General features: G+C 42.9%; 5 protein-coding genes and 2 long non-coding RNA genes across 21 annotated transcripts; 5 read left to right on the top strand and 2 right to left on the bottom strand.

Annotated features, from left to right (window-relative positions):
* Nucleotides 1-137,665: 137,665 nt before the first annotated feature.
* On the top strand, nt 137,666-179,194 carry NDUFV2 (NADH:ubiquinone oxidoreductase core subunit V2). Of its 3 annotated transcripts, XM_039524394.1 has the most exons (9): nt 137,666-137,724; nt 139,798-139,912; nt 146,004-146,069; nt 164,956-165,018; nt 165,099-165,215; nt 167,923-168,091; nt 170,452-170,561; nt 177,407-177,483; nt 179,040-179,194. In XM_039524394.1, the coding sequence occupies exons 2-9, from the start codon at nt 139,859-139,861 to the stop codon at nt 179,131-179,133; spliced, it is 750 nt and encodes a 249-aa protein (XP_039380328.1). In that variant the 5' UTR covers nt 137,666-137,724; nt 139,798-139,858; the 3' UTR covers nt 179,134-179,194. The 3 variants fall into 3 exon arrangements, with proteins under 3 accessions (XP_039380328.1, XP_039380330.1, XP_039380329.1); XM_039524396.1 differs by lacking the exon at nt 137,666-137,724 and having other exon boundaries at nt 139,823-139,871; XM_039524395.1 differs by lacking the exons at nt 137,666-137,724; nt 139,798-139,912 and adding an exon at nt 144,403-144,568.
* LOC120397843 lies at nt 158,451-160,174 on the top strand. The gene is made up of 3 exons (XR_005594034.1): nt 158,451-158,529; nt 159,077-159,151; nt 160,037-160,174. It is a non-coding gene; the product is annotated as an uncharacterized LOC120397843 (long non-coding RNA).
* A 13,141-nt stretch (nt 179,195-192,335) lies between the features above and the next one.
* On the top strand, nt 192,336-318,343 carry ANKRD12 (ankyrin repeat domain 12). 3 transcript variants are annotated; one of them, XM_039521485.1, is made up of 13 exons: nt 192,336-192,517; nt 232,572-232,709; nt 238,989-239,136; nt 245,152-245,220; nt 256,307-256,453; nt 260,218-260,418; nt 268,793-268,935; nt 271,829-271,976; nt 276,730-281,477; nt 303,000-303,098; nt 310,715-310,858; nt 316,543-316,638; nt 317,031-318,343. In XM_039521485.1, exons 2-13 carry the CDS (start codon nt 232,623-232,625, stop codon nt 317,214-317,216), a joined length of 6,216 nt encoding a protein of 2,071 aa, XP_039377419.1. In that variant the 5' UTR covers nt 192,336-192,517; nt 232,572-232,622; the 3' UTR covers nt 317,217-318,343. The 3 variants fall into 3 exon arrangements, with proteins under 3 accessions (XP_039377419.1, XP_039377420.1, XP_039377421.1); XM_039521486.1 differs by lacking the exon at nt 245,152-245,220; XM_039521487.1 differs by lacking the exons at nt 192,336-192,517; nt 232,572-232,709; nt 238,989-239,136; nt 245,152-245,220 and adding an exon at nt 246,017-246,088.
* A 12,447-nt stretch (nt 318,344-330,790) lies between these two features.
* TWSG1 (twisted gastrulation BMP signaling modulator 1) lies at nt 330,791-373,286 on the top strand. The gene is made up of 4 exons (XM_039522803.1): nt 330,791-330,945; nt 355,195-355,294; nt 359,459-359,725; nt 370,762-373,286. The coding sequence occupies exons 1-4, from the start codon at nt 330,823-330,825 to the stop codon at nt 370,941-370,943; spliced, it is 672 nt and encodes a 223-aa protein (XP_039378737.1). The 5' UTR covers nt 330,791-330,822; the 3' UTR covers nt 370,944-373,286.
* Nucleotides 330,904-390,287, bottom strand: LOC120397187. The gene is made up of 3 exons (XR_005593704.1): nt 390,113-390,287; nt 334,585-334,696; nt 330,904-331,041 (listed from the first exon to the last, which is right to left on the bottom strand). It is a non-coding gene; the product is annotated as an uncharacterized LOC120397187 (long non-coding RNA).
* RALBP1 (ralA binding protein 1) lies at nt 390,238-443,877 on the top strand. 3 transcript variants are annotated; one of them, XM_039522800.1, is made up of 10 exons: nt 390,238-390,398; nt 410,278-410,569; nt 422,278-422,736; nt 426,648-426,997; nt 429,570-429,731; nt 433,892-434,023; nt 435,189-435,296; nt 438,824-438,945; nt 439,401-439,524; nt 441,341-443,877. In XM_039522800.1, the coding sequence occupies exons 2-10, from the start codon at nt 410,326-410,328 to the stop codon at nt 441,605-441,607; spliced, it is 1,968 nt and encodes a 655-aa protein (XP_039378734.1). In that variant the 5' UTR covers nt 390,238-390,398; nt 410,278-410,325; the 3' UTR covers nt 441,608-443,877. The 3 variants fall into 3 exon arrangements, with proteins under 3 accessions (XP_039378734.1, XP_039378735.1, XP_039378736.1); XM_039522801.1 differs by having other exon boundaries at nt 390,239-390,381; XM_039522802.1 differs by lacking the exons at nt 390,238-390,398; nt 410,278-410,569 and adding an exon at nt 421,947-422,018.
* A 30,393-nt stretch (nt 443,878-474,270) lies between these two features.
* Nucleotides 474,271-559,641, bottom strand: PPP4R1 (protein phosphatase 4 regulatory subunit 1). 9 transcript variants are annotated; one of them, XM_039525685.1, is made up of 20 exons: nt 559,415-559,641; nt 559,133-559,177; nt 534,178-534,262; nt 526,307-526,413; nt 510,659-510,801; nt 506,325-506,471; nt 502,966-503,073; nt 501,884-501,949; nt 495,651-495,809; nt 494,531-494,661; nt 493,680-494,212; nt 487,391-487,566; nt 484,786-484,881; nt 483,263-483,448; nt 481,235-481,396; nt 480,654-480,754; nt 479,747-479,867; nt 479,486-479,620; nt 477,854-477,995; nt 474,271-475,336 (listed from the first exon to the last, which is right to left on the bottom strand). In XM_039525685.1, the coding sequence occupies exons 1-20, from the start codon at nt 559,419-559,421 to the stop codon at nt 475,173-475,175; spliced, it is 2,814 nt and encodes a 937-aa protein (XP_039381619.1). In that variant the 5' UTR covers nt 559,422-559,641; the 3' UTR covers nt 474,271-475,172. The 9 variants fall into 9 exon arrangements, with proteins under 9 accessions (XP_039381619.1, XP_039381617.1, XP_039381618.1 ...); XM_039525683.1 differs by having other exon boundaries at nt 534,178-534,313; nt 559,415-559,640; XM_039525684.1 differs by lacking the exons at nt 559,133-559,177; nt 559,415-559,641 and adding an exon at nt 558,977-558,998 and having other exon boundaries at nt 534,178-534,313.
* Nucleotides 559,642-576,716: the final 17,075 nt, after the last annotated feature.

Genomic DNA, 576,716 nt, shown 5'->3' with positions numbered 1-576,716 from the left:
ATCCTATTCCTACATGCAGGACAAGCCAGACCTTAAACTACAGAAAAGTAATCCCCCAGACCAGTTGTAATTCCAGCCAGAACCCTACTGCTGTGTTAGGATTGGGGCTCTGCCTTGGCTCCTGAGCTGGGGTAATAGTAACTTAGCACTGGGGATGGTTTTTATGGTTGGTCTTAAAATTCTGTTTCAGATTCAGGTTTGGGCTCTGGCTCAGTCTATAGCTTTGTTTTAAACTAGTTTTAGGGCTTTGGTCGTACTACAGTTAGAGGGGCTAAGTCTCCACAAATTTACAACATGTGCAGTCATTTACAGCTGTGCAAAAAAAAAAATAATAGTGGGCTAAATTCCCTGCTGTCATAACTCCATTAAAGTGACACTGGCTGAATAATTGGTCCAGCCATTCTGGTGTGCTAGCATTTTATGCCCTCTTTACACTGGGAGTAAATGAATTTACCAGGCAGTGGAGAATCAGGCCCAGAGTTTCTATAGACAGCCAGACCTGCAGCAGGTCCACCAAAAGCAGGGAGTAGGAATTGTTCAAGTGACTGCTCCCTTTCATCAGATTTCAGAGTTTAGCCCTTGGTAAAGGCCCCTCCTCCTGCCACGCCCCTTACATCATGCTTAAACTTCAGGGGTTTGATGAGAACTGTTTTAATACTGAAAATAAACTTTATTTAGATTGTAAGCTCATTTCAGAAGGGACTGTCTACTATTTTTTACATTGCCTAGTATCCTGGCACTGTTCTTGGCTGGTCCCCAAGTACTACCATAATAAACAGAATAAATAATAATGCGCTATTACAGCACTCTCTTTACCAGGGGATGGTCCATTAGCACAATAGGTGTGTTTGCCTACTGTGTAATGCTGTGGGATACCTTGGAAACTGCAGTGCAAGCTCATGGCCTATCATACGGATGACAAACTTCCCACTTCTTTAGTTCAAAGCAATGGAGGAGCTAAATTCAACTTTCATGCAAAAGGCAGTTCCAAGTGCTCCTTGCATTATAAGAAAGTCCAGATACGACTTTTCAGCTCACTGTGGCATCCAGCTCTCCTAACCAGTAGATGAAGGCAACCAAGGACCCGATTTTGCAGTTGGAGCTGCTCAGTGGTGATGTTAGTAGGGCTGTGCACAGGGGCAAGAATCATCCTGCCCTGATCTAATTGCAGCACTAGAGTCTAAAAGTGAGAGGCAATGGGCAGAATTTAGCGGGATAAAATACAGTGGCAGTTCAAAACAAATACAGTTTGTTTTCCTTAATGAGCCAATTTGCTATCAGTTTCCTGCTGTGTACAGAAGGGATTTCTTAAATGTGGCGATGTCACAGAGGCACTGGGTGCTAAGAATATCTTCAACATAAATTAATGCAACATTAAAAATAATACATACAGCTATCACAGAAGCTTTTCCCTATGTGTACAGGACCAGAGAGAGGAAAGAGCTTAGCACCATGGAAGTTAACATCTGGGAAAACCTTCAGCTTGCGAGAGCCACAACTGGCATTTCATGTTAAACTTGGTGTCTTGAATCAATAGCCGGGAGCTGTGGCAGATTTCACGAAGAAAAATTATTCTGGTTAGCTCCTAAACCACATGCTGGAAAATATTTAAATTGGAGATAAAGTCATTCTTTCATATCACATTGATTTGCCTGCAAAATGTTCTCCCTGTGCTCTCATAAAATTAAGTGCCAGCCCCAGTTTTATAGTGAGTGCATTTGTTGGTTAAGTGTCTTCTTTATATTTCACTTGCCATCCTTAGGATACAGTGTGTGATCTGCAAACACTTTGAATAATATACTATAATATGCATTGTAAATTAAGTTAATCTAAACTTTGAGCTGGGAAGCTTTGATGGCTTGAATGTTTATTTGTATGTTGATTATTCAGACTTGTGTAATTACATTCTTCCTAAATTTTCTCAGCAGTTTCAATTTCAGTTCATTGCTTCCCATCCTCAACTGCTGAATAATGCTGCTGTGTACTGTTAAGATGCTAGGTTCCACCCCAGAGGAGGTTGTATTTCAGTTATCAGTGAAATGATTAACACTCTTTCTTCTTTAGCCATACAAGAGGCTGTGGTCAAGATTCGTGTCCCACTTTGCGAAGTGCTGTACAAACACATCTGGTGACGTGGTCTCTACTCTGAAGAGCTTACACTCAAAGCTATATGCATCCAAAATCTGTTCTCATCACTCTCAACTGATCAGCTGGAGTAGCTTTTGATTTATACGAGTGTAACTTACTATCTAATTTGGCCCTTTGACTCGAAACTATGAATATGACCGTACAAATCAGTGCATAGAGGGGGCCCTCTGCATGCAAAAGGGGCTTGGCTGCAAGTTTTCAGATTTGCTAAGGATAAAACGGGCAGGGGTAGGCCAGTGGGTGGAGGTCCTGCACATTATCATCCACCTCCTTCAAACACCACCTAACCTAGGCAAATTCCTCAGAAGAGATAATACAGCCTTGGGCCCTACTGCCTTTCTGTGCCTCCACTCCATGGTTAGGAACCACTGATAAGCTGGCAGAGGGTTAGTTCCCCCACCTGTGTAAGTGAGGATCTAGCCCTATGATGGGATTGCAGTGAGCCTCTCAGCCAACTTTGCTTTCAGGGGGTTGATCTGAAAAGTAACAGATTGTGTTTAGAGAAAGAAAATCTCTGCTCATGTGATTCTGCACCTGTTGTACTGACCTGACTCCAAGCACTCTACTCTGGTTGTCTCTCTCTCCATCAAGGCACCAGAGACCAATTAAAGAGACCACAAGCAAAGGCAAAGGGCTGATTTTAAATAATTAATAAATGATTTGGAACTGACTGATAAAATAGCCAGACTGACAGCTACAGCTGCCCTGACGTCACACCCATTAGAGGGACATTTTATCTTGTTCTTTGCTTGCCCATGCTGAGACATGCTTGTTGGCCAGTCCTCTTGCTCACAGTGAGTAGAGAAAGCTCCTAGAGTGTCAGCTTGTTGGGCATGCTGTAAGAATAGGCTTAGGGGGAATGTTAGCTCAAGGAGACGCAGACTGAACTGCATTTCTGTCACTTGCTTCAGCACAGCACCAGGTCTCAGTGCAATACATGCTCGCATTTGTTCCCTGCTGCTTTATATTATTAGATTCCCATCTACACATGCTAAGGGCTGCGTGTACACATCCTGAACAGAGCTCTCTCTCCCTCTTACCACACTTGTCAGATGCCTGATGGATAATCTGAGTCCTTTCAGCCTGCTAGCAAAGGGGATGGAGTTCCTTATTCCTGGCCCTGTAAAGAGGCCACATCCTGTTTAGGCTTTAACCGGAAGACTCTATAACATCTCCAATAGCGCCTGACCTAAAATGTGTTTTTTGTTCACAGTGGGCACATATGTCTTTGATCTTCTGGTTCCTGGGTGGGGATGTTGAGTTTACTCTGTGGGGGGGGGGGGTTGCATCTTTTAAGATGCTAACTTCTTAAGGCAAGAGCTTGGGGGCTTTCAAAGAATTTGATTGTTGAAAAACATTGCAAGCAGCGAATGTGCTGATTTATGTAAAAAATAACTGAAGTCAAAAATCATTTCTGCCACTTGCTGAGTCAAAGGCAATTTGATAGCACAGTACTAAGGCCATGTTGGGGGAGCTCCATAGAGGTGCAGAGGCCTGTCCCCCATGGAGCTTATTGCAGGACAGGGACCTAAGGGACCACAGTACAATGAAAAGGCCAGTACCAATTTGGGGGGTTTGATGTTCAAAAAGCACCTAGATTTTTATTATCAAAAATATTATCAAAGGAAAACAAAAGCAACCAGCTCAAAAGTGCTAGGCAGGCTTCAGTTCTGAAAACCTTGGGGTATCATACAGCCAGTTCCCTGCTGTCAGAAAGATGGAAATTCTGCCATTTCTCTAAAGCATCATTGGTTGGTAATTGCCTGGTTACCACTGAACTCTCCAGGATGGGTTAGTCCCACATAGGAATCTTTCCCAGAATGCTTTTCTGGTAGCTGGTCCTCCAAACCCAGGAGAGATAAGTGATTGCAATCCTAAGGTGGCCATTTTGTTCCTTCCTTCCTTCTTTCCAGTGAGTAAGTATTTTTCCCTTCTGTTATGTTTTCCCCTCTCTCATACTCCTGAGGATTGGTAGTCCTTCCCCATAGTGCTTTGATTATAAAACCAAAATAAATAGGTGTTGTAGGGGAAGTAGGGTTTGTGTGTATCCAAGTGCTGCTGTTTAAGGAGTTATGCAAGAGACTTTTTAGTGCTGCAGCTGTTTTCCTCGTTTGTGTCCTTTGTGTACTAAAGGAATGCGTGAAAAACCTCTGCGTTAATGCAATGTTAAGTTTGTGAATTTAGAGTAACACAAAAAGAAATGTAAAAATTAAGGTACGCTTAGCAATGCTGATTCCCCAACAACATGCATATGTAGAGTTCTGGAATAGGCATGAGGCTATGGTATGTAATGAAATACTTAAACATAAAGTATCAACCTCAGCTTCTTATACCTCTCTGGGATTTGATGACATCACACGCAGACACAACAAAGGTGTGAAGTGGGCTATTCTGTCACACATCTAAAAAGTCACTAATTAACAAATTACAATTTATTCCTTTAAACACATACATATCAGAGTCCACCCTTCACTCGCCACCATCTAGGATTAGCCTTTCAAAAGGATCAACCCCACCCCAGATATTCGCAAAGCTTCAACAATTCAGTTGGCCCTGTTTAAGCTCAGTCTGCCTCTCTGGAAATGGGAGACCTGGGTCATGAAAAGATGAGCTTGGATTTGGGGGAAAGGAAGGTTCAGATCAGTTTGCATAAGATAGGTCTGCTCTTTCACATAACTGACCCGGCCCTGCAAGGGTCCCTTCACCAGCAAGCCTGGCGTTACTCTGAGATTTCCATCCCTCCATCTTGCCTTTGATCATCCCATTGTGATCTTCCCTCTAAAGAGTGTGCAGCTATAAATGAGAGCTGGGATTGGGCTGTTAGCGTTTTAAGATCCCTGCTGCTCAGAGGCTGGATTAGAAATACTACAGATCACTGCTGCCAAAAGTGAGTGGGCACAAGATGGAGTAGGCTTTCGGCAGGCTTCATATGAAAACTTTTCCTGCTCCTGCATCCCTCTAGCACAGACATCCTGCTTCAGAGAGGGGTAGGAGACCCTTGACAGTTCTCTCTGGCCATCCTGCTTTGGGATGAGGAAATGGGTCAACAGCTGTTTCCCCCCTGAAACGTGTCTCCTCCAGCTCTCTTCCAGACCTCAGCACAAAGAGTGGAGATGAAACACAGCTTGGAGTGGAATTATAAAATATCTTCATAGGGTAAGTCCTGGCAGAACATCTGACAGCCCTTTTGGTTTTTTATGGACCCAAGAAATATCCCAAGCCTTTGTGTGGTCCCAAAATTCAGCAGAAAGCACAAACACAAAAATACAAACAGCCACACGAATATCTAACTGTATGTGGAGTCACATAGGGTAATAATAAAATCTCATAATGGGGTGGCGGAGCTCATTTAACAAGAGCAATATCAAAGCCTTGAGCCAAATGCCAAGATGCAACAATAGAAGAAATGTATAAAGCTACAACATGGAGTTTAAGACATACTTTTCCCACGCATTAATGTGTAAGCTGAGTGGCAATCTTTTGTCAAGAGATGCTGTGGGAGGTGGCTGATTTTCACAGGCAAAAGTAATTGATGATTGACTAACACCAATATGATGTTGTGTAAGTCAGATTCAATAGTGCCATTGGGTTGATGAAGAAGACTTGTAGAAGCAGAGGGAATCTCATGATGGTCACATGTGGTCTCCAGCGCTACCTCAGTAGATTCAGAGGTTCAGCTAAGCATCCAACCTATGGTTGTTTAACAGAACTGAACTGTCAATCTTTTTAAGGTTCATCTATCATTGCTGAAAATGTAATTGTTGCTTCATGTTTTTTATAAGATTGCTAAAAATCATTGTAAAATTGTTGCTGACTATGAAAGGGCGGACAGGGCCTGTCCCTGGACTGAGAGTGAAGGGGTTAACCCTCCAGCCTTGGGAATGGCTGCCGCTGTTTGTAATCTAGGTAAAAGACAGCGAGGAATGGTCCAGTGTCTGATGCTATGACCTGAGGAAGGGAATAAAAGGTGAGACATATCACTTAAGAGGGAGACCCAGGGTCTGGCAGTGGAGTGGCAGAGCTCTCCTGCTCTGAGGGATCTGGAGAACTGAGAGATACCTGGGCCCTAAAGCCCTGAGAAAAGGGTCAGTTGGATTTGTGAGGCCCTGACTGAGAAAAGGGTGTGAAGGACCCTGAGCTGAGGGTGATGAGTTGAAAATACTCTTTATTTTATTGAACTACTTTTTTTGCCCTGGAAGGGGGTGAGGCAGCTGCTGTGATTTGGCCAGAGGGCTAAATCATTTAGAAGCACTGGAATCAGCTCATCCAAGAGTGGAAGCATAAAGCATCTGGAGCTGGAAGAAGGGAAACTGAGACGGGAGCCCCAGATACAAAGGTGATTGTCACAGTGATGGAAAAGTGCTATTTGTGCACGGTGATTTCTGTTTTTAATGAAATTGCGTTTTGGTTTCAAATTTTTTCTCCTTTCATAAATCAAAACAATTATTCTACATTCTGGACTGATCACATGTGAAATCTCACTTCCTGAAATAGTCTTTGAGGTGAGCATTAAGTTCAAAGATGCCGCTGTATTCCAGAGGCGGTACTGCATATGCAGCAAAGGGTGAATAGGGACTGTTCTTGCAATTTGTTCATTAGTAATAAATAATGCAGAGTGGATCTAGCTGGCAGGAAAGTGTGCCCATTAGATCCCAACTCTAACGCACACACTCCAATTACTACAGAAAGCCTTTTATTTCTGTTTTGGGTTTTTTATTCAGGTAATAACGTAGGTCCTATGGATAAACATGGCCTTACACACCCTTATGCATAGCTTGGTCCTGCGAACATCATATGAATGATCCCCAGTCTACTGGATAGACTCATGCCATATTCCACGATTATTTTACCTCAGGATAACATTATGCTAAAATCATCCCCATTCCAAACATACAGAATCATTGAGACAAACTCATCCCTGGTTTGTATCATTGATTGCTGCGTTTTTTGTCAGTCAAGGACCAGGGTTCTGTTGTGCTAAGTTCTGTGCTGCCTTTCTGGAAAAAGAGGCTCCCAGCCCTCAGTACCTCAAGAACACTAGGTTCTGACAAGATGCAACAGACAGATGAGGTAAGAGAAAAGCAAGCAAGTTGTCCTTTGTTAATCAAAGGTCTTGGCTCACTCTCTGCCTGGCTGCTGTAGTCACAGGACTCATATCATGGTTGAATTTAGAACCCTGTTTGTGTTTTCCTACCTCATTTCTGCAGTACGTACTTTAAATGATTATCGAACCTCACTCCTATCTCTCAAGTTTGTCCCTTGGGAGAAGCAGAGGAAGAGATTTTTTTTCCTCTTTCCCCTTCACTACCTGGGTTTTCAGCACAGATGACTCATGCCAAGTTGTCCTCTTTCCTCTCTACTTCTCAGGCCTAGGGCTTACCGCATACTGGGCCAGACTGCAATACAATCTGGCTTTGCTTATTTAATATTTAGATACAAGCTATACTAAACTAATGGCTACTATTCCTTAAAGCTCCCAGGAGTTCTATCACTCTGTCTTGAGCTCTTAATTACTTGCTTCTGGCAAAGGCACATTCAGCTGATGGAGGAGAGATGGTAATTAAGTTCATCTTCCCTCTTTTAAAGGGACAAGCAAACCTTCTTTGCTAATTTGTCCATTACTATTCTGCAAAGCTCTGCTTGATTTCCAAGGGGGAATCTTTAGCAAATTCTCAGATTGCTCCTATCACAAATTCTCAGTTCTGTTAGGCCGCAGCTCTCAGTTGCTCTCCTCCCCAAAATGTTGGATTTCTCCTGCTTTTCTTGGTGGCATCACTTGTCTTTTCTCCTCACTAGTTGTGCTGAATAAATACGGTCAAAAAACTCTTAAAGGAATTTGCTCTGTGTAATCTGTGTACATTTTCCACTTCTATCCTGATCAATTAAGGGTCTTAGCACAAATACTCACCCGCAGTGAGTTCTAAGCTTGAATATTTGATTAAAGTGAATTTAAAATTTCATAAAAAAACAAAAGCAGAACAGATTTAGAACGGTGAGTTACAAAGTGCGTCCAGTTATGACAGGGTTCCCTTCTCCTGTCCTTTCTTTGCTTAGCACAGACTGCTCAGAGACCTTTCCTTTTATAGACACCATGCTGTTTATTTGCAGCAGGGGTTCTCAAACTTCATTGCAACAACAAAAACATTACTACATGACCCCAGGATGGGGGACTGAAGCCTGAGACCACCTGAGCCCCGCCTCCCATGGTGGCGGGCCAGGGCCAAAGCCCAAGGGATTCAGCTCTGGGCAGGAGGGCCTGTAACCTGAACTCCGCCACCCTGGGCTTCAGCCTCAGGTGGTGGGTTTGGGGCTTCTGCTTCAGCCCCAGGCAGTGGGGCTCGGGCTTCAGCCCCGAGCTCCAGCAAGTCTAATGCCAGCCCCAGGAACACATTAATCTGGGGTTGTGACCCACTTTGAGGTCCTGACCCACAGTTTGAGGACCACTGATTTAACAGTGTTTCACTCTACCACTTTTTACATCCTAGTGCAGTCACGGTATTGACATGTTATCTAACTTTATTACCCATTCACCAAAGGTAGATGTGTATGTGAGTTTAGAAAAGGTGTCTCTTTCCCAAGAACTCCCTCTTGTCAGGCCCTGCTTGCTAGCTCTCCAGCTTCTTCCCCACACTTCCTTCCTGTACTCTTGAATCCAGACTCCTTTTTAATGCGCTAATTAGCTCATTAGCTTCTCTGCCCCAACGTGATCTGATTATCAGGAACTCCTCTCCTTAATCAGGCCCTCCCTGGGGGACCTAACTGGTGACCAGAGTGCTGGTTAGTTGCTGATTCCCAGTCTGTCACACCAATTAAATTCATGCATTCAGAACATATATATACACCAGTGGAGGCACAGCAATGCTAGCCCCATGACTGTACAACTCACAAACAGTGCATATTTGAGTTTCTGAGAATTCACAACAAACTTTCTGGGAATGATCCACTGACTGGGTGAAATTCTGAGGCCCGAGTTATGTAGAAGGTCAGAATAAATTATTATAATGTCTGCCCTCCCAATCAAATCTATGTATTTATAGGTAACTCTCCTTGGAAAAATGTTCTGCTAAGTTAGCAGGCAGCCATGTTCTGCACCAGCTGAGGTTTTTGAGTGGTCTTCAGGGATATGTTCCCGTAAAAATGCATTATAGTAATCCACTTTGGAGATAGACAAAGGCCTGGATAACTGTAAAGAGGCTTGTGTCCAAAGAGGAAAGGTTTCAGCCTACTGGTCAAGCACAGAGTGGCGGGGAGGGGGAAGGACCACTACTGCTTCCTGAACATCCAGTAAGGGCAGAAGATCCAACAAGATCCTTAAGTGGCAAATATGCGTGACAAAGGTGGACAACTTTGCTCAATCATGGGAGCTGATATAATCTCCACTTTTCCCTCTATTTCCTTCCCCCAACTCACCAACATTAACTGTTAGATGAACTTCACTCTCATTCCAGCCCCAGTCTCAACTGGACACTAGGGAAGTCACCCAACCACACAATTCTGGACTGATGAAATGGTAATGCAAAACTTAATACTATTTTCATATTGCTCCCATCACCTCATTAGCTCCCCCACAAGTTTCATTTACAAGTTGAAGAGAAGCAGTGAGAAGGCAGAAGGCTGGGGCATGCCACATGGAAAAGACCTTGGAGCAGATGGACAATTGTCCAGTTCTGTTTTATGGGTTTACACAGAGAGGAAAGACTCCTTGGGGTACAAGTAAAAATCCCTCACCTTGTGTTACTCCCATTGAGTTATTTCTCTCCTCTTGGACCCATTAATATGGTTTTAAAGTCTTGCTGAACCTTGAGGCTCCAATCTACCCATTAAAGGAGTTGGGGATTGGTCCTGCTTTGAGAAGGGGGTTGGACTAGATGATCTCTTGAGGTCCCCTCCAACCCTGATAGTCTATGTTTCTATGCTCTCCTTAAAATTATTTTCTGCAGCTTTAAGGACTATGACTAAGAAGCTTCTTTTAATTTACTGCTTATTTCCTTGTTTTTAATGAGTCAGCAGTTCAGTATGGAAACAGCCTTTTATAAACCTGGCCCAAATACCCTAGAAAACTGCTTCTCCTGCTCCTTTTGCTTTTCATAGTTAATTCAAGAGAGAGCCACTGTACCAATTTTTAACTTATTCCCATTCAGTGTTTAATGTGCTACACTGAAATGTGCAGCTACTTATAAGGATTAGATTGAAGCCCTTACTCCTAATGATGAGCAGTTACTCATGCAAACAGTCTGGTTGAAATCACTGGGATGACTCATGTGAGTCATTTCTTGGCAATGTCAGTGAGTGAGGACTTCACAAACTAGCCCAAACATGGTGGAGCCCAGTGTGTTGTGGAAGATGTTCAACCTCTGAAGCAAGATTCCTAGGCAACTAAAAGAGGCAGTATGCTCAGCTTCAGATCGGATTATAGGTCCTGAATGGATGAATGGCTTATGTGGTAAGACAAAGCCTGTGTTCCCAAATGGTAGCCACCAGTTATCAAACACTATTATTTTATTGTTTTAAAAAGAAAAGGTTAGTGAGCCATTTAAGCTGGTAAATGGTAAGAAGATGTGACTGTTCTCCTTGGACCTGACAGTTATTATTAGGCTGATACCAGTGCCTTTGCCTTCCCAGCGTGGATGTTCTTGGCAGGTATTGTGTGATCCTAGCCTTCATGCTTGCAATGCAAATTCAGTGTGATGTGAAATGTAAAGATATCATAGAAGGGTAAGGCTGTAACTGGAGGGCATGTGATTTTAACCTGATGGATTTTTTTCAGGTTTAGAGCCCTGAAGATGCCCTCAATTTATGGCAAGATTCCCATTGACATCAGTGGGAGCTGAGCAAGGGTCAGATGTAGCCCTTATTGTTGGTACAGGTGGGTTGGTAACAGAGGGACATAAGAATGGCCATACTGGGTCAGACCAAAGGTCCATCAAGCCCAGAATCCTGTCCTCTGAGAGAGGCCCCAAAGGGAATGAACAGACAGGTTATCATCAAGTGATCCATGCCCTGTCACCCAATCCCGGCTTCTGGCAAACAGAGGCTAGGGACACCATCCCTGCCCATCCTGGCTAATAGACATTGATGGACCTATCCTCCATGAATTTATCTAGCTCCCTTTTGAGCCACATCCTTCTCCCTGGGAGAAATAACCTTGTAGGAGACAGGAAACTCTTCTTAAGCTCCGAGTGCCTGATGCTTCACTGTCTTGTAACCTGGGCAGTCATTTACATCTCAACCCCCTGTAAGGCCCCACAGGGCTAGAACTGAGGGCTGTACAGCTACCAAGCAGCTGGCCTCTCCAGGCTGCCACCCAGCAGCAGCTGTAACTAGCTTGCACCCCACTTCCCATGACCCACCATAGACACAGACCAGGGGAAATTCCACCTCCAGGGTCTGACAGACAGCAGTGTCATGGCTTCTGATTGGCTTCCAGCCCTATATAAACCCAAGAGGCTTACCAGAAAGTGTTCATCTTCTGTAGCTGCTATGACTGTTCCTATTCCTGGCTCTACCTTGACTTGGTCTGGACTTTGCCTCCTGACTTGGACCCTCACTATTGACCCTGGCCTGGAACCCAGCTATGTACTCCTCAGCTTTTCCCAGCTTCAGGTATGCCCCTGCTTGAACCTTGGCCCTGACTGTCCTTGCTGGGCTCCTGATACCCTCTCTATGTCCACTTTACATAGGTGTAAATGATGCAAAACAATTGAGAAAATGGTCCTGAGCTTCTTGGAGTTCTTTCAGTTGAACTGATAGTTGACTTTCCCCACAGTGGACAATTGTGGAATAGTAGATTTCCCTCCCCCACCCCAATCCCTTTCAGATAGAGAATGGCTTATGGTGGGAAGTATAGAAGTTTGTCTTCTACTTTGTCCTGTGTAGTGTGTCTGTGGATATTCCCACTATCCATATAAATGTCTTATCTTGTTTGGGCTTCTACTAAGCACTTGACCTCAATGATCTCTTGTGGCAGTGAATTCCAGGAGCTCATTATGCATTGTGTGTTTAATAATGTGATCAGTTCTAAATTTGATGATTTTCATTTCATTGACTGTTCTTCTTGTCTTGCCTTATGACAAAAAGGGCTGAGATTTTTCAAAGGTGCCTAAGGGTATTAGGTGCAGTTGAAAATCCTAGCCAAGGTGAATAGAAGCACCTGGCTTATATTCTCTGTACTACTCCATTATTGTGCATATCTCTACCATGTCCCTTCTTTAAAATCTTACACCTATAACCGCTGACAGCTAACCAAGATTCTCCGTCTGGCTAAGGGGTCAGAGCTGTTATTTTCTGGAGCTAAAGGTCCTGGATTCATGCTGCATTTCCTATATGTGCTTCAGTTGATGGTGGCCAGGGTTCCTGATTTCTGTACGGAATATATAACTATAAAAGAGAAATAGGCTCCATGTGCTGTTCTACAAAAAGGATTGAAATGGTATTAACATATCTAATTTCTATAAACATATTTGATGTCACTCTTACTATATTTCACATACAAAACTGTTAGCGCGTTAGTAAGGTTGCAAAGCCAAGTACTCAGAAGTTAAGAAATGGCAGCATTAAGGTTACCCACGCAATCTTATTGTGCCCCTCTTGCACACCTGCATTATGATGGTTGTTAATTACATGATCACACACTAGTTTTTGCACAGACCCCTGCCTCCTTCAGTGCACAGTTGCTTACCTAATGAGCAGTTATTCAATATTTTTTTCTCCTCACTGTTCAATGGATGGCACCAAGCCTTACTTACTGTACACTACTCAAACTCTTCTCTCATGACAGAATTATTCATTTCCTCATGGCTTTCTATGGTGCTCATCACTATAGTATCCCAGTGCTTTAGAGGCATTAATTTATTTTCATAACATCTCAGTGAAATTAGAGTGTATTTTCTCTATTGGGCAACTGAGGCACAGAGAGAGAACATCAAATGTATCCACCCATTTTGGGTGTCCAATTCAAGAGACTGAAGAATGGATTTATTTCCCAGCATACTTAGCACTTTCGATGTACAGCTCTAATTGACTTCCGTTGCAGCTGTGAGTGCTCAGCCCTTCTGTTAATTAGGCCTCAGGGTCTCAAGTCAGGCACTCAGCAAATGAGAAACACACAACTAATGATCACTTGTGAACAGTTTGGTGTGACTTGCCTAGCATCACACAGGAACGCAGTGTCAGAGCAGGGACAGGGTCCCGTTCTCTCAGGTGGCACGCAATTGCCTTAAATGTGAGACCATCATTTCTGTTCCTGCCATCCCCACCTTATTCCCTACACACCTTCTGGCTTCAGAAACAAATAAGGCAGGGTTCCTCCAGACAAGTCTCCTTCATTACATAACCTTGATTCATCCTTAGAGCATGTCCATCTTGTGTACTGAATAAGGCAAGAATCCTTTGGGAAAATAGCATGTGATCATGTAATTAAAGACGGTATTACTGGAAAACAATCAGAAATTCCATCATGTGGCATTATGTTGACACTCTCACATGGTTCATCAGCAGGAGTAGGAACTTTTAGAGCCTCTACATAGACTTAATTGAATAACTAACAGTGGTATTAGGTTGTCATCCTGAGACATCCTGTCACTGGAGAGGGATGGGACACTTTGCTAGTGGGCTTCACAGGTATTTGCTGACAACAGAGAAATGGTGACTCAGGAATCTTGGGTTCTATTCCATGCTCTGGAGATGTAAGTGCTTTAGTGGGCACAGAACTCTTCTGCATGTTCCCCCAAAACTTGATCCCTTCTGTACCATCCCTTCCAACCTGTCCCTGTAGTGAGAACAGAAGAGGAATCCTTGCAAAGAGGTGGGATTCTTTCCTTTAACAAACACCACATGGGTTTTCTTTAATTTCAGTTTCTTGTTTCAGCATTTCTGTGTCAGTTGTTCACAGTAATAATTAACCATGAAAACACCAGGTTTGTGAGGAAGAGGGGTAAAACTTGGGTCTAAAAACAAGTGCTGGGGAGGGGGGAGCTGTGCTACCAAGTGTTCCAAGAATAGAGCCAAAGTCAGCATGGGGGACTTCTCATTCACAATTTTTCCTGCAAATTGTGATGGAGGACTGATTCGGATTTCACTTGCAATGGTGTAAATCAGGAGTTATCCCACCAAAGGCAGTGGATTAGCTCACCTCCGAGGTACTCCAATGTTATACCCTTATAACTCAATTGAATGGAATTGCACAGATGTAAAACAAAAAATGCAGTAGAGATGAGGCCCAGTGGAGCCGCAGCAGAGTAAAACTGGTGCATGGTCAGAAAGACGTTATCACGTATAATAGACTACCAAGACTTTGCCTTTAAACCTATAAGTTAGACACAAATAAAGCCCTCTAACTCCCTGTAAACTTCAAATGATTATGTAGAGAGAAACTTTGCTAGAGAGAAGGGAGTGATAACTCATTCTTGTTAGGACTGCAGTTCCTACACCCACGAGGCCTTTATCTTTGCAGGACAAAACCAGCAAGGATTAATGTCTCGATGAGGAAAATACCTTGGCCATGTCTGAGGATTTCTGCAGTATGCAGCAGCAGAAGAAAACCAGGGATTGGGAACCAGTATGGCTCAAATATGAACTAATTCATCCTACTTTCTTGACCTTTGAAACAGACAGTGCAAGCTAGAGGTAATTTCTTCCCTTTGTGCAGTGTGTGCTCTGTTTTTTCAGAAGATGCTGTGAGGGCACTAGAATCTTCCGCAGGTCTCAGAACCCTGAGGCAGTATTGTGGATGAGGGGGGAAATGGCACTGAGAGGCTTAGTCTGAGGACCAAGATTGATAGATCTATCAATGAGGATGTGCCATTTGCATCGGAGAATGCTACCCTGCAGTACTGCACAAATCGGCATTGACAATACCACCTGTTGAAAGAGGGATAAAATTTCTGTTGCCAAAAAACTCCTTTGAAATATTTCTGAGGTCATCTCACAACACTGGCTGTAGGCTGGAAAGCTGCAGAAATGCATGCGCTTGATCTGTAGCCATGTTCACAGGAGACAATACTGATTTCCACAAGTTCTACCAGCATCTGAAGCTTAGCCACGCTATTTCTCACAAGCAAGGAATTACTCTCCACCAGTGAGATGCTTTCTCTTTATCATCACTTATTAATCAAAGGAAGCCATGATCTCAGATGAGCAGAGGGAATAGTCATAGAGGTCATCACTGAGATGTGGACAAGCTCTCAAACTATTGCATTTCTTCCTCTTAACCATGTTGGGGTGATATGTGCTCCAAGGAGGGTGTAGAGTGGTTCTATAGAATTCTCCATTGAGTAATTTTCTCTAGGATGAGCTGCTAGGAGTTCAGTGTTTCAAATAACATTAATTGTTCTCCAGATAATATAATCTGACATAAATAATGTAGGTGCTAAACATTTAAAATAAAATTTTTCATTCATGTGTTCCACTATACTCTTCACTAGCCACTACCACTCACTCTTCTTTTCATAACCAGCCTTAATCTGACTAGACTCAAGAGATTGCTTGTGGAGAACAAAGCACATTGTTACACATCTAGTGTTTCTTCCCACATGCCTGCTCTTGCACAGACCTATATAACTACTTCAGTTGTGCCTTTGATTCCTCTGGAATTTTTCACAATGCTTGTTTTTTGCCTCAGTTTGCTGTCTACAGCGCTGACTCTGCATAGTTTAGAGGTGTCTGTAAGAGGTGTCTCTCTTTGTTCATCTCTGGAGACTGTGGGCCAGATTTTGATCTCAGTTATACTGGTATAAATAAATCTGTTTACTTCAGTGAAGTTAAAGTTTGGTATATCTGGCATAACTGATTGAAATCTGCCCTGTAGATATAAAATGCACAAGCATAAATAAAATATTTTAAATCCTTTAAATGGAATGCGTTGTTTAATCAATATAATTTTTTAAAATAGAGTTGTGGGTTTTGGAAACTAAGCTGGATTTTCAGTGTTTGTGTTGCACATGCAGTAAGTTTCCCAACTTTTGAAGGTACAAAAATTGCAAAGAGCAAACTAGTTGAGCTATTTTCAAACAATTGGCAGATCTTGTAACCTAACGTGACTGCAGTAGCTGTGCTGTTTGTTTCGTTTTTATTTATTTATATTTTTAAGGGGAAACCTTAACAAAACACTATTTATTCCAGGTTTCAGAGACATAGAAATCCTTGTAATTTTCAGCTCACCATCTGAAACTTGAGGTCACTGATCATTCATTTATTTTTTTAAGAACAAACATATGCTTGAACAATATAGAAAGAATGCCAGCCTGTGCTGGCAGACAGTCCAAAAGAAAATAAGAATGGGTGTGGAGAAACAACCCTCCTTTGCATAATGAAGTTGGCCATGCATCATCAAACACAAATCTAATTCATCATCTTCCAGACACTCTTTCATATCAACAGTTTTGTTGTTTCTTCAATGCATCTGTCTGTCTATTCTCAAGTACCATCTGCTTGCCCTGCCCTCTCCGCACAGCACATGTTCTCAGCTACTGCACTTCCAAAGTGACAAATGAGCAGTCGAGCTAATTTCACTGGGTTAAACAAGAAAGCAAGAGCCAGATGGGAAAACCATAGAATGTCTTTGGGAGAGAGGAGAGAATGTTTGGAGGAAGCATCACCATAACAACAGCAAGTGCAAAGATGCAGTTTCTGTTTTGGCACTGACACCGATTACTAGGAATTATTTTATTCCTGCCCTGTGGTTTATCCATGTCCAGAGCAGTGATTTATTGGCAGATGTCTTATTTTTGTTTCTTCAGAAAGTTTGCCTACATTAGTGTGTTTATTTACATGAGGATTTTTGTTTGTTTTTTGCCTTTTGGGCTTTTTTTTGAGGGGTGGTGGTGGTAGTAAAGATATTCTTACACAGGCAGTAGATGGGGTGGTTTGGTTTATACAGTATTACTGTATGAAGTCTCAAATATATTTAGTTTTATTATAATATTACTCTGTAAAGATTTGTGACTCATTGATAACATATATTCAGAACCTACTTCTCATGCACACAAAGGGTGCCTTATACCACATGTAAATATAACTTATTCTCACTTGAAGGATTCTTTCCACTGCTAGAGCAGCATGAAGTCCCTGTGTGTAATCCTGGCCCCATATAAGTCAATGGCACAAATCCCATTGACTTCAATGGCACCAGGATTTCCCTGCCTGTCTAAACACAGAAGTTGCACCAGTTTAACTAAATCATGTAACAACCTGATGTAGTTAAATCACTGCAACGTCCTGTGTAGATATACTTATATTTGTTTAAAATTGGTTAAGCTCGGACTGGTACTAGATCAACAAAATCAATGTAACACGGGTTTAAACTGAATTAAGCATATCCACGCAGGATTTTGCATTAAACTGACTTTTAAAAACATGCCATTAGTTAAACCAGTGCAAACTGGAGTGTAGACTAAGTCAAAATGACCTTGGTGTACATGAGAATCAGGCCCTTAATCTTTAGTGGTATATAAATGAACACAATGTTAAAATACTAGATGATGTTCAACAAAAAAACGTACAAATTCTCTGACATTCTACCTAGCGATGTCTCAATCCCTTGTGTGAGTGATGCATTCTCCTTCGCAAATATGCAAATACAGGACACTTTTTTTCAAAATATCTTCTATTTTATTTGTATATTATCAGCATCATTCAAGAAGAACCTGTTCATGTCTAACCATGTAATGTGGAAAGATGAATAATACATCAAAAACTAACATGAATTAAGCATCTGCCTCAGACTTTTCTCTTGTACCTTAGCTTCCCAAAGCTCATTTTATTTCCAATAACATAAATATAGTATCTCATTCAGGGCCCAAAAGGTGTGCATCAGAAATTCTTACTTCAGGTCTTCTGATGAAATGTCTTGCAGCAGAAAGCATTTCTGTACTGTTCCATGGCAGAGTATAAACATCACTTTGAAGATCCAGTTTCATACATCCCCTGTCTGTTCCCTTGTATTTAAGAAGAGTGGTTCTTGATACAGTACAGATGCTGATTACCAACATTTCCCTTTACAACAGATCCTAGACTTGGAAAATAAGATGTGCTTTGTTCTCTCTAAACTGAAGCTCTGCTGCTGAATTATACAGAATCACATTGTATGCTGGAAAAGGTTTTCGCTCTGTCTCCCTTCTCCTAATAAGTATGTGGTGCTCTCCATTAGTTTACTCAGCCAGCTGGCCTTTGCTACATTAGCAATCATCTGAAGATTAAGGATCCAGTCCTGCTATCCGTCACTCGGGTGAGCAGCCCAATAGGTATCAATGATATCTGCGTGAGAAAGGACTACGTGTGAGTAATGGTTTGCAGAATCAGGCCATAAATTAGATAAATTGTTCCAAAGCAACTTTTTCTAAGATATGTCACTTCATTAGACTGGCAAACACCATAGAAATAAATGCTGTAATAACACCTACTGTGTATTGCTTTGCTTATAAAGAAATGGTTAAGGAAAACACTGAGTATTCACAAAGAACAGGCTGAGGATTTTAAAATATAGGCTTCTGGAAGCTGAAATGCGGTTCTCTTTCTGTAAAATGTCAGTGTAAACAAACTGTAATCCTCCTCTGCGGGGGGCATGAAAAAGAAGGGACTTATTCATAAGGCCCAGCTTTTATATGTGAGTGTTTCCTGATGTGCTGGCAGTAATGAAAGGGGATCGTTTGCCATATGTGTAGCAGGTATACCAGGAGCCAGCGGACTTCAGGAGAATTGACAGCACTGCAGGGGTACGGATGGCTGCAAGAAGATTTTTAACTTCCTGAGTCTTCGTGAGATCCCAAGGGATCACAAAACAAAGGGCCCCCTATGCCAACAGAAGTGAAAAGAACTCTTTCTGAGTGGTTTAAATGAAGCTCCTAAATTCTAGTCTGAACACCAAGTGCCCCCGAGGAGGAGGATTGCTAGGGCCTCTGAGAGAAGGCTGGAGGAAACCTAGTCTGGACTAGAGCACTGGTGGAGAAAGTCTGCGGTCAGTTCAACAATCTCAAACACATGGGGCCAAATTCTGTCTTCAGTTTCACCCATCCAACCCACTGACTTCAATGGAGTTGCACCAATGTAACTAAGGGCAGGACTTGGCTTAGGATGTTTCGGTGGGTCTACATTCCCATAACCTTTTAAAAACAAAACAGACATTTCAGGCTGAAATACTTCCCCCTCTCCTGCCTAAGGAGTTGATGGATGGAATCTTTCACTTCTGGGTTGCTGGTTCAAGATTAACCTGGGCTAAATTGTGGCACTAACATGATGTTTGCCGCCACCACCACCTAGTTCACTCTGCTTGTGTGTTTTACCCCTTCCCCCCATTGTGTGTCTGTCTTGTCTATTTAGAATGAAGTTCTTCAGGGCAGGGACTGGCTGCTACTCTGTTTCTACAGTGCTTAGCACAATGGTGCTACCATGATAAACATGATCAATAAATATTGTGATAGGTCATGAATATTCGTTGACTGTCCCGTGGTCTATATGAAATGAGTTTTTGCTTTCACTTTAGTTGTTAGCAGAGAGTTGCCCAACAGCACCTACTTGTAGTATTGAGCACACAGGTGATGTTGGGCAAGTTACGATCCCTCTGTGCCTCAATTTCCCCATCTGTAACATGTGGCTAATACTGCCCTCCCTTTGAAAAGTGCTTTGGGATCTGCAGATGAAAAGCACTATAAAAGAGCTATCTCAGCACATATCCCCAGGAATAAACTGAGCATGGGATCTGAACTATGTTCTCCCTCAGCCCCATGGCAGTGGTCCTTCTAGTTCATGATGCAGTTCATTGGGAGCAGTAGAGAAGCTTGCAAGGCTCATGCTGTATTTGTTTTCTAAGTATTAGAACTTCTCTTCAGTGAGCCAATGCTGCATTTCTAGTAAGTATGAAAATTTATTTTAAAACATCAGTAGAAAAAGTTTCATGCAGCTTTTCTTAAAAAAAAAGTCTTCCCATCTATTCTAAAGTTACTTTTCTTTCCTTAATGGAAAAGTATTTTGGTGAAGGCAGTTAAGTGCTGGATTTGGCCTTCATCTGAAACTCTTTTTTTTTTTTTAATCTCTGGCTAAAAACAACACTAAGATTAATACACTATGGATAAGAAAGTGAAAAATAGCTTGTTTTCTTCAAAAGTTTTCCCAGATAAAAATCAAAATAGTCCTGTTCTACTAGTCCTATTGTCCTAGTCTCCTCCTTTGAACGTGAACATGGATTGAATTTGCATTTTTAAAGTTTCTGTGATTCCACACACATTCTTCCAAAGACCCACAATACAGAATCTAAAATACTGTGACAATTTTGTAATTTCTTAGCAGCGTTTGTGGCTCCAAAGTCTCTTAAATGGCTGTTGGAAGGTCTAATGCAGCATTTGCCAGCCTATGGGTCATGACCCAAAAATGGTACCCAGAACCCTGAGAAATAAAGAACAATTTTTCTGCAAAATCCCACAGCTGCTATGACCAGCAGGATCAAGGCAAGATCTTCATTCCCTCCCTCATCCTGATGCTGCCCTCATCCCACCACTAACCAAACTCAGACACAGCACTTCATGCCTCCTATGTGGCCTGCAGTCCACTGAGAGGAGTAGCCAATCATGTCCCAGAAGGCTTATATAAGAAGGGCTGCAGGGCAGAGCAGAGGTCATTAGCTGATTGGAGCTTGAGGGGAGAAGACGAAGCTTCTAGTAGGAGAAAGGAGTGCCAGCACCCTGGACAGAGCAGTGCTGCCAGCAGGGACCAGGGAGGCTAGAAAGACCTCCTGGGTAGCTGATAAGACTGGCAGGCTGAAGCCCTGAGGTAAGGGTGAAGAAGGTGTTTGGGAGCCATGGGGAAGTGGCCCAGGAAAAGGTACGGAGAGGTTGGAGGGGACAGCACATGGATGCCATCTACAGGGTCCCTGGACCGGGACCTGGAGTAGTGGATGAGCCCAGGTCCCCCCACTTCCTCGCCACTGAGGAAGTAGCCAGACAATTGGCTGTGGTTGCCACTGAAGGAAGTGGCTGGACAGTGGACTGCAGTTCCCCTGGAATGGGGGAGAACTGAGTGTGACACATCCAGAGTGCTGTGTCCTGAAGAGGACGCCACAGTCCTTGGGGCAACATGGGTCCAGGAGCAGAGGTGACGGTGGGTGAGACGCCACCAGAAGAGGGTGCAGCGTTAATTCCCAAGACAGACTGTAGGAGGTGCCGCAGTGGTGCGTCCCACCCCATCACAGACCTCAAACAAAAATATTTGCATGGATAAGTTAACCAGGGCTTATTTTTAACTGATTTAAGTTTAAATCAAAATAAGATACTCTTAATCCAAAATAAGTGTCCACACACCAACAGGCACCAAAATAAGTATAGATGTGAAATACAAGTGATTGAGTTATTCCAGTTTGTGTGTCAACAAGCTCTGATTAGTACAACAGAGTGGCTAGATCCTGAAGAGGTACAGTACACTAACAGTGAATGTATATGGTGAAGCCATTTTGAGCTGATTACCATTGCACCATGACAATTTCCTGGTAGATTTATCGGATTGATGCAACTCCCACACTGTTTTCTACTTTTCAAAAGAAACTGACATAATGTTTTAGTTATCATAGTTGACTCTATCAACCTCCTACCACCAAAATGTTTTCTTATGACCAGTATTTATGGTGAGTTTACATAAAAAACTTGGGACATGGTGAACAAAAGCAATTTTATAAAAGGCTTAGCCTGTTTGGTGTCACCTGCCTGGTTCCAACACATGAACTGTCCTTTCAAACTTCCTCCTCCTCATTTAGTATTTTACTGACAGCTTTCAGCTGATGTTTCTCTGTGTTTGAGTTTATGAAAGCATGTGGTGTGGTAACTTGCAGGAACATGACTCCCTACCCACAAGTAATCACCATATACACATACTTTGAAATCTGTGGCAGCCCAACCATATATGGTGTTTTTAATGACCTAGAAACCTGTTGCAGCTAGTGAGAGCCTGGATGAGAGTTTCAACTTCCATCTTGACTGTTGGTCTTCTCTTCCTCTCTGACACCTGCAGCCTCCAGTCCATTCAAAACTCAGCTGCTAACACCTTCCATGCCTGTTGTTCTGCCCATGTCATTCCTCCCGCCGCACTTCTCCACTTCATCAAAGTCAAGCTTCTTGATGTCACCGTTAAGGCCTCACAACTCTGCTCTTCCCAACTTAAATGCATTTGTATTTTACTGAGTCACTCTTCTCGCTTCCTTCATGCCACCACTGCCAGTCTTGATCCTTCACTTGTCCACTTCTCCTCAGAACATCTCTACTGTCTTCCATGCTGTCCCTTGCACCTGGAACGCTATCCCTGAATTAATCCATACTGCTATGGCTGCCTTTTCCGAGTCCTCTCCAGGATCCAGCTCATGTGATGACTACATGAAAGTGCCCAATTCATATCTTTTAAGTGGAGAGCCAGTGGGGATTGTGGGTAATGGTTGGGATTTTTTAACTTTTAAATGATTTGGTACCATCAAAGTGATTGCAAACAGGCTAACCTATGTAAAAATGTATTCTTATTCCTGTTACCCCTCCCACTCTCCCCTCCTATTTTTGGTTATAATCACATGTTGCCTCTTATTTTAAATTACATTGTAACCTCTTTGGAGCAGGGACCAGGCCTTCCTATATGTTAGTACAGCTCCTAATACACTGGTGCCCTGATCCTGAGTGGGCCTTTGGTTGCTACTTCATTATAAATAATAACTTTGTCTTGTAAAGCTGAAACTACTTGAGTTAGTGGCTTACAGTAACATAGCATAAGTAGAAGAACAGGACACTTAAGGGTAATATGATTTGTCTGTTTTTTAACTTCATAAATTGGAGCTCTGGAAATTCTTGCCTTATACCGTTAGATAAGGCATTACTGACACGAATAAGACTAGTACCAATAATGGCTTATCTAATGGTTAAACACAAAAGAAAATTGTTTCCCTTCTTTACCTGTAATATGGTTGTGTTGCGAGAGGGAATTTTCCTGGCAAGAACAAATGCATACCCTAAAGCATACCCTAAAAAGCAAGGAGAATTCTGTACACTGGGTATGAAATTTAACAAAGGGCAGCAGTGAAGAACTGTAGTCATATTTGGGCAAGTAGAAACAATTTTCTGCTCTTCCCAAAAGAAAGTCACTCAAACACAGTAAACCAGTATTATAGATTAAGAACTCCTTGGATTGCACACCCTATTTTTTTCTCAGAAACTACTACTGGCATAATTATTTTTTCTTTCATTTTAACGGGTCTCTTTTACTTTAAAGAATGAATTCCCAGCTATTTGGCATATGGCCTTTACTAGGGCTTACAGAGGTATAAAATTGATACAAACCAGAATACAGTCCATCATACAACGTAACTTTCCATAAGTACTGTAAAAGAAACTAGTTAGTTCCTGTTCTTTAAACATGAAATGAGTTTAAAAATATTGGAGTTGGAATAGATGTATCAGATGACCCTTCTCAGTGGTAAATAATGAGAGTATGCTTAGAAGAAAGATGGCCACTTTAATCAAAATTGGACATACATGGTAAATAATTTGGCATTGTCTTTCCAGCCACACTGGCTTTTATTGTTTTGTGGGAGGCATTACTGGGGTGCCATGACAAAGATAACATTTAAGAACTTAAACAAAAAGTGTCACCTAAAAAGAGTCTCTGATGCAGGGCCAAGGTATTTTCACATTCCCAGTCACTCAATGCCTCTTTCTTAGGTAAAGGATTGACAGTGGGTTCTGCAAAGGATCCACTCCTGAAAACACAGACCACAAGAAGGAATAGCAAGTGTGTCCCACTGCTCATCTAGCCACATAACACTCAGGACTAGTGGACCCACTCTCTGCAGGACTGTAGGCACATCTGCACCACTCCATTGCCCGATCTGCAATTGTTCTGTCTGTGGCACATAGTAGTCTCGTCTCCTGTGGATTGTAATATTTTTGGTGTCATTTCAGTTGTTGGATTAGTGAGGGGGGCTGGTTGTGCTACACAGAAGGTCAGATTAGATGATTTAGTAGTCCCTTCTGGCCTCAAACTCTGACTGTATGACAGATGATCAAGATTGAGTTCCAGAGAGTGTAAAACAGTTTATCTGGAGATTTACAAACAGCAAGCAGTCTCAAAGGTGCACTAACAGCATCTCTCTACTCCCCTCAAGACAAATACAACCCAGTGGTCCCCTTATCAGTAGCTTTGACACAGAAAGGGACAAGAGAACATAATACCTGAACTAACTGCACTTAGCAGGTTCCTTTATATCACACCACAAAACGAGAGCTGCCTCTTTTGTTTGTGTTACCCATAGTGTGTATTCACACTGAATCCCAGAGAACATACTGTATACAAAGCCTATGTCGCTTTCGCAATGTTGCTGGCTTGCTTGAAGTGCATTGCTGGAGCAGATGAACAGTCCTTCAAGGGTTCTGCTCTTTATTGGCTGAGAGGCTGTAATAAGCACTGCTGCTACAGCCAGAGGGCTATGAAATGGAGACTGTGAGAGAGTTAGATCTTGTAACCTTCCTGTTCATTTGTATGCAGTGAGCTGGGAAGCATGTGAAGCGTTTTGGGCTGCAGTATAGACAATAGGAAGATGAGGCTTGGCTCTGTGTCTCCTTGAACACAGACTGTTTTCTCAGTGGTCAAATGAGATCTGGAGCTGAAAGCGAATGAACTGAGACTGAATCTAGATAAGATGGAACTGTTCTTGATGCATTCCCTGACATATCAAGCGATTAGGAGAATTTGCTAGTACCTTCAATGGAATACTGTTTGGCTGTGGTTCAAGCTGTGGTTCATGGGCTAGGAATCTTGTTAGATTCTTCACTGTTTTCAGACATGGAGAAGGCAGTGGTGGCTAGCAGTGCTTTTTCCATCTGTAGCGAGCTTGGAGATGGCAATCATTCCTCTCAGATGTAAATCTCATCATGGTTATCCAGACTTTTAGGAGCCGCTGGAAGCTTTATCTAGGGCAGAACACAGTAGCCCTTTTCCAGCCCTAACATGTGTGCTCCATGCACTGTGCTCACTTACCAACTGCATTCTGGATATTATTCAACACGTCACTAGACAATCTTTAAAACCCTATGTGGTCTGGGAACCAGATAGTTAAGAAATTGCCTCTCTGCTGCTGTCACAGTTGAGGTACCATGGAGAGGGGGATCTTGGTTGTTAGTCCCCAGAACTCAGCTTTCTGAGATCCATGGAAAGACATGCTTATTTGAAGACATTAGAACTTGCTCTTCAGAACTGTTCCTGTAAGCAATAGTTTGGCAAGACTCCAATCCTTGTCAAGCCTTTTTCTTCTTTCCAGGTTTTGAATGAATGTGATACTCACCAAATAATTTTCGACTAATTAGCTGTCCTAAACTAGCATTTCTTTTTTGGACGTTGAGATTGCTTCTCAGATCTGAGCTCTTTATGCTTTTGCTGTACAGGACTTAGGCATACTGTTATGGGCAGTAGGAAATACAGCAACATTTATTATGTGTTTACAGGACAGCCACATGTTTAAAATAATCCCTCTTTATTTTAAAATATTCAGAATCAATCTGTATGGCACTAAATTCTATGCTGGGATTTAGGATAACCTCTATCCTGAGAATGTTCTGCACATGTCTGAGATGAGACATACTAATAAAGCCTATTTCTGTATCCTGGCCAGTGATATAGAACCTTGGAGAAATTACATCCAGTTCCTTCAGAAGTAGGCACTGCCAAGCTACCTGTTCATGATTTTCTGTGGTGAAGAAATTGATCCAGTTGTACATGTAGCATAAAATCAAGAGATTACCAGACACAAAGCTTTCTACTGCCCTGAGTGGAGTGTGTTTAGACTGGCTCAAAGTATAGAACTGAAATACTTTGTTCTTTTGAAAGAGGCTATGGCATTGTCTCATCAACAGAGATGAGCTGAGATGAACGTACAAGGTATTATTTTTTCATTTTAAACATTTGAAAGGTTAAAATACTTATAGTCCCATATCTGTTATCTGGATGGCTCAGTGTGGTGGACCTTAAGGGGCAGAGCAGAGCTTACTTGTGCAATCTTAACTCTACATTTTAAACGCTGCATTTTTTTCAAACTACAACGTTTTGTTCTTCAAAATGTAGTTACCATTTTCAACTCTAATCTGAGTTTTTGTGCATATTCATAAGAACAGTTATTGCATGATAAATTTCCATAACTATTCAACATGTTTATTGGAAGACTGACTCAGGAGGCCAGTAATAGTTAAGAGATGTTACCATTAGATCACATGCTCCTACTTAGCTCCAGATCAAAATTTGTTGCCATCTGATAGTAGTTCAATGGCCAACATGAAATTAAATTGATGGTCTCCATCTAATTCCCAGGGGACATGGAACCATTTTAGAGAAATCACCAACACAACTGGCACTTTGTTGGAAATCTGAACTAGTGAAGCCAAGTACTTGAATAAGCATGGAAACAGAATTACTGTTATTTTTATGATCACAGTTATAAACTGATCAGACACTTGCACTGAAATGTCTATAATGACTTCTCCATCTTTTTCCTTTTGTTGCAATTAATTTAGACCCCATCAATGCATTTGAGTACTTGTTACTTTCAGTGTTCATTACCTAGCATTTTTTATTTAACTGGTTATTTCTATAACACTTGCCTACATTAAATTTTGTGCCGTGTTGGCAAAACTGACTTCCAGGCTATTCTGAACTTCCTCACAAACGTCTCTCTAGACACAACTAAACTAATGATGCTGTTTCATGTGCAGAATTAGCCTCCTCACTGTTTGCTTCCTCTTCCAGATTGTTAATTGTAGTCCTAATTAGGGATGGTCAAAACTTGGAATTTCCATTTTGCAGGAAAACATCAACATTTCAAATTTTCCCCTGAAACAAAAATTGTGAGTTTCAATCATCTGTTCTCAACATCCTTGTGTTAGCCTGGAATCATTTTTCTAGGATATTGAAAAGAGCTGCTCTTCTTCTGTTCTAGAAAATAAGCTCTTAATGTATTAATAAAAGTATCTAAATAAAATGTCACTCTTCCATTACAATACAAACAGGAGACACTGAGCTAGAAAATAAGATAAAATGTTTCAATCTGTGCTAAGTAGCAGTTGCCTTAATGAATTTAAAAATATAAAGGGAAAACAGAATATTTCAACTATTTTATTATGTTATGACATGCTATGACTTGTCATGTCATGAACCACTATTGCTGACATGGCATGACATATTACCCGCTACTACTGAGATCATGAAATAATATAAAAATAGGTGAAAAAAATTGAAAATGAAACAAATATTGAAACCTTTCCGAGATTGAATTTTTCTGAAAATTTTTAGGAAATGTGGTCAAAATTAGGCATGGAGAAGCCAGTGGCCATGCTGTTCCTGCTTTCAGAATAGAGGGCTTCAGTCAATCTGATACCTCTCACAAGCATTAAATTCACACTGACAACCAACTACGGGATAGGCATCTACCTCTGTTTTAAAAATATTTGAGGTTTTAAAACAGAATCTATTTTATTAAACCATATTGACACTCAAATCTCAATATCGGAGGATCTTAATTTAAAACAGCGTTGTATTTATTTTTTTAGGTGTCTAGTTCAGTAAAGTATACTTAAATTCATCCCTATTCAGCAAAAGATGTAAGCATATACTTTAATCCCATGGAAGTCAATGGACCTTAGCCACATGCCTGAAGTTAAATCTGTCATCTGAGTCCTGTTGGGTTGGTGACGTGCAGAGTTTTCTTTTCTTCATTGATTTTTATTGCCAGAAAGCTTGGGGCCTGACCTCTGGGAGGGGGCATGTTTTAATGAAGCAAGTCCATATCAACTTGGTGGTCAATCACTGGGGTGGGGAAGAAGGAGCTAGCTAGGCTTTTTTTAAAAAAGGAAGGAAAAAAACACCACATTTCCTTAAGTCCCTGGCTCACATCCTATTCTTGAGAAATGTCTTTACTTCTTACATGTTTTTGAAATGTATATGGACTTACATTAGGTGCAAGTATGACCTTACATTCCTGAGTGACTGGCTGTCTCATAGAGATTTTTTTTCTGATTAATGAATTATTGTTGCTTACCCATAAGCTCACCGTTAAGGCCTTTGACTCCTGAGAGATAAGCCCTATAAAATTCAGCAACTATAGCAGATTCTTTCCTGGTATTGCTGACAGATGTTAGGGAGTTTCAAATTTGTGCAGCGGTCACAACTACTTTCTAATTTGGCATCTGATAGTACCATTATAGGTACTTACACAGCTCTGACAGTATATTTTTGCAACCACAGTTATGTCATCTTCATCTCCTTCTTCCTCCTGCTCTTATCCTACCTCAGCGTCTAATGTTATGATATTAACAGAAAGAAATCTGCATCTCCATCCATAGATCTCTAGTGGGTGCAGAAGGAGCATACTGGAAAACTGCAGATTATGAGAGAGCAGGATTTCTCAATCTTTGTATCACCATTCCTCAGTTGTGGAAAGAAGGGAGAGAAGCTTAAAATATAAGATACTCATTTTAAAAAAATTAAAAACCTATGAGATGCTAGACAGTGTGATTTACCTAGCTAGATGAGAGATGGAGAATGCTACCTGTTCTGCCACTGTTCAGATACTTTTAAAAATACTTTTAATTAATTTTATGTAATAGAAAGTAACAGAGAAATCATATTATTGTCACTTACTTACAGCCATAATCTTTTAAATCAGTTGTCAGCTAAAAGTCAACCAGGAGATTCCTTCAATACAGAAGGTGGGAAGTGAAAAGAGGAATATATTTATTCTTATTTATCTTTACATAGGACTCTATTAAGATTGAACATCTATTGTATATAGAAAATTCAACATCGGTTTTCTGTGTTTGTGTTAGGCAGAGCAAAGAGGAAAAAGTCGCACCTGCTATCAGGGTTAAAATAGCTGTATTTTCCCCTGCAAGTTTTTATTATCCTTCTTAAAAAAGAAAAAAGAAAAAATCAGGAAAGATGAGGGCAGAAAGGGAGGCTCAAGTTATTTTTGGCTACCAACATCCACAGCAAACTTGACTGTGGCCAGCCCTTCACCAGGAGTGGGTTGGGGTGCACCTCTGCCAGTGGGGAGGCAGTAACCAGAGCTGGGGGGCATAATGAAAGAGACCCTTCCCTGCTGGCATGACAGAGGAGTGGCCAAGCCAAATATAAGGGGAGTTGCGACCTGTAGCATGGGTTCCTGTTCCCAGCCCCAGGGGCCACTCTGTTCCCCATGACACAGGGTCCGGGCCACATAACTCAGCTCTGATCACTTCTTCCCCATTGGCCGAGGTGTGCCCTATACCTGCCCGCTGCTTGGAGGGAGTGCTTGGCCAGAACCAGATTGCCTGGCTGACTGGGAGCTTAGAGCCAATGGGAAGAGAGTAACTGGAGCTTAGTGGTGTAGGCAGAGTTGGAGCTGTATAAGGCAGCAACAGTTGTGACTCAGCTCAGTCTTAAAAAAAAATAATACTGGGGGGCTGTGACACCCTCCCCCACCCCCGCTTTAAGCACTATGCCATTTGGGTGGGTGTGGGTGTTAACTGGGTGGTCTGTGACCACCTCTAGCTGTGGCACTGAGGCATAGATAGATTTGGGGGTCTGAGCCCCCACTAACCATAACCACCCACCTTCTATGTTGGACCCAGCCCTGTTTAGCAATGTCTCGCTCTCTCTCTCTCTCACACACACACTCACCCTTGCTGGGATGATACTGAGACAGGATCCAGCCTTGTGCTCGGGGTGTTCGTGAAGCTCCCAGTAGGATTGGAGCAATCCATGCAGTAGGACTGACCCTGCCATGCCTGAAGACCATGTCCCATGAGCATCTCCTAGCAAGAGATTCTCCACAGGGATGGGGAGCAGTGCACAGCAGGGCAAAGCTGGGAAGCTGCACTCAAGATGGAGGGCTGCTGGGGCAGGGAGAGTGAAGAGCCCGGTCCCTGGAGGGGAAGGTTTTTGCATCTACAGGATGAAGGGTCAGAGAGGAGAAGGCCAGAGCTAGATAGCCGGGGCCAAGTTGGCAGGTAACCAGCTTCTCTAGGAAATTTCTAGTTGTGTCCCTGCATTGCCAAAGAGGATTCCAAAAGCATAGTTCTTCACATCCTCTTTACCTCATTTCTTGCTAGGAAACCAACACTTGGCTTTTGGGAACTGTGTAGAACACCAACCCGCAAGGGGAATGTACTGTATAAAGGTGAAAGATGTATGCTCTCTGAAGAGAAACCAGAGTTGTATTCCGCCCACATGCCAAGAATCACCAAAGTCCAAAAGCTTCTACAGTGTGTTGTTAGTACAGGAGGGTATGTGATGAGGTTCTCAGACACCCCTACTGCTTCTTTGTTCTGTGATAGTTACCCAATCACATATTGCTTCAAGGTATGTGGATGTAGGTGATCCATCTCCCTGCCAAAGAACATGTGGCATTTGATGTTGTTCCGATGGTCTCCTCTTGCCCATCATTTTCATCAATCAATAACCTTTGGAAAGAGTCTATTTGTATTTTTCTTCATTTTCTTAACAACAGCATACCTGTCCCTGAGGTCTGTTTATCCATTTCTCTCACTTTTTCCCCAGTGAGTGAAGATAATATATTTAGTTTGTTTCTGGCTTTTGGCCAAAACGTAGTAACACAAGTGGCTAAGTGTCTGAATAGACTAAGTAGATAGAACCAAATTCAACCCGGATGTACTTCCATTGAAGTCATCTAAATTTGGGGGAGAGGATGAGCGTGAGGTTAAGGCACTAGACTGGAACTTAGGAGACATATGGAACCCTGAGCTAGTCACTCAACCTCAGTTCCTAAATTGGGGGGAGGGATAGCTCAGTGGTTTGAGCATTGGCCTGCTAAACCCAGGATTGTGAGTTCAGTCCTTGAGGGGGCCATTTAGGGATCAGGGGCAAAAATCTGTCAGGGATGGTACTTGGTTCTGCTGTGAAGGCAGGGGACTGGACTCAATGACCTTTCAAGGTCCCTTCCAGCTCTTAGATAGGTATAGCTCATATGAAATTCCATGTTTGTAAAATGAGGATAATCATTCTTCCTTCCTGGGGTGTTGTGAGGATAAATACACAGATGTTTGCCAGATGCTCAGGCACAACAGTGATGGCCCCTAAGCAGGGGCAGCCCTATGTATTTTGCCACCCCAAGCACAGCAGGCAGGTGGCTTTCAGCAGCACACCTGTGGAAGGTCTGCCGGTAATGCGGATTCGGCAGCATGCCTGCGGGAGGTCTGCCAGTCCCACGCCTTCGGCATACCTGCCACCAAATTGTCACCAAAGCCATGGGACAGCGGAGGTCATAGGGACTGCAGATTAGTTTATTCACCTGGCAACAAACTGGAGGCACTGTGCACTAAGAATTCAGTTTAGCTCCAGCAAGTTAAGATGACACCTGCCATCAGCCCAAGGAGCACAGGGAACCCAGGGTGCATTGGTCCTAAGTTAGGACACAGAGTCTTTTAGGAGGAAAAGGGAGCAAGTGGATTCTTGGGGACTGGGGTGCTCCAGGAGAGGGGGCTACATTCTAGCTGACAAGCTAGTTCTCTCTCTTTCTTTATATTAAGAAGCCATGGAATTATTTCTGCGTTTATTTAAGGTTTCCCTAAAGGAATCTCTTTAGTTTCATTTTATATTTTGGTCATTTGTGCCACCATATTGCGTGTGGTGGCTGGTGACGTGAGAGGGCTCCAAATGTGGGACCCTTACACTGCATCAATGAATATATTTCCACCTCTCTTGCCTGCTATTTATTGCTACTGATTATTGAGTGACCTGTGAGTTACTGCTCACAATCTAGTATCACATTAATGAAAGAGAAAGAAAATAACATTAATCTATGCATCCTAATAAATACTTTTGGCCAAATCCATCCCTAACATATCTTCAGTGATTCAAGCAGGGTTATGCCAGGGATGTATTTATTTTTCAGATTCACTTGTTTCATTTTAGCAAGTTGCTACTGCTTCCTAGTATTTTATCCCACTAACAGATTTATGTCTTGGTTTCGCCACTCATTAGTCATTCATCACACACATGGTGCTTTAGCTCTGTCACTCTTATTCCTTATAGACCGATTTTGTGATGCACACAGATTTTTCACTGGGACCACTGCCACTTTCAGATTTTCCTCTTGCATTAATAACACATGGAGGTGAGGTTTTTTGCGTTTTAACTTTTTTTGTCTTATTTTTTATGAAAAACACATACTCTTATGAAAAAGACTTGTCACAGTTGCCTTTCTTCTATATTTATTTGCAGGGAACTGTCACTGTTCTCTATTAGCTACTGAATGATCTAAGTCATTTGAGATCTAGCAACAGTCTTGTTTGTTATTTATACTTCCTTCCAAAAGAGTATTAGCCACTTCTTTCCTTGCCTGTTTCTGTTCCCTGCTGTATGTAACAGTTATGACTGTGTTCTGAGTACTTTACCTTTGTTTCTATAAAGTCTACTATGAAACCCTCCATTTTGGAAACCAGTTTTAGTTCAAGATGGCGGTGGTTGCAGAGCGAGCCCCAGGCTGTGCTCTCTTACAGAGCCTTTACATGTGTGTGTTCTTGTTGTTGTTGTCTTCCATAAAGACATTCATGTTGGAAAGTGCATGTTTTCTCTTGGGAAAACAGATCACAAAATTGTGCTGACAACAAGGCAATACCTGCCTTGGACCAAGCGCCATTACCAGGATTTTGTGATGCATTATCAGGGTGAACAGTCTTTCAGACAAGTACCTATGAAATTTCCTTCAAAAAATGTTGAATGTCGCTTTCTCCATGTGGCAGTGCTTTAACTCTGCTTTTCGTAAAGTTCTGAAAGCAAATGCTATGAGGTTTCTCTTTCCCTTTTTCACATGTGTGAAATGGCAGCTCCCATCCATAGTGGGCCACTGCTGACACGTCATGTGCAAGCAGTTCAACCTAGAACCTATTCTTTCACTCCCCAACACAGTAGGGCATGAAGAGTCCCATCACACCTATCATTCTGATCAGTGGCTTTTGGTTGTTCCCATCCCTCTTTACTACTGGGTTCCCTCCCTCTGCCTCTCACCCATGCATTGTATCATACAGCATGAGGTGCCTCACTGTGGGTACGATGCAGAAATTTGCTCTCATCCCTGGCCTGCTCTCCCTCTTTGTGAGTGTCTCCACTGACAGGGCTGCAGTGGCACAGCTGCGTCGCTGTTGCACTTAGTGAAGACAATACCTATGCCAACGGGAGAGCTTCTCCCATCCACGTAGGTACTCCCCGTCCCCAAGAGGCAGTAGCTATGTTGATTGGAGAAGCCCCTCCCATCAACACAGCACTCTTTACACCAGGGGTTAGATTGGTATAACTACGTCACTGAGCGATGTAGTTATACCAACATAAGTTTGTAGTGTAGACCAGAGAGTCTACTTTACCTGCCTGTAAATACTCATTGTATGGTCGTAATATCATAATTACAGTTACATTCTAGTATTTTGTGCTGATTACATGACTGGCTGTTTGATTTGCTTTGTTCTTTAATTGGTTTCTGCCTGCTGCTTTTTCCTCTGTGTCTAGCCATTACTTTGCATTGTCTGGGCATAATTTTTCTTTTTTTTCTGTACTTACAATTCAATAAACTTTGAATTGCAGAAAGACGGCTCTGACTGAAGGCAACTGATGCTCGACCCTAGTCATGGAAGCCTGGGTTTTACCTTCAGCTCAGAGTGAGAGGAATGGTCATTATGCATATCCTGTAATTTCTGAAGTAAAGGCACATTGCAGGGGGCCTGTGGACTGAATTAATGTTACCAGAGACTGTTACCCTCATTCTTTGTTGCTCCATTCCTAGGCACCAGACTGAAGGGAAAGACAAAGGAGGCTTTATCCCACCTTTGCACCTCCCACTTTGGTGAATGTTAGGCTGTGAATTCTCAGATGGGTGAGAGGGAAAGATACAGGAAAATAACATCAAGTTCACTGAACTCCAGCCCCCAAATCCAGGCTTCTATGTGAACTTGCCCCTTAGAAAAATGCTGCCCTGTTCATGACCTTTTTTTCTTTGTCTGTATAATTGCATGCTCCCCAACCAAGCCCTCAATGCTGACTGCCACTCAACCTCCGTGTGAGCCAGCTGCACATGGTGGGGTGAAGAGCTGTCTGAAAGACACAGATAGGGCAGTCAGCAGGTGGCTGCTAAGAAGCTGAGAGCAAGGGTACAGCTGCCCACCTAAGTGCACTGATGTTACCCACATGCACACTCCCAGTTGCCAGTATCCCAACCACCTTCACTCACATGTGTGCACTCACAAACACACCCATCCACAGTCACACTTACCCAAATGTCTTGCCTACCTCCTTATGTTTGAAAATGGCCTCCCTCCCACTCAGCCACAAAACTGCCACACACACCCCCACCGACACCTACTCCCACTCATAACAATCCTGTGCACACCCAGATGCTTTTCCCTCCAGTAAAACAGCTGGCAGCTGTGTGGTCCAGTGAGTCTCTAGCTGTTACACTGGAGAGGAAGAAGAAGCAGAGCCACCTTTCCTTGACCCCATCTCTTTCACTGCCTGACCTGCTCTCCCTGACAAGAGCTTTGCTCCTTCAGTCGCCTTCCCTAGTGGTTCTCCTGCTGGGCCTGAGTTACTGGCCTTTTTTCCTGGAGGGGGAGATATATCGAGGGGGGAAGGCATTGGCCAAGACACCAGCTGTTTAAGATGGGTGTTCAAATCCCAGGGACCATCTCAGCCAAATGAGCGGGTTTGCATATATACAGCTATGCTCTCTTACTGTGAATTAAGCACAAAATCTACATTTAATATTATAGCTCAGGTCATAAACATGCGGAAGGAAATTTGAATATATAGTTCCTTTAGCTATTTGTCGCTCAGTCCCTTTGCACACTTCCCTAAATGCCAGGGCCGCCCAGAGGATTCCGGGGGCCCGGGGTCTTCGGCGGCGGGGGGCCCTTCCGTTCCGGGACCCGCCGCCGAAGTGCCCCGAAGACCCGCGGTGGGGACCCCCCCGCCACCGAATTACCGCCGAAGCAGGACCCGCCGCCGAAGTGCAGCCCGGTCTTCGGCGGTAATTCGGTGGCGGGGGGCTCCCGCCGCGGGTCTGCGGGGCACTTCGGCGGCGGATCCCGGAAGGGAAGGACCCCCCCGCCGCCGAATTACCGCCGAAGACCGAGCTGAACTTCGGCGGCGGGTCCCGCTCCGTCTTCGGCAGTAATTCGCCAGCGGGGGGTCCTTCCGCCCCGGAGCGGAAGGACACCCCCCCCCCCCCCCGCCGGCGAAGACCGGGAGCGAAGAAGCTCCTGCGCCCGGCCCCGCAAGACTTTTCTGGGGCCCCCGGAGCGAGTGAGGGACCCCGCTCTAGGGGCCCCAAAAAACTCTCGTGGGGGCCCCTGTGGGGCTCGGGGCCTGGGGCAAATTGCCCCTCTTGCCCCCCCCTCTGGGCGGCCCTGCTAAATGCTAGAGGAAGCTTTATGCGACAGCGTTCACTTTAAGGCATGGAAAACTCTGTCCGGGCCAAACTGTGGCGTCACAGATTTTACAAGGGAGCTGAGAATGTATATTATAAGCTGTCATTCCCTGTTTGTACAGAATGTAGGGCTTGCTTCATGGAATTATGGGCCGCAATAATAGGAAATATATAACTTTCAAGCATGAAACACCCATCTGTAAAAGTTGCCCAGACTCATCTGGGCAAGGTTAAAATGCAGGTGGTATAAACTGAAACACAAACCATTAGCAAAAGGCACTGGTATCTCCAGACCTACAACTGAACGCTTAAGATACAATGTAGGCCCTTCCAGTAAGATTTTTAAATGAAATGGTCACAGACGCCCAGCATTAATGTTTAGGATGCTATAGCACCATCTAGTGCCAATGCAGCATATGACATTACAGGATGCAAAAGCAGGTCAGGTCTCTTTAAAGCAAAACTTTCTTGTCTTTTTAATAGGAACTGACTTGGGAAGATCTGGAGGAGACTAAACTTGTGTATGTGGACTCTGGAGGAGGGGGCAAGGTGGGGGAATCTAAAAGGAGCTAAATCTCAGGTGCATAGTTGTGGGGGGGCATGCTGACGTTGGGGCTGGAGAAGAATTGGGGAGAAGAGAGCGCACTTGGGGCAGAGCAGAAGGGGCAAGGAGAATGGAGGACAACCACTGCACCCACACTGGAGACAGACTTTTAACAGAACTCCTTAAAATGATGGTTGACTAAACCCGCTTTAAGAGCTCAGTGTGGGTGGGGCACAGACTAGGCAAAAATCTCCCAATCCCATACAATCAAGAGCGTCTGGGAACTCTACTGGCTGAGATTGTCGGTACCTTCTTTTGAGAAAGAAAATCTACCACCTATGCTAAACACATGGTAGTAAAGCCAATACTTAAGAAATAATTTCTTCAACACACTGATCTCTCCAACTGACCCCTGGTATCTAACTTCCAATGCCTAAGCAAGTGAATTGTGAACTCACCAAAAGTCACCTCCAGTTCCACCTAGACACTTCCCACACTCTGCAACTCTCTCTCAGTCAGGCTTCAGGATGGGATATGGGACAGGGAAAGCCCTTTTGACACTGACGGATAATCTTCTCTTGACTATGGACAAAGGTCAGCGCAGCTGTCCATAATTGCACTGCTAGAATTCTCAGAAGCATTTGGTAAGTCTACCAGGGCATATGTCTATCCCACATCAGAGATGTAGCAAAAATTATCCAGATGGTTGAGATGGCATTAGTCATCCCTCTTAGACCACACCCAAGAATTTGCGAGGGGTACCTGCTTCTGACCCTCCTGAGCCCTCACCTGTGGATTAACACAAGGAATCCAACTGCTTCTCCCACCCTGCCTCCTCCACAACATCCATGTGAACCCACTAAAAGAGTTTGAGAAACAGAAAGCACTAAAATGTCAGTAACATACACCAATGACACCCAGATCTATCTTGCCTTTCCATCAGATGCAAATAGGACCCTCTCCCAGCTATCCACAGGCCTAGCCAAACGCAGCAGCAGGATCACAAACAGCTGGCTAAGGTGAATCCAGGAAAAACTGAGATGAAGTTGGTAGAGAAAAGGAAGAACATTAAGCTTGCTATTTCCATAATATCACTTTCCATTGACAGCGTCTGTCCTCAGAGCATAAAGACTGAGTAAAACCTCAGCACTCATCTGAACATCCAAATGGCCATATCTGCAAAATACGTCCTTTTTCTACGCACCCGTCCTGTTGAATTTGGGCTTGGCCATCACTGACCTTGTTTTAAAAAAAGAAAAAAACAGTAACAAAACACCCTTACAGAATGGAGCAAGGAAATGAGGACACAGATTTTCTTGTGTTCATTTTAATGTGAAGGTATGTAGATGATGGGTGAAGTTTCTAACCTTAGATTGTTTAGATATACAAGCGCAGTCCCTATCAAACAGGTGTATAGAATGCTTTTCTATATGGAGCTTGCAACTCTTCTGCCTATTCCATGCCCTGTGCACCCTGAGCTCTTAAATCCAATTTATCTGAACCAGTTTTAAGGGATTCGGCTGGAACTCTTTGGGCCTGTTTCCCCACTGCTTTGCACCTCACAGAGTTGTTTTCTCCAATTTTGAAGTGAGTATAACACATAAAGCTGTTGTGATTTGGCTGTGTTTTACATCCCGTTTGCACTTCATTTTGCATGGGTATAAAAAAACTAGACAAGGTGTGAGGCAGTGAAGAATGAGACCCACTTTCTTCAGTGTGATGCAGAGAGAGAGCATGTAGGAAGTGGGCTAGCAGAGAAGCAGCATAAGACGAGTGAAAAAATAAATAGGTCAAGAAATAAAATGAAAATGTTTGAACTAATAAAATCCAATGAGAGAAAAAAGACACTGTGGGGAGAAAATGAACCAAAATAAATAAGAATTACAAGAAAATGAATATACCACTCGCAGAGGAAAAGAGATGAAAAAGATGAGCAATAGGTCAAACTAAAGAAGAGATCAAGGGTTAGTTTAAGCTTCTGATTATTTTTCTTTATCGCCCTTCTTATTCTTTAATATGGAGGGTGATGTTCTGGAAGTAGCAACTTTAAAGAAGTTTTTCCCTCTCTCCACCAACTTCCTCAGTTTTTCCTGGCGTCACCGTTAGCCGTTTGTCATCCTGCGGCTGACCTTGACCAGGCCTTTGAATAGCTGCGAGAGGGTCCTGCTCCAGTCTGATGGGAAGGGCTAATGGTAGAGCTGTGGCTGTGGCTGATGTTTTAGTCCCTGCTGTTCTAAGTGGGTTCAAATGGAAGTTGTAGGGGAGTTGGGAAAAAGAGGCCAATTGCGTGAAGCTACACAAAAGGAGTGGGTGGCTTGGCCACAGAATCCCTTCCCGACTGGTGCAGTTAACAGCTTATGCCTTGATCCATGAAATATGATTATCTTTATGCAGCAAATGCCTGTATCAAAGTCACATACAGTAGTTCCTTAATGAAATAGGCCCTGAGCTTATCAGTGAGAGGAGGAGCTCTATGTTATCCCTCATAAACCCAACATCTTTTATTGATGCTATTTATGACAGGTGACAGGGTATACCAGCTCCACACTGGAAAGCAAAGGAGTAAGGAGCAGCTCTGGGCCCAGGCAGCCCTGCCCAGGCACACCTGCAAAGTCTGCACAAGCTGGAGGCAGAGTTTAACAGGGGAGGCAGAGCTGTTCAGAGGGGAGCAAGGAATGGAAAGAAGCAGAGCTTTGCTCTGTGGAAGTAGCAGCCCGGGAGCTCTTGTTGCCTGAGACCTGGCAGCACAGAGTCCTGACAAAACCTGCAAACTCTTTGGGAAGGTCAGAAACTTTATTTTCTGTTCAGTTCTTTACATTTACCATGAGTGGGGAAAGGGGGAATTGAGATAGGAAGTGACCCAGGCAGGCATCTATTTAGCACCCTGAAGGTGCGGCTCGCCTACCAACTCCAAAACATGGGACAACAATAGGAGCCTACCCCTCAATGGGAAATCCAGTGGGGGAAGGCCCTGAACACGCAAGCGTCCAGAGCCCAGACTCTAAATCCCAAAGCTAAGAGGAAAACCCTTACAGGCACCAAAAGACTTGTCTGTTATTGGACTTCCCTTTTTGTTCAACACTGAGAGAGGTGGACTGGAACACAGGACCCTGTCAGAGGGCTGAGGCATAAAAGAAGGGATCAACCTCATAGGGCTGAGTTATGGCAGAAAGGGAAGATATCAGGAACGGGGGAGCACTTGCCACATCCCTGCCTGACCATTAGGAAGCACTGCAAGGAGGGTCACCATTCATGCATTATCATAACTACTTTTACAACCTTTTATTTAACACAGGAGCATTTATTTTCTTGGTTGGTTCAGTGCAGATAAAGCCCCTTTGAAATGCATTGCATTGTGCTGCCTGGAGAACTATGGAGGGGTAGTAGTTTTTTCTTAGCTCCATCACCAAATTTATATAACTGATTGATTTGGGGGTTGTTTTGTTTTGTTTTTTACTCTCTCATTTCACGCTCCATTGTGGCCAGTTTGCCCAAACAGTGCTTCAATTCCAACGTATGTTTTTAATCCGTGTGTTTGTGAAGGAGACGGGGGACCTCAGTAATAACTCAACGGAATAGTCAATGCCAGACTAAAGTCAATGCCAGACAATAAAAATGTAAAAGCGATATAATGGAAATGAAATGTAACCTAATGTATGTTGGTGATGCACAGACAAAATGCTTTAGGAACTGCTTTACAATAAATCTACAGCCGGAAGCAAAGATCGCTGAGGTTAGCTGTAGATTTGTACTGCATTTTAAGTGGCATATAGCAAGTGACTGAACAATTTAGCCTCCCATTCAACAGAAAATAATAGACTCTGATTTTTCAGGCAGATGAAGAATTCGATAAATAGTTCGTGAGGTTTACAGTCTACTGAAGCCTTTTCTACAGGTGCTATTTGTTATTTGGAAGTCCCAAGTTTATATATCACCAAAGTCGTACCAAAAAGCAAGAAGCTGACTGCTCTGCTTTCAGTGTCACTGCACACCCTATGAAACATTCTTCGAAAAAAACTGCTATATTCATTAACTTGTTGTTGTTAAATTATGCCTTCAGCTAGTTGGGAGTTCTCAAATGCCCAGGAGCATTTTCACTTTCCTCAGAGCATCATCTCCTGATGTTTTTTTAAGGCACTTTGAAAGCGAAACTGGCAGTTCAGCAGGAAAAGTAGAGCAATTACTTACCTGCAATCAATTCTGCTTCCCTGAAAATATTGTAAATATCTTGCAGGGTTTTAGTTCCTTCATGTGAGACTGGCAACTATCTCACTTCTTGCTGTTTTTGGATGCATACAGCTGTAATGAGTAGCATGCAAGCCAGGCCCACTGCAGGCTATTGCAGACCACACCCTGTCAAATGTAAATACCGCCCTTGGAACGTTCCAGTCAGTTCCTTCATGACTGTGGTTTGCGAAGGAGCTCACTGAAGGAGACTGTACTTGTTCAAACTCCAACTCTTCTGGAAGCAATTGGCATTTGATTGATCTCCTTACCATCTAACTAGGTCTGGTATGGTTATTCTGCTTTTGAAGGTTTTGCCTTAGGTGCTTATACCTTATGTCTTTTGTCTTGTCCAGTCCACATAGCATTTGGTGGCAGTGACAAGACCTGACCTACCATATTTGTGGGTTACACTTGTTTTGTTTGTAGATTTTTAAAGCGGGAGACAAAAATCAGGCTTGTAAAGGAAACTCGGGGGCCTATTCTCCATTGCCATGCACCCTGTGTAGCCATGTGTATGCCAAATGGGTGTGAAGAGCTACCAAATCAAAGCAGTAGTGCTATTGTAGGTAGGAAAATCAGGCTCACGACTGCAACTTTAACTACAGGCACTCCATGATACACTTACGAGTTGGTGTACTGAATGGGGAGTGTAAGCGCACTGGGCCAGATCCTGGCCCATAGTACTGTCATCTTCGTACTGCTCCGGCAGCCCAAAGAGGACAGAAATGCTGGGTGCTGTAAAGCTGGCTGTAAAGCTCTATGCCACCCATCTCCCGCTGCATATGGGGTGTTTCTTTTTAGCAACATATTTATGCTTTTCCACTCTGGCTCCAAAACCTCTCCTAATCCAATGTTTCCAAAGGTATTTTTCTCCTATATGTCCCTATCTATAGCATTTGAGTGTTGGCAAATGTAACATGGTCTTGTCAGCAGCTCTAGTAAAAGTGGATTTTTTTTAATGTTGTCTATTTTATGCTCCTGCATGCACTTATAAATTATCCTGCTAATTCTGTTTGCTTTTTAGCTTAGAAAGGTCAGTGGTGCGTGTGTGAAATAATGTTTCTGAATTTTAAAAAATAGGCCCACAAACTGATGCTAATCAGAAGCTTATTGTATCATAATTGATCGATGTGTGTTGCACAGATTTCCATGAAGGACGCAGTGTACAAACAGGAATGCTATTACAACCAGCCCATGGTGTGCTCAGAGTGTAGTGCCTTGCTGACAATCCACTGACAGTCCATCTATCTAGTATAAGTAACTAGATAGATGAATAGAGATTTCTTGCTTATTTGGCATTTTCCATGCATCTGGAGCACCATATCCCTCTAAGGGGCATACTTTAAGAGAAAAGATTCCTAGTCTTTAGTCTGTGCCCTTCTGTCCAAGTATGTAATTTTACAGTAGGCTCCAGACAAGATTCCTTCACCTCCTCTTTTCTTGAAAATTGAGGAGTTTTTAGTTGGTGTGTAATTCTGCTTCCCCACTCAAAAAAAGCCTTAAACCACAGGGCTGTAGCAAACCAAGGTTAATTTAAGAATAGAAAGAAGAAATCAGATTAAAACAAAAGAAATGGTATGCACAATACATTGTCTTGCACTATGCAAGGCTTGTCTCACTAGGTCCCCTTCATGTCAGAGTCCATAGTCTGCTGACCTGTGCAACACTTCCACACCAGTCACATGATCTCCCCAACAAATTGCCAGGATTCTTCTTAAACAACACTGGTGAAAGGCAATCAGCTTCCTGTTGCGTACTTCCACCATCTGCCATGCTTCTGAGGCATACCACAGTGTTGTGAAGCAGTGATGGATTAATGCCAGTTTCTTACAGTGACATGTTAGCATTAGTGACATTTTATACCTGTGGGACAGTGTGAGCATTTCATCTGGCACTCTATTTTGTTTATGATCAGACACAAGATAGTTAGATTAGACAGAGCAAGAGAATGAAAGGCAGTTAGAAGATTTCTGTTTTAAAAGAAGGTTGTTGGGTTTCACTATGGAGAAATGAGGAACTGGAATCTGCCATTTAAACTTTTTGCATGGGGGGTGGGAAGTGTAGAAAGAGCAGAGTTCGTAGCTGACAAAAAAAAAGTCCAAAAATATAGAGATGGAATAGCATCCTCCATGTATGTGTATCCCAGATAATATTCACTATAGCTCTGAGTTTAGACTGTGTAAAACAGTCCTGGACAAAATTACCAGACTTTGTGCAAAGTATCAAATTAGAAATAATAGAGAGCCTAAAAGCCCTGCTAGAGAGACAAGGTGTATGAGGAAATATCTTTTATTGGAGAACTTCTGTTGGTGAAAAAAGAAAAGCTTTCTGAAGAAGAGCATTGTATGGCTTGAAAGCTGGTCTCTGTCACCACAGAAATTGGTCCAATAAAATATTTCCTCATCCACTTTGTCTCTCTAATATCCTGGGACCAAGACAGCTACAACCACACTGTATAAAAGTCTTACTGTCACATTTTATTTTTTACTCCATATCACAAGTTTCACTGCAGCAATATCTTTAATTTTTTTCCCCTGAGGCTTTTTTAAAAATCTTATTCACTGAAATATAGTAGGGACCGTCCCAATATTTAGGTGTTTGTCCCACGTTCTGACCGATCTTTGGTCAGGACACAATTTGTCCTGATATTTCGCTCCACCGGCAGCACTCGGCTTTGTTTGGTTGGTTTTTTGCTCTGCTGGTGGACTCTCTCTCCTGCCCCATGTGTCCCGATATTTTCTTCCTCTCATCTGATCACCCTAGAAATATAGTGACCCAGGTCATAAATAGTTGCTGGAGGTTTCATCTAGTCTGCTGATAGCTTGTCCAAGGAAGAAAAGTCCCAGTCACAGGTCCAAGACATTATAGTCTCCTTCTTTTTCTCTGTGTATTTCTGGAATGGAAAGGATTTAAGCAGTTCTGATGCATGTAAGAACTCCTTAAAAAAATGATTTTTTGAGGGCCTTCATTTGAGCTAGGAGTGATCTAACTGTCTCAGTCTTCAAGCTAGTTTTCTAGTGCTAAACAGATGTGTCTTTATCTGCAAATAGTTATAACTGTCTTCTGATCTTCAGACTTATGCCACAATATAAATCTTAATAATAATTTTGGCTCTTTCCAGCTCTAGCAATCATTTTACAGAATACACATGACACTTCTATGTAATCACAACAGATTAAATTATCTAAATAAAGGCTCACTCCTAAAATCCCCTTACTCACGCAGATGGGGCCAGATACTCAGCTGCACCAGCATGCCACTGAATCGCTTCAAATTCCTTCAGTCTGTGAAACTATTGGGACCAGCTGGGCCCTGGTGTAGTTTAGGGCAGGGTCAGAGCTGCTGTAAATTACAGCTTGCTACAATTGCTGCCAAGGCTGCAGCACTCTGGACATATCCCTTCCCTGAATAGGTTCCTGGGGCTAGGAGGAAGATGGTATTTGGCTGCTTATGCCAGTTCTACATGTGAAAGTAGAATGAATTATATTGTAAAAATAAGAATGGATTAAAGAAATGTTGTATGTACCTTTAAGCAGAAATAAGAAATGTTGAAATACAGGTGCCAGGAAAAGAAACATTAGGCATAAACAATGGTGCTAATGGCAAAAACATTAACAGAAGATGGGTAATAGAATAAGATATGCATGCCTAGCCCAGGTAAACTTATCTGATTCTGCTTCCTTTGTTATCTTGTTAAGTTCTCACCCTTTTATCTGTATAAATAAGATAGTTTGTGTCTTGCATGGGGCTCACATTATCTGTGTGTCATTAGAAGAGCGCTTTGCTAATAAAACAGAGTGGTCTGACAAACTGTGAGTCCTGAGTCTAACTTTGACAATTTGGAGGTTCCACCGAGATGGCAACCATCTTCACTGGGGCTGTGTGATTCCTGACTGTTTTTGTAGGATGACCGTGGCAGCCGGCACCTGGGCATTTGGCCCGAGCGGTCCTCCACTATAACAAAAAGGTGCATGACCACAGTGAAGTCTACGCCATTGAACCTGTTGGTTCCCACTCTGTTCTGGTAGGGATCCCGGGATCTGACATCAGGAATCTGGTCAGGTAATTATTTCTGTGTTTTGTCCGGACTGAGGACTGTCCTGTCTCTGTGTCTATCCGTCTTCCTGTGGAGTGTTTGAGTCTGGGTGCCATCTCCGTCCGGGGATTGGCCGACCAAGGGGTTCCTGTCCCCGCGGTCTGAGTGAGTGGAATCTGCACAATCGCAGCCGCACCGCACTTTGGGTAAAAGCCCTGGTGTGAAAGCAAGGGCGATTGAGGCAGTAGCCTGTGGGCTCCTAACCCGAATTTCCTTCTTGTGCGATTGGTGTGTGAAGTCCTCCTGTATGGGTAACCAGACGTCTAAGTCAGGACAGTTCCCTAAACGAACGCTGGCTCATTTTATATATTTAGGATGGGTCCAGACTCCTGTAAGAAGGGTCCGGACTCCTGTAAATTTCTGGAAAAATGGTCTAGGCTAACTCAGGGGGATCCCAAAACTCAGTGGCCACTGTTAAAATCTTGGAACAAAGACCGAGTGGACGTCTTAAAGGACAAACTCGGCCAACCTAAAACTAAATTGGCTAAAGAAGAGGTTAATTGTTTCATTCAGTGGTGGGAAGAGGCAAATCGTAGCTGGACAAAGAAAAAAAAAACTCGCCTCTCTCAAATATTCAAATAATCAGTTAAAAGCTTTATTAAAAGCCTCCTCTCCCACCACCAGACCGAGCGCTCCCCTTTACCCCGTTCTCAAAAAACCCACCCCGGATTGATCCAACGCCCTTAATACTCCCATCTCATTGTAAAAAGGACAAAAAGCCCCTTGTTCTGTTCCCCTTTGTTGTCTGCCTCAAAAACTGATTCTTTAGAGTTCCACTACCAATTCAGCAAGGAGGGTTGGCTCCTCAACTAGCCCCCACCCTTCCTGGTCCCTTTCCTTAAACATTTATTTCAAAATTGTGAAGTGACCACAATATCACTCACAAACAGTTCATTGGAAAAAAAAGCAGGATCGGGCCCAGAAAAGCAGGCAAGCAACATATAAAGAAACTGAAAAACAGGTTGGAAGCCCTAAGGGCATAGTGTTGGCAGTAAGAAAAGCAGTAAGTGCAGGCATGAACCCCTGGAACAATACTTAAAATGGTGAAATCTGAGGTGATAAAGGTGTTATTTTGGGAGATAAACGAGTGATTTAAGGAAAGAGTGAAAAGTTAACTCTACAAAGGCTGGAGAGAATTAAGCAGTTAAACTTTGTGAAAATGTTAAAAAGGACCATGTTAAAGAGAGAGAATTCTTGGTTTCTTTGCAGCCATTCTGAGGGGAAAATGGGCCCTTTTCCAAAAGAGTGCCTGTAAATAATCCAAATATATATAGAGCTATGTAAAAACAAAGCAGTGTAAAGGAATAGAAAATGTGTATGTATCTATTTGTCTGTGAAAATATGTAAAGTTCTAAGAAGCTAAACCAGCACATCTGGTTTGTAAAACTCCTGTTTTGCAGGTATAAGATAAATTGGTTTTGTTTTTGTTTTTAATGCCACTAAAAATTCATTTGACTCTTAATTCAAAGTTGCAAAACTGACAGACCTTTTTGCAAGACACAGGTAATTAGTGTTGTTTGGCTTTGGGATTTAGCATTTAACCCTTAAGGGGTAACTTGATTCTTTATAAAATTTAAAATGTTTTTTTTAAATAAAAACCAAGTCATGGCTGCAATAGGGCAGTCAAAATCAGGAGAATAGGGAGAGATTCTGGAGTCTTTTTTTTTGTTTGGTTGGGTTTTTTTTGTAACAATAGCAGATACGAACTGTAGTGAAAAAAAAAATTTAACAGTGCTCCTCTGAAGCAACAGGTGAGGTGCATAAAACAAAAAGAAGCAATGTTAAAAACATTGAGCCTTAAAATGGCTCTGTGTAATCAGACTGTCACTTTTGATAAGGGTACATGAAAACTCTGTAAGAAAAAAAAACACTTACATCGTATGTAAAAATTGATATGGCTAATGTTTAAAAAAAAAAAGTTGTAGTATAGAAGGAATGTGCTTTTTCCCTAGAACATGTGCAGTGTATATTGTAAAAAGGGGTAAAAGAAATACAAATGAAATATGCTACTGAATTAAAATCCTATTAGGGCTCCAAAAAGAGCGCAATAGACTGTTTTCTTTTTCAGATCTCTGTGTGTTTTGTAAGCAGGAGTTGAAAGTGGAAAGAAATCAAAACTCTGGTGAAAGTTGATTGTGTCCCTTTTAAGGCAGAGTCTCTGAGCTCTGCTGATGGCTTTGAATCCAAAAACAAACAAAAAAAAAACCATGGTATAACAAGATATCTTTAATAGATTTGATGCTAATGTTATTGTTAATATTAAACATTGAAATAAATGTAATATTAGTAAGTACCCCTGTAACAACGTATAGTATGTATGATTTTTGGAAAAATCCTTTAAGGTAATACGGTAATGATGCTTCTCAGCTATTACCTGTGAATAAACTTAAAGCTTAACACAGCAGGAAAAACATTACAAACTTGGTCTGCTATATAAGAAGAAAAACTTGAGGTACACCACCTCATGAATTTAATAACTAAACAGTGGAATAATTTCCCCATAACCCTTAAAAAGTAGAAGCCATTAAAACCTGGCATGCCTATATAAAAAAAAAAAAAAAAAAAAAAACCACAGGAAAATATGGAGGTAATTCCTCTGTTTTCCCTGCAATCAGCAAGGGTATTTGTAAAAGAAAGGAATCTTTTAAGCGACAATCAATGCCACCCTGAAAGGGGTAGAAAAATGTTTTTTGTCTTTCAGAAAATCAAAAAAAAGCTAATACCAGCTACAGAACAACCTATTACAAAAACAAATGAAAGTTAAAAAAAAAACATACTGCAATAGCTATAAAATGTACTGCAATAGCTATAAAATTTAGAACATAAAATGTTTTGGGTAATATAAAAAAATTAAGGTTTTGATACATCTGTTAAAGGAAAAAAAAAAAAGATAATTGTTTAATACCTATCAATATAACTGGATGCAGTATGTCTCCAGTACGGTAAGACAAAATTTGTTAAGTGAAAAAAAATTGTTATTAAAATTGCACACCAACAGGCTCTGGAAGCAAAGATATGGAAAGTTAGCCCACTCCACAGATTGCACCTGGGATCCTTCTGGCTACCTCAGACCTCAAGCCAGTGGGCTGGGGAGGAAGGGAAACTATTGGACACTAGAGGTTGTACCAAGTGGACTCCTCAAAAGTGGGTATGCTTATCCATGCCTGTTGCTCCAAAGCCCTGTAGTAAAGGCATCTCACTAGGATCCTGTATGTGGGATACAATTAATAATTAGGCCAAAGTATTGTATAACGGGCAATGTGTGTGTTAATTCTTGGAAAGAAGTGTTTTAAAAGGATAAAAGTGTTAGCAACCCATCAGTAGACAAATGTACATGTAATGTAAGTACTGTGTTTACCAATAATCACATTTACTATTTGCCACAACCAAAAGTCTCAGCTTACTGTAAGCACTGATTTAGCTGAGTTCTCTATCAGTCTTAGCATTGAATGGCAAACAGTTACCAATTATCTGTTTAAAAAGGTAAAAAGGTAACATAGTTCCTAAAAACAAACAAAACAATGTGGGAAACAAAACCATTCATATTATCTGGATGGTCTCCCACAACTACTGGCATACTAATGTTACTACCCCTAATTGTTTTTGGTTTTAAATTGTATGTGTTTAATTGAAATGTTTAAAATATACTGGTGGATAAAACAAATGTATGCAAAGCTAGAGCCACAGGCCCAAATCACCTCCCAGTATTTTACTACATAAGAAGTGACACTGGCGATTAATAATCTTAGTGTCAAAAGGGGGATATGTAGGAGCTGGACTTTATAATGTATAATTTGATTTCATCCTACCAGCCACCCTTTTTGAATAGCAGAAAGAAATGACCCTCTGGGACTATAAGATTCTGTTTTCCCATATGCATTACAAATTGGGCCCTCTCTCTAACTCTTTGTTTTAAGATTTAGGTAGTAAGAGACAGGATTCTCTATTGTGTCTATGTTAAGTAAATTAGAGAAACATTGAAGGCCTGGGTCTCAATGTAAATTGTCTTGGTTATTAATTGTAAAACTTAGCAAGGTTCAATTTGCAATGCCTTTTTTGCTCTATATAAAATACTACTGTTTGTATTCTCAATCTGTTTGTGTGAATGAGGAATGAATGCATCAGGAAAAGATAAGGTGTGAAGGCCATTGTTATAGCCAGAGTCAAGGAAAGAAGCAAAAAGACTTAGAGTATCAAAGAATCATCAGGCACTGCTTACTACCCAGATGGCTGTTAAACTGTCTGGCATCCGCAGCATGAGTACATGCTTTGCCGTGTAAGAATGCACCACCCCCAGCGAACCAATCACCACCTCAGGACCACGCAGAGTCAATTTTGACCCCAGAAGATGACGTAGAGGAACAGCCTGCAATACCTTACAATCTACGTTCTCGTAAGGGTTGCCAGAAGCAGACGACTACCTAAAGCAAGGCCCAAGAAAAAGCAGTAATGAGCCTAGCGCCTGCTGCCTGGTGGACATAAAACTGTGACTACAGTTCCCTCAGTTGAGGTTGTCAGAACCAGAAGGGCCCTGCCTCCAACATGTGGTGCCTGTTCCTCGGCTGTTGGTGTCTGAAGGTCTGGGGAGTCCACAATGACAATTCTTTTATCCAGCAGCAAGTGTGGATAGCTCAGACCCTTAATATTTCTAAATGCTGGGTCTGCAGCCACATCCCAGCCCACTCTCAAACTGATGTTCCTGTCCTGGCTCAATTCCCCAGACCTCACTGGAGCACCTTGTCCGTTTAACACAATATGGAACAGTAATGACACCTGGGAAGAGACTATTGGCAGTTCCTTTAACCCACTTGGGGGAGTAATACACCAGGCAAAAAAAAAAGGCTCCTGAGGTTAAAAGAAGTAGTTACAATAATGGCAAATAAAACTGGAGAAAGTTTAAGAGCCCTGGCCAAAGAAACAGGGGCAATCCGACAGGTGGCCTCCAAAACCGTCAGGCATTGTACATAGTGCTGGCGGCCAAAGGAGGGACCTGTGCTCTCATTGGAAAACAATGTTGTGTGTTTATACCTGACGATACCAATGAGGTAATAGATCACGCTAGCCACTTAGAACAAAATCGCATATCTTCCCCATGAAGAGCCGAGTTCTTTATGGAAGTGGCTAAGTAACCTGTTCAATTTCTCTGGCATAGGAAACTGGTTGTTTCAGGGAGCCCTGACTATCCTGTTTGGAATCCTAATAATTTTCGTATGTTTTCAGTTAGTCTCCTGTTGTACCCAAAATTGCATAAGGCATGCCACTCAGGTGACTGCCCCAGAACAGAGTGCTAATATAATAATTTTGAATATTGCTGATGAACAAAGAGATAAAGAACGGTTAATATGTGGAACCCAGTAAAATTTTGGTCATGGCGTGAGCTTGACCAAAAGGAGGGATTGTGAAAGTAGAATGAATTATATTGTAAAAATAAGAATGGATTAAAGAAATGTTGTATGTACCTTTAAGCAGAAATAAGAAATGTTGAAATACAGGTGCCAGGAAAAGAAACATTAGGCATAAACAATGGTGCTAATGGCAAAACATTAACAGAAGATGGGTAATAGAATAAGATATGCATGCCTAGCCCAGGTAAACTTATCTGATTCTGCTTCCTTTGTTATCTTGTTAAGTTCTCACCCTTTTATCTGTATAAATAAGATAGTTTGTGTCTTGCATGGGGCTCACATTTGTGTGTCATTAGCAGAGCGCTTTGCTAATAAAACAGAGTGGTCTGACAAACTGTGAGTCCTGAGTCTAACTTTGACATACACCACCTGGAGAGCTTCCCCCCCGCACCCAAAAAACCAAATCCCCAGGTAGCTGGTTAAAATGTTTTTTTAAGTCTGTATTTTTCCATCAGACAATCATAAAGCAGCCTTAGCAGGGCCCTTGTCCAAATATTCCTGTGGTGGGAATACTCACATAAACCAGGACTACCTGTGGGAATAAGGGTTTGCAGGATTGAGCCATCCATTTATTTTTTTATCAATCTGTTTAGTGGAACTGAAACACAATGCAGAAGTAGAGAGTTCCACACTCATCCAAGTAATTCCACAAGAATTTGTCCAGATCAAGCAACAGAAACCATTTTCCCTGTGTTGGTGGGTACTTGCTGTGGGAATCAAATGGATCAACTACTGACCAGCTGTAGCCAAGTAAGCAGTCTTTAAGATTCTGTATTAATCCGGATGGATTAACTCCTCCAGAAGCTATTTCTTGCCAGCTGGCAAAAAGCCATTTAAGCTTGTTGTTTTAACACATCTCCTGTCTTTGGTGAATACTTTCAGTCTGTGCCAAGCTCACTGTGCCCTGCTAGCAGTGGTTAATCAGCTGTAGCGTAGCTCACACTCAGTCTCAGGAAGGGAATGTGGAAGTTCCGTCTTCATGATATTAAGGTGGAGGTAGGTAGGCAGTAGTTAAATAAGGGCAGTGAGGTCTGTTCACCATAACTAAGAGTACTCAGCTTTTGAAGAGGTTTATACATTAAAAAGCATTCCCCCTTTCTCTTACATCTATTTTTCCCCAGTGTCTCGGAGTTCTGTACGCTGGTATTCCTTCAGATCCCTAACACTTGTCACTTCATCCATCAGTAGATGAAGTGGGAGTGGCTGTACAATTCTCCACTTGCAGGAATCAGAAAAACAGATGATTGTATCAAATATGCATTTCATTTAGACTTAATAAAATAGCAACTGACAGAGAAACACCCTATTTAATAGCAGCATATTAATTGATGGCTAACAGCAGAGCCGGCGTGAGGCATAAGCAGACTAAGCAATTCCTTAGGGCCCGAGCAGCTCAAGGGGGCCCCCTATATGCTTTTCACTATGTGATGTTGGGGGGGGGGAACAAAAATATTCTTGCTTAGAGCCCCCAATGGGATAGCACCGTTTCTGTAACAGCAATGAAAGGAAATGTGTTTTATGCAGGGCCGGTGCAACCATTTAGGCGACCTAGGCAGTCGCCTAGGTTACTAGGATTTGGGGGGCACCATTTTCTTTGGCAGTGACCGCGGTGGCCGAATCTTCAGCCGCCCCCTTCACCGCTGGCATTTAGGTGGAGGGAGCTGGGGCAGGGGAGCGCGGGGAGGGCCGCCTGCAGCAAATAAGGGGGTGCGGCACACAGGGGAACTCCCCGCCCCAGTTCACCCCTGCTCCGCCTCCTCCCCTAGCACGCTGCCGCAAGCCTGGGAGGCAGGAGAAGTGAAGCAGCCATGGCATGCTCGGGGAGGAGGCGGGGCAGGGGTGAGCTGCTTCACTTCTTCTGCCTCCCAGGCTTGCGGCACTAATCAGCTTAGGCGCCGCAAGCCTGGGAGACAGGAGAAGTGAAGTAGCGATGGCGTGCTTGGGATGGAGGCGGAGCAGGGGTGAGCTGGGGTGGGGGGATGCCTCAGGGCGAAGGGTGGGGAGCTGCCGCAAGGGGGGCGCCTCAGGGCGGAAGGGGGGAGTTGCCGCGGGGCACCTCAGGGCAGGGGTGCAGGGGGGCGGGGAGGCGCAAGGTGGAAGGTTCGCCTAGAGCGCGAAACATCCTTGCACCGACCCTGGTTTTACGTGGGTGCTTAGACTTCAATATAATTAGTATTCAGTCTCTGTGCTAGTGAATCTAAAACAGCTGTTGAATATTAAGAGACAAATCCTGAAGTCCTGGGTGACAAATGATTAATTTAATACTCTTGTCCAAGCCAGTAGGTCTTACCTGAATAAAGTCTGAAGGATTTGACCAAAAACATCCTATGTGACAAAAACATATTTAACCAGGATTAATACACTTTTTAAAAAAATACTTATTGAAATATACAGAAAAACATGCATATCATGGGAATCTCTTTAGCTTTTATATATGCATTCTATAAACACGGAATTTAACTTCAGAATCCCCTTGAACAGTTACTTTGTAATGTTTTGACATCCTGTAAATCATTTGTTTGCATGAGTATATCCTGTAGCATATACCACTCTGCATCTTTTAAAAAAAATAAATAAATAAATTCAGTCTGAGGGAGACATAGACCCGATTCAGGAAAGTACTTAAGGACCTGCTGAAGTCCATCCCTATTCCTAATAGCACCTCAGCATTTGTTTTAAGTGCTGTTCTGAGTAGGGATTTGTGACACCCTGACACCCCAATATTCACCACTGTCATATAATTAGGATACGTCTGATACAAAGTATGCCTTGTGAGGTGTCATTCTAAAAGTCTTAATCTGCTAGACAGTAATAGCTCATAGGATTTGTATGTGCTATTGTCATGTGTGAAGTTATGAAGTTTGCCATGTATGTGTTACTGAAACATGTCAAGAGGTTGAAAAAACCCACACAGTGTTTCAGGTACTACAGTAAAAAGGCCAAACACTGTTAATGGCTTATTGAGGAAATGCACATAAGCACAAGGATTACCCCAGGAACTACATACAATATAAATCTCTCAGAGATCGTACTACACAATGGGAATTGTTTGACAAAAGAACTTTCCAGCAGCTGTGGAACAGGTATAAAAGAGGGAAAATTACATCATGGGGCGGGGGGAACCTCACTCTCCCTACAACAACACACCTGGAAACACCAGAGGGACAAAGACTGAACTGTGGGAAGTGGTGGTCCCAAACTAGGAGGCTTTTTAGCCTGTGTATGAAAATCTAGGAAAGCCAAGGCAACTTGTGCCTTAAGAATCTACCAGTCTTGTTTATCAGGGTGAGAATTTGCTAATTTCTATCCTACCTATCTAGTGTGTTAAGCTCAGTTTGCAGTTTTTGTTTATTTACTAAAGTAATCTTTTTGATCTGTTTGCTATCACTTATAATCCCTTAAAGTCTATTTTTTTTGTAGTAAATATATTTGTTTTGTCTCTAAAACTAGTGTGAACTCATACTTGGGGCAGAAAGCTGTTGCATATCTTTCTCCACATTGAGGGAGAGGGTGACTTTTATGAGCTTACGCTATATAATTCTCTGTGCAGCACAAGACTCTACAATTTTGGGTTTACACTCCAGAGGGGGTATGCACTTGTGTGCTGGGCAATTCCTTAGCTGAGCTATCCCATGCAGAGCTGATCTCAGCATCTGAGTGAATATAGCTGCAGCTGGGCATCTCTAGTGTGTGTGTGTGTGTACGCGCACGCACTGGAAGGGGGCTTGAGAGCCTATCACAGCAACACAGAGTAAGGGGAGCCCAGGCTGGTGGGATAGGTAGGCTCAGTGGTATCCCAGTTCCAAGTGGCACCCCGGGAGGAATCTGTCACAGGATTTTTCCTGAACTTGGACTTATAGTAGTAAACAAACTTTACTGCTGATATATGTAGCTGCCAAAAAGAACTGCAGCCCTGTCAACAATAAGCATTTCTCCAAAATGGAAGGGACTTTACAGTAGTTTAAAACAGAACTTGTAACAGTATCTGTAAAAGCACCATCTGGTGAGTCTTTTTACATTTTTTGGCTACCAGCCAAATTTAGTCTCTGGGAAAGCCTTCATAAGAAATATATGTGGAGAAAATCAAGGTGAAAAAGCAAATTGCACATTTTAATTAACCATCACGATATAGAGAATTGAGCAGCTCTCATGTTGCAGCTCCATAACAGGCAACAGTGAAATAAATGTATCACAAAAATTATGTCTCCACCAACTTAAGTTCTTTTATTAAAAATACAGTAGACCCTCAGCGTTACGAACACCTCCTCATTTGGAACCAGAAGTATGCAATTAGGAAGCAGCAGAGACAAAAAAGAGCAAATACAATACAGTATTGTGTTAAATGTAAACTACTAAAAAATAAGGGAAAGTTTTAAAAAAATTGACAAGGTAAGGAAACTCTTTCTGAACTTGTTTGTTTTAAATCAAGATGGTTAAAAGCAGCATTTTCCTTCTACATAGTAAAGTTTCAAAGCTCTATTAAGTCAATGTTCAGTTGTAAACTTGTGAAAGAACAACCATAACGTTTTGTTCAGAGTTACAAACATTTCAGAGTTACGAACAGCCTCCATTCCCCAGGTGTTCATAACTTTGAAGTTCTACTGTAAGTAAATTTGCTGGGATAATTATCAATCAAAACTAAACCACAGTCTCTTATGCATATCTTACAAATCTGGAATGCATTTGGGGTTTTAAAATATGAAATAACTAAATTAATAATTCGATCTGTGGTGAAATCTCAAAAGTCTGGAATTTATTATTCAAATTTTCCCAAGCCTAGACTCCATAAATTGATCTATTTCAGCATGAGTGGAAACATACAATGAGTGAGAGCTCCGGTTGCCCCTAGTTTGACTCATTTGTAATGATTACCACTTGTTGGTCCATATATTAAAAAGATATAGTTATGTTCTTAAAACTTAACCTCATATTTACAGGGAAATAATTGAGAGAAAACATACCCTTGTGATCGCATATCTCTTTCCCCTGAAGTATGGATATCTTCAGGTTTCACTTGGAAGTACCAGAGAATGAAAGGTCGGGGGGGTTCTGCTCTTAAAAAGTTAGGTAATAATTGGAGAGATACCAATCTCCTAGAACTGAAAGGGACCTTGAAAGGTCATCAAGTCCAGCCCCCTGCCTTCACTAGCAGGACCAATTTTTGCCCCAGATCCCTAAGTGGCCCCCTCAAGGATTGAACTCACAACCCTTGGTTTAGCAGGCCAATGCTCAAACCACTGAGCTATCCCTCCTCCCATGGTTTTGGTTTTGGTTTTGGTTTTGCATTGGCAGGATATTTGCAGATAGCATTCTCTATCATATTTTGTTTTCTCTTATATCAGTGACAAGTCTTGGTCTCATCCAGGGTCTCTATGGCATTACACTCACATCGTGAGTTATCCACTTCATTTTCATGCTGTGTCCATCTTTCACTCCAATCCACAAGTGATTCCACTAAGTGTAAAAGGCAAAAACAAATCTTTACCCAAAGAGTAAAATCTCCTCCTGTAAATCCCACTATTGTACTTCAAATAAAACCCTAGTTTTATTTAGCACTTTGAGATCCTTGCATAGAAGGCGTTTTAGAAGCACAAAGTATTATATTTAGAAAATCATGATTCTTATTTGTAAGTAGCTTTCACTGTTCACTTAATTCCTTCATAGTTGTACTATATCTCAACAGTTATTTCCACAAACTGAACCAAATTGGGTGATGCATATGGTACAGCAAGTTATGCTTCTGGAAAGAGGTGGGATGGAAGAGATGAAAATAGTGTAATTTACATGCCAATGGGCCAGAAGAGAGTGGAGGAGCAGGGAAAGCAACTTGTAAGAAAGTGTAGCTCACCACTATAACTTTTGTATATCTTCTTCTAGTCCCTCCGTGTGTCTCATCAACTGAGACCTACTAAGGTGTAACTTACACCACTTTATACATTTCCTCTGAAATTGACCCACTGTGTTGACATTAAACTGAACCTGATTTATCTGGCACAATGTCTGGTGGAAGCACTAAGGAAAAAACTGAGCATGGGAAATGAGGAGAGTGTGAAGGTGGCTCTGCCTACATGGGGCCATAGCAAGTGGGGGCCCCTCCCCAAACTTCGGCCTGCAGTTCTCCCAGTGCTCCTGCCAGAGAGAGGGGTCAGGGCACAGGGGCTTCCCCCACTCCCCAGCAGGAGCACCGGGTGGGCAGAGCAGGGCAAGCCCCCGTGCCCCAACCCTGCTCCCTGGCAGGAGTGCTGGGTGGAACAGGGGGCAGGGGTGTCCATTTTTCCAAGGGCCCCCCCCCAATCTGCCACTGCCTACATACAGGGCCATAGGCATGAAGAAGACTTCTGTCTTGCTGTAAAGCAGTGACACCATACAGCTGGTGAGAACCACTGTAGGTGGAGTGGGGGGAAAGGTCAAATGACCTACACGTTAGAAGCTAACACCCACAGTGCAAGATACAGCAGATTATACCTTTCAAACATTTTTTTTCCTCTTGGTTCAATAACTTCTGCTTGTTTTCCAGGGAGGAAAATGTTAAGGTTTGTTCAGGTCAATAAGAGTCTTTGGCTTGGAATCTAAACTCTAAACCCATGCAAATTGCATGTCCTTGGTCAGTTAGCTCTCTGATTGCTCCATGTACTTGGAAGATAACCTGTACAACTTTGATTCCTCCTCCAGTTTTTTTGTTTTCAAAAACCTAATTGAATATATCTTTTTGTTGTTGTTGTTTTTAAAGTATACCCTTTTATGGGAATCATTTGCATTTGACTTAATATAATAAGATAAGAGAAATGCTATGTAAATGTTACCATGACAACTTCAGGATATCTCATGTCCATTCTTTTCTGCGTGTTATGAATATGAGCCCATATTGCTGCGAGAGAGAGAGATATCTTGTGGTTGAGGTGCTAGACTGGGGACTCTTCAGCAGAGAGCAGTTCCAGTCTTGGCTCTGTCACAATCTTTGTGTATGGCCTCCCTATTTGCAAAATAGGGATGATGACAATACTTGCTTTTCCCCAACCTTTGTCTGTTTAGAGAGTAAACTCTTCAGAGCAGGGACTGTCTCTATATACCTACATAGTGTCTAGCCCACTGAGGACTCAGTCTCAGTTGGGGCACTCTTGGCCACAGCTGAAGGTCAGGGTCAAGTAGATTTCTAAAAATCAACTATTTTCTTCTGCAATGGGAAGTGATTATATTTGTGGAAACACCTTGTGACACCAAGAGGATCAAGAGGTCCTACATGTTAGAGCCCAATTCTGCCACCCTTACTCACGCTGAGTTGTACTTTGCTCCATATCTAGTCATGAGAGCAGCAACCCCTGCTAATCCCATAGTGGAGATGTTTTCAGCAGGAGCAGCTACTGAGTCCGCTCTTTCCTAAATCTTGCTTCTGTCCATCTGGGGACTGGATCTTCACACTGAAGTTAAAGCCTTTTAAGGGCTGAACTCAGTATGTTACTGATGGGACTTCTGCCCCACCCAACCTCCCACTCTGTTCAGGCTGGGGTCTGTTCTGTCCCCTGCTCCCACAGGGAGTCTTTCTGCTGATGGTGACATTTCAGAATCCTCTTAAACCAGGAATGAAAGTTTCAAAGGTATCTTCTACAAGGGTTCAGTTGAAAAATGGCCTCAAACACAGACTCCAACTCAGTGGGGATAATAGGAGTGAAGAATTTACACTAATAAGGAAAGGAAATATAGAGTGCCAATGTGTCTAACTACTTGTGGGATACCAGCAGAATAAATACACTTATCACTTCTAATCTTCACAGCACTTTACAAACAATAACTACATTGTCACAGTACAACTTTGAGGTAGAATTTTGTATTCTGGCCCTGCTCCTGCTCCCTGTGAAATCATTTGGAGTTTTGCAAGTCCTGTACTGCTATCTGCATTCTACAGATGCTGAAACTGAGGTAGAGCGGTTAATTGAACAAAGCTACACAGGAAGGGGATATCAATGCTAGGATTAGAATGTAACAGTTCTTGGCTCTAGTCCCAAACTAGGATCACTAGACTGTAAATATTTCAGGGCAGGGGCTTCCTCTTACTATGTGTTTGTGCAGAATCTTCATAGATTCCTAGGCCAGAAGGGACCATTCTAGCCATATGGTCTGACTTCCCGTATAGCACAGGCCATAGAACATCTCCCAAAACAATTCCTAGAGCAGATCTTTTAGAAGAATATCTACTCTTGATTTAAAAATTGTCAGTGATGGATTCTCCACTATGACCCTTGGTAAATTGTTCCAATGATTAACTACCCTCCCGATCAAAAATGTACATCTTGTTTCCATTGTCAATTTGTCTAGCTTCAACTTCTGGCCATTGGATCATGGTGTAACTTTCTCTGCTACACTTAAATATTTACATCCCATGTAGATATTTGTGGACTGTAATCAAGTCACCCCTTAATCTTTTCTTTAAGCTAAATAGATTGAGCTCCTTGAGTCTATCACTCTAAAGCATGTTTTCTAATCCGTTAACCATTCTCGCAGCTCTTCTCTAAATCCTCTCCAATTTATCATCCTTCTTCAATTGTGGGCACCAGAACTGGACACAGTATTCCAGTGCCAACTATAGAAGTATTATAACCCCCCACTTCTACTCAAGAAGCTTCTCTTTATGCATCTCTGGATCACAGTAGCTCTTTTAGCCACATTGGCTCCATTGGGAGCTAATTTGTCAGCTCACTATCCACTATAACCCCAAAATCTTTGTCAGAGTCACTGCTTCCCAGGATAGAGTCCCCCATCCTCTAAGTATGGTCTGTGTTCTTTCTTCCTAGATGTACACATTTTCATTTAGTCATATTAAAGTGTATATTGTTTGCTTCCACCCAGTTTACCAAGCTAGCCAGATTGCTCTGAATCAGTGACCTCACCTCCTCATTATTTACCACTCCTCCCGCAGTTCTTGTGTCATCTGCAAACTTTCAGTGATAATTTTATTTTCTTCTAGGTCACTAATGAAACATGTTAAATAGCATAGAGTCAAGAACCAATCCCTGCAGACTTTGCTGGAAACACACCCACTTTATGATGATTCCTTAATATGATGGGGCCCTGCTCTCAGTTGGAGCCCTTACAGAGGCGGCCCTAGACTAGCTGCCAGCAACAGGCACCCTAGGAGAACCATGCAATCGGCGCCACCCCACCCTCAAACCCCAAGGGCAATTCTAGGCTGAGGTTTTTGGTAAACTGGGAAACATTTTTCCCCTTTTTCCCTTTGAATATTTTTAAGGATTTAAAAAAAAAACAAAAACAGAGGCTTAATTATTCAGTTTGTCCATCTGTCCAACCAATGTTTCTGAGATCAGATAAAGTAGAGACACGAAATATTCAGAATAGATTTGTACACAACAGCTAGATGATATTTCAGTCTGATTTCAAATAAAAATGCATTAAAAATGTTAATTATAATTTTTATTATTACAAATCCAAAATCATCCATTATGCTATCCTACTTTAACTGCTATTACCACCACATCCACTATAGAAAGAAATCAGAAAACTCTTCAATGAACTTTAACCTGTATTTACAAAATACCCCGAATAAAAAACACTCTGTGCTCTTAAAACATGACTTTTCTTGCTTTAAGTTTTGAAAATTCAGTCACTAGTTCTTTTAGATCCAGTTTTCCAGCTATTTCATGCTCTGTTGACATTGTGGCAAGTCCAACAAGTCTCCCTTGCACCATTGTTGAATTCAGATATGTTTTTATTAATTTTAACTTTGAGAAGCTACATTCCTCACTAGCCACGGAAACTGACAAAGTTACAAGAATGCTTAGAGCAGGCCTGCACAACATACGCGGAGCTCACTGTGCGGCCCGCCGGGGGATTCTAAATCCCCCGCACACGGAGCTCTGTGGACAGCCCAGAGCTGGGAGCCCAGAGCCCTTTAAATCCCAGACGGGGCCGGGAATCAAAGAGCTCTGTGCTGCCCGCAGCAGCTGGGAGCCCAGAGCCCTTTAAATCTCAGCCGCGGCTGGGAGTCAAAGGGTTCTGGGCTGCTGGCAGCGGCGGGGAGCCCTGAGCCCTTTAAATCCCAGCCGCGGCCGGAGTCAGAGGGCTCTGGGCTGCCCGCAGAGATTCCCAGCCGTGGCTGGGATTTAAAGGGCTCAGGGCTCCCCGCGGCTTCAGGCACCCCAGAGCCCTTTGAATCCCGGCCGCGGCTCTGGCGGTGGGGCCGCGGCTGGGATTTCAAGGGCTCAGGGCTCCCCTCAACGACCGGCAGCCCAGAGCCCTTTGAATCCCAGCCGCGGCAGCTGATTGCCCCCTCCCCGGACTCCTGCTCCAACTGCCCCCCAGAACCCCCACCCCCTATCTAAGCACTGCTCGTCCTTGTCCCCGGATACCCCTCTCCCGGGACCCCTGCCCCTAACTGCCCCCCAGGACCTCACCCCCTATCTAAATGCCGCTGCTCCTCGTCCTCCGATTGCCCCCTCCTGAGACCCCTGCCCCTTGGGACCCCAGCCCCTATCTAAGCCTCCCTTCTCCTTGTCCCCAACTGCCCCCTCCTGAGACCCCCAACTTCCCCAGGACCCCACCCCCTACCTGTCCCCTGATAAACCCCTGGGACTCCCATGCCTATCCAACTGCTGCCTGTCCCCTGACTGCCCCTCAGAACCCCCTACCCCATCTCCAACCCCTAGCCCCCTTACCGTGCCACTCAGACCAGCGTGTCTGGCTCCGTGCAGCTCCAGACAGGTTGCTGCCATGCTCCCCCGCGGACCCCACAGCCCTCCCCACCCCAGCACCTGCCTTCCAGATTTGAACACCTCAAAATTCAGGAGTGCTCAAGCTCAGTTTGGGCAGCTGTTACTTCATTTCTCCCAAATCAAATATACTGATCCACTGTAACTTGCTGTAGAAAAAGTAGGATAAAATTGAGCAAGAAATGCTTATTAGGACTGGAATTGCTATTTTCAACAGCCATTGCCTTTTTGTTTGTTTACGAGGAAGACAGTGATATTGCATTGGCAAATTCCCCATAGAAAGAAAGAGTGGAACAAAAGAATAATAAAGGCACCTCAACTTTTCCTCATTTATGGAGTACAGTCTTATAATATGCATCCAGATATCCTCCAATCACACAAGCTGAAAATTGTTCCACTTTACTGCAGCTCTGTAACCATATGGGAACCAATCCTGTCTGTGTTTTGTGCACATCCAAAATTCCTGCTGAATGACCCGCCGTGGGAGCGAGTTACCAGTGACCCAGGGCTGGGGTGGCAGGAGGTGTGAGGGGGGACACTGGTGGGGGGGAGCCCAGGGCTGGGGCAGCAGCGGGGTGGGGGGAGGGCACTGGTGGGGAGGAAAGGGGGAAGCCCAGCGCTGGGGCGGCAGGTGGATGAGGGGAGAGCCCAGGACTGGGGCAGCAGGAGGGCACAGGGGGGAGCCCAGGGCTGGGACGGGGGGCAGCCAAATTTTTTTTTGCTTGGGGCAGCAAAAAACCTAGAGCCGGCCCTGCCGGGTTCCCCCAGCCACCGGAGCCCTGGGCCCTTTAATTTGACCCTGAGGGCTCCCAGCCACCTCTTCAGCTGGGAGCCCCTGGTTGATTTAAAATCAAGTATCACCTCCCCATCCCCAACCTTCCTTTTTGGCCCATAGCTGTTTTGGTGGGGCGGCGCTGGGGAAGGAGGGTTTGTTTCCGCAGGGCTGGGCGGCCCTGGGGCGGGGTGTTTCTGCCGGGCCGGGAGGTTTCAACCCTCAGCTGTTTTCTTTGGAGTAATGTGGCCCTCGCCGCTTTACAAGTTGTGCAGGCCTGGCTTAGAGCTATAAAAATGTTTGGAAAACTGAGTTTATTTTCACAAACTTCAGTACTTCTTCAGGAGTGGAACGTTTCTGAAGTTGTCTTGAAAAAGTCTGAAGCTCATTACACAAATCTGTAGCATCAAAGTCTTTTGAATTTTCATGAGTCAATGCTGACTCCAGTTTTATACAAAATTCTCTCATCTGTTTTGCTGTTTTCTTTTGCAAGCTGTGGATATCATATAGAAAGCTAGATACTGACTCTAGCTGCTGCATCTGTTGAAATCTTTCGTCAACCAAGTGAACAGCAGTACCAAGGACTATGAAGTAGAACTTCACTTTGAACCTTTGTTTTGGGTTCTGAATGGGTGTATTTCATCCTTCATACAAAAACTGATGTTTCTTTTGCCAAATGCAAACTGGCTCTGATTCAAATTCTGTTGGAAAGTCTCTTTCTTCATCAAACTCGAGAGAGTCTACCAGTGTTCTTTCGAACCCTTCATCACTTCTGAATCCCTCCAGAATATTTTTAGTTTGCTGCACTTTTTGAATAGCAGAATGTATGTTCAAGTTCTTTTCCTGAAGCTGCTTACTAGTGAGGTTAATCTCTAAAAGGATATTATACCACAAAATGAGTGAAGTCACAAATTTGAACTTGGAAAGGCCATTTGCAAGAGCTTCTGCATCTGAACGTGCTGTATTGCCAGATGATCCAGTAAAGGTAGTATCATCAGAAATTTCAATTAGGGCATCATAAATGTTTCCAGGTTCATAGCGAAGAGGCTTAAAAAGCATCAATGTGACTCTCCCATCTTGTCTGACTAAGTGGTTTCAGAGTTAGAGAATTAACATGGCGAGTCAGAATCTTCCAACGGTGTGTTGAGCCTGCGTAAAAAACATAAAAATGTTGCACCAGGTCAAAGAAACTGCTTCCCTCCAAACAGCATCTAGCAGCATCATTGACAACCAAATTCAGAGAATGCGCACTGCAAGGAACGAAAAAGGCCCTAGGATTGATTTCCATCATTCTCTTTTGCACACCATTGTCTTTACCCTTCATAGTACTCCCATTATCATAGCCTTGGCCACGTAAGTTTTCAACAGATAATGACATTGTATCAAGCTCTTGTAGAATAGTTTCAGTCATAAATGCTCCAGTCATCTCCTTCAGTGGTATGAAACCCAAAAAATTTTCCTTTATGAGCACTTCAACATTATCTTCATCTGCAGACATTTCCATATCCACAAAACGAATGATCACTGCCATTTGTTCAACATGACTCACATCTGGTGTGCAGTCCAGTATTATTGAAAAGTATTTTGCAGAATGGGCAGCTTCTACAATTTTTTCTTTTTAATGGCATTTGCTAGCATTTGAATCAGTTCATTCTGCATATTTTTTCCGAAGTAATGAACCTGTGTTTCATGATCAGTTATTGTATGTAGATGCTCCTTCATGACTGGATCAAAAAAAGCTAGGTATTCAACAAATTTTAAAAAGTTCTTATTACCTGGAGTGTATAATTTTTCATTTCTACCACAGCCGTGGAATGCTAAATTTTGCCCATCAAGAACTCTCACTAAAGCAATCAGATGCTCTAATATTTGTTGCCAATATTCTTCTTTTTCCGTGATCACACGTAAATTTTATTCATCAATAGTTTTTCCTTTTTTCAATCGTAATTCAAGTTCTTTCCAATTTTGAAAACATTCCAAATGTTCTGTACTTCTTTCATGTGAAGATAGAATTGAAGATATGTTTTTTCAGTCCTTCAAACCATTTTCAGTAAGTGATGTACCAGTTGCTTGATTTCTAAACAATTTGCAGCAAAAGCAAAACAGTCTCCTTCAACACTGAATATTGTAACCAGTTTTGATGAATTTCTTCCCCAATAATGAGTTTCCTCTTGTAATGCTGAGCAGAGAATTTTCTTTTATTTCCACCCTTAAGGAAGGGAAATTCATGAACTTGTTTGGGTCCATGTTCCACAAGCATTTGCCGCACGCTGTCGTCAGATCTGGGCCATGAAGCTGGATCCCCATATTGTAACTTGTTTGTAATTCCTCATCCTTTCTTCCTTCTACTTCATTTACTTCAATTTCTGCATGTGTCTCTGAAGGTGAATACATTTTCTCCACTTCCATATCAGTCTGATGCTGTGAGCTGCCTTCATCTAGAACAGGGGTTGGCAACCTTTCAGAAGTGGTGTGCCGAGTCTTCATTTATTCACTCTAATTTAAGGTTTCGCGTGCCAGTCACACATTTTAACATTTGTAGAAGGTCTCTTTCTATAAGTCTACAATATTCTATAAGTCTATAATATATAACTAAACTATTGTTGTATGTAAAGTAAATAAGGTTTTTAAAATGTTTAAGAAGCTTCATTTAAAATTAAAGTAAAATGCAGAGCCCCCTGGACCAGTGGCCAGGACCCGGGCAGTGTGAGTGCCAGTGAAAATCAGTTTGCATGCCACCTTCGGGACTCGTGCCATAGGTTGCCTACCCCTGATCTAGAAGTAAGTTTCTATCATCTTGATGTTCCAAACAGGGGTGGCTCTAGTAATTGCGCCGCCCCAAGCAGGGCGACATGCCGCGGGGGGGCGCTCTGGCGGTCGCCGGTCCTGCGGCTCCAGTGGACCTCCAGCAGACATGGCTGCGGAGGGTCCGCTGGTCCCGTGGCTCCGGTGGAGCTCCCGCAGACATGCCTGCGGATGCTTCACCGAAGCCGCGGGATCAGCAGACCCTCCGCAGCCACATCTGCGGGAGGTCCACCGGAGCCGCGGGACCAACGGACCCTCCGCAGGCATGCCTGCGGGAGGTCCGCTGGAGCCGCCTGCCGCCCTCCTACAGCACGCCGCCCCAAGCGCGCACTTGGCGCGCTGGGGTCTGGAGCCGGCCCTGGTTCCAAACTGCTTCCATGAGGATGTGAGCTAACTGCCTCTCCAAGTAAAATTCCTTCATCTGGATGCTCTGAACTGCTTCCATCTTTATTTGGATTAAAGAGAAGATATTTCAGGAAGGATCCCTGCTGTTTTGCTTGGTCCTTTTCCTTCTCAGCTCCTGAGGGTTTTCTTTTTCCTCTTACTGCCATGGGGCATTTGAATATAGTTATGTACTGTGCTCCTGACTGCAAGCATTATAGTGTTAAGGATGGCTGACACACCACATGGTTGGCAATTTAAACCACATTGCAGCCATCCCAACACGTCTTTTCACTGCTTAAAGATTCAATGATTAGTAACATACACTCACTTACCTATTAAAACAGTTAGTTATAGCATTTACGTGGAAACAAAATGACTTTTTTCGACGTTCTAACCCAACACCAGTTGTTTGGAAAGTAATCCCCTTCCTCATAGTTACCCGCTTGGAGTGTTACGTCATCACTTTCATAGTCTCTTAAGCGTTAACGCAGTTACTTTTCTTTTATGGACCTTATTTATTGCATGTGAACCAGTTATAACAAAGAAAAGTTCATAATTATACAGCCTGATAATAATGCTGAGGTTTAATAATGCTTAAAGATACTCACATTTTGGATTTATAATGCTGAAAGACGTTATTCTTTATTCTTTGACACCAAGAAACACAATTTTCCACAGTATTCACTCAATTCTTAACCATCTACCTGCGACGTGTGTTAAAATGACTGTTTGACGTATCAACTCACGATATCGCCACTCTACATGAATTTCCGGCTATGCGACCTTGATGTATATTCAAGTTAGGTGTCACTAGCATTGCAGCTCTTGCCGCTGGTGGATGTTTTTCATTGTGGCTGAGTTATTGCTTATCAAAATTGCAGAGTGGGTCATCTTGACACTATGTTGCAAATTGAAAAAAAAATCACTAAAATATTATTTATTTTTGCAGTAAATAAAAGATTTGACATATTAATAAATTCTCAGAAATATAGAGGAATAAATTATAATTCATATTCCCTCCATATACACATGGGAATTGAAATAATGACACCTTCGTTATTTTATTTGTATTTTTTTTCATCTTTTGTATTTGATTTTTTTCCTCGAATTTGGTGCCCCATTTAATTTGGCACCCTAGGTAACCACCTAGTTCACTTATATGGATGGGCCACCCCTGAGCCTTCAGTAATAAATAATAAATAACTGGGAAAGGAAAGCAAATGTACTTCAATGGTGCAGATCAGCAAAGCAAATCTGTCTGCTGAACAAGTGCCCCAACAGGATTTTGCAAGTTAAGCTCTTTGGATTCATAGGGTCCTGCCCCGTATTGTAATGAGAACTTAGATGGATTTTCCCTTAAGGGACTTCAAACTCCCACCCCGTCTACCGGGCTTCCACTTAAACTAACTCCAGAGCTTTTGCACTTGCATAATTATTTCTATGCCACTGATTCAGTAGGTTCCACCTGAAAATGTAGAAAAAGTTACAAGCAAAGCACCTGTTTCATCAGCTGCTGATTTTGGAACATAGTGTGCTGTGTAGAGAATCATTATCTCCTTCAAACAGAGTCCTCCAAATGTCTTAGATATTGTGTCCACCAGTTGTGCCCATAGTGTCATTCATTTCTTTTTCTTATTTCTAATGCTTATTACCTTGGGGATTTTAATGTGTATTAGTCTTGCTCCAGCCCATCCCAAATTACATTAACGTTCCAATGTATGGTTGGCAACTACTAATTGTGACTTTCTATTTTAAGCATTTTTCCTGTTCATTGCTCATTTTGAGTTCTATCCTACAGATCTGTCCTATATAAATGCTAACCAAAAAAAAGCAGAAATCTTCGATCAGTGCTGATAATCCTAGCTTAAATTATTGCAGGGGAGTTGTTTTGGTTTGGGGAGGGAGGGCGGGATTAACTGCTTCTATAAAGAGTTTTCAACCAGATTATTTCCATTGTTTTCCTAATACTGCAGCTGTAATTATTTAGGGCCTAATTCTATATCGTACACACATGGGGTGAATCCCCACCCCTTCAAAGGGCTAGCACAAGGTCTATATATCACTGAAGTCCCACTTAACCCCTCTGCATAGCGATGAATTTTGCTCATTCAGTAATTCTTATTTTTGAAATCTGAGTGTGAGCAGCTCAACTGGAATCAGTCTGAACCCTTTATGGATGCACTGCAGATCAGGTAATGCAATTCAGCTCTGCTTGTAGGAAGGGCTTCCAGGGTCTGAGCACTGAAATATATATGGAGCCAAATTCTATGACCCTACTCACTGAAAATCAATGGGGCTGCTTGCAGAGTTCAGTGTTAGAAAGGGTGTCAGGATCTGGCCCATGGTCTGTATTTAGCTAATAGCCAGCCCCCAAATGTGGAGCTAGATTTAAGTGTGTTGGTTGCCAAATAACTAACCAATAATGCCTGCTCAACATTCTCCAACTTTTGTTTACACAGAGTTCCATTTAGAAAGATATTAACTTTATCTCAATCTCATTTGTTTGTGCCAAAAAAACAAAGACAAAAATATAATCTGAAATGCTTCCGCACAGGCTTTTCCAGTGTTTTCTTTGCTGTGTGACAGTTTTAGAAATGCCAATCATGAAGCCATACTGGTGCTGGATCCTCTGTCAAGTCATTTTTAGTATCGCCAAGTAGCTGCATCAAAAGTATGTTAATACACTATGCCAAATTGACATGGCACAGCCAAAAAAACCACAAATGTGTAGCTTGCCTTCCACTTAAAATGGATTACAGTTTTTTCTTTCTTTAATAACTGCATGTTTACTATCTCTTCAAATGGGTGAAAAAATGCTTACACTTCATAGAGGTACTGAAAAGCAAAATAAATGTTTGTGACCTGTAGTACTATAACATACAAAAAAAACCCAATCAGATATTTTCCCAAAAAATATTTTTACTTCTGCTTGTTTTGCTATGTTAGAAATATCAATTCCTGACTTACCTCTTTTTGCTGGAGGACTTCTTGTGATACTGTAGTGGGATGGAGCATGAGAGAGGGCTGAGATCTGAGCTGCTCAATTAAGGGAGCAGGGGACTTATGTCATAAAAGAACAATGTAAAGAACAAGCCAATTATTTCTTTGCAATTGTGCATAAACATTTATAGAAAATAAACTTTCATTGGCAGTCCATTTATGGTCTAAAAATGAGAGCTAGTGTGACAGCATGTAAAACTGTCATAAGTAGCCAAAGTTAGACATGTAGTGCCTAATTTCTTTCTCTCTCTCTCTCTCTCTCTCTCTCTCTCTCTCTCATGTGTAAATCAAAATTAGCTCCATTGAAATCAGTGGAGTTACACCAATATAAAACTGATGTGAGATCAGAACTTAGACTCTACTTCTGACTGGTGAAAGGAAGGAATGACTGCTGGAATGCTGTTGTATTTTATATTTATAATATTCTTGGGTATTTTAGCTTTACTTGGAAGTGGTGGTGTTTTGTCTTGTCCGAAGAGCTGAATTCTGTCTTTCATAAAGAAAGAATAAGAGAGAGATCCTGCAATAAAATCAGGATCTTATATGAGGGAGAGACTGGTCACATGCTAGAAATTTTTATTTCAGGTGTACCTCACGCTAGTGACAATTGAGGCAGACTGCTGCACTACGGGGCTATAAATTAGGCACAAAAGCATGTGTGAGTAAAGTTGTATATTGAGAAAGAACCGCTCAGTGCTAACATCAGGACTTTTGGAGGAAGGGTGAGAAGTGGGTTAAGGGAAGCTTCGGCACTGCTGATTGCTTTAGTTTTTAGTTTATAATTTTACTGCCCAGCAATTTGCTGTGCTGATCCTTGTCAGTTTCACATCCATGCTAGATGCTGTGTGTATGCTTGTTCCTAAGCAACTAGGAACAAGTAAGCCAGGAGTTGGTAGCCAGGTATGCAACTGACCCTGCCCCTTAGTATTTCAGATAGCAGGATGTGCTGATGCAGAGACGTTGCAGATGTTCATGGTTTTTGCAAACTGAGTTTGCCAGTCAGTTCCATGGTTTTCTAGTAGATCTCCAACTTCTAGTAATGCAGTGGACTTTTGCCTTTTATGCCATCAATTTTATTTGGTTTATCTCCTAATGTTAAATACAGCATTTTTCCCTTTTAAGATAGTATGAGTTGCTACTGAGAAAGATGCAGGCTGATTTCTGTGTGACCAGACAGATCACAGATGGTTGTAACCATTTCTAGCTACATGCTTGACTTAGTTCTTTTCTAAATTAATACTAGTCATATCTCAGACTTTCCTTAGATACTAACAGGAGTGTTATCTAATGGCCTGAGGAAAAATAATCCAAGTGCTAATAACACATTAACAACTATGATGGCAAACTTCAAAGGGTTTATGGCTGTCATAAAACATTTCTAGGCCATTGATAACAGCACAAAAAATTGCTACTGTATCAAAGCAAAGCAGCTAGACTAAAAAACTAGTAATTTCCCCAAGATAACTGATTATACTTAAATCAGGTCACAGGAAAAAGAACTCTGCTCAGCATTTAATTAACAATAAGTGTCTTTCACATTTATCCAGTCTTTTTATTATTATTATTATTATTATTATTATTATTATTTTCTTCCCCCTATTTCTAAGAAATTGAAAAAAAAATCAGTTGTTTGAAAAATCAATGTAAAAATTGAAGCTTTATATTTATTTCCTTGCCAATGTTTGGAAGCCAGAGGATGTAACCAGCAGCCAACTACAAGAGACCAAATTTAGGGTAATTGATGAAGGGGATAAAATGCCCTCCAGAAATTAGTTGGGAAAACTGAAAATGACGTGTGAACAATTTCTTTGTTACAATAGGACTTTTTTTCTAATGATCAGCATGGAATTAGGAAATCACACTATATTAACATGAAACGTGTCACATGGTATGATGCATGATGAAATGTTAGGGAAGTAGTCCCCCATAAATGACAGCTGCTGCGGAGGAAGATATGATTATTCTTAATATGCCTATTTAAATGCTAACTTGGATTTGAAATTTCTTTTCTAGCAGTAAGGCGCTTTAAAAGTTAGATGTTATTACAGCACAATATTTATTTGCACATTTCATAACACCTAGAAGAAAGAATCAATCTGAGCACCCTGGCTCCAATCAGCAAAGGTACTGGAGCACATGCATTACATTTGACCCATTGGCATTACTGAGACGACACACATGTTTAAAGTTAAGCATATGCTCAGGTAGGGTGACCAGATGTCCCAATTTTATAGGGACAGTCCCAATATTTGGGGCTTTTTTTTTTATATGGGCTCCTATTATCCCCCACTCCCATCCAAATTTTTTCACACTTGCTATCTGGTCACCCTATGCTCAGGTGCTTTGTAAGACTAAGGCCAATGTGAAGAGCACCTTGCAAGATCAAGTCCTCGGTCATGCTAACATAAGCCATAGCGAAGGAAAATAACAATGCTTAGAGCCAAGGCCTGGTCCCATCAAAGCTGCAGGACTTTTGCCAGAGACTTTGGTGGGATCAGGATTATTATGCATGCAAACTCAGTGAGTTTTACCATGCATTAAAGAACCTGGCTGAGTTGTGCTCCGTGTAAGACCAGAGGGGTGGAGGGCAAAGTTGTCTATCAGCCACCTTCATGCTCCCATGATACTGAATCCTGTTGGGGGCTGAGCTATTAACATGAAAATGGCCTAAGAAAAACTTCTCATCTCAGTTGAAATCTTGTTTGATGAGATTCCAGGAAAGACCTTTGCAACTATATGTTGTAGCAAACAATTTATTCCATGAATTTCTGAATCCTTCCCATGCCACCAAACATTGCTTCGGGCACAAACATGGCTCTGCCATCCCTGTCTATCCTGGGCCACTCTTTGCATGTCGTTTATGTTAAGTCCAATAAATTTTCCCTCTGAGTCGTGTTTGACACAGGAATTCTTTCAGTTGTCGCCTTTTTTCCGTGTTTCCCTCAGCTGCCTTATGGCTCTCCTGTCTTAGCAGATGCTTTGACTCTATTCTCATCACCTGTCTCAGGTATTTCCATCATTTTTTTCTGAATCCCTTTGGAGAGACAGGGTTGTTGACCTCCCTGACAAATCTTTGTTACAAATTCATTCCTAGTAATACCTAGTATTTCCCTGAGGCATTTGCTTTCAAAGGCATTGAGATGCCTGTCTGTACTTTTAGTGAATTTCCGGCTTTCACATCCATATGTTAAGATGTAAATAACATTTGAGTTGAAGGTTCTTATTTAAATTGTAGATTTTTCAATTACCAAATCTTCCTTAAGCTGGTGAACGCAGCTGCCACCTGGCCAATTCATGACATTATTTCCTTCTGGATGTTCCCACTGGGATCTGAATTGACTCATCTCTTATATTTTTTTTTCTCATGTAATGCTTGAGTTGGGTGTTCCTGGGATTATAATTAGATTAATTTTTTCATAATTAATTATTAGCCCCATCTTTTTTGTGATGGTGGACAGTCTTTTAGTCTCTGCTTCCAAGGTGGTTGAGCAGTCACTTAGAACAGCTACATCATCAGCAAAAGCTAAATCTTCTAGAGTTCTGTGCTGCCTGTATTAATCCAGCTATGCTTTTTTGTCATAATAATGGCAATACCAAACAGAAGAGATGAGAGAATGCATCCTGATCGACACTAGTGTCTATGTTAAGCCATTTAGTCAAGTCTGCATTTATTTTAACTGTGCAAGCTACACCTTGATTTGAAGCCTTGATAATTATTTCATTGGCATGCCATAACACTTTCAGATGTTCCAGAGTGAACTGCAATGGAGGCTGTCAAATGCTTTTTGAAAATCTGACATTTATTATGAGTATTTTTTTGTCATTTGATCCTCCTCTATAATTCTTGGAGTGAACTCTGGTTGTCACATGACCTTCCTGGTAGAAATCTTGCCTGCTCTTCCCTTAGCTTTGCCTCAACTGCTTCCTTTATTCTGCTTATGATGATAGGCAAAGTCTCCTGCAGTATCACTGAAAGGAGTGTAACACTTTGACACAGAGGCCCATTGGTGGTTCACTACTCTTTGTCAGCAACTCTTGTCAGGCCTGACATACTCACTACACCCAACACTGTTGTAGTGATTTACAGTCCTGGCTTATTTGATTCTTATAAGCGGTTGATTCTTACAAGTGGAGTATAGGTTAGGTATAAGAATGATTTTGTCCCAGTGGTTTTGATCGCTATATGCGGCTGATTCTTTTATCAGTGATTCTTATTAAATGGAGTGCATTGGGTATACCCCAAAGGTGGCATGTAAGATATTGCTGGAAAACTAATAACTCAGTGATCATTAATATTCTTGTGCGGTGTACATCCAGGGTGTTGTACAGTTATGAATATGTACTAGAATTATCATCTTTAAACGTGTTTGGTAAGCAGTGCATAAACCCAGTCTGCCCTACACAAAAGAATGTGTATTGTTTTTGTTCTTGAGCAGATACAATGAAGGTACATTTACATGAAAGGAAAACAAAACCATCAGCCTAGCAAGTGGGTGGATAACCTCTTGCAGGGGTCTGAACCTCAAATGATAAGCAATTGAATCAACTGATTGTATACAATATTACTGTATTATAAAATAATCTCAAGTAAGGTCTTTTATGAAAGCTAATGACACACTGGTGATTTTATATCATTGTAAAATGTATTTATTAACATTATATAAGGAAATATGGATACTTAATAGTATTATGCTGTAAAGTCTGTGACCAAATGCAAGGAGAAACAGGCTATCTACCTGTAACTAATGAAATTACGCATGGTGTGACCAAAAACAATGGAAGCTTCATTTACATATGAATCAGCAGGTGGATGGACAGTCCGCAGGAAGGGAAGAACAGCAGGAGGTCATCCTGAGTCTAGGGACAAAACAGTGAGCTTGGGAAGATATACAGAGAGAAGCAGCCATCTTGGCATCCATCACTAGACAGACAGAAGGGGCCAAAGCTCTTGCAAGCTGAGAAAGATGGGTCCTTCAACCAAGGGGACTAAAGACTATGGAAACTGAATATAAGTGAGAAGCCTGCTTAGGCAAAGGTCTTTCACTTAAGGAGACAAGGGAAACCAGCAGTTTGTACTTCTGTGAAAGGTCCTGACTAAGAGAAAGTCAGCCATGGCAGGAAAGAGAAAGATGGGCAAGAAATCTACCTTGGACCAAGGCTTTAGCCCGTTAAGTCTTAGCCCCAGGAAATGTATTTCACTTGTATTTACTGGTAGCCATTTGGTCTTTATCTCTTGTGTATGAACTCACTTAACCTCTTTCTCTGTTAATAAACGTATTTTATTTTTTAATCTAGACCAAACTAGTGCTGTATTTGAGTTGAAGTGATTCACTCCAGTTAAAGTAATAAGCAGGGGCACTGGAAAAAATTTTATAGTGGGGGTGCTCAAAGTGGACACCATGTATTGGCTTGTTAATACTTCAAGCCAGGGGGTGCTGCCACACCCCCAGCACTGCTAGTTCCAGCACCTCTGACAATAAGCTGTACTTTTGTCACTTAAAAGGAGCAATGAATCTTATGACTTCTGAGTACTCCAGGAAAGGGCTGGACTGTTTGTGGAAATTCTGGACTGGGAGTGTGTCGGGTTGACCTACAAATATTAACCAAGCTTGTGGACACCAGGTTAGGGCTGTTGTGTTGTAGGCAGGCTGCCTCCCAAGCACCCCTTCACAAGTTCTGGTCTCAGGGGACTGCTGGAGGGCCATGTTGGGCAGGGCTGTGTCACACAGTGCTGCAACTAATAAGTCTGCCATTACTTAGACCCCAAGGGCTGTTTTAGCTATGCCAGGACCCCATGGCCCCTACTTTTGCTGGTGACAAATGCTCTTCGCTGACAATGAGGAGCCAGCCTGAAGCATCAAGCAGCTGTGTTTCACATACAAACAAAACCAGTAAGAAGCTACTTGGGCATTTTTCACTTTACATTGCAACATTTTTGGCACAGCACTATCGGAAACATTGCATCTCCTGTGAAGCATAACTTGGATGATAAAATGTACTAAACTTCTGTTTAAATTGCAATTTTTTTGTCAAGCTGACTTTAACATCTGTTCAGAAAGGATGTTTAGCTTTAAAAGTTTATAAAACCCAAACTGCAGATTTGTCTCTGGACATTGGTTTTGTATCAAGCTGATTGTCTTGATTTTTTTGCAATGGCTACACGTCAGCACTTAGTTCGTAAATATGAATTGTAAGAGTGAATCACAAAATCTGCTCACTTCAGAGTCAGTCATAAAAATCTGCACAATATAGTGTTGGACACTTTCAGTGACAGAAGTATTTTCAGTTCATGTAAAGACCTGAATTTTAGATAATTAGACATGAATTAGTACCTAATTTCAGAACTATTGCATTTTTAAATGGTAGCCATCGTTTCTAAACCTGTCAAGGTCTGAATTTATGGGGTAGGCAATTTGGGATAGGCAATTTGGCCGTTTTAATCCACATCTGGATTTTGTGGATCCCATTTTGAATAGCTGATATCTGGATAGATTCTCTAAATCATCAGCTAACTGCACAATACAATTTTTTTTAATGAAGACTTTTGTGCACACCAAATTATCCCTTATTTGCAGTGTTTGAATTTTTGCCAAGTCAAGGGTACCTATGTCTTAACTCCTATTGCTTATCACTCAAGATTCTTTCACCATCCCCCCCTCTTTACCCACAGCCCTTGAGCCATATCTGTACCTGCATCCCTTCCTCCTTTGTCCTGACTTTCTCTCCTCTGAACACCACTTAGTCACTATCTGTGCCTCGTTTATCCTGTTCTCCCACTGACCTGCTAATGCAGGGCTGAAGGGAGGGCAGGAATCCTGCAGACCACTACTAGGCCTCCTGCCCTGTGTGTGAGAGAGATAGGGGTGCGGGAATGATAAGGAGGCTCCACATTCTGCTGCCTGTCTCCTGCTCTTAGAAAGATGAAATGAAAAAGATTTTATGCCCCTAGAGTTGCCTACACTTCAAAAATATTTCTTCGGACAATTCTGTAAAGAAGTCAGGGCTCTGGGAGCTGCTGGCGGCTGCTGGTTGCATTTTTGAGGAGTTTTAGGCTATTTATGGGTCTCAAAGTTTCAAAATGTTGCAGGTTAGCAAACCATCCAGAAACCATGTATGCCCCATCCCTCCCCTCCCTCAGCAGGTTCATACCCACTCACCTGCAATTGTCTTCTTGACAAGAGGTCTAAATATCTGCCTAAATATCTGCAATTCCCTTTCTGGATTCTGTGGGGAGCAGCACCAAGCCTATTTCCCAGTCTGATGTCTTCAGGATGTATCTCCCCCATTTCTCTTGCAGGGGGTGTTGAAAGAAAGGCACGGGGTTCCCTCCTCTGTGTTTTTCCTTGGGAGGTAGCAAAGGGGTATGATTTCCCCACTCGCACGCGTGTGTGTGTGTGCGCGCGCACACATCCTTTACATCCCTGATTCCATAGCCCTGTGGTCCCTGTCCCCATGTGTGTTCCTTAATATCCCTGCCACTTAAGGACAGTAATAGAGTGCCAATGGCATATAGGAGCCTCCCTGCTACTCCTGACTCCACAAGAATCAGTAGCTGCTCCAGTCCCTGCCCCATTCTCACAGAAACACTGGCTCCTGAACAGTCTACATTACTTCCTTTCTAATAAAACAACTAGTGGCCCTGCAGGAGCTACTTGAGCTGTTCTCCTGGAGGGGGTAGGGGAAGCCGGGGACCACAGTGATTTAAACCACTCATTCTTTTCCTGGGGAGGAGAAGGAATGTCTGCCAATAGTCCTGGTACATTGGCTGGAGCACAGCTCCGTAGCACATGTGTTTACAAACCTAGGTCTAGCCTAGCAAAACCAAGGCTGTTAACAGGTAAGGGCTGCACTGCTAGATTCCTGTTTCATGCCCCAGGGACTAGAACCTGGGAATGCCTGGGAGAGCTGGCTGGTCACAGGTCCTGTGCTCCAGTTGATCTGCCTTGGTCCTTTTCATTTGACATGAGGTTGCACTAGTAGAACAATGATATTTACTACTGTCTCTTTTTATAGAATACCTCTAATAAAGCTCTTCTATTGCAGTCAGGTCTGATTGATCTCACATTATCCTCCTCTTCTTATCCCAAAGGCTAGAAACATGGGAGGCTCAGGATCACCTGTATCCCTCTGGTGACACTTGAATATCAAGCTGTTAGCATAAAGATTGGGTAGATTTTGTCAGAAACAAGGATGGTAAGACAGGACCTCATGAGAATATAAAAGCAGCAAAGAGTCCTGTGGCACCTTATAGACTAACAGACGTATTGCAACATGAGCTTTCATGGGTAAATACCCACTTCATCGGATGCATGAGAATATAGTGTCTTTAAAAGGACAGTAAAAGCCTTTTTCTGTGTATGCTGCCAGACAGTCACTTAAGGCAGAGGTTGAGTGCTTTTCTCATATTGGATGTGCTGTGCTAACAGATCAGTGCTTTTTATCTCTCTAAAAGATGTTCTTTTATGTAATGTGAACAAGAAATGTACACTATGGGCATAGAGTCCTGTTATAAATTTCATCTGTGAAGATTATATATCTGCTATTGAAACAAGGAAATCAACACATGAAGCCATATGCAAAATTCCTACTGGAGGCTTTTTTCCTTGGTTGCTATCTCTAGAAAGGTAAGTCCAATATTCATATTTGAGAGTACAGTATTGCAGTGGTTCGCAACCAGGGGTACACATATCCCTGGGGGTATGCAGAGGTCTTCCAGGGGGTACATCAATTCATCTAGATATTTGCCTAGTTTTACAACAGGCTACATAAAAAGCAGTAGCGAAGTCATTACAAACTAAAATTTCATACAGACAACGACTTGTTTATACTGCTCTATATACTATAAACTGAAATGTAAGTATAATATTTATATTCCAATTGATTTATTTTATAATTATATGGTAAAAATAAGTATCAGTAAGCATTTTTTCAATAACAGTGTGCTGTGACATTTTTGTGTCTGATTGTATAAGCAAGTAGTTTTTAAGTGAGGTGAAACTTGGAGGTACTCAAGACAAATCAGACTCCTGAAAGGGGTACAGCAGTCTGGAAAGGTTGAGAGCCTGTAGTATTGCATAGAATACACCGCTACCTCGATATAACGCTGTTGTATCCTTGGGGCAGCCGGTGTAGGAAGCAATCACTTGAGGCCAGAGAGCAGACAGCTAACCAAAACCTCCATTTTATTTACAGAGACAGAGAGCTCACTCAGCCGGTTGAAACCGGCTGAGCTATCCCTTAATAGTCTAACTCGGTTGCCATAGTAACAAAACCCATGACAACCAAATACACAACATATTCCTCCCCCCCTAATAAGAACATCCCCTAAATAAAACACACACTAAACTAGAGAAGGAGGGTAGACTGCCTCCATTCCCGGCTAAACCCTGGGGATTATTTTGCCCCATAACCGTGGGTTCGCCCTAACTAAAGATCCAGCCGATGAGGAGGCCTTCTGTCTCTAGGTGGATTACGGCGAACTTCTGGTGTTGTTGCACCCGAAAGTACTAGGGGCTCAGGGTCCGCAGCACGAATAGGTGAGGAGGTGGTATCAGCTCGTGCTGGGCAAAGGGGTATCTCAGCTGCCGGCAGTAATGGAGGAGAACAGTCAGGAACAGGTGACTCATGATTCAGTGTCTCACCAGGAGGGGTGAAGTCAGACCCCTCAACTGCAGATGGGTCCTGAAGACTGGCATGACCTGGCAACAGCTGATCTACATGTCGCCGCCAGGTAAGATTCTCTGCAGTCCGGACTGTATAGGAAACAGGTCCTGTTTGAGTGATGACTGTGGCCGGGACCCATTTAGCTCTGGAAGTATAATTCCGAGCCAAAACTGGCTGCCCTGGGCTAAAGGTTCAGTCTTTTGCTCTGGGTGCCCGTCTGATGACTTGATATTGCTGCTGATGTTGCACAGTTTGTCTGGGTTCAGAAGGTTTCAGCAGATCAAAGCAAGTGCGCAGCTGTCGTCCCATCATTAGAAAGGCTGGGGAAGCCTGGGTCGTAGCATGAGGTGTGTTTCTATAGGAAAGTAAGAAGGTATCCAGACGCTTTTGAATGGAGTGTTGTCCCTTTGCTGATTTCAAAGCGTTTTTCATTGTCTGCACAAATCTTTCAGCTAATCCGTTGGTGGACGGATGATATGGTGCTGATGTGATGTGGTGTATCCCATTTGCCTTCATAAAATTTTGAAACTCCTGAGAGACGAACTGCGGTCCGTTGTCGCTCACAAGTTGTTCTGGCAGACCAAAACGACTAAAGAGTCCTCGTAGTTTTTGGATAGTACTCTCTGCAGTAGTGGACTGCATTATAGAGACTTCTGGCCATTTAGAATAGGCATCTACTGCCACCAAGAACATGCTTCCTTCAAGAGGGCCAGCAAAGTCAACGTGAATACGTTGCCACGGGTTTTCAGGCCAGTCCCATGGGTGTAGGGGTGCCCCCTGGGGTGCATTTCTTACACCCTGACATGACATACAAGCTTTTGCCTTCTCTTCAATAGCACTGTCCAATCTAGGCCACCAAAAATAGCTTCGTGCAATTTCCTTCATGCGCACTATTCCACAGTGACCGGAATGTAGCTGTTCTAACATCTGTGATCTCAGGGGTGGTGGAATAATGACACGCCTCCCCCACAACAAACAACCAGATTGGACCGATAACTCCGTCCGCCTGGACATGTAGGGAACGAGGTCGGGTGAGACCGGAGAGGTTTGTCGAGATTTTCCATGCATCACCAGGTCCATAACTTGGGATAATACTGGGTCAACGCGGGTTGCCTTCTTTATCTGAACAGCAGTGATGGGTGTATTCTCTACCTGTTCAAAGTAGAAGATTTCCTTTTTGGCACTATCTTGATGTTTGACCGGTAAAGGCAACCTTGAGAGGCCATCTGCATTGCCGTGCAGAGTGGATTTCCGATATTTGATTTCATATGTGTGTGCAGAAAGTATCAATGCCCAATGTTGCATACGACTAGCAGCTAATGGGGGAATGCCTGTGTAGGGTCCAAAAATTGATGTCAGAGGTCGATGGTCTGTAAGAAGAGTAAACTTTCGCCCAAATAGGTACTGATGAAACTTCCTAATTCCAAAAACAATTCCTAATGCCTCACGTTCGATTTGGGCGTAGTTAGTTTCTGCTTTGCTTAGAGTGCGTGAAGCAAAAGCAATAGGTCTTTCTTCTCCCGAAGGCATAATGTGTGACACGACCGCTCCCACTCCATAAGGGGAAGCATCGCAGGCCAATTGCAGGGGTAAGGATGGATCAAAGTGCGTTAGAACTTCAGAATTTAACAATGCATCCTTAGCTTTGTTAAATGCAACATCACAGGCTTCAGTCCACTTCCAGGCCTTGTTCTGCCCAAGGAGCTCATGAAGTGGTTTTAGCAGTGTGGCTAACTGTGAGATGAACTTTCCATAATAGTTCAGTAGTCCTAGAAATGAGCGTAGCTGGCTTACATTTCGAGGTGGGGGAGCCCCCACAATAGCTTTAACTTTTGCAGGGGCCTTATGAAGACCTGCAGAATCGATGATGTGTCCCAAATATTCAACAGAGGGCTTGAAGAATTCACACTTGTCTTTGCGAACTCGTAGGCCATACTCTTCCAGTCTTTGTAGGGTAGCCTCTAAATTCTTTAAGTGATCCTCTTCATTTCTTCCAGTGACAAGGATATCATCCAGATAGCACTGAACTCCTGACAAGCCACAGAAGATCTGGTCCATAGCCCTCTGGAACAGGGCGGGAGCCGATGTGATTCCGAAGGGTAGGCGACAGTATCGATAAAGCCCCTTATGAGTCACAATAGTCAACAGCTCTTGGGACTTTTCATCGACGTACATCTGTAAATATGCTTGACTCAGATCAATCTTACTGAACTTTTGTCCCCCAGCAGGCCTGCGAAGAGGTCATCGATGCGGGGAAGCGGGTATTGCTCTGCACACAACACTGGGTTGACAGTGACTTTAAAATCACCGCAAATCCGGAGAGAGCCATCTTTCTTCACTATTGGAACGATAGGAGTGGCCCATGAGCTATGGGTAACTGGTATTAGGACTCCATTGGTGACCAGGCGCTCCAGGTCTGCTTCAACTTTTGGCCTGATGGCATATGGCACAGTTCGGGCTTTCAGATATTTTGGTGGACTGCCAGGTTTAATGTTCAATGTCACAGTGATTCCCTTCATACTTCCCAAATCATCTCCAAAAACAGCAGCATGTTTCCTTAGTATAGGGTTAGACTGGTTTCTTCTTTAGTCATCCGGTGCACTTCTGCCCAGTTCAGCTGAATCTTCCCAAGCCAAGACCTACCCATTAAGGCTGGGTAGTCCTCTCACCACAAACAGTGGCAATTTAGCCGCCTGTCCATTGAGCTCCACCTTAACATCAATAGTGCCCAACATGGGCACAGCTTCACCTGTATACGTCTTCAGAACAGTTTTTGTTGCCTTAAGCGGAAGATGCTGTAGCTTTTCCTTATACACAGTCTCCGGAACCAGCGAGACAGCTGCACCGGTGTCTAGTTCCATGCGTATAGGTTTGCCCTCCAATAAGGGGGTTACCCAGTATTCATGTGAGCCCGCTGCCAAAGACAAAACATGCAGTGGCACTTCCTCTTGTGAGGAGGTGTCACCTTGATCATCCTGGGTCTGCTCTAGGGTATGCAAGGTTCTTCTTTTTGTCGGCCAGACCACAGGCCTCTTTTTCTTTTGTTTACAGGCATACTCAATGTGTCCCTTTTTGCCACAGTGTCGACACACCAGGTCCTTACACCAGCATTCTGATGCCTGGTGACCCAGCTTACCACAGCGGTAACATTCTTGACTCTGCACCGTTTTGTGGGTCAGTTCTTGTGACACTTTTTGCACCCTAGGGGATGCATCGATGTATTGTGCCTCCCTTGTAGCCAGTTCCATGGAGACAGCAATATCAACAGCCTTCTGTAATGTAAGCTGAGCCTCTGTCAGTAGGCGCTTCTGTATAGCTTCACTGCAGAGGCCACACACTAACCTGTCACGCAGGGCATCATTTAACATCTCTTTAAATTCACAGTGTTCTGCTAGCTTTTTTAAAATGGCTACAAATTGTACAACTGTTTCATCTTCCTTTTGGTCTCTTTTGTGGAACCTATATCTTTCAGCAATTACCAGTGGTTTTGAGGAGAAATGAGACCCCAGGATTTCCACAATGTCACTGTAAGATTTAGTCTCAGGCTTAACAGGGTGTAGTAAGCTGCATAGCAGAGAGTAGGTTTTAGCCCCTACAACAGTTAAGAATATTGGCACCTTCTTCGCTTCTGTAATGTCATTTGCAATACCAAAAAGCTCAAAACGCTCAGTATACACATGCCACTGCTCTGTATTCTCATCAAAAGGCTCCAGGGGCCTGGTCAGAGTAGCCATGATTTTTAGTTTCACTTTCACAGTCAGTGCAACAAGCAGCTTTTTTTCTTTGTTTGGTCTTTACCTTGACTTCTACTTCCTTCTGTTACTGGAGCAACACCAGGATCCCATCCTCGTCGCCAGTGTTGTATCCTTGGGGCAGCCAGTGTAGGAAGCAATCACTTGAGGCCAGAGAGCAGACAGCTAACCAAAACCTCCATTTTATTTACAGAGACAGAGAGCTCACTCAGCCGGTTGAAACCGGCTGAGCTATCCCTTAATAGTCTAACTCAGTTGCCATAGTAACAAAACCCATGACAACCAAATACACAACAAACGCCACCCGATATAACACGAATTTGGATATAATGCGGTAAAGCAGTGCTCTGGGTGGGCGGGGCTGCACACTCCGGTGGATCAAAGCAAGTTCAATATAACATGGTTTCACCTATAACGCGGTAAGATTTTTGGCTCCTAAGGACAGCGTTATATCGAGGTAGAGGTGTAATTTGCTTCTGAACTTCTCCTAACTAACATTCAGCTAAAATGTTGTGTGAAGTGTCAGTTTCTTCTGATTTGTCTATACGGACATGGTTTTCCCAGTATGTCTCAGCTGGTGCACAGCTCACTGCAAAGGTATTCCTGCATTTTGGAGTTGATGCACAGTTCCAGAAGCTCTGCCAGGGTCGTCAGGTGGATGTTGCAGTAGGCAGGGCTGATTCTCTGGGAACACTGGATCAGAGTGCAGTCCTCAAAACCTCTGACACCAGCACAGAGGGATGAATGAAGATTGTCAACTGCTTTTCTCCTCTTATCAATCCAGCTAGCCATTGTGAAATTCTTCTTCCCTCATGAAGGAGTCCAACAAGGACACCCACCTCGAGTAGGCTCTTCAGGAATCTGTCTTCCTGAATAACCAAACCACCTCCTGCTGTATATGTCAGCCTCTGAGCCTAAGCACTCTGCCCAAGCACAACTTTCCATGCAGCTATTAGGTCTGGACTGAGTTTTGCTAAATTGGGATGATTGACATGTATGGAAAATATGGGAGCTGCAGGGGTGGCACTTGGGGCTAGGTCAGCATGCAGACTGCCCCCTGGCTGCCCCTACACATAGGAACCGGAGGGGGGACATGCCGCTGCTTCCGGGAGCTGTGTGGAGTGGCCCCTGACCCCACTCCCTGCCTGGAGCGCAGAGCAGGACAAGCTCCAGACTCCACCCCCCAGCGGAAGCTTGAGGGCCAGACTAAAATGGCTGGCAGGCTGGACGCGGCTCGCGGGCCATAGTTTGCCCACCTCTGCCTTAGAGTGCGCAGTAGTATCTCCTGGGAAATGGTGGAAGTCCATCACTTCTAATATTCAGAATTAGATAGAACATAGCACTGGAGAATAGACCAAAGGGAATAATCCTGCTCTGGCAGCAGGGGAAGGTCTAGATAACCTAATTTAGGCCCTTCTCATTTCTAACTCCCATGACTTTATCACTGGTCTTGGATTCTCAAAGCCATCTAATCTCTAATATGGTTCCACTCTGATGTGTCTTAAAGAGCCTTTTGTGTTCCGTTGTGGAAAAAATAGCATTACACATTTCCTTCCTTTCATTGGCTTGGATCACAACCTTAACAACCGTTCAATCTAGTTGCTAATGGATGAGGCCTGACAATGTCCTGGTGGATTTCAACACTCTGCCCTTGCCCCCCCTTCACCTGCTTTTTCTCCTGTCTTTACATTTCTTCATCTAGATTATTGACGAGATTGTCACCAACTGACAGGCCTCCTGATCAATTTTTAAAGGCATGATTTGGTTGTGACAGACATATTCTTATAGCAAGCTTCTGGCTTTATTTCCAGTTGATCACACTAACATACTTGTTTAAAATTGGTTGAGTATTGCTTGATTTCATGCACTAAATTTCTGATGACTTTCAGTTTGAAGCTTTTGTTTAAAAATGAAATATCTGAGGCTAATTCAACTCAGAAATAGGAATTTATTTTATATCCTGATTACTTGAGAAACTCCAGCTTCCTTTTTTTCCCCACTTATGATTAAAAGAGAGATTGTAGCCCAGCTTCCCAAGATGGAAAGTAAATGGAAGTGACCTTTGCTGTTTCCAGTGGTTCATTGCTCTTGATTGAAATTGCTTGTGTATTTAAATGTAATCAAAAGGTGGCAGGAAGTACTCAGTTCATTTGGGTTCTACTAAAAACAGGCTTTTGATGTGTTGAGAAGCATTTCTCAATTAAAAATAGGTAACATTCTGTAAGGCGTTTAGTTTTCTTAGAGGCTGATCCAAAGTCTATAGATGTCAATGGAAAGACTCCCATTGGTTTCAGTGGGCTTTGGATTGGGCCCCTTCGTTAGCTTTTTAGTTTAGAATTCCTCTAGGATCCCACTATTTCTACCTCTTCATTGCAGTGTGCTGCAGTGAGGTTCCTCCTCCATTCGAAGAGGGTGGAACACAACTCTGTCCAGATCACACTAGCCATGGGAATGGTGATACCAGGTTACATCATTTAAGTTACAACCATAACTGGAATCCTTCTTAGTCGCAGCAGACAATCCAAGGACACATGGGACCACAGCCACTGACTTTTTTTTTTTTTTTTTTTTGCCGTTGGGTGCCAATGCTCCACCTCTTCCCCTGAGGAATCCCTGCCCACCACCCTCCCCCACACCTCTCTCCGTTGCCTCCCCACCTGCCACTCGCTCCTCTCCACTCCCTCCCCCAAGAGACCCACCCACTCACCTGCCACTTGCTCCTCTCTGCCCCTTCCCCCAAATACCTCCTGCCCACCACTGCCCCCTACCTCCTTAAGGGTGAGTGACCGGAAGAGGGGGTGGAGAGGAGTGAGCGGCAGGGGCCTCAGGGGAAGAGGCGGCGCAGGGATTGGAAGAGGCACAGCGTAGGCAGGGCCACAGGGGAAGAGGCCGAGTGGGGGCAAGGCCTTGGGGCAGAGAACAGGTGGGGCCATGGTCCGTAGGTGCTGAGCACCTCCTATTCTTTTTCCCATGAGTGCTTGAGCCCCGGAGCACCCACGGAGTCGGCACCTATGCATGGGACATAGAGAAGGAGCTGTTCTCTCATTGCTGATGGTGATCCTTCCAGATTGGGATAGAGACATATTGACAGGGCAGTCAGGGGCCCTTTTATTTTCACTACCTCTGCTGCACATATTTCGTGGGCAAAACAGATGATTTCAGTTTTCAGGAAAATGATCCTGCCACCTTTAAGTACTAAATTCTTCACTTAAAATGGGGGGGGGAGATTAATTAAAAAAAAATACCAGAGGCACTCCTCAGAGCATCTCAGTGCTCCCAGACCTAGTCCCCTTGTGAAGCAAAGGACTGAACATATAGGGTGACCATATGTACTTTTTGGCTGGGACCGTCCCTTTTTTAAACCCTGTCCTGGCTGCCCTGACTTCTTTTCCAAAAGCAGGCATTTGTCCCGTTTGCTCTTGTGACTTGATCTGTTGGCAAAAGCAAATGGCACAAATGCCCACTTTTGTCAAAAAAGTGCAGTGCAGAGGGGATGAGCAGAGATGCCAGCCCCTCATAGGGGGAGGAAGGGCTGTGGGGGGAGGCAGAGTTCCAGCATGCAGGTCCCCTGCATGGTTCCAGCAACCAGGCAATAGTCTGGCATGTGGAATGGTGGGGGCAGGATTCCAGCGACTGGCAACAGCATGGGGAGGGGGGCCCCTCAGGTGAACAGCTGAGAGTGTCCCGTTTTTCTTTTTGGGAAATATGATCTCTCTATGAATATAGAACAGGGGTCTCAAATATGCGGCCCGCGGGCCGCATGCGGCCCTCGGAGCTCTTCCCTGCGGCCCGCGGAGCTCCCCCAGTTACTTCCTGTTGCCGCCAAACTCCCCTCACCCCCGCCCCCCTCCCCGAGTTATTTTCTGTGCCTAAGCTCCCCGCGCGCTGCTCCCCAATGTTTGGGGCCGGGTCTCTCCCCTGGCCCCACCTGCCGCCCCCACGCGCCTCCCCCCAGTGTCTCCCGGCCCCCACTTGCTGCCCCCTCACTGCCCGGGAGCCTGCCCGGGAGCTCACGCTGACTCCACTTCTCCGCTATGCCGGCTTCCGGCATCACCTGCTGCCGCAGGGTCCTAGCGCCCCCCTGCACTAGGGCCAGGGCAGGCTGCCCTTCCCCTGCCCTTCTGCCCTAGTCCTGAGACTCTCCAATGCCCCGAGCCTCTCCAATGCCTCAAACCCCTCACCCTCAGCCCCACAGCCCTCACCCCTGCACCCCCTCCTATCCCCAAACTCCGTCCCAAAGCCTGAACCCCACCCCTGCCGCAGCCTGGAGCCTGCACCGAGCACAGAGCCTGCACTCCAGACCCCCTCCCCCACCCAAACTCCAGCCCAGGGCCTGTACTCAAGACCCCCTCCCCCACCCAAACTCCCTCCCAGAGCCTTAGGCAGTAAATCTAAGTGCGTGTTTTGTCCTTTGAGTGAGGTGCATTACTGAGTGTATATATTTATTAAAACTGCTTGGAAATGACTTTGTCAAAAAAAAGAACACTCATGGAAGAAAAGAGAGTTTTCCAAGACAAATGGGAGAATTTATATTTTTTCACAGAGGTAAAAGATAAAATTCAATGCCTTATTTGTCAGCAAACGATTGCTGTTCCCAAGGAGTATAACGTGCGTCGGCACTATGACACGATGCACCGTGAAAAATATGATGCATTCACCGGAAAAATCCAAGAGGAAAAAGTTCAGCAACTTAAAGCAGCATTTGCCAAGCAAAGAAATTTATTTTCAGGGATTAACAAGTCTAGCAAAGACTCAGTAAGAGCAAGTTTTGTGATAAGCGAAATGATAGCTAAATCATCGCGACCTTTTACAGAAGGCTTATTCATAAAAGAATGTCTTATGAAGGCCAGTGAAATTTTATGTCCTGATAGGAAGAAAGTTTTTGAAGGCATAAGCTTGTCTGCAAATACAGTTGCCTGCAGGATAACGGATTTAGCTGATAATGTGCAAAAACAATTGAGTCAAATGGCAAAAGACTTTGAAGTATTTTCAATTGCTCTTGATGAGAGTACAGATGTATCAGATACCGCACAGTGTGCAGTGTTCATTAGAGGTGTGGACTGCAATTTGAATATAACTGAAGAATTGCTAGACTTAATGCCACTGAAGGGTACCACAACGGGACGTGACATATTTCAAGGATTGGAAGAGTGCATTGAAAAAGCTGCGCTGCCATGGAACAAACTCGTATCTTTGGCTATGGACGGTGCGCCATCAATGTGCTCTGAAAACATTGGTGTGGTTGGATTATTGAAGACCAAACTGAACAGCCTCAATATACCAGGAATTAGCTTCACCAGTATACATTGTATTTTGCACCAAGAAGCCCTGTGTAGTAAAAGTCTACAAATGAAAGAAGTTATGGATGTAGTAGTTAAAACTGTTAATTTTATACGTGCACGAGGGCTGAATCACAGACAGTTCACTTCTTTTCTAACAAGTATGGACAGTGAATATGGGGAACTTCTGTATCACACTCAAGTTAGATGGCTGAGTCGTGGAAATGTTTTGAAGCGTTTTTTTGCACTTAAAGAGGAGATTGATTCCTTCATGAAAATGAAAAACAAGGAGGTTCCACAGCTTGCTGATTCCACTTTTATCTGCAACCTTGCTTTTCTAACAGATGTAACTGATCACCTGAATGCACTGAACTTGAAACTTCAGGGTAGAAAACAGGTGATAACATAGATGTATGACAGTATTAAGTCATTCAAAGTCAAGCTTACTTTATGGGGGAAACAGCTGACTGCTGGCAATTTGGTCCATTTCTCAACTCTGAATTCCTTAGGAAAAGTTGAACCCAAATCCTTGAAAGAATATGCAGAGATCATTTCTAACTTACACAAACAGTTTGATGTGCGGTTTAAAGATTTCAAGGCACTTAAACCACATTTTCAACTTTTTTCCACACCATTTGCTGTTGAAATTGACAATGTTGCAGAGGAAATGCAGATGGAGTTAGTGGAGCTTCAGTGTGACACGATTTTGAAGCAGAAGTATACAGATGTTGGAATTCCAGAATTCTACAGGTTTCTTTTACAAGAAAGATTTCCCATGTTATTCTCTGCTTCTGCAAGGATAATGGCAATGTTTGGAAGTACATATATATGTGAACAGTTTTTCTCTTCCATGAAGATTAACAAATCTGTGTTAAGGTCAAGGCTCACTGATGAACATTTGCAAGCAACACTGAGATTGGTTTCGTCTCAGGATATCAAACCTAATATTGATGCTCTGGTTGATGCAAAACGCTGCCAGCTAAGTGGCCAAAAATGAAATGACTGTCAAAATTAGCACTGACGTTTCACATTACAGTTAAAGAAGTTAATAAAAAAGTTAATAAATTGACTTTTAATAGCATACTATATTTTAATACTATACTACTATATTACTCTTCATTTTTTTTTCTGCCTACCTCCAGGCGCTTCCCGCCGCCAAGCCGCCAAACAGCTGTTGGTGGCGCTTAGCACTTTCCAGGAGGGAGGGGGGAGGAGCGGGGAGCCGCGCGCTTAGGGGAGGAGGTGGAGAAGAGACAGGGCAGGGGCGGGGCCTCATGGAAGGGGTGGATTGGGGGTGGGGCCAGGGGCAGCAAGGGGGCGTGTCAGTGATGCGGCCCTCGGGCCAATGCACTAGTCCTCATGCGGCCCTCGGGGTCATTTGAGTTTGAGACCCCTGATATAGAATCAGAATCCATATCCTCTGCATGTCAATCACTGCAACAGCAGATCAGCCCCTCCTGGAGTCAGAGAATTTTGAAAACAGAGTCCATTGATCCATGTCCCTCTGCTCTCCTCATGCCTACAGCCAAGAAGATAGAAGGTAGAGCAGTACAACTGCCTCTCCAGTTCATTCTTACCGCCACATGGCCCAGGTCAGAACTCCCAGCATCCAAAGCTTTCTTTCTTTCATTCTTTGATCTGTTAATACAGTACATATATTGTGTGTAAACAGTTTTTTCAATTTACTCAATAGCTTGAGCTAAATTAGATTCCATGTCATGGAGAATTTCCCACCCTTGCCCCTGTCCCTGTCACCTGTTACAGGTACTAGACTATGCCCAGGGCTCTAGGCTTCAAAATCTGCGTTTCTTGTCTATACGCCCTTGCCTCGCAGCAATGTGTGGAATCTGCTGCTCCTCCTGGAGCCATACCATGAGGGGTGGCAACTTCTTAAGAACCACTTAAGGAAAAAGCCATAAGGCTGCAATTGGACCAAGGCCAGTGAACCCCACCTCCCGCATACATTGGCCTGACTCGGCAAGCAGTGTGCCTCCTGCCACAAGGTCTGACTTAAGGGCAAGGGAATCGTTTCCCACAGATTCCCCTCATCAGGCTCTTGTCGTGAGAATGCTCCCTGCCTTCCCAAACACAAGAACAAATTCTCCTCTACATCCACTTCAAACAACCCTGCCTAAGTTGAGGACTTAGGGAGGTTTTAAGTCTCAAGGTCAGGACAAGAGAGCCCACAAATCCTGGGCTCTGTCAGTACCAGACCATACTCTGGTAGCAGTGGTACCTGTGATACCAACTAAGCCTGAACACCAGGAACCGATGGCACCAACAGAGGGCAACCATCGGGAACTTCAACCACCAAAGAAGGGGTTTTTACTCAACATATTTCCTAGTACCCAAAAAGAAGGGTGGTTGGAGACCCATCCATGCTCTCCACCATCTCAATCACTTTATTCGCAAATGGCAATTTCACATGGTCACTCTGGCATCTGTAATCCCATCCCTGGAAAAGGACATGTGGTTTACAACCCTTGATATGGAGAATACATATTTCCATGTGAACATTCGTGCCACTCTCAGATGTTTTCTCAGACTCATGGTGGGCCCTGATAATTTTCAATGCAGAGTGCTCCCATTCACCCTTGCAACCGTCCACAGGGTCTTTACCAAGGTCTTCTCAATAGTAGCAGCTCAGATCAGGTACCATGGCTTTGCCATCTTCCCCTGTCTTGACAACTGGTTTCTCATTGCCAAGACATGTCAAGAAGCTTAAGGGTCCATTTCATCAGTGTTTCAGGTTCACCAACACAGACTTTAAACATCATCAGACAACTTCCGAGCAACGAATGACCTCATCGATAAGGTCATGAACAACTCCTGATCATCAGTCACAATTTGTCTCTTTCCAGGGAATATGGCTTTGTGCACTTACATCATGCCATTTGCCAGACTGCATCTTTGTGGCCTACAGGTCTGGCTTCAAACAGTGAACTCGCTAAACAAAGAATCCATGAATGCCATATGTGACAAAGTGCAGGGAGTGAGTAGGTGAGCTACTGGGAGGCTAATTAATGCCTCAGGAGAAGCTGATTGGGGTGATGATCCAATCAGGCTAGTAGGCTGGGTGGGATAAACATTCAATTGGCCCCATCAGCCAGGGCCAGCTTTAGGCCGATTTACCCAATTCCCCGAAATCGGGCCCTGTGCTTTAGGCACCTTTTTAAATTTTTTTACTCACCCCAGCGGCAGTCCGCTCCGCCGGGGTCTTCGGCAGCCCCGCTCCCCTGGCCAGAGCGCTGGCCGGAGTGCAGCAAGCCCCGCGGCGCTGCTCTCCTGGCTGGAGCTCCAGCCAGAGCATGGCACCCCACAGCCCCGTGACCCCGTCCGGAGCGCGGCAAGCCCCTCCGCTCCCCTCCCCCGGACGGCAATCAAAGTGCTGCTGAAGACTGGGAGCACCTCCCGGTGAGTACAAACCCCACCCCCAGGAATCAGGCCCTGCACTTGCTAAAGCTGGCCCTGCCATCAGCCCAGGGCTGATAAAAAGAGGCACAGGAAAGAAGTGCAGAGGGAGAGACGAGAGAAACAGGGCTAGTTGGGGCAAGTCACACAGCGGGCACGCAGTAGGGAGACCTCTGTTCCCCTCAGGGCCTGCTAGGTCCTGATGAGAGGGCCTAAACCTTGGCAAAGACTGTAAATAGGTGGGAGCATGGGGAACTGGTGAACAGGGATATTGGTGAAGGGAACTAGAAATAAAAGGTCACTGAGTGCACACATGGTGGAGTTTTTGAAGGGAAGAAGATAGGGGCGGAGCAGGCCCCTGATACATGTGGGGGCTTGTCCGGGATCATGATTTCCCACAGCTGTGGTGACAGAGGACAAGATGGGAGCGCGAAGAGTTGGTGTTCGCACAATTGGAGCAGACCCTACAATGGTTCCTGAGCAACAACAAGAGATGCAGAAGGCTCTGCGATCATTCCAGGAAACCTCCCAGGTGGAACAGCAGTCCCTCCTTGCATGGCAGGTCGAGCAGCATAAGACTTTGAAGGAGTTCATAATGGAACGAGCACAAATGCAGCAGCAACTGATCTGTGGTCTGGTGAGTGTCATGACTGGAAACAGCAGCAGGACACACAGAATGAGCCTGTGTAAGATAGACCCGGAGACAACCCTGATGCATTTTTATTAACTTCCAAGACCGTAGCAGTGGGAGCCAGGTGGGATACAGGATAGTGGGCTCTCCGAGTAGCACCCTACTTGTCAGGAGACGCCCAGGAGGCCTAGATGGCCCTGAGAGAGGAACAGGCCCAGGACTATGATAGAGTAAAGGCTGATGTTCTGGACAGGGAGAAAATATATATACAGAAATTTTGGTCTCCTAGATGGACTGGAGGCATGTAACGCTGGATGTTTGCACAAAAATTGACAGGTGGGGCAATCTGTTGGCTGCAACTGGACACCCAAAGTACAGGGGAGATAATAGAGATAATACTTGAACAATTCCTCCACAGCCTCCCTGAAAACACATGCATGTGGGACAGGAGGCACTAGCCAATAATCCTGGAGGAAACAGGAAAAGTGGCATAGGAGTTCATGGACGTGGACTTTCCTAAGAAAGAATTCTAGACTTTTCAGGGACCAGGCTCAGGGAAGAAGGGAGGCAATTTGGCCACACCTGGGAAGACTGAAAATTAAAGGAGACAAGGGGGACTCCAGTAGCGAACTGGTGTGTGGTTTGTTACGGGTGTGGGGCATATAAAGTGGGACTGTCCAGTTATGGAGTGTGGGTTCACCCGGTGTTGTGGGTGTACTAAAACTATAAGAAATGGGCAGGAAAATAAGATGCCTACCATTCCAGTAAAAGTGGAGAGGCGGCACCATAGGGGATTGGTGGACCACGGTCTTTGGATGCATACTGATCCAGAGCAGTTTGTTGAAGCCCCATTGGATGCTACCAGGCAACAGCCTGAAACTAGAATGCATCCACGGCAAGAAGAGGTTCTGTTCCGTGGCAGAAATACTTCTAATGGTCAAGAGGCGGTTTAAGTGGAAGCGGGTAGGGTGGTAGATGTGCTGCCTCATCCAGGCGTTATAGGGACAGACTGGGGCCCCTTCCCTTATAAGGAGAAAATTAGGGTCCAGAGTCCCCGTGGCAGGCAACAAGACCAACAGGGAATGGGACAAAGGAGCTAGAAATAAAAGGTCATTGAGTGCACACCTGGTGGATCTTGTCTAGTTCTTGCAGGGAAGAAGATAGGGGGTGGAGAAGGCCCTATTAAACCATAGTTATAGTTCCCACCAAAGTAATCTCATCTCTGCTATGGTGGAAGAATTCCCATCACCTATGCGCAGCATGGGCATTCCCTTCCTTTCCCCCTCTCCAGACAGAACAATCATTACAGACGTTACTCTCTTAGGCTGGGGAGCCCAGATGGGCAGGTGCACAGCACATCCTGACAGGCCAGGATGTACATCAACATTCTGAATTGTGAGCAGTCCAAGAGGCTTGCAAAGCCTCTTCTCCCATTCATCCAATGTTACCATGTCCTCATAATGTTGGACAATATGACAACCATCTTTTACATCAGCAAGCAGGAAAGAATGAGAGCTATTCCCTTGTGTGCAGAGGCAGTTATTCCATTGACTTGGTGCATCAGCAATCAAATCATCCTGTTGGCAATTTACCTTCCAGGGAATTAAAATGTGCTGGTGGACTCCCTCAGCAGACCCTTTGCTATCGACCACGAGCGGGAGTTATATGATTCTGTGGTAGACAGTATTCTTGCTCTATGGGGAACCACCATAAGGGACCTGTTTGCCTCTCAAATGAGCAGAAAGTGTAACATATACTATTCAAGAGCAGTCGCGTAGCTAGTGGGGTGCAGGGGAAGCAGCCGCTTCCCCTCAGCACATTTTCCAAAAGTGGCACCTTACTTAGGGCCCTTACGGGTTACCATGGCACCAGCAGGTGGAGCCCACGCAAGGGGGGGCAGGGGCTGGTCCCTACAGTGGGAAGGGGCGGTGCCGGGCACAGGAAGCGGAAAGCAGCGGGGCTTGTACCGGGAGCAGCATGAAGCGGCCGTGAGAGGTGGGTGCGGGCGGCCCAGCACCCCCTGCCTGGGGCTCCCCTCGCCTGCTGCGGGGCGCGGGCTCCTCCTCTGCAGCACTGCCCGCCGCGGGGCTGGGGCTCCTGCCTCTCCGGGCTAGCCCCAAATCCCCTCCCGCAGGGGGCTGGGGTCCTGCTGCAGCTTGCGCCCCTCTGCCTCCTCCGTGGGGCAGGTAGCCCCCGGGGGTTGAGGCCATGCCACCCCTTCCCCCTCCAGCAGCCACCGCCCTGCTGGGGCTGTTCAGCTCGGCCCCACCGGGTCCTGCCCTGCCTCAAGCAACCCGCCCCTACCGTGGGGTGGCCCAGCCCAGGGGCACTGGGGGAGCCGCAGCAAAGCCCCGCCCAGAGCTGGTGCAGGAGACGAGCCTGGCTCTCAGCCCAGGCTCTGGCATCAGCCTGCAGCGGGGAGCAGAGCCACCCCCCGCCGGCTCGGCTCAGCTCAGCCCCGCTCTTAAAGGGACATGGAACCCACCACGGCTCGGCCCGGCCTGGCCCGGGGCACGTGGGGGTGTCACCTCACCGCCCGCCTGGGGGGTCCAGCGAGGGGGGTGCTCAGCACCGTAGCTGCGCAGAGGGGAGGCCAGCACGGAGTGGACCCCATGAGGGCAGGGGGGGTGTGGAGCGGCCGGAAGAGGAGCCAAGGGGGGCGTGGCCAGAGGAGGAGCTAAGGAGGGGCACCTTTTTTATGTTTGCTCCCCCTGCTCTTAGAACCTGGCTACGCCACTGTTCAAGGGGAGCCCTGGGGCATCATTTTGTCCAGTTCTGGGTGCCACATTTAGGAAGGATGTGGACAAATTGGAGGGAGTCCAGAGAAGAGCAACAAGAGTGATTAAAGGTGTAGAAAACATGACCTATCAGGGAAGATTGGGAAAAAAATGGGTCTGGAAAAGACTGAGAGGGGACATAACAGTTTTCAAGTATGTAAAAGGTTGTTACAAGGAGAAGGAAGAAAAAAAATGTTTTTCTGAACCTCTGAGGATAGATAATTAGTCCTGCCACAAGTGCAGGGGACTGGACTAGATGACCTCTCGAGGTCCCTTCCAGTTCTATGATTCTCAGGGCAATGCTGTCCTTCCATAGTCAGATCATCTGAACTATGCCTTCCCTCCCTTGCCACCCCTACCTCATGTCTTTATGGAAAATCCATCAGGACAATGCGTGAGTCCTCATCACCCCCAACTACCCTAGACAATTCTGGTTCCTGAGTCTACTATGCCTGTTGTCTCAGTTGCCAATCAATATTCAGTCCTTTTTCCAATCTCCTGACCCAGGAGAAGGGAAGAATCAAGCATCCCGGCCCCCAAGCACTCCATCTCAAAGCATGGTTTTTGGTCAACTCTTAGAATGGTTTCAAAGTGGTAGCCATGTCAGTCTGTATCAGCAAAAACAACGAGGAGTCCTTGTGGCATCTTAGAGACTAAAACATTTATTTGAGCATAAGCTTTCATGGGCTAGAACCCACTTCATCGGATGCATGAAGTGAAAAATATAGGAGCAGGTACAAATACATGAAAGGATGGGGGTTGCTTTACCAAGTGTGAGGTCAATCTAACGAGATAAATCAATTAACAGCAGGATACCAAGGGAGGAAAAATCTCTTTTGAAGTGGTAAAATAGTTGACAAGAAGGTGTGAGAAATTAGTATTGGAGAAATTAAGTTTAGGTTTTGTAATGACCCAACCACTCAGTCTTTACTCAGGCTGTAGGGAGGCGCCCTGGCTCCCCGCCGCGCCTGAGAAGGACGAGCCAGAGCAGGCGCCGGAGTGGGCGGAGCCACCGCTGCCTGTCCCCGCCCCCTGGAAGTCAAGGGGCGGGACAGGAAGTATAAAAGCCTGGCCCCAGCGCTCAGTTAGGTGGAGGCTGCTGGAGATGACAGATGTTGGTGCTTGAGCTCTTGCCAGGCCCAGCCTTCCCTCCGCCCAGTATCCAGAGGAGCGCTGGCCTGAGCGTCCCCTCCACCCGGTATCCAGAGGAGCCCATGGTCTGGGACCCACTGGATGATGCTGGCGAGAGACAGATACCTAGGGAGGGGAAGATTAGAAGCAGCCCAGGGGTAGCCGACCCCAGTCTGGCTCCAGGGGACCCTGAGCCAATGTCAGTGTGTTGCGGCCAGGGATCCCCACTGACTGCAGCGAGTCTTTGCCGTTGCTAGGGCCCCGGGCTGGAACGCAGTGGAGTGGGAGGGCCTGCGTTCCCCCTGCCACCCTACCAAGGGTGGCAGACGCAGACTCCCCCTCCCCCTGGCCTGAGGAGGCCTTAGATACTGTGTTTGCTCAGTCCTGCTGAAAGGCCTGAGCCTGAACTGCTCCTGCCCTGCCCTGCCCTGCCCAAGGGCCTGGGCTTAGATACTGTGCTTTGCTCAGCCCCTGCTGAAGGGCCTGAGCTGGAACTGCTTGTTGCCCCGCCCTGCTCCAGGGCCAGGCTTATAGACACTGTGTTTACTCGGGCCCTGCTAAAGGGCCGGGACTCTGCCTTGTTTAGAGACTATTGGTTTGCTAGGCCCCTGCTGAGGGGTCTGAGCCCGAGACGGATTGCTGCCTGTAGTGAGGCGCCCTGGCTCCCTGCCGTGCCTGAGAAGGACAAACCCCCTTACCGGACCCTTACACAGGCCTAATCTGATGGTATCTAGTTTGCAAATTAATTCCAGTTCTGCAGCTTCACGGAGTCTGTTTTTGAAGTATTTTTGTTGAAGAATTGCCACTTTTAGGTCTGTTATTGAGTGACCAGAGAGATTGAAGTGTTTTCCTACTGGTTTTTGAATGTTATGATTTCTGATGTCAGATTTGTGTCCATTTATTCTTTTGCATAGAGATTGGCCAAACTGGACAATGTACATGGCAGAGGGGCATTGCTGGCACATGATGGCATATATCACATTGGTAGACGTGCAGGTGAATGAGCCCTGGATGACGTGGCTGATGTGGTTAGGTCCTTTGATGGTGTCCCTTGAATAGATATGTGGACAGAATTGGGACCAGGGTTTGATTCCTGGATTGGTGTTTTTGTTGTGTTGTGTGTAGTTGCTGGTGAGTATTTGCTTCAGGTTTGGGGGCTGTCTGTAGGCGAGGACTGGCCTGTCTCCCCTGGTCTGTGAGAGTGAGGGCTCATCCTTCAGGATAGGTTGTAGATCCTTGATGTGCAGGAGAGGTTTTAGTTGGGGGCTGTAGGTGATGGCTAGTAGCATTCTGTTACTTTCTTTGTCGAGCCTGTCTAGTAATAGGTGACTTCTTGGTACCCTTCTGGCTCTGTCAATCTGTTTCTTCACTTCACCAGGTGGCTATTGCAGTTTTAAGAATGCTTGATAGAGATTCTGTAGGTGTTTGTCTCTGTCTGAGGGATCGGAGCAAATGCGAGCTTAGCTGTAGACAATGGATCATGTGGTGTGTCCTGGATGGAAGCTGGAGGTGCGTAGGTAAGGGTAGCAGTCAGTAGGTTTCCAGTATAGGGTGGTGGTTATGTGACCATAACTTATTAGCACTGTAGTGTCTAGGAAGTGGACCTCTTGTGTGGACTTGTCCAGGCTGAGGTTGATGATAGGGTGGAAATTATTGAAATCTTGGTGGAATTCCTCAAGGGCCTCCTTCCCATGGGTCCAGATGCTGAAGATGATGTCAGTGTAGCTCAAGTAGAGTCAGGGGCGGCTCTAGAAATCGGGCTGCCCCAAGCAGCGCGGAGCGCTGCGCCGCCCTTCCCCGGTCCCGCGGCGGGTCCCCTCTTCCCGCGGCTCCGGTTGAGCTCCTGCCGGTATGCCTGCGGGAGCTCCACCGGAGCCCGGACGAGCGGACCTGCCGCAGTCATGCCTGCGGAGCTCAACCGAGCCGCGGGAAGAGGGGACCCGCCGCAGTCATGCCTGCGGCAGGTCCGCTCGTCCCGGGCTCCGGTGGACCTGCCGCAGGCATGCCGGCGGGAGCTCCACCGGAGCCAAATGCCGCCCCCCCGGGAAACGGCCGCCCCAAGCGCCTGCTTGGCGCGCTGGTGTCTAGAGCCGCCCCTGAGTAGAGTAGGGGCTGAAAGGGACAAGAGCTGAGGAAGTGTTCTAAGTCAGCCTTAAAAATGTTGGCATACTGAGGGGCCATGCGGGTACCCATAGCAGTCCCACTGACTTGAAGGTATAAATTGTCCTCAAATCTGAAATAGTTGAGGGTGAGGACAAAGTCACAAAGTTCAGCCACCAGGTTTGCCGTGATGGTATTGGGGATGCTATTCCTGATGGCTTGTAGTCCATGTTTGTTTGGAATGTTGGTGTAGAGGCCTTCTATATCCATAGTGGCTAGGCAGGGGCGGCTCTAGAAATTGGGCTGCCCCAAGCAGCGCGGAGCGCTGCGCCGCCCTTCCCCGGTCCCGCGGCGGGTCCCCTCTTCCCGCGGCTCCGGTTGAGCTCCTGCCGGCATGCCTGCGGCAGGTCCACCGGAGCCCGGGACGAGCGGACCTGCCGCAGTCGCGCCGCGGAGCTCAACCGAGCCGCGGAAGACAGGACCCGCCGCAGTCATGCCTGCGGCAGGTCCGCTCGTCCCGGGCTCCGGTGGACCTGCCGCAGGCATGCCGGCGGGAGCTCCACCGGAGCCAAATGCCGCCCCCCCGGGAAACGGCCGCCCCAAGCGCCTGCTTGGCGCGCTGGTGTCTAGAGCCGCCCCTGTGGCTAGGATGGTGTTTTCTGGAAGATCACCAAAGGATTGTAGTTTCCTCAGGAAGTCAGTGGTGTCTCGAAGATAGCTGGGAGTTCTGGTAGCGTAGAGCCTGAGGAGAGAGAGTCTACATAGACAGATAATCCTGCTGTCAGGATGCCAATGCCTGAGATGATGGGGTGTCCAGGATTCCCAGGTTTATGGATTTTGGGTAGCAGATCGAAAACCCCTGGTCAGGGCTCTAGGAGTGTGTCAGTGTAGATTTGTTCCAGTGCTGCTTTAGGGAGTTTCTTGAGCAGATGATGTAGTTTCTTTTGGTAATCCTCAGTGGGGTCAGAGAGTTGTCTAGCATCCTCTTGTTCATATTCCAACCTATTCATGATGACTACAGCACCTCCTTTTTCAGCCTTTTTTATTACGTTATTTTTCCTCCCTTGGTATTCTGCTGTTAATTGATTTATCTCGTTAGACTGACCTCACATTTGGTAAAGCAACCCCCATCCTTTCATGTATTTATACCTGCTCCTGTATTTTTCACTTCATGCATCCGATGAAGTGGGTTCTAGCCCACGAAAGCTTATGCCCAAATACATTTGTTAGTCTCCAAGGTGCCACAAGAACTCTTAGAATGCTCATGCTCTGAAGCTGCCAAAGCCTCCTTGGCTAAGTAGAATTTCCTAGTGGAAGCATTTCTCTCTCTGGGCACAACAAAAACTTATCCAGAAGCTGTGGGTATTACCCTTATTCTGGACTGTTTTTTCCCCCTCAAAATAGCTGATTTTTCTATCAGTTCTTTATGTCCATCTGGTAGCAATCTTTGTGTACCTACCTACCTTCACATGATTACTCACTTTTTCACCCACCCACTGAGTATCCGATTCTCAAAGGGCCTAGTTGCATTCTTTCTGGAAACTACTCCTCAATGGGACTTAAACCTTATTATTTTGGTGCTCATCAAGCTGCCCTTTGAACCACTAGCTACATGTTCCATGTTTCTTCTATCTATGAAGGTTGTATTCCTTGTAGCCATCTCCTCACTCAGGAGGGTAGCTGAGCTCAGAGCACTGACGGCAAATCTGCCTTACATCATGTTCCACAGAGACAAAATTTCCTTTTGTTTACATCCTGAGTTCACCCCCAAAGTAGTGCTCAGAGTTTCACCTGAACCAGTTAATTCACTTACCTGTGTAGTGTTTTTTGTTTTTGTTTTTCTTGAAACCATGTGCAGCTGAAGAGATGAGAGGACTGCATTCCCTCAACATGCAAAGAGCTTTAGCCTAACCTATCAAGGACAAAAATGATCAGAAAATCTCCCAGACTGTTTATCGCCATAGTGGAAAGAGTCTGAGGTCAGATTCTATCCTCACAGAATTTCTAAATGGATCTCTGGCTGTATCTTACTCCACTATATTTATCTTATTTCCCTTCCCTTCCTGGGGTGAAGACTCATTATACAAGAGAACAAGCAACTTCGCTGGTATAGCTTCAAGAAGTACCTCTACTTGACATTTGCAAAGCTGCTACATGGAGTTCCAGCCACACATTCGCAAGACATTATGCTCTAGTACTGGACTCTGAAGCGTCCTTTGGGATAGAAGTCCTTTGAACAGCTCCTCTGCCTCCATCCTGGCACTATTCTCCAAGTTGTGCACAGCTTCAGTCACCCAGAGTGGAATAGGGAACAACACTCAAACAAGTTACTTACCACATAGTAACTGGAGGTTCCTCAAAATGTGTGGTCCCTGACTGTATTCCACTACCCACCCTCCTTCCCCTCTGCTTTGGATCATTCCTGGATTCACAGTAAGGAAGGAACTAAAGAAGAGGTAAGTCTACTCCACCCTTTAGCTCATCATTTGGAGGCACGAGGAGAGCAGGGACACACATCCATTAGTACGCACTGCTTTCAAAATTCTGACTCTGGGTGCATGGAGCCCATGCGTACCCACAGTGAAATACAGACTGGGCCTACACATCTTGAAGAACCTCCAGTTACTAAAAGGTAAGTACTTTCTCTTATTAATATCTAATACAGCTCTGCAACGGGATTCAGAATCACTACATAGTCCCTAGTACATAAGGGGTCAATTCCAGATTTCCTTCTTCTTGCACAGGTGTTCATGGATGGTTCCTGGAAAGGAACTAGAAGGAGAAAGCCAAACTTTCCTCCCTTGGCTCTGAGGTTTGATCTCTAGGCAGGGAAAGATTTATTTTTATTTGTGGCTCCTTTTGTTTCTGCTCAGTCCACCAGTCAGTTTACAGTCCCTTATTAGGGACCTACCAAATTCACAGTCCATTTTGGTCAATTTCAGAGTCATAGAATATTTAAAATCTTAAATTTCAGGATTTCAGCTATTTAAATGTGAAATTTCAGGGTGTTGTAATTGTAGGGGTCCTGATCCAAAAAGGAGTTGGGGGAGCGGGGTTGTGGTACTGATACCCTTATTTCTGCACTGCTGCTGGCAGTGGCACTTCCTTCAGAGCCGGGCAGCTAGAGAGCAACAGCTGCTGGCCGGGAGCCCAGCTCTGAAGACAGAGCCACCTCCACCAGCAGCAGCGCAGAAATAAGGATGGCGTGGTATGGTATTGCCACCCTTACTTCTGCACTGCTGCTGGCAAGGCACTGCCTTCAGAGCTGGGTGCCCAGCCAACAGCCACTGCTCTCCAGCCACCCAGCTCTGAAGTCAGCACAGAAGTAAAGGTGGTAATACTGTGACCTCCCTAAAATAACCTTGTGACCTTCCCTGCAATTCCCTTTTGGATCAGGTCGCCCCCAATTTGAGAAACACTGATCTCCCTGTGAAATCTCTATAGTATAGAGTAAAAACACACACATACCAGATTTCACAGTCCATGACGTGTTTTTCATGGCCGTGAATTTGGTAGGGCCCTACTCATGGTGGGACTAGATCCTGTCCTTGCAACAGCATGTGCTTGGTGCTCTAACTCTGTCTCTGATTACTGATTCTGTGAATTACAGTAGCTTCCCCATGATCATTAATATCAGGTCACCTAATTTCCCTCACACTGGGGCAAGTCCTGCCCTGCTTTACATCTGTGAAAACTCTTTGATGTCAGTGGTGGCACTGAGGGCAGGATTTGACCTGCTATGGTTTGTCTCAACCCTTCACCTTTATACTATTCTTAATGGTATCTTAAGTGTGCTGGTAACCTCCCAAAACAGCTAAAAGGCCCAATCCCTGCCCAAGGTGATTATAAACTAATTCAAGCATGACAATGAGGAAAGTAACAAAGCAGTAGCAAGGGAAACTGGACAGGGACAACATGAGATTATGTGGGACCTCAGCAAGGCTAGTGCTCAGCTTGATGGAGAAATTTGTTTGGAGATATATAAATAAAATGAATCCTCAGAAGGTTTTAATTACCAGCTCAGTTGTAGGGCTTGTGGAAGGAACTTCTTGACTGTACTGCTTGGTGACTCTGTTTTATCTATTTATCTAATTTTAAAAATAAATGCAGCCCTTTCAGTTTTGTTTTGCACCCTTAGGTTCTTGTCCTCCAATTCACACTTGTTTTCCACCAGTGTAACTCAATAGAATTACTATTGCTTATACCAGCCAATGTGAGAGAGAGAATCAAGCTCTTACTTTCTGAAGGGAAGATTGTAGGTGGCTTCGGGATGCTGACCAGCAGAATAACTGGAAAACTACACCACAGGGTTATAGATCAAGGGAGAGGAACAATTGCAGCTCCCAGTCTCACCCCTGGATCTTATCCCAATTAGTTCTCCTGACCTATAGAGATCCCTCTGAATTTTCCTGACAAAAGAACAAAACACAAAGCTAGCCTTAAAATCTCTCCGTTTATCAGCCATCTGTACAGTTCTATTTTGCAATGTATGGCTGTCTTCTCGCAGAGTTGGGATCTCATTATAGCTGGGTACACATCGTCACATTCAAGAAGAAAGAGTTTTTTGTTTCAAATCTTAGAGAGGAAGTAAGGTAACTACCCAATGGGAAGGAACGCTGATTCAGCAGCTTCTCTGGAGTTCAGAGCATTGTAATAATTGCATTAGATACATATTCCACATTTAAACACCCACAGAGCAGCAGGGGAACTTCCATTTTTACAAGAAGGAAAAAATCCACCCACCCCCATCTTCCCTGCCAGACCTGTCATTCTCAAGCCTATCTCAGGGTGTGATGGTGGGTATTCAAGTACCAGTGCTGTAAATTCTTCACTGCAGCACATGAAGGCAGCACTTGATTTGATATGCTAGTCACCAAGGGATGTGTTCTCTTCTGGCTTAATTGTGCAGAAAGCAGGTTTTTCTCTTTCTGGGTTACATATGCTACACTAATGTGCACACATTCTCCATGAAACTCAAAATATTTACAGGGTGATGGAAATGATAAAGCCTGATTTTGCTCTCATTCCATCGGGATGGGAAGTCTATGACATGTTCATAAATACATTTTAGAAAACTCCACTGGTCCCCTGAAAATATCCAATTTAATTATTTAGCTATAATGATCATCAATGTTACTTAAGGTCTGATAAGTGCCATTAGAACCAGAAAAGTGAATCTGAATATGGGACATCAAGATGCTATTTTTACATTTTTCTGCATTAATTTGCATGTCAAATTTGCTCAGTTTGCAAAGCAAAACAAGACTATTCTAGCTGTGAGCAATGCAGCTCACTATTAGTCATATTGTTAAAGCAAGTATTATAATTGAAATTACAAGGATTAGACACTTTTTGCTAGCTCAGGGTGGATCAGTACTGACGGAAGGATGGTACAGAAGTTAAGGTGCTTGCCTAGGACACAGTAGAGAATTGAATTCTCTACTGTGCCACAGACTTCCTCTGTGACCTTGGCAAGTCACTTAAGCTATGACTACACTGCAGGAAAAGGTGTGTTCTTAATGCAGGTTAGCTAACCCACATTAGCTAATTCAGGTTAAAGAACAGTAATGAAGATGCAGCATCTCTGCTTTTAACTCAGGTTAGCAGCTGGAGTTAAAGCCTATAGGTGAGCCTGAGCTTGACCTTGAGCTATTAATCCAAGTTAAAAGCAGAGTTGCTACTTTAACCTGAATTACCTAATGCGTGGGGGGGGTTGTGTTTTTGTTTTTGTTTTCTTGTTTGTGTTTTGTTTTGGTTGGTTGGGTTTTTTTGTTGTTTTTTTGCAGTGTAGACATATTTATAGTCTTTCTGTCCTTTAGTTCCCCATCTGTAAAATGGGGGTGATAGAAAAGTACCTTCTATCATGGGTGTTAATATTAACCACTGTGAGGCACTCAGATCTAAGGGTAATAGGGACCATGTAAGAACTGTAAAACTTCTCATCAAACTGCTTAAAAGTAATTGTCTGTGATGCAATGTGTATAGCCCACAACAGTGTATTGTAATGGAGATTTTATTCCCCGTTACTGTGACTAGGAGATTTCCAAAAAGACCCCTAGTATTACAGGAATGTAAATATGCAACTGGAACTTGTCACAAGTGCCATGGAAGCTTCAGGTACCTTGAGCAGCCATTTTAAGTCGCTTACAAAAGCCAGCACCACCAGTAGCACAATCTCACTTAATACCATGTTGGTGTATTGGATTCAGTACTGACTCAAAGGGGAAAGAGTGCCACATACTAAATGACCCACACTACTGCCTGTAATACCTAAGGGCAGGGCTCCTGTAGAACAAATAGCTTTCTTCCAAGGAAATACTTGTTAATCTAAAGACTGTCACATCCAAGAGAGCCTGGACCTGATCTACCAATGCTTGGATACTGCCCAAGAATCATCTGACAGTCAATAATACTGATGATCCTGTTCCCAAAACTCCATGCCATGCTTTGAAAACTTGCCATTTAGAACGGCAAGCACAGTTTTAGACTTTTGCTTTCCTGCTGTGTTTCCTCCTTTTTTATGGATATATTGTTTTGAAGGAGGGTAATATTGCTAATCATTTCGGACCTGTGCAGTTTTTATAATAAAAATACACACAGTGCTGAGTATCCTAGCCAATTGATCAGGTTGGTTGGCCTCTCTTGTCTGCTTTACGAATGCGTGTGTGTGTGTATATACAATTTTAAAGATGATATGGTTTTAAGTTCAAATTTCTCTAATGTATCAGTTATAGGGCTTGATTTGTAAATCCAGGTTCCAATTTCATGAGAACAATTCTTACATTCACAATTATTTGTCAGTGAAAATACTAATGGCTAGAGCCTTTGGACACTGAGCATTTCAGCTCAGTACCAATAAGTATTTATTTAAATGCTAGCATCTGGGCCTGCAATTATGTGAACATCACAATATGATGCCCCTTTAAAAGACGTGTGCGCTATCATTTTATTAAATAAACATTTTTGGGATGTAAGAGGTACTTGTGTTTCTAATTTCTATAATTTTATTAAGCCCATATCTTCCATTCTGAGTCCACCCCAATCTCTCTGTTCTTTCAGTGGATCCTGGTTACCTGGTGTTGGTTGTCACACACACAATCCATTTCTGTGTCATTCACAGGAGAGAAGTTACAGTAATTTCTGGAGTGCTTCCAAAGCTGTGCTGAGGCTCACTGAAGTCATCATACTAAACTGCCTTATTTGAGCATCTGTGTGTTCTGCATCTAAAGAAGCAGTAGTCATAGAACATGGACTTGTAAAACCTATTTTCACATGAATTTAGCTCTAACGAAAGGTTCTATATTGAAAGCCAGAGAACCTAAAAGTCAGATCCAAACCTCACAGCTTCTGAACATTTCTTAATAGGCCTGAGATGGAACCCAGGGTCTGAACACACACATGAGCTTTGGGAGAGAGATGGATTTAAACCTCATAGCTCCATCAGAATAGTAACAGCACAGACAGCAGTGGTAACCCTGGGAGTTTTTTCAAAATGGCCCATTCATGCCTTAGCCAATTACTGGTGAAACTGTTTTTTGTTTTTAAAAAGTGCCAATTCTGGTTGTGATTTGATGATGTAGGAAACGGGGACTGAGATCATAAAATACATGTCATGTAGACCATGTCACAATGTGAGCTAGTTCTTTAAGAGGATTGGGGTTCAGCATCACCTGTGCCAGATGTCGCTCACCTCTCCAGGTGAAGGGAATAAGTCTAGCAGTCATGTGATGGGCACATGTGACTTAGATCCAGGCTTGCTGGGAAATATAAGGGCAACTGGAGTTAATTCAGAGAGAAATTTTCCTTAGTTCTCAGGCAGAGAGTCTGATAAGCTAGCAGGGAGGAGGGGCTATCCAGAAAAGAGCATTTGGGGAGGGAGCCTGCTGAGAAAAGGGGCAGGTGAGAGCTTTTCAGAGTTCTCAGCTGGAAGGCCTGGAAGATGTTCCTGCAAGAAGCAGGAGGCTGTTGAGGGGTGGGTGACACTTAGCTGAGGGACCTGCAGGGAACAAGAGCCTAGTAAGAAGCTCCAGCTCAGTGGCTGCAAAGAACTATGGGTCAGATTTTTAAAGGAGCCGTCCTGCTGAATGCTGCATGATTGAACTCCCTGGGTGGCCTACAGCCTAGTGGGATTTTCAGAACAGACACAGGGGCTAATAAGCATCTACCTCCCCAATTACCCTGTGGTGGTCCTGTGAGTGCCCATATAGGGGAGTCTTAAAAAACTGGGATGAGTTCTGCCCTGCTTGATAGGAGATTTCACACAAGCAAGGTTCCCTGGAAAAGCGACTAGCTTCTACACCTGGCTGTCTCCCTGAAACAATCACTGTATATTCCATTGCTGTCTTCAACTGTAGTAGACCTTACATTTTACAAGGACATTTCCACTATGTAGTGCAATGCTAGATAAGAGAAAGTTGTACTGTCCTCTGTCTGTAGTTTCCTACCCCACCCCGCCATTGTACTCAGGAGACCCTGGGTTGTTGTATAGGGTGCACTTTGCTACCCTGCTCCTGGACACCAGCATAGAATAGGTGCCGGACAGAGAAGGGTGAGTCAAATCTCTCACCGTGCTGTGATACTTGCACAGGTCATTGCTCTGGAAGGGCTGAGGGAGGGGCAAAAGTGGGGAGAAGCATGCCTCCATGGAGAGCAGGCACATGCTAATCCCAGTCCTGCCATCCCTAGACTCAAAGGCTTCCCTGCAAAGGCACCCCTGGAAGAAGTCGGTTTTAACAACATCCCAAGCACATAAAGACGAGCTTACACCAACTAGCATGGGGGAGTGTGAAGCCTGGATTTATGCTCTGGATATACCAGAGTGCTTAGTGGAGCCTGGGTTGCTACAGGAATGGAAGGGGCAGTCTCCTGCGAGACTGGAAGAAACAGATGAGGTCTCCCTCTCAAGCTAGTCTTACCATTAGAGGACATGCTGATGGGGGAAAATACAGGAGAATCCCTCAAAGCCACCAGTAGTTCCTAAAGTGACCCAGAGGGTTCCTGGTGCCCCTTACCCCATCCATGCTAGTGATCTAGCAGAACCTTCTCCCCTCCTCAACCCCCATACGTGGATAGCTCCTAAGTGGAAAGCCACGTAACATGAACTGCTATCAACTCCAGACCACAGTTACTGGGTTACAAGACAGAGCTGCACATTCAAGAGCCATGCCCCTCCCTGGTCTCCCAGTTTGCTGAAAGCTGAGGGGCACCCCCTACATAGGCGGAAAAGCAGCTTTTCCTTCCCTCTCCCCAGCCCCTATGTCTGCATTCTTGCATTGTCCAATGGTACAAATAAAGCAGTCTACAAATCCAGTGTTCAAGCTGCTTTTTTCCCATGTTTTAGAGAGACCAGCTACAAAACTGGGCATGCTGCCAAGTTTGTTTATCCTTTAAAAGAAGTGATAAATCGTGCCTTATGGTGAGGAGGGAGAGGGGTGTGGGAAGGGAATACTGGCACCTAACTATCATCAAGGTGATGCTCACACATGCTGTGGATTGTGTAATTTAGGTGCCACCCACATAGCAGGATTTTCAAACCGATTTTAATGGCGTGAATTGGGTACCTGCAGGTATGCAACCTAACATCAGGCAGGGATTAGGTAGCAATGCTGATGAGTTTATAAGCATATGGTGCAAAAGTTTATTATAAACCCATCATGCCAGATGCACACCCCCAGCATCCTAGCATGATGGTAACATCTGGGTCAGGGACTGGCAGGTCAACCATTGGCAATTTTTTTATTATTATTATTTTGGAGACAAATTTTTCAGAGGAGTAGATAAAGGTGATAAACAAATTCATGGCTGTGCATGCCCCAACCCTGATGGGTTCCTGAAAGATAGCAACATCTTGGCTTCCTAGGACAAGCGACTGGAAAAAGCTGAGGGGATCAGTAAACACGATGGCTGCCCATAGCAGAGGACTTGAGGACATCAGGAAGAAGTGGCAGCTGCTGCATGAGAAGGCTAAAAGGGCTTTCTAGGAGATCACTACCAAAGAGGGGGTACTAAGCCTGGATAGCCTGCAGCACCTGTGGGTAGCTACAGCACCAATTCTAGAAGCAGCTGTGGATGGGAGCAGGAGGTGTGAACCACTCAAATCTGCATAAGAACCCACTGTGTAAATTCACCTAATAGATTACAAAGCGCAGCAGAGTAAAATGCCTGTTTCCATTCACCACATTTATTGTTAAGGTGTCAGGTTGTAGGCCAGGGCTGGGCAAACTTTTGGCCCTTGGGCCACATCTGGGTGGGGAAATTACATGCAGGGCCATGAATGTAGGACTAGGGCAGGGAGTTGGGGTATGGGAGAAAGTGTGGGGTGTGGAACGGGGTGTGGTGTGCAGGAAGGGGCTCAGGGCAAGGGGTTGGGGTGGTGGAGGGGTGCAGGGCACATGAGAGGGCACAGGGTTGGGGTGCAGGTGGGTGTGGAGTGTGGGCTCAGGGCAGGGGTGCAGGGTGGGGAGTTGGGGTGCAGGAGGGGTGTGAGGTGCAGGCTCCGGCCTGGCGCCACTTACCTTGAGCAGCTCCGGTGTGGCAGCAGTGCGCAGCAGTGCTAAGGCAGGCTCTCTGCCTGCCCTGCCCCTGTGCCACTCCCAGAAGCAGCTGACACCATGTCCTTGCTGCCCCTGGGGAAGAGGGGGCAGAGGGCTCCGCACATGTTCCTGGCCAAAGGGAGCTGTGTGGGAGGAGGTACCCGCAGGCAAGGGCAGAGGGCAGAGCCCTCTGCCCACCCCCTAGCCCCTCTGGGGCCATGGGGACATGGTGCCAGCTGCTTCCAGGAGCAGCGCGGGGCAGCAATCCCACAGGCTGGATCCAAACCCTGACGGGTTGGATCTGGCACGCGTGCCGTAGTTTGCCCACCCCTGATATAGGATTGGAATATTCCTATGCTCTGGCCTATGAACCTCTGGAACAATCCCATAGCCAAAATATACAGGTCACCCAGAGAGACAGTAAGAACATGGCACCATTGTGTGACGGACTTGAAGTCATTATTGAGCAGATTGCAGAGGTTTACATGAAGGCCTGGGTTTACTTGTATTTCTGTATGCAGACCTGATTAGGTAGCAACAGCTTTCTAGGCAAGGCCAATAGGTACAAGGGTGTGAATATGAGCTTCACCCCTCTCCCTCAGAATCAGGCCTTGGCTGAAGATCAGCCCCAAAATTTGGGATCAGGCCCATGCTGGGGCTCCTCCCTCTCCCTTTCCTGTCTCCTCCCTCTCTACCAGGTACAAGGCCATGCAGCTGTTCCACTTGATGCTCTATTCTCCGGCACCCTGGTCCCTATGCAGCAGCACAGTCTCCTCCCCCCACCCAAAGGTGACCCTCTGCACTCCCTAACTCTTACTCAGCTCTCCCTCCCTGAGGAAACCCTTGCAGCCTGACCTACCACAATTCCCTGCCCAATCTAACTAACCAAACTGTCCCTATGTGTTTCTCTTGTCCCCTCAAAGTGCCCCACTAACTAACCCAATCCCAGTCCCTGACCAGCTATCCTACCAGCACTCTCTGTCTGACTGAAAACTGTCACCCAACATATGTCTGTCTCGCTTTCTCGCTGGCTCACTCTAAATAGCTATCTCACACTCATTCTGCATTTCCCTTCCCACTGCTGCCTTTTGAGCAATCACAATGCTGCCCCCATTGTTAAGCTTGATTCAAGTGCGCCTCAGTGATCAACCCCTGGGAGCAAGACAGGCATGTCTCTGCCTAGTTAAAAACACCCACTTAAGCACTCAGGGAACTCCATGTTAGCAAGGGGGCTGGGAAGTGGCAGGTGCACCTGAGCAGATGTACTGCTAGGTGAGTCTGTGACTGTTCCTAGGTGTAAGCCCAGTTCTCAAGGCTACAGCTGTTTGCAGTAGGGTAGTGACAATGCTTAGGATGTTTGCACTGGTGCACCAGTTGGTGGGAAAGCAGGTGCCATGGGGGACTGAGGCCCCTGGGGGTTAGATGGCAACTGAGTAACAGTTCTAAAAATACCAACATGCCTAAATGGTGGACTTAGGTGCCTATCTGCTGCCTTAGATGCCTAAATATCTTTACAAACCTGGCCCTGGGAGCCTAGAGGGAGGGCTGTATGCATGCTGAAGCCAATTATAAACTGAAAGACAGACTGAGCCTGGGGCAGAGGGCTGGAAGGCCTTTAGTGTTAGTCTATGCTAATAAACCACACCCAGAAGGGGGCACTAGTATGAAACACTAGATGTGGTGGTTTGTTTGATATGAGATAGAAGAAAAACTGAGGCAGTGGCAGGGCCCGACCCTAGACTGGGTAAGTCCTGCTATGGGCCACTAAACACCTATCACCTGGTGACTACTCTTAGTTTCTGCCAGCCTAGGCTGGATTTTAACTAGCCTGGTGGTCCAGGGCCAATTAATTCTATATCTTGGTGCTAATCTGTTGCACCACCTAGCATTCCATCATAAAACTACTCAAACTCTTTGATTCCATGACTGATTTCAAACCAATGAAGTATGTGTCTAGGTTTCTGGTCTATTGAAAATCTCTCTTAGTTATGCACATTTATATATGAAAGGGCCAAACCCTGGCCTCAGTTATGCCTGTGCAATTCCAGTACAGTCACTGGAGTTGCACAGATGTAAATTTGGCCAAAAGGCGTTAATTGAAAACAACTGCAAGTGTTCAGAAGGGGGTCAGATGAGGGTCGTGATGCAATGAAGTGAAATGTAAGTACAATATTTATATTGCACACTGCTACACACTGAAATGTAAGTACAATATTTACATGCCAATTGATTTATTTTATAATTTTATGGTAAAAATGAGAAAGTCAGCAATTTTTCAACAGTGGGCTGTGACACTCTTGTATTTTTATGTCTGATTTTGTAAGCAAGTGGTTTTTAATTGAGGTGAAACTTGGGCGTATTCCAGACAAATCAGACTCCTGGAAGGGGCACAGTAGTCTTGAAAGGTTGAGAGCCACTCCTGTACAGTATTCCCTTAAAGTCAAGGGAAATGCCTTAAATAAAGCTCTAGCTGTGCACAAGGGCATGGTGGGAAAAGGGTAACTTAAAAGAATACCAGTAGCAGAAACCAACTGCATGACTGAGTTGCTTGTGATGGTGGGAGGCAGGGCCAACAGCTCTGTGGCTCACTTCCAGTTTGTCTTTGTCTTAGTAAAAGCTCATGCTTTCTGGGTTTCAGCTGGCCATCTCCAGGGGTCAGAAAGGGATCTTTCCCCCACCCACCATGTATTCTGGGAGGCTTTATTTAAATCGCCTTCCTCTGAAGCATCAAGGATGACCACTGCTAAGAATGGGGCATTGGATGGGAAGTGCCAGGGTTCTGAGGTAGTACTGCACATTATCTTCATCAAATGCTTGGCTGGCAGGTTCTGACTCACATGCTCAGGGTCTAAGTGAACACCACATATGGAGTCGGGAAGGAGTTTTCCCCCAGGTCAGACTGGTAGAGACCTTGGGTGGGTTTTTTTCCCCCTTCCTTTGCAGCATGTGGGTGTGGGTCATTTGCCAGGATTATCTGTATATATCTCACTTACCATTTCCCTGCCATTGTGGTACCCTCAGGCACTGGGGCACTTTGACTCCTCCTATGCTCTGCCTTTGGCACAGAGTAGTCTCTTGTGGGCTGTAATACTTTGGTCTAATTGTGGTTGTTGGGTTTAGTGTACAGGGGCTGATCAGCATTGGTAGCCTGTGATATACTGGAAGTCTGACTTGAAGATCCGGTAGTCCCTTTTGGGCTTAAGCTTTGACTCTAACTCTTTGACGCTGCCTCTCAGCTCTTTCTGGTTGTCTCCTTGGCCCCCATCCTCAAAGGTGTATGACTAACCACATCCTTTGTGATTTTTTTTTCTCTTCCACTCCCATCTCCAGAGTTTCTTCTATACTGCTCCATGCACTGGGAACATCCACTCTTCCCCTTTCTGACTCAGTCTGATGCACCTCCACCTTCTCCTTCAAGCTTCTCTTGAAAACACATCTCCTTAAAGAGGGCCATAAGAGTTAGCCCTCCCACCCCCACCTATACCCCTGCCCCACCTAACTCACTGAAAATGATGAGTTGTTCTCAGACTGATGCTCAGATCATGGAACTAGAGGGACATGGGCTCAAACACTGCTTTTCCTTGTTTGTACGTTGTTTGTATAGGGACAGATTCTGACAGGCTCCTGAGCAGGTTCACAAGGAGAAAGGTATTTCCCCCTCTTGTGTCCCTGTGCAGGGACTGTCCAGAATCTTATTGGCGAGCACTCTCACTGGTCCCTCCTAGCATTCCCAGTGGTACTAGCTGACCACAGAAGAGAGTGGGGAATGGACCCATCCCATAGAGTGGGCAGCAAGTGCACTCTCTCTCCAAGGTTGGTGAAATTCCAGTTCCAGCACCCACTCCCAGAGCACCCTAAGTTGGAATTCTCACTGGCTCAACAAAAACTCTTCCTGGGACTCGCATCCAGTGTGCTTACGGGCACTGTAATGAGGCAGAGTGGCCTCATTCCAGCATAGGGGGGATGAAGATGCTCCAAAGCCAGTCTGGAGAAACAGCCAGTCGCAGCCCCAGGAGATGAAAGACCCCAGAGAGGAAGCGCCGAGGGAGCCATTCGGCATGGAGATGGAGAACCATGCCACAGCAGCCATGGAGCAACCCAACAAGACACCAGTAAGAAGCAGCCTGGGAAAACGAGACATTGGTCCTGTGGCGTTCCCTAGAGGTGAGGCAGCAACCTCTTATTTCAGTTGAGCAGGGTGGGCCTGCAAACCAGGACAACTGATCTCTCCACTCAGCACAAGCACCACAGTCACCAAGACCCAGTTCTGATCCTTAGATCCCTACCTTGAAGAGGCTGCAATCTTGTCTATGAAGCACCAAGCACACCACTGGCACTATATTCATAATAATGATTATCAATGTATGAAAAATATTTCTGCCTGAGCACAGCTAGAAAAGAGTCATTTCAGAGGACTATCAATTTTCCATGTAAGGAAGCTATAGCAGATTGAAAATCATTCTAGAGCACTTCCAACTTTATAGAGCTTTAACTATGAATTAATAAAACCCCAAACACAAGATTCTTCCACTTTCATTTGCCACCGCTGACTTGGTCGTTAGGCCTATAACAAATACCATTAGCTTCTCTCAGTCTTATCTGAACCAAACTAAAGAAAAGAGGAGCTTTTCCTCTGGAGGGTGAGCTAGTGAGTGCTGCTAACTCAGCTCCTAGTCGGTGTAGAAATGACTCATTGAAAGATGATCCACTTTCTGGGAAGGGCAGTGGCATAGCTGAGATGAGAATTGGGCCCACAGAGTTCTTGTGAAGATGTCAGACTTTGCCTGAGTGCCATGGTTGATTGCAATTCAACATCAGCCCCAGCATTGTATATTGTAGGTAAAATGACTCACTGTATTAATTGTTGAGCTGGAAGCATCAGAAATACTAATGCCTAACTACCAACTTTTTTTCCCCAGCAAGCATTAATCATCTTTGTAAACACTATTCCTGAAGTAGGTCAAGTAAGAATATTGTCAGACTGATGAGGAAAGCCTCCATTTTTAATCACTGTGTTTCTATACAGAATCTTTCAATATGGGATTTTACTCTCCAGTTGTCTCAGTTTCCAAGTGAAAGAAATACTAAATATTTGAAAACTGCATTGTTGATTGTTTGCAGTGAGTCCCTGAAGTGTGGCTATTGTCCTTCCACCTTAAAGAGGAGTGGGTGGGATTGGGACTACCTTTAAAGCCAGATAGTACCATTCCTTAGTTAGCCGGGGGGTTGTATTTGAGCAGTGTGAGGGACTCCTTTCCCCTTCACCACCAGGGTGAATGTGCAGTGCCTCAGACATAGAGTGAAAGGGACCAGGGATGCATGCCAGTTCTCTCACACAGCAGCATGGAAGACTGCCACTATGGACCTGAGCTGAGCAAAAGCTCTATTTTAATCTGATCACAGAAATCAAACACAAAGAGCATGAATTATAATATTCATAAGTATATTTGCATCCCTCAGATAATGTTTCTCTGTAGCCTATTCTTTTGCAGGCTTCCCATAGGGTAGTTGTTCCTGTAGCCTATTCTTTTGCAGGCTTCCCATAGGGTAGTTGTTCCTCATCTAGGGCCTTTTGAAGGCATACAGTTAGAACTTGCTCTATACAGGATTAATATGTAGCACTTAGATTAACTTTCAGTTACTATAAACACTAGGGGAAAATCTTAAAGGTGAAATCCCTAATCTACAGTATGTCCAAAGCACTACGAGTCATGAATTACCTGAGTATAAATCCCTTTAAAAATATTCTGATAAATCACCAGACTCACAAATATTGGGCTGGGTGTTTGGAACCAAAATCTAGCCCATTTCCCCTCAGTCCCCAAAATCAAGTTCATTGCAATCCTTACCTCTGATTCAGTACTGACTCAAAACCCCAGTATTATATAAATTGAATAGTGTGTGCCTGGAATTGCTATTTTGTCCATGAGAAATAATACCAAAGACCCTAACCTCTTTCAGTCATTAAGGAAAGAGAAGCTAGTACAGAATGCAGACACTCATTTGCTTAATGAAGCTTCTCACTGTGCTCAGAGCCCTAGGGCTCCGAGACCTGCAGCAGCTGATTGCTGAGTTCAGAATGACTTGGGACCTAAATCCATTATTATGCCGGTGTCATGCTGCCACAGCTACAATCAGCAGGAGTGCTCAAGCTGAAGCCCACTGAGTTTAAAAAGAGAGCTGGTGACAGGGTTCTCTTTCACAGGCGCTGAACTTTAAGGATTCTGTCCAAAGTAGCACATATCTGTTGATCTTCAGGACATGCTGCACAAGTGATCCTATTTCCCAGGCTTTGGGGGAAGGGGAATGCACTGAGGGCTGGGATTTGTACACTGAGTGTTGGGAATTGTGGCTACTCTGTTAATTGGTTTTTATTTTCTTTTAGAGGCTGCTATATTTGGGAGGAGGCTAGTTGACTTGTATTTTAATACATGGCAAAGGGACCTAGAGAGCTGGAAAAGTGTTTTTAAATGTTTTGTATACATTGAGAAAAGTAAATAGCATTAAGGACATGAGTAATGAATTATTCTACATCTCCGTTGCCTGTTAAGATGTTATATTTCACTTACACAGAGGCAATTTAGGGGTTTATGGGGCCCTGGGCCAGAGCAAGTGAGGCCCCACCCCACCTCTTCTGCCTTCAGTCCCCCCCGCACCTCCTCCCGGCATTCCTGCCAGGGGGAGGGGGCTTCTCCTGCTCCCTGGCAGGAGCACTAGGTGGGCGGAGCAGGTTGGGGAATGGGTGGACCATTTTTATGGGAGGGCATTTTTCCGGAGGCCCCCCGATTGGCCAGGGCCCCTGGGCATGGGCCCTGTTGGCCCAGTGGCTAATCTGCCACTGCATTCACAAGAAAACTGTTTCAAATATGTCACTTTCAGAATAGTAATTTTCTGTCACAATTCCAGTTCCTTCCACTTTCTTCCTTTGCCTTAGATCTCAGAGTTTGTACTCAACATAAAAATCCTCATCTCCATAGCAACAACAGTGCTTCAGTGTGATTTAGTTTTTTTTTCCTTTTCCCCTTAACTTTCAGTACCCCCACATTTGTTTGTTTCTTTTACAAACATTCCTCCTTACAAGAAGCTGAATGTAAATACCACTGTACTTCATCTGGAAAATAAGTGAAGAAATAGGCAGGCATACAGTATTGTGCAATCTTAATGTGCATGCCACAATGTGGCCTTGTTTTCTGCTTTGTTTTGTGTACAAAATCTCAGCACAGTACCAAAAAATACAAAATCTACTACTAATTCTACTCAGAATCTGATTTGAAAAGTACAGGAGTTAATGACTTATTGTTTGTGAAGTATAGTTATGTGACTCCAGGCTGATCGTAAATATGTACAAATTATTTTATAGATAAACTGTAAAATTGTAGCTATTTTTAATTGGATCTAATAAGCCTCCAATCATTCCTTATGCAGAAAAACCTAGCTAAGAGACTTGAAACTGCAGAGTTCCCCTTACAGAACTTCCTATGGGAAAGTATGATTTGCCCCTTCCTCCACACCTTGGAAAAAATAGCAGAGTTTGCTCCCACTGCATGCCTACATTTCAGGGGAATCCATCAAAAGCTAGGGGGTTCCATGCTGAGACTCCTTGATTTGACACTGCAGGCCATCCCCTCTGTATTTAATGTGTCCCATTAACACAGGTACCCTGGTACCTCACTCGGAAAGACTTCAGGTCCTTGAGTTACTATGCAAGTTGCTGCAGGTTCATTGCCTCATGGGTTTGGTTGGGAGAACCTGGAAGCACCCTGCAGCCCCACTTACCCTCCTTCTTGCCTGTGGAACAGGAACTCTGGGGAGAACCCATGGCTGGAAGTTCCATGGGGATGAGGTGGAAAGGGAAAGTATGCTGCCCCACAGCCAGGATCAGTGTGGGGTAGCAGTGAATAAGGTTTGTGAGTGGTTGCCTGCTTTTACTGATAAAATTCACCAACCAAAACAAATCAGCTAACCAGAAACCATGTGTAGAAGTACAAGAAAATTTTAATTATTTGGCAGATCGTTCGTGTCAGCTGGTATTGCTCTACTGACTTGAGTGGAGTTTTGTTATACCCATCTACCACTGTAAAGTGGAGCTAGACTAGCAGCCACTACTTGAAAGAGGAAGGATAATCCAGGGGTTATAGGACTCAGGAGACCAGAATTCAGTTCCTTGCTACCCTACAGACTCTGTGTGATTTTGGGCAAGTCACTTAGCTTCTCTGTATCTCAGTTCCCCATCTGTAAAATCAGGATAATAATACATCCCTAGCTCAGGGGGGTGATGTGAGGATAAATACATACAAGATTGTGAGATGCTCAGATAATACAGTAGTGGGAGCCATATAAGCCCCACGTGGACCCTGCTACTGCTCACTTAAAGTTCTGCAGTGCACACTGATGTACTCCTGTTTAATGCTACAGAACTTTTAGTGCACAGTACTAGAATCCCAATGGCTAGTCAGTGCATGGCACGCAAATGCACTGTAAACGTACACCCTGGCTTGCTGTGCACTCCCTTCATGTAGAGAAGCCCTAAGACAGATCAACAGGATCTGGCTCATTATTTACTTTTGGATTGGCTGAAATACAATTGTCATCCAGTATCCTAGTCAATCAAATACAGCCTTTCAATAATGGTAGTAAACAGTGTGACAAAGTCAGACCTGACAGCTATAAGAGAGTGGAAAGCCGGTATATCAGCCCTAGAGTGATGAAGGCCATTTTCCCTGTGAACTAAAAAGAGGATACCTCAGGCTAATTAGAGATATCTGAGTCCAATTAAGGGCTGATAGTGGACTTTAAAAACCCTCCTCTTCCAGTGAAAGAGAGGCAGGAAGGGGAGAAACAAGGTTCAGCAGGTTAAAAAGGCTTCTCTTAGGGGGAAGGCTGTTCTCTCTATAGGAGAAACAATCAAGTTAACTTCTATCTGGGGAAGGAATCAAGTTAACTTTCTATTAAACAGGAGCCAGTATAATAAAGCAACGCCCTGGAGAGGAGACAGGGCAGTATTTATTTTGGGTTGTGAGTTTGTTTTTTCTGAAGAGAAATACTCAGGCCTACCCAATAGGGTTGCCAACTTTCTAATCGCACAAAACTCAACACCTTAGCCATGCCCCTTCCCTGAGGCCCCACCACCCGCTCACTACATTCCCCCTCCCTCGGTAGCTCACTCTCCCCCACCCTCACTCACTTTCACTAGGCTGGGGCAGGGGCTTGCGGAGTGGGAAGGGGTGAGGGCTCCAGCTGGGGGTGCAGGCTCTGGGGTGGGGCTGGGGATGAGGAGTTTGGGGTGTAGGAGGGGGTTCCAGGATGGAGGGTGATGGGTCAAGGGATTCAGAATGTGGGAGTGGACTGTGGGGTTGAGTCAGGGGGCTGGGGTTCAGGAGGGGGTGAGATCTCTGTGGTGGGGCTAGAGATGAGGGGTTCAGGGTGTGGGAGGGGGCTCTGGGTGGGGCTGGGGATGAGGGGCTTGGAGTGCAGGGGGTGCTCAGGGCTGGGGCATGGGGTTGGGGTGCAGGGGTGTGTGAGGGCTCTGGGCTGGGGGTGTGGGCTCTGGGGTGGGGCCAAGGATGAGGGCTTTGGAGTGCAGGAGGGGGCTCCAGGTTTTGGGGGGTCTCATAGCTGGGGCAGGGCAGGGGGTTGTGGTGCAGGAGGGGGTATGGGCTTTGGGCTGTGGTTGTGGGCTCTGGGGTGGTGCCAGGGATGAGGAGCTTGGAGTGCAAGAGGGAGCTCTGGGTTTGGGGGGGGCTCATAGCTGGGGCACAGGCTTACCTCTGGCAGCTCCCAGTCAGTGGCGCAGCAGGCTAAGGCTGGCTGCCTGCCTGTTCTGACACCGTGTTGCACGTGCCCCAGAAACCACCAACAGGTCCAGTGCTAGTAGGCGGGGGGTGGAGCTGGATGCTCCGTGTGCTGCTCTTGCCCGCAGGCACCGCCCCGGTCAATGGGAGTGCAGAGCCAGTGCTCGGGACAGGGGCAGCGTGTGAAGCCCCATGGCCCCTGCTGCCTAGGAGCCAGACCTCTTCGCCACTTCCAGGGCACAGCTCAGTGCCAGGACAGGTAGAAACTAGCCTGCCTTAGTGCCACAGCACCGCCGACCAGATCTTTAACAACCCGGTCGGTGGTGCTGACCAGAGCAACCAGGGTCCATTTTTGACAGGGTGTTCCAGTCAAAATACGGACACCTGGTCACCCTACTATCCAAGGCCTACCTTATAAATATGGAAAAATAAATCAAACCAAAAACCTTTGGAGTAGGATAGATTTACTCCAGGCCCCCACTGCCAGAGAGCGAAATGCTGAGACCAACAAGGCAAAAGAGGTGCCTTGTCACAATGGTTTTTCAGGGGGAAAATAGTTTAATTGCTGTATTAGATGCGCCATTAAAACACTAATCAAAGAGGTCACCAAATGAAATTAATAGGCAGCAGGTTTAAAACAAACAAACGGAAGTATTTTTTCACACAACACACAGTCAACCTGTGGAACTTCTTGCCAGAGGATGTTGTGAAGGCCAAGACTATAACATGGTTCAAAAAAAGAACTAGATAAATTCATCGAGGATAGGTCTATCAATGGCTATTAGCCAGGATGGGCAGGGATGGTGTCCCTAGCCTCTATTAGCCAGAAGCTGGGAATGGGTGACAGAGGATGGATCACTTGATGATTACCTGTTCTGTTTATTCCCTCTGGGGCACCTGGCATTGGCCACTATTGGAAGACAGGATATTGGGCTAGATGGGCCTTTGATCTGACCCAGTATAGCTGTTCTTATGTTGTGAGTGACAGGTCTTTTCATCAAGCTAATACTTATAAATATGTTTATCAAAAAAAGTATATCTTCATATTTATTCAATACCATAGCTGTATTAGCATTGGTAAATAATTGACCTGTCAATTGGCTGTGTCTTATTTTGAGACAAGATGGGCGCGAGTGAAGGGAATGGAGGGGTATAACTTTTATTTGGACTTCTGCAGTGGAGAGTTCATGCTGCCTTAGCAACAGAATTTCTAGATTGTTTGAACTTGAAGCACCATTGCAGTCAAATTCCCTGTTGTGGAAGAAAACAGCTACATTGTTAGGCTGTACTCACTGTAGGTTCTGCCATTAAAAATTCCTGCAATACGTTTCTAAAACTTCAGATTAATTGAGATTTGAAAGTAAGGTATTTTCTAAACCATGACATTAAAAATGATCCTACGGTGATATATACATGGAATTTTGCTTGCTTTGTATTTACAGTATTGGGAGTTGCATTTCCCTGCCACTTTAAATGCACACTTCCCCTGTCTAGTATCACAGGCTCCTGAGCTAAATGCAGCTGTATGGAAAATGGACTTTCTGCAAAGCTCAGGTCACAATTCTTCCTCCTAAATCAGCCAAAACATTTTCAAGAATCGGATTTTCATTGTATAGAGGTTCATGTATACATGCCTGTATTTGTATGCAGATATCAAAATTCCCATTTGTGAGCACAGATGTGGTGTCACTTTGCATGCAAAATTGTAGTAATTCAGTGCAACTATAGGCACATTTTGTGTGTGGGAGGAGGGGACCTCAGCCCTTATCCTTTCAAAATTTTGTCCGAAAAGGCTCAAGCAGAGAAGTAGTGAGACTTTGTTTGATTTTATTCAGATACTGGTGTTGGATTGTACCCCATTACCATCACCACACTAAGGGAAATAAAGTATGCCCATTGCAGAAACCAGTTTTGCTGTAGGAGTGGGCAGCATTTTTAAAAAACAGACTTATAGGACTTTAAAACATAGTGATTTCCAGACAAAAATCATTGGGCCAAATGATCTCCTGGACCGGAGCTCCACTCAGTGCAGGGAAAAAGGTATTGAAGTATGTTTGTGACAATATCATCCTTCAGGTCAGCGGTACTCAGACTTAATCACACTTCTTAAGATACTGCTTGTCCCCTTTTGATGTCATGTCTATACCTTCCATGTTGTAGCAATTCCAGTGGACACTCTCCTTTGAGTGTCTTTTTTTCAGTTTAGCTTATGTCTCTTTTGAAGTGGTTTAAGCTAAACTGAAAAAAGTATGCTAAACCCTGAAATAGTGTGTCACAGGGAGTTATACCATCTTAGCTCTAGCAATATAATTATACCAGTATAACTATGCTGGTAAATTTCCCCATGTAGACATGCCCTAATAGAAGCCCTTTCGTTCTGGAAAAGGATACTCCTCCTATTCCTGTTAGTAAAAATGTGTAAGTGTACATAAAGCCTATGCTCTAGCACATAGCATTGTTACACATCTAATGCTGTACTCCATAATGAATCCACTATAAACTGATCTGTACAACAGCATATATGTGCATTTGCCAATAAACTTTATGCTTCTGAAAATGAGTCTGTCTCAGCTGAACAGTTAGCCCCCTGAGCTAATTAATCTTCTTGTATTTCAACTCAGAGTGACACCTACGGCCCGAGAGCCTTCCCTTGAAACTAGTAATCAGATTGAATGCTACAGTTCCCTGTCTCCTACCACAGGCTCCTGACCTAAATGCAGCAGTGTGGAAAATTGACTTTTTGCAAAGCTCAGGATACAAGCCTTCATTCAGATTTAGGTTTTTATGATTACATATCACTCATGACGGGCACAAGATGCCTTACTGTAGTCAATAAGCTCTCTGTACGCTTTTGAAGTTTACCCAGCTTGAGAGGTCTTAAAACATCATTAATGTCATACTCGCCTGAGGCAAATGTATGTAAAATGTTACTCCAGAGTAATAAATGATGATACAGCACAAGGTGCGAAATGCTGCTGCCCCTGTGCTACTGTCTTGTAAATGTTAGTTAATAGGGTGAAACATATTACAATAATCTAGGCTGACCTAGACAATACTTTGCTTTGCCATTTGGTTTGCAGCAAGGTCCCTCACTCCCTTGATCAGCAAAAACAGGGAGTTGTCCTGTCCCTTGCATGAATAAAGGGGTTGCTGGGCTCTGAAGTTAGTACAGTCTGCCTGGGTTGAAGCTCTTTGGGGCTCCAATAGGGATAAAGGAGGAGAAGAAAAACCATCCTAAAAATTCTTTAGCTATTTACATTTTTAGGAAAGTCCATTTTCACTGTACAGTGGTACTCAGCCAGTACTTGATCAGTAAAGGTCTCCTCAAAGGCTAACGAGGACAGAAAGCACAACAGGCATAAATGAGCAAATAATGCCAGTTCCAGGATGACAAATGTAGAATATTTTGGAAAAAAATCATGTGTACAACATGAATTAAGCTCAACTGATTGATTTCAATGCACGCAGCACATCACTCATTCCGACACAGACCTTGGCAGCATTACAAGGGTAACCTATTTGCAAGGATGAGCTGTTTTTGCTCAATGCCCCATATATATTCAACATCTTTTTCACATCCTCTCTCACCTACTCTGGAGAATATTTAGGCCTTATTACACAAAATAGATGCCTAAACTGATGCCATGCTGGCAACCGAAACAATTCTGAACTTAGAATTGGATAAATGAGCCTTGGGGGTTACAGACATTGGGCCATATACCGGCCTTGGACTATTAATGAGAGTTTCACTATGGATCAAGGCTGGCATATGCCTCTTAGGGCAGGTTTACACTTAAAAAGCTACAGCGGCGCAGCTGCACCAGTGTAATGCTTTAGGGAAGACACTCCTATGCCAGTGGGAGAGTTTCTCTTGTCGGCACAGTTAATCCACCTCCGCAAGAGGCGGTAGCTATGTTGACAGGAGAAGCTCTCCCATCGACACAGTGCTGTATACAGCAGGGGCTAGGTCAGTATAACTACGTCGCTCAGGGGTATGGACTTTTCACACCCCTGAGCAATGCAGTTATACCAATGTATGTTTGTAGTGTGTAGACCTGACCTTAGAGTCACAGTGTGATGCATCAAGACTCTGTGAAGTTGCCAAGAGAAAACAGTGATGTAGCTCAAGGCTTGATTTCTGGCATGAGGAAAGATAGCCAGTCCCTCAGAAATGGAAGGGAACACTTAGAAAACCAGGTCAGACTAGCTAATGAACAGGCACTATCCCCGCCTCATGATAGCCAGAACTTACAGTTTTCTGAGAGAATTTCAAAGCTGCCAAAACTAGATATAAACAACACTTTGTATGTCAATAAATGGCTCCACGTTTCCATGGATGGGTTCAGATGTTACGGGAGGCATTCAGGTATTAGTGATGGAGGCCATATAAGTGCCTAGTCAGGCAATATTGTAAAGGTGAAGGGCTTGGCAGGATTCAGGAATCTTAGTTATTTATATAAATAACAAGTATATGCACACCTACATGTGACTGTGCGATTACTTTAGGGAAAGCGTGGTCAAAGAAATTGACATGTTATCTGGCCAAGATGTAGAGCTCCTGGCATTAGGAAGATACAAAATCATTGGATCTTTGGATCAAATACATGTGGAATGGGACAATCTGAAAGATACCTTAGAAGCTGGAGTTCCAGACTTTCTTCCAACAGCGATGCTGGTGGGAAATATTTTGATATGTCCAGAGCTAAAGGTTATATTGTAACCCATAGTAAGAAGGAATATTGGTCAGTTGTCGCAGAAGGGAATAGCTAAAAACAAAAACTGATGTGCGGGGAGGGGAAGACATTTAATCCTGACTTAGCAAAAGAAAACTGTGCTTTCCGCTGTGGGAGGGGTTAATACAATGCAAATGTATCAGAGGTAAGTAACATGCCCGCGGGGCTGGTGGGGAGGCATTAACAACCATTACTGTAGAAGTTGTCCCTGTTGTTGACGTCTAGAATGAAGAAAGGGCAGATCCCAGTCTAGAATACATAAGGTGGCATGTCCTAGAGGGAACCCCAGCAATGAGAAATGGGGAAAGGTGTTGTTTTGGGGGAGTTTCTTTTTTGAAGAAGGAAAGTAGTACAGAAAAGCTCCCGTGGGAAAGCTCCCTTGAGGAAGTTGTGCCTGTCCAGTACCATGGGGAGTTATTGTTGCCAGCCCACAGCTGCCCTTTTGCTGGTCACTTCTGGCCATAGAGAATGTGCAATAGGTTAAAGAAATTTTTTTACTGGCCTGGAATACAGAATAATGTGACAGGTTTCAGAGTATAATGTGAGAGACTATTCTATGGGGAAGGAAAATGAGAGGGCCCCCTAGAGTTCATCAGAGACTCCTGGGAAGGGGACAGTAAGACAGAGTGGGAGTCAGTGACTGAGTATGTACAAAGGTTCAGAAGAGAATTAAGAGACATGATCATGGTCATTTAAACTAACTTTACTGACAGCCAGACCAACCAAGCATGATAAACATGCTTGTAAATGCTCTTTTGACTTATTCCTGTGAAAAAATACAAAACACATAACTCATGGGAGGGACCTTTTGAAGTAGGAGAAGAGGTGAATGAATGTATCCCTACTATGTTAAAAGACCTCACACAAAGCTGCCCCCCAGATGGTCCATGTAAATAAGCTTAAAGCTGATAAATGCCTGAGTAAATTATGCAAAAAACCATAAATGAATGATGATAAAACCCTCATATGACCTCACCCCACCATGTATTCCATATATATATATCTTCTGTAATATATATATATATATATTACAGAAGAACTATTTTAAGCAGAGGTGAAAATAAATAGTCCTCATATGTTTTAAACATTCCCAAACATAGCTACAATACTTTTTTTCTGAAACATGTATGACACATATGCAACAAATAATAGGCTGATATGAAGTATGCAGTGACGTTCATTTAGGATGAGCTGCATATCTCACTCATGGTTTCACCAGTCATGTGTAATGCATCCATCCCAAACTCATGCTGATGAATCCCTTGAATACCACACCATGCTATCATGTATTTCCTAGACCTCTGCATGAATACACTAAACATAGTGGTGATACCCATTTTGGATTACTTGCATAACCCATTTGTTGCTTTGCTTCCTGTGTGTAATGCAACTATCCCAAACTTATACTAAAATTAATTCCCCATCACCAACATTTATTTTCTCTATATCTATGTATCAAGACTTGACTCTTCTTTTGTATTTCTACCTGCATGCTAAAACTATTTAAAGCTGAATACCTTTCCTGTCATTATCTTGGTAACCACAGGCCAGAACAATTGACATAACTGTCCACTAGGTGGCACTACATAACAAGACTGGGCAGTGATATTTCCTTTTTTGAGGCAATCACTGTATCAGACGTTAACAAATAATTTTAATCTAAAAGGTTACATGATGCTTCCGGCACATTTTTTTCTATTCCTAGGAAATTCCTGAATCTCAGCTACATGCTTGCCAACAGACTGGCCTTTAAAGTTCACAAATGCACTACTGTACATCTTTGTTGCTGTGCAAAAGAACCACTGTATGGAAATAGAAGCCATCACATGACAATTTGTGTTAACTCAAACAGACAGAAGTCAATAGTTCAGACTATATCTTATTGCACTAATAATATGATTTTTAAACATCTGTGTTTACACTTATTTATATAATACCTCTAGATAGTGATCATGTTTTGGTATGGCTATTAAGATTTTATAGGGTATGAGTTTGAGGTGGCTTCATTATTCACAAGTGGAAAAACCACAAGTCAGTTATAAAGGTCTTCCAAACCACCACACTATCATGTAATTTGTGTGTGCCACATATGTTACAGAGAAACATTTTAGAGTTTTCAAAAAAATGTATTGGGACTATTTTTTATCCCTCCACCTGTAAAATCAGGTGACTTAGTTCCCATTATTCCAACAACTACAGATAGACCCATAAAACCTTTAGAAGAGATCTAAAATAGCTGTCTAGTGATAAAAATGACAGGAAATAAATCTCAGGCCTTTCCAGTGTTTGTATCTCCCAAAGGAACATGAGACTTTCCCCTCCCCAATGGTATAAAGCTCCAGACTCTGTACTGCATCTCCTAGGGCAGCAGTGGGCATCCTGCGGACCGTGGGCCACACGTGGCCCATCTAGGGTGACCAGATAGCAAGTATGAAAAATCGGCACAGGGGGTGGGGGGTAATAGGAGCCTATATAAGAAAAAGACCCCAAAATTGGGACTGTCCCTATAAAATCGGGACATCTGTTCACCCTAGGCCAGTCAAGGTAGTCTGCTGGTGGGCTGCCAGACAGTTTGTTTACCTTTGCACGGCCGCTCACAGCTCCCAGTGGCTGAGATTCACCATTTCCAGCCAATGGGAGCTGTGGATAGCAGTGGCCAGCACGTAAACAAACTGTCTGGCTACCCACCAGTGGATTACCCAGACAGGTTGCGTGTGGCCCACGGGCCGCAGGTTGCCAACCACTGTCCTACGGTATATCTTCATGGAGCCGTTAACACAGGTGATTGGCATCCCGGTTACCCTAGCCTAGGAGTGCGTGTTCCAACAGCAAAGCCCAACCCACGTTGCTGTATCCTTATTGGTTCTGCACTCTCTCTCTCAGAATATCCCATGATTCTTTGTGCTGAGATGCACTGTCTAGGATTCTTTCCCAGTCAATTGTGTCAACTGCAGGAGAACTTGTCTGTCCTTCAGGGGAAAATGTGGAATTTGTGGGAAGGCATAGGAGGACTACCAGTGATTTTGTCTGTGTCCTCACTGCACAGTGGTGGGTTCCAGCCCACGTGAAAGAAGAACCTGGATTCTAATCCAACCCCCTGGAGCTGGGTAAGCTATCTGAGGCCTTACAACACCTTTGCACCTGAGTCAGAGGTTTTTCTGTTTAGAGGAGGGTTGCGCAAAAAAACAGGTGTGACAGATACTGTAACCACATGAAGTATATTTGGAGGGCTATTGTATTAACTTTATGAAGATTATATATATTGTTGTGGATTAGGGAGTCATCTTCTCCACCAAGGAGGGTTACCACAGCTCCTCCAGAAACTAAAAGCACTAGTGGTAAATACTAACCCTGGGATGGTAACCAACTCCAGAGAAGTACCAATCCCTGGTGTGGTTTGCATATACTGGTGCAAGCTGGAATCAAGAGACAAAGGAGACAAAGAAGGGGCTCTCATCTAGACGCGATAAATCGATCCCTGAACGTGCTCCCCGTCGACTCCGGAACTCCACCAGGGTGAGAGGCGGAAGCGGAGTCGACGGGGGAGCTGCGGACGTCGATCCCACACCGTGAGGACGGGAGGTAAGTCGAAATAAGTTATGTTGACTTCAGCTACGCTATTCTCGTAGCTGAAGTCGCGTATCTTACATCAACACCCCCCTCTAGTGTAGACCAGGCCGAAGAGAACAGTCAGTCAACTGAAGTGGTAGACGCCAGTTAGGCCCTTAAGACGCTGATATCTTCCCTCACTCAGGCCCTGCTACCAGCCTGCTAATTTGTCCCCTTCAATTGAGTGTTGAGAGCCACTATAGCTGGCACAGAACAGCAGTCATGAGTGAAAGAAGAAAACGCCCCTCTGGGGCAGCATTCAGAAAAAGAAAGAAAGCAAAGGAAGCTTTTCTATCTAAGCAGGAAGGAGCTCTCCTGAGATACATAGACACAAATGTTGGGTGAGCCTTCCAGCCCCAGTGAGGACGTGAGTGGTGAGGAGATGCCTGATCTTCCAGTTAGTCAAGAGTGCAGGTGACCTAGCAGCTACTGCAGCATCCATATCTCCATCTCAAATGGATGTAACCATGCACATTCCTGAAAAAAAATGTAGATCAGAGAAGAGTGTGGTGGAGGAACAAGAAACAGCTACTGCTGAGTTTAATTCCTTAAGTCTAGATGATCCAGGACTGTGGACCCACTTGAGCAGTAGCCTGAGGGACTTCCTTGTACTGCGTGGGCCACAGCAAATGAAAAACTTCATGTTCCCCAAAGACATTAGAAAATAGAAGTTTCCATCCCACACATTACTGGCGTGAAATCCCCAATGGTAACAAAGTGGAGATGCCATGGCTTATGTACTCAAAAACCCAGAATGCTGCATACTGTTTTTGTTGCAAACTCTTCCAGTCTAATGTTCCAGTCTAATGTTCCAGCCACATTGGGTTCTACAGGAACAAAGGACTGGAAAAATCTGGCTAGAAATCTGGCTTGCCATGAGAAGGCAGCAAATCACCAGAGAGCATTCCATAGGTGGAAAGAGCTTGAGATGAGACTAAGGTTAAAGGCCACCATAGATGATCAGCATCCAGAGAAGATTGCATCAGAGTCTCTTTACTGGCAAAATGTTCTGAAAAGACTCATTGCCGTTGTGAGAATGCTTGCTACCCAAAACCTAGCACTGTGTGGCACTTCAGATCAGCTGTATGTGCCAAATAATGGAAACTTCCTTAAAATTGTGGAACTGATGGCTGAGTTTGATGCTGTACTCCAGGAGCATTTTAGAAGAGTCACCATCCAAGAAATGTACACACACCACTACCCTTGAAAAACAATTCATAATGAGATTATACAGTTACTGGCAACAAAGGCAAACAAAAGATTGTGGCAGATCTGAAGTCAGCAAGATATTACTCTGTTATTCTGGACTGCACACCTGACATCAACCATACAAAACAAATGACTTTAATGGTGCGTTTTGTAACAACAACAGAACCCAGTGAAAATGTCCCTGAAATGGTGACTGTCAGAGGGCATTTTCTAGAATTTATTCACATTGATGATACTACAGGAGCTGGTATGACAAATGTGCTTCTTAAAAAGCTGGAAGATATGGGAATTGCGATAGCTGCACGAGACGTCAGGGCTACAATAATGGTGCCAACATGATAGGAAAGAACAGAGGAGTGCAGACACAGATCCGAGAGTTAAACCCTCAAGCTTTTTTTATCCTATGCAGTTCTCATTCATTGAACTTGGTGGTCAGTGATGCAGCATCAGCTTCTAGTGAGGCTGCTGAAGTTTTTAAATGTAATTCAAAGCATCTATGTATTTTTCTCTGCATCAACTCATTGATGGCAAATTTTGAAGCAACATCTGGGAACATCCTCTCTGACACTGAAACCACTGAGTGCCACACAATGGTAAAGTCGAGTGGAGGCGATAAAGCCTATCAAACACCAAATTGGGAAGATAGATGATGCCATAATTGCCATTATGGAGGATAATGCTATGACAGGAACTGTTCGTGTGAGAACAGTGGCAGAGGAAAATGGAATCACCAGAAACATACATAACTTCAAATTTCTGTGTGGCTTAGTGTTGTGGCATGACATACTGTTTGAAATAAATGTTGCAAGTCAGAGACTCCAAGGTGTTGACCTTGATATATTTGGAGCAATGGAACAACTGGACAAAGCAAAGTCATACCTACAGTCTTACCAGTGAGATGAGAGATTTCAAAATGTTCTGAAGAGTGCACCACAGAAGTTGGCAGAAGAACTTCACACTGAAGCTATTTTCCCACCCATTCAAGAATACAAGAGTCACCAAAGAAGATGATGACATTTTGATTACGAGGCGTGGGATAATCTCCTAAGAGACCCCAAACAACAAAGTTGAATCCTTTAACCAGGTGCTAGATTGTGCAATACAGTCAGTTAAAGAACGTTTCAAGGAACACAGCAGTATATTTGGGATGTTGTATGATATTCCAATCCAAAACTCCTCACTATACCTGAAGAAGACCTACACCAGCAATGCAGGGCACTAGAGACAATGTTGACACATGATGACATGCGTGATATTGATGCGAGTGATTTAGGTGATGAACAGAAAGCCCTGTCAAGATACATTTCAGCAGGATCAACTCCACAGGCTGTTCTGGAATTTATGTGCACAAATAAGATGACCACCCTCTTTCCAAATGCTTTTGTTGCTCTGCACATACTTCTAACACTTCCTTTAACAGTTGCCAGTGGAGAACGCAGCTTCTCCAAGCTGAAGTTGATAAAAACACATCTACTCTCCACAGTGACACAGGAGAGGCTGGTCGGCCTTGCAACATCTCAATAGAGCATGATCTGGCCCAGACTATGGACCTTCAGGAAGCAGTTCAAATCTTTGCAACTGAGAAGGCATGGAAAGCACCACTTTGATTATTCAAACAGATAAAAATGCCAGTGTTTACTATGCAGACAAGAAAAGTTACATTTGCTGTTCAAGTGTTTGAAAATTAAGTGTTACTTAACATTCTTGAACAAGGCATTTCAAGTTGTTAGTTCTCCTTTATTGGGGTAGGTCGCAGAGCAGTACCATGAGAGGAGTAGAACAGGAAGAAGGCAGAATTGAGACCTTTGAACGTTTTGGCCCAAGCGAGGGGGCAGGAGGGTGTCATTTGAGCTCCCCACCTCAGGTGCCAAAATATTGTGGGCTGGCCCTGGTTAGAGCTGTGTTTGGTCACTTGTAACTGCTGGCACATGCTGGTCATAGAACTTGGAGAGAAGGCAAAGCACAGGAGCTGGATTTTTTATCAGACCTGCTGGGGAGAATCACAGTGAATTGCAGGGGAGCTGTAGCCTAAAGTCCTGATCAGAAAGGAGTGAGTCCCTTGCCAGAGGGAGATGACATCAAGAGACCTGAGAGGGCATTCCTTGAGCAGACCACACAGTGGGAATCAGGTGCAGTAACCCTAAAACAGGGACACCAGTAAGAGCCTGAGTTAACTGAGTGAATACATACCCTTAACAGACACAGAGCAGAACTTGCAGCCCAGGGGCCTAAAGCTTAAAGCCACTTTGCACCTTCCCAATCCTGGTCTGTTCCAGGGACTGAAGAAGGTCCCCAGCATAACTTAACCTATTTAAGTTAAGCCACCCCTGCCTTTTGGACCACACCACCTCCTACAGTCTCTGCAGAGTGGTCTCTTACACCCTCACCCTCAACACACCCTCCCAGCCCTGCCCCTGGCACACCCCCTATGCAATGGGCTCCTTGGAAAACAGCCTTACAAGTCTCTTCTGCTGTGCCTGCATTGAGGAGTCCTCCTCCAGCCACAAGTGGGGGCTTTGAGGGCCTATTTATGCTGCTCCAGGCTTTTAGCTGGTGTAAAGGAGTCAGTGTGTATCTCACCTTCAGTTTCTAGCCTTCTATGGCCCCAAAACTTCAGGCTTTAAAGTCACAACATTTGCATGTATAGAAAGGCTTTTCTGGCGGGACCCAACTGAGAGTGCCAAATCAGGACCAATTGCTTAAACTGGGCAGTCACAGCCCTAGGCTGAGGTTTTTCCACCTCTAAAGCAAACCAAACCAGCCAGACAAAAAGGACTTTGGTCTCACCCCACTGGCTAACCACAAGTCACACAAGCAATTTCCTTAGACACTCCAGTCTCCCAGCATCACCACCAGTGCACTCATCCTGGGGATGAATGGTTATGAAAACCAACACCCCAATAAAAGAAAAAGGTTCTCTCGATCCCAAAGGACCAAGCCCCAGACCCAGGTCAATATACACATCAGATCTTACCCACAAATCACGCTGTTGCCAATCCTTTAGAATCTAAAATCTAAAGGTTTATTTACAAAGGGAAAAAGGTAGAGATGAGAGGTAGAATTGGTTAAATGGAATCAATTACATACAGTAATGGCAAAGTTCTTAGTTCAGGCTTGCAGCAGTGATGGAGTAAACTGCAGGTTCAAATTAAGTCTCTGGAATACATCCCCCGCTGGGATGGGTCAGTCAGTCCCTTGTGTAGAGCTTCAAAGGCAGATTCTTGTATGTTCTTGCTCTTGACCAGGGATAATAATAATTGGAGAGAGAATCCACAGTGGAGTGAGGTGGAATTAAGACTACGTTGGGATTGTATCACCCATAACCGGAGGAGCCACAAGTCCACTATTTAGAACATCACTTGCAAAATATCTATATATTTAATATGATTAAAATCATATGTTCTGCATGTGACAACTGGGTTACAAGACAGCTATTTCACAACTATTGTTATTTATTTAAATGTTTTAGAGTTTTTATATATTTTATTTGAAGGACTTTTTTATCCCTCTTGAGTCCTAATGTAAAAGGCTCAGATAAAGCAATAAAAACATCCTAAAATGACATAAAATAGATTTCCTATACCTAAAGATACCAACATTTTAAAATTCAATATCTTTGAACCTTCCAGGGACTGAATCCAGTTCTGTTCCATTGGGAAGCTCCAGATTTCCTCTTTCCAATGATAGAAGCTCCTATTTCTATCCCCTACTGAGACATGAGATATCGGACATTAAACCACTCATTGGCACAGGACTGAATATTGTCTGTCCAAGGCCTCAGGCCAGTGCAATTTAGGAGGGACTGTCCATGTTTGGAAGGAAAAAGGGAACTGTTTCTTGAGACGCTCGCTTTATATTTAGTCCCTGAATTATTTTAAACAGAGAAATAGAATAATAACCTCAAACTACCATGCTGTGAGTAGGGTTGCCAACCCTCCAGGATTGTCCTGGAGTCTCCAGGAATTAAAGATTAATCTTTTATTGAAGATTATGTTATGTGATGATACCTCCAGGAATACGTCCAACCAGAATTGGCAACCTTAGCTGGGAGTGTCTTGAGAAGTGGAATTTTTCACAATACGAAAACAGGCCCGTGCATTTGCTGAGCCTAACAAACATATAAAATCTCTGACAACCAGTCAGAAAGCCATTTTCTAATAGTGAATAGGTCCTCCGTGAATAAGGTTAACTGAGCTAAATTACTTTCTAGCAACACAACTAAAAGTTGAATTACATCAACAGTGAGAAATTTGACCCAATGTGATTGTAAAATATTGTCTAAATATAACACATATTTGTTGAGCAAATAAATCAAAATAGTGCATCAGTGTTTAAAATATGCTCTAGTAGATACAAAGGTACATAGTGAGCTGAAGAAGGACTTGCATCCTGGAAGATGCTAAATAAGGATTTAAATCTGCTCTGACATATTTGCCGTTGTTGTTCTTGTTGCATTCCCTAGTTTATTTTGCACAGCAGCAAACTGTTACATGATAAAATGGGCCAAATTCATCCCAGGCATAACTAAGATGAAACTGAGTGTGAATATTAATTGGTATATTGATCACTGAAGAACTCAAAATGAATTTAAAAATATTGGCCAAACCCTCGATTTAGTAAGTACTGACTTCCATGAGATTAAGCACAGACTTAAAATTAAAAGGATTACTGATGTGTGTAAAGTTAGCATCATGTTAGTGCATCCGTGAATCAGAGCCCATATTAGCACTAAGAATAAATTATTTACTGAAAAGTGGAATACAGATACTAGACAGTATATATGAGATGTTGTTGCAATTCAGCTGTGAACTATAGCAAATGGTTTTAGGCTACTGTTTAAGAGTAATGTAATACTTTGTGTATTTCAGGAATAACTAGGAATAATTTAACACTGATAACGCTTAGTTCATGTAAAATGGAATAGACAAAATCTTAAAAGTGCTGAGCAACCACTGAACAGGCAGATTTTTGTTATGAACACAAAATCTGGGAATTTTAGAAATTCATCATACTCTGTAGTTAATTATATCCTTTTGTGATGGATCAGAACAAGTTCTCTGTAATGAGACTGGGGATTTGGGTCCCCCTCTGGCTTACACCACTTTTATGCTGAAGTCAATGGAGTTAGTTCTGGTCTACACCAGTGTACGACCCTGATCTGGCAAAGACTTATGCATGTGAGTAACTGTATGTATGTCAGTAGAACCACTGACTGCAATGGGACAACTCCTGAATAAAGCTATGAAGCTGTTACCATCTTTCTAAATTCTGACACCATATCCATCATAATGGTGCCTGAGCAGCTTGAGGAGGATGGGGAAGAGGAGGGGGAATGTTGTTGGATAGGTAGATGGGGAAAAGGAATGTGGACAGCACCGGGAGTTTCATTTGTATTTTATCTTGCAAATAATTAAAAAGAATGTGATTTTCATGTTAGTTCTCAGGGGAGCAAAGTCTCCCTCCTCTCCTGCATGGCCACATACGACCTACTTGGATCATACCTTTGGGTGAGCAAGGGCTGTGTGCCCAATACTCACCCTCAATGAACAGGTGGGCAAGGAGGGCAAGGCCATGGCTCTGCTTGCCATGTGCCAGCCAATGGAGCTGAATGGATGCAAGGAGAAGACTTGTGACAGGGTACAATCAGCAGCACCTTGATTGCTGACATTGCTGCAGCCTGGAGAAGGCTGCAGGCCCTGCTGAGGGTAATTATACACTTTCTGGTGGGGGACTGTGAACATCTGGGTGACAATCACTGGGCTAACAAGCAGAGGTGAAAGTAAGCCGGTGCGGTCTGGTACTGGGTACTGGCAAGAGCCAGTACACCGTGCTGGACCACATCGACTTCCACGGTGGGGATTGAAAGGGCTCTGGGCTGCCCGTGGCTGCAGGCAGCCCAGAACCCTTTAAATCCCGGCTGTGGCTCCGGCAGCTGGGCTGGGGCTGGGATTTAAAGGGCTCAGAGCTCCTGGCAGCTGCGGGCAGCCCAGAGCCCTTTGAATCCTGGCTGCGGCTGAGATTTAAAGGGCTCAGAGTTCCCTGCCGCTGCGGGCAGCCCAGAGCCCTTTGAATCCCGGACGCAGCTCAGATTTAAAGGGCTCAGGGCTCCCCGCGGCTACGGGCAGCCCAGAGCCCTTTGAATCCTGGCTGTGGCTGAGATTTAAAGGGCTCAGAGTTCCCTGCTGCTGCGGGCAGCCCAGAGCCCTTTGAATCCCGGACGCGGCTGGGATTTAAAGGGCTCAGAGCTCCCCGCCACTGCGGGCAGCCCAGAGCCCTTTGAATCCCAGCCACGGCTCCGGCAGCTGGGCTGGGGCCGGGATTTAAAGGGCTCAGAGCTCCCCTTGGCTGCGGGCAGCCCAGAGCTCTTTGAATCCCCACCACAGCTCTGGTGGCCGGGCTGGGGCCAGGATTTAAAGGGCTCTGGGCTTCCCTCAGCAGCAGGAGCTCTGGGCCCTTTAAATCCCTGCCCCAGCCCCGCAAAGCTCGGGGTTCCCCCTGGCGGCCAGAGCCCTGGGCCCTTTAATTTGCCCCTGAGCCCCGGGAGGCTCCCAACCACCTCTGCAGCTGGGAGCCCCTGGTTGATTTAAAGGCCCTGGGGCTCCCAGCCACAGCTGGTTCTCCAGGGCCTTTAAATCTTAAGAGGCCCCGCCTCTTCCGGATGAGGCCACGTCCCCCTCAGGACTCTGGCAGTACCGGTAAGTCCTGTAAGTGGCTTTCACCCCTGCTAACAAGGTAATTGGGGGAAGAATATAGGGGGAAGAAACAAGAACCAAGGGGCAGCTCAGGAGGGGCTCAGAAGAAAGCTTAGAAGGTGAGCCTGGCCTGGGAAGTGAAGGAAAGCCTACCTTTGCTGAAAGTCTTTATTGTGCAGTATTATGATGTAACAGGGAAATAAATACACATCTTGGTGTAAGATAAACAGCCTGGTGTGTGTTTGTGACTGTGAAACCATCTGAACTGGCCAGGAAATAAGGTTTACGTGGCTGACACAGCATACTTCCCTCCTTCCTTCTCATTGAAAAAAGTGACTCCTAGAAAAATTGTACTTCAGAGAGGTTTCTGGAAAGGTTGGAATAACTTCCAGAACACAACTTGCTGTGTATGGCACATCATGTGACTGCATGATTAGAGGCAGTAAGATGTAATAATGAGTGGGTGGCCTACAGTGTTATCATTATTGGTCATATACATAACTATTAATTTCCTAATATTTAAAAATACAATTCTCTCTTGTTGCATTTCTTCCCCTTTTTGTTAAAGAAGTTTGAGGGCTTTAATATTTTTTTTTAATTCCTTGGTGTTTATATAGGTCGAGATGTTTTGACAGAATATATTTTTGTTCCACCCCTGTCTGCCACCCATGATATATAAAATGTATATATGAGTTTGACATGATTCAGAATTATTAAGCTGAAGTGCGGAACACTGGGTGGATTCAAAAGATTACTTCAAATACCTGCCTTGCTTTTGACAATGCATCTAACTGTTGCCACCATAAAAGAACAAAGCCGGACTGAATTGTGGCAGTTTTTCTTCCAAAAGAGAATGAATGCACAGCTGCTAACACAGCAGTATTTTGCTCTCATCCTGTAAACAAAATCTGTGTGTAAGTGTGATTCTGCCACAGGGCAGTCATTTTAGCCTTTGATATTGAAATGTAGAAACAGCTGAATTTGAATAAGCCACAAAGATGAGAAATCGTCTTGCCTGTCCCCAGCAGACTTAATTACTTTAAGGTTTTTTAAAATAAGACTTAGAGTTACCATACTCATAATTATTATCCACAGAGCATTGTGACTGCAGGTGGTGATTTACGTTAGGTAAAATATCCTAAACAAATAATAAATTCACTGTCCAAAGAGTCTTAGTCATAGTCCACAACCCTGAAGGCCTCTGAGATTATGAATGATTTATTTATACAGTAACATAAATGTATATGGCACTTTACAGACAAATAAAATACAGGATCCCTCCCCTGAAAGCCTAATCCAGAAAGCCCTTCCCACATGGGTCTCCTATTGAAGTCAACAGTAGCTCCCCATCTGGAAAACCAGCACTCGCACTGGATTAAAACATGGCATGAGGAGAGAAAATAATTAATGCTGTGCAAGGTGGAGAGGGAGTTTGGTGAGAGGATGCCAACAGTTACAACAATAAGTTCATGTGGTTGCTATGGTTACCAAGGTTCATGCCTGGATGGTTCTGTGCAATTTTTTTAAAAGAGACCTTTCTACACAGTGCTTGGAAGGCAGGGAGAATCTTCTGACAGCTCATTCACTCAACACTATATAAATGGTTTGTTTGTTCATCACACCTCATGCTGTCATGTGATTTGGGTAGCATGGGGCATGCCATAGTGATTGGTGTGTCGCTTGAGTCCAGCAGAATATCTGTCAGACTCTCATCTCTCTCAGAACCAGATGTGAGGTTCTGAGACACTGCAGGTTGAGTACACAAATAATAAATGAACAAAATAAGGAAGACTAGCTGCACCTAATTATAGTTCTAGCGCCCTTTTAAATAAAAGAAGTTCAAAGCTGTTGCAAAAATGAAACACTGATCCCTTTTTGAACTGCTTTTGAACTTCCCCTATCTGATTAATGTGGAAAGTAATAAGCCATCAATAGAAGTCAGGTCAACATTTTCATATTACTGTTGAGCAGCAATGTAGTTAATGTCTCTTGCAACAACTTATTTATTTCCACACTGAAGCATTTGTAAGCTTAAATTAATATATTATAAATAAAGAAATACAAGAAGTAAAAATAAATAGTTCATACAATGTTATTTAATAGATTCATTCAATTAACAGTTCTCTACTTTAGAAGACTTGGCTGTTAGTCTTTCTCACACACATTCAGAATGGCCAAATAACTGTGTGTGACTGGGCAACAAAATGGCAGATGAAGTTCAATATTTATAAATGCAAAGTAATGCACATTGGAAAACACCATCCCAACTATACATACCAAATGATGGAGTCTAAATTAGCTGTTACCACTCAAGAAAGAGATCTTGGAGTCATTGTGGATAGTTCTCTGAAAACATCTACTCAATGTGCAGCGGACACCAAAAAAAACTAACAGAATGTTAGGAGCCATAATAAGACAGAAAATATCATAATGCCTCTATATAAATCCATGGTACATCCACACCTTGAATACTGCATGCTGCTCTGGTCACCTCATCTCAAAAAAGATATATTAGAATTGGAAAAGGTACAGAGAAGGGCAACAAAAATGATTAGGGTATGGAAAATCTTCCATAGGAGGAGTGATTTAAAAGACTGGGACTGTTCAGCTTAGAGAAGAGATGACTAAGGGGGGATATGATAGAGGTTTACAAAATCATAAATAATGTGGAGAAAGTGAATAGGGAAGTGCCATTTACCCCTCCACAGAACACAAGAACCAGGGGTTACCCAATGTAATTAATAAGCAGCAGATTTAAACCAAACATAAGGAAGTACTTTTTCACACAATGCACAATCAACCTGTGGAACTCATTGCCAGGGGATGCTGTGAAGGTCAAAAATAAAACTGGGTTCAAAAAAGAATTAGATAAGTTCATGGAAGGATAGGTCAATCAATGGCTATTAGCCAAGATGGTCAGGAATGCAACCCTATGCTCTGGGTGACCCTAAACTTCTGACTGCCAGAAGCTGGGACTGGACGACAGGAAGTGGATCTCTCAATAATTGCCCTGTTCTGTTCATTCCCTCTGAAGCATCTGGTACTGGTCACTTTGGAAGACAGGATACTGGGCTAGATGGACCACTGGTCTGACCCAGTATGCCCGTTTTTATGATCTTTGGGACCTGAATTCCTCTCAGACTATTGGAGGCAGCATGGTCCAGAAGATAGGACATCAGGTTGTGAATCAGGAGAACTGAGTTGTGTCCAGCTCTACCGTGAACTTGGTGTGTGACCTTGGACAAGAGAATAATATCTATTTGCCTCAGTTTTCTACTTATAATATAAGGGTAATAATCTTTTCTCCCATTCTAAAATACCTTTTTCATCTATGGATTAAAAGGGCTATATACACCTCTACCTCAATATAACGCTGTCCTCGGGAGCCAAAAAATCTTACCGCGTTATAGGTGAAACCGCGTTATATCGAACTTGCTTTGATCCACCGGAGTCCACAGCCCCCCCCCCCCCCCGGAGCACTGCTTTACCACGTTATATCCGAATTTGTGTTATATTGGGTCGCGTTATATCGAGGTAGAGGTGTACGTGCTAAGTATTATAATTATTATTATTTTAATTCTATCACAAAAATCTGTGTTGACATAGCATTAAGATGGTTGATTACTATTCCTAAATAACACAATACTAAAATTACAAGAAATCCTAAATTAAAGTGCTTTCACAAACTTTTATATCATTTTCTTCTTCATGTATAATATTTACTAAATAACCCACACAAATGTAAAGAAGAAATCAAAATTGACATAGCTGACACATGCCCACCTTTAAAGAACTGCATTGTAATCTATATAGAGTACAGATCTACCCAAGGGATATAATATATATGCATATGATGGTTAGTGTAAACAGTAAGCATATTAAGAAATCCTTAATCATTCCTTACTCTATCAGTGAAAGATTTTTCAGATGACTGAGTGTGGAGCACTGATTAGGGCCCTTACTACTAAAGCAAATCTAGAAACATGAGCTATTTGTAGCCATGCTGTGAATAAAGTGCAGTGTGTCCTTGCCTAAAGGAAGTATATTGCAAAAGAAAAGCTTACCATGTGATATGACACTAATCATATAAAACACCATTTATATACAGAACCGGGAATATCATAGGGATGTACAAGCCTGCTTTGTGTTCAATCACTCATTTTATGATTAATGTATTACTTAAAAAATACAGTACATTGTCTGGTGTAAAGTGACTTTGGCTAAAGCATTTATTGGTATTTTACTGAGTTAATCTCTCTGTAACTAATGCAAAATTTATTCACTCAGTGGACCTTTACACGAGGTATTGTTTGAATATTGACAAAGTTGTATGTATGTTACTTAGATTAAGACACCTATTTAGTACTGGAGTATGCTAGATCTTTCTTTTTCATTCTCTTTTTCTGTAGTTTACTGCCACTACTACCATTCATTTAATGCAGGTTGTGGAACAGAAATACAAGCTTGCTCTTAGATCACTAGAGCAAATAGATAAGCAACAGCAGAATTTAAATGTCATGATTGTATACAATGGACAGTGGAAGCTACTTTCTTACAAACCAATGGACCAGATCCTTAGCCAATAAAAAGAGATTTATCCACTTCAGTTGGGACTATGCCAGTTTACATCAGTTGAGGATCTGGCCCCAGTGAGTGTATGTCACTTCCTTTTTAGTGTAAATATAGTTAGCATCCATACCTTGATTTATTATGACATTTCTAGCAAGCTTTGCTACACTGTTCCTAGACGTATTACATTTATAACAAGATTTTGCTATATTCATAACATGATGGTAGATGCACTGGAGTCATTCATATTATTTCCTCAGATAGTTTATATTCATCCGTTGACACCTGTGGCTATCTTGGTGGGATTACTGGTGCAGTTTAGAGAATACAGGTATGAATTATCTACTTTTGCCTTTTATAGTTTTTCCTTGTCTGTAGTCAGTAGTTATTTTTCATGTGTGCTGCAGGTGACACATCTATGGAAGAGAACGTCAGTGTTAACCTTGTCTAGCTACCTTGTGGTAAAAGCTAAAGGTTCCTTGTCTCCACTAGGTTTTTACAGTAAAATAACTGTCACACATTAGTTATCTGAGTTAAAGGTAGTCAAATGTGATTGATATGTTAAATTATTTGCACATATGTAGCTGGGAGTGCTACCTTTAGATTATCCGAGATAGGAGCTATGAATGTCCCTGTGTGAATAATAGATTGGACATTAATTAAAGCTGATTTGTTTAGTTATGCCTTCAAATTGGAGGATAATGAAGCACAGTCATTAAATATCCTCAGTACATTGTTATTTAAAACAAAAGTCTGAAAGCAATTGATATTTGGCATAAGGAACCTTAATAATTAAATCTGATCATAAAATAAATAACTCTTTGGTTCCAGAAAAAAATCTATCCCAAATTAAATACAAACTATTGCATAAACTTAGACAATTAAAATATCTGACTATATTATTTCTTTTTGAGGTATTTTTCATATACAGTGCAAGACTATTCTTTATTATGGTTAATATTGTGAAATGATTTTTAGTGACAGTCTAGACCCCTTGATCCCACATTGACTTCAGTGGGTTTCCACATGCATGAAGGGGTACATACTAAGAGATTTTGATGCAGGAGCAAAGCCCAAGTTTGTAGAATCAATTTGGAGCAGCTCTATTCTTTCTGTCTGAATAGCCAATATGTGGAATACTACTAAATGACACTCTTCTGCTTAAAGTGTGGTATGTTGTGAAAGTAATTTAGTGGTAAAGAAATTGCCTTCTAGAAACGGAGGAATTATGAAGCAGGGAGTTAACTTGCTAGGAAAGCTAGATAGTGGCTTAAGTACATTCATGGGAAAGGGGTAGTACGTTTGTTGCAACACCTAGTATATCCCAGGGAGGCACTGTGCTGCAGAGACACCCTGTAAGGCACAGTTTCCTCTCTGATTTCCCCTTGCTCTGAGAGGTGAGGGGAATGAATTAGTAATTTGTTGTTGTCCTATACTGCAGCAAATTATGATCAGGGCTGGCTCCAGGGTTTTTGCCGCGCCAAGTGGCGAGGGAAAAAAAAAGAAGAAGCCGCGATCACTTTCTTCTTTGGTGGCACTTCAGTGGCAGGTCCTTCCCTCCGAGAGGGACCGAGGGACCTGCCACCGAAATGCAGCCAAAGAGCCGGATGTGCCGCCCCTTTCCCTTGGCCACCCCAAGCACCTGCTTGCTGCGCTGGTGCTTGGAGCCGGCCCCGGTTATACCTTCCTCCTCCCATCCCAGTCAGTAAAGCTAGAGCATGGAGAGTGTGTGAGGAGCACACTCTGACCATTTCTCTCCTTTCTTTGCTTATCTCTCTGGCAAGAAAAGATATATAGGTGTGCATTGTCTACTTACTGCTGTGTGTCCAGACCCAAGACAGAGGTAGCACATACATGGGTATCCTGGGGACTTTTCCTTTCACTTATGCATCTGCACAGATGCATAGTCCAAATCACAATATCTCTTTATTATTGAGTCATGTTGTCTGTAAAGGAGTTAAGTATCAGAGGGGTAGCCGTGTTAGTCTGGATCTGTAAAAAGCAACAAAGAGTCCTGTGGCACCAGGAGCTGTCATCCATCCAGCAGTGAGTGAACCAGAATAGTGTGGCCCAGAAAAGCACCTCTAATATATGTCTGACTATATGAGTACTTGAATGTTATATTTTGTTCTGACGTATATTAGTTAACACATTGAGCCTGTGCCTGTTTTTTGTTTGTTTTTTTTTCAAAAACTGCTCTGTGGGTAACATTTTGGTGTTTTAGTAAAATATTTGTAAAAGGCAGAGTGGCACAAACCCAACAGCTACACTTCCTGGATAGTGCTCATTGGTTTGATCAGGTTTGGCTTTTAATTTATGTAGAAATGAAAGTAAAATTAAATAAGTAATTTTTATTTGAATTATAAATGTTTGCAACTGTTGATGTCATTTTCTTTCTTTTAAGACAGGGTATCCATCAACATGACACTCAGAAGCCTGCACAGAACAACATAAGACCAAAATAAATGGCAGAAAATGGTAGACACCATATGCTCCGGGGTTGCGGGAGGCTAAAGAAGGTGTTTCTATTTATACAAGCCAATTGAACAATGTGTTTGGTGGTGGCCCTATACAATTAATGTGTCATTAACACTATGTTTTTTCTATTACATAGTCAAATGTTTATTAATTTAGTGATTTATGAGCACTAGTTTGCAAGGAATGTAGGAACATTCCATGAATCTCTCATGTATGCCCTTTGTTATTCATAGATTTCAATTCCTAAGGCAGATGCCCAGTAAAACATGAAAATATTGGTTTAGCATGAGAATCTTTAATCTGTGCTTGAGCATCTCTGCACCATTATACTTGTGTTGCTTTAAGCAGCCTTTTTTAACTGTCTAAGGAACTAATCTCAGGCTAGTATATGGGGTGGAAAATCAAGTATATGAGACCAGAGAACTAGGAAAAGCAAATCAACAAAAAGTCCAGCCTGTCACAGTATGAATGATCATAGGATCTCTTAAAATTCATAAATGAAGAAGGGCCAGCAGAAAGGCAACCCCTCAGCCATTGCAAAGACAGATTTAAACAGCAATAGTCCTCCCAGAGCGTCAGCACCACAGACTACTTGGCATATACAAACTGAAAAATATTCTGTGTTAAAAAATGGAAATTACAATACAGGCACAACAAATCTTTATTCAAATTCAAGTTACTTGAGGGGTTTATATTTTGTTTTAAAATTAACCATCTTGAATAGGGATCCAGTACATGTATTACTTTTGAAGCACATTGATGGCCTTGCCTACACTGGGGATTTAGCCTTTTTAAAGCAATTAGAGGCCAGCCACAAGTGTCACTTCATTGGTGCAAACTCTTAGTGTAAACTGTTATAACCTTGATTTGCCCCAGTGTAGTTTAGCCTGGTTTCAAGCAGGGTTAAGCTGCATAGGTGGAAATCATGGCTTACAGCAGTTTTGCTTACTTACACAAGGGGCTTGCATTAGAACAGCTATACCAGTGACTAGCCACTGATGGCTGAAATCCACTGTGTAGATAAGGCCTGTGTTAGCTCTGTACTATTTTGCCTTTTTACGAATGTTTCACCAAAACATCAAAGAGTTTTCCACATAGGAGTTGTGGAAAAAAACTGGTGTAGATGCAATATATTAACTTACATTCTAGGAAAAGTACACATGTACAAGGCAGACATAATTCAAGAGCTCAGTTTTTTGTTAAACCTCACATTGACTAAGTGCCTGGTATTAGCTGACAGTGACAACTAACATGCCTTCGCCACTATTTTTGTAGTGGTAAATTGTGTGTATATATATATTTCCACTGATATTCTAGTAGCACCATCTTAGTAACATTGTATCAATGTGGAGATGTGGAGGGGAGGTAATGAAGACGTCTCTCCCTTGGACAGGATGGGAGGAGCAAGCCATCCCTAGAGATTGTGGTGCCCTACGCAGCCCCGCTGTGGGGGGCCAGGCCCCGGGCCTCCAAGGTGGGGAGGGCATCCCAGGCCTCTGCAGGTGGTAGAGGGCATCCCAGGCCTCCGCGGAGGGCGGGGCCTGCGCCCAAGGGCTTTGGGAGGCAGGAGCAGCCAGTGCAGGAAGGCAGCAGGGGTAGGGCCAGCCCCCCGCACTCATGCGGCAGCGGGAAGTGGAGCAACCCAGTCCCAGCCTGCTCCGCTCTGCTCCCCAAGCTCCCAGGTTTGTGGGAAGGCGGGGAACTGCCCCTCAGCACTCGCCGGTGGAGCAGGCTGGGACCGGGTTGCTCCACTTGCCGCTGTCCAGTGAGTACAAGGCGGGCCCTCCCCCTATTGCAGTCCCCCGGGACGCATAGCTCAGGTGATGGGGTTTGAGGGGGAAGGGGCAGAGTGGAGGCGGGGCTGGGGCGGAGCAGGGGCAGGGTCTGAAAGGAAGGGGTGGGGCAGGGGCGGAGGGAGCTTTCCTGGGCCCTGCTGTGCACAGCCCACGAGGGGCCAGCTCAGCCATCCCGGGGATTGGGATGGCCGCTGGAGCTGGATGTAGCACGCAGCTGCATAGGGCACCAGGAAATTTGGGGCAATTTGGTGTCCCAAATTTCCTGGTGCCCTATGCAGCTGCATAGTTTGCATATGGGTAGAGACGGCCTTGGGGAAGAGATGTGGAGAAAAGTATAATTTGTAGTATAACTAGTGCTTTGCAAATATGCACATTCCAAGTACCCTTTCAGTGTAAATTACTTATTTCTTAATTAGTACCTGAAGAGTGTGAAGCTGCTTTTGCACTGAAAAAAAAATCTGCATTTCTCATCTGCAGGTCTGAGTAATGAGGCACTTTATAAAGATGTGATTGTGGTTGGCATATGTAATGTCATTTGAGTCTGAGGAAGAAAATTATTTCGTTATCTAATCAGATTAATTTCCTCGAGTTCAAATATTTTTGCTGTACATGGTGAATTTTAATGTAAAATGGGAAAGCTGATTAAGGGTCAGGGATTAATAGAACTGAACAAAGCCTTTAGCTGACCCATGGTGATAACAATATGAATGCCTGCAGCTCAAGCTTCAAATATCCCCACAGCCCTGCCTAATGAGGAAGATGAGAAGGAAAAATGGGGGTTATTAATGACACATTAGTCCCTACAATGTAATTTCCTTTACTCTTCTATTATTACAAATGTATATTTGTTCAAAAAGAGAATAATTATTCTTCTCTCTAAAGTGTGATATGAGGAGTTAATGTTTATAGAAGGTTCTGTTGGATCATACAGATCTTCGGGTTCATTTGTGTAGTTTGATACACAATATACATTCAGCAGGATAGGAATGATGAGTTCATAGGCAAAACAATCTGGTAGCCTTTCTCTTTCAGAACCAGCAGTTATGGGTTGGCACTTTCTGGTAGGCTGAGATATGTGTTGAGCTCCTGAACCATGAGGTTCAGGTTCACTGTGCTATCCATGTTGTGGCAGGGAATTGTTACCAATATTGCTGAAAAAAGTGTTCTCTTTTATGCCCTGTTTAATTTTTCTGGGCTTTGACAGGAGAACTTTTTGCTGTTTGAGGGACAGCTGGATATAAAATTGAATTTTCTCTGCATTTTGTGGGGGTTGTACACAACTTTAGGAAAATTCAAACCTCTTAATTGCTTCAGTAAACATCCCTCTTCTGAAGAGTTTGCATGCACTTTGGTAGCTCTGTCCTCACAAATGGGGTGGAGATGCCACCAGCACATCCCATTTACAATCTGGTAGCTAGTATCAGCCCTGACTGTGCCTGTTTTCTACTATGGATCTGCCACTGATAGGAGAGCAGGGACAGGAGAGCACACCCCTTATTTTAACTGTATTTGTGTAGCTCTCTGAGAGCACTGTGACTAGGGAGAACACTTGTCTGGTTTTAAATCTGACGGTCCTTTTTTTGCATGGTTTGGCCCCTGTCCAGTACTGAGACAAAATTGGATGTGCTTTTGTCTGGTAACAGATGGGGGAGACCATTTTGAAGAGCATGCCACTTTGCCCCTGCTGGCATGAAAGGGGTGGTGGGGCATTACCCTCTTCAAAATGGTTCCCCTGGTGCAGTGTGACTTGGCATGTACAGTGAGTGTGATGCCACGCCAGGACAGGTTGGGGGCCACATCAGTCCCAGAATGTCTGGAAATGCGAGTGGCCACCCTAATGATCACTGATCAGATGTGGCCTCTTCCTGTATGGATTGCCTAGTACATCATAGGTGCTGCTGTTGCAGTAACCTGAAGCATTCAAAAATCATGACCCCCTCTCCCCCGCCATGCTTAATTTGTAATGAAAGAGGTGCCATGGCTCAAGCAATTATTTAAATCTTTCATAATCTGACTTGGCAAGCCAAGAGGTGCCAGGGCTATCATGAACTGCCAGGGCTAGAGGTGCCAGGACTTTGCCCTGGCACAAATTAAGCACTGCCCCCCCAGAAGGTAATAAGATTATTTGAAAATCAAGGGCAGCTCCAGGCCCCAGCACGCCAAGTGCATGCTTGGGGTGGCATGCTGCGGGGGGCGCTCTGCCGGTCGCTGGGAGGGCGGCAGGTGGCTCCGGTGGACCTCCCGCAGACGTGCCTACGGGAGGTCCACTGGAGCCGCGGGACTGGCGACCAGCAGAGTGCCCCCCGCAGCGTGCCGCTGTGCTTGGGGCAGCGAAATGGCTAGAGCCGCCCCTGTTGAAAATAATGAGATTTGGGAATCTTTTAAATCGGCAGCAGAGGTGCCAGTGCGGGGGAACTAATAGGTGTTTTGCCCTTGCTCCCTGTGGGCAATGCTTGTGAGCCTAACATTTCCCTCCCTGGTAGCTATAGGGCACAGGGGTGGGGCGCACGGCGCTTCGCCCTATAGCAAGTCACCCAGCATCCCCGTGCCCGGGGCCTGAGGTATCGAGAAGGGTTCACATCGCCCCTGGTCCCGAGCTGCTGCTCTCGCATCACGCTCCCACCCACACCGGCGCGCGCAGGAGGCTCTGTCCTAGGAGCGCGCTCCTCCCTCCCTCTCCCCGCCCGGCCCCATCGGCATCAGCGCGCGGCCCCCGAACGCGAGGCGTGCGCGCTCCCGCGCGGATGCCGACGGCGACGGCAGAGTGGGAGGGAGCGGCAAGGGCGGAGGCGCGCGGGCTGTTGGTGGCGGCTGCAGTGAGGGAGGCTGCGGCCTGCAGGGCCGGGGGCCGGCGCCATGTTCCTCGCTGCTCCCGTTCGCGCCGCCGCCGCCGCGCTCTCGGTAAGGAGACTCGCGGCCAAGGCGCCGCTCGCCCCCTTCCGGGCGCCGCGGCGAGAGACGGCGGCCCTGGTCGGGACGGCCCGAGGCAGCCGGCAAGGGCACAGCGGCCTTCAGCTCCGAGAGCCCGGCCCCTGTCCCGCCCCGCCGAAAGGGGGGCGAGCCTCCCCCCGTTAAAGTCAGGACAAGGGGGGGATTCGGGGGATATGATGGAGGAGGAGGAGGAGGAGGAGGAGGAGGGGTTCAATGGGAGGGGCCCTGGGGATACGGTGGAGGTGGGTGTATAGGGGGTGCACACGCTTCTTAGTTATGATCTCTCTCGTGTGTTATAGTCTAACTACAGTGATCCTTGGTGGTTTTGTTTTTCTTTTGAGTATTGTATTTTTGACCACTTGTGTTTATGGTTTGTATATCCCTTCATAGAATATCAGGGTTGGAAGGGCCCTTAGGCGGTCATCTAATCCAACCCACTGCTCAAAGCAGGACAAATCCCCAGATGGAGTTTTACCCCAGTTCCCTAAATGGTCCCCTCCAGGATTGAGCTCACAGCCCTGGGGTTAGCAGGCCAATGCTCAAACCACTGAGCTATTCCTCCCCCCCCCCTTGAGGCAGAATGCTGTTCAGCTTGCATATAGCTCTATACACAATTATATTTGCTATAAAAAAAAATAGCAGACTATAGTGTGTAGTCTTTTTTTAACCCCTCGTGACAGACACGTGAGAGAGAGGTGTTTATTCTCGCTCTCTGATCTTCAGCAGACTTGACATTGCCAAATTTATGACTCCCTATATGTTTGTTTGCTAATCCTTCTAATTCCCTTACTATGGTCTCTCCCTTACCAATCAAAGAGTTAGGTCAAATTGATTAAAAATAAAGTCTAATTTAACACTTCTAACTCTGATACTTTGAGGTTTCATTTTTTGAAAAAGCTATACACCTTTTGGACGTGCCAGATTTACAAAGATACTTAGGTGTCTAAAGATGTGGATAGGCACCTAATGGGATTTCCAAACTTCCCTAAATACATTAGATTTGAAACAGTAGCTTATGCATAATTTGTAAAACATATATGACTGATGTGTATTTATAAAGTGTGTGTTGTGGCAGTAAATTATTTAGTACATTGGCTGATATGTGTTTACACGTGAGGAGAGGATATTAAGTTATGTAAAATTCTGGCTTTGAGATGACGGGGTTTACTTTCTAATTTGATCTGTAGTGACCAAGGTGGGTTAAATGAACAAAGATACTCCTGATATAAGGAGAGGCCTTTAATATGCTCCACTTTTCCTCATCAAATAATAAACCACACGGTCTTTTGGTTGTATTTTATTATGATTGGTATAGAAATCAAACTGTTACTGAAAGCAGTGTATGGAAATTTAGCACATAAATTTTTGCCCATAGTTTTTAATACTTTCAAAATGTTGTTTAAAGGTGAGACAGATCCGCTACTTGCATAAAACAGCTGTGCGCAGTGGAGGTGGAGGAGCCTTGTTTCTGGTAAGAAATTTTTCTAGATACTGAAAACATAAATGAATAAATAAGTTAAAGTTGAGGGTTGGGTGAAATATGGTTTTTATTCACACATGAATTTTTGATTGGCAAGAACAGTTCTTTCAGACCTTAGTAGAAACTTACAAGGAAACTTATTTTTCAGTAGAACTCCCTGCTCTGGGGGGTGAAAATCTGCCCCCCCTTGCTATCTCTTCCCTATCTTAAATAATTTTAAATCCTTAAGTGAGGTTGCTTAACACTTGACTTCATAAGCCTCTGTTTTCATTTAGTTATAACTTTACCAACTTTCACTATTAAAGTTAAAAAAAAAAAATTCAGCCATTTTCTAAAGAGGTTTTAGAGAATAGTTTTGCTCCAAACATGAGGATTCCTTTGAGAAGGAAGGTTTTTAGGTATGGTCCTGTGTAGTCATTGGTTCCACTACTACCGAATTTGCCATAGAATTCACTTTGCCATTGAGCTGAGCTCCAGAATTTGACCTTTAATTTAAAAAATGTTTCTAGCCCATGTTTGTGTGGTTCCCAGCACAATGAGGCCCTGATCCATGACTGGGGCCTTTAGTCACAAATGCAATACAAATATAAATAGTAGTAATTATAGTTGCAAGAATCTCGAATGTGAACTGGGGCATACAAATCAGTGCCATCTGCCCGAATCTGAAGAGAACAGTGTGAGGGGTGTGATCTGCCTTATTTCTATCCTTCATGGCCTTGTGAACTCTGTGGTTACATAGCTGCACAATTGGCATTTTTTTCAAGATGCAGTGGAATTCAGCATTTCTGCCACAGAATTCACCTTTTGCTGCAGCCAGGCACCCAACATTTTGTTTTGTCTCCCTGCAGCTTTTCCCCAAAGGGAGAGTTAATTGGATTACAGTTCATGCTCTCTGCACTTCTAGGCAGGAAGGGGTTGGAGACCTAGGGAGTGAGAGCTGATGTCCAAAGAGGGGTGGTGGGGGAGAGACAGAAGGCTATCAGGCTAGGCATCCTCAAGAACAGGTCAGCAGCTGAGAGCCTGGGAAGCCAGGGAGATAAGCTGCCAAAGCCAGCTACAAGCTCCCATTTCCTGGTGCACACAGGAGGTTCGGAGGACAATTTCAGGGATGCCTGGGCCTGTGGTGTAGAGTCAATTGGCGTGGAGAATTTAACAAAAAAGCCATCCTCAAGACCTATGTCACCATTTGAATTTAATTTATAGCAACCTGGGGGATCTGTCTTATTCGTTGTTTGATAATATTTGCTGTCCTTTAATGCTCCTTTTTCCTCACAATAGCTTTGAATCTTGAATACAATTTTATATACTTGTGTTTGCCTCAGTTACGCAATGGCTTTTTGAGCTATAACTTTCAGGAAGTAAGTTTTCAATCTATGGTCCATGGACCCCTAAGGGTCTGTAGACTATGTATAAGATTTCCAAAGAGGTCTGTATTTCCATTAGAAATTTTTTTAGGGGTGTGCAAATGGAAAAAAGGTTGAAAACCACTGATGAGGTGTTTAATGACAAATTGGGAGCTTATCTAATAGATCGGTGGTTCTCAAACTTTTCTTTTCATGGACCACTTGAAAATTGCTAAGGGTGGACCACTTAATGATCTTTCAAAGTGTTGTTTGTACCATTAGCTAACTATTGCAAAGCGCTTTGGATAAAAGCACTATATTTAAAAAAAACAAAAACCCACCTTTTTTTGTTCTACAAATAAAAGCACACAACTCATATTTTAATATTAGTAGTCTTACCTTTCTAAAGCAATGGATGTGCCCTCTCTCCCCCGCAGCCGCAGCTCCCGAGCTGGGGCTGGGAAGGAGGGCTGTCTCTTTTTCTGGCCGCCGCAGCCCTGCATGTCCCAAATTCCCCCCACCCCCTCTTCTCACCTCACTGCCCCTTCCTACCTGCCTACTATTTTCCCCAAGGCCGTCACCTCACCTTACATGTGCGTCTTCTCCAGGGTCCAGGCATCTAATTAGTGGAGCCACACCTGTGCAGCTCCACTAATTAGGTGGGTGGCCCTTTGTTCTCTGGTGTGCAGCCGCCCAGGCTTGCACCTTAGAGGGAACTATCCGCGGACCATCTGAATGGAGCTTGTAGACCACTGGTAGTCCATGGAACACAGTTTGAGAACCTCTGTAATAGATAATTGGTCAATTGCTCTGACTGGTTTGAGGTTAAACTTTTTTTGAGTTCTTTAATCAATATTGGGTGTTTTAATACCGTCAGATGGTGGATGTCTTATTGGCTGCCTGATTTGTACAGAGAAAAGATACACAGTTTTAACTACTCATGTTATTGGAGTATCACTGATCTCCATCCCCTTTCCTGCCTTTTGCTTTGTGGTGTTGAAGGTCAATAAAGCCTGCTTGGTGCTGAGGGGGTTTACTATGGAGTAACACTAACTTTGCTTCCAATGTGGTGGTTCTGTTTTGATGCCAGTTTCAGTGTAGATGGTTTGCTTTCTCTTTTCATGTGCATTTTTATTTATATTATTCTTGCTTATTTTGTACTTCTTGTCACATTTCAAGTACCTAGAATCACAGAAATGTAGGGCTGGAAGGGACCTTCAGAGGTCATCATGTCCAACCTCCCTGTGTGGAGGCAGGACCAAGTAGATAGGTGTTTGTCTAACCTGTATTTAAAAACCTTCAATGGTGGGGATTCCACAGCCTCCCTTAGAAGCCTATTCTAGTTCTTAACTATCCTTATATTTAGTATTTTTCCCTAATCTCTAACCTCCATCTCACTTGCTGCAGATTAAGCACATTACTACTTGTCCTATCTTCAGTGGAGGTGGAGAACAGTTCATCATAATCCTTTTTATAAACAATCCTTACTTGAAGACTCTCCCACCTCTGTCCTCTTTTCTCAAGACTAAACATGCAGTTTTTTTAACCTTTCCTCATAGGTCGGGTTTTCTAAACCTTGCATCATTTTAGTTGCTCTCTTTTAGAGACTCTGCAATTTGTCCCCATCTTTCCTATAGTGTGGTGCCCAGAATTGGACACTGTACTCTGGCTGAGGCATCTTTGGTGCCAAGTAGAGTGGGACAGTTGCCTCCCGTGACTCACATATGACACTCACGTTAATACACCCCAGAATATTAGCCTTTTCACAGTGGCATCGCATTATTGATTCATTTTTAATTTGTGATTACTATGACCCTCAGATTGGTTTTCAGCAGTGTACCCAGCTAGCCACTTATTCTACATTTTGTAGATTTTTTTTTCCTTCCTGAGTGAAGTACTTAACATTGTCTACTGAATTTTATCTTGTTGGTTTCAGACCAATTCTCCAATTTGTCAAAGTTGTTTTGAATTTGAATCTTGTCTTCCAAGATGCTTGCAACCCCTCTGAGCTTGGTGTCATGCACAGATTTTATAAGCGTACTCTTCACTCCATTACCAAGTCATTAATGAAACAACTGAATAGTATCGGACCCAGGATTGACCCCTGAGAGCCCCACTAGATACGTCCTAACAGTGAACCATTGATAATTACTCTTTGAGTATGGTCTCAACCATTTTTTTGTAATTTCATCTAGACCACATTTCTGTAGCTTGCCTGTGAGAAAGTCATGCGGGGACTGTGCCAAAAGGCTTACTAAACATTTACTGCTTCCTTGCTATCCACTCGGCCAATAACCCTGTCAAAGAAGGAAACGGGGTTGGGTTGGCATGATTTGTTCTTGACAAATCCATGTTAGCTATTTCTTATAACCCTATTGTCCTCTAGATGCTTACAAATTGATTGCCAGTATCTTCCAGGTATCAAAGTTAGGCTGACAGGTCTAGAATTCCCTGGATCCTGTTTTTCCGCCCGCTTTTTAAAGATAGTGTCGGAGAAAAACTCAGTTCTCACTTTTTGGTTGGGTGCAGCAAAATCAAATACTTTATTTTCTCTTTACAATTGTATAGAGGGAGGGAGTGCCCTAGGACACAGGGTTTCCCCGTCCTAGGCAGGTCTCTCTCCAAGTAAACAATTACAGCAAGCATTTATACTTTTTGTTATCTACAATAATGAGCAACAGCTGCTCATTTTGTTATCTTTTTTTTCTCACTTCTATTTAGATGCCAATTTACATTCCTTATTATCGACACAAGGTCGCAACGACTTCTCCCACAGTTCTTTCCCACTCGCTTCACACAATCCTCGCTTCTACAAATCTCGCGTTATTAGGGTTACAGCTAGCCTGACTCTTGCTAACAGACTGTCATGCATTGAAATCCCTATCAGTTCTTGCTCTACTTCCACAATAGGTACCATTTTTGCCCTTCTCCAGTCCCCTGGGATCTCACTGGTTCTTCATGCGTTCTCAAAGATAATTGCTAACAGTTCTGATAGCATTTTAGCTAGTTCCTTAAGAACCAGATGCTGCTGATTTGAATACATCTAACGTCTCTAAATATTCTTTAACCCGTTCTTTCCTTATTTTGGCTTGTTCCTTTCCCCCCTTATTGTTAATATTGTAATCACATACTTACCACAATTAACCTTTTTAGTGAGGACTGAAACAAAATAGGCATTAAACATGTCAGCCTTTTTGAGTTGTTCATTATTAGCTTTTCTTCGCTGATAAATAGAGGATCTACACTTCATCTTTCTCTAGCTTCTAATGTATTTACAGAACCTCCTTTTATTGGCTTTTTTATCCCTTGCTAGGCGTAACTCATTCTGTGCTTTAGCCTTCTGATTTTGTCCCTGTTACGCTTGTGCTGTTCTTTTGTAGTGATTCCCTTTTGATTTTTCAAGTCATTAAAGAGCTCCTGATGGAGCTGTATTGCCCTCTTACTAGTGTTTCTGTCTTTCTTTTGCGTCGGGATAGTTTTCTTCCCCCAGTACAGTAGAGTTAACACAGCTTCTCAAATCCCCCTATGATCCTGGCAAAGACGAGCTAAATATAGGGTGGGTGCTATTAGATGCTGGATATCTACCACCTGCAGTAGTTAGATTTACTGCAATCAAATTACAGGAATAACTGCAAATATTGTAGTGTGCAAGTGTCCGTATTTAAACTAAACCCATATAGTCAATGTAAATATTTCTGCAATAAAATCTATGCCTTTGTTTAATGGTAAACTGTGATTCCACAATTGTCCTTTTCCCCAGTGCTTGGAATTGAACTGCTCCAAACCTGGGAAGCAAACTTTGAGTTGTAGTTTTATTTCTGGCATATTGACTCTCAGAACAATGTTAACTCTTTTACCTTCCTTTTTAAAAAAAAGATCTATGTCAGTTCGGCAACATCTTCATGTTGCAATCATATAACCCAGTTAGTTTGGATAGCCACAATTTGTGTTCTGGAAAGTAAAGAAACTGACATATGAGTGCCATTTTGAACAGTTGACACACACTATATGTGCTGCCTGATTCTATGCTTGATTTGGTCCACAATTTGTTACCGAATCTTTTAGGAAACATTAGGTATAGTTTTGTACTTCTTGAGCGGGGTCCACTGGCCAGTAATACAGTTCATTTCAAAGACTGTATCCACTAACAAGGTGATGCTTCCAGTGCCATTGACTTTTGGTGAAACTTCTGTATGCTTACTAATTTAATCTGAATGATGTTGCCTTGCTCTTAGCAAGGATTCACTCTGGATCCTGCCAGGAACCCAAGTATAAGTGCCTTTTCTGGCCTGGTAACTTTGCAGTCTTCAACATTTCCTGTGCTGCATACACTTGTTCCCTTGTGAGAGAGAGACTTTTCTTGGGTCATGGCTGCTGCTGAATTTGAGGGAGCTACATGTGGTGCTTGTACTGCAGGGGAAATGGCAGGTGGCATAGTAGGTGTTAGGGGTGAGGTTGGTATAGCTACCACTGGATTTGAGTTACTGATATATATGTATGTTTGTTGTTTGAACTGAACAGGAAGGGGAGTAATGTTTGGATCTGTAGGATGTTCTGGTTGCCTATTAGCCTCTTGCACAGATCCAACTGTTTGAGCTTCAGAGCTTGGGATATAGGAGAAGTTTGATGACTTGCTGGGGGTTGCAGGCAGATAGCTTGTAGAAGATAGTGTGGACTCGTTGTTCAGAGGGCCATGGTTCTGTTTGCTGTTGCACTTCTAATATTGTCTCTTCAAGAAATTGCCAGCTCTCCTGAACTACTTTTTGCCTTACCTCGCAGTTCCCTGAGCTTGTTTAAAAGCTGCTTTTTTAAAAAGTCCATTGTCCTTATTTTGCTGCTCACTCCTTTCTTTCCTTAGAATTGTGAAATCTATAATTTCATGATCACTTTCAATCAGCTTGCTTTCAGCCTTCAGATTCACAACCAGTTCCTCCCTGGTAGTCAGAATCAAGTCTAAAATGGCAGTCCCCTTGATTACTTCCTCCACCTTCTGAAATAAAAAGTTGTCCCTAGTATAGTCCAGGACTTATTGGACATTTTGTGGTTTTCCATGTTACTTTTCCAATAGATGTTCGGGTAGTTAAAAGTCCCCCATTACTACCAGGTTTTGTGTTTTGGATGTTTGTTTGTTCTAGAAATGCCTTGTCTACCTCCTCTTGGTTCGGCGGTGTGTAGTAGGGACAATGTCATGGTAGGGTCTGTTTTCACCCCCGTTTTAATTTTCGTCCAGGCACACTCAATTAGTCTGCCTCTCATTTCCTTCTGGTCTCTAGAACAAGTGTACATATTCTTGATGTATAATGTAATGCCTTCTCTGTTTTTTCCCCTGCCAGTCCTTCCGGAACAAGCTGTACCCTTTTATATCAATATTCCAATCATGAGATTTATCCCATTTGGTCTCTGTGATGGCAGTTAAGTCATAATCTAGTTTATGGACTAATACATCCAGTTCTTCCTGTTTATTCCCCGTACTCCATGCATTTGTGCATAGATGTCTGAAATGTAGAGCAGATTCCCCCACCATTTTGTATCTTGTTGCTCCTAAGTGCCTATTGTAATTTTCTATTCCCTCTCTTAATATCTAGCTCTGTGTTGAGATCACCTTTTTTTATACCTACCTCTGGGCTTTTGTTACCTGCCTCCTTTGAACCTAGTCTAAAGCCCTCCTCACCAGGCTGGCATGTCAGTGAGCAATATACACATGCAGTGTGTATGTGATGAAGGAAAGTGCTTATTTGTATTCCTTGGCTTGCAGAACCGTTTTGAGAAATTAAAAGGGACATGACCAACTTAAATATATACTCATTTTTTAAAAACTGGCTAAAAGTAGTCTAGGGTTCTATACTCTCTAAGAAGAGTAATCCCATTGCAAATTTTTATTTTATTTATTTATTATTTATTTTTATTTTACAATCAGGTTTTCCATCTTTCACAGTGTCAAGGAAGAGAAACGCTTTTTAAAGACCTACGCAAATGAGAAACTGGGTGTGACATGAGACTGCTGAGTCCCCTTAAATTCGTCAGCCTGGGCTGTCTCTCACAATGCTGTGCTAGTGACATATAGCAAACCCCTACAGGTGCTGTGATCACTCAGCCATCAACATGTGGAGGCACACACCCAATTGAGTTGCATGAATGCTCTATAAGCCACTCATGAATTATACGCAGAGAGACTCCAGCCAGTTTTAACCAGCTCCAGCCTTGCACCCCAGTGATGTACCATCTTACACTGCTCAAGGCCGTCTCTTGAACAGTAAAAGCTCATTAATTAATTTTGCCACTTTGTCAAAGGAAAGTGGACATATACCAGCCTTTGTAATCTAAGCAGATTGCCCAAGCACCTTAGACAAACTCACTGATAAGTATAAAACTGCAGAAAGCTAGGTTATAAATTAAGCATTAGGCATGGAAATTAAAGTTGGTTACATAAGAAATAAAAATAGCATCACTGTCTAAATTCTACAGTATTGCAGACTAAGCAAGATTTGAATCAAACAGCTTTTCTTGCTGCACTGGATGTTCCAGGCAGTTTATAGTACTTATTACACAGACTGAATTCCCTTCTCAGCCTTGGACCAAGTCTTTGTCTTCCAAATGATCTTCCAGAAGTTGAGATGGGGAAGGAGAGAGGCCAAATGGTGATGTCATCGACTTCCATTTATACTTTCTCCCAGGTTCTAGAAAGATCCTTGCTGTGACGTGGGGGTTAGGTAGCCCCCATTGTGTATGTGCACTCTCTGAGGAATCTCTGGGAGAGTGGATTCTTCATGATGGGTCATCAACACATGTCTGGCTGATCCTGATGTAAATCTGTCTTGTCAGTGTTAGTTGCTCCTTTGTTGCCACTGAAAGGCTTGTTGTGGGCATTTCCCACTTACCACATATTTCAGTAACACACATAGCAATACTTCATAACTTCACGTACAATTCAACAAGATAGTAATTTTCAACAGATCAAGACTTTTTAAATGATACCTCACAAGGCATGCATTGTACACAACATATCATAATCATATCACAGTGATGAATATGGGAGTTCCAGGGTGCTATTTTGAGGTACAGAATGTCACACTGGGTATACAGAGGAAAGAATGGAACTGATTACACAAACAGAAAGGATGTGTCTAGGTGAAGCATGACACTTCCCCGCCCACACACCTGCTATACTCAGGAAACTCTGCGCTTGTTCAAGAAGTGTAGCAAGAGGCACTTCCTAATATGCTCCCTCTAGCACTCAGGCATAATTGCCTCCAGGCACTGATGCTTCAGCGATGAGCCTACTCTTAGGCCTGGTCTACACTGGGGGTGCGGGGGGGGGGGTGTCGAACTAAGGTACGCAAGTTCAGCTACGCAAATAGCGTAGCTGAACTCGAACTACCTTAGTTCGAACTACTCACCCGTCCAGACGCCGTGGGATCGAAGTCCGCGGCTCCCCCGTCGACTCCGCCACCGCCGTTCGCGGTGGTGGAGTTCCGGAGTCGACGGGAACGCGTTCGGAGTTCGATATATCGCGTCTAGATGAGACGCGATATATCGAACTCCGAGAAGTCGAACGCTACCCCCCGACCCGGGCGGGTAGTATAGACGTAGCCTTACTCTCCAGAATTCTGTGCCTAGGAAAAGGCATAAATGAGCCCTTATTCAGGGATAAAATGAGCTAGCTTATGTCCAAGATAGATGTTATATTTCTATTAAATAGAAGAGATTAGAGACCATGAGAGAAACCGATCCTGCACAACTGTGTGACTGGAACTCTACAAGATCTTGGTGAAAATTCCCTCAAACTCTACACAAACTCTTCCTCTTAGTCACCCAAAACATCATCAACAGGAGCTCGCTAAAGAAGCCAACAAATGGAAATTTTTAGCTTTAACGTGCTGTATAGCTTCTAACGTAACCACTCAGAGCTCTGCAGCACAGAACTGTGCTGAGATTGTGGCAGCAGATACAATCCTCATTTATTATTCCCCCCACTTGAGATTCTTCAAGCAGACAGATACACAAGAAATAACAGCTGTAATCCAAACAAAGATGGATGTTTTAGAAATCAAGCTGACTTTTTTGCAAACAGAAATTAAGAACATGTTAACAAGGATAGCTGAGTCAGAGAAGCAGAACAGGAAAACAAAGAAAGCAAACAGCAGGCTAAAATCCTAAAATAAAACATAGATTAAAGAACTGAAATTTTAAGAGGAAAACCAAAGATCTAGAAGTAGATCCAGGATGTGTGGCATACGTCTGGGGTGCCTATTAGAAATGACAGAAGATTGCTATGTAAGGAACTCTGTGAGGAAGCTTCCAAGAACAATAAAAAGGATTCTATTTCTGTAACTCAGAGAGCCCATCATATGCTTGTACAAAGTCCCTTCTTTTCTTCAAGTAATTTTCCTTTGGTATTCTAGTGTGTAACCTTGTGCCCCCCCCTCCCCCCCCCGAAATTTACACTGACCGGGGGGGAATTTACTGTCATTTATAACTTCTCATTTTTTTTCTGTGTATTTGACATGTAATCTTAAAATCCAAAGATGGAATTTCCCAAATTCAGGAAAATCCTCAGTTACAATAGTGCATATATTATGCTATGTCCTGCCGAGTTGAAAATAGAATTTACAACAAAATATTCTTCCAAGATTTAATGGCAACCACTACATTCATGGAATGCCAGCAGTGCAGAAATAACAATTGAACTGTAAGAGGACTGCTGAATGTTTTGTCACCCACAGATCAAGTTTGTTGTCTTTATTCTTGCATGCTATTTCCCAAAAAGGTTTTTCTCTCCCCACCCTCATTTAAGGCCCCAATCCTGCTTTCATTTAAGTCAATAGCAAAATTCCCATTGACTTCAGTGGTGCAGAATCAGACTCCTTATGTAGAAAAATCTAATGAAAGGGGGAGAGACTGCCTAAAATAACCCAATTTGTATTCCTCTTTGCTTTTTATACTATTTTTCAATTTGTACTGATGGGTCTAATGTATACTAAATATAAACTACTCTCTAAAAGTAATGTATATTTAGTATATCGGATTACCTTTTCTATAATTCTTATCAGAAAGGGAAATTAATTGTAAACAGATAAGTATATTCCAGTTGGGGCTTACATAATTTGGAATTGAAGTAGGAGCACATACTATTAACATGCACTTTGAGAGTGTTAGTTTTGTTAATTTTAGCATTTATATATGTAGCACTTTGAATGGGGAAGTAGTCTCCATAATATTTAGCAAATGTAACTTTTCGGTGGACGTGTGTTTAAATAAGGAAACTACAAACTATGCAAGGAGACACTGTAAAATGGCTAAATCAGTTGTGGGTCTGAGTATGTGAATGTCGTACTCCCCTGGGGGTGGTTGGTTCTGTTGGCATATTCTGGATATGAATTCATATATGGGGGAAAACTCAGTCTTACCTTCTTATATGCCACTACATGCATGCTGCCAGTTCCTGTTTCCTGCACACTGGTGTCCAGATGCCCCCACTTCTAAACTTGCTAGCTGTTATGGGTGGGATTTCAACAGACTGTAAACCCAGATCTTAATCTTCCAAGGTACGCTTCAAGGACGCGATCCAAAGCCCAGATGTCAATCGAAAGACAGTCCTGACTTCAGTAGGCTTTGGATCAGGCTCTAAGTGAAAAGAGGATCAGAGAGCATTATGTGAAACATAAATAGGTCTTTCAGATGTGTGGTGAATTACCCTTTTAGTCATTTTCCCTTTCTGAAATCAAATGCATATTTCAACAAAACAAGAAAGAAACCTCTCCTGATACTAGATGAGAAGTTTTCAAAGAGACCATTTAGTATGCAGGAAAAAACAATATAGCACTAACCAAACCATTCATACTGATCTTGTTGGAACAAGAACCTAAATCTGTCTCCTCACAAACACCAGAAAATGGAAAACTAAGGCTGTTGATTTAATCACAGTTAACTCACGTGATTAACTCAAAAAAAATTAATCAGGATTAAAAAAATTAATCGGGATTAATAGCAGTTTTAATCGCGCTGTTAAACAATAGAATGCCAATTGAAATTTTATTAAATATTCTGGATGCTTTTCTACATTTTCAAATATATTGGTTTCAATTACAACACAGAATACAAAATGTGAAGTGCTCACTTTATATTTTTGATTAAATATTTGTACTGTAAAAATGCTAAACAAAAGAAATACACCGCTACCTCGATATAACGCCACCCGATATAACACAAATTTGGATATAACGCGGTAAAGCAGTACTCGGGGGGGGGGGGGGTGCCGCACTCCGGTGGATCAAAGCAAGTTCAATATAACAAGGTTTCACCTATAACGTGGTAAGATTTTTTTTTGGCTCCCAAGGACAGCGTTATATCAAGGTAGAGGTGTAATATTTTTCAATTCACTTCATACAAGTACTGTAATGCACTCTCTTTATTGTGAAAGTGCAACTTATAAATGTAAATTTTTTTTGTTACATAACTGAACTCAAAAATAAAACAATGTAAAACTTCATAGCCTGCAAGTCCACTCAGTCCTACTTCTTGTTCAGCCAATTGCTAAGAGAAACAAGTTTGTTTACATATATGGGAGATAATTAGGGCTCTACCAAATTCACGGTCCATTTTGGTCAATTTCACGATGTTGTAATTGTAGGGTCATGACCCAAAAAGGATTTGAGGGGAGGGGCAAGGTTATTGGGGGTGGTGTTGTGGTACTACTATCCTTATTTCTGCACTGCTGCTGGTGGTGGCGCTGCCTTCAGAGCTGGGCAGTTGTAGAGTGGCAGCTGCTGGCTGGGATCCCAGCTCTGAAGGCAGAGCTGCTGTCAGGAGCAGTGCAGAAATAAGGCAAGTGACACACAGCTGATTAGCAGAGCGTGTGTGCATCCAGCAGCATGTGTTCAGGTGCCCCTCCCCCTTGCTGCTTTGCAGCCAGGTTGCTCCTGCAGCTGCTCCCAGGACCCTCCCGCTGGCAGTGAAGAGTAGTGGGGGGGGCAGGGAAGGAGGATGCTGATGTCAGGGTGTCCCCCTGCTCCTGTACCCCATTTCTGCAGAGCAAGGCAGAGTGGACAGCCTGGCTCAGGACTCACAGCTGCTGCAGTCTGAGGTCTGAAGACTCCAGCTTCTGGGTGGTGAGTGTCTTGTTTAAAGAGAGAGTGCACTGTCTCTGAGACTTCCCCAACAGCCAGCTCACACGGCCTCTGTTTCTCCCCCCTCCACCCCATCGCTGCACATGTACCCCAGCTCTGCAGAGCAGGAGCAGCAGAGACAGGGCTCAGATTTAGGACAGCAGGAGAGCTTTCAGTGAGTGCCTTAAAGAGAGTGCACAGTGTTTCTCAGAAATTTCCCCAGCAGCCAGCACACTTACTCACTCTCTCTCACACTTGGGGTGGTGGTGTTACTTCTTCTTGGTACTTCCTACAATGCACATATATTCTCTGTAATTTCATTCTTTCAAAGTGTGTTATTTTAGTGTTTTGACTGGTCTATGCATTTCATAATTTTTATTTCTCTTACACTTAAATTTAATTCTTTGAGTAGTGAGTTCTAAAATGCCTAACCTGTCCTGGATGGAGTAATTATCCCTATCGTAATTTTTAAAATATATAAAATATATATAGGTTTTTTGTTTCTATTGGTGGCGCACATCCGCACTTACATTTTTTTATGTGCACCAAGGTATTCCGCACATGGAATTGAAAACAGAGGGAACGTTGGTGGTAATACTGTGACCCCCCTGCAACTCCCTTTTGGGTGAGGACCCCCAATTTGAGAAACGCCAATCTCCCCCGTGAAATTTGTATGGTATAGGGTAAAAGCACATGAAATACCAGATTTCACATGAGGAGACCAGATTTCTTGGTCCGTGATGTGTTTTTCAAGGCCGTGAATTTGTAGGACCCTAGAGATAATACTGCCCGCTTCTTATTTTCAATGTGACCTGAAAGTGAAAACAGGCATTTGCATGGCACTTTTATAGCTGGCATGCAAGATATTTGCATGCCAGATATGCTAAACATTCGTTTGCCAGTTCATGCTTTGGCCACCATTTCAGAGAATATGCTTCCATGCTGATGATGATGATCATTTAAAAAAGAAAAACTGCATTAATTAAATTTGTGACTGAACTCCTTGGCGGAGAATTGTAGGTTTCCTGCTGTTTTACCCTTATGCCATATATTTCATGTTATAGCCATCTTGGATGATGACCTAGCTCATATTGTTTATTTTAAGAACACTTACACTACAGATTTGACAAAATGCAAAGAAGGTACCAATGTGAGATTTCTAAAGATTGTGGACATTGCTCCACCCATCAAGACTCAGGTTAACAATTTTACCCTCTAGACCTTTTTGCACAGTGCTCAATTTCTCTTTCATACACTTTATCCAGCAATTTGCTTGAGACATCTGCTCTGCTGAGTGGACTGTATCCTGGTCTTAATGATTGAACCATGTTAATGAAGTGTGGGTTCTCAATCATACGGAAAGGAGATTTTGTTGCATAAACAAAGCGGGCAATTTTTTCATCAATTATCTCTTTTTGTAATCTGCTGGTTCTTATGGCAAATTTATCTATAGTTGTTTCTGGATGATGGAGATTTTTTATTTTATTTAATTTTTATTTTTTTGCTACAGTGACATACGTGATGTAACTGAAACACTATCGTTGGCATATAACTCTGAAACCATAGAAAATGATGGTGATCTTGAAGGTGGATAGTCTTGATTTTTATCCACCCTGGTGGCCAAATGCATGTTTCAGATTGCTTAGTGGGTGAGGTAATATCTTTTATTGGACCAACTTTCTGTTAAGGGGGGAGGGATAGCTCAATGGTTTGAGCATTGGCCTGCTAAACCCAACGTTGTGAGTTCAATCCTTGAGGGGGCCATTTAGGGAACTTTGGTAAAAATCTGTCTGGGGATTGGTCCTGCTTTGAGCAGGGGGTTGGACTAGATGACCTCCTGAGGTCCCTTCCAACCCTGATATTTTATGATAAGAGAGACAAACTTACACACAGCTCTTCAGGTCAACTTGTTACTTGGACTTTTCAGAGGCCAAAATTCATAATTTAATTCAGATGATTTAAAATAAAGGGTGTTTTTTTGCTTAAAAGGCAATTTATTTCAATTTTAAAACTCTTTACAGTTCACAGAAGACTTTATTTTTAAAAATGCCCATCCTAATGTCTTGAAATGATCCCGCGTGAAGGGGTCTTCCTGTTTAAAAATAGAGAAGTAATTCTTTAGGTACCAGAGCTACAGTTTATATGTCATCTGAACCCTGTGCCCTTGCTGAGTTCTATTGACTTTAATGGAGCTCTGCATGGGTACAGGGATCTACCCATGTAGTCAGGAGCAGAATCAGGGCCTTAGTGATAAACCTTCTAAATCCAGAAATTTTCTCAGATTTAGAGCGAAGAAATAAAACATTACAAAAAGAGCAAATACCTTCAGATGGAAATTTTTAATTTTATGTCTGAGAGAAACTGAAAATAGGCGTAGTATCTTTCTATTTTAATCAGGGCAACTAGGATCAATTTGGACACAAAGTTGCAAATGGCATAGTGGTGTAATAAATGTATGCTTTTGGATATTAGAATACTTTGTATTCCATCTGACGTCTATTTTGAGATTAAAGACTAAATGTAGCATTATTAATTTTTGATAACTTTCTAAGAGTGATTTAGGAATTTGCAGGAATACTGTGAAATTTTCTTATTTGAAATTTTTTTGTCAAATCAGATTATTTATTATTGTATTGAAACTGTGTAGTATAGGCTAATGTATCTGGATAAGATGCCTTTTAATAAATGCTGGTAAGATTCAGAGCCAGGATTCATGGATCTGACCTTACTGTTGTCACAGAATCTCTCACTTCAAAAACCTAATTAGTTCCTGTCTTGTGTAAAAAGAAACTATTGTGCAGTTATATATTTTTCCTTTAACTACTAATACAAATTTTCATAGTTGCTGGCCTAACATTTAATATTAGAGTCCCAACTTCTGACATGTAAGAGTTAACATTCAAGGTGAGATTTTAAATGCTTGCAAACTCATCTGAAATAGTAGATAGTTTAGTGTTTATAGATATGAGAATCCCTTATTAAAATATCCTGAATTTTTCTTTAAAAACAGATTTAATGGGACCATATCTGGGGGTCCCCAGGTAATCTCCATACAAGACTTTAAAGGAACTGGTACATGAAATAGCAAGCCCAATAGCAAGGGCTTTTAATGTATCTGTAAACTTGTGGGTTGTACCCTGTGTTTGGAAAATTGCAAATATAGCACCTATATCAGGGGTAGGCAACCTGATTTTCAGTGGCACTCACACTGCCTGGGTCCTGGCCACTGGTCCGGGGAGCTCTGCATTTAATTTAATTTTTAAATGATGCTTCTTAAACATTTTAAAAATCATATTTACTTTACATACAACAATAGTTTAGTTATATATTATAGACTTCTAGAAAGAGACCTTCTAAAAATGTTAAAATGTATTATTGGCACGGGAAGGCTTAAATTAGAGTGAATAAATGAAGACTCAGCACACCACTTCTGAAAGGTTGCTGACCCCGACCTATATTTAAGAAGGGGGGGAGGGGAGGTGGGAAAGTGATCTGGGAAACCACAGGTCCATTGGTTTGACCTCAATTGTATGCAAGGTCTTAAAACAAATTTTGAAAGAGTAGTTATGGACTGTCATAAACAGATAGTTAAGGGTTAAAGTCTCTTTTACCTGTAAAGGGTTAACAAGCTCAGTAACCTGATGAACACCTGACCAGAGGACCAATCAAGGGACAGGATAATTTCAAATCTCTGTGGAGGGAAGGCTTTGTCTGTGTTCTTTGTTTGAGTGTTCTTCTCTCTTTGGCTTTAAGAGAGGCCAGACACATCTTCAAGTTCTCCAAGTTTTCCTGAAGTATTTTCTTCTATTCAGTCTAGTGAGTATTAGAAAGGCGGACTAGTTTTATAATTTAATTTCTGCATTTGTAATTGTGTGTTTGCTGAAGGAATATCTTTATTTCTGTTTGCTGTTACTTTGATTATGCTGAGGAGGAGGGAGGGGAAGTCTCTCCAGTTCTTATAAGTTAGACCCTGTATTTTTCCATCCTGGTATTACAGAGATAGTGTACTTTCTTTCTTTCTTTTAATAAAATCTTTTCTTTTTAGAACTTGATTGATTTCTTCCCTTGTTTGGATTTTCAGGGGAAGGGGAGGGGGAAAAAGTGAATCCCTCTTTGTTTGATTCAAGGAGTTTGAATCAAGGTATCTCTCCCAAGGACAAGGGGAGGGGGAAGAAGGTGGGGGAAATGGATTATTTCCCTTTGTGTTGAGATTCAAGGTGTTTGGATCTGTGTTCCCCAGGGGAAGTTTTTGGGGGAACAGGGAGTGTGTCAGACACTTAAAACTTGACTGGTGGCAGCAAGAACCAGATCTAAACTAGGATTTTAGTTTAGAGGAGTCCATGCAGGTCCCCATCTTGTGAACGCTAAAGTTCAAAGTGGGGAATAAACCTATGACATGGACATAGAGGTTAATGGTAATTGGGATAAAATACAACATGGTTTTATAAAAGGTAGATCATGCCAGACCAACCTGATCTTTCTTTGAGAAAATAACTGATTTTTTTTAGACAAAGGAAATGCAGTGTGATCTACCTGTATGGTTCAATGTGGGAAATTATTGGTTAAATTGGAGAAGATGGGGATTAATATGAGAATTGAAAGGTGGGTAAGGAACTGATTAAAGGGGCGACTCTAACTGCTCATGCTGGAATGTGAACTGTCAGATTGGAGGGAGGTTATTAGGGAGTTCCTCAAAGATTCGTTTTGGGACTGATCTTCTTTAATGTTTTCCTTAATGACTTTAGAACAAAAAATGGCTGTGTGCTAATAAAATTTGTGCATGATGACAAAGTTGGGAGATGTTGCCAATATAGAGGAGGATCAGAGTATCAGACAAGAAAATTTGGACAACCTTGAAAACTGGAGCAATGGAAATGGGATGAAATTTAATAGTGCAAAGTGCACTTGAGGACTAACAAAAAGCATTTTTGTTGTAAGCTGGGAACATATCAGTTGGAAGTGACAGAGGAGAAAGACCTGGGTGCATTGGTCAAGCACAGGATGACTATGAGCAGCCAATGTGATGTAGCCATGAAAAAGGCTAATGCAATCCTCGGATGCATCAGAGAAGATATTTCCAGTAGAGATAGAGAAGTGTTATTACCATTATACAAGGCACTGGTGAGACCTCATCTGGAAATGTGTGCAATTCTAGTCTCCCATGTTTAAGAAAGATGAACTCAAACTGGAACAGGTGCAGAGAATGGCTACTAGGATGACCGGAGGAATGGAGAACCTGCCTTACAAATGGAGATTTGAGGAGCTTGGCTAACCGAATGAAAGAAGAAGAGAGATATGATTGCGCTCTAGAAATATATCAGAGGGATAAACACCAGGGAGGGAGAGGAGTTATTTACATTAAGGGCTAATGTTGGCACAAGAACAAATGGCTATAAATTGGCTATCAGTAAATTTAGGCTTGAAATTAGATGAAGGTTTCTAACCATCAGAGGAGTGAAGTTCTGGACCAGCCTTCCAAGGGAAGTAATGGGGACCAAAAAACCTTACTTATTTCAATATTGAGCTTATGGAGGGGATGGTATGATGTGATTGCCTACAATGGCATGTGGCCCATCCATGACTGATAATAGTAAATATCTGCAACGGCTGGAGATGGGTTGTTAGAGAGGGAAGGTCTCGAGTAACTACAGAGAATTCTTTCACAAGTGTGTGTCTGGTGGGTCTTATATGCTCAGGATCTCATTGCCATATTTGGGGTCAGGAAGGAATTTGCTCCCAGGTCAGATTGACAGAGAACAATGGGAGGTTTTTGCCTTCCTCTGCAGCCTGGGGCAGAGGTCATTTGCCGTCTTGAAGCAGAGAAAATGGTGGATTCTTGTAACTTGAGGTCTTTAAATCAAGATTTGAGGACTTCAGTAACTCAGCCCGAGGCTAAGGCCTACTGCAGGAGTGGGTGGGTGAGGTTCTGTAACTTGTGATGTTCAGGAGGTCAGACTAGATCAGTGGTTCTTAACCTTTACTGCAGCCTGCACCCCTTTTGGTTCTCAAAATATGTTCTTGCACCTCTTATCAAAAATCAAAATATGTTCTCGCACCCCTTATCAAAAATCGTTGAAGTAGGTCCATTCTTTAAACCTAGATATGTTTTTTGTTTGTATATTACAGTAATGGTTAAAAAATGCATAATGTTAATAAATACATAGGTTTGATTAAACAAAGTAGTTATACTTATGTGCCTCTGCTTAATTTGTGTGTTCGATGATTTACCCTCTAAAAAACATCTGGCATGTCTTGCACCCCCAGAAAGGGCATCTCGCACCCCCAGGGGGTGCATTCACCCCAGTTGAAGAATCACTGGACTAGATGATAGTGATGGTCCCTTCTGGCCTTAAAGCGTGTGTGTGTGTGTGTAAAAAAAAAAAAAATAAATCATATTTTGATATGTTTATTTCCTTTTTTTCCTTGCAGCACAGAGATACTCCTGAAAATAACCCAGATACTCCATTTGATTTCACACCTGAAAACTATAAGGTATGGAGAAAAGGGCATGTTAAGTATCCAAATCTGAATCTTAAATAAGTGTTGTAAACATTTTTTTTTTTTTTAACTAGAGAATAGAAGCAATAGTAAACAACTACCCAGAGGGACATAGATCAGCTGCTGTGATTCCAGTACTAGATCTGGCCCAGAGACAGAATGGATGGTTGCCCATATCAGCGATGAACAAGGTATTTAATCTGTTTTTTTAAAAAGCATTACTGTTACTAGTCTTTGAGCTAAATCTTAGCTTTACTAGTAGGACGAGAAAATTATAATTTTGATACTAAAATATGTTAATTCAAGAATTTAAATTTTGGCACAGGATCATGAGAATCCCAGAAATTCGGAAATTTCCCTGTAGGAGAATCCTGCCTCTGCACATAATGCTTGCTTCATACTAGAAACTCCAAAAGTATCAGCAAAGCAAAACTTAAGTGAACTTTATTCAGACTTGCTATGATCTTTAATGAAGAAGGTTAAAGCAGAGGTGTGGGAGATTCACTGCTGATGGGAAAGGAGAGAGGGACAAAGTACTGGTTAGACTCCCTTTCTTCAGTTAGAGAATCCTATCTGTGCTGCAGCTGTATGTAATACTTTATCTGGAGTATGTGGGAGAAACAGTGCTCTAGACCAGCATTTCTCAAACGGGGGTCCACGGACCCCTGGAGGTCTGCGAAGGTACTCCAGGGAGTTCACAGGTCCTGCTGATCAACTCCTCCACCTCCCTCCCGGTACCTCCTGCATGCCAGGGAACAGCTGTTCAGCGGCATGCAGGAGGCGCTCAGAGGTAAAGTAATGTAACGGAAATGTAGACATTTTCTTCATAAATAACCCAGAGTTTTGCTGGGAATAATGTAGCTGTTTCAACTCCTGTCTCCTCATGTGCCCCTTCAAGAGGTAAAAAACACTTTCCAAAACATCTCTGGGAGAGGTGTCATTTCAGGAAAAAAAAAACAAAAAAAAACAGTCCTATGGCTGATCACTGTATTGCGTTAGTAGTTTTTATGATCTTCTCAGTCATGTTTGCCAGATGAAGTGACACTAAGCTGGAGGTCCTATAAATGCATGGAGGTCCTATAAGTCCTTTTCCACTTAGTTGATCATTTGTAGGACCCCGCTTAAAATTAGCTTTGCTGTAATGCGGAGGCTCGGAAACAATATCATTCAATGATACAGTTATTTGTACTCTGACCAAGTTCTCCAGTGCTTTCAATTTTCATTCCAGCAAATAATTATTTTTGATGTTGTCATGCTGCCTGCAGTGGCTCACGACTGAGAGTGCCATCCTCAGTGCAGACTGTCAGGAAGCAGGGCAGAATCTCCAAACTGGCTGTACACCTTCTATAATTAGATTTCACCAACCTAGTAACAAGTTTGAGCTCCCTAAATCTCAGTCACAGTCTTACCTTAGAGTCACAGACTAGCCTCTAAGGGAGGGATTGCTCAGTGGTTTGAGCATTAGCCTATTAAACCTAGGGTTGTGAGTTCAATCCTTGAGGGGGCCATTTAGGGATCTGGGACAAAAATCTGTCTGGAGATTGGCCCTGCTTTGAGCAGGGGGTTGGACTAAATGACCTCCTGAGGTCCCTTCCAACCCTGATGATCTATGATTCCTATCTATCTTGCCACCTAAGCAAGCTTGACTTTGTGATAGTTGCTTTACACCAAAAATCACATCAAAATTCAGGTTACTCCCAGTCCCAAAGACCAACTAATCAATTTGCACCTTAGATCTCACACCAGAGACAATGCTTATAGCCAGTCCTGTAACAAACTAACTAAAGGTTTATTAACTAGAAAAAGAAATGAGTTATTTACAATGTTAAAGCAGGTACACATACAGACACAAATGAGTTAGATTTTGAAAGATAATAGAAACTTCTATAGTAAGCAGACTCTGTCTTTTAGAGCTAACCCAGGCAAAACAGCTGGGGACTCCTTGCTTATGCTTAGAAATCCTCTACCCTCAGAGTTAAAAGCACCATAGAAATAATAAATTCTCTTTCACAGGCATTTTTATTCCCTTCCCCGGTGTTCAAGCTGTGATGGGATGAAGGCTTGGGCATACCCTTTTCAGGGCTCTGAGGGAAGCAGTCAACAAAGTCTTTTGTCCACAATGGCTTGTCTGATGTCTATAGACCTTTTTTTTTTTTGGGGGGGGGGGGGGGGGGGAGGGGTGAGGGAGAGAGATGACACTTCTTCATGGGTGCAAACCAGTATTTCACACTTCGTGATATTTCTTTCCTGAGTGGATTTACAGTTTCAGAACAAACATTTTTAGTTACAGAACAAATACTTAAGTATTACCTGATAGCATGGGTTACAGATATTATAAGTGAGAATAACACATGCAGCAATTTACAAATATTTCATGAAATCTAAACACTAAATGCATGTTTACAAGTCTAATACCTGTTCTAGCAATATTAACAGAAAGGTGTGTCAGACTGGTGTCTTGTTATGCACTGTTCAGTGAGGCTTGGGGCCTGGGCATGAGCTGGCACCTGGTCTGCCAGCATCACAGATGTAATTTTGTTAGTTTGGATTATTTTTAAGTATTTTCTTTGGGATATCCGCTGTTGGTACATCTAAGTCAGAGTATGCCTGGTTACTACTGATGAGAAGGTTTAATAGCTCAGAAACATGAACTATATAAATTTCAATCTGTCACTTGTCAAAGGTCTGAGAGTCATAGTGGTGATCTGTTATAGCTATCTTCAGAACACAAGAATGCAGAAGTAATTTTTGTATTTTTTCGTTTGTATACTACTACAGTGTTGTGAACCAGAATTAATATAATTAGTGCTTTTGAAAATATTGCATTTAGCTGCAAGTATTCTAGTAATGCCCTACAAAAATAAAAATTAGAAAAAACATTTCTTCCCCATCCTATAGGTTGCTGAAGTTTTACAGATGCCTCCCATGAGAGTATATGAAGTAGCAACTTTCTATACAATGTATAATCGGAAGCCGGTTGGAAAATATCATATTCAGATCTGCACAACTACACCTTGCATGCTGAGAGACTCTGATGGCATACTGGAGGCCATTCAGAAGAAGCTTGGTATGATGCAAATTGATATTGTGGTTTTTTTTCAGTGTTAAAAAATGTTTAAGTTCAGATTTTTTTGATGTCTAAGGTTTAAATTGTGACAACACAGTACTCACTGAGAACTAATGCCTTTTCTTGGAGGGGGAAAACTAAAAAGTTATTTGGGAAAAAACACTTCTAAATATGCTTCCTGGGCATCTGCTAAGAATTTTAGCAGAGCCTAAAGAAGCCCCAAGCATTTGTGACCTCACAGTGCACGTTCTCCCTCCATAGTCTGTTAGGAACAGGGATTGCCAGGAAAACTGATATGAGAGAGACTGTAAATGTCTTGCTGTAACACCCAGTTCAATTCTCTAAAATAATTGTCTTAACATTAAGGACAAGAAAAAAACTGAAGCTGTGTAAAACATTTTTATTCCTCAATTTTAGGGTGTTTGCAATATTTCCTGCATTCTACAATATTCCACAAATTCTAAGATTTCATGAAAAGTTGGGGGGGGTTCTGTAGCAAAGATAAGTACCCCCAAAATGTAAGAGAGAATTTTCTGCAACCAAATTAAAACACAGGAAAAGGGGTGATATCAACACTCCATGCTGTGAACTTTAGTCTAATGGGGACCATTTTAATAGTGCTGCTATTAAGCACAAGTGATTTATTCCCCGTCTTAATTGTTTTAAACAAGGAAATTGAATTAAAAAGATCTACAATTTAATATTAAGGTTGCACAGATAAAATAATAAAATCAGGAAATCAGTGAAGTGATTGTCTAAGGTTGTTGTAACTGTTCACATTTGTACATTACACTTCTCAAACACTGCTATGCATATTACTTACTATAAATTACAGTACAAGTGCCAGCAAATAAAGAGCTGCTAAAAAGGGTAGCCAATGCAGCCAGAAGGGCTCCCCCATCAAACAATCAAAACAGCTAGGAATTGTAAGGTGTCCTGAAGGTAACTCCCACTAAAAACCTTTGCTTGTTAAGTCAGGGAAGAAGGGTCAAAGGCTGTCTAGTTGGATGGTCTGTCTCCAGCCACAAGTGTTCATATCTAAGAACTTGGAGCTCAAGAATCTCAGCCAATCTTTGGTGTCAGTTTTTAAAATATAGGCAGTTTTTAAGATACACAGCTCCCAAATAATGAAAGACTTTATAGGTCAAAACCAGTAACTTGAATTTCACCAGGAACCAAGTAGGAAGCCACTGCAATCTCCTAGAGTACACATGACTTCTTCCAGTTGTTTTGCCTTATAATATGTGGTGCTTTTGCATAGGTACACAAAATGTCATGAATGCTTCTTGTTAAATAATAAAACTTTTGACAGGCTTGCTATAATGTCCTTGAATATATGCTATATGCTTTTAGGAGTAGTGTAGCTGAATTTAACATAATGAAGACAGTCTGTGTAGCAATTATCCTGGTATAGAATATAATCTTTTTAATACTTAGTAATTTTGGATCTTTATTATTTAAAAAATTAGTTCCTTAAATATTGACTGAAAATCTACCTGGCTGACATAATTCTGTGGATCTGACATTAAGATGACATTCTTTTTGTAACCTGCTATCAAAATGGAATTTGTTGGGATAAAATATGGTATGCAGTGCTCTTTGTAGTCCCCTGGGAGCCACGTGAAAAAGTATTTCATGAAGCTGTTCCAGGGAGTGTAGTTTGAAATGAAATACATTTCACTGCTACAGCTATCCTTACAGAAATTGACCATATTCACAAAATCGTGATCTCTTGTTTTTTCCCAGCTGCTGCTATTCATCTAATTTTGTTTGCATAGTTTCATTGTAATAATTATTAACCCATTGATAATTTATGCCCAGTACTGATCCTCTTTAAATCAACGACAATATTCTAATTGACCTAGCACTGGTCATGCATATCAATAGCACTACTTATGGTATTAAAGTTAAGCTCATACACAACTCTTAGCAGGATTGGGGCCTTAATGCCTGAATCTGCAAGGTTCTGACCACCATGCTGTTGTAATATATAATCCCTTTTTAAGTAACTTCTCCTATTGCATTGCTTCCTAAAAATAGAACAGTAGTTCTACAATTAATCAATAATACCTACAATTGGTTTACAAAATGTGTTTATGAAATAGGAAGCAGGTCTGTAAATCAGGTTTTAAAATGTATCTGAGGGGTTTCAGTTTATGAAGCTTTTTTTACTTAATGGGAAGTGTCTTGGAGCTGTTTAAGTGTTGACATTAGGAAAATAGTCCAAATCATGTAAAAATATGGTACAAATGTTTTACAACATGAAGTGAAATAACAGTAATAGATTAGCTGTGAAATATTTAAGGTTTTGCGTTAAATGTATTAATCACCACTTAACCTAATATTCCTTATTACTGTAGGTATACAAGTTGGGGAAACGACACCTGATAAACTTTTCACACTGGTAGAAGTTGAATGTTTAGGCGCTTGCGTAAATGCACCGATGGTACAAATAAATGATAATTATTATGTAAGTATTTAATTCTGTTTGAAAGGTACAATGTTTTGTTTAACTAGTATGTTAATTATTACACTAAATGATTGTCATAGTTTTAGATTATGAAATTCTAGTAGTTCAATATAAGTTATTAATTGACCTATTAATTTGATAGTTTATATTTCTACACTATGGGTGGCTTGTCTCTCAAAATGATATTGGAACAGGACTTCCCTAGGCTTAATTATCAATGTAAAGAGAGGCGCTCTCATTTTGTGGGAGAAGGACAGTTCATGAGCTGGAACATCTTCTAGTGACATGATATCCTTTACATGAAAATACACATCAGTACACTGTGATATAGATAAAGTTCCTGAGACCAGCGGAATTTTTTTTAATGTTTGCATATTTTCGTAAAAGGATCATGAAGAAAGAGAATTGAAATACATTCTGGGGTATCCAGGCATTTAGAACGAGGGCACTTTTATAGATACCTTTTAGTTGAAGGAAGATTTGGTTCTCTCTAGGATTATTATTTATTTAAAAAAAAAATCCCTCTATCAAATCCTTTTTCAGTCTTTGAAGTTCTTTCACTCTGAGTGATATTCTCCTCTTTTGATTGTTTCTCTTAATTGATTACATTTAAAAAAAATGCTAACATATTCTGAAGTGGTAGCAGCAAATTTCAGTTTCCATTATATTAGAAATTTTCCTTTATTATTTTATGAGCCCTAACCCCTTCCCTTCCTCCCTCTCAGAATAATATTTTCAACATCATTATCAACATGAGTTCTGTGAACATGGTATACATTTTTCTAGCCAATTTTAAGTAAATCAAACACGGGCTTGTAAATTATGTGACATTAAAAATATCAAGAGTCCAAGAAGTCTTGGGTTGGTTTTTTAATTTTTGTTACTAGAAAGCATAAAAATGGAAAAGAGAAGAGAGAGAAAACATACCATTGGATTAATCTAGTCCTAGTGAACAAGGTCAGAGTTTAGGTGTTTGAACTGTAATGTAAAGTTATGAATATTTTAAACAAGAATTTCAGAATAGCAATTTGGCTTTAAACGGTATCAAGTGACTGCTGGAGATGTGAGTTTTCATTTATTTTAAAATATCTCTAAGCCTTTTTCTTGCATAGGTGGGCCTCATTAGGGAAGTGGAGAACAGAAAAGTTTTCTCACAAAACTGAAGTTTAGAGAAACCACTTGTAAAATAAGAAAACTAAAAAACCTCCCCAAAAAAACAAAAACCCTCCCCCCTTCCTCCCCACGAAAATCTGTATGGGTCCATCATATTTAAAAAATTGACACTTAGACAGTCCTAGTTTGAGAACAGCAACGGGAAGGCATTTATAATTAAGCGTATTGGATTCATGAAGTCAAGATTCAGTGCACTTCAAATTTCTGCACTTTTCAAATTTTACGTTAATGTTGAAATAAGAATCTGTTACGTTACTTATGGGTTTAGCTGGAAGCTTACCAGTGTGCTGATGACTTTGCAGAGTTCACCAGGCGGTTAGTTCAGATACTGTGCCCCAGTGTACCCACCAGCACGCACTCCTACACAGATATGATGTACAAGAGTAGGGTACTGCTGGGCATCATGTTGGTGATGCGCTTTCCAAATAGATATTGGGGGAGGGATAGCTCAGTGGTTTGAGCATTGGCCTGCTAAACCCAGGGTTGTGAGTTCAATCCTTGAGGGGGCCACTTAGGGATCTGGGGCAAAAATTGGTCCTGCTAGTGAAGGCAGGGGGCTGGACTCGATGACCTTTCAAGGTCCCTTCCAGTTCTAGGAGATTGGTATATCTCCAATTATTACCCTTTTTATTACCTTTAGATATGCTGATGAGACTAAGGCATGATAGGGTGATGCATTTTTCCCAGATATACAAAAGACAGAAAAGCCTCCAAAGGCACTCAAGCCATCACAGTGACTTTGATCACTTGGTACAGTGACAGGGGACCAGGTATTTGAGACACTGATGTGGCTCTAGGTGCTTGGAGCCCTGATCTAAGAATGTCTGTGGGAGAGGAGCCGTGCAGCTGTAGATCAGTGTAACCCAGTATACTTTCCATAGCTTGCTGTGCAAAAAGACACTTGAAGAGTCCTAGGCCTGGTCCAGTGTGCATTATATGTGATGAAGGGAGCTAATCACTCATTTCAAGTTCTTAAGAAGTCTGTGGCCTAATCTAGTATGCTTTCTAAGACAATTGTGGAAGAATTCATAGAAAAGTACTAGACCATACCCTTGTGCGCTTTACTATAGGACAGAGGGAGCTAAGCTCCAAGCCTTAAATGGCATTCTTCATGTCTATCTCAATTGAGTCATATTACAGCTATTTCCCACTCTCTCGAAAAATTCCTAGACAAAAGTCTTCATTAAATTGGGGTTAAGGGTGAAAATACGTATCAGTGATTCAATTGCTTTAAAAGTTTTGCGTGAATATTGGTGATATCAAACACCAAACATTAATAAAACTAGGCCATTCCAAGTTAAGGTTACAAAAAACATCCAAGCCTCTTTAACTCTGCCCTGTACTGATGGAAGCCTTCGATCTTCCCTTCTTTATTTTTGAATCAAGGCCTTTTTTCATAGGGGCTTTGTGCAGTTTGTGGTCTGACTGCAGAAATCTTAAAGAAATCCCTGTATTTGTACAGTTTATGGTTTGAATATCAAAAATATGCAACATAGCATTGTTTTTAGTATCAGATGTTAATTATGAAGCCAGTGGTAAGTGTATACTGTAGTTTGTCACTGCACTAACATTGTGCGCTCTCCACACCAGTAAATTGAGTAATTCCTGCCTGTATACGAGAGGCAGTGATGTTCCACTCCCCACCCTCCTTGTTTTTGTTTGGAAGGAGGGGAGGGAGAAGAGGGCAGCAGAAAGGAATATTAAGTCATGGGTTTGTGTCACAGACTATGCTTATTAGAGGGAGCCGTTGGTACAAACCACACAAATGGTTGCCCATGCTATGGTCAGGTTGCCCCCCTTCTTCCTTGAGTCTGGTCTCTGAAATGGCTGGACATCTCTCTTGGAGAAGTCTGCTTCCACAAACTCTTCTGTGAGTTTGACTACTGCCTCCAGACTCAAATGCATGTGTTTTTTGAGGCAGCTCTGGAGACATTTTTCCAATATTACGGCTGCTGCTGTTTTCCTCCACACCTTGAATATCTGGCCTTAGCCAGCAGGGAGCCCAGTCAGTTAACTTTTGCAGAAAGGATAAGTGCCATACTCCATAAGACCACCTACTGGCATAAAATCTGTATTTTTCTGCCAAAAGGCCTACCCTATCCAGGATGACTGCCTTTACCACATCATAGTTGTGGGTCTGCTCCTTGCACAGGGCCATATAGGCTGCCTAGGCTTCCCCTGATAAATAGGGTGCCACCCAGAAGACCTATGATCCCTTATCCCATCTCAAAAGTCACTAAAAATGTGTCAGGGTCATCCAGTGGGCCCATTTTGCACAGGATAACCCCCAGGAACTACTGCTGTTCACAGTCACAGGATTCACCAGGTTCTGTGTTGCAGGCTGTTCAGCAGCTCAGCCTGCTATGCAGCGAGGGACTGCTATTCCATTTGGTGGGATTGCTGGAACGAGTGCATGGTCTCGTTTCTCCTTCAATTGCTCTACCAACCATTGCAGACTCTCCTCCATTGCCCTGATGCTGAATCCTCGTACTGGCTCCCCGTCTAATCCTCTGCCACCATGGATGGGGGAATCACAAACTCTGATAAGCGCCCACATGTAACAAGGCATACTCTGCTCCTGCCTTCTAATACCACAGAAACCATTCCAACTTCACTGGTTGTGTAGTCACACCATGCTGTTTATGTTCCCTTCGCCCAGGGCCGCCCAGAGAGGGGGGCAAGTGGGGTAATAGGCCCCAGGCTCCGCAGGGACCCCCACGAGCATGGCTGAGGCGCCCCACCCAGCCCCGTCTCCTCCCCTCCCCTAGCCCGGAGCCTCAGCCCATCCAGCAGCGTCCCGGACAGCTGCAGCGTGGCTCCGGCGGGGCCCCTGAGCCCCGCCCAGCTCAGAGCTGCGTGGTGAGGGGGCGGGGCTGCAAGCTCCAGGCTGAGCGGAGGGAGCTCTGAGTGGGGAGGGGCTCGGGCCCCGCCCCCTGACCACGCGGCTCTGAGCGGGGCAGAGCTCAGGCCCCGCCAGAGACACGCTGCCTCTGTAGAGCGATGCTCCTGGATGCGCTGAGGCTCCGGGTGAGAGGGGAGCCGGGGGTAAGGGGCCTGGGCTGGGGGGGGTTGGCTAAGGGGCAGGGAGTCCTGGGGACAGGGAGGGGGGCAGAGGTTGGGGTGGCGGTCAGGGGACAGGGAACGGGAGGGTTGGATCATGGGCATTCCCGGGGTCTGTCAGGACTCAGCGAGGGAGTGATAGGGGTTGGGGCAGTCACGGGATAGGGAGCAGGGGTGGGGTCCTGGGGTAGTAGTGGAGGGCCTCTGGGGGATAGTGAGGGGGCAAGGAGCAAGATGGGTCGGGGATTCTGAGGGGGGCGGGCAGTCGGGGGGCAGGAAGTGGGTGGGGATCGGATAGGGGGCAGGGCCAGGCTGTTTGGGAGGCACAGCCTTCCCTACCCTAAAGCTCATTCAGCAGTTTGAGGCTTGCAGAAGAGCCAAGCTGTTAGCTTTTCCATTAGGGCTACCATCCCTTTTACTTCTCAAATGCCAAATTATAGTTTATATTTAATTTCAGTGCCATAGGGAGATTCATGTCAGGGGAGGGTAGCTTCATTTAAAATTAGTCACTGGGGGAGGGATCACATGAGAAGAGCAATATCCTACACCACCTACCTCCTTCCCAACCTAACCAAGGGAGACCTCCCCCATTTCCTGAGGCTCCAGAGGGGTTAAGTCAGTGGTTCTCAAACTTTTGTACTGGTGACCCCTTTCACATAGCAAACCTGTGAGTGTGACCCCCCCCATATAAATTAAAAACACTTTTTTATATATATATAACACTATTATAAATGCTGGAGGCAAAGCGGGGTTTGAGGTGGAGGCTGACAGCTCGTGGCCCGCAGTAATAACCTCGTGACCCCCTGAGGGGTCCCGACCCTCAGTTTGAGAACCCCTGGGGTAATTTAATTTTAACATCCTATGTCCATTCATATGCATGTGCTATTTTGAGCATTTCAGTTTTCACAACATAGGCTCATCCCAGATTTGGAACAAGCTCAAATGCTCAGCTTGTGGAGTATGTACATAAGCTATACTAAAGACAAACCCACAGTAACTGTCTCCAGTTTGTGAGGGACCCCATGGAGCCAGTCTCTAGGAAACAGATAAATGCATGGAGGTTAAGTCCATTAATGGCTATTAGCCAGGATGGGTAAGGAATGGTGTCCCTAGCCTCTGTTTGTCAGAGGGTGGAGATGGATGGCAGGAGAGAGATCACTTGATCATTACCTGTTAGGTTTACTCCCTCTGGGGCACCTGGCATTGGCCATTGTCAGTAGACAGGATACTGGGCTGGATGGACCTTTGGTTTGACCCAGTATGGCTGTTCTTATATTCTAACCTAAATGAACCCAAAGTTATGGAGACAGATATCAGTCAAGGAAGCCAGCAGAGTATCAGAAACCTGGAAAAATCTCTGCCTGGATGGGCTCAGGTGTTTGGTCACAAGCTGAGGTGGTTCAAAAAGTTTTGGATTCTTTTTTTAAGCAGAATTTTTTTGTTTCTTTAAACAATCAAACACAGCAAGCAGCAGATATTTGGCCACATACTTCTGAAATCCCAAACCATATTCAGGTTATGGCAGACTAATTTCAGCTTTTCAATTAAAAAAAACCACAACAAATTTTGAAGGAAAGCAGCCATTGTCCGTGATTTTTTTCTGCTTTTTAAAAACCCCTAGTTTTCGATCCAGAAACAGTTTTGACGGCACATATTTGTCCAACCCTTTTAATGAGCTTTAGTGCCTTTTAGCACTAGCTGATGCTGAGAACCAGTGATACCTTGTAAAGAAGTTTTCTCAAAACTGGATTTGTGCCGAGATTCAGAAGGTTTATTTTTCCCAGGGCCGCCCATTGGGGGTGGGGGGAGACAAGTGGGGCAATTTGCGCCAGGCTCCACAGGGGCCCCCACGAGAATATAGTATTGTAATTTTTTTTATGGAAGGGGCCCCTGAAATTGCTTTGCCCCAGGCCCCCAGAATCCTCTGGGCGGCCCTGCCTTCACCCACACTTCTATAGCCCCGTGCAGCAGTGCTATTTACAGTGCGGTTCCCTGTGCTCTCGGCTGTTTCCCCGGGGCTTGAAAGTTTTCTGAGACACTGGACTCAGCTAGCTCTGTCCCTCTCTCCCCTCACTTCCTTCCTGTGACCTTTTTATAAGTCTTGAGCTGATGGGCTAATTGGCTCTTTAGCTCACCCAGCCCCTCCACTGACTAAATCAGGTAATAAAGTTAATTACCACTATCCCATTAAGCCTTCTCTGGGACAACTAATTGGTGTCAGAGTGATCAGAGTGCTGGCTCACATGGTAGCTCCTAGTACTTGAACACAGGCTCTTTTAAAACATGGCTATTATGTGCTGGTTCAGAAACATAAATGGCTTAAAATCAGTTCATTTTAACTAACAATTGCTTGTGTGTAACATAGCTAAGAGTGACATTAGAGTGTCATAAAACTTCAAATCTTTTAGGTTTGTTAATTCTTCTTTAAACTTGGATGCATATATTAACTGATAGAATCATAGTTATCCGTGCTGGAATCAAAACTGAGTGAAGAATTTGGTTAAAAGGTAAAAACTGTTATTTTGAGGAATTGTGAATACTACTTTTGATTCAATTGCTTACAGATTTTGTTTAAATTTTCTTTTAATAGCATGGTCTCTTTCATTTTACAGGAAGATCTGACACCAAAAGATATGGAAGACATAATTGATGAACTAAAGGCTGGCAGAGTTCCCAAACCTGGCCCAAGGTAAATTGTATTTGTATAATACTGGGATGAGTAATGAAAGAGAAAATCCATTTGGAAGGGAAGCTATTTTTAATGTTGGTGACTAGTTCTTGGAAAAGTTACCAGATTGATTACCCTAGAACTGAAGATATTAATTCACTGAACTGCACAGGCATTACAGGCTTTTCCACATTGACCTGCCTTATGTGTAAACCTGAACCTGGAGAGGCTGTGTGTAGAGGTGAGAAGAAAGCTTCATGTCCAGAACTCTTCGGTCCTTGGCCTGTTTGAGACTACCAATGAAAGTGCCAATTGAGGAGATGGTGGGTCTGAAGTGGCTAGAAGCCTGATAAGAACTAGAATGTGATCACAAACTTCTTTTGCATAAATCACCCAAAACTCTACTAGCTAGTAGACTTTTGATCCCTACAAACCTATGCTGGATTTGACCCTTGTGAAAGACTGACTGACTTCTTTTTTTTCTTTTTAATTCCCACTGTTCCTGCACAATTTCATATGCATAGGAAGATGTATGAATGGGGGAGCTAATTGATGCTGAACAATATCATGATGTATAATCACTTGAACATGCGTTCCCATGCAGTGCTGTGGCCAAAAGGGCTAATACAATCCTTGCTGGATGCATAAATGGGAATCTCAAATGAATAGGTTATTTTACCTCTGTATTTGGTGTGACCACTGCTGGAATACTATGTCCAGTTCTGGCGTCCACAGTTCAAGAAGGATGCAGATAAATTGGAGAGGGTTCAGAGAAGAGCCATGAGAATTATTAAAGGGTTAGAAAACATCTCTTATAGTGATGAACTCAAAACAATCTGTTTAGCTTATCAAAATATGTTAAGAGGTAACTTGATTATAATCTGTAAATACCTATATGGGGAACAAATATTTGATAATGGACTTTTCCGTCTAGTAGAGAAAGGTATAACACAATCCAGTGGTTGGAAGTTGAATCTAGACAAATTCAGATTGGATTTAAGGCATAAATTTTTAACAGTGAGGGTAATTAACAATGGGAACAATTTACCAACGGTTGTGGTGGATTCTTCAACATAGGCAGTTTTTACATCAAGATTGTATGTTTTTCTAAAAGATATGCTCTAAGAATTTGGGGAAGTTCTATGGCCTGTACTCTACAAGGAGGTCAGACATGATGATGATGATGATGATCAATTCTGGCCTTGGAAATATATGAATCTAAGATGGATCTGAAACAAATAATCAGATGTTGCCATTGGTGTTGCTGGAGTGTAAAAGCCATTGGCTCCTGGGTTTTTCTGTTAATCATATAGATTTAATTTTTGTATGTATGAAGTATTTTGGTTATCAAGTTCCATATTTGACATTTTACTTGAATGCCTTTGTTTTACCATTAGTATTTTTACAGATATTATGTTCTGTTGTCTGGCCTCCCATTTCTCTCTGCTCATCCTTCAGAGAAACAGGAAAAATGGCAGCCCAAAGATTGAGTCAGACTTGTGTCATTCATGGGTAGAAGATGATTGCTATAATACTGAGTATTGATGAACAAATCTGATTGCTCTTTATCTTTTCAGAAGTGGACGCTTTTCTTGTGAGCCAGCTGGTGGTCTTACTTCTCTGACTGAACCACCCAAAGGACCTGGATTTGGAGTTCGAGCAGACCTCTAAGCATTTATGTAATAAATTATAAAAACATAAGTTGTCTGAAAATAAAACACCTTTAACCTCATTAAAATGGTTTGTTTTAATTTTTTTTTAAAAATTGAGAATAGTAACACCATTGAAGCATATAAAGATGCCACAGCAATAAAAATAATTAGTGCAACAAAAAAAAAATCTGTAGATTGCCAAACTTCCCCCATTTGTAAAAGTGTATGCGAAACGTTGCCTTGCACTCACCAAAATCTTGAACATAAAAAGGACAAAATAGTTTACTATCTTATCTGCTGAAGATGCTGTCCTGCTGTTGAGGGCATTTAGCACATACATACTTTTATGTCTAGATGTAGATTACTTTTAAGGCATTATGTCCAACATGATTACATTTGGGGAGCAAGAGTATGGGGAAGAATGGAAAGTATGTTATGATTGGCTGATACCCCTGACATGGTATCACCACTCAACAGTAAACTTAATATTGTAGGGAAGAATAAAAGGGGAAAAATAAGGAAGTAAGTAGCAGATTTACCTCTGTAACAGTCCTGTCACAATCAATGAAGTTTGAGCAGGAAAGATGTGGAAGAAGATCCTTTTGGTACAATTGATCCCACTCCCCAACAGTAAGACTTTAATCAATGCCAAGAGGGGATATGATTGCTCTCTAGAAATACATTGGTGTGTAAATGGCAAGGAGGGAGAAGAGCTATGTAAGCTAAAGGACAGTGCTGGCACAAGTGAGTATAAATTTAGGCTGGAAATTAGGTGTCTAACCATCAAAGGACTGAGCTTCTGAAACAGCCTTCCAGTGGAGAGAGGGAACAAACCTAACTAGTTTTAAAATAGAGCTTGATAAATTTATGGATCAGATGATATGGGGGTTTCCTGCAATAGCAGGGGACTGGACTATATATCAGGAGGAGGTCCTTTTTAGTCCTATACTTCTATATGGTAACAGAAAAACATTGAGTCAGTCAAGTTTTTGTTGTCTAACAGGAGCAGTCAGGGAATTTCTCCATTCTCAGCAGAGAAAGCAAACAAAAACCCTGAGAGCTGAGGGCACTGATTGCAAGGTTGGAATCTCCTATCTGCTGAATAGGGGGAGAGAGGAGTACATCCCTTGAGAACCCTTCAGCTTTGGGAGTTCGGGACTGTCTTCAACTGAGTTAAGAATCCTTTGAGAATATTTATAAAGAAAAAATGCCTCCATGCAATAAAATATCCAATGTGCACTCTTTTAAACAAACGTTAGTAAAATTTCCAGTCAAATATTGCAGAATTGCCATAAATTGAAATTGACAAGTAACAAAAGAGAAACAGGCATCCGGTTTCATTGATTAGGTCAAGAGCAATTCAAAACATAAGCAAACAGTCTAAAAAAAGAAATTCATTTATAATAACCTGTAGGGGTGGTAGCATACCTAGGCTATAAGCAATGCATTTAATAAAACAAGTTATATATTTAATAATTTAGTAACAAGAATGAAGTGTCATGTAGGGATATGAAGCTACTTGGCTTTGTGTTCACATAATCCCCAAGAGGTAGTGCCAAGTATAGGGGAACTTTGTCCACATAAAAAAAAAAAATCTGTAACTCTTAATACTGCCTTATATTATTGTAGAAGATGAAGAACCATTACAATTTTTAATGTTTATTTGACTTAATGCACTTCACTGAGCTTGGATAGTGAAACTAAACTGTCAGTTTCATTTTCTCTTTATAGTTAAATTCACTATCCAGTTCTCCTGCACTACTGGTACCATCATACGGTTTTCATTTATTTTAAAATGTTATTCGTCCATTTCTGTTTTAATTTTGTACTTCTTCAGACCAAAAACTTTTTAAATTATTTGTGTATCTTCACATTAATTGGTCTTATAAAATTAGACCAATTTATTAATTAAACAAGCTGTTCTTAAACTGTAGTCCAGGAACTGGTGCTCTGGAGAGCAAAGACCTGGCAGGTAATCTGGAGTTGGCTCTCTTTTCGGGTGTTTCCATCTCTGTCCAGAATCCACACATTACCGTTACTCTCATCTTCCCTCGTGTTATGTCAGACACACATTTGTGTCACCTGAAATTACACTTGTGAAAAGCTTACAGGGATAATGTCTTGTGCTTGTAAAGTACTTCTCCCTATGCGGCACTTATCCTGATTGGGGCCTTTGGGTGTTCCTACTAGATAGATAGATAGATAAAAAGAGGCTGGATGCCAAGAAAAGCAGCTGGATATGAGGAAGAGCTAGCCTAGCTCCTTTAGTGAGGAATGTTGATACATAAGAGGAAAAGAGTGGGAGTGAATAGGGAAGAAAGGAGAGCCTATGTGCCAGTATATCAGGAGAGTAGGTGGAGGAAAGGATCAGCTGGCTGGGAAGAATGTCCCAGGAAAAAGTGGCAGGGAACTAGGTGCAAAGAAAGGAAGAGGACAAGTTTCAGAAAGCGATGATAACATAGAAAAGTAAAATTAGATTTTTTTTCACAAAAGACAAAACATCCCATTAAAAGATAGCTAACATTACATAAATTTTGTTTCCTTTAACAAATTGTTATAGTTAGCACTGTGATGTTATGCTGTTGCATTTGGCCAGGTAAGTGTTCAGCATGATCATTAAGGGAAGGGGAGGTTAATTATGAAGCAGTCTCACAATAAAAATGTTATCTGCACAAAGGAAAGACTGAGAACTTCAGAATTGCTTCAACCCATGCACATAAACAACTATTTCAAATGGAGACAAACTGGACAACTTTTGAAATATTTCCTGAAGTCAATCTCTCATTGTCCTCAACTTCCTAAAAAATGCAAAAAGCTGAGCCAAAAATTGCTAAATATCATAGTATATAGTTTATTTTATCAGATTTCCCTACCTCATTTATATTCCTAATTAATGTTGAAAAGTTTCTACTTTTTTTAGCTTACAAAAAAAGCAAGTGTCCTCATTTCCCATAGCTGTCTCAAATATAGCATACTTCTATTGATTTAAATTAAAATACAGGTTTAATTGAACTATATATTAAATTTAATACAGTAGAACCACAGTTACAAACACCTCGGGAATGGGGATTTTGTAACTCTGAAGTGTTCATAACTGAACAAAACGTTGTGGTTGTTCTTTCAAAAGTTTACCACTGAACATTGACTTAAAACAGCTTTGAAACTTTACTATGCAGAAGGAAAAATGCCCCAATCAGGATAAGTGCCTCATTGGTAGAAGTACTTTACAAGCTGCTTTCCCTTTATTTTTTTAGTAATTTATATTTAACGCAATACTGTACTGTATTTGCTTTTTTATTTTATTGTCTCTGCTGCTGATTGATTGTGTACTTCTGGTTCCAAATGAGGTGTGTGGTTGACTGGTCAGTTGGTAACTGGTGTTCATAACTCTGAGGTTCTATGGTACCATCAGATGTGCCTATATTTAATTATTACATTCAGTTTATTTTATACTATCCCAGCACTTTGTTTTCAGTATGCTGCAGAGTATTATCTTTAGGGTTCAGAATTTACGATCCATTAAGATAAATTAGGCAGTTTACACCTCTCAAAGGTATTGTTTCAGGCTTTTTGTAAATTCTAGTGCGTTCACATACACTTGGTTCATGTTTCAAGCATTTCTTTTCAACCATAACAGAAACAAGGTACATGTATTTTAACAAAGGTCTAGATCCTGGAGCACACTTTAGTGGTAAAGGGTGAATTCCATAACCATTAAATACATGGGGTCTGGCTACTACTAATGCTTACACAAGTCTTAATTGGTCATTGCAGAAGGTTCCTGCTTGTGTACATATGGCAAAGTGCATGACACTAGACTTTCAAAAAACAAGCCCAAGAATGACTAGAGAGGAGCTCCAAGCCTATCAAACAACACTGACATCAAAGGGATCTTCATCCCCACTAATTCTGGGTAAAAGTGTGCATGCTCACTTTTACAATTGTTAATGAAACCACAGACTACATAAATACAGAGAGATGCCACTTTAACCATAATCAATCAACAGGTACAAGTCAATGGTGGAGCATGCTTTTGTGCAACTGAAAGCAAAACTGAAATGGCTGTTAACCGGCAGTAACAGTTTAGTGACTAATGTAGCCATTATAATATCTGCCTGAATACAGCAGACACTCCTTGATAGCAACATATAGGTGCTCTTTTGCTATGTTGCTCCTAAGCACCTGTTGCTGTTATAGTGTTGTCTGACCAAAACCATATGAAGAGTTAAGTGTGTTTTGGAAAGTGGGGGTCAGCCAGGTTGTGGTGGGAAGAAATTGTAGGGTGGGGGAGCCCCCATTCAGCAAAATGGTTGAGTGAGTGCCAGGAACAGGCTAATGATGCTCCAGGTGGCAACTTCATGGTCCACAGTGGTAAGGGATGGATTGTTGGGGAGGGTACCATGCACAGCCTGCAATGGGGGGGGGGGGGGAAACGCAGTGAAGATGGGAGAGGGGAAGGGGACAGGTAAATGCCCTGAGGACCACAGTCCCCTGATTCCCCCCATTGCAAAACAGCACATTCACATCCTGCTGCCAGCAACGGAGATGGAGGGGACAGCTCTGCACAGGTGGGTCCCCAATACTCCCCACTGCAAAATAGCAACCACCACCATGCCAGATATTGAGGAAGGATGGAGGAAACTTTCCAGATACATCTCTGTTGCTCCTCTGACCCCAAGTCCCCCTCCTCCCTGAAGAAGCCCCCTCTTCCAGACCCTCCTCCCAAACTCCTTCCTACACATGGCCTCCATGCAGGCTCTGTTAGACAGGGCAAATGGACAAAGCTGTGTGCCCTGGAGCTGTGCTAAAGATTCAGTTTGTTGGGGCAACACCTCTACATGGCCCACCAAGCTCCGCCCCAGATGTGACATCAAAAATGGTGCTCTTATGCAGTGGATATGTTGCTGTTATCGAGTGGACAATTCATGGGAGGGAAAGTGTTCCCAGGGTAAATGTTTCTCGTAAGCAGTGATTGCTCTTACAAGGTGTTGCTGTAACATGAAATCAGAGGAGGCAGTGTGACTTCCAGCAATCAATGCACAGCTTGACAACTGTTGCACCCAAAGCTGTTACTTACATTAGCATGTGCTATAGTTTGTGTTTGCCCACGTTGTGCACAAACTTTCAAAATGATGGTGAGAAATGGGGCTGGAGCAGTGAAGTAAATGTTTCTTGGTTTTATTTAATTCTTTCTAGTGATGCTGGATTTCCTCTTTGTGTATTATGTATAAACTCTTGTTAATTGTCTATTTCTCTTGCTTTGCATGGTGAAGGAGTTTATGGAGGAGCAAATTTTTATTTTATTGATAGCATAACAACTGGAAGTTGCTGTTATGAAGAGCCTTTACGTGCTTTGGTGGTAATGGTTTTATGCATTTATCTTATGCTTTACTAGTAGTTTGGTGAGGAAGCATATGGAGTAGTTAAATGATAGTGTCTTGATCATAAACACTATGATGTGATAAGTGCACAGTTCCAGAAACTTTGTTATTAAACACAAGATTGAAGACCAGCTGTAACAGAAATCAGTTAACCTGTACACTCTACAAAGACCAATATAGAAATTAAATTTCTCAAATCCATCTAATTGGGATTCCTGTTTTCCATTCCATGACCGTAGGAAGGAGTGGAAGTTTAGGGAATGACTAAGGGAGCCCGAGTAGGGGATAGTCAAACTAAGTAACATTGTCCTGTTGTATTAGGCCAACCTGTTGTTTTTTTTTCCTGTGCCATTGTCTATTCATAGAAAAAATCCCATTGGAACTACTTATTCATTCTTATCTCCTTATTCCAGAAATAGTAAGCATCATTTCTGGTTTCCTGTCTCTTAATGAGTCTCATTTTGTTCAGACTTTTACCTGGGCTCCAAGTCTCTATGCATGACCAGAAATAAATTTCCCTTGCTCTGCTGTTTTCCTGAACCTCAGTTGTTGGGCATCTACTGCTGTGGATCCAATTTGCTGGTTATCACACCTACTTAGAGGCAGCCATATTGGTGAGTGAAATGAAATTAAATGAGAGTTCATAATATTGCTATAGCAATAGCCAGTCCATCACTTGAATGCAATAAAAGTAACAATTTCAGTTCAGTTTCAGATTACAGTGACACTTTACAAGGGTCTCTCTCTCTTTGGACTAGAGCTGGAAAGGACATATTAAATTCACACACTTGATTTCCAAGAGTAAGGATGGGGATGTTATATTAACGCAGAATGGAAAGAGGAAGCAGGGGCACTTGCAATGACTATCTATTACAGGCAAACAAAATAAAAAAAACCAACCTTTTGTGGAGGGGCGTAACAAGGGGAAAAGGCAATTTTCAAGGAACTGAGGGGAAAGGCTGAGACTATGATGGATTGCCCAAGAATTGGATTGCAGGGCTGGAGCATTGTTTTGAGTTTTTTCCTATATAACTCCCAAGGGCCAGGAAAAAATAAGAAATAAAATTAACAGGAATCTCCACTAGATTTCTAGTAATGTATTTAATGTCAGGCAATGGTCATGATAAGCGGTGTTTTCCCCCAACTTTCATAGTTTGTGTTATCTGTACATCACTTTGCCAGCAAAATATGCCTAGAGTGGTTTTCCATGCACTGAATTACAAGGCAAAGCTAAATGCCACTTCATCTAAATATGAGCAGAATGCTAGTTAAATTCATTGCCTGGCATATATGCCATTATAGCTACATTGTAATATGTAAAATGCACTATGCTTTTGCTGTAATGCCCAACGTGATTTGCAATAAAGTTCTTATATTTTGCCTTTTTATGTTGCAGTTTGTAATTTTCCCCCACTGCTATTTTGAGTTCACCCATCTGACAGAGCTGAAGCTGATGCTGCACATGCCAAGCTGAACATTTTTCTCTTAACCAGGAGCAGTGGTTCATGTACCTGCCAGCACAGGATGCTTCAAGGGGAATGCCAACTCAGGGGAAGTATTAGGGAACTGAACTGGGTTGACCTATGGAGGAACTTGTGCAGCAAAGAGATGGAGACATAGCAAGCCTGGGAAGAAGGTTGCTGGTGGAACTGAAGTGGTAGACACTTTCACTGTTGTATGACTCTATCTCTTTCTTTTTATTAATCCTAACAGTGGCTTTTCTTAGAACCTGGGAAACTCTTTTTCCAACCATCAAGATTGCTAAATCAGCCAACATCTTTAGATGACCCCTCACCTTCCAATTCCTCCTTCTGTATTGGCTCAACTGCTGACCCTAGATCCCCACAAGTATATCCTGCAAATGTATACAAGATCTCTTTGTTTGTCTCCTTGTCCTGATGGACTGCACTGTATGGACTTTCTGTGCTATCCAGAGCACCTTTAATTGTGTGGAAGGGTGAACCTTCAGGCTTTGATCCAGATCACTATGCAAGAGGCATGTTTTCTGCCCTGAGAAGGACCTACTGTTATTCTTCCATGTCTTGTTATACAGGACTGCAAGGCTCTTTGTCTTCTCTTGGCACTACTTCTCCCCTCTAAGCGTGCATCTACACTTCCCAGCTCACACAGATGTATCCTCCCACTATCTCTGCTTGAGCTAGCACCTAAAAATAGTATGTCAGCAGCAGCAGCAGCAAAGGCAGTGGCTCAGCCTAGCTGCCCCAAATACAATCCTGACTGAGTCCCTGGGTGGCTAGCCTCAGCTGCCACAGACACACACATATTTTGAGGCACTTGCTCAAGCAGTTAGCATGGCTACATCTACAAAAGCTGGGAATCACACCTCCCAGCTCAAATGTAGATGTACCCCATCTGATGATCAGTTCAGCCAGTCATACATTAAAATACTGTGAATGAACAAGTGCAGCTGCCCTTGCATATGATCTCCAGTGCCCATGTCAGCCTCAGGCCAGCTGGCAGCACCCTTGTTTGGTAGCTTCCAAGACATGCTAGTAACAGAATCAAATAGCACGCAATTGAGCTCCATGTTGGGCACAGTGCTATTTGAATAGGAAAGTGGCTTCCAGAAAACTTGATCCCTATGTAGCAGAGTTCAGAATGCATATCAGACAGGCTGCCTAAGCAGTGACCAATACCCTGTGGAATGGTAGCAGTAGGAATATTTGCTTTTAGGGGGGCTGCAGCAATCTCTGTCCATGCATACATTGCAAAGGCAGAGATTGGTAGAGTGGAGGACCACACAATGGTTCACATTGCTCAAAAAAAGTTAGTTAAAAAAAGTGCTTGGAACTCCTGTGCACCACTTCAAACACTTGTGTGGGTGGGGAAATGAGGTGGGTTATTTATAGGTATGCCATACTAGGAAGAACCAGAAGTCAAATTTCTCTAAACAGCAAGTAGAGACAGTGGACAGTGGAAACATAATTCAGGAGATCAGGCTTATGCTAGCAGTTCCCAGTTGTGACTGTCTCCCGTTCTGACAACTTTCTCAATGACATATTTGATTCTTGGCACAAATGAGGACTCGTTTGCCTGCAATGTGGCAATGAAATGACTCCTCTGCATGAATTTGCTGTAAATATGACTAATTTTTTCTCTTAGATCGTGTTCTATCTTATTTCTGAGATGATTATCACTGGGGTAACTTAGCACCTAATGATTATAGAGGTAAACTGCAATGGGGAAAATATAGTGTGAGCTCTTTGTTGCTTATGTTGTACAGAAGAGATCTATGGAGTATTTTTATTCCTTTTGCCTTTTTTTTTACACTTGAAATTCATATCTGCTTCTCTTGCCAGACTATGCGTCTGACTACAGAATTAGTAGGATTACCACATTGACCAAAGAAATGAATACTGATTGACAGAGAAATTTTTATTCAAAGCATTTAAGCTTTTGTTTTATTTCCATCTTGAAAATTTCATCTTGTAGAAAATTAATGTAAGCAGAGTCAGGATGAACTCTACCCTGACATCTGATGGTAAATTGTGGGGAGTGTGGAAAGAATGTCAGGTATTTGCATTAGCACTCCCACCCCACTTAGCATAACACACAGCAGTCTGGGATGGTTATTTTCACAGCTGTGGGATCCCCAATTTCTTTGTTATTGGGGCAGGAGAAATAAAATGTTGTCACCCTGATTAAGTAAATGAGGAACTACAAAACTGACACGATAAAAGGTTTCATTATCAACTAAATAGCACTTGCTAGACAAGGGACATGGGTTCCAAAACCCAGTGAATTGAGAGAGGTTGGGGACAGGTATCTGTACTTGGCGGTGCAGGCTCCTTGTGTGAGCCAGAGGCACCAGTTTTGCCTATGCCTCTCTCCACTGTGGAATGTTAGAGTTAATTTTTGATTCCCTTAAGAATCTAGATACAGGTTACTGAGCTGAACTCACTTTGGACCAGTAGTGCACTGGCACTGGGCTCCCCTACTGTGAGTTGAAATCACTAAAGAGCTGGAATTGCTGAGCTGAGAGCACTGAGTACTGTGCTAACTAGTGGGGGAGCCTGAAGCTATACTGTGGAGCAGAGCAGCTGGCAGAGTGGAGCCAAGCAGTTTCCGAGGACGGCTGGAGCGGATCACAGGACAGCTGGTGGACCAGAGCAGCTGGTAGAGCGGAGCAGCTGTGGGATGGGTGGAGCAGCCCACGGAGCAAGCGGAGCTGAGCAGTTGCGGGGACGACTAGTGGAAGCAGAACCCCACGAAGAGGCAGGGCAGTTGGCCCCAACCCATGTAAGGTGCCCCTTTCTACCCAGGCTGGGGAGGGGGACCTCTGCAGGTAGACTCTCGTACTCTGGGGCTGCCTGACCCGGAACAGAGACTTTTGGATTGTGGGACTTTTGGGACTGTGGGCGATTTGGGGGTTGCTGGACTCAAGAGACCAGAGAGAAGGACACGGCCCAATTTCCTTGGGTGGGTCTTTGCTCACGGTTTGATCTATGAACTCTAGCTGAGGTATTTTCCCAATTTAATGCTTGTTGTTTATCTCATGTAATTAAACCTTTTCTGCTACACCAAGACTCTGTGCTTGTGAGAGGGGAAGTATTGCCTCCTTGAGGCACCCAGGGTGTGTGTAAGATTTTCCCAGGTCACTGGGTGGGGGCTCGAGCTGGTTTTGCATTACATTGTAGGGAAGGGACCCATATGTATTGAACCCGGCCCTTGCTGCTATTGTTTCAGCCTGGCAGAAGGGTTACATTAATATTTGTGATTTGTACTGAAGCTATTAATAGAGAAACTCTTGTTTCTGGCACACTTAGCAACTAAGAATTTTCTAGAAGGAGCACTTTCAACTGGCACTTCATGCCAGTTGAAAGGGAACTCAAGAGAATAGACTTGTGCCCAATTCTCCCTGCCTCAAAATGTCAAACTTCAAAGGCCAAATGTTTCTAAAAGTTGCTCACCAGCTCACTGATGATAGCAATGTCAGTATTAGCAAGTATAGGATTTTTTTTTTTAAATTTCCTTGTGTAGATAGATCTTAGGAGCTAGGAGTTTATTAATAAAATACAAAATAGCTTTGAACAAACACCTCACCAAATATCTATGGAAGATGTTTTGTTAAAGTTTCAACAACCATTCTCCTTTTATTAAAAAATAAGAGAACAATCCATGTTTGAGTCTTGAAAGACAACCTCCAGAAAAAACAAAAAAGATAAGACTTGGCGCTGCTAAGGTTTAAGGTTAAAAAATAAAAAGGAAAAAAAGCTTTAAAAGCATCCAAACTTATAGGCCAACTTTATATCTCATTAAAAAGCAGGTTAAGTCAATAAAATTTTCCTAGTTTATTGCTGCTATAAGGGGGACAAAGTACAAATCTTGATAGGTACAATGCCCTTCCTGTAGTATATTGCTAGATACAGATAGGAGACATGACATAGGGGATGGTGGTGCTACAATTATATACAATATTCCTGGGGGAATTCTGCACCACTTCACATCTGCAGAATGTATGACCCTTGCAGATTTCTTTGCTTCCCTGCAGAAAAATGACTTTCTGATGGGGAAGCAATAAGAGAGGTCATGAGATCCTCCCCAACAGTATTTTTCGGATGCCCAAGGCAGCCTGCCAGGAGGTAAATCACTGTGGAGCAGAGGACAGGACTGGGAAAGACCCAGCTGATGGCTCCTACCCTGCAGTGGGCTCAGCTGCTAGTCCCAGCTGGGCTGGGGAGGACGGGACTGCCTCTTCCCCTACACCACATCTGGAACTGGGTTAAACCCACACCCAGATTTCTTCCACAGCTGCAGGAAGCTTAGCAAACTCCCCCTGCCACTTCCTGCACCCATTGCTCCTCAGCTGCAGGGGGAGTGATCCTTGTACAGGTCCCTGCTCCCTCATCCACTCAATCCCCATACATCCAGACCCCCTCATAGCCCCTCCTGCTAAGCCTCAACCCTCCTGCACTGAGAACCCCCCATAAGCCTCCCTCCCTCAGACCACCCTGCCAAGCCACCTGCACCCAGATTCCTACCCCACAAGCCCTATCCTCCTGCACATCCAGACCCCTCTGCTGAACCCCAACCACCTTCACCTGGACCCCCTGCAGAGTCCCATTACCATTGCACCCAGAGCCCCCACTCAGCTGCCTGCACCAATTGCCCCACACACAACCCTCTCAACTTATACCTGGATCCTCCCCCTCAAACCCATCCACACTTGCTGAACCTTCCTGCCCACACCTGATGCACCTGTCACCCTGGGGTGTTTCTGGGGCAGGCCTGGTCCTTGTGCTGTGTCAGGGATGAGTACAGCCTCACCACTGAGTCCCTGTCCGGGTAGCACTGCACAGTGATCACCCACTTCCGTGCAGCCACTGGCCTGTGCTCCCCCCTGCCATGCTGAAACCTTGACATTTGACAAATAAAATTTGCAGAATTTTAAAATATTGTGCACAGAATTTTTATTTTTTTGGTACAGAATGCCCTTAGGAGTAATACTGGGCAGGAAAAAGTACAGTATCAAATTTCAGGTTTTGTCATCTGTATGGATGCTCAAACAATGGCATATGAAAATGGATGATTTCCTTTAAAAATACTGGGGAGAAAGCATGCAGTTTTTAAAAACACTACAAACATACTAATCTTGTAAAAGGGGATTAGAATTAAGTAACTCCTGTCGGCTGACTTCAGTAAACGTTTATGATCATCTCAAGCAAGGATGCTGATTTTTATTGAAAAAATGCGTTGGCAGCCCGAGCCAGGAACAGATTAACGAAGGTGCGTGTCACGTCCTCAATAAAAAAGGTAAAACTGAACTACACCAACGGGCGAAACGATTCAGTGTTAAAAGCGTGACTACAAACTGCAATTACACTGTACGGAACGTGGCTCCCCCGGGCTCTGCAGAGGGGAGCCTTGAGCCGGCGAAGACAAGTGAGCGGCCCTCACGGTGGGGGTAAAGTTTAGCGCGAGTCTCCGCAGGATCGGGGGCCTGTCTCGGTACCGAAAGGCAGCTCCCTCCGGGGCGGGGAACAAACGCTGTCCGGGGCAAGGCGTGACAGGGCCGAGACGACACGCTGGCCCCAGCGCTGCGTGAGCACAGCCACGGGCTGCAGCTTCCCGGCCACACGCACCCACGCCCGAGCGGCTGCCCCTACAGCGCAGCGTGCCACGCGACGCCCGCAGCGGAGCGGCCAGGCCCGGCCCGTGAGGAGGCCACGCGCCCTTCCCTGGGCCCGTCACACTCGGGCGCAGCGCAAACCAGTCACCGCTTACCGGAGCCAGCCGCGCATGCGCACTCTGCGGGTAGTTAAAACTCACTGCGCCATCGCTGCCGGAAAACCCGGAGTAGCCCAAGTAAGGGGCCCTGGGCCTGCGAGTCAGGACGAAGCGGTGGCGGCTCTTACACGGTTCCTGTCACAAGGGGAAGTAGACGCTCTAGTCTTTCTTCCCCCCAACCCCCTCCCATCTCACTCTCCGGGACACCGCTGCCGCCATTTCCAGAATGTTCCAGTCGCAGGAGCCAAGACCAAGAGCAGCCGCCCCGGCGCCTGCGCTCTGCTCCGCGCCTGCCTGCCCCGCCCTCCGGTCCTGCCAGGGCCCGTTATTTTCCTTCCGTGTGTGTGCGCGCTGCGCGCGTGTGCATGAGAGCTGTGAGGCACCGGGGGACTTCACTGCGGAAGAAGGACTGTGACGTTGGCTCCCCCTCCTTCCCCAACCGCCGCCCAACTCCCGTAACGTTCGCGGCAGCGCGTTCTCGTCTGTCTCTCGTGCGTGTTTGGGGTCACGTGGGGGTGGCGCGGCCAATGGGAGCCCCGCAGAGCTGCACACGGAGACCGACATTCTGACGGGGGGGGAGGGGAGCGGCAGTGCCGGGGAGGGGGGGCACTTTCAAACCCTACACCCACGGCGGCGGCGGCGATCGGTGCGGGGCCGAGTCTCTAGGAACCGTCCGCAGCGGTTGAATCCGGTTCTTCGTCGGGTCCTGTCATAGGGGCAGCGCGGGAGGGAGGAGCAGGAGGAACGAGTCCTGCCGCTTCCTCCTCCGACAAGGTAAGAAGAGACACCCCCGAGCCTGTCCCACCCCCCGCCCTCCGATGGGAGCCGCAGCTCTAGCGTCCCTATCCTGGGGGCGGCACCACCCCCCGGACCCGGCTGCGCCCTGGGGTAACCCCCTTTCCCCAGCCTTGTGTGTGTGTGTCCCCGCACGGGGGGTGTGACCGTTCCCGGCCGGGTCTCCGCTCGGGGGGAAGGGTAGCCCCAGGCTGGCTGCCCTACCCCGCACCCTGTCCCGCGGTGCGCGGCCCCCGGCCCATGCCGGTCGGGGGAAGGGCTCTGTCAGCCGCTCTCGCAGCCTGTCACTGCTGCTGCGGGAGCCATGGCTGCCGCTGTCACTGCCGCTGCGTGTCCCTTGCACGGCTCGTCCCCCCCGCGGCTGCTTTTCGGGGGACACGCCGGGGCGGGGGTAACTGCTGCACACGGGGCTGTGCAAGCCAGTCTGGGCTTCGCCTCTGCAGCGGCGCGGGGTGTGCGCGTGCAGGCGGGGCGCGGGGCTCGCGCTGTGGACAGCGGGCCGGCGGAGGAGGGGACCCGCTGCTGCAGCAGCCTCTGACTCAGGGCTGGGATTTTTGGCAACATCTAAAAAGCTAGAAGCTGCTCGCTGTATGTCTACCAGGCTGCCTGTCAGCGTTTTGCCGAAGCCTGCTGCTGGTTTACTGTGTGGCCTAAATGCATTTGGAATACATCTAGGATTTTTAAGTATTTCCCTCAGGCTGAGGGATCCCATATTGTTTTACAAGCTAGTTGCATCAATTCCATTGTGTATCACTAAAATACAGCCACCTCTGAGGTGGAGCACAGCAGCTGATTGACAGCATCAACACGAAGTAGCTATTTAGGACAAGAAAGCAAAGAATACTGTTTCCAGTTGAACCTGTAAGGATGGATTAGGTAAGCAGTATAACTACCTCAGTTCAGATTTGGCCAAATTAATATCCATTCCCTCTGTTTCAGTTTTTAAAACTGACTGGTCATCTTATGACAAGTGGAAGAATAGCAACAAATGCAGAATTCCTAATTGAAAATGATCATGAATGGCCCTGTAAGACTTTTAAAAAAATTGTCAAGTCTGAACATGTCTCTGTCTTCTCAGTCAAGAGCCTTTTATTCCTGGAAATTCATTAGGCTTTAGAATGGTGTATTCCACATTTGTCTGGTAGCTCATGGGAATATAGTAGATGATATATGGAAGAGAATCCATTTGTGGCATTCATAACTTTAGGCTTTTGTTTGTATCTATTTGCAAGACCACCGTGAAAGCCAAGAATGTCCCAACTTCATTCACTTTGATGTGTCAGCTGCTTTGTTATCCCATGAGCTACCAGACAGATGTGGAATATGTCTTAACGTTTTGTTAATTTCCAGAAAAAGTGACCAGAGAAAGATTGAATCACAGTGTCAACATGAAGTCAGGACTTCACTAAAATGTAAGGCCCTTGATGGGTTGTCATGATATGTGTGGAGAGGGGCTCCTCTCTATAAAGGAGGAGCCTCCTTTAACCCTTTATTTTACCCCTGATTGAGGTGGGGTAACAGTAAGTGGATCACCCCTTAACAAATAATCAGTGTGTATCTGCCAGGAACATGCAAACTCAACCCTTTGTGTGTTTTTCTACTTTTGTCTCCTGTTGGGGTGTTGTAGATAGAGCATAGTCCCTCAGGGAAGTGGATCTTAAAGTTAACACCACATTGAGATGCACTGGGAAAGTATACACCTCTCGGAGCTATTGTTTTAGGCCCTCTGCAAACTTAGGTGGATGGTGGGTTACACTTCTATTTCTTCACAAAGATGAGGGTTAACAATTTACCATTTTTCCCCAAAATGAAAGCTCAGATTCTAATGTAATCATATGACTCTAGGAGCTGGAGCCCTGAGCATGTGCCTATGTCTTAATCCTGTCCTTCACAAATACAGCGGAACTCTGCAGATTCAAAGTTCTGTCTGTGCAGATCCAACTGCAAGATCTGGGTCATAGTAAATATTGTTTTGGGAGGGTAGTAGTAAACCCATAGCAACCTTTGACAACTCTACTTGCCTACTTGTATTTTGTGAGTTAAAAATCAAGGAGAGCAAGTGCTGGAATAGAATGGTGCTTACTAGCACCACAAGGACTGTGGCAGCATTCCTGTGACTATGTATGAAGCAGTTCCTTTCTCTGACTTCCTGGTTCTCCCTTGGCAGTCCCCACCATTAGCTCCAGTGCATGTATAGGATCGTGGTCTTTTACCATGAGATTCATTGTAGTTGAGGTATGCAAAGGATTCTCCCCTTCTGTTGGCACCGGCTCTAGTCCTAGCACAGGAAAAGAGTTTGGACTTAACCACCCCTTTGTGTTTCCAATGTTTTTTTTTCTTTCTTTCCCCTACCCAAGAAAAAAATGTGCATGCATTCTGAATGCTAGTGTTAACTAGTATAAAACTTCTGATGGATGATGTGTTGATAGTGCATAACAAATTAAGCCTCTTCCTGGCTTGCAAAATATATCACTTGTTAGAAGAAAAGGTCTGTTAGGATGGTTGAATACTTGGATGAGTACTCTTTCTAAAATACCTAATTATTCAGATAGTGGTAGGAGCACCAAAAATATAAATAAAAGCAGATTTTTACCAAGTATGGATTATCAAGTACAATCTCAAGCAATTGTTCTGAGTTTCATACATTTCCTGATCTGTTTAAGCTTCAGCTGAACTAAAAAACCCACTACACTGCATATTTTGACATGTACACGGTATCTAGATCTTTCAGAGCTTGAACGCCAGCACCTACAAAAATCTTGACCTTCTATTTGAACACTGATTTGTGAATATAAAAAAATGTTATCTATTGGACAGATTTGTCATGTTTACCGAAGGCTTTTGGTTGGAAGGACTCAGTAGATTTCACTGAAGCTGGTCATCTTGACTTTCAAGTTGGGCAGAAGTATTGATCACAAAATATATAGTGTTTAGCCTGTTACCACAGTGATGATACACACATTCTTCTGTTGGTATAGAACAATTTTCTTCTTGAACCCTTTCAAATATTTGGATTATATTTTATTGTGAGATGAGCTGGGCAAATAAAGCTTTCGGCTTAATTTCTTTTGCATATTTGATTGAAGAGAGAGCTCTGTGAATGTTGACTGGTCATTTAGTCTCCATGTCGGACCATGTTTTGTAACTACTTCATTACAAGCGTTCTTAGACTCCACTGACAGATGGTATGAAATAAATATTAGCCCTAACTGTATCTAGCTTTGCTATCATAACCTTGAATAATGTTATTACCAGAAGATGAGTCAGATGCCTGTTGATTTGTCTAGTTAACCAGTTTGTCATTATTCAGGATTCCTTTACAGTCTTTGCAAAAAAAAAAAAAAAAAGTGGACTGCTTCAGGCTGTCACGTCAACCAGCTCTCAATGTTAGCAAATCTTGATTTGCTGAGCTTGAACAATCAACTTGCTTGTAAAGAGGAGGGGATCTACACCACCAACTTCTGTAGAATCTAAGCTTTCACTTAAAGAAAATGAACATTTCTAGCACCTGAGTTGATGGTAATCTTTCAAATATGAACCAAATATAAACACACAAAATCTTCTTCCTGAGTCTGCAGAAGTTCTGTTTCCTTTACTACTCCTATCTGACAAGCTGCAAAAGAGCGAAACTAGCAAGATGCTGATCAGTTTCCTAGCTGCTGTTGGGAACACTGTGGGTAGCAGTGAAATTGGCATGAATCAGGTCAGTTTCATGCTGGTGCTGCCTGGGAAAGGCAGGAGCAGCACTAGAGTCAGGTGATACAATTACTAATCAGGAACAGAATACCTGAAAATGGAGACTCAGGAAGAGGTAAAGTAAAAGAAATCTTTTCTTCCCTCTCCATGCCTCTTTTCAGCTGTGAGTGATCTGGGGAGGAACAGTACAGGGAACCTCTTCTTTTACTCCTCACTGTGGCAGCCTGGAGACCCTGGAAGATAATGAAGACACAAAAAGCTCTTTCACCCAGAACCTCAAAGGCATTTAGGCACCTATGCCCAATGAAAAGTCAGTGAGAGTTTTATCTCTCCAGTAGCTTCAAATTTATTAAGCCCACCAGAAGCTGATTACACCCCGGTAGTGTTCAAGGCCACCATGATGGTAGAAATACTAGAATGCTCCACCTTTTTGAGGGCAGAGGAGCTGGACTTACACTAGGAATGACACCTGGAGTTTCACTTTTTCCCACCATCTTTTGTATTTATCTCTGATTAGAAGGTATCTGATAAATTTTTCAACACCTGGTAATTAGCATGGGAAGTTGTCCAGCTGGTGGAAACATTTAGTTCCAATAGGTGAGTTCTCACTTCAGTTATTATAGTCTACAAAGTAGTTTATATAAAACATAACATACTCCTTCACTAGTGCCCCTGTGTGCTGTGCTAGACAATGAGTTTAAATCTTACTATCAGCAACAGGAAAAAACAGGAAAAATTGAAAGGTCTTGTAATGACACTCCCCCTCTAAAATTGATTATTACTACTAATTTTTTTGTGTTTTTCCTGGCTCAGAGACACAGAGCTCTCTCAATAGCCAAACTAGACTTTTGGGTTTTACCTTTATGTTTTGGTAATCCCTGGCCACCTTTCCTTTAATCTCTTAACTAGATTGTCTAATAAACAAAGAATGAACATTTTACTATTTGTTAGTGATGTCACACTGCTGCTGTAGGGGTATACCTTTTATGAAAGTAGCTTTTCCCTAAGAACCATGAGTTTTACTCCTTAAAAGTATCTGGCAATTCCCTCATTATGGTACTTCTCTGTGCTAGAAAGTCGTGGCCGTGAAACACAGTCATTCAAACTGCTGGAATCCTTGAACTTCAAGATAGCTGGTTGAGCTAAAGCCAGGGTATCCAGCTGAGGAAATTGGAACTACCTCAGTAAGGGGCTTCTATGCTGGTTCATGTATGCAAGGCCTTCTGCTCTAGGTCTTGAACCTGCAGTAAGAAAACACTCCATCAAACCCCTGAACTCCACTGAAGTTAAAGAGGCTATGTATGAGCAGCAGGGCTCCACCTGTGCCTATCTCATTGCAGGATCAAGGCCTTAATGTATTTGTGCCTTCTGGGTACAGAGCACAAAATAAATGGTTTCAAATGTAATGTTCTTAACATTATCCAACCTAGCATAAAACTTAATAAAGCCTTAAGTGTTAGCCTGTTAAGTGTTCAGGCAGTGATTATTGAGGCCTTGAAGGCAACATATAGCACTTTTCCTGTAAGCATCCTGTGGGTGTGGGTGTAAAAGAAGAAGAAAAAAAACGCTGATTAAAACTGAGGCTCATAAATCCATTCTTCCTTGTCTCTAGTCCTCTGGGATTGCACTCTGATGCTAAACTTCTCTGCAGGTGTTTCCTTTGAACCCTGACACCATCCTAAGGGATTCAGAGGAAGCACCTGTGAAGATATTCAGCATCTGATTTCAGACCCATAGATCTAAAGTGAGAAGGAAGAATGGGTTTGGGAGTAAGGCAGTGGATTGGGGCTCCTGAGATCTGGGTTCAATTCCCAGTTCTACCACAGACTTTGTATGACCAAGGACAAATAACTTAAGTCATGACTTTTCAGAAGTTTACAGTACCTACAACACCTGTTGATGGGAAAAATGTCAGTTCCTGAGCACCTTTTGACATTTTGGTATCCTTATCTAACATCATATAGACTTGACAAGGCAACTTACATACTAGTCAGGCTTTTCTAGGTACCTCCTTTTGGCCTATATAGGACTAGGGGTTGTCTGAGCTGACAAGATGCTAGAGGGTAATAAAAACAGTGACATTCAGCATATGAAAGAGCAAAAGTACTAACAGGAAGTTTAAAAAAAAATCAATAGATCTAATGCCTCCAAATCACAGACTATCTGAATTTCTAATACAACCCATTACCATGAATAAACACTAAATCCTAATTTAGTGGTAAATTGTGGTTCACTGATGAATGTTAGAAGTAATCAGGCCTTTGACAACAGGTTTATGAGCTGCCTCATTTCAAATGTCTTTACCAAACAGATTTGGTATAATATTCTTCTAGCTTTTCAAAGACAGTTGCAGGTAATTGGTTTGCCTAAATTATGGTTTCATTTTTATATTAAATAGTGCCCTTTTGTGATCTACTAATTAACTATATAAGAGCTAGATGATATCATACTTGTATTTGGTACTAGAGTTTTGCAACATTACTCATGGGTTTTTTTTTTAGTGTCTCAAATACACACAACCTCCACTAAGCCCTTGCTTTGGTTTTTATTAAGAAGGATAATTCAACATTTGGATATGTTAACAAAATACTAGGGCTGAGGAAATAGAAGTAGAATAGCATGCAGAGAAATCAGAGGCTTAATCACATTTGCCACAATTTTGGATTTTTGTAAAGCAATCTTCTACAAAACAAAATATTTTGTACTGCAACATATTTAAAAAGGAAATTCTCTTTGTGTCTGAAACTTAAATGCTATGTGGTTGGTGAGAAACTTCAAATGAAACCAACTAATTTATTTTCCATTATCCAAGATGAAATTCAAAAACATAATAAATATCAAAATAAACATAAATATTGGTAAGTACATTTTATATTTTAAAATTTTAAGGCATTACACAGTAAACATTACTAGAGAGAATAGTCAGGCTGAGAGGATTTTCAATTAGATTTGTGATAATTCAGCAGCAGGAAATTACTGTAGTATAGACATGGATTATGCCAGTCTGGGGAATCTTGCGTCACATGCCTTTGCTTTTCAAGTTTTTATTGTTCTGTACATTCACAGAACAATTCTAACATTACATTACTTTTTTTTGCCAACTCTCACTTGTGACTTTAGTAATTGGTAAGATTGTGTTCTTGCGAGCTAGTCAATACAATACATTTGCATTCTATATGTCTCTTGTGTTAATTATGTCCCCAGTCCTTCAGACTTGTATTAAGCAGCAAATAGTGTCATTGAGTACTTGTACATGGTTAACTTCTAGTATGTAAATCTCTTCAGAAGTGGGGCCTAGCTGAGCAGTTCCCAGGCACTTATTCCATGGCCTCTTCCATGGCCATTTTTTCTTTTTTTGTAACTAAGAAAAATATTAAAGACTACAAATTTGAATTTTTTTTATTTTTAAATGAAAAAGGTTGATAATAAAGTGGAAAAATCACAGGACATGATATTTTACTTCCTTTAGTTTCTCAATTCTTAGATTGCAATGGCATCTTTCAACTGTCACTGTTGTACAAAAATCTCTCTCGGAGCTTCCTGTTGCTAGGCAACATCTCCCCCACTCATCTGTTTGCCAGAGTGGTTGCCATAGTGTCCCCTGTCATTGTAGGCCATAGTTGGCCAACAGTACTTTTCACTCTAAACAGGGTTGTACAGGCAAATTGGTTCCTTAGAGTCATTGCCTTCATTTTAAATGTCATTCATGTCTGAGGGGAGAAATCCTCTTCATCCACTCTTCTCTTCCTTTCTTTTGTACTCTCCCTAGTACAGTTTTCAAAAATGGGAACAAAGAGTAGGGACTTCTTTGACAGGTGTGGCTTATTTCAGAAGGGTCTCTTAGTTCTCAGTACTATGAGCCTGGTTGATTCACTGACAGTGTGGCCATGCTTTTGAAAATGAGGCCTCTTGAGGTATCAGACTTTTAATATCTAGCTACTTAGGTTGAGATGTTAAAGCAGAAGTAAACTGAACTGTCTAGAACTCTCTACTTGCCATTGCTTTCTTCCATTTTTATCCTAGGTAACTCTTTAAAAAGTCAATTACATGTAGCTTGTTGCTTCTTTTGTTTCTTAGTCTTTCATGTTTCATCAATCATATTTCCTTTTAAACCCCCAGTAATAGTGGATTGTTTGGTTATTACTCCTGTACAATAGTACATATATATGCCAACAGATTGTGACAAAGAGGATTTTTAAATATTCATAAAATTGAAAAAAGTATTGTCTGATAGCATGGGAACTTGAACTCCTCCAAAAACCTAAATGCCTATTAATTCTGTGCAGCCTTAGCACTCCTATAACAGTTAATTATATGCTCCCTAATTCCACATCAGTTAATGATCACCTGGTTCCAAAGCAGTGTGCTCCCCATCAATTAATTTTACAAATCCCCAGCCACACATCTGCTCTAGATGACACCCCCACCCCCCACACACAGTACCTTTTGCTCATGTTGTAGGTACATGAGTGGTTCTTTTACATCACCCCAAGCTTGAGGGGGGCAATTCTATGGATGGTTCTTCATACTCTCCCCATCTAAACTTGGCATGGAGAGTGGCATCTGTAGCAGGAGCATCTTGAATCCTCTTCTCTGGTCTGGGCTTGGGGGTAAAGAGAAATAGGAACGAAGGAGATGCTAACTGATATTATTCGAGAGTGGAGCAGAGAGATCCTGAGCTACTGGGCACTTGTTCCTCTTCTTTCCCTCTTGCAAAAATGGTAGTCTCCTTCCCTCACTCAAAAATCTCTGGTGGTTCTTCTTAAGTGGTGTGGGAGAGCTCTACCTGTCACATACAGCGGCTTAATTTGTTGCCCTCCCCCAAGAGAGAGGCAAATCGTGATCACACTTTTTTTTTCCCCACAGAAACCTGCCTCATTCCGTGCATAGGATGAATCTGCTTTAGGAATGAATCAGGGCTGTGTAATAAAGGAGATTATGACATTTACGACTCCTGTTTCATTTGTTGCAGAAATTGGAAGGCATGTAGTCAATGAGCAGGAGGTTGTGGCTTGGATTGCAGGAAGATAAAGGATGGTCTCATGATTAGGCAGTTGAGTGCTGTCATAGAGAACCGATTTCCTTCTCTGCTCCTATTCTGACCAAGTTCCTTTGTGATGTAAGCAAGTCACGTAAAACCAGATTATTCCCAGGTGGTCACTAATTGTGTGTTCCTTATTTTCTGGGAACCTGACTGAAACTCTAGGGTCTGATTTGTAGAGGTGCTGAGAACTCATAGCTGCAGATGAAGTCAGTGGGAGCTGTGTTTTGAATATATGAAGTGCTATGTAATGTTAAATACTCCAGAGATTGAGGTCTTGGGTGTCTCAGGTTGGGCAACCAAAATTAGTAGATACTATGACCTTAATCTCTCTATGCTTGAGCTCCCCAACTGTAAAACAGGGATAATACCCCCCCACACACACACACACACTTCACAGGGCTGTTCTGAAAAATGCATTAATTAATGTTTGTAAGCATTCATACTATAGTAATGAACAGCCTAGAAATGCCCATGAGGAAATTAATAATTTTGTCTTCAGAGCAGGGTTTGAACAGTGTGCAGCAAATAAGGCATAAGGCCACACATTGTTTAATGTGGAAAAAACAAAATATTGAAGAGCTGCTCGTTAAGTGAACACTGGTCATCCTTTGCACTGAATGAGGTAGGGGTCTTGTCTAAAAGACAGTACAGTGTGTAATAGTCTGTAATTACACGATCAGAATTTGATTCCTTCAGGTGTACACTTTAAGGTTCCACAGTCAACCTTAATTTTGGCATTTCCCAACTGTTGGGTGCATGACTTTACAACCTTAATAATGTCCTTTTTAATATTGTGTGTGTGTGTGTAATAATAATTCGATATACATTTATGTGTTGTTTTATTAATTTCCTTTGTTTCATTTAAAACTTTAACCTTTGCTCATAACGGACATTTCTCCATGCTTCTAATAATTTTCATGAACCTTCTTTGGATCTTTGCTTCTGCTATACTCTTTTTGAGGTGAAAAAAAAAAAATAGAAGTGAACTGAACGTTCCTGGTAATGTTGTACCATCAAATTCAATATGACCAGCATAATATTTTCAGTATTGCGCTATCCTATTCTGTATGTGTCCTAAAATTTTGGACATATGCATGTTGACCAGAGGTTTCCATTGAAGTGTCCAGTGCTGTTGAGTGGTTACAATTAACTTAGTACCAACAATGTACATAAGTGATTTGAATTAGTCCTTCCGTCCTGTATTGCCTTGCACTTGTTTACAGTGAACTTCATCTGTTGTTAAGCTTTCTGTGCCCCTCTGGATTTTCTTACAGATATCTGTAATCTTGTAGATGACAATTATTTTACTTATTTCTTTGTTTGTTTATTTATTGCCACCAGAGTTCCTTTTAATTTTTCCCACACATGTGCAGAATGACTTGTTATGTGCACCAATATGGAGGTGATATGTGACGCATCATCTCCATATTGGTGCACATAACAAAATTCATGTGGTGGGGCCGACGGGTTTGGAGTGTGGGACGAGGGCTCAGGGCTGGGTCAGAGAGTTGGGGTTTGGGGGGGGGGTGAGGGCTATGGCTGGGGGTGTGGGCTCTGGGGTGGGGCTGGGGATGAGGTCTTTGGGGTGCAGGCTGCCAGGGGCTACGGCAGGGAGAGAGGACTTCCCCTAGTTCTCTTTCCCCACAGCAGCACCTGGGCTGCAGGGAGGGGGAGAGGTGCCTCTCCCCTGACTGCGGCAGGGCTGGGTTGGGGTTGGTGGGGAGAAGCACCTCTCCCCGCCACAGCAGGTCCATGCTGGGGGAGAGGCATCCCTCCCTGCCGCAGCCCTGAGCCCCTGTGTGTGGCTTAATAGGCAGCTGCGTGGCTGCGCAGCTTAGAGGGAATTTAGGTTGAGACATTTTTTCAAATATCATGAATGGCACTTCTCTCTTCTCCAGTTGGTAGAGCACGCCCACGTATATATGAGTCAAGATAGATCCTTGAAAGAGGTGAACCTTGACAGTTTGTTTCTATACTTTGTATACTATTTTATCAGATTTTAAATTATTACAGAACTTTGTCACACCTCATGACTATTTAAATTCCTTGATCGTTTCTTGTGATGGACTTAAAAAAAACCTATGTCAAAGTCCAGTAATCTATAGCAAACAGTTTTCCTTTAGCCCACTATTTTCTTGACATTCTCATTCTAGTAGATTAACGAAGCATGATTTCCTTCTTTACAGAAGCTGCATTTGTATGTTACTGATCATACTATGTTAATCTAGATGTTTATAACTCTGTTTCAGCCAATGTACTGGTATGGCTAACTATCTGTAATTCCAAGGATTGCTTCCTCACTATTAAAGAAAACAGATGTAACAATGATTACTTTCCAGTATTCTGGTGTAATAGCTATTTTTAATGAGCTCAGAATATTTATTCTGAAATTTATACGTATTGAAGGCTTTTTCAATTTTTATTTCCATAATTATCAGTATTTGGAGTGCTCAGCTGCTAGTCCCAGCTGTGTGGAAGGGAGCCGGGGGGAGCGGACGATCGGACTTTGTCTGCAGTGAGCCAATAGTGTCAGGTCAGACCCACCCCCAGGACCCTTCCCTGGCTCCAGGAAGCTCTGCACCCCCCACCCACTTCCTGTCCCCATCACTCCTCAGCTGCAGGGGGGAGGGGTCACTCTATGGATAGCTGTTCCGCATCCACCCAACGCCCCCTGTCAAGCCTCATCACTCCTCCCCCCAAATATAGAAGTAAAAATATGCCTATAGGAATCTGCCATGTTTAAATAAATATTTGACAAAAACCTAATACCTGATCTTTTGGCTCCCTGTCTAGCTTCATGTGATTTGCCCTTTCTTCTTCATTGACTAGTGGAAGTGAAGATGCTTCCATTGCACCTAAAGCTTAATGCTTCAGTCTCAGTAGTTGGGAGACCTCAACAACTGAACTCTCCTTGTCCCACCATCTTTCAGAGCTTCACATTGGTACTGAGAGAACTAAGCTATGGGAACATCATCTCAGGTGGATTTAAGTAATGTATATTTTGATAGGCTTAGCTTAACTGTTACTTGGAAAGGCTGTAGGAGGAAATGGTGGCCATTTTATCTGAGGGTAAAGGGGGAAACAGGATGTGGGTGGAGAAATGGTGTTTGAGGGGGCACAGAGTGAACGGGCTCAGAGGGACAAAAGGAAGCCCTCTTTCCTCCTTTTTCCTCCAGTATTTGTCAGAGTAGATTCCTGGGGATGATATTGGGCTGGCCAGCCTCAACTAGGCAGGTACCACTGTAGCATGCTGTCTTGGCCCTACTAGCTTTACTGGGGATTGTCATCACATATGTTCAGGAAGAGGATAAAATTTTGCCCTTCTACAGCATCATTGATCAGACCTCCAACACCAGTTCCTGGCATCAGCCACCATGAGCAGGAGATAAAGGAGGGTCTCCCCCCAAGCAGTCTTAATCATCCAATGAGGCAGTGAAACCAGAACCTACCCCTGTTGTCAGTGACTTCACAGCTTTCCATGATCTCCTGTCACACATAGCAGAGACCCTGAACATTGGAATAGTCATATAAGAGAAGTCCCATAAACGTCTTCAAGTTCTCAATACACCATCTTCAGCCACAATTGCCCTCCAGTCGGCTAGGATACACTGGGGCCTGCTAACTGAGTGGCAAATTCTGACCATTCTCCCTTTCATCTCTAAACAGGTGGAGAAAAGATATCAGGTGCCTTCAGAGGCCTATGAACACTTTTAGGACCATTATCACATCTTGAGGTGCAGTTCAGACCAATGAGAGGCTGTCACCGCTTGTCCTGTAACCAAAATGCTCTGCTGCTGTAGCTTACTTTCTGGATGCTCCCAGCTAGCATATAAGCATGCACTATGTGTTGTGCAATCCTGGTTCTGCAACTCTGACTCCAGCAGTCAGCCTGTTACACCATAGTCACGCTCTGGTCTCTACGAGCCTTGGTTACTACTAGCCAAGTGACCCCAACACTTCCTCAATCTCAAATTTCCCCAAAACTGTTTGCCATGAAATATCCAGCCCTCTTCTGGAACACTGAGGAGTAGTAAGGTCTGTTGCCCCTTTAAAGAGACAAAAGCACAGCAGCTTGTTGCTTTTACTGGAACTGATAATCATTTAAAGTTAAACATAGTGCTGGGTTGATTTAGAATAAACGTAGAACAAGTTTATTTAATCAGAGAGTTTTTAAGTGAGTTAATGTACAAGAGATAAAGATCTAATGGTTACCAGCAAATAAAAGTAAAATACACTTTCTAGTGGCTAAGATTTAACAAGCTGCAACTTTGGTTCTTCCCTTCCTATGAATTTCCCATTCCCTTGTTGATTTGTATGTGAATGGGGGTTCCATTATTTTTAATCACATGTTGCTTAGTTTCATTGGAGACAGACACACAGATAGTTGCCTTCCCTCCTGTCTGGGGGAAAATCTGCTTCCCCCTGTTTTAGTCGCAGACTTTAAATCATAATATTATTAAGTCTCTATAATTCCTCATAGTTTTATTACGTACATTTTACAATGGTATAACTTACCATTGTGTCATTAGCTTTCATTTAAAAAAGTACTTGATACACTTTTTTATAATACAATAATATTGTATACAATCAGTGGATTCAATTACTTATCATTTGAAGTTCAGACCCACCACAAGGGGGTATCTCCGCCATTTGGTAGGATTTTTTTACCTTTCATGTAAATGTAAACCTTCATTGTCCCTGCCTGACAACCAGGATGCTCAGAGAAACAAATACAGTTTGTCTTAGACAAAGGAATGTGTACTTACTGCATTGCTTGACAAACTCATCTTAAGAACATAGTGCTAGCATGTATTCATAACTTTGTATACTCCATGTATGTGCATCACACAAGAATATTAATCATCACTAAGTTACTAGTTTTCCAGTGATCTCTTACGTGACATCTTTTAGATATAGATTATGACAAAAGAGTGTTAGGTGTTGTGAGTATGTCAGGCCTGACCAGTTGCTGACACAGAGTAGTGAACCGCAAATGGGCTTCTATGTCACACCTGCCCAAACCTAGTTTTCTTTGGTCGTTTCTGCAGTTCAAGAGAAATTCAAGGCTTCAAAAGGTACTTAAGGACAAAGACCTGAAGAAATCAGACCTGATTGGGCACAAAGCATACTCATCAGCCTCACTTCAACTCTGGGGGGAAAATTATCAGGCCTTGTTTGCAAAATACAACTTCTTCCCCTTTTAAACGTTTCTCAGGAGAACAGAGGAGTTAAGATTTCATAAAAGGCCATACAGTATCTAGAACAGCACTGCAGGCAGCTGTGGATACATCTGATATGGCTGCAAAGTTTGTGGCAATGGCCATCGTTATGAGATGGTCCTCTTCTCTGTTAGTGTCTGGGATACCCAAAGAGGTACAAGCCATTATTGAGGACCTGCCCTTTGAGGGGATGGACTCAAGAACTGTGTTAAGATCCTTAAGGATTTATACTCTGGGATACCACTGAAAACAATGCAAGGGCCATCCCCAGCAGAAACAAAGGATACCAGTTTACTCTCAGGGATGTCCACTTGAGTAATCATTTCAGAAAAGATACCACTGATCTAGGACATGTTGGCCCTCAACTTCCTTTTGCTCACTTGGCACAGAGACAGCAGGATTGACGGTAATGTCAAGAGTGACACCAGAGCTCCTGCCATCATCAGGAGCCTTTTTTTACTACTTTCTGCCTGGCTTGGTTCACGGGACAAATGAGTGTTCAGACATCTCCCATTGCTTCCCTATTCACACCTTACTCTCTACCTCTCTTTCTCATTAGGTCACAAAAAGTAGCCTTGCTGCTTCGTCTAGAAAACATAAGAGGTCCTGCAGGAGTCAAAGGGAAGAGGCTTTTACTCCCAACATTTTCTTATTCCAAAAAGGCAGGTTGTCTTCGCCCTGTCTTAGACCTAGGGAGACTGAACAAATATATATGCCATCTCAATTTTAGGATGATAATGCTTGCCTCCCTCATTCCATCCTTGCAGGCCCAAGGCTCTTGAATTGCCAGGTGTATATTTTCACAAAGCCATCCACCTGACTCGAGATATGCTTGAGATTCATACTAGTACTGAATCACTACTAATTCAAGATACTGTCATCTGGACTTTCCACAGCACCAAGAATTGGCATGAAATGTCTAGCAGTAATTGCAGTGCACCTGAGGAGACAGGGTATCCATGTCTATCTTTACCTGGATGACTGTCTGATCAGAGGAGGTTCAGGCAGGAGATGGCGATAACCCTAGCACATATACTCATGCAATCCTGGCCTTGATTGGCCTCCTAGTGAACTATGAAAAATAGTCTCTTTCCCTATCACAGATGGTAGACATCGTGGGAGCTTTGATAGACTCAAGGTTAGAGATCATACCTGCCTGAGGACATGTTCTTGTCTTTGTGATCCTTGATACTCTAGATAAAATCAAAACTCACTAACAGTATAGACTTGCCCTAGGCTGTGATGCCATACGTCAGCATGCAAGTATGTGACACTGCTTGCCAGACTTCACCTGAGGCCTCTAAAGCTCTGACTCGGGTCTGTGTGCTCTCCAGCAGATGCCAGATGGACAGGAAATGTCATGTTGCCACCTCATGTCCTCACTGAATTGACATGGGGGCTAGAACCTGAAAATGTAAGGAGAAAAGTATAGTTTTCATACCCCACCCTGGCAAAGACTTTAATCATGAGCATACTAGGGACAGGTTGGAAAGCCCACTTGATACACCAGCAATGCAAGAAGTCTGGTTCTTGGAAGACATGGGACTCCACATAAACATTCTGGAACTCAGGGCTATCAGGCTGGCCTGTGTAACTTCTCCTGCCTATGCTCTGAAAATTCCACAGTGGAGATCCTAATGGACAACCCCTCTGCAAGGCACTACATAAACAAGCAAGGAGGTGTTGGCTCATTGTTTATCTGCCTGGAGGCCATAGGACTCTAGACATGGGACCACCATCACAGGGTAGTCCCAATACCTCTTTACTTCCCAGGAGTCAGCAATGACTTAGCAAATTTCCTGAGCAGACAGTCTGTGATCAATCACAAGTAGGATCTGTGGAGAACCATCATAAAGCCAGTATTCCATTGTTTGGGGCTGGGGGAGGCAGGGTTCTATGATAACATTTGCCACCAAGGACAATGCCAAGTTTTTGGAACTTCAGTTCCATTGGGCTAATTGCCCAGTGCCTTCTCTAATGGAATCAGAGACTCTCTTTTGTGCTTCCCCGATTCCAGGGTCATTTCCAAAACCAAAAGAGATGTAGCCATGATCATTCTTGTAGCACCATACTGACTGAGGCAGTTTTGGCTGACACACTTGTTACAGATGTCCAGCCTGGTTGATGACTGGCTAAGTACCATGGACAGGGTCTGCTCTAGACAAGTCCAGAACATCCTGATGCAGAGCAGGAAGATATCCACACAAAGGACTTAGAACATGTTCCATGTTGATGAATATCTGGGCAGCCCTAGAGGGTTTGGATCCTAAGCAGGCTTTGATATTGCAGGTCCTCAAATCCTTTCTGCATCTGAAATACTCCAACCTTTGTACAGCTCCTTTAAGGTACACCTAGCAGTGATCTCAGCTTGCCAGTCTCCTTTTTTCTCTTTATTTTCTCTGGAGTATGATTCATGCCTTCAGAGGATTTTTTTTTAATACTAGTTTGTTCTAAGGAATCTCAGTCTGCAGAACTATGTTGTCTCTTTCAGTTTGAAATATGACTCAAGAATCTAGACTTCCCCCCCCCCCATCATGGTTTACCTTTTAAGCACTTTGTCCAAGGTCACACAAGAAACCTGTAGTAAATCAAAGAATAGAATTATGTCATGGTTTCAGTCCTCTGTTTTAGCCACGAAGCCGTATTCAAATGGTTTGGAAACTTTGTTTAGATGGCGAGAGAAGACTGATCTGTGGTCATCTAATTTTGGAATAAAAATGTTTGGTCATATTTTATTGTCCCTATTTTTCAGCTTTTATAGCATGATCTATGACTCAAATCCATACTCAGTGCAGAAATTGTCTGTAATGGACAATGGAATTTGATGTTGTATTAGGGTCCTGTTATTTTGGGGGCATGCATTAGATTTCAGTCCTTTCTGTCTTTGCTATTTCAGTGAAATATGGTAGACTGAATTTTGATTTTATAGCCTCTTGTAAGACCATCACTTTCAAGTTCTGATTGTATGAATAAGTAAAGGCAACAGGAGAGCATTCCAGTTTGTGAGAGATATTGAGTAGATTATTTAGTACATGTTCTTGCCAACCTATTAAATCAGTGTTATTTATAAAGTCAACAAGCATTTATTAGTAATTTAGTCATGTGTTGGGATAGCATGGAGTTCTTTTCAGTCAATAACATGACATAGTGGACAGCCAAAAAGAGGGCATATTAAATTATGCTGTTCACTGTATTATCTGATGTTCATCTTCAGCCATGTTACAGAATGTGATAACTATTGAGCCTTAGTAATATTCATAAATAAATAAGTCACTGTTCCTTTAGTCATTTTCTCTATCCAAAATATGTTCAGGCTCTCTACTGTTTTTGCAGAGTACAAACGTGAAGTCCCTGCCACAGCTACAGGAATAGTTTACATCATCTAACACAAAATAAGATAATTATGAAAAACTTGGTAAATGATGCAATAATTTTTTTCAGTTAGTATGTGCAGTGTGGATAGATACATAGGGACTCTGCATTCAGTAGATTTAAATTAAAAAAACACACAAATCCCATAATCTCCCACTTCAGTGATTGTTCAGGGTCAATAGTTCAACAAAAATATCAAATAAAGAAGCTCTCAATAAATCTGAGATGTCTCGTGATGGTGGTTTGTCTTCAGGAAAAAAAATTAGTAGCAAAACCAGAGGGATGGATCAAAGAACAAATTCTGATAAGTACCCAGTTTTACTGGTGCTGTAAAAATGAAAGAGAAAAGGACTGAAAAAAAAATAGTAACATATACTTAAGGAATATTTATTTCCTTAATTGTGGCATCTTTTTTTTTTTAATTGGGAGGGAAAACAGTTGGGTCTTTTTTCTTAGATTCAGTCCTCAATTTCATGTATTTTCCATCCTCTTAGTATGTAGTTGGTAATAAAAATAGTTGTCAGAACCTGGGGTCTTCAGATAGAACAGCAAGAGACTATGATGTCTACTGAGAAATTTTTTCTACTACATACAACAAAATGAGATTGAGATTCCACTGAATTCATTATTAGAATATTATAAGCTGCATGAAATAAGTTGTTATATATAAATGAGGTTGAGGAATCCATTACATTGCTGGCCATCATGCAGTTTCCCCATTCACTAAGGGGCCAGACAGAGAAATCAAGGCATCTTTAAGGAGGAATTTTGAAGTTTCATCGGCAGCAATTAATAATTTATTATTTAGTTCAAGAGCTATTTTGTTGTGGCCCAAAGACTCTCTAAAGTATAACAAAAACTTCCTTATCTTAGGTGCACTCATGGATTTATCTGTGCTTTCAATTAGAGCATGGGTTCTCACCCTTTCTCCACCTGTAAGCCAGCACTGTTCTTAAGAATGCTAACTATTAATGCAACAAAGAATCCTGTGGCACCTTATAGACTAACAGACGTTTTGCAGCATGAGCTTTCGTGGGTGAATACCCACTTCTTCAGATGCAAGATGACTTGCATCTGAAGAAGCAAGATGACTTGCATCTGAAGAAGTGGGTATTCACCCACGAAAGCTCATGCTGCAAAACGTCTGTTAGTCTATAAGGTGCCACAGGATTCTTTGTTGATTTTACAGATCCAGACTAACACGGCTACCCCTCTGATACCTAACTATTAATGTTTCTGAGATGTGATCCCACAAGTTTCAGGAGCTATCGGGAAAGCTCCTGAACCGACGAGGGGGGATGCCATTTTAGATCTGGTTTTGGTGAGTAACGAGGACCTTGTTGAGGAAATAGTTGTAGGGGACAACCTTGGCTCGAGTGATCATGAGCTAATTCGTTTCAAAATAAATGGGAGGATAATCAATATTGCATCTGAGACTAAGGTATACGATTTCAAAAGGGCTAACTTTACTAAATTAAGGCGACTAGTTAGGGAAGTGGACTGGACTAACATATTTAGGGATCTAAAGGCAGATGATGCCTGGGGTTACTTCAGGCGTAAGTTGCAGGAGTTGTCAGAGGCATGTATCCCGAGAAAGGGAAAACGGCTCGTAGGTAGCAGTTTTAGACCGAGCTGGATGAGCAAGTGTCTTAGAGGGGTCATTAAGAAAAAACAGAAAGCGTACAAGGAGTGGACAATGGGAGGGATTAGCAAAGAAACCTACCTTATTGAGGTCAGAGGGTGGAAGGAAGCAGTGAGAAAGGCAAAGAGCCGGGTGGAGATGGACCTAGCGAAGGGGATAAAAACCAATAGCAAAAGGTTTTTTAGCCATATAAATAGGAAGAAAACCAAGAAAGAAGAAGTGGGACCGCTTAAAACTTTAAACGGAGTGGAGATTAGGGATAATCTTGGAATGGCACAATATCTGAACGAATATTTTGCCTCGGTCTTTAATGAGGCTAATGAAGGGCTAAGGAATAGTGGTAGAGGGACGGATGGGAATGAAGATATGGAGGTAGACATTACGGTATCTGAGGTAGAAACCAAACTTGAACAGCTAAACGGAAGTAAATCGGGGGGCCCGGATAATCTTCATCCTAGAATATTAAGGGAATTGGCGAGTGAAATTGCAAGCCCGTTAGCGATGATTTTTAATAAATCTCTAAACTCGGGGATTGTACCATTTGACTGGAGATTAGCTAATGTAGTTCCTATATTCAAGAAGGGGGAAAAAAGTGACCTGGGTAACTACAGGCCTGTTAGTTTAACATCTGTAGTATGCAAAATCATGGAAAAAATTTTAAAGGAGAGAGTGGTTACGGAGCATGAGGCCGATGGCAACTGGGACAAATTACAGCATGGATTTACAAAAGGTAGATCATGCCAAACCAACCTGATCTCTTTCTTTGAGCAAGTAACAGATTTTTTAGACAAGGGAAATGCGGTGGATCTAATATATCTTGATTTCAGTAAGGCGTTTGATATGGTACCGCATGAGGAATTACTGGTTAAATTGGAAAAGATGGGGATCGAAATGAAAATCCAGAGGTGGATAAGGAGCTGGTTAAAGGGGAGACTGCAGAGGGTTGTATTGAAGGGGTAACTGTCGGGTTGGAGGGGGGTTACCAGTGGAGTTCCTCAAGGTTCGGTTTTGGGTCCGATTTTATTCAATCTATTTATCGCTGACCTGGGAACCAAGAGTAGGAGTGGGCTGATAAAGTTTGCAGATGACACCAAGTTGGGAGGTATTGCAAATTCGGAAAAGGATAGGGATATCCTCCAGGGAGATTTGGATGACCTTGTAAACTGGAGTATTAGTAACAGGATGAAATTCAATAGTGAGAAGTGTAAGGTTATGCATTTAGGGATGACTAACAAGAACTTTAGTTATAAGCTGGGGACGCACCAGTTGGAAGTAACGGAGGAGGAGAAGGACCTAGGAGTCCTGGTTGATCGTAGGATGACTATGAGTAGGCAATGTGATGTGGCCGTTAAAAAAGCTAATGCAGTCTTGGGATGCATTAGGCGAGGTATTTCTAGTAGGGATAAGGAGGTGCTAGTCCCGTTATATAAGGCGTTGGTGAGACCTCATTTGGAGTATTGTGTGCAGTTTTGGTCTCCCATGTTTAAGAAGGATGAATTCAAACTGGAACGGATACAAAGAAGGGCTACTAGAATGATCCGAGGAATGGAAAGCCTGTCGTATGAAAGGAGACTTGAGGAGCTCGGTTTGTTTTCCTTAACCAAAAGAAGGATAAGAGGAGATATGATTGCACTCTTTAAATATATTAGAGGGATAAACATCAGGGAAGGAGAGGAATTATTTCAGCTCAGTGCTAATGTGGACACGAGGACAAACGGATATAAATTGTCAGTCAGGAAATTTAGGCTTGAAATTAGACGAAGGTTTCTAACCATCAGAGGAGTGCAATTCTGGAACAGCCTACCGAAGGAAACAGTGGGGGCGAAGGACCTCCATGACTTTAAGATTAAGCTAGATAAGTTTATGGAGGAGATGGTATGATAGGATAACGGGCTTAGTCAATAGGTCAATTAAGTGCCACACTGGTAATTAGTACAATGGGTCAATGATAGGATATTGTTAGCCTTTTTCCAGAGGGTATGGCTGGAGAGTCTTGCCCGCATGCTCGGGGTTCAGCTGACCGCCATATTTGGGGTTGGGAAGGAATTTTCCTCCAGGGTAGATTGGCAGCGGCCCTGGAGGTTTTTCGCCTTCCTCCGAAGCATGGGGCAGGGGTCGCTTGCTTAAGGAGTGGGTGGATCGGCTTATGTGGCCTGCATCTTGCAAGAGGTCAGACTAGATGATCATAATGGTCCCTTCTGATCTCGAATTCTATGATTCTATGAAAGCAGTACAGACGCTCCCTGATTTACGTAAGCATTCCGGTCCAGAGTGTCTTTCGTAAGTCGAATTTTGTGTAAGTCGGGAACGTATACCCGACAATTCCCCCCTCCCCCCCCCCGCAAAAAAAAGCTTATGGAACTCTCAGAACTTTTCCCGTAAGTGCAGATTTGCATAAGCCGGGGTTGCGTAACCTGGGGAGCGTCTGTATCCATTTAGGCTACACAGTGCCCCCTTATGGATCTGATAGTACAGACCTGGAACTATGTTAGAGCCATAGGGCCTTAAAGAACTTCAGACCTCTCTGTGTTGTTATAAGCTGCGGAGGCATCAGTTGGAAGTAACAGAGGAGGAGAAGGACCTAGGAGTATTGGTTGATCACAGGATGACTATGAGCCGCCAATGTGATATGGCTGTGGGAAAAAAGCTAATGCGGTCTTGGGATGCATCAGGCGAGGTATTTCCAGTAGAGATAAGGAGGTGTTAGTACCGTTATACAAGGCACTGGTGAGACCTCATCTGGAATACTGTGTGCAGTTCTGGTCTCCCATGTTTAAGAAGAATGAATTCAAACTGGAACAGGATGATCCGAGGAATGGAAAACCTGTCCTATGAAAGGAAACTCAAAGAGCTTGGCTTGTTTAGCCTAACCAAAAGAAGGCTGAGGGGAGATACGATTGCTCTCTATAAATATATCAGAGGAATAAATACCAGGGAGAGAGAGGAATTATTTAAGCTCAGTACCAATGTGGACAAATGGATATAAACTGGCTATCAGGAAGTTTAGACTTTAAATTAGATGAAGGTTTCTAACCATCAGAGGAGTGAAATTCTGGAACAGCCTTCCAATGGGAGTATTGGGGGCAAAAGACATATCTGGCTTCAAGACTAAGGTTGATAAGTTTTATGGAGGGGATGGTATAATGGGATAGCCTAATTTTGGCAATTAATTGGTCTTTGACTACTAGCAGTAAATATGTCCAATGGTCTATGATGGGATGTTAGATGGGGTGGGATCTTAGTTATTACAGAGAATTCTTTCCTGGGTGTCTGGCTGTTGAGTCTTGACAACATGCTCAGGGTTTAGCTGATCGCCATATTTGGGGTCGGGAAGGAATTTTCATCCAGGGCAGATTGGTAGAAGTCCTGGGGGGTTTTCGCCTTCCTCTGCAGCGTGGGGCACAGGTCACTTACTGGAAGGTTCTCTGCACCTTGAAGTCTTTAAACCATGATTTGAGGATTTCAATGGCTCAGACACAGGTTTGATAAAGGAGTGGGTGGGTGATATTCTGTGGCCTGCATTCTGCAGGAGGTCAGACTAGATGATCATAATGGTCCCTTCTGACCTTAAAGTCTATGATTTTGTGGGTATTTGCGGAAGTAGGGATTATTTCTGTGTCTGGTAGACTTGCCTTTATAGACAAATTTCAGCTTCTGTTTGGGACCTCATAGTTCAGTGTTTTTTATGGAGTGTTGTTTTTTTTTTCTTGTTGTGCAGTTGCACAGATCTTCTCCCCAATCAAACTTTGATTTCACCACCTAGGTCAGTTATCCAGGCTGACCTGGATAATTCCATTTAAAGCAATGTGCTGCTTTCCATAAGAGGCTGGAGTCTTTCAGCCATGTTCATTGCCTAATATGTCTGTGAAGCTGAGTTCTCATTTATTATTCATTTGACTTGCTTTTATGGTATTGACTCTGAGACAGAAGCAGCTCTAGATTTATTGAAGGGACGATTAAGGAATCCCCTTGCTCATCCTTTTCAGAACAAGCAAGGGACAAAGTAGATTGCCGTTAGCATTGAAGAACTTTTCTCTAGATAGGTCTCTCTCAGCAATGAAAAGCTTAGTGCCCCAAGACTCAGTATCATTATTGCCACAGGTATCGTTCGCATCAAAACAAATCTGTCCCAAACAAGGAATAACTTAGTGCTGTATTCCACTCAGGCCTGTTTTCAGAAGTCCAGTCTTTTAGGGAGGGCTTGGGTTTTTTTGTTTTGTTTTGGGGTTGGGGTTGGGGTGGGATTGGTAATGATTTGAAACAGAAGAGAGAGGGGTATGGCAGTGAGGAATCATCTTAACAGGAGACTCTGCACCACCTTCTGAAAAGACAAAGAAGTATCATAGTCCAGGGAATACTCTAAGAAGTAGGATTCCTGGTATTGAGAAAGAATGGTGTTGATTTTCAAGGCTCTAATCCTTTAGGTCTTAGGGGTATATTGCTCCTTGAGATGCTGTGGGTGTTGGGACTGGTTCTGTACTCCTTACCATAAAATAAGTTCTTACTTGGACGATATTCTATCTCACACCAAGTGTTGGGGTCTGCCTTTTTTTGTCTTGGGGCAAGGACACAGGGATGAGAAAACTGAAGTGGAGACTGGTATTAGCTAAGAGAGGGGAATGGGATGAAGATACAAAAGTGGGGAAGAACAGGTGGGGCAGATGGAGCCAGGCTTGGGGGGAACAGGCAGAAGATTTTTTTTTGCTCACTGGAGCATACTCCCCTGCAGTCTGAAATGAAATGAAACCCAAGATCCTTGAGTCTTACCATTCTTCTGCTGCCAGCAAATATCCATGAAATGCTTGACAAGCATCCCATCCTCCCTTGTAACTAGTTATACTCCAGTACTAATTTACCCATATTTGGGGTCGGGAAGGAATTTTCCTCCAGGGAAGATTGGCAATGGCCCTGGAGGTTTTTCGCCTTCCTCCGAAGCATGGGGCAGGGGTCACTGGCTAAGGAGTGGGTGGATCGGCTTATCTGGCCTGCATCTTGCAGGAGGTCAGACTAGATGATCATAATGGTCCCTTCTGATCTTGAATTCTATGATTCTATGATTCTATGATCACTACCCGTTGAGCCCGACGATCTAGCCAGCTTTCTATCCACCTTATAGTCCATTCATCCAGCCCATACTTCTTTAACTTGCTGGCAAGAATACTGTGGGAGACCGTATCAAAAGCTTTGCTAAAGTCAAGGAATAACACATCTACTGCTTTCCCCTCATCCACAGACCCAGTTATCTCCTCATAGAAGGCAATTAGGTTAGTCAGGCATGACTTGCCCTTGGTGAATCCATGCTGACTGTTCCTGGTCACTTTCCCCTCCTCTAAGTGCTTCAGAATTGATTCCTTGAGGACCTGCTTCATGATTTTTCCAGGGACTGAGGTGAGGCTGACTGACCTGTAGTTCCCTGGATCCTCCTTCTTCCCTTTTTTAAAGATGGGTACTACATTAGCCTTTTTCCAGTCATCCGGGACCTCCCACGATCGCCATGAGTTCTCAAAGATAATGGCCAATGGTTCTGCAATCACATCCGCCAACTCCTTTAGCACTCTCAGATGCAGTGCATCCGGCCCCATGGACTTGAGCTTGTCCAGTTTTTCTAAATAGCCCTGAACCACTTCTTTCTCCACAGAGGGCTGGTCACCTTCTCCCCATACGGTGCTGCCCAGTGCAGCAGTCTGGGAGATAACTGCTGACCTTGTTTGTGAAGACAGAGGCAAAAACATCATTGAGTACATTAGCTTTTTCCACATCCTCTGTCACTAGGTTGCTTCCCTCATTCAGTAAGGGGCCCACACTTTCCTTGACTTTCTTCTTCTTCTTCTTCTTCTTCTTTCAGGGGAAAGTAAAAGGACACTTTTCACTGAGGGAGCAAAAAGGACAGCACTTTTTCCATCAGTGAAGTGTGGATCCCCCCCCAGTCATGTTGGTTGGTGATGCTGGGAAAGATTGCTTTAGGAGAGAAACTGCTTTAGACAAGGATTTTATCCTAAGATAAGTTTAGACTCTTATAAGCATGTTACACATCTTGTTTTTTATGTAATCATTTCTGTTTCCATTATCTTTACTCAGTATCTCTTAAATCTTAATCTTTGACAATAAACTTGTGATTGCTTCACTATAACTATTTCTCTGTGCTGTGATGTTATAAAAGATCTGATCCTGAGTTGTGCCAGTCAAACTGTGTGTACTGTCTCTTTGGGGACAGCTTACCTGGTGACTACTGATTGTGAACTGGGACTGGATATTGCTGGAGATGCTCCAAGTACATAGGTGTTGGTGTGTGTCTATCCCTAGCTTGTACAGAGCTGATGAGGTCTGTGAAGACCTGGAAAACAGTGCTTGTTTGTGATCAGAAGCTGTTGGTTTCAGGGAGCTGAGTCACAGCAGGCACAGACAAGACTGCTTCATACGAAGGGCAAGTAATAGTGGTGAGGTACCTCACAAGACTGAGTACCCATCCTTGCCCTTCAGGGGTCAAGACCAGGGAACTAATTTTTTCCATCCCAGAGAAAAGAGAGACTCTGCAGATGCTCCATGCTTTCAGAACTGGCATTTATGTTCACAGTTTTGGAGAAGGGGTTGAATGGGGTTGTGTAGCCTTGTCTATAAAATGACACCTTGCTGACAGTGTGCTGAACTGGGGCAGAATATGGTTTAACTGCAAATGTGTTTTCTTTCCTATACTTTTTTGTTTAAATTCTGCATCTTGTGACTTTGATTTTCGCTTTATTTGAAAAAAAAATTATGTAGCAAACTCTAACACGGCATTTTCATTAAGCAAAATGCACTTTTTGTGTGTTGTCTATTAATAAAGTTGCACCAAAATGAGTTAGTGAAAGTCCTTTGTTTTGTTCTTGAAATTTAATAGTCTTCCCCTCCCCTTTTCACTTTGTAGATCTGCTTGTGTGTTTTACAAGTAGTGCTGAACAAATTGAGATCAAGTTGGATAGACATAGCAAACTGAAATTCACCATTGTGATTCCACTCTAAGCAATTCTTCTGCCTTCTTTCTTTTTTTTTTTTTTTAAATTGAGTCTCTCCTTCCTCCTATCTCCAACTTTTGCGTAAAATAGAGGCCTGAATTTTCATAGGTCACTAGTAAATTTTTGGATCTCCAATTTGAGACACCTTAAAAGGGACTAATTTACAGAGAGCAGGTGATCTACACTTTCTAAATATCAGGCTCCTATGAGGTGTCTCAAGTTGGGTACCCAAAATTACGTCACTGAAATTTTAGGCCAGAAGTTAATTGATCTTTTTTATACTTCTCAAATATTCTACTGAAATAGAAAAGAAATCCATATTAGCTCTTTTCACATCAATTAAATGACTTGCTCTTACACTTATTTGCTGCTGCTTTTGAATACCATGATGCTTCAAACTGTGTAAAATAGTTGTTCTCTTTACAGGGCTGGCTCCAGGGTTTTTGCCGCCCCAAGCAGAAGAAAAAAAAAGGGGGGGGGGGAAGCTGCAATAGCGATCTGCAACTCTACCACGGCTGCTTCAGTCTTCAGCAGCAATTCGGCGGCTGGTCCTTTGCTCCGAGAGGGACTAAGGGACCCGCTGCCGAATTGCCGCCGAAGAGCCGGATATGCTGCCCTTCTCTGTTGGCCGCCTCAATCACTTGCTTGCTGGGCTAGTGCCTGGAGTCGGCTCTGCCTCTTTAAATATTCTGCTAACGTCATTAAAATGAATAGGTTGCATCTCAGGCCTCTATCTTCATGCCTGGTTTCTAATATTTTAGCATTCTGCAAAACCAGCAAAGCCTTATAAACATTCACAGCATTTTTTCACTTGGTTTTGAAATATGGCACAGATTGCTAAAATTATTATGGTATTTTTATCATATCAATATACAGTATTAATGCTCTAGGTTGAAAATAATTCATGAGGAGTAAGAGATTATGTTCAGTCATTTGATGAACTGATGCTAATTTGTAGAATCCTATTTTTGCAGCTAGCACATGCTGCAGTAACAACTGTTCCAAGTACTTTGTCTTTTAGAACAAACATGACTCACTGCCCTTAGGTAAATAGAACTTCAATGTTAATGCTCTGCACATATTGGAGAGACTTTGTTGTAGAATAAACAGTGATTTCATCATTTATATATTTCTAATTAGGCAAAAGCGTAGGTTTAAAGTGTAGTTTGCAGCTTGGCAAAATGAATATATTTGTTAGCAGTCAGTTAACCTTAAAAAAAAAAATCCCACTCCTCTTTGAAATCATTTGGCACTTCTGGATCATTTAGATTCTTCAGAACGCATTTGTCTGTAATGATATAGGTGCCATAAAACAGTTTGACAGGTTTTCTCAAATTGGAGTGTGTCCCTTCCGAGTGGAGAGGGACTTCCCCGGCAGGATAAAAGGCATGGAAGAACAGTAGGTGTGGAGAAGGTGCATTGTGCCAGATCCCATCCACTCTAAATCAAATATGCTCATGAACCTGTGGATAAAGCAGCAGTGGGAGTAGCTCCTTGAAGATCGTCCACCCACTATCTCTGCTCCCACATCAGCTCAGTCTTACCATGGCACTCAGCTAAACTATGAGATTAGTTGCATGCAGCTACTAAAAGATGCCACAGCCCCTTAGCAGCATGTAGCCTTCTGCTGTCTGGGGAACAAGGAAGGCAACGCTCAGAACAAGAAAGTAAAGAAGACTAAATTTGAAAATCAAAAAGAAAAAATAAGAACAAAGTCAAAGAATGGACAGAGAAGAGATGACCGCAACTATGATGCAATGTGGAGCATGAATTCCACAGGTTGTTTATATATAATGTGAATACATGACCTTCCATTAGCTCTAAATATAAGCTTCCATAAATTTAATCAAATGACTCACTTGTTATGAGACAGTATATACTAAAAAGTGATTGATCACTTAGCACTGTATCTTTATAACTGGGCATATCTCAGTCAAGTCCCCTTTCTTCTTCGCATTAGATATTATTATTAATCCTAGTTTGTTGGGATGTCATCCTCTGTAAATGTTTCAGAATTCTAATAATATTTGTTACTCTTTTTAAAGTAATGTAAAGACCTTTTCAGTATGACCTATATATTTTTATCTAACACAACTAAGACTAAATATGGTACCATAGGTGCTGGAACTAGGGATGCTGGGGATGTGGCAGCACCCCCTGGCTTGGAGTGGTTTCCATTGTATAAAGGGTTTACAGTTTGGTTCAATGGCTCTCAGCACCCCCACTATATAGATTGTTCCAGCTCCACTGTTAATAGTACTTTAAATTGGTACCACAATTGGTATACCATTGTTAACACTAAGTTTTTGTCACAGATATTTTTAGTAAAAGTCAGAGACAGGTCACGGCAATAAACAAAAATTCACAGAAGCCTGTGACCTATTTCTAACTTTCACTAAAAATATCCCTGGCAAAAGGGGTGGTAGGCAGGTTCAGCACCCACTGCTGCTGGGGCTCCTGGGTCCTGCACTGCTGTGGTGCGTGGGAACTCTGGGGTCCCCCTGCCTGTGGGGCTGGGCTGCTGCGGGGTCCCCTTGTCCCTGGGGCAGCTGGGAGCTGCAGGGTATCCCAGCCACTGCTCAGGGCTGGGCAGCTGCAGGTAGTCACCACTGGCCACTCGCTGTGGCTGGGCAGCTGCAGGGTCTGCTGACTGCCTCTCCCCTGCCACGGCTGAGCAGCTGCGGGGTCCTCCCACCAGAGTGGGGAGCTGCAGTCACGGATATCAGTGGTAGTCATGGATTCGGTGACCTCTGTGACATAATCGTAGCCTTAACCATTGTGTGGTAAAATTAAAGATGCAACAGAAGATGAATGGACTATAAGGCGGCTAGAAAGCTGGCTAGATCGTCGGGCTTAACGGGTAGTGATCAACGGCTCGATGTCTAGTTGGCAGCCAGTATCAAGCGGAGTGCCCCAGGGGTCAGTTCTGGGGTCGGTTTTGTTCAACATTTTCATTAATGATCTGGATGTTCAAGGGTGACACTAAGCTGGGGGAGAGGTAGATACACTGGAGGGTAGGGATTAGGGTCCAGAGTGACCTACAGAAATTGGAGGACTGGGCCAAAAGAAATCTGATGAGGTTCAACAAGGACAAGTGCAGAGTCCTGCACTTAAGATGGAAGAATTCCATGCACTGCTGCGGGCTGGGGACTGACTGGCTAAGCAGCAGTTCTGCAGAAAAGGACCTGGGGATTACAGTGAACGAGAAGCTGGATATGAGTCAACAGTGTGCCCTTGTTGCCAAGAAGGCTAACGGCATATTGGGCTGCATTAGTAGGAGCATTGCCAGCAGATGGAGGGAAATAATTATTTCCCTCCATTCGGCTCTGGTGAGGCTACATCTGGAGTATTGCTTCCATTTTTGCCCCCCCCCCCCACTACAGAAAGGCTGTGGACAAATTGGAGAGAGTACAGCGGAGGGCAACAAAAATGATTAGGGGGCTGGAGCACATGACTTATGAGGAGAGGCTGAGGGAACAGGGATTGTTTAGTCTGCAGAAGAGAAGAATGAGGGTGGATTTGATAGCTGCTTTCAACTACCTGAAAGGGGGTTCCAAAGAGGATGGATCTAGACTGTTCTCAGTGGTAGAAGATGACAGAACAAGGAGCAATGGTCTCAAGTTGCAGTAGCGGAGGTCTAGGTTGGATATTAGGAAAAACTGTTTTACTAGGAGGGGGGTGAAGCACTGGACTGGGTTACTTAGGGGGGTGGTGGAATCTCCAACCTTAGAGGTTTTTAAGGCCCAGCTTGACAAAGCCCTGGCAGGAATGATTTAGTTGGCGTTGGTCCTGCTTTGAGCAGGGGGTTGGACTAGATGACCTCCTGAGGTCTCTTCCAATCCTAATCTTCTATGATTCTAAGATTTACAGATGTAAGAACCAAGAAATCAGTGAGAGACCGTAAGCCCCTTATGGTATATATGGTGAACTTACTGTAAGCCGGGCGGCCTTGGCTACCGCCGCAGGCGGCGGGGGAGGGGTCCCCTCCCTCTTGCTGGCTGGGGTCCGTGGCACGCCCCTCGGGCAGGGGGCGCCGGCAGGAGTCTCTAGCGTACCCCTCTAACAGGGGAACGCTGGCAATAGTTCGCAGCGCGCCCCTCAGGCAGGGGAGCGCCAGCAGGAGTCTCTAGCGTACCCCTCTAGCGGGGGAACGCTGGCAATAGTTCGCAGCGCGCCCCTCAGACAGGGGCGCGCCGGCTGGAGTCTCTAGCGTACCCCTCTAGCAGGGGAACGCTGGCAATAGTTCGCAGCGCGCCCCTCAGACAGGGGCGCGCCGGCTGGAGTCTCTAGCGTACCCCTGTAGCAGGGGAACGCTGGCAATAGTTCGCAGCGCGCCCCTCAGACAGGGGCGTGCCGGCTGGAGTCTCTAGCATACCCCCCTAGCGGGGGGACGCTGGCAATAGTTCGCAGCGCGCCCCTCAGGCAGGGGCGTGCTGGCTGGAGTCCCTAGCGTACCCCTCTAGCAGGGGAACGCTAGCAATAGTTCGGGTACACGCACCTCGGGTTCGGTCGGATAGACCGCGGCGGGCAGCTCCTGCTCCTCCAGGGGTTCCGGATCCTCCGGTCGCCCGGAGCAGTCCGCGCCGGGCAGTCCCACGGAGTCCCGTCCGTTCTCTTGTTCGGGCTTTCCTGGGTCCTGCGCCTCACCGGGGTCGGCCAGGTTGGGAGGGAGCAGCGCGGCGTCTGCGTCCGCCTCCCTCCGTTGTGCCGCCCTGACGGAGCAAAGGGCCCCGCCCTTTGTACTCCCTGCTCCGCCCCTCCCGCAGCTGGGGACGGAGCGAACTCGCCCTGGCCCCGCCCCCTCCAGCGGAGAACGCGGCGGTTTCCGCTCCGGCTCGGCGGGGAGCCACCCTGGCTCCCCACATACCCCACCCCTCAAATCCAGCTCCCGTTCCTCGGAGCTGGCATCCCCAGCCCCGCCGAGGCGGGACAGGAAATCCGCGTTGGCGTGCTCGCGTCCCGCCCGGTGGCGGATCGAAAATGCGTAGGGTTGTAACGTGAGGTACCACCGTTGAAGCCGGGGATTCGTGTCCTTCATCTCGTTGAGCCATTTCAGGGGGGCGTGATCCGTAATAAGTGTAAAGGGGGCTCCAAGGAGGTAATAGCGTAGGGCGTCCACTGCCCACTTAACCGCCAGGGCCTCTTTCTCCAGGACGGAGTAGTTCCGCTCCCGGGGGAACAGCTTCCGGCTTAGGTAAACAACCGGGTGCTCCTCCCCGTCCACCTCCTGCGAGAGGACCGCCCCAAGCCCCACGTCGGAGGCGTCGGTCTGCACGACAAAGTCACGATGGAAGTCCGGGCTGAAAAGTGCCGGCTTGCTACACAGCCGGGCTTTGACCGCTTGGAAGGCCTCCTCATAGTCGGCCGACCAGCACACTCGGCGGGGGCTATTCTTAGTCAAGAGGTCAGTCAAAGGGGCCGTAAGGGTTGCGAAGTGGGGTACGAACCGTCGGTAATAACCAGCTAAGCCCAAGAACTGCCGTACCTGTCTCTTTGTAGTCGGCGGCTGACATTCTTGGAGTGCTTGAACCTTCCCGATGAGGGGCCGCACCAGTCCCCGACCTAAGGTGTAGCCCAGGTACGTGGTCTCCTCTCGTCCGATTTGGCATTTCTTGGGATTGGCTGTAAGCCCGGCGGCGCGAAGGTCGCGGAGGACAGCCGCTACCTGGTTGAGATGGTCCTCCCAGTCGCTGCCATAGATGACCACATCATCCAGGTAGGCCGCGGCGTATGTAGTATGTGGCTGCAGAACCTGATCCATCAACCGCTGGAAGGTTGCCGGGGCTCCATGGAGGCCGAACAGCATTCGAGTGAAATGATAGAGTCCAGAAAGGGTGGCAAAGGCAGTCTTCTCCTTAGATTGCGGCTCCAAGGGGATCTGCCAATACCCTTTCATAAGGTCTAGGGTGGTGATATACCGGGCGTCCCCAAGTCGCTCCAGGAGCTCGTCTATGCGGGGCATGGGGTAAGCACTTCGAAACGGCGTTGACCTTCCAAAAGTCGATGCAGAATCGCCGGCTCCCATCGGGCTTGGGGACAAGGACGACAGGGCTCCGCCACTCACTCTGGGAGCGCTCAATAACCCCCAGCTCCAACATTGCTTGGACTTCGTCTTCCATGGCCTCCCGCATCCGCCTAGGCAATGGCTGCGTCGTCCCCCGGACTACCACCCCGGGGTCAGTCTGGATCACATGGTGGGCCAGGGTAGTCCTTCCGGGCTTTGTGGTGAAGGTCGTGGGGAACGCGTTTATTAAGCAGGTAGCTTGGATTTGCTGCTCAGGGGTGAGCGTCTCGGCGAGCTGGGGCCCGCCGGTTTCAGAGACCTCAGGGAGCCCCGGCCCCAGGTCTGGCTCGGGGGGGTACGGGGCAATTAGTAGCCCTTCCCGTTCCTTCCAGGGTTTCAACAAGTTTATATGGTAAACCTGTTTTTCCTTCCGGCGGCCTGGCTGTCGGATTTCATAAGTGACCGGGCCCAGTCGTCGAAGCACCTCGTAGGGGCCCTGCCAGCGGGCGAAGAGTTTTGACTCCTCCGAGGGGAGTAGGAGGAGGACGCGATCCTCCGGTGCAAACGTTCGGGCCTGAGCGCCCCGATTATATTGCCCCTCCTGGGCTCTCTGGGCAGTGCTTAGGTTTTCTCTGGCCAGCTCACCCACCTGTGCGAGACGCCCCTGTAGTCGTAGGACATACTGCAGGAGGCCCTGCGTCGTGGACGGGGTGTGTTCACACGTCTCTCTCAGGAGGTCCAACACGCCGCGGGGTCGTCGCCCATAGAGGAGCTCAAATGGCGAGAATTTCGTGGAAGCCTGCGGGACTTCCCGGATCGCCAGTAACAAAGGGGGAAGTAGTTGATCCCACTGGTGGAGGTCCTGGGTGGGGAAGCGTCGTAGCATCCCCTTCAGGGTGCGGTTGAACCGCTCGACGAGTCCATCTGTCTGGGGATGGTAGACCGAGGTTTGCAATTTCTTGATCCCTAGCAGGGCACATACTTGACGGAACAGCTTAGATGTGAAGCTGGTTCCCTGGTCGGTGAGAATCTCCCGAGGGAGGCCTACCCTGGCAAAGATTTTCAGAAGCTCTGCGGCAATAGTGCGCGCGGTGATACTGCGTAAGGGAACGGCCTTGGGAAAACGGGTGGCGTAGTCCATCACGACCAGAATGTATTGATGCCCCGCCTGACTTTTGGGGAACGGCCCGACCAGGTCCATCGCCACCCGCTCAAACGGTACACCTACGACTGGTAAGGGGACCAAAGGGGCCTTCCGGACACCCGCGGAGGCAGCGTGTTGGCAGTCCGGGCAGGACATACAGTAGTCCTTCACCTCGCGGTGAATACCGGGCCAGAAGAACTTGGCCAGGACCCTGGCTGCGGTTTTCTCCGGTCCTAGATGGCCTGCGGCCGGGATGTCATGGGCCAGCTTCAGGACGGCCCGCCGGTGAATGCGGGGAACCACGAGTTGGGTCCGGACCTCCTCGGTTCATGGGTCTCACTCCACGCGGTAGAGGCGGTCGTGGCTGAGTTCGAACCTAGGCCAGTGGGTAGTTCGGCGGGCATCTACGACATCCCCCTCGACTCGGGCCAGTTGTTCATAGGCAAACCATAGGGTAGGGTCCTCCCGTTGATCCCGGCTAAAGTCCACGGGGTCCTCAGCGGGGTCCCCGGTCCCTCGTCCGTCCAGGCCGGGGATGAGAAAGGGGGCAGCGTCCGGATCGGCCCGGGTACTGGGGCCGGTATCGGGTTCTGAGGACGCCCCCTCGAACGCCTCGGCCGGGCCCACGGATTGGAGCACGTCGACAAAACCTGGCCAGTCCCGGCCTAGAATAACCCGATAGACGAGGGACGGGGCCACTGCCACGCTCAGCAACTGGGTTGCTCCGTTCAGCGTGAGCGGGAGCTGAGCCGTGGGGTATGGTCTCACGTCCCCATGGATACATTGGATCCGAACCTCCCCCGTGGTCTGCTGGCCCTCCGGAAGGAGTGCCTGCCGAACAACAGTCTGTCCACAACCTGAATCGATCAGACCCACCACGTGGGTCCCAGCAACCTCCATGGGAGCCGTTATTTTGGCCGCTGAGGGCGGGCGGGCAGGCTCGACGTTCCACCGCATACACACTGCCAAAGTCACATTCCATTGCCGTACACTCTCGTTGCAGGTGACCGCTCTCGCCACACCGGAAGCAGGGGCCTAGCTCCGGGCGCCCGGAACGGGTGGGGGCGCCGGGGGCCCTGCGGGGTTGGCCAGGTCCTGGGGGTAGGACCCAGCGTCCGGAGCCGGTACGCGGTGGCGTCTCTGGGGGTCGGGGGAAAGAGGTCCCGCCGCCTTCTGGCCGCCGGACTCGGGGCGGGGTCCCAGGCTTGGAGCTGGGGCCCCTCTCCGGTCTCTGAGTGCCCGGTCCCACCTGGTGGCCGCGGGCGGCCGGCCCTAGAGGGGCCTCGGCTTCTAGAAGGTCTTCCATGAGGGTGATTGCTGCGCGCAGTGTTTGAGGTCGGTGCCGCAGCACCCACGCCCGTCCAGGTGTCAGGAGAATGTGAATGAACTGCTCAAGAATGATCTGTTCTGTCACTTCCGCCGCGGTTCTACGCTCAGGCTGTAGCCACCTGCTAGCTGCGTCCTTTAGTTCCTGGGCGATGGCCCGGGGCCGGGCGCCTGGAGGATAACGCTTTCCCCGAAACCGCCGTCGAAAGGTCTCGGGGGTAATGTCGAAAGCGTCCAAGATGGCGGCTTTCACTCGCGCATAAACTCGAGCCTCATCGTCGGGGAGCCCCCGGTAAGCCTTCTGTGCAGGCCCCGTCAAATAGGGGGCGAGGAGAGTCACCCACTGGTCCGGTGCCCACCTGGCCACTGCCGCCACCCGCTCAAAGGTGACGAGATACGCCTCGGGGTCATCCTCGGGCCCCATCTTGGCCAGACGTACCGGTGGCGCAGGGGGTGCAGGTGAAGCGGCCCCCCCTGGTGCGACGCCACCGGGGCTCGACCACAGGGTGGCGAGCTGCTGGAGACATTGGGTCTGTTGCTCCCGATGCTGGACCCCCAAGGTCTGAAGTAGCTGCTGCTGGTGGGCCCCCAGCTGCTGCACAAGCTGCTGCTGCTGCTGGCTCTCGGCCAGGAACTTAATAAGGGCTTCTACCTCCATCTCCCACCCAGGGCGTCAACTGCGTCCTGGCTCTGATCCCTTCCGACAGGGATAGGTTCACGTCCCTGGTCAGGTGCCACTGTAAGCCGGGCGGCCTTGGCTACCGCCGCAGGCGGCGGGGGAGGGGTCCCCTCCCTCTTGCTGGCTGGGGTCCGTGGCACGCCCCTCGGGCAGGGGGCACCGGCAGGAGTCTCTAGCGTACCCCTCTAACAGGGGAACGCTGGCAATAGTTCGCAGCGCGCCCCTCAGGCAGGGGAGCGCCGGCAGGAGTCTCTAGCGTACCCCTCTAGCGGGGGAACGCTGGCAATAGTTCACAGCGCGTCCCTCAGGCAGGGGAGCGCCGGCAGGAGTCTCTAGCGTACCCCTCTAGCGGGGGAACGCTGGCAATAGTTCGCAGCACGCCCCTCAGGCAGGGGAGCGCCGGCCGGAGTCCCTAGCATACCCCCCTAGCGGGGGGACGCTGGCAATAGTTCGCAGCGCGCCCCTCAGACAGGGGAGCGCCGGCAGGAGTCCCTAGCGTACCCCTCTAGCGGGGGGACGCTGGCAATAGTTCGGGTACACGCACCTCGGGTTCGGTCGGATAGACCGCGGCGGGCAGCTCCTGCTCCTCCAGGGGTTCCGGATCCTCCGGTCGCCCGGAGCAGTCCGCGCCGGGCAGTCCCACGGAGTCCCGTCCGTTCTCTTGTTCGGGCTTCCCTGGGTCCCGCGCCTCACCGGGGTTGGCAGCCAGGTCGGGAGGGAGCAGCGCGGCGTCTGCGTCCGCCTCCCTCCGTTGTGCCGCCCTGACGGAGCAAAGGGCCCCGCCCTCTGTACTCCCTGCTCCGCCCCTCCCGCAGCTGGGGACGGAGGGAACTCGCACTGGCCCCGCCCCCTCCAGCGGAGAACGCGGCGGTTTCCGCTCTGGCTCGGCGGGGAGCCACCCTGGCTCCCCACACTTACTATAAGAGGAAGCAGGTACACCTCTACCCTGATATAATGCTGTCCTCGGGAGCGAAAAAATCTCACTGCGTTATAGGTAAAACTGCGTTATATCGAACTTGCTTTGATCCGCTGGAGTGCGCAGCCCCGCCCCTCCAGAGCACTGCTTTACCGCGTTATATCTGAATTCGTGTTATATTGGGTCGCGTTGTACCAGGGTAGAGGTGTATTCCTAGAAAACCAGGGCAAGGTTGGTTGTTTCCATCTTCAGTTCAGTGTTCATTCTTCTGCTGTGACGGATGTAACATGATCATGAATTTGTATTCTTCTTTGAGGTGGGATGAGCTGTGCCCCAAGCATCTGGATTGGTATATAATCTCCAGGAAGAAATGTTTCTCCAAGATAATGTTTTTGCCCTTCACTCATTCTTAAACATCTGAACCATTAATGTTCCCACTTTCCAAAAAGTTCATTACGAGGCCATGGCATTAAAATTTCTCGGGGCATACCGTATCATTCTTTTTGCTTCACTAAGATGAGCTGCTCTAGTAATTCTTTCCTGGTGAATTGTGGGAGAACTTGTTTGTCCTTTTGGGGCACTTGCTGGGAATTTAGGGAAGATATTGGAGGACAAGCGGTATCCAGATTGCAGAATGGTCACATTAGCTGCTGAAGAGTTGTGCTAACTCAGGCTTTAGCATATACCCCATGACAGGCTGGCAAACTTGAATTAAAAGCACCACCATGCTCCTGGGTTTTTGTGTGTGGGCATGATTCAAGTAGGGGCAACACTTGACCTATAACTTGAGTTAACTTTGCACTGAAGACAAGTGCTAAGATGACAAGACATTCTATAGCAAGAAAAGTTACATTAGCGCATCAGAAAGCTTTCAGAACCTTTTCTCCCATATTTCAGGAAAATCATGAGTTCCTTCTACTGGATGTTCTAATGAATAGGTTCACTATCATCAGGAATATGTTCAGCTTGGTGTCCTCCAAGTGTAGTAAAATTACCAAAAATAATAATTCTGAGCAGCATTACAAATGAGTGTTTGTTTGCTTTTATTTTAAAACAATCACAATTACAGTGCTATAGTGAAATGTAATTAAAATAAGAATTTACAGGGCATTGTCACCATACTATCAAAATCAGATATTAGAATAATTCAATTTTGAGGGCTAAATTAGTTATTTATCAAGAGCTAAGTTTTATTGATTGCCAGGAACATATACAGGATTACTTTATTATAGCAGAGTCATTAGCAACAGCTGAAGTTGAGATTGTGCTCAGTCTCTCCTATACCCAAAAGAACGTTAGCATTACAAGAAAAAAAAAACCCACAAATTCATGAAAACTAGGAATTGCATGGTTAAGATGCTTCTTCACATATAGTGTAACCACACAGCCTTAATTCTTTGTGCATGGGGAGGCCAGCGTCTTGATCCCTTCTCTTGGGAATGCGGAATATATTCTGAAACTGCAGAAAACTAATTTTAGGATATCCTCTATTGTGATGTTAACCTTTTTAATTGTGACTATGTAGCTGGAAACAAAGAGGAGAGCGAACTCAGTGTGTCCAGTGTGCTCTGTCAACCATAAGCAATTATTTTCCATATTATTGTTGCTACAGAGGCCACATTGAGGGTCCTGTTGCATTGTATGAGGATGAGTCATGGTCTGGAGTTGTGGGGGAACAGAATATAGTTTTGGTTGTTTTTTTGTTTTTGGTAATGGCAAGATAAGATTTTGTGAAATTCCCACTACATATTGCCATCCCAGTGAGACAAAGTTAAGATTGTGTGTGTGTGTAAAAAAAGCACTTTAATTGCACATTTCTTGGTTTTCATAAGTTTGTGATTAGTGTTAAAAGAAATACATTTCCTGGTTTTCCGACATTTAGGTTTGGCATTTTGAAATCCCACAGTCAGAAAAGATATGAAGACAAGGTGGCACTGTTGTGCAGCAGCAGCAAACAACTCCACCATAACCAAGTATTTTGTAAGTGAATTTCCTCTGGTTTTGGTCTGCTTTCCTATGACTGGGATATCAGGTTTTAGCGGACAATGTTAAACTTTGTTTTGAATCTAAGAGTTTGACGCCGGCGGTCATCATTGATAAGTCTTCCAGAAACACAGCCAAGAAAGTCTGCGTGTACAACAGCTCTTTTCAGAGTAATTATCTCACCAAAGGAAAAGACCTAATCTTTATTGATGGTTCTATGTTAGGCCAAGCACTAGCCCTAAGCATACACCATCTCTGGACATCCCATCTGATCTCTTCAGGAGTATGGCAGTAAAGTGACTATAGTGAACTATGGATGGAATGTAGGTAGCTTAGGAAATGCTACAGTAAAATGGTGGCTCCAGAAATATTGGAAGCATAGTCGTCCATTTAAAAAAAAAAAAAGCTACCCAAAACACAACACTGATCCATGAGTTTTCAGTATAACCAAACACTCCACTCCTCATTTTCCTTCCTGTCCCAGGACCCTCTACAAAGTGATTCTCTGGAGCATGGGCTGACTGTTCCTTGTCCTCAAATCAGTCAAAGTTAGCTCCTGAGTCCTGGATTAGCCAAAATAGCTTATTAAGGTTCATGGGCATGTTGTGGGTGGCCCATATAAGTCTTCTAAGGCTCAGAAGTGTAGGTTGGCCACCAGGGAGCCTAATGATGGAAGACTTGGATGTAGACCCATAGTTTTTGGATCAGTGAGCTTCCTGAAGTTCAGTGTCAGGCTTCTCTGTGCACATCTCAGTAAGTTGGTTACAGGGTCACTACCCAGCATATTTATGGTCCATGAGTCTTTTTATTCCTGCACAACAGAGGTCTAGGGTTCCCCATACTTGACAAGGCTGGAGCTGTGCCATAGTGGCAGCAAGTGCCTTAACCACAGGACTGTTGTCCCCTCCCACACCATCTCTTCCTCATCCTCTGCACAAAATTCCATCATGTGCAACTATTTGCTAGGCAAACTCACTTATAAATCTGTCCTTTACAGAGCCTGATAAGTAACAGTAGCCCCAGTGTACGGACAGCTTAGCCAGGCACAGATCTGGCATAACCTTTTAGGTGCAATGTGGTTGAGTGGATAAGATTTGATTCTGCTATTTCAGGGCGCTGGATTGTATTCCTGGCTTTGCCAGAAATGACCTTGTGCCAGGCTTCTGATCTACCAATTTTCAGGCCAATTGGAAAAAAACCAAAAACCTTCCAGAAATGTTCTCAAATAGTACCATAATGACCCTTGTATGGCAGCTGTGGGGATTGAACACCTTGAGTTCATACCACAAACCACTTGAACTTCACTTAATGCATTTTGCTGATGGGTTACATAACCATTTGCTAGATAGCAGTAGGACCCTGGAGTTCAAGGTTCCTGGATTAAATTCTAGTCTCTATAAAGAAAGTGTGGTATGTTGGTTTCATAGATGGTTATAGATAAGATAGCCAAGTACATAGATTTGACACATTCATTCTGAAAGGGAGTGTGTTTAGGTGGATGAGACTTCAGATCTGCCATACTAGAGAACTGAATTCTGTTGTAGCATTGCTAGAAGTGATTTTGTGCAATCTTTCAGTCTCTTTAACTGTAAAATGGGTGCAGTGATGATTCCTTTACCTCAGAGATATGAGGCCTTGGTCAATAAGTCTGTGAACTGCATAGAAATATTAACAGCAGTCAGTGAAAGAGGCACGGTAGAGGGTGGAGCTGGTTCAGAAGCTGAACTCAGTTCCATTTTAACACCATCTAGTAACAGCTTTGTGTCTATGCTAGACTTCCTATTCTTCATCCCAAGGACAGAGCTGTACTTGTCAGACTGTCCAGTGTGATGTAGCCATAAGCTTGAGTTCAAGTGTGAGCTGAGCCTGCCCTCTCTGAAGAGAGTCTGAGTCTGCTGTGGTTCAGCTCTATTCCTACTCTTAATCCAATTCAGTTCTACTCTAGTGTCTTCTACAGTGACAACACTGTGTGATGCGAATGTGTGTGTATATAAAATACATTTTCTCTTTTTGCAGACACACGATGAACACACTCATACAAGATACAGCTAGCTGAACAGCTATAAAATGCCCAAATTTGGGTCTACAAAAGCAGTTCAGATTGAAAATTCTGACAGTGATAGCACCATGGTGGAGAAACCAACTGGAAGAAAGGTAAGAAGGAAATGTAATTAAATAAATTACACTGAAAGATGATTTATTTTGTAGGACTATATAACATGTATGAACCATAAGAAACCATATCATAGGTCATGGTATGCCATTACAACCCTAGGAAATATATGTGAATCTGTGTTTCGGTATCCTGGTCTTAAAAAATCTAGCTAAAATAGATTACAGGTTTTTGATTGTTAATATGCTCATCAGTATATGTGCAGCAGACATTAGGAATTTTTAAAAAGATTTTAATCTCTTTCAGTTTAATATCAAAAGAAACTGGATATGCTGAATTTGTTTGTATTGTGCCATTGTGCTATTCAGGTCTTATGTCATCTGATGTCTTTACGTATTGATATTGCTATTTTAGATTACTGCATTTAATTCTATATTTTTGTCTAGAATATATATGTACCGGTATGTATATTTTAGTAGCTTTTCTGAATTCCTCCAGAAAAAGCACATATCAATGTTGTAAACACAAATACATTCCTTGCCTAGGACAGGCAGTAGTTGAGTGTTTGTTGACATTTGACTTGCAGCCTTAATACAGAAAAAAGATGTGTAATTACCTTAGAAATGCTGCAGTTCCTGGAGTGTGAGTCCACTTTAAAAATTGTGTGATTTAGTTTTTGAGTGAAGCAAAAAAAGTAAGATAAAGTTGACCCTGAGCTGTATATGGTTTGTTGTTATATGATTATGCAAACTGAAATTTTACTCAGTAATATTGCTGTCTCACCCATTTTCAAAACTTCTGAGACCCAGTTATGACCAACTGTGTGTGTAAGTGTGCTACAGGGCCCTTTGGCATTCATAGCATTCCTGAACTTTTCCCTCTGGAACTGCACGTCTTCTGCAGCTTTTTGTAGGGCAGCTATTAATTTTTCCTGTAGCTCCTTTACTTGCCCCACAGGATCCCCCAGCACCCTTCCACACAGGATCTGAGTCCTCACAGTATTCAGGGATGAACACAGAGGCAATGTCTGCATGGGCCCTCTCTGTCCCAATCATTTTATCTGTTATCTTCTTATTAACCACTACTGGGTGCGTGGATTGACCACCTGCCAGGTCCATGGTCATCACCACCATGCCTACCCAGGCAGCATCCAGCATACTCCGGTCCCTGCACACTCTCTCCTTTTTTCCCCATCTCTCTGGGTTCCATGCCTTTCTGTTTGCTACCCACAGTTTCTTTAGAGGGCAGTGCCTTTTTATACGGCTGACCTTGCAGCACCCAAAACAAATCCTTGTCCTTGCCTTGTTGGTAGGCCATGCTTTGGCCTCCTCTTGTCTAGCCATTTCCCCTGGGCTAACCTTCACCTCATAAATGGGCATCTCCTTCTTACGTGCCCCTGTTGACCACAGTCAAAACGCACCCCTCCCTTGCGTGTTCTCCCCACAGGTTGGACTCTTTTGGACTTTCTTGTTTTCCTGCCTCCAGAGTATAGCCTGAAACCAAAATTACCTTAAATTATTAGAAAATTGGTAATCAGTTTAAATGGGAGAGAAAAAATCAAATGTTTCAAAATAAGTAATAGACTTACTCTTAACATATGATTTTGTAGCAATTTCATATTATTAGATAGGTATGGTGCCATCCTGGCTTAGTTTTAGATATATAATTGAAAACAAAAGGAAAACGTTATATTCATATATATTCTTTTAACATTTGCAGTAAAAGAGCTTTGCGTTTTTTTGGTTTTTTTAAGCCATATCTAGGACTATACCCATATATATCTAGATAGGCTAAAACCTTAGTTACTTGTTAGAGAAATATGGTAATAAAATGTTCACCCTTTAAGAGATCATGCATCTTTCAGTTTCTCTGTCTCTCTTGTTGACATTGAACCTCCCAACCTCTGCTGTCAGCATGCCCATTTCTGTGTTAATGACATTCTGAGTGGTCAAGAGGCCTATCGATTAAACTTTTTGGCTACTTTAATGGGTTTAGGTGTGAATAATACTTATGATTTAGTGATATCTGAATGTTAGATCTTCTCTACATGGTATTTTCCCATTTTATTCAATAATCTGTCCCTTTTCTTTTTTTCTATTTGCACTAACTTGCAAAAAGGCCTTGTCTTACCTCATGTTAATCTGTGGTAACTACTACTAAGGAAAATCCTAGTGACAAGGTAGTTTGTAGCTTTCACGTGTGTTACCAGGGTGAGGGAAAAGACTTTTGGGAAACCTAGACTAGCTAACAAGGTAAGAACACACCCGTTTTCCTATTGAAGGTGCACCCAAAAAGTGCCCATCCAAGGATCTGGGCCCCAGGAGCACATAGGCAGCTAGTGCCAATAATGAAGCACAGGCAGCAGCGGATTACCGCATGGGCCGATGGGGCCCCGGACAATTTGGAGGCCCCTCAGGAGTGGTGGGAACTCAGGCCATACCCCCTGCTCCTCCTCTTCCCTCTGAGGCCCTGCCTCCAGCCCAGCCAGAAGTCTGTGGAAGAGTGGTAAGCAATGCATATTCCCACTGCCCCTAGGCAGAGCTGGCTGAGCTGCTCGCCTGAGCCAGTACAGGTGCTGGGGTCTAGGGGGTAAGAGGAGGAGCAGGGGGCAGGGCCCCAATATATCTTAATCTGCCTCCTGAGCACAGGTCAAAAATGCACACAAATATATACAGCATGAACAGATTAATGAATTTTGCTGCAGTTTGATTTCTAGATCTAGTACTGTAGTAATCCGATCTCAAGATGAGAGAAGCATGGATGACAGTTGTACGGTCTGCATGTGAAATAAGTGGTCTTACCCTCTTGGTGTGTGAGGATGGGGGGAAAAGTGGCATGACCATTACTGCTACCTGCTCATCTAGTAGCAGGAAGTCTAACTAGACCCTTAGATTGCAAACCCATTCTGTTAGTGTAATCAGAAAGGCCCGATTCTTATGTTGTGGAGGATATCCTTAGTGGAGGATATCTGCTCAGTCGCAGTCCTTCCCTCATGGAGAGCTAGTCATTGCCATCAATGCTACTCTTTCTTATAGTTTTTCCAAACAGCAGTAGAGTGAAATTCTAATTGTCAGTTTCACTGCAACCTACAGGGTTCTGAATAGCAGCTGTGAAACTGACCAGCCGTGTGAATTTAATTACTGCTACTATTACTTGAGAATGCTATGAACAGAAACACAAGAGAGTGGTGAGAAAATACTAATTCTAGAGCTAGTCAAGACTCTGAAATCGTGGAACTCAATGATAATGCTGTCTCAACAGCATATAATCATTGTCACATCTGTATTCCTGGTAGGCTGAGGAACTCAGTTGGCTTCCATAATAAATTGGGGTCAGTAGAACTGGCTTCGGTTTTACAGTTTAGTGTAAGTGTAGCATACAAGAATGAACAGTTATGTCATTTTGCATACATTTGTAATAGTGCAAACTTAGCTAAGGTTATAGAAACAGTATTATTGTGAGAATTAGTAAGTAATCATATAAAGATAGCTTCTTAATACAGTCTCATAGGGGAGCAGAGTTATGCTTTATTATATCTTTCACCTTTCTTTATTTTTTCAGGACATAGGGCTTTTTTATCTCTAATGCACTAGGCGCATTTATAGAGCTGTAAAAATAATAAACTAATTTAAAAATTGTATTAACATGGATTTTTTTGTTTGGAATATATATTGATGCATACATTTTACACAGTGCCGTCCTGGGGACCACCGAAGTGAAAGCAGCAGCCCAGTGGGCTGCCTCTCCCAGGAGCCAGCACCCACGACAGCAGCTCCTCTGGCATGGCTGTACTGGCGGGCTCCAGGCTCACCAGCAGATGTTCCTGGTCATGCTAGTGCAGTAGACAGGGCTGGGGGTGGTACAACCATGCCGAAGGAGCTGCCAGCTTAGGGCTCTCGGTTCTGGGAGTTTTTTCTGCTGCAGTTCCCAGTAGACCTCTTTAGCTCCGTGGATACTGATTTATATCCGCAGATATAAATCTTGTATCTGCACAGGGCTCTAATAATTTTAATGTTCACTGGTTACATGGTATTTTTTGTGGTTCCCGGGACTGTGGCACTTTGAGCTCTTTAGATGGTATTGTCAGCATTTCAACTTCAGTGTCATTGTTTTCCATTTGTTGGCATTGTGGAATGTGACAAAAAGTCCTTTTTCAAGTGCTGTGCAGCTTGTAAAATCAAAATTCCAGTCTCTAACTTACATATGTGTGAAATATCTACCCTGCAGGTGCACTGTTTATGCCGTCTTCATGCCCACTTCTAACTTCTCAATTTGTTTACCTCTGCCTATAAGTACTTCATCAATGTTACCCAGAGAGTTTGTGCCAACTGTTTCTCATTCAGATACCTAACTTTCAGATGTTGAGACAACAGGGTCATATACTGGCCACACTTGATGAGGAGATGTAGAGCTAAGTGTCATGGGTATATTGCTATCATTATATCCTTAGTGTTTTCTTATCTCCCTCAAATGTGTTTTAACTAAATGTTAAACCTATAGGAGGGATGGCTGGATTGAGTTGTATGGGACACAGGCAAGAGCTCTTGGTGAGAGAGAACAATTGCCTACCTCAACCCTCTGTGTCAGATCTAAATGGTAGGAATGGACTCCTCTTAACACAATCCATGCCTACCCTTGCTAGATTTGTAAGAGGATTATCAGCACTTCACAATCAGCAATGTTGAAAGCTGCTGATATAGCTAACAGTTACAGCAGGGACATTTAAGATCTGTCCCAGACCTTAGGAGACTTTATGATTGGTCTTAGATTTCTTTTGTGGTGGCTTAGAAAAACTACCTATATCCTTTTTGAGTTGACGTTTCCAATCTCAGTGGACTCAAATAGGAAAGGTAGATTTTTTCAGTGGGGTATCATAACTTTTCCTTCAAGAAGTCTCCCTAATTAGACTCATGATCAGGTGTATCCCTTGTAATTTAAATCTAGTCCTGTGCAGATTGTGTTATTTCTTTTGAATCTCTGAGGTTTTTAACTTTGATGGCTAGAAAGAATTATCTTCATTTTGGCTGTAGTTTCAACCAGATTGGTCAGATGGTCTATTTGAACTCCACTTTCATTCCTAGTTTCATTCCGAATAAACGGAAGGTGGTCTTGAGAATTGTACCTTCTTTTCTTTCAAGTGTTTTCTTCTAGTTTCATCTATGCAGGAGATAAATCTTCTCTTCTCCAAGAGTGCCAGAAGAATGCTTTGTTATTCATTGGATGTCTACTGTACTTTGATGTTTTACTGTGACAGAATTAGTCAGTCATCTGTAGTTTGACCTAATCATCCTTTGAGAGTGTCTCAGGATGGGAGGGATGGGGACTAAAATATCTAAATTTCTGTGGCCTACTCAGATGCTGTATTTCCAAAGACTATAATGCAAAGAGGACTCCATGTCTCCTCAGCGCTTAAGTACATTGTGCCATGAACAGCAAAAAAAAAAAAAAAGGGGGGGGGGGGCTTTGGCAGAGAAAATCTGTCAAGTAGGCTTTGTTGACTTTGTCCTTTTTTCCAGAGACTGTCCTTTACACGCTTTTGGCTATTGGCTGTTTATTACAGCAAAGATGTTAAATTGTATTGCCCCTACTACCCTGCTGTCTTTTTTTATTATTTTTCTCTTCCTTGTATAAAGGTATGCCTAAAATGAACCCAAAAGTTTCAAATTTGTGTATCCAAAGAGCGCAGAAAGTATAATTTTACTTGTAAATGTTGCTTTTGCATATAATAACAATCTAAGAAACATTTTCTAGATTTGCCAAAATCTTTCTCAGTGTTACTTGTGAGTTTAATAAAATCTTTCCAAATAAATAGATTGTACTGTTTTTCCTCTCTTGCTTTCCCCTCATCCCCTCTCTGAGGTAGGAAGGTAGTTTTGAATATATTTTGTATGCCATTACTGTATTCAGTTCTGGGTTACATTTGTTCAATATCAGATAGATTATATCTTCTTAATATGATTCTTATGATATGGGAAGGCAAGAAGTGAGTTGGGATCAATGGGTGCCATTATTTTAGCATTCCTTTGGTACTGTTCCTGTACTGATCAGTCAAGGAGCCCATCATTCTTGGATTCAGATATTTAAGAAACAGAAACAACATTTAGAGGTAAAATTCTACTTTTTATTCCCCCCCACACACCCTTTTTTACTTTTTCTAAATGTGCTTCTAGCAAGAACATACATTTTTCTATTTTTCAGTAATGGTACTTTGCTTTAACAGTTAAGTATGTATGTCATTATTTTTAATAAGTATGCGCTGTTTTAGTAAGTACACTATTCTCTATACAAACATTGCTTAGTATACTTTTTGTTTCTATCAGAGCAAGGACAAGATTGCAGCGTACAGCAAAACTCCAAAAGTGGATAGGAATGATGTGGGGAAGGAGATGAAAGAAAAGTCTTCCATGAAACGTAAACTTCCTTTTACTGTTAGTCCCTCCAGAAATGAAGATCGAAATTCAGACACAGGTAGAACACTTTATTTAGCTAATCATTTGTTGCTGAAACACATCCTGATTATAATTATTGTATGTTATGATAGTGAGTTAAATGCAAAGGATACTAACTAGTATAGATGTGCTTGCTTATTTCTGATTCAGATCTCTGTCCCATCTGATAGGATTTCATCCCGTCAGGCACTTGCCAAGAACTTGTATGCTGGCACAATTCTTCTCAGCTACTTTTTCCAACAATTCCACAAACTCATCCTTCTGCTTCTATTTTAGTCATAAATCTGCCTCCTTCATTGTCATCTCTAAATGGTCATTTGCTCAAAGAAACATATTGATGAATATGAAAAGACAGAAGTTTAAGTGCCACAATTGAAATACAGCTCCTCTGCCTCCTATAGGCTCACATTCTGTCCTCCTATGTGGAAAGGACTAAGAAGGCTAAGCTCATGGAACAAATTGGTCTCAAATCAACCCTGGAAAGAAACTTTTCCTATGGTATAATCTTCTATGATCTATATAGGATGCAACTGTGAGACATATTCAAGCATATCCAACTAGAATCAATTTCTTTGAGATTCCATTGTCTTTCTTAACATAGCTGTTTTAGAATCAAGAGGGGGAATATTAGGAACCCCTGCGTCCACCTGCACCAACCCACAGTATTTTAACTTCAGTGAACATAACACTAGTCCAATGAGAATTCTGATTGTAGCAAGAAAACATCTTGCTCTCAGAGGTCATTGGAAGGCAGTCTCTACGTATAGCATTTCCTCAGTAGGTTTATTATTACATTTTCTTCTTAAGTGCCCGTAATCATATATTCTTTTAACCATAATAAGTTTAACTATCTCTGTAAACATCCTCCGTTAACTCCTCCATCAACAAGTTTAGAACTCAGTGCAAGATAAGAGTATATCCACCAGTAGTCATTTATTGTCTATCCAGGGCTCATTCATGCAGTTGATTTGCCCCCTGAACATGTAGGCCCACTATGAAGCATAATTTTTTTTTGCCCCACTAGAGAGACTATCACATGTTATCCCAATTTGAATGGCTAGTAGAGCTATTTGTTACATTCAAGATGAGGTATTAGCATTAGACCTCAACTTTTAGTAGTACTTTGGAATTGTTGCATATTATGCTAATTAATAATGTTCCTTCTCATTTCTGAAAGTCGTGTTCCTAGCATTAGATTTTAAATGCGCTATTAGTATCTGCTATCTCAGGTAGCGCTTTTAGTGCTAGACTCTAGTAATAGTTTAATGTCTGATTTTTAGAAGTATTTATTATTATTTAGCATTTTTATATAGTGTTTTGCATGTTCAGAACTACTTACAGATATGAACTAAGTAATCATCACAATGTCTTGTGACATATTACTATTAACTGTTTAACATGTATATTGTAGTAGCACGTATAATAGCAATCATCACAACCAAGTTGGGCTCCATTATGCTAGGTACCATACAGTCTTACAATAAATGACACTCCCAGCCTGAAAGAGTTTACAGTCTAAAAGACAAGACCTAACAGATGGAGGAGACAAACAAGTGGGTAGGGGCAATGTAATATAATAATAGGATGTTCACAATTAGCCATTCTGTACAAGTGATCACCACTCACCACCTGGCTAGCTGCTGTCAGTCGGGTGGCAGATCTCTGTATGCATTATGGCACCAGTAGGTAGACTACTGCTGTTATCCACGTTTTATAGGTGAGAAAGTTGAAACACAGAGGTAAAGTGACTTGCCTGAAATCACCCCGAGTCACTGATATTGCTAGGACTTGAACTCACATCTCCTAACTCCAAACTCCCATTACTAATCCATTAGACTAACTGTGCTGCTTCTGCCATTATCTGTGCTTGCTCACTGTATTTAGGAGAGATTGCCAACAGTTCTGGTTGTCTGTTCTTAAAGGGGGTTGGAGGTGGGAGAAAAATAGCAAGAGAGAATAAGTTTGGAGAGAAGTGGGATTCATTCTTCTCTCGACCTACCTGCATCTACACCAGTGGTTAGGTTGGCATAGCTATGATGCTCAGGGATGTAGATTTTTCACATACGTGAGTGCAGTAGCTATGTCAAACTTAGTTTTAAGTGTAGACCAGACCTAAAAAAGGGTTCTGCAACTGATGAACTGCTTTTTTAAATAAATACCCCATAACATGCCACTTTGAAGGCTAAACTATATTCTGCACCATAAAATTTAAAATTCTGCAACCAAAAATGAAAAATTCTGCACACGATATTTTCAAATTCTGCAAAATTCTGCGTATTTTATTTGTCAAAATAACACAATCACACCAGTGTCAATTATTTTTGGTCATTTATTTCAAAATACCTGTCAGCAAGTATGTCTGTAACAATGCAGACAACAAAAATGATACAGGGAATGTTTTTTGACAAATAAATTCCTTACTAGGCATATTCATATAGAACTCTGAGTAATAATTCATTTAAACTACAATACAGAACCGTATTTCCCACATCCCTCAAAAGCAGTGCAAAGGCTTGGGGGAGTCAGGGGTAACACAGGAGCTGAGGGAGAGGGAAGTAATTGCTGGGAAGGAGCCTGGGTGTGAACTTGGAGGGTTGTTGGGTATGGGTGGGAAAAGTATGGAACAGGTTTTTTGGGTGGGCAGGGATTGTTAGGGAACTTCCCCCATGGAGACCCTGGCTGACCCCTAGCTTCTTCCATTCAGGCAGGCACATCTACCCCTGTCCCCATGTTTCCCTGCACCTCCATGTGTCCTTGCACCCCCGGTCCATGTGTGTCCCTCCATCCCCATTCAGACATCCACTCCCCCATCCCCATCTGGCCCTGCACCTCTGCTCCCATTCAGTCCCTGCCCCAGTCTGTCCTCCTCCACTAGCCCTTATGAGCCTCTGTCTGACCCCCTCCCAGCAGCCCCGTGCTGTCTGTCTCCCCATAACCCCTTTCTCCTGAGCTGGCCCAACCGGTGCTGTGAAGAAGGCAGGCTCTTTCTCTTCCCTAGCTGGCCAGGAGCTGCTGCTCTATCACCACAGTGCCTTCTGGTGGGCAAAAGGCATAACTGCAGCAACTTTCCAGCCAAAGTTATTTTCTGCTGAGGCTGCTCTGTTCTGGCACCATAGCACCCTCTGGTGGGCAAAAGGTGGAACTATAGCAACCTGCCAAAAGAAGCTTTTTTCCTGTGTAAAAAAAATAAAAATATGTATGGCTCATTAATTATGCATGCACACAGTGGTGCAGAATCCCCCCAGGAGTTACTATGTTGTGGTCTTAAAGAGAGGGCTGAAGAAGTGGATAAGGCAGTTACTTGGCTTCTTACTTACTTTTACCACAACAAGTTTACTATCAGAAGTCTTCAGATTTGACTGTAGTATTGACAGTTGTTTTATATTTTAGAAATTTATTAGTTACTATTATCATACTTTATCATACTTTTAGAGGGAATTCTATTTGGAGTTATAGGTTTGGAGTTATAGATTGGATGAGAACATTTTTCTTACCTGTTATTAGGCATTCTGTAATTCGTCTCCCAATCCAGAGCTAGTCATTTTATTGCAAGGAAGTCATTTACCTAGAATGTTTCAATTTTTCCTCTTTTCTAGTAGTCTGAGGATGAACAGTAAGACAAAACTGTTTTTGGTATGAATGCTTCTGTTTGATTCTTCTGCCTGATTAACAGGCAGAAAAATAATGTGGTTGTCTAAGTAGCAGAAACTCTATTGAAGGTAGGGAAATCTTCCTTTTCCCACCTACCTTGAGTAATGAGGTATAGGATTTTGTTTATAAGTTCTTTACATGGTTGACTGCGGTTCTTTCTTCTTGTCTTTTTGTGAATAATTAGTCTTTGGGCAAAACTTAAATATGTTTGGTTCTCTTAACCTCTCATCACAAGCCTTGTTTTCCAAACCTTTTATTATTTGTATGTAACAATAACTTCCTTGTTTTCCCCTTCTTGTTTCTTCTCCAATTTCCCTCTTTTGAAAAATGTGATACCCAAAATACTACTTCAGTTGAGGCTTAACCAGTATCAATTATAGCTTGTTTTCTGGGTGCAGATCTGATTAATAAAACCTAAGGCCCTGCTCCTGCAAACATTTATGTACATGCTTCAATTTACACCCTTGAGAAGTCCCTTTGAAGTCAATGGGACTACTTGCATGCTTTAAATACTTTATACAAATGCTTAATTTTGAGGATTGGGGTATTTAGCTTTTTTAAGAATGCTATTAACTCTTAATTTGTTTTTTGGTGGTTTTTGTTTTTATTTTATAAATGTCAAATAAGTGTCTATCTCAAGCTTTCTAGTTTAACATCCACTAGAACCCACACACATTTCTCTGTGGTATACTTCCTAATCAGTATTTCCTTCATCCCTATTTCCCACCATTCTATATTTATTCATTTGACTTCTCCTCCCTACATTAAATCATATGTTTTTCTTTAAAATCATTGTATGACTACAGAGAATTTACCAGGATTATACTGGTTTAAACCTAACCTCCAGATTAGTTTGAGTCCGTCAGTTTTGTATTGTCCTTTTAATTTGGTCATCTTTCTTGACTTTGTCCTCTGACATTATTAATAGTAAAGATATTTATCATGTCTACATGGTTTATAAACATTAATTTCCTCTCAGTATTAACCCACACCTTGTCTTCACACAGACCTATTAACTACTCTTGTTTCTGGTTTGTTTGTTTTTTTAACCAGATGTGTACTCGTATTTCTCATTTTACCATATGGAAATTTTTGCATGGGACCATGTGATATGTCTTACTAAAGCTCTAATATGTTAATTATACTGCATTTCCTTTATCCACTAATGTCGTTACCCTACCAAAGAAGCATTTGGGTTAGTTTGGCATGATTTGTTTTTGAAAAGCCCATGTTGCATATTATTTTCCTAAAGTGCTTAGAAGTTGATGTTTTGTTCTAGGAATTCACCTTTTTTCTAACCTTAAAAATAGGTACAAAACTGTTTTGCCTTGGGACATAATCTGTTTTCCATAGATTCTCCAAAATAATTGCCAGTGGTTCTGACGTTTCTACTTCTAGTTCCTTTGGCGCTTCAGTGTGAATTTCATCAAGCCCTGATCATTTGAACCCCTACAGTAAGAAGTGCAGAAAAGCATCTAAGAACATTGTCCTTATATAACTTAACCATTTTTCATTGTTTTTAAAGATGTTAAGAAGGCTACAGCAAAAGAGGAAAATGTTAAAGGGATACTGTCCAACCAAATTTGGCCCAAAATGTTGAGATTGTTTGTTTTTTTAAACCTTTTACAAAACAGTCTCTTGCAGAAGAAAGATGTTTAAAAAAAATGGAAATTCCCTTACGTATAATTTCTAACCCTATCATTGTAGTATTATATTAGTACAGAGAATCTGAAAGTGAAATTGACCAGGAATTCACTGTAAATAGAAGGAAAACTGACTTTTCTGGTTGTAGTGACCAGGCGGAGAAATGTAAAAAGTAGACAACAAAATAGTGAAAGAGAAGTTAGATTTTTAAGACTTAACTTTTAACAGTCTAGGATATTCTGAGTGAAATCCGGTAGGTTAGGAATTTTTTAAAAAATTCATATTTAAATGTACACTATCACTTTTAATAAGAAAATTATTTCAGTTCAAATAATACCTTTTATAAAACAAAGCAAATTAATTACACAAATTGTGAAGACAATAGTGTTCTGAAACCCAGAAATGCAAGAATATTTTAACTCGAGGTTTCCATAACGCACTTTACTAAGCCTTTCCTGCCTATATTGTACAGTGGGCTCTATGAAGAGATCTTGGAGCAGTGAGTGATTTTACATATTGTATATGTTGCTATAATTGGTTGCATGTTTCAAGGGTCCTGATCATTAATCAGGAATTTTCTGTGGATTTATGTGATTATCAATTAAAAGCTGTGGAAAAACTAGTCCTGTAGTCTTTTGACTAAATATCTAGAGATCTTTTTAAATGATATGTCAGAGTTTCTCTTTTGTATGCCATACTTCCCTCCACCCCTTGTCTCCTGTGTCTTCTCATTCTGTAGATTCAGATCCAGGACATACACATGAAAACTGGGGGGAGAGATTAATACCTTCTTACAGGACATATTCAGGTAAATGTATTATCAGGTGCACCTGCTGTAGTCCAGTGACTTTTTGTTAACATTATTGTTAATTTCAGTGTTGAGTGACTATTTAGAGTTTATTTTAAAACAGCTTGTGAATTCTAACAGAAAGATGGATAAATAAATGTTTCCTGAATGACTGGAAATAACCTAAATGAACATAATTAAATTTATATGCTACCTTTCATCACCAAGTACCTATAAGTGCAACTGTTTAACACCATTCTTCAATGCTAAGCAGTTAGAACAGGAATGTATTACCATCATTTGCTGAATACACTGTTCAAAATATAAAGTGATAATAAACAGGTAAAATAGAAGGTGATAGAAAATGTACAGTATACTGCACTGCAAACATGCAAGACAGATCTTTAAAGTGTGTCTAACTGTATCAGTATTGGTTTTGGCACATTATTTTGCCACGTTGAACATTGTTAAAACAACATTGAGCTGTAATTCTGAAATAAAAGTTGAATATATAAAACTTTTTTGTAGAAAAGAACCATGGGCAATAAGTAGTATGAATTTATAAACACAAATCATGCCAGACAAACTAAAGCACTTTTTTTTTGATAGAATTACTAAATTAGCGGATGAAGAGTACACAGTAAATATTCCATGGAGCAGATCACACTTCTCCATAGTTGAAACCAGAATAAAAAACTATAAATTCACATGTGCACAAGTTCTATAATTTTTCATGCTTAAAACAGTTTTGGTTAAAATTGTTCTTGACATCTAAAACCTAAAGTATGTATCTATTGTTTGCTTCTCTTTTCCTCAGAGAGCATTAAATCTGGAGAAACTGTAGGAACATCAAGGGAGGCGGCAGCAGCAGAAGGGGGAGCTTAGAGTGGTGAGCAAAGAGGAGTCTGGGTCAGGCAGAGGAGGGGTTTGTTACAGCAGATCTATGACAGAAAAGAAGGGAGGTGGGAAGGGAGAGGGATAGGAGCAGAGAGGAGACTTCTTGGGACTAGGGGAGGAAGTGGATGCAAACAGAAAAGGGGTTGCAGGGAGCAGAGAAGGGACTATTGCAGAGGACTAGAGGAGTATGGAATATGGTGGAGTCCTTAATGGAACTTTGACTTCTAGATATTTAAGTCACTTGAAAATTTTGCACTTAGTGTATCAACATATGCCAACAACTCCTTTGCCCTTTGCTTGACTTTTTATTTGCTTTACATGAAGAGTGTGCTCTTTTAGTGCACTTGCAATTTACCTCCTCTATATGTTACTACAGTCTGTACTAATATTGTCTCTTCCAGCATTAAGATTATTGCTTCCACAGACTGCAGAATTCTTAAAAGCTTTCATGAAAAAAGAGGATGAGGGGAAGATGGAAGAATTACATTGTACTAGTACAAAGGCTTTTTGAAATTTAAGATGTTCGCAGCCATAGTCTGCAAACTTCTTATATCCATTAGAAAAAAATCCTTGTTTTTAAAATAATGCATTTTATGATCAGGGTAGGTTGATTTAAATCATTATTAAAGCTGGTGATTTAAATAATTGTTATTTAAATCAGCAAGTAGGAAATGTAGATTTAAATAATAACTTTTAATCTTGTTTTGCATTTGTACTTTTTAGTTACTTTCCTAAGGAAGGTTGATTCTCATTAGCAGGTAACCATTAAAACACATTGATATGCAATTAAATATAGCCTTTACGCTACATTTAGTACTACTTTTTCTTCTTTGAGTGATTGCTCACGTCCATTTCAATAGGTGTGTGCGTGCGCTGCGTGCACAATCATTGGAAGTTGTTTACCCTAGTAGTACCCATCGGGTCGGCTGTAGAGCCCCCTGGAGTGGCGCCTTAATGGCAGTGTATATAGGTCCCTGCCGACCCACCTCCTGCTTAGTTCCTTCTTACTGCCAGTGACAGTCATTGGAACAACTGATCTCTTGCTTTAGCAAGTGCTTCCTAATGGTTTTCCCTTTATATAGTTGTTATCCTTCACTATCATAGTTAGTTAGTCAGTTAGTTCATTAGTACGTTTAAGTTGGGGGGTTCCCCCCTGATATTTTCCCCCGTCGCCAGGGGTTCAAGCTGTGCGATAGGTATGGTAAGCTTATGCCGAGAAAGGATCTGCCCACCGCTTGTCTAAGGTGCCTGGGAGAGGATCATTTGCAAGACAGGTGCACCACCTGTAGAGGCTTCAAGCCCAGAACAAAGAGGGAGAGAGACTCTTGATGGAGTCCGCTTTCCGGCCCCAACCATCTCAAGAGCGGACACTGGCAGCCTCGGTGCACAGCGCACTGGCCTCAGTGCAGGACACCTTGGCACGGAGGAAGGACTCACCGTTCCCCTGTGTGGAATGCCAGCTCATTGGTGCAGCACCGATCATAATCCTCGGTGCCACATAGAAAGAAGGCGGAATGGGGCCACTCCCTTGCCAAGAAGAGCGGGAAGGACTCCAGTATGGTGCGTCTCACGGTGGGACACCAGAAGGCTGGTCCATCGGTCCTGGCACCGTTGCCTCTGGCCTCGAGGGGAGGACCATTGAGTCCAATGTTGGCGGACTCTCCAGTCCGGGAAGTGTTGGAGGAGGACCTGGACCTCCTCTCCACACCAGACACTTTTGAGGCTGTGGAGGATTTAATTGCCATGACGGCACAGTCCTCGGTCTCCTATTCCTGTGCACTGGCTTAGGTGCAGGCAGCGCAAGCTCTGGCTGCTGCACCACTTCGACACCATCTGCGGCACCGATGGCGGCACCAATGGAGGCATCTCCTATCTGGCACTAGAGCAAGTTCACCATTATGCAGAGCTGTTCCCCATTGCCATGGGACCGCTCCCCGGTACCATTGGGTTCCACCTCTCCCTTCCGGGCTCAGACTATTCATCGAAGTCAGAGGTGGAGTTGTACGTGTCCCGATGCAGCCGGTACCAGTCAAGATCTTGGCAACAGTCTCAGCACTGTAGGGTGGAGAAACACTCGGTACCAATGCTGTCATGGCCTCCCCAGTGGCAGGGAACAGTACAATGGCCCTTTTGGACACCTTGGGGCTACCACCAAGCCAAGGGTATGGTTCGAGGGCAGCATTGGTGATCTCTGTTGCCCGTGCCCCTCCTTCTGCAACGTCCGTTGCCCCGATCAGTCCAGGGCTTCCAAGGACCCACCATGGGGTTCAGACCCTGGGTCTCCCACATCAAGTGCAAGGTCAGAGACCCCCAACAGGAATTTGCTGCAGTCCTGGAAGAGGACAGGGTGGTGGCTAGAATCTTCCTCCAGGCTGCTCTGGACTCCACTGACTCAGCGGCATGAGCCATGGTTACAGGCATCACAATAAGGCATAGCTCATGGCTTCAGGTCTCTGGACTCCCGGCAGAGGTCCAGAATACAATAAAGGACCTCCCATTTGACTGAGGGGCTGTTTGCTGACAAGACAGACTTGAGACTGCACAGTCTCAAGAACTCTTGAGCAAGCCTCAAGTCTCTGGGAATTCACCCACCAGCACCCCAGAGAAAACTCTTCAAGCCCCATCCCCCCCCTCATGATTCTAGCCAGGTCCCCCCAGGCAGGACTATAATCGAAGGAGGGAAAGAAACAGGAGATGTCCCCCACAGTCTTCCTCCAGCCATAGTCAGGGCTCCTTCAAGCAGCCCCCCTAGCTCTAAATTGAACATTTGAAGGTGCGCCCGGGGATGGAGCACCAGCCCAAATCCCGGATCCTTGCCCTTCCTTTGTGAATTGTCTGTCCCACTTCTGCTGTGCCTGGGCCCAGATTACTTCAGAACACTGGGTCCTGAGCACGGTAGGGGTGGGATATTCTATCCAATTCTGTGCCTTCCCACCCTTCCACCCACCTTCCCATCCCTCTTCAGGGACCACTCTCATGAGCAACTCCTACTACAGGAGGTACAATTGCTCCTTGTGTAATAGAGGAGGTTCCTTAGGAGTTCAGGGGCAGGGGGTTATACTCCTGATATTTCCTCATCCCCAAGGCCAAGGGTGGGCTCAGGCCTATCCTGGATCTGTGATACCTCAGCTTTCTTATGAACGTGTTGAAGTTTCGTATGGTCTCTCTGGCCACCATCATTCCTTCTCTGGATCTGGGGACTGGTTTGCCTCCCTCGACTTGAAGGATGTGTACTTTCATATATCAATTATTCCAGCACACAGGAGATTCCTGAGATTCGTAATCAGAAGCCTGAACTGACAGTTCACCATACTACCATTTGGACTTTCAACAGCCCCGCACGTGTTCACAAAGTGCCTGGCAGTTGTGGCAGCCTTCCTCCGCAAACGCCGGGTACAGGTCTTCCTGTACCTGGACGATTGGCTCATCAAGGGCAATTCCCGTGTGCAAGTGCTAGAGCATGTAGCCCTGGCACAAACCACTTTCAGCAGGCTGGGGCTCATTCTGAATGTACCCAAGTCTACACCGGTCCCAACCCAGAAAATAGAGTTAATCGGGGCTCTCCTGGACTCCACTCAGGCCAAAGCCTCCCCACTCAAGTCTCAATTCCAAAGCATCAAGGGCATCATCAACAGCCTCCACTGGTTCCCAACTACCGCGGCCAGAAACTGCATGAAGCTTCTGGGGCATATGGTGGTCTGCATGTATGTAGGGCAGCATGCCAGGTTGCTCCTTCACCCCCTCCAGGCTTGGTTGGCGAGGGTATACAGACCCAGATGGGACTCTCTGGACCCTGGTTACCCAAGATTCTCAAGTCCCTCAGCTGGTGGCTACAACCTCAAATGGTCTATGTGGGAGTACCCTTCGCCAAACCTCAGCACTCACTGTCGCTGGTCATGGACACATGGGAGACCGACAGGAGAGCGCACCTGGGCAGTATCCGAACTCAAGGCGTATGATCACAACTAGAACTATCGCAGCATATCAACATCAGGGAGTTGAGAGCGATTCACCTGGCTTGCCAGACATTCCAAGCCCATCTTCAGGGCAAATGTGTCAGTACTGATGGACAACACCACAGCGATGTTCTATATAAACAAACAGGGTGGTGCTCATTCCTCTCCCCTGTGCCTGGAAGCTCTCCGACTGTGGGACTTCTGCATCGCACACTGCATCCAGCTACATGCCTCATATCTGCCAGGAGCAGAAAACAAACTAGCGGACTCCCTCAGTCATTCGTTCAACCCTCACAAGTGGGCACTCAGAGTGGACATTTGCCCTTTTGATCTTCCAGAGGTGGGGCTATCCCAACGTGGACCTGTTTGTGATATGGAGCAACAGAAAGTGTCAGCTATTCTGCTCCTTTCAGAACCACAGCCACGGCTCCATAGCAGACGTCTTTCACCTACCATGGACAAGTCACCTGCTATATGTGTTCCTGCCCTTTCTCACCCCCCCACCCCCATACACAAGGTCCTCATCAAGATCCAGCAGGACAGGGCCTCAGTGATCCTCATAGCACCAGCGTGGCTCCAACAGCACTGGTTCACCACACTGCTGAACCTATCAGTGGACAGGCCAGTGGTGATGCTCCCAGATCTCATCACACAGGATCACAGCCAACTACAACACCCCAACCTGGAGTCCCTCCACCTCAGGGCATGGAAACTCCATGGCTGAACCAGCTTGAACTGCAGTGCTCAGACTCTGTTAGGGAAGTTCTGTTGGGGAGCAGGAAGCCCTCCACTTGCACAATGTACCTGGCGAAGTGGAAGCGTTTCTCCATTTGGTGACTACAGAAGGTACCTCCTTGCAGCAAGCCTCTATTCCCCTTGTGCTAGACTACCTCTTGTACCTGAAGCAACAGGGGTTGACGATCTTATCTATAAAGGTGCACCTGGTGGCCATCTCCACCTTCCACCAGGGTGTGGTGGGCAGGTCAGTCTTTAGCAATACCATGGTGGGCTGGTTTCTTAAGGGCTTGGATAGGCTTTACCCCCAGGTGAGGCAGCCCATTCCTCAGTGGGATCTTAACCTAATCTTTTCCGGACTCATGGATCCCATTTCGAGCCCTGGCGACCTGCCCCTTATCTTACCTTTCCCAGAAGGTGGCTTTTCTGGTGCCCATAACCTCATCCAGAAGGGTTTCCGAGTTCAGAGCGCTGACTTCTGAGTCCCCCTACACGGTCCTTTACAAATACAAGGTGCAGGACGCCCTCACCCAGCGTTCCTATCCAAGGTAGTACCGCAATTTCACATTAACCAGGACCTATTTCTACTGGTATTCTTTCCTAAACCTCAAGCCAGCAACAAAGAGCGAGCACTCCATTCCCTGGGCATCAGGCGTGCCCTAGCCTTCTACATTGCTGAATGCACAAAGCAGTTTCGTAAGTCACCACAGCTTTTTATTGCAATTGCTGAGAGGATGAATGGGCTTCTCATCTCGTCATGCATCAGGTCCTGCATCAGAACGTGCTAAGACCTGGCTAAGATCCCAGCCCCGACATTGACGGTGCACTCCACAAGAGCACATGCCTCTTCCACTATGTTCCTCACACAAGTCCCCATTCAGGACATATGCAAGACAGCAACGTGGTCTTCCATCCACACCTTCACGTCACACTGTGCAATGAGCATCTCGATGAACTCCGACCCTTTCTCCATCGAAACTGCTTCAGAGTCACCTATTGGAATGGACATGAGCAATCACTCGAAGAAGAAAAGACTGTTACCTACCTTTCATAACTTGTTCTTCGAGATGTGTTATGTCCATTCCAAATCCTGCCCACTTCCCCTCTGTTGGAGTATTTCGGCAAGAAGAAACTGAGCAGGCGGTGGATTGGCAGGAACCTATATACACCGCCATAAAGGTGCCACTGCAGGGGGCTCCACAGCCAACCAGATGGGTACTGCTAGGGTAAAAAACTTCTGACGATCGTGCATGCGGCACGCTCACACACCTATTGGAATGGACATGAGCAACACCTCTCGAAAAGAACAACAGTTATGAAAGGTAGGTAACCCTCTTTTTTGCTAAACTAGAGGATACACTATATCTATAAATAGACTGGGTTAATGAAGTAATATCTTTTGTTGGTCTCTCTCACCAACAGATGTTGGTCCAATAAAAGATATTACCTCACCCATCTTGTCTCTCTATCCTGGGACCAACATGGCTACAACACCACTGCATACATCTACAGTATGCACATTTATTTAAGCAGTTATAACTTAGCCTATATTCATTCAGATTCTTAATTTTTATATTTTTATGATGTTAGAAAATGAATGATTCATTTTTTGTTTTCTATATTCTGAATAAATTTTACTTATTTATGTCAAACTGTATTTGGATAGAATTTGGAATTCAATTAAAATGCATAAAAATTGCATTTTAAAATAGTTTTTTTAGTTAAATAAAACTACCTTAAATATGTTGGATACTTTTCCCCCCTGTACGTAAGTTTATCAAAGCATGTTTTGCATTTAAAATTAATATTTATTAAACAAAGGAAATTTGTTAGTAGCTAGTGAATTGAACTCATTGTGGTCCTTTGGGATTTTAGAACTAGTAGATCTCATTCTCTCAGACCCTGTTTTTATTCATAGATTGGAAAAGGAAAACCAGCTTTCCTGCTTTTTCAACTCCCAAGCATTTTCTCAACCCTCAATGAACTAATCATTGAACAGAACTAGTTGAATAAACTGAAATGGAGAAAATATTCTCTCTGCACTTGCAGAAGACGCTACTGCTGTCAAACGCCAGTTTAATACTTCAACAAACTATGGTTCCACATGCTTAGCCAGTGACTTCCTCTAGTTCAGTGGTTTTTCTTTCTTTAAAACTTCAGCAGTAAACATGTACTACTTGGATATTTTTAAATTCAATTTTAAATGACGTTAATAGATTATAGTTAGTTTTGGCCTTAATGTATTGTCATAATTTCTAATTTAATTTTGAATAGACTTATTTTCTAACAGAAAAACGTATTTAATTTAAATTTTAAAAGATATTATTTTCATCATAGATTTTTATCCACTTTGCTTATAATACATGGGTTCTGTGCCTGCAAACCTTTAATAATGTGAATCAGGTTTTCAGGATCTGGTCATGAAGGGAAGGGAAGATGGGAGGCTAGTGTCACTACAGGGACAGAGCTATGGTTGTAAGGGTAATGTAAATGCATTTCCATACTTTAAAATGTTTGAGTTTTCTTTTGCTAGTTTTCCAAGAAATATTAAAGGACTAATTCAAGCTGACTTGGCTATGAGCATGAATTGAAATGAGAATTAATTGAAGTGCTGATAAAATGCAACATATTCAGTTAGGGAAGTGTCTGCCACAGGAATGAGTGTGAGAGCCAATTTTACTTAGAGTGGTGATGCTTCCCAACCAAATTTAGGATTTTTGGACTGGACGTCCCTATTTACTTAATCTGAGGGTTTCTCTTTGATGTTTTTTTCTTATTTTATTTTATTTCATTTTATTTTACTTTACTTTTCCTTTTATTATTTGTAGATCATTGCCACTTTCAGATCTTTGTTCACTAAATGGGTTAGTATAGGGGTCGGCAACCTTTGAGAAGTGGCGTGCCAAGTCTTCAGTAATTTAAGGTTTCGCATCCCAGTAAGACATTTTACATTTACAGGGGCCCCCGACAGAACCCCAGACTGGCAGCGGACTGAGCAGGGCTGGCGGGAGGGACCTTGGCTGGCAGGGGCCGGCGGATGGAACCCCAGACCGGCAGTGGGCTTAGCAGCTCAGTGCACTGCTGGTCTGGGGTTCCGTCTGCCACCTGCGCTGCTGGTCTGAGGTTCCATCCGCCGGTACCTGCCAGCCGGGGTCCCGGCCCCGCTCAGCCTGCTGCTGGCCGGGGTTCCGTTCACCCAGGCCGGCTGCGGGCTGAGCGGGGCCGGCAGCCGATACCCCGGCTGGCAAGGGGCCGATGGCCAGAACCCTAGACCAGCGGGAGGTTGAGCAGCTCAGTCAGCTGATGGTCTGGAGGTTCTGGCTGCTGGCTCCTGCCAGCCGGGGTGTTGGCCATCGGCCCCAGTCAGCCTGCTGCCAGCCTAGGATTCTGTTCACCCAGGCATGCAGTGGGCTGAGCAGGGCCGGCGGCCAGAACTGGTTACTCCTGGAGACCGAACCGATCAGGGTTTTGAATACTGAAATGTATAATGTAAAGGTTTTTAAATAGACTCTCTCCGTTTTCTGAAATGAGATGTTTCCAATCACACTGATTTTTAAGGGGGGGAGTGGGGAAAAAGATTTATTCTGTGGCGATTTTTCCCTGTGGATGTTTTATTTCCGTGTTTGCGATCGAGGTATTATTGTATGTCAAGCTCAAGAGAAATGCTCTTTACCGGGGAAAACAAAAAAAAAAAAAAAAAAAAAAAAAACCTTGGCTGGCAGCAGCATGCCAGTTAAAATCGTCTCACATGCCACCTTTGGCACGCATGCTGTAGGTTGCCGACCCCTGGATTAGTATGTCAGCCAGCTGAACAGGAGAAAGCAAGCAGCTAAGCAGACATTCTCTTCCCAACTACCTGAATTCCTTCCATGTTCCTGCCCCTACTGATCTAATTAAGAAGGCAAAGGGGTTACCAGTTACTGTACATGGCAGAGTATGGTCCTGAGCTTAATGGTATGAGGAGGAGGTCTGAGCAGGCAGGCTTAGAGAGAGGAACTGGTAAGACAGACAATGCCACCATAAAAGATTATACTTCCTGCTAGTATTGTTAGAGGATTGCTTTCTGCATTTAATCCATTGCTTGTACTGGGCCTTTAAGGAGGCGAGACAGAGGGGAGAATTTGTTTAGCAGGAGTGTGTTGAGTTATTTTTGTTCTGCTGTGTGACATCCTCAGAGCAACCTACAGACCCTGCCTTCTAACAATGGCAAATACAATCTTTAAAAAAGGTAAAGTAAAAGTTAAAAATAAAACAAGGACAAACTACCAAAGATGTGATTAAACACTTGAGGGCTACCTTAGAATTCCAAAGCAAGTTTACAAGTAAAAATGATAATTTTACCATCTTAATATACTGAGAGAAGATCAACAGCACATTATCTATATTTACAAAATACTACATGCATTTATAAACATCACTGAGGATAGAAAAAATAAAAATCACCTAAAAAGGTGGAAAAAACACTAGTGCAGTTTAGGACTGCATGGTCAGAGGTAATACATCACAAGTTTATTCCCATCTCTATAAAGCTCCGGTGAAGCCACACCTGTAATATTGTGTTCAGTCAGAAGAAAGTGGGCAAACGATGGAATTTGAAGAGGAAAGACAAAAAAGACACAGACCAGTGTTCAAATTGGCACAAATAATATTATATTCTACATTCATGTTTAGGAACTTTAAAAAGTGGTCTGATACTCAGAGCATATGCAGCTCACATTGAAATGAGTGGAAATTTTTAGGTGCACAGCACCTTTGGAAGTCAGGCCATTTATTTAGGTGCCTAACTTTAGGCTCCAAATTCAAAATCTTTGATCCTAAATATTAGATAATTCTGCTAAATGTTGACCAAGGGGAAATGCACAGTAAGCTGCACATATTGGAAGAGTAAGGAGGGGAAGGAATTCCTTAAGGTGGGACAAAGGGAGGTAAAATTAGGAGTAATCTGATGAATTTGAGGGCAGCAGTATTTAGGCAGAATATCAGGAAAAATTTCCTAATAATGAGTTTTGTTAAATAGTAGGATAGTCTCCTGAGGGTAATGAAGCGAATTCCCCATTATTTCAAACTGATGTTTTCAAACTGGATTCTACAAAGCACTAGAAGATATAGTTGGGGACCCTCTTGCACTGGAATTGGGGTACACTAGAGGACCTTAAGGAATTTTTCACCTCTTTCTTGATTCTATGAAATATCAAAGTTGTGACTACACATCAGTCTGAAAACAAGTTATTGACTTTATAGTTTTATTTGTATGATATACTTCTAATATCTTTAAGTGCTTTATTCATGAGCATATTGTTCCAGTCAGCTGAGAGCTATGACAAAACTAGGAGTGCATAACCTCCTGACTGAAGAAAAAGTAACACAAATGTACTAAGTGTGGCAGCATGACATAGTGTATTTTTTTCTCCAACCTCCAGCTCACATAAATAATTGAAAATGGTTATTTCTGTCTGTGTGAGATTCTGTACTATAGTTGGCTAGTTTTCAGAATCTTATTAGTGTGCTAATATTTCCAGAGAAAGAAGGCCCAGAGAAGAAGAAAATGAAAAAGGAAACTGGAAGTAAGAAGTCGACACCAGTTAGCATTCTTTTTGGTTATCCGCTTTCGGAGCGCAAACAGATGGCCCTTCTTATGCAGATGACAGCTAGAGACAACAGTCCAGGTGATACCAACTGCCACTGAGTTACTGTTTCTCTCTCTCCTCCCTATTAATCCCCCTCCACCTGTCAAAATTTTTCTTGTGTTTTTTAAAGCAAGCTTTGATTTAATCAAGCACTCTTCTGAATTTGCAATGCAAAATTCTTCTCATGGAAAATTTCATCTTTGTAGAAAACTGAATTTTCTGTCAAACACTTTGATGGAAAATTCCTGACTATCTTTAGTTATAATATACAAGGGGTTGTTTTTGGGTTACTCTGGTGACTGTAATTATGAATTTCCCATTTTTGAGTACTCCATCTCTCAGCTGTTACATTTTCATTGGGTTTGTTTTTTTGGGTTTTTTTTGGTGTGTGTGGGGGGGGGAATTGCACTTAATATATTCTTACTAGTTTAGTGTACAATTCAACTCTCACTTAAGTCCATGGGAGTCTTAATATGAGGTGAAATGTATGGCCCCCTTGAAATCAGTGACAGAATTCCCATTGACTTAAATAGAGTCAGGATTTTCACCCAGGGGCTGGATCAGCTCCTTAGTGTCTAATGTTGTTTACAGGAATAAACTATAAAAATCATCCATCATAGGAGATGTAATATATTTTTGTTAACATAACAATTTAACTTCCATTTTAACATAAGTGTTTATGAAGTTAATACTTTAACAAAGGTAATCTGAAGGTAAATGACTAAATTAACTTTCAGAATTTGGCGGTAGTTGATAAACCAAGTTGTTCTGTTGTGGTTCTAACCAGAGCTGTGAAGAGAAAGATATTTCCATTTTGTATAAGATTTTAATATTTCAAAATTTGGTTTCATTCTGATTTGGAAAAGAAATAAAAAATTTCAAAATTCTCCATGAAAGGAGATCCTGGAGAATCTGGTTCAGGAGCAGACTTTCTAGCTGGCTTCCCTGAAGCTGTGGACTCCAGAAGCCCTGGGGTCCTCAGCTCAAGGGCAGGCTGGCTGGCTACCTGGGAGCCACAGACCCTGAGAGTCTGGGCTGTTGAGAAGCCAGGAGCTTGGGAGCGGGTGCTTCCAGGGCTTCCCAGCTCCCTATCAGCCTACCTAGTGAGTTGCTGAGGAGCATCAGAGCTTGGGAGCCAAGGCTTCCAGACTTCTAGGCTCTCAGCTGCCCAGCAGACAGGCTCCTGAATACACAGGAACCTGGAAGCCTCCCCAAGCTGCCAAAGAGTTGGGTGGGGAAGCTAGTGCCTTTTCCACTCAGCTTCTCCAGAACACTTCATCCTGTGCTCAGAGTACACTTTATCCAGTTCTCTGGAATTCAAGAAATTAGTTCAACTCTGGATTCGTCACAGGTTTCTTTATTGGCATACAATCAAACTACACTTGAATTGATCTGGCTCGAGTATAGGGGATGGGGACAGGTTATACCACACATCCAATTTACATAATCATGAATCAGCTTACATACATACTTACAGGTAGTAAGTTGGTTAATACATTGTATCACACACTTTATGATTGGTTACAATAATTAGTAGCCCAATCTATGTACACATCATGAACTGTTCACAAGCTGCAAAGTATGGTAGTAAGCAAAGCAAAGCTGCAAGCTTATCACACATTACTCTTCTTGCAATTTATTTATCTAACTACATGTTATTTACAAGGCCACTTATAAGTTTATGCTTCGTACAGTGTTAACTTCTGTTTCCTTACTTCCCTTCCTTACTACTTCTTACGTTGTTCATGCAAGGCCTACAGCTGGCAAGAAATCGGGCAGGTTTCCACTAAAAATCATGGACTGAACATATGCTGGATTTATGGCTTATTACAACAATTCGAAACCCACTAACCCTCTCTTTTTGTCCTATGAGTGCAGACGTGTTAAAAGGCCACTTTACCTTGAGTAATCCCTTACAATATGTGCTAACTACTTATCCTAAACAAGCTATTCCACCTTGCATTTTGCTGTGATGCTGAGAGTATCTTTCCCAGACCTGAAGAAGAGCTTTGTGTGGTTGGAAAGTTTCTCTGTGTGACTGGTGTCTCTCATCAACAGAAGTTGGTCCAATAAAAGATATTGCCTCACCCACCTTGTGTTTTCTGTCAGGCCTTCACCAAAATTGTCTCCACAGCATGTTTTCTTTGAGTATTGCTGACCATCTTTAATTATAGTCTCATGATTTATGATATTTTCTACTTGAGTAGTACCTTCTGATTATTCTAGAACCATCTGTTATTTCAAATTGGTACATTTTTTCAGTTTTTCTTTTTTTTAATTAAAAAGGATTTTTACTCCTGGAAGATGCTGAATTGACATTCCTCTAACCTGAAAACCACTATATCCACAAAACATCTATATTTTAGGCAGCAGTTATGCATGCTGTGTCACACTGCCTTACTTTGGGTTCCCATCTCTGTTGTTGAGAGGATAGTTCAGTGTCCATATACATTCAATTCTTCACCTCTCTGCTTAGAGACAGTGAGAAAATTTTGGTGAAGAAGACTTAGGGCCAGATTTTTGAAAGTATTTAGGTGCCTACTGGAATTTTCAAAAGTGCCCAAGAAGCTTGGGTACTTTTGAAAGTCCCACCAGGCATCTGTCTGCACCTTTAGACCTTTGAAATAAATACCTTTTGAAAATCTGGCCCTTAGCAATTTGTTTGGCCCTACTGGGCTAACTTGCTACATGTAGACCATTGAATAGTCATCAATTGGTAACAACTTAGTAAAATCACCTCTCATGGGAAATGGAGCCTTAGGTTGCTCTAAAAAGAGGCAGTGCTGAAGTTTTTTTGAACAATATTACTAAACTCAGATATTGAATTCATCCAGTTCTATGGTATCATGAAATCTACTTGCAAGGAAGTGAAAGACTGTAGCAAATAGGAGGCATTTGTACACCCCTTTTACCTTTGCTACATAACAAAGGAATATTGTGTTCCTGAAGGGATTACAGCAGGGGTGGGCAAACTTTTTGGCCTGAGGGCCACATCTGGGTGGGGAAATTGCATGCAGGGCCATGAATGTAGGGCTGGTGCATGGGGTTGGGGTGCGGGGTATGGGAGGGGGAGTGGTGTGCAGGAAGGGGCTCAGGGCAAGGGGGTTGAGGCACAGGAGGGGTGCAGGGTGTGGCAGGGGGCTCAGGTGCAGGAGGGGTGCGGGCTGTGGCAGGGGGCTCAAGGCGTTAGGGGTGGAGGAGGGATTTGGGGTGCGGGCTCCGACCTGGCGCCGCTTACCCTGAGTGGCTCTGGGGTGGCAGCAGCTGCGCTAAGGCAGGATCCCTGCTTGCCCTGGCCTCACGCCACTCCCGGAAGCAGCCAGCTTCATGTCCCTGCGGCCCCTGGGGGAGGGGGTGGCAGAGAGGGCACTGCGCACTCCCCTCGACTGCAAGTACCTCCCCCAAAGCTCCTATTGGCCGCAGTTCCCCGTTCCCGGCCAATGGGAGCTGTGGGAGGCAGTGCCTGCAGGCAAGGGCAGCGCATGGAGCACTCTTCCCCCCTCCCCCCGGGGCCGCAGGGATGTGGTGCTGGCTGCTTCTGGGAGTGGTGCAAGGCCAGGGCAGGCAGGAGCCTGCCTTAGCCCCATGGCGCCACAGGGGTGGCAATCCCCTGGGCCAGATCCGGCCCGAGGGCCATAGTTTGTCCACCCCTGGATTACAGGATATTTCCATAAACTATAGAATCTATTAAAAGACATGACCAATTGTGAACACTGAAATTTGAAGATAGTGAGAAAATAAAATAAAGCAAAAATTATCCAGCTACAAAATTTATATTGACTATTTTAAAACTTATTTTGTAGATTCCAACCTGCATCATCCTTTACAGACAACACCAACACAAAAGAAAACACCAAGCTCCTCATCAAGACAAAAAGACAAAGTTAATAAGAGAAATGAAAGAGGGGAAACTCCTTTACATATGGCAGCCATCCGAGGGGATGTTAAACAAGTTAAAGAGTTAATCAGCCTAGGCGCAAATGTGAATGTAAAAGATTTTGCAGGTAAGGTTGATATGCCTACATTTCATTAAAAGTCAGGGTTAGTCCCGAACTTGTTACTAGAGGTCAGACTTAATTCCAGTTTAAATCTGATGTGAATTAATCCTGTAATTTAAAAATAATTACCAGAGGTCTCTCAACTTGTGCTATAGTGGTTGTGAAGGCAGCTGGGGTAGTTGGTGGGTGAGGCTGGATTTGTGTATATTTTTTTTTTATTATTAATACTAGCATCCAGAGGCCCCAGTTTTGATCAGGACCCTGTTATGCTATGCATTGTCTAAAGCTAGGGATATATATTTGAAGAACTTCTAATTGAAGATTATGAGCAATATATGATGGGGTGATAAGAGAGAGACCAGCAACTTATACCATTTTTATTTATTTATACTGTCTCTCTCTCTCTCACTTGTTGGTTTTTAGATAGTTTTTGTTATTACACTAAAAAGAGACTTTCCTTACCTGCTTCTGAGTCACTTGTCTCATTAAACATTGGCCAGTTTTTTTGTTGACATCATGGTAGAAATGGGCCATAGAAGGGTATTTGAAGGAGGAGAGAGTAGTATCTTTGCAGATCAGTGAGGCTGTTTTGTACACAAGTGGCAAAGTGGAAGAAAGCACAATGATATTTGTAAGAGGCTGATGGCATTATTGGTGAGGCAGAACAGTAGGTAACATTTCATCAGCTTTGTCTTTATTGCTGATTACAGCTACTATTAAAATTTTGAATTTCAGTAGCACCTAGGAGCCCTAGTCATGGACCAGGACCCCATTGTACCAGGCATTGTACAACCACAGAACCAAAAGACGATCCCTGCTCCTTGTCTGAGTATAAGACAAGAGCCAATAGATGAATATAGGCAGATGGGAGTATAAGGAAAAAATGGTCAGCATGACAGGCAGTGGTTGTATCATACCTGCAGCCTAGTTGTTGGGGATTACAAAGAAACAGGTGGTTTTGGTCAGCATGATCATCAAGTGGTCTTAGCACACCAGCAGCCTAGCGTTTGTCATGGTTTCATAGGCCTCGTGGAAAAGGAGAGTTTTAAGGAGGACAATGTGTTAGTTTTGCAGATGTTTATGGAGATCTTTTCCAAGCATAAGGAGCAATGTGGGAGAAAGCACAAAGATGCTTGTTTGAAAATGTAACAAGTGGATGATGGAGGCTGGTATTGGCTGATCAGAAACAGGATTTGGCATCTCAGTAGTGAGTGAGAGATGATAGGTAGGGTGGGGATAGGCCAGAAAGGGCCTTGAAAGTGAAGACAAGCTGCATATGTTTGTTGCAGTAGAGAGGAAGGAGCCAGTGGGAGGATGCAAAGAGAGAGGTGTGATGTGGTCAAAGCAATGGGCTAGGAAAATGATCCATGTAGCAGCATTCTGGTGGATATAAACCGGACAAGATTTTATCTCTTAAGGACAGAGAAAGGATGTTGCAGTAATCAAAATCAAGAGATGCCTGGGAAAGAGCTTTAGTAGTGTGGATGGACATGAAAGGTCGTATGTTAGAGATGTTTTGCAGAAAATCTGCAAGATTTAGATTTTTGCCTAGATGTGAGAACCTATATAGAGCTCTGAGTCAAGGATAATACCTGGATTACAAGCTAGAGTGATGAGCAGGATGGTGGTGTTGTCCACAACGATCGGGAAACGAGGTAGTGAGTTGAACTTTAGGGTGGAGGAAGATGGAGTTATGTTTTAGCCATGTTGATATTGAGCTGACAGCTAGACATCCACAAATTGATGTCAGACAGACACGGTGAAAATATAATTTGAACAAGAGAGAGGTCTGGAGGAGAAAGGGAGATGTGAGAATCATCAGCATAGTGACAGTAGCTGAATTTGTGTTTGCCAGTGAGGTTACCCAGTGATAAGGTGTAGAGGAGACTAGAAGAGGCCAAGGACAGAGCCCTGTGGAACTTTCTCAGAAAGCTGGATGAGCGTTGAGGAGGATCCTCTGGTGGACATGCTGGTGAAGTGATAATTAAAGGGGTAGGAGGAGAACCAGGGCAGGGCAGACTCACAGAAGCCAAGGCAGGCTGAGATTTTGAGAGGAGCATGGGCAACAGTGTCTCAGGCAGCTGAAAAGTCAAGGAGACTGAGGATGGAGCACTGGTTTTGACGGTTGGCCAAGAAAAGGTCATTAGAGATTTTACTGAGAGCAGTTTAGGGGGAGGGCAGTGGGTGGAAACCATATTGGACAGGGAAGGGTTTGATTTGGAAGAGTGGAACTGCATACAGCAATTGTAAACAATGGATGCAGTGATCTTGTAGATGAAAGGGAGAAGGGAAATGGAGCGGTAGTTGGAGAGGCAAATCAAGTTGGCAAAGAATGTTTGTTTTTGTTTTTTTAAGATGGGGTGATTAAAGCATGCTTGTATTATGAGGGGAAAGATCCAGAGGAGAATGAGAAGTTAAGGAGAAGAGAAAGGGAGGAGGTGAGAATGGGTGCAAGTCTCAAGAGACAGAATGGGGTCACTGGGGCAAGTGAAGGTGTTAGGGCAATGCAGATGAGAAATGTCCATTTCTGACAAGGAAGGAGGAAGAGAGAGCTGTAGGAGGAGAAAGGGAAGGTCAGATATCTTGCCAGTTTTCTGTTGGAAGAAATCTACAAGATTCCGCGTGAGAAGAAAAGTGGAACCACTAGGAAAGGAGAGAGTCAAAGTAGGCAGAAGGGTGGCTGCAAGCATGAGATTCGTTTACGTTAGAGAAGTGGTGTTATTTAGTTAGGCAAATAGCAAAACTGGAAGAGAAGAGAATTAATTTGTAGTGTACAAAATCAGCCTGGTCATGGGATTTTTGCCAGAGACAGATATTAGGTGGGGAGTGGCAGGCCCTCTCAGAGGTCCAGAGAGGCCCAGGCCACTTCCAGCTTTTGAGGCCTCTAGCCATAATAAAAATAAAAAATGATGACACATGAAAACAAAAGAAGGCACCAAAAAAAAGTGAGACATAATTTGACTTTTTTTTTTATTTAACAAATGCTTTTCTAACCGCCTTCTGTGCAAATGCGCTAATTATTAAGGAAAAATCTAACTTTCATGCAATGTCACAGTTGATATTGAGCATGGCAAACCCATTCAACACTCTTATCCCATAGTTGAACGGTGATAGTTTGTTACCTGCTTCAACACGTTGAAGGTGCGTTCACCTGAAGCCACTGATGCAGGCAAGCTGACAAAAATATGCAATGCGATTGTGATATTAGGAAACACCCGAGAGAGTCCAAGTTTGAGTATTTCTTGAAGCAATTCCTTTAGCTTGCAATCCAATTTAAAGTTTGTGGAATATATTCGTTTGAGGAAGATCTTGTCTGAGATTTCTGTGTTGTACTGTTGCTGACATTGTTCAGCTTCAGAAAGTAGATCTTCATTACTCAGTCTGTTGAACTGGCAAAGAAACCCAAAAAGAGTACAAATTAGTAGCAGTGACTCAAATCGATGTGTAAGACCTGTTTGAATAGAGTCAATGATTAAAAGGAAGACATTGACCCTATAATGCTGCTCTGCATCGGATTCAGGTAAATTGCAATTGGTGGAGAACTCAGATGAAATGCCAATATTCTGTGCTACTAATTTGGACTCAGTCAGGATCGCATCCCATTGTTCATGAATCTGTTGAATGTCATTGATAAGACTTTCAAAGTTATCCCTCTCAACAGCAAGTGTAGCATTGCATGCTTCAATTACCAGATTAGTTTGGTGGATCATTGTAAGTAGTTTTATCCACAAAGATGACGTCCGAATGCATTCAAATTTGGATATGTGCTTCTGAATAGACTGAAGTTCAGTTCGAGCCTGTGCAGTGAGATTGAGAGATTAAAGCTCATTTAAAGCCTTTCTCACTGAATTCAAATGCCGCGCAACTGGATGAACACAATCAATCTGTGCAGACTCTCTAGTTTTGGACATTGAATGCAGTGAAACAGGAAGATATTGTTTCAGAATTTCCCACCTTTGTGGACTGTGACAGGGTCAGGCCAGATGGCTACAGGAGAGTGATAGAAGGTAGAAATATTAGCCCCAGATTAAGCGGGTCCCTTTCCCCTGAGTAAGATAATGGGCTATTCCAGAACAATCAGGAAGTTGCTGGAACCAATTAAGGCAGGCAGGCTAATGAGGACACCTGGAGCCAATTAAGAAGCCACTAGAATCAATTAGGACAGGCAGGCTAATCAGGGTACCTGGTTTTAAAAAGGACGTCACTTTAGTTAGTAAGGTGCATGCGAGAAGCTGGGAGCAAGAAGCGTGCAAGAAGCTGAGAGTGAGAAGGCATACTGCTGGAGGACTGAGGAGTACAAGCCTTATCAGAAATCAGGAAGAAGGTCCTGTGGTGAGGATAAAGAAGGAGTTGGGAGGAGGCCATGGGGAAGTAGCCCAGGGAGTTGTAGCTGTCACAGGAGACACTGTAGACAGCTTCAATCCACAGGGCCCTGGGCTGGAACCCAGAGTAGAGGGCGGGCCTGGGTTCCCCCCATCCCCTCAACTCCCTATTTGATATAAGAAGAGTTGACCTGGACTGTGGGTCCCATCTGAGGGGAAGGTCTCTGGCCTACCCTCCGAACCACTAGGTGGGCCAGCAGAGACTGCGGGGATTGTTCTCCTCCTTTTCCCCATGCTGGCCAGTGATGAGGTTAGCTGAGTGAACGGCAGGTTTGAGCCACTGGCAAAAGTGGCCAAACTGAAGGCTGCCGTGAATCTCTGAGGTGAGCAAATCTGCCAATAAGCACAGGACCCACCAAGGCAGAGGAGGAACTTTGTCACAACTGCCACTGAAGAGATTGTACATTTGCTGAACCGTTCCAAAGTAAGTAATTACCTCCTTGCATGATTCAGCACAGTCAACACCTAGAAGGTTTAGTATGTAGTTTCCACAGCTGGAGAAAATATAGTTTCAATTATGTTCAAGCAGAACTGCTTGTACATCTTGTACTTCCCAGCCATATTAGATCCATTGTCATAGGCTTGACCAATGCAGACTTGAAAATTGAACTTAAAACCTTCTAGAATTGCTAGTACTCGAGCACCAACTTCTTTTCCAGTTTTTCTCGTGAAATTATCAAACAAAATAAACCTTTCTTCAATTGAAAATTGAGCTGTCTACAATCTTACCATATTGAATAACCATAGTAGTCTGTTCTTTGTGAGAACAATCTGGAGTGGCATCAACAATGATTGAAAAATACTTGGATTTCGAATCTCATCAATAATTGTTTGTACGAATGATCCACATAGCTCAATAAACTCGTTTTGTATGCGTATTGAGAGATAATGGACTTGCATGCGCTTTTGACTCTCTTGTGATTCTCGAACACGTTTAACATCCTCCGATAAAAGGGGGTCATATTTGCTTAGGAGCTCAACTATGCCTAGAAAGTTTCCATTTGCACGATCATCAATACATTGACTGGAACCAAAGAAAGCCAATCCCCACTCAAAAAGAAAAAGGATGACATTCAGGATGCGCTCAAGAAGTTTTTTCCAGTTGTTATTAGTTTCTGTAGAGAGTTCCGTCAAGAGTTAATTCTCAACTGAACTTTCAGCTGATGCTGCCCTATTGGCTGATTTCCATGCAACATAGTTTTCTTTGTGTGACGTTGAACTCTCATGTGGTAGTATTTGGTCTTTCAACTTCCTCCAACCTCTGTTGATGCTCCATCCTGATTGATCAAGGAGAACTGATGCATTTGCAGTACTTTTGTTCAAAATGAAGCAGGGTGCACAGTACAGAGATTGTTTTTCCGTACTCTAGCATAACCAGTCTCTTGCGCAGTTCTCCCCTTTTGGAAGAGTTTTTGTCAGCAGACGAGTAGGGAAAGCACGATTTTGTGGAATGTTACTTGGAATTTCAAAACAACTAATTTGAAGAAAAAATTGCATTTGGGCAGCATTGTTCTTGTCAGTAATTCCAATGTTAGTCACAGTCAAACCTGACCTACTTATGAATTGCTCTTGCTACATAAGATCTACATCTTCCTGTTGCTGTTGAGTTTCTTGATCGTACACAGGATCTTCTGCTGCATCCGTTATTGTTGACACATCTCCTTCTTGACTGCTGTCCTCATGTTCAGGTATTGGCATTGAAATATCACCTGTTGCAGTTGCGGAGTTTTCATTATCTGTAGCATTGTTTGTTGGGTAAGGTGTGTTTTCCAGTGGTTTGAGAAATGAAGGTATGGGCTTTGAGCTCTTAGCTGCTGCTTCACTCATTTGTTTTCACTGTCTCTTGCTTGCACCACTTTCAAATCTCCTCTTTATAGTGATCTATCTGGTCAATATGTATCCTATCCACACTTGAAATATTCTGCTGTAAATAAGTAGCTTATCTACACTTGAAATCTTCTACTGTAAACATGTACACAAATGCTGAATGGTACACAAATGCTGAAAAGACTTAAAATGAAGGCATGCTAATTAAGAATACAAAATGAAACAGTCAGACAGGTTGTTATTCTTATCACTGAATCAAAACTTAAGCACGCAAAATATAATATAACAGGATAAGCTGAAGACAACGGGATGACATATATAGTAAACACAGACACGGATATAGACAGAGGGATAATGTGCAAAAATTTCAAACGTGCGTCCTCACAAAATTCACTGTGCAAGATTGTCCTCACAAATTTTCACCTTGAATCTGGGCCTACAGACTACAAATGCCTATGATGATGGCCAAGCTACTAAGTTAGGGCTCAACCAACCAACTAGTCACCTCTTTTAGCTACTATATGACGATAATAATGAGGAGTTCTCACAAATAAAAAAATTCCTTAGTCAACTAGACGTAAAACTATAAAGACACTAAAATGTAACAATTCTCTGCCTTTCACCACGCACTTGATCCAGCACCAGCCACTAGTAGTGGTTTGTTTATATAATCAGCTGATCTCAGAGGACATGTTCATCACGGTCTAATCTTGTGCCATCAGAACTGATATATTTTTATTTATATTTATAAACATTTGTAACTCTTTAATATGACAATCTGTATCAGTTAACAAAAAAATTGTCTTTTACCAAATCACATCTCTTATTTGCTTAAATTTGCAGCTCTAAGCTGAGAGTGTGTGTCACATTTTGGTCCGATAGGGATGCGCATAAAAACAAGTTGCAAAACTTATCAAATGCCAAAAAATTAACAAGTGTCTAAATTTGAGGCCCCCTTTGAGCTTGAAGCCCAGGCTAAATGGCCCTCCAGGCCCCCCCTCTGATTGGCCCTGGGAAGGAGTGGGGAGCTAGGGATGGGAGGTTGGTAAGACAGACTTTGTGATGGGAGATGGGAAAAAGAGTCAAGGGTGAAGGAGATTGGTCCCTGGAAAGAATCAACAGCCATATCAAGCGAGAAGAGGGCTAAGAACAGATGAGAAGTCATCAGTACTGATGGACTGGCAGTCACAGAAAGGCCAAGTATGGGGTGTGAGGGGAGGCTCTTGGATGATGCTGAAAAGAGGCCAGCTGATGGTTGGAGAGGGGTAACTCAGCAACAGAGAAATCTGAGAGAGGGGGAGTGAGCACTGCTTGGTGAAGACCAAATAAAGTAAATTGCCCTTTGGTGAATGGGAGAGTTGAACTGGGGCTGCAGGTTGAATGAAGAAGTGAGGTGGAGAAAATGTGCAGCCTTGGTGGCAGCTGGGTTAGTAAGATGGATCTTGAAGTCCCTGATTATGAGAATTAATGTTAGTGGCTTTAAGAAATATCAGGAAATATTTTTTTTTTGGTTTATTTGTCAGTAGCTTATCTAGAATGATTGATAAGGAGTAGGTGCTATTCACACCTGTACTCAAAAATGTTAAAGCTGTCAGTCATTACTGTTGCATGTTCAGTTACTGTAGAAGAACAGAGATTGGCAATTAGCATAAGCAAACTTCTTAAGGTGGAGGTTTGTTGTAATTCCAAATGGAGTCTTATTCAGTCATTTGCATATAAATCAAATAATGTGTCTAAAATATTTATTTACCAGGAAGGAGTGAGGTGTATAATTAGGGTGGTGGTTTCTGATCAGATTCTCAATTTTGCCATAAACTTGCATTGTGAGCTCCGTTCTCAGTCTAATCTTAGTAAATATAGGATGCTTACCTTCTATAATGTGTTTAGTGTGAGGCTTAATATTTGTAAAACACATTTTGATCTTGAGACGGAAGGTGTTACAGTAGTGCCACGTTATGTATATAAAGTCCAGTATAGCACAGGAATTTGCTTAGGAGATAGATATAGATATAGATATATCTATCTACACATACACACACGCACACAACTTTGAAATGACCCACATAACAATTATGTTTTGTGCTGATGTTTTCAAGTGGTTTGTTTGGTTAAAAACAATATATTAATATTATAAGATCAAAAATTAAACATTCTGACTTCCATGATTACAGGTTGGACTCCACTTCATGAAGCTTGTAATGTTGGTTATTATGATGTTGCTAAGGTTCTGATAGCAGCAGGAGCAGATGTGAACACACAAGGACTGGATGATGATACTCCACTTCATGATTCTGCTAGCAGTGGGCATAGAGATGTAAGTATGCTTTAGGGAAAAAATAAGTAAATATCTGTAGGTGCAAATGTTGAATCTGGTGTAGTTTCTACCGAATGACCATGTAATCCTGATTCTGCTCTTTGTGACATCTTAAAATCTTTTGTCTTGCTTTTTGCCATTGTCAGTACTCGACAGATCTTTTGTCCTACTCTCTGCTTCAAAAAATGTAGAACGACTCTAAAAGCTATTGAATGGAAGCAGGTTAAAAAGCAAGATTTTTTTCCTAAGGCTTTTTCTCCTGTGTGTTTTTCAACAGAAAACAACTTCTAAACTACACTGTAGCTTCTAGTGAATATTTTAAATTGATACTTTATAGAGTATTTTTATAGTATTTCATCCATTTATTTATGAATTTATGTATGGAGCTAGATAAGCGTTTCTCCTGATACTCTTAAGAATTAAATACTTGCTGTCAAGTGCTGAAGGAAATTGAAATTATTTCTGTAGGTTTACAGCCATCTATTTTCTCCATCATTTCTGGATTTGTGTTTTTTATTTCTATGCAGGATTTCTGCAGACTAGATGCTCCAGTAATTGATCATTTATTTGTTAGCACTTAAAATAAGGATTATTAATAAAGCTATGTGCTTTGATCACTGTACGAGACTAAAAACATAGATCATCTGTACATCAAACGGGTTACATTCTAAACAAGACAAGGTACATTGGGAAATCTAGAGTAGAAAATGACAAGTTTTTTTGCTATATTATAATTATTGACTTCCTTCTTGTGGGTATCATGGCAGAAGAGGGCCTTCAGAATGGAACTGAATGAAGAAAGGATAGTGGCTTGGAAAACAGAAAATAGAGCATTCTAGGCACGTAGGACCTGGATGGACAAAGTCACCAAGATAGTTGTGGAAGAAGTGTACAAAAGGGGCATGAAAGCTTCCATCATTAAAGGAATTAAGGGGATCATGTGATAAGAAACAAGTTCAGAGATGCATGAGCCAGGGCAGAATTATATAGGTCTGTAAGGTAAGGACAAGAAGTTTTAAACTGGAGGGATTCAAAAAGGGCTGGTGATGTGATTAGATCAATAGGCAAGGAAGATAATTTTAGACAGGATTTTGTAGCTGCCTCTTGCTTGTTCAGTGCTTTCTGTTTTGTTACAAAAAGTATTTTGGAATGAGAAAGAAATTATCCTCCAAATGAGTGATGGCAACAACATTTTTAAATCTTCCTATTAGTTCATCTACTTGAGAGAGCTGAGCAGGAATCACAGCTGTCCAGTTGATGTAATGAGTTACCAGAAATTCATTTTACAACTACTGAATTACATAAGGACAAACTTTTCTTTTTTCATGTTGTACCTCTAAACCCAGTTATAGAATATACACTTTTACAATTTACTAATTTTATTATATAGTGTAATTTGGGGGTTTTGTCCAGGTGGCTCAGATGGCCCACATCTTGCCCCCACTGATTTTGTCTGGCCTGTTCATTTGTTAATCACAAGTTAAATTTCAAGTCTTATGCATGAAAAAAAATATGCTAGCCCAGGGGTAGGCAACCTATGGCACTCGTGCCGAAGGCGGCACACGAGCTGATTTTCAGTGGCACTCACACTACCTGGGTCCTGGCCACCGGTCCAGGGGGCCCTGCATTTTAATTTAATTTTAAATGAAGCTTCTTAAACATTTTAAAAACCTTATTTACTTTACATACAACAATAGTTTAGTTATATATTATAGACTTATAGAAAGAGACCTTCTAAAAACATTAAAATCTATTACCGGCACGCGAAACCTTAAATTAGAGTGAATAAATGAAGACTCGGCACACCACTTCTGAAAGGTTGCTGACCCCGTGCTAGCCAATCACTTCTTTCGCACCAGTTACCGCTACGAAGTTCTTGAGCCTCAAGCAACACCGAAAGGCTTATGTTGATACTGCCTACTGCCATTACCTGTCCTACAGGTCACAGCTGCTGCTGTGTGCTGGGTTGGTACCTTGTTTACCTGCATGTTCAGTTGTCAGCTCCTCTGCTGTCTCCCATAAGCACTCAGGGAGAGCTCAATAGTTCCAGGAAGAAGTGCCAACTGCTCAGATCTGGCTGCCAAATAATGCAGGATATTGAAAGGGTCGGAAGAGAAAGAGAGCGCTTGTTAATGGTGGAAGGAGAGGAGAATTCTGGCGGGAAGGTATGAGACAGCCATCAGTTATGGAGAAGAGGAATAGGTCATGGCATGGGAATGCATGCTTGGTAAAAATATCTCACTGTGCTGCTTTGTCTGATTCAGTTAGTTAAAATTGTTGTTAGAACCTCTTTTCAATTTGAAAACAAGTACATTTTTACTTAATAAAAAGTTACGGTCCTCCAGTTTTTCATCATCTTATAGCAGTGGCTCACAACACTTTTCTTCCTAAAACCCAAAAACCACCTGTGGCCTTTTGTCACTACACTTCTTGAAGTGACACTTCCCCTTCCTCAGACCAGAGTACTGTGCAGATGGGTCGAGGAGAGTAAGGGAGAGCTCAGGAGATGCAGCTGGGTGAGTGCGAGCAGGGATGGAGCAGAGGGGCAAGAGGGAAGAGCGGCTCCTTCCTTTGCACCCCCTGCTGTTGCTAGGTCCAAACAACTGAAGACATTTTAATTGTGTGGGGAGGGGGTACATTTTTTCTGATGGGCTACATCCCATTTCAGCAGGTAGTATGCAACCCAGAAGACCAGTTCTGCAATCTGGGCCTCTGTAGGTAAAAGGTTGGAGCACTCTGTTATGTCATTACAGTATACAGAGCCCATGTCAAATTGGAGATTATTACTCAGGAAGTCAAAAATGAGGAAGAATGCACAGTTAATGTTTGTATTTATTTTGTGGGTCACTTCTTAGCTCTTACAAAATGTAAAAACCAAGTTCTCACATTGCAGATTGTGAAGCTGCTACTTCGACATGGTGGAAATCCATTTCAGGCCAACAAACATGGGGAGAGACCAGTTGATGTAGCAGAAACAGAAGAACTGGAACTGCTACTGAAAAAGGAGGTGCCTATTTCTGATGATGAAGACAGTTGCTCAGGTTAGAGAGTTAAACCTTAATTGCACAGTACTAGAAAAATGCATTATAAATAACCTTTTATATTTTTTGATAAAAGAATATAGATTTGTTCACCTCAACTTGCATGTTTTGACTGTCTTTTAGTAATGATAGCTAGAAGAGTTTGTAGCAACACCTGTAGTTAAGGTTGTCTAACACTTTTTTTTCATTTTAAGACCCTGTTTTTACATGCTGATTAGTGTATTCAAGTAAAACAATTATTGGTGTGCTATAAGAACCTAGATAGACAGTTATACCGTAAAGGGAGTATATAACTCTGTGATTTTTTTTCTGATCTTTTCAGTTGGCTCAAAAAAGCTTAAAAATGCAAGTCATAGGAAGGAGGAAAGAACTTTTTATTTCAGTTACATAATAACGTGACGTTTGTTTCATATCCCTTTTTAAAAAAAAAAAAAAGGCCTAGTTTACACCGGGGGTTTAGTTGAGTTGACACATGCTTTTTGATGCACTGTACATAAGCCATAGTAATAGCATACATGCAGAATGGCTATGCCCTCTTTCAATTTGCATCATCTGCGAGAGCTTCTTGTATACTAAACGCATGGCATTCTGGGAGGGTATCCCATGTGCCTTTGCTTTGCTGCTGAGCAGTGTGCATTCTGGGATTTTTCTTGTGTGCACTGTGGGGTGCATAGCAGAAGCCAGTGTAATTCTGGGTCTTGGGTCAAATTTTTTAAAAGATCCCATGATTCTGATCTGCTTCATGCTTCATCTCTTTATGGGTGGGCTAATGCCATTTTTGAATTGCTGTTAGCCAGCATGGACCCAACAATCCTTTGCACAGCTTTGCTGGCAACTATGAAGATACAGAGGCTGCTTGGGCTTATTTGAGCTTTTGAAGCTGAGTGGCTTCAATTTTGGACTTCACCTTCAGCACCACCAAACAGATGATGATACTACAGTAGCAGCTTCAGCAGCGGAGAAGGGAGGAAGAAGGTGATGACACCGAGGAACTGCTACTACAGGAAAGGTTCCTAGATCAGCTTCACACAGTGCACCACTGTTCTGGCCTAAGGATTGGTGGGAGACTATTGTTCTGAAGACTTGGAATTAGCACTAGTTGCAAGAGAATTTCAGGATAGTAAAGGCAACCTTTTTTTAGATCTGTGCTGAAGTAGCCCTGAAACTGCTGCAGCAGCAGCGTGCCAATGTATGGTGCCCCATCCCATTGAGAAGTGGGTCGTCAGTGCAATTGGGAAGCTGGCCACTCCTGCATGTGGCAATAGCAACGCAATTTGGTACAGGGAGATTGACTGTTGGGGCCATGGTCATGCAAGGATGTGATGCCATGTGTAAGGTACTGTTGCATTGGGCTATAAAGCTTGGTAATGGTCAGGAAATTATTGATGAATTTGACACATGGGGTTCCCAGACTGTATTGGATTTTGATGGGACCCATGTGCCTATTGTTTGCCCTCCTCATGAAGGATCAGAGTTGATCAATAGAAAAGGGTATTTCTCCAGGGTCTTCCCAGAACATGGTTGACCATCCTGGAAGGTTCACAAACAAAAATGCTGGGAAGGTCCATGATGCTAGCATATTTCAGAATTCAGCTTTGTTTACCTTAATGAATAAAAGAGAGTTTGCCCCCAAGATCACTATGGACACCAATGGCATGGAGATTGCTCTGCTCATCCTGGAAGACCCATTTAATCCTCTGCTTCCCTGGTTAAGGAAGCCATTCAGGGTACATCTACATAGCAGTTAAACACCCGTGCTTGGCCTGGGTCAGCTGACTTGGACTCAAAGGACTCAGGCTACGGGGCTGTAAAATTGGTGTGTAGATGTTCAGGCTTGGACTGGAGCCCAATCTCTGGGACCCTGAAAGTCAGCTGACCCAATAAGCTGCGGTCGTGCCACAGGTCTTTTATTCCAGTGTAGATGTTCACTTACAGGCCACTTGGACTGAAGGAAGGAGCTATTTAACTATTGCCTCAGTAGTTGCAGCATGACAGTTGAGTGTGCTTATGAGCTAGGTTAGAAGCTGCAGAAAAAAACTTGCTTAAGATTGTAGCCGCATATTGTATTTTGCACAATATTGTGAGACTAAGGGAGAAAGCCTCAATGATGAGTGGTGGGCTGAGATGCAGAGACTTGCTCAGAGGTTTGAGCAGCCATCAAGACATCCACTGAAAAATGGAAATAGCCAGGATAATTGTCAGGGATGCCTGTTGCTCTTGCTTTCAGGCCTGAGACTCAGAGCATTTAAATTGTGCAGCTGTATATCCAGCTTTTATCCTGGCGAGAGGGGCAAATGCATTGTGAGCATTACAGTGTCTTCGATGGGGTGGTACAAGTAGCACATTAAAAAGCAACAAAGAGTCCTGTGGCACCTTATAGACTAACAGATGTATTGGAGCATAAGCTTTGACGAAGTGGGTGTTCACCCACAAAAGCTTATGTTCCAATACATCTGTTAGTCTATAACGGGTCCCCAACCAGGTGCCCATGGGTGCCATGGCGCCCCCAGGGGCATCTAAATGCACCCACGTCCTGGCTGGCGATCGAGCATCCGCTGAAATGTCGCCGACAAGCGACGTCATCCAGAGGCGTCACTGCCGAAATGCCGCCAAATTCTTCTCAGAGAGCAAATGGACCTAAGACCCACAGGATAGATGCAGGGAGAGGAAAGGAAAATAGGTAGATGGGTATGTGTCCTCCATGAAATGGGCTTTTAAACAGTGAATGGTTGGGGCATTAGTATGAGACAGAAGCCAACTGCCTGGCCAGACCAACCACCATTTTGAAAACATGTAGAGGGATGGGGGGAGAATAGACAGTGTAGTCCAAGGAATCGAGGAAGGCAAGGGCTGGAGACTCAGAGAGGCTCCTAGCTCAAATCTGCCAAAAATGGCTGTGGTTATGGGGCACCGGGAACAGAAGCTAGGACAGCACAATCGAATAATATGCTGTAAAGACAGATACTTACATGCTAAGGCTCCCTCTCTAGGATCTGTCTCCTTAATCTCAGCCTGGGTATCTGGCTGGGAATTGGACTTGCTTCTTACACAGTTGGTTTAAGGTCTTGAGTCCCAGACAGATCCTGGTTTTGTGGGGAGAGCTCTTTACTGCCCTCCTCGTGTTCCTCCTCTAAAGATTCTTGCTGCTTGTCATCGGCAGAGGTTGCGGGGGGGAGGTGCGAAGCAGGGTACATATACAACCCTCCTTGGGTTCAGTAATGGTGTCATTGCTTACAATCCTGGCCAGCTCCTCAAAAAAAGGACAGATTATATTCTGTCTTGACTGTTTCCTGGCATCCCTGGTTTTAATGCAAGTCCTCCTGAGCTGTTTGGTTTTGGTCTGGCACTGGTCAGCATCCTGGTTGTGACACTTTGCAGACATCTGCATAGCAATGTCCACAAACACGTCTTTATTTGTTGACTGGCCACAAGAGCTTGCTGCATCAGTGCTTCTCTCCACATGGTAAAGAGGTCTAGGCTCTTTGCGCAACTCCAAGCAGCTGCTCGAGGCTTGTTGTAATGCTTCTGGAGTAATATGGAGTGATGCTGATATATTTGAATCCAAGAGCAAATAGGCAGATTCTGGCCCTATGCCAGTTTTTAAGCAGGGGAGGGGGACATCTGGTCAACTTGATCCTAGAGCAGTGGAAAGCACATAGGAAAACAGACAGATCAGTAACAAACACACAAAGCAGTTTGGGATAGCAGTTGGAGGACTGCCAAAGTAGTGTGTGGCAGCATTGCATGCAAATGAACAATAGGCTGCACTACCTCAAGTTGTATCAAACTTAGCACAGCTTGAAAGAGGACTCTAGAGTAACTGGTGATTGCAGAGTTAGAGCACTGTAATGAATTATGTTGTGTGTATGCAGGCATTTTCACACCGGATGAACTCGTGTTACTGCAGACTAAACCCCTCATGTAGACAAGCCATAAGTGGCAATTTTGTGATAAATTGAGATAAGACTTGCAAATTCTTACTGAATTAAATCAGAACTTGGTCCTAGTTCACAAGAGGTGAAAAACTAATGCATGAAACCAGTGTATCACATTTTACTCACTTAACTGTAGAAAATATAAAGTAATGCAACCCTGATTTTCATAGTATATGAAGCAGGTCATCTAGTCCAACCCCCTGCTCAAAGCAGGGCCAATCCCCAGACAGAATTTTACCCCAGTTCCCTAAATGGCCTCCTCAAGGATTGAACTCACAACTCTGGGTTTAGCAGGCCAACGCTCAAACCACTGAGCTATGCTTCCCCTCCCCATATTTTGACAAGTCACAAACTAATATACTGCTTGTTATATGCTGTACACAAACTATTTCATAATGTATTAGTCATACTCTTGCTCTTTGTTCTTTCACATTTGTTTTGTGAATTTGAAAGCTGTAAATAAATTTACCATAGTTAATCTTATTGGATGCAAAAAAAAAAGTTTTTTCGGTTTTAAGTTTGTATGTGTAAAAGATGTCTGGTTAGGTCAGACTACTACTTTAAAACCACTGGCTTTTGAAGTATAGAGTATGTGACAATATTGTAATAGTACTAGTGAATTCTCGAATATGTGATATTTTATGCTGTCTTTTATAAAACTATTGTGTAACAGTAAACTTTTATATTTTGTCATGTGAAGATTTTACCTCTGTAATTAATTAATGATTTATCCATACATGTCTATAATATTTATAATATGATTCAGAGTTGTCAATGTCTCCATCATTATTTTCTTTGTTTTTGTTTTCTCAACCTAGATTTTGAAGAAGCTCCATCTGTAAATCCTTCCAGTGTAGATGGGAATGTTGATTCTGAAGCAGAAAAAGAATCTCTAGTCATTGACAGCAAGCAGATAGTCCCTAGTAAGGCACCACTTTCAACTGCTCTTGATGAATATGAGTTTAAAGATGATGAGGAAGATGAAATAAAAATGATTGATGACAAACGTATTCTTAGAAAGGATCTAAGAAAAGAGGATGAGTCTGAAATAGAAAAGAATAATTTATTTGTGAAACAGGAAAAAGTTGTTTTTCCAAAATCATTTAAAAGTAAAAAACAGAAACCATCTAGAGTTTTGTACTCAAGTTCTGAAAGTTCAGATGAAGAAATTCTTCAAGACAAGAAGATTGTCTCTCCTCCTTGTTCTATCACAGAAACTCCAAACTCTGATATAAGAACGAAAAAAGAATATATTGTCTCAAACGACCACAAGCAAAAAGGGAAAGTTAAAAGGAAGCTAAAAAATCAGAGCAAAAATAAAGAGAATCAAGAACTAAAGCAAGAAAAGGAAAATACTAGAGTGACGAATGTAGTTAGTTCTGGACTAGATTCTTTAGACAAAGCTAGAGAGGAGGAGATGTTTAAAAAATCTTTTAGCCCAAAAGAAGAGTCGTCTTTACCCTTATTTCATATTACTGCTAGCAAATCTCCTAAACATCCCTGTGGATTAAGTGAAAAGCAGTCAACACCACTAAAGCAAGAAAACACTAAAACATGCTTATCACCAGGAGATTCTGAAATATCATTACAATCTGAAGTAGTTAGGTATGATCATAATACAGATTCTGAATATCTAGTGGAAAGCTCTAGTGGCAAATCTTGCAAACACAAAGAAAAAAGCAAGCATCAGAAAGATTTGCACTTAGAATTGAGTGAAAAATCTAGTCCTAAAATTAAAGAGGAAGAAAATAGTTCAGCATTTGAGAATTCAGAATGTATGCTGAAAAAAATCGACAAGGAAGGTAAAACACTTAAAAAGCATAAACTGAAGCATAAAGAAAGAGAAAAGGACAAGCACAAAAAAGAACAGGATGGGGAAAAGGAAAAACACAAACACAAAGATAGTGCTAAAGAGGTACAAAGAAATATTGAGTTTGATAGAGAATTTTGGAAAGAGAACTTTTTTAAAAGTGATGAAACTGAAGATATATTGTTAAATATGGACCATGAATCTCTTTCTTCAGAGAGAAAATCAAAGCTGGAAAAAAGTATGGTGAAAGAAGATAAATCAGTAAAAGAGAAACACATCCAGAAAGATAGAAGTTTTAAAGATGAGAGAGAGAGAGAAAAAAATCGAAAGGAAAATGAGAAATTATTTAAGGATGAGAAATTGAAAGATACAAAAGAAGAAAAAGAGAACATATTCACAGATAAAGAAACAGAATTGTTCTGTTCAGCTGTAGGTACTAAAGATGAGCCAGCTAGTATGCATTTAGTAGAAAAAGAAGCAGATACTGAAAAGCAGGAAAAAAACATCAGAGAAAAAGCTGAGAGGCGAACCTCAGTTAAAGAAAAGGACATTGAGAAGGTAGAAAGAAAAAATGTAGATAAAGAGAAAAAGATAAAACATGACTATAAGCCAGAGAAAGAGAAAGCAGAGCTAAATGAAAGTATAGAAAAAGCAAAGGAAAAAACAAATTCCCAGCAAGTAGATAAATGTTATAAAGAAAATGATAAGATAAAAAATGTTAGTACTATTAAAAAATTTGATGACAAAGAAAGAAACAAAGAAAAAGTTGATAAAAAACATGACAAAGAAAAGATTGACAAAGACAGACACCTGCCTGAAAGCAAAGAAAAATATTGCATTGAGAGAAAGGTCAAACTATCAGAAAAAGAAAGTGAGTATAGTAAACCAGAAAAAGGCAAAAATAAAGACAAAGAAAAGGAGGCTGAGAAAAAGGAAAAGTCCAGAGATAAAGACAGTTTAACAGTAGCAAACTCAAAGCACATGCAAGAAGAGAGGAAATGTAATATTACAGATAGTAGTAAAGCATTGCATGAAAAATTGTCCTTGAAAGAGAAACCAAAAGATGAATTGCTGAAAACTCCAGATGGTAGAGAGAAAGATAAAAAGGATAAAGACATAGATCGATACAAAGAACGAGACAAACACAAAGATAAAATGCAGCAAAATAATTTTCCTAAACTAAAACTTGAATCTGAAAAACTTAAGCCTAAACCATCATCAGCACCAAAAGATACTCGACCTAAAGAAAAGAGATTAGTGAATGATGATTTAATGCAAACTAGTTTCGAAAGAATGCTTAGCCTTAAAGATCTGGAAATTGAACAGTGGCATAGGAAACATAAAGAAAAAATAAAACAAAAAGAGAAGGAAAGATTAAGGAATCGGTCCTGTTTAGAACTTAACAAGATAAAAGATAAAGAAAAAACAAAACATTCACTAACTGAATCAAAAAACAAAGAGCTGATTCGTTCAAAAAGCTCAGAATTGTCAGACATTTACATGAAAGAGAAGCAGCTGAAGGATGCTACAAGTAGTAGATCCCAATCTGTAGACATAAAGAACTTAAATTCTGGAAAGTCATTATTAGTTTTAGATAACAACTTAAATAGATCTCCTAGATCAGAAAGTGAAAAGACAGGTCTAAGCTCCAGGTCAGTGTCAATGGTTTCAGTTGCTAGTTCAGAAGATTCTTGCCATACTACAGTAACTACTCCAAGACCCATAATGGAATATGATTCAGACTTTACGCTAGAAGGTTCTGATTCCCAAATGTCCTTTTCACAATCACCATTTTTGGCCAAATCTCCGGCCCTTCTTGAAAGGGAGACTGATAGCCTAGCAGAGTTGCCAGAGCGCATTAAACCTTTTGCAAACAGACTTCCACCAGCCTACATTAGATCAGCTTCTGTTGAAGATGTTAAAGTGGTTTTAAATGACTGTAGACCTGTTGTAGAAGTGCGAAGATGCAGTATGCCTAGTGTTATTTCTGAACACACAAAACAGCCTCGAACATCTGAAGAAAATACTCAGAGTGCTCTACTAGTAGTTCCAAGTCATACTTGCACTTCTCCCAAACCAGAAGTATCTTCTTGTAGTTTGCCTGAAAGGGATTTTCAAAATAGTATGTCTGGTTTACATTCCAATTTTACATCTTCTCCAACTAAAACTGGTAGCAACAAGCATGTTACACTGGATACAAATGTTGTTAAAAATACTGCTCAGTTGAGCCCTTCCGAAGAAATTCATATGCATCTAGAGCCATATAGTCAAAGTGGTCTGAATCAGCTAACTAAACCATGGGATGTGCCTTTTGACAGACTTAATTCATTAAGTAATGGATCCAACTGCTCAGGTTATGGAACGTCAGAGCAAGATACTAGTACTGTCATAGCATTGCATGATTCTGAAAACAGGACATTAAAAGAGCAGAAACTGTCTGAATTTTTACCTCAACACACTGAAATTATGGGAAATTCCAGTTTTCAGGAATCTACATCATTTTTGCCTCCCCAGTCACCCTGCTCTACATCTTTTTTGCCTTCACAGTCACCCTGCTCTTTGCATATCCAGCCACTCCCAGATATAGAGTGTATGTCTAAACACATATCTTTACCAGGTATTAGCAATCAAGAGCCAATATTTGTACAACAGCAACAAAATCTAGTTCAAACTACCAGTTCTGTTTTGGACACAGACACAAATAATACAAGAGAAGCTGAAAACACTTTGTTCCCATCAAATATTAAAAAGGCCAATGTGCTTATCACTGTATATCCTGAAAGTGTCACTAAGGATATTTCACAGAATTTTGGAAGAGCTAATACTCTATCTACATTACTGTCAGAAAAGGATTTTACTGCAGATGATGCTTGTTCACAACTAAATACAAATTCTTATGCGTTGAGTAAAATTATTTACAAGAATTCTCGTGCTGATGAAGTAGATAGTAGCACAGCTAACACTCAAGAAATCCAAAATGAAAAAGCCCAGCTAGAAAATTTGGTTTCAGCACATTTAGATAATAGTAGAGCTGACATTGATCTATGTGAACTAAATGCAGGAATACCAAAAGGAATTATAAATGAATCAGCTAATAAAAATAATTGCACTATAGATGGCGGAGAAAATATTTCAACACATGACCCGCCACAGTACCCATTGTCCAATTTGGAAGATAATTCACAGCAAACTGCTCAAGAAATAGTACATAAATACAGTCAGACAGTTAAACTAGAAGTAGAAGAAACTGTTGAGGATAATAAAACAGAACAGCAAGAAGTTCCTCAAAGAATTACTAGAAATAGAGCAAATATGCTTGCTAGTCAGAGTAAACAGAATTCTATTGGTTGCACACAAACATCAGAAAAAGACTCTGAGTCAGCTGCATCTATGAAAGGAAGGATAAGATTAATTGAGGAAGATGATGCTCAAGTACACCATCCACGCAAAAGAAAGGTGTCACGTGTGCCTCAGCCTGTACAAGTGAATCCCTCTTTACTGCAAGCTAAGGAGAAAACCCAGCAGTCTCTGGCAGCTATTGTAGATTCTCTGAAACTCGAAGAGATTCAGCCATACAGTTCAGAGAGAGCAAATCCATATTTTGAATACTTGCATATAAGGAGAAAAATAGAAGAGAAACGTAAATTATTGTGTAGCGTTATTCCTCAGGCACCTCAATATTATGATGAATATGTGACCTTCAATGGATCATACCTACTGGATGGCAACCCCTTGAGCAAGATATGCATTCCAACTGTAAGTAACAAGATCTTTTGGTGTGTATTCAATGAATGGCATGTTTTCATCTCACTGTATATCTTTCATATTCTTGTCAGTTCACTTGAGCACATTTGAAAATTTTATCCCTGGTTCTGGTATGTTGGGCAGAGAACATTTGCTGAAAAGCATAAGCTGACCAATGTTGACTAATGGTATTGTGGGTACTGCCCCTGAGTGCACATGGTTTCCTCTGCATAAGCAACGAGCAGTGGTATCACAGCAATCACCATAATAGAAGATAGATGATAATATATGGAAGATATATGTAAAAGGTATGCACAGAAAAATGTTTCTGATATTTAAAAGACTTCTTCAGCTTAAAAGTCCTGCTAAGTGAAATCAATGCTAAAATTATATTTTCTTTTTTGAGGACCTCAGTTCTCTTCCCCCACCTCCCTTTTTTAAAGTAAATTAAGATTCTTAGGGTATGTCTACACTACAAGACTATTTTGAATCAACTTAAGTCGAATTTGTGGAATCGACCTTATGAAGTCGAATTTGTGTATCCACACTAAATACACTAATTCGACTGTGTGAGTCCACAGTAACGGGGCCAGCGTCGACTTTGGAAGCGGTGCACTGTGGGAAGCTATCCCACAGTTCCCGCACTCCCCGCTGCCCATTGGAATTCTGGGATTTCCCCCCAATGCATGCTGGGGGAAAAATGTGTCGAGGGTGGTTTTGGGTAACTGTCATCATTGAACCGTCAATCACGCCCTCCCTCCCCGAAAGCGCCTGCGGGCAATCTGTTCGTGCACTTTTCTGCTCAGTGACAGCGCGGGCACCACAGCACTGCGAGCATGGAGCCCGCTGCAGTTATGGCCGTTGTCAATTCCTCGCACTTTATCATCCACCTCTTCCACAGTCAGCTGCTGAGAAATAGGGCTACTTTTCAATGGTGCTGCGAGCACTGGTGGACCATGGGGGACGTTTTACCAACATCAACGTCGGGTGGCCAGGCAAAGTTCATGACGCGCGTGTTTTAACATAACATAACATAAGAGAGGCCGTACCGGGTCAGACCAAAGGTCCATCTAGCCCAGTATCTGTCTACCGACAGTGGCCAATGCCAGGTGCCCCTGAGGGAGTGAACCTAACAGGCAATGATCAAGTGATCTCTCTCCTGCCATCCATCTCCATCCTCTGACGAACAGAGGCTAGGGACACCATTCTTACCCATCCTGGCTAATAGCCATTTATGGACTTAGCCACCATGAATTTATCCAGTCCCCTTTTAAACATTGTTATAGTCCTAGCCTTCACAACCTCCTCAGGTAAGGAGTTCCACAAGTTGACTGTGCGCTGCGTGAAGAAGAACTTCCTTTTATTTGTTTTAAACCTGCTGCCTATTAATTTCATTTGGTGACCCCTAGTTCTTGTATTATGGGAATAAGTAAATAACTTTTCCTTATCCACTCTCTCAACATCACTCATGATTTTATATACCTCTATCATGTCCCCCCTTAGTCTTCTCTTTTCCAAACTGAAGAGTCCTAGCCTCTTTAATCTTTCCTCATATGGGACCCTCTCTAAACCCCTAATCATTTTAGTTGCTCTTTTCTGAACCTTTTCTAGTGCTAGAATATCTTTTTTGAGGTGAGGAGACCACATCTGTACACAGTATTTGAGATGTGGGCGTACCATGGATTTATATAAGGGCAATAATATATTCTCAGTCTTATTCTCTATCCCCTTCTTAATGATTCCTAACATCCTGTTTGCTTTTTTGACCGCCTCTGCACACTGTGTGGACATCTTCAGAGAACTATCCACGATAACTCCAAGATCTTTTTCCTGACTCGTTGTAGCTAAATTAGCCCCCATCGTGTTGTATGTATAGTTGGGGTTATTTTTTCCAATGTGCATTACTTTACATTTATCCACATTAAATTTCATTGCCATTTTGTTGCCCAATCACTTAGTTTTGTGAGATCTTTTTGAAGTTCTTCACAATCTGCTTTGGTCTTAACTATCTTGAGTAGTTTAGTATCATCTGCAAACTTTGCCACCTCACTGTTTACCCCTTTCTCCAGATCATTTATGAATAAATTGAATAGGATTGGTCCTAGGACTGACCCTTGGGGAACACCACTAGTTACCCCTCTCCATTCTGAGAATTTACCATTAATTCCTACCCTTTGTTCCCTGTCCTTTAACCAGTTCTCAATCCATGAAAGGACCTTTCCTTTTATCCCATGACAGCTTAATTTACGTAAGAGCCTTTGGTGAGGGACCTTGTCAAAGGCTTTCTGGAAATCTAAGTACACTATGTCCACCAGATCCCCCTTGTCCACATGTTTGTTGACCCCTTCAAAGAACTCTAATAGATTAGTAAGACACGATTTCCCTTTACAGAAACCATGTTGACTATTGCTCAAGAGTTTGTTTTTCTATGTGTCTGACAATTTTATTCTTTACTATTGTTTCAACTAATTTGCCCGGTACCGACGTTAGACTTACCGGTCTGTAATTGCCGGGATCACCCCTAGAGCCCTTTTTAAATATTGGAGTTACATTAGCTAACTTCCAGTCATTGGGTACCGAAGCCGATTTAAAGGACAGGTTACAAACCTTAGTTAATAGTTCCGCAACTTCACATTTGAGTTCTTTCAGAACTCTTGGGTGAATGCCATCTGGTCCTGGTGACTTGTTAATGTTGAGTTTATCAATTAATTCCAAAACCTCCTCTAGTGATACTTCAATCTGTGACAGTTCCTCAGATTTGTCACCTACAAAAGCCAGCTCAGGTTTGGGAATCTCCCTAACATCCTCAGCCGTGAAGACTGAAGCAAAGAATCCATTTAGTTTCTCCGCAATGACTTTATCATCTTTAAGCGCTCCTTTTGTATTTTCATTGTCAAGGGGCCCCACTGGTTGTTTAGCAGGCTTCCTGCTTCTGATGTACTTAAAAAACATTTTGTTATTACCTTTGGAGTTTTTGGCTAGCCGTTCTTCAAACTCCTCTTTGGCTTTTCTTATTACACTCTTGCACTTAAGTTGGCAGTGTTTGTGCTCCTTTCTATTTGCCTCACTAGGATTTGACTTCCACTTTTTAAAGGAAGTCTTTTTATCTCTCACTGCTTCTTTTACATGGTTGTTAAGCCACGGTGCTCTTTTTTAGTTCTTTTACTGTTTTTCTTAATTTGGGGTATACATTGAAGTTGGGCCTCTATTATGGTGTCTTTAAAAAGGGCCCACGCAACTTGCAGGGATTTCACTTTAGTCACTGTACCTTTTAACTTTTGTCTAACTAACCCCCTCATTTTTGTATAGTTCCCCCTTTTGAAATTAAAGGCCACAGTGTTGGGCAGTTGAGATGTTCTTCCCACCACAGAGATGTTGAATGCTATTGTATTATGGTCACTATTTCCAAGCGGTCCTGCTATAGTTAACTCTTGGACCAGCTCCTGCGCTCCACTCAGGATTAAATCTAGAGTCGCCTCAGGAACTCTGCTCTGTTTAGACGCCTGCAGGAAGGTAGTTTCTTCCCGGACCACAAAATAACTCTTGGGGATGTGCAGATGCCTATAGTGATCGTCGGGGACCCAGCCTACCCGCTAATGCCCTGGCTCGTGAAGCCCTATGCAGGCGCCTTGCACAGCGACAAGGAACTCTTCAAGTACCAGCGAGCAGCGTGACCTGTGACTGTTCAGTTTCTTTACAGAGAAGCTGAACCTGCCCCTGTTTCTTTACCAAGTTACTGTTGACTAGCATCTGCAGTTACATACCCCGTCCACCCCGCTTCCCCCACTTCCAACACACGTTTAAAAATAAAATACATGTTCCACTGTAACTGTACAAAGGTTTCTTTATTGATGACTTTGAGTTAAAGGGTTGAAACTGGGACGCGGACTGTGCTGGGTAGGGTGTGCGGTGATGTAAAGACCGCCTCTAAACTCGAGGAATGACAGGCTCCTGCTCCCAGAGCAGTCTGCAGTGCCGGACTGGTTGTTTCAACGGAGCCTGCCATCCCTCCTTTTTGGGATTCTGTGTGCGGGGGCTATGTGGCCTTGCGGCGGGGGAGGATGGATACAGATTCCTCTGCTGCGTGGCTCTGTGGTCCAGGACAGGGACCGTTGCATGAGATCTGTAACCCCCCTCCCCCGCTACAAAGTCACGTACCCCCCGCCCCACCCACACAGAACCTGCAAACCACCTCCCATGCCGACCAGGGTGCCTACTGACTGCACTGTGTGTGTGACCTGCTGCTGATCCTGCCCCCGTGTCTGTACCCTGGTAAAGGTGATTGTCCTGTCCAATTACCAACCCCCTTCCCCCCCTTCAAACACAGTCTCCTCTAAAAGAACATGACGGAAACAGTAATTAACAGAAAAGTATTTTTTATTATCAACTAGACAGGGGATGAAACTGGGACAGGGGCTTGGGTGAGGCAGGAAGGAAAGGACTTCTCAAAATTTAGGGTATGAGAGCTTTTGGGTACTTGAGCACTCTGCTGGGGTGCAGTGACAGTTTTCATGGCCCCTGGCGCCCCTCCTTCTGGTTATTTTGGGTGAGGGGGGTATGGGACTTTGTGGCGGGGGAGGGCGGTTGCAGATACACTGCAGGGGGGCTCTGTCCTCCTGCCTGCGGTCCTGCAGAACGTGCACAAGGCGCCGGAGCGTGTCCGTTTGCTCCCTCATTAGTCCAAGCAGCGTTTGAGTCGCCTGCTTGTCTTCCTCACGCCACCTCTCCTCCCGTTCACTGTGTGAGCGCTGGTACAGAGAGAGGGTCTCCCTCCACTGGCTCTGCTGGTCCGCCTCGTCTCGGGAGCACCCCATAAGTTCAGCGAACATCTCGTCCCGTGTCTTTTTCTTTCGCCGCCTAATCTTTGCCAGCCTCTGTGAGGGGGATGCTGTGGCAGGTCTGGAGACAGTCAAAGCTGTGTGATGGGAAAAAGGGAGTGAATTTCTTGCAAAGATACATTTTTGCGAACAATGAACACAGTCTAGTCTGTCTCTGTGAATTCTGGGTTGAGATCCCAGTGCCTGATGGGGCAAAAACCATTTTCGTGGGTGGTTCTGGGTAAATGTCGTCAGTCATCCCTTCCTCAGGGAAAGCAACGGCAGACAATCATTTCGAGCCCGTTTTCCCTGGATTGCCCTGGCAGACGCCACAGCGTGGCAACCATGGAGCCTGTTTTGCCTTTTGTGCCTGTCACCGTATGTGTACTAGATGCCGCTGACAGAGGCGGTCCAGCAGCGCTACACAGCAGCATGCTTTTGCTTTTGCATGACAGCAGAGATGGTTACCAGCCATACTGTACCATCTACCATACCATAAATTGGTAATAAGATGATCATGGTTACCAGTCCTTTTGCACTGCACCATTTGCTGCTGTCATAAGTGCCCCTGGCTGAGATCAGCCAGGGGCGCAAAAGCCAAAATTGGGAATGACTCCGAGTCAATCCCTCCTTTTTGGTATCTAAAAATAGAATCAGTCCTGCCTAGAATATGGGCAAGTGTACTAGAGAACCACTGTATCAGAGAACCAGAGAGCACAGCTGCTCTGTGTCAGATCCTGCATAAATTATGAGCTGTATGCTATTCACAGGGGGTGCTCCTGCAACAACCCCACCTGTTCATTCCGTTCTTCCCCCAGCCTTCCTGGGCTACCATAGCATTGTCCCCCCACTTCTGTGATGAAGTAATAAAGAATGCAGGAATAAGACACAGTGACTTGTTAGTGAGAAATGAGTGGAAGGCAGCCTCCAGCTGCTATGATAGTCCAGACAGGACATTAAGGAGTGTGGAGGAGAGGAGCCCAGCATCCCTCTGCTAGTCCAGGGGCAATTGAATCTTTTCTTTACACATGAAGGGTGGGGGCTGATGGAGCTCAGCCCCCTGTTGCTATGATGAGGACGGTTACCAGCCATACTGCACCATCTACCAGGAAAAATTAGGCGCAGGCGCCCTTGATCGACCTAACGGATGCTAGTCGGCATGGTTACCAGTCCTTTTGCACTGCCCCATGTGCCAATAGGCTGATGATGACGATGGATATCAGTCATATTGTACCGTCAGCCACCCATGGCGGGGGTGGGGGGGAGCAAGGATATTGGTGTTGAGTGCTGCAGCATCGCATCTATCTGCAGCATTCAGTAAAGATAGGGTGACATGTAAAAGAGTCAACAGAGGATTGTTTTCCCTTTCACTTCTGGCGGTGGGTGGGGGGGTGCGTAAATTGCTGAGCTATGCCCTGACCCACCGTGGACACTGTGTTTGACCCTAGAAGCATTTGGAGCTCAGCCAAGAATGCAAATGCTTTTCGGAGACAGCAGGAACTGTGGGATACCTTGCGTCCTCAGTCCCCCCTCCCTCCATGAGCGTCCATTTGATTCTTTGGCTTTCCGTTACGCTTGTCACGCAGCAGCGTGCTGAGTCTCTGCTACGCCGTCTGTCCGGAGATTTTTTAAAAATACTTTGGACCAGGCGTAACATTACAGTAATTCCCCTAATTAGATGCAGGAGTCTCCGAGCGAGATCACCCTGAGGACGGTCACTGAAGGACATAGAGAGCGCATGCTGCGTGAAAGCCAGCACAAACCAGGGCCCTATGCAGCCGTGCTCGGGGAGGCAATGCTCCCTGAGTACCTCATGAAAGCCTGGCGCGGAAAAGTGTGCTACCACGGAGCACCCAATAAGGCAGCTCTCCCCAGGAACCTCCTGCGGAGGCTTTTCGATTACCTCCAGGAGAGCTTCGTGGAGATCTCCCAGGAGGATTTCTGTTCTATCCCCATATATAGAGAGACCTCCTTTTCACATACTTCAGATTCCTGTTATATTAAGAATAAAAGTTTACATGGTTAAAGCACTTACCGACTGCTCCTTCCCCTGATTCAGGGTCCAGGTTAACGGCTGGGGAGGGTTGGTAGGGGATCTCTGTGACGGTGATGAAGAGATCCTGGCTGTCGGGGAAACCAGCGTTGTAAGTGCTGTCGCCTGCCTCGTCCTCCACAAACCCTTCCTCATCTTCCCCATCCGTGAACATCGCCGAGGAACTGTCCGTCGACACTGTCCCATCGTCAGAGTCCATGGTCACTGGTGGGGCAGTGGTGGCAGGCTCTGTAGCGTCCGTTTGCCGCTTTGATTTTTTGGTAGCCTTGTCTGGGGTCCTTGATTTTCACGCGGCGCTGCGTTGCATCCCGCCTGTATCCTCTGTCTCTCATGGCTTTGGAGACCTTCTCGTAGGTCTTTGCATTCCGTTTTTTGGAGCGCAGCTCCGAAAGCACAGACTCCTTGCCCCACACACCGATCAGATCCAAGACTTCCTGGTCAGTCTATGCTGGGTCCCTCTTTTTATTCAGAGATTACATGAACTCCTCTGCTGGAGAGCTCTGCATTGCTGCCGGTGTTGCTGAGCTCGCCCCGATGTCCAACCACGAAATGAGATTCAAACTGTCCAGACAGGAAAAGGAATTCAAATTTTCCCGGGGCTTTTCCTGTGTGGCTGGTCAGAACATCGAAGCTCGGACTGCTGTCCAGAGCATCAACAGAGTGGTGCACTGTGGGATAGCTCCCGGAGCTACTAAGTTCGATTTGCATCCACACCTAGCCTAATTCGACATAGCCATGTCGAATTTAGCGCTACTCCCCTCGTCGGGGAGGAGTACAGAATTCGAACTAAAGAGCCCTCTAGGTCGAATTAAATGGCTTCGTGGTATGGACGGGTGCGCGGTTAATTCGAATTAACGCTGCTAAATTCGAATTAAAGTCCTAGTCTAGACCAGGCCTTAGAATTGTATCAGTTTTAACAAATTAAGGAGTTGGTAGTAATGCGGGTAGGGAAATTTGTTCTTTAAATGTTATTTTTAACCTGACAGTGCCAGTAATTTAACCATTCCTTAAATGTTTTAAGCTATTTGGTAGAGTTGAAAGTCAATGGTACTTAGGTTCCTAAATAATTTAAGCAGTTCTGAAAACGTTATGCTTAATCTCTCTGTCAATTTACTTATAATACTTCTTACCTTACACGTTGAGATACTTAGATGAAGGGCACTAAATAAGTAAAAAATAGTTGCCAAAAATGTGGTTGCAGTTGATTCAAAGTCCTTCATAGTTCTTTTGAATAAGAGAAATATTAATCTGTAATAGCTACAGATAATTATTTTTGCTAATGTTAAACTCTACTGATTATGTAATTTATAAAAAATAATTAGAGATTGTACCAAAAAGCACAAAGAATTGAATACCATTAATGTCCTTAATGTGAGATGAGAAGCATAGTTTACCAAATTTATTTCTATGAAGGGTTGAGAGACTCAAATATAGGCAGATTACACCCATTGCCCAGAGGAAGTAAAAAAAAAAAAAAATTAAAGACTTCAGCTGTAAGAATCTCTGAAATCATAGTTATATTTCCTGATAAAATGTGTAGAAAATTATGGCCAGAATTTCCTGAGGCTGCCTCCCTATTTGTTGCTTAATGTGTGCCTGTTTTCTTTACCCTTGTATTGGATTCCAGACACAGACATAAACAGGTAGATGGCTAACTGTAATTTGCACTATTTACTAATATTTGTGCCTGCAATTAATTGTGGCTCCAAAACGTGCAAATTGTGCTTACAATTGAAGGCTGAGTTGCGGACTGACTGACAAGGTCAGAGACTAAAAATACTAACCTTCCTTTTAATATGGAAAAATATCTTTTGCTAATAAGATTGTAAATTTGACAAACAATCTTTCAATTGTTAGTTTCCTCTTAAGTAGTCACAAGAGATGTTGAAGTTTTAAATTTTCCTGAAATTTAGCAACAGTCCATGTTATATACAACATTGTTGTAAACATGCTAGTATAATACAGCTCCCCCAGTCAGTCTTTCCGCTGTTTATTGTTTTGGATCTTGAACTCCTCAGTATCACACAATTATTCTCAATTTATTTATTTATATATTTCTTAATATTCTGAAAGTGATAGTGGGCTGTATGGTTAATTTTTTAAAAATTGTTAGAGGTAAGAAATGATCTAACCTAAAGAGTCTTCAGCCCAAGACTTAAAAGTCTGGTGAACACTCTTCAGGAGGTGACCATTACAAGAAATCTCCTGTCTGTCAGTTGAAAAATGTTGAGTGAAGTCTCTGTAGTAAACACATTAGATGTGTCAGTGATCCCAGTAAGTCTGGGTAGTTTAGGTTGCGTTTAAATACATCTAGCTTAATCTCTCCCAGTTTAGTTTCACATACTACACTTTCCTACAGAGGTGTTTGGGGTTTTTTGGCTTTCTCAGAGGTTGATTCTCAGGGATGGTTGGTTTATCCATCTTTGACTGGAAGATTCATGTTCTAAACCTATTAATGGCCTCTTGGCTTCTCAAGGCTACTTTTAGAGCTTCGTGAGGTCTTTCTATCTTACATGTTTGCCTTCATGACAGAGAGAGTGGGGGAGATAAGAGTTAAAAATTTTGATTTATTCCACCAGTAAGGTTTATATGTTTGATGGTGCCCCTTCTGTGTCCTTTGCAGAGAAGGCACCTTCCTGTGAGCAGTATTCTTCTCCATGGGATTTTCCCCTCTGCAGCCCATTTAGCATGAAATAATAAATGGGAAGGACCTCCCCAACCCCATGGCTTTCCCAGCTCTACTTCTGCCTCATAAGCTTTTCAATTTGGCCTTTGCTAAGGCCAGAATGTACGGAAGCTGGGTATTTGGAAGTCTCTTTGCTGATGGACCCAAGGCCATCCTTAGGATTTATGGGGCCCTATGCAGTATTACTAAACTGGTGCCTCTATGCCCGACGGCAGCCCGGGCTCGCATGTGTATTTTAGATAAGGGTAGTCTTTTGAAGGATTTATTTAAAAAAACTATGTCTGAAGATCCAAGCATTTAAGGCTAAAAATGAATACTCAGATTGTGCATCTAAAAATCTATGCAAGGATTTTTTTAGAGATGTGATTTTTGTAATCTTCAGCGACACACAAATGAAATATTTTTAAAGCAAATTTTAAACTAAGGTCCTGTAGACTAACATGTTCTGAGTAAATATTACAGTAATGCACAACTGTTTTTGTCAGCAAATTCAGAAACTGACAGCATATACCTGGGGGTTGGCAAATGCCTGTTAAATGGCTTCATTACCACTTAAATGGCTCTTTAACAGTTTCAATGTTGTGCTAATAGGTCTGGCAGCCTGGAAGTCTTTTTCACTTTTAAGTACTAGATCCCCTCTGGAGGAAGACTCACCAGGCTGCAGCAGCCAGCTGTAGTGGGAGCCTGAGGGAAGGGTCAGAACAGGGATAGAAAGAGATGGGTGGGTGGACACTAAGACCCAGGGGTGCCCCAAATTTTCAGGTGCCTTATGCAGCAGCGTATGCTGTGTATGCCTAAGGAGGGCCCTGGATGGACCCACTCTTTATTAAAATGGTGGGGAGGAGTAGCTCAGTGGTTTGAGCATTAGCCTGCTAAACCCAGGGGTATGAGTTCAATCCTTGAGGGGGCCATTTAGGGATCTGGGGCAAAAATCTGTCTGGGGATTGGTCCTGCTTTGAGCAGCAGGTTGGACTAGATGACCTCCTGCAGTCCCTTCCAACCCTGATCTTCTATGATTCTAAGGCTGTACTAGCATTCACTTTTTCCTCCCTCTCTGTCTCCAACAGCATGGGACCAGATGAAGTCATAGTTAGCATTTCTCACTGTGCACCCACTGCACATTTTCCTGTCTTTTTTAAAACTTCCAGATTTAAAGGGGCTGTTCCCTGGGCATCCTCCCTAAGTAAGTCCTTTTCCAGTTGTGAGGAACATGAGTTTTCCTCAGGCAAGGATAGACAAAGAACCTGGAGGATGATGATAAAGAGCCTTCTGTTCCATCTCAGGAGTCTGGTGACTTTAATGCTCTTATGTAAAACCTGTCTTTCCCCAAGACCATACATAGTTGTTATAATTCACCAAACAGTTCTTTGAGACTAAGGGTCCCTTTAGGCAAAAATATATAACCTCTTTTGATCTGAGTTTTACCTCACATTAATCTATATATGCTATTTAGAAGTACACCTTCTTATTTTCATTTTTATGATGTTTTTAACATTATCTATAAATATATCAACATGAAGCCACCACTGTCAACTCTTTTCACCCTCATAACAGTTTGTGTGATGGACCGCAGTCTGCAGAGGACTTCTGACAACGTTTCCTCTGTGTGTCAGTCAGAGACAGACACATCAAACATCCTGTAGCTTAGGGCAGCACTTCCCAAACTTTTTACTAAGGCAATCAATGAACTGCATTTTTTTCTTTCTTTGCAACCCACCATTACATATATGCATCCTCAGCTTTGGCACCACAAACCTAATCCCAGCCTGTGATGGAGACAAGGCCCCAAGAGGGAGGGCCAGGAGGTTGGAGAGCTAGCCTGCCCACACTCACCCCACAGTGGCAGCGTCTGTCCTGTGCGGGTAGGCCCAATTCCCTTCTCTGGGCATTGAGACCTGGTGCAGCCTCTAGCCGTGCCAAACCTGAGCAGCACTGCAACCCTGGGCACCAGGTTGCAATGCCTGGAGCCGGGTAGACAAGCACAGCCCTATGGAACAGGAGCCGCCAATGCAGAGTGGATGTAGGACAGGCTCGCTCTCCAACATGCCCCCCCCCCTTCCCCAAGAGTCTCCCCGCCATACCAGGCCGGGAAAAGTGTATGTTTGCCTACGCCAGGGTGCAGAGATAGGTTAATCCAGCCCTGGATGTGGTGACCAATGGAGAACCTTCTTGTGACCCAAGTGGAAGCGTGAACCATTTCTTGTGCTCTTGCTGAAGCTGAACATCTTGCTCACTTGGCACCAGAGGGCTATGTTCCTCTGGCCAGCTAGCAGCATGCTGGATGCAGTGATTCTTCTTAGTGCTGTCCATGCTAATACGCAAGAGGGTTAACTGTGTTTCCAGTTGAGCAGTCTTTATGGAAGGATGAAATACTGAGCAGCTGCATTTGAACCAGAAGGTTGTTCTGGTTCCTGGGAAGCAACTAGGATGGAAGGGCTAGGAAACGCAGCCCCAAGGGATTGTGGGATAGCATTGGTGGACTCTCCCTATTCGAGTCTGGCAATCCAGACTTGAGCTGTGTCAACATTATAGAATGCCTGGGCTTTGATCTGTATCACAGTGGGACTCAGTCTCTGACCCGCCCCTCCCAGCAGCGCCTGAGTTCAGAGAGGGTTCCTGGCCTGAGTCAAACTATATGTGTAAACAGAAGCTGGGCTTGGGCTTAAACCTAAGTCAGACCCTGGATTTAGCATGCTTTGTAGGCATGCCCAGTGCCGCCAGGATTTCACCCTGAGTTTTAAGAGAGAAACATGTTTTGTTTCCTCTGCCCTGGGTTACACACTAGATGACGTTGCTCAAAATGGGACTGGACCCAGTCAAATGAGGATGCATGATAAACCTTGCAAGGATATATATTCATGAAAAAAAGAAAGATGGGTTTTTCTTATCACTACCGAGACTCAGGTTCAAATCTTTCTTCCTAGGCCAGTAGCTCCTGGGAACATTGCAGAGGGAATGAATTTACAACTCAGCAGCAGCCTCAATCCTCTAGCCACCCTACGAGTGGTCTTTGGGCACCAAATGTAGTCATATCCAGTGCTCAACAAAAGGAAGGTTCTTTTTTTTTTAAAAAGAAAAGGCTGGACATTGAAGCGTTCGGAGGAAATAGTCTGTAGTGTGTATATTTAATCCTTTATTTCTTTGTTACTCAGGAGGAGGGGGATTTCAGTTGCTATTTAAAACAGATGTTCTGTTGTCAAACCATAGCTAACCACTGTAATAGAAAAAGTTATGTGAATGAAATCCATTGCAGTGTCACCTGAGTTTTGAATAATTAAGTTGTTTTAATTCACAGTTTTATGGTGCCACTTGCTGTTTGTTTAAAATTCTTCTTGAGAAGTCTTTATGTGCAGTTATAGTGCACCTGAAGTCTGATAATGTAGACTAGTGAAGATTTGTTAACAAATATTAGATGAAGTAACATTTTTCTTCCCTTTTAGTTATTTGTATGAAAGTCACTATGCTGAGTATTCATTTTTTTAAAAAGCAGTATTTAGTGGTATGAAAAAATATTTTTTTCCCCATGTGCAATATCAGTTTTTCACAGAGGCAGAGTTGTCATGTATGCTGTGGGGGAATTTATTTAAATTTGGTTTCAGGATATTTTTCTTTCCTGTCTCTTTTTATTTTTACTGTGAAATTACATATTGTATGTGAATTGGGGGGGGGGGGGATTATTGTATGTGAATGCGGGGGAGGGTTTAAAAAAGGTAAAAGCTTCAGGTTGTTCAAGATAGTGTGAACACTTGTCCATTTTGATTTTTTTTTATTTTAAGAGCGAAATTGCATAACTGATAAACTTGAATAAAAATATTTGTAGACAAAGCAAGTTTACTTTGCCTGTAACTGTCACTATTCCTCCACTACAGAAGATACTTATATTTTTTAAAAAGATCTTCTGCTTCCTTTTTCAGTAAAGTGTCTGACATAAGACTGGCGCTATAGTCATTTCTGTATAATGAAACAGGAGATGATATGCTGTTGGCAAAAAAAAACAAAAACAAATAAAACTGATAGACTCAGCTAGACTTGAACCCACTACCCTGGAGGCAGACAATCCAGTCCAAATCCCAGAAGTATATTGTCTATGAAGTACTTGGAAAATTCCTCACAGTAAGAAGTACTCCAAGTAAAATCAGCCCAGATTCACAAAGTTCTTCATTTTGTTTGTGTCAGTGTGGATTCCACTGTAGGTGCACGTGCACCTCATGCATGTGAGATCAAAGCCTTTTGAGTAGTGTGTCTGGAGCTGTGCCTCCTCATGCTGCCATGAAAGGGCATAAAGGGCAGAGCAACTGCGACCCTACTTCAGTTCCCTCTTACTGCCCATGGCAGTGAGACAGAACCCAGTGAGTGGTACTTTCTTCAGAACTTTAAAATTCATTTTTTCACAAATCTTATAAGAACTACTATTACTATTTCACAAACTCCAAAATTCGATGTTTCCAAAGAAAAGAAAGGCAAAACTTTCCAGTAAGTTCTCTGTGCAGCAGTATGAGGCACTTTGTGCTAACTGCCACACCTTCTGGCATACTCAGAACTGTCAGGATTCAAATCCTACCCCCCCCTCCTCCCCTGTGACAGCCTCATCCCCCTCATTGACAGACATAGTCTAAGACTACTCTGATTAGGGGAAAGCCACATCCTGGACTGGTGCTCGGTGTGCAGGTCTTCAAGAAAAAACTACTGCTAAAACAGTCCATGTGGACCACTTCCGACCCTAAGGAAGCAATAACTGCCGGATCAGAACCAAAGAAATTGTCATTATTGAGCATGCCTTCAAGCAGGCACCATGATCTGGGATCTGGTGAGAAAAAAGGCATCAGTGAGGATGCCAACAATATTGGCACTGACAGCCTTGATACCGATGACAAAAGCCTTGGCACCAGCCTCAGGACTGATAGATCTCATACCTATGCCCTGGCACTGAAAAGCAACAGAGAGGCAGGACAGGACAGAGCATAAGCATGGCTCCGAACACCACATGGGATCATCTTGCAAGGAGGGCATAAACACCAGTACTCCAGAGGTAAAGCCTGCAAGTCATCCACTGCTTCTAAGACTGGAAATGCAACACAGGTTGCTGGTATGGCACACAGAAGAGTGACAACTTGACACTGACATCAGTACTAATGGCCGAGCCCATCAGGGTCTGGAGATATATCCTAGTGGAGTAGCTGATGTCCTTTGCTGAAACATCTTGGTTCAGAGGCTACACTATTCTAAGGTACTATCTTTCGAGAGAGAATACTTCCAATCCACTAGATTTTGCTGACATCAAGCGGAGACACCCTCCCCCCCACCCCCTGTCAGAAAGTGACCCTAAGGAGGATACCAGAGGCTTCTCAGTTAGGATCCTCCCCTCAAGCAAGACATGAATGGCACTGCGGTGACCTGCCTTGACCTGGCCAGTAACCTTACAACATGCCATATTGGCCTTACTGGAGAGCATGTCCCAGAGCTTATCCCCCTCTCACACATCAAGGAAAAAAGCGCTCTCTCTCTCGCTCTCTCTCAAGTGTCAGAGGGGTAGCCATGTTGTAGCCTTGCAGCATTAGAAGATTTTGTTAAATACTTCTTTGCTTTAGATTTAACCAGCTATACTGCAATGATTGCCTGGTACCTCCCTGAAATAAGAGGTATAGAAAAATGGAGGAATTTTGAAAGGGAAATTGGGTTGTTAAAAGGTCACCAGCTCCCTTCTGTGCACTTAGTTCAGATGAAGCCCTAGAACATAAAAACAGAGCAACAAAAGTGAAGGGAGTGTAGAGCGGGCATAACGCAGTATCCAAAGGCTCTTTCACAGTTTTTCCTGACAAATCCAGAACTGTATTCATCAAGTTTTGAATGAAACATTAAGCATGGCTGGGATGTAAAATGGTGTCATTAGTCATGTCACACATGATGAAGCAGGACATCAGTTTCTGTGAGCAGCTTGAGGTGGCAGAGGAACAGCAAGAACCTCTGTCCTCTCCCAAAGAATCATCGTTGTTGCCAGATGAGGCAGTGACACCAGCCCCAACAATACTGAACTCCACATGCCTAGCCAGGATTCCACTCCCAACCAACATAGGTATACTCAAGCCAGTGAAGGCACTCTGATTGTCTCAGGCCACTCTTCCTCCCACATCCAAACAAGTGGAAAGAGATACTCAGGTGCCTCGAAAGGTTTTCAGACATTTATATTTCTAACCAAATCCAGGAACTCTGGTGTTATCAATTGTGCAAGAGAAATCCAGGTCCACAAAGGACACCCCAAAGGAAAAAAGACATTAAACTAGAACTCTTCAGTTGCAAGGTGTATTCCGTTGCTTCATTACAGCTCCAGATAGTTTGCAGTCAGGCCCTGTTCACAAAATTTAACTTCCTCACCTCGGAAGGAGTCACACCCTTTCTGTCCAAGATTGCACAGGAGAATAGGGAAGAACTAAAAGACACAAAAAAAAGAGGGCCAGATGGTCACAGAAAGGCATTATGAGTGGCCATGGATGCATCCAATATAGCTATGAGATTAATGGCCACAACTATCACCATGACACTGTCCTCATGGATACTAGCAGCCAGCATTTCCAAGGAGGTACAGTTCACCATCAAGGACTGCCCTTTGAAGAGATGGAACTCTTTAGCAACAGAACAGATGAAGAGCACCATTTGCTTAAAAACTCAAGAGCCACTCTGAGTTAATTAGAGAATTACACACCGTCTTCCTTTTGAAAGCCTGTGATGAATGTTGGAATTTTGTAATATTTTTATGAACTATATATAAGACTCAGGGTACCTACCTACTTTGTATGGCCACCCATTGGATGGGACATGGTGGGGTGATGGTGGTGTTCTCCTTCCTGGGACAAGGGAGATAAGGATGGGGGTTGAATAATGTAAAATGTCTGGATTGGAACCAGATTAACAAGGACTCGCTGGAATCTACACACCATGTGAATGGAAGACCCTACGTTGACAATGGAAGAACCAAGAACTTGTCCATTAACACTTAATGAGTGGAACAGCCAAGAGCAGGCTACTTCCTTCAGTTCTCTGAAGGAAGCCGAGTAAAAAGACTGCAACTGGAAACAAAGGTATGAAGTGTCATGGGGACTCTTTTAAGGTTCATGCAGCGATCAGAGACTCACATATAGGGACAGAGAGTGAAGATGGACCTCAGAGAATCATGGCATGGCATAGCCATTGCTTCAACCAATATGGATGCTGTCTTAACTTAATGCTTTTCCCTAACTTAATGCTAATCTAATTACTCTCTGATGCTGTATTCCAACTGACTAATCAATGCTACTTTGCTTCGAAAAGGCTGCTCTCTGCAATACTTACTCAGTTGCATTGCTCCCTCAGAAGGTGGATTTGCTGTAGGAGCTCTTTGAGGGTGCTGGAGCCCAAAGGCCAAATCACAGAATCATTGAGGCTGTGTGGATGGGCCCTGGTGATCTGGCACAGTAAAGGGATTACTCCCAGGAGACTGAAGGCTGGGGCGTAGCACCAACCTGGTAAATCTGTGATAAAGCCATACAAATATCAATTCCAACAGAGGGAAAGGACACCATCCTATTCATAGGACTCACAGTCCAGGTAGCCACCAAGAAAAAGACTTTGGTGCTTCAGGAGGCTCCCATCATTCTCCTCTTCCAGATGCAGAATGTTTGACTCTAGTGTCGGGAGTTACAGTGGAGCCGGTCCAGACCCTGTCACCACCTTCAGGAACCACCTTGCCCCTTTCTGACAAATGGACACAAACATCATCAATGGCTACTCCATCCCAGCAAGAGATGGTGGTGTGCCTAAAATATTCCCAGCTAGGCCTCCTGGTGAACTTCAAAAAATAATCTCGTATCTCATCACAGATAGAGTTCATAGGAGCTGGAATTGACTCCACATTGCCCAGGGCATACCTGATCAAGGACAGGTTCCTGGTTTTGTAGTTGCTATTACTCAAGATGGAATCGAACCTGACTAAGACAGTATGGACTTGTAGTGGGCTGTTAGGCCATATGTGAGCCTGCATTTATGTGACATCATTTGCCAGACTTCATCTGCAGTTTTTACAACTCTAGTTCAGGTCAATGTATTATCTGGCAAGGTATCAGATGAACAAGAAGGTCTTAGTGCCACCTCAAGTAATTGCAAAACCTGAGATAAATAGCGAGAATCCAAGACTGTAAAAGGAGTACCACCATTCTCTGGCCTTTCCTTGACAATGCCATTAATTATGGACACATCAGGGACAGGTTGGGGAGGCCACCTGAACCATCTACCTGGTCCAAGTGCAAAGTACCTGGTCCACAAAAGATATGAAACTTCACATAAATGTCCTGTAACTCAGAACCATCAGGCTAATCTGTATGCCAATCCTTCCTGTTCTTCAAAATTCCATGGTGCAGATCCTGATGTCAAAACATGTACAATGCACTATGTATTCAAGCAAGGAGGCACTTGCTCATCACCCTTCTAGCTATGAAGCTCTGGACATGATGCCACCAACATGGGATAACTCCAATGGCTCTTCACCTCCCAGAACTTAGTAACAATCTGGAGGACTTCCTGGCAGACAATCTGTTATAAATGACAATTGCTCCCTGTGGATTCCATCATAGAGCCAATCTTCCATCCTTGGGGGGCTCCTGTGATAGGCCTGTTTTGCCACCAGGGATGCCAAGTATCTGAACTTTTGTTCCAGAGGGGTCATGAGCCTGAGACAACTACTAGGCACCACTAGCGCCACGATCATCCTTGTAGCTCCCGACTGGCCATGGCAGTCTTACTTGACTGACCTGCTAAAGTTGTCTGTTCAACTGCCTATCCAGCTCTCAGACTGCCTAGATGTGATTTCACAACACCACAGTCAGATACTCTATCCAGACCTAAAGTCACTGCATCTGAAGGCACATGGATTTTGGTTGGGTGAGACTCACGGACAGAAACTGTTCCCCACAGGTCCAAGAGATCCTGATACAGAGCAGAAAGACCTATTAAAATGGAAGAGATTCTCTGTATGGACAGCTTAACATAGCCTGGGCCTAGTGCAGATTATGATACTGAAGATCCTTGAATACTTGTTGTACTTAAAACATCCTGGCCTTTTATTCAGATTCATTAAGGTTCACCTTACAGCAGTCTCAGAGTGTTATCCACCTATATAGTCATCCTCTCACCTGACAGTATCAGGTCAGAGAACCTACTCCTACTGGGACCACAGTATCATCCTTCCAAGGCTTATGGAGGCTCCCTTCAAACCTCCTTTCAGAATGCGCCTTATATCATCTCACTCCAAAGACAGCCTTTCTAGTTGCCATCAGCTTGGCCAGGAGAGTGAGTGAACTTTAATCACTATTGACTGAACCTCCTTACGCAGCATTTCATAGGAACAAAGTGATTCTGAAACCTCACCGTAAATTCATCCCTAAGGTCTCAGAATTCTACCTGAATCAGCTGATTAACAGTCATGTTCCCAAAGCCCCACTCCATACCATGAGAGAAGTTATATACTCTGGATGTTTCCATAGCCTTACTTTATTACACTGTCTGAACCAAACTGTTCAGACTGGTTTCTCATTTATTTCTGATGGCTATTCTAAAGGTCAGGCCATCTCCTCACAGAGAATATATAAGTACTGTAGATAAACAATATATCATATGTTAGCAGTTGGCCAGTGTACGTATCCCACTGAACATAGACACACTCCACCACAGCTCAAGCGACATTCTCTGTCTGCTTTAAAAATATGCTAAAATCTGCAAAGTGGTGATGTGGAGTAACATGTCAAACATTATGCATTGTACTTAGCCACTAGATCAGGTACAAATTCCAGACAGTAGTCCTTCAATCTTTTTGACAGAATTCCGTTCGAACTCCTCATTACCACCATCCTGAGGGGATACTGCTTGCAAGTCACCTACAGTGGATCCACGCTTACACATACTTGAAGAAGAAAGAATACTTACCCTATAGTAACTGATTCTTCATGTTTTGTCAGCATCGATTCTGTGACCTGCCCTCCATCCCCACTTTTGGAGTTCTCGGCTGACACAGTCTTTGAATTATAAGAGAACTGAGGGAAACTCGCAGCCTCTCTGCCTTTTATACCCTTGCACAGGAGAGCGAGGAGGCAGAGCGCCCATGTGTGGCCTGATAGATTCTGCTTTTCAAAAGGATCCGATATCATGTGCATGAGGTACAAGTGCCCCTATAGTAAGATCCACACTGACTACATCTTGAAGAACCACAATTATTGTTGGGTAAGTAACTGTTCTATATCAACCATATAGAATAGTTCCAGTTCTTGGGTCTTTGTGTATGCTACTATATTGGGAAAAAAAACTTTTTTTTTAAATACCCTCTTAATGCCTTGGTACTTATTTATAGTATCTTAGATTATAAAGCCAGACCATACTGGGGAGTTTCAAAATTCACTATATTTACTGTGAGATTCTTGGCATGTTAGAGAACATAATTTTGAGTGTCTGGAATTTCCCTTGTTTATTAAGCAGGATTTAAGATTTCCTTTACCCCTTTTATAATTAAAAGAGATAGCCACAGCTATGAGATATGCATTAAGCCTATTTAAAAATGTGTCCATGAGTTGAACATAATTGCAAATGCTGTATGTTTTGTTCAACTGTCCAGAGACCAAATGTTTTTTCATAAAAAGTAGATACATAATGTTAGCAGTATATGTCTTTCAGGCAGTGTATATATATATTTATATGAAGTAGTAAAAGGGATTTGTTCATTACCATGGTAAACCCTGCTTCCAAAAGAGACTGCCTTCATTTTCATAATATTCTATGGTAAAAATTATTTCAGGATATCGGTCATTAAATAAATCTTTATAGATACATCACTCTTTCACAATGCCAAAAATATCCTTAATGTAACGTGTTTAGTGTGAGGTAGGTATAATACCTTGTATTCCAGAGTAGCCACACACACATCAATAGCAACGTGTGATATTAGATCAGTTTGTTAGTTTTATATACAGTGGATGATATTACTATTCATCTATAAATGTATTTCTGCTGTGCTATCTAGACACCAGTTATGGCAAACAATATTTCAGCTAGTTTTGAGTAGTCCATCCAAAGCAGTATCAAGTGTTCTTCTATTTATCAAATAGTTATGAAATATTCTGCACTGTTGGTAAGAAGCTAGGTAAAGAATAAAAATATGGAAATGCAGTATATATAAAACAAGAAAACTTTGGACAGAGTTTTTAACAAACATTTCAGGGTTCTGATGACCTCTCAGACAACTCTAATTTTGCTGTCTGGTTACTATCATGACCACAAACAATTATGTTTACAGTGTTTTGTTGTACAGACTAGTTAACTATATAATACTTATTTCCTTCATTTAAATCTGAAGCTTCCCATATAATAATAAACATGTGCAACTGCCCTCAAACTAATACTATTACAAAACAGCATACATGGAAATATATCTGAATGTTTTGCTATCTAGGAGTGGGACTTAAAAAATGAGGTCATCTACCCATTATTCAAAATCAATACCACTTCTATAAATACTTCCTTTGGACTTTCCAGTGCATTTTGTCTCATTTGTGTGTTCTAATTGCAAGATCCTTGGAATAGGGACTTTCTTCTTTTGTGTGTCTTATTCAGTCCTAAAGGCACTGTCTACACATAACAAATAATGTTTAAATAATTTACTTTCCTTTAGAACTCTTTATAATTGTTTTAAACGGCACTTAACCACAGATGGACAGATTTTAACTTTTTTTTAAAAATTAATCTTTAATTCTGTGATTTAATAAAAGGGTAGATGGTGATGTAATTAATCGATTACAACAAAAATCTGTGAATTCAGTTATGCTCTTGGGGCTGGATGATATACTTTTCCAGTGAAAAATATTCTGTTCATGCTTTTTTTTTAAAATGCATGTTTGCAATTATAAAGCCAGTCCAGGTAAACTCTATATGTTAAATTTAAATTTGTAACAATTTTTTCCTAGATTACGCCACCACCATCACTGACAGATCCACTTAAAGAACTTTTTAGACAACAGGAAGTTGTAAGGATGAAATTGCGTTTACAGCACAGTATTGAAAGGGTAAGAATACAGAAAAATGTTCATTTCCCTATTTTAAACTTTCTATATATATAACTTTCTATATATATACATTTAATCTTGTGTGTGTGTGTGTGTGTAAAATATATAATATAATTAATTAATTAAATTAACATTGCTTTTAGAAGTAAATTCCTTACACTGCTGTTTTACAATTCAGAGAAATGTTGTACACATTCATACTGCAGATCAAACTAGAATTAACACAGTATAATTTCAGTACTGTACATGAGGTAATATACACAACGGTCCTTTATATACTAACATGAGAACATGCTGCAACTTGCTGCTTATTGCAATGAAAATTTGCTCAGTTGTCCAAATAGCAGTTTCCATGTGGGAAACCAAGAAAGCAAGACATTTTTTGAATGCCAATACTTCTAGTAAAAGGCGAAAGATCCGTATTACAACTGGCATGTACTTGGTTTACTTGACAGTTTTGTACTCTGTTAAAGAAATAATAATAGTTAATAATAATAAAACTGGGTCTGAGTCGTGGTGTAATAATTCCCAACTAGAGTTTTATTCAGTTTAAAGATATATCCTAGATTACAATTGTTAACTAACATGTTTTGGTCTCCTGCTTGTTAGAATTTCACCAACATTTTTTTTTATGGCTACACTTGCAGACTTTGTGGAAGTTAGAAATGGAAAAGACCATCTATCTGTGAATGCATATTCTTTAAATGTTTATTTCAACACATTTTTTTGGGCTGTGGGCTTTAAGAAATCTGCACACTTTAGGAAGGAAAAGTCTGGGGATCTTTTAAAGTCTTTTAATCCAACAGGTTATACCAAGAAAATCAAAGAGTCTGAGGTGTTTAACTGTCCATCAGGAATGAGTACATTAACCCAGAATTTTGATTTAGGGCATTTTTTCCCAATTTTTCCTCCTTTAGACCCTTGTACACTAGATCACAAGTATTCTTGAATGAAACACATGTGAAGTTTCTAGGTCAAATTGCTTTTAAGATAACCTGAGAAAAAGCACTAGAATTTTCAGAAAGTGAAAAACATCTATTTTTTTTCTAAGATTGGTATCTTTATCAAAGACAACATATGAAACTTCAAGCACAAAGGACCTATTTTGGACAATGTAGAGGTGGGCCAGAATCTTCCTTTGAATGGAAAACTGCTTGCAACTTCAGGGAGAGGCTATTGTTTCTCCATAATATTAGCTGTTCCTTGTTTAGATTGTCTATTTACAAATCCACCCTTGTTTTCCTTTGATGGGAGTCTCTCATTCACTTTATAGCAGATTTTTTTTTTAAGCTGCTTGAACTCTAGGGATATTTGGGTCCATAAATAGAACTTCTAAATAATTTTACTTTGAGGAAAGTATAATAATTAATTCAGTTGTGATTCTACTTTAATGTTATATTGGGTCCTGATTCTGCATTGTATGTGATAAAAGTGGACTTCTGTACCAATACAGAGTTCAATGACGCTTTCTGCAAATGCAGCAGTCTATGAGCTACACAATACAGGATCATGGCCTTACTGAGTCTTTATACCTAATGAAAAAAAATTCCTTTTACTTAGCACACACAAAAAATTCTGTCTTCTCAGATGTTCTACCAAATTCTGTATATATTTAATTTGCACATTTTAGTTATTTTGATCACTGGCTGAGTGGAAATATAATGCATTGTTATGTAGATCAGGGCCAGCTCTGGGCTTTGTGGGGTCTTAAACCAAGTTACATATGAGAGCATTCTGCTCCTTTAGTACCACAAACCAGGACCGAATACCCAAAAACTAACAGCCAAAAAAAAAAAAAAGTGCAAGTACATCAGAAGCAGGAAGCCTGCTAAACAATCAGTGGGGCCACTGGACAATCGAGGTGCTAAAGGAGCGCTCCAGGAAGATAAGGCCATAGCGGAGAAACTAAATTAATACTTTGCTTGTCTTCACTGCAGAGGATAAGAGGGAGATTGCGTACACCAGAGCCATTCTTTTTAGGTTACAAATCTGAGGAACTGTCCCAGATTGGGGTGTCAATAGAGGAGGTTTTGGAACAAATGATAAATTAAACATGAATAAATCAATAAGACCAGATGGTATTCACCAAAGAGTTCTGAAGGAACTCAAATATGAAATTGCAGAACTACTAAGTGGCATGTAACCTGTCATTTAAATCAGCTTCTGTACTACATGACTATAGGATAGCTAATGTTTTAAATACTTTTAAAAGGCTCCAGACACAATCCTGACAATTACAGGCTGGGAAGCTTAACTTCAGTAGTAGGCAAATTAGTTGAAACTATAGTAAAGAACAGAATTATCAGACACACAGATGAACACAATTTGTTGAGGAGGCGTTAGTGTGGCTTTTGTAAAGGCAAATCATGCCTGACCAATCTATTATAATTCTTCGAGTGAGTAAAATGATTTTTAGTCTTTGTCTCAGACTTCATGAAACTGCAGAAGCAATTTAGAGTGTTTTTTCCAGTCTTCTCCATGTTGTTCTTTAGGGAGTTTATTGCATCTTGCTTTGCAAGACACTGTTGCAACTAGCTGTTTGGGTTAACAAACATGGACAAGGATGATCTAGTGGATATAATGTACTTAGACTTTCAGAAGGCCTTTGACAAAGTCCCTCACCAAAGGCTCTTAAGCAAAGTAAGCATTCATGGGATAAGAGGGAAGGTCCTCTTGTGGATCAGTAACTGGTTGAAAGACAGAAAACAAAGGGTAGGAATAAAGGGTCAGTTTTCAGAATGGAGAGAGGTAAATAGTGGTGTCCCCCAGGGATCCGTACTGGTACCAGTGCTGTTCAGTATATTTATAAATGATCTGGAACAAGGGGTAAAAGTGATGTGGCAACATTTGCAGATAATATAAAATTACTCAAGATAGTTAAGTCCAAAGCAGACTGCAAAGAGTTGCAAAGGGATCTCACAAAACTGAGTCACTGGGCAACAAAATGCCAGATTAAATTCAATGTTGATAAATGCAAAGTAATGCATAGTGGAAAACATAATCCCAACTATATGTACAAACTGATGGGGTCTAAATTAGCTGTTTCCACTTAGGAAAGAGATCTTGGAATCATTGTGGATAATTCTTTGAAAACATCCGCTCAATGTGCAATGGCAGTTAAAAGAGCTAACAGAATGTTGGGAGCCATTAGGAAAGGGATAGATAATAAGACAGAGAATATAATAATGCTTCTATATAAATCCATGGTTTGCCCATACTTTGAATACGGTGTGCAGTTCTGGTCACCCCATCTCAAAAAGGATATATTAGAATTAGAAAAGTTACAGAAAAGGACAACAAAAATGTTTAGGGGTATGGAACAGCTTCCATATGAGAAAAGATTAAAAAGACTGGGACTTTTTGTCTTGGAAAAGAGAGGACTAAGAGGAGGATATAATAGCAGTCTATAAAATCATGAATGGTGTGGAGCAAATGAATAACAAATTGTTATTTATTCCAGTGGCTTTCAACCATTTTTCATTTGAGGACCCCTTTGGAAATTTTCAATGGATGTGCAGACCTCTTTAGAAATCTGTTGTCGGTTGAATTCTGTTCAGTCTGTTTTTTAAATCTTTCATGGACTCCTTAGACATAGTTGGGTATGCGGACCACAGGTTGAGAACCAGTGGGTTACTCCTTCACATTATACAAGAAACAGCTTTCACCCAATGAAATTAATAGGCAGCAGGTTTAAAACAAACAATAGGAAGTACTTCTTCACACTAAACAAGTCAACCTGTGGGACTTGTTGCCGGGGATGTTGTAAAGGCCAAAACTATATCTGGGTTCAAAAAAGAACTAGATAAGTTCATGGAGGATAGGTCCATCAGTGGCTATTAGCGAGGATGATCAGGGATGTCCCCCATGCTCTGAGTGTCCCTAGCCTGCGTTTGCCAGAAGCTGGGAGTGGACAACAGGGGATGGATCACTTGATGACTGCTTGTTCTGTTCATTCCCTCTGAAGCATCTAGCTTTGGCTCATATCAGAAGACAGGATACTGGGCTGGTTGGACCACTGGTCTGACCCAGTATGACCGTTCTTATGTACCCATAACTACCTCATGCTTTTGCAACATCATCTCTTTTCCCTGCATTTTTACTAGAGGGTTGCACGCTTTGTTGCTTTCATAGGCTGAACTTGTACACTCAGTCAGCGAGAACAACATATTAAGCATATAAGAAATTCTGTTTCCTGCAGCACCAAATAGACACACTGGTACAGATTTTCCTCTCATAGCAGTGGAAATCAGGTTTCTCCAGTGTTCCAATTTTCACCAAAATCAATAAGGTTTTGCACATTGATGCATAAAATATTCCCTGAAATTTTGGAATTGATTGGCTGCATGGTGCCACAACCCTTCAACCTGAAGCTTATGTGATTGTTAAGGATTCAGTAGAATTGTCTGTTGTTGGCAGGTGGTAGGAGGGGAAGGGGCAGGAACACAGACTCTACTCCTGAATGCAAATACCCAGCCCTCCTAGAGCACTGCCATCTGAGGATCTTAGAGTACTTTATAGGTCTCAGGGAATTCACTTCCCATCCCCTTTGGCCTACAGGGGACAGAAGAACATAAGATTCATTGCAGTCAGTTTCTGCAGATCTCCCCATTCTGTCCCTGACTTCACCACCACTCAGGCTTACAAATTCCATGTTGGCTTTTACTCCCCCACGTTGCCTCCACCCAAACTCAGGTTGCCATTGAATCCTCTCTGTTCTCCGTCCCCAGGCCCCCCCACCTATCCACACACACATGCCTGGATTCCGGCCGTGGTCATCTCCCTTGACTACTGCAGCAGATTCCTCTCTGACCTCACTGCCTCTCTCCTTACTTCCCCTCAGCTCAGCCAAAGTGCTACTCCTAAAATCACCTTCCTCCCCTGATGCTCTGCTTATGTCAATCAGTTCTTCAGATCTCTATGCTGCACTCCCTATGCCTGCTGCATGAAGATCAGACTTCTCACCCAGCTCAACTCCTGCCTCCATCTCATCTGCATTCACCCAAGCCTCCCTGCTTATCACCCCATTGTATGCCCTTGAATGCCGCCCCCACCCCCATTTTTCTGCATGGAACAATCTTGCCTCCTTCCCATATCATGTGACTTCCTGCTCTTCCTTCACATCTCTCCCAAGAGCTCATTTCTCTTGCGAGAGACTTCTGTCAGTTTCCTGCAAACAATCCCTGGTGCGCTCTGTGGGACTTAAATGTTCAAATGGGTCTGAGACTGTTTTCTTATGTGTCAGCTACATCTTGCCAGAAGCAGTTCTGCATTGTTGATACAAACATCTCTGGCACTTTTGTAGTCCAACCTGTGCGGCCAGTAAGAGAGTGCAGTATATTAAGATGCTGCTGCCTTGTGATGCATTAGGCAGCTTTTAGGAATCTGGTGCCTGCAGCACCAAATGGGCCCTCTGTGGGCCTGAAAGATGGAAATCAAGCTCTTCTGGCTTTTCAGTTTTCACCAGAATCAATAGAGTTCTGCCCATTGATGCTTATAACATTAACTGAAAGGCTGGAATTTGTCAGATGCAGTGTTCAAAAGTTATCACATATAGACACAAACAAAGAGAGAAATGCCATTGAGTTGAGTGTTGGTCCTTGTTCCACTCAGCCAGCTAGATTTACCATAATATGATGCATAGGGAACTATGCAGCTTCTGAGTGGTCTTCAATGGATTTTTGTAGAATGTAATTATCTGCATGCTTAGTGGTTTTAACTATAAGGAAAATGTGTTTTCCAAAGACTTTAGTGGCTCCTTGCAGATGCCTTAAGTATGTTAATATTGCTCTGTAAAGCCCTATTTGTCAGAGTCCTAGTTATCTGAGAAATTGCCTCTGTTTCCCTACTGTGCCACAATATTTGAAGTCAGATTATTATTAATTATTTGTATTACTACAATACTTTAGTCCCTATATTTAAAGGTTTGGGGGTCTACTGGCAAGGCATTTTCAGGGCAGGGGCCCTCAACTTTTGAATTTTCTTTCCTCATTGGTCCATCTGAATCAAAGTTTGTGGACCTTCAAGGCACAGTGTGTTTAAAATAAATCTCTCTCTTTGATTCAGATGGACCAATGAGGAAAGAAAATTCAAAAGTTATGGGGCCCTGCCCTGAAAATGCCTTGCCAGTAGACCCCCAAACCTTTAAATATAGGGACTAAAGTATTGTAGTAATACAAATAATTAATAATAATCTGACTTCAAATATTGTGGCACAGTAGGGAAACAGAGGCAATTTCTCAGATAACTAGGACTCTGACAAATAGGGCTTTACAGAGCAATATTAACATACTTAAGGCAGACCTTTGCCTAATGGGGGAATATGTTTTTGGATCTATGTCCTTGCATTGATTACAGCCAATGTAACTACATTTTATATTATTTTTAAATTAGGGCTGTCAGGTGATTAAAAAATTTAATTGCAATTAATCGTGCTGTTAAACAATAATAGCATACCATTTATTTAAATATTCTTGGATGTTTTCTACATTTGCAAATGTATTGATTTCAGTTACAACGCAGAATAAAGTGTACAGTGCTCACTTTATTTTTTATTACAAGTATTTTCACTGTAAAAAACAAAGAAATAGTATTTTTCAGTTAATCTAATACAAGTACTGTAGTGCACCTCTTCATCATGAAAGCTGAATTTACAAATGTAGTATTATGTATAAAACCCCCCAGCATTCAAAAATAAAACAATATAAAATTTTAGAGCCTGAAAGTCCACTCAGTCCTACTTCTTGTTCAGCCAGTCACTCAGACAAACAAGTTTGTTTACATTTGCAGGAGATCATGCTGCCCGCTTCTTGTTTACAATGTCACCTGAAAGTGAGAACAGGTGTTCGCATTGCACTGTTTTAACAGGCATCGCTAGATATTTATGTGCCAGATATACTAAAGATTCGTTTGTCCCTTCATGCTTCAACCACCATTCCAGGGGACATGCATACATGCTGATGACAGGTTCTGCTCGATAACAATCCAAAGCAGTACAGACTGACGCATGTCTATTTTCATTATCTGAGTCAGATGAGATAAACATTTGAAATTCAAGCAGACCACATTACGGTAATTCTGAACTTAGTCATTAAATAGAAAGAGAGTACTCAAGACTAAACAATAAAAGATTTTACTCGGACCCTTATTGTTCAAGCCTAAAAATAGAGAGCAAATACTGTCAAAAACAATTTTAAAAGTAGACCAGAACATTTTTTTAGGCCCTCATAAAACACAAAAGTTATTGAGGATCCCATTTATTATAATAGGGCATATTGCTTCTATTTTAAATTATACTTTCAGAGGTTTCAATTTAATTCAGTGGCATCATCAAGTAGAGCCACACCTTTAGGTTTCTAATGAAATTTCTAGAATGAAAGTTCACAAAAGTTATTTTATTTTTCTTTAGAAATCTCATGACATTCAAAATGACAGAATGTAAATGTTATCAAGGTAGAAAAATAGGGGAATGTTGCATTTTCTCACTAAAGGCCTCAAAAAAAAAATAAAAAAAAAAAAAGCCTGAAAAGAATTTTGGTGTGCAAATATTTTTACAAATGCAAATTCAAATGACAATTTATGAAGTATTCAGCTATATGTTAATATTTTTATCCAATTAGGAAAAGCTTATTGTATCCAACGAACAAGAAGTTCTGCGTGTCCATTATCGAGCTGCAAGAACTTTAGCTAATCAGACGTTACCATTCAGTGCCTGCACCGTACTGCTGGATGCTGAAGTATATAATGTGCCCCTGGACTCTCAGGTAAGAGGAGACTTGTTTTAGGATTTCAGAGCATCCAGTTAGATGATTTTCCTATTACTTATCTTTGATAAGTACTTTTACGTCTGACTTGAGAGAAGATATTGGGTAATATCCTGTTACCATTGAAATCAATGGCAAAACTTCCTTTGACTTCCTGGGTGTCTGGAGCATGGATAATGGTGCGATTTTGCACAAATGCTAACTGGAAAAGCTTTGTGGAGAAACTCATACGATACCTTCCTGCCCTGTGTATGGCAATAATTAGTTATTTGAAAAGTGAAAATCCCTCACTTTTATGAACAGTAAAATTCACCAAATAATTTTAAAGTCATTAGCCATATTTGTAGTTAAACAAGCCATGGTAAAGATCAGATCTCATGTTTTAGGGCATAAACTATTCGCCTCTACAGCTGAGGAGGGATTTCTTCTCCCTAGACAGCATTGCACAATTAACTAGGTTTATTATAGGGGCTTGTTGCCTTCTTTCCATAATTACTGGAGTAGGATACTAGACTCATAGACTAAAGACCTGATCCAGTATTTCATATAATCTATTTAGATTATTTGCTATTATGGTTGCTACCATAAGTTTTAGGGGGTTTTGTTTGTTTCTTTTTGTTTTTTGTTTTTAAGGGATGGGTGGGGGCGGGGATTCCAGTGTGGTATAAGAAATGAAGCAGAAGCATATATCAGAACAATATTTACATAAGAAAAAAACTTGTATAGTGTTTAATGTTTTAATTTCATTCAATGTTTTAAGAGATTTGTGATACTTTAAAATACTCTTCAATAGTCTAGTACCTGGTGAAAGAGTGTGGCAGTTTTGTATTGTAAAATATCTGCTTGTTCCCTGAGGAATTTTTGAAGTATAGCGGTATAGTCTTTCACTGAAGGAGTACAGTGGTGATGTTTTTTCTTTTGGTTTTTGTTCAGTTGTTTAGTGTTTATATACCTTATTCTATTAACTATACTCTTCTTTGTCATAAAAATTTATAGTTGCAAATGTGAAGATCTTTGACACTGCCAACTGAAAGACTGTCTTCGTAAAAGCATACCATGGTCATGGGCGCCAACTTATATGGGCTCCTGGGGCTAAAGCCCCAGGAATATTCACAGTCAGGGGCTCTGCTCCACCAATATTTGGAGCTAGGTTTCTCCCCTGCTTGGAGCGCCCCTCCTGCCCGCGCCTCTCACCCCCCCCCCGCCGCCGCCAGGGCTGGAGCTTCCCCCCACCCACCCCCACCCCGGAGCTTCCCTGCCTGAACGTAAAGAGCGCGCAGCGCGCGTCTCTCTCCCTTGCTGCTGCCGCCGCCTAAGGGCTACAGCATAACAACAGTGCAAGCTGCTGGTGCTGTAGCACCTCAGGAGGGGGAGGGGAGTGGAGGGGGCCGTGCCGTGCTTGGCAGCCCTCCCCTCCCCCTACCTGGAGGTGACGCGAAGGGGACTTCCGGCCAGGAGACGGACATCACTCACCTTAGCAGCTGCTGGGGCTTCCGTGAGTGTTTGACCCTATGATTCCCCCCTGCCTGAGGCCCAGCCCCCACTCCTGCCCAACGCTGGGGAAGGGGGGGCAGCCCCACCCCCTCCCACCGTCCCCCAGTGAAGCTATGGTGAGGGGCAGCAGGCTGCAGCAGGGGTCAGGGAGGCAGGAAGCCATATGTGAAGGCAGTGCCCCTCCCCTCCAGCACCCACCCACCACAGGGCAGATGGGGGAGGGGGTTCATAGACCTACCTGAGCAGCTGGGGCTTGGGTGTATTTTGTGACAACTTGCCCTCCCTGTCCGTCCGTCCCAGCCACCACCCTGCAGCCCCTCCACTCCTGCCCCGCGCTGGGGACGGGGAAGCCCCCCCCATCCCCTACCCCCAGTGAGGCGCAGCAGGCTGCACAGGGGAGGCAGGAAGCCACATGTGAAGGCAATGCCTTCTCCCCCAGCGCCCACCAACCCACCCGCCACAGGAGGGATGGGAGAGGGAGGCTTCCTAGACCTGAGCAGCTGGGGCTTGGGTGAATTTTATGACACCCTGCTCCCCCACCCCATAGCCGCCACCCTGCAGACCCCACTTCTGCCCCATACTGGGCAAGGGGCAGCCCCATCCACAGTGAAGTTATGGTGAGGGGCAGCAACATGGAAGGCCACCAGTGATGGCAACCCCCCCCCACCCAGTACCCATCATAGGGGAGGTGAGTGAGCTTTCTGGACCTGAGAGGGGCCCTAGGAGCATGTGCAGTGACTGTGGTGCAGAGTGAGTGTGCTGTGGGGAGCATGGGGGGAGAGGAGGGGTCCCTCCCCTAGAGCTTGCTGCTGCCAGTGGTGGTGATGGGGAGTCCTCTCTGGCCCTAGCCCTGGGGCAGCCTGTCTGCACCCCAAGTTCCTCATCCTCAGCCCTGCCCCACCCCAAAGCCTGCACCCCCAGCACCAAGCACGCTCCTGCACTGTGAACCCCTCATCCCCAGCCCCACCCCAGAACCCTCACCTGAGGGGAAAAACATGCAACTTAAATTTGGTGGTCAGTTTGGAGTATCATTTGTATTTAGCACAATATTTGATTATTTTACACCCTTCAAAGTATGTAACTGGTCGTATACAGGTGTTACGAAGTGGGAATGTGCTTAATGTTTTCTCTGAATACTGTCTGTGTGCCTCAGTTTCCCCAATGCATTTCTTAAGGCTCTAGATGGTGGGATAAGGGGGTATGATTGTTGTAAAGCCCTAGAGGGCCAGTGTGATGCTGTCTGCACAGAGAATGGCCGACACCCTGTCTCCAGGCAACTGATGGCCTGGCCCCCCCCCCTGCAAAGGTGCCAGCTGAAGGTGTTGGAGACAAAGAGATCAGGTGACCTCCTCGCCCAGGAAAGGAACTGAGCAGAGAGGAGTGGGGGCTGGAGGGGGTTTGGGAGTCTGGAGCTGGCTGGGGACCAGGCGTGAAGTGCAGACAAGGGGGGTCTGGCTCACTGCCCCCAGAATGGACCCGGCCGAGGGGTCCAGTTCACTGTACCTACAAGCTCTGTTTTAGACCCTGTTCCTGTCATCGAATAAACCTCTGTGTTACTGGCTGGCTGAGAGTCACATCTGACTGCAAAGTGGGGGGGCAGGACCCTGTGGCTTCCCCAGGACCCCGCCGGGGCGGGCTCACTGTGGGAAGGGCACAGAGGGGCAGAGGATGCTGAATGCTCCAAGGAGAGACCCAGGAGGTGAAGCCGTGTGAGCTTCTTGCCCTGAAAAAGTCTGCTCCAAGGGGGAGGAGGCTCCCCAAAGTCCTGACTGGCTTTGTGAGGAGCAGTTCCAGAGCAGCGCCCAGGGACTCCGTGACACCCGGTACCCACCACAGGGGAGGCGAGTGGGCTTTCTGGACCTGAGAGCGTCCCTAGGAGCATATGCAGTGACTGTGGTGCAGAGTGAGTGTGCTGCGGGGGGGAGCCCTGCCCCACCCAGTCCCTGCACCCCCAGCACCCCAACCCTGAGCACCGTCCTGCACTGTGAACCCCTCATCCCCAGCCCAACCCCAGAGCCCTCACCTGAGGGGGAAAACGTGCAACTTAAATGTGGTGGTCAGTTTGGAGTATCATTTTGTTTAGCACGATACTTGACTATTTTACACCCCTTTAAAGTATATAACTAGTCGTATACAGGTGTTACAAAGTGGGAATGTTCTTAATGTTTTCTCTGAATACTGTGTGGGTGCCTCAGTTTCCTCTCTGCATTTCTCAAGGATCTAGATGGTGGGATAAGGGGGTGTGATTGTTGTAGAGCCCTAGAGGGACAGTGTGAGCTGTCTGCACAGAGAATGGCTGAAACCGTGTCTCCTGGTAACTGATGGCCTCGGCCACTCTCCTGCAAGGTGCCAACTGAAGGTGTTGGAGAACAGGGAGATCGGGTGGCCTCCTAATGCCTGGAAAAGAGACAAAGGCCAGAGGAGGTCAGTGCCTGTGCGGACTTCTGGAAAGTGCACGGTGTGGAAGGGGATGCTGTGATGCTTTGGAACAACTCCATACAAAGCCAGTCAGGACTCTGGGGGAGCCTCCTCTCTCGGAGCATACTGTCTCCAGGGCAAGAAGCTTACACCTTCCTGGGTCTGACCTCGGAGCATTCAGCATGCCCTTCCACATCATGCACTTTCCACAGCGAGTCTGCCCAGGCGGGTCCTGGGGCAACCAGAGGTCCCTGCACCCCAACTCTGCAGTCAGATGTGACTCTCAGCCAGACAGTAAAACAGAAGGTTTATTAGATGACGGGAACACGGTTTAAACAGAGCTTGTTGGTACAGAAAACAGAACCCCTCTGTCAGGTCCATCTTGGGGGGTGGGGAGCCCAGAACCAAGTTCTGGGTCTCTCCCCATTTCCCCAGCCAGCTCCAAACTGACACTCCCTCCTCTGGCCTCTGTCTCTCTTCCGGACAAGGAGGCCACCTGATCTCTTTGTCCCCAACACCTTCAGTTGGCATCTTGCAGGGGAAACTGAGGCACCCACACAGTATTCAGAGAAAATATTAAGAACATTCCCACTCCATCACAACAGGTGCAACAAAATATAATACTGTATATTGAAGTAGGCAAGTGCTGCTTCTGACTTTCCACTTTTAATTGACCCTTGTAATCTTGTGGCACTGACGCGTTGTAGCTTCATTTTATATCGGCTTACGGGGCGGGAGTGGGGGGGCACCACCATTTTGGGCCCCACCAAAAATTATACAAACCTGCCGCCTATGACTATGGTTTCCCAAGTTTTCATTCTCAATGTACAACATTTGTTAAAAATAAGCAGTAAACTCTGAGACTACTCTGCATATTTAATTATGTGTGGAATGACACTAAAGTTTGCTGCTGTCATGGTTCTGAATATGCTTACACATTATGAGCCTTCCATGAACAGGGCGATGCTTGCCACCAGTGCCACCTAGTGGTCAGGCATGGGTGTGGCAGGTTGTCTTCTTCCCTGACATCCCCCCCTTTACAGTTATAGTTCTGTCTTGTGGGTCTGTCCCTCCTTTTGTGGATCAGCCTCCCCCACCCCCCAGAGGGCCACATGTCCCAGTCCACCCCTTTTGGGGTATACAAAAAGAAAGTCCAATCACAGAGAAGTCTTTCAGCACCTGCAAGGGCTTCAGGGCTTTCACCTTAGTTTGGGGACTGGGGGATCTGGGTTCTTGATCAGCCCGGTTCTTCCCATTGTGGATTTTCCACTGAGGTAAAGGTCCCTGTTGTCATATCTTTTGGAGTTGGTAGGGGAGCACCGGGTCTGATCCAGGGCCCAATGGTGGGCAGTTAAGTTCTGCCATTTGGGGTGCTAAGCAGCTGCCTCCCGAGATCACTTCCTACCTAAGTCCCCTTTTTCCCCATGGGGTAAATTTAAGAACCACAAATAAAGTTTCTGGCCTTTGTAATGAGTCACCAATCTCTTCTTTGCAGGCTTTGTCAGGGCTGTTTTGCCATGTCTCCGGCAACAAGAGTTCCTTGGCCATACTTGCTCAGAGCAGAGGTCTGCTCTCTTCCACTGTCTGCTTCCCTTTTTAAACTCCATCTCTCGCTTGTGCAGACTTTGCAGGTGTAACAGGACATGGCCATCTGTGCCCAGAACTTCTTTTTAACCCCTTATTCTCCAGTATTGTAACAGGAGTAAGTAATGGTTAACAACTTGCATTACTTCATTATTTGAAAAACTGTTTCTAATGTGCTTCTTTTCTAGGCGGATGACAATAAAACATCAGTTAGGGATCGATTTAATGCAAGGCAGTTCATGTCATGGCTACAAGATGTAGATGATAAATTTGACAAATTAAAGGTATGTATCTGCATTTGTCCTTTCAAAGCCAAAAAATTAGACTACAAATGAAACTACAAAGATGAGATGAATAAGCATGGTAAACTTTTTTGAGTGCAATACCATAAATTATTATAGTAATGTAAGGTGCATTTAAAAGAAAAAAATCATAATCTTGAGCAGCTTACTGTTATGTTGATATGTAAAGAAATTATTTGGTGGAAGAATCTGTTTCGTTAGTTTTAATTAACTATCCATATATAATTAAGCCAAGTAAATATTATATTAGATATGTATTTCAGCTTTCTAAAGTTCCCTTTAAAGGTCTCTGGTGTTACTTAAATGCAATTTTCTTTTTAAAATGTTTGTTTTAAATATTTGAAAACATTAACCTAATTTTTCATTTTGAATAGACATGCCTTTTGATGAGGCAACAGCATGAAGCAGCAGCTTTAAATGCTGTACAGAGACTGGAATGGCAGCTTAAACTACAAGAACTTGATCCTGCTACGTACAAATCTATCAGCATTTATGAAATTCAGGAGTTTTATGTTCCTCTTGTTGATGTTAATGATGATTTTGAATTGACACCTATATGACAGCTGGCTGTCTCTTTCAATGGAGACAGCCTGAGAGAAATGGACAGCAATGAGCAGAAATGTATGCATCTCTTGAGGTATAGCACTTAATTCTGTGGAATATCTCCTTGCCCAATAATCGAGGTATTCTTTCAGACAAATAGTTCACAAAGGCTTGTTAAATATGGTAAATGGATGATAGTAAATACTGTTTCATTTAGTGATAAATGACAATTATATTGGATGGTAGTTCCAAAAAGCAGTTTCCCAATAAATGCCATTATTTATATTTTAAAAGTTAACTACAACTTTAGAGCATATTCATTGAAAAGATGACAAGATACAGTGAGTTAACAGCGCTGGAAGTTGTTAACGAGTTACATAACCACTGAAAAGCATTTGATATTTAATAAAGCCTGCTTTAAAGCTTTGTATTATGAAACTTCAGTAACAGTTGAACTCCCACAGAAAAACAATGACAGTCTGTGGAAGAAATACAAGATTTGGAAGGAAAAAAGTCTGTTCATTTTATTATATTTGTAAATTTGTACAGTTTTCTTTTGGAAAAGATGTAATATTGTTGTCATTTTTAAATAACTTATTTTATACATATTGTGAAAATGTAAATAGTCTTGTAATTAATGTTGAAAATGTACAAAAATAGATATTTTAACTGTAAAACTGTTTTGTCTAATGTTTTATTGGACCAAAGTTGTAGTTTTTATTAAGTGTAGTGTATTTCTGGTTGGCAGTTCTTTTAGTAAGGTATGTGTTTGAGTTAGCTGCTTGTTTCATCACCATAACTGTAAAAGATTTGAAACTGAATGGTGTTGCATGCTTCACTCAACTTAACTCCTTTACTTCAGTAACTGATACCTAAATAATTGTAATATTTACAAAACCACATTTCATATTAGTCTGCTATTGTAATGCCATACCTGTGACTTACTATGACAAAAATATTTTTGTTTAAACTAAAACACCTTTTGCTCTTATATGGTGGTCTCACAATAGAGCCTATTTTTTTCCCAACAAAATGCCTTTGAATGAAAATTCTTAAATTGTACATTGTCTATTTTAATATTTACCTATGGAAGGATATGTAAATAGTTGTAAATATGTTTAATAAATTTTATTGGTCATGTTAACAAATGCTTGGATTTTTTTTACTGAAATTAAATCTTGAAGCTTTAGATACTATTTAACAAAAATATTTTAAAATGTGATAAGAATTGATTTAGAATTTGATAGTGAAAGGGTCCAGAGAGAAAGTGTGTGTGTGTGTGTATGTGTATAAATATATATACTTTTTATATACACCTTTGCAGTAGTTTATGAACAGCTGATGATCAGGTCAGTTTTTATCACTATCATAGTCATGTAAGGGTTGAGAGCAGAAATAACAGAAAAACTATAGAAACTATAGAAAAACTTCCCTGTGTTATGACATTTAACACTTTTATAATCATTAGCACTATTAATGTGTGGGGTAATGAAGTTTTTATTGGTAGGAGGTTACAGATAGTTGTGAAAATATTTTTGTACTATCTAGTGCGGGAAATATTCAAGAATACTTTGGATCTGATATCTGCAACTGAGATTACATTTGAAAGTATTGCCTTCTAAAAAAGAGTTTATCTGAGAGAAACTGGCTAGTTGGAAAGCTGTTATAAGTATGGAGGGTAGAACTTACAGGAGCTGTTTAGTTATTTGGTGAAATACACAATATTATGCCATGTGCCTGTATGAATGCAGAATGTACTTGTTTTCAGATGATGAAAAAACAAACTGAACAGACTGACATAATATCAGGGACTCAGTTGTGTAGGTCTTAACTTAGGCCCATTCCAGGACAAGACACGAACTCAAACAGAATAGGGCTACACTTTGTGCCAACTACAAAAAGTAATTAAATAATTTTAAACTTCCACACTATACACCTACCCTTTTTCAACTTGCATTTACGTTCACAAAGATCAAGAAAGTAACAATCTATTAGAACAATAACGAGTAACTTAAAACTATGGGTGGTGAAATCCTGGCTCTATTGAAGTCACTAGGGCCAAGATTTCACCATGGCATGTATTATAAACTTGCTGAACATCAAATGGTTATGTGGCTTCCTCTCCAGGACTCAAGTTTAAGAGGCTTTGCTATCCATTGTCCAATGGGTAATAGTAACAATAACCTGTCTGGTCTAGGGCACGCAAAGGAAGAAGCATGGCTCATGGAAAAAAGTCCCATTCAGACCTCACATTCCATGTAAATGTTGTAAGAGCTATAAGATGTTTGCATCCTAGAGGTATTACCAGGCAGAACACATCCAGTCCAGTGCTTTTAGTAACTTATTTAAACTGGTTAGAGGACCAGAAGCCAGAAACTCCTCTTAACTCTGATCTGCTGTTCCTTTTAAAAGAGAGAAGACTTATTGTCCTCAGTTTCCCACTGCACATAAAAGGTACATTTTCTTGTGGATGGGTTAAGCAGAAATGCAATTATCCTGAGGAAAGGATTGTGTCCTCTAGTGTTGCAGTTCCTTGTAACAAATAAGGGCTGTTGGCCATCAAGCTCTCTAGTGAATGCTCAGCTCTCCCAGGTTTTGTTCCAGTTGTTGAGTTTCTCTAGATTGCCTTCTAATCCATCGTACAAGGATTTCTTATATACGTCTTACCACATACCCCATTAAGAGTGTTGGTGTGGTTTAAAAAATAATCAGGCTGAAAATAACCACCATTCATGGTAGTGGAAAAGGCCTTATTTCATAGATTGTAGTCAGACTTCTTCAGGAAGATGTCTTACCCCAAATTCCCAATTTTTTTATCCTAGGGATCAAGTATGTCACCCTGGCACCTAACAGTCACATGTGTAGCAGGTTAAACCTCTAATGCAGGGATCAGCAACCTTTGGCACGTGGCTTGCCATGGTAAGCGCCCTGGTAAGCACTGTGGCAGCCCGGGCCAGTTTGTTTACCTGCTGCATCCACAGGTGCAGCTGATTGCGGCTCCCACTGGCCACGGTTCACCGCTCCAGGCCAATGGGGGCTGTGGGAAGCGGTGCAGGCTGAGGGATGTGCTGACCGGGAAGTAGAAACAAAAGTGAAACTGAGCAGCATATTCCAGAAGTCTTGAAGTCTTTCTGAGTGTAGCCTTCCTTGATTTAAGATCTACCATACCATTCTCTTCCTAGAAGGGAAAACCTATAATGGCAGCAGGCCTTAAAAGAGACCCAGTTTGGGAATAAGAACCATTCAAGAAATATATGTTTGCTGATGATGTTTTAAAGAAAGTCACACCAGTGAACTGGTGGAAGTCACTTAAGCACTTGGATTCAGAAACTGTTGAAGTGATAATCTCACTTTTAACAGCAGTAGCTTCTTCTGCTGGTATAGAAATAATATTTTCTTTTTTTAGACTAATTCATTCCAAATTGAGAAATCGTTTGTGACCTGAAAAAGCAGGAAAGCTTGGTTTTCTTTTCCAGATTATGAACAAACAGGAAAATGAAGGTAAAGATGACTGAGTTAGCTGCAGAAGCCAATATTTTAAGTTTTGCATGTTGACCTGGCTGACATTTGATTTAATTTGTTTTTAAAAAAATATTTCATTTAATTATTTTAGTTAAAAACAATTTTAACAAAAACAAACCTGATTTTAAGACTTGAATGTTTAACTAAATTAAAAAATCATAAGACTGTTTTGTTAAAATATGTTTACTGTTGAAGAAAAAAATCCAGAATACATAACGACATTGTTTTAGTTAAATAAAACAATTTAAATGTCTGTCTGGTGGTGTTCTCCTCCTAACGCAGCATGGCAAGAAAATCCTCCAAATAGTAATGATTCACTTCTTGAATGGGATATAGTTCACCCCCTGATGACTTCATAAATATCTGCTTCAGTTACCTTTGGTAAATGAAATAACCAAACCATCATTCATTTTCTGATATAGCTGTAACACTAATCTGAAAAGTTTTCAAAATAAATCACTTTAAAAATGTATAGTGTGTACCTTCTAAAAATGAAACTGACATCTATCTCTGAGTTGTGAAGAATATGTATTAAGGTTATACCAACCAACAAGAATGCCCGTTTTATGTAGAAATCCATGATTAAATAGAGTCTTCCTGACTAGTGATTTAAATCAAATCCACCCCGAACATCAGCAATTAAAATGTCATTCTTCCACAGCCTACACAAGCCACCTGCACTGTAAGCTTCAAAGTCTCCTCCCTTCCCATATGTCCACACCAGTTTAAACCTATGTGAGGATGCAATAGTATAAGAAGCAGAACTGTAGGAACCCAGTGCAAAATGTTACTCTATTGTCTGGAGATGTTTTGTCCCCACTTCCCTCTTTTCCACCAAATGGTTCAGAACATAAGAACGGCCATACTGGGTCCATCTAGCCCAGTATCCTGTTTTCCAACAATGGCTGGTGCCAGATGCTTCAGAGGGAGTGAACAGAACAGTGCAATTTATCAAGTGGTCCATCCTGTCCCCCAGTCTCAGCTTCTGGCAGTCAGAGGTTTAGGAAAACCTAGAGCAGAGGCGAGCAAACTACAGCCCGCGGGCCACATCTGTCCCATGGGAACGTCCTGCCTGGCCGCTGAGCCCCCAGCCCCTCCCCTGCTGTTCCCCCTTCCCCTGCAGCTACACCGCCATGCGGGCTGCATACTCATGCAGGGCAGCGTGGAAGTGTGTCTGGTTCTGGCTGGGAGGTGTGGCTCCAGACATGCTGTAGAGAGTCCTGGGAGGGCAGTCAGGGGACAGGGAGCAGTTGGATGGGGCAAAGGACGGGGAACAGGAGGGATTGGATAGGGGGTCTGGGTGTGGATAGGGGTCAGGGCAGTCAGTGGACTGGGGGCAGGGGGTGGACAGTTAGGGGCAGGGGTCCCAGGAGTGGGCAGTCAGGGGACAAGGGGGGGGGGGTTGGATGGGCAGGGGGTTCTGACGGGGGCAGTCAGGGTTGGAAAGTGAAAGGGTCAGATAAGGGGTGGGGGCCAGCCTGTTTGGGGGGCACAGCCTTCCTTACCCTCGGGCCAAAAAGTTTGCCCACCTGACCTAGAGCATGGGGTTGCATCCTGGCTAATAGCCATTGATGGACCAATCCTCCATGAATATGTCCAATTATTTTTTTAACCTAATTATACTTCTGGCCTTTAGAACATCCCCTGGTAATGAGTTCCATAGGTTGACTGTGCCCTGTGTGACAAAGTATTTCGTGTTTGTTTGTTTTAAACCTGCTGCTTATTAATTTCATGGGGTGACTCCTGGTTCATGTGTTACATGAAGGGATAAATAACACTTTGAGTGATGGTCCCTATGTGTATATTATACGTGGATGCACATGTACACCATGTGCCTGAGTCTAGAAGTGTTTCTTAGAAGTGTCTGTAGACTTGCACATGCATAGTGCATCCCCTCATGCTTGCAGCCAAGGGTATAATAGGTTGTACAGGTCAATGCCTCTCCAGTTCCCTCTTACTGCTGCATTGCCTGACTTGGAATCCCCTGTTCCTTCACATTCTTAATTTTGACTAAGACAGTGAGTTTGTCCATCCTTGAAGACAGTTGTATATAGATAGTAGTTGAAGAGTAGGTAGTTGAGTTGGTGATAGTTTCCCCCCTGTTTGGGAACCGTCCCAGTCCTCCGAGGAGACGATGCTCTGCATTTCAGGATTTAAAACTCTCTCTCCTGCCCGTGCTCATGAGCAACGAGACCAGAAATGTCTTTACTGCCTCGACAAGACCTTCCTTCCACCGAACCTGGGAAGCTCAGGAGCTCCTCTAGTGTAAATTTCTAATGGAGGAGGCAATGAGACCATGTCCACACTTGAATCCGGGACTGTCGGACCCCTGTGTTCAGCAGCTGTCACCAGTGGTGAGCATCCCTCCAAGCACTTTGCATGCCCCAGATTCGGCAGTACCAACGGTGAAGGACAAGCCCAGACATGAGAGTAAGAAGCAGTCTCACAGGCACAAGAGCAGATCCCTGCAGCAGACTGCTCCCACGTGCAGCGTTTCTTCCCCAAGCCACGCCAGGTCGGCTGAGATGTCGCTCGCAGATCTAGCCAGATCAGCGCCCAAGCTTTCCCGACTGGAAGATAAAGCTTACCACAAAAGCAATCCGCTGGAACTCCAGTACCTGTGCATCCAGAGTGCTCACCGGCACACACACCACCCATCCCGTCACCACTGCTATGCTGCTCAGACAAGTCAGCCCAACAGATGCCATGGGATCCTCTGGCATCTCCACAGGCACTCCAAGGACTTCCAGCTGCTTTGAGCCCCTCATTTCGGCAGAGGAGCTGATACTCCTGTACCCACCCTCTCTGCTCCTCTCTGGACCCCTTTTCACCCAAGAGATCACCACTCCAGAGGACAAACCACTTCTACTGCTGCCAGACAGGCTCCTACTGGGGCCACACCACAGCCCGCCTGTACCGCCAGTTCCCCAGGTGCCAGAACTGTCCTTTGGAGTCTGAGTTTTCAGATCCAGAACCCTCATTCTCTCCAATGTCACACCACAGTTCCAACTCACGTTCCTGACCACCTTATCCACTGGAATATGATCCAGCAGCGAGGGTCTAGTACCAGTACCCGTGGGGCCCACCGCAACCACAGGATCCTTCCCCTGGGCTGTACTGGAAACCCTGGGACTCCTACCACCAACGCTACCCACTCTGCCAGGCATCCTATTACGACTGCCCGGCTCCTCTACCGCCACTGTCTGAGGAAGAGGCAGATGTTCAGCCGGTGCTGCTGGCTCCGCCAGTCCCTATGGCTGCTTCCTCTTCACTGAATGAGGCACTTATTCCTCTCTCCCTTTTTCACAGGATGACTACCGGCAATATCATGACTTGCTCCAGAGGGTAGCAGCAAACCTGGGCATCCCATTGGAGGAGGTTCAGGACAAGCAACACCAGCTCCTGGACATTCTCCAACCTCAGGGGCTCTCAAGGGTGGCACTACCTATTAATGAAGTCATCCTTCACCCAGCGTGAGCAGTGTGGCACACCCCTGCCTTCTGTGTCCCCACACGTTAGTGGGCAGGGTGGAGATATTTTGTACCTATTAAAAGGGTGGATTTTCTTTTTTGCATGTGGCAGCTGAGCAGGCATGCCAGCAAACATAGAAGTCAGCCCCTCCAGACCAGGCAGCAAAGTGCATGGATCTGTTGAGGAGGAAAGTATATTCCTCAGCAGTACTACAGTTCTGGATTGCAAACTATCAGGCTCTGCTAGACAAGTATGATTTTAATAACTACGCTAAGCTAGCAGAGTTCTGGGACAAACTGACACCAGACCAACAGCACCAATATCAGGTGCTGGAAGACGAGGGGCACCTGGTTGCCCAAGTGGGCCTCCAGGCAGCTGTAGATGTGGCTGACACATCCTCTTGCTCTCACACAACTGGGGTTGTCATGTGCCAGGATTTGTGGCTCCAGTCATCTGGCTTCCCAAGAGAGGTCCAAAGTACAATCGAGGACCTCCCCTTTGGCGAGTACAAACTGTTTCAGAGCAAGACAGACTAGTCCCTTCATTCTTGAAAGACTCCAGGGCCATGCTACAGTTCCTAGGGATATATACCTTGGTCCTGCGATGCAGAGAACAATGGTAGCAGTTCCGTCCATGCCCGCATGCACCCTACCCAGCCTACTACCAATGCCAGCAGGAGGCCCCACGTAGGCAGCACTGCTCTCAGTGACCTTGCTTCCCGCCTCTGCCATGACCACCTCCTCCACCCTCTTCCACCAGCAGCCTCAGCTTTGATGTGATGGTCAAGACCCGCGAACCTCCCCCGCTGCCACCTGCAGATCCTCATGTTGTCTTTGGGGACTATTTTGGCCTATTTGCCAACAATTGGGGCTGTTGGGTACTGGAGATCATCTACCATGGATACTCCATAGAATTTCTCTCATTTCTCCCGCATCAGCCCCCCACCTCTGGATACCCCCAGGGACCCTTCCCTTCAATGCATTCCTCAACAAGAAGCGGACTCTCTTCTCCTAAAGGGAGCCATAAAGCAGATCCCACCTCCTAACATGGGCTAAGACTTCTACTCCCCATACTTCCTCATCCCGAAGAAAGGCGGATGGTGCTGCCTCTTTCTTGTCCTTCGGCTGCTGAGCACCTTTATCAGAAAATCCAAATTCCGCACAGTGACACTGGCATCAATTATCCCATCTCTCCCCCAGGGGGCTTGGCTCACGGTCTTGACATGAAGGATGCCTACTTCCATTTGGTCATTCACCCAGCCCGGTGGAAATTTCTGGGTTTTCAGGTGGGACACACCACTACCAATTCCAGGTTCTCCCTTTTGGCATAGCCATGGCTCCACAAGTCTTCATGAAGCTTTTCGCCACAGTAGCAGCACGAATACACCACCTTGCCTACTCGGTATACCCCTATTTAGACAACTGGCTCCTTGTCATTCTATCCCAACAAGAACTGACCTCTGCCATCCTCGCCCTCTGCACTTTCCTGGGGTCTATAGGTATTTGCATCAGCAAGGAAAAGTCAGTGCTCAGACCTACACAGATGATCCACTTTATTGGAAGCATAGTTCAACTCCATCCATAACAATGGCCCCTCTTCTGGTGGACCAATTTGCAACACTGACAACCATTACTGCAGATTTGCGTTGCAAGCCACGCACCATGGTCCGCCATTGTCTCTCTCTCCTTGAACATATACACTCCATCCCCTCCGCCTGATGGAGCCACAGTGCACTCTATGCAAGCGCAAGCAGCGACATCAGCCTGCCTCGCTGACGTCTCGTGGCAAGACATCTGTCATGCAACAACCTGGCACTCCATCCACATCCCACAATGCCATCGCACAACTAGCGGCTACGGACTGTTGTGGGCCTAGCTGTACTGCTGATTGCACTTCCTATTGCATCCTCGCACCCACCTCTGCACGGATCACTGCTCGCTAATCACTCATGTATGGAATACATATAGGGACCATGACTCGAAGGAAAAGCGATTACTTACCTGCAACTGGAGGTTCTTTGAGCTGTGTGTTCCCAATTTGTATTCTAATACCCACCCTCCATCCCCTCTGCTGTGGACTGGACTGCACAATAAGAGGGACACTGGAGAGGTGTCGACCCACACGACCTATTATACCAGGGGTCGGCAACCTTTCAGAAGTGGTGTGCCGAGTCTTCATTTATTCACTTTAATTTAAGGTTTCGCGTGCCAATAATACATTTTAACGTTTTTAGAAGGTCTCTTTCTATAAGTTTATAATATATAACTAAACTATTGTTGTATGTAAAGTAAATAAGGTTTCAGAATGTTTAAGAAGCTTCATTTAAAATTAAATTAAAATGCAGAGCCCACTGGACCCATGGCCAAGACCTGGGCAGTGTGAGTGCCACTGAAAATCAACTTATGTGCCGCCTTCGGCACCCGTGCCATAGGTTGCCTACCCCTGTATTATACCCTCAGCTTTGATCATGCACTACGCACATGTGGGTCTGTGGTTACTGCTAAGAAACACTTCTGGACTCGGGTGCATGGCACACGTGCGCACCCATGGGTGGAATGCAAACAGGGACCACACATCTTGAAGAACCTCCAGTTACAGATAACTAACCCCCTCTTCTCTATTCACATTTTTCACACCATTCATGATCTCCCGCTCCTGCCTCTCTTTTCTGAGCTGAACAGTCTCAGCCTGTTTAATCTCTCTTCATCTCAAAGCTGTTCCACACCCTCACCCCTTGCTGTTGCCCTGCTCTGTACTTTTTCCAATTCCAGTGTCACTCTTTTGAGACGGGGCGCCCAGCGCGGCACAAGGCGTTCACCCCAACCATGCAGAGAGTCGGTCCGGTGTTCGACTGTGGAGCTGCTGCCCCAGCTGGGCCCGTCTGCTGCAGAGGTGAAAAGTCTGGCAACTGTGGCCCACTCACCCGCCAAATGGTCCCGGTTCGGAGCTGGTGAGGAAGGTGGAGCAGGCCCGTCCCCTCCCTGGGGCTCCCCTCCTCGGATGGGCCCAAGGGGGCCCAGGCAGAGCGATGCTCGCGGGCGGGGGCCCCCTGGTTCCCCCCAAGTGAGGGTGGGGGGGAGTCAGCCCCTCCCTCAGGCCGGACAGAGCGGGGGAGGGTCCTGTCCCCTGACGGTGCCCCTAGGCGGGGCGCTGCCGGGCCCTGTGTGAGCGGCGCGACGCGCGGGCCGCCTCCTCGCTGCGTGCGGCCGAGGCGAAGGAAGCCGCGGGCTGCAGAGCGCGGCCGCCGCCGCCGCCTCTCGAGCAGCCGGAGCGCCAGGCACGGGGGTGCCCAGCCCGCGACGGCTTGGGGTAAGAGAGCCGCCGGCGGGGGGCCGCTGCGAGCGGGGCGAGGCACTGGGGCGCCAGGGGCCGGGCAGAGAGAGGGCTGCCCGGCTAGGAGATCGGGGGGCTCCGGTGCCGGGAAGGGGGAGCGGGGCGGTGGGCGTGGAGTCTGTGGCTCTTTCAGGCGCTCCGGCTCGCTCCTCTTTGATTCGAAGCGAGCTGCGCCCCTTGGTAGCCAGGCTAGACACCCCCAGGCGTGGGGCGCTAGTCTGCGCTGGGGAGGCCACCGCTGCCTGTTAACGGCGCTTTGGAAACCCTCCCGGCCCGGCCAGCGCCAAACCACCGCCTGGCACACGCTGCCGGCACAGGGGGGTGGGGATTGGCCGCAGAGTTGTTGCTGTTTCTTGGCTCTGCCCGGTGCGGCTGCCTCCCCCCACGCCGCCCTGCAGGGTGCTGGGGGCGCTGCCACTGCACCCCTGCCCTGGCTTGAAGTGGTTTCCATCCTATGCGGGTTTACAGGTTGGTGCAGTGGCTCGCAGCATCCCCGCCAGACACATTGTTCCAGCGCCCCTGCCCCAGAGAAGGTTGGGAAAGTATCGGGATAAAACATTTTGTGCTTGTTTTCTCCCCCTGTCGCCAGCCGCCGGGAGGCCTGTGGCAGGGCCATCTTTGGTAGGAAAATGGTGACTTGGTTAGCAGGGCAGGGTGTGTGGATGAGCTCAGACTGTTCTGCGTGGAGGATTAAGTCAGTTCAAAGTGTTTTGTGAGCAGTTAGCACATGAGTTGGTAGAAAAATGTTTATGGGAAATGGCTGCATTGCAAAAAAAATAAACCAACCCCCCCCTCAACCTTTTATGCATATTTCACATTATTTGGGGGATCAAGTTGGCATGGGATATATTTGTGAGTTGTTTCTGTACAGTCATTCACTTGAAAACTACCTAGCCACCCAGGACAAAATGAATCTCTGAGGAACAGAGACCTCGGTCTTTTTTCTCTTTATGGAATCAAATGATATGAAATACGGACCAGCATGACCCCAGCCATTTCAAAGGGCAAGAGCAATGTAGATAGTGAAGGGGACTGCTCTGCTAGGTGCTGTACAAACACAGAACAAAAAATAGGTTGTCCCAAAGAGATTACAGTTCAAGTACCTTGCTCCTCATTTCTCCACATCATTCCTACCAATCATGTGTTGGTCCAGACCCATGCAAAGAGCATGATCTATGCCCTTGCTGCCATAGCAGCCTCTCAGACAGCAGTACCAGATGTTTGTGCAGGGAAAGGGAGTTAATCACCAGTACTCATGGTGGGCCTTTCAGAGGTATTTTTCTCTCCTGTGTCCTGGTTCTTTTGTTTAGATTAGAAAAAATGGACATTTAGGATGGACTTAATTAGCACATGCTTTGGCTAATTCGATCACCTGAAAACAACTAAAAGTGTTGCCTGCCTTTCATAGTGTAGATACAAGGTGAGTAACTCATGTTAGTTAAGCCAGACTTAAACTTGACCTTCCAAGTCAAGCTGTAGTGTGCAGTTTAGAAAGTGAGTAACTGGGAATGAGCCAACTGAATTATGAAAGGTTAAACAAGAGAGATAGGTAGCAGGCGGAAACTGAATGTAGGTAAGGAATGAAGACAGCCAGTGAGAAAGTTTTGAGGGCAAGCAGAGAATGGAATGTAGTGAAAATGTAGATTTGAAAGGGTAAGTGGCAACTAAGAATAAGCAGTGAAGCATGGAAATTGTTAGCCACTCACCCCACAACACACATCTGTATTAAATTATTAATATAACTCCATCGCAGTGTATTCATATTAGTGACATCTATCCAGTTGTGTATTCAGAAGCCCTTTGATATATAATGACTAAATCCAGATTGATGGCGTTGAAACAATTTGGTGCTGTGTTAAAACATATCTTTATTCACTAATTTATCAGAGCTTTTCCTTTATAAAATAAGTACTCGTTTACTTACCATATATTTATTTTAGTTCCTGCCATTTTTTATTAAGATATTTATTGTTAAATCTAGATTATAATTTATGATAAAACATCAAGCTTTATGTATGTTTGATGAACTACTAAACAGTGAAAGTAAATGGCTCTTGATTGTGTGAAAGATCCTCTTCTTTGTATATGCCCCTGGATTGAATAGGGGAAGCCCCCCAAAAAACTCTGATTGGATACAAATAATGCTTTTTTTAAATTTAAAAAAAATAACTATTAATTTTAAATGATATTCTGTATTTAAATCATTTTATTTACATATCGGTATTTATTTAATTTCTTCCCATTTTATAGTGTTAAATTGCTCAAGTGGATATGTTCTACTTGGTTTTTTTAAATTAGTTTCCTAACTGCTAGTAGAATTTTAGTTTACATAGAATTTTTTTTTCTAAAAGGTTCATAAATGCTGAACAAGACAAATCCAGGGCCTCATTAACATCTTTACCATAAGAACAGTACAAGCTCATTCTAAGCTCCTTGTTATGTATTTGTACAGTGTCTACCAGAATGGGGTCCTAGTTTATGATTGGGGTCCATAAACTATTTTGATAACATAAATAATGAAGTCAAACACGTTGTATTTGCAAAACCATATCATCTGCCAATATACTGAACTTCCAGAAGTGAAGGAAGCTGAAATTCTTTGACCAAGCTATAGTTCTCCAATTTTAGTCTCATTGACTTCAGTTCCTTTATGTGCTTTTGAAAAATCCCACCTTCAAGTGTTTAAGGTACAGGCTTAGGAATCTAACTTTAGGCTCCTTTTTTTAAAATGTTGGCATGTGTGTATTGTTAATGTATTGAAAGTCTAAACATCTTATTGTTAACACTGAAGCGATTTTGTTTTGAAGGGATAAAGATTTCATGCCATGAAGAAGTTTTTAGTAAAAATACAATTGTAGCTCTTGATGCTATGCATACCTTGTACATACTTTAAGTAAGGGTATTTGTGTGAGAAAAGTAACATAGCTGTTTTTTGGGTTTGCAGGATCAGGCCCTTAATTTTAATACTTTGAAAACATTTTTTTTTGCATACAGCAGATTTATAACATTCAAATAAGATTCCCTAATCAGTAGTAGCAATTAAGAAAACCCACATGCTTATATTTTAATTTATTATAAAGTTTAATGTTGCAGCAGCATAACTTCACATTTTTTCACAATTTTTAATTTGATTTAAATCACTCCACTCTGCAAAGCCCTTAACATTGCTTTAAAGGAATTACATGAGGAAAACAAAAATGATTTGGCTTCCACTTCAGCAAATACAGTATTTTCAGTTGCTTTTTCTTATTTCAGTGCTGCTTGGAGATTCCAGAAATTGACTGCCTGCAGGAAATCATGAGGTCACAGTACGTCACAGTGCCTATAGTAACTATCCTGCTGTTCTTATTATGGATTCCACCGTCAATGGGCTGCAATAAGGCTCTCTGCGCTAGTGATGTCAGTAAATGTCTGATACAGGTATTTCCTTTCTTTACTCTAAAGACTTAGTTTCAGAATTTGTTTTTAAGTCTTTCAAATAGACTCAGTGATTTAAGTAGACAGTATCCAATGATTCTGAAATAAAAAACAAACTTTATTTTGCTTAGCTGCTTATTAATACTTTGAACGGCAGCTGAATCCTCATTCTCTTTGTAAGCAAGTATATTTCTATGACATATTTTCTCTGTTTGTATTGCTAAGAATGGTTGCATTAAAACATTAATTCCAAATTTGAAAACCAACACAAAAAAAGAGTTCATTTGACTCCTGTACATTCTAAAGCAGAGGAAGGTGGATTCCTTTGTTTGTGACATAAGAGGTGTGGTTTGTATTTTTTCTGAAATCTGTCCTGCTAACAAAAGATTTTAATTTCATCTGAGTTATAACAGGTACCAATCACGCTTTTAATAATGTTAGTAGGAAATAAGAGAACTACAGAAAACCTACATCAGAATTAAGTTTTTGCTTCTTTAAATTAGGATGCTTTCAGTGTTTTCCATGAGGCTCCTAAAGCTCTTTAAAACTGTCTCATGTAGACATGGAAACTTCTTAAGGTTCCTAGATGCATAAGGAAATCTTTAAATTTTACTTTGTGACAGCTGTAGAAATATGGCCGCTGGAAAAGGTGGCCAAGAATTCTTAATGTGCACCTCAGCTCAGGATGATGTACTGGCATCAGAAATTGCAGGCAGTGGAGCACGATGCTTTCTACAGTTTAACCTCAGGTTTTAGATGAGTGAAGTTAGGAAATGAGAGAGAGGAGAGAAATTGTCATGTCTGCAATGTATTTTGTCTGCTTACTTAAAGTATGCTGTAGTCTTAAAAGTGACTAAAAACAACATCAAGAGTTTCCATGTTTGTTTCATTGACTTCCATATAAAATTTGCACAGTTTACAAATAAAAACCTTTGCCAAACATGCATGTTCATCCTGGGATCTGAAAACCAAACTGTTTTTTTTGGCTCCTGCATTGCCTCTAGTACCGTAAGTTGCTGCATCTGGAAACTAGTTAATAATTCTATGGATAATGGATGAGCTAGAAAAGTGCTAACAGGAGTGGGGTTTGGTTTTGTTTAAAGTAAAAAAGTTACTTTTGCTAGTAAAGCTACCAGATGGGACTCGTGCCTACAGAGAGCTGATGTGTTGTAAGAATCATTTTTATTGTCTCATTTCTGAGTAAAACTGCACTTGAAACCTCTTTACAAGTAATATACCAATTATAACTTTAAAATGTACAGTGCATTTGAAATCTAACTAGTTACTGTAAAGTTCTCTAACAACTTATTTGTTTGGGGAATAATTGGTAGGATAAAACAATTTAAAATGTCTAATTAGTAAATGCCCGGATACTCAGAGGCATTGAGCACTTACACCTCTTACTGATGGTGATTGGAGTTGCAGGTGCTTAGCATCCCTGAAAATAGAGCCATAAAATTGAAAGAACTTCAGTTTCAAAGACTTGTGACTTAGAGAACCAGAGCAAATGCTTATGTGCGTTGTCTTGAATTGGCACTGTCATCTACTGAGAGAGATCTCATTTAAAAAGTTTACATTTCATAGTTTGTAATGCCTTCTTAAGCCTTGTGCAAATTGGGGATATGCATGAGTTACAGTAACTCCTCACTTAATTTTGTAGTTATGTTCCTGAAGAATGCAACTTTAAGTGAAACGATGTTATGCGAATCCAATTTCCCCATAAGAATTAATGTAAATGAGGGGGTTAGGTTCCAGGGAATTTTTTTTCACCAGACAAAAGACTGAGTCTCTCTCTCTCTCTTATATATAGATATAGATGATATAGATATAGATATAGATATAGATAAATAAATAAATAAATACACACACACACACACACACACACACCCCATATGAGTTTTAAACAAACAATTTAATACTGGTACACGGTGGTGATGATTGTGAAGTTTAGTTGAGTGGAGGAGTCAGAGCGTGGGATATTTTCCAGGGAATACCTTACTGCTAAATGTTGAACTAGCAATTGGCTGAGCCCTCAAGGGTTAACTCTCACACTCTACAAGGCAGCAAGAATGGAGGGAGGGGAGACAGCATTGCAGACAGAGACACACATTGTGTGTGTGTGAGAGAGAGAGATGTGCATTTTCCCCTTTAATCACACTGCCTTGTTAATTAGATGAGCTTGCTGAGACCAGCTGCTGCCAGCAAGCTCCCTCCCTTGTGTGTCCCCCCTGCTCTATGGAAGATGAGGTAAGTAGGATGCAGGAGCAGTGGGGAGGGGGACACCCTGAAATTAGCCCTCCTCTTCCTCCTCTCCCACCCCGCACAGCAAGCAGGAGTCTTGGGGAGCAGCTCCAAGGCAGAGGGCAGGAGCAGCACATGGCAGTGGGAGTGTGGGAGGGACAGCTGCAATTGCTAGCCTACTGGGCAGCTGCTGCACAGGGAACTTAGGGGAGCGGGCAGAGGTAAAAGTAGAAATAGGGACTTACCAGTATGGGGCTGGGTTGGGGCCGGCTCTGGCTCCCAGACGGGGTGGGGCCTGAGGCGGAAGGTGCGGGGATGGGGGGAGTCAGAGCCAGGCCCGGCCCGGCCTGTACCAGTAAGTGCCCTCCCCCGCTGGGGTAGCAGCAGCAGCTGGGGGCTCCGGCAGCAGTTTAAAGGGCCCAGGGCTCAGCTGCCGCTACCACCCCGGGCCCTTTAAACCGCTGCCGGAGCCCCCAGCTGCCGCTGCTACCCTAGGGCTCTGACAGCAGGGCTCCGGCGGCTATGTAAAGGGCCCAGGACAGTAGAGGCAGTGGTAGCCCTGGCCCTTTAAATAACCCCCGGAGCTCTGCTGCCGCTACCCCAGGGCTCCAGCAGCTGAGCTCTGGAGTCTCAGAGTGGGGGTGGTGGTGATTGTAACTTTTACATTTTTTAAAAATGTTCTTGGTAATGGAAGTGTGAACTTAAATAAGTAAAACTACTAGATATTGAATCTGGAATATAAAGGATTTTCCCTGTCAAAGTAGAACACCCATAAAGTAGGTAAAACTTGTGGTCTGGAATATGGCTAATGTCTCTTTAATATTATTGGGGTACTGCTGCAGCATGTGAATATTTGTCATTTTCATGTTCAAATAGTGAGGCCACCTGGACTGAAGAAATACTGAAAAAACCCACATGTTCTCTCTCATATGTAGCACACAGTTATGTAAATATTTTTGCCAGCATGGCTGGAAGGCAGTACAGTCATTACTACCACTCCTTACAAGCTGCAGTGCTTAAGGGTGGTCCCGACATAAATATTTATTTTGTTAGAACCATAACAGAAAAGAGCATGAGATCAACAACTTCATATTCATAAAGCTTTTCTTGTATATTTCAAGTACAGTTGCTTCATTTGTGCCCTTGGTTTGCTGGCTAGAATTTTATATCCCTTTAGTCTTTCCTCTAAATAAACATTATAATAAATTAACTTGTGACTTGTATCTTAAATGTTTACAAGCCACAAAGATTTAACAGTCTTGTGTCTGAGGAGTTGAGGGTTAGCTTTTGTGTGTGCGTATGTGTGTGCAGGGCTGTTTTGTTTTTAAGAAAATAAGCAGTGTAAGACCGTGAAGCTAGATTTCTGCAGTCATGCATGTACTTTAGTTAGCCATCTGTTACCCATTACTGGAAGATCCTTCCCATGTTGATGACATTTTAGTGGAGTCAGCGATTGAAGTCCTAAGACGCTAAAGCAAACAGCTTCTTTTTCCGGGATGCTTTACAGGTGCACCTAAAAATAAATGAATAAATAACAAATTAGCTGTCAGTTCATGAATGGTGGTTCTCTGCCTCTGTGCTCAGAGTGAGACGTGCTAGGTGGCTTGTGTCCCTTTGAACAGATGTGTGCAGTCCCTCTGAGCCCTTTTGTGGCTTGGTGTGGCACTGCAGGTGTGCTCACCTTCATTTCCCAAGATGGGGCAGCAATAGTTTTGCTCTAAAAGCCTGGGTCAAGGAGAAGCCAGCACACATGACCAAAGTAACTTATCCCCTCTTGTATTTCATAGAATCATAGAATCATAGAATTCAAGATCAGAAGGGACCATTATGATCATCTAGTCTGACCTCCTGCAAGATGCAGGCCACATAAGCCGATCCACCCACTCCTTAGCAAGTGACCCCCCCCCCCATGCTTCGGAGGAAAAAAAAAACCAGCAGGCCCCTGCCAATCTTCCCTGGAGGAAAAATCCCCCCCCCCCCCAATGGCGGCTCTGAAAGAACAACCGGGCAAGACTCTCTCTCTCCTCAAACCTCTCTGGAAATATCATAATATACCAGGCATTGACCTGACCTTGACTAAGCCCGTATATATCCTCCATAAATACTCCCCTTAACTTATCTAGCTTAATCTTAAAGTCATGGAGGTCCTTCGCTTCCCTGTTTCCAGACTGTTTCCTCCTCCAGTATTGCACATGGAAACCTTATATCTTCTCCTCCTTCAAGCCTGAATTTCCTGACTGACAGTGACTATCCGTTCGTCTCCCGTGTCACATTAGCACTGAGCTGCTGATGATCTTCTCCTTCCTCCCTCCTATATATTTCTGATATATTTAAAGAGTGTAATCATTTCAATTGCAAAGAAACCTCCTATGTTAATACAGAGGTACAGGTTGCTTTGTGGTATGTCATCCCTTTGCAGAAAGTTGAGTTGAGTGAAATTCAAACACAGTTTGTGGTTGCCTATGCAGCTTCTGCTCTGCCAACCCCTTACCTTGGACCTTAGTCCATCCTGTGCTTTGCTGCACACTGGGCTACCCACATTTGCCATCCTTACCTGTAACTGCCTTTTTCTCCAAATCTTCCCATTTCATGTTGAAGTACTTGATGTCATTCAGAACTGTTTGTTTCCATGTTATTCTCAGTCTTCCTCTCTTTCTTCTTGTGTTTTCTGGCTTCCATTCAAGGGCGATATTTGGTAAGTGTTCTTTTTCCAGTCTCAGCACATGTCCCAGCCACTGATGTCTTTTTTTGTACATTATTTGTGAGAGGGTGCCTTGTCTGACTTCTTCATTCATCTTCCTATCTCTATATGTTATTCCAAATATTCTTCTCAGACATTTGTGATTAAATGCATCCAGCTTTTGTGTCTCTTTCTTGATAAGTTGCCATCTCTCACTGCTATACATTGTTATGGCATTAACAATTGCTTAGTACACATTCAGTTTTGTCTTGAGGGAGATGTTTTTGAGTTGCCAGATGTTTTTGAGTCTTCCAAATGCAGTGTTTGCCTTTCCGATTCTTATTATTTCCTCAGAACTAGTACCATCTGAGCTGATGGTACTTCCAAGATACATAAAATTGTCCACCTTCTCCAGTTTCTCTTCTTTAGTTTTGATTTCTGTCCCTACAGTCCGCATTAACATGACTTTACATTTCTTTGCATTGTATCTAAACCTATCTTCTCCATTACTTCTTTGACTTGGTTTGTACATTTTTGTAATCCTTTGGCATCTTAATTGATAAGAGTGATGTCGTTAGCAAAGTCTAGACCAAATAGCCTTGAATTGTTCCATTTTAGGCCATATGTATCACTGTTGCATTGTTTTAATCCATAGTCGATGACTAGCGTAAACAAAAAAAGGAGACAGGACGCACCCCTGCCTTACACCTGTCTTGATCCTGAATGGCTTACTCAATCCATTTTCCATTTTAATGCAGCATTTTGAATTGGTGTAGAATGCCTTCATAATGTTAATTAATTTTGTTGGAATTCCATATTGTTCCACAATTTTCCACATTGTTTCTCTGTTTACACTGTCAAATGCCTTTTGAAAGTCCACAGAATTGATGGCAAGACTGCCTTGGAATTCAATTGTGTTCTCGATAATCCGCCTCAGGGTGAAAATAGCATCTGTGCACGATCTCCCATGTCTAAATCCAGATTGTTGTTCATGTAGGATGGTATCCATCTTTCCTTTCTGTTCTGCCAATCCCACAGTTGCTGAAATGTACAAGCTCTTTACTTCGTTTTGCATCCAGTTCACTCTTGCCTACAAAATTCCATATAACACTATTAAAGAACAGAAAGGAAAAAAAATACGATAGCCACCTTCTTCTTCCCTTTACTCTCTTCAAGCAATTCCTCAATATGCATTGGTACTATAAATTTCAGGAGGTGTACAGTCATATGCTTTGCTACCTCCCCAGAAAGAATACCACACATCTCCACTTTAAGAACAGCATCACAGTCTTTTACATCTCTCTTACACTTACTCATCAGTTTTGCATACATAAGGGAGTGTAGGAATAACAATTGTCTTATAGACGTGGATCTTGGTGTGCTTCTGTAGGTCACAGTCTGTGAAAATGCATCAGAGCAATTGCCCAAAGGACTCACTTGCTCACTAGATCCTGTGCTAGATCTTGCTGTCAATTTTTGTGTTTTGAGAAAGTTGGCTACTGAGGTAACAGAAGTACTCGACTCTCTCCAAAGTCTGTCCCTCGATGGTGATTTGTGGTGGGTCATGTGCAAGGCCTGAAGCTGGCTGATGGAGCACTTTAGTCTTCTCAATATTGAGTGAGAGTCCCGTGCTTCAGTAAGCTTGTACAAAAAAATCCAGTGTGGACTGAAGGTCATTCTCAGTGTATGCGAGGATGGTACAGTCATATATATTTTTATTGGATGTCAACTCCATTGGGGAGGTGGTCTTTAACAAGGACCAAAATGACTGCTAAATAGATGGAGAACAGGATTGGGGGCAATAATGCATCCTTGCTTAACCCCAGTTTTAATGACGAAAGGGTCCATGTCTAGGCCATTACAGAGAACGGTGGCAGTCATCTGATCATGGAGAAGCCTTAGGACCTTAATGCATTTTGGAAGGTAACTAAATTTGCCCAGCACCTTTCATAGGGCTTCATGATTAATGGAGTCGAAGGCCTTTGTCAAATCGAAGAAGGCCATGTACAGGTCCTGATTTTGCTCCCGAGATTTTATGGATGGGAAACCTGGGTGACCTATTGACAGCACTTCAAGAGTTTGGAGAGGTATCACCAACGATGCCTCCGGACGATCCTTCGCATCAAGTGGGAAGATCTCTGCACTAATGCCAGCATCCTCACTGATGCCAATGTCACCAGTATTGAAGCAATGATCCTCATGCACCAACTCACCTGGGCTGGACATTGTTTGTGGATGCCAGACTCTTGCCTCCCAAAACAAGTCCTCTACTCTCAGCTCACCCATGGTCCGAGATCCCGGGTGATCAGAGGAAATGTTACAAAGACACACTGAAAGCGTATCTCAAGAAAACTAATGTGGACATCACAAGCTGGGAGGAGCAAGCCACCAACTGACCTCAATGGTGCCACATTCTCTATCAGGCAGTGGCTCGCTTTGAGGATAAACGCCTTGCCCTTGAAGCTGAAAAGAGAGAGAGAAGGAAGGGAGAGAGGGAGGGAAAAGAAAGAACTTTCTCCCAGCAGGCAGATGACCCTCCAGAAAATGTCGTCTGTACCTACTGCAGGCGGATCTGTGGTTCCAGGATCAGACTCCTGAGTCATCTCAGGACCCATACGTAAATCTGTGATAGAGATCATCCTCAAATCGAGGCATCGCCGATTATGATGATGACACTTACTTATAGGTAAGGCTGTAAGTCTGTCACGGAGGTCACAGATTCCGTCACTTTCCAGGGCCTCCGTGACTTCTGCAGCGGCTGGTGCAGTTGGCCTGGGGGAAGCTTAGGCAGCTCCTGGGCCAGCCGCACCGGCCACTGCCCCTCTCCCTCTCGGGCTGCCACACACACCCCTCCCCCCACAGCAGCAGCGTGGGTCCTGGGTTGCACACCACTGCCTGCCACCACCACCACCCAGCACCAGCAGAGGTCCCAGGCCTCGCGCCACCGCCCCCTCCCCCTCAAGCACGAGCAGTGCCCCCAGGCCACCCCCTGTCCCAGAGCACCCAAGATTTAGTCAGGGTTCTATAGTACAAGTCATGGACAGGTCACGGGCTGTGAATTTTTGTTTATTGCCTGTGACCTGTCCATGACTTTTATTTAAAAAGTACCCATGATTAAAACCTAGCCTTACTCATAGGTACCATTTCAACCTATACTTTCACTTCACCATCATTAAAACATTAGAATCCTCTTGTATTCCACTTTACTCCTGACAGTGTCCTTTGTAATAAAAGTCCTGTGCCCTGCTACTGACATAACCTACACAATTCTTCATTGAAATGGTGCATACTGGGTCCTAAAAGTATAAAGCAGCTCTTCCCTTTGTTTACATATGAGGGTGGAAAACCTAGGTCTCATATCACAGTCGCTGTCACACACCTCAAAGTAATCCCCAGATCTTGCAAACACACCTATACCAAGCAGAGCAAACTACTGCCCCCACCATTCAGTAAAGCTGTGCCTGATACCGACCACATTCACTTTACATGAGTGCATGCAGATAAATGGTTAGACTGCTCTCATATCCCTACTTGCTACTGACAACGCCCTTTGTAATAAAACCCCTGTGCCCTGCTAATTATATAGCATACAAATTCTGCATTGAAATTATACATACTGGATCCTGAAGATACACATGCAGCTCTTCTCTTTGCTTGCACACATGGGAGGGTGCAAAACATATATCTCCTCATATCAGAATCACAGCTCTGTCACACACCTCAAAGTAGTTCACTCATCCTCATATCAGAAACACACCTTTACCAAGCGGACCTAGCCGTTAGCTGTACCTACAATAAATGGCACAGACAACACACTGATTGCCCCTGGAGTGTATGCAAATAATTCCTAATGGCCTCTCCCAACTCCAGGAGAACAGAGGTAAAGTGAAGTGGAAAACCTTTATTTTCTCTTTTTGTCCTTTATAGTGTTGATAGAATTCTGTGGGTGAGAGTGAAATGGATTGTAAAAGGAAGTGAAGCGCTTGTACATTTCAGCAAGCGGGTGGGTGGCAGAGTAAAGGTATGTGTGTTAAAGAGGCATATTCAGGCGTTGATGAAAGAGGGCAGAGTTAAGGTTGCCAGGGCAACTTAACTGTGTATTTCCTGGTTTTCAGAAGTTTGAGTTTTGCGCACTTCAACTTTCTGCAAGAGGATGACATACCACTAAGCAACTGTAACTCTTTATTAACACTTTGCTGTTGAATTTCCTAGTTTTTTTAAAAGGAAAAGATATAGGGTTGGTAAGAGTTCATAGTCACTTAAGCAGCTGAGGATATCATGTCCTGCAATTTGCACACCCAGGCAGTTTGCCCACCCTCCTCCTCCTACAGCCCAGAGCAATTGGGCCCTGCTTTGGCATATCTCCCCAGTCATACCCTGACCAATTTACTTCATTCTATCTTCCCTCTCTCTCTTCACGCCCCCCCCCCCCCGAAGCAGGAATGCATCTCCCTGAAGTCTTCACTCCTTGCTGTACAAATACTTCTATTGCTGTTACTGCCCCCCACCTGACTGACATGCAGTTCCTGGAGCAAATGACAGCTACATTACAGTGGAATGGTGTTCCTGACATGTTTCAGAATGATTGCAGGGTGGAGTTCGTGGCATGGCTGGTGCAAGAAATCACAGACAGGGTTTCTGTTCCAAAATATTGAGTTTTATGTTTGAGAGAAAAATCCTCTGAGCTCTGTCCAATAGATGTACCCTATCTCTGAGAAACAATGATGTATCAGAGCTTGTAATTGTTCTGTGCCATACGATGTACATTTTCTGGTCAGCCATGGATTCTCCAGTTTCCCAGTTATTGTTCTTCCAAATTTAATAGTTTTTATAATATCACTAGCAATTATGCAGAACCTCAGCTGAATCAGAGAAAACTGTCACATAGTGTCCACAGCTTTTGGACACAAATCACTGTGGTAGAAATCTGTTCTCATATATTGTATGAAATGAACACCAGGAGTAAGGCCCAGATCATTTCCACCCAAGTGAATCATCATAGTGTCCAGTAGATCACAACCTCTTATGTCACAGGTTAGACACTGCAAAGTGGGCAAAACACATCCAAATGAGCCATCCCCATGTCATGATGTACTCCTTGCTCTCCAGCAGACTTCTTCAGCCCGGTGACCCAGGAATTGCCAAGTGTCCACCCATTGGCAATCCTGGCAGCACAAACATTTCTTTTCCTTCTGTGATCAAGGTACCTGCGTGGTCTGTTACACACTGCAGAGGTTTGGATCTTCGGAAACACTGTCTCTCCCCCGCACACACACACACACCTCCTGCGCCCAGAGGGGCTAATAAAATACAAGCAGCAAAGAATCCTGTGGCACCTTATAGACTAACTGATGTTTTGCAGCATGAGCTTTCGTGGGTGAATACCCACTTCTTCGGATGCAAGTAGTGGAAATTTCCAGGGGCAGGTTTATATATGCAAGCAAGAAGCAAGCTAGAGATAACGAGGTTAGTTCAATCAGGGAGGATGAGGCCCTGTTCTAGCAGTTGAGTGAAAACCAAGGGAGGAGAAACTGGTTCTGTAGTTGGCAAGCCATTCACAGTCTTTGTTTAATCCTGAGCTGATGGTGTCAAATTTGCAGATGAACTGGAGCTCAGCAGTTTCTCTTTGAAGTCTGGTCCTGAAGTTTTTTTGCTGCAGGATGGCCAATTTAAGATTTGCTATTGTGTGGCCAGGGAGGTTGAAGTGTTCTCCTACAGGTTTTTGTATATTGCCATTCCTAATATCTGATTTGTGTCCATTTATCCTTTTCCTTAGAGACTGTCCAGTTTGGCCGATGTACATAGCAGAGGGGCATTGCTGGCATATGATGGCATATATTACATTGGTGGACGTGCAGGTGAATGAACCGGTGATGGTGTGGCTGATCTGGTTAGATCCTGTGATGGTGTTGCTGGTGTAGATATGTGGGCAGAGTTGGCATCGAGGTTTGTTGCATGGATTGGTTCCTGAGCTAGAGTTACTATGGTGCGGTGTGCAGTTACTGGTGAGAATATGCTTCAGGTTGGCATATTCATCACGATTTCAACAGCTTCCACCCCACCATCAACCTGAGCCTGGACCAGTCTACACGGGAGGTCCACTTCCTAGACACTACGGTGCAAATAATTGATGGTCACATTAACACCACCCTATACCAAAAACCTACCGACCGCTATGCCTACCTTCATGCCTCCAGCTTCCATCCCGGGCACACCACAAGATCCATTGTCTACAGCCAAGCACTGAGGTACAACCGCATCTGCTCTAACCCCACAGACAGAGACCAACACCTACAAAATCTCCACCAAGCATTCTCAAAACTACAGTACCCGCACGAGGAAATAAGGAGACAGATCAACAGAGCCAGACGTGTACCCAGAAGCCTCCTACTGCAAGACAAACCCAAGAAAGAAACCAACAGGACTCCACTGGCCATCACATACAGTCCCCAGCTAAAAGCCCTCCAGCGCATCCTCAGGGATCTACAACCCATCCTGGACAATGATCCCACACTTTCACAGGCCTTGGGTGGCAGGCCAGTCCTCGCCCACAGACAACCTGCCAACCTGAAGCATATTCTCACCAGTAACTGCACACCGCACCATAGTAACTCTAGCTCAGGAACCAATCCATGCAACAAACCTCGATGCCAACTCTGCCCACATATCTACACCAGCAACACCATCACAGGACCTAACCAGATCAGCCACACCATCACCGGTTCATTCACCTGCACGTCCACCAATGTAATATATGCCATCATATGCCAGCAATGCCCCTCTGCTATGTACATCGGCCAAACTGGACAGTCTCTAAGGAAAAGGATAAATGGACACAAATCAGATATTAGGAATGGCAATATACAAAAACCTGTAGGAGAACACTTCAACCTCCCTGGCCACACAATAGCAGATCTTAAGGTGGCCATCCTGCAGCAAAAAAACTTCAGGACCAGACTTCAAAGAGAAACTGCTGAGCTCCAGTTCATCTGCAAATTTGACACCATCAGCTCAGGATTAAACAAAGACTGTGAATGGCTTGCCAACTACAGAACCAGTTTCTCCTCCTTTGGTTTTCACTCAACTGCTAGAACAGGGCCTCATCCTCCCTGATTGAACTAACCTCGTTATCTCTAGCTTGCTTCTTGCTTGCATATATAAACCTGCCCCTGGAAATTTCCACTACTTGCATCCGAAGAAGTGGGTATTCACCCACGAAAGCTCATGCTGCAAAACGTCAGTTAGTCTATAAGTTGCCACAGGATTCTTTGCTGCTTTTACAGATCCAGACTAACACGGCTACCCCTCTGATACTTAATAAAATACAGATTCTCAACTGTGCAATCGAAGGGTCCATCTTTCCCACTTCCTCCATAGCCACAACCACTCTCCCAGTTCCCCACATACACATAGTCCTCTGTCTCCAGTCCTCCCCACCCAGTAGAACAACAGTTTTGGTTAGAAAATTTGCTGACTATTCTGTGTTCATAGTAAACCTTCCTTTAAAATAAAAAAACCATTGTTATGACAGACAATTTGTCACAAGCAATGAGTTATTAATTTTTTATTGCCCAGGTGTACAAAGGCTTGGACTAGAAATGGCAGTGGCAGGTTGTTCACCAGGACAATGACATTGGCATATTTCCTTGAAATTCCCAGGCAAGAGACAAGCATGAAGTGGCTGCCTGGAAACCCTCTTAAATGTTTCTCTTTATTTGTGCATGTGTACCATAATCCTTGCAGACTACACAAAAAATGGTTTCCTTCTGCTGTCTTTTACTGTTAAAGTGAGAGGTAGTAGTGACTGAATGAATCACATAATTCAATTAACAGAACACTCAGTCCAGAACTCCTTTTGTCTTAGGTTAGTGGTTCCCAAACTGGGGTTCGCAAAATGTTACAGAGGGTTCTAGGGGGAAAAAATTCCCTAATGGCGGACAGAGCTGTCCCTTGGGGCCCGGGCAGCACGGGGCCAGCAGCCCGGAGCCCCTGGACTTCCAAGAGCTAAGCAGATCAAAGTAAGCATATCTACCACACTGAGGAGATTTAAACTTCAAGACTCCTTATAAGAAATGGAAAGGGAGGTGGATATTTTTTGTTGTTTTTAAAATTAAATACACAGTTAGTATTGTTTTAAAAATTATTATGAAGATCAATTTTAAGCTTTGTTTTAACGTGCATCGTTTGCCTGGACTGCTCAAGACCTGAATGCTTGAGTTGGCTTCTTAAATACCTTCATGCTGTTTCACATCTGATACTCCTTGATGAAACATAGGAGCCTTGGCTTATAACAGGCTTATTCAAAGTGATACAAGCTACGGAAGTGAGCTATTGGAAGAGCATTGCCGTTTTCATAATGTAATAAAGATACTATAATGATAAATAATAATTAATAAATAGTGTGTAATAAGCATGTTATAAAAACAGATTTTATATTTCCCAGATCACTGCTTTTATAATTTATACTCAGGTAAAGGAGAAAATCCCTGGAAATTTTCATTTTTCAGAGGGGGTTCGCGAGACTTGACATTTTAGTGAAAGGGGTTCACAGGTTGCTAAAGTTTGGGAACCACTGTCTTAGATAGAGGCTGGTGATTAACTTACCCTTAGCTGTATTAATGGAAGGGTGTGTCCACAGCCATCAATCTCAACAAGGTCTATGATTCATCCAGTCATTAGTACCTCTCTCACTTTAAAGTACAAGACAGCAAAAGAAAACTGTTTTTTGGAGGGCCTGTAACTCAGAACACCCTTTGTCAAATGATTCCAATCTTTTGACTAATGCTACCATGCACACCCAAAAAGCACACCAGATTTGAAAGAAATCAGATTAACCTTTTGGATTTTAGAACATGTACAAGAGTTGAGCTTTCAAGCATGTAAAATGGTGGGAATGGTAGCCCTTTAGTTATTTTTCTGTATTGGTGTATGCACAGTGTACACAAAATGTACACTTTCTTAAACACTGTTCTCAATTTGCATTTCCCAAAGTTTTAGTGGGTGCCAGGCCCTACCTTGGGTAAAAGTTGATAGATTAAGACCATTTTGACCCATATCAGATCAATAGTTTGATCCTTAGCTCTGTGCAAAAAAAAAAAAACAACTACCACCTAGAAACTTTTGAAAAAAATTGCATTTTTTTCAGGGCTTATATCTCCACAACCTATAACTCAAATTACCCCAATTTGGGTCATCAACCTTACACTGCACCCTCCTGAGGTGCACTGAATTTCAAAGGAAAACTACTAAGCATGTCAACTTTAGAGGCCATATCTACACTAAAAAGTTAAATTTACCCAGCTATGTTGCTCAGAAATATGAAAAATTCACACCCCCGAGTGATGTAGTTAAGGTTTCTTAACCCCCGGTGTAGACGACGCTAGACCAACAGATGAATTCTTCCATCAACCTAGCTACCGCCTCTCGAGGAGGTGGATTAACTACACTGACAGGAGAACTCTTCCCATCTCTGTAGCTAGTGTCTACACTGAAGCACTACAGCGGCACAGTTGCAGCTGTATTGCTGTAGCTTTTTAAGTAGACAAGCCCTTAAAAAGACAACCTTTAAACAGAACTTGTGATGTCATGCAACCTTGACTATATGGCACTGGAGCATCGATATAACCAGGCTTCAGGACAGGAGCAATTACAACAAACACTGATAAGGTCCTCATCTCAAGACCCTGGTTCAGAGCTCCCAAACTTATTGGTATCTCCAAATCTAATGAGGCTGGTTTCCTTAAGTCTGAGAGGAACCACCGCCAAATGCAGACTACATGGCCTGTACTCCCCCACCTCTCTCCTTTGCTCAGCTTCCTCTTCCTGTTTATATAGCCCAGCCCTAGAGCAGGTTAGGGTCTCATTCATTACACCCCAGACTGTTCCAGCTATAGGCTTCAGTCTGTCTTTTAGAGGAGTTATACACGCCTTCACACACTTCGGTACACAGAACAAGCCCTTGGAACTAGAAACTTCTCTGTTCCCACAATCACTCTGCAAGGGACAGGTTTCAGAGGCAGGAGCCAGGCTGGCTTGTGGTAAGCAGGAGCCATTCTGGGTCCTAGAGTTTGGAGGGGTGTGATAATTTGGGTAAAGACACATGCATATTAGATTATGATACTAACATTAAACGCTAGCACTCTGCATGCCTGAAACAACTGTGGCTGGTGTAATTTCATTCTATTTTAAGATGTATTTTTCAATGAAGATATGATCTGCTGTTAATTTTTTGCTTATGCACTTAAATCAGCTGTAAAGGATTTTGAAGTCTTTTCAGCACTGTAATAGTGAATAAAGAATATTTTGTAACTTTTTGTGTTTTTGCTATACCACAAATAAACTTTGTTTATATGTTGTAGGTCTAGTACATAATAAAATTGGGTTAACAAAATAGTTTTTACCTGGTTGCTTGAGATTTTTCTCATATTAAATTATGTTGGAAAAAAAAGAAAAAGGATTCACTTTTTCAGCTGTTGCCAATACCTTGAGATCATGTTTCTTACTGAACTCAGAAATTGAAGTCTGTAATACAGGATATTTAATATCTGCATCTCTCAAAGCCTTTGTGGAAGGACGCAGGCTTTCCAGTTGTTTACGAAGGCCTAGCGTACACTACAAAGTTAGGTTGACATAAGTCGCCTTGCATTGATCTATTTGTGCAAGTGTCTACACTCCAGTTTGTCTCTGGCTGACATGAACACCTCGTTACAGCAATGTAGTAAAACCACCTCCCCAAATGGTGTGGAGCCACGGTCAAACTATTGAGGTTGACGCAGTGTTAGTTTAGACAGTGTGTGACCTGTGTCAACCCTAACAGTCCTCCAGCAGCTGTCCCACAATGCCCTGTTCCCTGCAACAGTGACTGCTTTGGTCGCAAAGGTAAACTGTACTGCCCAGACATCCGAGACCGAAAACCACCACTCCTTCTTTATAAAACCACCTGTGTGTTTTTGAAATGCCTTTTCCTGATTGCCCACCTTGGTGAGCACACTTAGCAGCTCATCCTTGTGTGCAACTGCCCAGCTGACCATGCACTAGATTCACTTCTGCCTGGGTAGAGAGTTGATATTGGAACTCCTGGGCCTGTGGGGAGAAGAGGCTGTTGCAAGCACAGCTATGCCCAGGAGAAGAAAGTGGACATCTATGAAAAGATTGCACAGAAGATGCAGTAAAGGGGTACGACAGGGATCAGCAGCAGAGCTGTGCGAAATCAAAGGAACTTCACCAGGGATACCACAAGGCCAGAGAGGCCAAAAATAGATCTGGTGGTCCCCTGCAGACCTGCTGCTTCTACAACAAACTGCATGCCATACTGGGTGGAGACCCCACCAGAACCCTGCAGAGCCCTGTGGATACCTCAGAGGCGCTCGAGAAAGAGGCTCCTGCCATGAACAGCGAGAGGGGAGGGGAAGGAGATGTAGCAGGGGGCTCCAGCCATACTGCGAGCCAGGATCTATTCAAAACTCTCTGCCACCGCCTAGCTTCCTGAGCATGGATTAGTTTGATGAAAGGAACGGGATCCTGGATAAATGTGCGCATTCATTTTCCCTTACAGTGTTTAAATTTAAGGGTGAGGCCGGCCCATCCCCAAGTTATCAAGACGCAGGTATCTACTCTTCATTGTTTTACTCGTACAAGAAGAGGTAGAGGTACAACAGAGACAAATTTTATGTCTGCTTTGTGTTCCCCTCTTGGGCTAGATGGGGAGGAATGCAATTATCCCTTTTATGCTCCTGAAAGGTTGATGAAACATTCATGGAGATACTCTGCAGTCCGCTCCCAGAGGTTTCTAGGGATGGCTGCCTTATTTCTTCCTGTGCAGTAGGACACTTTCCCTTGCCGCCCTGCAATGAGTTCAGCTGGCACCATTGCAGTAAACAGGTTAGCGGCATGTGGGTCCGGGCATCTTCAGGACATCAATTGGAGCTGTATTCTCTGTGCCTTTGTGACCCTCAGGAGCGAGATACCAGCTAAAATCACTGCTGCCTGTGGAAAATAGTGGCCCTGGCAGGCCATGCCCACAATGGCTGGGGTTGAAGAGTGGTGCCGTGCAGAGGCACTCCAAAGCTAAAGTGTTAATCAGCGTGTCTTCTTAGAAGTGTTGATAGTAATAAAGGAAGGTCATATTTTTCCCTTTCCATTGTGACTGTAATTTCAATGGCATATCAGTCGTCTGTTTTTATCAGTAGCTTCTAGCATGGCGGCTTTGAGAGGTGCCCCCACCCACATCTGCAGAATGCCTGACGCTGGTGAGGAGGAGAAAGAAGAGGACAAGGGAGAACATAAGAATGGACATACTGGGTCAGATCAAACGCCCATCTAGCCCAGTATCCTGTCTTCCGACAGTGGTCAATGTCAGGTACCTCAGAGGGAATGAACAGAACAGGTAATTGTCAAGTGATCCATCCACTGTTGCCCATTCCAAGCATCTGGCAAACAGAGGCTAGGGACACCATCCCTGCCCATCCTGGCTAATAGCCATGGATGGACCTATCCTCCATGAACTTATCTAGTTCTTTTTTGAACCCTGACATGTTCTGTGAGATCCTGCAAGCCAACGCTGCATTGAATCATGAGCAAAGGGCTTGGAGGGTCACCACGACTGATGACATGGAGGAGGAAAGAGAGAACAGGAGAAAGGATAAGAAGTCCCAGCAGGGCCAGGAGAGGGAAATGCACCAGGGGTTTCTCAGGCAGCAAACACAAATGCTGCAGGCAATGGTTGACCCACAGGTCCAAAAATCCACCCTTGGCGGTCATTGGAGAGCTCCCCAACATACCACGTGGGATCACAGGCTGCATTCCTACCCCTACCACTCCGCACCTGGGGACAGCAAGGAAAACCACAGCTTCACATACCCTGACCTGTGAGAACCACCATTGGAATTTGTAGTAGCCACAACTGACTACATTATTGCACTGAAATGGATAGAAATGTTTACTGCCTTTCCAATTTTAAAGTTAATTTATGTTAAAAATATGTATTACATTGTCTGTATTATTTTGTACATTGTTTTTCTGCCCTTTTTTCCCACTCAGTAAAGTTCTGTTTTTTGAGAATACAATTATTTTCATTAGTTCACAACACATGTTGCAGAATACATAGCAGTACTCAAAGCAGACTTGTAAATGTACAGGAATAATTCTTAGCTTCAGGAACACACCTAGTTATATTTACAAATGTACAGCTAGCACTACACACTTCTTAGCAGCACCCAAAATTCCAGGCTCAGAGGACAGTCCAGCAGAGAACACTAGTGTGGCTGACTGCTAAAGTGCTCTTTCAAAGCCCCCCTCAATTGCATAGCTTCACATTGGGCTCTTCTGTTAGCCTTTGGGTCTCGCTGATCAGCAGACAGCCACTCCACCTCTGTCCTCCACCTGGGTGGCAGCTTATCTTCTCTCTTGGCCTCACAGATGTTATGCAGGACAAAACAGGCAGCTATATCCATGGGGCTGTTTTTCTCACTAAGATCCAGTGACGTTAGGGAACACTATCAGCATCTCTTCAGCCTTCCAAAAGCACTTTCAACTGCCATTCTGCATTTACTGAGCTGGTAGTTGAATCTTTCCTTGGTGCTGTTGAGGTGGCTGATATATGTCTTCATGAGCCAAGGGAGCAAGGATTAGCCTGGGTCCACAATCACTACTGGCATTTCAATATTGGTAGCAGTGGTAATCTGCTGGTTGGGAACAAATGTCTCTGCATGGAAACAGTCCTGTGTTCTCAAAGATGTGTGTTGTGCATCTTCCCTGACCAGCCCCTGTTGATATTAGTGAAGCATCCCAGTGATCCATCAATGCTTGCATAACCACAGAAAAGTAGTCCTTTCTTTTTATGTATTTTGTGGCAAGGTGAGCTGTAGCATTGCCAACTCTCCAGGATTATCCTGGAGTCTCCAGGAATTAAGGATTAATCTTTATTAAAGATTATATCATGTGATGAAACCTCCAGGAATACATCCAACCAAAACTGGCAACCCTAGTGGGCTGGTGCCAAAATGTTGATATATGTGCCGTCTATCGCCCAACTGCACTCCGGGAACCCCATTGCTGCAAATCCATTCACTGTGTCCCATACGTTGCCAAGAGTCACAGTCCTTCATAACGGGAGATGATTAATAGTCCACTGTGGATTTTCCAACTCCAAAATGATTTCCCATTGACCGATAGCAATCTGGTGTTGCAAGCTTCCAGAGTGTGATCCCCACTCACTTCTCCACTATCAATGCAGCTCTCATTCTGGTGTCCCTGCGCTGGAGGACTGGCATGAGTTCAGGGTGGCCTTTCACATCCAAAAGTTCTGTAGCCGCTGCTCGTTGTCCACAACCTGCATTAGGATGCGATCCTACAGTCAGTTTTCCCTTCTACGGCGTTCTACTTCTGCAGCTGCTCTGTGAACGCCATCATCAATCTTGAATTGTTTTTTCCTGTGTCCCTTAGCAAACTATACTCAAAGAAATCATCCTGTCCCCCATTGTTGCAGTATTTCCTGTGGGTCTGCAGATACGGAAGAATCAAGCATACTGTAGTTGTGATGATGATGTTCGTCCATCGTTTTCGAAGAAGACCTTAACATCTATCAGGTTGTGAGCTGTCCACTGTGCGTCCGCAAATGGCTGGTAAGGCCAATACAGGCACGAAATGTTCTGCCACATGTCGGGCAGACATGTGTGGGCACCACTGTTACAACATTTGCAGCTCTGGCTTTACGGAGTGCTCGCTTCTCTTGTGCTAGGGTTATCCTTCTGGCTTCAGATGTCTGGCAGCCTTGATGGATCAGCGTACGCCATGTCGATCGGTCTTGTGCCAGGGTTTCCCAGGAGGTGATGTCGATATCCAGGGACTTAAGAGAGGCTTTCAGCGTATCTTTGTATCGCTTCTTTTGTCCCCCGTGCGATCGCTTTCCTTGAGACAGCTCACCATAGAAGAGCTGTTTGGGGATGCGGTGGTCTGGCATCCTTGCAACATGGCCTGCCCAGCGTGTCTGGGCTTTCATAAGCAGAGTGTAAACTGATGGCAGGCCTGCTCTGGAAAGGACTTCTGTGTCAGGCACCTTATCCTGCCACCGAATCCTCAGAAGTCTGCGGAGGCAAGTCGTGTGGAAGTGGTTCAATTGCCTAGCGTGCCTCCTGTATACAGTCCAGGTCTCACTGGCATACATCAAGGTAGTTAGCACTACTGCTTGGTAGACTTTAAGCTTTGTAGCAAGGCTTATTCCACGGCGGTCCCACACGTTGGTCAGCAGTCCGCCAAATGCAGAGCTTGCCTTGGCGATTCTGCAGTTGACCTCGATGTCAATTGTCACTGCACGGGAGAGGGTGCTGCCAAGGTATGTAAATTGGTCCACTGCTTGCAGCTTCTGCCCCTTCACTGTGATGGTGGGCTCTTGGTGTTGGGCTTTCGGAGCTGGCTGGTGCATCACTTCGGTTTTCTTTATGTTGATAAGAAGGCCGAAGTTATCACATGCTGCTGCGAATTTGTCCATGCTGGCTTGCATTTCCTGCTCTGATCCAGCATTCAGGGCACAATCATCAGCAAAAAGGAGGTCTCGTAGCACAGTCTCCTTTATCTTGGTGACAGCCTGGAGTCTTCGCAGGTTGAACAGTTTCCCATCAGTCCTGTATCTCAGGCTGACTCCCAAGGAACTGTTCTGAAAGGCGTCTGACAGCATGGCTGAAAACATCATGCTGAACAGGGTCCGTGAAGGTCTGTGGCGTATCATGTCAAAGTTTGGGTGCCCTGATAGATTCATCCTGATGGTACGTCAATTCCACGACGGCATGACGGCTCATGTTCTGGACGACGGAGAAGCTTCAGAGGCCTTTCCCGTCACAAATGGCGTCACTGTAGTTGTAATGTTCATGAGAATAGCGCAGAGCTCTGCGGGCTCCTGGCTTCTGTCAGAGATGGATGACAGTGAAAAGTGCCAGGCACGTTTGTGGGATTTTAAAAAACATATGTGAGAATTATGGGATATGGATGGCATTAGGGGATGGAGAAAGTTGCATGCTGGAAACTTGACTGGGCACATCATTTCTTTCTCACAATACATTGAGAAAATTTCCCAAAAGGCATTGTGCCAGATAGTGGTGCGTGGCACACTGGGTTACCTACATGTGGTGCACCACACTTTGCACTGACACAAGCACTCTTGGTGAGTACATCCGATGCAAGCAGCCAACTATGGATGAGCGATATGCAAACTTTGGCATCTGTACTCAGCGTAGCTTGTGTCAACCAAAGTCTGTAGTGTAGACATGGCTTTTAAATCTTGTTCTTCAGAGCAGAAATATCTTCATTGTGTGAACATGTCTCTTTCCCACTTCATGCTATATTTTTATGTTAAAAGACCTATTTTTGTGTAGCAAAATTTACTCTTTGATGTACCTTCAACAGTTCAGTTTGGAAAGTAGCCAAGCTTATGAGTAATATTTTTTCCACTGTATCCTCCCCACCCCTCAGCTATCAATAGGGTACAGTTTTCATTCTGCTTTACTTCACTGAGGTCTCATGCTAGCTTGCTTTAAAAAGATTTACAAATATCCAGTGTGGATGAGTCAGTCTGAAGAACTGAAACTGTGGGTTAGAGAAACATACATGGAAAAATATACAGTTACTGCCCTAAAGACACACAGTCAAACTCTGAGGGGGCGGAGTAGGGAGTTGTGCATAGTACTAATTTACCTCTCCTTCTGTTTTTTTCAAGTGGAAGAAAAAAAATGTTTTAATATTGATAAACATCTTTCCTTAAAAATGGTTAAATTACCTTATTTAAATACTCTTCAGTATAGCTGAATGATCCTCTCCCAAGACAGTTGATACAGAAATAGTGGTGCCAAGAAGCATCTTAATAAATTTTGGCAGAGGGTAAAGAAGTAAAAATGTTTAGTGTTTTTCCACTCCGTCATGTAAACAAGACTTTTACTTATTTCAGTTTTAACTTCAGACCTTGGAATTTGGAAGCAAAGGGTTGTAATGAGGAAGGGGAACTCAAGCTGAAGAAGAAACGTGTAGCAATAGTAGGGTGTTATCTGCTATGTGGTTCAGCCACTAGAGATCCTAGCCACAGTTTGTCAGTGGTTTGCACAACTTTTTGCTAGAAAGCAAAGAATGTTGATGATCAGGGAATCTTGGGTTTTATTCCTGGTTCTGGAAGGGAGAGTGGCCTAGTAGTTAGCATTGCCACAACACAGCTCTGGTACATGCCAAACCAACTTAATTTCCTTCTTGCACAGGTTTACTGGCCTAATGGGTGAGGGGAGTCTACGGACATGATATATCTTGATTTTAGTAAAGCTTTTGACACAGCCCCACATGACGTTCTCATAAGCAAACAAGGGAAATGTTGTTTAGATGAACTTACTATAAGGTGGGTGCACAACTGCTTGAAAGCCTGTACTCCAAGAGTAGTTATCACTGGTTCTCTGTCAGATGGGGACACACCTATTGGAATCCTGCAAGCGCCTCTCCTAGGTACAGTACTATTCAATATTTTCATTAATGACTTGGCTAATGAAGTAGAGTGTGTGTTTATAAAATTTTCAAATGACACCAAACTAAGTGAGGTTGCTAGCACTTTGAAAGACAAGATTAGAATTCAAAATGACCTGGGTAAATTGGAGAATTGGTTTGAAACCAACAAAATGAAATTCAATTAAGACAAGTGCAAAGTACTACACATAGGAAGCAAAAATTAAGTGCGCAACTATAAAATGGGGAGTAACTGCCTACATGGTAGTACTGCTGAAAACAATCTGAGGGTTATAGAAGATCACAAATTGAACAATGTGATGCAGTTTCAAAAAAGACTAATTTAATTCTGGGCTGTATTATCAGGAGTGGCATATGTAAAACACAGGAGGTCCCACTCTACTCTGCACGGAGTAGAGCGTTGATTAATAGATGAGGCTTGGATCTGCCATATTAAATGCTAGAATCTGGTCCCAGATCTCTGTGATCTCTGTCTACTACTGGAATAGCATAAAGGGAACATAAAGTGGTCAGGATGGCCCATGCTAGAATTCCTCCAGCATTTGGGTTACTGAACCATTGTCCCTATCCAAGGGTGCCAGCCTTTCTAGGCCAAGAAGCTTTTCATAGGCAGACTTTTTCACAAGCACCCTAGCACTATCTCCATTGTTGCATAAAAATCAACAAAACTATTAGATTATCTTCCTTCAAATTTCAGGCTGAGGAAGGGATTATACTCTATACCTGCTGAGTCTGCTACTGTTTACGACTCAGCCTCTGTGCCTCAAGATCCATATGGTCATTAATCTCAAACTGAGTAACCCCATCATTGACTATGGGAACACTTTTTATTTTTCCAGGCTTCCTTTATACATCAAAGGTGTTTCCATACTTAGAGACTCTTTAAGCACTTTTTCTTCAGTAGGGCAGCCCAGCCAGTGCTCCCAGGCTTAGGTGACGTGTCAAAAATGCCTGAGTCCTCCCCCCAAAAATGCATAACCCATTTTTCCTATGTAGGTCACCTTTAACTTTCTATTACAAAAGAAAAAATAATGAATAAAAAATCCTTCTGATAAACTTTAATGTGCTCTTTGACTATTTAAATACTTTATTTCCATAAATTATTCAGCTAAATCATAGTAGTGTGTTTGTGATAGCAAAAATACCACTGCCATCTGTAAAGGGAAGGGACAAGTTATGTCTCTCAGTCATTATCAAAGGCTGGTCTTGACCACGGATCTGTCTTTTCTCTGTCTAACAAACAATATTGCTATTAAAAATAGCATGCAGGGCAACAAAGAGATATTTCTAAGAGTTTATTAAAATATGGTGACAATCTAGTGACCTTTTTCAAATATCAAATATTGTATAAGAAAACTTAGAAGTTGTACACAAATCTTGGGTTCAAGTGATTGCACCAAATGTGTTGCTATCAGAATCCATGGATGAAGCATCTGTGTGAACATTTCATAGGTTTATGAATATGCATATATTTAGCCTATAGTTGTTTGTTGGTTGAGAGAAGTTACATTTTAGAAACCACACATTTCTATTTTGAAAAGAGAAAATGTCTTAGAACACCATGCCCAGGATGCAAAAATATTCATTTAGCTCTGCAGAGTTTGTAAATCCAGGTGTTCATGGGAGAAATGGTAGGTACATTCTCTCCTACACGTAATGATTTTGTTTTAAATGCTCAGTATACCAGTTGCTGATAAAAATGACCTTAAAGAAACCTAAAATAGTAAATATATTCCTTTGTAAATGCAAAGAAATAATGCTTGCTAGATGAAGAATTGTCATAACTTATTAGTATTCTACATCTCAGAAAGCTCCAACATAATATGTTGTGTTTTCAGGAGCTGTGTCAATGCCGACCTGGTGAAGGAAACTGTTCCTGTTGCAAAGAGTGCATGCTTTGTCTAGGCACACTTTGGGATGAGTGCTGTGATTGTGTTGGTAAGTTCATTATTTATTACCTACTGCTACTGCTCATTGCATCATTTCTGTAATTAGATTGTAAATTTTTCAAGGCAGAAATATTTTAATAAATAGCACACTGAGGGAGCAGAATAGCTAATTATAAGCAAATAGATATTACTGGGTCACTTGATTATATTATCTGTGGTATTCCTGATTTTATTCAGTTAATGTCATGGTAACTGATTTGCTAATTCTGTTTTAGATTATGGACAACCCCTTGATTTGTCATGTGAGAGGAACTTAGTACACCAACATTGTTCAATTATCAGATTTTGTGATCCAGTGGAAGTACTAACTACAAAGTGCCATTAGAAATATCATACAAACAGTGGAGCTTAAGGCTTGCTGTCTTGTGAACCCTGAGAGCTAGAAACATATACTCAAAAACTTAACCAGATTCCTACTATTCAGAAGAGTAAACTTACTATCCAGAAATTGGTATGGAAGATGAGGGTGAGTGTTCCACCAGTGAGGCTGGGGTGGATAAAGCCCTGACAAGAAGCCCAGCGCTAGTAACTAAGGCTTCTACTAGTGAGCGCTATCCCTGGACCCTGCTTAGGGATTCCATCTTCTGTATTAGCCACATGCTTATAGGTGTCTGATATATTAAAAGTTTCAACCCTCCTCTGGATGCTGGTTCACTCAAGATCCTCCTGGCTGCTGTGGGAGGGGCAAGTCTCCATTGTTCTACCTTCCTCACAGCTTCTTTTTGATTGGTCCTCCTCTCTATTGAAGATAATGAATAGCTACAGCGCCTGCCTCCTCTACTGCTGCTCATAGCTTCCCAAGCAATAGCATGAAATGGACATGATTGTTGGTTGTTCTGCTCTGTCATTGGTTCTGACTGCCCACTTTGAAACTGGCCAATTCACTATCAAAACTTCACTTTGCTTGTAGTTTCGCCAAGTATCAGCAACAGCAGAGGCGTTGCAGTTGTTGGTAGGCAGATTCAAAAAGAGAACTATACTTAGACTTAAACTAGATTCATAGTCGGAAGATTATTTTTGCAACCATGGGACTAGAAATTTAACTTTTTAAATGAAAGCTTCAGGTTTGCAGAAATTGATGGCTGAGGCACCCATGCTCAGCAGGGGATGTTTTCAGCTCAACATGAGAGTGTTGAGTCCTGCAAGTCCTGAAAATGCTGCTGAACAGTTGTAATGTTTAGCTTTCCAGGGGCATAAAGAATTTCCAGCTCTAGGAGGCCACATGAATTTGGAACTGAAAACCACATTACTAGTAATGATTGAATTGGTATTTGGCTTTTTTCCATTGTGACTTTTGTCCTTCCTTTGGTGGGCTTTTCAATATATAAACTTAATTTTTTTAAACTCCCAGGGACTAATAAGAATTTTTATTTCTAGTTGCAATGGCAAGCCCAAATAACATTCAGATCTTATATGAAAACTGTAGGGGAGAGTGGGGGAGACACTGGTTGCCTATGTGAAGTGTAAGAATAGTAAAGCATGTTCCTGTGTCATGTTCAGCCTTGGAAAGTCCATTCATCTGGGGAGGTAGGATGATTTAGTGGGTCCGTGCTTGGTGCCTTCTGCAAGATGTAAGTTTTAAAATAAAATAAAATAAAAAATACATCCAGCCCTTATGGTTGTGGAGAAAAGCTTCCAACAAAAACTAAACAGATGCAACAGCAGCATGAGAAAGATTAGTGTTTCATGGATTGCTGCCCTGCAGCAGCTGCAGGAGTGGAATTAAAAAGTTTTTGGTCAATTTCACTGGTGCTATTTAGAATTCTCTTGATGGCTTCACCATTGTCCTCAATTGAGTCTATTTCATGCTGCTGCTTGGGTGAGCTCTGAGCCCCAGTAGAGGTAGCTCCTAGAGCTAATGACTGTGGAGAGCAAGGAATCAAAAGGAATCTATTAAAAAATGGAAGCCAGGATAGAGATGAAGCAGCATGGATCCCTACCACCCTTGCAGCAGTTGGGAGTCAGGGAACAGTGAGGGAGAGGGAGTGTCTATGGCTCATAGAAGAGCAATCAAGAGCTTCACTTTTTTTCAGATACCTGCTATCTGGATGCTACAAAATGGGGAGTCCCCAAGCAGGGTCCAGGGAGAGCATATTGGTAGGAATTTAAACACCCTTCCCTTTCTCATCTGCTGATAAAAGGAATGACACTGGTCCCCCTTGTTATAGTTTTTCTTCTGGCCTTTAGCTTAGCTTTAGCTTTAGAATCTCCTGTGCCTAATGGCACATGTGCTGTCTGTCCAGAGCAAGATGTTTGACTCTACCGTAAACTGTCTCCATTGTGGCAGCATCTTTTTTGATTGTCCTGCAATAGGTCATTCTTTGTCCTCCACCTCTTCTTTTCCCTCCAGGTGGGATCCAATTTAAGATGTACCTTGTGCTTCTGCCACAACATAGCCTGATGAGGTGGCCAAACCACTGTAGCCATTTCTGTCTGAGTATTGAGTCCTCATTCTGCTGACCTGTGTGGTGCAACACTTCCACATTGGTTACACAGTCTCTCCAATGAACTTCCTGTTGTGTACTTCCACCATCTGCTGTGTTTCTGAGGCATACAGTAGTGTTGTGAGGACAATCGTGTTGTACAATCTCATTTTAGTGTGTACATTTTTCATCTTACTCTGACAGATGTTTGACAAATAGGAAAAAGTTCCACTGATTTTGCCAGTACTTTCCTGCACTTCTTAATGAGCTGTCCATTAGAAGATATTGTACTTCAAAGATAGATGAAGTTGTGAACTCTTTCATACTCTTCTACACCAATCACGCATCCATTAGTGTTGGCAGCATTTCCTTCTCTTTCCATGATCTTGGTCTTCTGCATACTAATACAAAGTCCCACTTTGGCCACTTCTGCTTTTATGCTCACAGAGAGTCTTTTCATTCCATCCAAGTTGGTATCTAAGTCTCGCAGCTTATCTCTTGCACAAACAATACGAGTGCACTAGGCAGCAGCCATTCCTGTTCTCATCCCAAAGTCTGTGACCATGAAGAAGGGAAGTGGGGATAGTGCACAACCTTGCCAGTAGCAATCTTAAATCATTCCCTGTCACTGATCCGTGTGCTGATGCAGCAAGCAGATTCGTCATACAGTGTATTTCACATGAACAGTGTTTGCTGGAATTCCATAGTGTCTCAGGATCTTCCAGAGGACTTTTCTGTGAACCCTATCAAACACCTTCATAAAGTCAAGGAAGTTCTGGCCATTAGGTGTCTGGCAATGTTTTCATGCTCGATATATGAATTATTACTAATATAAATGGGGGTGGTTAGAGTTGAGGGTGTGGGAGAGAGCATAAGTATGGTATTGAGAAACTGGGGAAGTGGTGGGAGTGAAAGATAGAAAATATAGAGGCAGAGCCAGAGAACATAGTGCAAGGAAAAAGAGAGATGAGCAGGTGTAGAGGAAGAAAGAAAAGAGGAAAATGACTGGAAAGTACTGAGGAAGCGGTGCACTATGATCTCAAGTAGAAAAGAAAGACATGGAGTAAAGATGAAACAAAAGCAAGAGAAAGAACTACATAAAATGTTGCCATGAATATTGGATTAATTGTAATATACAGTAAACAATTATGTGTTCCTTTCATTTCCAGGAGGCCTGGCTTTAGGGGAGTGGCATTATAGGTATTTTTCACCCTGGCTCTTAGGTTTTGGATAAACTTTTCAAGTCCTGATCATACTAATGTAAATAAATAGCTGTTTTCTTTCAGATGCTGGTAGTGTAGTATTTTTGTTCACCTCATCAGGCTATGTTGTGGCAGAAGCACAAGGTACATCTTAGATTGGATCCCACCTGGAGGGAAAAGAAGAGGTGCTGTCACAAAAGTTCTTATGGTGTCTTCATTTATGTACTTCAGTGTTGCAAGGCATCTCACTTAAAACTTTAGTGCATCACTGCAAAGATCTTAAACCCAATGGGTGAAACACTGTCCCTAATGAAGTGTATGGAAGTTTTTCCACTGATACCATTGGGGGGGGGGGGGAGTGGTCGGGATGGGGGCTCTCTCTAGCTCTCACACACACATACACACACACACACACACACACCCCTCTCTTTGTTGTTTCCCCCAAAAATTAATTTTATTTCTACTTCCTGGCAGTGGCCGTGAGACAGTTTTATGACTTTTCATTTTACACTTTTCATTCCTCTGCAGGTATGTGCAATCCTCGCAACTACAGTGACACCCCTCCAACTTCCAAGAGCACTGTAGAGGAGCTGCATGAACCAATCCCTTCCCTCTTCCGGGCACTCACAGAAGGGGATACTCAGCTGAACTGGAATATTGTTTCCTTCCCTGTTGCAGAAGAACTGTCACATCATGAGAATCTAGTGTCATTTTTAGAAACAGTTAATCAGCCGCAGCACCAGAATGTCTCTGTTCCAAGCAACACTGTCCACACACCATACTCCAGCGACAAAGGTAACAGTAAGTTGTCTAAAGCCTAATTTCTAGTGTTACCTTTGTGAAGGGGCCCTAAAAAGGACAAAAAAAATTTATTAACCATGCTCAAGTGCGCTAGCCTCCTTAAAGTGCAAATAAAAGACATGGTCCCTGCCCTGAAGAGTTTGGTCTAATTTCTGTCACAGTGTGACAAAGGGGGAGTAACACAACAGCACGGGCAAAGGGAGGAGTCTTTGGGGGGGGGGAATGAACCAGTTTGTCAACATGGAATTCCCCCTCCAACATGTGGGGAGTTTTATCAGTTCACACCACTCTAGCTGGGATAATGTAAAATGCTGTCAGAAGCTGAAGCAATTGCCTCTTCTGACTCAGAGAAAATCAGATTCAGATCAGGAACTACACCTAATCTGTCCCATAGTAATACAAAAGTAGGCCGCAGGAACAGTTTTAAATATATAGCTTTAAAGAGCTAAAAAGGGAAAATTCAGAGAGCTGGTGTTTTTGCCGTTGGATCTGGAATAGAGGTTAAACTTGTGGCTCCAAGATGGCATGTTTTGAGCCTCTGAGTGACAGAATGATATTCCAGGTAATACTGGATAAACTATAGATCTGAGTAAGTGTTATCTCTTTCTTGGCATTGATGGCATTGATTCAGGGATGTACGTGATTGGAGGAAGGATGATAAAATATTGATTGCCAGGGGAAAATGATGCCAAATTCAGTTGTAGTGACAATAGTGTGGGGCTGGGAGACTCCTTTTCTGCTGGTTGATTTTTTTTAAACAGAATTTACAGTATTTTCTCTGACACCCTCCCATGAAACTTAGAGAAACTTCGTAAACTGTTCTTTCCTCTTAACTAAATGATTTCGTAACACTTAATTTTTTTAAAACAAGGCATACCATCTGATTTATTAGTCATAGCTATAAGCAGTGCTGTGTTTGACTGTTGATAACTATGTACTGATCTTCCTGTGCTGGCTCTTTTATTTAACTCATGAAAGGAATACAGTTGATAGAGACCTATTGCATTTCCATATAAGTGTGAACCTCTGACCTAGTTTTGTTTCTAAACAAGACTGTTCTTCATTAAATGGAACTCAGAGAGAGACTTTTCTAATTTCCTTTGATTTTAAGGAACATTAAGAAAATAAATTAATTCCAGCTGCAGGAAACCATATGGTCAGAAAACATCTAGTTCATATCTGTGTTTGACATTATTAAAATATTTGCTTTCTGGTATTAGAATAATGAAAGTAACAATGTTAAATGGTAAGCTGCAGAAAGCCATATGTGCACACAGTACAGTATTTAAAGATGTGAATTATACAGTAGGACCTCCGAGTTACGAACACCTCAGGAATGAAAGTTGTTCATAACTCTGAAATGTTTGTAACTCTGAACAAAACATTATGGTTCTTTCAAAAGTTTACAACTGAACATTGACTTAATACAGCTTTGAAACTTTACTATGCAGAAGAAAAATGCATCTTTTAACCATCTTAATTTAAATGAAACAAGCACAGAAACAGGTTCCTTACCTTGTCAAATCTTTTTTTAAACTTTTCCTTTATTTTTTAGTAGTTTATATTTAACACAGTACTGTACTGTATTTGTGCTTTTTTTTTTCTTTTCTTTTTTTTTTTTCCTCTCTGCTGCTGCTTGATTGCATATTTCCTGTTCCATTTGAGGTATGTGGCTGACCAGTCAGTTTGTAACTCTGATGTTCCTAACTCTGGAAGGATTTGTCAATTTTACTTGCTGCCTTTTTGGATGAAAAGTTGGAGGTTTTTTTTTTTTTGGGGGGGGGGGGGATTTTCTCAAGACTTTATGAAAAGGGCTACCTGTTCTAATAACCATTTGCATTTTATTCATAGTGGGAAAGGTCCAAAATCCAGGTGGTGTTTTGTCTATTTCATGAGACTGCCTGTTCCATAAGCAACATTGTATTCAATATTAGGTTCAAAGATCATACATGCTACTGTTAAATTCCAAGAATGACAACTGAGTTAAACTTAGAAATAGATACTCAGTGCCCTTGATTAACTGGCTATGGTAGGAATTCAGCACAGAAATAAAAGTGAACTTTTTATTGTTAAGAAACTTGAGCAGATCTAATCCTTTTCAAATCTTCAGTGATTGTAGATGGGGAAGGTGTAAAATTGCTTCCAACATCATGTACTTGGAGGAGGAATAGAAACTGCTGGGCAGTATGGACATACAGATAATATGCTCAATCACAGTATATGTAACTTGTGTGGGAAGGCTTTTGTACAGCTTGTGTAAGCACAAGTACTACAAAATACATGTACATCGTACTCAGCCTATCAAAACCAGATAAGTAGGACAATGCATAGGCTAACCAACAGCCTGTATTATTTCAAGCTAAAACATCTACAAGAAAAATGCTCTGCTAGAAATACCAACATATCCTACAGTCAGCGGTGCTCTTCAGTCTACTGAACCTATGGAATCCCTTAAAGCCCTGCACATCTAGGGCCCTGGATGCCAAACATCCATCAGGTCCACTAGTAGTGCTGCTAACGATTGAATGGGGCTACTAGAAAGCCACTTGGGCTTTTTGCATGCTGTGGTTCCTCTCTGCTCAGTTTGTCTTCCTTCTGTGGACACCTGCCATCTGGCACTAGCATTGCATGCTAAGAGGGAACGGCCCAGATCTCCTCTTTCTGCCTATGACTCTTTTATTTGTTGCCCATAAGGAGCAATACTGGTTTCCGTATGCCCCCTCTGCTTTTTCCCTAGCTTTGGAGCTGGGGGGTGGGGGGGGAAGGTTGTCAATAACTAGAGGTTTGAAAGAGGGGATTGTCAGAGGTGGATGGGACCCAGCTTATTGTATGTTATTTTGTATAGGGTCCCACAAAACTTGGAATGGGCCCTGCCTAAAACTACACTTGCCATGTTCTGCCACAGCCTCTCTGACTGCTTTGATTCCATACGTTGCTTATGCAGAGATTGAAACTAAACTTGTCTGAGGTGTTGGACTTACTTTTTCAGTACTCATCTAGAACTGAAAATAGTATCGCTAGCCCAAGGGACCACTGAGAGTTGTAATGACAGATACCTCATGAACCACTGGGGCTAGAAAGGACTGCTTTATATCACTGGAAAGCTGGAACTTCTCTTGGTACAAAGCATTCCTTTCTAGCCCTGGCACACTGCAAGCTATTGGACCTTAAAAATCGCATTCTGTACCATGCTGCTGATTTCCTCACCCCCAACTTGACTCTGACACTTTAGATATTATTTTGAACTTCTGGAACTAGTGGTAATTGTTCATACCAAGGGTTGTCAACTCTTGAATCACAACTTCAGGCTGTTTTTCTGGGAATCACACTTTTTGTTCTACATATTTAGCTTAAACTCCTTTTTGGTGGCCTCAGAGCTCAGAACTTGCAGTTCAGTACCTTTTAGAATGAACTTAATTGTCACAGGTGATGATGGAATCTTGTCAGCGGGAGGAAGGATAGCAGAGTATCTTTTGGCAGCTGATGAAACAAAATCCATAGTGCAAGGAAGGGTGTCTTTACATTAACCATTGGTTACTCTCTGGATGGGCTTTGAATTCACCCTCTTCTGGAACCCCAACCAAGGAAGAGAGTTTGTCACCAACTGTGTATCTAGCTTACTGGATACAACAGGTGGATGTTGAAATAGGTCTCTCTTTTATCATCCTTAATTACCAGAAAATTGTATACTGGTTTATTTTGATAATATATTTGCCTCTTTTGTTAAGTTCTTTGATCTACTGATGAAAAGCACTGTATATGACTACCTAATTATTTTCTCTTATGAGAAATGTATTGTGTCTTTTTCATTTGTTGGCAATGCTGTAAATATACTTTGACTTGGAGAGGATCAGAAGAATTTTTCATCTCATAGATAAGATTTTAAAGACAAATATTGCACATCAGACATGGTGTGCTCTGAACTTGTGACTTCCCAAAGTCCTCTGCAGTGTAGTTCTTTTATAATTATTGCTTGCACTGGAAAACATGAAGATTATAACAACTGTTGTCAGAGTGTTACCGGTGTGGTGCTCTGCTTTTTCCAATGTTGATATTACTTGGCTGCATGCGTGTGTTCCCTCTGTGTGCTGCCCCAGCTCTGCGCAAATAGCTGACACAGCAGACCCGACGAGAACCCCCAATAACCACAGAGTCTAGTAAGATGCAAAGTTACGTCGACTAGGTTTATTGCGACCTTGAACGCAATGGCAGTTCCCCGTAGATTACTTAGTCTACCGGGCATACTACGAGAAAGTGCCTCTTGGCAATGGACCCGGCTCAGTCAGTGGCGGGACTTTCCACTGCCCCCTTGGCCGGACAAAGACACCGCCCCAGGGATGCATTCTTATACACAGGTACAAACAAGTTACACAGTACACCTGACGTATTGAGGTACAACCCCTTTACGTAGTAAGGTGCCGCCTCTCACCTTGTACATGTTGGTTCGATCAAAACAACTCTATCCATCATATTACCCTTTTGCCCCTGTCATTGGGATGGGCCAGCCTGTTCTTTGTTATCTGTGTGGAATGTGCAAGTATGTGAATGTTCTGATATCTAGTGTTCAGTACCTTTTAGGTACGTATCTTCTTGCAGCATCAGCCTTTTCCTTGCCAGCTTCTGTGAGCAGGGCCTGCCTCTGGCTCACAGCATACCTTTGCTTTATGTTAGCAAAGTCTTGACCATTACTTTAGTTTAGGCCTCAGGTCTCATATTGGGCCTTTGATACCAAGGTTTATATCTTAGGTCCTCCTCTTTCTACATTCCCCCACTTTTTGTCTTTTTATGAGGAGGATGTTTACCCATCGTCCCGGAAAAGCATAATGCATGGACTAAAGATAACCCAGTGGGCTAAACACTGTTATGTGGTTACCTTATTTTACCATCCATACACTTATGCCCCATCTGTCTGTTTAGTTTGCACATTCCCTCATATGACTGTTAGGCAGATTTTATTATCCAATTATTTTTTAGTCCCTTATGGTGGGCCTGGGAATGTTAGGCCTGGGACCATGACTGAGGAATGTAATATTATGATTGAGCCTTAGAGGCACTTCCAAATAATTAATATATATGAATTATATGGATATGGCATATATATTTGTAGCGTGTATGGGCATATATGTATAATATGTATGTGTACATATGACACCACCTTATATTTAAACATAACCATGTTTTTCCAGTCTGCTGGTGTACTCTGGCCCTTTTACTTTTGTGACACAGATAGAAACACACTTTTATTAGGGCAATTTTAGTGACTATCTCTCTCATTATTAGTAGTGGGCTGAGTGTTTTAAAATACTGGGATAGGGATTGTGATAGTGTGTCCCACACTGCTATGTATATGAGAAGTAAAACAAAAATTTGGAGTAGTGACACTACCACTGAGGCCTTTATATATAAATATATTGTAATTAGTTACTACATGTACTGTCCATTCATGTTATAGGTTATCCTTAAGGCTGGTTGTCACCCTCTGGTCAGCTTTACTGGGCAGGAAACAGAAGTGGGTAGCTTCTCTGTTCCATTGGTTGATGTAGATTTAGTTGTTTTTTATGGATGCTGTCTTCCAGATAACCTACTGAATGGACAGTAACCAATTTATTGCTGTGTCAGGATTTAATATTGGTACCCAGACACTGAACAAGATTGTTCTGAATAACATGTGCCTCAGTTAGGATGCAGTGTTACTGACCCAAAGTATGACTGGTACTAACAGGCAATTTGTTTACCCAACATGCTGATGGAAGCATGAGGCTGTCTTGTTTTGATTACTTTGAATTCAGACTTTGTTGTACATTATTCTCTCTGCCACACAAACCTCCCTTTATTCTGAATGTTTTTTAAAAATCTTCATTTTCTGAGATAGAGTTATTTATCTGCAGTGTTTTCTTCCCCCGAGAACTCTCTCTTCCACATTCCTTTTTTGACATACCTGAAAACTGTTAAAATGCTAATGAAAGAACTGTTACTGAAATAAGTAACATCCTTTTATCTACAGTGAGACAGTCAAGTGGATGTTTTACATGATTGGTTCTTGAAATTGACAACAGTTAAATAGATTTTCCAGAATACATTGTGAACCTGTAGGTGTAACTTTTTTTTACATGGCCCCATTTCACCAGTCCAAGAAATAATCATTTTAGATAAGGGCTCCTGAACTTGCTAGAAGCAACAGACAGAATTCTATCGCCTGTCATATGTGAACAAAGATTTGTTCTTAGACTGATGGATGAGAGAAAGTCAATGATGTAGCAGAAACAGTGTGCTTGCTTTGTTCTTTTTTCTGCATCAGACAACTTGTTTTTTTCTTTATTCTATTGTTATGAGGGATTTTCAAATGCAGAGGAGAGGGGAGGATCCCAGTAAGTATTCACAGATGATTTGGTCTCCTTGGAGGAAGGAATTGGCGACTGGGACTATTAAAAGCCAACTCAAACAAAAAGCTTCCCATTCCTGAGAAATAACTGTTTTTGAAATTGTACATGTTGTTAACTGTTAGGTCTCTGTTATCACTCTTAAGTATAAATCTGCAATGTCAAGGTAAGGAGGAAAACAAGTCCAACTCCATCGTTTGTAGAGGTGCTATATCTTGATTGTAGTAAAGCTTTTGACAGTCTCACATGACATTCTCATGAACAAATTAGGGAAATATGGTCTAGAGATTAAATTACTATAAAAGATGGGCGCAAAACTAGTTGAAAGACTGAGTTGTCTTTGTTCGTTGTCAAATTGGGAGGGTGTACCTGGTGGGGTCCTATAGAGGTGTGTCCTGGACCCAGTTCTATTAAATATTTTTATAATGACTTGGATAATGGAGTGGAGAAAATGCTCATAAAATTTTCAGTTGACACCAAGCTGGGAGGGATTGCAATCACTTTGGAGGACAGGATTAGAATTCAAAAGGACCTTGAAAAGTTGAAGAATTGATCCGAAATCAACAAGATGAGATTTAGTAAAGACCAACATAAAATACTATACTTAGGAAAGAAAAATCAGATGTACAACTTCAAAGTGAGGAGTAACATGCTAGGCAGCAGAACTGCAGAAAAGGATCTGGGGTTAGAGTGGATCACAAAATGAATATGTCAGCAATGTGATGCAGTTACAAAAAAGGCTAATATCGTTCTGGCCTATATTAACAGCAGTATCACATGTAAGACACAGGAGGTAATTTCCCCACTCTGTTTAGTACTGGGGAGGCCTCCGCTGGAGTACTGTGTCGAGTTCTGGATGCCATGCTTTAGGAAGGATGTGGACAAATTGGAGAAGAGTCCAGAGGAGAACAACAAAAATGATAAATATTTAGAAAAACCTTTTATCACTGAGGAAATGTTAATAAAAATTGGCATGTTTAGTTTTGTGGGAAGAAAACTGAGCGGGGACCTGATAAGTCATCAAATATGTTAAGGGCTGTTATAAAGAGGATAGCGATCAAGTGTTCTCCATTTCCACTGAAGGTAGGAAAAGAAGTAACGGGCTTAATCTGCAGCAAAGAAGATTAAGTTAGATATTAGGAAACTCTTTCTAACTATAAGGATAGCTAAGATCTGGCATATGCTTCAAAGAGTGGTTGTAGAATCCCCATGATTGGAGGTTTTAAGAACATGTTGGACAAACACTAGTGAGGGTATACTTGGTCCTGCATCAGCACAAAGGGATGGACTAAATGACCTCTCAAGCCCTACATTTCAGTGACTCTGTGATTAGGTATGGATTAAGGATGGTGTCAATAGAGCTTCCATAACTTGTAAAAATTGGCTTTTTCTTAATAGTTCATAATAAATCACTGGCAAATGGGAAACTGAAATCTGTATCCTGGAAACAAAGATCTTTCCTCCCTAGTGTGCATGTTGGTTTGTTAGTGTAGTTATTCAAAAGTGCTGGGCTACTGGTTGCTTTTTCCCAAGAGACGTGACCTTTGTTTTTAAAGTAGGGAGAAATGTCTGATTATATTAAGAATTATGGGGACTTTAGCAAACAAATCTATAAAATGTATGCAGTGGTGTTGTGGCTGTGTCGGTCCCAGGACATTAGAGAGACATGGTGGGTGAGGCAATATCTTTTACTGGACCAACTTCTGTCGGTGAGAGAGACAGGCTTTTGAGCTTACATAGAGCTCTTCTTCTGGTCTGGGAAACATTCTGAGAGTGTCACGTTCAAATACAAGATGAAACAGATTGTTTAGCATAAGCAGTTAACACATATTTCAAGGGACCAGTCAAGGTAAAGTGGCCCATTAACTAAATAAAATCACTACAGTCTCAAATGAACTCACTCAGGAAAATGATAAAAAATAAAAGCACCCTATCACCTGTAGGTGAACACTTTTCACAAAGCGATCACTCTATGGCTTGGTCTACACTACATACTTACTTTGGTATAACTATGTTGCTTGGGGGTGTGAAAAATCCACACCCCCGAACAATGTAGTTATACTGACCTTAATCCCATGTGTAGACAGCACTATGTCAGCGGGAGATCTTCTCCCGCCGACTTAGCTGCTGCCTCTCATGGATGTAGAGTTATTAAGCTGACGGGAGAGCTCTCTCCCGTTGTCTTAGAGCAGGGAAAGGCAACCTATGGCATGCGTGCCGAAGGCGGCACGCAAGCTGATTTTCAGTGGCACTCACACTGCCCGGGTCCTGGCCACCGGTCCGGGGGGGGCTCTGCATTTTAATTTAATTTTAAATGAAGCTTCTTAAACATTTTAAAAACCTTATTTGCTTTACATACAACAATAGTTTAGTTATATATTATAAACTTATAGAAAGAGACCTTCTATAAATGTTACAATGTGTTGCTGGCACGCAAAACCTTAAATTAGAGTGAATAAATGAAGAGTTGGCACACCACTTCTGAAAGGTTGCCAACCCCTGGCTTAGAGCATCTTCACCAGATGCACTACAGTGGCACAGCTGCATCGGTGCAGCTGTGCGAATGTAAATTTGTAGTGTAGACCTCTGACCTGCCTTATTAGTTCTCATCCTCAAAGGAAACTTGCAAAACTCTTTCAAAAGACAAACCTGGAAGCTTAAATTCATAACTTTGCTAGACACTAAAATCGTGGACTGAATAGAGACACCGGATTTATGGCTTATTACAACAATCTGTAACCCATTATCAACCCCCACAGTTGCACCCCCTTCTTTTTCCCACTATGACTGGTGGGGTGTTAACCAGCCACTTCACCTTGAATGGTCCCTTGAAATATATGTTAACTACTTATGCTAAACAATCTGTTCCACCTTATGTTTAGCTGTGACACTGAATATGTTTCCCAGAACTGAAGAAGAGCTTGAAAGCTTGTGTGTGTCACTCACAGAAGGTGATCCAATAAAAATATGTATAAAATAGTAGCTTAGAATTTGGGATGCCTCTTTAATCCACCACTTCCTTTTTTTCTTTAATTGGCATGTGCCTTTACACATTGCCCAACATTTTTTAGTACTAGAGATGATTTGCTGACTAGGAAATGGCTGTTCCCCATTAATTGATCTCCTACTTGTATTTAACTTAGTCTAGCAATTAGACTGAGCTGGAAACCTCAGTCTAATTGCTAGATAGTGTAAGCTTTCACTAGCCCCTGGCACAGGGAAGCCAGAAGAGTGAGCTTGTCGGGGCTGCTGCAAAGAGAAGCTTGCAGCTGGGATCAAGATTAACAGATTAAAGGCTAGAGAGAGATGATGTTATGAGCATCCAAGAAGGAAGTTTGGCATTTGGGATGGAATTTAAGGTGGCAAATGGGAGAGTTGGAATTGGTATGGGCATCAGCAGGAAGCAATCTAACAATTTCTCAGCTAAAAGCTGGATTGGTAGTCTGTGGTAATAAGATACTGTAGAATAGAGAAACGATGGAACTAATGAAACATTATTTTATATACATCTCCACTAAATTACTTGCCTTTTTTAATCTGATCTTTGATCTATGTATTATCTGTTTAAATGATAAAATCACTGTTAAAGCACCTTGCACACTTGATATTTCACAAACATTCTATTAAAAATACTTTTAGCTTGCACAGGTAAGCACTCAACTCAGGAAATGCCAAAAATAGGTTTGCACGTACAATCTTATCTCTGCTCCCTCATGTATGTAGTTGGACTTAATGGAATCCATGACCGTATTGTCTTTCAAGCAATACAATGTTCCTCATGTTTTCTGTATACTCCTAAATATAAATCTGCAGCATCTTGCAGTACTGTGTAGAGCAGAGTTCATGAAAACCAGGCTTTTTAAAGGGGGTACATCTACACTGCAACTGGGAGGGCACTTCCCAGTGTGAGTAGATAGACAAACACTAACTTTGCTCGAGCTAGCATAGCAAAAATAATGGTGGAGCCAGGGGAAGCACAGGTGGCGGCTCGGACTAGCTGCCTAAGTATGTATGCATGGGGTCCAGACAGGTCTGTCTACCTGTGCTGGCAAGCATGATCCAAGTTGCAGTGTAGGCGCACCCAAGACATTCAGTGATTGAGGCAAGGGCTCCTGTGTAGCCCTGCCTTATCCATTCTGCATTTTACAATGTGCACCTTGTAATGTGCAATAAGTGGTATGACCATGTACTTGAGAAATAGTATATGATCATAGAAGTAAAGACTACTGTACTACCTACAAGGGGGTTGAGAGCCACAATATGAAGAAAGCAACAAAGAATCCTGTACCACCTTATAGATTAACAGACATATTGGAGCATAAGCTTTCATGGGTGAATACCCACTTTGTCAGACGCATGCGTATTCACGCACGAAAACTTATGCTCCAATACGTCTATTAGTCTATAAGGTGCCACAGGACTCTTTGTTGCGTTTTACAGATCCAGACTAACAGTGCTACCCCTCTGATACTTGACAATATGAAGAAAGTATCCAGGCTGGTTGAGCAGGCCTTATGTTCTCACCTCTTCTCCTCTCCTCACCCTTCCGTTTCCCCTGTGGCACGTAGTTTGAATGACTTGCACTCAAACATCTGACAGCTACATACTTAACTAAAGTAACCTTTTAAAATTTTTTCTCCCTTTGTTTAGAAAACATGTGCACTGTGGTCTATTTTGATGACTGCATGTCAATACATCAGTGCAAGATCTCTTGTGAGTCCATGGGAGCATCCAAATACCGGTGGTTTCACAATGCCTGCTGTGAGTGTATTGGGCCAGAATGTATCGACTATGGCAGTAAAACTGTAAAATGTATGAACTGCATGTTTTGAAGCAGAGAAGCTGTATAATAGTAATGTGGAGGCCAAAGCAACATCTCTTAATTAAAAAGATGGGGATTGGAAGTATTGCATTATGGGATATGTTCTGGGAGCAACTAAACATGAATGATTTGAGAAAAGATGTATACAATTCAAAGCATAGCTGTAATTTTTTTTTCTTTTTAAATCCTGTAAACAATGCTAATTGGCAAATGTTTCAATTGTATTGTTTATTTTTTCCTTATTCTTAGTCGAGTAGCATAACCATCCTCATGGTTCCTGTCCTGATTGTTTTGCTTTAATCTGAATATATTGCCTATACTCATTTTCAGAATGTAATGTTGTATTTAGCAGTTCAGAATAGTGAAGCCTCAACAAGAGTCCCATTATTTAGAAGTTCCACAAGTGCTCAAATAGATAATGCTCTTCCATGTATGTTTTATAACTCTCCAGTATAAGAGCCGTAAGACTCCAGTAGCTTATGGTCTTACACCAGTGGCCCAGACTCCTATTGTGAAAAGGATGTCCTCAAAAATAAGAAAACATTTATTTTTCAACTTCAAAACAGGAGCTGTAATAGATAAAATCCCAGCTTCTTAGCAAGGTGTCCCACCCACTACAATACCATGTGTGTGACATCATTCCTCCAGCTGTTATATGCCTCCATTCCTGCAGGCAAGGTATTGCATTTCATAAAGAAATCTTGTTCCCATCAGTGCACTCTTCTTATAAACCAAAATAAAGCTGGTAAGTTTAGTCACGTCCACTTGCTGTGAGACTCATTGTGGGTTGTCTTATCCCTGGAAACGCAGTGTTGTGCTGCACGTTTGGAAGAGGGTTGTTATGAACAGAAAAAATAGCATGTGATAAACTGGAAGTTAAACTGCATATCCTAATAAGCTCAGCAAGTTTATTTGTTGAGTAGCTGGCAGTTGTCACATTACAACATTTGGTACTGCTCTGTGGAACACTTATTCTAACTGTTTGGTTTTGCTTTGAGGTTGGTTTTGATTCAGATTTATGATATTGATTCAGGCTTAATGGGGAAGTAATTATCCTCTGAGACAAATGAGCATTCTCTGAATATGGAACACTTTGTCCATTTTGCTGTATTTTAATATATGGAGCAGTAGGCAACTGCAAATTATAAGACAATTACTATGGTACCATTAGGTTTTTCCTGTGATGATGGCATAGAAACCACAAGAATAAAGTCTGAGTACAATTGTGATCTCGCCAGAAACTCATGATAGTGTTTATAACAATAACTTTTTTTAAGTTTACTAATTTTTTATATAGATGGATTTGACTATTCCTGTTTCTCCCTCTCGCCTCAACCTCTCTAGGTCAAACTGCCTCCTACCGATATGTTCCTAAACACCGAGATCAATTACTTTCAACTCTCATTTTATTTGAAAAATTGACTTAAGAATTTTTAGTTATCCTGATACATGCAACTCTTCAAATAAAAAAAATCTAAAGATGTCTGCTGTTGTGCAGGACTTAATTTTTTAAACTCTTTTCCCGGTATGGAGGTTTTCCAAGCTGGAGGTTTGCTTAAATTTTTAAACTGGTGGTAAACAAAACTGTTTCCTATTTAAAGTTGGGATTTATGGGAGAAAGTTTTGAATTAATGGTTTCTGGGCGAAGGGCAAAGATCAGCCTAAATTGAAAGAAATGTTATTTGTTCTTCTTTTTATGGTTTGTTCCTTGTATCTTTTCCACTTTTTTTGTGCAAAGAAATTCTTCATTAATTTCTTATAGTGAAGGGGGAGAGAGGATATGCTTATGTTGTGAGTATCTGTATTTTGTGTGCTTGAGGATTATACATTATTTCTGATCAAGATTTAATAAAACATTTTACAAGTGTCCATGCAAATCAGTGACACACTGAAGGCTTTGAGTTATCATATACTGGATTATTTGAAATGTAAAATATTGTGGTTTCAGAATCTTAAAACAAATCAAGGTTGATTGTCTATTTGGGACCCTGTTGCGTGGATTTATGACATCACCCTTCTTTACATTATGATTTTACTTCAAGATCAAGTAGGAGGGATAGAGAGGTTGTGTGTGGAGGGAGACAGAACCTCTGTTTTAAAGAGTTAAATGTCCATAAAAATCATGGAAAATCACAAAAGGTATTTTTTTGTTTGTGTAATACCTTGAAAAGTTTTTGCTTGTAAGGACAGTCCACTTTAAATTAGGTTTGCTCTATTTTTGTAATATATGATGGTCTCCGGAGAGTCTGTGCTGTAAACTCAGTGCATATGCAAATGATCTGTGGCAACATCAGATGTATTTTCTTATATTTCATTTGTTTAAACAAGTATTTTAATAAATAATGAGACATTATTGGGTTGTGTGGTTCTTTTATCACTGCTGCTTCTTCCTAAGCTCTCAGGGCAAAAGTTTTTAATGGAGTTGAAGTATAAATTTATTTTAGTAATTTCACTAATTTTAATCCTATTACTGTAGTCTCTTTTGATAACTTTGTTTTTCTGAAGGTGTAGTGACAAAGTGCTTTTTTAGCAGCTTGAAAATTGTTTTACAGATAAAATTGTAATTTTGCTCTAACTGAATGTATTTACTTTATATAAAACATGAAACCTACAAAGTGCAATTTGTGTAACATTCTGAAATGTTATCTATGAAAATCCCATTATAGGAGAATACTATGTAATTTACATGGCATGGGAGGAAAAATAATAAATATTTTATTGTTGGGACACATCTCAGTTAGGCCCTAATTGTAGGAAAGCACTTAAACACGGGGTTGAAGTGAAGCATATGCGTAAGTACCTTGCTGAATTGGTATCTTATCCAGTTGAAGCATCTGGGCAACTTATATAATTAAACACTCGCTATAAAATTGTAAATCCTTAAACTTTAAGTACTCAATAAAAAATGCCCCGTGTAACAATCAGTGGTACAAATCCTAGGTAAATTCTTGATCAACTAAATTCTCTTTGTTGCTATCTGATACGTTAAAGCACAGACATGTAATATATAAAATATTTTAACAGTCAATTAGTCTCTCAGCCCCAGATTTCTAATATCTGTAAAAATGATTGATGTGTAATTTGTAGAATGGTAATGTAATGCCAGTGTAGTATTTAATGCAGTGTGATTTATAACTGAATTGTCATTTCATTTTGAAGTCATATACTTTAAAAAAAAAAAAAAAACCTGAGGGACAGATCACATCTGCTCCAGTAGGTTGCTCTGACAGCATACAGGGGATAGACCTGTGCTGCAATGGGCTGAGGCCGGGTGAATTATCTCAGTGGAGGTTCTCCATGGCAACTCTACAGTGGTTCCTCTTGGAAACCTCAGTGCAGAGGGAATCTTGGTAGCAGGAGGGTCACTCAGGTGTGTAGAAGGAAGTCTCTGCAATGAACTGTGGAGATTCTGGGCTGCTCTGGAGTGTGCATCAGCCTATATCACGCTGTCATAAACTAGAGCACATCTGGGGGACTGTTTTAATTTTTGCCAGGGGGGCCTTTCAGTACCTGAAGCAGCCCAGAATCCCAAAGGTGAAAAGGACACTTAAAGCCACCTTTGCCCCCACCCTCCCCTGAGCTGCACCTTCTATGTTGCATTTCAGGGAGGCACAGCACAGAATTTTAATACACTGGACTTAGCCCAGTGATACTTTGCTTAAACCCATTGAATAAGACCCTCAGCTGATGCATATTGGCTTACCTCATTGACTTCAATTGAATTATGCCAGTGTGCACCAGCAGAGAATCTGGCCCACGGTGTATAAAGCCAGACTGTATTTTAACATATAGAAGATGATCCTCCATGCCCATCACTACTGCAGTGCACACATCGAACACATTAGTCTTTCTCTGGTTCCTGTCAATCTTCATTTAGTTTCACTGGGTCCTAGTATCTACTAGGAGAGGTAAATTTCCTAAATCTTGTCAGTATCTTGTCTTACTGAAGCTCCCTAGTAAAAGTCATCTGATGTATGCTAAAAACCTGGCATTTTTGTTCAGAATCATCAAATAGTTGTCTGTCTCTGCAGAGAGGGCACACAAGGCTCTAACACACAACGCTATCATATCACTTGTTGGGACTCCTGTCATGCCCTAGGACAGAAGTTCTCAAACTGTGGTCTGCGGACCACCAGTGGTCCATGAGCTCCATTCAGGTGGTCTATGGGTAGTTCCCTCTAAGGTGCGTGCCTGGGCGGCCGCATGCGAGAGAATGAAGGGCCACCCACCTAATTAGTGGAGTTGCGCAGGCGTGGCTGCACTAATTAGGTGCCTGGATCCTGGAGAAGACGCACATGTAAGGTGAGGTGGTGGCCTTGGGGGGAATACGGGGTAGGTGGGAGAGGGCAGTGGGGTGAGAAGACAGGATGGGGGGAATTTGGGACGTGCAGGGCTGTGGCGGCCAGAGAAAGAGGTGACTTTCCCCAGCTCCAGGGCTGCGGCTGCCAGGGAGAGACGACCCTCCTTCGCAGCTTCAGCTCTGTGGCTGGGGAGAGAAAACCCTTCCTTCCCAGCCTCAGCTTGGGGGAAGCTGCGGTGGGGGAGAGAGGGAGAGACCCCCTCCTTCCCAGCCCCAGCTCGGGGGCAGCTGCGGTGGGGGAGAGAGGGAGAGACCCCCTCCTTCCCAGCCCCATCTCGGGGGCTGCCACGGCAGGGGAGAGAGGGCACGTCCATCGCATTAGAAAGGTAAGACTATGTCTACTGATATTAAAATGAGTTATGTGCTTTTATGTGTAGAACAAAAAAAGTTAATTAGTATAAAGTTTTTTTATATAGTGCTTTTATCCAAAATGCTTTACAATAGTTAGCTAACGGTACAAACAACATTTGGAACGATCGTTAAGTGGTCCGCCGAGACCCTCAGCAATTTTCAGGTGGTCCACGAAGAAAAAGTTTGAGAACCACTGCCCTAGGAAACATCCACTCCACTTTCCTGTTCTTAAGAAATGGATATAAGGGTGAGCACCTCACCACAGCTATAAAAAGAAATGGATTTATACTTGTGAGGCTCACCAGTTCCTACTGTTGCTATTTTCTGAGTGAGTGGATTCTTTAGCCCTTTTTGTTTGAATGGGGAGAATGTTTTTACCATCTATTTACCAGGAAAAATTGGTACTAGAAGTTGTCACTTCACATGGCTGAGATAGTGCTGATGGCATAAGCTGTTCTAACAAGGAGGGTGTGAGTCTGGTGGGTGACACTCATCCATGGTAAGCATAAAAAATGCCTAGGATAAAGTATGTAGCTTTCAGACAAATCTGATACGTACAACATAGGGTTGCCAAAATTCACTCTGTCCTTATCCTTCCCTTATATGTATTTTAAAGATTTCTTATTCTTCTAGAAGTTGTTTGAAAGAGAGAGGTCTAAACTGTGTAGCTCCATAACACTAATGAGAGTTGTATAGATAAAGCTTGATATGTTGAGTAGATAATTTTTGGTCCATAGCTACTTTAACACTGAGATTTACTGTCAGCTTGTACCCAAACTTTTGCAAACTACTCATATTTACATAAAATGTCTTTAGAAAAATATATCTTTTCCCAAGCTTTCCTTTACTCATAAAATGTGTGACAAGGTTTAGAGTGAGTGAATATTGTGAATGCAAAAATCACACTCAGCCAAGGGAAAATTAAATGTTGTCTAAGGCAATGCTTGCCATTATAGCTTGCATATAGTCTTTTGTGTTTGTGTTTTGTATGTCAGGTTAGCCACTGTCCTAAATCAGATCTCCTTTTGTTACTGCATCCTTGGGTTGCTAGCAAGAGTTAAATAGTCTCTCTACAGATTGTGTGCATGGAAGTTATTCTGGAATAAGGCAGGCTGTGAATTTGGATACTATAGCTATTCCAAAATAGCTTCCTGTGTGCACACTTTAGTATTCCAGAATAAAAATGTTCACATGGGGATACACATGGAAAACTTATTCTGGAGTAGCTATGCTGGTCAATTTCCCCATGTAGCCGGTAACACTAAGTGTTAAACATTTTAGAGAAGTATCTAAAAGTGGTAGTTCAATCTGTTCATCAGAACCTGACATTTCCATTTCAAGGTAGGTGAAGGGGTGATAAGTCTTTGAAAGTGGTTCCATGCATAACTTTCATTCAAAACAGAGGGTGGTGAGTGCTGAATAATCTGCCAAAGATCATCAGAATGCTCTTACCTCACTAAACACTCTCCTTGCTCCTCCCTGAGCAAAATGGGGACAGACTTCAGTAAGCTCCCTCTCCCCAATGCTGCGGAGCAGCCAACTAGCTGACTCTCATACCCTGTTCTTCATCAGCTGAAGATGAAGAGGGCATGGGATGCCCTCAACTGAATATGGAGAGGCAGCCTCAGGCAACCTCCTACCCTTTAGCAACCAGGGCATCAGTTCATATCACTTTCCTGATTCAGGGGCCAAGGCAGCAGAGGTAGCCTCTGTTACTTTTCTCCCTGGCAGCAGGGACAGAGTTGAGCCTGATCCTATCATGTAAACTGGTTGGGGTCTTCGTATTAAAGTAGTTATTTTCCAAGGGTGCAGGCAGCCTACCTTCAACAAGTTAATCTGTAGCCAGAGCACTATAAAATAAAATCATTACTAAGCTGTTCTTGCAAGCGCTCTCTTTTAAAAGCATCGTTTTAATTGACCAAATATAATAGTATTGTAGTTTGACCATGGCAAAATGTCTTGACCTTTATTAAACCAATGGATAATTTTTTAAACTGCTGCACTAGAAAACAGCAATAATAGTGAATTTAAGGGCAAGGAGGGAGAAATTAAAAGTTACTTCACAAAAATGGCCTCTTAAAGCAACAACTACCAAAAAATGCCAACAGCAATAACATCAGGAAAAGAAGCTTCCTCTAGCTCCTCCAAAAATCATTCTCTACTTGTGCATATTATTTCTTAGTTCTTTCCAGATCTGCCAGCATCTTGTCTGCTCCTGTTCAAAGTATTGTGTTCAGAGAAATCTGTGCTCACTGTACTCTTTCTGCAACTGGTATTTTATTCTGTTTTGGCCACTGATTTATCTAAGGCCACCTTAGCTATTTCAAAATGTTTGTTAACTGACAAATTAGAAAGTGTATCAGCATTCTTAGAGCTATCACCTTATTGCATTCCTTAGTATTGGCATTATCCAAAAAGCTACTCCCAAGTTATCCGCATTGTAGATTTAAAACTTAATAGTAACTAGACAACTCAGTGCAAAATGTAACTGCCATTAAATGTAAAATTTACAAGTAGCAGTAAAGTCTTAATGGAATTAATCAAACTTCAGTTTCCATCAGAGATTTGCAGCAGGTTTGCTGTTGCACGGGGCTTTATTTTTTTACCTTATCAAAACGTATATTTTATTATAAGATATATCCCAGAATTCAACTCTCACTTGATACACAGGGATTTGCTGCTGGGCAGCACAGCTAAACCATGTTTTTTTCTACACTGAAAGATGAGCAAATATGAATATGCTTACTTGAGCCCTTATGCTTGAGGTTGAATTAATTTCCATCAGTTGTCTAATACAGTGGTTCTCAAAGCCGGTCCGCTGCTTGTTCAGGGAAAGCCCCTGGCGGGCCGGGCTGGTTTGTTTACCTGCCTCGTCCACAGGTTCGGCTGATCGCGGCTCCCACTGGCTGCAGTTCGCCGCTCCAGGCCAATGGGGGTGGCGGGAAGCGGCGGCCAGCATATCCGTCGGCCTGCGCCACTTTCCACAGCCCCCATTGGCCAGGAGCTTTCCCCGAACAAGTGGCGGATCAGCTTTGGTCTAATACTTTTCACTTTATATATAGCTCCTCTGATTGAAGGAGCTCAAAGTTCTTTACAAAGGGTTTGATGCTCACATTACAAATGGCAGGGGGAGGAGGACCTGTGACACAGGCAGGACTGGTCATACAGAGTGAGTATGAGTCAAGAATTGAACCTAGCTCTCCTACTTGCCAGTCCTCTGCTCTAACAACTAGACTTGCTGCCTTCCTGAGGAGTTGGTGCTTCCTGTTGCTTTAAAAAATGTGTGCTAGTTTTGTTAACAAAATGTCATGCAGCAAATCTATCCCAGTAGTCTTCCTAGCTGCCAGCGAGTGGAGATGTATGGCATCCCTGGGATAAAATTAATAATGGAGAATAATAAAATGAATCTTTAACTCCTGATAACTGAGCTTATCAAAACTGAGGGCCAGACCCTGCAATGTTCTCTTGAGTTCTTGGAGGGATGTGTTCAGGATATTTTCACTATCTGTCTAGTATGGTTAAATCGTGTTCTGTGTGGTGGGTGCATATTGTTTTTTAAGGCAATTACCATTCAGTATCCAAATGTGAATTGATTCTGCAATCCTCTTAAGGGAGTTTCCTTTATTTTATCCCCTTACACCTTCTCCACAAGCTGAGAGATGAATGGTGACCACTCTGATCAGCTGTTTTGATCTTTTCCAGTGCACATAAGAACATAAGATTGGCCACGTAGCCCAGTATCCTGTTTTCCAACAGTGGCCAGTGCCAGACGCTTCAAAGAGAGTGAACAGATAATGCAATTTGTCAAGTGAACCATCCCCCATTTGCCAGTCCCAGCTTCATGTAGAAGTTTAGGGATACTCAAAGCATGGGGTTGCATCCATGACCATCTTGGCTAATAGTTATTGATGGACCTTTCTTCCATGAACTTATCTAATTCTTTTTTGAACCCAGTTATACTTTTGGCCTTCACAGCATCCCCTGGCAAAGAGTTCCACAAGATTAACTGTGTCTTGTGTGAAGAACTATTTCCTTATGTTAGTTTTAAACCTCCCATCTATTAATTTCATTGGGTGACCCTGGCTTGTATTATGTGAAGAGGTAAATAACACTTCCTTGTTCAATCTCTCCATACCATTCATGATTTTATAGACCTCTGTAATCCCCCCCGTCATTTTTTTCCTAGCTGAATAGTCCCATTCTTTTTAATCTGTCTTCATATGGAATCTGTTCCATACCCTTAATCATTTTTATTGCCCTTTTTTGTACTTTTTCCAGTTCTAATACACCTTTTTTGAGATGGGGTGATCAGAATTGCATGCAGTATTCCAGGTGTGGGCATACCAATGATTTATAATAATGGTAATGTGCTATTTTCTGTCTTCTTATCTATCCCTTTCCTAGTGGTTCCTAACATTGTTGGCTTTTTTGACTGGAGAACTATCCATGATGACTCCAAGATCTCTTTCTTGTGTGGTAACAGCTAATTTAGATCCCATCATTTTGCACATATAGTTGGGATTATGTTTTCCAATGTGCATTACTTTGTATTTTTCAACATTTAATTTCATCTGCCATTTTGTCGCTCAGTCACCCAGCTTTGGGAAGATCTCTTTGTAACTCTTTGCAGTTTGCTTTGGACTTAACTATCCTAAGTAATTTTGTGTCACCTGTGAACTTTCCACCTGTTTACCCCTTTTTCCAGATCATTTATGAATATGTTGAACAGAACTGGTCCTAGCACGGATCTTTGGGGGACCCTGCTATTTAGCTCACTCCACTGTGAAAACTGTTTATTCCTACTTTTGTTTCCTATCTTTTAACCAGTTACTGATCCATGAGAGGACTGGTTCCTCTTATATCCTGACACCTTACTTTGCTTAAGAGCTTTTGGTAAAGACAGGAAGGTAAATAATTTGGCTTTGCATACACAGAACTTGTCTACACTACAGTTTACTTTAGTATAACTTGTGTCATGCATGGGTGTGAATAATCCACAGCTCTGAGCAACAAAAGTTTATACTGACCAAAGCACCGGTGTAGATAGCACTATGTCAGCGGCAGAGCTTCTCTTGCTGACAAACCTACCACCTCTCACAGAGGCAGGAGCAATTAAGCTGACGGAAGAACTCTGTCCCGTTGACTTAGAGCATCTCCACCACAAGCACTACATTGGTGCAACTGTGCTGCTGTAAGTGCTGTAGTGTAGATGTCGGCTGAGTCAACCCTTAATTTTAGTGTTCAAGTTTACCAATGGTTGTCTCCTTGGATCCCTCTGCAATATTGAAAAGCATGCTGCAAAGATGCACTAGATTTTTCTCCTCTGTTAGCCTCTTCCTCCTTTTTATTATGGCAGTGTTGGTAACAACTCCATAACTGAATGTTGCATTGAGATTTCCAAGTAAAACAGGGCTAAAATCCCTGTTTTATACCTTAATGATAGAATACAGTCTTCTATGGTGCCACATTAACTCTTCATGGGACAATTAGATTTTCTGTAACTCTTTCAATAAACCTGCTTCCTCAGAGACTGGAATGGCTTCTCCGGAACTGGTCTAGCTGTGAGTTCAGCACTGTACTTGAAATCTTCCATGAAATAGTTTTCATGATTCCTAAACAAACAAACTGCCTTTCCTGAAGTAGTGTTAAAGCTGGCAGGAGATGGAATGAAGACTTCTTAATTTATACAGCTGTGCTTTTCTTGGGTTCTCTAAACACACCCTTTCCAAAACTCCAACCCATTATTTATTATACTTGTGAGGCTCAGCTGTAGCAGCAAGATTGAATTCCAGAGGGAGGACCTGTCATTTCAGATACCCTTCCCCAGCTCCTATGAGCTCTCTCCTTGAGACAGCCAACAAGATTCTGCCAACAATAAATGTAATGAGATGGAGAGAGTGAGACTATTTCTGAGGTAACCGGGACCCTGGTCACTTAGAGCTTTACAGATGTAGAAACTTACATAGTGAATTTCACATGACAGCGAACTGGAAGCTAGTGCAGTGTAATATGCTTTCACCTGTCTGCCCTCCTTAGAAATGAGGAAAGTTTCATTGTGCATTAGTTAGCCAATGGGATGATTGTGGGCTTAAATTGAGAATTGCCTATATGAATCCCCATTCTTGGCAGTGAGTGTTCTGGTGAACATCACCTAAGAATAGGAATCCATACAAGCAATCATCTAAAAGAACTAGAGCGGCTAGTGAAGAAACCTTTGTTTTTTCCTGTTGCCAGCTGTATTATAGCCTTTGTATGGCAAAAATATTGCTTGTAATATTAAACTGTAACATTTAGTCTTTGACATTAGGATTTTCTTCTAAAGGAATGTGTGGAAGTTGCTTGGTTAGGAACTACATTGTAGGACAATATCTCATGAACACTAATCAGAGTGTTTACAATCCTCCCTTTTCTATTTTCTACTGAATAGACACACACAAATTCATGTGGGGGACCCTTACATTACCACAGAAAGTTGCACAAAGAATCCATTCTGTAAAGATCAAGGAGTACTGAATCTCAAGTGAATAAATGAAGCAGGTGGCAAACTGCCACACTATTAATGTGTCCAATAGCTTTAGGATTATGCTTGAAGGCTGTGGAAATGAGTCAGAGCACTACTTACGGAAACAAATTCCCTTGTTGATTAGACTCCTGAAAGAGATTCAAGATATGCAGGTGTTTAACATATCCAGAAACTCACATTTAAAAGTACAAAAATGTATTTAGGGGACATACAGAGTAGGCACTGAGATAGAAGATGCATTTCCTGGCACCGATCACACGCTCAACCAACAGCCAAATTATTTCTCCATTCTCTAGAATTCTATGGAAGGGCAAAGACAAATCAGAAAAGATGCTAGATGACTCCTTGGCAAATGCAGATGTCATAATATATTGCTGCTTTGTGATACAGATACATCACTGGTAACCATGAAGCTTCGTTCTAATTTTATTGCAGAAGCAAAGTGAATGTGCAGATCTATAGAGCTGTCTTGATCCTTATGGTTTTATCAATGCTTCTTAAAGAGTGCTTGGGTTTTCTACTCTTGCAACATTTTTAAAGAGAATATAACATGACTTAGTTATATTCTAATTGAATTATGGCAAACGCTAGTTTTTTTGTATTTAAAAAAAACTCTGTTCGGAAGAGCAGATGTGCTGCTGAGTTCCTAGGTGCAGGCCTGTTCAATATGGGTTTAGTAAATGCAACATAACAATTTCCCTCTTTACCTAACAACTGCTGTTTTCTCCAGCTTTTCTTTGTTGGGAATAGACTCATGGTTCAGCATTGGGGCGGGAAGAGTTAGTGAAGGCAAAAATTCTCTGCAGCAATATTCTACACCATCCTTACCACAGGACTACCCAGCTACTACGCTAGCAGGAGGAAGAAGTGAGACCCACAGCATTTCTTTATATGGAATTGCCCACAGTATTTCAAAGTGAGATTTTCTGGCAGATAAGCTCCTCTAAATGCGTTGTATAATTTTGTTAAGAGAATGGAAGCAGTCCACCACAGTAAGATGAACACATTAGTAAAATTAATAATGGAGAATAATAAAATGAATCTTTAACTCCTGATAACTGAGCTTATCAAAACTGAGGGCCAGACCCTGCAATGTTCTCTTGAGTTCTTGGAGGGATGTGTTCAGGATATTTTCACTATCTGTCTAGTATGGTTAAATCGTGTTCTGTGTGGTGGGTGCATATTGTTTTTTAAGGCAATTACCATTCAGTATCCAAATGTGAATTGATTCTGCAATCCTCTTAAGGGAGTTTCCTTTATTTTATCCCCTTACACCTTCTCCACAAGCTGAGAGATGAATGGTGACCACTCTGATCAGCTGTTTTGATCTTTTCCAGTGCACATAAGAACATAAGATTGGCCACGTAGCCCAGTATCCTGTTTTCCAACAGTGGCCAGTGCCAGACGCTTCAAAGAGAGTGAACAGATAATGCAATTTGTCAAGTGAACCATCCCCCATTTGCCAGTCCCAGCTTCATGTAGAAGTTTAGGGATACTCAAAGCATGGGGTTGCATCCATGACCATCTTGGCTAATAGTTATTGATGGACCTTTCTTCCATGAACTTATCTAATTCTTTTTTGAACCCAGTTATACTTTTGGCCTTCACAGCATCCCCTGGCAAAGAGTTCCACAAGATTAACTGTGTCTTGTGTGAAGAACTATTTCCTTATGTTAGTTTTAAACCTCCCATCTATTAATTTCATTGGGTGACCCTGGCTTGTATTATGTGAAGAGGTAAATAACACTTCCTTGTTCAATCTCTCCATACCATTCATGATTTTATAGACCTCTGTAATCCCCCCCGTCATTTTTTTCCTAGCTGAATAGTCCCATTCTTTTTAATCTGTCTTCATATGGAATCTGTTCCATACCCTTAATCATTTTTATTGCCCTTTTTTGTACTTTTTCCAGTTCTAATACACCTTTTTTGAGATGGGGTGATCAGAATTGCATGCAGTATTCCAGGTGTGGGCATACCAATGATTTATAATAATGGTAATGTGCTATTTTCTGTCTTCTTATCTATCCCTTTCCTAGTGGTTCCTAACATTGTTGGCTTTTTTGACTGGAGAACTATCCATGATGACTCCAAGATCTCTTTCTTGTGTGGTAACAGCTAATTTAGATCCCATCATTTTGCACATATAGTTGGGATTATGTTTTCCAATGTGCATTACTTTGTATTTTTCAACATTTAATTTCATCTGCCATTTTGTCGCTCAGTCACCCAGCTTTGGGAAGATCTCTTTGTAACTCTTTGCAGTTTGCTTTGGACTTAACTATCCTAAGTAATTTTGTGTCACCTGTGAACTTTCCACCTGTTTACCCCTTTTTCCAGATCATTTATGAATATGTTGAACAGAACTGGTCCTAGCACGGATCTTTGGGGGACCCTGCTATTTAGCTCACTCCACTGTGAAAACTGTTTATTCCTACTTTTTGTTTCCTATCTTTTAACCAGTTACTGATCCATGAGAGGACTGGTTCCCTCTTATATCCTGACACCTTACTTTGCTTAAGAGCTTTTGGTAAAGACAGGAAGGTAAATAATTTGGCTTTGCATACACAGAACTTGTCTACACTACAGTTTACTTTAGTATAACTTGTGTCATGCATGGGTGTGAATAATCCACAGCTCTGAGCAACAAAAGTTTATACTGACCAAAGCACCGGTGTAGATAGCACTATGTCAGCGGCAGAGCTTCTCTTGCTGACAAACCTACCACCTCTCACAGAGGCAGGAGCAATTAAGCTGACGGAAGAACTCTGTCCCGTTGACTTAGAGCATCTCCACCACAAGCACTACATTGGTGCAACTGTGCTGCTGTAAGTGCTGTAGTGTAGATGTCGGCTGAGTCAACCCTTAATTTTAGTGTTCAAGTTTACCAATGGTTGTCTCCTTGGATCCCTCTGCAATATTGAAAAGCATGCTGCAAAGATGCACTAGATTTTTCTCCTCTGTTAGCCTCTTCCTCCTTTTTATTATGGCAGTGTTGGTAACAACTCCATAACTGAATGTTGCATTGAGATTTCCAAGTAAAACAGGGCTAAAATCCCTGTTTTATACCTTAATGATAGAATACAGTCTTCTATGGTGCCACATTAACTCTTCATGGGACAATTAGATTTTCTGTAACTCTTTCAATAAACCTGCTTCCTCAGAGACTGGAATGGCTTCTCCGGAACTGGTCTAGCTGTGAGTTCAGCACTGTACTTGAAATCTTCCATGAAATAGTTTTCATGATTCCTAAACAAACAAACTGCCTTTCCTGAAGTAGTGTTAAAGCTGGCAGGAGATGGAATGAAGACTTCTTAATTTATACAGCTGTGCTTTTCTTGGGTTCTCTAAACACACCCTTTCCAAAACTCCAACCCATTATTTATTATACTTGTGAGGCTCAGCTGTAGCAGCAAGATTGAATTCCAGAGGGAGGACCTGTCATTTCAGATACCCTTCCCCAGCTCCTATGAGCTCTCTCCTTGAGACAGCCAACAAGATTCTGCCAACAATAAATGTAATGAGATGGAGAGAGTGAGACTATTTCTGAGGTAACCGGGACCCTGGTCACTTAGAGCTTTACAGATGTAGAAACTTACATAGTGAATTTCACATGACAGCGAACTGGAAGCTAGTGCAGTGTAATATGCTTTCACCTGTCTGCCCTCCTTAGAAATGAGGAAAGTTTCATTGTGCATTAGTTAGCCAATGGGATGATTGTGGGCTTAAATTGAGAATTGCCTATATGAATCCCCATTCTTGGCAGTGAGTGTTCTGGTGAACATCACCTAAGAATAGGAATCCATACAAGCAATCATCTAAAAGAACTAGAGCGGCTAGTGAAGAAACCTTTGTTTTTTCCTGTTGCCAGCTGTATTATAGCCTTTGTATGGCAAAAATATTGCTTGTAATATTAAACTGTAACATTTAGTCTTTGACATTAGGATTTTCTTCTAAAGGAATGTGTGGAAGTTGCTTGGTTAGGAACTACATTGTAGGACAATATCTCATGAACACTAATCAGAGTGTTTACAATCCTCCCTTTTCTATTTTCTACTGAATAGACACACACAAATTCATGTGGGGGACCCTTACATTACCACAGAAAGTTGCACAAAGAATCCATTCTGTAAAGATCAAGGAGTACTGAATCTCAAGTGAATAAATGAAGCAGGTGGCAAACTGCCACACTATTAATGTGTCCAATAGCTTTAGGATTATGCTTGAAGGCTGTGGAAATGAGTCAGAGCACTACTTACGGAAACAAATTCCCTTGTTGATTAGACTCCTGAAAGAGATTCAAGATATGCAGGTGTTTAACATATCCAGAAACTCACATTTAAAAGTACAAAAATGTATTTAGGGGACATACAGAGTAGGCACTGAGATAGAAGATGCATTTCCTGGCACCGATCACACGCTCAACCAACAGCCAAATTATTTCTCCATTCTCTAGAATTCTATGGAAGGGCAAAGACAAATCAGAAAAGATGCTAGATGACTCCTTGGCAAATGCAGATGTCATAATATATTGCTGCTTTGTGATACAGATACATCACTGGTAACCATGAAGCTTCGTTCTAATTTTATTGCAGAAGCAAAGTGAATGTGCAGATCTATAGAGCTGTCTTGATCCTTATGGTTTTATCAATGCTTCTTAAAGAGTGCTTGGGTTTTCTACTCTTGCAACATTTTTAAAGAGAATATAACATGACTTAGTTATATTCTAATTGAATTATGGCAAACGCTAGTTTTTTTGTATTTAAAAAAAACTCTGTTCGGAAGAGCAGATGTGCTGCTGAGTTCCTAGGTGCAGGCCTGTTCAATATGGGTTTAGTAAATGCAACATAACAATTTCCCTCTTTACCTAACAACTGCTGTTTTCTCCAGCTTTTCTTTGTTGGGAATAGACTCATGGTTCAGCATTGGGGCGGGAAGAGTTAGTGAAGGCAAAAATTCTCTGCAGCAATATTCTACACCATCCTTACCACAGGACTACCCAGCTACTACGCTAGCAGGAGGAAGAAGTGAGACCCACAGCATTTCTTTATATGGAATTGCCCACAGTATTTCAAAGTGAGATTTTCTGGCAGATAAGCTCCTCTAAATGCGTTGTATAATTTTGTTAAGAGAATGGAAGCAGTCCACCACAGTAAGATGAACACACTTGCATGAGTCCTCCACTAGGATGGCAACTACTGCAAATCTATAAAACTGGTTGTGATGCACAGACTAAAACTGTAATTGTGTGTTGTGGTTGATAGTGTTGAAAGATAACATCCACTTTTTGAGGAACACTGAGAACTTTAGAGAATTTTAAAAGTACAGTGACCTCCATACCCTAAGATTCCCTAAACTACAAGGAAGATGCTGAGAATGTGGTGGAGTTTCCTCTGTGAGCAAGATCAGGCAAGGAGTAGAACTGTGCTTCCTTGCCCCAGCAGGAGGAAAGCTCTGACACTCCAGAAGGGGACCAGGCAAAGATACCCATTGCTGCTCTCAAACTCCTCCCTTGTCAGTAGAAAAAAGAGGTCTTGGCTCCTGTATCAGAAGGAATCTACATGTGCAGTGAATGGAAGAGAGACTTGGCACTGTGTGTATCCAATGCCTACAGTGGGAAACTGAAAAGCCTAACACCTACATTTACTTCTTCCATTTGAAAACAAAACAAAAACATCACATTTTCCATTTATTTACAGATCACAAACATCTATTATAAACTTTTTTTAGATCTGCAATATTGCTTCATTAAGTAATTATTTCTTACTCACTGTACAATTACTTACTGCACTAAATAATGTCATTTGCCAGGAAAAAAATTAGTATCAAAGGAAAAAAGCTTACAGAGTCTTCTGGATATTTCTAAAGTGCCTGTCCAATAATGGGAGAACCAGCTAGCACTTTTCAGTCAATCAAAAACACAGATTCTACCAACTCCAAAATAAGATTTACCAATTAAGTAGAAAGAGTGTACAAAACACTGGAATATGGAATTATTCACCTTTTGAACACAACCTCAGTTAGCTAGGGCTCTGCTGTATGTTAACATTTAATATTTACTGTGCTATATGGAAGCGAGGTAGCAATTCTACAGTTAAGATTGTATGTAACTTTCCATTGAAAACTTAATTACAACCCCCCCACCACCACCACTTTAAGACATGCACGCATGCAAAAAGAATGTTTGTAAAGGTCTGGTTTGTAGCCAAAGGGGAATTTCTGGCAAAAGTTGGAGAACTGGACAAGAAGTTTTTGTGATATGAAACTCTGAAAAATGAGGACTTCAGTTTTTTGAATAGTCTTCTAATTTTAGTTTTCTAAATCCCAAACTCAAAAATAGTCTCAAGGTGATTATTCTTCTAACTTTCAGAAGCCTTGATTACCCCTAATTCATAGGATTATATCTGCTTCAGTCTGGGGCTAGCGTTAGGATTTTTTTCCTAGGGGCCTCTGGACACCTTGTGAAGTTTGCCATTGGTCTGCAAAGATTGTAGGAGGTCTGGCTGTATAGGAGGCTGTAGGCTCTGCCAGCCAAATCATTCATGTTCAAGAAAGTTAAAAACTCCACTGGCATGTCCTGTTGTGGTGCACATTTCACCTAGAATAATTAAATTATAGCAACAGAGACTTGCAGAACATATGAACTACTTACAGTTTTCAACCATCAGTGGGCCAGTTCATACCATCCTGCACTCAGATGCAAGACAGGGCCCTCTGGTAGAGAAAAATCTACAAGAGGATCACTTCGTGGAGACTCTCCTACCTCTCCAATTCTCCACCAGTGATACCCCCTCCCTCTTTGAAAAAGGCTGCAAGACCCACTCCCAAAGCTACCCGATCCTTGTAGCAGACCACCCAGAATCCTTCATATAGACCCCAGATCACATGGGGGGGGGTGGCGAGTAGGGAGAGGGGCTCAGCTGCAGCCAGAAAGACAAAGCCCCTCTAGAACCTGGCTCTCATGATGGGGGTAAGGAAGAGGGGATCACACCGCTGTAGATGGGAGGGGAATGAGAGGACGGATGACAGCCTGGTGCTCCTGTCTCCTCACTAGTGTCGCACCCCTTCCCTCCTCATCACATCAGCCCTCCTCTCCCAGCGAGCATTTTCTTTTCAAACCAAGTTTCAGGGCCCTCTGACCATCCCGCGGCAGTCCCGCCGCCTGTCCCGAAATAAATGCGCCCCTCTGGCAGCAGCAGCAAGGCAGGCGCCCCCTTGTGTTGTGCCAGTTTGCGGCCCGGGCCGCACGGCGCCGGGGGCTCAGATGCGGTGACCGCGACACAAGCCCGGGGCAGCCCTACGGGTAGTTGTGCAGCGAGTTAGCGCCTCTCCCGCCCCCCGCACGCGCTGAGCGGCGGAGCCGTTTGGCCTCGGGCCCGCCCGGCGCGCGCCGAGCCTGGAGAAGCAGATCAGGTTTTAGCGAACCCCGAACCCCCGGCCGGGGGCTGGGGCTGCGGGGCCGGTGCAGGGACCCCGCTTTCATCGCTGCCTTTGCGCACAAACGCGTCGCCTTTCAGACAAGTTACTATATCGCGGGGGCTGCGCCCCTGGGCCCCCCCTGGCCCCGGATTTGGATCGCGCCCCCCCCACTCCCGGGCACTCGGGGTCAGCGCGCGGGGAGCAGCCACGCTCCGAACAGAAAGCGGGGCTGGGACTCGCTCCTAGCCACCCACCCCGCCCGCTGTGCGCAGCTGGCCCCGCACCGGCCCGCCTGGGCACCGTGTCCAGAGAAAAGCCCGGCGGGGCGGCCGGGGGCTGGACGCGGGCAGAGCGCGAGGCGTTCCACCCTCCGACAGCCAACCGCCTCCCGCCCCGGCCTCTACTTCAAGGGATGGAACTACAATTCCCAGCGTGCCCCACGCGGGCATGTACCACCCACTGGGAGGAGACATAACTGCCTCCAGCAGTGCGCAGGCTCACTGTCGTCTCTCCGTCGCGTACTCACCGACAATACGCATCCGCGCCCCCCCGGGTTTGCGAGGCGCCTGCGCAGCTCCATCCTGCCTCTTACGGCGGCCTTTGCTACGCGCATGCGCACTTTCCTCCTACCGCTGCCGGGGGCAGACGGAGGGAAAGCTGGCGGCGGCGCGTGCGCGTTGGTAGGCTCGCTGTATTCACGAATCCGTACCCGTCCTTGTAAACGGGCGGCGGAGGCGGAATGGGGCGCGAGGCAGCGTGCGCGTGAGGCCGAGGCGGAGCCGAGCCGCCCTGCAGGCAAGCGGAAACCCGGGGTCAGTGCTGGGGTCGCGCGTGGGGGGGTCCCCGCCCCCATTTCCCAGAGTGGGGTGACGTGGGGAGAGACTTCCGGGCGGGGGGTTAGAGTGCGGCCCCCGGGGGCAGGGGCAGTGCCAGGGGTTCCCCCCAGGGACCCTCTTCTCCCCCCCCCCAGCGCCCCGGGCAGCGCCAGGGACCCTCCCCCACCCAGCGCCCTCCCTGGAGAGGCGTTCACACCGGGGACCACCACCACCTCCTCGAGGCTGCTGCTGCTGCTGCCCGTGGTGTCTCCAGGGCAGGGGTGTGGCAGAGACCTGCATCCCAGCACCCCCTCACAGTGACAGGGGCTCTGTGTGCGCCAGCATCTCCCATTACCCCAGCCCAGTGCCCTCAGGGATTTTTGGGCGGGTACCTAGCTTTTGCACCTGCTTTCCTCTCCTAGGGTGAGCATCGCACCTCCCAGTAACGGATACCAAGCTCTCTGCACCCCACGTACTCCCAAATGGTTGTATGCTGTGAAACACACATGATATTCTGTGCTGCTCCTATAACACCAATGGGGAGGACTGTGGTGCTACATGTTACTGTCCCGTCTTTTTCATCCACTTCCCCTTTATTGCCTTGAAGTAGAAATAAATCACTCTTAAACAAAACTGCCATCATGCTCTTCATATTGTATATGGTGTGTTTGGAAAGTACCTAGTATGCCCTACACAATACCAGCAACTAATAGTAATTTGTTGTTACAGCTGTGCATGGTTTCTATGTAAGTGAAAAGGTAGACCCTGTTCCAAAGTGTTTGTTATCCATTAAAGCAAAATGCAATGAAAGGGGTAACAGAACACAGTGGGAATGTGCATTAGGTCAAAGAACATCTTGTTCTGGAAACACTGAGGTTTGTGGTCATTCTGAGGAGTTCCACAGTCCTGGGTAATTTGCTTAGAAAGCTCTTCCTCCTGCACAGATAAACCTTTTTTTTTTTTTTGAGATTGACAAATTCCATTGTTGCAGTGGAACAGAGTGGACCTGCACACATAGAGTGCAGATAATGATTAATCATATGTAGCACCTTTTATCCCAAACGCTCTCGATCCACTTCAAACAATACATGTTCAGCGTCACTAAAATGCATCTGCCAATAAGCTTGAAGGTGGCAGTCAGGTGTCATGTTGTATGATGTAGAAAAACAAGGAGGAGAAATTATTAGAGCGTTGGGGGTCAATCTCTACTCTTACAAAAATGTTATGGGATCTTAATAATCATACAGGTGTGGATACAGCCTTTATTGCATGATGCAGTTCAACTTTTCTAATGTTTATATTGACTTCTAGTGTAGTAATAATATATAAATCAGTATTATTTAGTAGTTGTAATGCTTAGGGGCCAGAGTTATAGACCAGGACCTCATTGTGCTAGGTGCTGTACAGACACATAACAAAAAGACAGTTTCTGCTCCAGGTGGCTTACAGTCCAAGTATGAGACAAGAGACGACAGATGGATATAGACAGATGGGGGAGTACAAGTAAACAATGAGACATTATTGGTCAGCATGGTAGGCAGTGGTCTGTGCACACTAGCAGCCTAACCATTATCATGTTTTCTGTAAGCATCACAGCAAAAGGGAGGGATTCTGAGGAGGGATTTGAAGGTGGATAGTGAGGTAGTTTTGCAGATGTTTAGAAGGAATGCCTTCCAAGTGTTTTGGGCAACATGAGAGAAATAGTATACTGGAAAAAACACACATTTCAGATATTTGGGTCCAAAAGTATGACAACTTAGTGTGGATCTGGGTTCAGTTTCCAGTTTTGCCAAAGGTTTCCCGTGTTGCCTGAAAAAGTAACTTAATCTTTGCCACAGTTCACCATCTCTAAAATGGGAATAATAAAACTTCCTTTCTCCCACACTTTGACTTGTCTATTTAGATTATAAGATTTTTGAACTTGGCTTGCTCTGCACACAGTTTTTGTGCTAGTATAACTTTCAATTAGGGATACAATATTATGTTTTTTAAACAAATGGTTAAAATAGTATGTCCCCTAATGTGGACCCTTTTCTTGGTATAAAGGTGCCTTCTATCATTGTAACTTATTCCCCTTCCTGTATGGGAATAGCTAAACTGTTGTAAAGTACCTTTATACTGAAATAATTGGGTCCACACTAGAAGGGTTATACTGTACCAGTGTAGTTTAAACCAGTACAACTTTTGTGTGTAAAATCCGTGTGTGTGTGTGTGTGTGCGCGCGCGCTGCATCTGGCACATTGGGACTCTGATATCAGTTGGGGCTTGTAAGCACTACACTAATACAACTCTAATTTTTGTTATATATTATTTGTATTGCTCTTAGCAAAAGTTTAATGGTAGTCTGCCAAATAAAAATACTTGATAGGCTGAATAGATCAATATTTAAGATATCACTGCCTCAAAATAATCTATTGTGTACCCTTTTTTCTCATTCCATAAAAGCTGGCAACATGTAACCAGTGTCAGCAGAAAGGAACACTGGGGATGGAATGCTGTTGAATGACAGTAAAGGGGCTCAAGGAAACACACATACTTAGCTTAATGCACTTCTTAAAATGTTTAATCCTGAAATCTGGCTTTATAGTGCTCTCAATTCACATAGTAACTCAAAGACTGCTTGATCATAGGGTTTATTTGGCTTCTTCTCAAGAATGTTCTGAAAATGCTTTACAGAGTTGTTGGAGGAAATGAAATACAATTTGTGGGATGAGGGTTAGGAATGGACAGCTGGGTGGAGTTCTTGACTGCGAGCCTAGATGGTTAATATAACTCTTGAATTGAGTCTTGGATTCAAATCCTAGCTTGTCATATAAGAGGACGAATTTGGTGGTCTCACCATAGTTCATAGTAATGTGGAAATTATCCTATATCACAGAAACAACTCAGAATGGGATAAGATTTGCAGTCTCTTCAGGAAAATAGCCTAGAAATGGAATAGCAGGGGATTCGCAGGTCAGAAATGAGGCACACTGTATACCCATCCTGTGCTTGGTTTTAGCTAGTGCTTTTAGTCCTTTACTTTAAAGAACCCAAAGAATTTAACGTTAAAAAAATGATTTTAGTTCAGATTTCAGACACATCTACAGTCATGGGCGATAGGTATAATAGGCTAGGAGAGGCTCTGCCTCCACCAACGCGGCCGCTGGACCCCCAGTTGCGGGATTTGGCAGCGAAGCTTTGCTTTATTATGCCCCATGCAGGTTCCTGGGTGGAGGAGGAGGAGGCATATACCACCTCCTCGGCCGCTCTGGAACCTGCATGGGGCACATCAAAAGCGTCTTCTAACAGACACTTTTCCCCTGGGCGGGTTGGGTCTGGGGAGGGGAGGTGTGGCTGCGGCTGTCCCAGGGCTCCTCTGGATGTGGAGAGGAGGGGAAGACTCAGGGCTTCGGCCAGCCCGGGGCTCCTCCAGCAGGGTGGGGGGCTCAGAGCTTCAGCCAGCCCAGGGCTACTCCAGCCAAGTGGGAGTTGCTCAGGACTTCGGTTGGCCTGGGCTTCCTGCAGCCAAGGGAGGGGGGGAGCTCTCTGGGTGGATGGGGGACTTGTGGCTCTGGCCACGGTGGGGGGGAAAGCTGGGAGTCCCGGGGCTACAGTTATGGGGAGTGTGTGGGTGAAAGGGGCAGAGCTGGGGGCTAGGCTCCACCTGCTGCCCATGTCTGCAGTATAGTCAAACATATCATACAGGTCTGGTTTACACACAGTTTTTGTATCATAACTGCCAGGGGTGTAATTCTGTTTTATTTTTTGTTTGTTTGTAACTGATAATTATATTGGTACAATCCCTAGTCTGGCGGTATTTAGGTAGGTATAAATGTGCCTTTTACCAAAATAGCTTATTCTCCTTTCCATATGGGAATAAGCTGTACTAATTTAAATGTGTTTATACCAATATAACTGTCCATGCTGAGGGATCATGCCACCTGCTTTAACTATATTGGTATAGTTTACAGTGGTACAGCTTTTGGATGTAGACAAGACATGATACCAATGAGTTATATTCTTTTATTGAATCTGAGTTATCTGATATTTTATCAATCAGTTTATTAATCAAAGATAAATCAGCACAATGCAGAGAGGTAATATGTTACCAATCTCTGGGAAACAGTCCTGCAGCATCCAGCCTGTCCCAAAATGATTACAGAATTTTGGTATATAGCCTGCCTTTTTACAACAGATGGAAAATCAAAAAATACTCTGTATTAGCACAGTCCTTTCCTCTTTTCTCTTATGTGGCTTCATACATGTTTTGCAAGACACAGAGGTGTCTGTACCAACGTGACCCAGTACAGCTGCAGTACAGTAACTGGCAGATGGTGTATATTTTACAAGCTTCACCAGAACATACATCTTTGTACGTACAGAATCTGTCAGAAAATAAGAACAGAACTACATGTACAAAAACAGATTGCAACAGTTTAGTTACTAGTAGTTTTCCACAGTAAACTTAGCAGGAACACAGTTCATAGTTCTGCAACTTAGAATATATGATGTATCTTAATTGTTCAGTATTAGCTACTTTCTCATTTTTGAGCTAAAGCTCACTTCTTCGGATGCTTTAGCTCAGCTCATGCTGAAATAAATTTGTTAGTCTCAACACGGCTGCTACTCTGAAACCAATTTCTCATTTTAGTTGCACAACACACCATATTCTATCAGATTTGTAGTTACAGCAATAAAATAATTTACATATTTTGGTTAATACATCTGTTTGTAAGAGCTGATTTCACAGTCTTAATACAATTCTGTTCTTTAAATCATGAAACTACCACTGCAAGCATGAACACTGTAGTTTCTCAGGCTGTAGTTTTCCACTTCATCTGTGGTCTAGTCATAGAGTATTATAGGACTGTGGTTCTCTTTGGTCATCACCATAATTGCACAGGTAGGATAGAGTGGGCAAGGCATGGGACTGGGAGTCAGAAACTCAAGTTCCAACACTGCCTCAGACATTGATTCTGAGCGTGGCTTTAGTCAAGTCATGTAACTTTTCAGTATCCGTTTTTTTTGTTTGGTTGGTTGGCTCTCTTCCCACCCACACCCAACCTGTAAAATGGAGACAATTACCTAACTCGCACAGGTGTTGTGAGGAGTCAATATTTGTATAGCACTTTGAAGATGTAAAGTATATCAGTGGTAAGTAATGCTGTTAACTTCAAACTTGATATTAGAAAAAATATGGTAATGTATATGAGTTTAATCTGAATTAAAAAGGTGTTTTATCACCCCTCAGAACTGTAGACTGCTAATGTTTCACTTCAGCCTTGCGTGGGACTGTTTTGTGAGTCTGCAGCCTGTAGGACAAACCCAGGTTATATTTTCTCTTCTGTACAGTAGGCTTCTGTGGTGATGTTTTTGTAGAGTATTGCCAGTGTGTTCAGTGTAAATATTTGTTACAGTTTTATTTAAGGCTCTGTATAATCCATGTCTACTCCCTTCCAGAGGGTTTGTTTTATTGAATCTCAGACAAAAATCAGACATGTTCTGCAGCCAAAACTTTCAGTCCAAACGTGGCTGGGGTTCAGTTTTTTTCTTCCAGAATTTCTCTGTACCAGGCCTTAGTTTCCGTGCCCCTGACAGAGTTTCCAATCCCCTTTATGTCTTCATTGGCACAAATGAATATAGCTACTGATATGACATAGTAATTCCACTGCACCTTCATGTAAGGTACAAGCACCTGATAGCAAGTCTTACATATATACTTAGAATATGGCACATTTTTACAAATAATTTGAGTTTTTACAGCAGTCTTCATTCAGGCAATGAAAGCACGTTTATTAATTAGACTCATAGACTTTAAGGTCAGAAGGGACCATTATGATCATCTAGTCTGACCTCCTGCACAATGCAGGCCACAGAATCTCACCCACCCACTCCTGTAACAAACCCCTAACCTATGTCTGAGTTATTGAAGTCCTCAAATTGTGGTTTGAAGACCTCAAGCTGCAGAGAATCCTCCAGCAAGTGACTTGTGCCCCATGCTGCAGAGGAAGGCAAAAAAGCTCCAGGGCCTCTACCAATCTGCCCTGGAGGAAAATTCCTTCCCAACCCCAAATATGGCGATCAGTTAAACCCTGAGCATGTGGGCAAGACTCACCAGCCAGCACCCAGGAAAGAATTCTCTGTAGTAACTCAGATCCCACCCCATCTAACATCCCATCACAGACCACTGGGCATACTTACCTGCTGATAATCAAAGATCAATTGCCAAATTAATTTACCAAAATTAGGCTTTCCCATCATACCATCCCCTCCATAAACGTATCAAGCTTAGTCTTAAAGCCAGATATGTCTTTTGCCCCTACTACTCCCTTGGAAGGCTGTTCCAGAACTTCACTCCTCTAATGGTTAGAAACCTTCAAGTCTAAACTTCCTAGTGTCCAGTTTATATCCATTTGTTCTTGTGTCCACATTGGTACTAAGCTTAAATAATTCCTCTCCCTCCCTAATATTTATCCCTCTGATATATTTATAAAGAGCAATCATATCCCCCCTCAGCCTTCTTTTGGTTAGGCTAAACAAGCCAAGCTCTTTGAGTCTCCTTTCATAAGATAGGTTTTCCATTCCTCAAATCATCCTAGTAGCCCTTCTCTGAACCTGTTCCAATTTGAATTCATCCTTCTTAAACATGGGAGACCAGAACTGCACACAGTATTCCAGATGAGGTCTCACCAGTGCCTTGTATAATGGTACTAACACCTCTTTATCTTTGCTGGAAATACCTCGCCTGATGCATCCTAAAATCGCATTAGCTTTTTTAACGGCCATATCACATTGGCGGCTCATAGTCATCCTATGATCAACCAATACTCCAAGGTCCTTCTCCTCCTCTGTTACTTCCAACTGATGTGTCCCCAATTTATAACTAAAATTCTTGTTATCAATCCCTAAATGCATGACCTTGCACTTTTCACTATTAAATTTCATCCTATTACTATTACTCCAGTTTACAAGGTCATCCACATCTTCCTGTATGATATCCCGGTCCTTCTCTGTGTTAGCAATACCTCCCAGCTTTGTGTCATCCGCAAACTTTATTAGCACATTCCCACTTTTTGTGCCAAGGTCAGTAATAAAAAGATTAAATAAGATTGGTCCCAAAACTGATCCCTGACCTCCTTTCAGCCTGACCGTTCACCTTTCAGTATGACCCGTTGTAGTCTCCCCTTTAACCAGTTCCTTATCCACCTTTCAATTTTCATATTGATCCCCATCTTTTCCAATTTAACTAATAATTCCTCATGTGGAACCGTATCAAATGCCTTACTGAAATCGAGGTAAATCAGATCCACTGAGTTTCCTTTGTTAAAAAATCTGTTACCTTCTCAAAGAAGGAGATCAGGTTGGTTTGGCACGATCTACATTTTGTAAAACTGTGTAAGTCATATAGGAAAAATTCTACTTGTCTAGTTGCCAGGTGCAAGTCACTTTTTGATGGGAAAGTAAAATATCATCATAGCAAGGATGGATGAGTACATTTGATGTCTGGGCTTGTATGTTTTCATGAACACTTTGCAAGGCTTAATTAAGTCTTACAACATCCCTGCACAGTAGGTATTAACATTTCGTATTAATCATAATTAATGATATACTATGCGTGACAGATTTGAGACCTTGGAAGCCTGAAAATTTCAAAAGACTATTGTATTGGGATGTGGCAGACACTGGGATTAGTGATAAACTTTTGTATTTATAAATGCTACATATATCTTTTGTTTGCAATGTTGGTCCCAGGATATTAGAGAGACAAGGTGGGTGAGGTAATATCTTTTACTAGATCAACTTCACCCACCCACCTTCTCTCTCTCAGGTCATTACATAGGTGATCCAGTCATTATATTGTACTTGGATTTTCAGAAAGCCTTTAAAAAGGTCCCTCACCAAAGGCTCTTAAGCAAAGTAAACTGTTATAGGATAATAGGGCTGGTTCTCTCAGGGATCAATAACTGGTTAAAATATTGGAAATAAAGGCTAGGAATAAATGGTCAGCTGTCAGAGTGAAGAGAGATAAATAGTGGGGTCCCTCAAGGATCTGTACTGGAACTTGTGCTGTTCAACATATTCATAAACAATCCGGAAAAAGGGGTAAACAATGAGGTGGCAACATTTGTAGATGATACAAAATGATTCAGGATAGTAAAGTCCTGAAAAGAAAGATGACTGTGAAGACTAATAGAGGGATTTCACAAAGCTGCATGACAAAATGGCAAATTTAAATTCAATGTTGATAAATAAAAAGTAATGCACATAGGAAAAACTGATCCCAACTCTGCATGCATCTTAGAAAAGAGATGACTGAGGGATGGATGTGATAGAGGTCTATAAAATCATGAATGGTGTGGAGAAAGTGAATAGAGAAGTATTATTTACCCCTTCACTTAACACGGTGATGGGATCCCCAGGGTGCTCTTGGAACTGGGGTACTGCTGTGCACCCTTATGCCTCCAGCCTGGGCTGTCTCTTACAGTGCTTTGCTAGTGACAAGCAGCAAACCCCACCAGGTGCTGCTATCACTCAGGACAACAGCCCCACACCCAGCTCAATTGCATGAATGCTCCCAAAGCCACTCATGAATCACACAGAGAAAGGCACCAGCCAATTCCCCCCAGCCTTGCATCCCCAGACTATACCATCTTGCCCTGGTCAGAAGCCTAACTAGTGTAAGTTTATTACCCAGTCTGCCCCTCCCTCAATGTGGAGAGAACATGCACCAGCTTTTGTACCTGATTTCCCAAGCACTTCAACCAAACCACACTGTTTTAGGTAAAATGTAAAACAGGTTTATTAACTACGGAAAGGTAGATTTTAAGTGATTATAAGTGATAGGCATAAAAGACCAGAGAAAGTTACCAAAGGAAAAAAAAGATAAATGCGCAATCTAAATCTTAAACCATATTATACTAGGCTTTATTTAGATCAGCAATTTTCTCACCGCACTGGATGTTACAGTTTGTAATGCACAGGCTTCTCCTTAAGCCTGGACCAATCTCCTCAGATGACTCACCACTCTTAAAAAAAACCCCACCTCAACAAGGGGCATAGCTCCCAGTGCTGGGACACTGTTTACACTGGCACTTTACAGCGCTGCAACTTGCTCCACGGGAGGGGTTCACACCCCTGAACGAGAAAGTTGCAGCATTGTAAATTGCCAGTGTAGACAAGCCCAGAGTCATAGAGTTGAGCAATCTCCATTATGTGGTGCTTCTGCAGCCCTCATTGAATTGTAAATCCCTTGATGACACCTCCCCTGCTGATTAATGGTTGTTGAGCACCCTTCTGGGAGTGGTTTGCCTTCTTTGTATGTCACTAGCAAACTTGCAACATATTTCAGTAACAACCATACAGCAAAATCTCATAACTGGATACATAGTAACAATACGTGTATTTTGACATAACAATGAGTTTCAGAATATCATGATCTTTTAATTTGATATCTTACATGGCATGTTGTGTATGAAATATCACAACCATATATGAATGATGAATATGGGGTTTATAGGGTGCCATTTTGAGGTGCAGTATGTCACAGTAGATTTTTTTTAGGACAGAAAATGAGAGTACCATCTTCCTTTGGGTTTGTGGAAGAAACTTGATGATGTAAGATTGCAATGCTGTTCTGTGTTGGAAGCACTGCAGGTGCTTCTGGCCATGCAGCCAAATTCAGGATTACATTGTTAAACTAGAATTTGTTGAAAAGGTCCCCATTTTGTGCTGCAAGACTTCACTTCCCTAAAGTTTTTTCTCATAATGGGTCTGATCCAATACTGTTGAAGTCAGTGGGAGTCTTTTAATTTACTTAATGGGCATTGGATTAGACCCAATAACAGTATGATAATACACAAGGCTTTCTACCCGCAGTAAGAGTTAGGGCACAATTTGCTTTCCCACTCATCAAAAGCCCTTATCTATCGGAAGAACTGTTATGCAGTATATAGGAAGAATAACCAGTCTTTCTAGGTCATAAGCTTAATTACAGTCTTCCTTTCCCTTCTGGTGCCATTATTGAATGGAGTTCATCCCCACAACCGCTAATTCCATTTTAATCATATGGAGGTCATGAAATGTTCATTAGAAGATGCTGCGATTCATTTATATTGCATTGTCATCCAGTGCAATATATCTTACAATTTCATTAATAACTTTCAAGTTGATCTTCTCTGTGTCATTTATCACCCCATAGAGGAATCAGAGCAAAGCTGCTTTCAGCTTTTTTGTTTTAGATTTGCCAATGCAAATGACAGTTTGTGTTGTAATAATGCAGCCCTTTGTCAGTCTATATATGGCAGCAATTGAATAGGAAGCTGTAGAAACTAGTCTACTCATAATATCAAACCTGGGGGAGAACTACCTTTTGCTGGAAATGTTAGGTTTGTATCAGAAGGTATTTGCTGTTGTGGACTGTAGTGCCTCTGTTAGTTCTTATTTTTTTTATATGGAGAACTGGATCAAACAAAGCTAGATTGTTTACACCGGTGTCTCAAATGAAGGATTATATAGCAGCTTTCATAAAATGGACCCAGAGCACTTTCCAGATTGTAAATACATGAAATTAAGCCTCTTCTCTGGAGAAGCATGGCATCCTTTCAGGTCTGTTAGCAGTGCTTTCTAGAGAGTGAAAGTAAAGAATAAACTATCCAGTTGAAACTACTTGAGAGAATTTTTAGGTTGGAAGACTTGTATCTAAATTGGAGTATTTAACAGAGCTAATATCCCTACTCTTGTGAAAATATTTAACAACTTTTTCTACATCCCACCTAAAAAGATGCTACCTTTAGATAGAAGCACAGTATCCCTGCTCCATTCAGACTCCTGCTGGATTAGAAGGAAATATGCTGTCCATTGTCACAGTAACATTACTTAGCATTTAGGGCAGGGGTCGGCAACCTTTCAGAAGTGATGTGCCGAGTCTTCATTCGTTCACTCTAATTTAAGGTTTCACGTGCCGGTAATACATTTTAATGTTTTCAGAAGGTCTCTTTCTATAAGTCTATAATATATAACTAAACTATTGTTGTATGTAAAGTAAATAAGGTTTTTAAAATGTTTAAGAAGCTTCATTTAAAATTAAATAAAATTCAGAGCCCCCCAGAGCAGCGGCCAGGACCCAGGCAGTGTGAGTGCCGCTGAAAATCAGCTCGCGTGCCGCCTTCGGCACCCGTGCCATAGGTTGCCTACCCCTGAGTTAGGCTTTTCTTTGATGGTGTCTCCTCCTAGTGCTAATAGGGCTCACACCTGTTTAGCTGACAATATCTATTAATCCCTTGCCTAGACTATTTAAGGAGTGATATTAGCATGTTAGCTAAAATGTTTTAAAAGTCTAGTGTAGACAAGGCATGCTGCCTTTAACACATGCTAAACTGGTCAAGGTGGTATGTTAAAGGCATTGTGCCTTGTCTGCTCCAGACTTTTAAAATGTCTTACACATTAGCTAACACATGCTAACATCACATCTTCAATTCTAGTCTACCCACAGCCTTAAATCACAGACCTGGTAGAACTGGTAATTCTTGTTTCTCTTCCTGCTATGGAAAATCAGTTCCTATTCTTTTGCTTTCTGATCTATCATGTTCAATGAATAGTAGCATAGTGGCAATTGAAAGAGCAACAAGAACTGCTCAACACTCAAAATACTCAGTGCTGGATCCATTGGCTTTATTCAGCTCATTTTATTTCCATTGTGGTACTTTAGACATGTTTTCTGAATTAAATTGTATGGTATGTTTAGCTAAACCAATCTGTTCTTATTTTTACTAGAGTATCTGTACAGTCCCGGGTAAACATTGGTGTTTTCAGGCCATTAGAGCTTTAAGTACAGAGGTGAAGGTTCCAGTGTGCACATGTGATTATTAAATAGAGTGGAATAATTGAGACCTGGGTAAGTGGTATTTCTTCATCTAAACAAGCCCAGTTCAGCAGCTGAAAGTGTAAGAAAACAAGAACAATCCAATATGATTGCTATTTGGACACTAAACACTACTGTTAACAGTCTGAAGCTTCTGCAGACTTGTAGTGATCTAGGGTCCTTTCTGAAGACTTACTCAGAAATTTCAAATTGTTTAAAAAGTGTGTCAGGCTCTGGGTATGTGCAAAACCTGGTGTGGGGTTATGGCAGTTGGGTAAAGTAGCCCCAAAAAAGTGGGGATGGGGATTTGGCATAGTCAGATAAATTATAATATCTAGGGCTGCTGATTAATCACAGTTAACTCATGCAATTAACTCAAAAAAATTAATCACAATTAAAAAAATGAATTGCAAATAATCACCATTTTAATTGCACTATTAAATAATAGAATACCAATTGAAATTTATTAAATATTTTGGATGTTTTTCTACATTTCCATATATATTGTATTCTGTGTTGTAACTGAAATCAAAGTGTATATTTTTATTATAAATATTTGCACTATAAAAATGATAAAAGAATTGTATTTTTCAACTCACCGCATACAAGTACTGTAGTGCAATCTTTGTGCAGTGAAAGTGCAACTTACAAATGTAGATTTAAAAAAAAATTGTTCTATAACTGCACTCAAAAACAAAACAATGTAAAATGTCCCCTGGTATGATGGTTGAAGCATGAAGGGACATATGAATCTTTAGCACACCTGCCCTGTGGCGGGGTGTGAATCTCAGGGCTTCAGCCATACAGGAGGCACGTGCTGGGGCTCCGAGCTTCAGCTGGAGCGGGGCTGAAGCCCGGAGCTCCAGCAAGTGTGCCCCACAGGTCTAGCCCTGAGATTCCCCGACCCCTAGCCCCATCGCCCCACTGAGGGCTCAAGCCCTGAGTGCTAGCAGGCATGCCCTGGCTCTCAAACTTCTGAAGATTGTCTCATGTGGCTCGGAAGGCCAGTAAGTTTGGCCATTCCTGCAATAGTGATAAGCTCTATAGAAAACCCCTTGAGGAAATTAATAATTCTATCTTCAGAGCAGATCTGAATGCCATGCAGTAAATAAGGACTACACAGGGAACAACAAGGAGAAATCAAAATACAGAATATCTTCTCCTAAATGAGGTAGGGGACCTGTGGAAAAAATAGTACATGATCATGTAATTGAAGACTACCGTAATGCACACACATAAGAGGGCCCAATTAAGATTGCACAGGCTACTTTAATTCTGGCATTTCCTAATTTATGAGTTCTTAACTTTGCAAACTTAGTAATTTTTTTTAATACAGATTTTTGTATGTGTAATACTAATAAAGCTGGGCTGGGGGTAGTATTATTTTGAAGATCATGTTAATAATGTATTTAATGAGCTGATAGTTTAAAGTTGTAGTAGGTAACAATCATTTTGCTAAATAAGAAAATTTTAAATAAAAATAAGCTTTTAGTTTTAAAATAGATAACATTATAGGATTCTTATGTGAGAGAGCATGAACCCTGTTATTTAATACAGATTTTATCTTCATCTGTGAAATTTCAGGGAGGGCCTTTGTAAGACTTTAATTATCAGTAGTTGTGGAGAGTATGTGATTCACATGGGAATTATTTGATGAGCTGATCAGTCATGCCATTATGCTGACTTGTGAAATTTAAGCTTGCTTTACCTGTGTCTGTTGTTGCAGGTCAGCATGCTGGGAGATTAGGGCAGAAAAATTATAAGCTTCTCCAAGATAGCTCTTGAGTGTGTTTAAAATCCAGCACAACAATCTAAAATCCAGATGAGTGAGCTTTGTGTAAATGGCAGAGAAAAACTAGATACTTGTTTTCACAGTTAACTAGTATCATCTTAGGTCAGATGCCACTCCTGAATTTGAAATTTGCTTTGTAGGACTTTCTTGTAGAGACTGAAGTAGGTAACTTTGGAGAGAAATACACTTCTCTTTTACATGTTCGGGCAAAAGTTTATCCTTTATAAGACTATTTTTGTATATCCCAGTGCTTTACACTAAGGGCTTGGCTACACTTGCAAGTTGCAGCGCTGGTAGAGGCTTTCCAGCGCTGCAATTACACCCTGTCCACACTTGCAGGGCACAACCAGCGCTGCAACTCCCTGGCTGCAGCGCTGGCCGTACACCCAGGTCTGCTTGGGGTATAAGGGTTGCAGCGCTGGTTCTGCAGCGCTGGTCATCAAGTGTGGACACTCACCAGCGCTGTTATTGGCCTCCAGGGTATAAGGAGTATCCCAGAATGCTTTTAACTAAATTATTCCCTTTGTTTTGTTATGCAGCCTCTCTTTGTTTTGTTGTCAATTCGGAGCTCCGGGCTCCGCAGGAGCTGCTTCAAACATAGCTCCTGTTTGCTGTCATTAATCTGTAACTACTGTCAACAATGAAATGAGATAACCCCTGCAGGGGTTGAGTGTTTGCTTTGCTTGAGTGAAACGGGGGGAGGGGGCAGAGGGGGGAAAGAGTATGTTGGATGCAGGTTGTTTGCAGTTAACAGTAAGGGGGTGGGAAAATTCTGATTTTGCCCAGTGTCGGTTCCAAAAATCCACTCTCTCTCTCTCCCCCCCGGTCCCTGTCACACTGCCCCACACCCCCCTCTTTTGAAAAGCACGTTGCTGCCACTTGAATGCTGGGATAGCTGCCCATAATTCATCACTCCCAGCAGCGCTGCAAATGCTACAAATGTGGCCACACTGCAGCGCTGGTAGCTGTGAGTGTGGCCACACACCAGCGCTGGCCCTGCACAGCTGGACGACCAGCGCTGCAACTACCAGCGCTGCAGATTTGTAAGTGTAGCCATACCCTAAGTCAATAAAGCTGTTTGGTTTCCTGCTTGGCTTCAGCAAGCCAGGCTGAGTCACATCATTGTCTTTTTCTCTGTTTTGATGGCATTTCACGTTGACAGAAAAACAAGGATGCACATTTGCACAACTGAATACTGATTTTTTATTAATACAAGTAGGCTTGGCAGAACTTGATTTTTATTTATTTTCATTTGATGGATAATGTGTTTATTTTAAAGCCTTTATTTGTATCAATTTTAAATTTTCAGTTGCATGAAATTATGGGTTGAGGCATTTTTTTATTTTTATCAATTTTAAACTTTTGCAGTTATAGGAAATTATGGGGCCAGACAATAATTATTTAATGACAGTTCCCAAGCAGCATTTTTCATACTTTGCCTATCTGTAAATTTCAATTATTATTGATGGCAATCTTTTTTTCATCAGCTTGCGTGTGGATGGTGACATTTTACCAATAAAAATTGAATCCTTCCAAACCTAAATATAACTTGGCTCTGATGTTGTTTTTCTCTTTAAAGAATATGTAATTAAACCAGCAAGAGGACCTTCCAGTTTGCATACAGTATATTGCTTTGTCTCAAATACAGCTTGGGTTTCTTTCAAGAGAATATTAAGAATTATTTTGATGTATTTTATATGCAGTTGCCTGAACAATTGCATTTTATTGCTGTAATACATTAGTATGATTTTAAATTGGTAAAACTATTGCTTGTTTTTCGTTTAAGTTTTTGTCAAATCTGACAACCATCTGCTTTATTATTGAAAGATTAGATTTGACAAAGATTTCACAATCCTTCCTCATAGCATAGCTTAGCGGTTGAAGTACTGGTCTGGGAGTGAGGTTTGGGTTCTATTTCCAGCTCTGTCATGACCTTAAGTAAGTCACTTAACTCCTCTGTACCTCAGTTTTCTCATCGGTAAAAAGTGAGTAATCATCCTTAACTTCTAAGCGGTATGTAAGGCTTTATCACACTTAAGTTTGTAAAGTGCTTTGAGGTTTTTTCTCTTCCTGCTTGTTTCTTTAAAAGTGAAGCTGATGTTTGTTACTAGCGTGCTTTTGTTCTAAGAATGATGTTCCTTATTTCCTTGAGGGACGAGTTGTTTTCTTAATTTGTCCTGGTCTTTTTGACCTAAGGCCTAAGATAATGAGTACATTCTGTACCCTGGGTCTTGTTTTTATGTAGCTGTCATAAAACAAGGTATCCCAGGGTGGTTGGTAGCCTGGGAAAGTACTCCCGCTTTGTCTCCGTCTGTTGACTTCTTAGCTTTTAGCACTCTGTTTCGTCGTGACAACTAGAATTTGGGAGAGTATGGAGAAAACACATTAAGTTTTGGGGCCATATGCAGTGTTTCTGATGTAGACCTGCAGAGTACTTGCCACTGTAGGAGAAATTCTCATCTACTTCACTCTGCATAGCAGTTGTTCTGAAGAATAGCAGCCAAGCGTGCAGTCACCTCTTTTCATTTGCCCCTGTTGCAGTCAGGACAAAGGCATGGGACTGGCTCAGCACAAAGAAATAATGAAGCATTCTGTGCTGAAAGTGTGTGTGGTGTATAGAAGACAGGCACAGCCCTGAAAGTGGTATGGTCAGGAGCTTCAATCTCCGTGACCCATGTTGCTATAAGGTATGGCTGGTACCACCGCCTATTATTAAGATTGCCTGACGCTTCCCATTATAAGACCCATTTTTCTGTTCTTTATAACTTTAATCACTTGGAATGGAATATTTCTGCCTCAGGTTCCAAATTTTTTAGAAAATTTAAGCCAAAATGGTTCAGCCATTTATGAGAATGAGGCTAGGGAAAAATACATTTGTTTTGCCCATTCTGGTGACCTTTTCTTCTAAAAGTTCTAGTTACCCATGTTTTGGTGCAGAGACTTGAAATTTGGAAGGACTACATTAACACAAACTAGGTGTCTTTTAATTCATGCTAGTGGGGAATACACAGGGCAGTTACAGCACCACACTTCAGTGTGCATTGCAGCTCATGCCTCCATAGTCCGCATTGCTGGGCCATGTAGATAAGCCTGTACATTTGAGCAGCTAATTTCCCCGAAGATTCCATCTGCGCAGGACTGAGCAGGATTTCCCCTGCGATTGCCACTCTGGGCTGCTGCAAATCGTGTTGGGTCCGGGCGCCTGAACTGAGAGCAGGGAGAGTCTCTTATGCTGTCAGTCAGTGGTGGATTAGCCACTGGGCCAACAGGAGCCCCAGAAAAATGGGCGCCCCTGCGCCCTGGCCTACTCTGCCCACCTGGCGCTACAGCCGGGGCACTGGGGCTTGCCCCACTCCACCTACCTGCCCAGCACTCCTGCTGGAGAACAGAGCATGGGGGTTTCCCTTGCCCTCCCAGCACTCCTGCTGGGGAGCGGAGGAAGCCCCCATGTTCTGACCCTGCTTCCTGGCAAGAGCACTGGGCAGAGCGGGGGGAAGCCCCTGCACTCCAACCCTGCTCCCCAGCAGGAGCACAGGGGAAGGGTGGGGCGGGGAGGGAGACACCCTACTTGATTTGGCCCAGGGCCCCACCAAACGGTAATCAGCCTTTGCTGTCAGTGACTCTTACACTGTCAGAGACCCCCAAGGCAGTGTGGAGAAGGAAGCTGCCTTATCTGAATGCAAAGGGAGCAAGGACTGGACCTTTGGGGGAAGGAGGGAGTAGCTTGGGGCTGTGGGAGGAATCTGGCGGGGGCGGGGGGATAGGTAAATTGAGACTGGGAATTGGTGAAGGGAGACTGAGACTGGGAATCAGTAAGTGTGGGGAGACTAAAAGATGATGGGCAAGGAAATGGACTGAGAATCAATGGAGCAGGAGGAAGGAGGTATAGGGGAGGGGAGACATCTGACAAAGACTGGGGACAAGAATTAGGACTGGCTGGACAAAAGACTGGGATGAGGAGCCGGGAGAGGAAGATTAGGACTGAGAGCCACAGCAGACAGGGATGACGGGGTGGGGATGGGGAGAGCAACTGAGAGACCAAAGCGCGGGGGGAGGTAGGGGAGAGACAGATTGGTTTAGAAATTGGGAGAGGAGAACTGGCTGGCCAATGGGAGTGGGATGAGCTGCCTGAGAAATGGAGAATGGGCCTGGCGAGGTGAGGAGATAATGGAATTATGATTAGGAGCCTGGATTGGGAAAGAGAGAGGACTCGGACAGGTTGGGGAGGGTGAGGTAGAAGAAGTCAGACTTCAGTGGAATGGTCAAAAAAAATCTGTGCCCACTAGAGTGTGCTCTCCTCCAGAGCCACGAATGGAACCCAAGATTCCTGAGTCCATTCCTCTGCTGTCAGCAAATCTCTGTAAACCCCACTGGCATAGCGTCCCATCCCCCTCATGGTAGTCTACATAAAGGACAACAGTTTACTATGGCCATCAGTTACGCTGTTAGCTCAAGTGGCAGAGGTCCTTGTGGCGGATATAAAGGTTCCAACTCTGCTGATGACCCATGTGGATGTCAATATGATCTCAACATAATGGGTTGGTTTTCAATTTGTTTTTTTAAAAACCTAGGAAATTCCACACACAGCTACATTAAAAGAACATTATTAAGGTTGTAAAGTTAAGCACTCAAACGTTAGGAAATGTCAGAATTAAGATTGCCTGTGCAACCTTAATTAAACATGTGAGTGGTGGAGGGGGTAGCATTAAGTGATTTAAAAGAAGTTATTATTGAATCAGTCCTTCAGCGCTGTGTGAAGCGCTACTGTGCTGTGGGAGGTGCCATCTTTCGGATGAGATATAAAACTCATGCCCTGACCACAAGAGTAGGGATGTGAATCCTGGTGTCTTGGCCAAATTCTAACTGAGAATTAAAAGTTACGTTTAGATACTGCTCTATTAAACAGCTTCTGTATTCCAACCTATAGATGACTGCATTTCATTGGTGGGTGCAGTGATGTTCCTGTCCTTTACTTGAAGTATTATGAGGTTAATTTTCTAGCATTTTTAAAGCACATTGAGATATACAACTGAAAGATGCCATGGAAGTGCAAGGCAGTGTCATTATTCATACCAAGTGCATTTTTATGGATTGCAAACTATGATATTGGAAATGTCTTGGATGGTCACAAGTCTTAAATCCCAGCAACTCCTAAATATTCCTGTTACAGTATATACTATTACAGAAAGGCAGTCACTTGTTTACATATAAAAACAAGTCAGCACAACAGTTATTGAGGAGATTTGGTTATTTCATATCCATAATTCAAATAAGAAAAACACAAGACAAACAGGAAACCGTTATAAATATTAACACCATTGAAATAAGAAAAATTAGTTGTGTCCTTTGGATAAGAATATACAGTCTAACATATATATGATTTATCTAGGGTTATTTTCACCCCCAGATAATTTTGTACATTTTGTTCCCCTGAATGAGGGTTTATCTAGTTATTTTTAAATGGAATTGTTCTCTGCTTACATTGGGGAGGTGGGGATTTCTCACTATATAGTGTGTACATCACTGAGCAGGAGCTCCAGATCTGCTGACTCCAAGGAGTTGGTTACATTGAAGCCAAAATACTGATGTTTGGAAGCAATCCTCTGGCAACTAGAATAATCTTCATGTGGAAGTCAGTTCATCAAGACTCTGTTCACATTTCATTGTAAACCCATAATTCTATTCTCTGAGCCTTTGTCCAAGCACACCAGTAGGCATAGGAATGGAGAGTCTCCTGGACTGAGGAAGCAGAGAAAGCAATAAAATGGAAAAGTTACATTTCAGGATGACCATTTAGATTCACGAGGCCAAATTCAGCAAAAGCTGATGCAGGGAGATGTAAAGTATCCTATGAATCAATCCTGTGGAGGGCAGAGTTTCTGCAACTGCTCTCTGAGAATGTGCTGGTTTGGGAAGAATTTTAATTCTGGCCAGGAGCTCTGCTATAAGGAACCTCTGAAGGGAGCTTCTGCATTAGTGGACTTCATGGTTAACTTGGCCATGACTCCCTAACAGGCAGCTTGCCCAAATTTTGGGTTCTGCTTGCCCATTATACTCCTATCCTTTGTAAGCGAGGTTGTGGTGGTTCTGCACTGGATCAACCCGCTCCTCCGGTCCCATTGACTGTCTCATTGTAATAAACATTACTGTTGCTATTGTTTGTAGGATGGGGATCTAAGGAGGTTGTTTAAAAAATATTGTTTGGAGCATTTTAGAGATCTTGTTTGTTTTTTCTGTTGTAGGTGTGATGGACAGGTGACAGATTTTTCATTTTGTGTCAGGGAATCAGAATGACTGAGTGCTTCCTGCCTCCTACCAGCAGCCCCAGTGAACATCGCAGAGTGGAACACAGTGGGGTTCTTGCCCGTACCCCGAGCTCTGAAGAAATCAGCCCTACAAAATTCCCTGGATTATACCGGACTGGTGAGCCTTCACCACCTCATGACAACCTACATGAGCCTCCAGATATAGTGTCTGATGATGAAAAGGAGCATGGGAAGAAGAAAGGAAAATTTAAGAAAAAGGAGAAAAGAAGTGAGTAGGCAGCTTCTTACTCCATGTGTATGATCTCTCTAACTCAGTGTTTCTCAACCTGGGAGTCTAGGATGGGTTTTGGGGGGGGGGGGGGGAGGTCACAAGCAGGGCCAGCATTAGTGGGTGGGAAGCAGGGCAATTGCTTGTGGCAGCCCCGCAAAACTAATTGACATGTTTCACAGGGCTGAAGCCTGGAGCCCTGAGTTTGAGATGGGGGTTGCAATTTTTGTGGGGGGGGGGGGGGGAAGGGAAGGGGACGGTGGAGGGTTCAAAAAAATTTTTAAATCCAAAAGGGGTCGCCAACACATGCAGGTTGAGAAACACTGCTCTGAATCCTTTCTTTTCATGCCTAAATTTTGAGCTATGCTTGCCTCTCTTAAAAAACACTTGGTTGTTTTTAAATATCTTACTTCTTTCTAGGAAAGCTAATGAGCAGGTTTATCCAAAGTCCAAGACACTGCTCGGTCAATTGCCTGGCAATGGGTTCTTCTCATTCCTCTCTATTCTTTCAGACACATCCCTCGGAGTCTGAAGGGATAATTGGGTATGTCTTCACTGCAGAGTTAGCCCATGGGTTGCCCCTGAAGGTTCCGTCCACAAAGGAAAACCTCTAACCTGGGTTTAAGCCCAAGTGAGCAGCCACAGCCGAGCGTATAGGCATGAGCTTGGGTTTGGCTTCAGTCCGGGAACCCCCTGCTGTTAGTGTGCTAATCCTGTCCCACAGTTCCACTTAGGCTGTACTTCCTTGTTTGAGTCCTCCATTCCTCTGCACTGCATTTTTAATCCCATGTGTAACTGCTCCAATTCTGCTGCACTTTCACAGCATTTGAACAGATACGCTATCAGAGGAATCCTGTGCTGCCAGTGACACCAGCCCTCTGATAAAGGTTTTGTGTGATAATATCTGTAATTTGGGGAAATATATGCAAAATGACATATGTTTAGTGGACGGGAAAGAAATGGAGAGGCAGAGGAGTCAGTCCATTAGGTGTGAATTGCTTTGGTTTGCAGACTGAATTTCTTAACGAGACAGGATGAGTGAGGTAATATCTTTTATTGGACCAAGTTCTGTTGGTGAGAGAGACAAGCTTTCCAGCCACACACAGCTCTTCTTCAGGTCTGGGAAAGGTATTTAGAGCCTCACAACTAAATGCAAGTGGAACAGACTGTTTAGCATAAGTTGTTAGCACATATTCAGGCCGCTCTGCCTTGAATGTTCCCTTAGCCTGGGCTAACTGCAGTGAAGACATACCTTGAGAAAGGAGTTCCCAAGCGCCTTTGCAAATTCTGAGATAATAGCATGCCAGTAAAACAGAGCACTTTGGTGTCAAATCTCTTTAATTGTCTAAAAATGGATACTTTTCTATTTAAATTATTTCTATAATTTTTAAAGTCAGAAGAGTGAAAAATTAACTTTAACCCTTTGCCTTCCTGTAATTTTTTGTTGTGGAATCACTCAAGGTTTGTGTGTGCATACTGTATGCTTTTTGAGGTGTAGTGAAATGTGCACTATGGTTACTTAGTTAAGCCTAGTCACATAGCCACAAATTATGGACCTAAGCATGAAATGGCATATTAACTATTTTGTATATTATGGTGGTGCCCAAAATGAGCAAGCAAATTGTAAGATCAGCATCTTAAAAAACAGATGGAGAAAGGGAGGGGTAAAGTGGTGCTGTGGCATTCCCTGCCACAAAATCATTTTTTAAAACTTCAGTTTTCACAGCAAAAATTGTTTCTGGTCCTTACAGTTGTGAAGAAAATGGTAAAAACACAAAATGATTGTAAACTTGGTACAGTGGTATCTTCCTGAGCCTTCAGACAGCCTAAAGCAATGGCTCAGAGAGATATTAACTGCCTCACTCCCCACAATTCATTGCTAAGTCTGAAACCTAAAGATGACAGTTTAAATGTCAGTACTTCCAACTATTCACTGCTGTTCATTTTGTCAGAAACATTCAATTAACGTGCTTACTCCACAATCGCTAACTACACCTCTACTCCGATATAACGCGGTCCTCGGGAGACAAAATAATCTCACCGCGTTATAGGTGAGACCGCATTATATCAAACTTGCTTTGCCTTTCCTGGTTCCCTGACTGCCCCCTCCAGAGATCCCCGTCCCTAATCACCCCCAGGACCCCACCCCCTACCATCCCCCCTGTCTCCTGACTGCTCCGACCCCTATCCACCCCCACCTCCGCCCTGCCCCCTGACCGGCACTCACCGGCAACAGCGGGAAGCGGAGCATCCCGGCCCCAGTCCGCTCCACTCCGCCAGCTCCCAGCTGTGTAGCTCCGCTTCCAGCTGTCAGTGAGTGCGGGGAGGTTGGGGAAAGTGGAGCGACGCGGCCCTAGCCCGCTCCGCTTTCCTTGCCCCGGCCCTAGCCGTGTCGCTGGGGGGCGGCTGGGGAAAGGTCCTGCACTCACCTGTGGCGGGAAGTGGAGCGCCACGGCTGGGAGCTGGCCGAGTGGAGCTGGCTGGGGCTGGGCTGCTCTGCTTCCCGCTGCCAGTGAGTGCGGGGAGTTTGGGGAAAGGACGCCCCCCTGCACTCACCTGCGGCGGGAAGCGGAGCGCTGCGGCTGGAAACTGGCAGAGTGGAGTGGGCTGGGGCCAGGCTGCTCCACTTCCACCGCTGCTGGTGAGTGCGGGGGGGGATCCCTTCCCCTAAGCCACCTCCCCCGAGCAACACGGCTGGGGCTGGGGCGAGGGAAGCAGAGCGGGCTGCTCTCGGCCCCCCACTAATCCCCCGGGCCACTGTGGGACTGCAGGGCCCCCAAAAGTGCCCTCCCACAGCTCCCGCCCCCCAGAGCCTGGGGGGGGGGCCTGACCACCCCCAAGACCCTCTGCCCCTTATCGAACCCCTTGGCCCCAGCCTGGCCCGGCACCCTTAACACGCTGCTCAGAGCAGCGTGTCAGAGCTTTACCGCGTTGTATGCGAACCCGCGTTATATCAGGTCGCGTTATATCGGCATAGAGGTGTACTTCCCTCGGTGCTAAAAGCATCGCCTTCACCAGTAACTACTTATATGACACACAGTTATATCTTGTCAATAAAAACTTGTCATTGAAAACATGATGACAGCATAAAGTTCAGTCAACTCATATTAAAATGCACACAGGGACTACTGTACTTGTAATATTCAGATTCATATTTAATTAAATGGCAAAAACCTTAACGCAGAGTTATGGTAACCCAGTGGTAGCACGTGTCCTTCCAGAATGTCGAGTTCAGCAAAACTCAAACTTCTGAAAACCAGAAAATACAGAGTTAAGGTAAATTCCCATGCAACCTTAACTTTGCCCTCTGGAGCTGGCAGGAGCCACTGGGAATTATCTGTGTCATGCTGTCTTGCCTGGCTCATGACCATGAGTGCTAGCCTCAGGGCAGACTATCAAAAAGCAGGGCACAGACACCCTAAACTGGTTGTATGTTCTATAATTAGATTTCACCAACCTGGTAACAAGTGTGAACTTTGAAAGCACTGTAACAGTCTTATAGAGTCACAGACTGGCCCCTTGGGCATTCCAATCTATGTTGCGATCGCTGCAAGCTGGACTATGTGATAGATCATAAGTGGGCAAACTGTGGCCCGCGGGCTGTGTCCAGCCGTCAGAGCTTTTAATCCAGCCCTCGAGCTCCACTGCTCCGCTCCGGCACTCCCGCCGGGGAGCGGGGTCAGGGGCTTACCCTGCTCGGCACTCCCGCCGGGGAGCGGGGTCAGGGGCTTGCCCCATTCCACCCACTCGGCACTTGCAAGCCTCTGCGCCTCACTCCCGCTCCCCAGCTGGAGCACCGGGTGGCGGAGTGGGGCAAGTGATTGAATGGGCCTGGATAATAAGTGCGTTGGCCACGGCCCACTCATGGCTACACCCCGGCACAGCGTGTCTTTTCTGATTTAAAAAAAAAACATGTTGCTGTTCGCTCTTGGAACTAAGAGGGACCAGACATCAGTCCATGTTCTCCAAATCTTTCTGAACCAGTCTCTCATATTTCAAACTTGTAAGTAACAGCCAGGCAAGGCGTGTTAGTTTTATCTTTGTTTTCTCAACTTGTAAATGTTCCTTTTTGCTAAGAGGATTTACCTCTGTTTGCTGTAACTTTGAACCTAAGGCTAGAGGGGGTTCCTCTGGGCTCTATGAATCTGATTACCCTGTAAAGTTATTTTCCACCCTGATTTTACAGAGATTATTTTTACCTTTCTTTCTTTAATTAAAAGCCTTCTTTTTAAGAACCTGATTGATTTTTTCCTTGTTTTAAGATCCAAGGGGATTGGATCTGGACTCACAAGCAATTGGTGGGGGAAAGGAGGGGGGATGGTTAAATTCTCCTTATGTTAAGATCCAAGGGGTTGGATCAGTGTTCACCAGGAATTTGGTGAAGAAGTCTCTCAAGACTATCCAGGGAAGGGCGTTAGTATTTGGGATTGGTGGCAGCAAAACTAGATCTAAGCTGGTAATTCAGTTTAGGGGTTCACATGCAGGTCCTCATATCTGTACTCTAAAGTCCAGAGTGGGGAAGGAACCTTGACAGAAACAAACTTGTGTTGTCCCTGTTTGAACATGAATTGTTAATTTCGTGAGCATTCATCGCCCGCCATACAATTTCCATACCCAGATGTGGCCCTTATGCCAAAAAGTTTGCCCACCCCTGTGATAGATGATCACTTTACACCAAAAATAACAACAATATTCAGGTTACTCCCAGTCACTATCCTCAGTTCAGTTGTACTCAGATCTCAAACCAAAAACAATGCCTGTAGCCAATCCTGTAATAAACTAACTAAAGCTTTGTTAACTAAGAAAAGAAATGAGTTACTTACAGAGTTAAAACAGGAAACATATACACGCCAATGAGTTACAGTCTTAGATTTAAAAAGGTAATATAAGCTTCTATAATAAGCAGTTCTGTATGTCCTTAGGGCTGACTCAGGAGAATCTCTTGTTTAGGAATCTTTGCCTTTCAGAGTCCAGACAGTATAAAAATCCAGTTTCTCCTTGTCAGGGATTTTTATCCCTTTCACCCCAGAATCCAAACAGATGGGGTGAGTTCATGTGCAGGTCTCCCCTTCCTGCAGGGAGTGAGGAATGCAGTCAACAATGTCCTTTGATGCTACCCAATGCCTCCTTTGCCTTCAGTGGGCCATCTTGTATGCAGGACAAGCACTTTACCTTAATTAATGCTGCTTTTCCTGTTTGGTGAGTTACACAATTATAGTGGTTTTACAATGCACTATAACTTTATACTATGGGATACAGTTGTTATAAGTAAAATTAATACATGCAGCATCCTGCAAGCATTCCATAAAGTCTAAACACTAAACACGTTCATATAACACTAATATCTCTTTTAATTATACTAACCCACAGGTGTGCCAGACTCTGCTTTCAGCTATGCATTTGTCAGTGTTCAGTGAGGCCTTGGGCCTTTGGTATGAGCTGGCATCTGGTCTGCCAGCATCACAGTCTGCATGCATTTCAGCTGCATTCATTATGTGATGTGTAGCTGTATAGTGGAGGGGAAAGTGGAGCTGCTCGGAAGAGCTGTGATTGTGATATGAAGAGATCTGGGTCTGAGTCCCCCATATGTATTATCAAAGGAAGGAGATGCATGTGTATCTTGAGGTTCCAGCCTGCATTATTTCAATACAGAATTATATAAGTTGCTTCCGTAATAGGGCACTGGGGTCTTCTTGCCATGGGTGTTGTCATTAGTGAAGTGGGATATGAGTATTATTGGGTAGGGGAAGGTATAGGTGTAGGTAGTATCCTGTGTGCAGATGTGAAGGGGTTGTAAGAGGGTGTGAAGTGGTTGTTAAATTTTCAAGGGTGGTATTCTGTCAGGGGAATAGGCTCAATGTTTAATTGTAGGAGAGGTGCAGGTAGCAACAGTCCATTACAGTGAAGAGGCAGAGTGTGTGTGTGTGTGTTATGGGCATTGTGTACGAGGCATTGATCAAAAAGGACACAGTTAAGGCTGTGTGGGTGTTTACCAGGTGCAAACACTTCAGAATTCTCTCCAATTTTCTGTAGACTGGACTCATAGAATATGGGGGTTTTGCATGTGCATCTTGAGAAATGTTAGATCCTTTTAAAGTATCTCCCTTCTCAAGGCCAAAACCAAAAGGTTGTAGAGTTCAACTAACAGTAAGATCTTCTGGAGGCCCTGACCCTCCCCCAACAATCTCTTTTCCCACAAGCAGGTGTTCCCTTTATTCCTCTTACCCCCACTTGTAACCTTGTGTGGAAGCCCAGTGGTCTGCAACTCCTTCTTTTCAGTATCTTCAGGTTTTCATTTTCAGTTGGCAAGGATGAAGCTTTCCCCCATTCCATTCTGAGTTTAGTTCTTGAAGCAATGAAAGAGTAGTTCTCTCTGCAAGCTGATTCAATCCTTGATCTCTCTGTGAAGCATCAACAGAGACGGACATTATAATGATAGGTTTTATGAGGTGGACACTTGTCTATTAAGAATTGGAATGAGACCAACTCATCTTGCTCAGCTAACATTTATTTCTGCCAAGCCAATGTGGTGTTGAACTAATGTCTTAGAAGAAAAGCTCTGTATACTGTTTTAGACTTGTGAGATATAAAGTCCCTCTGATTCTCTTACTTTGTGTCAGGCTGTCTAGAGTGGCTCACAACTCATAGGGCAGACTGTTAAGAAGCAGAGCACAAACCCCAAATTGTTGTGAGCTCTATAATTAGATTTCACCAACCAAGTATCAACTGTGAACTTCTCAAGCACTATAACAATCTTAATAAGGAGTCACAACAGTCCCCTTGGGTACTTTGGTCTATCTTGCCACCCAGGCAAATTTACCTTTGTGATAGATGGTCCCTTACACCAAAAATATTTAGATTACTCCCAGTCCCTAAGGTCCAGTCACTTATCCCAGGTCAGTTGTACCTCAGATGTCACACTAAAGACAACACTTGTAGCCAATCCTATAATAAACTAACTAAAGATTTATTAATTAGGTAAAAGAATCAGTTATTGACACAGTTAAAGCAGGTAAGCATACATACACAAATGAGATACTTTTTGAAACTTAAGACTAATAGAAGCTGCTGCAATATCCCAAGGTTTGTTTGTCCTTTACAGCTAATCTGAGCTAAGCAGCTTGGGGATCTCTTGCTTATGCTTAGAAATATTTCCCTCTCCAAATGCCAAGCAGCATAGTGATACAGTTCCTTCTAGTCAGGGACTTTCATACCCTTCCCCTAGAGTTCAAATTGTTGTGCAAGTTTTTGTGCCTGTATCTCTTCATGGGTGTGGGGGAGAGGAAGGAGGGACAGGATCAGTGAAGTCTTTGTCCTTTGATGGTTGGCTGATTTGGTTTCAGTGGGCCTTCTTGTGTGGAGGACCAGCACTTTGCATTAATTACGAACACTCAATATAACTTTATACCAGGGGTAAAGCTACGTTTTAGTCACAGGTACTTTTAATAAGTTATGAACAGGTCACGGGCCATAAACAAAAATTCACGGGCCCGTGACCGGTCCAGGACTTTTCCTGGGCGGGGGGCCTTGAGTGCTCGGGGGGTGGGGCATTCTGGGGGCACCATGAGTGCTGGGGGAGGTGGCCTGGGACCTCTGCTGGTACTGAGGGAGAGGGAGGCCGGACCACAGCGCGCAGCCCGGGACCCCCGTTGGTACTGGGGGAGGGAGAGGTTGGTGGGGCTGGCAGGGGCTTCCTAACTGGCTCCGCGTTCCTGCAGCTCCTAGGCGGCAGGGACCAGGGCAGGGGCTCTGCTGCTCCCACAAGTGCTGGCAGCTGCAGCTAATGTGAGCTATGGGGCAGGGCCTCCGCTTCCTCAAAGCTATTGGGGGGCCATGCCAGTAGAAGCCGGGGAGTCCCCCACCCCAAGGTAAATGCCCCCCGCACTCCCCAGCCCCCTGTCCCTAGCCCTGAGCCCCCCCACACAGACACCCAAACTGCTGTTGCTGGTCCAGGGGCTGCCTGCCTCAGGCAGCCCTTGAGCCAGCACCAGCCGCTGCAAAAGTCATGGAGAGTCACGGAATCCGTGACCTCCATGACACTCGCAGCCTTAACCATGGCATACAGATGTTATATGTGAGATCAGTAAATGTAGCACCCTGCAAGCATTTCATCAAGTCTAAACACTAAACACATTCTTATAAACTTAACATCTATTTTAACAATGCTAACACACAGGTGAGCCAAACTGGTTTCCAGCTCTGCGTTTGACATTGTTCATAAAGCCGGGTCTGCCAGCATCACCCCTTTATGTTCATTATCTCTTCTAAGGCATGGCTACACTATGGCACCACAGCCATGATGTCACAGCTGTGCCGCTGTAGCAACATAGGTTAGATCAGTGGTCCCCAACCTTTTTCGTCTGGCGGGCACCAGACGAAGGACCATGGCGGCGGTCGAGCATCTGCTGAAATGCCGCCAAAATTCGGCGTCGCCGCCTCTGGATGACGCCGCTTGTCGGTGGCAAGCAGCGTCATCCAGAGGCGGCGAAGCTGAAATGCCGCCGAATTTCGGCGGATGCTCGACCGCTGGCCAGGATGCGGGAGCATTTAGATGCACCCATGGACATCGTGTTGGGGACCCCTGCGGTAGATGCTTCTCACGTAGATGGAAGGTGTTTTTCCAGCAGTGGAGTTAATCCATCTTTCTGTCAACCTAGCTGCGTCTGCACCAGTGATTCATTCAACCTAACTATAGTGCCCAGGGCTCAAATTTTTCATAGCTGTGAGTAATGTAGTTAGGTTGATCTAATTTTTAAATGTAGACCAGGCCTTAGTGTGTGGATTTGTACTTTTGCTTTGTGACATTTTCTTTGCTGGGAGAAACTGTGCTATGAATGTAGGTTCTGCTTTGCTTTTCTAAAACTAATAAAATCCTTTACAATGAAAAGAAAATAAAGCAAAGCACTTACTTCAACTTCTGGTTCTCCCCACACTCAAGGGAGAGCAATAGCCTGAATGTGAACTTACACTCAGGAGTTCTTTATGTATTAAATAACATAATTGTGGAGTGACCTACTTGTAAGTTCGTTACCAAATTTTGGCACAAGTCTAGTGGTAGACAAATTGGGGTGCAAGAGGGGAAATGAAAAAAGTCATTACACAAGCTAAATATGCATGCATCTCTGTTCCATCCTTATTTTTAAGAGGCCTATATATGTTGATGTAGAATCGTTGACAAATTGAAGCCATGCATTTTTATGTAGATATAGAAGTCTAGATATTATGTGTATTTACATCAGGGTCACACATAAGATCAGTGTACTCATAACTTCCTTCTGTTCTAAACTTGTTTTTCATTCTACCTCTTCTTGCTTACTTAAAATGGACCTACATATTTTTAAATCAATTAATTGTAGAGACACATGCAGAATGCCCCAAAGAGCTAAAATAAGAGGGCTGTTCACCTCATAAATGATTTAAAATATTTGTTGGTTCAAACACCTCACCCACTTAACATGAATATCTGCCCCCCGTAATAGATTGCAGTTCTGTAGAATGCAAGATTTCACTTTAAAAATAAAATAAAATGAACTCTTAGCACTTGTTATCGTACAGAGAGCCTTCCAAACATGAAGAGACTATAACCAACAAAGGAGCTGTCTTCGTGAGACAGCAGAAAAACTGAAACATTGGCTCTAAGAGATGTTAACGGTCTCCATTCATCTCAGTATTATAATTTAAGCCTATAAACTACACTGTATGAGTCAGATTTAGCTTGTATTGCACAGTTATGCAACTCTATACACAAATTGGGTTAATCATATATCCAAGGGATTAAAGGATAGAAATAGTGGTTGTCCTAAAAGTGTCCATAACCACTCTTTGACTAATGGTGAATGTAATAAAGTAATCTTACTAACTAAAGTTTAGCTGCTACTTGTGGAGTAGGTTTTATCCCGGAGAGATCTGCAAACCTCCCATTGTTATCAGTGGGATTTCTTCTGAGGATCATGGGTAGTATATGTTCCTGAACTTGGAGCGCGCGCGCACACACACACACACACACACACACACACACACACACACACACACACACACACACACACACACACACACACACACACACACACACACACACACACACACACACACACACACACACACACACACACACCTCTCTTCACAGAATGAGTTTAACTTGCCTGATTTTAACATATGACTTTGATCCCTTGAAGCCAGTGCACACCACTTTCACCAGCATGCACTGTGCTGGTGCTGTTATATTAACCAGTTAATCCCCCTGGAACATGGAGTATTTTTGAGGGAATTAAAGGAGGGGTGTGCTGGCCAAGTCATTGCAGTTTATTTAGTATACCTCAGTTCTATGTATTTAAAATATTTTATACCTATAGTATAAAATACTATACTATCCCGTTACATTTTTGGGATTTGAACATAAAAACTTTGCAAAAACTATATTGTCTATAGAGCAGCTTGGGGAAGCTGCCATCGAGCCTGTCTAAATTGTGCTGGGGCGCCTCTAGCCCTTGGAGCAGCCCAGGATCAGAAGGGCACAAGGTGGTTTAAATCCATTTTAGCCCTGTGGGTGCAATCATACAATGTCACGCACGGTGCCTGCTCTGAGCACCTTACAAGCCAAGTAGTAGTAAAAAAAAAAAAAAATTATAAAAGCCGTGTCCATTAAGAAATGGTGCTTGACTTAACTCTGTCCTTCCCTCATGCAAATAATAGGCCTGTTTCATGTTCCAGGAGTTTTTGACTAATGGAACAATATCAGGAAAACCTCAATCAGGAGCATCACATCAGAGCTTAGAGCTGATTATCCTCAACTTTCGGGGAACCTAAAAACTACATATTGCATGTAAAATCTCTGCTTTGTTGAACACATTTCTTGTTTACTTTATTTAGCTCTTCGGAGTATTGAGCATGTAAACCTATAATTAGTTGGCTTAAAAAAAAACCTTCCAATCCACCTTTAAAGATTTTCCTGTTCTTGCCTAGAGGATAGGCAGGGCTAGCTGCAGAGGTGTAGCTTATAAAAACTCTTGCGCATATAGTTCAGAGATAGTACCTGGTATTCTGCAGCTGAAGTATGGCGTTATGAGGCTGTGACTTGGAGTTGCTGTCTCACATAGGCTACATAAGGCAAACGTAGAACTGCAATAATAGGTAATATGTCAGTACAGTTGGAAAAGTAAGATTCCCCCCCTTTTAATGATATCTTGATCTGAGGCTAAAATTTAATAATTTCATACTCCTCTTAAGAAGATTCTTAACGTTTTCAGAAAGGGAGTGAGCAATTAAGTGACTCCACCCTTTGCAAAGTAATTTATTAAAGCTGAACTTGTGTAGCAGATGATTTTTCTTAACAGCAACTTTTATACTGTTGATTGCAGGAACATAGAAGTTGCCAGACAGTTGTTTTATTTTGCATTTCCTTGACTATTAAGTGGACAAATAGCACGTAAGATGGACATTGTCATACTGAGTAAGTACTTAAAATACCAAATGTTGAGGTGATTCATCAGATGTGTTCATATTGGACAGAACTGTGGAATGCTGATTTAATAATTGCCCTACTTAACGCTGCAAAAAGAAAAATGGATCTTTTTTAGTTGTAGGCGAGTACCATGTCTCTTTCAATATTACCCTTTACCCCTTTTTTCTCCTTCTAGCCTTTTTTTTTTTTTTTAAATAAAACAGGTCGTAACTTTCTGCCCCTTGCTTTCTCTTCTTTCTCCCAATAGCGGAAGGTTATGCTGCCTTCCAAGAGGACAGCTCTGGCGATGAAGCTGAAAGTCCTTCCAAGTTGAAGCGGTCCAAAGGAATTCATGTTTTCAAGAAGCCCAGCTTTTCCAAAAAGAAAGAAAAGGATTTTAAAGTAAAAGAAAAACCCAAAGATGAAAAACATAAAGATGACAAACACAAGGAAGAAAAACATAAAGAGAAGAAGTCAAAAGACTTAACAGCAGCAGATGTTGTAAAACAGTGGAAGGAGAAGAAAAAAAAGAAAAAGCCAACTCCAGAGCCAGAAGTACCTCAGATTGATGTTCCAAGTTTTAGGCCAGTGTTTGGGATTCCTTTGGCTGATGCAGCAGACAGGACCATGATATACGATGGCATTCGCCTGCCAGCAGTTTTCCGTGAATGTATAGATTACATAGAGAAGTATGGCATGAAATGTGAAGGCATCTACAGAGTTTCAGGTATACTGGGCACATCTAAGTGCAGATTTTCAAGGCTTTACCTTCATTTGTTCAAAAAAATAACATGAATATAGTACTTTGCCCTTCTCCCCATATCCACTCCACATGTATAGTTTTACTCATTTAATTTAATAAAAGACTGCAATTTCAGTGAAATTAACTATGTAATTGTAAGCCAAGCTATGGATTTGAAATTTCTGAAATATGGCTTATGTGATAGTAGAGAAGAAAATTCTACGTTCTTAACCTGTGGAGTAGGAGATGGTTAAGTTACAAAACCAGTCTCATGGTGCAAGGGAAGGGAAAGGTTTATAAGATGCACGGGTGTTCAGTGTTGGACCTCTCCTTCTCCAATGTTTCCATAGCATGGTCACCCACTTGCTGAAGGTGACAACGAAAATGTATATGGTTTGATCTTTTCGAAGGGGTGGAAATTAGGTATGTAGCATAATGTGCCTTTGAGGCAAGCCATAGATGCTAAAACATTTTGATTAGTGCTTGTGATTATTTTGAGTATATTGCTCCGTTATTAGAAATAAGATACAATTCTAGCTAATGAAAATGGAGATTGGTGGGGAGTTGAAGTAATAAATAGGTTACTCCTGTCTTTGCTTTCCCCATCCACTTTCATTCTAATTTTCTTCCAAAAAGAACGTAAATATATATAAAACTTTTCTTTTTTTTCTTTCAGTAAATCCACTAGTAATGTAGAACAGCAGTTGAGAATTTCAGCTTGGATCTGAAGAATCACACTGGTAGAAACACCAAGATAATTAGTAGCCTTAGTTGTATAACATTGATCTACATACAAGTACCAATGATTTTAGTCATTATTTAAATATACAGCTATATTTGATTTTTGAAAGCCACTTGCAATAGGAATTGTGCAAATATTCCAAGTACAGTACATGAGCTATAGAACAAAAAAGGACAGAAAATAAGAAAAAGCATTTAAAGCAAGTAAAATATGTATGATCTAAATCTATAAAACAGCTGAGGGAACCAATTTTAAAGGCTTTATGATGCATGCATGCTGTTGATATACATGGAGTTTGTTGGGGATGCAAAGATAAGGCAATAGTAAAAACTGTTTCTCAGACCTTGTATTTCAGAGCATTCAAGTGATCACAATGTCTTGCAGAAATATAACATGCTGTGAGTTTTTGTTCGGTGACCTATTTTTGAGCTCTCTCGGCATTCTCTAGTGCAACATTCCCCTCCTCTCATGTGAAAGACAGTTCAAGTTAAGCTTATTAGCTGAATCAGATTCCTCGTTCCTTTACTATGCAGATGTATTAGTTTATGCAGTTGCATATGAATTTCAACCTATATTTGAGCCTTGGGTATAACAGCAGAAACAGTTCCTCATAAGTTGAGGTCTGAAAATTCTGTGCCTAGGATGATCTTCATTTTCCTTGGATAGCCTTTTCTTTATTCACAATGTGCTGTCTAGTTCTGGGTCTTTTGGTGGGAAACGCATTTAACCCACCACCTGCCACATTTACCTTATAGCCATGCCAAAATTCTCAGTTTTAAATTTCTCTGTACATTTCTGCAGGGTGAACTGAATTAAATCATCAATTTTAATCATGATTTAAATCAGCACACAGCATTTGTAATTTTTAATTATTTTCCTATTTTATTGGTTAGTAACCAATAAAACATGTTGATTTGCAAGTGAATATAGCATTAAATGTAGTGCTCTTTTTTGCTAACCAGTAGGATACACTATATTATACACATTTATTTAAGCAATTATGTAACTTAATTTATATGTATTCAGATTCTTACTTATTATATTTTGCTATGTTTAAAAACAGCGAAGGATGCATTTTTTATTTACTAGACGATTAATTGTTTACTTTTGATATGTGTCAAGCTCTATAAGAATGAAAATTCAAATTCAATTAAAAATTCACAAAAACAGCATTTTAATATTTTTATTAAGTAAAGCTACCTTAAATGTGATCAATACGGAAGCAAAAAAAGTTTATGAAAACATGTTTTGTATTTCAAACTAATTTACCAAACTAAGTATTATTATCTATAGTTAGTGAATTGAACTGATTGTTTCTGGTCACCATGTCCTTCTAGATTTTAGAACTAGTAGATCTTACCCTCTTACTCCCAGGTTTTTATTCATAGATTGGAAAAGGAAAACCAGCTTGACTGCTTTTTCAGTTCCTGATTGGTTTCTTAACTTTGAATGAATAAGTCATTGAACTGTGAACTAGTTGAATAAACTGAAATGAAGAAAATATTTTCTTTGCTCCTGCAGAGACTGCTGCTGTCAAATGCTGGTTTAGTAAACTCTGGTTCCAGGTACTCAGCCAGTTCACTGGTTTGACCTTCTGTAAAACTTGGCAGCAAACATACTGCTTAATATTACTTTTGTACTTAATTTAAATTATTTTAAAATGTTTAGGCCTTAACATAGGTTTCTAGTTTCTAATTTAATTTTAAATAGGTTTATTTTTTAAAAATTAACCTGTATTTAATTTAAATGAAAAAAATCTGATTTAAGTAAAAGACTAATTTTTAAAACAAAATCAATTTTTGTTGTTTTGTTTTTTTAAATAAAATCAGGTTTTTTTATTTTAAAACAAAAATAACTAATTTTTATCCATCGCATTTCTGCAGAAAACTGTATCAAAGCCCTCCCATTAACTGACAAAGATTCTCCTGGTTTTGGGGATGTTGGATATTGGATAGTTTTTTTCTAGTCATACAATAAATATACACTTAGACACTGATAGTGACCTGAGCCAAGAGTTTTAAATATCACGTGTCCCAGGAAGGATGACTGATTGGAAATTGGCAAACAAGAGTTGTTGTTGTTTTAAAGGAGGTCTCTGGCTTTGTGGGGGGCTGTTGCTTAGAGATTATTCTGTCATATTAAAAGTTAATTGCAAGTATTTTTTAATAAAAATACTCATTTTAGGTCTACATGCTGAATTCCAACTGAGAGTTTAAATACACAAGTGATCTTAAACTTTTCCCCTTATTTTAGGTGCTTTGGCTCCCATATTGATCTGACATTGCATCAATTTCTATGATCATGAAACCCTGGTAGAGCATGCAGGCAACTTACTTGGGGGTGGGGTTCAGGTAGGTGCCATTGCTTTACTATATAGTGTGGTTTAGCAGTGGGTCTTTTGGTATATACAAATATTTAAACTTTATAAAATTATACCAATATGGTAAAGCAGTGTCTCTTACTTGTTTAACCCCTCCATACCCACGTGTGCTCATGCTGTCAGGCTGGAACTGTGCTTCAGCTACACAGCCTTTTCACATCAGAGCAGGAGCCAATATTTTTTGACTACAGGGGACCTAAAACAAACACATTACACTAGCTTATGTGCATGAATTTCCTTCTTAGTCTTGTTTTTAGAGGCATTGAGCACAAAACCTTACTTGATCTTGGCTTTATTTTGTAACATACAGGTTCCCTTGAAAGGTTTTTCTGAATTAACTTCATTCTTTGTAGGGAGCCACCAAAAAAAAAAAAAAATCTAATAAGAAAAAGTGTGTGTATTAATAAGGAGGGGTGGGTAGAAGAAAACCTGTAAGTCTAAAGCTGTGTCTACACTGCAAATTAAGGTGTAAATAGTTGCCAGCTTTAATTTAGCTAGCCTGGGTAACAGTAGCAATGAAGACATGGCGGAATGGTCCCTGGCGTGGTCTAGCAACATGAGTAAGCATCCTGTGTCCATTGAGGGCTTATATTAGGGCTTGTGCTGAAGCCCGTGCCACCACATCTTCATTACTGTTGTTACCATCACTAGTTAGATGAAAGCTAATGGGTATACAATTCACATTAATTGGCAGTGTAGACATACCCTAAATGTAAAGATGGTTGATATACTTGTTTTCAAGGTCTCTTTAATTTCCAATCTAAATATTTTAAGGAATAAAATCAAAGGTGGATGAACTAAAAGCAGCCTATGATCGAGAAGAATCTCCCAACTTGGAGGAATATGAGCCGAATACCATAGCCAGCTTGCTGAAACAGTATCTACGAGAACTGCCTGAAAACTTGCTTACCAAAGAGCTAATGCCCCGCTTCGAAGAGGCATGCGGGAAGAGCACAGAGGGGGAAAAAGTTCAGGAGTGCCAACGCTTGCTGAAGGAGTTGCCAGAGTGTAACCATCTCTTAATTTCTTGGTTGATTGTGCACATGGACCATGTTATCGCAAAGGAACTAGAAACAAAAATGAACATCCAGAACATTTCTATAGTGCTCAGCCCTACTGTTCAGGTACATGCGCAACCCAACATGTGAGCTGTATTGCAGTCCTAGCAAGAGATTATTTAAAACGTCCTCTCTTAGAAATGTGTACACAAACTATAAATGTTATATTGCAGTTGAATAATAGCTTATCTTCATGTATTCTTCAGGACTTGATATTTTGGTTTTACTTATTCCTAATGTTGGCTGGTCTGAAATCCAGATGAACATATTTGGCCTTTAAATATAGTTACATAATGTAAGCATTATAAACACTGTTGTATGATTAGTTTTACAAGTACACTAACAGTGTGCAGTGAGAGAGGAGGAGTGGAAGCCTTTGACGCCTATAGTTTCACACACACTTCATTAGAATTTGTTAAAGTTGGTGGTTTAATGATTTATCATTGAACAATATTGTATTAGTGCTTAACTCCTATATCAGGCCAGTCAATCCAGTTCTGTAAACACAGATTTTCCTCATGAAATAATTATTTGGGTATATTGGCTAAGTATCAGTTAATATATTATCAGAAGAAATCAAATGGACCTAGTGAGAGTTTTGAGCAATAATTGGATTACAGCTTAATTTTTAATTAAACTTTATATATTTTAAATTGGTCACCATTTGGAATTGGAGTTTTGCTGCATAACGCACTTTGTGATTGGGGTTTCTCAAAATCTTACTTCATGATTTTATAATCTCAGTAAGGCCCTCCAGCAACAGGGTTGGGTTTTACTCACTGATACTTTGTTGTGGCAGCCACTGTCCTGTCCTCCTCCCTAACAGAATAGGCATGAAATTAATGCAACATAACTCATGTCCTGTCATGTCTTATTGCTTAAATAGATTTAGGCAATAATATAAAATTGGTGTCAGAACTCTGTCACTTATTTCAACACAAGTTGTGAATTTCCATTTGATAGATCATATCCAAACAAATCTAGTCTCAAGGCAATGGGCATAACGGCAGCTCTTTCAAAAACATTTTGTGGCCGGCTTTTTTCCCCCTTTAAAGTATTTGAGATATGTTAAAGGATATTTTAAATCTGCTGAAATATTGGGGAGAAATAGAGCAAGTGGTTATTCATGCATAACTCAATGATTCCCTTTTTTTTTTTTTAACACTTCACAATATGGTAGACGTTACTTGCAGCCCTGTACAGAGTCTGTTGTTGGATTATCCTTTAAAACCATAAATATTAGTTTAGCTGAAGTCTGTATCTGTAAGGAAGTGGTGGTGTCATTCTGAGCATTTTAGCAAACATGATGAATATGTGGCCTAGTAGAGTTATAAAATGTGTTATCATTAACCCTTTAGTCTGAGAGGTAGGCCAGTCTACACTACAGACCGATATCGGTATAACTACTTCGCTCAGGAGTGTGAAAAATCCAGACCTCTGAAAGACGTAACCCTCCATGTAGACAACACTATGTCGATGGGAGCGCTTCTCCCATTGACATAGATACCGCCTCTTGGGGAAGTACATTAACTACACCTATGGGAGAAGCTCTCCTGTTGGTGCAGGCACATCTTCACTTAAGCGTTACAGAGGTGCAGCTACATTGGTGCAGCTGCGCCGATGCCACGTTTTAAGATCTGCCCTCAGTTTCCTGATGTTCCTGGCTTACTCCAGATTTTTAAGGTTCTGAGTTTTTCATACCCACTGATCTCTAAAAACAATAGCAATTGAATGAGGTAATACAGTCTGCTATAAAGGAGTCGCTAAGTCTGTTAAACACAGACAAATGACAAATGATCATTCTCATTTTGCAGTAAGTTAGAGAGAGAAAAATCAACTTGGTGGATAAAAGGGAAAAAAACATAACTGGTGCAGTATAGTTTTTGTACGGTCTCTCTTGTCTGTCACTAGCACTGTCTTCAGAATTTGTGTATGGCGACAGGCCTAACAAGACACTAGCAAATTTCTGTGTCTACCATTTATAAAGCTAATTATTGCAGGCCAACAACTTTTCACTTGACAATAGAATGTCTTATGGTCACCAGAGAGTAGAGTGATGTGAGACCACTAAGGGCAGGTCTACACTATGGGGGAAAATCGATATAAGATACGCAACTTCAGCTACGTGAATAACGTAGCTGAAGTCGAAGTATCTGATATCGAATTACTTACCGTCCTCACGGCACGGGATCGACGTCCGCGGCTCCCCATGTCGACTCCGCTACCGCCATTCGCGTTGGTGGAGTTACGGAGTCGACATGAGCGCGTTCGGGGATCGATATATCGTGTCTAGATGAGACGCGATATATCGATCCCCGAGAAATCGATTGCTACCCGCCGATACGGCGGGTAGTGAAGACGTACCCAAAGTGAATACAGCGTGGTCACGCTTCCTTCAAGCTAGCAGCAGATAATGAATTTCAGACATAATTTTATTTTAAACCAACCCTTGAATCTACTAGAAATAGCATTGATTAGCTTGTCTGAACAGAGTTGTAGCTATAGCCCAAAGATTGAAAAAAGCTCACATCTTTTGTCCGGTAAGATACAGTGTAGGGCAAATGTACCATTGATAATAACGGGCATTGTGTTAAAAAATCACCTTCTGAAGCAGTATTTTCACTCTGATTTCTTCCAGATCAGCAACCGTGTCCTGTATGTATTTTTTACACACGTCCAAGAGTTCTTTGGATATGTGACACTAAAGCAGGTGACAAAACCCCTTCGCTGGTCTAATATGGCAACAATGCCAGCACTGCCAGAAACACAGGAAAACATTAAAGAGGAAATCAGACGACAGGTTTGTCTTTACCTCAGTGGGTTAACAAATGTGTCTGGCCTGAAGATTATGTTCTTGGTCAGGCAGCTGAGACCTGATGGAAGTAGATCTCATAGATAGTAGTGATGGCTTTTAATTTCCCATGTGCTGTAACAGTTTGCTGCAAACTCAGTCATGTGGCTAAGTAGTTGGTATTTTGTTAATGTTTCCATTGTATTTGGGGGAAGATATGTTGCACTTCTGTAGAGGCATATAGAAAAACCAAGTCTTGTACTAATCACGTTGTGAGCTATTCAAGGACTATCTGAAGGTATGGGGATAGTGGGGACGATGTTTTGCAGGTAAGTGGTTTGTGTAATATCACTTCATAGCATGCTCTAGGATTTATTTAAATGTGTCTAAAGTTCATTACTAACAGGCCAATAAAATGTGGTAATAGGGGATGTGGTGTAGAGTTCCAAACTTGTGGAACTGGAAAGGTGACTTTTGTGCAGTAGGGTTGCTTTGTGCTGCCTCAGCAGTCTCCTAGAACTGGTTTGCCAGTCTACTGGAGGATTTCCCCTTGCCTGTGGAAATCCAGGGGTGATGTAGAACTGCTGCAGCACCCCTTACAACACCACCTAGCTTTCAGTGCAGGAACAGGAGCTGAGCTGAGGCATCCCTATGTATTGGTGACTCCAGCTGCTATAACATCTTCTGGGAGCTGCAGCCGTTGGTCTAAAATACAGCAGCCTTCAGGCTGCTCAGGATTGGGATGTTAGGGCTCAAAGGGCAACTTCCCAGTCCTTCTCCTAACATGTGCTGCACACCACACTGCCTAAACAGCAAATAAAGGCCAAGATTTCTGGGGAAATAGATACTGGTTATAACTGTCTTTTGGAATGGGTGCAACTCTGTGGAGTTCAGTTTGGGGCTGAAGAGCTAGCTAAACAGAGATGCCTTCCATGAGTATGGGAGATGATGGCACTAATAAACCACTGGATAGAGGAAGGAGAATGGAAAAGGAGCTAGAACTATTTGAATTTTCTTCTAGCCAAGTTGCAGTTCAATGTTAATGTAACTTCCAACATGTACTACCCATGCCAATGCTGGTGGTTTTCCCATATCATTCCTTAAGACCTCCAGAAAAGATCTTTTGTGAAAGTAGTAAGCTTAGATAAGGGGAAGGAAAGGGTATCTTATTTTATAAGTCTTTTGAATGGACTTTCCTCTATGTATAAAGATTTGTGCATTTTAATGTCTGTCTCTGCTTCCATGTGTCTTACATAATTTTCTGTGTTGGTACATTCTTGGCATGCAGTCTTTATTATTGTATATTAGCACTAAGAATAAACTGGAAAATGCAACTTTCCCTAACTTGATTCTGCTGTTTATAATTAAAGGAACTGAAACTTGAGGTGATGAGGGAAAGCAGCCCCATGTATATTATTTATTATTTGTATTGCTGTAGCACCTAGGAGCCCTAGTTAAGAACCAGGTGCTAAGGGCTATACAAATTCAGAGCAAAAAGATGGTTCCTCCCGCAAAGAGCTTACAATCTAACTATAAGACAAAACACAACAGATGGATAGAGATAGATGAGGGAATACAAGGAAACAATGAGACAATATGGTTAGCATGGTAGGTAGTGATCTCAGCACACTAGTAGCCTAACTGTTGGCAAGTTTTTTGCAGGCATCTCTGAAAAGAAGAGTTAAGCAGATATTTGAAGGCTGGTAATGAAGTAATTTTGTGGATGTTTATGGGGAGCTCCTCCCAAACAATAGGTGCAGCACAGACAAAGCAAGAAGATGCTTGTTTGAAAAATTTATTAAGTAGGCAATGAAGAATGGTATCATTTGCCGATTGTAGGCAGGAGTCAACGTCTCAGTAGTGAATGAGACACAATTGGTAGGGTAGGGATAGGCGGTAAAAGGTCTTGAAAGTGAAGACAAGTAGCATATGTTTGATGTGATGGGGAAGGGAGGAGCCAGGCGGGATGCAAAGAGAGAATGTGACCTGGCCAAAACAACAAGCTCAGAAAATGATCTTTGGAGCAGCATTCTGAATAGATATGAGCAGGGCAAGATTGCATTTGTCAAGGAAAGGATATTGCAGTAATTGAGATGCAAGATGATTCAAGCCTGGATGAGAGTTTCAGTTGTGTGGATGAACAGGAAAGGCCATACCTTTATAGATATTACACAGAATGAATCAACAAGATTTAGATACAGACTGAAAGTGGGGGACATAGGTAGAGGTTTGAGTCAAGGATGATGGCCAGATTATGGGCCAGTGACAGACAGGATGGTAGCATTGTCCACAGTGATTAAGAAAGAAGGGAGAGGGTTTGGAGGGGGGGAGACTAAGAATGATGTTTTCTAGCCTTGTTGAGCTTGAGCTGAGAGCTTGATATCCCAAATGAAATGTCAGAGTGACAGGGCAAGATTTTAGTTTGGACAGAAGATGAAAGGTGTGGAGTAGAGAGGAAAATCTGAGGTCTGTTCTACACTGGGGGGGGATTGACCTAAGATACGCAACTTCAGCTACGAGAATAACGTAGCTGAAGTTGACTTATCTTAGTTCGACTTACCTCACATTCTCACGGCGCGAGATGGATTGCCGCAGCTCCCCCGTCGACTTTGCTTCCGCCTCTCACCAAGCTGGAGTTCAGCAGTCGACAGGAGAGTGATCGGGGATTGATCCGCCGGGTAGTGTAGACGTACCCTGAGAGTCATGTGCAGAGAGATAATAGTTGAATTCGTGCTTTTGGAGGAGATTACTCAGAAATAAGGTGGAAAAGGAGAAGGGAATGGGACCAAGGACAGAGCCCTGTGGAATCCCCCTAGAAAGTTGGAGGAGGATCCTTTGAAGGACACACTGAAGGAGAAATTAGAGAGACGAGAGAACCATGAGAAGACAGTCTTGGAAGCCAAGGTGAGGACAAGATTTCAGGAAGAGGAGTGTGGTCAACAGTGTCAAAGGTGGCTGACAGGTTAAGGGAGATAAGGATGGAGTACTAGTTCTGAGCTTTGGCTAGGAAGAGGTCAAGACTTTGGCAAGAGTGATTTCAGTGGAATGCAAGAAGAGGAATCCAGATTGGAGAGGGTCCAGGATGGAATTGGAGGAGAAGAAATCCAAACAGCGAATGAAAATGGCATGTTCAGCTAACTTAAAGATGAAAGGAAAATGGGGTTGTAGTTAGAGAGGCAGCTGGGATCAAGGGTTAGGTTTTAAGATTTGAGAGACTAAAGCATGATCATACTGTGAGAGGGAAGAGCCAGACGGGGAAGAGAGATTAAGGAGACGAGTAAGGGAAAGAGTCAGAGTGCATGCAAGGGAGATCAGGAAATGTAATAGGGTCACTGGGAAGTGGAAGATTTAGAGGAGAAGTGCAAACAAGAAACTTCTGCACCTCTGACAAGAGAAGAGGAGGAGGAGAGGGTTGTAAGAGAGAGGGCAAGGGAAAGAGAGTGGAGGGGGCAGGGAAGGTCATGTGGTTTTGTCAATTTTCTCTTGGAAGTAACTGGCCAGATCCTGTGTGGAGAGGGAAGTGGAGGGTTTAAAGAGCAAGTCAAAGTTGGTGAAAAGGCAGCTGGGATTGAGGACATGGAATTAAGTTGGAGAAGTAGAGTGGTTTAGCTAGGAAGATGACAGAACTGAAAGAGGAGAGAATGAATCTGCAATAGAAAAAATTGGCCAGATCATGGGATTTGTGCCAGACACACTCCACAGCATGAGAGCAGGATTGGAGGAAGAGGATGTTTGGGGTGGCCCAAGGCTGGGGGTTAGCAGGGCAAATCTTGTGATGGGAGACAGGCAGGAGAATCAGTGGAACAATCATATCAGTGGAAAACAGGCTAAATCAAGGGTGATGTCTGTTTAGCCATGAATGCTTTATACAACCAAAATTAAGGTTGTGATGACAACAATGGAAATTACACTTTTTTCCCTTCTAGAAGGAAACCAGTGAGTTCCCTACTTGCAGTCCAGGTTCTTGTGTCTACAAGAGATTGTGGTATTTTTCAGTTTCCCCTTCTGTAAAATGGGGATAGTGTATTGACCTCTTTTGTAAAGTACTTTGAGTCCTACTGATGAAATGCACCATATAAGAGCTTGGTGGTGGTGGTGGTGTTGTGTATTATTAGAAGGTACTTGTATAGCACCGAGTGGTGAATATGATTCTTTTGGTGTTATTCTAGGAGTTCCTTTTGAACTGTTTACATCGAGACTTGCAGGCGGGGATAAAAGACTTATCCAAAGAAGAGAGATTATGGGAGGTACAAAGAATTTTAACAGCCCTCAAACGGAAGCTAAGAGAAGCTAAAAGACAGGTGGGTCACTTTATCTGTTCATTGCCAAACCTTTTAAATTCATAGATTGCAATTGCTGTGGGCATATTTTTGACCTGTTCAAAGAGATGACTAAAAGTCATCTTATAATTTCCTGTTATAATAGCTCCAGTGACATGCACAATTTTTATTAACATGAAACTAACTCATTTTCAGGACCTCTCATTGCAATGTGCTGGAGTTGTTCTAAGAGAGGGTTAAGATGTGTTTGATTTGGATTTAGAAAGGGTAAATGTTGCTATGGGATTTTGGTTTGATTTTCTTGGTGCATATCCTGTCTGTTTGATCTTGTTTTTAGCTTGTAAGTACTAAAAAAGGCAAGTGGAGGATTTTCTAAACGTTAAAGTTGCTGGGTAATGCAAGCAACTGGCAGGACTGAGTAGATAACTAAAAGGTTTGCTATGTTCAGGGTTTCAAAAGGATGAGAGTTGCTTAAATGTGAGAGCAGAAATGGATTTGTAGAGGAATAGGTAAGCAGTTACTTTGCTAATGTCAATGTATCACATAAGTGCCCGAGTCCTACTATTCCATTTGTTTCCAAAGGACATCCATTTAAAATTGCAGTTCTGAACTGCTGTGAGCATTCAGTAGGAAAGGGGTTGAATTTTCCCATTGTACTCCCCCCCCGCCCTGCCCCCCCGGTGCCTTGTTTTTGAGTTGTGCTTTCAGTCCAGTTTTTTATTTTCAGTCTTCAGTTACATTGACCTTGAGCCTTAAGAATCTGTGTTCATCAAACACATCACTCTTGTGCGCATAAAGCAATACGTCCTGAAGAGCCAGTACATACAACTCCAATTGATTATCTACCCTGTGACATCCACAGTCTGCTCCGTACATACTGCTTCCCCGGAACAAGTGACTCCAAAAGTTAGCCTTATTTAACTACCATGTGTCCCAGAAAGGTGGACAAGTGATGAATGACTTCTGGATACTGTTTTAAAAAACTTGAAATGAAAACAGAAATCTTCTCTGGGGATGACTGACAATAAATGCAGGCTTTGAACAGATACATAGATTCATAGACTTTAAGGTCAGAAGGGACCATTATGATCGTCTAGTCTGACCTCCTGCACAATGAATAGGGTTGTATTATATAATGTGGTGGTGTGGCCGGGTAGCCTTTTAATCCAAACTTCTGTCACTGCAGGAGTGTGAAACAAAGATTGCTCAAGAAATTGCCAGCCTTTCGAAGGAGGATGTCTCCAAAGAGGAAATGAATGAAAATGAAGAAGTTATTAATATCCTACTCGCCCAGGTCGGTGGTGTTTTTAATCCCATTTTCCTTCTATTCTTCTTACCCCTCTGTTAATATACCAGCAAAGCAAGTTTTGGAATACAAACCAATGACTAAAGAGAAGCAAATATATTTCAGGTTTATTAAAGAAACCTTTGCTTGTTAGTAAAGTTAGTCAGTTAAAGAAGGCTGTAATGTTCTCTTATGCTCTGTATTTGCACCCTGGGAAGCCTGCTATATTGTCTGAATGGTAGGTGTGAGATGGTTTGAGAATGGGGAAGGAATAGGTGGCTGGTTGCTGGAATGATCCTGAGCCCAGAGTAGGCACATACTATAACAGATGCTAAAAAATCCTGTGCACATGAAGTGTTTATATTTCCATTGCATATTTAAACATTTTCATATCTAGTACCACAACTATTCCTTAATATAATCTAGTTAACCCTGTTAACTGTTTCACTGTTAATCAAAGAGAGGAAAGATTATTGTATTATGAGGTTTTCCACAGTCTAATCGGTGTCTCACTTTGGCATCACCCGTAGGTGGAGCTTGGGTTGTGGGAAGAATTTGCAGAGCACTACCACTATTTTCTCCCAGTCTGTTCCCTAATTGGATGAAGATCAAGATCTTTTTTTTTTTTGTCCTCATTTTAATTGTGTCTGTGAAAGTCTTGATAAGTTGAGTGCTGAGGTGAGGCTGGACATATAAGGCTGGTTTTGAAAGTTTTGAACAGAAAGTGTAATGTACATTACAATAGAAATGTACTGATTAACTGAGCACTTCGCATTGCATCACAATTGTATTTAAATGCTATAAAAGAGTTTTGAATCCTCCTAACTTACCTGGAGCCAGAGAGCTAGAGGAGACAACTCCAGCACAAATGCTTGCAGTCTACTTGAAATTCAGAGTTTAAAACCTACTTTCTCACCCAGAGTGAGATTCGCAAAAGTACGTAGGTGTCAAAACCTCACACTTGGGTGTCTAGGCACCTAAATCCCAGTTTTAGGTTCACTAAACTCCCGCTGAACCATGAAGGCACCTATACTCACTTGGTGTCTACATTTTCAGAGTATAAGTTCCCTCTATGCCTAGGTTTCTGCCTCTGAGCATGTGCACTGCTGCCTCCTGCTAGGTGTTGGGATACCTACCTTCTGCCTAAGCCCCAGTGTGATGCACAAACCAGGGAGAAGTAGGTGTTCTCCTGCCAAGCTTGTGTGTGGAGCCTGACCTGGTAGGTGTGCTCACAGGCCACCTATTGCATCAGTCAAAAAGTGGCTAGAGGAGGCAGCAGCAGCAGCACCTACCTTATAACTTTTATCCCAGTGGTTGGAGCACTCAGCTGGGATGTGGGAGACCCACGTTCAATTCCCCCACCTCTACCTGAGGGGAGCGGGGGGAGGGGGAGGGGAATATTTGAACAGGAGTCTCCCACCTCTGAGTGCTCTGAGCTATGGGATATTCTGATTTGGGGCTCCCTCAGTCTCTCCTGTTGAATCTGTTCCACTGTGGATAAATAACTAGGTACTGGAGCAGGGACTTGGATGTCTCAATACTCAGATGGGTGCCCTCACCACCAGGCTGTGGAGTCATTCTTACTCTCTGGCCCAGTGACTCTTTAGTTATTTATCCACAGGAGCTCTTAAAGGAGCCCTACAGCAGAATATCCAGTAGCTTAGAGACTAGAGCATGCTGAGAGGTGGGAGGCCCCTATCAACTCCTTTCTCCCCCCGTGCCAGAGAGGGGAATTGTACCTGGGTCTCTCACATCCCAAGTGCCTCTGGGCTACAGGGTATAAGGTGGGTGCCACCACCTCCTCCTCTTGTGGCCATCTTGTGTGGGTTTAGTCTGGCGCCTAACTCATGTTCCCAAGAAATGTCTTGGGCGCCCAAGCACCCTGACTCCAAGAGAAGGGTTCCCATTTGAGAGAGAGGTGCCTGGATTTAGATGCCTATCTCCTTGAGAGCAGCGAGAGTTCAGACCTACTCCTGTCATCTGCAACTCCCATTGGCTAACTTAGGTAGTTCCCTGCCTAGCATGCTGGCTTTTGTGAATTGCAGCCTACGTCTCCTATATCTCCCTGTTCATTGTACAGGGAAACTAGGCGCCTAACTCAGGCTTTGTGTATCAGTGTTGTTCTGTAATTTTGTAAAGTGGCTAAAAGTTAGGTATTGCAACACTGAGCATCACAATGCCTAAGTCCTCTTGTGAATCTGGGCCCCAGTGTCCGATGTACACTATGCTCATCATGAAAGGGGATGAGCTACACACAATTCTCATTGGCTTCAGGTCAGACCTCCCTCCAGTTGTTAGTTTTCTCTCTCTTCCTCTCTAAAGCCTGAATAAGGGTCAAGACTAAAGCACTTACTGTCTGAGTAACTTAGACCGTTGTTCTCCTTCACTTCTCTTGTTCATGTCTCACACTCTATTGCTCCTCTTTCCAAATACAATTAATTGGAAGCTTTTAGTAACATTTTTCTACAGATCTCATTCTTGCCTGCATTTTTACTGTGTTATCGGCAACAAGGTAACTAAAAACTTGTCACTGAAGGAGGCTCATTAGGTTTGATGTAAAAAGTTAATCTTGTCTTATTGGATAGAATGCTTGCTAGGTAGCCAAATAAGTTCTGTGGACTTTTTAAACCCTTTAGATGTGTTATTTTTGAAATGCATAATTAAAAAAGGTAAGTGGAGGTGTTTCCTTCCTCAGTTCTGCATTCTTTGCTCCTAGCCTCTTTGGAATTGACACAGAGGAGTGTGAGTTTAAAGTTTGTTTTACCCATTGGTTTTAAGTAAGCAGCCTTTAGAGTAAAGGACTCAAAATTTCCAGATTTTGAAACAAGAAACACCTTTTCTTAATGCTGCGAGGCTGGCACAAGTGAAAGGAGACAAAGGCCTGGGCTCATACAAGAAGCCTGGTAGGAAAGAGGTTGATGTTTAGGGTGTTTGTCATGTGGAGAGAGTGGTGAGGGAGGTACTCAGTGTTTTTGTCATCTTAGTCCCAGACCACCATTTTGGCCTTACTGCCACCCACCTCATCTGTTCTTCTCCAGTCTTCTTGGCCCCATCCATCATGACACTCTTCTGCCATAATTCTTGCCACCCACTTTCTATCTTCAAAGGTGAATTTAGGACTTGTCTGCTTCTGTACTTGGCCCCAGTGGTTCCCCTTTGATTTGAGCTTTAGCACCTAATGGAGTATGGGGAGCAGGAAATCCCAGCCTCACACCATTTGGCTTGTGCTGGAATTTGGTGAGCCACAGCACACAACAGTTCAGTAAGAAGATCTCAAAGCAGGCGTAACTTGATCCCAGATTAATCCTGGCTGTGAGAACTGATGGACCAGAGTAGTAGAAAGGTTGGCCAGCCTGTCTGCATACATCCACACTAGGACAAAACTGTGCTTTCAGCATAATTACATGAAATGTTTCCAGAAAACAAAGTTGTCTGGTCACTTCTGAGGATGCAGCATTAGAAAGAAGAAATACTGTAGTGTATTTTTTGTAGATCATAAATCCAAGACCTCATGAGGTGAATTAAATACATTGCAGGAGAATGAGATCTTGACAGAACAGGAGGAGCTACTGGCGATGGAGCAGTTTCTGCGCAGACAAATTGCCTCTGAGAAGGAGGAGATAGAACGCCTTCGAGCAGAAATAGCAGAAATTCAAAGGTAAGAAAGAGCCTGCTGACATTGGATCCCCAGCCAGGCTAGAACTCGTACAAGAATTTCTCTATAAAGGGTGGGATTTTGAAAAACAGAAGTGTGCAGTTCAAAATGCTGATGGAAAGCACAGGAACCTGATGAACATTACAGATTGCCTGGTTGCAGCTTTTGGGATATTTTCTTCTAGATCACAGTAACTGGTGCAGATTTTAAGCATTAAAAAATCCCATTGTCTTAATGGACAAACTGCTTTTTTCTTTACTTCACCAAGAGTAGATTTTTTAAAAAGCAAAAAAAAAAAAAAAAAAAAGGTGGGGGGAGGGAAGAAAGAAAATGCTTTAGTTTTATAAATTGCTGCAGAACCTCAAATGGATAGACAGGTGAAAATAGCTACTTTCTCACCACCTGCATTTCTGGCAAACTTGCACGTGAACAGGGCTTAAATTTAAGATCTCTTTTAGTCGTCAGCAACATGGGCGAAGTGAAACTGAAGAGTATTCTTCTGAGAGTGAGAGCGAGAGCGAGGATGAGGAGGAGCTACAGATTATTTTGGAAGATTTGCAAAGACAGAACGAGGAACTAGAGGTGAGACAAGTGCATTTTACCAAAATAACCTTTGCTTTTCATGCTGGCTTCCTTGCGGGGAGGACTCCCAGCCATGTGGAAGAATTTCTTTGACATGCAGTTTGGCAAGTGTTCTCAGTGTAAGAGAGAGAGAGAGAACAGAGAATTACTTCAGTCTCTCTCTGGAATATATTTAATTCTCAGGAACCAATGCTGCTGTTTTGAAAAGCTAACTTCATTCCCAAGGCCTCCTGCACCACGCGCAGTCATTTACCCATGTGCAAACTGGGTGTAAATTGCTACCAAATATGATTTAGTAGAGTCTCTCAACCACTTTGCACAGATGTAAATGACTGCACGCCAGGCATGGCCTGGAGAATGGACTTCTCAGATTTTTTTCCCCACACAGCCCTTTCCATTTCTTTCATGCATCTGTCTGTTTTTCCCTACCTACAAACATTTGAGACTTTCTCTTCACCTGTGCATTGTCTGAATTGTGACTCTTCGTTAAAAAAACCCATGGAGGGCCACTGCTCAGTTCAGAAATTGTTACTCACTGGAGGGTGACGAGCATTTTAAAAGAGCAGCATTCGTATCCAAAAAATAAATACAGATATTTCAGAGACAGATTGAAGCAATTCTCTTATCTAGTGTGAGGAATAATTCCTCACTGTCAAGGGCCAATCCAAAGAACCTTTGTCATCTTTCCCTTGTGCCATTGTGATTTTCCTGGGTAGGAATAGTGTTACCTTAGCCAGCTAAGGAGAGCTCTAAGGTCCTTTCAGTCCCTTCTTCCCACTCTGAGGATAGAGTTGTATTTCCTCCACCACTCTCCCAGCCCTATGACTGGGAGTTAGATGCAACACTTGGCATATAAATTCTGGTCTCTTGGTGGTGCCTAGTGCTGTCAGGATGCTCCTGGGTTAATGTCCTTTACAATTCTCAATAGAAAACTCTGTACTGCTACTGTGTGGTGTTTTCCATCTGAGGGACTTAAATATTTCTCAGTTATTAACAAACTACACCTCACAAACACCCTGTCAAGTACTGTTCTCTTATTATGGGTGAAGCACAGAAAGGTTAAGTGACATGCCCAAAGTCATACAGAAAGTCTGTGGCACAGCCATGAATAAATCCTAGGTTTTCTGAATTCTAGTCCTGTGCTCTGACTAGCTAGCTGCTAACTTTGGTTAGCTGTTGATACTCCATATTTGTAACTCAGATTGAAGATGGGGACGATTTAAGAAGCTGATTAAGAACAGACTCCAAAAAATTCATCTAAAGCTGCCTTGGTGCAAAAAATTAAAAGTAGCCCAGCTCTAAGAATAACATCTGAGACACTTCACTGTATTTCTCAACTGTAGATTTGTTCTTTAAACTGCTAATCTCATTTTTATAGTAATTCCTGCTGGAGGGAGGTGAGGCAAGGCAGCTCCAGAACTATTTTAAATGTAAAGTCTCGTTGCAGTCCATATTGGAACTGTCAGAACCTAATTGTTAAGTATTTAACTCGAAATATAGTTTACAATATCTTAAACCAGCTCTGAACCGTTCTGTAGAGGGGTGGGCAGGCGTGCTCATTTTCTCATCTAAGTGTGTATTTTTGGTGGGTGCAGCTGTTAGTCCATTGTCACCATAAATCTTCTGTTCCTTGTGGGGTTAGTTTTTTCATGCACTCCATTTCTGTTCATTCCTGTGTGTATATTTATGCACACGTGCACACACTTGTCTCTCTCCCAAGTTAGCAGCAAAGGTTACATTGTGTGATACTCTATTCATGGTTCAGTAGCTACAGAAGTTACTGTTTTGTCGTACTTTTCTTTCCCTTGCTCAAAAGATAAAGAACAATCATCTGAACCAAGCGATTCATGAGGAACGAGAGGCCATCATTGAGCTGCGAGTGCAACTTCGACTGCTACAGATGCAGCGAGCAAAATCAGAGCAGCAGGTGCAGGAAGAAGACGAGCCAGAAAAGCGTGGGGGTGTTTCTCAGCAGCAAAGAGACAGTGTCCTGGAGACAAAAGCAGCTAAAGAGCAGTCCAAGGCAGTCAAGGAGCTAGTCAAGCCATCACCAAGCAAAGACAGGAAGGAAACTCCAATTTGATCAGGGTCCTTGGGTATTCATAAAATCAACTGGACTTAGCAAGGACTGTGCAATTTACTGTAATTCAGAGGCTAAAACTGCACAAATCTTTGCTGGCTGTGTACATTGTGTAAAGAATCTTGTCTTTTAAAACCCTCGAGACTTTTGTCTCCTTCATAATAGTGGTTTCTGTCCATTAGGCTCAGGTTACTTTGGAGGACAAAGCAATTAGAGGTTGGAGGGTGCAGAGGAGTTTTCCAGCTAGTGTCAGATTATTGGAGACCGATTTGCTTCAGGTGACTATAGATAATTCAGTAATGGTTTTATTTTAAACCAGAACAATTATTTGTTGTCGTCAGAGCAAACTTGGGAGGTCTCTTCTTTCCAGTCAATAAAAAAGCAAAAACCTATCCACAAACATTAATTATTTGCCTTGTGAATCTATTCATTCTCATTCACAGTCATTTGCTGCTTACCTGGTTACTCTTGCTTGTGCCTTTGATACCTTTCTGATGCAGATTATATACAAACAAGCTTTAAATTCTTTCCTGTTTGGCTAAAATGTCTGAGACTGCAGGAGATCATAGTTACCTAACAAATGCCCTAATAACTTCCTCATTTTACAGTTGTAAAATGTATGAACATCTGTGAGATTTGAATTTAGTTTATTTAAGTATGTCCCTTTGTGGTGGAAGGTGTTCATCAAGAGCCAGTCAAGTCTTTTGGCAATGTAGTGAACCCATTTGCTGGTTTGTAAACCAGTGATCCTCATCATCATACTCGTGTAACACATATGCTGTATTCACACTGCTAGGGCATAACAGCAGCCTTTTCTTAGTATGGAGAAAGGGTCCATTTTCAAGTGTTTTGAACTCTCAGTTCAGTCAAAACTCAGTGACCGATGCTTTAGTAATTAAAGGGGATTGGTTATGTTGTTTGCTTAGCTTAGAATAAGTTATCTTTGTCTAACCAAGCAATATATTGTTCCAGCTACAGAAATTCAAGCCATTCATGCTTTTCAGACAAGCCTGATGAAGGATGCCCAGTGGAGGGAGCAGGGTTTAGCAATAGACATTTTTTTCTTTAGTAACAATAACTGTGACTTACTTTTGGCTCAGCTATTTAGTGCTACCAGCAATCAAAGGCCTTCATAAAAATTGGCATAGTAGGGCCATTTTTATGTTTCAAATGCACTCATTTATATATGTCAAATGAACTGACGGTCATGAGACTAGTCAATAAATAGTCAACTCAAAAAATATTGAAAACAACTCCACAGAGTGCTCCTAGCCTATCTTGTTTCTAGAATCTGGATATTTATTTTCAGCACCTGTTGGATGTGGTTGTATTCTTTATCTATTGCACTGTTGTGAATCATGGGCCATGATTTGATTTTGTACAAATAATGCTTTGATATGTTATAGAAAACAGCCTCATATTTTTTTAAAATTTGGAGAATAGAATTTATGAAGATTGAGAATGTGATTAGGTGGCAATTGTAAACATGTAAAGCATTCTCCCTTGCCTGTCTGTTACATGCATTTTATATATGCTAGCAATATTTAAACGTTTTGTTTAAATTCACTCTAATTTCTATCAAATTGTCATGGATTTTTTCTAATCAGTGTTCTTCAGACAAATCTCTTAATATTGATTAACTTTTATTTTGTTAGGACCATATTCATCAAGCTAATAAAGACAACAGCCATTTGAAAATAGTTTGTAATGTATCTACCTCACAGTAAATGTCCATCTTTCGAAAGCAGCCTCGCTCACTTTGCATGCGCAACTACCTTCCATTGTGTGTGGGGTTTGTTTTGTAGCAAACCCATCCCAATTAAACTATGAAATCCGTTTTTGGATTGCCCTCCTCTAGGGACAGTTATCCTGGCATTTCTATTCTGAAACTCTGCTGAGGGGAAAAAACTGGTTCAGGTCTGTGGTTTTCAAAAGCCTAATTTTACTGCTGTAACTGAAAAGGTGAACTCACAGATTTACTTTTTGAAATGTGAATTCAGGCACTCAGTTCCGTTTCTCCTGCAGTTACCAAGCAGCCACACCACCTACAGGGCTTTAGGTGTTTGGGTTGTCACCAGCCCCTGTAGCAATAGGACTGAACACAGGTCTTTGCAAGTAAGTACAGGAATTAAATGTTCATCCCTTGTTTCTGTAATAATGTGATTTGGTTTATCCATGTTATGTTAAGAATTTGAGTTCTAAAAGTTTCCGGAAAAATATTCAATTCTCTTGAAAAAACAATTAAAGCAGCTTGTGTTCATGTTGCTAATTCATAATAGACCCTTTTTTAATATAAATCTGAGGAGCAGAGCTATTGTGCATGATTTTTTGTTGTGTGGAGTTGTGGGATTTGATTCTTGTAACTGTTGATGGGTTTTTCATCCATCAGTTTATGTACCGACAGGATACACTAAGAGGCCCTTTGTGCTTTGTCTGAGATCAAGTAAGTCTTAATGAAAGCAGTGCTAGATCTAATATGTATCTTACACGTGTAATGAGTTAGTGATCTCTTTGAAGGAGCCATTATACAGTTAAAAGAGCTGATTATTTTTAATTGGACAGTAAATATAACTATGAAAGTAATTTCAATGGTCTGATAGTTTACACAACCCAGCTCACTTATAAGAAGAGCATCCCAAGGTGCCTTACAATAAAACTAGCAAGCCCTGCTGTACAATAAAGCTCAGCTGGCGGTATAGTTAGAGTGTTGCCCCTAATCCTGAACTGCCCTGATCGTCCGAGAAAATGCAGTGAAGTTTGTAATTTAAAATAGAAAGGAAACCAGCATATAAGGACCTAGGATATCTAGCTGGCCTACTGCGTGGGAAACTTGGATAAACAACCACTCTAACAAATTAAAATGACGGAGTAGTAGCAGGAGGAGAGCTGGCATATAGAGTACATTACATCCATTGAATTTGCTTGATATCATACTATGGCTATGGGTCATACCTGGCAGTATTCTTCAAATGAGGAATGCAATCGCATTATTGGGGATTTATGCCCTGGCAGAATCAGCAGACAAAATACCAGACCCAGCAAATTTAAACTTACTGAAAGCAGACTTCATTTTGTTATGCCTTTGTGGGCCAGACTGAAACAATGCATGTAATAAATAACTAGTCATAATTGGACATGATGGCTTGAGCTCTGATTGTATCAGTAATGAATCTGTTGTGTGTGTTGACTAGATTTAACATGGCCTATTGTTCTAATCTTATGCATATAAACATTTACACAGGTAACCTGTTTTGTAAATTCCTAATGCTAGCTCTAACTGAATACTGCAGAAGGGTGGCACCTCCGTGCCAAACCTCCTTAACTATTCTTCAATCCAACTTAAAACCTTGTACCCACACCATGAAGTACTTTAGTTGACTGTACCAGCACATGCCTGGAGTAGCTTCTGTCGAATCACTCCATGTACAAGCTGTTTAGCTGGCCTTTTAAGAGTTTATTTCAAAACAGTGACACACCCAAGTGAGTAATCAGCAGTGTAACTCTATAACAAAATTTAATGACTTATGGGGAGAAAACAAGTGTAAAGTACAGGCTGTTATGTGCATCTGAAGTAGGAAGTGTTGAAGGCGGTTGCCCTCCTCTTTATTGAAATTCTGCAACTGTACAAAGCTATTTTAGATAACTATTTTAATGCAAATTAATCTTTTTCCAATAAAATGTTTGCACCCTGAGAAGTAGCAGTTTGCAGTGAACTGTTGCCTACTGAAAGTTGCAGTTAGTGGTTTGTCAAATCTAGCAACAAGCAGCTGCTTTTATCAGTTCATGCCCGTCAGGAGTCTGAAAAATGTCAACCAGGGCCTACTTCACTCTTTTAGAAATGGCTCTGCAAAGACCCAGGTAGCCCATGGGCTAGATTACCAAAGAAACCTATGTGGTGATGCTAAGCGTCACTATGCCTCACTTGTAGGTGCCTAGAAAATAGTTTATCCACAGTGGATAGGGCAATATTAGGCCAGAGAGAGCACACAAGCATGAGAAGAACAGGAGTACTTATGGCACCTTAGAGACAAACAAATTTATTTGAGCATAAACTTTTGTGGGTTACAGCTCACTTCATCAGATGCATAGAATGAAACATAGTAAGAAGATATATATACATACAGAGAACATGAAAAGGTGAAAGTTGCCATACCAACTGTAAGAGGCTAGTATCAGAGGGGTAGCTGTGTTAGTCTGGATCTGTAAAAGCAGCAAAGAGTCCTGTGGCACCTTATAGACTGACAGATGTTTTGGAGTATGAGCTTTCATGGGTGAATACCCACTTCGTTGGATGCATGTAAGAGGCTAATTAATTAAGATGAGCTATTATCAGCAGGAGAAAAAAAACTCTTGTTGTGATAAGCAAGATGGCCCATTTTAGACAGTTGACAAGAAGGTGTGAGGATACTTAACATGGGGAAATAGTGAATCTATGTGTGATGACCAAGCCACTCCCAGTCTCTATTCAAACCCAAGCTAATGGTATCTAGAATGACAGGAGGGGATTAGAACATACAGTTGACTTTTCAAATTATTTATCCACAGTGAGATGGGGGAGGCCCATGCCCGAATAGCCTGTAGCCCAGGAGCTAGGGCACTCTCCTTCTACATAGCAAATCCATTCTCCCCCTCAGGTGGAACAGGGAGGTGAAATGGGGCAGCTCCCAACTTCCATTTGAGGTAACCTAAGCACTGGGCTAAAAGTCAGGAGGGTGGTTTCCCACTGCAGCCTTTTTGTGCACATTTGTCTATAGGGGCCTGATCTGGTAGGTGAGGTCTGAGCACACCTAGCAGTTCAGGCCCTGCAGGTGTCTTAAGTACAAGCACACTTAGCTTCTCTTTGTGCATTGCTCTGGGCTTAGACATCAGGATGCTTGGTGTGGGCCTGCACTGTGTAGGCCAAGGGGCAGTAGCACAGGTGCAATTGGAAACACTGCAAAAGGTAAGGTGCTAAGTGACTTCAGCTGCCTACAAAGTTTGGGTCACTGAATTGCAGTGGGGCTGATTGAGATTTAGGCACTGAGGTGCCTAATTGCCATTTTAGGTCCTTTTCTGAATCCAGCCCTGGAGGACTATTGAGGGCTGAGTTTTTAAATCAGTTCTATGCACAGCTGATGGTGTTTCTTCATTAACATCAAAGAGTTGTTCATTGCTGGCTCTGGCTCTGGGGCTCAATTTCCATCTCCACTGGGATGAGTCTGCAAGTAGAAAGCTGTCTAACTCTCACCCCTGCAACCTCTAACAGTCAAGCTGGGTTCTTTTCACCAAATCTAATGTTGCCACAGGAGCCTCCAGCTATTTGTGCAGGTGCCAAGGGTGTAATTTGACTTGTGGAATGCTGGCTACAGCTCTTATTGCCTGCAAGGGAACACACCCAGACTGATTGCAATGGAGGTTGCAGACTCCACCATCAGAAGGCCCAATCCTGGTATGGGGCTGGGTGGGAGCAGCTAGGAGCCCTCCCTCTCTTCCCCCCCTGCCCCCATGTGGCTGAGTGAGTGGCCTAAAGAGCTGCCCCAGGGGCAACAGCAGGGCTCAGGGAGGCCTTGTATAAGGCAAAGCAGCCAGCAGAGAAGCAGTAGTTGGGTCAGAGGAGGAACATTCTTCCACCTGAGAGGCAGAAGCAGCTGAGACACCAGGCTCTGAACCAGGGCAAGGGGACCCCCACCACCACCCTCTGCATGCAAGGCTGGAGGAATGCCCTGAAGCGCCACATTAGAGAAGGAAGAAGTCTCCCCCCAGCTAGGGGAAAGGTAGTAGCACTGAGCTCTCCTCCTCAGCTCCACACCTGTTGTAGGATGTTAAAAAAACATTTCTTTTAAATAAATGACAGCTGATGTAATCCTATCTCCTGGGCCTCAATGGACCATGCCTGAATCCAAACCCCCCTCTAGCTGGCCCTTGCTGTAGTAGTACTGTATCAAGGCACAGGAATCTGGGATCTGACTGGTTCTGCAACTCCAGTTTGCTACTTTGATGTCAAAGCGTAGGCCGCTGTGCAGGCCCCTGGGCAATCCCAGACTACACCTCCAACTTGCCAGTATAACATCAAGGCCTAGGGTTGTGAGCCAGCACTGGCTGAACACCTTACGCAAGGCCTGAATCAAGGAGCAGGCCCCTGTGAGGGCACTAGGTCAGACTCTCCCCTTTGCTTGTTTAAGAGGAAGTCAGATTTGTGTGGAGGTTGCCATTCCCAAGCAGACACAGCATATTGGGTTCATGTCTAGGGGCAGGGCCTGTAGTCATTGTGTTTGGCTGGGGTCAGGTATCAAAGCTGCCACTACTGAGAGCTGACTACTATGTGCTTTCTGGTGTGAGGTGAAGGTAGTTTTCTGTATCACTGCCGCACTTACAGCACAGGACAAGGGCAGCGTTTCCTAAACTTGGGAGGCTGCTTGTGTAGGGAAACCCCCTGGCGGGCCAGGCCAGGGGACGTACTGGCTGCTGCTTCCAGCAGCTCCCATTGGCCTGGAGCAGCGAACCACGGCCACTAGGAGCCGAACCTGTGGATGCGGCAGGTAAACCAGCCTGGCCCGCCAGGGGCTTCCCAAGCAATGTCTCAAATTTGGGAAACACTACCCTAGGGGATACTGAGGCAGCAGTGGCACTGATATAAAAGAACAGGGCTCTGTGACATTACACTGCCCTTGCTGTTGGAGGGCACCACACGCCCTACGGCCTGTAGCCCATGGATGTTGGGCTGAGTGCACTAACTCAGTACCTCCCACTGACTTGATTTTTAACACACACAGTTCAGTGGGGGGGGGGGTTGGTGGAAGGGGTAACTCACTAGGACAGTGGCTCTCAAACTTTTGTACTGGTGACCCCTTTCACATAGCATGCCTCTGAGTGTGACCCCCCCCCCCTTATAAAAATGTGTTTTTACTTTATATATATTTAACACCATTATAAATGCTGGAGGCAAGCCTCACAACCCTGTGATGGGGTCCCAACCCCCAGTTTGAGAACCCCTGCACTAAGATGTAGGTCACATTTCAGGCTGCATTGAGGACACCTGCTCAGCCCTTTAAGCAGGCTTGGCTGATGTCAAGACAGGGTCAGACACTGGCCTTGGCTCAGCAGCTCCAGCCTGTGCGCTGATGTTGGAAGGACAAGCTGCTGTTGCCATAACTGACTTAGCTCCTCCTGGGGAGAATTTAATAAATAGGTGGGAAAAGGAATCCATGGTCACAAGCAGCCAAACACAGAGAAGCAGGGCTGGGTAGGAGGAACCACCTGTGCAGTCCTATGCCCCTGAGAAATGTCAGGAGGGGAGAAGACAGCCTGTGGGGTAACTGCTTATCTTGGGTTCTAGCAAAGGAGGGGAGGCTGGTCGCAGTCTCTTCCTCTTCCCTTCGAAGGGGCAAGGTCTTGCTCCCATGGCAGAGAGGCAACCAGCAGGAGAACAGAGCTTTGCCTGGAAAAAGGCCCTTCCAGCACCTGCCAGTAGTGCTCCATCTAAACACTCCAGCACTGGGCAACAACAGCTGCATCCACTTCAATTACCTGCCAAATACACCCTCCTTTCACCAACCACTAACCCAAAGGGAAGCTCTAGGCCCAGGAAAGCAGCATGGCCCCTGTCTAAGGCTGCATGTCTGTCACAGATTCAGTCACTTTCCGTGACCGCTGGGGCAGTCTTAGGCCACCACACCTCCCCCCCCACACACACACACACAGCAGCAGCTGCAGTAGTTTGGGTGTGGAAGGGCACTCAGGGCTGGAGATTGGGTGCAGGGCAGCGCTTACCTCAGGGAAAGCTCCCTGGACATGGCCAGCATGTCCCTGCAGGCCAGGGGGATCTGGATTCCCAACCAATGGGCGCTGCAGAGCCAGCACTAGTGGCATGGGAAACACACAGAGCCCCCCATGGCTGCTGAAAAGTGGGTAGGGCAGGCTCTTTTAGAAAAGTGGGAGAGCCATGGACTCCTGGCCACCCTGTTCCTGCACCATTGGGGTAAAGTAAGCAGGAGTGTTCAATTCCCTCTCCCCTTCTAACATGATAGCTCCACTGGCCGTGAGTAAGGCTACATTTTAGTCATAGGTATTTTTTAGTAAAAGTCATGGACAGGGCATGAGCAGTAAACAAAAATTCACAGCCTGTGACCTGTCCATGACTTCTACTAGGTACCCCTAACTAGGACTTGGGCCACGAGAGTGCACAGCGGCATGTGGCCCAGGACCTCAACTGGTGCTGTGGGAGGAGGATTGGTGGGGCTGGCAGGCTCCCTACCACCACCTCTGTGCCACCCATCACAGCAGCTGTTGTCGGACCCTGTTGTCCTCCAAGGATGGGGCTGCTAATGTCCCTGCCATGGTCTCATCTGGGGAGGCTGAGAAGGAAAGTCCTGGCACTGAGCCCTGCTCACTCCCCTCGGCGCCCAGGGGGTCATGAGGCATCTGGTATTGCTGAGCCGCCACGTCAGCAGCCTGTGGTGCCAGGGCCACCGGAACCGAGATCATGGGTGCCGAGGTCATTGATACCAAGGTTGCTGACTGCAGGGGCATTGGTGGCGCCGCTGCTAATGGTGCCGATGGTGCCTTCAGAGGAACAAAGGACACCAACAATACGGATGCGGATCAGGACTTTGACCCCTGGTGCTGGCTCTGATGATATGCCAAGGGTGTCCAGAACGGCCACGAAGTCGGGGGTTGCCACTGTGGCAGCCACGATGCCGGGACCTGGACCTTCTGTTCCTGGTCCTGGTCCTATTGGAGTGGTAGGAATCTGACACTGAGGTCTCTGAGGAGGACCATGGAAGTGCAGTGCTCTGTGCTGCCGGGAACTAGGGGACCAGTGCGGCTCCCCCACGTGGGTGGACCGTGCTGGGGAAAGGTGTACTGGAGATGGAGATCAGTGTAAAATCATCGCCGGCTTGCCCCTTGCTGGGATTGGGGGCCAGGCCGTCACTGGCGACTTCTCTCTCCTCTGCAGAGAGAACGGCGCCATGAGGCGCATAAGGTCCTGAGCCGCCTCGCATACCTCCAGCATTGAGGGGAGCTGGAACTGTCCGCCATGGTGGTCGAGAAAGCAGTGAGGGTTTGGACTCAACTGGACCCCAGAGGCAGGAGTCAACAAGAACCTGGGAGGCAGAGAGGCCAAGGTGACAGGGCCCAATTCCAGTCTCCCTGCCACAGGATCCTTGGGCTTGGAGGGGGGAGAGCGACCCCTCTCTGGCCTTTTCTGTTTTTTGGGGCACCAAGGACTGAGACCTCACAGAAGAACTGTGGTGGCGCCACAACTCTTTGGGGTCCTTCCTCGGCCCCGGCTCACGCATCATCAGGGGCGGAGCACTGCACATTGATTAGGAGGTGCTGGGCATGGGTTCTGCCTACCCCGGGTCACATTGTGGCCGGAGTGCCGCCTCCATTAGAAGGATCTTGAGCCTCTGCTCCCAGTCTTTTAAGGTTCTAGGGTGGAACCCTTTACAAATTCTGCACCAGTCCTTCTGGTGGCTCTCCCCGAGACATCGGAGACAGGAAGGGTGCGGGTTGCTCTTAGGCATAAATTTTCCACAGTCCTCACAGAGCTTGAACCCTGGGGAGGGGGAATATCTCAGTACCAGGGGAGCGTGTTGGGGGGGAACCCCTGAAAGGAAACTTATAAACTAACTGATAATACTAACACTAGTAACTACTAAGAACTATAAACACAGAGTGGACACTGCAAACACGCTTGCAAAGCAAGAGCACAGGTTGTTCCAGCTGGCTGTCACCGGCAGTGAGAAGGGACTGAGTGGGTGGCGGGTCGGTAGAGCCCTGTATTTGGCGCCATGAAGGTTTGACTCCAGGGGGCACCCAGGCCAACCCTTCGGATGCTGCTAGGGAAAGAATCTTTTGGCTGTCACACACGCGCCGCGCTCAAAGAAGAACGAGAACTTTATTACTGGCTAATTTTTTTCCTATTAGCAGCTTGTCTTGGAATTCATTACTCATGGGCTAAGGACCCCAACCTTCGAATTCAGCAGCAGTCCAGTGTTGTTGCTGGAAGCTCCAGGACTAAGTTCTGCCCTTCAGCTCAATTCTTCCACAGCTGTAGAAACTCTTCAGCAACTGATTATTAGCATTAAGACAACCTAATACAATGTATTAAATTAATCTTAAATAATATATGCCTAAGTCTCCCTTTAGAGAAAATTTTCAATGTCTGTTCTAGTCATTTACCAGATTACCTGGGTGAGTTGAAGGAGGAGAGAAGCTGCTAACAGAAAGAAATTTCTGGTGCTACTACACATGTGAGACTTGCCTGAGAACCCAGAACCATAAGCCACTGCATTACTCCTCTGACTCAGCAAGAGGGAGCTTTGCTGGACTTAAACTGTGTGACCACTCCCTACCACTCCAGTCTGTCCACCTGATCAGCGAACTCCTTGAGACTCTGCCAGTCTAAACCGTACCTTGCAGGTAACATTCAGTGAACCCGAGTTCCTCAGCGACAACTCTCTGCAGTGTCCAGGCCCTCTCACTAGACACTCACAGAAAGTAAGTCGTCTCTCTCCAAAGAGACAGTATACACACCAGCCCATTAGCTTACTGATTACACACTCTACACCTTAATATACAGCACTGAGATGGTTTATAGTAAAACTAAGCGTAAGTTAATTAATAAAGAACATAAATTTAAGTGAAACTAAGCAAGAGTAACAGAGATAGATACGGTTACAAACAAAACAAAAACAACACGCTTTAATGCCTACAACTTAATCCTAATAAGCTATATCTTTGCCTAAAAAGTTTCTCACTTGTATTAAACTACCAGCAACTCCAGCCCTTCAGCTAGGACGATCAACCTTTCACTGAATCAAATGCAGTTTCCTTTGTCCCCTAAGAGACAGATAACTAAGGGGTTCATTTTCTTTCCTTTTATAGTCCAGAAAAACCATTGAAATGTATTTTATAAAATAAATCCAGACATAGTGCCTCTCCCTTGCTGCTTGCTCTTCTGGGTGCAGGCACCAAGCCCCTTTCTTTAGCCTCAGGGCAAAATGCTTTTTAAATAGGCTTAATCACTTTGTTTATCTTATATGTAAATGTACTTTCATTGTCCTTTGCCCATAATCAAGCAAGGCAGAGATGTAAATCCACATTCCTTTGTGTAAAGCAGACTTGTTTATCCACTGCCTCCAAAACATATTTCCAGAACACATACATAACTCTTTATACGCACCCCGTACATACATCAGGCAATGATATTCATGACCAGCATATCCCCAATTTTTATGCGATACAAAATATACGTTTATATTACAATAATATTGTATACAATCAGTTGATTCAATTGCTTATCCTTTGGGGGCTCAGAACCCATTCTCCCTCGGGGGTGTCTGGACCCTGATTGTCTCACACAGCTTCTCTCTTCATTCATTGCAAATGGGAAGTAGAAAGCAATGAATCACCAAAGTGGGGGGGGGGAAGGATAAGCAGAGTTTAATTATTATAGAAAAATAATTGTCAGCAATAGAAGTTCCCATCATATAAAGAAAGAGCTTTATAAACTAAGAAATTATGTAGGAACCAACCCACTAGCACCTTCCACCCAAAGGATACCTGAGCACAGGAATGCAACTTACTTCGCAAATCTTCCCCAGGTGAGGGTTAGACACTTGTGCCTCTAGGGACATCTGTGAATAGTTGCCTAGATGCCGAGCATGCCAACTGACGCAGGATTTTTATGTCTTGCCTGCAGTAACCTCGAGGCCCTATTGCCTTGGCATTTTGGATACAAAGAGATGAACAGGGTATAACTGGCAAATGTACCCATATGCTTGAGATCTCTCTTCAGAGAGATTTATGCCACAACCTTCCAAGGGTTAGAACAAAACAATGGGGAACTCTTTCCCCAAGAACCGTGGAACGAGGAATGTACCTGAACAGGAAGGTTTCTAGAACTGTAAGAATCACCTTTTCCTCATGACAAAGGCAGTGTGGTTAGTGTGTGGATACTAATTTTTTCCAAACTTACCTTTTGGAAGTAATGGAAGGCCAGCCACAGGCTGTCATTCTGTGAAACTTGGGTGTGATGTGTCTGTCTACAAAGTGCCACTATAGCTGGTACTCATCCACATTTGTAAGGTGCTTGGTTGTAGGACTTCAACCAAACTTCCTGGAGTAACTCTAGGGTAGCTGTGATCGCCAGATCTTTGCAAATTATTCTTATGTTTGTATCACAACAGCGTCTAGAGCAGGGTTGGCAAACTTTTTGGCCCGAGGGCCACATTTGGGTGGGGAAATTGTATGCAGGGCCATGAATGTAGGGCTGGGGCAGGGGGTTGGGGTATGGGAGGGGTGCGGTGTGCAGGAAGGAGCTCAGGGCAAGGGGTTGGGGCATGGGAAGGGTGCGGTGTGCAGGAGGGAGCTCAGGGCAAGGGGTTGGGGCAGAGGAGGGGTGCGGCAGGAGGCTCAGGGCAGGGGGTTGGGGTGCAGGATCCGGCCTGGCACCACTTACCTCAAGCAGCTCTGGGGTGGCAGTGATGCGCAGAGGGGCTAAGGCAGGCTCTCTGCCTGCCCTGGTCCCATGCCACTCCCGGAAGTGGCCAGCATGCAGTGACTCCTGGAGATGGGGTGGGGCAGGCGATGTGCTGTCCTCACCTGTGGATACCACCCCCGAAGCTCCCATTGGCTGCGGTTCCCCGTTCCCAGCTAATGGGAACTCGGGGGGGCGGTGCCTGCAGGCAAGGACAGCACATGGAGCCCCCTGCCCCCCAACCCCGTAGGGGTCGCAGCGACATGGTGCTGGCAACCTCCGGGAGCGGCACGAGGCCAGGGCAACCAGGGAGCCTGCCTTAGCCCGCTGCGTCACAGGGCTGGCAATCCCGCGGGCCGGATTGAAACCTCTGATGAGCCAGATCTGGCCCGCGGGCTGTGGCTTGCCCACCCCGGGTCTAGAGGTCAGGGCTCTGCACTAAGAGGCAGTCTCTGTCCCAAAGAGCTTTTTGTTTCCCCTCAAACCTGAAATGTAAATTTGACCAGCTCAATGCGTGAAATATCCTGGTTGAGATCTTTCTGGATAGCAAACTGTATCAGAGGTTAATGGAGCCAAGGCCGCCCAGAGGATTCCGGGGGCCCAGGGTCTTCGGCGGTGGGGGGGGGCCCTTCCATTCCGGGACCCGCCGCCGAAGAGCCCCGAAGACCCGCCGCCGAATTACCGCCGAAGCGGGACCCGCCGCTGAAGTGCAGCCCGGTCTTCGGCAGTAATTCGGCAGCGCGGGGGGTGTGTGTGTGTGTGTCCCCGCCGCGGGTCTTCGGGGCACTTCGGCGGCGGGTCCCAGAACAGAAGGGCCCCCCGCCGCCAAAGACCGGGCTGCACGTCGGCGGCGGGTCCCGCTTCGGCGGTAATTCGCCAGTGGGGGGTCCTTCCGCCCCGGAGCGGAAGGACCCCCCGCTGGCGAAGACCGGGAGCGAAGAAGCTCCTGTGCCCTCTTGCCCCGCCCCCTCTGGGCGGCCCTGACCCTATCCACCCCCCCAGAACGCCCACAATCCAACCCCCCCCATTCCCTGCCCCCTGACCGCTCCCCAACCTCTGCCCCCTCCCTGTCCCCAGGACTCCCTGCCCCTTAGCCAACCCCCCAGCCCCAGCCTCTTACCCCCGGCTCCCTCCTCACCTGGAGTCTCAGCGCGTCGCTGAACAGCTGCAGCGTGTCTCCGGCGGGGCCTGAGCTCCGTCCCGCTCAGAGCTGCGTGGTGAGGGGGCGGGGCTGGGAGCTCCTCACCGAGCGGAGGGAGCTGAGCTCAGCCCGGAGCTCCCAGCCCCGCCCCCTCACCATGCGGCTCTGAGCGGGGCGGGGCTCAGGGACCCCGCCAGAGACACGCTGCGGCGCTGTCCGAGGACGCCGCTTGATGTGCTAGGGCTCCAGGAGAGGGGCGGAGGCGGGAGCCTCAGCTGTTCTCTTGGGGGCCCCTGTGGAGCCCGGGGCCCAGGGCAAATTGCCCCCCCCCCCCGGGTGGCCCTGAATGGAGCATCCATGCTAAACTGCAGTCCTCTTTCAATGCCCAGGCTGTTACCAGTAGGTGTTCCCTGTCTGAATGAAGGAGACCCTGCTTTCTGGATATCTAGCAAGTCCAAAGTGCCTTCTGGGCCAATGAAGGACCAGAAGGGGGATCTTCAACTCTCCCTTTCCCTCTTTTCTATATCTTTTATGAAAATTGTACTGAAAGGCAGCAGATTCTTCTTTACCCAGGACATTATTTCTATTGCACTGGAGAAGCTTTGACTTCTGGTTACTCCCTAGTTCTGGAAGGGATATAAACACTCATAACTCAATCATAAGCTAACCCCTAATGGGAAGTAGGAGGTGACTAGTAGTAGCAAGTAACAATTTCTCACTACGTGATTTCTTGCAATGGTGCTGGTCACTGTCTTAGACAGAACACTGGATTTGATGGCCCACTGGTCCAATCTCCTTTGTTATAATTATGGGTCCCCCTCCCCGTTTTTTTTTTTTTAATATAGAGGTGTCAAAATGAACTACAAAGATGTGTACAATGAGATTTTTCAGAAATTTGTGGTCCAAGTATGCAAGGTTCTAGAGTGAAAGCCAGATTGGCTTACAGCATGTTGTTTGTACCTAATTGCCTACAATGGGGCATTTGGAAGTTATCTGAAAATGACACCTAACTTTACATTGCATCACGTGCATGGTCCTATGTTCTCAGAAAAAATTTCAGCAGTTTCATTTTGGGAAAACACACTCAGGGGATAAAGGGATGCATGGCAGTAGCAACCCTAGCTATTGGAGATAACTGGCTACAGATGATTTCCTCACAGGAAATGCTTGATGCAGTACAGTTTTGGATCTTTGCAAATCTTTACCACTATGGTAAAATTACAGCCAGAGACAGATCTGTTTTGACCTCTGGGGGAGAAATTCTTTGCACTGGGATGAAAAGCTCTTTGCTGAGTGTTTTCTGGGGCTTTTATCCTACACAGAGGTGCTCTGTGTTGCTCACATCCCTTCCCCCATCCTGATGCTTGTCTGGGCATGCAGAGAAGCCTGTTCTTCCTATGCAGCTCTGCCTCAGGCTGTAGCCTAGTGGAAATTGTGCCCCTTAGCTTCTCAGCCCAAGAGCTCTTGCTCTGCCACACACTCTGAAAGGTGGGAAAGGGAGGGTCTCTCTCTCTCTCTCTCTCCACACCGTCCCCCACTCCACAGGCTGGCTCCACATTCAAAGCCTGGGGAGCACTTCAGACAGTTTGTGACCAAAACAGAGGAACTTGAGAATTCCATTCCCTGTGCAGCTGCACCAATTTGGGATTACAGAGTTGTAAATGAGAAATCCCCTCCCATATTTAAAATGATCCTGGCTTACTCAGTAAAGCCATGAGTAGTACTAGGTTGCTACTACAGTATTTACCTGCGTGCTAGCTGCCCCGGGGAAGCTTTCAGGCTCCCAGGACATGTGCAAGTTACTTGCACAAGGAAGGTATGGTTCCAATATCCCACCTCTGTTGTGTGATCCTCCTGACAGGATGAATAGTGTTCAACCTCCTCTGTGTAAACAGACAGAGTACCATATGTGCATCACAAAAAAAAAAAAAAATCCCAAAATGCACCACCACCACCACCCAACACCTACACAATTTTCCCAGGACAGGATGCCAATGGCTTGCAAGGAACTCATTCATATTAATAAATGTCTTCCCTTTCAAGCATTATTAGACACATTTTCCCATTAATGCCTCCTTTGGAGGCATCAAAAGATCTAAATGAAGACATCTGGTTATACCAAGTGTTAAAATTTCAGAAATATTGGGTGCCTAGGCTGGTGCAGCAGTAGTTCCATTAGTGACCAACATAGTCACACCTTCAGAAGGGGACTTCCTTCCAAAACCCCATAGACCACGAGAGTGATGATATACTGCACAGCCTCAGGTATAGCCTTTCAGACAAGGATTTTCGTATATTTAGTATGAAAAGCTTACTGGCAAACAAGTGGCTCATCATCTAAGGGTATGATCCTTGCTTGGAGTGAGATGTCTCAGGTTCTGTCTTGGTCAAACCCTTGATGTGACAATCAATGGGTTATAACATGGTCCAAAGGAAGCCATGTTGTAATACCCATGAATAGCCATCGCATTCATCCTAAATGGGTATCTTGTGCATCCAAACTTACAGGTGAAGAACTATTGAAGGAAACATTAGATAAAAACTAGTAGCTGAGATGGCAGAGAGACCTCAGTCCTCCCTGTTAAAGCCAGTATAGCAATTTGCTGGTTACTACCAACACCAAGGGTATCCAAGAAGGGTTATTCCGCTGGCAGATGGAAAAGTCTGGAGCAGAAGTGCCCAAGGAAACATAGGTAATTTTTCCTCCAAACCAACAAAACTCTCAGCATGACAGAGACAAAAAGAGCATTTGTGTCACAATTCCTCTACCAGGCTCTTCCTTCTGATCCACCCTCTGCACCCAGAGCCTTAAGTGGTGATGGTACTCACACCAAAGCAAAGGTTGCATGCGATGCACCTATACCCAGCATAGACAACATGCCAGTCTGTACCATGTCCAGAGAAATAGATCCATTCATAAATGAACAGCTGCAGGAAAGGATTCATAGCCACCAATTCTTCAAAATCAAGGGGAGCTGTGCAGGAGCCCTGGTTCCTTCCCTGGGGAGCTAAGAACCCACTTCAGTATCTGAGGAATGTTGTAGGGACAGGACTCTGGACCCTTTCAGGGTTTACCTCTCTCCAGACCAGGACTTACCTCCAAGGCTGGCTGGATAGATTATTGTTCATCTTCAGACTCTCCCACAGAAAGTTGCAGCTCCTTGGGCCACGGTGGGACCCAACATGCCAGTCCAACTCTGACCTTTATACTCTAGCAGTGGAGGGTCAGCTGCTTGGGAACATGCAGGGTGTAATTCACCCTTTGTAGAGCCTGTAAATGAAGCCTCACATAGGACATGACAAGGAGGCACTGCAGTGGCAGGTCCAGCTGATTGAAACCACCACATCATAATTTACCCGCTCTGGGGGAGGAAGAGGATTATAAATCACAACTGCATGAAAACTAATAGAAATAAAGGTTTTAAAACAAAATGGTGAGGGGAAACCGAATTGTCAACTTCTACTGATGGAGGCAGAAAATCTGCTGGCCTGAGCTGAAGGGTAGAGCTTAGTCATGGAGCCTCCAGCAACAATGTTGTAACACCTCCAAATTCCACAGGATGGGTTATTAGGCTATTAGTAATGAATGAGGAGAGAAGCTGTGCAATGGAACAGAAGAGCTACCTCATAACCCCTTACAGACAGGAGAGGCTCCTCAGGCCCAGTCAAATAAGTCTGTCTACAAAACCAGCATCACCTTTAGACATCTGCTCACCACTGCATCTTATGGCTGATGTAAGGGGCATCAAAGTGCCTGGCTCCATCCTGGTTGATAAGGTCCATTGACAGCAGTGCAGCACCCTTTGACTTTGAAGAACTACTTGGCCTCTCTTCAAACACTGGACATACTGCTCTCTGGTCCATCTCTCTCTAAAGATGTCATTAATTACAGCCATAACTCTAACCTAGAGAGAGTCAGATACAGAGCCTAAGATTATCTCTATGGGACCAAATCTTTCCACCACTTCCCCAGACCTTTGGAACATATGATGGAGGGGAGCAGAAGGGAGACCAATTACATAGTGTAATTGTTATGACTTGGTAGGTGCTCAACCCCTTAGAAATGTCAACATATTCTCCGATCTAAGGAAACTTCCATGGCATGCTTTTACCCGCTTTTCATTATAGAATACTGCAGGCCTGCTTCCTCTAGCTTTATGCCTGTTTTCAGCAAGTTTTTCCTTCTCTTAGGGCTTGTCTACATGGAACAGCAATGCACACTCAAAAGGTGTGATTTCTAACGCACACCAACCTGTTGCACGCTAACTGGTCCATATAGACCCTGTTGGTGTGAAGGAAAAGTTCCCTATGGCGCATTAATACAGTTCTGCTAAAAGTACTACATTAATATGCACTAGAACACACCAGTAGGGTCCACATGGTCCAGTTAGCATCCAACACGCTGGTGCACTTTAGAACATTTAGTGTGTATTGCTGCTCCATGTAGACAAACCCTTAGCCCTGATTTGGGAGAGCAAGAGATGCAGTCACTTTTAGTATACTCTTGACCCAAAACTCAAGAGCTGATGTTCATTTTGGCAGATCTGCTGTCTGTGTTCCCTGGAAGGCTTCAGCTCACCTTCGTGGGAGTTGTGCTGCTTGCTAAATTCCCACAAGTGGGAACACGTAGAGGCCATTAGAAGAAGACATGAAGGTAACTTATTATTAACTGGTTTTCTTAGTGGTGAGCCTCCATATATTCACACTCCCTGTTCAATTTCACTCCTTCCTCAGACTCCCAAATTCCTGGAAGGAACTGAAGAGTGGTAGTGGCTACTCCCGCTTTCATATCCTCAGTCTCCCTCCATGACAGAAGAGGGAAACAGGGGTGGTGTGGCCCCTACCAAGGATGATGGAACTAACAACAAGCTGATTTTGCCATTTGAATCTTTCAAGACATCAGAGTCAAAGCAACACTTGTTTTCTAAACTTTGTCCTCGTTTTTATAAAATACCTAGTCTGACTTTTAAAAATAGTTAAAGATTTCTTTTGATCCTCACATATTCAAACTATGGTATATTATGAACTGTTTCTTTCATGGAACATGACTGCTCAGAACCAAGACAGCTACAAGAGCATACTCAATAGAAAATACTGTGCTTTCCTCCCTCATGACTCATTTTTCTCCTTTAAAATATCATTTTACATATACCCAGAAACATTGCTGAGCCTCTTTAAAAGCAGACAATGGAGTTTTTGAACATACTTAGTTATTTACCAATTGGCAAAGTGTAGCAAGAATTTTTTTTGAAAAATCTGTTTACTTTCATTTACATATTGAACAGCAGCATATAGCCCAGCTTTCACTGCAACCGAACCTCCAAATACTCAACTCATGTAAATCCTGTAAAGTCAAACCACAAGTTGCAGCCTAAAAGCAGCAAAGAACTAAAAAACAAAAACCCAAACCAAACCAACACAATTAAATCAGCATTTTCAGAGTTTGTCCCATATTTCTCTAGTTTAAGTCAATTTATCGGTAACTTAGGTTTGCAAACAAATAAAATGGAATTTCTTACCTGGCAAGTACTTTCTTAAGCAGTGATCTAGTCAATCAGTGGTCTGGAAATGCCGCATATGGGCAGTGTCTCTCTCTCTCCCAGTGTCAGACAAGTAGTGACTGAAAGGAACCAAAAGTTAGTTTCTGTCCCTCAACCAGTCTCAGGCCTGGTCTACACTAGTCTGTTATTTCAGAATTAGCCGAGTTAATTTGAAAAAAAAGATTCCGTCCACACGACCAAACTGGTTTTTTTTTATTTAAAGGGCTCTTTAATCCGATTTCTGTACTCCACCTCAGCAAGTGGAGTAGCACTTAAATCGAGATTGCAATCCCAGGTTAAAAGTATTGTGGATGCAATTCAATATTATTGGCCTCTGGGAGCTATCCCAGAATGCTCCCTTGTGGCTGCTCTCGACAACACTCTCAACTCCGATGCACTAGCCAGGTGGGCAGAAAAAGCCCCGGGGAACTTTTGAATTTCATTTCCTGTTTTGTCACCATCATCACAGGTGACCATCAGCACAGTCCACCATCACAAGCAACCATGCAGAGTCCACCATCACAAGAGATCACGCAGTCCCAGATTCGCAGACGCGCTCCAGCATGGCCCGAATGGGAGGTACTGGATCTCATCGCATGTTGGGGAGATGAGTTTGTTATGGCAGAACTATGTTCCAAAATAAGGAACGCAAATACATTCACTAAAGTCTCCAGGGCCATGATGGAAAGATGCTACTCCAGGGACACAGAGCAGTGTCGTACAAAAATCAAGTCATTCAGGCAAGCGTACCAAAAAGCCAGGGAGGTGAACGGGCGCTCTGGGTCACAGCCCCATACATTCCGCTTCTACTGTGAGCTGCATGCAATTATGGGGGGTGTGTGACACCACCACTACCCCACCACTGTCCGTGGACACCTGCAAGGGGGGAGTTGCACAGAGCGAGGAGGAAGAGTCATTGGAAGACAAAGAGGAGGAGGAGGACGACGACGACTGTGCACAGGTTTTCCCCCCTAGCCAGGAACTATTCTTAACACTGGAGCCAATAGCCTCCCCCCACTCCCAAGTCAGGCTCCCGGACCATGACCCTGGAGAAGGTACTTCTGGTGAGTGAGAGCCTAATTGGAGCCACACGGTGGGGGGCAGGGGGCACACCCAGCCGCGCTGGGCTGTTCACGTTTAGTTTAAAGGGTTCATCCCTGCTCAGAGCCTCATCGGAGCCACGCGGTGGGTGCAGGTGTGTGTGTGTGTGTGTGTTATGTGAAGCAATCATTCCAGAGAGCCCGCAGGCCCTCCTTTTATATGGCAAACCCACCAGGCATTGCTTGTTATGGGAAAGGGGGCCCAGCTGTTTGAAAGCATTGAAATTAATGTAGAAGTAGAACCCCACATGCCCCTAGGCTGCCTGCAAGCTGAATTCTGTTGCCCGGCATGTGTGATGGCTTACTCACACCAAAGTGTCCCCTTTGTTCTCTGAAATGTATCTTAAAATACTACCCTCCCTTTCTCTCCTCCCACAGGTGCAAATGTTTCAACGCCGCCCCTATCTACTCCGTCCTAGAGACTGGCCCGGATTAGAAGGCAGAAAAAATGAACTTGGGATAACATGTTTGCTGAGTTCATGCAGTCCTCCCGCACTGATAGGGCCCAGCTCAATGTGTGGAGGCAAACAGTTGTGGAGTCCTGTAAAGCATTACAGGAACACGAAGAGAGGAGGGACGCGCACGATGAGAGCAGGCAGGACGCTACGGTCAAGCTCATGCAGGGAGCAAACCGACATGCTCCGCTGTATGGTGGATCTAATGCGGGAAAGGCAGCAAGACCACAGACTGCCGCTGCAGCCCCTGTATAACCACCCTCCCTTCTCCCCAAGTTCCATAGCCTCCTCACCCAGATGCCCAAGAACACGAGGGGGGAGGCTATGGGGACCCACACACTCAACCCCAGAGGATCGCCCAAGCAGCAGAAAGCTAGCATATGTGAACTTTTGATTTGGTTTCTGGATTTGTCCTTCCCTCCTCCTCCCCCGGTCTACCTACTGATTTCTCTCAATGTGTTGTGCAACAAATAATAAAGAACAGTTTTTAAACAATTTTGACTTTATTTCCTTTCATTATATATATATATATATAGATAGATAGATATAGATATAGATATATAGATATATATATATAGGGGTAACTTCAAGAGAAACAAACACAACTGTCACACCGTATCCTGGTCAGTCATGAAACTGTCTTTCAAAGCTTCTCTGATGCACAGCGCACCCTGCTGTGCTCTTCTAATCGCTCTGTTGTCTGGCTGTGCGAAACTGGCCACCAGGTGAGTTGCCTCAACCTCCCACCCCGCCATAAACATCTCCCCTTTACTCTCACAGATATTGTGGAGTATACAACAAGCAGCAATTACAATTTGATTATTGGTTGTGCTGAGATCTAACCGAGTCAGTAAACTGCACCAGCATGCTTTCAAACGTCCAAAAGCACATTCTACCACCATTCTGCACTTGCTCAGCCTATAGTTGAACTGCTCCTTACTACCGTCCAGGGTGCCTGTGTACAGCTTCATGAGCCATGGCATTAAGGGGTAGGCTGGGTCCCCAAGGATAACTATAGGCATTTCAACATCCCCAACAGTAATTGTCTGGTCTGGGAAGTAAGTCCCTTCCTGCAGCTGTTCAAACAGACCAGAGTTCCTGAAGATGCGAGCATCATGCACCTTTCCTGGCCATCCCACGTTGATGTCAGTGAAATGTCCCTTGTGATCCACCAGTGCTTGCAGCACCATGGAAAAGTACCCCTTGTGGTTTATGTACTGGCCATCCCGGTGTGCCGAAGCCAAGATAGGGATATGCGTTCTGTCTATCTCACTGACACAGTTTGGGAGCCCCAGCGCATTAAAGCCATCCACAATGGTCTGCACATTTCCCAAAGTCACTACCCTTGATAGCAGCTGGTCAATGATTGCATTGGCTATTTGCAGCACAGCAGCCCCTACAGTAGATTTTCCCACTCCAAACTGATTCCCAACTGACCGATAGCTGTCAGGCGTTGCAAGCTTCCACAGTGCTATAGCCACTCGCTTCTCAACTGTGAGGGCTGCTCTCATTTTGGTGTCTTTGCGCTGCAGGGCAGGGGACAGCAAGTCACAAAGTTCTATGAAAGTGGCCCTACACATATAAAAGTCTCGCAGCCACTGGGAATCATCCCAGACCTGCAACACTATGCGGTTCCACCAGTCTGTGCTTGTTTCCCAGGCCCAGAATTGGCGTTCCACGGCATGAACCTGGCCCAATGCCACCATGATCTCCCAATCACCACATGCCGTGCTTCTGGGAATGTCTGTGTCCATGTCCTCATCAGTATAGTAATCGCACTGTCGTCACTTCCTCGCCCGGTTTTGCAGGTACTGCACATACTGCTGGATAATGTGCGAGGTATTTACAATGGTCAAAACTGCACTGGAGATCTGAGCGGGCTCCATGATTGCCACGCTATGGCGCCTGCATAGGTAATCCTGGAAAAAGGGCACGAAACGTAGGAGAGCTGTTCGGTTCAAGATGGCCGATAAAAGGCAGTAAATGGTTGTCTTCTGTAGCTTTCATGGGGTCAGGAAGCTGCCTAGAGCTGCGTGAGCAGAGTTTGTGGCGGAAGCGTGAGCACAGCTTGTGGCGGAAGCTGTGCGTCTCAGTTCATGATGGCTGAAAAATGGCAGGGAATTATTGCCTTCTGTAGCTTCCACAGGAGCCCAGGATAGACAACATGGAAAAATTAGCTAGTGATGCAAGAGCAGGAGGGCAGAGTTTACAGTGGAAGCTGTGCTGCTTGGTTCACGGTAGCCGAAAAAAGGTGGGAAATGGTTAAATAAAAGAGTAGAAAGAAAGACTAGAGGACATGTGAGGTGGATTCATAGTACCGGGAGACAGGTGGTGCACCGTACTGCACTCTCTGCTGGCAGTATGGCGTCTGCCGTAGCTTTCATGGAAGGAGGAGCGAGTGACAGCACACACCCAGAAACACCCATGAGAATGTTTTTGCCCCATCATGCACTGGGAACTTAACCCACAATTCCAATGGCCAGCAGGGACTGCGGGAACTGTGGGATAGCTTCCCACAGTGCACCGCTCCGACATTCGATGCTAGCCTCGGTACTGTGGACACACTCCACCAAATTCACGTGCTTTAATGGGGACACAACACCGAATGTATAAAATCGCTTCCAAAAATTCAAATAGAATAAGTTCGAATTAATTTCGTACTGTAGATGTACCCTCAGATACTTCCCCCTTCTAATAATGTAATTATATTTAATATCATTGTAGGGGGGATCAATGCTAAAGAAACCTACCGCACTAGTATTTGACTTCAAAAAGGGGAACTACACAAAAATTAGGAAGCTAGTTGAAAAAAATTGAAAGGAACAGTCATCAGGGTGAAATGCCTACAAACTGCATGGAGGCTATTTAAAAAAATACCAGACTAGAGGCTGAAACTAATTGTATACTCCAGTTAAAACAGTAAGAGGACCAAAAAAAGCCACCATGACTAAACAGCACAGTGTAAGAGGTGTTTAGAGTAAAAAAGGCATCCTTTAAAAATTGGAAGTCTATAAAATCATAAATGGTATGGAGAAAATGAATAAGGAAGTGTTATTTACCCCATCACATAATATAAGAACTAGGGGTCACCTGATGAAATTAATAGGCAGCAGGTTAAAAACAAACAAAAGGAAGTACTTCTTCAAACAAAACAGTCAACCTGAGGAACTCATTGTCATGGGATCTTGTGAAATCCAAAAGCGGAACTGGGTTCAAAAAAGAATTATGCCCAGAGAGAATAGGTCCATCAATGACTATTAGCAAGATGGTCAGAGATGCAACCCCATGCTCTGGGTGTCCCTAAACCAACAAGTGCCAGAAGCTCAGACTAGAGGACAGGGATGGATCACTCAAAATTGCCCTGTTCTGTTCATTCCCTCTGAAGCATCTGGCACTGGCCACTGTTAGAAGACAGGATACGGGGCTAAATGGACCATTGGTCTGACCTAGTATGGCCATTTTTATGTTCTAGCTAGTTAGAGAAGTTCTAAAAATGAAACTAAGTCAATAATTTGTGAATTATAAAACTTTGAAGACCTCAAGCATAGACAACAGTGTAAAACTTGCTAATAGGAACAAAACTGAGTGAATAGTGGGTATTGATACAAATGTAATTGGGCCACAGAAAGTAATTACAAGGGAAGAAGTTCCTTTTTCTGTGCCTACTTGTTACCAGCACAGACTGATGGTCTGTCTATAGAATTCCCTAGAGAAAGGTACAGAGAAAAGGGAAACAAATTGCAATGCAAATAGATCCATGAATCTGCCAATGTCTTAGCATGAGTCACTGAGGAGGCAGGAATTACTCACAGAGTAAATCAGATTCAGCTGACTGAACATCAAACCTGCCATTGACAGACCACGAAGTGACAGCTTTACACAGTTTGTTCACAAAAGTCACCCTTCTCTCAATCCAAGAGATGGAGACTGCCAAAATAGCGCAACCACTTTTTTCAATCAGATGAGGATAATCGGCTATTCTGTAGGCCTCATCAAGGCAGGATCAAATACACTTGGTCAGGACAACCAGATAAGTACTCTTCTTGAGTTTCTGGACCTCCATGACCCTCTTAAAAGCAGAAGTCATAACTGTGTAAAAACCATGCACATCCAGGGAACAGCACAACTTTTTATTGGCTTTAAGATAGTGACAAAAGTTTGACATGCCAATTTCCTGACATGGAAATTCTTTGGGATTTTGAAGAAACAAGAACAATGCTGAGAACTCCCTATGAAAGACAGCAAGTGGAGTAAAAAGTAGGGTAGACAGTGCCACCACCAGCTTAAGAGATACACCTAGGGCAAGCCAGCTTTCCAGGACAGGAGATGGGGAGTTGAGTGGAGGTCAGTGAGCAGTTGGTGCAGGACCAATCTGAGGTTCCACCAAGGAAATGAAAACTGAGGAATGTGAAGGTACGATACTGCTTTTAGGAACCTGAAGTCCAGCAAGTAATAGTCTAGGATTTATCCTGGATTCTCCCCTAGAGGTCATTATAGGTAGAGGCATGAACTGGGCCAGGAGTCTCTTGAATAATCTTTCTTGTGGGAAGTTATGTATAGAAGGAATTGATGCTTTCTTTGGCAGAGTTCCTAGACATTGCACCATATGGAGAAAATAGCACAGATTCTCTTTCATACTTCTGATGGAGTGGTGAAGTCTTTCTCTGAAGCCTCATTTCTTTAAAAGGCTCCTTTAGTCGGTCATGCCAATAGCTCAAGCTGAAAGGGATTCAGATGCTGATTGAGATGTGTGTGTGAGAAACATTCCATATTAAAGTTAGGCAAAGGAGCTGTCTCTCACATCTCCAGGTGGTCAGCAGACTAGGGCCTGGGGGGCTATTCTGAGACCATTAGAATAAACCAGCCTTTACCCTTCAGTACCTTTTAAAGATTCTCTGGATAAAGGAAATAACAGGAAGCAGTTAAATACTGAATGACCTCTGGATAAAGACATCTTTTCTTGACGCTTCCTTTGAGAAGGACAGTATGATCCTGGGAGGTAGTAGGTAAGAAATAACCTTACTTTATAACTGAAAGGCCTTAAGTGTCTTCCTTAGACAAAGCCAATTCCTGGAGAAAACTAGTGATCCACTGTCCTATAGGGCTGAGAGACGAGGCAAGGCAAACACCATCAGAATGAGTCTGTGGATTTGAGTGCCTGGATCGCATGCAGGGACTCTGAAAGGAATCTCTGGGCCTTTAACTGTCTGTGCTTGACAGGAATCCTCCACAGAATCCACAGGTGTAGAATGGCACTTGAAAGATGAAGGCATTGGACAGGCATCCTTAGGTCAGGATGGATTACAAGGAAGGGTACTCTTATTTCCATCCCTCAGGACCACTTCTACCATATACCTAAGATTAGAGAAGTCCTAAAGGTAACTAATAGAGAAAAATGAAGCTTTATATCATGTCACCAGAAGCAGGGGCGGCTCTAGGCACCAGCGCACAGCCGCGCGGGACGGGGATCCTGGGAGGGCGCGGCATTTGGCGGGGTCTCCCTCCGCTGCCTGCGCGGGTGCACCGAGCCCCGGGGAGACCGGGACGGACGGAGGCATGACTGCGCGGCGCGTCCCGTCCCCGCCGCCCGCTTCCTCCGCGCTCCGGCAGGGCGCGCAGGTCCGCTCGGCTGGCCCCGTGCCCGCGGCCTGCCGCGCAGCCGCGCCCGGCTCTCCACCAGGCCCCCAATGCCGCCTGCCGCTGGAGCCCAGGGAAGGGAGCCGGAGCCGGGGGGGACTGGGAAGCGCGGCGCAGCGGCGCAGCGCTGGCAGGGCAGCCTGCGACCAGAAGCAGGATACAACAGCATAGAGGCATTTCCCCTAGGTGTTGGATGAGGGTAGCCCATCTTGGGGAAAGCCAGAAGGGTTGCTCTGAATATTACGGAGCAAGATGCTGTGAACCAACTGTATATAAAAGAAGGGAAACTGGTTTAAAACCAGGGCAGACAGGGCTCACTTAGCCTTTTCAGGCAAGTCTGTCTAGGAGGAGGAAATGATTTCAAATCCGAGCAGTTCAAGCTCATTAGCCTTGGAAGGCAAGCCGACTAGAGTGGAACCGCAGATACCTGTTCCTAGCAGGCCAGCAGGCTAGGACATAACATTCCCATGAGCTGGATATGGTGGACTGGCCTAATTAGCTATTACATCCAAAACTTACTTGTTAAAGAAACATTACAGCAAACCAGACTGATTTATATGGATTTCAACCCAGGCCGATGAAGCCTAGCAAATGGAAATGGTCATGAATTTTGGATAATGGCTAAACATATAGGTATTGTGAACTGGAATGTTAGAACTTTATTTGTTCCAGGCCACATTGAGCTTGTTGTGAACAAGTTAAAGGAAGTAAGAAGTTTCCTTTCTGTCATACAGGAGACACAGGAGAGTTCACAGTTGGAAGTTATAGCTTCCATTATTATGGATATTCAAGTGGACAAGCAAAGCATAGGGATGAGGTTGCTATAGCAGCAGACAAGAAAACATACTTCAGTGAATAACTGAAAGCCAGCGTCTGAGCACATTGTCATAACCAGGTTTATTATTGCCTGCGGTAAACTATGAACAACTTTTGTGTGCATACACCAACTGAAGCAATGGAAGAGGAAGAGAAGGATGGATTTTATCAACAGCTGGATACCACTGTAGACAAGATTCCTGTTCATATGAGTTTGATATTGAGAGAGATGAATGCAGAGGTTGGTAGCAGACATGGTAAGTAAACAAATAGTGTTGGACCACACGGCAAGGGAACAGCAAATAACGAGGAAGGGCTAGGAACTTGCTGTGAGATGGACAATCTGATTATTGGTGGTACACAGTTTCATCAAAGACATGTACAAGGTTTCATGGAACAAACCAGATGGTCAAATTAAAAACCAGATTGACCACCATATTATCATCAATAAAATGCATAGGTGGTCACTGTTGGATGTCAGAATCTATAAAAATGCTGAGTGTGGCAGTGATAATGAACTAATTGAAAAGGATTAACTTAAAATACAAGAAAAAGATGGGTGTTGCTGGAACCAAATTTGATCTTGCTAAGTTAAAGAATTGCTCTGTGAGGGAGGCACGGGCCATTTATTTTCAATGATGAAGCAATCTCACTACAGACAAGATGGGAAATATTCAAGGAAGTGAAACAAAATATAGTAGAGGAAGTTATTGGAAGGTATAAGCAAACAGGGAAAATAAGCAAGGAAACAAGAACATTACAGGAAAAGTGTAACCATGCCAAGACTGTGGGAAAAGTGGAAGAAATAAAAGCGTTGTGCAAAGTGGTGGAGAAATAAAAAAGATTGGAGAAACAAAATTTCTGGAAACAAGAAGCTCAACAAATAGAGGAGGTAGAAAACAAGATATGAAAATGATGTACAAAAGGGTTAAGTTGTATGGAAACAATCAATCCAATAATGTAAGCAATAAGAAAGTCTACCAGTGAACTGATAACAAATGTCAAAGAGGAGCTGGAAGTATACAAGGAACATTTTAACAAAATGCTGAACTCTGTAGTTCTCCAGATGCAAGCATTCTAGACATGCTAGATGAACAGGGCAACTTGTGACACAGAATGAATATTAGCACTGAACCACCATCAGAAGAAGAAAGTGCAAAAGCAGTGAAACAGTTAAAAAATGGGAAAGCTGCAGGAATAGGTAATATAACAGCTGAGCTACTAAAAAACGGCAAGACAAGTACTATCAAAGCTTTAGGGAAAATATATAAGAAGGTATGGGAGGATAAGGAGGTACTGGATGACAGGCTACAGGCAATCGTTCTACCAATCCTAAAGAAAGGAGATCCTGCCAATCTGAATAAATATAGGGGTATAAGCTTATCAGTACCTAGAAAAATCATGATGAAATTGATGAAGATTAATGCCAGTGTTAGAAGTAATAGTAGGTGAAGAATAGTGTGGCTTCAGACCAGGCCAACGGTTGATGTAAAAAAAGGGAGAATATGAAATAAAGTTGTTTGCTATTTTCATTAACTTCATGAAGGCATTTGGTTTGGAGGAAAGCATTATAGAAAGTAGTAAAATCATATGGAGTTCCAGATGGAATAACTGCAACTATAAAAGTTATGTACATAGACTCCTGTACTGCCATAAGAATTGGTGGAAAATCAGGCAACTGGTTCAAGTCAAAGTTTGATGTAAGACAAGAAATTACCATTTTTTAAAATCATATTCTGAAATTGGCCATTTATAATTTAGATAATAGCATATAGAGTATACTTACAAAGTCTGTGGATGATATCAAGCTGGGTGGGATTACAAGTGCTTTGGAGGATAGGAATAAAATTCAAAATGATCTGGTCAAATTGAAGAAATGGTCTGAAGTAAATAGGATGAAATCAATAAGGACACATGCAAAGTACTCCACTTAGGAAGGATCAACTGCACACATACAAAATGGGAAATGACTAGGAACGAATACTGCAGAAAGGGATCGGGGGTTATAGTGGATCATAAACTAAATATGATTCAACAGCGTAACACTTGCAAAAAAACCAAAACCAAACCAAAACAAAAACGCAAACATAATTCCAGGATTTATTAGCAGGAGTGTTGTAAGCAAGACACAAGTAATTATTCTGCTCTACTCCACAATGATAAGGCCTCAGCTGGAGTATTGTGTCCAGTTCTGGGCACCACATTTCAGGAAAGATGTGGGCAAATTGGAGAAAGCCCAGAGAAGAGCAACAAAAATGATTAAAGGTCTAGAAAACATGACCTATGAGGGAAGACTGAAAATATTGGGTTATTTTAGTTTGGAGAAGAGAAGTCTGAGGGGTCCATAACAATTTTCAAGTACATAAAATGTTATTAGAAGGAGGAGGGTGAAAAATTGTTCTCTATACCTCTGAGGATTTGACAAGAAACAATGGGCTTAAATTGCAGCAAGGGAGGTTTAGGCTGGACACTAGGATAAACGCCCCAACTGTCAGTGTAGTTAAGCACTGGAATAAATTGCCTAGGGAGGCTGTGGAATCGCCTCATTGGAGGTTTTTAAGAACAGGTTAGACAAACCTCTGCCAGGAACAGTCTAGTTAGTATGTAGCCCTGCCTTGAGTGCAGGGGACTGAACTAGATAACCTACTGAGGTCCCTTCCAGTCCTGCCCTTCTATAATTCTGTGAATGGTAGACAAGTTGGAAGGTGTGACAATGGGTTAGGTAAGCCCTTTAGTTTATGCAAATGACACTGTACACCTCACAGACATGTCTGAATTAATAATGATACCCTTCACTACTGTGGGAAAAATTGGTATGGTCTACTTGGACTTACAATAAATGCCAAGACAATGAAGTGGTTGTACCTTAGAAAAAGGCCAATCAATAGTGTTGAAAAGCAGCAGTGGTGAAGTCATAGAATAAGTAAAATCTCGTGTGTACCAAGGAAGCTTGATCAGTGCCAATGGTTCCATCAAGGATGAGGTTAAAAGGAGACATGCTTTAACTACATATGCTGCACGGAAGTTAATAAAACTATGGACTGAAAAACATGTTTGGTACCGAAGTGAAAATTTATCAAACTAGTGTACTAATAGTGTGACTCTATGGTCTGGAAGTAGTTTCATTGAAACAGATGGCTAGAGACAGTAGGGATGAGCTATTTGGAAGATGGCAGGTATAAAGTGGAATGATTTTAAGACAAATGATGTTAAAAAGAGTAGGGTGTAGAATTGGCTGCAATCAAAAACGATTACAATGGTAGAGTACTATAGAAAATGAACGGATGACAGGATGACAGGACGCCAAAGAAAAAAATGCAAACGCAACCAAGGTCAGTCAGACCTAGAGGCTGACCATCAACTAGATGGCAGGACATCATATGCAGAGACATAACCAGGATGGGCTTAATGGAGGAACAAGCCAGGGATGGGAATGGATGGCAAAACTGTACTGCTCCCCATGTCTGTCAAGAGGCTTTGGGAGGAGGAGGAGGAGAAGTAGAATTAAGTTTGCACCTTAGAGACTAACAAATTTAGTTAGTTTGTTTGATGGGGAGGCTGCTGTTTTGCACTCCAAAATCTAAGATTTCATGTAAAGTCTCCAGCCCTGCTTAGTGAAGATTACATTCTATTCACAGTTTGAAAATTATCTGATATGGATTTCTGCCAGAGTCTGCAGACAGCCTAAAAAAAGGGAGAACTGTACCTATTCATCTCAGTGTGATGTTAACCCTGTATCCAAACACAGTGGTTGTCAACTCGTGGTCCACGGACCCCTGGGGATCCACAGACTATGTCTAAGATTTCCAAGGAGGCCCACACCTCCATTCTAATTTTTAGGGGTCAGCAAATGAAAAAAAGATTCAAAACCACTGTCCTAATGGTAATTTAAATGTCCGTAAGCTACGGACAGCAAGGATTATTATATGAAAATCTGCATAATCTACTTGTTTCAGAGTAGCAGCCGTGTTAGTCTGTATCTGCAAAAAGAACAGAAGTACTTGTGGCACCTTAGAGACTAACAAATGTATTTGAGCATAAGCTTTCATGGGCTACAGCCCACTTCATCAGATGCATAGAATGGAAGATATAGTAAGAAGATAGCTTAAGATATCCATTCTATGAATCTGATGAAGTGGGCTGTAGCCCATGAAAGCTTATGCTCAAATACATTTGTTAGTCTCTAAGGTGCCACAAGTACTCCTGTTCATAATCTACTTGGTTGCATCTCATTTTTCTCAAGATGCTGTGGAAGATGCTGGTCTGTGAGCAGAACTTGGGAGAATACCTTTCCCCATTATTCTCCACCAATTCAGTCTCTGCATGTCTGCAGATCACAGCTACAGTGCATCAATGAGGAGCTCATAGTATTTTCAGACAGCTTGGTGTCATCCTGTGCAACATCACAAAGTGAATTAATAGAGATCTGGAACTTTCACAAGACTTACACTAGTCCATTCATGAGACAAGATGAACAGAAAATCTGGCTGGAGTGCCACTGTCCATTCCACAGAGACTCAAAATCTAAGCAGACTGCTGCTTCAAATTTCCTCATGAATACTTATTCCATTTTCCTCCCAAAGTCATCTTAAGGAGAAACTAGCTTCAAGACAAATGGAAGACAACTTGGTACCTGAAGCTAATCCACGGTCAATCTTAGGAGCAGACAGCAGGCCTCTTGGGTGCCATATGCATGTCTATACTGTCAGGGAAGCAGAAGGATTCTAGAATCAGCTAATACTATTTTACTTACAGAAGCCAGAACTGGAAAGATCTTTTCAACAAAAGAATCTCCCAAGAAGATAGGGAGGGATGATGCACATGCTGCTCGCAGTGCATTGGAACAATTTTTATGGTGCGGGTGATGAAAGCCACTGAACAAAAGTGTAAACCCGGTATATGATGGAAACCATTTCAAGCTCCACCACTCGTAGTTCCTGCACCCCTGCTTTGGGGTTAAGTTTTCAAGATATTAGCCATATGATTTATAAGGTACCATAATTCAAGCATTCTGCAGAAACCTTTTAAGAAGGTGCAGTAACTACTTCTATTACCTCAGAAGAATAAGCTTCATCCACCTCATTCTCCACTATGGTGGGTGGGAAGAGAGGAGCTATAAGCAAAAGTCCCATAAAAGACAGAGGGGAAGATGTCATCTCCTCAGTCACTCAAGTTAGCTTTTTTTTTTTTTTTTTTTTTTATGAGAGAAGTAGAAGAGATCCAAGGGTAGAGTGGATTTCTTAGCAACCCTGGAAACTGTATTCAGCTAGATGAAGGAATTTTTTTTTAAAAAAGTGTTTCTGTACTTTTGTAAGCTAACTTGACTACTGTATCTCTGTGTTGTGATATATTTCTTTTCTAAATATAAATCTTAAGTTTTACATTAAAATCCCTCTGGAAAAAGTCATTCAGATATAAATGACATTTACAGAAATCCATGCAAGAACTAGAAAAGGAAGGACACGAAGTCATTTCAAATTTGTTCTTTTAATATCTTTAAAAGGTCACAACGTATTCAATCTTATTAATAAATTTTATTTGGACAAGCAGAGAACAACTTGTATCACAACATTTTTAAACAACATGATTAAAGACTGCAGCACTCCCAAGAGTGGTCACAGATATGTACAGTATATGAAGAAAAAGTTGCACCTCAGAGCTGATCATGATCAAGTTAAAAATACCTGACTTAAAGTACATGTGCTAATAAATTTCCTTCAGGTCATGACCAGCATGAAAATAATTAGGACACAGGTACTCAGCAAAGTTTTCTGCTAATGGGTACAGCAATATGCTGCATTTAAAGATTAAAATCAGATTCTAGTTTAGTGTTACCACTGAGCCCTTAAGAGAAATTCAAATCTCTACTGTTCCCCATTTACACACATCAAAACTATTCACACTTAAGGATGTGCCCAGCTGCACACAATCTGGTTCTTTGCATGGATAAAAACTTTTATAGCTAATACTGGAGGTCTTACATTTTGATATAAATCTGCCTCTCTGGCTATAAGAATTTGAACTATCAGTTGCTAAGGAAAAAACTTGCTAAGTTAACTCCTCAGGAGAAACAACGCAGGTCTCTGGAAAACACATCCCTTCTACAATGAAAATGCTCTGCCAATTCAAGTTTCATTTGTTCAGGAAGACAGAAGATTTAAGGCTTCAGTGGCAAATATAATCCTCTGAGCAATGTTTTTCTAAAGTCAAGATGATATAGGTAATGTTTACTTTTTCTTGACTCTTAAAATCCCTGGTATCAGGTTTAGATAACATCCACCCGTAGTTAAGTCCGGCAAGAGATCTCTCCTCCTTCAGAAGAGGTTATCCTAAATCATCCATTTTAGGAGCATTTGAGGATAGTTTGTGTTTTGTTTGTTTTTTATTAAAATTATAGTAACATTCAAGAACTTCTTTTAATAAGTCGATGAAGCAGTGCTCATGGCATCATCTGCAATTTTGGTACTGGCAGGGTGTATGCTTGCAAAATATTTGACATCATTGTCATCATCCATTTGAAGGGCCATAATTGTTTGTTCCACAACTTCTTGATGAGAATTGGCAGAATTCAGAAAATATTCTGTAAATAATGGAGAATACAAGAGATATATAAGAAAAATAAGAGTAACAATATTATATTTTGGTGCAAACCCCAGCTACTATTCTACAGTGTTATATTCAAAAGCATGAGCATGCTTCTACGCCAAGTGCAAACAGAGGCTTCCATTTTAATACAGAAAGGCTATTAGTGAGACAAATTCTGTATTAACAAATCCAAGTTTTTGGATATTTTAGTTTAATCCTTATGCTGTAGGCAGATATTGCTTCATGACATGAAATTTTAGAGCAATATAAACTCCAGTGGTCCCCATCCTTTTCGTCTGGCAGGCGCCAAACGAAGGACCACTGCAGCGGTGGAGCACCCGCCGAAATGCCGCCGAATTTCGGAGGCATTTTGGCGGCAACACCTCTCGATGACGCCGCTTGCCGTCAACAAGCGACGTCATTGAGAGGCGTCCCTGCCGAAATTCGGGAGCGACGCCTCTCGATGACGCCGCTTGCCGTCAACAAGCGACGTCACCGAGAGGTGTCCCCACCGAAATTCGAGGGCGACGCCTCTCGATGACATCACTTGTTGGTGACAAGCGTTGTCATCGGGAGGCGTCCCCGCCGAAATGCTGCTGAAATTCGGCGGCATTTCGGCGGGTGCTCTCCCGGGGTCCAGGACGTGGGTGCATTAAGATGCCCCCGTGGGTGCCATGGCGCCCGCGGGCATTGCTTTGGGGACCACTGATCTACTCTAACTATAGTCACACCCAATCCTTGTAAGCAGGCAAATAAATATTGATTTAAATGTATCCACAAACTAACTTAAAATACTTGGGGTGATTAATACATGTGTTGGAGGACTCAAGTATAATATAGTTGTCCTTGTGGTGCAGGAGTACAAGACCCCTAAATTCCTTCAATGTAATAAGTGGCAGACAGCACATGCAAAGGGAACAACTCCTGATAAGAACAGGAGTCCCAAAATCAATGTGTTTATATTTCCAATGGAAGGTAATACAAATAAACTGCCATGCTTTTCCATTCTACTGACAGATGCTACCACTCAATAAAAATGGTAATATGAATAAACAGTATGCAAGAATCCCCAATATGTGACAGTTTTTTAAAAATTATATGATACAATTGTATTAAAAAATCCTCCTTTTCTACAGCAGTTTGTGGGTGATTTATTCCCAGAAGTATACCAGTTACTATACCTTTTAATTTTATTTTTTAAATCTAAATTGAATAATCTACCCATTGTCTCTCATTTATACTTATATTGTAAGATCTGTGAGACAGGGACTGTTTCTGTTATACATTAGTACAGTGCCTACACAATCGAGTTGGGTCCTAGGTGCTACCATAATACAAATAAATGATAAAGCAGCTATGAATATTAGCCACATAAATGTCTCTTTTGACTACAGCGAGACTCTCTGTTGCAAGAGTTCATGAGTTCACAGCTCAATTAAGCGTTGCATAAATTTTTTTATTTCTTTTATCAATTTTAAATGTAATGCCTTTCAGTTTATTTGGATGTTTCCTTGTTCTTATATTTATAAACGGTCAATAGGAATGCTGAAATGGTCTCCTCTGTATTGTTCATTATTTTACATAATTATCATGTCCTATTTGTCTCCTCTAAACTAAGCTGTCCTAGTATTTTCACTCTCTCCACATAGTAAAATGTTTATATGTTTCTAATAATTTTTTCCATCCATCTAAAAGGTACTTATTTCTGTTCTATATTTTTTAAATGAGAGTGACCAGAGCTGAACACAGTATTCCAGATGAGAGAATAACACTGATTTATATAATGGCATATTATTTCCAGTATTATTTTCCACCCCACTCTTTTAACATCCTAACATTGCTACCTTTTCTGAGCACTGCTGTGCACTGGGGATGCTTTCCCTAAGGGAAGTCTACAGTTTGACAGTAGCAGTTCCCTTATTGAAATGTTGGAAAGGCTCTCCCCTCACTCCCAAAAGGAAAACAGAAAAGCACTAGCCAGCTCTCCTCTCCCAGAGAGACAAGAGATAGGATTAGCAGTGAAGGCTGTTTTTCTGGTTCCCAGCCTTTATTGCATACAGCATCAACTTTTAAACTCAAACACAACACATTCGATCTACATCACATCAGTGAATCACCAGTATGCAGGCTGAACAATAGCCTTAATTTCCCAAAACTAGCCCAATTAGGGAAAATCAAGTCAAGGAAAATGGGCTAAGAGAGGGGGAAATGAATCCATCCATTTCTTCAACATTACAGAATAGCTCTAGAAGTTATGATGTCATAACTTCTAGAGCTTGCAGGTACTATCAGGGCCTCAAGGGTCAGTCCAGGGGTAAGTCCAGGCCAGCCACCCATAGGGGTAAAGTTCAGGAGAGTATAATGTCATAAGTGGCTTCTCACACTCGTGCTATTTTCTCCACTTGGCTAGAGTAAACTAACTCAAAAAGGAGACATGTTAAACGTTCAAATAGTTATCTTTGACATTCATCATCTATTAAACAAGACATTCCATAACTTCAGTACCACCAACCTTTCTCTAAAAGGGTTTGCCTTAAAGTTTTTGCAAGTAGTACTCTAACATTTGGCACCCTATCGGATGCCAAGTGTAGTAAATGAGGCAGCAGCTGCACAGCAAATTGGTCCATTGGGAGGCAATCATCTTCAATGACAGTCTGTCAAAGAGAACCAAGCAACTGCATTAGATTTCTCCCCATAAAGAGGGAGCAAAAAACAAATACAGATCACAGTGACAGTTCAGGGATCCTACCAACTTAATAATAATCAATAAATAAGAATATTTAGCATTCATATAGCACTTTCCATCTACAGATCTCAAGATGCTTTACAGATACAGGGAACTGTACTTCCCAGTAGGCGGTATAAAGCAGAACACACGTCTGAGAAAATTCAGGCTCAAAAAGAGAGCATTAGAAATCAGCGTGAGTTACTTTACAGTAAATTAAATAACCTTTTCATGTTTGCTTACAGTAATAGGAGCATTTGGCCTTAAATCTTACAGATAATTTAGAAATTCTTACTGATTTAGACTGCTGTAATTAGATGCAGTGATAAGAACAGGGTTATGTTATGCTGCAGTTTTAGCATTTCAAGCACCATAGCCCATATTTTAAAGAGTTGTCATAACACACAGACTTATCCAAATATGTAATCCTCCCCCTACCAAACAACAAAGTACAATATTTAGTTGAGTAAAACACAAAATAGTAGAGAACTAAGAACCAGGTGGTAGTCTTTCCTGGGAAAATTCACTGGGCAACCAGAGAGGGCCCATGAAATTCCATGAGACTTGCCTCACAGAGATCCTGACAAATTCTCTCCTCAGCTGCTGGGAGGGGAAGGACAGAGCTGTGGAAACAAGGGCACACTACCAACAGCCCTCAGATCCAAATCGCCAGAAGTTTCTTTAAATAAGATCAAACCCCAGGGAGAGGCTATCCCTTCTGGGCCACACTATGGGAACCCTTTCCCGCATGGCAGGACAACTGCCCAGACTGCTCCTTTGCCATCACTGGCCATCCCAGCTGCACCTGAGGTCTACTCCCTCCATCACAGGTCAGAGCCAGCTTGTTTTCTTTGATGGTATTTCTGTCAGCTTCTGAACAACCTATGCTAGCTAGGTGTGTGGGCAATGACATCTACTTGCCCTTGCTGCCTGAACAGATCATTCAGTAAACGGTAAGAAGCTGCCAGCACTGTATCACTCCCCACTAGAGGGTGCTCACTTCATACCAGACCATGGAACAAGTGGCTGAAAGTTACTCCCAAACTCAGGTATCCTATGTGTTATTCAGACTAGTTTTTTACTGTCACTTTTGTTGTTGTTTTACACTCAACACCATACTTTGATTCTCTGAATATACTGAGGAGAACACTTGAAGTTTGTATACTGAACTTCAGTGGTATGCAACATGGGAATTTAGACTGCAAGAGCCCCGTTTCTACAGCATCTCCTGATGTCTTCTATGGAGCGGTGCTGAGCAGGGAAAGCCATGAATTGTGCTCCCCTCCCCCATCTTCTCCTGCCAGAGGAAAGATTCTCTGGCAATGATTTCTACGAATTGTTCAGGAAAATACAGATGAATCCCTAAGGAAGTTAGCTACCCACCCTTTCCCAAACCAATACATAAATAAAAGCTCTTACCTGGCAGATAAAGACAAACGTTTGCCGACCGGACCACTTCGGGCATCTACAGAATTTTTCAACGAGTTCGTTCATGAGGTCTACCACAAAAGTTGATGTTGAAGCCATATGCAGCTTCTTTATCATTTCACTAACCTGTAAGAAATGTTAAGTTACCAATACATAAATACAAATATAACAACTTCCGACCATGACTTAGAAGTTTGAGATATTGGATTCATTTAAATGATTTTACATCAAAATTTGTTTCTTAGCTCATACCAGCTTGTAGGAAATCCATCGAACAGAGGAAACCTTATCTGCACAGAGGCTGAGGGCAATAGGGCGCAAATAGTCATAAACATCTCTGGCACTGTATAGCTCTAGAAGCAAGATCAGCTGCCTAAAAGAAAGAACAAAGCATAACACAGCAGAACAAAATCAAAAATGAAAAAGGTATCCCTAACCTTGAAAATTACAGTTTACACAACATTGCCTGCCCTTTAACTGAACAGAAACCAACCTATATTCATTAAGAAAATTTTCCATTCTTCATTCTCATTTTAATTGTTTTCTCTCATAATATTGAATAATTTCACCCCTGTAATTTGCCTCTTATTCAGTAAATATGACCCTACTGCTAGATGAGAGCAATAAAAGAGTGCAAAAATAATCTGGGATAAGATAAAAATTAATAGGTAAAAAAGTTTGCACTCATTAGATCGTATAACTAATAATAATGTTACAAGGTACATGCAAGCTACAGTCTGACCAAGCTGGCTGTACAGATAACAAAATCAACAGCTTTTCTGATTAAAATGAGTGGAGCTGATTTGATCAAAGTATAAGGCACTCCCCTTCCCTCCCCTGCCCAGCATTCTAAAATAGTTCCACTCAGATTGTCCAAGCAGTAAGTGCTCAATTAAATTTTTCATTCTACATTAAAGGGGATTTATACAATAGTTTATAAGGAGTAAAATTATTAGTAGATGTTACTAGTGTGTCACAGACATGAGTAGTATATGTTGTAGAAGTTGTGAGCTCATGTAGATGAGCATATGAAAACGTGTCAAAATGCCTCTAATATAGTTCTAGCGTATTTGATTGATTGATGTATGAACTGAAACATTAAAATCCACATAGCAGAAAAAATATCCAAATCCAAACCAAAACCTCATGAACAACATACTCTGCCAGCTCATATCGAAAACGCCAATTCCTGCTGTTATCGGTCACTAAGAATTCCTGGAGCTGATAAAGATATTCTCGTCTTTTGTCTAGATGAAGAAGCTGGAACAATAAATATAAATTTAATCAGAGCAGTGCAGATTGCAAGCACTTAATGTGAATGGATGGAATATGAACAAAATGGCTATCATAAAACAGCCACTTGGATTAAAAAAGCACCCTTTGATATATACAGTATAATGGTTGTAAAACATTTTGGGTAAAATTTTGCTGTGACTTGCAAGGAAGTCAGCAAAGTTAATGGGGTAGTCTTAACAATATTTTATGTTGTATGTACTTTAATTAATAATAACGAAGAGTAAGTGGTAAATAACTGCTACGTCTTCAACTGGCTCAGAGAAGGAAAAGTATTAGCTTCATAAAGCTTTTGCAATACCTTCTCTGGTAGCATATAGGCACTTGGCTGGACTACCGTAAGGGATTATACTGGTGAAATCTATGGGCACAGGTTTATGCAGAGAAAACAAGTGGACAGAAGGCATAACATATTATGGTCCAAAGTGAAATAAACATGAAATGTACCTTTAGAAAATCATGCAAGTGTTTAAGGACACCTATCCTGACTTCATCTAGGTCCTTTAAAAATCCATTGAAGACGGGAACCAAGTCTCCAGCTGTGAGTTGGTCTCCCAGGATAACTGCAAGCTCATGTATAGAGAATGCTAATGTCCTTCGAACTTTCCACTGCAAAAAAACCCCACAAATAATTGAATTTATTAATAAATTATCCCCAAACAATAGTTTTTGTTTTAACGTTAGGATTAGTTTTCTTATATTGTCCAACATTAATATTGGAATCCTCAGTACAACCACTTAATTCACTCATTTCTTTCAATAAAACAGAACTCATTTTTTTTCAAAAGCGAAAAATAAGACATTAATGGGATTGTTGAAAGGTCATTTGTTCCATCTGCATATCCAGGAACTGAACAAGTAACAAAATTATTGTGTTCTTAATTAACAGAAACAAAACAAAAATGATGTTGGATATAAACACTTTTGCAGTTGTCTTCTTGCTTCAAATTTTTCTCATCCATATTGAATTTTATAGTTCTTGTTCCTCTCTAGCTTCTGTAATCTGTACTTTACAAAGCAGAAGAAAGAAAGAAGGTACTCTGCTATAATTTGATTGGAAACTGTAAATCCCAGAGAGCTACAAGAGATTTTCCCTCTCAGGGAAGCCAACATCTGATATCCACACACAGTATCAAATATTTTGTTCCAAGAAACATCTTGGCACAAGCACTGGTCCAATTAAGAGTCGTGAGGTCCTTTTAGTTTCTATATGGTCTTATTTTGGGGGTGGAGGGGAAAGGGAGGGAACATAACACACTGTTCAAACGGATAATGTATTTTCAATTATATAAAACATAAGTATTGTTATTTAACCTTACTTTCCCCTCTGACCAGCACTTTCCAACTACCAAATGATCTTTGCAGACTTAATCCTATTTTAGTGATGCAGTTTTCTCCCTCATTATTCTTGTGGCAGACTCTCAAAGTAATTTTAAACACACCACAAACTTAGTTAGCAATGTTATTTTTTAACTCTTGTTGGTTTTTTTAGTTTCTTTACTGATTACTTGTGTGCTATTTTTTTTTCACCTTACTGTAAAGCACTTTGAGAAATGTGGCTGATACTATATACAATATTCTCCAGTTTATTAAAAATCCTGTTATCAAAGCTCCGCATGATCTGAATTCCTTCCTTGTCTCCCATCATGAGATGCATGAACTATATGCCCTCTGCAGCATGTATCTCATATTGGGGACAAGGAAGGGATTTGGATGATGTGATGGTTCGGACAACAGAGCCCTCTTGATTATCCAAATACAATCCCCTCCTCCCCCCCCTTCATAAAATTGGGAATATATTGTATAAACAATATATGTCAGTGTTTTCGCTCTGATACATCAGCGAATTAGTTTATCAGGGTGAAGTGGATCAAGCATGACTACTCAAAAAAGGAAGTGTGTCTTTGAAAAAGAAAGGAAAGAGTGGAAAATTACTACAAAATAAAATGGCCCATATACTGAAAGCTGCTTCCTTAGCAGCAAACGGAAACAGAGAAGAAAGTAACAGCCATTTCCAATATTTTAACATTTGTTTTTAACACACCAGTGATACTGCAATACTGTTAATCCTCTATGACTAACTTTCAGGAACTGGCCAGTGCATCAAAGTGGATACCCCTATTCTCATTAAAAGTGCCACAAGAACTGTGGCAACCAGAAGTGATCAAGACCTCTGGTTTCTCATCTACCCACAAGGTGACAGGCTCAGCAGCATTTGTGCATCTATTCTAGGTATTTATATAGTCCCCATTACTGTAGTATCTGAACACCTCACAAACATGGCGCCCAAGCATTGTTCTGGGACACTGGTCAAACTATTACTCACAGGAAGAGCATCATCTACTAAATGACCAACACCAGTGATAGGATATGAAAAAAATAAATTAAAAAATGCCCATTATACAGAAACACAGTTATAAAAGTGTATATACAATTTGTTTTCAAAGCTGCTTGAATTTAAATGCTTTAACATACCTGCATATCAGATGCTAGTGTCTCATAGGTATCTTTCAGACAGTGCCAGTTCTGTCTACCTAACGTAAGTGCCACACCTGGCAGGCTATATGCACAATGTTTAGCAATCTCAGTATCAACCGTTTGTGCACGAGAAGGATCAGTCATGGATAAATATTGATCCAACAAGGCTTGAGGTACAACATCCTAGAGAGAGAGCGAGCAAGACTTAGTTTGCCACATTTTCAAGGAATTTCCATACAACCTACTATATAAAACTAGGTTACAATTTAAGAGAAAGAATTTTTCTCACCTCATAATAATGTACAAAAATGCTTAAAGATTAAGAATGTAAATATTATAATTCATAAAAGTATCATATATAAAAATCATTTAAGTTGTTTAAAATTGATATTTTAAGCAAACATTAAGGTTACTTAAGCAATATTAATACAGAAACACAATAACTGAGAAGGTATGATTAGTCCTTCTAAATACCCAGACTGAAGTAACAAGGATGAATGGGTGGAACACTTTCAGACTCCCAAAACAGAGTAGGAGCATTGTTTGAAACTTAAGAAGAAACAATTTAACTTGGACTTCTATAGCACTGCTCAAAACTCTTACAAACATTAAAGTCTCAATATCCCGTGAGACTGGCAAACTTTATGCCTGTTTAACAAATACATAAAATACATAAAAATAAGTGAGTAGTGCTGGTCAGAACATGTTTTTCCCCACCTTGCAGAAAATTTTTACCTTATGGCAAAAAATGAAACTAAACTTAAATGTTTCATTTTCGGTCAGTTCAATATTAAACTGTGCCTGCCTGAGCTGCTGAAGTGCCTCATAGGAATGGCATTTGGGTGCCTCATGCCCTCATTCTTCCCTATGGGATGGACTCATTGGCTAGAACTACTCCCATGATGCAGCACATTCTCCCCTCTTGCTGAGCTGCTGCAGTGCTTCATGGGAGAGTAGAACCCAGCCCACAGAGAAGTATGAGTGGATGAGGTTCCCACACTACAAAGTTCTATTTGGTATCAAATCTAAATTTCTTTTTTTCTGCTAAAGTCAAAGTTTTCAGTGGACAACACACTTTTTGTGAAAAATTCTGTTCAATTAAAAAAACAAACCAGTTTTTCCCAGAAAAACAATTTTAATGGAAAATTTTCAACTGGCTCTGTAAATAAGTCACTGAAGCTGCACAGCAAGTCAGTGTCAGAGGAAAAAATAAAATAAATAGCTTCGGGGTCTTGATTAACAGCTCTACTGTCAAAGCTACACTCTCTGTTAAAAAAAAAAAAAGACTGGACTGGTCAATTACAGCAGAATAAACTGCCAATGTAACCACTGTCACTGCAGGTACTCAAGGCTGGATTATACAGTGACGTATTAATGAGGCTTTCACAGCCTCTGAAAATTACTACAGCAAAGTGGGCCAATGGACTACATAACTAAAGGTGAACCTTCCATTATTATCTTCTGTCTATAAAGTTTAAATTTAATCAGAATTACAAGGGGGAAAAAAAAATCTCATTTACCTGTACTTTGGACTTTCTTTCCTCTTCAGGGCTGAAACTACTATTGGTGCTCAAGTCTGAATCATTATGAATATAGCGGAGAGTGGAATCTATGTTCTGCACGTGGGGAGGGGGGGAAAAAGGTCACTTACAAAATGGGACATTCAAGGATTACAAGACACACACAACACAGAGCTTAAATACCATGAAAGATTGCCTGACATTGTGGCTATTTTCTTCAAGATTCCAGAGATGCATTTTTGTTTTCAGCATATCCTTGCTGTAGCCCAAATTAAAATAAAAATCTTAACCGACAACTTTTATTTATCTAGATTCAAAATAATAAAGATGCTTCACAAGGCTTGAGGTGATATAATTAAATCATATTCTACTCTATACAGATTCTTACACCATGCCCACCACCATATTATCTGAGTGCCTTCCATTAATGCAATAAGCAATAACTCCTGTCACATGTTGTTCTCTCAAGAAAGGGGAAGGAACTCAAACCAAAATACGGAGAGAACAAGATAAAGAATATTTACACAAGTTAGTTGTATTCAAGTAAGCAGGGCCTGATGAAATTCATCCAAGAGTACTTGAGCAACTCAGAACCATTAATAGTTATCTTTGAAAACTCATGGAGGATGGGTACGGTCCCAGAGGACTGGAGAAGGGCAAACACAGTAACTATCTTTAAAAAGGGGAACAAAGAGGACCCAGGGAAGTATAGACCCGTCATCCTAACTGATACCTGGAAAGACCCTGGAAAAAAAACTATTAAACAATTTGTAAGGACCTAGACGATAATACAGTTATAAGGAACAGCCACATGGATCTGTCAAGAACAAATTGTGCCAAACTAACCTAACTTCCTCCTTTGACAAGGTTACTGACCGAGTGGTTGTGACACATCTTCACTTTAGGAAGGCTTTTGACACAGTCCCACATGACATTTTCATAAGCTGGACATGTGGTATTTGATTAAATTAGTGTAAGGTGGGTGAGACACAGCGACCCTTTGGCAAAGGGTCCCTTGCTCTTTGCAAACATCGCTCACCTCAGACCTGACAAACTCACTACATCAAATATGTCCTATTATCCATAAAGAGTAACATTTAAGGATCTATAAAAAGCTTGTAACTTGTCAAGATTCATAATCACTGAGAGATATATATATTTATATTGAAAGTATGGTTTATGGACTTGGAGTAGAAATTAGTCACCAGGAGATAATGTGTCTTAGTGATGGCCCATTCAGACAAGGGGTGGTGTCAACCCCAGCCTGTCTGGCTGCTGATGCAATGCAAGCCTCATTAGGGGTTAGGACAGAGGAACTCTCCTCCTGTCCTAGCTCCACCCATCACTCCCCCTGGGAAGAAGCAGGCAAGCCTTCTTAACTTGCCTACTGGCTCCTGATTGGTTAGTGTTCCCTTCTGACCCATTTATGCCGTTGGAGGATTAGGTCTTCTTGGTACATAATTCTGAGTGGGGTTTCCCTAGGCAGGGTGTATCCGGGCACCAATACCTCAGGCAAGGGGCAGAAAACGCCTGATAGATCCCCTCCTCTTATTTTGACTGAGGTGCCATTCTTACTTCTTACGCTGCACTTTTCAAAACATAACTTCACTTTAAAAAGGTAAGAACTTCAATATAAGAGAGCTTGCAGGGTACGTCATGGTGGTATTGCTAAGATTTTGGAACGAGGGCAATCTGCGCATCTTCCATCAGACAATCCAAATTTTAAAAAAAAAAGAATCAGATTTTACATATATCCCAATGTACGTAAGGAGCTTCTTATGAACACAGTGAGCAATGCTGTCAACTGTAGCAGGTTAATGGCAGCAGAGTATAATCTGAAAACTATTTGCAGTGCCAACCGGCAAGCAACAATCCATGAGGGTTGCATCAAGATTTTATTATTCTTCTATAGCACTGGAGTTTCAAATACCATCACACTTGTGCCTCCAAGTGGAGTGGAGCAGTCACAACATTTCTGCCACAACACATAGTGAAGAACAGAACACCAGTACTAAATGCTGTTGTTTGACTGGATGGGGAAAAAAAATGGGAAGAAGATCCACAAGTAAAAACTCAAAATGATATTGAGTGGTAGTACCCGCCCTCATTCTCCAAAGTCCAGATATTGCCAGAGGCCCACTGAAACATGGCCTCAAGTCCTTATTGTCTCCTGGTCAGAAAAGTGTGTTGCCTGCTGCAGTAAAATGTTTCCACCATAAAGAAAATGCATCTCTCTCTCCAAACAGAAAAAAGAACAGTTAACTTATTTTAAGAAGGGCATTGTTTCCAGTAAGACTATTTCACTGTGGCAAACTATAGTAACACAGTCTGTTGAAAGTGACCATTAGTCAGGACTGAGGTTTAATTTCAAGTCCTCAAATGATTCAGATGTACAAATACAGAATGTTGTGAGGATAAACTTTACTTTATGCAACAGGCAGAGCTGCAAAATTAGCAAACAAAACTCGGCATCATTTCAGCCTGAAGTGGGAACAATTTAGCTATGATTGCTGCAAGAGTGCAAAATACAGCTCGCTCTCTCTGACTGTAGCCCTGTATTTCTGAATCAAACTGTTTGTATGCCAAACACAGCCATGTCTCTTACCTCAACAGCGTCGCTAATTAAAGGCACAGTATCATCCTGAATTAGTTTATAATTTAGTTGGTCTCTGATGCTCAGTTCATTTTGAGAGTCCATTCCCTTGCCAACGCCTGCCGTTGTCTCTTCCAGAGGGTCCAAACTGGAAGCTCGGAGTGCAGCAGACAACACCTCCACTTGTGCTGTATGCAAAGTGAAACACATTAATGGAAGTGGAAAGAACTATTACACAGCAACAAAATTGCTGATGGCAACTACCTTTGAAAAATAATTTTTAATTTATGGAACAGCCAAAGAGAAGCTGAAAGTTTCCTACTCAAATTATCAATAGTTAGTAAATCCTGCAATAGAGGAAACCAGCAAGGATGGGAGGTGATGTAGTCTCACACCGGCTGCCATTGCCTCAGAAGGCCAAAATAGCACTGGAGCTAAGGGAGTATCTGTCTATGAGGCAGGAAACCCAAGAGCCAGAGGCTGCTGAGGCAACAGTATCTTTAAAGAAGTATCTTTTACAAAAATGTGACAAACTACTTATGTTGAGGCTAGGTAAATAAACAGATGTGCACAATCTGTAACAGGCAGAACATACACAACAGCTTATTGGCAATTATAGTTAAAAGAATATGACAAGTAAAGGGTGGAAATAGGTTTGACTCTAGTTTTTAACTGTATTGATTGATTTTAAAAGTTGTATTTTTAGATTTATGAGTTCAGGGGAAGTATTTTTAGGGACTAAATGAATGAGTTGCAAAAGTACAATTAGCTGCATCCCTGTAAATCTAAGTGGAGAGCAGAACTGCTAAATCTTCCAAACAAGAATATAAGGGTAGGTCTGAGGCCCTGGAAAATACATATTCAGATGCTCCCACGCCGCAAATTTCTAGAAGGTTGACTGATCCCATTATGCTGAACTAATTCTGAACAAAGCAACTCTTCTGGAAATGCAGACGCAGCATAACAGAGAGTAGGTTATTCAGTGACAATTGTAAGTCTCAGTCAGGACCTAGAAATTTTTTATCAAACCCTGAAAACAGATAAAAATGAAATCTGAGATTTCACTCCACCTGGCCCTTCTTGCCACTCTTCTCCTCACCACAAATTAATTAATTCTGGCTTGCTCTCTCATACCTCCCCAATCTTGTTAATGAATTCCGGGCTTTCCTTCTCCTCCAAATGAAGGGAATTACAACTCCTACTCCAAAGAAACTACTGGGACCCCTATTTCTTTGCACAGCCACTCTAGGACTGCAGGGCACACAGGAGATGCTTGGCCTCCCAGCAACTCTCCTCCCGTACAATCCACTTGGCTCCTCATCCCCCTTCTCTTGAAGTGAAGCCACTACTATTTGGTGCTTCCCTGCTTCTTTCCTTTCCTTCCTCAAAGAGCAGCAGCACCTGCCATTCTGCTCTCTGCCTACCACCTTCCCTTCCTGGAAAAGAACAAGTGGCTCAGGGATTGCTCTACTATGTCTTCAACATCCACTTCTCAAACCAGCAGTGATTGGGCTGCTCTCTTCCTCTCCTCTTTTCGCCCTTCCAGGGAAGGGGCAAGTGGCTCTCTGATCCAAATAAGCCCACTTGCTTGAGCTAAAACGCTACTCACCCTTTTTTCAAGGCCTCTCCAATACAATGTACACATTCTGAAATTAAACAATTGAATCTGTTTTTATCATCCGCCTCACTCTACCTCCCATCTTGGAATTTTAATTGTCTCATTTATCCTTGCACCTAAATTTACTCACATAAGGCCACCAGAATTTATCAAAAGCCAGATTAATTTGTATGGCACACCCTTTTTTATTTTTTTTTGGAACAATTATGACTGACTTTTACATAAAGCAGAATTACAACTCAGCACAGTATTAAACACTGAACACACAGCTTGACAACTGAGACACACACAATGGTGTGAGACAGGTAAGGAACATCACATGTGAAGGCCACACATGAACTGCTGTCTTATATCTCTGGGATGGTCTCTAAATGGGGGTAAGAACAGCAGGAGCAAGTAAGTAAGGATTTGGTCAATATGTAGCCTGGCCGGTTCTGTAACTGACAAGCATTTAATAAAATACCTGAAAGAAAAGAGTTACAGTAGGATTGTAATAATCCATACTGACAGGGAAGCCCACCACAAATTATTAAATAAACAAAAAATGCAAAAAAAACTGTACCATGAAATGCATCAGGTTTATTAGAAAGTATAAATTTAGTTTTAATACCATATTTCATATAACATTATTAAGTTCTCTACAGCAAATGTTGTAAAATTAATGAGACCTTGATAATTAGAGACCTCACAGTAGTATTCGGTTGTTTCTTCTTTACTGAGAAGTGAGGGAAAGACCCCAATCTTTTTTAAATGCACAAACAATAGATACATGGATAAACAAAATGAATGAGTGAGTTTCTACTATAAATTAAAAAGTGAAAGCGATGACTAGCTCTTACCACACTATTTAGGCATGAAATGTTAGTCCATATTTTCAGGAGAGTTAATTCTTGTGAGACAAAACAACTGGAGAAATAATTCAACTGAACTTTATCCCGATGCACATTTAGAAGAACTTACCATTTTCTCCCCCCCCCCCCCCCCCAACCAGAACCAACATCAAAATATAGGCCTTTCATTTTCAGTTAAAATTAAAGATTAAGGGTCTTTTTCTAAATAGACAATGTATATAGATGCACGACACTTCAAGTGTGTGTGTATAGAGAAAAATACATAAATAACTCAGGAGAAAAAAATGCTTCTACATGGCAGCACATCTTCCCTCTTTATTTTCTGCAGTTTCTCTTTTCTGCTTCCCTTGTTTTCACTCTTTTGCTTTCTGTTTCTTTCCTTAGTGTTCACTCATTATTAGCAGACAAAAAATGCTCCTCTGATTGTTTTAAGTGCTATAATGGTGCAGGTACTGTATTTAAAATCTATCCTGAAACACCCACTAGGAATTTCAAATTCCTTTGAGGCTGCTCTAATGATAAAACACAAACCAGAGGTTTTTTCCCCCACCGTTAACTAACTGATATTTATTATAGGTGGATCTGGTAGAGACACACATACATAAGGCTGACAGATATTTTCCATTATAAGCCCCTATATTCTGTTGCTTGGGGTTTTGCCAAACTATTCATTGGGGGCTGAAATTTTCCATGCCAGGTATCTGCCTCAGACTGAAGTTTCTGGGTAAATTTCAGCTAAAATGATTCAGCCATTTTTGAGAATGAGATTATGGGAAAATGGTCTTTTGCCCATATTAAAAAAAAAATTCTTACAACTATTTTGTTGAGAAAATCTAGCTCCTCCATGCTTTAGAGCAGGGACTTGTAATTTGGCAGCATGACTGGTTTGGTGATAGGTATATGCCTTTTGCTGTCCCCACGAAAATTTTCCCAAATTTAGCCAAGTTATAAGCCTCGGAAAAACTGCAATTTGCACATGCTCAATAGAGGCTTGTTTGGCAGCTAAGTTCTCTGAAGATTCTGTTTGCGCTGAGCATACTCATGGCTTCAGGGGTTGAGCAGGACTTCCCTTACGATTGCTCCTTCCGGCGGCTGTGGCACCAGGCAGAGGAATTGAGAGCAGGAGAGTCTCTCTCTTGTACTACTGATGCTGGCACCCAAGTGTACTGAGGAGGAGGAAGCAGTCACACTGGAATGCAAAGGAGTGAGGAAGGGGTAGGGGGTGTTGTTGCAGGACCCAGAGGATGGGGCGGACCAGAAGAGGAGGGAGACAAGAGCCAATTGAGAGGCAGTTAGGAGGTACACAGATGCAGAGGGGGACAGTGACAAGCTGGGGGCACAGTCTGTAACCTCTAGACAACATTCCCGTATAGAAACTGGAATTGAAATCAGGTGTCCTGCATCTCTACATTCCTCTGCTGCTAGTGAATAGCTGTGAAATCTACTGGAAAAGTGAGTTTTTCATCCCCCTCTATTGGCTGATCCAATAGAGGATAACAGCCTACTACTGCCAGCTACTCTGTGAGGTAGACTGCTTGAGGTTCATACTGCAGTCCAAAGGTCTGAACCCTGCTGATACCCAAGTTGTGCATCAATATGGTTTCATGTGTTAGAATTTCTCTAGACCCCTTGCTCATTTGTTGCAGAAGTTGGAAGGTGTTTGATATAGCAGGGGACTTCAGGTCACGATTAAAGAAACTGAATTCCACCCGTGTCTCTGGTACAGAGTTCCTGTGTGATGCTGGGCAAGTCACTTAAACCTCACTTTTCATAGGTGGCCACTAAAATAGCATCTTCCTAGTTTTCTGGGTGCCCAATGTGAAAAACTATTTGCAGATGTGCTCAGCACTCAACTGAAATTGGCTGGAGCTGTGCGCTGAACACAGAAAATGCTTTAAAATGCTAAGTACTCCGGAAAATCAGGTGCTAGGTGTCTCAAATTGGGCATCTGAAATTAGTGGACACTTTTGATAATTTTGGCCTTAATCTCTCTGTGTCCCAATTCCCCAGTTATAAAATGGGGAAAGTAATATTACCCACTTTCACACGCGTGTTGTGAAATTTAATTCATTTGTTTTATTTGTAAAACACTCTTTTATGATAGTGAAAGTGACAAAAAAATTAATAATTTTGTATTCAGGGCAGGATTTAGATGGTGTGCATGTAATAAGCTCTACGGCTATACATTTAATGAGAGGAATAAAAAGAAATATTGAGTAACTACCCATCCCCTGAATGAGGCAGGGGACCTGTATGAAAAAAAATAGTATGTGATGACATAATTAAAGACTGTATCAGAATGCATATAAACAAGGGGATCAAACTGTTATTGCACAGGCACCCTAGTACAGGCATTTCCTGAGTATTTGATTTTGTATCTTTAGATTCCTTGTCATGTAGTTTTCTTGCACACACACACACACACGAACTGCACCTGTGAGCTTCTTTATATTGAAACCATCCTAAAGTACAGCAAGACAATTGCTCTGGAATGAGATCAACCGAAATCAAAGCATAGATACAAGATTGTTTTTGAAATACAGAGCACCTCTGAGTATACAAATGCATTAGCTATGTAGATCCTCATGAAACAGTTTAATATACATTTTGTAGCTGTGTAGAACAAGTCTCTAGAGTCAAACCTAAACAGCACTGGTTAATGTGCTTATTAAGAGATAAGTTTAAATAATGTGCTTCTCACCAGTAACTGAACTAGTACATTTTTTCTAGAACCCATCAGTCTTACAGAGCAATGGGCTAGAGTTTTCTTAAAGCAGAACATTTTCATCTGCTGATTTTACGGTAGATTAAACAGGAACAGGCCAGTCTAATTAAAGTTAGGCTATCAGTGTGTAGCCTGTATAATTAGTGATAGGAGAAACACCAAAGTTTCAGGAAAGCATCCAAGCATTGCTGCTTATTCTGACAGGAGTTTCCCACCCCTTTTTTCTTCTCTCCTTTTTTGAGTGTGCACCCTTCTAGCCCACAGGAGTCTTGAAATCAAGAATACTCCAATCTCCAGGGCCACTTTCCTAGCCACAGTACTGGATTTGCTGCTGCCCTTTTTGAATTTGGCATGCTTTAAGACTTCTCCAGTGCTGATCTCTCAACAACCTGTGATGCCACATAAAGGGCAGCAGATTATTAAAAAGAAGGCAGGGGAGAGAACATTAATTACACTTCAATCTCACAAGATTTATGTGCATCTAAGAGTTGGACAGGATTTGGGTCACTTCTAACCTTGTCCTGACCATAATCCTGGCGCACATCAGCAGGCAATGAAAGTTGCTATAGAAGAGCTTCTGAAAATATGGATACCCTAAAGCTATTTCCTTAAAAAATAAACTTGATTGTTCAGAAGGTGAAAACATTCTTACATTCAGGCCTTGATTTTTCAAAAGGGCCTCAATCTGGCTTCCTATTTTGCACACACAGTAACTGCATATGCAACACTGCGCATGATGATTTGCAGCACTCAGGTGATTGTCTGCCTGATTATACTGACAAATCAAGTAGTTAGACGTCAAAGTACTAAGAATTACAGGTGCAATTATTGTACCTGCTATTATGCACTCGCAATTAACAATGGGAGCAAAACTGCATCTGTACAATCAGAAGCTGCCTCTCAAAATAAGAACGTTTTGGTTTGTCATCCTTTTTCACAGTTAAATTAAAACAGCTAGAACAAATTTGGTTAAACTCCAAAAGCATTAATTCTTCTGATTTTTTTTTTAAAGTTTCATTCAAAAGGTTAAAAATTAAAGCCTCCACAAAACATTATTACAGAAAAACATTTCCAGACACTAAATATACACAAATATCTTCACTATACCTTTAACATCTGGATCATCAATATGAGGCTCCAGATTTTCTATCATTTCTTCCAGCTCCTTCCTTGTGGCCATAGTAATGTTTGAAGAAACTGGCACAGTCGTGTCTTTCGTTCCTTCCTGAATTTCTGGGTCAGGCATTATCTGATCAGGTTGCTGAAGCTCTAAATCAATATCTATTTCAGGAAGCGGAGTCCTCCAAAAATGGAAAGAGTTGTACAATTCCTGTTCTGAGAGGGAGGTTTCCTGGGACCTCAACCCAGATTCCTGCAGCGTTGCTATACTACAGAAGCTAGAACTTTGCTCATTCTCATCAGCTATTTCCCCACAAGATTCTGAAGACAAAGTGCAACGTAAGAACGTCTCAGTCTGGTAATCAGTTTCACTCTGAGAATTACTTGGCACAGGGTTATGGTCTTCCATGGTGTTTTCAAGTTTTATTGTAAAATCACTAAAATCAGCATCTGAAGGTGGCTTCTCTGTCCTGCTACGTACATCCTCTGTTGTGACATCTTCTGTATCCCTGATCTTTTCACTGTTGGTTGTCGAAGAAAATAGGCATGAGTTTTAAAAAAAAAAAAACATACTGGTTATAAATTTAGACACTTATGCAAGTTCATAGTCATGTTCTTATTTTAGTATTTATAGAGTTTTACTTACTGGATAGCTGACCTAAGTGAAATACCCTAACTTAGCACAGCAACTTAGCTAAAGAGGCCAATTTTTGGCAAAAGTTCTGGTGTCTTCACTACCAATGTGTGTAACCAAATTAAAAGAAAAATTAAAGTCTCCTAAGCAGCATTATCTATATGCAGAAGAAAAATGAAAACTACAAAACCAAGAAAATCCATACCCATCTTCATCTGAAGATCTATGATCCTCTGTGTTCTTACTTTCTTCTTCTTTAAAAAAATGACCACTGCTGGATGGGTTAGCAAAAGTTGATATGAAAGGCCCCAGGGACTGAAAGGCAGCTTGGCGGACCTAGAATAATGGGTTCCAGAGAAAATAATTTAAATACAGCTGTTGTATAAATACACCACCAGCTGTTAGGAATGGGGAAGAGTTGTAAGGGCACTGGGGAAAGTGACAGGAGAGACTTGCATCTGGGAACAGTGCCAACAAGCCGTATATGGGAAAGTGCCAGGCAAAAAGCCTTGAGCAGGGAAAGATTGGGGTGAGACGTGAAATACAGCAGACAGACAAAGTGGTCAATTCACAGATCATTGTACACATCTTCACATTGACTGTGGTTGACAGCATACTTCACCCTCCCACACTATTTCAATGTTTAAAGTGAGTAAGTCTGAACACCAATGAAGTGGAAGATCCAAGTGACTGGAAAGACGAAATGCCGGTTTAGTGGAAACATCATATTTTACATTGTCAGGAATTTACATTGATTCAATAAGAACCACAGGCTTGAATTCTATTTACTTCTGGTGAGCCTCTCTCACCTCCATTTCTATTACTTCTTTCATTGTACCTGATTATGGCTCACATGCTTTCTCAGAGCCAAAAAACTGGTGCTCTGGGGCATTAAGGCTTCCTTTTGGCTCTGAGAAGGAGCCCGTGTTGACAACCCTAACACAGATTTGAAGGATGGATTTTCAAGACTGGGGAGGTGGGGTCAGGGGGGGATGTGAAGCATGGAGAAAAAAATCTCAATAAATTTAATTTAATTACATCTGCAATTTTCTGATATTCCTGGTGATAAGCAGACTTTTGGCAACACTGAATAGCAGGGAAGCCTGCAGCTCCACATACACCTTTTCTCAATGGAAGGGTCCAATACATTTTACTGGGATAATGTAGAATAGCCTTTCTCCAGTCAGCAAAACCACCATTACATACAATTACTTGACACAATCATGCACATGAATAAGCTATTTATCTCTAAAAAATTAACACGGGGTACCAAAGAAAAAGCAAACAGAAAAATAGGTATTTGATAAATAAAACAAAACTCTTACCCATCGTGAAGGGTCACTGATCAGACTGATAAAAAGCGTTGACAGTTTTGTCCGCCGGACCTCTTGGGATGTTGCGCATGAAACTGCCATGAAGCATTCAGCACAAGCCTTCCGAACTCCCCAAACATTATCAGAACAGAGCTGGAAAAACCTTGGTAGCTATATAAAACACAGTAAATAAACTTTTATGCAAACTTTTGTAGGGGTTACTGGTTCCAATTTATGCTCCTTTACCTCACTACTTCCCTTTTTAAGATTTTGTCCTGCTGCTCAAAACAGGATCTGTTTATATAGGTTTTGCAAAGCAAAAGGGCATGCCATTTCTACTATTCTCTTAATTAGATCCCCTCAAATTACATCTGAAGGATGGACATCAAAGTGTGTGCACCTGGATGCAAAATTCATTTTTGGCAGCAAAGTTTTTCCTTTAATTCTCTCTTACCACTGTCTCTCTCCTACATCCAAGTAACTGCCTGTCCAAAAACTACAAAAAGCATTTCAAAAGACAAACTCTTCACTATGTAATTTCCTTTTGAAAGAGGTAATATTAAAGGGACACAATCACACTTGTGTCTGACAACTTTACCTACTACTGTCAGAAAACATTTAAGATTACTATAGCCACTGGGGTGACGGGCATGAGTGAGTGAGTGATAGCCATTGGAAAGAGAAGATTCCCAGCTAAAAGCAAATGATGAGCTTCTTCAGAAAATGGAGAATCTCTCCTTTTTAATGATATAAAACTCCCATTGCTAGCTCTTATAGGTTGTGAACATCAGACTTTAAACCTGTCACTGCCTATCAACAGAACACTGCCCATCCTGGTTCTTTGGTGAAAAATTCCACATTTGGTGCAAGGAAAGGAGAGTTACTCACCTCATGCAGTAACCAAATCAATCTTTGAGATGTGTCCCCACATGGGTGCTCCACTTCAGCGGCACATGTGCCTTTGATCAGAGATTTTCAGTAGTACTGCCCGATTGGCCTGCAAATACAGTCCAGACAACCTCATACCCTATACTAAGGATATATGGAGCTGCATGAGCAAACCACTCTCAGTTCCTTCTCTACCATAAAGTCCCGCGAGACAAAACTCTGAAGTAGAGGGGAAGGAGGGTGGGTAGTAGAGCATAGTTAGAGAGAGACCTCTCAAAGAACTCTGGTTATTGCACAATGTGAGTAATGACTTCTTTTTTGAGTAGTGTCCCTATCAGTACTTCACTTTAGGTATCCCAGAGTATCCCTTGGAGGACGAGGGAGCTTTGGAGCTGGATCCAACAATAAAGAAAGGACTATTGTGACAACAGCAGCTTCTGATCTAGAGGCATATATTAGGATATAGTGTTTGGGAAAAAAGTGTTCACTGATACCCAGGTTGCCATTTGGAAATTTCAGCAATTGATACATTTTTAGTAGTGCTATGGAGGTAGTTTGGGATCTTGTAGAATGGGCTTTTATTCTCAAAGGGGGCTGAACATTAGCAGCCTGGTAACAAACAAGAACACAACTGGAAACCCACTTTGAAAATCTCTGGGTGGAGATTGTGGATCTTTTAGATTTGTCTGCAACTGAAAGAGTCTTGGAGACTTTCTAAATGGTCTGATCTGTCCAAATAGAAGGCTAACATCCAAGGTATGCAAGGCAGCTTCCTCACTAGTCTGATGTGGCTTTGAGACAAAACACAGGAAGATCAAGAACTTAGTTAATATGGAAATTGAGGGATATTTTAGAATATGGGCATAATGGTACCTTACCCTTGAAGAAAACAATAAGAGTGGTGGGATGGAGAGGGATCAACCATCATTGCGCTTAATTTCCTGACTCTGCAAGCAAAAGTGATGGCCACTAATATGCCATTTTCATAGATAAGTTCAGCAGAGAACACAGCTAGTGGCTCAAAAGAAAGTTTCATAAGACAATTAAGGATCAAGTTCAAATCCCATACAGATACAGGTTCTCTGATTTGGGGAATAGTTTAAGCAATCCCCTCAGGAATCTTGCTGTTGTGGGATAAGCAAAGACTGAGAACCCTTGGGAACTAAAAGGCTACAAAAGCTGACAAATGAACTCTGATAGAACTCATTAGAAAGACCCAACTTCTTTAAATCCAGTCAGTAATCAAGAACAGTGGAAAGAGAAGAATGAAGAGTTGCTGGATACACCCAGGGTGAGTATATCTAGAAGAGATTTTTCTGCTGTTTAATAGGACCTGTTCTACCTGTCAAACAGAAAATCTCTATCGCTGAGAATCAAGCGTTGAGTCAGAGGATGGCCAGGTTGGGATGGAGAGTCCAACCAGCATTCGGAAACAGCAGATGGGAAATGGTTGGAAGTTGCAATGGAGGCGAAGTAAATCAGCTAAATGTACCAGACCTGCCTCAGCCAAGTTGGTGAAATTACAACGACTCCGTTTTTTTCTTGTTTGATTTTTGTTCAACACCCTCAGAATCAGCGATGTCAGAAGATAGAGAGAAGACCTCTCCTGCAAGGAATGAGAAATGTGTCCCCAAGGATTGATAACTCAGTCCTCTCGAGCACAATTTTATTGCACTTTCTGTTGGCAGGCGTCGCAAAGAGGTCCACTTTTGGAAACCTGGAAAAAACTGTTTGAGGATCCAAGAGTCCAATTCCCACTTGTAATCTTGGAAGACACGTCTGCTCAGATTATCGGGCATGGTGTTTTGCAATGCCTGGAAGATAAGAGGCTGAAATGAGGGTGTGACTGGCTATAAACCAGCTCCACAGCTTTTTTGCTTCAGCACAATTGTCCCTCACTGACAATTTATGTCGAATGTACAGATTACATTATCTGTCAGGACTTTGATGGACTGGCCCCGGATTAAGGAAAGGAAGTGGATACAGATGTTCCATACTACTTGTAATTCTAGAAGGTTGATCTGTAGGAGACACTCTTGAGGCAACCAATTGCCTTGGACGGTGTGTCCCGCAGGTGTTCATCCCTTCGCACAAGTGATGCATCTAAAGTTATGGTGATAGTAGAAGAGGGTGCGTGAAAGGAACGCCGGTACAGACTCTGGATGAGTTCTTCCACTTACTGAGCAAGTCTAGCGGCTGATGGACAGACGCCAGCTTGATTGGGATACAGACTGTTCTGAGCCACTCCTGGAAGCAGTGAAGTTGTTGTGGCATGTTGTGTTACGAAATTACAAGCTGCCCAGAAGTTGAAGGCACCCGCACCAGAAAGGCCAACGACAACGCTTGCGCCCTAGTCGAGTGTGCTGTCAGGATTGCCAGTGGAGGCACTTTTGCCAGTTCATAGCAGTAGCGGATGCAGGCCGTGATCCAGGACGAAATCCTTTGAGCAGACACTGGGTAACTTTTCATTCTGCCTGCCACTACAACGAACAACTGCGTTGACTTGCGGCTCTTTGTGAGGAGATCCAGAACTTCTCTTCTTAGGAGCTTTACTGGCATCCTCTGTGTTCTTGCAAATACCTAGACAAGTGGGGCATGGAGGTTGAAGGGGCACTGTCAGGGGTGAAAGTAAAATGGAGCTCTTTCCAGTACAGGACCGCTCCTCCCTCCCCCGCCCCGGAAGATGCAGGGCCTCGAGCGGAAGGGGCGGGGAGGGGGTGTCAGTGTCCCCCAGCCAGGCCATCTGAGCTCCCTGACCTGCGCTGCCTGGGGCTCCATTAGAAATTAAAGGGCCCAGGGCTCCGGCCGGCGCTGCCACAGTAGCAGCAGCTGGAGCCCCGGGCCCATTTTAATCGCAGCCCTGGGGCAGCTACTTCTTTCGCCCCATCACTCCCTGTTGGCAGTGGGGGCGGGAGGAAGGCACAAAAGGGGCAGCGATGTTAAAGCACTTTAACGTTGCTGCCCCTTTTGCACCCCCCCATTGGCGGCCCCGCTGGTAGGGACCTGGCAGGGCTGCCGATGGGGGGTGCAAAAGGGGCAGTGACGTTAAAGCAGTGCTGCGGCAGCGCTTTAAAGTCAGTGGTATGGGCTGGTAGAGGCAGCTAACTTTTACCAGTACGCCGTACTGGCCCGTATGCCTTACATTTACCCCTGGGCACTGTGCTCAGTAGGAGGCTGACATATGTGGGGTATCGGAACCTGGATCCCAGGCAGGTTTTCTGGAGAGTTCTATCATGAGGAGTCAAAGTTTAACCTCGCTGTTTTTTCGAGATCTGCTTTTAAAAGCTGAGCAGATCTTGCACTTGTCTGGAATGTAAGTGTTTACATTAGGAATGTCCATTGCTGACTGGGATAGATTCCTGGCAGGCACAGAAATGCTTGAATCCCGGTCTACCAGGTCAACGTCGACCCCCAAGGCAAATCCCTCAGAAGGAAGAGGGAGAAAAAGGTGGTATTAAACAGAAAAACCCCAAACTAACTAAAAAGGTACCATTACAAAATAAATAAGGGAACTAACTAAACTAAACCTAGAACTAAGAACTCAAAGCTAAACTACACAAAGCTGAAACAGGCACACTAGACATGCCATATCAAGCCCTTGTGTGGTTGGGAAGGCACGGTGGGAAGTTCACCTGAACAGCTCTATATATCCTCAGTATGGGGTACGAGGTTTTTCAGAATGTGTACATGGGCCGAATGGGCACTGCTACTGAAAATCTCTGATCAACCTGAAGTGGAGCACCCAGATGGACACTACTCGAAGACAAAACAGTTTTACGGAGATTGTTTTTCTAAAAATTGGTGACTGAACTTTCTTAGGTGTTCGTCATTTTTGAAGTAATCCCAGCAGAAATGGATTAGTGGGCAAGGTGCAGATGAGGCAATCACAGCATAAAACTCATCACATGATTATCACCATCTGTGGTATTGCAGCAAGACCAGCAGTGACTTCTATCAAGATAGTATTACAGTTTTCATCACAAACCTATTTTCAGTTGCTCAAGCAATCTCCTTTTGGGTTGAAATTTTCCAGACTTTTTGACTAAAAAGTGTTTTTAAAAAAAATAAAATTTCATCAGAAGTCATTCAACTGTTTTTGAAGTACCAGAAGAGTTGGAAACAAACACTTCTTCCATCATGAAAAGAGATTCCTGACTCCTTTTTTTTTTTTAATTAAAGCTCAGCAGCTGAAATAGTTGGGGACCAAAAGCTGAATTTTACCACAGAAAACGTAAGCGGATAGCATAAATCACCAAGGGGCTAAGGAGAGCTCCTTCACTCTTCGTAAAAGTGCTCAAGATAGAGCCCCACTCTACATTCCTATCAGCCTCTTAGAGGAGACAAGGTAGCCCCATGGTATCTACCCTACTAGTTTCAGATTATGAGATGCACACATGCTATTTAAATATGTTATGGACTGTTATAAAGAGAACGGTGATCAATTGTTCTCCATGTCTATTGAAGGTAAGACAAGTAGTAATGGGCTTAAATCGGTAGCAACGGAGATTTAGGTTAGATATTAGGAAAAACTTTCTAACTATAAGCATGGTTAAGCTCTGGAATAAGCTTCCATGGGGTGGCTGTGGAATCCCCATCAATGGAGGTTTTTAAGACTGGTTGGACCAACACCTGTCAGGAATGGTCTCACTTTACTTGGTCCTGACTCGGTGCAGGGGGCTGGACTGGACTTCTCAAGGTCCCTTCCAACCCTACATTTTTATGACTCTATTGGCAAATTTTTGCAAGCTGGAAGAGCTATCAGTCCTGCAGCGTAAGTTCCTTTCTTGTCCCACCACCTTCTCTCTTTTCATCTTTATTTTATTTTTTTTAAACTCTACTAAAAACTATATTAAATGTACATGCAAGCTGTGCTAGCCCTCAAAATTCAGGAAAAGCCCAAGCTGAGGATATGCAGGCAACCTCAACTCTACCCCCGTATGCACAGGCCTGACAGCATTTGATCATTTCATGATCACATACTATTTTTCAAACAACTCCTCACCTTACACATGTATCTGAGGTTGCAGGGGTGAAAAAAAATAAATTCTGGGGTATCATGTACTTCAGACAGAACTGATGAAAGTCATTTAAATACAAAATGTTCAAAGAATGAGTGATGAAAGAGGAAGTGGTTCTGCATAAATAATGTTAGGTAATTGTGTAAATGTATTGCAATACAGTCTTTAAAAGGACAGGGTTCAGGTGCACGTGCAAACTTAACTTTGTCATTTCTCAACTTTTGAGTTCTCTTAGGTACTTTTTTTTGTAAGAAAGGTGTTAGATAACAGGGTGAGGAGAATATATATACACACCTAGAGCCATAACTCAACAACCTGAGTTTTGTACAAAAGACTTACAAGCATTTCTTCAGTGGCTTGTTGCCCAACCACACTGCAGATATCTCCAAAATTGGCTGCACATACCTGTAGACAAAAGTTAGAGATAAGTAAATTATATTCATTGATAATAACTGATTTTTTATCATTACAATGTTTCATCATCTGCAAAGGTATTGTAATAGCCCGCACCCACAATTTTAATATACTCACTATGATAAAGTCAACCTGAAATCAAGTCAGTTTAAAAAAACTGTTAGTAGTAGTTTCAGGTACTACACCTTACACCTGCCAATTTCTGTGGTTTTTAAAACCACAATTTATTATTTTTTAAAATGTTTTATCTCCCCTTCTTACAGATGAAAGAACTCTACAAAGAATGTGGGACACTAATTAGATACAAAGGAGAAAGTGAAAATTATTATACACAAAGTGTTATCAAATACATACAGTAAAACTGAAGAAAAAAAAATCAGAGAAAAATATTTTCTTCTGTAGTATCCAGTACTCCTTGGTACAAAATGGAACCAAATTATTATGTAGATGCAATGTCTAAATTCCATGGAAGCATTAATTTATTTTAATACCCTGATATAAAGCCAGTGCTAGCCCAATGGGAGCCCTAAGCAGCAATATTCCCTCCCTCCCCCCATGCGCACACAGTACTAAACCAGGCAAGTTCTTATACTAGAAAGTGAATAGGGGGGCCCTTTGAGCTGCTCAGGGCCCTAAGCAATTGCTTAGCCTGCTTATGCCCAGTGCTGGCTCTGCCTTGATATACCCTTCGTTCCCTCCCAGAGACCTGTGGGTCAGGCAGGCGAAACTGCATCAGTTTACACTTGATTCATGTTTTCAAGGTTCTCTCTACACCCGTAAGGGCTAGAAGCAGAGTTTTATTTAAAAATAAAAACCAAGATTCTAGAATACAATTCGTCAGCAATTTCCACAGCAGCTCAGTCGTAGAATATGTGAGGCCCTATATCTTTCATTTATAGTTATTTTCGGTATTTCAGGTAACATCAGCAGATAAAAAAAAAATTCAGACAAACGTGATTTTTAGGTTGACTATAGCTGAACCAAACCAGACAGAGAAAAATTCATACCTTACGAACATGAAACATTCTACAATCACAGCACATCTCACAAAACCTAGGAAGAATGAGTCTCTCTGTGATGTCTTTCCCCACCATGGAGGCCATTTTGCACATTATCTAATGAGAAGGAAAACACTGATTAGGAATGCCTATACAACAGATAAATTAATTTCACAAGCATTAAATAATGACCTTTCTGTATTACTGAAGTTGTAACTACAGTCAAGCTAAAACCTGATGCATGTGATCCTGAATTTTTCTGATACTTTTAAATCTCATATTGAAAAGTGTGTGCATTGTAGGCAGCTCAACTGATTATTTTCTTTCCCTGTATCAAACTGCAACAGGGAATGAGAGAACCTGATCTTCCCAATATAAAGCAACAAAATCAGAGAGTTAAGTTATGGAAAAAAGTGACTACAAGCCATTCTGGAAAGCTGGTAGGAATGAACTCTTAATATTAATGCAGCTATCTCACAATACTGTGTATTGAACAGTACAGAAATAGCAAATAGATTAGTCTTAAAACAGTCAAATTCAGGGACTTCATTTCTCACCTCCACTTATTAAAACACTTCCACACTTAAAAGCAATTTTCTGACATTTTAAACCAAAGTGCTTGATTTCTAGTTCTTTAAGTTTAACGGAATAAATAATATAAAGTTTATTATAATAAAATGATTCCCACAACCCTCAAAATATTCCATATTTAGAGAGATTTCTAAAATTCTCTTTATTGCTCATTTGTAATGCCCTATGTGTAAGTTACTGAAAAAAGTGGGTCATGGAGCGATTAGCCCAAAGAAAGTGACAATTTCTCCTTCTAATTGTTCTTTCATTCTCTCTAATTTTTACCAAAGCTTTGTTAAGAAAAAATGGAGGTAGCTGAACATAATACTGTGATAAGCTGTGAGATCACTTTTGATGAAATAAACTATCCTTCAAAATCAATTTCCGATAATTTTCAAGCATACATTTCTATAATTGGTGATGCTTGAGATGAGTTTTTTTTAGTGCCAATTTAGATTATCAAAGCTTCCATACCTTCATAACAATGAAAATGGACAGTGTGAAGCAACTCAGTTTTAAATTTTATTCCACCTCATGTATGTTTATTTTTAGACTCCTTGAGGAAAGGTACTGTCATTTATTGTATATTTGTATGGTGCCTAATACATTAGCACCCAACCTGGTTGCTGTCTTTAGGCACAAGCCACAATTTTAAATAAAATAAATAATAGTATTTAATAAATATTAGTGTTTTTGTTTCAAAGTGATTTGCATAGTCCCAGACAGACTGTGAAGAGCTAGAAAAGGATCTCTCAAAACTGGGTAACTGGGCCACAAGATGGCAGATGAAATTCAATATTGACAAATGCAAAGTAATGCACACTGGAAAACAATCCCAACTATACATATAAAATGGTGGGGTCTAAATTAGCTGTTACCACTCAAGAAAGATCTTGGAGTCATTGTGGTTAGTTCTCTGAAAACATCCACCCAATGTGCAGTGGCAGTCAAAAAAGAAAACAGAATGTTGGACATCACTAAGAAAGAGATAGAAAATATCATGTTGTCTCTATATAAATCCCAGGTACGTCCACATCTTGAATATTACGTGTAGATCTGGTCGCCACATCTCAAAAAAGATATATTGGACTTGGAAAAGGTTTGGAAAAGGGCAACAACAAAAATTAGGGGTATGGAACAGCTACCATATGAGGAGAGATTAATAAGACTGGGACTTTTCAGTTTGGAAAAGAGACGACAAAGGGGGGATATGATTGAGGTCTATAAAATCATGACTGGTGTGGAGAAAGTAAATAAGTGTTATTTACTCCTTCTCATAACACAAGAATTAGGGGTCACCAAATTAAATTAATAGGCAGCAGGATGAAAACAAACAAAATGGATGTATTTTTTCCACACAATGCAGTCAGTAGTCTGTGGAACTCTTTGCCAGAGGATGTTGTGAAGGCCAAGAGTATAACAGGGTTCAAAAAAGAACTAGATAAGTTCGTGGAGGATAACTCCATTAATGGCTAATAGCCAGGATAATAATAATAATTGGAGATATACCAATCTCCTAGAAGTGGAAGGGACCTTGATAGGTCATCAAGTCCAGCCCCCTGCCTTCACTAGCAAGACCAATTTCTGCCCCAGATCCCCAAGTGGCCTCCTCAAGGATTGAACTCACAACCCTGGGTTTAGCAGGCCAATGCTCAAACCACTGAGCTATCCCTCCCCCCCGTAGTAGGATGGGCAGGGATGGTGTCCATAGCCTCTGTTTGCCAGAGGCTGGGAATGGGCGACAGGGGATGGATCACTTGATGATTACCTGTTCTGTTCATTCCCTCTGGGGCACCCGGCATTGGCCACTGTTGGAAGAGGGGATATTGGGCTAGATGGACCTTTGGTCTGACCCAGTATGGTCATTCTTACGTTCTTACAGTGTAAAAAGAAAATCTAGAATGAATAGAGTGGTTTACAATGCATTTGACAGAAGTTGAGGATTTTCACATTTGGCATTATACTATTATAAATTAACTCGTTAAAATGGTTTAGTTAAATGATTATACGTGTTTTTGAAGAATAAAAATTAATCTAGGAGGACTGTTTATTAAATTTGTACCGGTTTAAACCACTGAGTTGCTGAACTTAGTCCATTCATTACTCCAAATTCCATCCAAAAAAATTCATTCAAGTTTGTCTGAATGAGCATTATATTCAGAGATGCTGGTGGTGATAAAAGGGAAAACAAGCCCACAAAGTAAAGGCCAACACAATTCATGTATCAAGAATTCTCTACTAAAGAAAGGAACAGTACAAAAAACAATCAAGTGCCAATGGTCATAAAAGGAGGCTCCCAAAATAGAAAACACTTTATCAGGTAATACAATTAATCTCCTGAGTTTCTTGTCCAGTTGGGTCTCTCTGCTTTTAGGGAATGTACAAGTAATTTATTTCAAACATGACCAATACAGTGCAAAGAATGCTAAGGATTAATTTACTGACAGCCATTTCTCTCTGAGGCACCACAACTGTAAGTGCCTTAGAAATACCGGAGTACTTTTATTATATAATTTTTAACATTAGCTTGAATACACAGGTTAAGGAAAGAGTATAAAATCTGGTTTAAAAGTCATATAAGACATATAGTAAGTAATCTAAAATAAATTTATTCACCTAAATTTGGGTTAACAATACAGTTTAGATATTAGAATCTAAATACTCAGGTACATCACTCATGAAAAGTTAGAGAGAGAGTTAGCTGTAGAAAGCAAATATATAGGAATGAGTGTATGTTACAACACCAAATGTTCACTCAAACCTTAGACCTTAAAACTCAGTTTCACTGATTTACTCACAGCCACAGCCTCTGTCTTCACATCATCATTGCTGTCTGGTGCAGTTAGTTCTATAAGAACAGGGCATACTTTGGTCTCTACATCGTATCTCTCAATAAGTTCTTGCTCCAACAGAACTAGCAATGCTGCCTGACTTGTTTTTCTCACCTATAGTAGGAAAAACAAAGTGGAAATGAGTTTACATGAGATAGTTTTTAGATATACACTGGAAGATACACCAACACACCCCCATAGCCCCTGTCAAGGTTGAGGGCACGTGTTCTTAAATCCTTCTGCAAAACTATAACATTAAAAAATTAAGAGTCATGTCCAGGAACACTTATATACTGTACATTATTGTAATACTACAAATACTTCAAGAGTGTTCCCTCATGTTTCCCGAAAGTCAAACTCGCGATGCGAAATAGGCACAATCAAAGGCAGGTATGGGACACTATAAGTAAATAATTAAAGAAGGAGAGCATAATTAATGCCAATCCAAAATAGTTTTATGGAAAGTATGTGTCAAACAAATCCCATTTTTTGAAAGGATTACAAGTTTGGTTGATAAAAGTAACTATATTGACAATGTATTTAGACATCTGTAAGGCATTTGACTTAGTCCTTTATAGCCTTCTGATAAGTAGCATTATTCAAAAATCAAGAAGTACATAATAGTGTAAAATAGTTAACTGACAGATTTTAAAAAATACATGTAAACAGGGAATCATCATCCAACGGACTTGTTTCTAATGGGCCGGGTGTTATTTAATATCTTTATTAATGATCTAGAAGAAAATATAAAATCACTGCTGATAGACTGCAGATGACAAAAACTGGTGGAGTGATAAATCGTGGGGAAGGTTAGCTATGCAGATTGATCTGGACTGCTCGGTAAATTGGATTTATTGAACAACATAGTCATAAACGTATAGCTAAGGGTAGAATAAAATCCCTCTTTACCCTGTAAAAGGTTAAGAAGCTCAGATAACTTGGGTGGCACCTGACCAAAAGGACCAACAAGGAGAGAAGATACTTTCTTCTATAAGGACCAAATAGAAAACCACTTCCACTTTGCCAGATACATGGCTTGGGTCGAATGTTTCCTACTTCCCAGGAGAACCTGTCTCACTGAGTCCGAACACTGGAAATGCAATGGGTTCAACCCTGGAGTTTCCACGCCGTAAGGTGCAGGCACTCCAGGTTGGGGTGCTGGAGCTTACCGTGGTCCTGAGTGACGAGATCCCGGCATAAGGGAAGAGTTACTGGTCTGGCTTAACAGTATGGTGAACCAGCGTTGGCAGGGCCACGCCGGCGCTATGAGGATCAACAAAGCCCTTTCCTAGCAGACCCTGAGGAGGGCTCTGTGTATGAGAGGGGAGGGCAGGAACGCATAGAGCATGTGACTCGTCCATGCGAAGTGAAAAGCGTCCGCGATGGAGCCTGGGCTGTGGTTCAGAAAGGAGCAGAACTGCTGGCATTTCCTGTTGCTCCATGTTGCGAACAGGTCTATGTGGAAAAAGCCCCACTTCTGAAAAACTGAAAGGGCGATGTCTGGTCTGAGGTTGATGTGCAATGATAGTTCTGCCTGCGACCATTGGCCTTGAGTTCAGATACTTTACAGCCGAAAAGGGCCAGCTTCTTAGCATCCCATGACTTTGGCACAGGAACCAGTTCTAGACTGAGGGTACCCCTCCTGCGGCATAAAATATCTCCTTTCCACCCCTTTGGCCATGGGAGGAATGGAGGCCAGGATCTGCCATAGCACCTTTATGGTGTTTTGTATGGTCTTTATAAGGGGCAAGGCTACCCGAGAAGGCTGGAGGCTGGCTCAGTTACGTCTCTCCTTTTCGGGGTGGATTGTGGTGCTGGTACCACATGGGGTGCTGGCCTGAGAGTTGCACCCGCCTGCGAAGACTCAGGGTCCTTGTCATGTGGCAGGGTCTTCAGGTGCTATGGGAGTATGGCGTGGCACCGACATGGCTGAAGGAGGAGTATGGGGCACAGACACCACGGATGCAGCCCTGGAGCCCTGCCCTTGAGCCTGATGGTAGGCCCAAGGAGTCCAAAAGGGCCACTGTACCGGCCCCTGCCACTGTACCGGCCCCTGCCACTGTGGGAGCCAGGATACCACGGGTGCCGGCACATCCCGTGATCTGCGGTGCCGGGACCGAGACCTGTACTGACTATGTCGGGAGATTGATGACTCATTATCGGAGTCTGACAAATAGCCTGCTCCAGACGATGGAGGGGCAGAGCCCAACAGTGCGGGGAATGGTACCGCGGTGCGGCACCGTAGCATCTTTGGCTTGCCCCGTCAGTGCCGCAAACTGCACCATCGCTGGTGCCAGGCCTTGCTCCACCACCTGGACCAGTGCCGGTGCTCGCGCCTGCAGGGCCAGGGACTGTGCCATCATGGCAATAAGGTCCCAAGTGGCCTCAAAAGTATCTGGCGTGGAGGGGAGATCAATCTCGTCTTCCAATTCCTCCCAAGTCGGAGAGTCCACAAGCACCTGATTTGACGGAGCCCCTGGAAGGGCTGGAGTCGGTGGTTTGAGGGCCAGGCTGTGACAAAGGATGCACCTCACTGGGATCCCTGTGCTATTTCCTTACAGGGGACCAACCTTTGTCCACCTTTTTCTTCTTATGTGGCACCAGGGACTGAGAGCGGTGCCACGTGCTCAAACCCGCTTTGCAAGACAGGGAGCGGCACCTGTGCTCCCTGGAGTAGTCTTTTTTCGGTGCCGAGGAATCCCACACCGATGTTGCCAGTGCAGCTTCCGGTGCCAGCTGAGGGCAAAGAGCCACCTCCATTAAAAGGAGCTTGCGGCGATAGTCCTGCTCCCTCTTCGTCCTAGGTCTAAAGCTCCTACAAATGGAGCACTTATCTGTTTGATGGCTCTCATCCCAGCATTTAAGGCACGACGCATGCAGATTGCCCTTGGGCATAGGCTTCCTGCAGCGTTCACGGGACTTAAATCCCTCAGATGGAGGCATACACCGGTCAGGGCAGCTAGAGAGGTGGGGGAAAACCTCCTGAAAGAGGCTAACTACTGCTAAACTACAACCTGATGGGTGCCGATAGGGAAAAAACCTTCAGACGGTTGTGCATGCAGGACGCACACACACCTATTGGAATGGACATGAGAAAGCACTTGAAGATGAATAAAGTAATAGGGATGTGATATTACCTCTGTATATGGCTATATGGCATTAGTGAGACTATAACCAGAATACTGTGTCTAGTTCTAGAATTTACACATAAAAAATTATGTTGAAAAATTGGAAAGGGTTCAAAAAAGATCTACAAGAATGATTTGAGGTCTGGATAACATGCCTACAGTGACAGACTATAAGAAACTAGATTGAGCTTCTTGAAAGAAGGTGAAGAGCTGGTTTGATAACAGTGTGCAAGTGCCTACACAGAGAAGAGATTCAGCCCTTTAATCTAACAGAAAGGGGCATAATGAAGTTCAATGATGGGAAGATGAAGCTAGACAAATTCGGACTAGAAAAAAGGCCCAAATTTTTAACAGTGAGGGTAATTAACCACTGGAAGAACTTACTTAAAAACATGGTGGATGCTTCATCCTTTGAAGTCTTTACATCTAGACTAGATACCTTTCTAAAATATATGCTAAAGCTCAAACAAAAAGCTATGGGCTTAAGACAGAAATAACTGGTTGAGGTTCTACAGTCTGTTGTATGGGAAATTAAAGATGATCATTATGGTTCCTTCTGGCTTTAAAACAAGTTTTTAATTTTAATTTATAGAATTTCTTTCTTTCTTCCTTACAAGGAAAGTATATGTAGGCCTGTAAAAGGGTAGTGTTTTGTTTTGGTAGTGGTGCTTTAGCATTACGAAAGGGAAGCCACAGATGCCCAAGACCAGCTCAGAACCTGTTGTAAAAAAATATCAAACTCCTTTTTCACAGAAGATCAGACTTAGATTTATTTCTTGTTGCTCTAAACTTTTTTTTTACTTAGGGTACGTCCATACTACCCGCCCGGGTCGGCGGGTAGCAATCAACTTCTCGGAGTTCGATATATCGCGTCTCATCTAGACGCGATATATCGAACTCTGAACGCGCTCCCATCGACGCCGGAACTCCACCACCGCAAACGGCGGTGGCGGAGTCAACGGGGGAGCCGCGGACTTCGATCCCGCGCCATCAGGACGGGTAAGTAGTTCGAACTAAGGTAGTTCGAGTTCAGCTACGCTATTCGTGTAGCTGAACTTGCGTACCTTAGTTCGAACCCCCCCCAGTGTAGACCAGGCCTTAGTGTAAAATGTTTGCATTATCCTATTTGAGAAAGTGTATTATCCATTCAATTTTAGAACATAACACTCTTACCTGGTTATTCTGGTCTGCGAGGTATCTCACCACAATAGGCAATAAGTATTTGGAAAAAGCATATGGTATTGAAGGCCTGTTTTCTTGACAAAACACAGCAATATGAGGCACCTGTTCCATCAGTTCTGCTCGCACAGTTGGCTCTGTAAGAATGTTGAAATAATATAAAATAAAATAAAAAAAGACATTGTATCTGCAATAATATTAAACTCTTTTTACAATGTATTTATGCTAAAAACAGTTTCATAGGGCAACCACCACCCTTTTACAACCCAGGGTGCAGATTTTGGTTGCATCACTGAACCTGCTGACAATCTGGGCCCAGTTTTTTACTGCAAGGTGGCAAGAAAAAGAGAAGGTGGAAGCCCCCAAGGCCACCCACCAAGTGCAGAAGAAGCTGTTTGCTATGGCATAGAAACAGACAGATCAGGCCATGATGCAGTTCCAGGACTCAAAATAGAGAGAACAGTTTGGGCACCAAACAAAATGTCAGCAGCTTCTACAGCCTTTGTGGGTGCGGTTAACCAAATAATAAAATCCAGACCAGAGGATTCCATGTCTGAGTGAGAGAAGCCAATTGACAGGATCCTAAGGGAACATACTGTTGATGAGTGGGGAAAGAGTAACAAGATACAGTATAACTGGGGCAAATACCTACCGTATACACCTCTACCTCGATATAACACGTCCTCGGGAGCCAAAAAAAATCTTACTGCGTTATAGGTGAAACCACGTTATATCGAACTTGCTTTGATCCACCGAGTGCGCAGCCCCGCCGCCCCCAGAGCACTGCTTTACCGCGTTATATCTGAATTCGTGTTCTATCGGGTTGCACTATATCAAGGTAGAGGTGTATACTCGATCATAAGTCGGTTCGTTTTAAAGCCAACCCCCCCAAGATGGATAAGTAAAAATGGAACATTTTTATAACCCGTTCATAAGCTGACTCTATAATTCAGGGGTCAGCAAACTTTGGCTCCTGGGCCATCAGGATAAGCCGCAGGTGGTCCGAGATGGTTTGTTTACCTCGAGCATCCACAGGCACGGAGGTAAACCAAAGTAAACAACGTGTCCCGGCACGCCAGCTGCTTACCCTGATGGGCCGGGACAGCAACTTTTTTTGGGAGAGAAAGCTCAGAGTCAGGGGAGTAAGCCGTGACCACCCCCCCACATGACCCCACTCTAGCCCGGGACCCCCACACTCTCCCCATCCCATCCCTTTCCACCTTATCTGGGGAGGGCCAGGGGAGGATGTCTCTGACCTGGCTGGAGCTGGTCTGGCACGGCCGCACCGTGCTCCGGCGCCTGGACAGCATGGCCAGAGCCACAGCCTGCTCTGGGGGGCGGGGCCGAGCGGCACGGCTGCAGCCTGCCAGCCCCGGAGCTGCAGCTGCTTTGGAGGCTGAGGGGAGAGCTGCGTGGCCAGAAGTAGAGAGACTCTGGCCCCGCCTCTTCCCTTCTGTCTCTGCTGGCTGTGCTGCCTCTCCTTGCTCCCTCTGTTGGGGGGAGGGGCTGTGTCCCAGCTCACCCTCTCTATAGAATCAGAGAATCATAGAATATCAGGGTTGGAAGGGACCTCAGGAGGTCATCTAGTCCAACCCCCTGCTCAACGCAGGACCAATTCCCAACTAAATCATCCCAGCCAGGGCTTTGTCAAGCCTGACCTCAAAAACCTCTAAGGAAGGAGAGTCCACCACCTCCCTAGGTAACCCATTAGCCGTTCATAAGTCAACCCCTGTCTCTGGTGCTTCCCTTTTTTACTAAAAAAATCTGGCTTATGAACGAGTATATATGGTAATTCTTGGGAAAAAAAAAAAAAACAACAACCCTGAAATTGCATTAGCTGAGTTTCCAAATAAATCCCACCTGCACACTCACCCCTTTAGAGCTTATATTTTCCTGTTTACTCAAAGAAGAAATAGAACAGTGAGAAAAATAGAGAAGCAGTATTTCCATTATTCAGAATATGCACACAGACCATAGAAGTAAATATGCAAAGAGACATTTAAAACTAGGAATGTAAAATTCCACATTTTCACTCCAACGGATGCCTAATAAGAACTTCCTCAAGTCATCAGATAGCAGTTATGATTCTCAGGTACACAGTGGCATCAAAATTGCATGCCAGCTAACAACAATTCTGATCACATGATGTACTGCTAGCAATATAAAATAAATGCCAAAGCACAGCAGAGTAAGCCATAACATGCAAATACTTGAAGGGATCCTGATTTCTTGATAACAAGCTTCTCACTTCTTTGATAATGTGACACTCTGATATACAGTAACTCCTCACTTAAAGTCATCCCGATTAACATTGTTAAGTTGCTGATCAATTAGAGAACATGCTCATTTAAAGTTGCGCAATGCTCCCTTATAACGTTGTTTGGCAGCTGCCTGCTTAGTCCACTGCTTGCAGAAAGAGCTGCCCGTTGGAGCTAGCTGGTGGGGTCTTGGAACCAGGGTGGACCAGCAGCCCCCCCCTCTCCCCCAGCTCCCCGCGCCCCTAAGTTCCATGTGTAGCAGCAGCCCAACAGGCTATCAATTGCCAGCAGTCCAGCTGTCCCTCCCCCACTGCTGTGTGCTGCTCCTGCCCTCTGCTTTGGAGCTGCTCCCGGGAGCTTCCTGCTTGCTGTGCGGGGGGGGAGGAGGAGAGGGGTGCTATTGTCAGGGTGTCCCTCTCCCCCCCTGCCCCTTTACCCCATCTCCACAGAGCGGGGGAGAGGGGAGGAGACACAACAAGGCTCAGAACGAAGGGAGCTTTTGCTAGCAGCAGCTACTGTCTCAACTTGCTGATCTATTTAAAAAGGCAGTATAATTTTTTACATACACACACACACACAGAATTTTAAACAATTTAATACTATACACAGCTATGATGATTGTGAAGCTTGGTTGAGGTGGTGAAGTTAGAGGGTGGGATATTTCCCAGGGAATGCCTTGCTGCTAAATGATGAACTAGCACTCGGCTGAGCCCTCAAGGGTTAACACATTGTTGTTAATGTAGCCGTTCACACTCTACAAGGCAGCAGGAATGGAGGGGAGGGAAGAGGAGACAGCATAGCAGACGGAGACAGACACACCTTGTGTTGGGGAGGGGGGAAGAGAGAGAGAGAGAAATGCACACTGCCCCTTTAAGTAAGCTGACCCACTCTTAAGTGCATTGTCTTTTTAAGTGAATCAGGAAGTTGAGATAGCAACTGCTGCCCCAGGCTCTCTCATCCGTGTCCCCACCCTGCTCTATATGAAGAAGGCATAAGTAGGGTGTAGGAGCAGGAGGGATGGGGACACCCTGACATTAGACCCCCCCTTCCTCCATGCACAGCAAGCAGGAGGCTCAGGGAGCAGCTCCAAGGCAGAGGGCAGGAGCAGCACATGGCAGTAGGGGGAGGGACAGCTGAACTTCCGGCAATTGCTAGCCTGCTAGGCAGCTGCTGCACAGGGAACTTAGGGGAGCAGGGAGCTGCCAGTCCACTCTGGTTACAAGCTTCCACCAATGGGCTGCTCTTCCTGCAAGCAGAGGACAAAACAGGAGGCAGCCAAATGACGTTATAAGGGAGCACTGCACAACTTTAAACGAGCATGGTCCCTAATTGATCAGCAACGTAACAACGAAACGTTAACCGGGAGGACTTTAAGTGAGGAGTTACTGTATAACGTGTGAGTTGGAATGAGAAAGAGATATTTTACCTCCTCAAAGCAAGTGACACAACAGATCTTATGCAAAGGTGACTCCTCTCCATGCCAGGCCAAAAACCAGAGCACTGTAAAGCTTCACACTTACACTGTCACTCTTGCTTCAAACATTCATTTGATTAGTAATGTCAAAATATCGGTGCATGAACCCCTGCAATTCCATAATACTGGTGGGATAGGGAGGAATTGTTTTGGGGGAAGTGGACAAAACTCATACGGCGACACACTTGCCACCAAGATGACTCACTCCAGTTATTTGGGAGAGAAAGGAAATCCTCATTGGCTGTGAACTGAATATATCTCAGATGAGACCCTGCTCAACAGAGCATCTAGTAGTGATCACATGATCACAGCAGCTCCTTTTGGAATTTTAATTTTTGCAATGATTACTAACATTTTTTCTAAAATTCTGTTAGTGTTTAATAGTTATTCATTCTATTTTTCATTTATTGTATATTTTCATAATATTTGTAATCATTTCATGAATATTAATTCATTTTTTGTGGAGGAAGTGGGACACTACTTGAGTTAATCTAAATATCTTCATATACTGGATTCACATCTCTCTGAAGATATATGGATCAAATTCAAACTGGGTATTTTGTACATCTTCAATTTTAATAGACAGTAGGACATTACTGAATCCCAATACTCCATTTGCCCAGAAAACAACCTATTTCAGACCTAACCACTGGATAAATCTGCCTCTCCAGAATTTTTCAACAGCAGTAGCTGCTGTTAGAGAATAGATTTGTTACAACCATACATAATGGAAAGACAATACCTTCAAATTACAGTAATTTTGAGGATTAAAAATCTTCGTGTAATATCCTTTCATAGGTGTATATTCTACCATTTATTCCTCATTGGAAATTCACACGAACTTTTCAGGTAAAGCCTATATGGCACTAACTTTGCTCATTTTGTTGAACACATTCACTGTAAATCTTATTATATAACATATAGCAATCATCAAAACAGAATGGTTGTAAAAAGAAGTCCTTATTCTAAGAGGGAGGATATTATTTATATTTAGTACTGACTAATTGCATGCTGCAATTAAACCTGAGTGAGCAAGACAAATTTTGCTATTTGCACTACTATATCCAGTGGTGGATATAGCAAATCTAATGCTGCATAGTTTCTAAATTAGAAGCAATGGCTCTGAGTGGTAAAATAATAAAATTTCTGCCTAGCAGTTCCATTTCTTCATACTACACATTTAAAATTTATTTAGAAGTTAGGAAGAATGCACAAAAGTATTTTCTGAGTTTGTTTTTTGTAAGCCACTAAGAAAGTCCCAAAATAATCAAATTAGTGGCTGTTCTGACTATTTACAGTGAAGACAGACAGTACAAATGAACATTTTTGGGCTGCTTAGTTTCTCTTCATAATACATTACTAAGCAATTGTATAAGAGAAACATATAATGTCTTTAAAAGAAGATTCTCTGGACACACGTACAAGATATATAAGTACAAACCGAAAAACTATACAATCAAACAAATGTCTAAAAGTAAGACGCTAAAATTCCTTTCAATGTATTAAATCTGAACTTTCATCAGAACTGACTTAGTGAACATTACCAGATTAAAAAAAAAAGCTTAGACTCCAGTTTACTGATTGAGTGCACATTTTTGGCAGTACAAACAATGTCAGTGAGCCAAGCAGCCATTAAGAAGGAGGAGGAGAAACTGAGCAGCCAAAGAGACTATCCATTTCAATAAATTATATTGAAAACAAAAATGTTTAAATAACTTAAAATTTATAATTAAAAAATTCCATGTATGTAAATTGTAAAGTTTATAGAGTAGCATTATAGGTCACAGCTGATAGCACCAGCTACTATTGATGTTGCCTGATACTTCTCAATAAGAAGACCCGGTTTTTCAGTTGCTTATAAAACTTTGCCAAACTCTTTGAGATAAAATTATGCACTTCGGGTGTCCGCCTCAGGGTGAATACTTTTGGAAAATTTTACCCAAAACTGTTCAACTGTTTCCAAGAAAAAAGTTTGGGGAAAATACATTGTTAATACCCATGTTAAAAATTCTGGCCCCTCTTCTTTGAAAAGTTCTTGCTTCCCCATGCTTCGGGGCAGGGACTTCACATTTGGCAGGGGAGGGGCCTTTGTATCAGCGGTGTGCCTTTTGCCATCCCTGTGAAAATCCATGCTAAATTATGAGCCTTTGGGAAATCTCAGTTTGCACATGCTCAGTACAGATATCTGAGATTTTTAGCTGCTAAAAATCAAAGATTACATGTTCACTAAGTAGGCTCAGTGCCTCTCATAGCTCCTAGCACTGACCAGACTGTGACTGAACATGTTCCAGCCTACTGTCGATCAGACCGTGCTTGCACAATCCCCACAGAGCAATTGACCATGCTCCTGCCCAGGACTACAGGGGAGTCCTAACACTTTCCCTATAATAGCTACTCTGAGTCAGAATGGAGCCAGTCACTGGAACTGAGAGCAGGGAGCCTGTTCTTCCTGTGCTCTCAATGGCCACCCTACTGGCACCCATGCAGCATGGAAGACGCTGATTCAAATGCATGACAAAAGCCAGAACAGTAGGTAGGGAAAGGGCTAAAACTGGACAAGGAGTCTGCTGAAATTGGGACTCAGGAGGTGGGTGGGGGAAACCTGTGACTAGGAGTTGGAAGGGTGGGACTGGCTGGTCAAGGAGACTCACAGCTGGGTGGAGGAGGGGAGGCTAGGACTGGAAGCTGGTGATGGAAATGAGAGATGACGATTGGGAGTGGAAGATGGACACTTAGATTTGGATGAAAAGCTTGTGTGGAGATAAGGAGGGAGGATTGGGACTGGCTGGACAAAGAGAATTGGAACAGGAACCAGTTTTTTTTGGGGGGGGGGAAGGGGTGTGGAGATGGAGTAGTTGGTTTTTTTCCCCCCATAGGACCACAGCCTCATTCAGTGCACAGGAAGGTCCTGCTCTGGAGAAGAATCAGAGCTGCCTAGTACAGAAGACTTGTCTGTTGGATCCATGCCTCGTTTGTTGCAGAAGATGGAAAGTGTGTAGTGAATACAGAAGATTGCAGGCAGAGAAAGTATGATCTCATGGTTAAGGCAGTTGAATGACATCTTGGGAAACTGGATTCTATCCTGCCTCTGCTACAGAATTTCTATGTGATGCTATGCAAGTCACTTAAACCAAAAATATTCACAGCTTGCCACTAACTGAGTGTTCTTCATTTTGTGGGTGCCCAGCACAAGATCTGCAGAATTGCTGAGCACTCACAGCTGCAACTGAAGTCAATGGGAACTACGTTTTCAATATATAAAGTGCTAAATAATGCTAATTATTCTGAAAAATATTGGCCACCAAAAATGTTTGGATACTTAATCTCTTCATGCCTCAGCACACCATCTGTAAAATGGGACTTGATACCATGCCCTAGCCTCACCAGGGTATTGTGAAAATAAGTTCATTAATATCTGTGAAGCACTCAGAGATTATAGTTATAAGAGCTGTAGATAAACACATGATGAAACTAAAAATTCTGTATTCGGAGCAGGGCTTTAATAGCCACACACTGATGAAGCAAAATATTGAAAATCTTCTAATTAAGTTAGCACCACTTTATTTTGTGCTCTGAATGAGGCAAGGATTCTGTAGAAACTATAGTATGTGATCATGTAATTAAACACTATATCAAGATGTCCATGCACAAGGAGGACAAAATAAGGTTGCTTGGCAGCCTTAATTCTGGCATTTCCTAATTTCAGAGAGCTTGACTTTACAACCTTAATAATCCTCTTTTAATGTAGTTTTTCCATGTAATTAAATGTATACATTTAACAGCATAGTTAATAATTCAATATACATCATATATGCAATACTACTGCTGCTATGCGAGAACCTTAAACTTCTAAGTTCCCTGACACTTGTGTTTAAGGTCTCAATTCTGCAAAGCACTAAGGCACATGTTTAAGTGCCTTGCTGAAAAGGGACCTAGATCCACAGTCTCAATCTTACATTAGTACAGACTTTTGCATTATAATTCCTAAAAATGTACCAACAAAAATAATGCCAAAGATGAAAAGAGAAAAATATCCAACCCTCCCTCATTCTCTCCACTTTCACTTCTCCACCTCTTCTCCTACTTAACTTTGTCCTATGGCAGCCTAAAGATAGATTTCTTTATATCAGAGTAAACTGCAATCGCTATTATTAATTCTATAAAATACAAACTGTAACCAATCAGAAACAAATGGTTTAGTCATCATCACAAATTACAGATTATGGAGGCACTGGTTAAGTTAGACTGTAAGGTCTTCAGGACAAGAACCATATCTGTGTTTTATGTTTGCACAGGGCTTAGTTCAACAGGCCCAGGCCTCTATGTGCTAACACACTACAAATAAATAATAAAGTTGGGTTGAGATTTTTACTTCAGTCAGGATTAAAAATGTCTACTTCAAACTTTAATGATTGCATTTAGACTCCAAACAACACAATAAATCTTCAGAGGATGATTACATTTTTCATAACATTTGTTTGGAAAAATAATTTTCTGCCTTTGTCAGGGGGAACATTTTAAAATGCTCCCTTTTTTAATTTTGCCACCTGAAAGTACATCTTTGTGTCCTCTTATAGCAAATTACCACAGACAGCTTTGTAACATCTCAAACATATACTTTCTCCTAATATCTCATAGACTGGGTACTTTTCAAGCTTTACACTTAAGTCTTTTGTATTTATTTTTCTCATTTATCAAAATTCAATTTAGCTCCACCAAGCTCTCATGTGTTCTGCAGCTGTTTAGTCATGGAACTGTACTCCAGAATTTAAGTTTTTTTTGTTTTTAAAAGTTGTTTCTAATTTTCCTGGATGTGAACTTGAAAAGATGATTCAAGTGTAAACTGATACATTTTTGTCCTCCCTAGTAACTGCCTGCTACAATTACAGTAGAACCTCAGAGTTACAAACAGACCAGTCAACCACACACCTCATTTGGAACTGCAAGTATGCAATCAGGTAGCAGAGACCCTCCCCCCTCTCCCCCCCAAGCAAATACAGTACAATACTGAGTTAAATGTAAATACTAAAAAAAATAAAGGGAAAGCAGCATTTTTCTTCTGCATACTAAAAAGTTTCAAAGTTGTATTAAGTCAATGTTCAACTGTAAACTTTTGAAAGAACAACCATAACATTTTGTTCAGAGATACAAACATTTCAGAGTTACGAACAGCCTCTATTCCAGAAGTGTTCGTAACTCTGAGCTTCTACTGTACTCTGCAAAGTGTGAATTGCACCAATCATCTCAATGAGTTGGAAACGTTGACACTGCAAAACCCTGGGAACTACACTACACTGCATAGAATACTGTAATTCTCATTTTTAAATCTGAATTAACTATTTCACCATTGATCATTTTAAACAGAAAATTAATCTGAAGTGCTTATCTCAAAATCCAGAAGTGACTTTCATATCTCCTCATGTGCCAAAAGCCTCAATTGGTCCCCCTATACTGAGCAGCCAAAAAGCTCCAGCGTTCCCTGACAACTTTTACAATGGAGTTGGGTATCAACGTGTAAATCAATGCACATGCCCAGTGACCTGATACTTGTTCACACAGACTTTAACATTACACATGCCAACAGGAAACATATCTTAACTTATCTGAGGTTTAGGTTCCGACTGCATGTGGTTATGAGGCACTGGACGTGTGCACTGTGGTTGTTGGTATGTTGCACTGAAAGGGAGTTGCAGAGCTGAGGAGTCTTAGCGTTTGTCTACAAGGGGAAACTGACTGGCATAGCTATTCTAGAATAACTCCCCATGTGGATGTTATTGCGAAAAAAACAGTAACTCTATTCTGGAATAGTGTCCACATGAAGAGCTTTTTCACAATAGCTTATTCCACAATAACTATACCGGTCAATTTCTCCCATGTAGGTAGATGAAGCCTGAGTGTATTTGGTTATCATGAGGTTTGGGTGGTGGTAATGTTCGAGAACTGAAGTTCGTGTAGGTGTTAATGCTGCCACAATTGGTGATTTTCTTCATCTCAGGCGAACGTGTTGAAGAAACTCATTTGAAAACCCTTAACTCTACGTAATTAAGTTTTTTGAACAGGATATATTTATTGCTTTGCATGAAAGCTTCTGTTCTTAATTATACGCCACCTTCTGACAAAACACACATCAAACAATACTGGTTTGTGTGTGTTATGTATTAGAAGGCTGGCTACGCAGTGTGGGGAGAAAGACGACACCTCTTGAAAGTATCTTTCCCTGCACAACCACCACCTGTGTATTGAGCTTCACATTAAGATGCATAAAATTTCCAGCACTGAGAATCACAATGGTGACTTGTCAAGAGCTTGAGGGCAGAATCTAATTTGCATATATATTTATATAGTTTACATGAACTGTGTCAGTATGTATGGTCTCAGGATACAGTTAGAATAATTTAAATAGTAATACATTTAACTCTCTTTCATATACCATTTTCCTCCTCTTTCTTTCTGTTACTCTCTCTCCTCTTCCTTCCAATTCTCTCCCACTATACTTCTTAATCCCCACCCTGCCTCTTAATCTGTCACTCACTTCCCCCTCCCTTTCATCTGTCCTTCTATCCCACACAGACTTTGCTAGGGCTGTGTTCAACAAAAAAAACTGGACTAGGTGAAAGTCTATCACAGTCTGAAGACAGAGCTTGCTCCTCTCTTTTCAGGAGTACCATGGACACAAACAAGCTCCTTCAGGCTGTCACCTGTGATGCTTTGCTCTTTCCATATGCCTTGCTAACCAACCAGGAGTGGACCAAACTAGGGATTAGCAATTCAAGGAGAGAATTTTTGCTAGTAACTGCCAAGTGAGAGGGACTTTTGGCAGGGGGAGGAGATGTTAAAGCAATTAGGGGATGAAGAGGACCTTCTGACAAGTTGAAGATGGAGTGGAAGGGTGTGGAACTGCTGGCAGCTGGGATGGGGACACATAAGCACTTCAGTTATTCCAAAATCTTAGGGACAATGTCAGCTGCAGACTAAAAAACATTACTAAGCTGTCAGCAGGCTATGAGCCAGTATCTCAAATGTTACTTAAAGTGGGCTTTTCAACATTACTTTTGACATCCATACATGTTTTCAGAACTATTCACTGTCAGTCCATAAATCTGCTGAAGAAAAAACTCTGGTAGTCATTTCTTAGTATAGCAATAATATGCACAGTGTGCACGTATCCTGGAGACATGGCAGACAAGTTATTTATATTAGGCTTACCATATGTTACTTGATTAATTATGGTTAAAAGATATTTTTCATTTAAATTGATTACAGCCTCATAATTAGTCTCATGATAAACTTAACATTTTCCAAAAACTTATCAAGTAAGTTGTATTTGAGACAGATGTATGTAGAAAACTAACTAGTCTGTCATTCTGGTGACTGTGTTCTAACAATCTCTATGTTTGGTGAAATATATAATATTTTTCCAGCAGGAGACTTTCTTCTCCAACCCTGCCATTTTCCCCAATAGCCCTTTAAAAAGTTTTTCATTACATTAGTAGTTTTTATAGTACCCTAAATACACATGGTATTTTCCAAAAATAGATGATGATACAGTCCCGGTCTCAAGATGTTACAAATGAAGGGGGCCCAGTGCTAGAGGCACTCTGCAAAATTCACAACAACTTCAATGGGAATTGAAACGTTAACTTCAAAAGGGAGTTAATGGCACTCCATGCACACAGGACCTGCAGCATCAGGCTGCAGGTTTGCTAAACAAAACATAAGATGTTACAAAAACAAGTGAGGTAGGGAGGGTATCATGATTACTGATAAGGTAGAGAAGTACAATTATCCCCATTTTACATATGGCAAAAGGAGGCACAAGTGACTTGTCCACGCCCACAAAGGAGACAGTGGCAAAGCTGGGACATTACCCCTGAATCCCAGTCCAGTGTCTTCACTACAAGACTAACTTTCACAAGAGTGAATACATTACACTTCACAAGAGCTGTTGGGAGGATAAATCAATTAATGGTTGTAAGGCATTCAGATGCTATGGTGATGGGCTTCACACAAGTGCATATGTATACACAAGGCAGATTTGTGTTTGCACATTAACCACTATTCGCTCTTTTTTTGTAAGAGCTAAGGGGACAATGAAACTGAGAAGTAGCAAATTCGGAAGAGGAAATATTTTTACCACACAAAGTATAATTAGTTTGTGGAACTCTTTACCACAAGTTGTCAGTGAGGTCAAGAGCTTATCAGGATACAAAAAATGAACAAAATGTTTGTGTGTGCAACGATACCTTCTGCCCAGCACACATACCCTACCCCAATTATGGTAGTAAATATTAAAAAAAAACAAAAAACAAGAACTTTGGAAGGGACAGAAACCCTCAAACTTTGGGACTGACACCAACCTCTGAACTACTGGGGGTTAGGAGGAAACCTTCCTTGGGGCAGATTAATCCACAACTTCCTACTTCTGGGTTTCCTCCTCTAAAGCAGATGTTACTAGCCACCGTTGGAGACAGGATATTGGACAAGACAGATCACCGGTCTGATCCTGTATGGTAATTTCTGTGTTCTTGGAATAATAATTTTTATAATAAAAATCATATTTTTACTCATTATTCTTGTACTCAACTGCAGACACACAACTGAACCATTTTGGTTCAAACTTAAAAAAATGGTAGAGATCATGACTGGAAAATTTCAGCCCAATAATGGACTTAACATTAGGAGTGTCTGAAGATATAAGTTTGTAATGGAAGTTATTAGACAACCTTAGTATAGGTGTTTCTAGCACTCCAGCTGTAATACCTATATTTTGATTACCAATAGCTAAGGCTACATTTTAGTCACAGGTATTTTTAATAAAAGTCATGGACAAGTCACGGGCAGTAAACAAAACTTCACGGCCCGTGACTTGTCCATGATTTGTACTATATACTCCTAACTAAAGCTTGGGCCGGGGGTGCTCTGGGGAGGGCGGTCTGGGTGTGCCACGGAGGGGGAGGGGGGTGAGTGGGTTGGCCCAGGACCCCCACTGGTGCTGGGGGGGAGGGGAAAGGGAGAGCAGGTGGGCAGCAGCGCATGGCCTAGGACCCCTGCTGGTGCTCGGGGGGAGGGCAGAGAGAACAGGCGGCAGCGCACGACCTGGGACCCCCACTGGTCCTGGGTGGGAGGGTTGGCAGGCTCCCTACCTGGCTCCGCGCAGCTCTTCGGAAGCGGAAAGCATGTCCCTGCAGCTCCTCGGAGGAGTGAAGGCCAGAGGGCTCCGTGCACTGCCTCCACCACGAGCTCCGGCTTCACAGCTTCCATTGGCCGGGAACCAATGGAAACTGAGGGGGCAGCCCTGGTGCCCTAGCCTCCCCCTAGGAGCTGCAGGGACATGCCAGCCACTTCTGGGGAGCCCTCCCCGCCCCCTCCCCCGAGGTAGAGCCATGCCCCACGCTCCAACCCCCAGCCCTGAGCCCCCCCCCCCCCCCAAACTGCTGCTAAGCCCTGAAGCTAGCCACACTGGCCGCTACAGAAATCACAGAGGTCACCAAAAGTCACAGAAATCCTCCATGATAGACAAGAAGCCTAAGAATAGCACTGGTGGGGGACTCTCTTTCAACTATGCAACATTCAATGCAAATCCCTGTTTCTGCCTTCAAACTTAATTATACAATAAAAAACTGCCTCAGTTTCTCATTTGAGCCAGCTGAGAGATGGTGAAAATCAGAAAAAAAACAATCATCACGGTTCAAGTGTGACAGTGATGGAAATCAGCTGTCAAAAAATGAAAAGGTGTCTACGTTAGTTTAGTCTGATCTCGCAGCAGTTCACGCGCTAATGGGCTTTTCTCGATACTTGGGCTTGGTTCTGGTTGTAATTCTAACAATGAAGCCAGAGTACCACCATATAGAGTTTTGAGTCAAACTAAGCAAGTCCAAAGCACAAATAATTTAACATTTTCAATTGTTTATAAGTTTAAAAAATAACCTAAATCACAAAAACAGCACTTCTTACCATACAAAATTAATAATTTTATTTAATGTTGCAGTGTAGATTGAAAAGATACAAGTATTCAAACTCTCTTTAACCAGCTTCAACAAGACAGATCTATTTCCATTTGTAACAAGTTTTTCATTTGTTTTAAGATGCACAATGAATGTTCAAAATGACTGTCTTAAAGAAAAAGGTTACGGCCTGATATTACATCTGTACCACGCATGAAACTCACAATGAAGTTAATGGCAGTATTATTCACGGAGCAGCTGCAGAATCAGGCCCACAGTATGACAAAACTACTAGTACAGGAAACAAATTCTACAGTGCACAAAAAGCTTAAAATGCTGCTTTTGCTGACTAGCCAAATACCAGTCCAGACCATAAATACACTACTCTTGCTAAAGGAAACAAAGCAGATTAGAGCTCAGGTCTCAGTACTCAGTCTTTCTTCTACAAATGGATATGTCAAATTGACAGTTATGCATGAAAGTTTTAGGCAGCAGACTTGCTCATTCCTTTTGGTCATCACTATAGCAATAAAGACTGCTGATATTACTGCACCAAGGCGTACATAGCTCTGCATGAAGCTATTTTCCCCCAGACACATATGTTCTATTTTCACATGTGCTGAGAACCCAAAACTAACGGGAGGCCCTGGGAGATGCTAGTGCTCAGCACAGTTGGAAAAACAAAAATAGCCAAACTGCTGCTATAGATACATAGATTTCAAAAGCAAAACCTAAGCCGGAAAATGCCCTAGAAACAATGGTTTACCACTATTTTGTATATATTAAAATATATATTTAAAAATAACACTGATATCTTATTTTTTACTCAGAATGGCTACTTATTTATCAATAACATTTGCTCATATAAACATCAAAAACATGCATTATAAATTAACATGGTAGCCCCTTGCTAGAACTATTTGCCTGGAAAAGCAATGTGTTCTGTGATTCTGGAAGAAAGAAAAGGAGTAAGGGAGATGAAGACCAAAAGCAATTTTCTCCTCATGTTAGATCTACACAGGTTTCTCAAACTCCCACAGCATTCCTGCTATAAAGTATAAATAATGTTTGTGCCTCCTGTAATGTCAGGCCTCTCTTGCTGCTGAAGAAATCCTCCTCTCTTGTTACTTCAACCGCAGCATCACCTCTCCAGATGTGAGTATCTCCATAACTTCCTGTTTCTTACCACATCAAATTTAATCTACACAGCCTCACTTAGAAAGCCTTACATATGTAATTTTACTGCACCTACTTCCCTGCTCTCATTTCTCCTTATTCAGCCCCATCCCCTACTCTCTTCCCAGTCCTCTTGCCTCACTATTCCATTTTCTTCCTTCTATTCTTGACTTCACATCTCAAACATCCAAAAGTTTCAATATGTTCCATCAGAAAAGCCCTCTCCCCACCTTCAAATTGCTCCTAAAACCTCTACAATTACAAGAAAAAAATCCTTCCGTCCACCTCATCAACAATTCTCATGTCCTCCTTTACCTCAGCAGTTTGTAATATCATGTGATTGATTTGACCAACATAGGGCCTGAACCTGCAAGTCCTCTGCATGTGAAACTCCTATTGAAGCCTATGGGAGTTTTGCACAGAAGGCTAACAGGATTAGGCTCCCTTCAATTATCAACTCTTTACGGCAGAGAATGTATCTTCATCTACAAATTGCGAGGTACCATGTAAATTTGGGATACCTGATTACATAATATAAACTTTTGTTGAGATCTACTAATGAAAAGCACTATAGATGAGTTACGTATTAGCTGTTTTGGTAAAGCACTACTGAGAAAAGCAGCAGGGGAGGGGAAGAAAGTCTCCTTCTGAGAAAAAAAAAATCACAAAATACATTATGGAATTCTTAAGACCCATTTTAAATATGGAAGAGGAGGGAAAACACACTGATCTAATGTTAAAAGCTTTGATCTTTCTCCATTAGCCCATTATGATCTTTCATACTACATACCTGAATCATCAGCTAATCTGCTGATTCTCTCCAGCACAGCAATACAATCTCTCTCATCATCGCTGACTTCCTTCAAAGTGTCCAGCAAACTTCGAGCCACCATTTGCCTAGTTCATGAGAGAATAAATATCATACAATTTTTGGAAGCAGTAACGTAATGTTTTTGATTACTCAATATTTCTTGGTGTGGACAAGTTTTCTAACCAGACCATAAAAATGGATCTAAATAATTTTACATTAATAACTTTAGTTAAAGTAATCTTAAAAATACTCCAAGGATTTTTAGAGCTATACTAAATATCAGAACTATTAACATTAATTCAACTTTTTACATTTAATGTTAACAGTCTCTCTTCAATTTACAAGGACAAAGGAAATCAGAGGTGATGTCAACAACTTGGGATTATTCCCCATCCTCCAGGGGGCATGGGGGTTGAGAGAGTCAGATTTTCATCCTCAACTCTGAATTCCCCTACTTGGCTGAGGCAAGGTGAGGCGAGACCCTTGCTTTTAAAACAGTTTTTGATACAACTACGGGTTATTTCCACTAATGAAAGTATGAGCGCTCAGTAAAGACTAACTATAGCCAAATTAAAGATAACCTACCGACGCTGCATTTTGTGCAAAGCCTACCCAAAGTCATGTACATGCATCATGAAAATAAACACATGTACAGCTCTGTTTATGCTTGAGTAACAGATATGCAGCATTCATGTAAATCAGAACCACCTCACCCACTACTTTTAACTCATGAAATTTTTATAATGAACCCAAAACATCTTGATATTGACACTACAGACTAGTCTAGAAATTTAAAAGGACAAGATTCAAGTTTTAACCAAAACTGTAATTTGTTAGTGACATGGATGGCTCTAAATGGGATGTGTTCAGACAACATGGTTAATGACTGGTTAGTAATCGTAGCCGCTACCAACTTTCCTCCTTGTAAGCAGCCTACACTGGCATTTGATTTTCTTTCTGAAACCAGTTTTGCACTTTTTGGCAGCACAGATGGGATATACACAACTATCCCCAGTTTGGATGGTTCTCTAGCTCTCTATATAGTAAGGCAACCCAGACAAAAGTGCATTGCCCCCACAGGCTGCTGGCTCTTTGTGCATGTCCTTCAAGCAACCTATCCCATTCCTGACGCAGTAAGGGATAACCGCCTAGATATTCCCAGAATGGACTGGTACAATCACAGCGACGTAGGTGTGGACAGAAAAATGACGACAAATGGGAGGGCCATGGAAAAATTCAGCTGTGTGGACAAATCAACCACATAATTAAAACAATCACATAAGAGTGTTACACAGACTGGTTACTAATAAATGGCTGTATTTCTCACATACACAGGGCCTTAGGAACTTTGCAATTCATTTAACTGGAGCCAGGAAAATACACACAATTTCCATGAATGTCAAAAGCCTCAACATTAACAATCATTTAAAACTTTCTAGAATTAAAATGGGTAAACTTTTCCACAATATCAAAAGTAATCCATCCACATTACACACTAACCATCTGCAAAACTGTTCTAAATGAAAAAAAAAATATTTTAAGAAACTCTTTTCTTGTATATTTTCTTTAAAAATACAACAAACTGTAGAAACTCTTCACTTTTTCCAAGTCTGCTCTTGAAATGAGATCACCTATGCCAAGTTTCAATCTGGAAAAAGTGTTATACATGTCTAAATAGAGAAACAGCTAATAAAAACACGCTTATTGACTATAATGTAACAAGAAAATTCCAGTTTGATCAGGATTCATGCTTTGTCCAAATTTTTTATCATCAAATGACCAGAAGTATCTATGTAGTGCTCAAAAGTTTACCCTGAAAACTCAGCTTGTATGTAAGAAACTCTGTGAGGGATGTAAATTACCTCCCTTCCTTCAACTAGCAGGCAACCAACAGGTTTCACCTGCCATCTCCCAGCCCTACCACTGCCACTCTGCATCCTTTCCCCAAGGTTTCATTGGCCACTGGAACCTTAGACAGAGAATCATAGGGAAAGATTGATTACTTACCCCAGAGTGCATGGTTCTTCAAGATATTGTACTCAATGTGGGTCCTACTGTAGAATGGGCATGCGCCTCATGCACAAAAGATTGATATCTTCTAAATAGCTGGGTCCTTTGATGCCATTTATGCACTCTATGCCTCCCTGTGGTCCTACAAAAGGGCATAAAGAGGACAGCCAAGACCCTCCCTCAATTCCCTCACAATTCAAAACCCATAGTTGCTTAGGACTCCCTAAAGTGGGTATTGAGGATAGGTCAAAAGAGCCACATTGATTACACCTTGGGAGTGGGATGTAATCAGTCACTGTAGGTAAGTAACTGTTCTTTCTTCTTCAGTTATATGTAACTGGTGACTGGAAAGCAGTGGCCTCACTGGATGGTGGGAACGAGAAATTTCAGCTATACTACTCAAATAACGATTGAAGCACTGGTCTCCCAAACTCGGCATCTGACCTAGTTGCTAAGTCAAGGATGTAATGTTTGACAAAAGTCAGTGAGTTGCCCATTGTTGCTACCTTGTAGATCTCAGCATATTCCTGAAGCAGGCAGAAGACAATGGCTGTGCCATGGTGGAGTGAGCCTTGACATTTGGAGGAGAGTGTGGTCAGACATCTGATAAAACAGATGAGAATACAGGGCATGATCCACACAGATTCTCTGTGATGAGATGGCCTGGCCTTTCAAAGGGATGACCGTAACCAGAAAGAGGCAAGGGACAGGCTTAAAAGGCTTAGCCCTGTCAATGTAATAGAGTATGACTCTGGAAATGTACTTAGCTTCTTTTATCCTGTGTCAAGTCAGATTTTGGGAAGAATATATGCAGACTGAATGAATAGTTTAGGTGGAATTTTGAGACCAACTTAGGGATGAATCTGGGATGCAGATATTGCACAACTTTGTCCCTGTGAAAGAACATACAGGCAGGTCCAGCCATGAGAATTTAGAGCTCACTGATCCTCCTTGCCCAGATGATGGCAACCAGAAAAACCATCTTAAGGGTAAGATGGCACAATGAACAGTGTGCAAGCTGTTAAAAAGGAGGTGCTTTAGGAGGAGGATGTGGAGGACCCAGATCAAAATTGGATCTCTAACCAGTGGTTAAGCATGCAGAAGATTTTTGAGAAACTTGGATACAGTTGGGGTACAATGGAGCATGACTGAACCGCAGAGTGATGTGCTGATATTCTTTTGAGGTGAACCATGAGAGCAGGCCAGCATGCTTTAAGTGCGGCATGTAGTTGAGGATCTTAGGTATCGGGGCTGCTACTGGGTCTAGATTGCATTGGGCTGCCCATATGGAGAACTTCATCCATTTCAAAGAGCACCTCTTTCCTGTATATGGCTTTCTGCTCTCTATGAGTATTTCTAGAATTGCTGGAAGCAGTCTTTGTTAGTAGTGCTCCATCAGCCAATATTCAAGTCATCAGGTGCAATGACAGCAGGTCTGGGTGCAGAATCTGAACACGATTCTGTGACATTATGTCTGGGCAGCGTGGGAGTTGGATGGAGTGCCAAATGGACACCAGCAATAGGTCCAAAAGTCAAAACTGCTTCAGCCAGTAAAGAGTTCCAAGAATCAAAGTGGCTCTGCCCCTTCTGACTTTGGCTATCAACCTGGGGATCGGGGGAAAATTGGTGGAAATGCATTCAGGACTTGAGTCTATTGTTGCAAGAAGCAGTCTGGCAACAAAACGGGGCATTTTATTCCTCTGGAGCAAAAAGTTTGGGTATTTGGCACTGTTCCAGGTGGCAAAAAGATCAACTGTAGAAATCCTAAATTGACCAAATATCAGCTCTGTGATGGATTTCCACAGCAACCACCCATTGTTGGCTACTGCAGGTCTGCTCAATAAGTCTGTTAGGTTGTTGCTGATTTCTGGAAGAGAATGAGCCAATGGAGTTATCCCATTTGGGCAGCATATCACAGCTTGATGGCTTCCTATCAAAGGGGTAATGAACCAGCTCCTCCCTACCTACTTATATAGTGTACTGACCATCAAGATCTGTACCATGGAGTTCCATAGGAGGGTAGAAAATGCCATACAAGCCAGTCTATGGGCATGAGCTCCGGGATGTTTACATTTCAAGTCATCTTGGGACCAGGTTCCCTAGACCTACAAATGGTTTAGATGGGCTCCCTATCCTGTTCCTGATGGGTCTATAATGAGTATAATTGTCAGAGGGGGCAGAGTATTGAACATTATTTGGTCTGTTCTTGGGGCTTAACCACCAACTGTGCTCTCTCAAAACTTGAAGTGGAACTGTGACCCTCTTGCTCATGTGGTGTTTGGACAAGGAGTACTCTCCCCTCAGCCAGAGTTGTAGAGACCAAAGGTGAAGTTTGGAAAGTGGTGTCATTTATGTACCCACCAACAAGTGGCCAAGTAGACCTCAGCAAGTCTACATTGTTACAACAGGACTTGACTTTAGATTGTTTATTATTGATCAGAAAGAGTGGAACCTGTCCTCTGGAGATAAGATTTCACCAATGGAGAGCTGATTGTAGCTCGTATGAACTCTATCATTTGTGATGGAATGAGACAAGATTTAGACTCCTGCCTCTGATCAGCCAATCCTCTAGGTACAGGTAAACATGAATATCCCCTCTCCTTGAGTGTACTGCTACTAACACCACTAAGCAATTTGTCAAGATCTTCGAACCCATGGAGAATTCAAATGGCAGTGCCTCGTACTGGTAATGGTTGGGACCCACTGTGCATCATAGGTACTTCCTATGGATGGCTATATGGAAGTATATGTCCTGTAAGTAGAGCCGCTAATCAGTTTTGAGCTTGAACAGATGGAATGAGGGAGGCTAGTTTTACCATCCTGAACCTGAGGTAATGTATGTATTTGTGGCATCTCCACAGATCTACCATAGAATAAAGAGCCATTTTCTTCAGAAAAGGAAATGCAGAAAAAGAAGCCTCTTCCCCTGTATTTGGGTAGCACCTCCTTTGGCTCCTAGACAAAGCAATTAAACCACTTCTGCCTGCAGTAGGTTCTTGTGAGAAAAGTCCCTGAAGAGGAAGAGAAAAATGAGGCGGAGATGGGCTAAGGAATGAAATCTGATAGAAACCATCTATCTACTATCCTGACACTCTTCTTTCTGGTGGCAGACCATAGCTGGTGCAAGAAGCAAGGTGGCTTCTGAAGATTATGTTCACTAAAGTTACTCTGATGTGGCTCCCAACAGTCCTGTCAAATATGCTGATGTGTCACTGGCGCAGTATGTGTCACTGAGAAGTAGACTGGCATTTCCTGATGTATCTGGGCTTTTTCCCGGGTGGATAACTCTGCTCTCTGATGCAATAGGCTCTTCTGTCTCATCTGAGGTGTGTAGTAGTATGGTTTTTGATAAAGAGACAGTGCATAGATTCCAAAGGAATGCACGGTAGCCTTCAAATCCTTCAAAGAATGCAGATCATGGTCTGTGTGATTGCTGAGCAACTCCATCCCTTGTTAGGATAGGTTCTCTACAATGGCTTGCACCTCCTTTGGAATTCTGATGCCTGAAGCCAAGGTCCTTCTTATAGTGACAGCCAGAGCTGCCCCGATGAACACAGCTATTCACAAGACTTATCTTGTGCACACAAGGCAAGTACGCACCTACTTCACAGTTATATACTCAAAGAACCATAGATTACTTTACTCGGGCACGCCAAACTCCTCTTAATTGCTTGCTGATTTGGAACCAGCATCGAGACTTCTCCACAGAGCACAGGTGATGTAGAGACTTCCTCTATGCACAACCATTTTATCCCTTTCTTCCCCTAATTTCTATCACAGGGTCTAAGTGGTACCAGAGTTTTTAATAAGAAATGAATTTCACCCTACAAGTACACATTTAGAAAAATAAAGGAAGGTTAGAAAAAAGTTGCCATTTGCTTTCTGCAAGCATTCTAAATCATGATTTGGAAGATTTTTCAAGTTTACAAAAAAATAGGACTTGAAACCAGTCATTTTACTACTAGTAATTAGAATATTTGTCAAACAAACAAATCTAAAAGAGTTTCTGCATTAATTCCCAATTTTACACTGAACTTCAATGTAACACTACAAATGAAAAGATTAACATCCAAACACACACACACACACCCCCCAACCCCCTGGACTTGGCAAATATCAGAAGTGATTATAAAGTAGATTAAGACCCCTAACACTGGCTTGAGAACAATGGTAAATCTATATCTCCAACTTCTGTTCAGATCATTTCAATGCACCTTCCTAATCTAAACTCTGAGTCTGTTTTGAAGATAAAGTATACTTTAGCAGTCTTTCCTCAGAAATGGCATAATTTTCATTTGAAATGTATACATGTAACATTAAGTACAGTTATAAGAAAACATACGGATCAACCCATAACGGGGTCATGGGGAAAAGAGAAATAAATTGATCATGCACATGTAGGGAAGAAGGTAGTTTGAAGGGAAAAAAGAAAGAAAAGATTACTTTATTTTATTAAGTGGAGTTGAAAACCTCTTGAGAATGCATGTGGGGAAAAAGTTAAGAATTATTCCTGTTAAGTTTGAACCTCATAGGCTTGACATTTACAAAAGTTTTCTTTTCCTCACTAACTGTTTTTTATTACATATCACAATAAAATACCATAGGCCTTAGAAAGTTTATTTAGAAACTACTACTTTGGTGATCTGCTGATTCAACCCTCAATTGCAAAACTGTGAGGAAACGTTGGGTGTCAGGGATTTCTCCACAGAAGTAAACCCAAATTAGCACCACGAACTATTAAATGCAAGATACTTGAAGAGGAAGAAAATTTTTCACGGCTTTAAAAGGTAAACCTTAATAAATTAGAACATTTAAAAACTTTAGTTCAGTCTGAAAAATGAAGGACCAGTCTGGTAAATTGGGGGCATGTCGCTTTTAGGGACTATTCACATGCTTAATATTAAGCACATGTAAATCTTTAAAGGACAGAGGCCCTAAATACCAAAATTAACAGGCTAATCTGCAATGTGACTGAAAAGTATACGGAAAGCAAGCTTAAAAATTAAGAACTGCACATAAACACATTATTAAAAGGTAGTTTAGTTCTAAAATATAAGCTTTATTAAAATAAAACAAAAAAACTTTTACAGTAACTTACATTAATATCAAAATGTTCATGATCTTTTAAAATTCCAACAAAAAGAGGTTTTGGTTTGGAGTCGAACATTCCCTTGCAGCATGTGAAACCCAAACACTATTGCACAAAAACCAGAACATGAAATAACTAGTCCACTTGCATTATTATAAAACACACAGTGGGAAAAATAAACCAAGCGCACAAAAGGTGAAAAAGTAAATTAGATTTTTAAAATGTTTTCAATTTTAATACCCTAAAGAAGTTTTAATACTCAAACTGTGGTCTGTGGACTACTTGATAGTCTGCTCAGAGCTGGCAGGTCACAAGACGCTGGCACCCCTTGTTTGCAGCTGCTACATTTAATTAAATAAATAAATATTTTCCTAGTATAACTTTTCCACATAAATTATGACAGCCCTGTGGCAACTACTGCCATGTGACTGTTAATAGGAGGGGAAGTATCCACAGGAACCTATTAGGATATGATCCACTTTATGAAAAACTTTGAGGATCTCTGAGAATTAAAGTTACTCAACCGGTAAGAAATGTTTTGCTTTTGTTGTTTTTTGGCGGGAGGGAGGGTGAAGGGATTTGTATGGGGGGGGGGAGAGAATTAACACATGAATTTTAACCTGACAATTTATTTTTACAAGAAATTTTTAGAACATTTACATGTCCACAGATGACCTCTAATCAGATATCTAAATCAGATTAGTACACAATATGCACCTTGTTCTCTAAACAGAACATTTAAAAAGCATACCTGTTAAATATGTTCTCACTTGCAGCGTACTTGTCCAGTCTTCCCAAAGGCGTCAACATTTCATCTTGTGAGACAAAGTCCAGGGCTGAAGGTATAATAATCACATCAGACTCTGAGCTGTAGTCATCCACACCAACTATCAGAGACATCAGAAATATTCCTTATAATCATATACTTTAACACTACAATGATGACCTTTGTTGGTCTGAGGACAAGCAAGTCTAGGCAGGAATCTCTGTCTCAGATAAATATATATTGAACTACATTTTAAAAATACCCTCATTTTCCTTTACAGTCGTTTTCCTTCTATGAAACCCTCTTTATATAGGTCAATGTTTAATCTCAAAACCTGTTTGCTTCAACTTGCATGCCATTTGCTCCAACTTCCCAAGTCTGAAATGTCACAAAATGTTTAAAGCGGCAGTAGTTACACAATATTTCCATTTGCATACATCAAATGACTGTTGACTAATCCTCTGACTCGTCAGTCAACTCAACTTTTTAAAAAACATCTAGATTAAATATTTCAGTAAAATAAAAATCTATAACTATTGACAGGTGTAGTTTTTGCAGACAATGTACATCTGGACTAAGGAGCAATTAAAGATGAATATTAATGCAATTAAAAATGTCTACTAAGCCCAAAAAAATGCACACAAATGAAAGTTGAGTACAAAAATGAACTTCAAATATTTGCTGTAACATTATAGTCCAATATCAAATGTAGAAAATATTTCCCAATGCATCTACTTCTATATAGAAAACATACATCTGAAATATTAACTGCACATACACACATTTCAATCTGAAAAGTAGCTTTATGCAGGCACATACTTGCATCCACATGCAGCCTCAGTAAAGTTACTTGGGCTGTGTATGGGAATTCTGCATGGAGCAGTGTGAAGGATGGGGGCTTAAGCTAAGTCTCTGAATGCGTACAACTCCTCCAAGTTAATTGAAGATTCAGTATAACAGGCCAAGGACTTACTCATGTGAGTCCCAAAGAGCTCAAATGAGACTACTCTTATACCTACAAACTGTGGAAACCACAGGTCAAAGGTATTACCACTACAGGTCTGACACCACAGCACTGTATAACTACTTCCTAGTCAGTCTGGCTATTTAAGTTCTGCCATATAACATTTTCAAGGCTACAGACTTGGTATATCAGCCTAGGACTATATTTTTTAAAAGCAAAATCAGAAAAAGAAACACACATCTCTACTCACCTTTTATAAAATCATACTATGGGTATGTCTACACTGCAATTACAAACCTGCAGCTGGCCAGTGACAGCTTACTTGGGCTCATGGGCTCAGGCTAAGGGGCTGTTTAATTACAGTGTAGACATTTGGACTCGGGATGGATCCTGCACTCTAGGACCTTGCGAGGTGGGAGCCAATGGGGGCGGCGGGAAGCGGCATGGACCGAGGGATGTGCTGACCGCAGCTTCCTGCCACTCCCACTGGCCTGGAGCGGCGAACTGCGGCCAGTGGGAGCCACGATCGGCCGAACCTGTGGACGCGGCAGGTAAACAAACTGGCCTGGCCCACCAGGGTGCTTACCCTGGCAAGCAGCGTGCCAGAGGTTGCCGATCCCTGGTCTACACCGCAATTGAACAGCCCCTTAGCCTGAGCCCCACAAGCTCAAGTCAGCTGGCACCGGTCAGCCACAGGTGTTTAATTGCAGTGCAGACATACCCTAAGAGTTCTGAAAGTTAGCATTTCAGGCATATAATTTCTTTTCAATATTCCAAATGCATGCATCCATGATTTTCTGAATTGAATTCTTACACATTTTAGTTTTCAAAATGTACCTTCCTTAAATACCACACTATTGTATATTATGTTATCTTAAGGGAGTGATATTTTAGGACCTAATTATATTAACAGTGTTTCTTTATATATAAAGTCATGTACTCATTCCCCACCTGGGTAATAAACTGCCATTCTGTAATTGCTATAGAAGGAGATGACTAGGAAATATACATGAAAGTTGATGGATGGATGGATGGATGAGCAGCAAATATCCCGAAAGAAAAGCGAAGTGGCCAAATTCTACAGTAGCTGGGAGTCAAATGTATGGGTTTCTTAAGGGAAATCAGGGAGAAAGGAAGAGAATAAGATTTGGGTAGGGAGGCAGCTGGGAACCAGCTTAGTAGGGGAGATCTAGTGCAGTAGCAGCTGGGAAGCGTGTAGGATAAGGTGGTGATAAAGTTGCACTTGGAGGGTAAGAGAAGATAGACACTTTGCAAACATGAAGTCAGACTGGGTGGAGTGATACTGAACTACTCATGAGAGTGGCTCAGGAAAGATCAGTTGTGTAATCAAATGATTGTAGCCAAAGAGAAAACACTTAGCAACCCGTTGTTTACACAACTAAACAGGCACTTGAGGAGGGTAGAGGTGGTTGAGATTTAGTGTATGTCTTCACTACCAACGAGCTCTCCCACGCTGTAAAAAAAACCCACTCCCATGAAGGGAGGCTTCCGGCGCTGAGGTAGTCTACACTGTCACTTTACAGCGCGGAAACTTGCATCGCTCAGGGGTGTGTTTTTTCACACCCCGGAGCGAGAAAGTTTCAGCGCTGTAAAGTGGCAGCGTAGACAAGGCCACAGGGTTTCTTTTGGGAATAGGTCCTGGTCTTCACTGGAAGATAGGAGAGGAAGAGAAAGTGTGCATGTGCGCAAGTTAACCTGATGTAACCTTCAACTTGGCCTGCTAACTCCGATAAAAACTACAAACTGCCTTGTCTTTGTCATGATTTTCCTCACGTTAGTTAAATCAAGTTAAGAATACACCTTTTTTTCAGAGTGAAGATAAGGCCTATGAGATTTTGTTTTCTAAGGACTGCCCAACACAGTCTTTATTCCAATTTAATTATGTTGGTTTAGACCTAGACACCCAGGAAATAAGACATACCAGAATAAGCCTCTTTATACCATTATAAATATGTCCACATTACCGGTTGCATCAATTCAACTATATTTATCTCTAAATGAATATAGCTAAATCAGTACAAAAAATGTAAGTAGACGAGCTCTTACTGACTGTTTAAGTTGGGAAGTTTTGCTGCTCTTTTCATGCTATGCATTATATTTTTAACAGATGCTTGGATGCCTAGATCCTGGGATACAGGTATTTTGTCTAAACTGAAATTAAAAAAAAAAAACTACTAGAATGCTCCATTAACATGGCAAGTCATAGCTGAAGGGATTAAGTGTGAATTCTTGTGAATCTGATTAGTCAGTGCCTTTGTATGTTGCATTTCATACATATAAACCATTATAAATGCCAAGAATTATGGAGGCATGGAGTGGTAAAGTTAAGACTGTGTGAAATTTTCCCTTTGACAGATTTTAAAACCTTTTCTGTAGCTCAGTGTATTTGCTCATTCCATAAAAATTAAAAATGGGATGCAGTCTTTGAAGTTACTTTGGATTTTTTAAGGTACAAAAGAGCACTGACAAATGATCCCGGGACAAGTAATAGCCCATAGAAAGACTCTGTGACAGGGCAATTTTCTGCAATATCCTTGAAAAACCTTAGTGAACTAAGCTTAGCAATCTTCAGAATCCACTGTATTAAATTCAAAGGTTATATACATCTCTACCCCGATATAACGCGACCCAACAGAACATGAATTCAGATATAACGTGGTAAAGCAGCGCTCCGGGGGAGTGGGGCTGCGCACTCTGGTGGATCAAAGCAAGTTTGATATAACGTGGTTTCCCTTATAACACAGTAAGATTTTTTGGCTCCTGAGGACAGCGTTATATCAGGGTAGAGGTGTATTATTGTGTGTCTCGATAATCCAAGGATTATATTGAACAATGTCACAGACAAGAACGGTCTTTTGGGACAGTATGTGTGAAGTGGGTTTCCTGGGAAATATGTAAGGGGAGGAGAATGCATATTCCCCACCTCCAGTTATGCAAAAACCCAGCCTTTCATAGCGATGCCCTGAGGAGTCAGCCTTAGTCTGCTGATCACCTGCTACATGAGACCAGGATCAAAGGCTCAAACTGTATAGAGAAAAGACTAAACTATTCATGGTTGTGCAAGTTCTGAGCTAAGGCTGTTTTGAACTTGTAATCATAGAAAACAGCTTAGTGGGGTTCTGAAGGACTGACTCCTATCAGACTCCTGGTAAGCTTATTAGAATGCATGTAAGTAAGTTTTCTCTGTAATGCTTTCATCTTAAAAATAAATGTCCTTCCTTCTAAAGAGTTGTGTGGTAACTTTGGACTGCTGGCAATCAGTTATCACAGCCTTTGAAAAGAAATCAGAGAACAGATGCTGGATGCTTGAGGCAGTCTGGCTTGCTGGGGATATCTCAGTGTAGGCTGGGAACTGTGCAATCTGGAAAAAACCCAGGTCAGGAGGGAGGGAGACATGTGTCTCCGTCCAAAAGAGTTGATGGCTGAGGAGCCAGGAGTCTAGAGTGGGTTTTGTTGATCATGGAGGGGGAATATAGATGCAGTTACCCTGAACTTTTCTGAAGTGTACGTCTCCATGCCCCCTAGTTTTGGAACCGTACAGCTGAATTCTCAAACCAATCTTTGTAATTCCCAAACTGCCCCAAACACATGCTGGTCTCCTCTATTCTACAGTGTAGAAGACATTTCTATATATAATATTTTTTTTTTGTTTTGGTTTTTAATTTGCCTAATTTGCCACAGATACTGGGAACTTTGTCAAGAGAGGTTGGTTGATTTCACCAATTGCAATACCTATTTCTAGCTGTCCACAAACTAAGTCATTGGTTGCTTGGATAAGTCCCTACCTCCTTTGTCCTGTTTGGAGGAAGCAAAGGGATGATCTACACACACGCTGCAGCGTGTCTAGTGAAGACACTCCATGATGATGGGGGAGAGCTCTCCTGTTAGCATAATAGAACCACTTCTGTGAGAGGCAGTAGCTATGTCAGCAGGAGCAGCTTTCTTGGGGACACAGCGCTGTCCACATTGGCGCTTATGTTGATGTAACTTTCCTCGCTCCGGGGGGTGGTTTATTCACAACCCTGAGCAACATAAGTGATGCCGACATAAGCTGTAGTGTAGACATAGCCAAAGAGGCACTTTTGGAAGGGAGTATTTGTACTTGAAGTTGTCTTAAGTATAGAGGTTTCCAGTAGAGCTGGCCAAATCACAGGATTTTCAGTTCACAGGAAATCTTCTGTTTTTTAAAACAAGGTTTCACCATGATTCAGAACAAAACCACATTTTTCTAAATTTGCCACGAACAAGACATCATAAAAAAAATTCATTTTGAAAACATCAAAACATCTGCTCCCTAGGATCCCCCCACAGCTGCTTAGTGAAACTGATATTCTTGCCAGTTTCCCCGCTACAGCAGCATTGAAAATCAATAATGTAAAAGTTCACTCAGCAGCTACTAGGGGCTCTGAGGCGCCAGGTGGTGCCAGCTGGTGGAGGAGTCTGGAAGCCCTGGGGTCCCTGGTCTGAGGAAGTCCATATGGTGGAACTAGCCAGGAGCTGCAGACCTTGGGAGCCCAACCCAGGATTTCCAGGCTCATTCTCCTGTGGTAGCAGACCTGGAAGTCCTAGAAGGGTTGCCCTGAAGACACAAACCCTGGACGACTGGAGTCCCGGGCCTCAGGCAGCCCAACACACGGGGTCTCACTGCCTCTCCAGCTCCTCTGGAGCTGAGGGGAAGGCAGCAGGGAGGCAGAGTGCCCTGGGCTCTCCACCTGGCAACCATCTAGGAAAGGGTTTTTTGGTCAATTTCACTGGTAGCTTTTGTCATTTTCATCTTCTATCATTTCAATTTTCCCAACCAAACAAAACAAAACAAAAAACTGATTTTTTTTTGGCAAAACTAAAATTTTCTCATGGAAAAATGTGGTTTTGCAAAAAGGGCATTTTTCATAAGAAAATCATTCTGAGGAAAAATGTTCAACCAGCTCTAGCTCCCAGCTCGGCTCCTAAGATACATCTGTTAGGCAACAAGTCATTTATGGTTTCACCATCTACTAGTGTTAGCCCAATGAAGGCTTATCAGACCAGCACAACAGGCACTGTTGCAAAGGAGTCTGCTAGAAGTAGTGGGTACAAATTAAGGGCTTTATGGTGAGACAACAAAGGAGGACCATGCCTGGCCACTATATGTCCACTTATTCCAGACACTCAACTCCTAGTGCCTCCCCACTCACCCATCATCCCTGCTCTCTACGTATTCCAATCTCAGTAACAACTTGGCCCTACCAGCCTGTGCTCCTGATAAAAGTCCATCTGGTTAACACCAGCCTCAAGTGCTGCATGTAATCAGCTTCCCAGTGGGAGCCGGGGAAGAGAGAGATGTGCACCACCACTACAGTAATAGCTCCAACTTTTGGGGGCTCTGGCTCTCCACACATACTGCTAGGGGGAGGAAAAAAAACCCATCATTCTGTTGTCTGAATGCCTTTCAAAAACTGCAGCAGCAATCATTTTTATCAATTAAAGAACAAGAGCCAAGCATTCATCCTGGCCTCCATTTTGAGAAAAATACCCAAGGACTTATGGGCGTTTCACCTCTTCTCGCCACAAATTTTCTAGTCACTGCTTTTCAGTGAGCTATGCCAGAAACAACAGGGTTAGTACTCCAGGGGCACTGCAGCTCCAGTGGTACAGTACAGAACAACCATGGATAAAGCAAAAATCCAAACATAGCAGCATAGTGGACACACTACACTGTTGGTACTTAAACCAGTGCCACTCCACCAACTGAGTAACCAATGGTCCAATTATGGTCATTTATTGCTAGCATGGACGGGACAACATAACCAGTGGCCTGCTAAACGCAGGGTTGTGAATTCAATCCTTGAGGGGGCCATTTAGGGATATGGGGCAAAAATCTGTTGGATGATTTAATTGGAGATTGCTCCTGCTTTGAGCAGGGGGTTGGACTAGATGACCTCCTGAGGTCCCTTCCAACACTGATAGTCCAGGATTCTTTAAAAAAAAAAAAAAAAAAAAAACCACACAACAAAAACACTCTTAAGGCCAGGTCTACACTCAAAATTTAAGTCCACCCAGCTGTCACTCACAGGTGTGACAAATCCACCTAATACGCACAGTAAATAGTGCTAGGTTGATGGAAGTATTCTTCCATCAATGTAGCTACTGCCTCTCAATGAGGTAGATTAAATACACCCACGGAAGAACCCCTCCCAATGCTATAACGAGTGTCTACTCTGAAGCGCTGCAGCTGTGCCACTGTAGCATTTCAAATGTAGACAAGCCCTACCTATACTAGGGAATAGTGTTTTAGCCTAGCTCAGGTGAAAAGATGCAGCAAGGTTCTTCCAGTTGATAAAGGTGGTGTGACAGCTCCTGACTACATTTAGGAAATCAAAGCACTACTGGAAATGGCTTTCAGAAAAAGTTCACTCAAACAGTTAATGAAAACAGTTTAAACACTAATACAGACTCACTAGACAAACAACTTAATGCTTTTACAGAAAGCATGTTTGAACCATGATGGAAACTTGGGTGAAACATGGCTAAAGGTGACCTTGAAAAGAAGAAAAAATGTTTTGGCTTGTGATCTTTGCTTCTTGATGATGTATAAAGACAGTGTGGAGTTTTTTTTGAGGGGGGAGGGGGCAGAGGGGGATTCCTCCCTCTCTCACCTTTAAGGGTAGTGTGAAACTGAGGTAATAAATAGGTAATAAAAAGGGTAATAATTGGAGATATACCAATCTCCTAAAACTGGAAGGGACCTTGAAAGGTCATCAAGTCCAGCCCCCTGCCTTCACTAGCAGGACCAATTTTTGCCTCAGATCCCTAAGTGGCCTCCTCAAGGATTGAACTCACAACCCTGGGTTTAGCAGGCCAATGCTCAAACCACTGAGCTATCCCTCCCTAAGGAAGGAGAACCTGAGGAAAAGGTTCTGCTTGTTTGTTACCAAGGCTTTGTCTACCCCTAAAGATTCTATGCCAATTAGAGTACTCACAAAGTTATGACAAGAAAGAGACAAACCTCCACAATTAAGATAGGGAAAGAAATTTTAATCAGAGCTTGTCTACACTTGAAATGCTGCAGCTGCACCATTGTAGCGCTTCAGGGTAGACACTACCTATGCCTACAGGAGTGGTTCTCCTGTCAACTTAAGTAATTCACCTCCCTGAGAGGCAGTAGCTAGGTCAACAGAAGAATTCTTCCATCAACCTAGCACTGTCTAACAGGGAATTAGGTCACCTTAATTATACCTCTCAGGGACATGGATTTTTCACACCTCTGAGGAACACAGTTATGGTGACCTATTTTCTAGTGCAGACCAGGCCTTCCTGTTCCAAACTCCAGAATACCCAATTAATTTACACCCCTGTACATCCACATCACACTTAAATCACACAGTTACAAAAAAAAGTGAGACATTTGCCCAAAGGCTTAACATCAATTGAGCGTTTCTTGGAACTGTCAATAATTATTAACACTTAAATGATTTCAAGCAACAGCTAATCAAGGTGAATGGTGAGAACCAGTAGGTATGAGAAAATAATGGTTCCCAAGAAGCAGTTATGTACTATCATGTCAAAAATCTAAATCCTTAGCAATACCTAAAAAAGAAAAGGTAGTTTGGGTCACTGTGTCCAGTCATAGACTAAAATGTCAAGAATTAGCATACTAAGAAGGATCTGTCATAACTGTCAGTTTAAAAAGAAACAAGAAAAGTACTGAGCTCAAGAGTTTCAAAGTCATTCTGCAATGAGGGCCAAATTCTATTTTTACATTATGGTGCATCAGCCAGGTTAGAGATTCAGTCACTAACATGAAAATATGCTCAGGAGAATATGTTTAGCATTAGTATCACCACTGCTCAGCCTTAATTTCTATTCCTTCTTGATCCTCCTTTCTGTGCATGTTTACGAACATGCACAAACATTGCTTTTTCCCCCCTCTGCATTCCCTTTGCTGCAGTGACTGCCAATTCCTACCATCTGTGGGTAGGTCTTCACAGCACATGAAAATGTTATTGTAATGCAGAAAGGCATACCCATGCTAGCTTTAATCTAGTTAGCTCAGATAACATTGGTAGTGAAGATGTCGCTGCCTGGGCTTCAGTGGGGGCTAAGCGCCCCAATACAAGCCCGCCAAGGAACCTGGGTACAGACTCAGGCAGCTAGCCTGAGTCAAAGCATCTTCACTTCTCACTACCTGCACGGGCTAGATTAAAACTACAGCAGGTATGCCTACCCACACTACAGTCAAACCTTCATTTGCTGTTTAGATGTACCCAATGAGTCAATTCCACTCCCTTCCATCATTAAAATGATAAGAAATGACATAGTAATGTGTTACCATTAGGCTTTAGAGCCAGCACCTCCATTAATCTCACTGGGGGATAAGGGAATTCAGAGCTGCCAGGGTTATTGTTTCAGATTATCTACAGACTCAGGAAGGAAGCACTGCATTGTTTCACACTTGGACATTTATCTTTGCAACTATGAGAGCAATACATTTTAAATAAATAAATAAAAGTTGAGATACTCCAGAATTTGATTATGCCATGTAGGCCACATACGCTGAACCAAGCCTGCTTTGGGATACGTTTCTCAAACTGGGGGTCCTGACCCAAAAGGGGGGGGGGTTACAAGGCTGTTGTAGTGGGGTCAAACGATAAATAAAAATTGCCAGGGGAAGAAAAGTTGGAGGGAAGGGGGTACAGCAGCTACTGCTCTCTGGTCACCCAGCTCTGAAGGCACCACCACCACTAACAGCAGTGCAGAAGTAGGGGTGGCAATGCTCCTATGAGTATGTACATTAATTTGCTATCACTTTTTTAAGGGGGAGGTGTCATCACAGCCTGAAATATTTGTAAAGGGGAACCCAGCAAAAAAAGTTTGAGAACCCTTGTGTTAGGTGGACCATTCCATTTTCAGTATGGAAGAGAAGAGTTACATTTATTTAATCCAAAATCAGCTACCTGTAATTAATCTGTATTTTTAATCAACTGTTCAGATTTATCTCACACGATGTGATTTTCCATCTTTAAGAGTGAAAAGGGACAAAAGAGAACACATCTGTTGATCCAGAATAAAAAAAAAAATGTGACTTCTTAGGGCCTATCTACACAGCAAAATTGACCAGAATAGCTATTGCTAAATAAGCTTTTCTGCAACAAACTTCTGTTATTCTGGAATAAGTGTCCACAAAGAAAGCTATTCTGCAAATGTTATTCTAGTCAGTTTCCCCATGTAGAAAAGCCATTTATAGGACACAAATTTATTAGTATATAAAGAATCTGGTACACCATTCCTTACTTCTAGTCCAATTTCCCTTGGCAACAAGCTGAATGAGATTCTTCAGGACAGAGTCTACCAAACATAGTATTTTAAAAAGGGGAGGGGGAGGGTGCCCAAAAAGGAGTGAAGGCAAAAGCAGAAGACAGCTTGAATATCACAAAAGTACATGAATATGTAATCAGATAAATAAAAGTATTCTAGATATTTAGCATCTGTTTATCGTCACCACCATGTTAACATGCAGATGTTCTTATACATTTTACGTAAAGAACAGAATTATCAGAGACATAGATGAACACGATTTGTTGGGGGAAGAGTCAACATGGTTTTTGACTCATGCCTCACCAATTTACTAGAATTCTTTGAGGGGGTCAACAAGCACGTGGACAAGGGTGATCCAGTGGATATAGCATACTTAGATTTTCAGAAAGCCGTTGACAAGGTCCCTCACCAAAGGCTCTTAAGCAAAGTAAGCTGTTGCGTTATAAGAGGGACACTGCTGGATCACTAACTGGTTAAAAGATAGGAAACAAAGGTTAGGAATAAATGGTCAGTTTTCAGAACGGAGACAGGTAAATAGTGGTGTCCCCCAGGGGTCTGTACTGGGACCAGTGCTGTCCAACGTATTCATAAATGATCTGAAAAAACGGGGTAAACTTGAGGTGGCAACGGGTGATACAAAACTACTCAAGATACTTAAGTCCAAAGTAGACTGCCAAGAGTTACAAAGGGATCTTACAAAACTGGGTGACTGGGCAACAAAATTGCAGATGAAATTCAATGTAGATACATGCAAAGTAATGCACATTGGAAAATATAATCATATAAAATGATGGGCTCTAAATTAGCTGTTACCACTCAAGAAAGAACTTGGAGTCCCTGTAGATATTTCTCTGAAAACATCCACTTAATGTACAGCGGCAGTCAAAGTGAACAGAATATTGGGAATCGTTAGGAAAGGGATAATAAAACAGATAATAAAACAGATACTAAAACAGAAAATATATTGCCTCTATATAAATCCATGGTATGCTCGCATCTTGAATACTGCGCGCAGAAACCAAGCACCACTTATAGAAGTTGTAACAGGAGATTGCATCCACAATAGCTGTTCTGTTTCAGGTGTATACCAAGCAGCATGTCCACATATAACACGTCATAAACCACTGCAGAAGAACTGTGTTGTGGCGGTCCCTGCACAGCTCCCCATCTTCTCCTCTGTCCTATTTTCTTCTTGAAAGACGTAAGTGTTTACATTTGACAAGTGAAACAAAAGGGGCTATGGAAAACTGAAATCTCAATAAAGCATCATATACCCAGAATGCAGAATTTCCCCCGAGTAGTGGCAGAAGTATTGTGGGACAGTACTGGGAGGATACCTCCAATGCCAGCACTTTCTGTCCACATTAGTACTGCAACCATCCAAAATGACGGAATGCCTTGCTTTGAAGAGCAAATTAAAACTATGCTGACATCACCTGAGCACCACTAGAGAGACAACAGGATTTAGTAGACAGAGCTGGATTAGGAGTCAGCCAGGAACGGAAACCAGATCTCCTCTGTCACTGACCTGTTGTGTGACCGTAGCCAGTTACTTCACCTCTCTACTTGTTTCCCTCCACTTTTTGTCTGTTTTGTCTATTTTACTTATATTATAAACTCTTCAGAGCAGGATCTCTCTCTCGCTATGTCCCCTGGCAACAAGCCGAATGAGATTATTCAGGCGAGAGTCTACCAAACATAGTATTTTTTATTTTAAAAAAAAAGGGGGGGGTGCCTAAAGGTATATTGGGCTTCTCTTTAAAATGTTCTGTATATCCATGTCCTACAACAAAGACTTAACACTGTTAGTGGCCATAGTTATTAACTAAGCTTTAACTATGCTATGTGTTGAGACAAACTACACTAAGAGACAACCAGTTTAACTGGTTACAAACTTGAGGTTAAAAAGCTGGACTATAGATAGTATGCAATGTAGTTGTAGCCATGTTGGTCCCAGGATATTAGAGACACAAGGTGGGTGAGATCGTATCTTCTATCTTTTAAGTCGGTCCAATAAAAGACGTAACCTCACCTATATTGTCTCTGTACTATAGATAGGGCAGACAACATAAAACAACAACAACAACAACAACAAAAAAAACCTCACCATAACCAACCATCAGAAGTTACCTAATCTTTCAACTCACTCCTATCTATTACTACCTTGATTTGAAATGACTTTCAAAAAACATTTTGACTATATCTGACCACAAGACTATGCTTGCCAAACCCACTTTGATTGCTCACCTCCACATTTTTTTGAGAGATACAAAAAAGTCCACTGTAGGAGAGCCATTTATGTGGCATAGACACGACTAAATTTAATTTATCCACACCTGTTATGTACTCTACGTTACAAAATACCTTCTCATAAAGATTCAGAGAGCACATTATATAGTGGTAACTCAGTAACCAGAAGGCAGGTTTTCCAGGGTGTGCAATGTCTTTCTAATGTCCAAAGTTATGCAACATATAACAGTGAAGTATATCAGGACTTCTGACAATGTTATTTGAAACTAACCTTTACATCTGTCATTTTCCATTCTGTATCCCAATAGCATTCTCAGGTCTACTGTGCCGTTACAAAATAACTTATCACAATATTTAAATTATAGGGAGATCTTGTTTGTTAAGTAGACTGTTGTTTATATATAAAGACAAATATAAATATATACACTGTATGTATAGCTATCTCACATAATACACCTAAGAAACCAATTTCACCTCCTGGCCAGCCTGATCCAGATGCCTTTCATTGTTTTTGATGCTGGTCCCATTACCAAAATGGGCAAGAGGATTTTCTAGGAAACACATGAATTTTCCACCAAATTAGACTACAGTAGAACAAAATGAAAGGCAAATGCAACCTCAACTCCTGTTGTTGATGTTAATATTGGCAGTAAGTTAAGAATATGATTGTGATTGCTTTATAATTTTACTCAGCAAAATTACAAAATAAAAGGGACCATAAAAGGAACCACTTATAAACAATCTTGAATAAATTCCAAACCAGCTATTACCATGTTATCCTGACACAAAAGCTCAAGACTAAACACAACCAGCTACTTCTTTTGTAGGTTTTTAAAATTCAAATACACATTTTATTCATTTTTTTAAATAATGAAGTTACAAATGTAAATGTAGTCATTAGGCATGCTAACGGAATTGTGACATCCTCTTACCAAATATCATTGAGGAAACAAGGGGGCTACTTGAGATCCACTAAGCAGTGGGAATAGATACAGCTAAAAAATAAAAAAAGTATGCACATCATGAGGAAACAAAAGCCACATAGAAAACAAAGGGAAAGTTTCTCTCTTATGCGGTTCTCTGGTTATTAATATGGACACGTTCAGATTGAATCTGGTACCTGAACACAGATGAATTAAGGTATAATTTGGTTCAAAGCAAATTGAGGCAGAAGGGAAGCATATCAAGTGGCAACCTGCTGATTTATTTACTTTGTATTCTGTCTGGTGACTTCCTTCCTTCCTATCTAGATTTTTATGCCACATCCATCAACAGGATTTTTTTTCCTTCTTTTCTTCCTCTCTCCTTCCCAAACGATTTTATGTATCTAGAGAACTTGGATGAAGAACAGCTGACTAAAAGCTTAAACCAGGCAAGACTGAGGTGATGCTAGTAGGAAGAGCAATGCATTTTAAAGATCTTCCCTCCTCTACTACCTCCCCCACTGTCAACGACAACATCCCTCCAATTATGGAGGGAGTCTGCAGCCTTGGATCATTTTCTTCCAATGCCTCTCTGCTACAAGATACTCAAAAAGCCATAGCAGCAGAAAAAAAAATCCATCTGCAACTGACCAGAAGACTGCACAGGATCCAATCAGATATAGACCTGCCACAGTAATCAATGCATTCCTGGTCTCTATATCTAGGAACAGAGTCACACCCTACAAAATACAGCTGCCCGTCTGCTTTGCAACACAAATGACTATGAAAATATCACCTCAGTGCTCCTGATGCCCCAAATAATCAAGTTCAAAATCTTTATTTGGATATTCAAAGTCCTCCAAGGGACTGCTAGCTAGTTTGAAGATCACTCCTTCTTGCAACCATGATGTCCTATATTCTGTTAGAAGAGTAAGGGCTTATCTGCACTTGAAATGCTACAGCAGCACAGATCTAGCATTGGAGCTGTGCTGCTATAATGCTTCAGCATAGACACTACCTACACCAACAGGAAGGGTTCTCCCATCAGCATAGGTAATCCACTTCTCTGAGGCAGTAGCTAGGTCGACAGAGGAATTCTTCCATTGGCCTAGCGCTGTCTACACTGGGGTTAGGTTGGCTTAACTATCTCACTCAGGGGTTTGGAATTTTCATACCCCTGAGCATCTAGGGTGACCAGACAGCAAATGTGAAAAATTGGGACGGGGGTGGGGGGGTAATAGGAGCCTACATAAGAAAAAGACCCAAAAATTGGGACTGTCCCTATAAAATCGGGACATCTGATCACCCTGTGAGCAATGCGGCTGGGCCAATCTAAGTTTAGTGTAGACCAGGCCTAAAAACTGACCAATAGGATGAGGCTTGTGAATGCATGAACTGCCACTGGAGCTGAATTTAGCCTACAGTATTAATTCTTACAAAAGACAGAAGTGGTCAAGGCCATCACCACTTTCAGAATTAAATGCAGAACTCAATTCTTTGATTTACCTCTACCTTTATAAGGTTTCCCCTGTAACCCCATTCTCTCACACACACAAACAAACAGCCGTATAAACTAAAGAAGTTACCTATCCTAGAGTCTGGAGAGGGAGCAAAATACTGTTATTTCTATTTTTAAATATGTGGGAGATGCTTGCATACTATAGTGACAGGGACCACAAAAGCACCTAAATGGATACATTTACCAGGGGAAGACAGTCACGTGTTACCCAATAATTACTATTCCAAACAATCTGGAATATCTTCCATATAGAAATTCATGGTGTTAATGGTGACATTGTTTTAGTATCGGACCTTACCATATCTGCTAAGCCTGAAGGTCCAAAGATCTGGAGATTTTATGCAAATTATGGTATATCTTAACTGAGTAATAATGAATTTATATTACTCCATTTGCTTTTATTTAAAATGAAAGGAAAAAACAAAAAAAAACAAAAAACCCACACACATTGACCACTTCTCAGCCCTCACCACTGTATTAGCTGTTCTGCTACAGAGACAGCCGTGCTATAAAAGTCAGTAAAAAAAATGTACAAGATATTTTGGTGCCTATTTTGGCCTAGTGAAATTGAAGCATAAACATGAAGTTAAACACTTGAGCCTAAGGTTTTAGAGTAGCAGCCATGTTACCCAAAAAGAACAGAAGTACTTGTGGCACCTTAGAGACTAACTAATTTATTTGAGCATAAGCTTTCATGGGCTACAGCCCACTTCATGAGATGCACAGAATGGAACATATAGTAAGAAGATATATATACACATACAGAAAACATGAAAAGGTGAAAGTTGCCATACCAACACTAAGAGGCTAATTAATGAAGATGAGCTATTAGCAGGACAAAAAAGACTTTCGTAGATGGCCCATTTCAGACAGTTGACAAGAAGGTGTGAGGATACTTAACACCAGGAAATAAGATTCAATTTGTGTAATGACCCAGCCACTCCCAGTCTCTATTCAAGCACAAGTTAACGGTATCTAGTTTGCAAATTAATTCCAGTTCAGCAGTGTCTTGTTGGACTCTGTTTTTGAAGCTTTTCTGTTGCAAAACTGCCACCTTTCAGTCTGTTACTGAGTGACCAGAGAGGTTGAAGTGTTCTACTGGTTTTTTAATGTTATGATTCCTGATGTCAGATTTGTATCCATTTATTCTTTTCCGTAAAGTCTGTCTGGTTTGGCCAATGTACATGGCAGAGGGGAATTGCTGGCACATAGAATCATAGAATATCAGGGTTGGAAGGGACCTCAAGAGGTCATCTAGTCCAATCCGCTGCTCAAAGCAGGACCAAACCCCAGACAAATTTTTGCCCCAGATCCCTAAATGGCCCCCTCAAGGATTGAACTCACAACCCTGCGTTTAGCAGGTCAATGCTCAAACCACTGAACAATCTCCCCCTCCCCCAATGGCACACATCACATTGGTAAAAGTGTAGGTAAACGAGCCCCTGATGGCATGGCTGATGTGATTTAGGTCCTATGATGGTGTTACTTGAATAGATATGTGGACAGAATGGGCATCGGACTTTGCTGCAAGGATAGGTTCCTGGGTTCGTGTTTTTGTTGTGTGGTATGTGGTTGCTGGTGAGTATTTGCTTCAGGTTGGTGGGCTGTCTGTAAGCGAGGACTGGTCTGTCTCCCAAGATCTGTGAGAGTGAGGGATCGTCCTTCAGGATAGGTTGTAGATCTTTGATGATGCGCTGGAGAGGTTTTAGTTGGGGGCTGAAGGTGACGGCTAGTGGCGTTCTGTTATTTTCTTTGTTGGGCCTGTCCTGTAGTAGGTGACTTCTGGGTACTCTGTCACTCTGTTTTTTCACTTCAGCAGGTGGGTATTGCAGTTTTAAGAATGCTTGATAGAGATTCTGTAGGTGTTTGTCTCTGACTGAGGGACTGGAGCAAATGCGGTTGTATCTTAGAGCTTGGCTGTAGACAATGGATCATGTGGTATGTCCTGGATGGAAGCTGGAGGCATGTAAGTATGTATAGCGGTCAGTAAGTTGGTGGTGTTTATGCGACCATCGCTTATTAACACAGTAGTGTCCAGGAAATGGACCGCTTGTGTGGACTGGTCCAGGCTGAGGTTGATGGTGGGATGGAAATTATTGAAATCATGGTGGAATTCCTCAAGGGCTTCTTTTCCATGGGTCCAGATGATGAAGATGTCATCAATGTAGCACAAGTAGAGTAGGGGTGTTAAGGGACGAGAGCTAAGGAGGGAAAATGCTCTAAGCGTTCCCTCTAAGCTACGTGGTTGCATGGCCACCCAAGAGTCAATTAGTACAGCTGCGCACATCCAGTGACTTGTGTTCAGGTGCCCCCGCTGTTCTGTAGCCACATTACTCCTGCCCTCTGTCTTGAAGCCCCTGGTTAGCTGCTCCCAGGACCCACCTGCTTGCTGTGCAGAGCCAAGGAGGGGGTTGATATCAGGGAGTCTCTCCCCCCTTGCCCATGTACCCCATCTCTGCAGAGCAGGGGAGGGGAGACTGGGCTCAAGAGCAGAATGGAGCAGCTGAAGTAGCCTTCAGACCGATGAGTGCCTCTCTGCTTAAAGAGACAGCGCAGTCTCTCATACACTTTCCCAGAAGCCAGTACACACACACAGTCTCTCTGTCTGTCTCTCACATACACCTCCCAACACATACTTTTGTTAATGTTTTTGCTGTTACTTCTTGGTACTTCCTGCAATGCATATATATTCTCTGTAATATTATTCTTTCAAAATACTGTTTTAGTTTTTTGACTGATCTATGCATTTCATAATTTTATTTCTCTCTTTATGCTTAAATTCAATTCTTTGAGTAGTGAATTCTAAAATGCCTTCCCTGCCCTGGCTGGAGTAATTATCCTTATAGTCATTATAAACACACACACACAAAACCTCTCTCTCTCTTTTTTGTTTCTACTGGTGGCACACATCTGGACATTACCTTGATATTGGTGCACATAACAAAATTAATTCCACACATAAATGGAAAAAACCTTAAGGGAACATTGGCACTGTCCCACCCAAACCAAAAAAAAAAAAACCCAACACCCCACCGATGTTAACTCCATTCATGTTACACACCCCAAAGTAGCCCCACGCAACAGAAAAACCCTGAAATTCCTGGTTCCTTTGGAGTGACACACTCTCTTTGGGAGCTGCAACTCACAAGACCCTGCTGTGCCACTAGCCATATGTTGCTGCTGTTGCTTCTCCCCACAGCTCTTACAAAGTCCCCTCTGCACACAGAGAAAGTGAGGTGTGTTATCCCAGCATCCTGTAGTCTCTACTTTTGCTTACTGACAAAGTGGAGGTGAAACATTCTAGCCACACACACTCACCAGTTCCCGTATGACAAGTCTCCCCTCACCCTTATCTTCCTCTTTGTCTTTCTTTCCCCTGCTTCTCCTTTTGAGCATTTTCCCTTTCCCATAACCAAGGGGCGGTCAGCAGCAGCAGAAAATAAGAGAAGAGAGAGAGAAGGAGCCAGTGCCCTCAACTCAGGGGTACTCAGCAGAGGCAAGGAGGGCATAGTGGTAAAAGAAGCAGATTTGCTTAATGCTGTGGGGCTTGGCATCAGCAGCAAGGAAGGGGTGGAGGCTGGAAAATAATCTCCTCTTTGACCCCCTGCTGTGGGGGTTGTAGCATCTGTGTGAAGGACCAGGAAGGGACCTCATCTGCCTGGGTCATACCAAGCATGAGCTATCCCTCTCCCCAGAGCTCCTCCTTACTATGGGTCTCAGCCCTGGACTGAAGCAACTCAGCTGAGACCATAAAGACTAGAAGGGTACGAAAAAGCACCTCAGTCTTATTTGCTGGTGAGCCTCCCACTTCTCAGAATATTCAGGCATGCACTCAGGAGCCCAAGAGATGGCAGCCAAAAAAATCAGAAAACCAAGCAGGTCTGGTCCAAGGAAAATTGGAGACTTAATAAGTATGCCTTCTGAGCGCTAAAAACCAAACATATTACCAAACGAGCATGACATCCCCACAAAGCAGTAGCTATAATCACAGCAGCATCGTGATGCTAGCTCTGAGTACTACCTTTAGTCGGCAACAATGCTAGCACAAACCACTAGCAACATGTTCAAAACAGAGCATGTACTACTGTCATGCTACCAGAATGACTAGTAATGTAAACCGTGCCTGGCACTCTCTGTTGTTCTCACTTTGAGGGCTGAGTTAGTAGGAACTTTGGTGGCATCAGTGGTTAGTGCTGCAACCACTAGTTAGTGCTACATGTCTAGTGGCAGGGGAAGAGCTTGAGTCCTACCTGTACTGAAATTAAACTAAAAAAAATTAAATTTCCTGACTCCCTGCACACAAACAGCTGCTAAAAGCATCACAGGACTCAAGGACTCCTAGTTAACTCTTCCCTTGCAGTGGAACCAATATGGAAGAGCCAAGAGGCCCCAGTGCAAGCAGGTCCGACTGATACCATGTGTACCAGAGGGAGTAGGTAAGGGTGAACTCCAATGACTTACCCACATTTAGTGCTTGTACCATGCCAGTTTATAGTGCATATGTGACAGCAGTGCTGAAAGCTGATATCATATTGTTATTATGATTTCACACTCAGGATTCTAATTATGCATCTTTTCAGAACACACGCAAACATCATGGGCATTGGAATGAACTAGAAAAAGTTGGCATCATGACAATTTTGATTACAGCTTCTTGTACTGACATGTGAAGCCTTTGGATGTGTGCACTGGAAAAAAAACTGCTTAAGGATGATCTTACAGCAGTGGTGGGCAACCTGCGGCCCACAGCCTGTGCCGCTTCCCGAAGCTCCCATTGGCCAGGAACAGCGAACAGCAACCACTGGTAGCTGTGGGCAGCAGTGCAAATGTAAACAAACTGTCTGGCGGCCCGTCAGCAGATTACCCTGACGGGCCGCATACGGCCCACCACTGTTTTACAGGCTTTTCAGCTACTGGGAGGAGTATTTAAATGCATTTAAATTTACTTCTTATCATTTATGTTATTTGCTTGCTTTTCAGTACTCTGCTTAGTGCCATTGTCCAAGCTAGTCTATTTGAATTTCCAAAACACAAATCAAACATTAATTTAAATTAAAGTCAAATTATTTCCACTGAATTTTGTTTTCCGTGATTGTGCCAGATGCTGGCTTGAAAACCAAAGAGATGGCAGTATTCCACTTATCTAATAGACACACACAATACAAGTTGCACCAGTGCGAACAAGCCCTTCCAATATATCACCAACCTGATCTGAAGTGACAACTACTATTCAGTCTCCATCCGCACAGTTGCCAAGTGGCCCAAAGACATCAGTTAGTCCAAGCTGTGATGTGGATACCCATTTACATGAAACAAAACTAGAAGTACTAACTTAGGGTATGTCTACACTTAAACCACCACTGTGGTGCAGTTACACCTGTGCTGCTGTAGCACTTCAGCATAGCACTACTTACACCAACGAGAGGAGTGCGCCCATCAGCATAAATAATCCAACTCCCCAGGAAGCACTAGGTAGGTCAATGGAAGAATTCTTTCATTGACCTAGCACCATCTACACAGGGGTTAGGTCAGCACAGCTATGTTTCTCAAGTGTGGATTTTTCACACCCTTGACACACAGCTATGTCAATGTAAGTCCCACTATGAAGACAAACCCTTATTTTATATAATAGCCACATGGTAAAACTTTCAGTCACTACTAAGAGAGGCTGGATTCAAACTGGGAACTCAGGGGTGAAAGACTCCATTATCTCATTACTAGTATCTTGAGACACTTTCCTTTCATTTAATTATTATTAAAAAAAAAAAAAAAGACATGCAGACAATAGAATCACATTAGATTTTTTTGAATGTAATCTCCCCATGGCCATTCACCACACTCTTAGCTAGTGTTTCTCAACAACTGGTCCCTGAGATTTCCCTGACACAATATAGCAGTGGTTCTCAAACTTTTGTACTGGTGACCCCTTTCACATAGCAAGCCTCTGAGTGCGACCCACCCCACCTTATAAATTAAAAACACTTTTTATACATTTAACACCATTATAAATGCTGGAGGCAAAGCGGGGTTTCGGGTGGAGCCTGGCAGCTCACAAGCCCCCATGTAATAACCTCGCAACCCCCTGAGGGGTCCCAACCCCCAGTTTGAGAACCCCTGCAATACAGGAAGGCAGCAAGCCAGTCCTTGGTATCAAACAGGTTGAGAAACACTGCTCTAAACCTACAATTTAGGCCTAATCTATTTGGCTGTATATTTTTAATGAAGTGTGCTCTTACAAGACTACCAGTTTTCTCTTTCATCTCTTAAACAAGATTCCACTGTATTTTTCCCCATGTCTATATAGCAAAAAGCACTACACCCATTAATCCAAAAGTAGTTTTGCTAGTCTCGTTTAAAGTACTAGAAACATTTCCTTTGACTTATATGTCCATCAATGAATGCCTGGCAGCATCTAATTTTCCCAGTGTCACCTGCTGTTAAAGGCATACTGTCAAGTCTGATAAATCAAAAACAAAATACTTTTAAAATCTGATATTTAACAGGAATATTATCTGATGCTCAGGTATGATGACATAGGGAAAACACAAACTGCCTAGTCACATGCAACACCTTGATTAAGTGGGTATTTTAAAATATTTAATTATGGGTATGTTTTTAATCCCTCCAGAACAAGCTGGAAAAAAGACTATAGCATATATCCTCTACAAAACTATTACTTTAAAGATATTCTGATTTTTGGCTTACTGTATCTGACAGTGTCTTAACACTGTGGAATTTAATTTAACTCCCCCTCCCCCACCAGCTTTCTCCTGCTGTTTTGTAACAGGACTAATAAGAAGTATTTGTTACTCACCTTAAATATATCTACTTTTAATTCCATAATCAATTTACTTATCCATATTCAGTGCAAAGTTATAGTACATTCTCTTTTCTTAAAAAAAGGTAAAGTTTGGAATCATAACATTTCATGCTTGCTGCACATTCTTCTTCCAGTTCACTGAAAGGGCAAAATTGGACCCACTAATGAGCTATGTGATATTAAACTAGTCACCTCCTAATTCACACACGTTCCATCAACACATACTTTCATGTCTCTGAAATCCAACTGAGCTCTTTATATACTCAGATACTCTTCATCACTCCTTTTTTTTTGGTAGCATACTTGCCAGCTTTTATAGACAAGTTTTTTTTATTGGTCTAATATCAAAGTTTTTAAAAAAGTTTAGGTAGTTTTGTTTTCCAGACACCCAGTTAGTTAAGCTCATTTCAAACATACAGACATTTGTTAGATTGCTATATCCTTTTATGAAAAAAATGTGTTGACCTATAAAGTATACCACAGTTTACTACAGGGATAATACATTAACATTTGTCTTGCTTATTCTTGCAACAATTCAGCATGTCCAAAACAAGACTGTTTTTGACAGAACTACATGGATGCATTCACATAACAAGCTTTTTATGACCAAGAATGCATGAGTGAATTCTGGGACTTTTCAACCATGTCCCAGACCAGTTCTCAATTTGTTGCTGGAAAGAGGGCCTTGAGTAATTTAAAAATGAGAGCCACTGCACTCTATGATGCTGTTAAGACAATTGTCTGAAGTGGGTCAGCTGTTACAATCATGCCTTTCTGTCTTTTTTTGGATAAACCTTTGTAGATTCCAGTTCACTCACACCTGAGCATAAAACCACATCCCAAGTGTTGCAATTAATTCATAAAATTAAGTTTTGTAAATTGACTGACACAGCTGTTGTTTATGGCTACAAAGCACTACTAGTTCAAAGAATTCTAATCCATGGTTATCTACAATGCCTTTTAACCAAGATACAGCGCAGAGAGCCTGTGTGTTCCCAGGGTTCCTCTGGTTCATATTAAGGATAATCCCACTACTGAAGTCAACATTACAACTACTGAAACCTACAGAAGTTATAATTGTAAAAGACTTTTACAATCTAATCTAGTCCCCCTGACAACACAGAATTGTTTCCTACATTATGTTGTATAATCTGGTTTAATCCAGTTTCTTGGTTCTCCTCTAAAAATAACTATCTGTTGCTCTCTGATACATCAGAACCTCCCTCTTTCCCAGTACGGTCTTGAATATTTTTATTAATTGTCTGAATATTTCCTTCAGATTTCAAGGACAGCTCGTCTGATCTTTGTTTCTTATATCCCCAAGAGTTCTGATACTGTTATTTCTTCTTTTTTAAGGCAAGGCCATGATTTTTCATCTACCTTTGGAAGCATCAGGGTAAAGATTCAAAGTGTGTGTGGTGTGTGAAAGTATATCAATATTCTCCTCTAGCCACCTCTTAAAAGACCTACAATCTCTTTTATCCAACTTTTGTCTTTGCAGTCAAGAAAGTTACATTTTTAAAGGGAAAAGTAATGTTAAATAATTTTTAAAAATTCCTTAACTATTCACAAAAATATTCCACACAAATTAAAGGGACAGCAATCTGATATCTAGTAATGTTAAATTTAAAAAAATAGTTGGCAATAGTTTTTAAGCCTTACAAGAGAGACTAAGCTTATTTTCACCGATCTAGGGACCCAATCCTGAAAGCTGCTCCTCTTGTGTCTGTATGGACTTTACTGAAGTCAATGGGTCTACTCACAAAGCAGGCTGCAGGATTGAGACCTAAATCTGAAGGACTTGTTAACCATATAACATGCAAAGTAGTTTTTTGTTCCCACCTTAAAATTAACTTGGTTTTAATGTTTCCAGCTCTAACCAGAGTTTTCTAATAGTCATGTCCCAATAGTAAAAGCAGCAAAGAGTCCTGTGGCACCTTATAGACTAACAGACGTTTTGGAGCATGAGCTTTCGTGGGTGAATACCCACTTCTTCAGATGCATGTCCCAATAGTACTTTCTTACTGTAGATTACTTTTTACATTCCATAGTTCACATGTGCTGAAGACACAACTATTATCATAGACTTCACATCACTGCATTTATTATTGTTTTAAATAAAAACTATGCATACATCCTGTTACTAATGCTGAATTGCACACTGAGGCTTCTTTTACAGTACTACGACACAAGATAAATTATTTTTCAAACATTAAGATCTTTCCTATCCCTTCTGGGGAGGAAGAGGATTCAAGAAAGAAATGCATGCAAGTTAGTTCATTTTCCATGTCTTATATGCAACATCACCACTAAAACAAACTTTTCTAACACTGCCTTTTATGCATCTCCTAGCCCCTTATAAAAAGGCCCTCAGTTTCAATAGAGCATCAGTCCTCAGAAATTTTGTTTCTATAGAGCTACAGCCCATCACATAAAAGTGCACTCAAATTCATCACTAACATATGCACTGAACACAAAAGCCCTAAAAAGCTTAAAATTTAGCCATCCAATTTCTATGACACATCAAATCAACTGTACGGCAGCCATATACATAGCACGACAAAAAAACCAAACGACCTTAAAACAAGTGGAAAACAACCTGCCTGCAAGTATTTTCTTAAGATAACCTGCTTTTAAGTGTATTACATAACACGCCAAGAAATCTCAGGCAACAGCCAACTACTGTATTCCCCACAACTCATCAGCTCCTGCTTGTCCCCGTTCCCCCTTTCCCTACCTCCACGCAGACATTATTAGAGGAAAACTTTGGCCGGCCGGCCACACACACGTGTAGGGACGAAGCAGGAGCAGCTGAGCATGGCCACCTCCTCCTCCTCCCACAATGCAACATGGGCTTTCACATTTTAAACTATTTCCTCACAGGATCAAGCCCAAGAAGCCAAAAACCCACCGCAAAAAAAAGCTCCCCGCGCCCCAGTATGCGGTGCCACCCCCGGGGCAGACGCTCGCTCCTACCCCCGCTTTGCACCCACGTTTCATTCAAGGCCCCGACACGCCCGGAGCTTCCGGCTGCGGCGAGTGTGATGGAACCGCCCCTGGGCTCGCCGCCCCTCAGCCCAGCCCAGCCCAGCCCGCCCGGCCGGGGAGGCGCAGCCCCTGCGTGGGGCGAGGGAGCCGGCGGTACTCACACGCCTCGATCTCCTCCGGCAGGTCCTCCTGGAGCAGCGACAGATCTGGGGGAGAGACACAATGAGACGCACCCGCAGCCTGGACGCGCCCCCCGGCCCTCTCCCGCCTCCCTGCGCAGGGGGGGCCCACAGCCGCCCCCTCCCCGCACGCGCAGGGGCCGCTCCCCGCAGCAGGCGGGACGGGGCGGGGGGCGCTGCCCGTGCCCGGGCATAGCTGGGGATGTGGGGGGAGAGGGCGGTGCCAGGGCCTCCCCGGCGCGCGGGAGGGCGGTTGGTACCTACCCGCCATCTTGCCGTAGGCCCCCCGCCCGGTGCTACATAGAAGCCGCCGCGACAGGAGGAGGGGAGGCCCCGTGCGGTGCGGGCCCACGGGCGGCGTCTCCTAGTGTCCCCGAGAGAGACTCGCAGGCAGCGAGCGAGGGAGGGAGGGGTCTGAGCCGGACACGCCGCTCCCGCCTCCGCCAGGGAGAGTCACACAAGCGCGGCCCTCCCCGCCCCTCGCTCCTGACTGACTCACGGAGCCGCCTCTAGGGCAGCGGCCAGGGACCCGCCCGACCCTACAGGGGGCAGCCAGGGCACGCACCCTGCCCCGGCCCTGCCCGCCTGGCGCGGGGAGTGTTTCACACTTGGCCCTGGCTCTGCACTTCCTCTCCAGGCCAACGCCGCCTGGCCCCGGGCACTGCGCCCTGGCGCTTCCCTCTGCCCAGCCTGCGCCTGGCGCTTCCTTCCCCCAACCCTGCACACTGCCCCCTGCCCTGGCGCTTCCTTCCCCCAGCCCTGTGCCCTGGTACTTCCCCCAGACCCCACGTGCTGGGCCCTGGCCCTTCCCCAACCCCGCACACTGTGCCTCCTTCCCCCAACCCTGCACACTGCCCCCTGCCCTGGTACTTCCTCCCCCCAGCCCTGTGCCCTGGTACTTCCTCCAGACCCTGCACGCTGGGCCCTGATGCTTCCCCAACCCTGCACACTGCCCCCTGCCCTGACACTTCCTTCCCCCAGCTCTGTGCCCTGGTACTTCCCCCCAGAGCCCACACGCTGGGCCCTGGCACTTCCCCAACCCTGCACACTGCCCTGGCGCTGTGCCTCCTTCTACTCCACCCCACACGCTGCGCCCTGGCACTTCCTTCCCCCAACCCCACATGCTGGGCCCTGTCACTGTGCCCCCTTCTGCCAACTCCACACACTGTGCCCTGGCGCTGGGCCCTGGCACTTCCAACCCCACATGCTGGGCCCTGGCACTGCACCCCCTTCCTTCAACCCTGCACCCTGTTGCCAGGTGCTGCACCTACTTCCCTCAACTCTGCACACTGGGCCCTGGCTCTGCGTCCCCCCAGCCCCACATGCTGGGATTTGGCACTGCACCCACGCACCCAATCCTGCATGCTGGGCCCTGGCACTGCACTTTTCCCCCAGACCAGTGCTCACTTGGCACTACTTCCCTGTTACTTGGCTCTGACATGAATTTCCCCTAAGCTGGGACTGCAGTACCTACTTGGTACTGACATCCTTTCCCCTTTGCTTGGGACTATTGCTGCTGCCTTCACCTCCCATACACGCTTATTTGGCACTGGATTTATTTCCCTGTTGTTTGGCTTTGATACTATTGCCCAATGGCACTGGCACTACTGTCTTACTTGGCCTTCTGTACTTATATGGAAGCCTCTTCCCTATCCTTCCAATCAGTTTTCTGGACCTTCGCTCTGTCTGCCAATGTCATAGTGGTAAAAAAAAAAAAGTGAATAACCTAAACTCCATGTTCCCCAAATGAGCAGTGGGTAAACTCTATTTACCCTCAGTTACACTACTCGTGTCTGCAAAGTGCTGTTTGAGATAAGGTAACCAAAACTGAACTCAGTGTTCAAGGTTAGGTTGCATCATTAGTTTTTAAAATACCACAGAGTGCTCCAGAAGTTGACACAAAAATGCTAGAATTGGGCTTTGTGATGTCATTCCCCAAAGAAGCATCTTCCAGAGGTGTGTCAGTGCAGTAAGAAGGGGATTTGCTGAATCATTCATACTTTAATCCAGCATTTCTCAAATGCTGCCACTGTGGCTGCATGGGGCCACCAGGGACTTTTCTTGTGGCCACACCCTCCTGGGAGGTGATGGGGGGACAGGGAACAAAGCAGCTGTACCTCCCCCAGGGCCACCAGGAGGGGCAGGTCCCTGCCCCCTTCTGGAGCCACAAACACTGTAGAGACAGGCAACCCTGTGAGTTCCCCACCTTCCAGGGCCCGGGGGTGGTGGGGCTTGGGCTTCAGGCTTCAGCAGTGAGGTGGTGGCAGGCTGTGGACATGTGGTGGCAGGCTCCAGCCCCACATTGCCGCTGGCCCTCTCCACCTCCCTCCCCACCTCCCCATGTAAGGCTTAATTTGTCCCCCAGCTTGCCGGGGCTGAGTAAATCTGCTGTGAAAAGTGATATTTGTATATTTGTTAATATCATTTTTCACAGTAGCAGATTTACTAGCTAGCATGTCTTAAAAAAAAAAATCAACCAAAAAAAGCAAAACATATAAAGCACCTTATTTGTGTTTCTGTATAGGTTCCATAAAGAATAGAGCCAACTGTAAGTTATTTTTATTATTGAGTCTGCAAAAAAACCCTATGTAAATAAATTACAATGATTTGGACATAATTAACTTTAGGAAAAAAGCACTCTGAGGCCACCAAATAATTTGTTGTGAGAACCCCTGCTTTCATCAGTGACCTCTAATAGAAGTTTATAAACCACTTTGAGATTCTCGATGCACTTATGCTTGGAATCATAGTTAAGGCATTCCAATGTCTTCGCTATGAGCTAGATACCTTGTAATTTCAAGAGACAAACCTCTAATTTAAAAATCTGTTGTGAAACACTTCACAGGGGTGCTGTTTATTGCTGCTATTTATTTGTTTTTAATGAAAACATATCATTTAAATTTAAACAAAAGCAATAATTCTTCTCCAGTTCTTTACCATTGAGTATAAAGTATGGCTCAGTCCACTGTCATAAAGAATAATTCTTAGCACAGGGCACTTTCTATTTGAAATGAGAAGGCTAAGAATGTTAATCAAGCTAGTGATTTCATTAGCTGAACACTCCATGGCACTTCATAGGGCAGTTATATTTTGCCTAAAAAATGCACCATCATTGACAATAGTGCTCTCTAGAAGTACTTAACTCAGTATTCCATCATTCTTTTATTACTATTATTTTGTCAATTGCCTTTTTGCTGATGTTGAAAGTACCCAGAAAAGTGAATACATACATTACTTTTAGACCAGTTGTCCAAACAAGGGACCTTTGACAAGATCCCAAACCAAGGCTCTTATGTAAAGTAAGAGGTCATGGGTTAAGGGCCTCTCATGGATCAGTGACTAATTAATTAACAGAGGAAACCAATGGTAGGAATAAATGGTCATTTTTCACAGTGAAGAGAGGTAAATAGTAGGGTCTCCCGCAAATCTATACTGGGACAAGTGCTGTTTAATATATTCATAAGTGACTTCGAAAAAGGAGTAAACAGTGACATGGCAAAGTTTGCAGACAATACAAAATTACTCAAGATAAGTAAGTCCAAAGCTGACTGCAAAGAGTTACAAAGGGATCTCACTAAACTAGATGACTGGGCAACAAAATGGCAGATGAAATACAGTGTTAATAAGTGCAAACTAATACACATGGGAGGGGAGGGAGGAATCCCATCTAAAATGATGGAGTCTAAATTAGCTGTTACCATTCAAAAGAAATCTTGGAGTCATCATGGTTAGTTCTCTGAAAACATCTGCTCAATGTGCAGCCACAGTCAAAAAAGCTAACAGAATGTTAGGAACAATGCATTAGGAAAGGGATAGATAAGATGACAGAAGATATCATAATGCCATGTGGTACACCCGTATCTGGAATAAGGCTTGCATTTCTGGTCACCCCATCTCAAAAAAGACATATCAGATTTGGTAAAAGTGCAGAGAAGGGCATCAAATAGGTAAGGGTATGGAAAAGCTTCCCAATGAGGAGAGATTAAAAAGACTGTGACTGTTCATCTTAGAAAAGAGATGACTTAGGGGGGATATGATAAAAGTCTATAAAATCATGAATGGTATGGAGAAAGTATATAGGGAAGTCTTATTTGCCCCTTCACATAACACAAGAACCATGGGTCACCAAATAATAGGTAGCAGGTTTGCAACAAACATAAGAGAGTACTTCTTCACACAATGCACAGTCAACCTGTGGAACTCATTGCCAGGGGATGTTGTGAAGGCCAAAAGTATAACTGGGTTAAAAAAATAATTAGATAAGTTCATGGAGGATAGGTCCATCAAAGACTATTAGCCAAGATGGTCAGGGATGCAACCCCATGCTCTGTGTTTCCCTAAACTTCTGACTGCCAGAACCTGGGACTGGATGACAGGGGATGGATCACTCAATAATTGCCCTATTTCGTTAATTCCCTCTAAACCATCTATCACTGGCCACTGTTGGAAGACAGGATACTGGGCTAGACTGGTCTGACCCAGTATGGCCATTCTTATGTAACAGGACCAAAGTCTGGGTAGTTTAATTTTTGGCCTAACAATTTTGAAAGTATGCCTCACAAATAGCTTATTTACATCAATCTGTTGTTTTCCTTAGATGTTGTAAATAATTTGTTGCCTAGACTCTGTTTTTCCTTTGTCATAATGATTCAGTCTGACTAGCTTTTTTGTAAAATTCATATATCACAGAACTTTCCTCAAATCTCTAAGGGCCTGATTCAATCCTAAGTGAAGTCAGTGGAGTCTACAGGCCACAACTTCCCCTACATTTCCTTTTATTCTGACCTATTGTCTTAAAATCCAGTGATGGAACTTCCCAACTTCAAGAAAATCCTCCACTACAATAGTATATGTGCCATGCTACATCCTGTCAAGTTGAAAATTGAATTTAAGGGAAAATATTTAACTTCATGGAATGCCAGCAATGCAGAAATATCAACAGAACAAAAAGAGGACTGCTGAACAGCTAAGTGTGACCCGCGGACCAACTTTGCTATCTTCATTCCTATGGATTATTTCTAAGAAGTTTCCTTTCTCTCCCTTGCCCCTCATTTAGATCCCCAATCCTGTTTCCACTGAAATCAATAGCAAAACTCCCATAGAATCCAGTGGTGCTGTATCAGACTCTTTATATAGAAAGCACTAACTAAAGGGGGAGAGACTGCCTAAAATGACCCATTTTGTGTTCCCTAAGTTTGTTTTTTGAACTGTTTTTCAAACCATATAGATTGGTAATAATGCGTGCTAAATATAAATTACTCTGTTTAGAATGTATCAGATTACTTTTTCTATAATCCTTAAAGGGAAATTCATTTTAAATACATAAGCATATTCCATCTCGGGCTTATATAACTTGGAATTTCAGTAGGAGCACATGCGCTCTTAGTTTTGTTAATTATAGTATTTATGTGTGTACCACTTTGAATGGGGAAGTAGTATCCAGGGTGTAATGGGTTCGGTCACAGAGACCCCCCTGGGACTGTTACCTAATGTGCTGAAACTACCTCTGAGCCCGTTTTCCCTGTTAGTTTGGGACTCCAGAACCCTGCCTTGTTGAGCCAGGCACACTAGTCTGCTGCAACACTGACCCAGGTCTGATCCATGCCTCCAAAGCTGCAGACTTTAACCAAAAACTGCTCAGCAAGTCACCTATCTCCAGCACCCAGACACCCAGTTCCCAGTGGCATCCAAACCTCAAATAAATCCATTTTACTCTGTATAAAGCTTATAAACTTTGTAAGCATTGTAATGATACCTTTACAAGAGACCTTTTGCATAAAGCATATTCCAGTTACATTATATTCACATTCCATGCATATTTTCATAAAGCATATGGAATGCAATGTCAAACAGGGTATTTAGGAAACAGAATTTTTCTGTGGACATGTATGTTTAATAGGGGAGCTACATCCTCTGCAAAGAGACACTGTAACATGACTAAACCAGAATCGTTATGTTTAATATATACTGTAACTCCATGTAATCCAATTTTGGGTTTGAATATGTGATTGTGGTACTTCTCTGGGGATGGCTGCCTCTGTTTGCATATGCTAGAGTGTGGGGGGTTTAAATAACCCATGTAAAAGAACTAGCGAGCTTTTACATCTCAAGACAAAGTACAGTTGTTCAGGAATCCCATTTGTTGCAACAAGTTATTAGTAAACATTCGTTAAAATCTGGGTGGAACATACATATGGTTCCTCATGTGAAACCAGTTTGAAATGCATTGGATAGTTCTCTGAAGATGTCCACGCAGTGTGCAGAGGCGGTCAAAAAAGCAAACAGGATGTTAGGAATAATTAAAAAGGGGATAGAGAATAAGACTGACTGAGATTATATTGCTATTATATATATATGGTACCATCACACAACTCCATGTATGTACAGTACTGCTCTCACCTCAAAAAAATAAAGAAAAACTAAGAAAAGTAGAAAAAAAAGAAAGAAAAAAAAAAGAGGGGTAGAGAGGGAGGAGGTGAGGAGATGAGAAAAGAGAAGAAGAAGAGACTGGAGAGTTTGGAAAAGAGAAGAGGAAGGGGGAGAGGTATATAAATATATGAGAATAAAGAGTGATGATGAGTGAAAGTTATTTACTTATTATTTTAAATACAAGAACTAAGGGTAGAACTAGGGAAATGAAATTAAAATAAAGCAATAAATAAAAGAAAAAAAAGAAATCTTCTTCACGCACAACTTGAACAACTTGGAACTCCCTGACTGAGGAGGCTGTGAAGGCTAGGACTATAACAAAAATAAAAATAAATAATTGGGATAATGGTTAATGGGTAAATATATGGCAGGCAGAATGGTAAGAAGCCAATCCTGTCCCCTAGCCTCCAGAGGATGGAGAGGATGGAGATGAGAGGAGGATGAGAGGAGAGAGATCACAGATTTAGGTGACCAGGCACCCTCAGGGGCACAGACACTGGCATTGGGGCCTTGGTCGAGGGACAGATGTGGGCTAGATGGACCTTATTCTTTTATGTTCTTATGTTCTTATGTTATAATCACTCATAAAAGCTTCCACCTTTGTAAATAAAGATGTTGGGCAAGACTTTTGGCTATACAGCAACACATATATGATATGGAGGGCGGGGGGAACCTCACCCTTATCTGGTTACATGCCACCACACACTGTCAACTCCTACTTCCTACACTCGTGTGTCCAGGTGGCCCTACTTTTAAACTTGTTGGCTATGATGGGTAGGACTTCAACAGATCCATTAATCTAGATCTTGATGTTTCTAGGTGTTCTTCAAGGGCCTGATCCAACTCCAATTAAGTCAATGGAAAGATATCCACTGACTGCAGAGTAGTAGCCGTGTTAGTCTGTATCGCAAAAAGAATAGGAGTTCTTGTGGCACCTTAGAGACTAACACATTTATTGTAACATAAGCTTTCATGGGCTACAGCTCACTTCTTCCACTGACTTCAGTGGTCTTTAGATCAGGCCCCAAATGAAAATAACCTTGTGTTTATGAGACATAAATTGGGTCTTTCAGATGTGGGTGAATTGTACTTTTCAAATAATTTCCCTAACTCTGAAATCAAATTTATATTTCAACAAAACAATCAAGAAACCTCTCTTGATACTAGATGAGAAGCTTTCAAAGAGACCATTTAGTGTGCAACAACAAATGATATAGCATTAACCAAAACATTCAAACTGATCTCATAGTGGAACTGATCTCATAGTGGTCTGTCTTTCCTCACAAACACCAGAAAATGCAAAACCTTAGAAATAGCTTAATTGGAGTTTGGTCTCTGAGAAACTAAATCTCTAGAAATTTATATTATAAAAAAACTCAAAAACCAAAGCTATGAATAAGACTCAAATGGAAGACTCCTAGTATCATTCTTCACACATGATGAAAATGGACGTATGATACCTGCCATCATAATATGGATCAAACATATACAACCCCATAACAATCAACTGTGATTTCCACCTCAATGAAATTAAGACATGATACTTGGTAATGGTGTTTAATATGGTTTCGTTTATTGTCCACCATTTTGGCTTATAAAGGACAAGTTTATAAGTTCGCCATGTTAGACAGCCTTCTTGTTCCCTTAGGAGAGAAAAGGCAGGAAATCTAGTGGCTTGTTGCTAGGCAACGGGAGGGATAATATAGGCTGGGAAAGAGTGGGAAGGGGTTCTTCTTCTGCTCTTACTTTGGAGAGAAGGAAGGAGATTCTTTTCAGAGTTGTGGCTTGGAAAGATATCCAACACTAGTTATCTGCCGAGATACCAGCTCAACTCTAATTGTGTGGGAAAAGATCTGGTTTATTGTTGGGGCTTATTGTTTTAAGGGAAGCATACCTCCATCCACGGGGTTTCTACCTCGAGTGTCTACGGCTCTTACTCACAGACAGGACGTTGCAAAAGGAGTTAGGGTGGGAAGTTAGTTAGGCCTCTTACCTATTCCTCACCGCTATTTTTCAGTGTGGTAGTCCTGTCCTGTTCCAACGGTGATCGTGATCCGGTGAGTCATTCATTGAATCCTGATCTCTGCAGCAGCAGCATCTGGACATGGTATAGAGCAGCCATTGTTTACCCTTTTGTAATCCCTGTGTGAAAGAGTGCCAGGTTATAACATCTGTTCAGTATTATTAATCCTCCCTCCCCATTCCCTTCTTGCCTGTCCTATTCCTAATTCCCTAGTTAATAACAAATCGATTGTTTAAGTTGTGGTCTCTGTGATTATTTGGGATAAGCTCTGATAGATAGGCTATACTGAGGGAATCTTGGGAGACTTCTGTTAGCTCCCTGCAGTTGTCTGGAAGTAGGGTCCCGAAATCCTGAAATAATAAAGACTACTAAACTAACAGTACTGGCAACCGCAGCAGGACCCTCAGGTTAATAATTAATTAAGCTGTGATAAGGTTTCCCTCCCCTTCTACTATTTAAGTTACCCTTTTATGGTTGCGTTATACTGAACAGTAAATACCAACTGATTAGAGTGAGTGGAATGTGTCTGCAGTGCGTCAACCCCAGACCGTGTGTGTGGGTTCGGACCATTGGTGGAAGCGGTAGGCAACCAGTGATCAGACATTGTTGGTTCCACTAAAGGCAGGCCAATGTGGCTGGCAACCAGAGAAACAGGCTTGTAGGGATCAGTTACCAGCAGGCAGGGGGGGCTCTGCCGGTCGCCGGGAGGGCGGCAGGCGGCTACGGTGGACCTCCCACAGGTGTGCCTGCGGAGGGTCTGCTGCTCCGGTGGTCCACCAAAGCCACGGGACCAGCGGACCCCCGGACCACTGGAGCCGCCTGCCGCCCTCCCAGCAGAGCGCCCTCAGCGGCATGCTGCCCTGCTTGGGGTGGTGAAATGTCTAGAGCCGCCCCTGCCAGCAGGAGTTTTGGAGCTGATCGACCTAGGGAATCAGCCTGGGTTTTTGAGACCTCATATAGGCAGTCCAACTGAGGGTTGTTGCTGGAACAACTCCAGGACAGCTCTGGTGCAAGGCACCATTTAGGGAACTGTCAGTGTCCCATACTCTCAGCTGGGCTCAGTCCCAGGAGGGGAGGGCTGATTAGGGAGGCAACTGGTGGATTAGCTACCTGCAGTTGAACACTCTAAGACAGCCTGTCTCATAATGAGACCTCAGGGACAAGAGTCCAAGTATACAGAAACAGGAAAGGGTTTCTCTGGGGCACAAGCTCAGGGTCTGAGGGCCTGATGAGATTTGGTGCCATTTTGTGTACTGTGAAGAGGCCAGTAGGTGGCACTCAAAAGCAGCATTCTGCTCATCTTGAGGAAGTGGGAACTCCTCACGCTGTCAAGCAGAACCAGATGCTAGTGAGCTGGGGAACCACTCACACAGCTACAATGTGTTGTATCAAACCAGGTGAAGTAGAGTCATAGAATATCAGGGTTGGAAGGAACCTCAGGGGGTCATCTAGTCCAACCCCCTACTCAAAGCAGGACCAATCCCTAGACAGATTTTTGCCCTACATCCCTAAGTGGCTCCCTCAAGGATTGAACTCATAACTCTGGGTTTAGTAGGCCAATGCTCAAACCACTGAGCTATCCCTCCCCCTTTACTAACAAGCTTCAACAGGACTTTATTTTTACAGTGGAAACCTCTTTACCAAACTGCAGCTGCACCCTCTGTAACTCTCACTCAGCCTCTTCAACTCCTCCCCCTCCTTCCTGTTTCCTGTCCTTTCAGATTCCCAACAGCCAGTGCTCCCAGTTCTAATAATACAAGCAGCATCTAAACACCACACAGTGGGAGCAGCCTGAAGCCTGCTGGTGGGACAACTCAAGTCCTGATTATCTTCAGCGGTGGTAACCCCACATTATGAGTCACCACAGTTCTATTACAATATGTGCATATGGGCAAATTGTTGTAGATCACAAAGGGAGATGCCAGGGTCGCGTATGGAGATTGCAATCCAGAAAATGGCCAAAGCTGACAATCCATGGAAGGAGGGAACCTTCCATGGGAGGGAGGCATGGACAATCATCTAAATGGTCTGGTTTCATCATCTAAATGGTCTTGTTTCAAAGCCCTCGAACAGAAGCCAGAAAAGAGCCATGCTGTATGGTCTCCTGTCGGTTACCGAAGAGTTAATCAAGGTAGTTGCTGAGCAGGACACTGTAATAGCAGAGGTCAAAACCCAGACATCGGCCAAAGAAGCGGAGATTGGAAAATTACAGTCCGAGATAGAATCTCTACAGGAGCAAAGTGTAGCATGTTCTATACAGGTGGGGAGGCTAACGGTGTGGGACCAAGATCTGATTGACCTTCTAGCTGACAGAGAGGAGAAAATTGAAACCCTAGCCATTCAACGTGAGGAGGTGCAAGCAGCCTTGCGGCAGCTTATGAAATCAGTGCAAGCAGGTGCTGGGGGAGCAGTTGAATATGTGAAATACAATGAAGGGAGGCTCGGCTAAGATCTAAGTTAATGAGCATGAGGGGAGCAGTGGCAGCCGTTAGATCGGACCCACTCCCCTATGACAATAGTGATTTTGAAGGGAGCTTTGAGGAAGAATGTGAAAGGGAGAGGACTAAACCATCGTAATCAGATTCTGTGCTATGTAGACGACATCTTAGTGGCAACCAGCACTCAGGAAGAGAATCTACAAATTTTAGAAGAATTCATCCAAGCCATTCAGACCACCGGTTTCTTAATCAACCCACAGAAAGCCCAGCTGGTGAAGCAGCAAGTCTCATACCTAGGAATCATTCTGGGCCAAAAAGGAAAAACTCCAGATAAACAACGGGTGGAGCTAATCGCAAAGCTACTCATTCCTCAAGATGTCACTGCACCGAGGTCATTCCTAGGACTAATCGGTTTTTCGAGGGAGTTCATCAAAAATTATGCAGGCGTAGCAAAGCCTTTATACCAACTGCTACGAAAAGGAGTGTCATGGAAATGGGAAGCTGAGGAACAACAAGCTTTTGTCACGTTGAAGCAAGCGCTAACATTAGCGCCAGCATTAGCCTACCCTCAAGCAGGAGTTCCATATTATTTACAGCTGGCTACAACACCTACCAGCATTGGAGCAGTGTTACTACAACATCAAGGAGGTAATCTACATCCTATTGCCCATGCAACCAAAACACTGAGTGCGGTAGAAGGCAGATTTACCTCCTGTGAGTGAGAAGTATTGGTGCTAATTTGGGCGCTAGGACACTGGGAATATCTGACAGGAATGTCACCTGTGGTTGTTAGAACTTGCCACACCCCTGTCAGATATGTCATCTCAGGAAAAATAAATGAAGAACACATCTCTTCTCCCAAGCTTGCGGGTTGGATGTTAAGGTTAATAAATTGAGATATAAGCACTGAGAAGATTTCACATAAGGAGGTACAACCTTATGCCTTGATTTCTGAAGGTACTGAACACGAGTGTCAATTTCCATCAGAGTAACCGTTGTTACAGTCACCTTTTTCTACATTGACATCATGGGAAGAAGTAAATCAGAACCAACTCACTGTATGGGCAGTGGATGGCAGCACCTTTTATCTGGATGAATGCCCGGTGGCAGGGTATGCTGAGATCCAGGAAGGGACCAGAAGAACGCTGCAAGGAACAGTAAAACCCCCATCAACACAGGCTGCAGAGCTAGTAGCTATTCTAGCTGTGCTTGCAGCAGAAGAGTCTGATGTTAATCTATGCTTGTGTTCTGATATCCTGGGTAATCCAAGCATTGGTTACCTGGATGCCAATATGGATGGCTAGAGACATGTCTACCACAGATGGACGGCTTGTGAAGTATTCTATGATGCTGAGACAGGCATGGGATATAGCATCCTCCCACACAGGTGTCATTTGCCTATTTAAGGTCAAGGCACAAGCACTCTAACAAGCCTAAACCGACAAGTCGACATACTGTCAAAGCAAGCAGCGAGACTAGGTCCTGAACATCTATGGAAGTCACCGATAGTGGCACCTATAACTTCATTTAAAATGCCAGCTCCCGATCTGGCTACAGCTGCAGATATTCTGTTTCTGCAACATCAGGACCAAACATTAAAGTCTTTGTTGCAGGAAGGAACCTGTGAGAGCTATAACAGCCATCAAAATTCAGCAGGCTTGATCCTGGCTACAAAGGCTTAATCTGAAAAGGACTTACCTGTCCTAGTGATGCCAGGAAGTCTGAGACAAGAGTTAATTGCACTAGCACATCAACAGGGACATTTTAATAGCACCAAGACATTAGAACGAATTCTCAAAGTAGCCTGGTGGCCACATGTGAAAGATGAGGTCTCTGACTTTGTAAGATCTTGTTTGCGTTGCGCTGAGAACAATGTGAACACACGGCAGTGAAGCCTCCTCTGTTACACCATCTAACTGAGGGTCCTTGGAGGAGACTTCAAATAGATTTTATTGGACCACTCCCAAAATTGAGATGGGGTAACATTTATTGTTTGGTGGTCATTGATGTGTTCGCACATTGGATAGAGGAGTACCCGACCAGGAATGCAACAGTGGCTACAACTATGAAAGTTTTACTGGAACAGACCTTTTCCAAATTTGGTTTACCTGTGGAGATAGACTCTGATGGAGGGCCCCATTTTGTAGGCAAACTGACTCAAATATTATGTATTGCCCTTAATATCAAACAGTGATTACATATTGCAGCCCATCCACAGAGGTCAGGAGTGAGCTAATCATACCCTAAAGACTGCTTTGCAGAAGCTCATTGAGGTGCATGGGAAAGCTTGGGATGTGAAATTGCCATATGTCCTTATGGCATTGAGATCAACAAAAACCGTCCATGGCTATTCACCCCATGAACTCTTAATGAGTCGGGCTATGACTACTCCTGAGCTGTTGAGGGGAGCTACTCCTGAGCTGTTGTGGGTTGAGGGAGTTCCTCCAGACAGGTATCAACCTAAAGTTAAGATTGATCAATTTATAGAACAGCTGTTAACTACTATAAGTGAAGTCCAGTACCAGGTTGCAATAACGTTAAAGGTGCAAAATCAGGTAGCTAATAATCGGCTAGGTCATTTTAACGACGAGTACTGGGAGGTGGGAACTTACGTTATGTATAGATTTTACACGGAGAAAGGACATGTGTATCAGTTTATGAGGTTAAAATTCCAACAAAAAGAGAAATCAAGACCAACTGATTCCACTGTAGCCAGTTAAAATTATGGAAAGAACCTGACTGATTTTTCCATTGTCCAAAGACCCAGGGGTTTGGGTCTTTGATCACTTTGTAACCAATTGGTTAGGATATTATTCTCAAGCCTCCCCAGGAAAGGGGGTGTAAGGGCTTGGGGGGATATTTGGGGGGAAGAGGAACTCCAAGTGGTCCTTTCCCTGTTTCTTGTAAATCACTTGGTGGTGGCAGCGTACCAGGTTTTAACATAAACTGGTAGAAATAAGCTTAGGGGGCTTTCATGCAGGTCCCCACATCTGTACTCAGAGTGGGGAAGGAACCCTGACACAGATAAATGGAAATGGTACCCTATTGGGAGGTTTGTACCGGTCCCAGCACATGGAAGAGGAAAATGTAGGATAAATGTTGTGTTTAATTGTATAAGTCTGTTCAAATTTAATTTTACTCTTGCAGATTTGGGCATGTGGACTGCAGTAGGGCCAGATGGAGTATGGGTATCTAAATCAGTTTTAGTTCTTCCCCCTCCTAATGTTACCTGGGGTTCTTTCAACCCAAAGCTCTTGGTAACTTTTTTCCTCTGTGCAAAGTGGTGTCAGGAAATAAATCAGGGGAGACACAGCCATCCAACCAATAGATGGCTGACACAAAGAGGACAACACAAGAGTGCTTTCACTTAAAGCTAAACTTTACTTAGTCTCAAGCACTTACACACATCCGCAACAAGTTAGTAAAACACCCCCAACCCTTGATAATTACCAAAGCTGAGTGTGGCTCTCGAGTGACACAGCGGCAGGCTTCTGGTGGCCAAATCTTCCATTTGCCGGTGGGGACTGCAAGATGTATCCAGAGAGACAGAGCCCAAAAAAAGGTCCATCTCTCATTCGCTGTTGAGATGTCGACTCCAACCTCTGGTCGACCAATGGTGCCAGCCTCAATTGTCCGCTTGTTAAATTTTCAGACAAGCACTTTGGTGCTTTCTCTCATGTTGTCCTTCACAGAAGACAACTACAAAGCTACCTTATTATCCTCCTTCAAAATATTTGAAAAGGGTCAGGCTACTAGTGAGCTGAGATTACTGCCTATCATGCTGACAAATACTCTCTCATTGTTTCCTTGTACTCCCCCATCTGTTTGTCTGTCTCCATCTGTTGTCTCTTGTCTTATACTTTGATTGTAAGGTCTTTGGGGCAGGGATCATCTTTTGGTTGTACTGCGCCTAGCACAATGGGGTCCTGGTCCATGACTAGGCTCTACGGTAATGACAATAAATTATTATTATTATTATTTAGAGGGTAGGTGGATTACTGTTTAGAGCCCCACTGGTACAGTGGACTTGATAGACCATCAGTCTATTTTGGTATGGCAATTCCTATGTCCCTATCTAAGGTGTTTCTTATGTATGGAGATTTTTAGATGAATGGGTTTATTTTAGTATTTCTAAAGATTCTGAAAGGTTTTCAGTGTTGGGAATTTACAGAGGTAGAAAATAAAACCGGGGCTCCACATGGGTGCAGCAGTCTGCCCATGCACTGCCATAATGCAGGGTTGATGCCTTGGGGGATAAAATTAAGATTCTGTCTCTAAATGATGGTAGTAAGATGGGATCACCATTTTCTATATGTAGGGATAAGCAGTCAGTATACTCCTTGCTTCATATAATTCAGGAAGAGAATTTGGTCCTAAAAATAGGGTGACCAGATGTCCTGATTTTATAGGGACAGTCCTGATTTTTGGGTCTTTTTCTTATATAGGCTCCTATTACCCGCCACCCCCGTCCTGATTTTTCACATTTGCTGTCTGGTCACCCTGCTAAAAACAGTAGAGACCAAACTAAAAAGAGCAGCGCACCATCAGTTTTTTAAATAAATTGTGATATTAGAAAATGATCATAAGTACTATGGTGATAAAAAAAATCTCTTAAGGAACTAATTAAAGTTCAGACTAAAATCAATATTGTGTCAAAGATAGTGGTTGAGAGAATTTTCTAAATATTTTTGTTTGTTTGTTTATTTAGAAAAAAATTAATAAAAACTGGTGGCTGTTAGCAAGGACTATGTAAGTAACAAAGGAAACCATCAGTAATTGCTAGCACAAATAAAGAAGGTAATTTAACTGTAAGTCCTTGAAATATGCCAATTTTTATTAAGAACCTTGCACCTATCAAAATGAGAAGGAATCTAATGGATAATAAATTTTAACAGAAGTTAATAAACAAAAATTAGAGAGACGCTGATAGACACAGTAGATGCCTCCATAATCCCTGATAAAGTAGGAGATGCAATAAGAACTATGAAATCTGGGAACTGTCCAGGGCCGGATGGTTTTATCATACAGTTTCAAAAGATGTATAGATCTTTTAACTCCATAACTGTTCTTTTGTTCATGGATTTAGCCAAGATGTTAAAGAGTGTTTATACTCTGAAAAGTAACTCTAAAAAATGGCATCGTGGGGTTTTGTGTTTATTGTCTGAATAATTTCCAGGTAAAATTTGCTTAGTTTACAAGGAAAAGAATGGATTTCTTTCAAATTGATAGTACTGCAAATTCAACCTGGGACCCAGAACAGCCATCAGCCATATTTTTTTGGAGTAGTCTGAAAAATAATCTCTCATCACTCCCACGCCAAAAGTAATTGACTCCTTTCCACAGGATCAGAATGGCCTGAGTATTTTGGGTAGTTAGCTAGATGATTCTTTGGGACACACCTCACATTTAACTCACTAAATTTACATAAGAAGTTGTTTAGAGAGGGAGGATGGTGTGAGTGAGATCGTTAGGGCCTTCTGCTGCAGAAGTGGAATCCATCTATTTGTGCTTCTGTGGGATCTGAAAATCAACTTTGGTTCATATCGGCTTGTGGATCACCATAAAACATTACCAGTATTAATCATTCTGCAATTGCAACTTAGTTATGCATTTTGTTAGTGATGCTTGAGCCAGAAGAGAATCTACTTCAGTGCTTTTTTGGCTGTCCAGTAATAAGCAGTAACATTTATTTTTGACAGAAAAATAATCAAGTAGACTATGAATAATAGGAGAAAGATCTATTGAGTGAGAAGATGCCAATTTTTACATAGTGTCTTGGTTTGAGATCATACTTCAAATTACCTAGTTCAATGAGAAAAACAGCCATTTCTGTTATACTGAAACCAAACAAAAATCCCAATTCCTGCTTATATTTGTCCAATCTTTTTAGTAAAGTAGTGACTTAAAAATTATTAAAAATTCAAACCAAAAGATGGAAATGTATGTAAAATAACAGATTAATTCAGAACAATTGAGATTTATCAAACCTCTAACAGTATAGAGCTCTGGGAACCATTTATTCAGCCTAACTGAATACTTTAAAACATATGCAATTGTTCCAAGGAGTAGAAAAAGCATTTAACTGGGTTGAATGACACTTAGTTTTCAACAAGCATTTAAATAGCTTTGATTTGGACCAATGTTTCAGAAATTGTTACAGCGGATATGATTCTCACTGCATTTGTACTGACAAATAGAGTAACATAATTTTTTAAAAAATGTATGTACAAGATAAGGGGATTTCTTTTCTTTCTCCCCTTAAATTTTGCTTTGTTTATTGAACCCTTGATCTAAAATAGCCAAAATAATAAAATGCAAAGGAAATGGGTCAGAAAAAAAGCACATTGTATTGTGTATAGCACATAATACACAACTCAACATATGATAACTTGTTGATGTTATCTCACTATAGTACATTGAATTGAATGTCTTTGGCAGGGTCTCAGAACTGATGATTAGTAAACCCAAAATCAAGACTATAACTACTCAGCCAGAAAACAAATTTTCCATCAGAGGTTTAAATTTTATTGAGCTAACAAGCTAAGGGTCTGATCTTTCAACTCTTAGTCATATGAGTAATCTTTACTCACTTAGGGGGAAATTCACCTCAGTACAGAGGGTCAGCATGAGGTGTATGCATCACTCAGGCCTTCAAAATAGAGCTGAAAAGTGACTT

Source organism: Mauremys reevesii, linkage group 2 (assembly GCF_016161935.1).
Source record: "Mauremys reevesii isolate NIE-2019 linkage group 2, ASM1616193v1, whole genome shotgun sequence".
Classification (NCBI taxonomy): Eukaryota; Metazoa; Chordata; order Testudines; family Geoemydidae; genus Mauremys; species Mauremys reevesii.
The sequence above is the reverse complement of the archived record's forward strand: the minus strand, read 5'-3'. Positions and strand labels throughout refer to the sequence as shown.

Bases quoted from the DNA above. Each gene is read 5' to 3' on its own strand.
- NDUFV2 (XM_039524394.1), top strand. From the start codon at position 139,859: ATGGCAGAAAATGGTAGACACCATATGCTCCGGGGTTGCGGGAGGCTA. The intron at 170,562-177,406 runs GTAAGTATTTAA...TTCATTTTACAG, and splicing joins AAATAAATGATAATTATTAT to GAAGATCTGACACCAAAAGA. The intron at 177,484-179,039 runs GTAAATTGTATT...TTATCTTTTCAG, and splicing joins GTTCCCAAACCTGGCCCAAG to AAGTGGACGCTTTTCTTGTG.
- ANKRD12 (XM_039521485.1), top strand. From the start codon at position 232,623: ATGCCCAAATTTGGGTCTACAAAAGCAGTTCAGATTGAAAATTCTGAC. The intron at 281,478-302,999 runs GTAAGTAACAAG...ATTTTTTCCTAG, and splicing joins GCAAGATATGCATTCCAACT to ATTACGCCACCACCATCACT. The intron at 316,639-317,030 runs GTATGTATCTGC...CATTTTGAATAG, and splicing joins ATAAATTTGACAAATTAAAG to ACATGCCTTTTGATGAGGCA.
- TWSG1 (XM_039522803.1), top strand. From the start codon at position 330,823: ATGAGGTCACAGTACGTCACAGTGCCTATAGTAACTATCCTGCTGTTC. The intron at 330,946-355,194 runs GTATTTCCTTTC...TTGTGTTTTCAG, and splicing joins TCAGTAAATGTCTGATACAG to GAGCTGTGTCAATGCCGACC. The intron at 359,726-370,761 runs GTAACAGTAAGT...CCCTTTGTTTAG, and splicing joins ACCATACTCCAGCGACAAAG to AAAACATGTGCACTGTGGTC.
- RALBP1 (XM_039522800.1), top strand. From the start codon at position 410,326: ATGACTGAGTGCTTCCTGCCTCCTACCAGCAGCCCCAGTGAACATCGC. The intron at 426,998-429,569 runs GTACATGCGCAA...GATTTCTTCCAG, and splicing joins TGCTCAGCCCTACTGTTCAG to ATCAGCAACCGTGTCCTGTA. The intron at 429,732-433,891 runs GTTTGTCTTTAC...GTGTTATTCTAG, and splicing joins AAGAGGAAATCAGACGACAG to GAGTTCCTTTTGAACTGTTT.
- PPP4R1 (XM_039525683.1), bottom strand. The intron at 495,810-501,883 runs GTAAGTCTTTTG...TGTTTTATATAG, and splicing joins AAGCCACTGAAGAAATGCTT to CTACCAAGGTTTTTCCAGCT. The intron at 487,567-493,679 runs GTATAGTGAAGA...CTTTGCATACAG, and splicing joins TGATGATCCAGATGTTAAAG to CACAAGTGGAGGTGTTGTCT.